At 41.5% G+C, this 413,534-nt stretch overlaps 1 protein-coding gene across 5 annotated transcripts; it reads left to right on the forward strand.

Annotated features, from left to right (window-relative positions):
• Positions 1 to 84,146: 84,146 nt before the first annotated feature.
• On the forward strand, positions 84,147 to 378,538 carry VWA8 (von Willebrand factor A domain containing 8). Of its 5 annotated transcripts, none has more exons than XM_073345752.1 (45): positions 84,158 to 84,459; positions 95,664 to 95,741; positions 114,791 to 114,921; positions 118,163 to 118,273; positions 138,294 to 138,461; positions 142,376 to 142,540; positions 143,172 to 143,221; positions 144,363 to 144,471; positions 152,678 to 152,782; positions 160,823 to 160,954; positions 163,206 to 163,340; positions 163,436 to 163,513; positions 181,011 to 181,171; positions 184,426 to 184,539; positions 192,117 to 192,285; positions 192,675 to 192,752; positions 201,192 to 201,307; positions 202,358 to 202,464; positions 204,592 to 204,698; positions 209,353 to 209,424; positions 220,779 to 220,855; positions 252,200 to 252,275; positions 256,295 to 256,430; positions 258,576 to 258,695; positions 260,755 to 260,960; positions 267,225 to 267,376; positions 276,392 to 276,500; positions 277,604 to 277,742; positions 279,641 to 279,840; positions 285,626 to 285,742; positions 287,436 to 287,500; positions 287,601 to 287,726; positions 288,472 to 288,581; positions 290,809 to 290,963; positions 298,511 to 298,712; positions 302,816 to 302,897; positions 306,541 to 306,745; positions 340,377 to 340,485; positions 341,266 to 341,422; positions 351,102 to 351,210; positions 355,818 to 355,943; positions 357,534 to 357,692; positions 369,860 to 369,958; positions 371,629 to 371,867; positions 374,226 to 378,538. In XM_073345752.1, the coding sequence occupies exons 1-45, from the start codon at positions 84,312 to 84,314 to the stop codon at positions 374,332 to 374,334; spliced, it is 5,718 nt and encodes a 1,905-aa protein (XP_073201853.1). In that variant the 5' UTR covers positions 84,158 to 84,311; the 3' UTR covers positions 374,335 to 378,538. The 5 variants fall into 5 exon arrangements, 4 of the variants coding, with proteins under 4 accessions (XP_073201861.1, XP_073201853.1, XP_073201844.1 ...); XM_073345743.1 differs by having other exon boundaries at positions 84,159 to 84,459; positions 279,638 to 279,840; XM_073345760.1 differs by lacking the exon at positions 163,436 to 163,513 and having other exon boundaries at positions 84,157 to 84,459; positions 279,638 to 279,840.
• Positions 378,539 to 413,534: the final 34,996 nt, after the last annotated feature.

Raw genomic sequence — 413,534 nt, forward strand, 5'->3', positions numbered from 1 at the left:
TGAGAGGACTAGTCTACATGTGCGTTTTTGGATTTTAGTTAAATTGATGCAGTCTCATAACTTGGACCAGGTCTGTTTGCACAATGGCATTTATAGGAGTATAGCTTGTTTTGGTAACTGGTATAACTGCATCCACTCTAGGAGGTTGCACCAATTTAATTAAATTGGTTTTTCTAATGATTTATTAAATCAATGCAAAAACTGTATGTGGACAAACCCAGAGACCCCATGAAGTCCATCCACCATGAACTCTGCTATTGCCAATCTATTTTAGGTGGAAGGTACTCAGTCACTATACAGATGGGTGGCAGTATAAAATCCTGAGATGGTGATAGATCAGGTCTTGCAGGTGTAGGATTCAACCTTTTTTACCATCTTTTATTATGGTTTCAGTCTGTTTCATGGCAGAGAGATAGATCTGCTCAAAGTAATGGATGGTCTTCTAGAAATGGATGAAGGGAGTTATTCTTCTTGATAGTAGTAGATCTATCAGCAATCTGTTGATAGACAGGTGGTGGTGGTAAGACTGGATCCCTGGTGGAAGTAGACAAATTGCTCTTCAGTGGTTCACTTTGTTATTGGAGGGGAGGTCTCAAAATGTAATGATGGGTGATTGCTCATCATTGCCTAAGAGTTTTGTGTGTGAGGGCCAACGAGCTTCTCTCGTCACTCCTATTGCTCATATAGATAAGGTGCTGCTTGGAGATGTGATCGTATGAAGGGTGTCTTTACTAAGATACTATCTTTACTATCTTTGATGTTACTCAGCTCACTTCTTTTACTGGTGATCTACAGTAGGTTCTGACATGATTGTTGTTTGCACTCTTTGTCATCTGGTCTTCTTTGGCCTTGTCTACACTAGGCTTTTATGACAAAAATGTCACACCACTGACACCAGCTAGTAGTAGCAACAGTAGGCATGCTAGTGCAGAAAAACTGCCAGCTGCCACTGGCATTTTAAGCACCATGTTTGTAGACCTGTTTTGAGCAGAGCTGACTGATGATGTGGTCCCTCTGGAGACTTGTGTACTCGAGCACTCACTGTTGCTACAACCAGTAATAGAAAGAGTGGGAAAATTTGGGCAAAAACTCTTTGTTGATGTAACTCATGCTAGCACAGTGTTTGACTTTGTTGCCCTCTAGTGACAGATTGACAGAGTAGCATAAAATTCTACTACAACTAATAGCTGAGGAAATTGTTCTTTTAGCTCAAGTGGTAGAGACTCATACTTTTACCACTGAAGTACCAGGTTCAACCTCTGCTGACTTCATTAATGACTAAGATAGTGGAGTGGAGAGTATACTTGTAAAATTTGCAGATGACACCAAGCTAGTAGGAGTTGCAAGCACTTTGGAGGGCAGAATTAGAATTCAAAATGAGCTTGATAAATTGGGGAACTGTTCTGAAATCAACAAAATGAAATTCCATAAAGACATGCAAAATACAGCTCTGTCACTGAGTGGATATGGGCAGTCATGCCTAGTGGTTGGAGCAGGAGTCAGGCCCAGTGGTCTGAGCCGGAGTCAGAGGCCAGATATCACAAAGCCAAGAGTCAGAGCTAAAGTCAGAGGTCAGGAATTGGAGCCGAGGGTCAGAACCAGATTACATAGAGCAATGCAAGGCAAGAACAGGGCTGGGCTGGGCTGGAAACAGTAGGCACAAGAGCTATTGCAGCCCTGGGTAGATGCTTTGGGCAGCCACTAAATTGCTGCTGCTGCTGGGCTTAAAAGCTGGTCTGCTGACCTTGCCAACCAATCAGGCAGTGTAGCCAATCAGGCAGCCTACTACAGGCCAGGTCATGTTGCCCGAGACTGGCTCTGCTGCAAGCCCTGCTTCCTGACAGTACTGTCCACTCAAGGGCACCTTATAGGGGGTCTCGGGGCCTGATTTCTTGGGGTACTTCTGATGGAACTTTTCCACAATGTCTGGGGCATTCTCTACTGGTTCCCAAGACCACTTGTCTAGACTGTATCCTTCCCTTTCCACCAGGTACTAGAGCCTTACTCTAACTCACAGAGAATAAAGGATTTGGTGGACCAAGTACTCTTCCTGTCCACAGACTGTTATGGGAGGTGGTGGAGGAGTTTGGGCATAGGTTCTCAGTGTAGGGCTTTAAAAGTGAGATGTGAAAGACGGGGTGGATCTTCAAGGAATTGGGCAGCTGTAACCTGAAGGCCAGTAGATTCACCCATTTTATAATCTTGAAGGGGCCCAGGTATTGGCAGTCTAGTTTGGTATATGGGTGGCTTGATTTAAAGTTCTGGGACAGAGAGTCACACCTTGTCCCCCTTGGACAGATTGGGGGCAGCCTGATCATCTTGGTCTGCAGGTGTTTATAGGCCTTTTTGGCACAATGCAAGTGTTTCTTGAGCTTCTAGTGCACCTGGTGTAGATGGGAGGCTGTGTCCATGATAGCCAGTACCAGAGAACTCACAGGCAAGTCTGTGAGTAAGGTGAATGACCTCTTCAGCTGATCAAAGGATGACTGAGTTGACATTGCCCAGGTGAACCAGGCCCCCTTTAGCATCCAGGCTTGGAAAATCCTTTAATAAATTGCCTGTAGAAATTAGTAAACTCCAAGATTTGCTGCACCCCATGTACGTCCTTGGGTGTAGCCCAGTCAGAGATTGCTTCCACCTTCTGTGGGTCCATGGCGAGTCCCTCGGGGAAGATGGTATATCCCAAGAATTCCACTCTGTCCTTATCAAACTCACATTTTTCAGCTTCATAGACTCAGACTCATAGGCTTTAAGGTCAGAAGGGACCATTGTAATTGTATAGTCTGATCTTTTGCACATTGCAGGCCACAGAACCTCACCCACTCCTGAAATAGACCACTAACCCCTGGCCGAGGAAATGAAGTCCTCAAATTATGGTTTAAAGACTTCAAGTTACAGAGAATTCACCATTTACACTAGTTTAAACCTGCCAGTGACCCATACCCCATGCTGCAGAGGAAGGTGAAACCCCCACAAGGTCTCTGCCAATCTGACTGGGGGAAAATTCCTTCCTGACCCCAAATATGGTGATCATGTGGGCAAGACCCACCAGGCAGATACCTGGGAAAGAATTCTCTGTAATAACTCAGAGCACTCCCCATCTAGTGTTCCATCTCTAGCAGTTGGGGATTTTTGCTACTGCCAGTTGCCGATGGGCCACACGCCATTGTAGGCAGTCTCATCATACCATCTTCTCAATAGACTTATCAAGCTCAGTCTTGAAGCCAGTTAAGTTTTTTGTCCCCATGCTCTCCTTGGAAGACTGTTTCAGACCCTCACACCTCTGATGGTTAGAAATCTTTGCCTAATTTCAAGCCTGAATTTGTTGATGGCTAGTTTATATCCATTTATTCTTGTGTCCACGCTGGTGCTTAACTTAAATAATGCCCATGTAGAGTGTGCATATGATGATTGTGGAGGTCTTAATTTTGGAGAAAATGAGGGTGTTAGCCAGGTAAATGATGACAAGTTGGACCAGCATGTCCCTAAAGATGTGAAGATTATGAAACGCTGGAAGATTGCTGGGGCATTGCACATCCCAAACAGCATGGCCAAATACTCAAAATGGGCCTACCTGGTATGGAAGGCAGTCTCCATTTGTCTACTTCCTGGATCCTCACCAGGTGATTATCTCCACAGAAGTCCAATTTTGTGAAGACCTGGTAAAGCAAAGTCTTTCAAACAGCTCATTAATAAGTTGTAAGGGATACTAGTTGTGACAGGTTCGGTCACAGAAACTCCCTCAGACTGTCACTAGATGCATGGGATACCACTGAGAACAAACCCCCCTGCCAGAGAAGGTTTCCCTCCACTCCTGTCTTGCTGAGCTGGACACACCAGTTGGCTACAGCACAGACCAAGAGGTTGGGCCACACACCCCTGCAGTTCACAGAACCTAAGATTCACTTAGCTCAGGGGCTTCTCAGTTAACAGGGACTTTCCCAGCACCCAGTATTCAGTCTTTTTGGGAGCTTAAACCACAAATGAATCCGTTTTACTCTGTATAAAGCTTTATACAGGGTAAACTCACAAATTGTCCGCCTTCTATAACACTGATAGAGAGAGATGCACAGCTCCCCCAGGTATTAATTACTTACTCTGGGTTAATTAATAAGCAAAAGTGATTTTATTAAGTATAAAAAGTAGGATTTAAGTGGTTCCATGTAATAACAGACAGAACAAAATAAGTTACCAAGCAAAATAAAACAAAACATGCAAGTCTAAGCCTAATACAGTAGGAAACTGAATACAGGTAAATCTCACCCTCAATGATGTCCCAATAAGCTTTTTTCCCAGACCAGACTCCTTCCTAGTCTGGGCCCAATCCTTTTCAGACCAATGTTTTGGCTTATGGCCTGGGTCTAGCAACCACTCACACCCCTGTAGTTACAGTCCTTTGTTCCAGTTTCTTTTAGGCATCAGTTTGGGGTGGAGAGGCCATCTCTTGAGCCAGCTGAAGACAAAATAGAGAGGCTTCCAGGGCCTTTTATATTCTCTCTCTTGTGGGTGGAAACCCCTTTGTTCTTCTGTGCAAAATCACAGCAACAAGATGGAGTTTGTAGCCACCTGGGCAAGTCACATGTCCATGAATGATTCAGCTTTTTGCAGGCTGACGCCCTTGTTTACATGTTAGTTCAAAAATTCCCAGGAAAGCTCAGATATGGATTTGTGGCTCCCAAACTCCATTGTCAGTTAAGTGTTTCTTGATTGGGCACTTACTCAGAATAGTCCTTTCTTAAGAGGCTGACGAAATGCTTCACTGATGCTACTTAGCATCAAACACATTGAGATTCAAGTACATAGCCAATATTCATAACTTCAAATACAAAAATGATACACACATACAGACAGCATAATCATAACTAGCAAATTACAACCTTTCCATAGACACCTTACTTGACCTCCTTTGTACAAGATTTGCTGCAACTATAGGATCTTGGTTGCAACAATGATATATACAGTCACAGTTCATGTCAATAACATCACACCAGTTTCAGATTGTGATCTTGTTCTGAGCTGGGTAGACGAGACAATGAAAGAAGGAGCCATCTTTCTTTACCACAAAGCAGACTGGGGCCCTCACTACGGATGAGGAGGGGCAAATGAACCCTTCTGCAGGTTTTCCTCAAGATAACTCTGGAGTTCCTGTAGTTTGGGTTTGGAGAGGGAGTAAATGGGAATCTCTGTCCCCGGCTGGAGGTTGATGGGGCAGTCAGCTGCAGTGAGGTGGTAGGGTGTTGGCTTTCTTTTTGTCAAACACATCAACATAGTGTTGATATTTAACAAGAATGGTGAGGTCCTGGGGATTGCCACGGTCACCTCTGAATCCTCTCTTTATGCCTCTGAATTCTTTAGAGTAAGCCACAAAAGGTTGCTGGTCCTGGGTTGGCTCTTGGGAAACAGGATTCTCTGTGAGACGGGGAGTCAAAGCGTACTGTGCCTGATCGCCAGTGGATGTGTGGATCATGGGTGACAAGCCAGGGAATGCCAAGGACAACTGATGAATGCAACTCACAAATTAGCTCAAACTGGGGGACTTCTCAGTACCTCAAAGGGTAATTATCTCTAAGGGAGCTGTCTGGTAGCTGACTAGTCCTGACAAAAGGAATGACCCATCTATGGAATCCACTAAGTCAGGGGAGAGGCACCAACTCAGCCTGGACCCCCCCCAATTGGGGGTGGAGCTTGGTGTTTCCTGACCAGAGCACAACTTGGTGGGGCAGCTTGGTGCAAAGTGTCCTGATTCTCTGCAGTACAAGCACAGGTCTGATGCCTGACATCAATTCTTCTCCATGTCAGAGAGCTGGGCTGGACCTGATTGACTTGCATGGCTTTGGGTAATGGAGGAGGGACTGGTAATGGGGGACCCAGGATCGGCAGGGCTGGAGGGAGCAGGGATTACCATCTTTTTATTTGATAGCGTTTGTTCAGGCCATCGTTGATCTTGATGCATATGTCAACTAAGGCAACCAGGCTGGAAAGGGATTCCACCTGTGCCAATTCATCTTTAATACAGTCATTGAGGCCAAGCCGGAAATGACACTGCTAGACAGCCTCATTCCACTCGGTGTCTACTATCAAGCGTCAGAATTACACCGCATTTTGAGCAACTGGCCACCATCCCTGTCGTGATACCTGAAGGGCAGCTTCAGCTGTATGTTCATTACTTGTGTCACTGAAGATCACCACTTAGCTTCAATGAAGTCCTCAAATTGTCTCAGAAACAGGTTTGAGTTTTCCAGGAGCAGAGACTCCCAAGCCAATGTCTCTCCAGTAAGCAGGCTAATAATCAATCCCACTGGTCAGTATGACCATGGGCACAGAAGAAATAGGAATTGACACTGATTTAGAAACCCTCAACATGTGTCATGATCACCAGTGAACTTGTCAGGCAGAGGGAACTTGCACTTGTGGAATGTGGGGGTCAGAGCTGAAGGCAGTGCAGCTTGAGCTCGCAGAATGGCATTCTGTGTCTGCAGTGAGACAACCCACTGCTCTACGGCAACTCTATGTCTCCCACTATCTCTTTCAGAGAGATATTGGCCTTTGTAGGATCAATATGTGCTATATCATCTCTAGTCCCCTTATTGTTTGTGTTGGGCCTGCTCAAACCTTGTTGGAGAAGAAGTCAGGCCTTTTGGTCAGAACAGGAGTTGGTAGCCAGGAATCAGAGCTCAGGGTCAGAACTGCAGTCAGTGGCCAGATGCTAGAGCCAAGAGTCAGAACCAAAGTCAGAGGTCAGGAATTGGAGCCGAGTGTCAGAACTGCGTTACCTGGAGTAAGGCAAGGCAGCAGCAAGGCTGGAGTCCAAGCAAGAGCAGGGCTGGGTCCAAGGTAGAAGCAGGGCTGGAACAAAGCAGGAACAGGACTGGGAACAAGCAGGTGTAGGGGCTATCACAGCTGTAGATGAATGCTTTGAGACGTCGCCAAACTACTGCTGCTGTTGGGCTTAATAGCTGGTCTGCTGACCCTTCCAACCAATCAGGCAGTGTAGCCAATCAGGCAACAAACTGTGTTTGTTAGGTTGTCCAGAGACTGCTCTGCTGCAGGCCATGATTCCTGGCACACATTTTATGAAGAAAAAAAAATCCCTTTTCCTAGGGGTTGGGTCACCGGGTCAGTCTTTTCGAGGCTTGCTGGTCCAGTGCTCACTCCATATCCTCTCCATCCTCCCATACACAGTCTAGACACCATTTTCGTGTCCATCCTCTTGTTCTCTGCTCACAAGAAAAATCAAAGGAACAAATACAAAATGGAGAATAAGTGGCTAGGGGGTCTATTGGATCACAAATTTAATATGAGTCAACAATGTGATGCAATTGCAAAAAAGGATAATATCCTAGGTTTTATGAACTGGAGTGTCCTATGTAAGACACCTGAGGTAACTGTTCCACTCTGCTTGGCACTGGTGAGGCCTCAGCTGGAGTACTGTGTCCAGCTTTGAGCATCCTAGTTTAGGAATGATGTGGACAAACTGGAGAGAATCCAGAGGGAAGCAACAAAAATGATACAAGGTTTAGAAAACCTGACCTAAGAGGAAAGGTTAAACAAACTGGGCATGTTTAGTCTTGAAAAAAGAAGACTGAGGGAAGACCTAAGAGCAGTCTTCAAATGTGTGAAGGGCTACTTCAAATATGTGAAGGCCTCTATAAAGAGGATGGTGATCAATTGTTCTCCATAGCCACTAAAGGTAGAACAAGATGAAATTGTCTTAATCTGTAGTAAGGGACATTTGGGTATGTCTACACTGGCAGAGTTACAGCTCTGGGAGTTACAGCGCTGCTCAGAAAGCACTGAAGGGAAACTGCCATTGTGTGCTCACACTGTCAGCTGCCTGTGCAATAGCGTGTTCACACTTACGGCACTTGCAGCGGTATTTGGATCAGTGCACTCTGGGCACCTATCGCACAGAGCATCTCTTCCTCTTCTGCCACTAAGAGTTGTGGGAAGGCAGAGGGGGTCATGGGGCATCCTGGGTCCTGTCCCAATGCTCCGTGATGCATTGCTTCGCATCCCAGCAATCCCTGTGCTTCCGTCCATATTTGGCGCCATCTTTCAACGGTTAGTACTCTGAGTGCTCTGCTCTTCCTCTTCAGTCTGCAGCAATGGATCCTGCACTGTTGACCAATATGCTGCTCGCTCTCACTAACACGTCACACGTGGCAGTGGAGTTATTCCTAAAACCAAAAGGGCAAGAGCAGTTCGACATTGATCTCACCACGCAAAGTAGCTACGACACGATATTGCTTGTGGCATTCACGGAGGTGCTGACCACAGTGGACCACTTTTGGGCTTGGGAAACAAGCACTGAGTGGTGGGATCACACTGTCATGCACATCTGGGATGACGAGCAGTGGCTGCAGAACTTTCGGATGAGGAAAGCCACATTCATAGGACTGTGTGATAAATTCACCCCAGCCCTGCAGCGCAAGGACATGAGAATGAGACTGTCCTGACGTTGCAGAAGCGTGTGGCAATTCCACTGTGGAAGCTGGCTACTCCAGCGTGCTACCGATCAGTCACTAACCAGTTTGGAGTGGGAAAGTCGACTGCTGGACTTGTGTTGATGGATGTGTGCAGGGTCATTAATCGTATCCTGCTCCGAAAGACACTGACTCTGGCCAACGTGCGTGACATTGTGGATGACTTTGCACAAATGGGCTTCCCTAACTGTGGAGGGGTGATAGATGACACACACATTCCAATTCTGGCACCAGACGACCTAGTCACAGGAATTAATCATTAATCATTAAACATTAATCACAAGGGGTATTTCTCAATGGTTCTCCAGGTGCTTGTGGATCACCATGGGCATTTCATGGACATTAACACAGGCTGGTCCGAAAAGGTGCATGACGCATGCATCTTTCGGAACGCTGGCCTGTTCAGGAAGCTGCAAGCAGGGACTTTCTTCCCGGACCAGAAGATCACGGTAGGGAAAATCGAAATGCCTACTGTGATCCCGGGAGACCCTGCCTACCCCTTAATGCCGTGGCTTATGAAGCCATACACAGGGCACCTTGACAGCAGCAAGAAGCAGTTCAACAACAGGCTGAACAAGTGCAGAATGACTACTGAGTGTTCTTTTGGCTGTTTAAAGGCCCACTGGTGCTGCTGATATGGGAAGCTGCACCTGGCCAATGACGATATTCCTATACTTATAGCCGTGTGCCATACGTTCCATAATTGTGAAGGGAAGGGTGAAAGGTTAATTCAAGACTGGGCTGCTGAGGCTTAGTGCCTGGACGCTGAATTTGAACAGCCAGAGATCAGGGCTATTAGAGGGGCCATAAGGATCAGGGATGCCTTGAGGCATCAATTTGAAGCTGAAAGCCACTAATATTTATTGCTGTGTTTGGGAGTGCAGTGCTTGTAATGCTAGGAGGTGATTGTGATTGGTGCAGACGATGCACTATGAAGGTTTAAGAAAATTGCCTGTTGGTTTGCAGGGCTCTGTTTGTTTTCAAGTAATGGAATAAAGAGTGCTTTCAAACCAAAACAATTCTTTTATTAAAAAACAACAACTGGAGGAGATAGACAAACAAAAAAACACATCAGCACTGAGGGGGATGGGGGAAGGGAGGATCCCAAAAGGAGGTGGGGTCCTGGGATGGTTTAAGATTTGTGTATGTCCAGGTATCATATCCAACCTTCTCCTTTGGAGTACAGTACAGCAGGTACTGTACTTCAGCAGGGCTAAACTGCAGAGGGATGGGCATTGAGTGCAGTGGGTACCGGGAGTCCGCAGTGCTGGACTGTGATGGGGGAGGAGTGGAATGCAGCGGGTACAGACTGGAGCCAGAAGGTTGATAAGAGTGTGTTGGCGGCGTCTCGAGGGTGTAGGGGAAAGAGTTTTGCAACAGTGGCTGCAGGGGAAAGAGGATGGGTGCGGAGTTGCTCAGTCTGCCGTGCTAGTAGCGCCTGGAATAACGTGTAAAAGCCACTCCATGGCCTCATTCTGGCGCACCGCGTTCTCCTTTCGGTCCCTCTTCTCGCTGTCCCGCCACTCCGTCAATTCTTGTTTTTCAGCCACAGAGTGCGTCATGACATCACACAGAAAGTCCTCTTTAGTTTTTCATGGCTGCTTTCTAATTCTGCGCAGCCGTTCAGCCGGTGATAACAAAGAGGGAGGCTGGGTTCCCAAGGTCATATCTGTGAAGCCAAAATGCAACTTTTTACCTAAGCAACACACAGACCACTGATTCAGTGATTTAAAACACAGCCAATATTCACATACCTATCACTAACTGACTGACCCCAGGCAAGCACAAATGAGCCACAAGACCCCCAAAATGGTAACTGCAGGGGCAGGGGAAATCAGTGTTCCAGGACCGTACTGCACACTGGACACGTGGCACTTTGGGAAAGCCAGCACCGGGGGGAGGGGGAGTGACTTATAATCATTACTGTCCCCACATTTTCCACAGGCTGTGTTCATTATGGAAGATATTTCACTGCTGAGGGTGAGCAGGGAATCAAGGGAGGGTCTTCTCCAAGACTGCGGCTTCTGCCCTGGCCCTTATGCGGCTTGCCTGTGTACAGCAATGGTCCCCTCCCCAGTGATGGCAGAGTGGCATGGGAAAGTTTCCCTTAATGGGGAAAGAAACAAAGCAGCTCTGCCAAAGAACCTGCGGCAGCAGATTGCACAGTATCTCCATGGGAGTTTCGGGGAGATCTCTGAGGCAGATCCCATGAAGTGAGGGAGTCAATCAACACCGTGTTCTGCCACTCAGACTAGACACATGGTGGTACGCGTATCATAGAGACACAAGCCTGCTTTCTGCAACCCTCCTGCCCCCAACAACTCGCTTCAGCAATTCCCAAAATCAAAGCCACTTACCAAGGGCCTCCTCTTCTGCTTGTGCTTCACCCAGCTCTGACAGCTGTGACTGGCTAGCCTCCTCCAGGGTAGAGAAGAGCTCCTGGCTGCAGGCATCTCTGACCTCCGAGTCATCCTCTGCCTTTGGGTCCCCCTCCCTCTCCACATCCTCGTCCAAGATTTCCTCCTCCTGGCTCAGACCACTCTCAGCTGGCACACGAGCCACCAAAGTATCCACAGTGGCCTTCACAGTGGTGGTGGGGTCACCACCAAGTATTGCGTCCAGCTCTTTGTAGAACCAGCAGCTGATGGGTGCAGCACTGGAGTGGTGGTTAGCTTCCTGCAACTTGTGGTAAGCATTCCGCAGTTCCTTCACTTTGACCCTGCACGGCAGTGTGTCCCAGTCATGGCCCCTTTCTACCGTGCATCGTGAAATCTGTCTGTAGGTATCATATTTCCTATGGCTGGAGCACAGCTGTGACTGCACAGCCTCCTCTCCCCAAATGCTGATGAGGTCCAGCAGCTCGGCATTGCTCCAAGCGGGGGATCGCCTGGTGCGTGGAGCAGGCATGGCCACCTGGAAAGATGCACTGAGATCACTGCACACGTCACGGAGCAAACAGGAAGGGGACTTTCAAATTCCCAAGGAATTTAAGGGGTGGGGGGCTCACGACTGGTCACCTGAGGGCAGGGCAGTAGAATTCAAACCGATGACCAGAGAGGTGAGGACAGGCATTGTGGGAAAATGTCCTGGAGGCCAAATGCAGCACTGTAATCAACCAGGGTGTCTACACCGGCACTGGGACACTGTAGCCCCAGTGCAGAAAGCTCTATGCCTCTTGTCAGGGTGGTTTTTTTTTTTACAGCGCTCCAACTGTGCTGTTTCTGCGCACTAAGTGGCTTGGTAGTGTGTGCACCTCGGGAGTTACAGCACAGAAAGCTGCTTTACTGCGCAGAAACTTGCCAGTGTAGACAAAGCCTCAGATTAGATATGAGCAATAACTTTCTAACCATAAGGCTAGTTATGCACTGGAATAGGCTTCCGAGGGCGGCGGGGGGCGGGGGGGTGTTTAAGAACAGGTTAGACAAAATCCTGTCAGGGATAATACTAGGTATACGACACAGAGGGCTTGACTTGATGACCATCTAAGGTCCTTTCAAGTCCTACATTTCTATGATTTTATGATTTTGCCCCTAATGTGCAAATGACCACCCCTGCACTACATATTCAAAGAACATAGGTCAAAGAACATATTCAGTTTTTTATACTGGTTTATGTTTCTTCCCGTTACAAACATCTATGCCACTTCGAGTATATTATAGCATTGGTGTACTAATTTTCCTCAGTCTATGCGAACCTGTTTCTTCCTTCTTCTTGGTATCTGGCACATAGTAACATATGCCCATTTCAAACAAATTCTTTAAAGACAGATATCTCTTCAGGGAGGTGTTACTGTCCATCCCTCGTTTTGTATATGTGCCAGTTGGCTTTTCTTTTGTGTTAATAATTCTACATAACATTTTGAAATAGGGCTTAATCAACATGTTAATTGGGTTGTTCCTGCCAGACAGATTTGTAGTTGCAGCTTGCATTAGATCATTAAAATGAGACAGATATTAAAAACAGAGTAAGCTGGTTATATTTGTCAGTCTGGCAAACATTCTGAGAAGACTGAAGTAACACCTGTGGACTAGGGAAAGCATTTTAAAGAACTTGCAACCGTTGTATGCTGTCCCATTATACACTGCACATAATGCTGCAGCTTCCTCAAACCCCTCAAGTCATTACTTCTGAAGCAGCACTTTGACAAATTATTTGTAGCAAACAGCTTGTGACAAATTCTGCATTTATCTAGTTCACAGACAGAATGGATTTTATGGATTTGTTTGCTATTTGTTATAGTTCAACAAATGGTTCATGTGAACAAATATTAGCCTATAGTTTTTGCTCACAAACTGTCTTCACTTTGTATATTTGCTATTTGTTACTACCCCTGGGTGACTATGATGGCCAGTCCCATGGTATTATTTCCTGGATGAATGAGTACCTATAAAAGAGAGGAAAGGTTTACTCATTTCACTGGAAGTTTGAGTTCTGCAGTGAGAAGCACTTTATGATATAAGGAGGAGCTTTAGGTTATTTTAGGACATTTTAAGCCTTTTTCTTAATGTAGCACTTGAGTGAGGCCAGGCCTGAGAAAATCACTGCTGGAAAAAAACATGGGGAGAGTGAGGCCCTAGTTTAGTATGGTAAGCATGTACATTACTTTGTACATTACTTTAAACACGGGTGGTCCCACTGAAGTCAGTGGGATCGCTTGTGTACTTGAACTTGGGATGTTATATTCAAGATCGGTTTTAAATTTTATTTTGACAGAGGTGAAGTTTCTGGGGATTCTCAAGTATTCAAGAGCAAAGTCACTGACAGGGGCCAGTTACCATGAAAGTGTTGTCTCTCCCGTGAACACAAGGCTCATTCCTGAGGCTGACAATTCCACTGGAAAGAAGCTGTTGCAGGAGGTCATGATCGCTGAGAAAGAAACCGTCCTTCTGGTAGCTCACAACAATCTGGTGAAGGACTCTGAAAAATGAATTTTGAAGCACTGAACTTTGTTGTCAATAGAGATCAAGTGCAGAAAGCTATAACTGAGTCTCTCTAGAATTATGGCTGTGTTTCACCATCAATATGATTGAGAAGGCTCTTCGGCAAAGGCAAAATGCTATTTTATTTCAGAAACAAATAATATATGAATGTACATAAACAAAACAAATAAGGAATTAATCTCCAGTTATCATTCACAGCAGCCATGGGGCAGTGCAGAGAACGGACAGCACCAGGAAGCCCAGTGCTGGGGTACCTTATCTCTACTTTTGCAGCATAATGCACACTGATGATACTATATGAATAATGATTGAGAGTGTCCATTAAAACAAGATAGTGGCAGGTTGTCAAGTTGTTTTAAAGATGTGCTGGGTCAGTCACTGCTCAATGATGGAATTCCATTCACTTTTAATAAATTCTAGAGCTTCTCTGAAATGTATTTCTACTGTCATTGTTCCATTTGGTAAGGATGTTTTTAATGGAAGTGGAATGCATGCCAAAGTGAAATAGTTGGATTTTCCATTCAGGGCAGCTGTGGATCTGTCAGGCAAGTGAGAGGCTAAGCAGAATTAGGACCAGAGCAGTGACCCCCAGGAGTAGTCTCACATGGCCTAATCCCCAACTGCAACTCTCAGTACTGCCAAACCCATTCTGGTACCACTGTGTCCTGAAAACTGCAGGAAACCTTCGGGAACATGGCGTATGGTAGGGATGGTTGTTACTGCATTCCTTGTTTGTCAGTCAAGATATGTCTTCAGATTTGGCCATGTCATCCCCACAAGTAATCCCTCCCCCCCCCATTCAAGTCCTTCAAGTCCTCTAATTTTGGGGGGGGCTGGTGTGTGACTCTAGGCAAACCAGTGTTAAGGACCAGGAGGTAGGCAGTCTAGTGGTCAGAGCAGGCATCCAGGTCAGGGAACAGAGTCAAGGGCCAGCACCAGGTCAACTGCTGATTACCAGAGCCCGGGGGTAAGCCAGAATCTGAGCCAGGAATTGAAGCTAAGAGTCAGAGCCAAGGTCAGATACCACTGCCAGAGCCAAGCATCAAGCCAGAGTCAGAACTGGGGGTTAGAGCCAGGACTGGTAACCGATGGACAGAAGCAAGGCATAAGGGCAGGAACTGGAGGAGAGGAAAGGATCAGACACAGAGCAGGATCACTGTGGGAAGTAGGAGCAAAGGCCAGGGACAAGGCAGGAATCAGAAACTGGCTTGGGTGCAGCATACAGGGTCTAATACAGCAGCAGAAGGATCACCTAGTTGCTCAGACAACTTGCTATGCCTCCTTCTGGCTTATATAGTATGGTTGGACCAATCAGTGGAACTGGGCGATCCTCCAAGCAGAGGCCCATGGGTGGTGCCTTGGCTGAGGCTGTAGTCCTGTTAGTTGCTCAGCCTTCCAGCTTTCACTAGATATTGGGTGGTGGCCAAGGTGTCTGAGCATTCAGCAGCTTGGGTTTGAGACCTGGGATGTCATAACCAGCTCATTGTAAACCACAACAGTAGGCTGTAAAAATGATTGATCTGCAAGAATGAAGAGCATCCTCAGTCAACTAGTTGTATAATTTTAGAAACCATAGGGGTCAACTGGTTGGTGGTTGGATCACACAGATTATATCATTTTCACAGATATAGGCATTATACCAAACCCTTCTAAATTATAAGGGGAAAGAAAATTCCATCAAAGCACCAATATGTATACTGGCACATCCTTTGACTGTAGCAATAAAGGAAGGGAAAACCAGTCCTGGGTGACTGAGGAGATGCTTTGGAGATACTTTTCAGAGTAGCAGCCGTGTTAGTCTGTATTCGCAAAAAGAAAAGGAGTACTTGTGGCACCTTAGAGACTAACCAATTTATTTGAGCATAAGCTTTCGTGAGCTGCATCCGATGAAGTGAGCTGTAGCTCACGAAAGCTTATGCTCAAATAAATTGGTTAGTCTCTAAGGTGCCACAAGTCCTCCTTTTCTTTTTGGAGATACTGAGACTTAACTCACTCAGAAATTAACAGTGCAAATTAAGATGTAGGTAGTGTGTGAAGTAGGGATTTAAAGCCATTAGGCTAGATATTGTTTTCAGTATCAGTGGTGAAACTCTGGATTCACACCACTGACTTTCATGGATTTACTCCAGCCTCACACTAGTGCAAGTGAGATCAGGATCCAACTTGTTGTTTTACATTTTAAAATTGCAGAGTGAATTTTGAAAAGAGTCTTCAGGGCATGGAACAGGTAAGCCATTTTTGTATAAAGGAGTGTTACTTTCTGATCTTCCAGATCTTACAAGGCTTAATACAGCATGTCTCACAAAGTCCTAAACCTTTATAAAGGGCCATTGTCTGATATAGGAAGCTCTTAGTGCCAACTGGCAAGGGGCACAGAGAGGGTGCATAGGGGTTACAGGCATAGGCGCCGACTCCATGGGTGCTCCAGGGCTGGAGCACCCACGGAAAAAAAATTCTGGGTGCTTAGCACCCACCAGCAGCCAGCTCCCCTTGCCCCTCACCAGCACCTCCTGCCCACTGTGATCAGCTGGTCCAGATCAGGAGGCGCTGGGGTGGGGGGCAGGGGAGCAATGGGGATAGGGTGTGCTCGGAGGAGGGGGCGGAACATGAAGGGGGGGTGGGGGCGGAGCAGGGGCAGAAAGAGGTGGGGCAGGGGCGGAGCAGGGGTGGGAGGAGGCAGGGCAGGGGTGGGAGCTTGGGAATAAGAGTGGGGTGGGGACAGGGCCTGGAGTGGAGTGGGAGGTTGAGCACCCCTGGGGTTGAGCACCCCCAGGGTCTGGAGGAAGCCGGAACCTGTGGTTACAGGAATCTCCTGACTCTGCTCACCAAAAGAGTGTCATGTGAGGTCTTGAATAAAAGCCTGTGTCACTCTCATCATCAAGATAATTGTGAAATGTATGTACAGATACTATGTAAGAAGTTATATAAATATACTGAAAATATGTTTTTAATGTCTGTGTCTGGGGGGGGTGGTCACCAGCAAAGGTGAAAAACAGGCTCTGTCAGAGAAGAGGTGTTTGTCCTTCCATCTGTTTACAAGTAAATTGGGTATTAAATCATTCACAGTAGGTCTCCTGTCACCAATATGAATGCAAATGAAAGGTTGTAAGAACTTCAGAAAGAAAGTAAGGGCTTATCTACACTGGCAATTAACAGCGCTGCAACTTTCTCGCTCGGGGTGTGAAAAAACACACCCCTGAGCTCAGCAAGTTGCAGCGCTGTAAAGTGCCAGCATAAACAGTGCCCCAGCGCTGGGAGCTACACCCCTTGTTGAGGTGGTTTTTTTAGAGTGCTGGGAGTATCTTGCCCACATGCTCAGAGTCACTGTTTGGGGTTGGGAAGGAATTTTCCTCTGGGTCAGATTCACAGAGACCCTGGGGGTTTCTTGCCTTCCTCGGGGGCATGGGTCACTTGGAGGTTTAAACTAATGTAAATGGTGAATTCTCTGTAACTTTAAGTCTTTAAGCCATGATTTGAGGACGTCAGTAATTTAGCCAAAGGTTGGGAGTCTATTTCAGGAGTGGTTGAGGTTCTGTGGCCTGCAATGTGAAGGAGGTCAGACTAGATGATCACAATGGCCCCTTCTGTTCTGACTTTAAAGTCTATGAGTTAAATCGGTAGAAAGAACATTGTAGTGTAGACCAGGGGCAGGCAAACTTTTTGACCTGAGGGTCGCATTGGGTTTCTGAAATTGTATGGAGGGCCGGTTAGGGGAAGCTGTGCCCCTACCCCCTATCAATCCCCCCACTTCTCGCTCCCTGATGGCCCCCCGGGACTCCTGCCCCATCCAAGCCTCCTGCTCTCAGTCCCCTCACTGCCCCCGGACCTGCCCTGCCCCTAAGTGCCCCCCGCTGCCCCATCCAACCCTCCCTCCTTCCTGAGTGCCCCCCCAGGACCCCTGCCCCATCCAACCACCCCTTTTCCCTGACTGCCCCTGGACCCCCACCCCTAACTGCCCCCCCAACCCCATTCAACCCCCCCCCCTTCCTGACTGCCCCCCCAGGACCCCTTCCCCCTCCACCCCCCCGCTCCCTGTCCCCTGACCACCCCCCACCGCCCCATCCAACTCCTCCTCTCCTTCCTGACTGCCCCCCCGGGGCCCCTGCCTCATTCAACCCCTCTGTTCCCTGCCCTCTGACCACCCTGACCCCTATCCACCCCCCAAACTCCCCTCCCCCCCGCTCCCTGCCCCCTTACCACGCTGCCTGGAGCACTGGTGGCTGGCAGCGTGGCTGCACCAGGAGAGGCAGCCGCGCCCCACAGAGCACCGGGTCAGGCCGGGCTCTGCAGCCCCACCGCCCAGACCATTGCACCACACTGTACAATTCCCTGTGCAGCGCAAAACAATATAATTTTGGGTTTATACTCCAGAGGGGGTGCATGCCTAGAAACTGGGAGGTACCCTAGCTGGAGCCTTCCCATGCAGGGGCTGGTCAGAGCATCTGCATGTAACTGCAGCTGGGTGTGTCTCTACCTGTATATATGCAGGTGAAGGTGCAGGCTTGAGCCTAGAGAGGGCTTGTCACAGCAGTACAGTGTAAAAGGGAGCCCAGGCTGATGGCTCAGGGGGGGCTCAGTAGTACCCCAGTTCCAGGTGCCACCTTGGGGGGAAACAATCACATGGGGGCTATGACCCTCTTGGCCCTCCCAGTTTCTGCACCCCTGACCACAATGCCATCCTTTTGCTTCCTGAAATCTCCTGCCTCATTCACTACACACCAGGAGCGATGGAAGCTATCTAAAAGTGTGGGGGAGGGCATGGGTGCCCTGCCGCCCCACACTGCTCTTTCCCCTTCAGGCCCCACCTCTATGTCACCCCTTCTCTCCCACTCTCACGCTGTCCCTTCCCACGAGACCCGGGTCCTGCACCGCCTCTTCTCCCCAAGACCCCAGCCCCCGCTTGCTCCTCTCTGCCCCTCCCCCCTGTTGCTCGCCCTGAAAAGTGATGGGGCCACGGCCCCCTGTCCACCCCTGTTCCGGCACCCCACTACACACCTTCCAACTTCTGTAGTCAACAGGTCTGACAGGCAACAACTTCATTCACTACAGACACCTGATTTATTTCCTATTTGTGCATGTTGACGCAGCCCAAGCTTAACAACCCTTTTTGCACTTGCTCCAGTGGCTCTGGCAGGTTCCAGTTGTTCCTGGTACGTGGACTGGAGACTTTAGAATGCTTCAGAGATTTTGTCAGACACCAAATGTTTCCTGAGGAACACAAGTGAGAGAAAGGAAGTAGTGATTGTTAACACTTTGCAACTCAGCTAAGGGCTTGTCCACATGGAAAGTTATGCCACTATAAAGGTGGAGTATGAATTTAAACTGCTCTAATTTCATCAGTATGACTCCCTATGTAGACACTTATTCCAGAGTGCCTTTTTCTGCTTTACCTTATTTGGAAGTGGTTTAAACTAAGAGGAAAAAAAATCCACTCTTATTCTGGAGTAAGCGTATTCTCATGGGGAGTTACATGGATATAACTATAGTGGTGTAATTAAATGTTATAACTGGAAAAAAATGTCTGTATAGATGAGCCCTGTATCTGAACAGAATTTCATGGGACAAAGAAGAGTTGCTTCTGTAACTTGAGAAGACTCTCCCTGCTGAGTATCAAAGGTCTGCTGAAAACAATAGATGTGTTAATGCTTCTCAAACAAAAGGTCACAAGAATCCTTAATAATTAAATGTGTTCGAGGACCTAAATCTAGGGGTCACTGTTCTCTTCTGCAGACTAAATAACCCCAGTTCCCTCAGCCTCTCCTTGTAAGTCATGTGCTCCAGACTCCTAATAATTCTTGTTGCCCTCCGCTGGACTCTCCAATTTGTCCACATCCCTTATGTAGTGGGGGGACCAAAACTGGACACAATACTCCAGGTATGCTCACCAGTGCCAAATACAGGAGAATAATCACTTCCCTCAATCTGCTGGCAATGCTCCTACGAATACAGTCCAATATGCCGTTGGCCTTCTTGGCAACAAGGGTACACTGCTGACTCATATCCAGCTTCTCATCCACTGTAATCCCCAGGTTCTTTTCTGCAGAACTGCTGCTTAGCCAGTAGGTCCCCAGCCTGTAGCGGTGCATGGGATTCTTCCTTCCTAAGTGCAGGACTCTGCACTTGTCCTTGTTGAACCTCATCAGATTTCTTTTGGCCCAATCCTCCAATTTGTCTAGGTCACTCTGGATCCTATCCCTATCCTCCAGGGTGTCTACCTCTCCCCCCAGTTTAGTGTCATCTGCGAACTTGCTGAGGGTGCAATTAATCCCATCATTCAGATCATTAATAAAGATGTTGAATTCATGGTTGCTGTATGTTGAAAACCTTGATTCTGACTTCAGCAGTATCAACATACATGCCTGTTGGATGTCCAGGCAGCAGAGGATTATTTCCCCAAGGGAAGTATGTGGCTTCACTTCCTTGTGTGCCTAAACTCCTTGATTAAACCCTTGTCCCACTGTCCATGCCCCACTTAATTACTCAGTAGTGAACTCCAGTGTATTGACCATAGGGAGAGGCAGTTCTTCCCCCAAATCCCATTTCTGTGATTTTTCCATTATTTAAATTGGCTCCTCTCTGTGCCAAGTTGCAGTGGGATTCATATAATTCCAAATCCTTGCAAAATAGAAAAACCTCTGTTTCATGAATCCACAAAATCAAAAGTTTAAAAAAGTCAGAAGAACTACTGCTAAAATTAAGATACAGAATCATTAATCATTGTGTCTTAAGATACTGAGAAAGTTTTCCATTTTCCCAGCAAGAGAAATACAAAGAACTTCTAACTCACCCATGGGATTCCTCTTATTCCGAAGAGCCACCGATGTGGTCTGTTTTGTATAGATTACAAAATGTTCAGGAATAAACATGTTAAGGACATGCAGTACTTCCTCTTTAAATATATATATTTTTCTTTAGAAAGACAAAAACTGCCAGACTCACTTAAGAAACCAAGCTCCATGCCTTACAGCAGCCCTTAGGCGTTCTGTAGCAGTTATAGAAATCCTTCTGACTCACCTGTTTGGACTTTGCAAGAGTTCAGAAACTCTTACGAATATCTTCCAGTGTGGAGAGAAGGAGACAAGTCCAAGCAGGCTTTCCTAAATCCAATGCTTTAGAAGGAGCATAGGTTCCTCAGAGCAGACGGGAAGTTTTGCCAACCTTGGCTTGAATCAGACAGGGTATTCATTTTACCTAATGTTACAAACTCTCCAAACATGGCTTTACCTAAGTCCATCTCAAGTGCTTGGCAGCCATACTAATTAAAAAAAAGCCATTTTCAGAAGCAAATTGTTTGCCATGGTGTGACACTACGCTCCATATTCTTTATGAAAATATGCTAATAATATGTATATGACATAACCGAGATATGCTTTATGCAAGATGGCTCTTGTGAGGTATCATTGGAAAGGTTATGATTTACTGAATGTGATTTCCAATTTGTATGCATGTATCATTTCTGTATCTAAGTTACGAATATGGACTATGTAACTATTACAACTGGGTGTGTATTGGGAAGATACCCACCAGACAACAGGCCATCAGATTTGATGAGCCATCAGGAAGGGGCAACAAAACCAAGAAGATACTAACTAATCTCTCTCCCTCCTGGGAGGCATCCGGGGATGTAACTCTGACACTACTAGGTTATCATCTGATACTAAACATTACCTGGGACTTCTTGTAACTTTATACTGAGAGGGGAAGGGGGAGTCAAGTTTGGGAAACAAAAGGATTCCCGCCTTATGTAAATCCTATTTAAGGGTGGGGAGGAAGGCAAACGGGACTCCTCCTCTCCATGGTCTGTCTGCCTAAGAAGAAAGACTGCAAAAGACACATGAAGGGAAAGCAAGGGGGGAGTCCAGACTGAGACAGGGGTCCAGTCTGAAAAGAAATATAACTGGAACTCTTAACCACAGAAACTTTGAAACCTGCCTAAAATAACATTTAGGGTAAGAAATCACATTTTGTAACCTGTTTCTTAAGTATATTGAGCTTAGCTTGTGTAGTTTGTTTTACTTGCTCAGTAAACTTCTTTGTTCTGTCTATCTCTTATATTCACCTAAAGTTCACCTTTTGTAGTTGTTAAACTTATTTCTTGTTTATAATATAACCCCAGTTGTACAACTCACCATTGGGGTGGGAAGGTAAGAGGCTGTGCATATCTTCCTCCACATTGAGGGGAGAGGCAGATTTCATAATATATCTTTGGGTCTGCACCCCAAGGGAGGTGGATGCTTGAGTGCTGGAGGCAAATCCCTTAAGCTGAGCCTTCACAGAACTGATCTCAGTGTCTGTTTCGTTCTGCAGTTTGGTGTGGCCCTGCCTGTGTGTGTGCTGGAGGAGACTTAATAAAATAGCTTGGCTCAGCAAGACAGGTAAAAAGGGTATCCAGACTGGCATAATAGACAGGCTCAGTGGTATCTCAAGTACATCAGGTGGCAACCTAAGCAGGGCAACTCGTCACACCTGGGACCCAACATTTCTGCTTACTTGAATCTGATTTAGAAGAATATGTCAGTGAAATTGTCTAAGGTAAGAAGATTATCCAAGTATGTCTGTAGTCTGCACTTTTCTGAGGAGAAACTTCTTCAATATGGGGCCTGAATAATCATGAATGACAGGGATGACATTGGCTACTTGCTTGATCATTTAGCCCTTAGCACGCTCATACAGCTCCGATTCAAATCAACACGACTATTACATATGGGAGGATTCGAGGTTCAGGAATCTAACTGGAGGAGGGACTGCAACTTTTCTACATTAAAAGGACCATACCAACTCAGAAAAGTGTTATTCAATAAACTAAGGATGGACCTATAGTGAGTAGTTTATCTGACACTTCATTACACCCCATGCTCCCTTTCTCACAGCAGAATCTTCAGAGGCTTGGATACCTCATCAGCCAAGACACTCTTAGGAGTGCAGCTACCCCCTCTACACCTGGCCAGCTCTTCTAGCTGATGTAGAAGGAAGAAAAGGGCCACCGACTCATCTCCTCCTGTGATACGGTGTAGACTCCATACAAGGCAAAGCAGGTTGCTAGGATAATTAATTTGATAGCCCGCACCTAGGGCCAGCCAGGGACTGAAAGCCTAATTGATGACGAAACCTATAGCTGACCCTGTATAAAGTCAGCAAGCTGAGACCAGAAGAGGGCTGTATGGGAAGTAGTCTGCAATCATGCCCTGGGACAAGGGAGGCATGTTTGGGGCTACTTGTCTGGCAAAAACCCAAAGAAAGGAGTAGTTTACAGTTACTCCCTAGGAAGCAAGAGTTTGGGCTGGTAAACCCAGATGAGGGGGCCAGACAATAGAGAAGGGAAGTAGGAAGAAGTCCAGAGAAACAACAACAGGGTCTGGGAGCAAGCAGACCATAGTTGTTAGACATAGGGCCTCGGGGCTGGAATCAGGAATAGTGGGTGAACCCAGTTTTCCCCTGCCAGTCAGTGGGGAAGTAGCATAGGACCTGGCCTTGGAGCAGAAGACTGTCTGGAACAACAGGTGGACAGCTGACCCAGTGGGACTTCGATAGCACAGAAGAGGAGGAGTATATAGTGACCTGGCTGGAGGGCTGAGTCACAAAAAGGGAGCGCTGCGAATTCTGTAGAGTGAATCAGAAGCGGGGAGTGCCAGATCTGAATGGAGCTAACCTAGACACAGTCACATGAAGGTGCCCAGTGGTGAGTGAATCCTGTGACAACCATTTTATGCCCTGAGAGGTACATGTAGAGGAGGGTCCCAGCACTCAGGGAAATACATGGTTTGTCTATAGTGCAATTAAACACCTACAGCTGGCCCGTGTCAGCAGACTCATGCTGCGAGACTATAAAATGGCAGCGTAGACATTCAGGCTCAAGCTGGAACCTGGGCTTTGGGACCTCCCCCACCCCCCATAAGGACATCTACACTCCCATTTTACAGCCGTGTAGCCCAAGTCTGCTGACATGGGCCAGCCATGGCTGCTTAACTGCAGTGAAGACATACCCACAGGGACTACCCAGCTGCTGTGCATAGCAGGGGAGGAAGGCTTCTTGCACACTTTTCACCCCTCCTGTGCATCTGCCCAATAGTCAGGCACTAGCTGGCCCTTTGTGTGTTTCTTTTTCTTCCATGTAGCCTGTCATTTTAGATTCACAAGAGCAATGGAGTCTGTGTCTGAGTAGCTGAGAGAATGCCTGGTTGGTGCATGAAATTCTTGAACTGGATTTATCTGTTACTTAGTGATTGCGAAGTGGCAGCAATGAGAAGTTATGGAGTGGTGAGACTGAATAACAGAAAAGAGATGACATTTTACAGCAGTAAATCAGGATTTATGAGACTAGTTATAGTGAAGGGAAGATGGGAAGCTGAACTAATGAGAGAATGGAAAGGGTGAGTAACATCCATCATTCTGCCTACTCATATTGTGGTAGGTGCTACTTTTTACATTCCTTTACTTAACTCTTTCAAAGCGAAAGAACAGCAAAGAAAACACTGTTTTTTTCTTCAGTACAGTTCCTCTATATAATTGGCTCAGCTGCAAGATTTATACATTTACATGCCAAATATATAAATCAATACAAAGTAGAAAAAATAAGTAAGTAAAAATGGAAGACATTAGTGCTCTTACTAATGCTCTCTTAATCACTAGGTTAAACGTACCACTGGTGTAACTCCATTTAGGTCAACTGAGTTGAAATTATCCCTTTATACACTGATTAATACACTATGGTATTGTACTATGCTTTTTGGGGAGCTTTAAAAGGAAAGTTAACTAGATCAGGGACAACGATTAGATTTATTTTTCAAATGTTAAAAAAACTAAACAAAAATTTAAGTGAAATTTAAAACTCACTGAAAAGAAGAAAAGAGATGCAGCATGTTGGACATAGAAGCAAAAAGCATAAACATTTGGAGAAAGCTGGGAAGATAGCTGAGAAAAATGCAACAGAAACTGAAGGTGAATGAACCTGCAAGTCACAATGTAAACAAGCCAAGTTACTACGAATGCTTCATTTTTGTAAGCCTGGAGGAGACTAAAGAGTTACAAAGAACAGTATAGGCATCCTTGTCTGATGGGTAAATAATGGGAAAATCCTTTCTTATGAAGTAATCACCAAACCTATCACCTCTTCTGCTCCTTCAGGCTTTGCCTCATGTTCACCCTGACCACACCTGGAATCCACATGGCAGTTTTTGGGGTAGTTCCCACACCTTTGAATGAAAGACTAGAATAGATACAATTCTTATTTTCTCTTCCCTTGAGAACATTTTACTGCTGGGGCACAGTTAACCTGGGTCTGCAGGGCACCCACTAATGCCACCCCGCCCCGCCCCACCCCTAATGCCCCACCTCTAATGCCACCCCACCCCACCCACAAGCCACACTACCCCTGGCCCTAGGCCATCGAGAACTAAGATTTCTTTGTAGGACAAGTTTGACCATGACTGTCAAAAGTTCCATGGGGTTTTTTAAACCAGCATCATCTCCTGTTCTTGTTGCACCCATAGAGGTATCCCACAGACTGGTCCAGGGTGGGACTTATCAGTCTGCTAACTGGAGAGGCATTGGCCGGGGCCTCTCCACTTTTGGAGAAATCTAGTTCCCGGACTTTGTCTAAGCCACAGCAGTGATTTTTGATTACCTGAGTCATACATGTATGGCAGAAGCTGCATGCCAAGCACGGAACAGCGATGCCAGCTGGTTGCTAATTATGCCACAGAATTTCAGTGCTTGGTGGCAGACATTGACTGGAATGAGGCCATGAAGTGCTAACACTTCCCACTTGGTTTAAACAATGAGATCAAAGATGAGCTGGCATGGGTGGAACCCCTGACTGCGCTGGACGCCTTAATCAACCCAGGTATCAAGATTGACAATTGCCTTTCAGAACACAGTCAAGAAAGGAGGATGGTTTCCTGACCCATGTCTATGTTGATGGAATCTGCCAGACAACCCCTTTTGTCCAGCCAACAATCTGAACCAATGTAGCTTGGCATGGCCCCACCTCTTCAATGAAGAGAAGAACCGATGTTGGGTGTCTAGTCTATATCTGTATTGCAGGGAACCTGGACATTTTGCCTTGAGCTCTCCTGCCAAGGCTTGATCCACATCTTGGTCAGGAAACACCAGGCCCTAGCCCAGATAGGGGAGTCTGAGCTGGCCCGGAATTTCTTTCCTTCCTCTCACCTGCAGCACCCTCATTTTACCACTCGTAGTCTGGCAGCATCTAACCAGCACCTGACACACATTCAGATTCTGCTTGGCTGTGGTACTCTTCCATGTCAGAGTCAACTGGAGGCACTAGTGAACTCTGGTACTTCCAGTAATTTTATGGACTTGGAATTCACTTGAGTGAATAAGATCGCAACACATTGCAAGGCTTTCTCTGATTTGAAAGAGTCCACTAATGAATCCCTTTTTTCATCAGGCCCAATCATGCAAGAGACTGTGCCCTTGGAGTTCAGTTCAGTTAGGTCTGCATCCCGCATTTCCCAGTTATTCTTGGCATCGCCTGGCTCACCACTCATGATCCACGCATCCTATGAGGTGCATGCATGGTACATTTTAGTTCTCCCTACTATCAGTCTTGTCTCCCTGAACACAGTTCCATGTTGGAGGTTCTTTGTAGTTCAACCTTGCATAAGCCCTGTGTGCCTAGGGATTCAGAGGGGGAGGAGGCCAGCGCAAGCGCACTCTTATTAGCTACCACAGCCCTCCTAGCAGCCTTGGTGATCCCAATGAAGGACCAAGACTGAGCAAATGTTCTCAGTAAGAAGGCTAGGATCTTGCCACCTCATCGTCACTGTGACTGTCCCATTGACCTCCAGTCTGGTGCCAAGTTTCCCTTGAGGAGTATCTACTTCCATCCTCTCAGTGTCCTGACCAGAGCTTGGGTGAGCAGAGCAGTGATGGTTAGAGTGAGGAATTAGGAGTCAGAGCCAAGGGGCTGGAATCCAAGAGCAAGCTGAGAGGCAGGTCCATCATTACAACTGGCGAGGGTGTCCACTTTGTTGCACAGACACTTCCTTGAACTCCTCCTGAGCTTAAACAGGGTTCCTGAACCAGGCAGGAGCCACAAGGGAAGCTGTCAGTTCAGCCTCTGAGGTGGTAATTCCTCTGGCATTTACCTCAATGGGATCTAGGGGTAATGCATACAACCCTATGATGGCTGCCAGGTAGTGGCAGTGGAGGTGTTGGCAACCCCACAGACCTCGGTTCCAGGCCCATCCGCACAGAACCTTGGATTTGGAAAGGTTTGGATTTGGTTTGTTTGTTCCTCCACAACCTCAGTGCGGGTCCTGATTTTCTTTGTGGCTAAGACAGACAGCTCCCTGCATTGTTGTGTGGATTACAAGGTAGCTATCTGGAATAGGTACTCCCATCAATGAGCTCTTCTAGAGACTTTGCTCCACCAGAGTCTTCACTAAGCTCAACCTCCATGGGGCCTATAACTTGGTCTGGATTTAGGAAGCTGAGCCCGGCACTTGTTTGTTTGCACCATGCTATGAACATTGCAATGACTGCTGTGTGAGCCAGACTATAACAATGCGCATGCGCCTATTACTATTGTCTTGAATGTTAGCAGCAGCCACTGTGTGATGGAGAATAATAAAGATAAATTCAGTTTCCATAAGTATATTTTTATTGCACAACCATGCGGACATACCTATGTAATGCTGAAGTAAACTTCATACATGCAGGGGAAAGTATCTTTAAAGGGGAGGTAACAGGGAATTCACAAGCACATACATCAACGAGGTTCTCACAGCTGGGTGTGTATGTGTCTGTCATTGTGTTTCATCTCCCACAGGGTGGAGTGCCTTGGGTACTGCTGCAGTATCTGCTACTACTGCTGTGGTGTCTGTTTTTACTTCTCCAGGGAAAGTTTTAATTTTGTTTCTTTTCATTCTTCCTTAAAACCATACTCTCTTTTCCCAGAGCCGGAGGCTAAGTATCCTGACCCTCTCCCTGACTGCTCCCCCGCCATATACCATCATCCTGACCCCAGCCCCTTCCTTGTAGAAGTGGGATGTCTGCAGCCCCACACCAGAGCGAGAGTTTTCCTCCCTATCACAGCCCTTCCCCTCCATGCCCCGAGCAAGTTCCTGCGGCTGTAGCGGAGCTCTGCCTGCACACCCTCCTCACCCCACAGACCAAGGAGATCCACCACCTCCCTGTGTAGTCCAGGCAGGAGCACATTTGCTGCGTGGAGCTGGCATGCTCACCTGGGCAGCTGCTATGAGAGCTCTTCATGCCAAGCAAACAGGAAGAGCAATTTCAAAACTTCCTGGGGCTTTAAAAGGGGAGGGGCACATGCCTGTACACCTGGCTGCAGAGCAGCAGAATTCAAACTGCTGAGCAGAGCAGTCATGATGGGCATTGTGGGACATGTTCTGGAGGGCACTTAGGGTGACATAAGCAATGCAGTGTTTAGACTGACACTGTGTCACTCTAACTATGTCACCCTAAGCTTTATGCTTCTTGTCAAGGTGGTTTTATTACATTGACGTAACAGGAGAATTAAATTGGCAGGAGGTGCATTGTATACCTCCATAGTTAGGTTGATGTAAGCTGCCTTATGTTGACTTAAATTTGTAGTGTAGACATGGCCTAAGTTTCCCAGACCTGAAAAAGAGCTCTGTATAAGCTCAAACTCTTGTCTCTCTCACCAACAGAAATTGCTCTAATAAAAGATATTACCTCACCTCCCTTGTCTCTCTAATATCCAGGGACCAAGATGGCTACAACAACACGGTATTGTCCGTGTTATCATTTGAAACATGTGGGACAGTATGCCATTCCCTCTAAAGTAATTAAATCCTGTGTTACAACGTATCAAAACAGAGTGCCACAAACTATTTTGTATTATCTAGTGCTTTGTCCGAGCAAGTCTTCCTTTTTGAAAAGTTTCAGAGTAGCAGCCATGTTAGTCTGTATCCGTAAAAAGAAAAGGAGTCTCTAAGGTGCCACAAGTACTCCTTTTCTTTTTGAAAAGAACTCCTAAGTCATTAATTAACCTCCTCCCTGAAGAGAGTCTGAGCAAAGTTTCTGCATGGAGCAAATTTTAACATTAAGTACTTTCTCATTCCTTATCTTATTTTTTGAGATTCAAACATTTGTACTATTTATAAAAATTGACCTCTCAGTTATACAGCAAACACAAAATTCTAATCAGCTAGCAAATCAGACTGTCCCACCTTGGCAATGATGAAAAATAGACAGAATCTGAGGACTTCCACATTGCTCTCTCAAATTCTCTGACTTTTTTTTATATCTATTCACATGGCCTTAGGAAAACCAAATGCTGCTTTCAATTTTTGGTTTGATAAAAATAGCTTCATTGCTAAAGTTCCCATGATGTTCACAAAGCTGCACTCCTAATTTTGCTGACCTTTCGAACTATGTTCAATTTTCTTGGTATATCAAATAGTTCAGTACATCCCTAATAATTACTTTAAAAGAAAATACTTTAAAAGGTGAAAACCCTTTTGAAGAGAACATTTTTCAAGAGATAAGATGCTTTACCCAATTGGAAGAATAAAAGAACAACCTAATGACTGCAGCATTTTCTCTTTGTTCACATCTTTTCTGCTAGATTTGACATATCTATAATAAGACTGTGGGTCTGTTTTTTCTGCAACCTATTATGCATCAATGTAATACAAAAATATCTTTTGAATGTTAAGATTTAATTTAGGTGGTACAATCTATGTCTCATTTTGCATTGCTACTTTTCATTTCATCAAGATTTTCAAAAGCAGCATTGCTACTGGTGAAATACACAAATGTAAAACAATCTGCCTCCATGATGTTTTTCATTTCACTTCAAAGAGAGGTGTTAAAATTAAAGTCAATAACCATATATGTATAACTGTCCCAAATATTAGATCAGGTCTGTGACCCTAAGTGGCCCTGAATGCCTACTAACCAAGGGTTCACTGTCACATTGCAACAACTCCTATCAGGCCTGACCAGACCTGCCAATGGGGGGGCCAAAGGGGGCAATTGCCCGGGCCCCCCAGCCACCGCCGCCGCCAGCAGCGCAGTGGGGCTAAGGCAGGCTTCCTGCCCGCCGTCACTCTACGCGTCTCCCGGAAGTGGCTGGCACATCCCTGGGGCAGGAGTCTTGGCGTGCTGCCCCCGCCCTGAGCACCAACTCTGCAGCTCCCATTGGCTGGGAACTGCGGCCAATGGGAGCTGAGGGGGCAGTACCTGCGGGTAGCGGTGCCCCCGGGGCCCCCCACCGAGGAGCCGCTGCCAAAGGGTTGTGTCGGTCACGTTTGGGAGCCGCCCAAGGTAACACTGACCACCTGACCCCCTCCTGCACCCCAACCCCTTGCCCTAGCCTAGAGCCCGCATCCCGCACTCAAACTCCCTCCCAGAGCCCACACCCCGCACCCCCTCCTACACCTCAACCCTATGCCCCAGCCTGGTGAAAGTGAGTGAGGGTGGGGGACAGCGAGCGACAGAAGGAGCAGGGATGGGGCCTTGGAGAAAGGGCAGGACAGGGGCATGGTCTCAGGGAAGGGGTGGGGCAAGGGGCAGGGCAAGGGTGTTTGGGCTTGTGCGATTAGACAGTTGGCAACCCTACCAAGAGGGTATGTGGAAGCCCTGGCCATGCCAGAAAAGCATGTCCAGCCGCGCAGCCAGCAGCTCACTGGGCATCAGCAGTGCAGCCGGCAGCTCGCTGGGCACCAGCCAACGCAGGCACAGCAGTGCCCACATGTCAGGAGGATCGTATCCGCATGGGCGCAGCTTGTGCATGCATGGGGGCCCACTGACTGTGTGACGTTGCACCCCATAATACTTTATAGAAATATGCTTATGAATGTAAATATGACATAACTGGAATATGTTTTATGCTAGATATGCCATGTAACATATCTTTGCAAAGGTTATGATCTACTGAATATATTCATCCTATTCGTATGCATGTATCATTGTTATATCTGAAGTTAAGAGTGTTGGCTCTATGCTTGTATTTAAAGTTTTTGCTGTAGGAAGCACATAAGACAGATTTGGTCAAGATAGTGTGAAGGGGTAATTGGGAGTACTTAACTAACAATGGACTTTGGGAGACGCCAGTCCACATCTGAGCTTTCCTGGGAACATTCAAACTAACATGTAAACAATGGCATCGGCCTGCAAAAAGCTGAATCATTCATAGGCATGTGACTTGCCAAAGTGTCTAGAGATTCCATCTTGTGGCTGTGATGTTGCACAAGAAAGAGAATATAAGAGGCCCTGGAAACCCCTCCATTTTGTCGTCAGCTGGCTCAGAGGATAGCCTCTCCACCCCAAAGAGATGCCTGAAAGAAACTAGAACAAAGGATAGTAACTACTGGGGTGTGAGTGATTGCTGGACCCAGACTAGGAGGAAGTCTAGTCTGTAAAAGAAGCTTATTGGAACATCTCTGAGGGTGAGATTTCCCTGCATTTAGTTTCCTACTGCATTAGGCTGAGACTTCCGTGTTTTATTTTATTTTACTTGGTAACTTACTTTGTTCTGTCTGTTATTACCTGGAACCACTTAAATCCTACTTTTGATATTTAATAAAATCACTTTTTACTTATTAACCCAGAGCAAGAAATTAATTCCTGGGGGAGCAAACAGCTGTGCATCTCTCTCTATCAGTGTTATAGAGGGTAAACAATTTATGAGTTTAACCTGTATACCTTTTATACAGAGTAAAACAGATTTATTTGAAGTTTGGACCCCATTGGGAACTTGGTATCTGGTGTTGGAGACAGGAACACTTAAGCTGTTTTCAGTTAAGCCTGCAGCTTTTGGGGGACATGGCTCAGACCTGAGCCTGGGTTTGCAGCAGGCTAGCGTGTCTGGCTCAACAAGGCAGGGTACTGAAGTCCCAAGCTGCCAGGGAAAATGGGCTCAGAGGTAATCCCAGCACATCAGGTGGCAATCCCAAGGGGGTCTCTGACTCAACCAGTCACAGACTGTTCTGCCCTGGGGTCTGTAATTGCTGTCGGTGGGCCTGGGCCTGACAAACTCCCTATACCTAACACATTGCTGTCATGTCATGTAAGTTATCACATAAAAACATCACACTAATATCATTAAAGCATTAATGTCATTGAGAAATGTATGTATTAACACTATGGGGGGAGGGATAGCTCAGTGGTTTGAGCATTGGCTTGCTAAACCCATTTGGGATCTGGGGCAAAAATTGGGGATTGGTCCTGCTTTGAGCAGGGCGTTGGACTAGATGACCTTCTGAGGTCCCTTCCAACCCTGATATTCTATGATTCTATATCAAGAATTATGGTGTAGACAAGTCCTTAGTAATTTTCTGTGAGTGTCCAGTGACAGGGGCTGTAGACTGCAGGGCAAAGCTTTTCAAGAGGGTTCAGAAATGAATATGTAGCAAGTGTTACCCACAAGACCAAGCAAGGGCTGGCAGAGTTCTGAGGCATTTGTTGGGCTAGCTAACAGATACACAATTTAGCAGCTGAGCCAGGGGAGTAACAAGTTGACTTACAGTTCTGGACACCCAGAGAATAAGTTAACACACTTCAATAAAACTTAATATACATATAATAGAATGTGGTTTAAAATTCTACTTTACAGTACTCTCATTCTTTTGTTACCCAAAAGAATAAATGTGCTTTAAAAACAAAGCAGTGCAGAGAACTGGCAGATAAATGTTTAATATAGAGCTGGATTCTGAAGTAGAAGTCAGGTTATTAGAGGGTAAATGTATCACAGTGATGGTTGGTTCACAATCTACTTAGGACAGCGATTTACAGCCAAATAGTTTATATGACACACTGGCCTCAGATGAGCTATGTAGTAACATTGGCTTTGGTTACTTTAGGCAACTGACCAACAACTTCATTCCATCAACCTTAAAGAAGATGCCAGGTACTTGTTAAACTCTGGGGATAAAGTATTAAGGAAATATTTCAAAAATCACCCCCCCACTCCTGGCAGTGGGTGAAACCTTGAAATTAAAGGCACCTGTATAATTTAGCTGAGCTCTAGTCCTGCAAACAATTGTGTATATGATTAACTTTAATACCATGAGTAGTCCTATTGAAATCCTCTTCTATTTTCAGTTGGACATAATATTCTTCTTCATTTCCTGTTCTAAACCTACTGGATAGTGTTGCACTGTTGAACAGCCTCTCTGTTCCACTCCAGAAAGAGCAACATTTCATTACTGATTGAAATTATTTCAACAGGTTGGATGAATATATATTAAACACTAAACTTGAGTACCTGTCAAGATAGATAATTATACCTTCATGTGTACACTACACTCTCTCCTTGTCTTCCCTTCAGTCAGTAGGGACTGGATTTTCTTTGTTTGGGTTTTGTATTGCTCTTTAATGACCTGAATCAATCAGGACCTTGATTTTACATCTCATCTGACAGAGTTTACTTCAGCAGCACTGAACACCATGTGGTAGTACTGGGTTAGTATGCACTCTTAAGGAAGAATGCCTCCTACTGAAATACGTATACCAGCTCCCATAGACTCTGGGTTTTTCTTAACTGTCTTCCACCCAAGTGCTGATGAGGTCCAATTCTGCTTAGCCTATGAGAGCAGACAAGGCAGAAGTCGCATGGGATGCAGTTTTTAAAATAAAAAGTATATATATGCCAAAATATTTTGTACAAATAGGGAATGACACCTTAATTGAATATGAAGTTGGGAAGTATGCTAGAATTATTAAAACTTAGATCTCATCCATGCTCTGAATGTCCCTAGCCTCTGTCTGCCAGAAGCTGGGAGTGGATGACAGGCAACCATCAAGTGATCCATCATCCCCTGTTCTGGTCATTCCCTCTGAAGCACCTGTCATTGGCCACTGTTAGAAGACAGGAGGATACTGGGCTAGATGGACCATTGGTCTGACCCAGTACAGCTGTTCTTATGTCCTTCTGCATCTAAAGTATTTATAAGAGATGAGTTGATATGCTTCTTCAAGTGTTCCTGGCAGCTTGTACAAGATGGTGTAACTAGTTACCAATACCACTGAAATTACTGGCAAAAGTATTTATTCTTAAAAATTGCATTGATTTCACCCCTATATATCTGGTATATCAGAATATTTCACTCTGTAACCCCTTTAATTTGAAATCTCCAGTTTTTCTTAATTTACCCACATTCTTCCAATAAAACTATTTTCATTATTTTATAATTAAAAAAAGCAAAAACATACACAAATACCCTTTGAATAGAAAAATTCCTCAGAGCTCTACAAATATCCAGCAAGTTTTTGGAATGTATTGGTAACAACTTTGTTTCAGAAGGAGGAGGAAGTAACCAGGGAGGACTTCATTGTGACTAACAGGGAGGAATTGGTTGTGAATCTGAAGGTTGAAGGCTGTTTGGATGAGAATGGTCCTGAGAGGACAGATTTCATGATTCTAAAGAAAGGAAGAAATGAAAGGAGCAGAGTAAGGACAGCTGACTTCAAAAAAGCAGACTAACAAATTCAGAGAACTGGTAGGTGAGGTCCCATGGGAAGAAAAGAAACAAGAAGTTCAGGAGAACTAACAGTTTCTCAAAGAGACAATATAAAATGTAAAACAGCAAGGTATCCCAAGGTGACGGAAAGATAGGAAGAACAGTGAGAGGCCGATATGGCTCCATCAAGAGATCTTTAGTGACCTGGAAAAAAAATCAAAGAGTGGGAATATAGATAAACTGTTTAAGATGAGAACAAAAGAACAGAATAAACTTGTAGGGACAAAATCAAAAAGGTTTAGGTGCAAAATGAATTACACCTAACAGGGGACATAAAAGGCAATAAGAAAAGGTTCTATTAGGACTAAGAGAAAGACAAAAGAAAGCATAGGTCCTCTGCTTAGCAAGGAAGGAAAGCTAAGAATAGAGGACATCAAGAAGGCTGAGGTGTTTAATGCCTATTTTGCTTTGGTCTTCACTAAAAAGGTTAATTGTGACCACATACTTAACTCAAACAATATTAACAACAATTGGGAAGGAACACAAGCCAAAATAGGGAAAGAACAAGTTAGAGTATTTAGATAAATTAGGTTTCAGAGTAACAGCCGTGTTAGTCTGTATTCGCAAAAAGAAAAGGAGTACTTGTGGCACCTTAGAGACTAACCAATTTATTTGAGCATGAGCTTTCGTGAGCTACACTCCGATGAAGTGAGCTATAGCTCACGAAAGCTCATGCTCAAATAAATTGGTTAGTCTCTAAGGTGCCACAAGTACTCCTTTTCTTTTTTTAGATAAATTAGATGTATGCATGTCAGCAGGGTCTGATGATATTCACCATAGAGTACCCAAATATTGGAATTGTTAATTATGTTTGAGAACTCATGGAGGACAGGTATGGTCTCAGAGGACTGGAGAAAGGCAAACACGGCACTTATCGTTAAAAGGGGAAAAAGAGGAGCTGGGGAATTATAGGCCAGTTACCCTCACTTTGATACCTGGAAAGATACTGGAACGAATTATTAAGCAATCAATCTGTAAGCAGCTAGAGAACAGAATTATAAGTAATAGCCAACATGGATTTGTCAAGAATAAATCATGCCAAACCAACCTAATTTCATTTTTTGACAGACTTACTCGTGAGGTGGATGGGGAGATATTTTGATTTCAGGAAGGCTTTTGAGAGAGTCCAACAAGACATTATTATAAGCAAACCAGGAAAATGTGAATTTTCTAGAATTTCTAGAGGAAATTACTATACAGTGGGTGCAAAACTGGTTGAAAGACCATACTCTGAATAGTTATAAATAGTTTCCTGTCAAACTAGGGAAAAATATCTAGTGGGGTCCTGCAAGGATCTGTCCTGAGCCCAGTACCTGTCAATATTTTTATTAATGACTTGAATAATGGAGTGGATGTCACCAAACTGGGAGCACTTTAGAGGACAGAATTAGAATTCAGAGCAGCCTTGACCAGTTGGAGAATTGGTCTGAAAACAACAGGATGAAATTCAATAAAGATAAGTACTACATTTAGGAAGAAAAAAATCAAATGTAAAACTAAAAATGGGGAATAACTGGCAAGACAGTTATAGTGCTGAAAAGCATCTGTGGGTTGTAGTGAATCACAGGGGGCCATGGATTAGTGTTCGCATTCCATTCTCCGCCAGTACCTGGCCCAAGATGGGGGAGCTAATGATCCAACCACTGGACCAAATTCGGTGATGAATCCTGGTTACATGCCACCTGAGGCACGTTGTGCATATGCTAAGAAGAAGTGGATCACAAACTGAATATGGATCAACAACATGATGCAGTTGCAAAAAAAGCTAATATTCCTGGGCTGTATTAAGAGGAATGTTGTATGTAAGTCACAGAAGGTAACTATCTCACTCTACTTAGTACTGGTGAGGTCTCACCTGGTGTATTGTGTTCAGTTCCAGGCACCACATTTTAAGAAAGATGTGGACAAACTGGAGAGGGTCCAGAGGACACCAACAAAAGTGACAATGGGTTTAGAAAACTTGACCTATGAAGAAAAGTGAAAAAAACAGGACATGTTTAGTCTTGAGAAAAGACTGATGAAGGACCCAATAACAGTCTTCAAATATGTTAAGGGCTGTTATAAAGAGGACAGAGATCTATTATTCTCCATTTCCACTAAGGGTAGGACAAGAAGTAATTGTCTTAACATGCAGCAAGGGAGATTTAGATTAGTTATTAGGAAAAACTAACTATAAGGATAGTTAAGCCTGGAATAGGCTTCCAGGGAAGGTTGAGGAATCCCTATCGTGGAGGTTTTTATGAACCAGTTAGACAAACACCTGTCAAGGATGGTCTTAGTATACTTGGTTCTGCTTCAGCACAGGGGGCTTGACTCAATAACCTCTCCAAGTTCCTTGCAGCCACTGTTCCCTCTAAGCTGTGCGCACGCACACAGATCTTAAACCCCGTGCACACGGCGAAACACCGCATGCACTCCAGCTTCGGCTTTTTTTTTTTTCGCTTTGGTGGTGACACTCCGGCTTTTTTTTTTTTTTTGCTTTGGCGGCGGCACAGAAGAAATTTTTTGTACACATGGCCTGTTAAAAATTAGAGGGAACATTGCTTGCAGCCCTACATTTCCATGAATTAGTTGATTGGTTAATTAACTGAGTTAATTTGAATATTTAGCTGCCTTTCCTTAACTGCTCATTTCCATATTTATAAGTACATAGGTCTTTATTTAAAAAAACTAACCCTAATATTTCATTATGTATGTACTGTGACAGGGTTGGGCCAGATGGCTATAGGAGAGTAATAGAAGGCAGATATATTAGCCCCAGGCTAAGTAGGTCCCTTTTCAGGAACCTTCTGGAGATAATTAAGACAGGCTGATTAGAACACCTGCAGCCAATCAAGAAGCTACTAGAATCAATTAAGGCAGGCTAGTCAGGGCACCTGGGTTTTAAAAAGGAGCTCACTTCAATTTGTGGTGTACATGTGAGGAGCTGGAAGCAAGAAGCACTAGGAGCTGAGAGTGAGAATGCAGACTGTTGGAGGACTGAGGTGTACAAGCATTATCAGACACCAGGAGAAAGGTCCTATGGTGAGGATAAAGAAGGTGTTGGGAGGAGGCCATGGGGAAGTAGCCCAGGGAGTTGTAGCTGTCGCACAGCTGTTCCAGGAGGCACTCTAGACAGCTGCATTCCACAGGGCTCTGGGCTGGAACCTGGAGTAGAGGGCGGGCCCGGGTTCCCCCCAAATCCTCCCAACTCCTGGTCAGACACAGGAGGAGTCGACCTGGACTGTGAGTTCAGAAAAATGGCCAAGCTGAGGGCTGCCATGAAGCTCCAAGGCGAGCAAATCCGCCAATAAGCGCAAGACCCACCAAGGTAGAGCAGGAACTTTGTCACAGTACATAGCAGTAAACTTAAAGTCAATGGAAGTTTTGTCATTGACTACAATCAGGCCAGGATTACACCTAGTATTGTTTTTGAGTGCTACTTTCTTACTTATTATATTGATCGACTTGTCCTGTACCCATAGCTTTCAGCAATATTCTACAGGGTCTTCAAAGGCACTACTCATCAGGGTGGACTGGTTTAAATTAAATGATGATCAAGATGGTCCTTTCTGACCTTAAAGTCTATGAGTCTAATCACCAATTTCAGTCCCGATTTAAATTAGCAAGCAGGAAACTTTGATTTTAGTAACTGATTCTAGTCTCCTTTTGCATTTGTATCTTTTACTTATTTTCCTAAAGAACTCTTTGATTCTTATTGTTTGGTAAACATTAAAACATGTTGATTTGCAACTAGATATAGCCTTTACACTGAATTTGGGCTTCTTTTTGCTAACCAGAAGATACACATTTATATAGCAATTATACAGCTTAACTGACATTTATTCAGATTCTTAATATTTACCCTTTTATTACACTAGTGGTGAATAATTAGTTTCTCCCTTAATAGATGATTATTAATTTTTGCTTGTGATTTGTTTCAAGCTCTACTTGGATGGAAATTAATATTCAATTAATGCACATGTAACTTTTTTAGTTAAATAAAAGTACTTCAAGTGTGCTGGATACATAAGAGAAGAGCTTATTAAAATATGTTTTACATTTAAAACTAACTGATTTATTAAACAAAGTATTAGTTGTAGTTAATGAATGGACTGATTGGTTTTGGTCACCACTGTCCTTCAGGATTTTAGAACTAGCAGCTCTCTTCTCAAACCTAGTTTTTATTAATAGATTCTAAGAGAAAAATAAGCTTCCCTGCTTTTTCAACTCCCAGTTCATTTCTTAACTTTGAATGAATTGTCATTGAACTCAACCAGTCAAATGAACTGAAGTGAAGAAAATTTTCTCTGTGCACCTGCAGAAGAGGCTACTATTGACAAAAGCTGGCCTAGCATTTCAACAAACTACTTCAAAGTGCTTAGCCAGTGACTTCCATCAGTTCTGTGGTTTGACTTTTAAAAAAATTCGGCAGTAAACATGCTAATTAATATTTTTAAAATTTTAATTTAAACAACTTTAAGAGATTACAGTAAGTTTGTTGCAACATAGGTTGTTAAATCTATTTAAAATAAACTTTCAAGTTACTTTTTAAAATAAACCTGTATTTAAATAAAAAATTCCTGTTAAAAAAGAATCAATGATTTTTATCCATCCTGTTACTTGCAGTAGTAAAGCTAGGCAAGTGAGTACATGCATGCTGGATCAGGGCCTTATTTTTAAATCTTCATTTTTTTTACCTCAAAATTCTCTAATTGCCAGTTATTTTCCATTTTTTCTTAGACCTGAACCACTAGAACCACTGTCAGTGCTTAATACAGTACCATAAACCTACCAATACTGAATGTCTTGTTTTTCATAGCTTAACCAAAATATAAAATACGATAGGGAAAATCTATTCAGTATTGTATAACTCATTTGATTTGTGCTATCTTCTTCAATAAGCTTGTATTCCTATAGGGCCCAGACTTCCATTGACTTCAAAGGCAGCTGAGAGCATTCAACACCTGCCAGAGGCACAGAGACTATCTAGCAGGATAATGCCCTTTAGTTCTGCCAGCAGCAACTTACTCCATGAGCAATACCACTTTAGTTGCTTAATTGGTTTAATTGGAACTATTCACAGAGTAAGTATTACTCAAGGTGAGTAATAGTGGAAGAATTGGGCACTTAGAAAACAAAATGAATTGGGTCTAGTAAAAATCTGTACACAAATTACAATTAAACAGTTATAAAAATTCCTGAGCAAATTAAATTACAAAATCAAATATTTTACAAATATCCTCAGCAGTATCCAGAGTTGTGTACCAGCTGCAGAGATTATAACGCTGGTTTGAAAAGTTCACGATATTGTATTTAAAACTGCTCCAAACTTCGCTTCTAAACAAAATGTATTTTTACATTGTTACCATTTGCTTTTTGCACTACTTTTCAAGATACTAAATTCAGTCAGAACGTGTCCCTCTTTTCAACCAAGCATTTGCAACTGTGTTCTGCAGCTTTGAGATGAGACTAACACTTGGTTTTACAGAGTCATAGTTTAAATCAATATCAATAATAAAATAATCATGTCTTTATAACACCTCCACAAATAATCAGAATAATGACATTTTAGCTAAAAAGATTAGGGTACCTGTAGATTCAGAGGAGACATAGCTTACTATGGAACTGCTACAGGTAGCTCAAACCCGCTTCTGCAAAGTATTTCAAACCAAGTATTTAGGCACTTACAGATGCCAATAAGTGACTAGTGGGATTTTCAAAAGCACCTGGACACCTAACTCCCATTGATTTCACTAGGTATTAGGTGCCTAGTGGGATTTACAAAGGCACCTATGTGCCTATCTGCATCTTTAAATATCTAAATAGCTATAAAAAAAATCTGGTACTCTGGCTTACCAGAGCTGTTCTGACCTTGGAGCAATCTCTCCTGATTTAAGGAGGCAGAGGGACGGAAATACAGAGCACTGATTTTACCTAGCTTTGTGTACAGCACATACTTTCAAGAAAATCAAAAAAGTCTACAATGAAAAAATATTAGAATCTGCACTTGCTTTGATTGCATCAAAAGCATACATCAACAATTGCTGCTACTCGTACACAAGCCAATTCTATGACTTTTGCAACAAGTGATGAACTTTCCCTGTTAGTGCCCATCCACAGCTGGCTTTTACATTTGTTGGATTCTAATTTGAAGTTGAAACTATCTAAGAAGATAATTTTTCAGAGTGAAGCTTGACTGTGGTTATTACTATCATCAAGGAGTAGCTTGCTCATTTTGACGTTTACATTATTGTCGACATGTGTGGATTTCCAGATCTAGCTGAACATGGTACAAAGATTCAGACACCAACCCTTCAGAAAGGAGAACAAATTAAGACCTTCTGAGATACATGTTTTCACTTAAGTAACCTCAGTATCCCTGCATTTTTACATAATGGACCAAATTTTGCTCTCAGATGCATGAAAACCCAGAGAAGTCTATATGAGCAGAATTAAGCATATTGTAAAATTGTTTGCTATCTAAGGGACTCACTTTTTTCCCTTTTTTATTTCATGGAGATTAGGGCCACAAAGGACCAAAAGATCATCTATTAGACCCCCGTATATCACAGGCCATTAAATTTCACCCAGATAGTCCTATATCGAGCCCAATTACTTTAGCTGGGCTAAACTGTAGTATACCGCATGCAGAGAACAGAAGATACCAAGGCCAATGCCCAAGGCCCTTGCAATGGCAGGGAATTATTAGGTGAGAATCATCATTCCAGGTGACCTGGCATCCGCCCCTTGCAGGCAGGCATGGTGTTGCAGTTGAGACCTTACTTGACTTTTCCATCACCCAAGGTGTCAACAAGTCCAAACAGACCGATTAGATGCTAAAGAGAATGAGACCCTCATTTATTAACATTTTTTAACAGAACATAAACAAAATTTTCACCCCAGTATCTTAGCTGGGTGACCAGGTCATTCTTAGTCCATCTGTGCCCCACATGATTCCAGGGCTTGCCTCTACTCAAGCTCTTCTCCAGGGGTTCTCTTGCTCCAGCCTCTGGCCCCTATCAGGGTAAGATCCTTCTCTGGAATCAGGAGTCCTTGGAGATCTGTCTACTGCAACTCTTCTTCAGGAACAGTGGATGATCCTTGCCAGGCTGGGCTTCTGGCCAGTGTCTGGAAGGCCCCTGGCTGAGACCAGGCCCTCTTGAATGCCTGGTAATGGCAGTCCTCTACCTAAGACACTCCGCTATCTAGGAGCACCTTTTAGAGGCTCCCCATTCTACTGAGTTCCCTGGAAAGCTAACCCTCTAGGCTCCCAACTCAGGCCTTTCCTGGGAGCTTCTCTCTACCTCCTTTTAGAGTTCCCCTCTAACTGAACTTTATTAGGTCCAGGTACTTGTTTACTATTCAGCCATCTGGAGTAGTCAATTACCCACAGGTGGGGCCTTCATAAGGCTGTCACAGACTAACTCCCCGCAAAGATATGCCCATATGATTCTAGAAGGGAAACCATATCCCATGCTTCAGAGGAAGGTGACCCGCCCCAGGTCACTATCGATCTGATTTTGGGGGAAATTCCTTCCTAGACCCAAATCTGGTGATCAGCTAGACCCTGAGCATGTGAGTAAGGCACATTACTCAGGCTTCTAAGGAAGAAGATTCTCAGTAGCACTTCAGAGCAGTGGTCCACCCTCGCCGGTGTCCTGTCTTCAGCTGTGGCCAATCTTTGATGCTTCAGAGGAAGGTGAAAAAACCAATCAGAATAAATCTGCTCAATTGTGCATCAGGAAAAAATATTCCCTCCTGACCCCTGCAGGCACCTTGCTGAAGCCTTGAAGCATGAGTTTAGATTATATTCATTGTCTCAATGCAGAACTACAAGTGTTGTGAGTGTCCTGAGGGCAATCCTGTTCTCCCCCAAACCAGAAAGGAGGGAATGAACAAGAGAATTCATTTTAGAGAACTATTATTTAATCTATGTCTTACACATAAATCCAGGGTTTAACAGGATACAAGACCCAAAGCTCAACTACTGAATATTTCTGTATGCAAAGTAAACATAGCTGAGAATCTTAAGTCTGAATGTTGTGTACCATTAACTCAGTATATGACACAGCAAGACAGATAATTAGAGAATGGAAATCTGTAGCATCATTTAAATATAGCTTTTTTGCCTCAAACACAAGAAAGCCCTGTTGTAATAACTGGATCTACAAATGTACCCTGATTGTGAGCTCAACTGTAAAAAGTGTGTAAAAGCTTATAAAATGTCATAATAACCTATAGTAACAAACGTTGACGGGAAAAGTATGAAAGAGACAAAAATTGGTATTAGTCTAAACAAAAAGGGGCTACTTATATGGTTCAAGGACTATGTTAAAATCATGCTTGGTAACAACAGAATATGTGGAACCCACTAAAATTAACAAAGCATAGTTGCTGTGTTAGATATTAGGCCTAATTGGTGGACTAAGGGATGGGCTATTCCATTCACCATTCTCTTTTCAGGTCCTTAAAGAAACAAACTTGGTGGGAAAATATGAGAAAAACAAAATGAGGCTAGTGGAGCAAGCCTCACCATCATGGCTGCCACCCCCACCATTTTCTGGGATCCTGGACCTACTTTGTCCTAATTCTCTGGGATGTGCTGCCTAGATTGGGTGAGAGAGAGGGATCCAGATGACTCAAATGAATCTTTGCACAAATCAGGGAATTCTGGTTGATCATCTGTGTAGACATTAAACAGCAAGGGTGATACTGCTGAACCATGGGGCAATCCATTACACTGAGTACACCTTTGACTTTTCTGACCATCCATCTCAACAAAGAAACAAAATAAATTTAAACATCTGTGCAAGTGCTTGCAAGATCAAGGCTAACGCCCAATTCTGCAGACTTGTGCAGGTGTTTAAACTTTATGCCCCATAGGTGCAGTTCAGCTGCTCACAGTGAGTAAAGTTAAGTGCACGTGTAAATCTTTCCTGGATCAAGACCCAAGCCTCTATACTGTCTTCCTGTTCTATCCATGGTGCAGTTTCAATACTGACCCTAATTTTTAAAGCCTTGAATGGTATGATACCCAGACTTCTCTCTTCATTGAAGATCAGTTGGGAGTATTTTGCTGTCACTTTTTGTGGTTAAACACTTCAGGGCTGATGGCAGAAGTTGCTCACTGGAGGAGGTCTCTCTGTGGAATTTGCTTCCCTGAGTGGTCAATTAGATTTGAAGTTTAGCAAGCCTTAGAGGATGGATATAAAATATTTTCAATTTTTTAGGTGTAGTTTTTGTCCTCATTTTTATTTTGCTCAATTTTATTCCTTAAGTAAGAATAGCAATATCTATTCTAGGTGATTTTTTCATAATTTATTTACAGCAGTGAGGTTGCATAGGGTGTAAAAAAAGAGTAGAATTTCAACCTCTGTTTAATATTTGTCTCGTAAATAAGTGTCTCACTGCTAAAGCTGATGCCCTTAAAAATCAATAAAAGAAAACCTTTTTTCTTCTGCAGGAAATCTTTTTTATACCACTGATTCTCAAACATTCTTAAAAGCAGTAATATGAAAATACAGCTTTCAGACAAATCTGACACCTTTATAGTAACAGTAAGTGTTAGCATAAGGGGGACACTTCTCTCTTTAGTGTCTCCTTGTGTTTGGGTGTAGTACTGCAGTCCTTTTCCTGCTCTGAGTACCCCTGTAGGTTGTAAACCACACTGGGCAGGTCCATAGTGGCTTGGCCTCTGACCACATCACACAGTCAAAATGAGCCTCTTCCAGGGTAGCAAACAGTCAAAAAAATAAGACAGTCTATCTGTCCCCACCTGGGTCTTCAGCCCCAGCTCTGGGCCCTTCGTTTGGGCTTCCAAACAAGCTCTGTCCCCTTCTTGGGGTTTAGGTGAGGCATGCCCCCTCTGCTCTTGGGTATACACCACTTTGCCAGTTGGGGAACCCAGGCCCTCCCACCCACTACTCCAGGCTCCAACCCAGAGACCATATTACAAGCAGCAACATACTGCTCAATTTAATTCAGTGCTAGTACTTCTCTGGGCTTCTTTCCATCTGACCTCTTTATCTTAACCCTTAGCTCAGGGCCAAAGTTCTCAGATCCCTCTCTCCCTGCAAACCCAGCTATGCAAGTGTAGCCAGAGATAAACCCTCACTAATCCTCAGACTCCTGTAAATAGATCTTTCTTTCTCCCTCCCTGCTCTGGTCCCAGCCACTGACTGACCTGCTAGGCTCTAATTGACTGTCTCTAGCCCTTCTAGTTCTTGGAGGACCAGCTTTCTGTAGTTTCCAAGATAGCTGCTCAAGAGAAGCCTCTCTGGGCATGCCTGGAGGACCTACCTTTGCTACTGCTTTACTCCCACTTTGCTGCTGCATAGTGGGTAGTAGCACCATGGTACCTCCTGTAGGGAGCTGCAAAGGCCAGGTACACCCCATCACAGTTACCCAATACATGAAGCGTTTGTTTAAATTCAAAAGCAAACAGCTGAACTAACTCCTATGTTAGGCTTCCTTTTAATGTAAATAATATGATGTAGTCATTTGATGAAATATTTCTTATTTTACAAAATGCTGAAAGTATCATTTTCTATATAACAAATGTGTGTCTTCTGTTGTGTATTATTGGAAATCTGTGTCAAAATATCTGTTGTACATATTACTCAAGAAGTTCAACATAATTTAAGAGCAGAAGAAAATATATTACACTAGTAAGGATGCTTAAACTGGTCATTTTGATGAGCTACCCTGTTTCTCTCTCACCAGCAGGCTTGTTACTGTTCAGGGATATCCCTGGACAAACAACCTTGAGTCTTAAGACACCCAATGAAATACATATTAAAAACAAAAGAAAAACACCAAAATGTGTTCACTATCGCTAAGCTAAATCAATTTTGTACTTGTAACTCTCATTATCCCTTCTTCTTTCTTTTATTTTGTCCTGTTGTGTCTCTGCTTAGATTGTAACATCTTTCAGCACAGGGACTGAAAACTGGATTCTATGTAACAGCCAGGCTCTGGTTGGTACATGAATGGGGGATGATAATGGCATTAAGCCACCTTTATGCTGCTCCTATTTTCCACTCTCCATTCCATTGCCAGTACCCAGCACACCCTCTACACTGGGGACTGTGAGGAGGACCAGTATAGAGCAATTACACTATCTTTCCTCCATCCAGTGAGCCTGTCCATTTTTTGGTCCCCTTACACCACTGTGGTGTTCAGACACCCACCATAAAATGTTTCACATCCTTGCTCCTCATATTTTTTGTTCTTTAATAGTAAATTTCCAAACATTATTTCCTGCTCACATTTTTCTCTCTAGTTTTGCTTCTCTCTCTTCCCATTTATTTCATATATTTTGACATAATCCAAGAAAACAACAGATGGCATCTTCATTCAAGTGGGTGTTATCCACAAGGGACTGAATCGAGCTCTTGTTTTCCAATGACATCCTGTCTTTCATGTTAAATGTTTCAGAGGCACCAATTATGATTCTCTTGTTTGTCTCCCAGTAAAAGGACCCGCTCCAAAGCCCACTGAAGTCAATTAAAAGATAAGTCCGTAACTGAACAAAATTTGGGGAAAAAGAGAAAAATACACCTCAAAATCAAACTCAAGCTTAGAAAATTTGGCTCTAGTGATTCTTATGCACAATGCATTCTAGGGTGTAATTATAAGAGACAATTTCTAGATACATTGAAAATACAATCCATAAAACCAGCAAAACAAACCAAAAACGCTGAGAGAAAAGTGGAGGAGTGGGAAGTTAGGCTCTCTCCTACAAAATGTGGTTGGCAGAATAAAAGAGCTTGTACTTGTTCCATTATATAGGAGCATCAGCTGCCAATAAGGCCTAGAAGCTAGGGGATAGGTGCTGTAGAAATGCTTATAAATAGACAGGTTGGTCTCACTCCACCTAGCAGGGCAGGAGGCCACCCACCCATCCTCTGAATATATTATCTGGGCAGGAAAAAGAGGAAAAAACTGCCTGTCCATCACTACAAAAGACCATCTCACCATGATGGAAGAGTGGCTACATATACCTTGGGGTAAATGCGGTAACAGGCCATGGAACTGTTAAGGAGGAGTATGATCATCAAAGTGCAAAAGTTTATCTCAGGAGATGGATGAAGGTTTTAGCTTTTTTTTATTTGCTTGAACTGTTTAGCCTATGTCTGACTCTGCTGCGTAAAACACTACATTTAATCTGATTAATACCTGCTGGTTAGCTAAGGAGCACACCCCACTACAAATCATGCAAAACACAGAAGAACATTGATTGGTTGGGTCTGCAAGTTGATAGGCTTATCGCAAAAGCATGGGGGGAAGCACAGTCCTGTGGTGAAGGCACTGGGCTAGAACTCAGATCTGTGCTGAAGCTACCATGTGTCAAAAGATATGTGCAGCTAAGTATCATCAATAAAAAAGTGGTAGTTAAGATGAGAAGTACAGATAAGATGACTAAGAAAGTACCCCCTCAGAGAATAAAGCACTTGAAACAAAATCTCTACATTATCTATATTTAGACAACCTAGAAACTGGTCTTTGAAAAACCATGGCCTGGTCAATCTTGTATGAAGTGAAATAAAAGATTGCTAAACAGCTGTTTGGAATTCCATATAGGCATAAAACAATCTGCAGTTCTTCTATAAATAAAATGTTTTGCACTACACTTTTCTAGATAGTAAACTACTTACTACACTGAGAGCTGAAATGATGGCTCTTTCCCATGAACTTCTTAACAATCATAAACTATTCCGGGACTGAGGAACAATTTTTTTGAAATATTTTTTAAAATATAAGCTAAAGTATTTCTGCCTGAACTAATATATTTAGCAAGAAACTTGATATAATGAAATGTATATCTCTTTTCTAATAGCGACAAGCAGGTAAGATGATAAGCAAACTATAGTAGTAAATAAAACAGTATTTTTGATGTTAAGGTTTGCTCTAGCTAGAAACTGATCTCCATGCACCTTTCTGTGACTTTTTTCCTCATTCTTTGTGATCCTGATGTAAGCAGGGTCTGCTGAATTCTTCCCTGACAACTAGCTGGGAGAGGGAGAGACTTCAAGAGCAAACTGTATTTACATGAACACACCTACTCTGCTCAGATATCCAGCAGATAGAGTAGTGTGTTGCTCAAAGTGATCAACTTTGTCTGGTGTTGGGTTACAAATCACCTTAGTACTGAATACAGGGGTAGTGAAATGCTGTTACCAATGTTAGCATTATTGCGAATAAAGGGGAGCAGAACTGTGCTTAACCTGTCCCAAATAAGGGGGTCACCCTCAGCTGAAAGGACCTTGTTAAGCCAGGGGCTTGAATGCCAGAGCCCTGTGGAAGTAAGAAGGGTGATGACAAGTATTTCAGGCAGGAGCGTGTAGTTCCTCCCCAAGGGTCCTCTCTGGGCTGGTTTAACATGTTCCTTCCTCACTGTTCAAAAAGAGTTAAACAGGCTCTATTAGGAGCCTCTTCATTATTTTAAAATGTTCAATCAGAGCTGAAATCACTTGAGATAGGGCAGTGTTTCTCTCCTGCTTGCTAAGAGCTGAGACTGATGTGCAGAGGTCACAACAGAGAGGCAGGTGGCAGCAGAAGGTGATTGATAGTCGGCTGGTAAACGAGTAGCTGGCAAGGTGGTGAGTAGAGTGAGTGGCTGGTGAGGAACTGCAGAGAGGAACTGCAGCTGGCAGGATGGCCAGTGGAGAGGAACAGCAGTTGGCGGGGCGGCCAGCCAAAGTAAGTGCTCAAATGCCAGAGCAAGCAAGGTGTCTTCTTTCCCGGGTGGGAGGTGCCTCTGTACCCTGGGGTCCTCTCTGACCAAGGACAACCACTGTGAGTGGGGTATGGAGAGGGGCAAAGAAAAGGAACTGTTGGTTGTAGGACTCAAGAACACGAGGCGGAAGGCACTGCCCCACGCACTCTGGGGTGGGTGTCCTGCTCACAGTTCTATGATTATTAATCCTGCTTGTGACATTTTCCCTAATTTATGTGGGGTGACTTCCATCCTTTCATTAAAAGTTTCTTTTCTACACTCGGACTCTGTGCTTGTGAATGGGGAAGTATTGCCTCTCAGAGGTGCCCAGGGATGGTATGTAATTTTTCCAGGTTACTGGGTGGAGGCTTGAGCCAGTTCTGTGTTGTGTCGATGAAAAGGAACCCCTAGATATTGAACCCGGCCCTGGTTGCTGCTGGCTCCACCTGGCAGAAGGGTTACACAAATGCAGCCATTTACACTCTGGCAGTCTCCTTCTTAGATTGTCTGTGACAGAGTGAACCCCCGCTGGAGGCCTTGCCATCCTATTACACCTTGCCCTGGGAGAGGAGCAGTGAATGTGGGTCCACCAGGCCTGCCTAGAAAGGCTGCATAAAAGCAGCCAATCAGAGCACCCAGTAGGCTTACATAAAATGAGCTGCAGGCCTGTAGCTGCTCATTTCCTGGCTGGAAATAAGAGGGGTGAAGATGGATGTACCTTGCTGTCCAAATGTGCTCTATGCACTGTGTGTACTGGACTTGGGAGAGAGGACCTAAGACTTTGAACCCTAAGTGTAAGGGAACTGTTGGCCCCTTACTAAAACTTAGTGGGGGGACTTTTGGTTTGCTAGCTCCCAGTACCAAAAGAAAGGGGAAGGGGTGGTGGGAAATCAGGACCCTGAGACTGACAGTTCCCAGGGACAATGGGGAGAGGCTAATGCTTCAGGTCAGCCTGATTGACAGGGTGGGCAGGCTAATGCGGGAGTTAGGAGGTCAGGGGGTTCCATCCTCCATATGAGCTGGAACTTCCTGGGCTAGAGTCAGGGTGAGCTAAAGAGAGAGCAGGAGCCTGAGCTAAGCTGGGGAGCAGAGCTGTGCCAGCCACAGAAAAATCCCAGGGAGCAGGTCAGTGCTGGGAGCAGAGCCACAGAAGCAGCCCAGAGAGCACACCTGTGCTGGGAGGAGAGCTGCAGCAACCAGAGCCAGAGGGGCCAGAAAAGCAGCCCAGGGATCTGGAGGCAGAGCAGCAGCAGTGTTGGGGCTGGGGTGGAGCAGTATGGAGCCACGTGCGTGAGCAGCTGGGGAGAGTTGGGGTGGGGCCCTGGGCAGTGGGCCTACCTCAGGGAGATGCCCCCAGCCAAGAGGCCTGGCAGGCCAGACTTGGAGGGGGATCATAATCCTGACGGGGCAGGGGTACTGATGCTGGGAAGAAGAGTCCTGCCACCTAGAGCCTGAAGGCGTGTGGCCACCGCCAGAGCAAGTATCCGACCCACAGCATCCCTGCAGCACAGCCAGGGCCTGGCAGGAGGCCTGGGAATGTGAGGAACGGACTATGCACTTCCCTTACATCCCAGAGACTGCTGTTTACAATGTCCCTGTGCCACAGAGCGGGGTTATATGTTTTCCTTTAACCTTTCCCATTTTTCCTTATTTATTTTAAATTGATTGCTGCTTAATAAATTGTATTTGCTTGAACTATATGTAATGACCAGTGTGTCAGGGAAGTGTCCAGAGCAGAGAGAACACCCTGGAGTGGGGACACCCTAGCTTCTGTTCTAAGTGACCACAACAAGGTTGGGGATCGAGCCCCCCACGAATCCTGGGCCCAGCCTTGTTGAGGTTATGAGGACTTTGCCACACAGGAGAATGGAAGGGGATCCCTTGAGATCAGGCAGGCCTCTGGGAAAAGGAAGTGGGAGCGAGGACTCAGATCCTTTTGTTAGTCCATTTCACAGGGGTAATTTATAAGCCAGGAACATTCCCCACAATAGCGGGACCATTCCCCCACTTCCATAAGGTAACAGGTGAGAAGAGGCCCAGCGAACACAGCAGCAACTAACTGAAGGGAGCAGTATGTGACTGCTGTTTATATACTCCCTGGATTAGAACCCAGAGTGAGGTGGGTGGGCCTGGGTTCTTTTATGGGCTGCTAGTAAACTGGCCTAAGCCCTAAGAAGAGAACAAGGCTCCTTTAGAAGCCCAAGCAAAGGGCTGGATTAAAAAGGCCTAGAGATGGGGCTGATGACCCTATTGAGGGCAGACAGTCTGATGAACTCTTTGCTACCCCACAAGGGGTTCAATTTTGACTGTCTGACTTGGCGGGAGGGCTGAGGCACTGAAGACCGACCTAGTGAGATTGGCAACCTTTGGGGGAGGGTGCCAGGAATGGAAAAAATTGTAATACCACACTCAACTGCAGCACCCCTGTGACACTGCTGCTATAGCTATACGGGCATAAAACACTGGCTAAGTGTGTTTTGTCTCCCACTTGGTTGGACAGAAGATAAGAGTGTATTTCTCCTAATAGCTGATACAATTATTCTATTAGCTCAAGTGTTACAGCCTTGTCCTCTGCTACTGAAGGTCCTAGGTTCAATTGTCACTTGATGACTTGTATAAGGAGTCATTAAACACTCATCTCTGATTCACTGCTAAACAAACCTGTGGCTTTGTATCGGTTTATTTCAGTTACCCAAATGACTATGTTTTAGACATGTAAGAGGAGTATACCCAGGCATGGCTCTGTCCTTATATTTCCCATGTTAATTTACACTTCACATTTGTCTCCACTGTCTGTAATAATAGCAAGATCACTTACCCTGAACTTTCCTACCCATGCTTCAAGTTCACCTCTAATGAAAACTCATTCATGGTTACATTTTATTTTTATTGCCTCTGTGACAGTGTCAAGGGCTAGCACTCTGGCCACTGTTAATAGTGAGTAGGTTTCCCTTGAGAAGGCCTAATTGGACAGGTGAACCTGATTACCTGGACAGATGGAGGCTATAAGCCAATCAGCCCATTAATAAGGAAGCTGTATAAAAATGCACAGGAAGGGGTGTTTGGGAGGGGGGAATCTAATCCCACCACTCTCTCTTGTCTGAGTAGAGACACCTTACCCCCTTCCTTTTAGAGAAGGGGTTGAAATACTAATGTGCATCAGGGGAGGGATTAAAACACTGTAAATAAACTAGATGGCAGTGTTCACAGGCAAAGCCTCAGAGCATTCTGTCTGTGGAAGAAGTGGGGGTGTGGTATGATGCCCCACCACAGCCCCAAGTTTCAACTGTCCAGAATTCAGTGTGTGCAAAATGTTCCTGATGCTCCTTTTCACGCTACCTCATTCCCAAACATCTCTTCTGTCTCCCTGTTCAGTGCAGAAACTGGGTCAAAATGGATGACTCTGTGCCAGTTCCACAAAGCAGACATCAAGATGACCCAGGAAAGTTAGAAACTCTGGTGGAACAAAGCAGACTTTAAGTTGTCCCTAGGGTAGTGGTTCCCAAACTTTAACAACCTGTGAACCCCTTTCACTAAAATGTCAAGTCTCACGAACCCCCTCCTAAAAATGAATATTTCCAGGGATTTTCTCCTTTACTTGAGTATAAATTACAAAAGCAGTGATCTTGTAAATATAAAATTTGTTTTTATGACATGCTTATTACACACTATTCATTATTAATTATTTATCAATACAGTATTTTTATTACATTATGAAAACGGCAACACGCTTCCAAGATTTCACTTTCGTAGCTTGTATCCCTTTGAATAAACCTGTTATGAGACAAGGCTCCTACATTTCATCAAGGAGTATCAGATGTGAAACAGCATGAAGGTATTTAAGAAGCCAACTCAAGCAGTTCCTCCTACACAAACATTCAGGTCTTGAGCATCCAGGCAAACAAACAAAGCTTAAACTTGTTCTTCATAATAATTTTAAAAACAATACTAGCTGTCTATTTAATTTTAAAAACAGCAAAAAATATCTACCTCCCTTTCCATTTCTTATAAGGTCTTGAAGTTTAAATCTCCTCAGTGTGATAGATATGCTTGCTTTGGTCTGCTTAGCTCTTGGAAGTCCAGAGGCTCCGGGCTGCCAGCCCTGTGCTGCCCAGGGTCCCTAGGGACAGCTCTGTCCGCCATTAGGAAATTTTTTCCTGAGAACCCCCTGTAACATTTTGCGAACCCCAGTTTGGGAACTGAGTAGCTGAGCTGGCAGAGAGCTTATGCACTCCTATGTGAGTGGGATTTTGGGGGCCTATGCGTATCTGAGTACCTGAAGGAAAAGAGACAACACAGTTCACTCTGGTTTTAATGTTCCAATCTGTAATTTGGAGGATGATATGAATTTGATGATTAAAGGCTTGGGAATTCTTTCCAGCACACTTACTATTTGTATTATTGTTGTGCTTAAGGGCCACAGTCATGGTTCAGGGCCCCACTGTACTAGGCATTGTACAAACCATAACAAAAATCAGCTCACAATTTAAGGGCACGTCTACACTCGCAAAGTTACAGTGCTGGCAGTTACAGCGCCACTCAGAGAGCACAGAAGGAAAACCGCTGTTGTGTGTTCACACTGTCAGCTGCCTGTGCAATTATGTGTTCACACTTGCGGCGCTATTCAGAGCAGGGCACAAAGGCAAGAGGAATACGACATTGATCTTGCCATGTGTAGTAGCTACAAGATGAGATTTCTTGTGGCATTCACGGAGGTGCCCCAAGGAGGAGTGCCCCAAGGAGGTGCCCCAAGGTGGAGTGCCCCAAGGGTCGGTCCTGGGGCCGGTTTTGTTCAATATCTTCATAAATGATCTGGAGGATGGTGTGGATTGCACCCTCAGCAAGATTGCAGATGACACTAAATTGGGAGGAGAGGTAGATACACTGGAGGGTACGGATAGGATACAGAGGGACCTAGACAAATTGGAGGATTGGGCCAAAAGAAATCTGATGAGGTTCAACAGGGACAAGTGCAGAGTCCTGCACTTAGGACGGAAGAATCCAATGCACCGCTACAGACTAGGGACCGAATGGCTAGGCAGCAGTTCTGCAGAAAAGGACCTAGGGGTTACAGTGGACGAGAAGCTGGATACGAGTCAACAGTGTGCCCTTGTTGCCAAGAAAGCCAATGGCATTTTGGGATGTATACGTAGGGACACTGCCAGCAGATCAAGGGACGTGATCTTTCCCCTCTATTCGACACTGGTGAGGCCTCATCTGGAGTACTGTGTCCAGTTTTGGGCCCCACACTACAAGAAGGATGTGGAAAAATTGGAAAGAGTCCAGCGGAGAGCAACAAAAATGATTAGGGGACTGGAACACATGACTTATGAGGAGAGGCTGAGGGAACTGGGGATCTTTAGTCTATGGAAGAGAAGAATGAGGGGGGATTTGATAGCTGCTTTCAAGTATCTGAAAGGGGGTTCCAAAGAGGATGGCTCTAGACTGTTCTCAGTGGTAGCAGATGACAGAACAAGGAGTAATGGTCTCAAGTTGCAGTGGGGGAGATTTAAGTTGGATATTAGGAAAAACTTTTTCACTTGGAGGGTGGTGAAACACTGGAATGCGTTACCTAAGGAGGTGGTGGAATCTCCTTCCTTAGAAGTTTTTAAGGTCAGACTTGACAAAGCCCTGGCTGGGATGATTTAATTGGGGATCGGTCCTGCTTTGAGCACGGGGTTGGACTAGATGACCTCCTGAGGTCCCTTCCAACCCTGATATTCTATGAACAACAGGCTGAGCAAGTGCAGAATGATTGTTGAGTGTTCTTTTGGCTTTTTAAAGGCCCACTGGTGCTGCCTATATGGGAATCTGGACCTGGCCAATGACGATATTCCTATGCTTATAGCAGCGTGCCGTATGCTCCATAATATTTGTGAAGGGAAGGGTGTAAGGTTCATTCAGGGCTGGGCCGCTGAGGCTCAGTGCCTGGATGCTGAATTTGAACAGCCAGAGATCAGGGCTATTAGAGGGGCACAGCATGGGGCCATAAGGATCAGGGATGCTTTGAGGCATCCATTTGAAGCTGAAAGCCACTAACATTCGTTGCTATGCTCGGGATTGCAGTGCTTGTAATGCTAGGAGGTGACTGGTACACTTGATGCAAGAAGGGGCCTTAACATAGCTCTATGTATGTTGCTTTTCAGTGCTCTTTTTGCTTTCACTTAATAGAATAAAGATTGCTTTCAAACAAACACAATTCTTTTATTGATAGACAACAACAAGAGGAGAGAGTCAAATGAAAAAATTAATCCGCAGGGAGGGGTGGGGGGGCAGAATGGAAGGTCTCAAGAGGAGGAAGGGTCCCGAGACGGCTACAGATTTGTGTATGTCCAGGGATCATACCCAACCTTCTCCTTTGGAGTACGATGCAGCGGGTGCTGTACTTCAGCAGGGCCAAACTGCAGATGGATGGGTGTTGAGTGTAGTGGGTATTGGGAGTAGAATGCTATGGAGGTTGATAAGAGTGTGTTGGCAGTGTGTGGAGGCGCATGGGAAAGAGTTTTGCGACAGCAGCTGCAGGGGAGGGTGGGCGCAGAGCTGCTTGGTTTGAAGAGCTAATATCTCCTGGAGTGTGTCCGCTTGGTGCTCCATAACTGTTAAGAGCTGCTCCATGGCTTCTTTCTGGTGTGCCGCGTTCTCCTTTCGATCCCTCTTCTCGCTGTCCCGCCACTCCATTTTTTTTTTCTCGGCAGCGGACTGCATCATAACCCCATGCATAAAGTCCTCCTTAGTCCTTCTTGGCAACTTTCAAATTCTTTGCAACTATTCTGCCGCCGATAAGGGAAGCTGGCCTCCCAAGGTCATTTCTGTGAAGTTTAAATACAACATTTTACAGAAGCAGTATTGTTTGCAACACACAGACAACACTGTTTCAGTGCTTTAAAAGACAGCCAGTACTCTCACACCTGACACTAACTGGCTGACCCCAGGCAAGCACACATAAGCCACAAGACCCCCAATATGGTGATTAGCTGCAGGGGCAGGGTAAATCACTGTTGCCGGACACTGCTATACACTGGGAACGTGGCTCTTGGGCATGTGGGGAGAGCCAGCACTGTAGGGTAGGCCTGATAATCATTCCTGTCCCAACACTTTCCACAGGAGGTGATCATTTTGGAAGATATCTCACTGCTGAGGGTGATCAGGGAATCAAGGGAGGGTCTTCTCCAAGTCTGCAGCTTCCACCCTGGCCCCAATGCAGCTAGCCTGTGTGCAGCTATGGTCCCCCCCCCCCCACCCCCCCGATGGCACAGTGGTGCGGGAAAGTTACCGTTAATGGGGCAAGAAACAAAGCAGCTCTGGTGAGGAACCTGCGGGAGCAGATTGCCCAGTACCCCCACAAGAGTTTCCTGGAGATCTCTGAGGGAGATTCCCGTGAAGTGAGGGAGCGTATCAACAGCCTGTTCCGCCGCTCAAACTAGGCATGATGTGGGAGACAAGCCTGCTTCCTGCAACCCTCCTGCCCCCAACAACTCGCTTCAGCAATTCCCAAAATCAGATCCACTTACCAGGGGCCTCCTCTCCTGTTTGCGCTTCGCCAATATCCGCCTGCTATGACTGGCTAGGCTTCTTCAGGGTAGAAAAGAGCTCCTGACTGCATGCATCTCTGGCCTCCGAGTCATCCTCTGCGTCTGGTTCCCCCTCCCCCCTCTTCATCCAAGATTGCCTCTTCCTGGCTCGGTCCACTCTCGATTGGCATCAAAGCCAACGAAGTATCCACAGGAGACTTCACAGTGGAGGTGGGGTCATCACCAAGTATCGCGTCCAGCTCTTTGTAGAACCGGCAGCTCGTGGGCACAGCGGTTTGCCTCCTGCGCCTTGTGGTAGGCATTCTGCAGATCCTTCACTTTGACCCTGCACTGCAATGTGTCCCAGTCATGGCCCTTTTCTATCATGCTTCTAGAAATCTGTCTATAGGTATCAAAATTCCAATGGCTGGAGCACAGCTGTGACTGCACAGCCTCCTCTCCCCAAATGCTGATGAGGTCCAGCAGCTCGGCATTGCTCCAAGCGGGGGATCGCCTGGTGCGTGGAGCAGGCATGGCCACCTGGAAAGATGCGCTGAGACCACTGCACACGTCATGGAGCAAACAGGAAGGAGACTTTCAAATTTGCAAAGGAATGTACGGGGTGCGGCTGACGGCTGGTCACCTGAAGGCAGGGCAGTAGAGTTCAAACCGATGGCTAGATAGGTGAGAACAGGCATTGTGGGACACCTCCTGGAGGCCAATTGCAGCATTGTAATCACGACAGTGTCTACACTGGCACTGCAGCGCTGTAGCCCTGGCATAGAAAGCTCTACGCCTCTCGTTGAGGTGGGTTTTTTAGAGCACTGCAACTGCGCAGTTTCTGCGCACTAAGTGGCTTGGCAGTGTGTACACGTCGGGAGTTACTGCGCTCAAAGCTGCTTTACTGTGAACAAACTTGCCAGTGTAAAGAAGCCCTAAGTTCAGAACACACAACAGGTGAATAGAACAAACAGGGAGTACAAGGAAACAATGAGACAATACTAGGCAGCCTGATAAGTCACAGAATACCAGCTGCCTAACTATGATTAAGTTTTTTGTTTTTTGTTTTTTTTTGGTAGTCATCATGGCAGAGGAGAGTTTAAAGGTATTCAAAGTGGATTTGAAGGAGGACAATGAGATGGCCATTGTTTATCGGTATCTCTTGCCATGTATAAGAGGCACACCTCCTATTTCTGTGAATGCATTCAAATTCCCCCCTATTTCTCTTTCCTTTACTGCTAATGCTGGATGGATACCACTATCCTATTTGGTCACTAAATAGATTTTGTGATGGTTAAATAATTAGGTGTACAACTAAACTGGGAATCAGATCTATATGGCTGAGCATACATTTGCCAGTGAAGTGACACCAGGGCCATTTGTTCCCTGTTCAGCTAGCCACCACCCTCTCCTCATTTCAAAAGCTTCCTAAAAGCTCTTTTCTTCCACATTGCTGAAAGCGAGTTAACATTAAATAAATAATGTATTTGAACTAAGAGATGCACACATCACTAAGAGAATGAATATATGTATTTGAACTAAGAGATGCACACATCAAAACTAAGTAACTGATCTTATCACTGTAATTCTTGTCCTCTCTGACACTTCCTCTGTGTGTTACACATTCATTGTGTCACATGGCTCAAGCCCACTAATGTACACAAGAGTAACTTCACTCATGTGAGTACTCCTGTGGATATCAAAGGATCAGTGAGTAGTGCGTGAACATGCACAGTCAAGCTCTTAGACTAAACTTTTGAGGGCAAACACCTGTGTTGTTTGATTTGTAATGCTTAGTACATTTTAAGTGCTATATAAATAACAGTCAGATCTTTAATTCTACCATCACCCAAAGCCAATGTAAGAGATGGAGAAAGGAACTGTAAAGGGAAAGAATAACATCCCAGGTGTAGATGAAAGCCTAAGTGGGATTATACAGCTATTTTAAGGGACATTAATCCATTTTACGTATTAAGACAGTTAAAGCAATCCCCTTGGTCAGGATAGTGAGAGAAAGTCTAAGACAGTGTGCTGGGTCACTCCCTGTAGGAAGAACAAAAACAAAAATATCTTTTTCAATTTTACAAATATATTCAGATCAATTTGTGGGGGTGTGACGGGGTATACCAGACCCTTTGAGGTGCTCTGGAAGACCCTGCAGTCCTGCCACACTCTGTCCCAAACAGGAGCAGAAGAGAAGTCCTCCAAGCAGCCTAGAGTGGTTGTGGGGAAGCAGCCAATGAGGGAGGTCACAGGAAATAGCCAATCTGGAGCCAGCAGGTTCACATACAAGGAGCTGCAGGGCCAGAGTCACTCAGTTCCTTGCTGGAGCTAGAGGAGTGTGCCTGGCTGGCTGAGGGAGCTACAGTAGCTTGGACAGAGCAGTGCTGGCAGAGACCAGGGTGGGGGTGTTGGCATGAGAAGGATCTCCATGCTGACTGCTGGGACTCAACCAGAACAAGGCCCTGAGATAAGGGTGAAGAATGTGTTGAGGTTGTGGGGAAGTAGCCCAGGGAAGTGTAGAAGCGATGCAGTTTAGTTAAAGGGATGTGGCAGATGGCTACTATTTACAAGGTCCCTGGGCTGGGACCTGGAGTAGGAGATAGGCCTGGGTCTCCCTCCCCTTCTCCCTGTTAGCCACTGGGGAGGGGTGCTCACAAGGTGTGAGTGCCAACCTGTTATAGGATGGAATCTTGATTTGAGAAATCCATAAATTTCATGGATATTCAAAGCCAATTCTGGTTTAAATGTTCTAAAACAGAACAAAACAAGCAATCCAATCCTGAAAGCAAGACATAATCTGTGTTAACCTTGCTGTGTGCTGCCTTAATCAAACTTTCTTTGCAATGAAAATTTGCACATTCTTTCACTTGTCATAAGATTGACTCTTCCTTGATGGATTATCTGATTAAAATTATACAGTGAGCTACAGTACATTGAAGAAAGATGGTGAAAGGAACCTGCACGTTCAAAGATCCTGAAATTCAGACTAAAACAAAAAAGTGGTTTGTCTGATTGTTTTTTTGTTTGTTTTTAACATTCCATGCACCTTCTTTTAGAAGCCGCTCTCAATTAGTTATGGTAATATTAGTAACTTTCAGTTTATATTGTTTCACCTGAACATTACTAAGAAGCAGAAGAAATAAGTACAGAAATAATCCAAATGAGCGTGGTTGTCTTTGCTTAGTTAGTGAAAGAGAGTGCTGTATTAATCAAAATACTGAGAGAATTTTAATCAACTCAGTTTCCCTTGAGGTTCTGTGTTAAATACTCTTTATTCAGAAAGAGTTCAGATTGTACTTGGGTCCAGAGATGGACTTTACAAGAGTTGAATTTCAAATATGTTCAAGATCTTTCTTTAGAAGCAAATCCTGGCATGTCCTCATAGGTGATTTTTTTTTCATTTTTCAAAGATAATTAATTTATAGTCCATTTTGTAAATGTAGGTTTAATTAATTTTCAGTTTAAATTCCTGGAAAAAATACACACACATACACACACTTCAAATGGCCCTACTCACGTTAATTTATATTCAGTGCAATAGAATTCATTAATACAACATTGTTTGGAATTTCAAACACGAGGAAATTCAGAGAAAATTTAACTCTACTCTTTTGTGTATGCCCAATATAAGGTTTTACATTCCAAGTTCACATAGATATGTCATATAGGCTGTAATGGCTCTTCCTGCAGGTGACAGAGCAAAAGGCACAAGTTTGTTTCTTTTATTTTATTTGGAGTGACAGGGTTGAGGGGTTAGGCAACGGAGTATGAACTCTCTGCTGCTTTGTAATACAGCCCAAGAACACATGCCAAAGGGGTTCTCATCAGCTACTCCCTAAAGCAAGGACTTAGGATATTATATTGCCTAAATGGAAGTTGGGTGTCGACCTAACCCTCCATTCTGGGCTAAATTTTTGTACCATGTGTCACCAGCAGCACTATGCTGTGCCTAGCTAGGAGGGCTGACAATTTTTAATTAAATTAATGCCTGTAGAGAGGCAAGTCTTCAAGGGTTCAGGAATAATACAATAAATATTCTCTTCCTCTGGGTTTGAGTAACCTCCATATTGCTCTGAGGCCCTGCCGGCCAATGTTGCAAATTCTAAGGCTAAACCAAAACTAAGTTTTGTACATTGCTCTTCTATATTAGCTCCTCCACCACCTTTTTAAATGTTAAACTATCTTTGTGACACATGTAGTTAGTATGCACTGCATGTGGGACTTCATCCTGTATCAGTGGGATCAGGATTAAGCCCATATTCAAAAACACCATATTCACTGAATTCCTTTTATTGAAGCATCTTTCCAATCTGCGTCTGTTCTCAGTGACTGACAGAATAAAAGCCACAAGAAAAGCTATCTTAAGCAACTTTCACATTATGAAAGAAGTTAAATCCCTTTCCTCACCTGCCACGAGTACAGTAGTTTAATCTTTTGTTAACTGCTGCACAGCTGTTACACTAACAGCTTTACAGGCACCTTTGTGGCTGCCTTTTCACCAGTTACACTTGTTATCCACTTAACTGGGCAAAGAACCCAACTATTAGCATCACACAAATGTTGTGGCAAGAAGCTTAAAAAAACAAGACTGCAGCTAAACCATATCTGGGGGCTCAGAGCTCAGTAGCAGAATTTAAGATGGTATTCAATGAGCATAATGATGGAATCAAATGTGTGTAGTATATTAAAGTAACTAGACTCATTTCTAAAAATGTCCAAAAAAATGAAGAAAGTAAAGAAGCCAAAGGAATTATATCATTCATCTGTAAAGTAATTCTATTCAAGAAATGTGTATTGAAGAATCACAAAACACCCACTTAAACAAATGCTTAAACTTTAAAATAAGCAAATAAAAGATTTCCAAGGACTGTGATCCAGCTCCCACTGAAGTTAATGGAAATTTTATCACTTTGCCACTGAAATCAGTGGGAGCAGGACTAGGCCTCAGAGCCACTAAGATTTGGTAGCAAACTTCAAGACATCTCACTTAATCTGCTAAGAAGCATTTCTCTAGCTGTTGTTCTGTACAGCTGCACCCAGACTAAATTTATATACAAAAAACTACATTAAAATAGCATTAAGGTTGCAAAGTCAAGCATTCAAAAGTTAGTAAATGCCACAATTAAGGTTGCCAATTCAACCCCTTGTGCCTAGGCATTATAATGGTCTTTCATTACATGATCATATACTCTTCTCTCCCCTCCCACAGTTCCTAACTCTGATTTAAGGGACAGAATGGGTGGCACTCACTTCAATGCATAACCATATGCCTTATTTACTGCACACTATTCAAACCCTACTGCAAATATAGAATTGTTAGCTGCCTCAGGGACTTTTCTATGGTGCTCAACACGACAGAATCCGAGCGCTTCAGGAACATTAATTTATCTTCACAGCAACCCTGTGAGAGAAAGCAGTAAAATTATTCCCATTTTACAGCTGGAGAACTGACAAAAATTAATGTCAGATATAACCTAATTTTAGATGCCCAATTTTAAATGCTGAGGACTTGATTTTTTTCAGAGTACTTACCATTTTATAGCACTCTGTAGTCAAAGCACAGCTCTCGTTGCCTTCAGTTGCAGAAGTAGTGAGCACGCCCTGCTGCAACTCAAACCCTATGGTGTCAAGTCAGGCACCTAGAAAATGAGGAACACTCAATTAGTGGCCACCTGGAAAAAGGTCTATGTAAATGATTTGCCCAGCATCCCACAGGAACCCTATGGCAGAGGCAGTGATAGATGTCACCCAGTAAAACTGGATTCTGACTGCTTAAAGCACAAGTCCCTCCTTTCTCTCCCTGAAATCAGCAGCCATCCCTTTCAACAAATGAGGCAGGGGTCCTACAGACTGCAGCCTCATTAATTACAAAGCCCTGATTCATTCATTGAGCATGGTCCATCCTATGCACTGAATGAGGCATGGCTCCTCTGAAAAAGTAGTGTGTAATTGTGTAATTAAACTATCATAACAGATATGTCCAAGGGTGCCAAATTAAGAATACACAGGCAAACTTAATTCTGGTATTTCCTGGATTTTGCAACCTTAACATTTTAATCTACAATTTTATATGTAGTTTCTGAAATTTAAAACAAACAGAGGAAAAAACCAAATTCCATTATGCTGAATCATGTTGACTCCCACCTGGTTCATCACTGGAGTTAGAATCTTTAGCTCAACATCACAGTCCTCCACCACTTGAGCTAACAGAGTAAGTGATAGCAGTAGTAGGTTGTCATCCTCTGTGTAGACCAGTCACTAGAGTGAGCTGAGGCACACACTTTGCCAGTACATTTCACAGCTATTTGCTGACAGCAGAGGAATGTGGAGACAGAGGAAACCTTAGCTCTCTTCTAGGTTCTGAGGGGAGTGTATTCTAGTGGTTTCAGACCCTCCTGCTTCTGCCCCCCCACACCTGTCCTTGTCCCAGTTGTTTCCTTAATCCCCCATGCCTCTACATCCCAGGCCCCCACTATCTTGGATCCACATCCTTGTTTCTAACCCCATTCCTCCTTGGACCTTTGTCCCAGTATCTCACCCCCAAGTCAATTCCTCACCCCTGTGCATTCCACGCAGCCTGCTTGCTTCCTCCTCCTCACTGCCTGAGAGCCAGCAGAAGGAACAGTGAGAGCACACAAGAGACAGTCTTCTTCTCTGTTGCTGTGCCAGCCACCACAGTGGCCCCGGCGGCTAGGAGGAGCTATTGCATGGAAAATCCTGCTCAGTCCCTGCAGTTCTGGACTGGCATATGCTAAGGCTTGGAAGGATTAGATTTTTAACGGTAATTGTCGGTAAACATCTATTTCACCATATACACAAACAGATAAAATGTATTTCCATAGAAAATTATCTAAATTTACAGGTAGGCAAAACAAGATGAATGCAGCTTAAGACCTTTAGTTTAGGCATATTTACTTTGTATTTTGACATGTGATGTTGACAAATTGTTTGTTAGAAAACTTTAACTCTTTGAATCTCCTGTCATTAAATAACTGTCTGACTGCACAACAATTTCATGCAACTGAAAATTTAAATCAATAAAAATAAAATGCTTAAACCCCATAATTTTGCTGTACAAATTTAAATTGATAAATGTTTATTTTAAGTGATAAAAATAAAAAATTCTGCCAAACCTAAGTATGCTCAATTTTTAATGGAAAAAAATAGCACATTAACACAGTTATGGTTGCTTGGTGGTATGTCGTCCCTTTGCAGAACGCTGAGTTGAGCAAAACTCAAGTTTCTGAAAACCATGAAATGAGCAATTAAGGTTGCCCATGTAATCTTAACTCTGCCCTCTTTCAGCAATGCCCCACAAGGTAAGTCCCATCTACACACATACCTTTTCTCTGCTATACCCACAGTTGCTGAAATGTACAAGCTCTTTACTTCCTACAGACCGTTCCCACTCATCCACAGGATTCCATCTAACACTACAATTGTACATTTCTTAATTAGCAGTCTCAATTTGGGTCTCCCAAAATGGGTGCATTGCACCCAATGTTGGGTAAAACTTGCCAGAGTGAGACCATTTTGACCTGTTTCACATCAATAGTTTAAGCTTTAGCTCTGAGCAAAAAACAAAACCCCAGTCAATCAAAGCTAGAAACTTTTTCAAAATGGTTATCTTTTCAGGGCTTTTATCTCTACAACCCCTATACCAAATGTCCCCAAATATGGGTCACTAACCCTATGCTGTTTCTGCCTGAAGCACACCAAATTTCAAAGGAATATAACTAAGCATGTTGACTTTAGAGGTTGACCTTTAAGTCCTCTAAACAGAAGTTGTGATGCAACCTTAATTACAGTGATACTGCTATGCTACTGTGATACAGACAATTGTCAGAGAACTTGACTACCAAACTGTAACAAATCTCTATTGACCACATGAAAACTATGATTTTCAGAGGCTCATAATTTGGTCAAATTTAAGCAGACTTTCCCAAGGATAGCAAAAAACACTCCCACCATCAAGATGAATTCCCTGCCAAATTTCAAATCCTTGCTCAAAAGCATTGAGGCACTAGAACTTATTAATGTTCAGTGATCTCTAATGGTCCCATGTATTGGTGATGTAACTTGGCTACAGGCTGGGGGGGGTGGGGGGGACCAGAGATTTTTTAATTGACCTCCAGTAGCTAGTTTAGGTGTGGCTTGATGGCCCTTATCTGCATACTTCTTGTAGAGCTTTTTAGCTGCTTATAGGTGTTCTGTGAACTCTTGTACGTAATGCAGATGGGTGACCAGGTCCAGTGCTGGAGTGACCAAGGAGCTCATAGGCTGCCCTGTGTGGAAGGTTGGGTGGAAACATTGGCATAAAACAGGCTCTGCTGAGTGGAGGCCTGGATCATGTTGTTATAAGCAAATTTGGCATATGGGAGCAAGGAGACCCAGTCATCCTGGTGGCATGAAGCACTACAGGTACTGTTGGAGAATCTGGTTCACCTGCTCTGACTGTCTGTTGGTCTGTGGATGATATACAGAGGAAATAAGGCATTCTATACCCAAGAGTTTAAACAGTTTTTGCCAGAAGAAGGAGATAAACTATGGGCCTCGGTCTGACAATGCCCCACAGTAGTCCATGGAGCCAGAACACAGGTTCAAGAAAGAGACCAGTGGCTTCCAGGGTGGTGGGAACCATGACAGAGGGGAATAAAGTGTGCTATCTTGGTCAAGAGACCAACAGTGACCAATACAACTAAACATCCACAGGAGCAGAGTATTTCTATTATGAAATACTGGGACATAGTAGATCAGGGCTGAGACAGGATGGGTAGGGGCTGAAGAAGACCAAATGCCCTTTCACAAGAGTTCTTGGTCTTGGAATACAGATCATAGGAGTCAATGTATTTCCTGACATAGGAGTGTGAATCTGGCCACCAGAAGTTTTGCAAAACCAAGTTCCTGGTTTTAGTTCGACCAAAATGGCAGTGACCTGGGAGTCAGGACATAATCCAAGAGCCTTGCACCTCAGAGGGCCAAATGGAACATAAATGCAGTCTCCATGGTAGAGAATTCCATCCTACAACCAAAACTCTGAACTAATCTGAGTGCCTACATCACTTGAGGTCTTGCAGGTCTGATGGTGAAGTGCTCATGAGGCAGTGGGAATTGAATGAGTGACATTAGGTCCCTGTCTATTGTTCCAAGGGTGAAGTTGGATGGCTAAGGATGGCTGAATGAGGTGTGCATGACTCAGCAAGTTCATCCCTGCAAAACAGGCATCTGCCTTTCCGTTTCTTGCACCTGGGCAGTATGTAACAATTAAATCAAATTGGGTGAAGAAAACAGACCAACGAATCTGGCACTGATTTTGATTTTGGGCTGTACAAAGGCATGCCAGGTTTTTGTGATCTGTAAGGATCTGAACTGGGAATTGGGCTCCTTTAAGGAGATGATGCCATTCCTCAAAACCTGCCTTAATTGGGAGCAGCTCCTTGTCTCCGATGTCATAGTTCCACTCACCCAGGCTTAGTGTTCTGCAGTAGAAGGCACAACGGTGGACTTGGTTACAGGTTCCCACTTATAGACAATTCCTGTAGTGAAATTCAGTACATCGGCCTCCATGATGAAAACCTTGGTAGGGTCAGGATGGGCAAGGAGGGGAGCAGTAGTAAAAGCCTTCTTCAGCTGGTTAAAGGCAGATTAGGCCTCTGGAACAGATAAATTGGCTCCACTTTCAAAGGAGTGCTGTAATGAAAGCTACCAGGTGGGAAAGCCTCTTGATGAAATGCCAATAGAAGTTGGCAAAACTGAGGTATGATTGTACCCCATGCATGTCACTTGGAGCAGACCACTCAGAAATGGCAGACACTTTGTGGGGTTCCATAGTTAACCCACCTGGGGATAATATACACCCAGGGAACTTGAACATGCTATGATCAAATTTGCATTTCTCTAATTTACAATAGAGGTGGCTCTGGTGAAGCCTCTCCAGAACACAGTGTACATGTTGATTACGAAGGGCCTTGTTCTCAGAAAACATAAGGATGTCATCTAGATAGATCAGTAGAAACTGGTCCAACATGTCCCTAAATGTGTTATTGATAAAGTGCTGAAAGATTGTGGGAGCATTATATAGGCCAAGGGCATCAATAGGTATCTGAAAAGCTTGTCGTGGATGTGGAATGCCATCTTCTATTTATCCTCTGCCAAGATATGGAATAGGTTGTAGGCCCCACAAAGGTCCAGCTTGGTGAAAATCCTTGTGGAATGAAGTCTCTCAAAGCTCATTAATGAGGCAAAGGGTATCTTGCTTGCTAGTCCCTCCAAGGGCACAGGGAGCCATCCCTCTTAGACACTAAGAAAACTGGGGTTCCTGCTGGGAAGCTGGATAGGCAGATTGGATTAATCTCTTTTTCAGGTTCTATCCAACACAGGATCCAAGAGGGAGTAAATAAGGCCAAATGAAATCTCAGCCCCTGGCTGGAGGTCTATGTGCCAGTCACAGCAATGATGGGGTGGCAGGGAGAGGAGAGGGGAAAGTATGTCTGACTTCCTCTTGCCATAAACATCTGCAAGGTCCTGGTGTTTTACCGATCTTGTGTGGGTAGCCGATATCTGTGGTTTCACAGTCCATCACTGCTGTTCTTGTGGCCCCAGAGGGGCAGTGTGTCCTTGGGGTTGAATTGCGCATTGCTTCTAATTTGAACCCAGGTTTGAGGAAGCAGGACTATTTGTTGCAGAATGATGAGCAGAATGGAACCTTGCCAGAACTTCCAAAGGATCTATAGGTCACGGGTAGAAAGCCAGGTGATCCTGAGGATGACCAGAGAATGTGGGGAATGTACCAGATTGAACTGAAGGGTTTCATGGTGTCCCTGAAGAGCTGGTTTGGAAGCTTGACAGGACTCCAAGAGAGAAGTGATCTGTCAATGGATTCAACCAGGTGAGAGAGAGAGAGCCTTGAAGTGTATCTGAATTCCGCGACCTCGAGCAAAATCTGAGTCCATAAAACAGCTGGAAGCACCAGAGTCTATTAGTGCTGTCAAGCTGACCTCTGACATGGCAGAATCTCTCAAAGTAGAAGGTTGGTTGACTGCTGCTAGGATACTGGTGGACAAGTGCAGAGGTCATTTGCGGTCTTGAGGGGAAGATGCCCAGCCCTCTCTATTTCCCGCCTGAGATGCAGACCACCTCTTCCTGTTCAGCAGTAGACTAGAAGTGCACCGATCCCACAGTAAAAATGTTGGCCTGGTGTCCGGCATCAGAGAGATAAGGCCATGTCTATGTCAGCTTGCATGGGTTTGGTATGTGTGCATGGGGAGAAGGGTTACTGGAGGTCAGCAGACCAGGGTTGGTGGAGCAGGTATGGGTTGAGTGGTTCTTTCTTTCAAGGTGGTCTGATAGCCAGTCATCAATCTTAATACATGGGTTAATAAATGCATCCAGGCTGATTGGGGGTTCTTCTTGTGATAGCTTGTCCATGTTGTCATCATTCAAGCTGAGCTGGAAGTGGTAGCACTGAGCAGATTCATCCATTTGATGTCCACCACAAAGGTGGTGAAAACCTGCAGCATAGCTGGCTACCAGCCAGGGTCCAGAGTTTGGTCTCAGTTGTGCATGTATGGTACAGGTCATCAAAAGATTACTGATATGGCATGGACAAACTCCTTAAACTGACCCAGGAGAGGATGAGACTAGGAAGGCTAGGAGCAGGACAGGCATAGGAGAGATCACAGCTGCAGGTATGTATGTTGAGCAGCCAGGGACCATTGGTTGCTGTTTGACCACTCTGGCTGATAAGACAAAGAAGCTTATCAGGCAGCCCTAATGTGGCTCAGCTGTGCTCACAGGCAGTCTGAGCCCACGCAGGTGCAACTGCAAGTCCTCATTCCTGACAGGCAGCTCCCCATCTAGCATACTGGCTTTTTGTGGATTGCATTCTTAGGTGCCTGTCTCTTCCAAAACACCGTATAGCCGGCTGCCTATGTGCCGAACCCAGGCTTTGTTGATAACAATGTTGTTCCTGTGATTTTTCTAGGTGTCTAAAAGTTAGGCATTGCTATACTGAGCCTCATAGCACATAAATCCCTGTGTATCCAGACCATATTGATTAGTGTCCTAATGATCAGCTTACATTGTCAAGACTATATGTGTAATGAAAAGGGCTAGGACCTGATCCTTCAATAGCATGCACATAGAGTCCTGAATCTACATGGAACCCCACAGAAGCTAATGGGAGCCTGCTGGCATGAAAGCTGTTGCAACTAATCCTAGACCCTTATTTAAAAAAAAAAATTGGCTTGACATTTCTAGGTCTCCCAAACCATGACAGACATAGCAGAACAATGGGGTTTGTAGTCCCCAAAGGCTGGCTGTAGCCATGGCCCTGATCATGTGGAATAAGCATGGCTTCTGTGGGGACCAAGTAGAGAAAAAGCATGCAGTGGAACTCTTTCTATTCCCTACACACTTATACAAGCTTTTGGTGCTATCCATATACTTATGGAAAGTGGAACATTGAAACCAGGGCCGGCCCACAACATTTTGGCACCTGAGGCAGGGAGCTCAAATGACGCCCCATACCCTTTCGCTTGGGCCAAAACTTTGAAAGGTCTCAATTCTGCCTTCTTCCTGTTCTACTCCTCTCATAGTACTGCTCTGCTACCTACCCCAATAAAGGAGAACTAACAACTTAAAATGCCTTGTTCAAAAATTTTAAGTAACACTTAACTTTCAAATGCCTGAACAGCAAATGTCACTTTTCTTGTCTGCATAGTAAACACAGGCATTTTTATCTGTTTGAATAATCAAAGTGGTGCTTTCTGTGCCTTCTTGGCTGCAAAGATCTGAACTGATTCCTGAAGGTCCACAGTCTGGGCCAGCTCATGCTCTATTGAGATGGTTGCAAGGCTGACCGGCCTCTCCTGTGTCATTGTGGAGCGTAGATGTGTTTTTATTAACTTCAGCTTGGAGAAGTTGCATTCTCCACTGGCAACTGTTACAGGAAGTGTTAGAAGTATGCGCAGAGCAACAAAAGCATTTGGAAAGAGGGTGGTCATTGTATTTGTGCACATATATTCCAGAACAGCCTTTGGAGTTGATCCTGCTGAAATGTATGTTGAAAGGGCTTTCAGTTCATCTCCTAAATCACTCACATCAATATCATGCATGTCATCATGTGTCCACACTGTCTCTAGTGCCCTGCATTGCTGGTGTAGGTCTTCCTCAGGTATAGTGCGGAGTTTTGGAATATCATACAACACCTCAAATATACTGCTGTGTTCCTCAAGCTGCATGAAACATTCTTCAACTGACTGTATTGAACAATCTAACACCTGGTTAAAGAATTCAACTTTGAATTGTTGTTTGGGGCCTCTTATGGGATTATCCCATGCCTCATAATCAAAATGTCTTCTTCTTCAGCGATTCTTGTATTCTTGAATTGGTGGGAAAATAGCTTCAGTGTGAAGTTCCTCTGCCAACTTCTGTGCACTCTTCAGAACGTTTTGAAATCCCTCGTCTGACCGGTAAGACTGTAGGGATGACTTTGCTTTGTCCAGTTGTTCCATTGCTCCAGATATATCAAGATCAACACCTTGGAGTCTCTTGCTTACAACATTTATTTCAAACAGTATGTCATGCCACAACACTAAGCTACACAGAAATTTGAAGGTATGTATGTTTCTGGTGATTCCATTTCCCTCTGCCACTGTTCTCCCAAGAACAATTCCTGTCATTGCATTATCCTCCATAATGGCAACTATGGCATCATCTATCTTCCGAATTTGGTGTTTGATAGGCTTTATCGCCTCCACTCAACTTTCCCATCATGTGGCTCAGTGGTTTCAGTGTCAGAGAGGATGTTCCCAGATGTTGCTTCAAAATTTGCCATTGATGAGTTGATGCAGAGAAAAATACATAGATGCTTTGAAGTACATTAAAAAATTCAGCAGCCTCACTAGAAGCTGATGCTGCATCACGGACCACCAAGTTCAATGAATGAGAACTGCATGGGACGAAAAAAGCTCGACGGTTTAACTCTTGGATCCGTGTCTGCACTCCTTTGTTCTTTCCTCTCATGTTGGCATCATTATCGTAGCCCTGACCTCTCATGTCAGCTATCGCAATTCCTGTATCTTCCAGCTTTTTAAGAAGCACATTTGTCATTCCAGCTCCTGTAGTATCATCAATGTCAATACATTCTAGAAAATGCTCTCTGACAGTCACTATTGCAGGGACATTTTCACTAGGTTCTGTTGTTACAAAACGCAGCATTAAAGTAATTTGTTCCATATGGCTGATGTCAGGTCTAGAATAACAGAGTAATATCTTTCTGATTTCAGATCTGCCACAATCTTCTGTTTGACTTTTGTTGCCAGTAACTGTATGATCTCATTTTGAATTGTTTTTCCAAGGTAGTGGTGTGTGTACATTTCTTGGGTGGTGACGAGTCTTAGATGCTCCTGGAGTACAGCATCAAACTCAGATATCAGCACCACAATTTTAAGGAAGTTTCCATTTTTTGGCACATACAACTGATCTGAAGTGCCATGCAGTGCTAGGTTTTGGGTAGCAAGCATTCTCACAATGGCAATGAGCCCTTTCAGAACATTTTGCCAGTAAAGAGACTCTGATGCAATCTTCTCTTGATGCTGATCATCTATGGTAGCCTTTAACCTTAGTCTCATATCAAGCTCTTTCCACCTATGGAATGATCTCTGGTGATTTGCTGCCTTCTCATGGCATGCCAGATTTCTAGCCAGCTTTTCCAGTCCTTTGTTCCTGTAGAACCCAATGTGGCTGGAACATTAGACTGGAAGAGTTTGTAACAAAAACAGTATGCAGCATTCTGGGTTTTCAGTATATAAGCCATGGCCTCTCCACTTTGTCACCACTGGGGATTTCACACCAGTAATGTGTTGAATGGAAACTTCTGTTTTCATTGTCTTTGGGGAACATGAAGTTTTTCACTTGCTGTGGCCCATGCAATACAAGGAGGTCCCTCAGGCAACTGCTCAAGTGGGTCCACAGTCCTGGATCATCTAGACTTAAGGAACTAAACTCAGCAGCAGCTGTTTCTTATGCCTCTACCACACTCTTCTCTGATTTACACTTTTCTTCAGGAATGTGCATGATTACATACATTTGAGATGGAGATATGGATGCTGCAACAGCTACCAGGTCACCTGCACTCTGACTAACTGGAAGATCAGGCATCTCCTCACCACTCACATCCTCACAGGGGCCGGAAGGCTCACCGTGAACATTTGTGTCTATACATCTCAGGAGAGCGCCTTCCTGCTTAGATAGAAAAGCTTCCTTTGCTTTCTTTCTTTTTCTGAATGCTGCCCAAGAGGGGCATTTTCTTCTTTCACTCATGACTGCTGTTCTCTGCCAGCTAGATTGGCTCTCAACACTCAATTGAAGGGAACAAATAAGCAGCTGGTAGCAGGGCCTGAGTGAGGGAAGATATCAGCGTCTTAAGGGCCTAACTGGCTCCTACTACTTCAGTTGACTGCCTGTCAGAGGTGAAAGTAAGTCAGTACGCCCTGGTACGGCATACCAACAAGAGCTGGTGCGCCGTACCGGGGTGGATCGGCTTCCCCAGGAGCAATTTAAAGGACCTGCGGCTCCCAGCAGCGGCTGGAGCCCCCAGTCCTTTAAATTGCTGCCAGAGCCCCGCTGCCGGAGCCCTGGGGTAGTGGCGGCGGGGCTAGGACAGCAATTTAAAGGGCCCTGGGTGGTAGTGGTGGCTGAGCCCTGGGCCCTTTAAATCATCCCTGGAGACCCGCCGCTGCTTCCCCAGGGCTCCGGCAGGCTCCAGGGACGATTTAAAGGGCCCGGGGCGGTAGTGGCGGCCGGAGCCCCATCCCCGGAGCCCTGCTGCTGGAGCCCTGGGGAAGCAGCGGTGGGGCTCCGGGGACAATTTAAAGGGTCCAGGGCTCGGCCACCACTACCACCCAGGGCCCTTTAAACTGCTGCCAGAGCCCCCGGCTGCCACTGTTACCCCGGGAAGGGGGAAGGAGGCACTTGGTACAGGGTGGGCCGGGGCTGGCTAGGACCTCCCCCAGCCCCACCCCTTCTGCCCGAGGCCCCGCCCCTTCTGGGGACCAGAGCCGGCCCCAGCCCAGCCCCGGCCCCAGCCCAGCCCCATACCAGTAAGTCACTAGACTTACTTTCACCCCTGCAGTCTGTTCTCCTCAAGTGGGTTCAGGGAAGCAGCAGGAAACAGGAAGCTCCCTGAGAAGCTGGTGTTAATCAGTCCAGACTCCTGGAGGTGCTAGAGAGGTACATAAGAGGCTCCTCCTCAGGGGTGAAAGTAAGTTAGAGGACTTACTGGTATGCCGGAGTCCTGAGCAGGGGGCGTGGCCTCAACCAGAAGAGGCGTGGCCTTAACCAGAAGAGGCAGGGCTTAAATCCCCAGGGCCTTTAAATCTTGATTTAAAGGGTCAGGGCTCCAGCTGTGGTAGTGGTAGCTGGAGCCCGGGGCCCTTTAAATCACCCCCGAGCTACTAGCTGCAGAGGTGGCTGAGAACTCCGAGGCTCAGGGGCGATTTAATGGGGCCCAGGGCTCCAGCTGCCACTACTGCAGGGGAGCCCCCGGGCCCTTTAAATCACCGAGGAGCCCTGGGGGCTCCTGGCTACCACCACTACCCTGGGGCTCTGAGGTCTGGCAGAGCTTTAAAGGGCCTGGGGCTCCACTGTGGTAGTGGCTGCCGGTAACCTGAGCCCTTTAAATCCTCGCCTGAGCCCTGCTGCCCGAGCCCTGGAGTAGCAGTGACCGGGCTTCATCGGGAATTTAAAGGGCCCCGGGGCTCCAGCCGCCGCTACCCGCCCCAGCCCTTTAAATCCACTCCGGAGCCCCACTGCCGCTACCCCAGGGCTTCGGCAGCAGGGCTCCGGTGGGGATTTAAAGGCCCTCGGTGGTGGTGGCAGCTGGAGCTCCGGGGTCCTTTAAATCCCTGCCCGAGCCCTGCTGCCGCTACCCCGGGGCTCGAGCAGCAGGGCTCAGGTGGAGATTTAAAGGGCCGGGGCAGTAGCAGTGGCTGGAGCTCCGGGGCCCTTTAAATACCCCGCTGCCGCCACTGCTACCCCAGGGCTTTAAATTGCCTTCTGGGAAAGCCGGGCCCAGTACGGCGCATTGGCTCTTACCTGTATGCCGTACCGGGGCCTGCTGGCTTACTTTCACCTCTGCTCCTCCTCCTCCTTTCTCTCCCTGCAGCTCCTGCTGCTTTCTATTATTCCCTCTCACCTTTTCTCCTGCCTGCCTGTTATGTCTCTTGTGCCCTCCTTCCTCCAGAACAGCACTCCACCATCTCTGTGCATCTAGAGCAGAGAGAATACACAGGCACCAGCAGCAGACACAATTTTCTACACTCTGGGTCCTAGTGGTGCTCCCCACTTTCTCCTCCTCCCCCCCACAAACTGGCACCTGAGGCAGTCGCCTCAGTTCTCCTCATGGTAAAGCAAGCCCTGACTGGAACTAAAATGTTCCGAAAGAAGTTTTGTGTTTACAATGACTTCCATTAACTATCTTTAGCTGCTAGAAAACAACCAGCGTAGTAAATTAAAAGGCATAATTCTGCAATCGCCAGAATGGGCAAAGAAAAAAAACAAAATAGCTTATTATTACCTTGTGTACTTAAAAAAAAATAATCACAGCATTTATGCCTGCAATACAATTATCTTCAAAGCAGGCATTTCCAAGCAATCAGATACTGGCTAGGTAAACCTCAACTCTTCCAGTCAGCCATCAATTGCCAAGAAGCTCCTGACCTAGATGTCATTATTGCTTAAAATTTGATAATGTTCTTTGTTAATTAACTGTTCAATTTAGAAAAAGGGAATAAAAAAAAAACTAAAAAATTCTGAAAAAAACAGGGCTTTGGAGCTTTGCTCTGGCTCTGCTCCAGCTCCAGGCAAAAACCTGCAGCTCCACTATTCTGGAGCTGCTCTGCATTCCAGCTCCAAGGTCTGCTCCAAAGCCCTGGAAAAAACACCAAGAAACAATTTTACGTAGTGAATGTTTGCTTCTTGAGTAAAGTACTAGTACAAAGAGTTAAACAAACCATCAACTAATTAGGAGACAATTACATGCTATTCTGAGGAGAAATAATATGTTAAAATACTTTTTGTGGTAGAATAAATAGCTTGATTTTTAACCCTAGATCAGGGATTGGCAACCTTTGGCATGTGGCCCACCAGGGAAATCTGCTGGCGGGCCGGGACGGTTTGTTTATCTGCAGCGTCCACAGGTTCGGCCGATCGGACCCTCCACTTTCTACGGTTCGCCATGCCAGGCCAATGGTGGCCGCAGGAAGCGGTGCGGGCCAAGGGATGTGCTGGCCGCTGCTTCCTGCAGCCCCCATTGGCCTGGCACGGTGGACCGTGGCCAGTGAGAGCTGCAATCGGCTGAATCTGCGGACGCTGCCGGTAAACAAACCATCCCGGCCTGTTAGCAGATTTCCCTGGCAGGCCATGTGCCAAAAGTTGCCAATCTCTGCCCTAGATTAAAGCATGAAATAAAAAAAAATCTTCAATGTAAGGCCATGTAACACCATATAGGACTTAAGAAAAGAGGAACACTGGAAATGGTTACTTGTATCTAAGGGTTTTTCTAAACAGAGCAGTAAAGACTGGGGGAGGTGTAATTTCTAAAGCACACTAAGATGTTGCACATTAATTGGTCCATGTAGATCCTTCTGGTATGCACTACAGTAGAACCTCAGAGTTACGAACTGACCAGTGAACCACACACCTCATTTGGAACTGGACGTATGCAACCAGGAAGCAGCAAAGAAGGGGGAAAAAGGTGAACATACAGTATTGTATTAAATGTAAACTACTAAAAAAAAAAAAAAAGGAAAGCAGCATTTTTCTTCTGCATAATAAAGTTTCAAAGTTGTATTAAGTTAATATTCAGTTGTAAACTTTTGAAAGAACAACCATAATGTTTTGTTTAGAGTTACAAACATTTTAGAGTCACGAGCAACCTGCATTCCTGAGGTGTTCATAACTCTGAGGACATTCAACTGTAAATGTTTCCTAGTGTGCTTTAATGTAGTGCTTTTTGAAACAGCACTAAAGTACACTAGGGAACATTCCAAAAATATTACTCATTGCAGTATATACTGTAAAGAGAGAACCCCTGATTTTTGGACATCTACATAAAACTCAAATTTAAAAAAAATCAGAATGAAATTAATAAACTCAAAAAAAAAAAGCACCCTAGTTATTACTAGCACTATCGGATGATGGAATAAAAAATACTGAATTCCCTAAAGAACATAACAAAAGGGGTTTCCTTTTCCATCTTCTGGATATGGCTCTGGATGATCCTCTATACAAAAGATTACGAGCAAGTAAAGGGTTATTTATCTTTGCATATATTGCAGATGGGTCAATCAGAACATGAGGCATTAAATCCTGGCTTCATTGAGTCAATTAAAGTTTTGCCATTGACTTCAGTGCAGCCAGGATTTTTCATCGCAGGTGTCTGCTCTCTTTATTGGGTGCTAGAATTGACTGGGAACAGGTCAAAGATGATATATTGTTCTTTACAGCTTGCACCTGTATCTAATTAATTTAGTCTGGATATACAGCTGTGCAGCAAAGCAGCTGACAGCTACTAGAGAGAACAGTCTGGAAGCTGTCAGAGAGCTGCTGTTTGATCTCTCACTCTTTGAAATATCTTTTCTCTGTTTAAAAAAAGTAAAGCATTTTGTTAAGAATCTTCAAGTTCCAAACAGGAATGTATTAGTCTGTTAAGTCTAGGAAATGAAAGTATGAAATATGTTTGTTCCTGGTGTTAAATCACCTATGGAAAACCACCCTGAGCATTTGCTCAATCTTTCCACTCCATCACAGGAGAGAACTACATAAGGAGTCATTCTTCTAACAGAAGAGGAATGATTGAGTGCAATGTATAGAAAGTAATACAGGTGTAGAGCTAAGTCAGTTGTGATTAGCCAGGAAACAGAAGGAATACTAAAGCATTAAAAGAAATAAAGATTTATAACTACACACAGAACCACTGTCGGCATGAATGTAAAGAAATCTCCTGCTCAAAGGCCATTGGATAATAGTGTGTTGTCATAGTATTCATAGTAGTTGCATTCAGCTTTCTATTATATACATTTTTCTTTGAAACTTTCCATGTTTCTTCTTAACCCAAAGATGGCTTTTTCAATTTGAGCAGTTTTGAAGATACAAAAATGGAAAAATATATACTTTGGAATGTAAAAAAGACTTTTTTAATATACACAACTCAAATGACTGAACTTTAAACTTTGAACTTTACAGGTGTTAAACTACATACACAATTAACAATGGGTCTTGTACATGCACAGTATGAAACAGTTGCCATTCTTTACTGCACTGGTATAGCACAGTTCTATAGTTGTGCATTTTAATTGTTTCCCGCTCTATAGAGTGGTTTATCATCTGTATTAGTTATGCCCAGAGCCCTCTTATCAAGATGAGGTCCTTGTTGGGGTAGATGTTGTACAATTACAGGTGGCAGAGACCACCTCTTAACAAAGCTGATAATCTCAGGTTTTTACATGTGCTTAACTTTATAAACATGAGTAGTCCCATTGTTACCTCTCTTCCTTGGCCTTTTAGTATACTCTCCCAAGCCTTCCACTCACCTCCATATAATTATTAACACTCATGGCCCTTGTTGTGTGTCCTGGGCTCTGGAGCTGTCCTCTTATAGGTGGTTGTGCCCCTGCCTATCCCACTCCCCAATTGAACTGTGTGTGTATAATGGCACATTCTACTTCACGAATAATTCATGTCTTATTAGCTTCCTCAGGATCTGATGATCGTTTCAGAGGTTCATAAATTTCTCTAAAATTAACTCTTAAATCTTCCAAATATATTTAAAATGGGGTGGGGATGGGGATAGGCAACCCAGATGTGCCTATATTTAAGGTGCAATACAGGTGCAGTACAGTATTTGCGCTTTTTTTATTTTTTGTCTCTGCTGCTGATTGTTTACTCCTGGTTTCACATGGTAAATGACCATTCAGTCTGTAATTCTGGTATTTGTATCTTTGAGATTCTACTGTATGTGCAAAAGATCTCAGCTGAGTAATCTAAAATTTTGGGTAAATTCTTCTTTGGCTATAGAAAGAGAAGGAATTTCAGCATTAAAACTTCTTTTAAAAAAGTTGGGGTTTGGGGCAAGAGATCACATCAAATCACACTTACAAGGGCAAACTAGTTAAAACCAGTGGTGAGCTGGAGCCGGTTTGCGTGAACTGGTTGTTAAATTTTGAAGCCGGTTTAGAACCGGTTGTTAAAGGGGTGAGCAAACTCTGGATCGCGGGCCACATGTGGCCTGCTCGGGACCATCCTGTCCGTCCCGCCTGAGCTCTCGGCTGGGGATGCTCCCCTGTGAATTTTTACTCACCCAGTGGCATTTTGAGCCTTTGGCAGCACTTCGGCGGCAGGTCCTTCACTCGCTCTGGGCGTTCGGTGGCACTTTGGTGGCGGGTCCTTCAGTGCCGCCAAAGACCTGGAGCGACTGAAGGACATGCCGCCAAAGTGCTGCCGAAGACCCGGAGCGACTGAAGGAACCAGTTCTTCAGCTTCTGGCAGCTCATCACTGGTTAAAACTACCTATGGAGTCATGGCTTCATAATATACAGATACACAACATAAATGACTGCTTCTTGAAATCCACAGGGGGCGAGACAATTCTTGATTTCGTCCTAAGTAGAGCACAGAATCTGGTCCAAGAGGTGAATGTAGCTGAACTGCTCAGTAGTAGCAATCATCATGTAATTTAACATTCTTGTTGAGCAAAAAATACCCAAGAAACCCATCACAGTAGCATTTATCTTCAAAAAAGGCAAATTACACAAAAATGAGGACGCTAGTTAAACAGAAATTAAAAGGAAAGGTCACGTAGGTGAAATGCCTGCAAATTGCATGGAGACTATTAAAAAACTCTATAATAGGGGTTCAAACTAAATGTATATCCCAAATAAAAAAAAAGGACTAAAAAAATGCCACCATAGCTAAACAGCAGAATAAAATAGGTGCTTAGAGGCCAAAAGGCATCCTTGAAAAAATGGAAGTCAAATCCTACTGAGGAAAATAGAAGGGAGCATAAACTGTGGCAAGTCAAGCGAAAAAGTATAAGAAGACAGGCCAAGAAAGAATTTGAAGAGCAATGAGCTAAGGACACACAAATTAAATGGCAACTTTTTTTTTTAAGTACATCAGAAGCAGGAAGCCTGCCGACCAGGCTCTGGGGCCAGTGGATGAGTGAAGTGGAGTATAGCCAATGTAATGCCTATTTTTACAAAAGGCTCCAGAGGGAATCCTGGCAGTTACAGGCTAGTAAGCCTAACTTCAATACCAGGCAAATTGGTTGAAAATATAGTGAAAAACAGAATGACCAGACACAGAGATGAACATGATACATTGGGGAAGAGTGAGCATGGCTTTTGTAAAGGGAAATCATAAATCATGCCTCACCTATTAGAATTAGAATTCTTTGAGGGGGGTCAATAAGCATGTGGACAAGCGTGATCCACTAGATATAATGTAGTTGGACTTGCAAAAAGCCTTTGACAAGGTCTCTACCAAAGGCTCGTAAGTGAAGTAGGCAGTTATTGGATAAGAGGGAAGGTCCTCTCATGGATCAATAACTGGTTCAAAGATAGGAAATAAAGAGTAGGAATAAATGGGTAGTTTTTGCAATGGAATGGGTAAATAGTGGGGTCCCCCAGACCTAGAGTGGGAGCTGTGCTGTTCATCATATTCATAAGTGATCTGGAAAAGAAGTTAAAGAGTGAGGTGGCAAGTTTGCAGACCATACAAAATTACTCATGATAAGGCTAAAGCTGACTATAAAGAGTTACAAAAGGATCTGTACAAAGCTGGGTGACTGGATGACAAAATGGCAGGTGAAATTCAATGTTGATAAATGCAAAGTAATGCTCACTGGAAAACAAAATCGCAACTATACTTACAAAATGATGGGGTCTAAATTGGCTGTTGCCACTCAAGAAAGAGACATCCTGGATAGTTCTCTGAAATCAGCCACTCCAGGTGCAGTGGCAGACAAAAAAAGTTAAGAATGGCGACAGCCATTAGGAAAGTGATAAATAACAAAACAAAATATTGTAATGCCACTATATCAATATATCAGTGTTCCCTCACCTTGAATACTGTGTGCAGTTTCAGTCACCCCATCTCAAAAGATATATTAGAATTGGAAAGGGTATAGAGAAGGGCAACAAAAATGATTAAGGGGAAGGAACAGATTCCGTACAAGAGATTAAAAAGACTGGCACTGTTCATCTTAGAAAAGAGATGACTAAGGGCAATACGATAGAGGTCTATGAAATAATGAATGGTATGGAGAAAGTGAATAGAGAAGTGTTATTTACCCCCTCACGTAACTCAAGAACAAGGGGTCAGTCAATGAAATTAATAGGCAGCAGGTTTAAATAAAAAAAGGAAGTATTTCTTCACAGAACCCATAGTCAACCTGGGAAGCTCATTGCCATAGGATGCTGTGAAGGCCAAAAGTATAACGTTTCAAAAAAGAATTAAGATAAGTTCATGAATGATAGATCCATCATGTTAACCAAGATGGTCAGGGATACACCCCATGCTCTGGGTGACCCTACAACTGCAACTGCCAGCATGGGAGTGGACAACAGGGGAAGGATCACTCAAAATTTCCCTATTCTGCTTATTCACTCTTAAGCATCTGTCAGAGACAGTATACCGGGCTAGATGGACCACTGATCTGTCCCAGTATAACTTTTCTTATGTCCAGTGAGTTCATGTTGTTTTGAGATCTTGAGCTTTTGCATTTCCTGACTTTTATGTCTTTAAATTTGCAAACTTAACATTATCTGTACATAGTGTTTTGCATGTAATATCTAAAAATTGTCTGTACATGAAGAATCATAACTATATTTATCCACAAACACTGCATTCTAAGTGAATAAATGGCAAAGGCTAGCCAAACAGAATTAGGTTTATTTTTAAATAAAAAAATCATCCAGTACAAAAGGGGAGGTGGTTCCAGGTTTGCCTCTTTGCTCCCAAGACCAGAGGCTTGAACTTCAGATTAGGAACATAACTAGATAGACTATCCTCGCAAACTAAAGAAAGGAATAATACCTAGACACAGGAAGGCAGAAAAGTGAGACATGCATGTTAAATTACAAGAAGCCAGAAAAGAAAAAATAATCCAATGACTAGAAGCTCTTGTTCATAAAAGAAATTAGGTCACTGAGGGCTTTTATCTAGGGGAAGAGAATAGAGTGGAAGGGGGACGGGGGGCCAGGTTACAGACGGATAAAATGAGGCTAACGTCCCTGAGCCTGAAGCAACAGTGGAGCTACAGTTTTTTTAGTCTTTGCAGGAAAGATAATTTAATCTATATAACACTCTTCCTTCAGAAGAATCTCATGGAATTACAGAAATTAAAAATGGAAAAAATCTTTTTAGGCATCATCTCACTGCACTGAGTGTTCCCTGTAGCTTAATTTCTAGTATGTTTTAAATATCTCCAATGATGGGCTGTCTCAGGTTCACTTGTACTAGAAAACAAGCTCACCTTAATTTTACAACAACATATTGATATTTAACTCAAGATAGCCATTGGGGTTTTAAACACTGAAAAACAATTCTTCACTGACTCAACCAAAAAGGTATTGTCAGAGTGAGGCCCACGATGAGGCCAGGCATCTTGGGTTAAGACACGGGACATGCTTCCTCCTGTATCCCAGCCCCACCCAGAACTGGACCCTAGAAGAAGCAGCCAGCCCTTTTGATCTTATCTGCTGGGCTGTAATTGACTTCTGCCCACTCCTGGCCCTTCTAACAGCTAGGAACCAATTCTTGTTGTTTCTGCCAGCAGCTGATCCCAAATTGCCTCTCTAGGCAGTTCTTGGAGGTATGAACTAGCTGTTTTCCCCTGATATGGGCACCTTTTTAGATGGGGTGCTGCAGGGCCTCCAGGAGAAGATACAAATGTTTGCTACACCCTACCACATGGGGATTCAACCATTTCCTTTTGAAGATTATTCCACTCTCTCAGTTCACACACTCAGGTTTCCGTGCAATTTGTTAAACTATAATCTGCTGTTTTTAAAATGTCAACCCATTACTTCTAGTTAAACCTTCTGCCATACTAACAAATTCCTGTCTTAATTGTTTATACCCTTCAAATATTTAGCTATCACTTAGTCAAGTTAAGATACTATGGAAATGGGGGCATTATAAGAACCAAGGTAGATATTATTCATATTTAATTATTTTATCTCTTTCCTCATAAATTAGTCATTCCTGGCCTTATTCATTTGGGCTCCAATCCTGCATTTTGCAGAGTCTGTGTGGAGCCTGATTGCCTGGACACAGTAAATTGCAGGATTAAGGCTTTAGATGATCTTCTCCGAATTCCCACCAGAGTTTTTCTTCTCTGGTGATGCGATACATGCAAATGGATGCAACGTCACACAAACTGTATGCCTCTATGCTCTGTCATGCCTCTGCAACCGAAAATTACATTGACCTTTCTTGGTGTCACATATAATTGCAAAAATCACCTCTAATTTGCTATCCACAATCATCCCAAAGCCTGTTTTGGCATCACCGATTTTCAGGATTCTGGTCTCATCAAAAACGTTTCTGATTATTTTTCTCAAGGGATATTAGTTTGTATATGCCCCAGTTGTATCTCATTTTATTGTTTTCTGTCCTTATTTTTAACCTCTCTTGGACCCTTTGTCCTTTGATCCTTCTGCTGGTCTCCTGTCACTCTTGAGACCTTTTCTACTCCTGAGGGAATACTGCACCACTGCATGGGCGCAGAATTCACGTCCCCTGCAGATTTCTTTGCTTCCCCTCATAAAAATGACTTTCTGATGGGGAAGCAAAGGGAAGCCACAAGAGTGGTCATACACCCCTCTCCATCAGCATGGGTGCATTGTTTCAGGCTTTTGGAATAGCTGGTGGAGAGGTAAATCACTGTGTGGGGAAGGGGCTGGTGACGCCTTGGCTGGTGGCTTCTACCCTGAGTCAGGCTCAGCTGCTAGTCCCAGCTAGGCTGAAGAGGACAGGACTTGCTCTTCTGCTGCATCTCCCCCCATACCCCCGCTTCTTGTCCCCATTGCTTCTCAGCTGTGGAGGGAGGACTCATTGTACGGGGAGCTGCCCCTTGGCTGCCCAACCCGTGTGGATGGACCCCCCATACCCAGCCTGCCTCCACTGAGACACCCACAACCAAGCCCCACCCTGCTGAGCCCAACTCCCTGCACCCGGAACATCACTGCTGAGCCCCACCCCCCCTACATCCACACCCCCACCCCTGCACCCAGACCACCACCCACTGAACCCTCTACACTCAAACTCCCACCCCGATGAGCCCCATGCCCACTGAACCTGGATGACCCCCCACATGTAGACCCATCCCCCCACACCAACACCCCCTGAGTCAAACCACCTTCACCAGAACCCCCCTTGCAGAGTCACATTGCCCCAGCACCTGGAACCCCCCAATGAGCCCCTTTGTGTCCAGATCCTCCCCACACCCAGACCCCATCCCCACTGAGCCCCAACCAGCTGCACCCTGACACCTACCCCAGCAATCACCACTCCCGCAACACCCGGATCCCTGCCCACAGTGCCCCCCATACCCAGTCCCCCTGTTAACCTCAACCACCTTCACCTGCATCCCCTGCAGAGTCCCATTCCCACTGCACCCAGAACCCCCAACGAACTCCCGTGCATCCAGATTCCCCCCGCACCCAGACCCCCCACCCCACTGAGCTGCCCAGATTGCCCCACACCAAACCCTCTCCCCCCACAACTGCAACCCCCACACTAAGCCCCTCCACATTTGGATCCTGCCAGACTGAGCCTGCCTGCCCACACCTGGTGTACCTGGTGTGGTGGGGCAGGGCCCAACCCCAGGGGTATTTTTGGGGCAAGCCTGGCCCTTGCCCTGTGTCAGGGTCAGGTGCAGCCTCACCGCTGAGTTTGTGCCCCTGCCCCTGGAATCCCCCAATGAGCCTCTGTATGAGGGGGGCTGCAGGATGATCTCCCACCTCCATGCAGCCAGTGCCCTGTGCTCCCCACTGCCATGCTGGAGCCTCCAAATTTATTTATTGACAAATAAGATTTGCAGAATTTTAAAACGTGCAGAATTTTAATTTTTTTGGCGTAGAATTCCCGCAGGAGTATTTTTCTTCTCAGTTTCCCTTCTTTGACACGTTGTCCCCTCATACATTTTACTCTGGTTCCCATGAATCTTACCTCACTTCCTGATCCCTGTTTCTATTAGCTCGTCAGAGACATGCATTGCTGTCACTATGCCTTCTCCCAAACTTCCCCTTTCACCCTAGCTGTCATCCGATCCCAATACTGTACTGCATCCCTCTTTCTGCTAATGGATCATCACTCAAAACCTTTTGTAGTGATAATCAAGGTGGGCCATTGCCAGCAGTTAACTGGAACATCTGAGGAACAGTGGGGGGATTAAGGGGGAGAATAAACATGGGGAAATAGTTTTACTTTGTGTAATGACACATCCACTCCCAGTCTCTATTCAAGCCTAAGTTAATTGTATCCAGTTTGCAAATTAATTCCAATTCAGCAGTCTCTCGTTGGAGTCTGTTTTTGAAGTCTTTTTGTTATAATATTGCGACCTTTATGTCTGTAATCGAGTGACCAGAGAGACTAAAGTGTTCTCCAACTGGTTTATGAATGTTGGCGAGTATTTGCTTCAGGTTGGGGGGCTGTCTATAGGCAAGGACTTATACAACCTATCCTGAAGGACGACCCATCACTCTCACAAATCTTGGGAGACAGGCCAGCCCTTGCATACAGATAGCCCCCCAACCTGAAGCAAATACTCACCAGAAACCACATACCACTAACCCAGGAACCTATCCTTGCAACAAAGCCTGTTGCCAACTGTGCCCACATATCTATTCAGGGGACACCATGATAGGGCCTAATCACATCAGCCACACTATCAGAGGCTCGTTCTACCAATGTGATATATGCCATCATGTGCCAGCAATGCCCCTCTGCCATGTACATTGGGCAAACTGGACAGTCTCTACGTAAAAGAATAAATGGACACAGATCAGATGTCAAGAATTATAACATTCATAAACCAGTCAGAGAACACTTCAATCTCTCTGGTCACTTGATTACAGACCAAAAGGTTGCACTATTACAACAAAAATACTTCAAAAACAGATTCCAAGGAGAGTCTGCTGAATTGGAATTAATTTGCAAACTGGATACAATTAACTTAGGCTTGAATAGAGATTGGGAGTGGATGTATCATTACACAAAGTAAAACTATTTCCCCTTGTTTATTCCCCTCCCCCCCACTGTTACTCAGACGTTCCTGTTAACTGCTGGAAATGGCCCACTTTGGTTATCACTACAAAAGGTTTTCTCCCCCCTGCTCTCCTGCTGGTAATAGCTCACCTTACCTGATCACTTTCATTACAATGTGTATGATAAATGCATGATAATGCATGATAAATACATGATAAACACCCATTTTTTCATGGTCTGTGTGTATATAAATCTCCTCACTGTATTTTCCACAGTATGCATCCGATGAAGTGAGCTGTAGCTCACGAAAGCTCATGCTCAGATAAATTGGTTAGTCTCTAAGGTGCCACTAGTCCTCCTTTTCTTTTTTCCTCAAGGCTACAGTGCAACTGAACAGGGCAGGTCACTGATGGATGGTTGAAGGCTGATCCCAGTGCTGACACACCCACAGAGCAACCCCCACTCCCTCTGTCCACAGAGAGAGGCAGAGCCGGTGGCGTCCACAGAGCAAAATCCCCCTGTGCCCATCCCCACGAAAGGGGGGGGGTGAGAGACGATGGCACACAGCACCCCAGCAACGTCTCCCCCCACCCCTGAGCTGGGGAGAGACGGACCCACTCGGGGCAGGTTCACTCAGTCCCTGCCTCTCGGGGCCCGGGCCTGCTCCCATGAAAGCGGATGGCAAAGCGCTGGGCTTGGCCTTCCAACCCTGATATTCTATGATTTGGCTCCCAGGCCCCAGCATCGGGCCCCGGGGCAAACGCCGTCACAACCAGCCGCCGGGGCGCCTCCCTCCCCGGGCTGCCCGAGTCCGGCCGGCACCAGTTTCCGGTGGGACTTTGTGCCTCGGCGTTTCCCTTCCCCCACCCCGGCCTGCCGCTTCCCCGGTCCCCGCCCGCCCGGTGCGCGTCTCCGGCCCGGCCTTCCCCATGCAGTCCCGGCTTCTGGGCTTCAGCGGCGGCCCCGCAGCGCGGAGAGTCCGGCTCCTTTTGCAGCAGGTGGTGCGGGGCCGCCTGGCTGGGGAGAGGCAGCTGCAGCCGGAGGTCAGGGCGCTGCACGGCCCGGGAGCCGCCGCAGGTAACTCCCCTCCCTGCTCCCGGGTTAATGGGGTGTGACTGCGCCCCCAAACTCCAGCCACTTTTACACCCCTGTGAGCCTCCACGGCCCCCCATCAGCTCTCCAGCCACCATCAACCCCCATTGCCCCAGATCCAATCACCATCAGCCCCACCGGCCCCAAACTCCAGCCCCTTCCACACCCCGCCATCAGTCCCCACTGCCCCCAAACTCCATCCCCTATCAGCTCCCACTGATCCCAAATCCCGCCACCATCAGCCCCCACTGGCCCTGAACTCCAGCCCCCTCCACCCCCAAACTCCATTACTCACATCCCACCATCAGCGCCCACTGCCCCCAAATCCAATCACCATCAGCTTTCACTGTCCCCAAACTCCAGTCCCCTCTGTGTCCCCATCCACTCCCACTGACCCTAAATCCTCCCACCATCAGCCCCCAGTGCCCCAAAAAATCCCAGCTCCCAGATTCAGCCATAAACCCAAATTCTAGTCCCCCCCATTCACCATTAGCCCCTCACTACCCCATATCCAACCACCATCAGCCTCTAATGCCTCCTCCACACCTCACCATCAATCCCCATTACCCCCAAATCCCAGCCCCCAAATCTAATCCACATCAGCCCCTACTGCTCCCAAATCCCAGTCTCACCTGTCCAGATCCTGTTCTAATTCCCTCCTTCCCTTATCCTCAAACTCACTGGCTACACGTTTTTAATCTCCTCTAGTCTTAATCTCCTCTCCTTCTCACACACTAGTGGTATCTTCCATCTCATGCCGTCTTCAACACACTGGGTGTGTTGGGGTTTTTTTGGTGGATTTTACTTTAAATTTTTTCTCAGGGTCTTGTATCCCTTTTACTTGTCTGGAAAGTCAAAACAAAAGTAACTGGGGTATAGGAGCAGGACAGTTCCCAGCTCCTCTCTCTCTAAACTCCACTGGATGTATAGGTTTTGTAGTGAAATTGGGGGATGTTGCCTCATTTTAGGGCAACAATTCACCAATTTTTCTATTCTGAGAAGCACCTCATGAGAGAGAGAGAGCCTCCAAAACACTTGCCTTATCTGTCCATTACTTTTGTTTCAAAATGCTTCATTTTGTGGATCATCAGGAAGAGCTCTGCAGCCTATAGTTTGAGAACCACTCCCCTGGGACAGAGTAGTGATACTTGTATCATTACATTGCATAGGGTTGCCACCTTATGAAGGCAGAACCCCACTAAATTCAGGGGTCCAATGGTGCTGATCTATTTGCAGGATTGGACTTGCCTGTAGAATATACTCCTCTTACCTTGAGGCAATTTTACAGGTTTAAAACGTGGTCTTAGGACCTGTATATGTTCCCTTAAGCAGCACTGTTAGAACATATAATTGACCGTTGTCCTGCATATATTGGGATGAGTGGGACCCTGTTCCTTGAACAATCCCAGAGTATCTTATAATGACGTTCAAGAAATGTGACAGCCTCACACAAATTAGTACTGGGTCTTAAAACAATAACATATGCCAACAGTAGGTGACGTTTTTCTGGGTGTGTGACAAAGGCATCACAATTCCTAAATATAGAATGAATAATGACCAATTATGAATTATTGAGCTAGAATCCTTTTGAGGGGTCCTGATGGTCTCTTAAATTTATGTAATTGTTTTAATTCTTACTTACAGCATTATTACTCAGATTTGCTGCCAGATAATGAGACAATCAGTCAAATATTTGAACAGATTTGAGTTAATCAAGGAAGGAGCTAGTTTGAGGAAAGAATATAATGAGCTAGTATAATATTCAGAGGATGTTGGAATAGGAAAAAACTTATAAAAAGTGAGATTGAAAAGATTGGGATTTTTTACCTTAGAAAGGAGATACATTAGAGGGGGGGTGATAAAAGTTATGTAAGTAATAGTATAGCACAGGTAGATCAGGAGCTTTAGTTCTCACATCTCATAACTCAAGAACAAGAAGGCGTTCAATTAAATTAGAAGGTGGAAAATTCAAAACTAATAAAAGGAGGTACTTTTTCACCCCATGCATAATTAGACTGTGAAACTTTTTAACACAATGCATAATTAGATTACAAAACTCTGTGCCAGAGGATGAAATTGAGGCCAAGAATTGAGAGAGATTCAAAAGAAGATGGGGTATGTCTATGGATAACTCTGTTGTTGTTATCAAAATTAATGATGATAATTTTGGAAGGAATAGTAAGCCTTGTGCCTCAGGGTTTGCACGTCCTCTGAAGCCACTGTCAGAGACCAGCTACTGGACTAGATGGATTTTGGATCTCACTCAGTAAGGCAATTCCTATGTTCCTATGAATTGTGAGGTCTTGATATTAGGAATTCTGTTTATTGCCCATTCTCCTCTAGTGGACTCATTCTCCTTAGGTCCTCCCTGCATCCTCTTGCAGGACCCAGGACTCCTATACCTTTGATAACTTTGGGTGTGCAGTCGGGTAACCTGCTCCTCCTCTTTTGCAACAATGGGTACTTTCATTACCTTCTCCATGGGCTTTCAGGGGGCTGCCCCCACTAGCAGGCTTCTTGATATAGTGTTTCCTCTCTTCGCCTATGCAAAATGAGATTTTTGGGAAGGGCTGGAAGCTGCAGCCAGCTAGGTAAGCAACAGTCAGTCTGGTGCCCTGATTGTCTGAAGCTGAGACACATCCCAGATACTGGTGTGGCAGTAGCTCCTCAGTATTGGGACAGAATGGTTGCCTGTCACAGTTTTATAAAATGTGAAGGGGTGGCACCCAGCTCCCCCTAACTTTCTTTGCAATAGGGAGTAGTGGCCTCCTGGCACCCTATAAAGAGCTGTGGAAGAACAGATGCAGGCAGCCAGTGTCAGAGAGTTATGAAGAGGGGGGTGGGGAAGTAATAGAATTATGGGAAGAGAAAAGGGATTACTAAAGCTTCATGGAAATACTTGTGAGAGATTTGCACTTGTGCAGCTCAAATGGGAGATCCTAGTTTGTTCTGATTATTACTTGATTTCTTGAATAAAGGGCAAGAGTTGGTCCATTTGAGAATTTTTATATTCAGGTTGCATGTTCCAAGCCAGTGGAGTATAACCATCTGTTACTTTTCTTCAGTGAAGTGGTGGTGATGAAAAATTTTTAAAAAATGTATTTACTTTGTTGGCTGAGCTTATGAGCAATGAAGTGTGCAACCTTTTAATTGGCTGAGCGAAGTGAGGCCTACACTCCTGATGGCAATTCTCTGCTTGTGTGTCTGGGCATAATTCTTGAACACCACAGGCAATCAATTCCAAAATTGCAGGATATGTTATACACAAAAATGGGAAGAATCCTATTGATTTTTGGTGGAAATCAGAAACGGGTGGGAGGGAGGCAGCTCTTGGCATTTGGTTAGCACACCCTCAGCTTTAACCACATCTGTTTTTGTCTAGAGAGTCTAAAAAAAAAAATGGCTGCCATCAACTTTTTCTTTTAACACCTTCCAGCATAACAACATACCCCATCTCAGCTCTGCCTATCGTTCCAAAAGCGTTTAAAATGTTGACAGCCTGAATGACTTATATTCCAGACAGAGAGAAAAGAAATAATTTTACAAATTCCAAATTAGGGGGGAAATGGAGGGCAGCAAGGACCCCCTTGTGTGTGAAAGGAGGTTGGCAACCCTCTAGATGGAAGCAGGCTAAGATGAGCAGTTACAAGGGAAATGGGGAAGACTGTGAGTTCTTGGCATATGGTGAAAGGGAGAATTTTTGAGGCGGCATACAGAGCCTCTGGCATGAAGATGGGAGTAGGGGAATTGCAGGGAGTGGTTTTATTTAGTCAGCAAGAGACCTCTCCTGCCGACAAAGAGCAGCTACATTGCATACCTTAAAGGACACAGCTGTGCTGCTGTAAGGTGTGCAGTGTAGACATAGCCATGCACAGCTCAACAGGCTATTAACACTTAATAAACATGATTTCTTGGTCATTCTCTTTGAGTAAAATTCAGTATATAGGCTGTGAAATTCAAAATCTGGCAATTGTTTTAACTTCTGATATTTAGTAAATATTTATTTAATTATAGCCACAGTTGTTTGTTGGTTTGTTTTGCAAATATTTTTTGGGTTAATACATAAACCTTGTTGTCCTGAAGTTGAACTTGTTTAGCCGATTCAAGCACTCGACAAGGACTCTTATTAATAGTCACATAGGAATTGCCAGGGTGAATTTTGAAGGGTGTTTCATCTAGTTTTCAATAAAAGGAAGTTCTTTTTAATAAGTCTCTTTGATTTTCAGACATAGTTTATTTTCTTTTATTGTGTCACTGAAAATATTCTAATTATCAATTATGCTTGATGTTTAAGCTTATTTAAGAATAGGTTGACAGCTTGGATATTCCACTTTGAACAAACTGTACTTTGCAAACCTTATTTTAGTATTGAAACACTAAGTTAATTTTCATATTACAGTACTGACAAGCCTGGACAGCTTAGCACTGATAAAGCACACTAGTGGGAAGTGCCAACTGCCTAATTGGTGAACAGGACAATTCTCAACTGTTCAGCCCAGGATATCATTCTCTTTGAGCCAGAGAATTTTTGGCCGTTAAATTCATGTTTTTACTGGAAAAATAAAGCAGCTGGCATATACCCCCTCCATGTCACTAAGATTCAGAGAATGCTGTCTCAACTGCGGGCCTCAGAGAACACAACCAATGTCTTTATTGACATTGTAGACCAGGGATCGGCAGCCTTTGGCATGTGGCCCATCAGGGAAATCCCCTGGCAGGTCGGGATGGTTTGTTTACCTACAGCGTCCGCAGGTCAGCTATTGCAGCTCCCACTGGCCGTGGTTCACTGTTCCAGGCCAGTGGGGGCTGCGGGAAGCGACATGGCCCGAGGGATGTGCTGGCTGCCACTTCCCGCAGCCCCCATTGGCCTGGAACGGCGAATTGCGACCAGTAGAAGCTGCGATCAGCTGAACCAGTGGACGATGCAGGTAAACAAACCGTCCCGGCCCGCCAGTGGATTTCCCTGACGGGCCGCGTGCCAAAGGTTGCCGATCCCTGTTGTAGTGAACTAGTGAAGAAAATCATTAGTTCATAGTAGGGCTATTAGCACAGAAGAAAATCAAGTCTCAGCCAAAAAACATCGGAACTTCTCTGGTTCTAACACAGCTAATGTTGATTAGAAATGACATTATGTATTATGAAAACATTAGATGCTGAAAGTCAGCACTGTGTTTCCTTAGAGGGAAATGTGGCACCACATATTTTGTCCAGAAGAGTATCGGTTCTCGCTTGAAGAAATTTTGCTAACTGAGGCAAAAGACTTTTTTGGAATGTTAGTAGAATTTCAACGTAGGTACCTTTATTTGCTAACAAGTAACCCCCAACTCTGCAATGTCTGCAGACTGTTTAATGCAGTGGATATAGAGCTAACTTCGTCAGTTAACCCAAAAAAAGAAAGCAGTGGAACAAATTTTTGCTTATGATACTGTTTTCCTGGAACACTTAAATAAAAAAACGAAACAAAACACCCCTAGTATTCCAAAGACCACAGTTATCCTTCAGGTGTGTATAGAATAGGTCTGCGAGCACGAATAAATTTATGACTAAAGACTACAATGCACAAGCCAAAATGCAGGCACAGAACTATTTAAATAAGTGTAAAATCTTGCATTCAACTCCAAATACATGCTTACTGTACTTCGTAATAATTTATTCAAAAAGGCTGCGGAAAAGGAAAAACCAAATTCTTAATAACAATACCATTACCCTTTTCAAGCTTAAATTGGATCTCTAAGGATGAGTTGCCATTCTCTTTGCTATATGTCCTTTTGTAAAGGTGTTTTATAAATGATATCAGTTGGAAGCATTTATTTTTCTTTCCTTCACTTTATCATAAAATGAAGATTTAAAAATATATATACAGATGTAATTTAGCTGTTGAACTTTTCTCAAACAGATGTGGTATAATCACACAGAAATTGGTGTTAGCAGTGCATAACACCACAGTTTAAATGTGTTTGTGCTATTAGTTGCAGGGAGAAGATGAATATTTTATATAAAACTGAATTATAGATATTTTGAGATCATTTTTCAGTATGGTAATCATATAATTTCAGACCTAAAGAGGGCAAAAGAGAGAACCCTCAATCACCCAGTAAGAATGCATTTCAAACCTCCCCGTGTCTCATTAGGGTCCTAATCCTGCAAGGACTGACATATGTGCTTGGAATTATTTATATGCATAATGTTACTGACCTCAGTGGGACTGCTCACAGTGAGTAAAGTTAAATACATGCCTACGTCCTTTCAGATAGGAGTCTAAAATTATAGAGGAGATTCTTTGTTTTAAAATGGCCATTTTAAATTTATTGTATTTCTTTTGCTTTTCATGATGTGTTATTTCACCATAAAAAGTAGCTAAAAGAAAAATGTAGGAAAAACTATTTTCTGCTACTTTTTTTTAAATTGAGGTAAAGATATAATCTATTTATCTGTCTTTATATATGACTCATACACAGTAGTGGTGTATGTCTACACTATGGAGACCATACTGGCATAGTTATGTTGCTGTAGCTATGCCAGCATAACCCCACAGTGTAGACGTAGCCTATTCCAGTGTAAGGGTTTTTTCTGTCAGTTTAGGAACTCCACCTCCCTGAATGATGATAGTAAAGTCAATGGAAGCATTATCCTGTTGGCATAGCTGCATGTACACCAGGGTTAGGTTGGGATAGCTGTTGGTCAGGGTTGTGGATTTTCCACACCCCTGAGCAAAGTAGCTATGTGAATCTAAATTTTAAGTGTAGATCAGGCCTTTGTATCTCACAGTTTTTAAAAATAGATCTAACAATAGCTCTTTATTCACCACTTGTAGGAAAAATAATTTGATGGGGTGGAAAAAATTTCAAAGTAATATATGAGTTTTTAAATGAGATGTAAACCTAGGTCTCCAATCCTGCGATTGTGATCCATGTGTGTGGACAGCTGTCTGCATGAAATTATTATGTGGGATTAGGCATGGTCTTGATAGTCTGAATGATAGACCTAATTCTTGACCACTACCTGCCATGTAGACACAGTTAGGTCCACAGAAGAATGCTATTTACTATCACTTAGGGAGGTGCAGTTCCTACAGCAATAGAAAACCCCCTTCTGAAACTGTAGTCTGTGTCTACACTATGGGGCTATGCTATAGCTGCTGTGGCAACCATAGTGTAGACATGGATTTTTTTCACTTCTTGTAGGAATAGGGGTATATTAAATGTGTTATCCAGTCTAAATTGCAGTTCTAGAAAAACAGAGGGTGTTAGTTTCCCTGGGTTGTCACATTTTTATTAGCTAAATTAACTCAAGATAGGCAAATATCTTTATTTAGAAGCTCACTTTCCAACATTTTTGCTGTATTTGAGTGAAAGTTAAAAATTGCACAGCTTCAGGAAAGTGCTGTTGAGCTACTGTGTTAAGGTTCACTTTTAAACTGGCACTTTTTCCCCCAAAGCTATCTGTTCAGCTGTGGTTTTCAGGACTTCATCAGTGCTCATTCTAGGGCCTGGTCTACGCTAGGAATTTACATTGGTATAGGTATGTCTCTCAGGCGTGTGAAAAATGTAGGTGAGAGACGTAGCTATAATGACCTAACCCCTGGTGTAGATAGTGCTAGGTCAACAGCACAATTCTCATCAACCTAGCTACCGCCTCTCGGGGAGGCTGATTACCGATAGCGATGGGAGAATCCCTCCCACTGGCCTAGGTAGTGTCTACACTGAAGTGCTACAGTGACACAACTGTGTCATTGTAGTATTTTAACTCCATTTTGATGGAGGTAGTACAAGAAAAGGGAAAGTTTGGAATGCTCATAATATATGTTTGTAATTTTTAAAAAAACAGTGTGTCAATAGAGGGAACCCAAATAATATACTTGACTATGCTGATGTTAGAAGGACAGGTGAGGTCCCTTTATATATGAACCATAGAGATAAGCATGAATAAGAACCTAGACTAGAGTTGCACACTGTGGTGTTTCTGTAGGCTGAGTTCATCGCACACACCTGGAGCTCCTTGCATTCCTTCATTTCACCACAATTTGTAATTTGTAAAATTATTTATTTTCTTTCTGCCTGGGAGATAAGTCATTCAGGGCATCATCATTTTAAATTCCATTGCCATCATGAGCAGAGCTGAGTTGGGGAGGAGGATGTAACCTGGACAGTGTTAATGGATGTCATCAACTGGTCTTTTTATAGAGCTGGTTAAATCTGATGTGTTTGCTAACCAGATGTCAGGAGCTCTGTATGTGCCCTATTTCCACCTTCCTGTTTTCCCATTTTCACCAAATGGGCACTATATGGGCCTGATTTTAATGGAATTTCAGGCTTTTCTGGTTTTCTGATTTTCATCAAAATCAATAGGCTCTGCTCTTTGATACCTAGAACAGTGCATGAAACTTTGGAATTGACAGGATGTGGTTTTCAGAATATATCATGTTACAGGAAGACAGACAAACAGAGAAATGCCATCAAGTTGAGTGTAAGGCCTTGCTTTGCTTGGCGAATAAAATAGTCTAAAAACTGCTGTAGTTTCTATTGTATGCAGTGTAGTTGTAGCTGTGTCAGTCCCAGGATATTAGAGAAACAAGGTGGGCGAAGTAATATCTTTTATTGGACCAACTTATGTTGGTGAGAAGTTGGTCAAATAAAAGTAGTTTCTATTATGATCCTAAAGCTTATAGTGTCTTATTTTTGTATACAAGAAACATCAAAAATAGAAGGGAAATTGTTTTGGTTTTTATTTTCTTCTTCTTTTTTATTTTTTACTGGCCCACTCCTTGTCTGGTATCACACACCTTGTTCTTTCAGCCCCTGTCTCACTCCTGCTGTATTTGAAAGAATCATGTGTATATGGGAGAGAGACAGTATGTTTACAGCTTGAATGTAAATGATTTAAGCTAGAAGCTAATTAGTCATATACACTTGTTTTGTCGCTCGTTGGGTGGGGGAAGGCAAGAAAACAAACTGACACTAAATTCCTGAGGCAGACAATCAGACAGATCTGTTTTAAGAGGAATTTTAGCTTTCAAGAAGATGACCTGAAGAAGGAGGTTGTGGGGCTTCAGGCAAGCAGTGGACCCCTTGGGACAGTTGCCGAAATTTCAGGTGTCTTCCACCTACTTGGATCCAGCTTGCTTCATTATCACCCTAGTGAGCAAGAGAAGTTAGAGCTGCAGACACATAAGGAGAGTGGGAGGGGATGCTTTGGTTGTAGTTTTCAGCCCTGAAGTGCTGGCTTACTACATTCTTTATAACAAATGGAAAGAGTAAGTTTTAAAGGGATCCTGAGCTTAAAGGAACAGTGACCATCAACTAGCCACAGGGAAAGACTGACCTATTATATTGATGTAAGTGGAGTTACTGTAGGAAACACTGCATACGTTGTTTGTCGATACAGTGCTTCTTGTAGACTGTTAAAGGGTATTAAATAATGAATGTTAGATTTGTTCAAGCATTTCTTAGGAACCAGGATTCAGGAAACAGCAAGAGGAATATGGTATTAAAATAGAGTAGCATGAAAGGAGGCTAAAAAATATCATAATTCAGACACATTACATTACTGTTGATTCAAAAATGAAGAGTGTAAGGAAAAGGAGCTAATTTTTTTTTTTTTTTGAGGGATTGGCCAAGGACTGGAAGTTGAAAATAAAATACAAATCTGTACTGGAAATGTAAAATTGAAAAGTGCAACTTAACGCACAAATACAGCCAATTAAGGGATGCTGGGAAAAGATAAAGGTAGCAAAGCTGGAGAATGAGCTAATGCTAGTTGAGAGAGTCAAGGGAATAATTAGGGTTTTAGAATTTATCAGGGAAAACTTGTAAGACCTGAGAGAAAGTCCATCAGTAAGGACTAGCTTATGGGTTTCCACAGACTGTGGGTAAATGGCAGTACAACTAGGTGTTGCCCAAGGAGAACCTTAGGGTGTCACAAAACGATCCCTAATTCCTCTCTTGCTCCAAGGAGGAAGTAATCTGCGCCAGCTCTGTGCCTGGCCCAAATACTTTCCCCTCTATGCCAGCTCAGCTGTGTTGGCTGGTGAATTTGTGGGGGTATAAGAGGTGTAGTGAAGGCTTCACCCACTTCCCTTCCCACCCAACTATGCAAGAATGGGAGAAGTGGCTCTGTGGAGTCTGCTCTCATTCCTCCATGCTGTGATATTTTTATGTTCCCTAATTCCGTTGCATACTCTGGTCTCTAATAGTGCTTAAAATGAAGAAGGATGTATCTGTATCTAGTGAACTTTTAAAAATGTTTTTTTAAAAAAAAACCCTCCTAGAAGAACTGTTTGAACTAGAGAAAGGTTGGTGGGAAAAATTAACTACTTAAAAAAGGAGGTGAAAGACCCTCTAAAATAACCATAGAGAAGGGATACGTGGAAACTTTGAATATATACAATCAACATCAGACATTTTGCATACATGTTAAAATGATGAGCGAACACATTTATTGTCCCCTGTGGCCTCTTGTGAGCTGCTGCAAACAGGGAGCTGTGGCCAGGATCCTTTTGAAGCACATGGGCTGACCTGGGGGTTCATGAGAGGGTTCTGGGTGCTAGCTCTGACTTATATTTGCCACCCCAATCCCTCAGAAAAATATAACCGTAAACTAAGCTACCAATTCTAAAACTTCACAAGAGCTGAAAGGACTTAGTGTTTTGTGACATCTTAGGAAGATACCAGATTCTGCAGGTTCAACAACCATTGAGTTGATGGGGCACTGATTGAGATGAGTGGGTCAGTTTGCACAGCTCAGAGGTATTGTTTCAGGCTGTCTGCATACTCTGGAAAATCACCACTCCATTAAGTTATGCTCATTTCACATTTTCAAGGTTCTGCAGTCTTGAGGGCTAGAAGATTAATTTTTAAAAGATGAAAGCTCAGATTCTGGAGCACAGCTCTGTGGCGAAGAGTGAATTCCATAGCTGTGGAATACAGAGGGCTCTGGCTATAACAACAGCAAAAGTACTGTCTATGGAAGTGTTCAGTTATTATTTAAACCAAAAATATCCTGGTGCTTGAACCATTGGAAAGTGTTAGATGCTAGTACAGTAATAGTTCTGAAACTCAGCAGAGGCTGTTCCCTGAATGTGCAGTCATACCCTTCTTCACTTTTAGGGCTACAGTATCAGCATTATTGAAAGCACATGTATGTTTTTAAAAAAGCGTACAATATATTCTAATATTTCTTCTTTTTTTTAGGTGATACTGTTACTATTGGAGATGTGTCATTTAAACTCAAAGTGCCGAAGAGCCCTGAACTTGTGCCACTGAACTACAGTAAGAAACCTCTTTCCTTTGGCTAGTGAATGTATAATGTGTCTAGAATATTGGAGCCCAGTCCTACAAACCCTTACTCTCATGCAAACAATATGTCTCAACTTATCCCTCGGTATTTTAAAGAAGAAACTGAGAAGAATATATTTTTTAGAGGGAAGCTGATTAAAATTGTAATGGGCATTCACCCTACCCTGCCATCCCCCTTGAGAGAGAAGCTGTGGGAATGAGAATGGAAATGCTTTTTGTGGTGGGCCTGTTGCTGGCGCTAGGCGAGGCAGACACTGTTGTGGTAGGACTGTGGTTGCATTAAAGTTGTTTGGATTTTTAGATAATATGGTCGGTCTTCATTCCTTCAGATACTCTTGATGTTACAGTACTTTTAGTATAAATTACTTATGTTAATTACTCTTAATACCTTAGATTAGTGTTTCTCAATCTTCTCAGGTTGGCAACCCCTTATTTGAAGTAAAACATTTTCACAACACTTGTACTCATTTACTATAAAAGTCAGAGTACAAAATGTATTGGTAACAATAAACCTATATAATTTAACTGTGTATGTGTATGGAGAGGTTGATAGAGCGTATTTGACCTTGAAGAGTAAGGGTGTGCAGGGAGCGGGGAAGTGAGATTTCTTTGCTTTAGTTTGTAATAATTCTCTCAATGCCTTGTGACTCCTCTGGGGGCTGTGACACACCAGCTGAGAAATACTGCTTTACATCATTTAAAATTCCTAAACATCTGTGCTAAAAAAACAACAAGGAGTCTGGTGAAAAGAAAAGGAGTACTTGTGGCACCTTAGAGACTAACCAATTTATTAGAGCATAAGCTTTCGTGAGCTACAGCTCAGTTCATTGGATGCATACTGTAGAAAGTGCAGAAGATCTTTTTATATACATACAAAGCATGAAAAAATACCTCCTCCCACCCCACTCTCCTGCTGGTAATAGCTTATCTAAAGTGATCACTCTCCTTACAATGTGTATGATAATCAAGTTGGGCCATTTCCAGCACAAATCCAGGTTTTCTCAACCCCCCCCCCAAACATACACACAAACCCACTCTCCTGCTGGTAATAGCTTATCTAAAGTGACCATCCTCCTTACAATGACAGGTTTCAGAGTAACCGCCGTGTTAGTCTGTATTCGCAAAAAGAAAAGGAGTACTTGTGGCACCTTAGAGACTAACCAATTTATTTGAGCATGAGCTTTCGTGAGCTACAGCTCACTTCATCGGATGCATACCATGGAAACTGCAGCAGACTTTATATACACACAGAGAATATGAAACAATACCTCCTCCCACCCCACTGTCCTGCTGGTAATAGCTTATCTAAAGTGATCATCAAGTTGGGCCATTTCCAGCACAAATCCAGGTTTTCTCACCCTCCACCCCCCCACACAAATTCACTCTCCTGCTGGTGATAGCCCATCCAAAGTGACAACTCTCTACACAATGTGCATGATAATCAAGTTGGGCCATTTCCTGCACAAATCCAGGTTCTCTCACCCCCTCACCCCCCTCCCAAAAACCACACACACAAACTCACTATCCTGCTGGTAATAGCTCATCCAAAGTGACCACTCTCCCTACAATGTGCATGATAATCAAGGTGGGCCATTTCCAGCACAAATCCAGGTTTTCTCACCTCCCCACCCCCATACACACACAAACTCACTCTCCTGCTGGTAATAGCTCATCCAAACTGACCACTCTCCAAGTTTAAATCCAAGTTAAACCAGAACATCGGGGGAGGGGGGGAGAGGGTAGGAAAAAACAAGGGGAAATAGGCTACCTTGCATAATGACTTAGCCACTCCCAGTCTCTATTTAAGCCTAAATTAATAGTATCCAATTTGCAAATGAATTCCAATTCAGCAGTTTCTCGCTGAATTCAGCGGTTTCCAGCTTTCACCCTGACCACACCACACGATCCATCGTCTACAGCCAAGCTCTGCTATACAACCGCATTTGCTCCAACCCCTCAGACAGAGACAAACACCTACAAGATCTCTGTCAAGCTTTCTTACAACTACAATACCCACCTGCGGAAGTAAAGAAACAGATTGATAGAGCCAGAAGAGTTCCCAGAAGTTACCTACTACAGGACAGGCCTAACAAAGAAAATAACAGAACACCACTAGCCGACACCTTCAGCCCCCAACTAAAACCCCTCCAACGCATTATTAAGGATCTACAACCTATCCTAAAGGATGACCCAACACTCTCACAAATCTTGGGAGACAGGCCAGTCCTTGCCTACAGACAGCCCCCCAACCTGAAGCAAATAGTCACCAGCAACCACATACCACACAACAGAACCACTAACCCAGGAACCTATCCTTGCAACAAAGCCCGTTGCCAACTGTGCCCACATATCTATTCAGGGGACACCATCACAAGGCCTAATAACATCAGCCACACTATCAGAGGCTCGTTCACCTGCACATCCACCAATGTGATATATGCCATCATGTGCCAGCAATGCCCCTTTGCCATGTACATTGGTCAAACTGGACAGTCTCTACGTAAAAGAATAAATGGACACAAATCAGATGTCAAGAATTATAACATTCATAAACCAGTTGGAGAACACTTCAATCTCTCTGGTCATGTGATTACAGACATGAAAGTTGCTATATTACAACAAAAAAAACTTCAAATCCAGACTCCCGCGAGAAACTGTTGAATTGGAATTCATTTGCAAATTGGATACAATTAACTTAGGCTTGAATAGAGACTGGGAGTGGCTAAGTCATTATGCAAGGTAACCTATTTCCCCTTGTTTTTTCCTATCCCCCCCAGACGTTCTTGTTAAACCCTGGATTTGTGCTGGAAATGGCCCACCTTGATTATCATACACATTGTAAGGAGAGTGATCACTTTAGATAAGCTATTACCAGCAGGAGAGTGGGGTGGGAGGAGGTATTTTTTCATGCTTTGTGTGTATATAAAAAGATCTTCTGCACTTTCCACAGTATGCATCCGATGAAGTGAGCTGTAGCTCATGAAAGCTTATGCTGAAATAAATGGGTTAGTCTCTAAGGTGCCACAAGTACTCCTTTTCTTTTTGCGAATACAGACTAACACAGATGTTACTCTGAAAGGAGTCTGGTGGCACCTTAAAGACTGACAGATTTATTTGAGCATAAGCTTTCATGGGTAAAAAACCCACTTTTTCAGATGCATGGAGTGAAAATCACAGATGCAGGCATACCCCTGACACTTGACACCATTTGTGCTGTACATTTACTTTTTCATTTCACCCAATTTTAACAGTGAATATGCACTAGTCCATTTCACTTCTGTTTAGTCAGTTTCCAGTTCTCTTACACTAATACAAATACTTTAATTTCAATAACAACAAATTACAACATTTTAATTCTGTTAGGTTGGTAAATCTATATGGGTATGTATTTATTTTCTGTGATCTAAATCTGAGGCCTGAATTATTGGATAGTGTCTCTTAGTTTTTTGGCATAGAATCATAGAACTGGAAGGGACCTCGAAAGGTCATCTAGTCCAGTCGCCTGCACTCAAGGCAGGACTAAGTATTATCTCTAGACCATCCCTGACAGGTGTTTGTCCAACCTGCTCTTAAAAATCCCCAATGATGGAGATTCCACAACCCCCCTGGGCAATTTATTCTAGTGCTTAACCACTCTGACAGGAAGTTTTTTCTAATGTCCAACCTAAACCGCCCTTGGTGCAATTTTAGCCCATTGCTTCTCGTCCTATCCTCAGAGGTTAAGAAAAGCAATTTTTCTCTCGCCTCCTTGTAACAATCTTTTATGTACTTGAAAACTGTTATCATGTCTCCTCTCAGTCTTCTCTTCTCCAGACTAAACAAACCCAATTTTTAAAATCTTCCCTCATAGGTCATGTTTTCTAGACCTTTAATCATTTTTGTTGCTCTTCTCTGGACTTTCTCCAATTTGTCCCCATCTTTTCTGAAATGTGGCGCCCAGAACTGGACACAATACTCCAGTTGAGGCCCAATCAATGCAGAGTAGAGCAGAAGAATTACTTCTCGTGTCTTGCTTACAGTACTCCTGCTAATACATCCCAGAACAATATTTGCTTTTTTTGCAACAATGTTACATTGTTGCCTCGTATTTACCTTGTGATCCACTATGACCCCCCAGATCCCTTTCCGCAGTAATCCTTCCTAGGCAGTCATTTCCCATTTTGTATGTGTGCAACTGATTGTTCCTTCCTAAGTGGAGTACTTTGCATTTGTCCTTATTGAATTTCATCCTATTTACTTCAGACCATTTCTCCAATTTGTCCAGATCATTTTGAATTTTAATCCTATCCTCCAAATCACTTGCAACCCCTCCCAGCTTGGTGTTGTCCACAGACTTTGTAAGTGTACTCTCTATGCCATTTTCTAAATCACTGATGAAGATATTGAACAGAACCGGACCCAGAACCGATCCCTGCGGGACCCCATTTGTTATGCCCTTCCAGCATGACCGTGAACCACTGATAATTACTCTCAGGAAATGACTTTCCAACCAGTTATGCACCCATTTTATAGTAGCTCCATCTAGGTTGCATTTCCCTAGTTTGTTTATGAGAAGGTCATGCAAGACAGTATCAAAAGCCTTGCTAAATCAAGATATATCACATTTACCATTTTCCCCCCTCTCCACAAGGCTTGTTATCCTGTCAAAGAAAGCTATCAGGTTGGTTTGACACAATTTGTTCTTGACAAATCCATGCTGACTGTTACTTATCACCTCATTATCTTCTAGATGTTTGCAAATTGATTGCTTAATTATTTGCTCCATTATCTTTCAGGGTACAGAAGTTAAGGTAACTGGTCTATAATTCCCCGGGTTGTCCTTATTTCCCTTCCTATAGATGGGCACTATATTTGCCCTTTTCCAGTGTTCTGGAATGTCTCCCGTCTTCCATGACTTTTCAAAGATAATTGCTAATGGCTCAGATATCTTCTCAGTCATCTCCTTGAGTATTCTAGGATGCATCAGGCCCTGGTGATTTGAAGACATCTAATTTGTCAAAGTAATTTTTGACTTGTTCTTTCCCTATTTTAGCCTGTGATCCTACCTCATTTTCACTGGCATTCACTATGTTAGACGTCAATCGCCACCAACCTTCTTGGTGAAAACCGAAACAAAGAAGTCATTAAGCACCTCTGCCATTTCCACATTTTCTGTTGTCTTCCTCCCTCATTGAGTAATGGGCCAATTCTGTTCTGGGTCTTCCTCTTGCTTTTAATGTATTTGTAAAATGTTTTTTTTGTTACCCTTTATGTCCCTAGCTAGCTTGATCTCATTTTGTGCCTTGGCCTTTCTGATTTTGTCCCTACATACTTGTGTTATTTGTTTATATTCATCCTTTGTAATTTGACCAAGTTTCCACGTTTTGTAGGCCTCTTTTTTGAGTTTTAGATCACTGAAGATCTCCTTGTTAAGCCAGGGTTGTTTCTTACCATACTTCCTGTCTTTCCTACGCAGTGAGATAGTTTACTCTTGTGCCCTTAATAATGTCTCTTTGAAAAACTGCCAGCTGTCTTCAATTGTTTTTCCCCTTAGACTTGCTTCCCATGGGATTTTACCTACCAACTCCCTGAGTTTGCTAAAGTCTGCCTTCTTGAAATCCATTGTCTTTATTGTGCTGTTCTCCTACCTACCATTCCTTAGAGTCATGAACTCTACCATTTCATGATCACTTTCTCCCAAGTTGCCTTCCACTTTCAAATTCTCAGCCAGTTCCTCCTTCTTTGTCAAAATCAAATCTAGAACAGCCTTCCCCCTCGTAGCTTTCTCCACATTCTGAAATAAAAAATGGTCTCCAATACATTCCAAGACTTGTTGGATAATCTGTGCTCTGCTGTGTTATTTTCTCAACAGGTGTCTAGGTAGTTGAAGTCTCCCATCACCACCAAGTCTTGTGCTTTGGATGATTTTGTTAGTTGTTTTAAAAAAAAGCCTCATCCATTTGGACATGTGGTTAAGTTACAAGATTTGCTAAACATGTGAGCAAGACATACCAGCCAGATAACTAAGAAAGAGGATTCTCTGTACTACCTCAGAGCACTAGTCCACCCTGTCTGGTATCCCTGATGCTTCAGAGATAACACCACCCTCAAATACTTTTGGCATATGGTCCGTCGGAAAAAAAATTCCTGCGTGATTCTAGGCAAATCAAATAAAACTAAAATTTCACAGAGGTCACTGAGTTCTTCATTTTCTGGGTGCCCAACTTAAGACACTGGGGGGTTTGATTTGCAGAAGTGCTGAGCACGCAGTTGCAGCTGAGGTTAATGGGAGCTGTGCACTGAACATATGAAGTGTTATAAAATATAAGTACTCTGAATAATCGGGCCTTAAGCTTTTGAAGTTAAGCACCCAAAATTAGCTGACACTTTTGAAAATGTGTGTCTTAATTTCTCTGCATTAATTCTCCATGTGTAAAATAAGGACAATAATATCACCTTACCTCAGACAGGGTTTGAAGATAAATTAATTTATGTTTGTAAAGAACTAAAGCCTGAAAATGAAAACACCATAGAAAAGTCCCTAGACAAGAATAATGCTGTATACAGGATGTAAGGGTTGCATGGTATGAGTAAATAGTGCATGGGGGACACACTGAAGGGTGAGGACAAAAATAAATATTGAATGGCTACTTATTCAGTGAGTAGCATCCATCCTGATTGCACATGGATAAAATAGTACATCACCGTGTAATTAATGACTGCTTTATATGCATATGCACTGGCAATCCTCATTTTGGTATTTCCTAATTTGTATGTGGTTGACTTTGCAACCTTAACATTCTTTTAATGTAATTTTCTTGGACGCAGTATATACTGTAAAATCAGATTACCCGAAAAAGACTTTCCACATATTGGATTTTAAATTATTATAATGTAATATTCGTAAATACAACCTTAAGTCTGTCCAGTGGATGAGCATCTTGTGGGTGAATAGCATACAGAGAACATGAGTTGAACTTTCTGTAGAAGTATTTTACTAATAAATTAAAGTATTCTTATATGGTCCCCTCTATTTACTTCACAATATAGTATAATTAAAGCAGTAATTCCTACTGATGTTGACTGTAAAACAGAGCCATCTTGTAGCATTGATCTTTAAACAGAATTCCCTATTGAAGCTAATTAGCAATTCTGCTTAAAAAGTCAGTGACATTACTAGGCCCATAAATGATTAACACGTTTGTGTTAATAGCAGGATTTACAGCAATAACTGCACTTAAGATAAGATAAGCTGTGTTTCTCAGGTAGTCATACATTTCTGAAACTTTCAGCTTGCAGGCTGAAATTGTCAAGGCTTTTTCCTGCTCAGGGTTGGTTGGTTTGTTTGTTTGAGAAAAAATTGTTCAGCCACTAGTGTTTAGGAGGAGAGTGAGGCAAAGTTATATTTCCTCCTTTAAATAGGCTCCCCAGAATCACAAGGAAGTTGCAAAAAAATGTTGACCAGTTTTAGAAAGAAATGATTGGATTAGAAATATAAGAAAGCAGATATTGAGGTGTCAGAAGAAGAGGTGGTAGAACAAACTGATAATTTAAAAAAACATGAAATCCATAACAATGATTTACATCTAAGAGTTCTGACGGAGCTTAAGTATGAAATGGCTAAAGTGCCTACAAAACTATCCAATCTCTCATTTAAAAACAGCCACTGTTCTTTTTCGAGCAGTTGCTCCACTTGTGGTTGCTCCACTTCAGGAGTGCATGTGCCCTTTGCCTTTGGTCAGAGATTTTTAGTAGCAGTGTATGTTTGGCCCGTGTGTGCACCCTTCACATCCTCTTCATGTCTCGTGTCAAGGCTGTATAGGTGTGTGCATGTTAAACACCCATAGTTCCTTCTCAACCGCCTTCGTCCAGTGACAGAATTTATTGTGTGGCTGTTTTTCTTTTTAGCATTAGAATATAGTACATAGTGTTAGTTCTTCAGTTAGTTTATAGGATACTTAGCTGTATATAGTTGTTAGAATTGTTATTCCCGTGTTCTTTTTTCCTTCTAAAAAATAAAAATATTGTTTTTTCCCCTATTCAGGGGTCAAATTTTTTTTCTTGTATCTGGGATGCTGGGTTCTCTGGGTTTTAAAAGGTGCCTCTCTTGCTGAGTCAGGCGTTGCTTGGGAGACTTGCATATCCCCTGCAAGTGTAAGATTTACACTTCTTTTAAGGGAAGGTCCCATAAAAACAGGAAAATTAAGTAGAGGCTATTAATGATGAAGCAAACCTTAAGACCGGCTTCAGGCCTGGGTACGGAGAACCCTCCTGTACAGGAACCCTCTAGTTCTGTTAGTGCCCTGTGTACTTTAAGATCATGGTCACGAGAGCTTCCAGCGTGAAGGCAGCATCGAGATCCCAGTCTTCAAAACTCTCTGTGACTGAGGTTACCTATAACTGGTCCATCAGTTCTGAACTTTCCACTCAAAGACGAAGGAAGGGGATAAAAGGAGCAGGACTAAGAGTTCCTCCTCAAAGAAGATCCAATCCCTGGAATCTTCAGTCTCCGAAAGGAGTGCTGTTGAGGCACCGACTACTTCAGGTATGGTAAGGTACTCTAAGATTTCATCTCAGATCTGTCTCTTGGCAGGAAAAGAATGGGACCAAATATGACTACTACTACCATCAGAGCCCACAATAGCAAGAAAAACAGCCTTCTTAGAGTCTGTGGTGCCATCAGTATTTTCATCAGTGCTTCCGACAGCAACATCGGGAACAACCTTGAAGCCTATGTCAAGTTCTATCGTGTTCCTGGTATCTCAGGAGTTCCGGTGCCCTAAAGATCTCATGGTACCGAACGAGCCTCCTTGCGACTTCCAGACACCTCTTAGTACCAAGATCTGCTGGGTCTCCAAGTGCACATTTTGTACTGAAATTTATTGCTTCCTAAACTTCTACCATTCAGGGAGAAGGTTTGTCACCCCCTTTACAATATATGGAGGAGCATTCAGACTCAGACTCAGCTTTCTGTTCAAGGGTCTCCAGTTTATTCGAGAAGATGTTATTCCCCTCTGCAGAGGAAAGAGAGGCAGCATAGAAGACCTCTGCCTATTAGTTCTTGGGAAGACCAGTGATGGCTACCTTCCTCCGTGCCTCATGGTCCTCCTCATTGGCCTTATTGAAGCCCATAGGTAATGTACTGCAAGTAGTTTTGAGGTGCCCAGATTCAGTCTTATAAGGAATATAGTGAACCTTGTTCTCTGATGCTTTCCATCTCCGGCTGAGGGTGCGGGCTCCGGGGTTGGACTAGGAATGAGGAATTTGGGGTGCAGGAGGGTGCTCTGGGCTGGGATCGAGGGGTTTGGAGGGCAGGAGGGGGAACAGGGCTGGGGCAGGGGTGCAGGGAGAGGCTCAGAAGTGCAAGCTCCAGGCGGTGCTTACCTCAAGTGGCTCCCAGAAGCAGCAGCATGTCCCCCTTCCGGCTCCTATGCGGAGTCGCGGCTGGGCAGTTCTGCGCACTGCCCTGTCTGCAGGCACCGCCCCCACAGTTCCCATTGGCTGTGGTTCCCGGCCAATTGGAGCTGCGGTGGTGGTGCTTGGGGCAGGGGCAATGTGCAGAGCGGAGCCCCCTGGCTGTCCCTATGCGTAGCAGCTGGAGGGGAAATATGCCGCTGCTTCTGGGAGCCACATGGACCCTGCTCCCTGGCTGGAGCGCCGGAGCACCAAAGTGGGGCACGCCTCAGACTCTGCTACCAGTGGGAGCTCGAGGGCCGGATTAAAATGGCTGGCGGGCTGGATCCTGCCCACGCTTGCTCTAGTTCAACTTCAGTACAAAGGAAAAGGTATTCTATTCAAGGTACTTTCTGATACCCGAGAAAAAATGGTTTTGGGGACCAATACTAGATCTCAGCCATTTGAACAAGGATGTCAGACATCTGAATGTCAGACATTTCAGGGTGGTGTTCCGAGTAGTAGTTATTCCCTCCTTGGAGTTCGTGGACTTGTTTGCGACTTTCAACCTCTACTTCCATGTAACAATTCATCCCTCTTGCAAAAGATTTCTTCATTTCATAGTTGATCACGGTCACTACCAGTATCAGGTCCTACCCTGCAGCCTGATTTTTGCCGCAGGGGGTTTCTCAAAAAACATCATGGCTGTAGCTGCCCGCCTCTGTTGTAAGACTGTAACAGACAGCATAGTTTGTATATATCATATCAATCATCATAGAGGAGGACTTTTCCCCCTTGCTCTGCACCAAAACAATAAAGCTTTTGAGCAGGCGCAGAGCCAACCAGATAGTCATTTGAGCTTCTTACCTCCCGGGTATACAAAACACCATGGCAGACGGTCTCAGTAGACATTTGCCCCTAAATTATGAATGGGATCTGGCCTCTCAAGTCCTCGACAAAATATTCCTAACCTTTGCGGTTTCCAGAGGATGATCTTTTGGCCCTGCAGCCAACATGAAGTGCATGAAATTCTGTTTAGGAGGTGCTTTTCTCATTTTATGGACAAGTTGTTCGTTTTATGTGTATCTACCAACTCCATTGCTTTTAGAGGTTCTCAGCAAAATCAATCGGGACCAAGCCAGAGTCATTCTGATTGCACCAACTTGGCCAGGGCAAGTTGGTGTCCTTATCTCATCACACTCGCCTCTTGTCCTCCATGGTGGCTCCTGATCAATTCTCAACTATTGTCTCAAAATGCGGATTGAACACTTCATTCCAGTATGAATGTTCTGCAACTCCAGGCATGGTTCCTGTCTGGACTAGAGGCATCCTGTTCATTGGAAGTGCAATGTGCTTTTAAATAGCAGGAAGGAATCTACAAGACACATTTACCTCCAGAAATGGAGAAGATATCATCTTTGGTGTAATTGCCATTATTATTCTTAATTTTCACACAGTTGACTACAATGAGGTTCCTGAAAGGTCTTATAAATTTTTCCCGCAGAGTTGAGATCCTACTCTGCTTTGGGATCTCAACCTTGTTCCTCATCATCTCATGAAACAGCATTTTGAGCCACTGACTATGTGCTCTATGTTACATTTGTGTATGAAGATGGCCTTTTTGGTGGCCATCAGTTCTGCTCCAAAGGTTGGGCTGATTGAGGTTCTAATGGCAGGCCCTCCATTTACTTCGTTCTCCAGGGAGAAGGTGTCATTACAACCCCTGCAAAAATTTTATCAAAAGTTTCTTCTGAGTTTCACATTAATCAGACTATTAATTCCAGTTTTCTTTTGTAAGCTATGTCAGACAGTGCAGGAACTTACGTTCCATACACTAGATGTCAAGAGAGCACTGGGCTTTTACTTGAACAGAACCAAACCTTTCAGGAAGTCCTCTGGACATTTTGTGTCTTTTGCGGATAGGTCTATGCTATCCACTGTTTCCACACACAGACTCTCTAAATGGATTTCTCTATGTGTTACCTGTTATGGTTTCACTGATGTTCAACCTTCCCTATGAATGACTGCACATTCTATTAGATCACATTCTACATCTGTACCCTACTCAAGGACGTTGCAGTTGCTGAAATCTTTGGAGCCGCAATGTGAACCTTGGTACATATTTTTTTCCCCAACCATTATGTTTTCGTTCATGCTGCTAGATTGGATGCTGCAGTAGACAATGTGGTTCTCTCTTCAGTAGTGGAATCTGTTCCAAATCTCCTGCCTCCTTAAGGGGGTTACTACTAGGGAGTCTCCTGAAGTGGAGCACTCCCAGGGACACTACTTGAAAAAGGAACACTTACTCACCTTGTGCATTCTTTGAGGCATATCTCTCTGTGCATCCACTACCCACCTTCCTTCCCCTCTGCTTTGGGATTTCTCTGTGGACTTTGTGGGAGAGAAAGAACTGAGGGCAGTTTACCCACACAGCCCTATATAGCCTTAGTACAGGGCACAAAGATGTGTAGAGTGCATTTGTGGGCTGATTGGGCACTGCTACCAGAAATATCTGATCAAAGGCACTGGACACATATGCACCTAAAGTTGAGCACCCACAGGGACATGCATCTCGAAGAACTCTAGTTACTCTTCTTCCAGAGCATTGGAGGGTAATAAATGTTACTGTATTTATAATTGGCTCTATGGATGATCCATGGAATTGCAGACCAGTAAATATCTGTACCTGCAAATTGGTTGAAATGGTAATTAAAAACAGAATGACAGAATACCTAGAAGATCATGATATGACAGCGTCTAACCAGAATGGTTTTGCAAAGGAAAATCATTTCTCCCTAATTCTCAGAATTTTTTCAACGTCTCACTAAATTAGTGGATAAAGGAGAACTGGTTGATGTCTATTTAGACTTCCAAAAGGCCTTTGGAAAAAGTATCATGTGAGAGTCTACTAAAGAAACTAATAATTGGGTGAGATGCAAAGTACCGTCATAGATCAAAAATTTGCTATGAGGGAGAAGGCAAATAATAGGATTAAATGGTCTATGTTAATCATGGCACAAGGTAAACAGCAGGGTTCCTTAGGCTCCCTGCCTCTCCTTTATCCTTTTTATTGGCTCAGAAGGCAGTGGGGTGATGGCCCAGTGGGCTGGATTTGCTGCAGGTTTTCCTATATGATTGTCAAGGGCTCCTTGGCACCCAATCATAGCCTGTCCGTGTGTTGGTGACTTCTCTGGCCCTAAGGATATCTTGACTGGGGCAGAAGAAGCAGCCTCCTTCCCCCATATTTAGTCTCTTCTGGGGAAGGAGCCAAAGGGCAATTCAAGGTCTTCTGATATCGCAAGGCTTTCCCTCTGACCCCATCCACACACTGTAGGCAGGGCTCAGGGTAAGCCATCATCCTTTTCTATTGAATGTTCCATTGGTATGTTATCGCTAAATGTATGTTGTTGTTATCCTGACTAACCATTGCATTTTCTTTTCTGTTTTTGCCAAGGCAGTTTGGGTTTCTACGTGATCTAGTATGTTATGTTGCTCCTTTGGGAGTGGATGTTATCTTGTTGGGGATAAATGTCTTTGCCTGTCTGCATAAAGATGGTAGCTATGAAGGAAAATGAATCTTCCAGAATGATGGGATTCACTCTAGCTGGAACAGAGAGACTTGCCAGGAGAGACTGCCTAGAGTCTTTCAGTGGTGGCTTTCACCCTTTCTGTGGGGCAGAGTTGGTACAAGCTGCAAATCCAAGCATTAGTGGGCTGGATTGTATCTTTGGCTGGGTAACCATTTTGATTTTGACATCTGCCAGTTAGGAAGAACAAGCAGCGACAGCCATCCTGTGCTGCAAAGACTGTATTTTAGGTGTTTTTGAGGATTCTCGGGCTCAGGCTTGACTACCTATTTTATAAGCAATGCATGCACACTTTGTAAGGTGTCCTCCTGCTTCTCAAATAATATAATATAATATAATATCATGCACTTTCTTTCCCCCAGCCTAGATATACAAGCATAGCAACTTGTAATACTGTGTACTATTCTGTGTGTGCCTGATGGTCTTTTAGTGTATAACTTACACAGAATATACTGCAAACTCTTCTTATACAACATCTTACAGACTCAAAATAAAAATATAGTGCCAGATCCTCAGCTGGTGTTAATCAGCTTACCTCCATTGAAGCCAATAGAGCTACACTGAATAATAGTAGTGAACGTTTTGTGGCATATACATGCAATCTAACTTTCAACTAGTTTGCCTCAACCCCTAAATTTCACCTTTAAAAAAAGCTTTACTATTGGCCATAAAGTAAATGTATAGTACTTCTACGATGATGATAGATAAGAGAATATAACCATATAAAAAGTGTAAGCCAATATAGATATACTGGGTATACAATGTACTGGATATACAATGAAAATAGTGTAAGTACACAAAAAATAATGTAAGTTAGATGCACTTGTTCAGTATAAATTGCTAAAGAAAGTGTCGAAAAAATGTGATCACCTAATTATGGACTGAATTATAATGCATAGGTACAAGGAGGAGAGGCGAGGTTGTATATACAATCATAACTTCATAATTTTCCTGAATTATTGAGTACTTAACTGTGTAATTTAAACATGGTTTATATATAGAGTATATGTATAGAGAGGATCAATGACGTATAGAAGTTAAATTTTAGTATAAAAATAATTTCTGGAAAAACAAGAGAGGTAGTGTCATGAGAGACTATCTAGGAGCATACTTTCCTTGATGACTTTTCAGCATTTATTTGAAACATATTGCCTCTGATTGATTTTAGAAATACTCAATGTATTGACTTTTGTTATTTTACAAAATGTATTTTAATTGATAGAACTTTAATCTGCATGCTAACAGAATGATTTGGAACGAGTAAGCAAAGAAACATTTCTCCAGCTCCTGGGTACTAAATATGTCCGTAAGGAATTCTGCGTATGGTGTTATTATCCCTAAAAAGGGATATTATGAAATTTTGTAGGAATTTAATAACCAGTATTTCTGGATGTTAAAACTCCAGGGTAAATACTACAACCAGGAGAACATAAGTGCACTGGAGTACATTAAATCCATGGGGGAATGCCCTAGAGACTTTAGAATTTTCTTGTATGCTGTACAACATTTATGTTCTGTTCTACATGTCAGTTTGTTTTGCAAATGTTGCTGTACATTCTTAAATCTTGTTTCTATTTCTGGCACTGCTTTTAAGTCTGACCCAAGTTTTTTCTTGAGGCCATCCTAAAAATAGAACTGGCTACTCATATTATTGTGAAATACACCAGAGGCATTCACAGTCACGCTGCATGACAGCTGACTTTGCCATGTTTTAATGCATGATTAGCGAAATTGAAGAGTTCAGTTTTACAGCAAGATTTCCTACCTACTTAAAACATTATCATATATGGCTGTTGTAACCCTCTTATTAAAGAGTAGTCATGATAAAAAAGCACAAGGGACAAGTTCATAAAACAGGTTAAAGAACGTAGTTAATGCCTTTCAAGGATGGTCTGCATCTTACAATTTTTAGGATAGGTTTATTTATTAAAACAATTTTACATTTGTGGTTATATTTTTTAAAAGCAAATACTTTTTCAGCAATTATAAATAGCAATCTCTTGATAGTGCAATTTTTCTGATTTGCTGCATGAGCCGTCTCTTCTTGAACTATGTGTTATAATGAAGCTTTTTTTAATTTCCCAAAGTCTCTCATAGAAAGTTTCACACTGTTAAGAACATAAGAATGGCCATACTGGGTCAGACCAAAGGTCCACCTAGCCCAATATCCTGTCTTCCAATAGTGGCCAATGCCATGTGCTTCAAAGGTAATCATCAAGTGATTCATCCTCTGTCGCCCATTCTCAGCTTCTGGCAAACAGAGGCTAAAGGTGCCATTCCTGCCCATCCTGGCTAATAGCCATTGGTGGACCTATCCTCCATGAATTTGAGTTCTTTTTTGAACCCCGTTGTAGTGTTGGTCTTCATAACATCCTCTGACAAAGAATTCCTCAGGTTGACAGTGCGTTGTGTGAAGAAATACTTACTTTTGTTTGTTTTAAACCGGCTGCCTATTAATTTCATTTGGTGACTCCTAGTTCTTGTGTTATGAGAAGGAGTAAATAACACTTCCTTATTTACTTTCTCCATACCAGTCATGATTTTATAGACCTCAATCATATCCCCGCTTAGTGGTCTCTTTTCAAACTGAAAAGTCCCAGTCTTTTTAACCTGTCCTCATATGGAAGCTGTTCCATCTCCCTAATAATTTTTGTTGCCCTTTCCTCTACCTTTTCCAATTCTAATGTATCTTTTTTGAGATGGGGTGACCACATCTGCACACATTATTCAAGATATGGGCGTACCGTGGATTTATTGAGAGGCAATATGATATTTTCTGTCTTCTTATCTATTCCTTTCTTAATGATTCCCAACATTCTGTTATTCTCTGTGGTGAATTTATTTTTCATAATCTGTGTGTATGTGTTATCTATGGAATGCATATTGAATTTGAAAAAAATATTTTTCCAGCATAGATGTGTTTATATGGTGACACCAGATGGAATAAATAATAGTTATCATTCATACGTCCATAAATAATCTGTTGTTTAAAAGCACTTACTTGAATTGTCTGTTCCCTTTGGTTGTGTAATACAAATGTGTACTTTGTTTTAAACAGTTCGTGCTTAGGGCCCAGTATTGTTCCCATTGAAATCAATGACGGAAATCTGATTGACTTCAGTGGAAGCAGGATCAAGCCTTTAGTGGTTTTCCTGGATAGCATGTCAAAATATTCAGCTTAAAATATTGAAGTTTTTTATTCTGCACTGAAAATCTTACTGAACAACATGGAGTAATTTTGTATGCTGCATTGTAGTGTACCCTGTCCACCCTGATACTTTAAACAGATGCTTTTCATACAAGAAATGTGATTAACTTTTAAGTTGAATTAAAATGCTTTTAAAGTGAATAGGTACCAAATGCTATTTTTAGGGCAAGAGATGATTAGCCGAATATCTAGGTAAGATGAAATGATAAATAATTTGTATCTATTTTTAATTGATTGCATTTATTTAGATTTATAAAGCAGATGCTCATCTTATTCTCTGGGTGTGCATATAGAATTAATTTTTCATAACAATATAAAAATGGTTGGATCATCCCACAAGCCAGTAAATGCACATAAAATATAATAAATAAAAAATGAAAGTCAGACATAGAAAATCACTTTGTATATTACTTATCTTTCAAGATCTGGTTTCTTTGTTTCTTCTGCAAGGCTTGGGTACATCACTAGCATCTGAAATTGTCTGAGGTATCCTCTGCTGCTTTATGCCCTGATTCTGCAAAGACTTTCACATAGCAATTATCTCAGAGGACAGCAGATAGCTTTAAGATAGCTTACTGGTCTTGCATAGAAAAAAAGTGGTCCTACATATTAGTTCCTGCTTCTTACTGACTGCACAGCCTAGTTTAGTTAATTAGTACCCATTATGCCTCTGGTGTTTCGGGCAGCGATGGAGCTCCTCCACTCATGTACTTTTCTGGCAAGTCTTTCAATGGTTCCCCTGCTGTGCCCCAGATTTTTCAGCTCAGCTTCACCAAGTTGTTTTTGGGCGGCCTCGTTTTTGCTTGCCTTCAGGTGTCCATCTTATTGCTATTCTGTTGATGGAATCACTTTCCATCTGAAAAACATGGCCAATCCATTTCCAACGCCTCCTGGTAATGATGGTGCTCATATCTTCTTGGCGGCACTGTGGGAATAAGTCTTGGTTTGAGATTGTTCTGGGACAAAAGATAGGGAAGGCAGATTGAATGGAATGAAGATAGTGTGTACAGCCTAATATCTTTCTAAGTCAAGGGAGATGTGGTAACCCTTAAATTTTTCCAGCGCTCTTGTGATTTACTGCTTCCTATCCTGGTTTTTTTGAATGTTTGATTCCTTGTTGTCTTTGAGGGCCCACTCTGAATTCATGGTTCAGCTTAACTAGATGGCTCAGACCACACCCTTCCTTAAAAGCTCTGCAATCTACAAGAATCGTCTGCCTCCATGGATGGAGACAGTGAAACCTATGTGAAAAAAAAGTTATGCCAGTTGGATATGTGACAGTCTTTCCACAATTCTGGGAGCTTGTATAAGGACAACATGAAATCTTTGGTTTGTTCAGTGTCAGACTCCCAAGGGCTTAGGGCCCTGGGAGGAATCCTTGCTTCATTGAAGTTAATGGCTGAATTCTCATTGACTTCCTTGGGGCTCAAATTTCACCCACTGCCTTGGAAGGTCCTCTCTGATTAGAAGGAAAAGGTGAAAGAACTTTTTTCATCACTGCCTAATTTCTGTGTTCCTTCATTGCCTCTTCTAAACAGTCTGCCACAGTGGCAAGTCACAGAGGAAACATGTGCTGTACCTAATGGCTAATTATTTTGTATGACTCAGTGCCAGTAGCTTTCCCAACACTTAGGATCCTAGGGGAGTTCTTCAGTGGCATGTCTGAGATAAAGAATAGGCTAACTTTTATATTGCTTTTGCCTTGGAAGCTAATTGGGAGTATGCTGAGGTGAGAATTGGATGTGTTGTGGAAGGCATAAAATCTTCTGTGACAGTTTCTGTCTACGAGAGAGATCGACTGGTATAGTCGGTGGTGGTATAACCATTCATAGAAACCATTTGCCTTTGAATGTATTTTTGTTTTTTGTTTTAAATTTTATCATATGTTTTGGGCACATTTTTTGTTTGCAAGTCCATTACTATCTCTAGTAATGTACTGTAAACAGATTTAGGATTGTTTGATAAAAGGCTGCTGCAAAACGTATAGGAAGTATGAAAATAAGACACAGAAGAATCTTGTTAATTTTTATTTTTGATTGGGAAATCTATTCCAAATTACCAAATTTTGCATATCAGAGAGTAAGCAGAAACACACAAATCAAAAACTGTATCAACTGTATCAATTTATGCTTTGAGCAATATACTGGAATGTAAATTAACAGGATAAGTAGTATTTTTCTGGTATACTTCCATCCCTGACTTCAGCAACTCTAATGTAGAGCCAGTGGATCTGCTTTGAGTCTGTTAGCTTTCAGTCTGTCTTTGGAGGCTACATAATATAGAAGACTGAAGTACTAAGATTTGACTAGAATTTTTAACTCTGCATAGCTACTTATCTGTATTATAGTAGATTAAAATGTATAGAAGAACTTGATTAAAAAAAACCCTAGCAAATTAGACCTTATTTATCACTACAACTTAAGCTACTTGATCTGGTGCAAACATTACTATTTAATAAATATAATTTTATATGAAAGCAATGAGATATAGGCTAGATAAGTACTGTTTCTCTAATAACAGTAGTAATTCATTTATTATTCATGTTACAGTAGTCAAGACTGGGGCCACATTGTGCAACTGTGACATGAATTTAACAAACAAATGAATGGAGTGAGGCAGGGAGAATGAGGGTAGGTAGGGAACATATGTGATTACAGAGACTATGTGCACAATTAGCTGCTTTTGAGTTATTCAACTTTGGATTTATGGATTTATGTATTCAATTTTAAAATCTAAATAAACAAGGAGTACGATGTCAGTAATCCCTACTGGCCACCAACCTCATTTAATAGTATTTGTTTAAAGCTGCATAATTCAGACTAGAGTTAATTTATATATATATTTTTTTCTTACAGTGTCAGACAATTTGGCCCAATCTGTAGTCCAGCATCTAAGATGGATAATGCAAAAAGATCTTTTGGGGCAAGATGTCTTTCTTATAGGCCCCCCTGGACCCCTTCGACGCTCTATTGCCATGCAGTACCTGGTACGTTTTAAAACTTTGTTTATATTAATGAGAATGGAAGTAGTTAAGATTGTTTAGTTGTTATTGTGTTGTGGGTGCACGTGTGCATGTGTGTCTATATGTGTGTAGGTGAGTGTATGTATTCTATTACTTGTTGAATTGTAAAAGGTAATATTAGAAAAGCTTATATGACTTGTTACTTAGTTGCCAAAGAACTTATTCCATGCCATGCTTTTCAAAGTTTGGTTTTTATTTTACAATGAATAAAAAGTACAAACATTTAAGTGAATATTTTTTTTGCTTAATCAATTAAATGTTACTAAGAAAAAACAGTTGAAAAAGTAAAGGAGTACTTGTGGCACCTTAGAGACTAACCAATTTATTTGAGCATAAGCTTTCGTGAGCTACAGCTCTGTAGCACATGAAAGCTTATGCTCAAATAAATTGGTTAGTCTCTAAGGTGCCACAAGTACTCCTTTTCTTTTTGTGAATACAGACTAACACGGCTGTTACTCTGAAACCAGTTGAAAAAGTGTTACCATATGCAATCACAAATGGAAAAATAGCCTATTCTTTGTATTTCATACTTTTCGGAATAAAGATCTCTGCATACTGTAAAAGACAGTGAGCCACATTGCTTCCTCCATGGAAAAACTGAGGGAAGGGGTTGAGGGAAGGAATACTCTGAGGTTTTCCTTGCAGATTTTCCTCATAATGTTTAGGTAGAGATATGCATTTGTTTTTATCCTCTGTTCCCTGGGGAAATGGGAGGGAGCGTGGCACCCACACCCTGGATCTAAAGTATCTGCTGGAAGTCTTGTGACTGCACCATGTGTGAGGTTTCCTGCCCACCCCACTATGATCCATGGGTGTGTGGCTTCATCCATTAGCTTTGAAATCTACCACAATGTGCCCTTTTCTGCTTCCTCAAGTTGTATAAAGAAAGCATTTTCCTTGCCATATGTTTTTCTTTTGTTTTGTTTTTTTACATTAGAAATACAAATTGCATCTGTCCTGGGAGATAGTATGGACCATGAGAGAACTGGTATCATTATAACTTACTAGATGTCAAGGAAATGAAATGTAATTAAATGGCAGTTATTCATAAGAACGGCCATACTGGGTCAGACCAAAGGTCCATCTAGCCCAATATCCTGTCTTCTGACTGGATAAGATTGCGTAAAAATTTTTTATGTTTGTGTGATGGGTTGCCCCCATTTTGAGATGCCACCTGATGTGCTGAGATACCACTGAACTTGCCTGTTCTGCCAGCCAGTGCACCCTTTTTACCTGTCTTGCTGAGCCAGGCTATTAAGCCTCCTCCAGCACACACACAGGCAGGGCCACACCCAACTGCAGAACGACAGAGACACTGAGATCAGCTCTGGGGACCCAGCTTAAAGGACTTGCCCCAGCACTCAGGTGTCCACTTTCCTTGGGGTGCAGATCTAATGGTTATTATGAAATCTGTCTCCTCCCTCAATGTGGAGGAAGGTATGCACAGCCTCTTCTCCCCCCCCTTCCCCCTCAGTTATGAATTACACAAACTAGGTTGTATTATAAACAAGAAATAAGTTTATTAACTATAAAAGGCAGATTTTAACTGATTAAAGGGGTAGCAAACAGAACAAAGCGGATTACTAAGCAAATAAAACACAACACACAAACTAAGCTTGTTTCACTAAAGAAATTGGTTACAAATAGTAATTTCTCACCCTAGATATTGTTACAGAAAGTCTTGAAAGGCCGCTGCACTGGCTGGCAGCTTGAGACTTCAGGTATTTCCACTCACAGACTGGTCGCCTTCCCAGCCTGGGTTCAGCCCTTCTCCCCTCAGTTCCGTTCTTGCTTCTAGGTGTTTTTCAGTATCTCCTTGGGTGGAGAGGTAAAGGAGAACCACGATGATGTCATTCCCCTGCCTTTTATAGCTCTTGTGTATACAGAAACCTTTTGTCTCCCAGTGGAAGAATACTGGCATTTCCAGGGGTGGGTCCAGTACCAGGTGACTCAGACCAATGTCTCTGCAGGGCTGTGGCAGCCATTACTCGTAGGCTGTCTGGAGTGTCCACAGGAAGACTAAGCTCTTTCACAGCCCATTGTCTTTGCTAATGGGCCATTAGCCCTGTCTGGCTTTTCCATTATTGTACTTGAAGGGCTAGTTGGGAGTGACACCCAAAGTAACACATTTGAAATACAGATACATAGTCAGTATTCCTAACTTCAGATACAGAAGTGATGTTGGCATACAAATTGGATAATCACATTCAGTAAATCATAACCTTTCCAATGATATCGTACAAAAGCCATCTTGCATAAAGTATATCTCAGTTATGTCATATTCATATCATAAACATATTTTCATAAAGAATATGGAGTGAAACATCACAGTTTGTTTTGCTTACAAATGTTCAAATGAACTGTTTGGGAAGAAAGTTCTGGTAAAGATGCAAAACGCTTTCAGCTAAGAGCTGAGAGCATTCTTGGTGTGTATCTCGGAGTCCCCACTGAGGCCTACAGAAGAACAGGAGACCCACCTGATATTCCTGCTATTTCTAAGGTTAAAAAAAGCAAAGTAGGATACAAACATAAGGGGGGAAATTCAAACCTATTCCATAGAACAGCGAAATGGCACAAACCCATTTTTTTGTCTTATAGAGGTAATCTGTTAATTTCCGGATTTAAAACTTTAGTTATTAATATAAATAATAAATACCATAGTACTCAGGAGCCCAGTCATGGACTTGGACCCATTGTGCTGGGCGCTGTATAAACACAAACACAGTCCTTGCTCCAAAAAGCTTACAAAAAATAACAGCATGATTCAGTAGGCAAAAAATGTAGTTCTTCAGCCTACTCACAAGGATGTTTAAACTCAGTGGTTATTTTTCTGAGACCAATATTAACATCACTGAACAGAAGCAGGGTGGGAACTTATAATACTCCTGAACTTAATAGGAAACTTGTGAATTTTTGCTTATGACTCATTGCTTTTCAGTGGCCACTGCTAGAAAGTCATCTTGGAGATAAAGCATTTTACAGGGCTTAGCTATTCGGTTTAGAGAATTTATAGGTGGTTGTTATGATTTTTAGAACAGGTTTGGGGAGTATAAAAATTTTATTGAGCAAAAATTCAAACTGTTATGTGTGAGGAAGAAAACACTGTAAACATCTTAAAACTAAGATTAAATTTTTGTTCAGAGCTACTTTAAATGACTGTGCTGCAGCCTAGGGTTGTGTAAAAATTTCTCACTACTGCCCACAGGAGCTGACCAAACGAGAGGTTGAGTATATTGCACTATCAAGGGACACCACAGAAACAGATCTGAAACAACGCAGAGAGATCCGAGCTGGGACTGCTTTTTATATTGATCAGGCAAGTTGCTATCACATCCCAAACTTCTTACTGTTTACAACTAGTCCAAAGGAAATTGCAGTCTGAAAAATCAAAAAGAAATACATTTAAAGCTGTAAATTGGAATTCCAGAAATATTGATTTAAGGTGCTTTTTTCTGTAGACCGAAAGGCTTATGTAGTCCACTTGATTTTGCTGCTTCTGAAAATGCTTCAGCACTGAGGCCTTGTCTACGCTACCGCAGTAAGTTGACCCAAGATATACTACTCCAGTTATGTGAATAATATAACTGAAGTTGATGTAGCTTGGGTCGATTTACAGCGGTGTCTACACTGTGCTGGGTCAATGAGAGTTGCTCTCCCACTACCTTATGTTACTCTTCTTGGGGAGATGACCGGAGTTAACCGGAGAGCGCTCCGTGATTGATTTAGTGGGTCTTCACTAACTGCACACTGCTGCATTGATTGCCGCAATGCCGATCTACTGGTAAGTGTAGACATGGCTTGAGACCCTAAATTAGCAAAGTACTTAAGCACTGAAGTTAGTGGCACTGCTAATATGCTTAAAAGTTACACACATGCTTAAGGACCACATTTCAGGCCTTAAAGAGAAATGAAATGAACTTATTGGTACGTGGCTACATGCATTTTAAATAGAACTGTGTTCATTAGGAGCATTAATTTAGATACTGATGTTCTACCTACAATAATGAAACTTTCATAACCTAAACTTTAATTGATGGTAAGTAAATGTATGTGCCGTGTTACTATGTATAAAACCATAAAATATCTAATGACCTTTTAGTAATAAAAGGGAATATTCTACTCCTCGCACAGGTGCATTAAATCTTAATTTATATTTATAAAGTGCTTTTGATTTTCTCAGATGTAAGGTGCTATATAAATGCAAAACATTATAGAAGCCAGACACTAGTTTTCTGTAGTTTGTGTGATCCACAGAGTATGGGTTATTTCAAAATAGAGGAGGCTCTATGTAGGCTATCTTGAAATATACCCCAAAAGGATGATATAAAATAATGTATACAATAGACTTTGGATTTGAATTACTTCCATTGGCATAGCTGAGCCGGAGTTGAGATGCACCCCGGGGGGTAAGATTATAATAGACTCCATTGGCAATACCAGGAGGGATGAGCTAGAGTGTCGATGAGAAGCACAATCAGGAAAGTAACAAGTACTTCTCTCTAAATAGACAACCAACCTAATTCTCAATTACTGAGGAACAATCTCCACTCATTGATATATTTCACTTTCCACAATCAAATCTATGTACAACTTTTCATGAGTGAGATACTTGAGTATCCAGATTCTAATATCTAAACCGTATTGTTAAATATATTCATCTAAATTTGTGTTATTGCTGATTATGTATTCTATGTATCATATGACGTTTAAAAACTAACACAATGCTCATCTGTGACTGCTCTGGAGATCATTCTCAACTCTGCTGCACCTCAGCCAGGTACACAGGAAACAGCCCGCCCCTGCTAAAGCCCTGGGAATTTTTGATTTCCCATTTCCTGTTTGATCAGCATTGGGAGCATGCTAGCTTGAGCAGAGCTGATCATGGAGATTACATGCCCCAAATGCACTCCAGCCTGGTCTGCACAGGATGTGGTGGATTTCATTGCTGGGTGGGGAGAAGAGTCTGTGCAGGCAGAACTCTGATGCAGCAGAAGAAATGCTGACATCACTTGTGGAATGGGAGAGAAGGGCTACACGAAGGACACACAGCAGTGCGGTGTGAAAATAAAAAGAACTTCACCAAGCGTACCAGAAGGCAAGGGAGGCAAACAGTTGTTCTGGTGCTGAACCCCACACATGCCAGTTCTACAATGAGCTGCATGCGATTCTCAGGGGTGACCCTACCTGCACCCCCACAAGCAACGTGGATACCTCACGGGTGTGTGAGTCTAGGGACAACAAGGAGGACAATATGGTGGAGGAGGAGGAGGAGGAGGAGAATGGGAGACAGGTGAGCGGTGGATCCATTCTCCCTGAGAACCAGGAAATATTTTTAACCCTGGAGTCCTGTGGGTCGCAGGACATCACGGTGGCTGACTGTGATGCTGGGGAAGACACCTCTGGTGAGTATACAAAGTTACAATCAAAGTTCAGTTAAACTTTAGCGGACACACCCATTTGGTGGTATGGCATGTTTACTGTGAAGAAAAAGCGAGGTGCTGTGGCTCTCTGCTTACAAGAGGCCGCTCCAGCTATGCAGATGGTGGCCCCCAGAAAAGACTGTGTATGTGGACTGGGATAGCCCGGGAATCCTCAATGGATATCTCTAGGAAACTTTCATGGAGGTACTCTGCAATCCTTTGCAGAAGGTTTCTGGGCAGGGCAGTCTTATTTCTTCCATCATGATATGACACTTTTCCACGCAACTCCTGAATTAATTCTGCTGGCATCATTGCGGTACACAGCATAGCAGCATAAGGACTGGGTCTATACCCAGACGCTTGCAGCATCTCCTTCCTTTCTGCCTCTGTTACCCTCAGGAGACTGATATCACATAGGGTTGCCCAGGGGAAATGGGGGAAGTTCTCATTAAAAGTGCTCTTACAAGAAAAAAAAAAAAGGGCATGCAGACCCCCCCCCTCCCCCCCACACACACGTTCAGGATCGCCAAAACACACAGCTGCTAATGTGCCTTTACTGTGCTCGGCATGGATCAGCAAGTAGTTTAAAGTGGCTGATAGGGGACTGGGGCCCCACATGAGAGATTCTGTAATTTGGGAGTGAAAATGTTTTCCCCCCCACCCCCTCCTCCACTGTTAGTAAACAGCTTCCCATGGTGCTATGGGGAAATGCTCTTTTTCTTCTAGCTACCTCTGCTTCCGAGATTAGCCTTCCATAAACTTCATAAAAAGTGTGGTCACCCGTGACCCAGGGGGGCCTACTCACTATGGCTGGAGCAGCAAAATGGCACAGTGAACGGCAACGGATTCTGATTATGTTGTGGCTTGCACCTAGTGTAATAAGGATTTGGTTTTTTTATGAGAACGGCCTTGCTATGGAAACTTTTTATTCATGTACAATGGCTCCTTTATTTTTTCCTGTGACTGACAGAGGGAAATGTGTCCTTCGGCGTGTCATCAACACCTGAAAACAGACTTTTGATGATTAGAAGGAGGAGAAAGAGAATGTGGGAGGACATGTTCACTGAGCGAATGAACGCCTCTGGGACAGCTGTGACAGAGCTGAGAACATGGAGGATTTCACTTTCCGAGAAGTTAGACATGGACATGGAGAGCAGGAAAACTTCCAGTGAGCAAGAGCGTGTGGCGCGGGATGTGGTGCTTCGGATTATGAGGAACCAAGCAGACATGTTGAGGCATCTGGTTGAACTGCAGGAACAGTAACAGGAGGGTAGAGTCCCTCTGCAGACTCTGGTGGACAGCCAGCATGGCGCAGAAACACCCTCCCCAAAGTGTTCCCTGGGGCGTGGACGAAAAGTCCATTACCCCTTTCACTTAATGCATGGGGAGGGTACAAGGAACAGAAGGTGCCAATTCACAGACCTTTGATGGTCTGGAATGCACTATTATGTTACACAGCTGAAAATGTTTCTCCCGTTTCATGTTTACAACCTCTTTTCCCCAAGGTTACCTTTATTTTCTCTTCTCCCTCTTTACTTATGTTTGTTAAATAAAGTAAATGGTTTTGAGAAATAAAAGTTCTTTATTGAGTAAAAGCAGTGGTCTTGGGTTGGGGGTTGGCTTTATAGGGACAGTGATACAAGGCAGGTGAAGGTTTGGGAAAGCACAGTGCAGACAAGCAGCTCACATTACTGTGACTCATTATCAAAACGGCTTTTCAAAACTTTGCTGTGCTCCTCTTATTGCCTTGGTGTCTGGCTCAAAAATGGCTGCAATCTGTCTCAGCTGTCCCCTAAGAATTTCTTCCCCTTTTTTTCACAGATATTATGGAGCACACAGCAGGCAGCTATAACCATGGGGATGTTCTCTTCACTAAGGTCCAGCCTTGTTAGTAGACTTCTCCAGTGCCCTTTCAAATGACCAAAGGCACATTCAACCACCATTCTGCACTTGCTGTGCCTATAGTTGAACCGCTCCTTGCTGCTGTCCAGCCAATGTATGGCTTCATGAGCCATGGGAACAAGGGGTAGGCTGGGTCCCCCAGGATAACTATAGCCATCTCAATGTCATCAGTGTTCATTTTGTGGTCTGGAATAAAGTCCTGGATTGTAGCTTTTTGAACAGACCCAAGTTCCTAAAGATGCGCACGTCATGAACCTTTCCCGACCATCCTATATTGATGTCGGTGAAATGCCTCCTGTGATCCAACAGAGCTTGCAACACCATTAAAAAGTATCCCTTTCAGTTTATGTACTCTTTGTCAAGGTGGTCTGGTGCCAAGATGGGGATATGCTCGCCATCTATTGCCCCACTGCAGTTAGGAAACCCAATCGCGGCAAAACCATCCACTATGTCCTGCACATTTCCCAGACTCACTACGCTTCATAGCAGAAGTCAATTAATGGCCCTGCACACTTGGAGCACAGCAGCTCCCACAGTTGATTTACCTACTCCAAATTGATTCCCCACTGACCGGTAACTGTTTGGCATTGCAAGCTTCCAAATAGCGATCGCCACTCACTTCTCCACTGTCAGAGCAGATCTCATTTTTGTGTTGCTGAACTGCAGGGCAGGGGAAAGCTCTGCACAAAGTTCCTAGAAGGTGGCCGTCTGCATTTGAAAGTTCTGCAGCCACTGCTCGTCATCCCATACCTGCAAAACGATGCGTTCTTACCAGTCAATGCTTGTTCGTGGGACCAGAAACAGTATTCAGCAGAGTGCACCTGCTCTGTGACTGCCAGCAGCAACTGTGAATTGTTTTTTTTCAATGGCTTGCAGCAGGGCTGCTTGCAGGACATTGCTGTGTTCCATGTGGCAGACCCTACTTCGGGTCTGGAAATACTGCAGGAGAAGCGCGAGGTGTTTGAGATGCTCACAGCAAGAGTGCACAACTGAGCAGGCTCCATGCTTCTGGGGTTATGGCGTATGCGCAACGGTTTTAAGGTGCGAAAACCACTGGGTTGTTTGTCATTGAGCACAGTGCATCATGAGATGCCTACCCAATGTTCCCATTCTCCCTTGTGACAATGTTTTGGTCCCATGAGGCATTGCACGAACTTCCCAAAACACACTGCGGCAAGTTGCACTTTGGGATAGCTACCCATGGTGAACTGTTTTGTGCATCAATGCAGGTACTGCTAGTAAGGACACACTCCATCGAGACAATGTGCATGGCCACACCATGCTCAATCAACTTAATTCGGAGGCTCAAGGTCGAATTAGATAAAGTCGACTTAATTTTGTAGTGTAGATAAGCCCAGAGTTCTTAATTTAACTGCATATTTTTTATTATGAAGCAATGGGTTGAATCTTTTTGAAAATTATGGTGTCAGTGGGTGCATTTGGGAATGGATCATTTTGATGGGTGAAAAAGTATTTACTTTTGGACAGGTAAATTACTTCAAAAGCTGAGAAAACTAAGCTGTGGTGAAATAATGGAAAACCTCAATTATATGTTATACTTAGTTTCTGTTTTAAATTGTGTAAAATAAAAATTTTATAATGGGTTAATGACCAGTTACTTGGCCTCTGTCAGGTAATGAGAGTCAAGTATTGTTTTCTTGTCTTTGCCCATAGCCATTAATTTCTCTATCCAGTCATTAAATGACTGTTAGAAGCCTCCAGAGATGCTGTTATTGCTGCTATGAAGACAATTAAGTAACCTCTTGACCTTCTGTAATTTATTACATGTGTTAATTATGTTGCATGTGAAGTAATTAGTCTGAATTTTCTTGTATTACTTAAACATTCAAATGGCCTCTTCTTCATATTTGGTTCTTTTTATAGACAGAGGAGCTGGTCTCCAGAGAATTTTTGTATCGCTTAAACTATATCTGTTTAGAACCTGTCAGGGCATACTGACTTCTGGGTGTCCCCTCATGGTCAGGGGTGGCTTTGCAGCATCCTGCCTCAGTTTTTCGCTTCCAGGGGCTCCTTACCTAAATGCCACACGCAAGAGTACCATCCAGTACCATCCCTCCTTGGAGGTATGTTTGATTAATAAAACAGTTCAAAATAAAGTTCTCAAATCCATTCATTTACCCTGTTATTAGGTAATGCTCAGGCCTTTTTTGCCTATCTTCTCCCTTGTCTGTAGTCTCATTCCCAAGTTCAGGTTTTTCTGATGGAGCCTACTTGCTCCCAGCAGCCTTTGTACTCCCGTCTCGTTTCCCTTCGCGTTTCCCCCCCTCTCTGAAACTTTCTGCTGCTCTTTATGGGGCTGGGAATCAGCTGATCCCTGCTCAGGTATGTCTCCTTAGTACTAAGGTTGCTAGCCTCTTGCCCTTACAAAAACAATATAGTTAAATCAGTGTAAAACCTTAGGCTATGTGTACACTACCGCGGTAAGTCGACCTACGCTACGCAACTCCAGCTATGTGAATAACGTAGCTGGAGTCGATGTACCTTAGGTCGAGTTACTGCGGGGTCTACAACATGGGGGTTGAAGGGGGGAAACTCTCCCATCGACTTACCTTACTTTTCTTGTTGTGGGTAGAATACAGGGGTTGACTGGAGAGTGATCTGCTGTCGATTTGGCAGGTCTTCACTAGACCCGCTAAATCGACCGCCAGTGGATCGATCTCAGAGCGTCGCTCCCAGCTGTAGCGTAGACCTGCCCTAAGTGTGCATGCAGTTAAACTGGTATGAAGTTTCTTATACAAGTATAGCTTATTTTTGTAAATTTACGGGATTTAGGTCAAATTTTTTGGTGTATGGTTGCACTGTTCCCATTCTTATTTGTCTTTTTACATGTCACATACCAAAGAGCAATATATACATCAACTTAAATTTGCATCCAATGCAAATCATTAACAGCAACCTCGTATGCTCTGGTATCAATTATTGCATCCCAAAGAAACTGTACAGAAAGAATGTTAAAGTCTCATTCACCTCAGTTGAACCTATGAGTGTCATTACTTTTGCAAATGAGAAACTAGGTGCCTTACGGAGGGGGCCCAGAAATAAAAGGACTTCACTGTTTTTTTTTTAAATTTGCTATTTAAATTTTGTCCATAGAGCAGGTAATTGTGTATATCATTGTCCATTTTGTGTGTGCAAATACATAGCCATAAAGTCAGTACATGTGCAACATATGGGAGCACAGTATTTTTAATACATGAGTTTTGTATCCCTATGGTGCATCTTTATGAAGCACCTGAATCATAAGCTGAAAAATAAAATATTTGCAGTCTTCTGATTGCCTAGACAGCAGAAAGATTTTCTACGGTAGGTTGCAAGATTTATTGTAATAATCAGTTAAATGTCAAAAATGACAGAAATGACAGCTAAACAATCCTGTCTAGAAAATGAATGTGACAAGAAGTCCCTGAAGATAGCACCACACAGAACTGAGTTCGGTTTCTTTTAATCAGAAGAGATCAGAAAGCTAATTAAGACAATGAAATGAGACATGGAGTTAATTACATGAAAACGTTGAGATGATTGCATTTGTTTGAGTGCAAATAGCACAAAAGTACTATGTACTGCAATAAAAAGAGTTGGGCAAGAACAACCCAATTTCTTGAAATTCTTGGTTAAGGATGCAAATTTTCTCTCTTCTCTATCTGGCATTTAATTATGAATTAGTTGCTATGTCAGTGCCTGCCAGTAGCTCCTCGCTAAATCTTCATTACTTTAACTAATTTGGGACTCTGACTACATCTGGATGATATTGTGTGATATCTGCCATCACCTAAAAATTGAGTCATAGCAATATTATTTAAAAAAAAACAACCTATAACTTTTCAAGATATTTTCCTAGCCCTTTTTTCTTTTGGGGGTCATAATTCACATGTACATTATTTTGATGTTCAAAAAGGGTAAAATTAACCCAGCTGCAAATAGTTCATGCACACCCTTCCACAGACGAGCCTCATGAAGGAGCTGTACTGGGGGTGGCGTAACATATTTGCCTAGGGAACATAAGAACATAAAAATGTCCCTACTGGGTCAGACCAAATGTTCATCTAGCCCAGTATCTTGTCTTCCGACAGTGGCCAGTGCCAGGTGCCCCGGAGGGAATGAACAGAACAGGTAATCATCAAGTGATCCATCACCTGTCACTCATTCCCAGCTTCTGACAAACAGAGGCTAGGGACACCATTCGTGCTCATCCTGGCTAATAGCCATTGATGGACCTATCCTCCATGAATTTATCTAGTTCTTTTTTGAACCCTGTTATAGTCTTGGCCTTGACAACGAGTTCCATAGGTTGACTGTGCATTGTGTGAATAAATTCTTTCTTTGGTTTGTTTTAAACCTGATGCTTATTAATTTCATTTGGTGACCCCTAGTTCTTGTGTTATGAGAAGTAGTAAACAACACTTCCGTATCTACTTTCTCTACACCAGTCATGATTTTATAGACCTCAATCATATCCCCCCTTAGCCATCTCTTTTCCAAGCTGAAAAGTCCCAGTCTTATTAATCTCTCCTTATATGGAAGCCGTTCCATACCCCTAATAATTTTTGTTACCCTTTTGTGAACCTTTTCCAATTCCAATATATATTTTTTGAGATGGGGCGATCACATCTGCACAAGGTATTCAAGATGTGGGTGTACCATGGATTTATATACAGGCAACATGATATTTTCTGTCCTGTTTTCTGTCCCCTTCTTAATTATTCCCAGCATTCTGTTTGCATTTTTGACTGCCGCTGCATGTTGAGTGGATGTTTTCAGAGAACTATCCACAATGATTCCAAGATCTCTTTCCTGAGTGGTAACAGCTAATTTAGACCCCATCATTTTATCTGTATAGTTGGATTATGCTTTCCAATTTGTATTACTTTGCATTTATCAACATTAAATTTCATCTGTCATTTTCTTGCTCAGTCACCCAGGTTTGAGAGATCCTTTTGTAGCCCTTCGTTGTCTGCCTGGGACTTAACTATCTTTAGTAATTTTGTATCATCTTCAAATTTTGCCACCTCACTGTTTATCCCTTTTTCCTGATCATTTGTGAATATGTTGAATAGGACTGGTCCCAGAACAGACCTCTGGAGAACACCACTATTTACCTCTCTCCATTCTGAAAACTGACCATTTATACCTACCCTTTGTTTCCTATCTTTTAACCAGTTACCAATCCATGAGAGCATCTTTCCTCTTGTCCTGTGGCAACTTACTTTGTGTAAGAGCCTTTAATGAGGGACTTTGTCAGAGGCTTTTTGAAAATTGAAGTATACTATATCCACTGGATCCCCTTGGTCCACATGCTTGTTGACCCCCTCAAAGAATTTTAGTAGATTGGTGAGGCATGATTTCCCTTTACTAAAACCATGTTGACTCTTCCTCAACAAATTATGTTCATCTGTATGTCTGACAATATTTTTCTTTTATTATAGTTTCAACCAGTTTGCCCGGTTCTGAAGTCAGGCTTACAGGCCTGTAATTGCCGGGATCACCTCTGGAGCCCTTTTTAAAAATTGGCGTCACATTAGCTATCCTCCAGTCATCTGGTACAGAAACTGATTTAAATGATAGTTTACAGACTACAGTTGGTAGTTCTGCAGTTTTACATTTGAGTTCCATCAGAACTCTTGGGTGAATACCATCTGGTCCTGGTGACTTATTGTTGTTTAATTTATCAATTTGTTCCAAAACCGTCTCTAATGATACCTCCATTTGGGACAGTGCTTCAGCTCTGTCACCTAAAAAGAATGGCTAAGGTTTGGGAATCTCCCTCACATTCTCCGCCGTGAAGACCAATGAAAAGAATTCATTTAGTTTCTCTGCAATGGCCTTATTGTCCATTTGTCCACTGAGTGCTCCTTTAGCTTCCTGCTTCTGATATACTTGAAAAAAGAATTGCTATTACTTTTTGAGTCTTTGGCAAACTGTTCCTCAAATTCTTTTTTGGCCTTCCTAATTATATTTTTACTTTTCATTTGCCATTGTTTATGCTCCTTTCTATTTTCCTCACTAGGATTTAACTTTTTAAAGGATGCCTTTTTTCGTCTCACTGCTTCTTACAAGAGGGACTATCTTGTAATCCTTTTGGCCTGCCCCTCAAATGAGGGCATTTTCTACCTAAGAGTCTGATCCTACTCTGCTACTTGCAGATGAAAACCCTAAAATTATTGGCATATTTTGTAACAGGGAGAAAGGACTATACCGATTAACACCCTGTTTTCATTTTTCAGTATTCAAATATCGATTTTTTTCCTCATACATGTCTTTCTATGTTTGATGCAAATTTTCTGAACTATTAATGTCACTTTAGTAACCATTTGGTTTTTGCTGTGATTAGTTGCTTCCCTCCATGGCTAAGCAGTAGGAGTTATAGAGAGCTAATGCTGCTTTTGAGTAGTGGTGATGCTGAAGATGTTTGATTTTCTTCTGGCTATAAATTCTAGCTTTTGGCTATAAATTTTTTCATACATCCCTAACCTCTTCCAACAAGGATAACATCCATCTGGTTGGGTAGAACCTAGAAGGCTATCTTAGAACCATAGAATATCAGGGTTGGAAGGGACCACAGGAGGTCATCTAGTCCAACCCCCTGCTCAAAGCAGGACCAATCCCCAATTTTTGCCCCTGATCCTGAAATGGCCCCCTCAAGGATCGAACTCACATCCCTGGGTTTAGCAGGCCAATGCGCAAACCCCTGAGCTATCCCTCCCCGGGTCTGGGCCTCCCTCTCTTTCTTTTAACAATCAACTAAATGCATGAAAATAAACTCCAACAGCTGTTACGTTAACCCCATGAGATAGGTTTGTTTTAACTTCTATTATTTCAGTTCAACTCTATGTCCGTATTAAGAACATTTTATTATAAATATATAATTATATATTCTGCATCTTTAACATTAGCAAAGGCAGTGTACATAAAACTGTGCACCTTGAATGGTAATATAGTTTGTTTCAGAGTGAGTTTGTGTGTGGGGGGGCGGAGGGTGAGAAAACCTGGATTTGTGCTGGAAATGGCCCAACTTGATGATCACTTTAAATAAGCTATTACCAGCAGGAGAGTGGGGTGAGAGGAGGTATTGTTTCATGGTCTCTGTGTATATAATGTCTTCTGCAGTTTCCACAGTATGCATCTGATGAAGTGAGCTGTAGCTCACAAAAACTCATGCTCAAATAAATTGGTTAGTCTCTAAGGTGCCACAAGTACTCCTTTTCTTTTTGCGAATATAGTTTGTGTATATCATTAAAATAAAATTTTAAGATAAGAAATTACCACTTGAATGAGGCATTAGCGTTCACGAAGAACTTGCTTAAATAACTATGAAAATGTTTTTGGTAAACTTTGCTCAGCCATTCTAGATTTTGGAATGTGGATTTTTCTGCTTTCTTACAAAATTATTAGTGTTACAATAAATATTTGGCTGCTTACATGCTATCTTTATCAACGAAAGTATTACAGCATTGTACATTCTACCCAAGAATGTTTGGATTAGCAACAAAAACAAACCAGTTTTAATATATGCCAATACATTTTTGCCTTTTTTTTATGCCTAGCCTATTAGAAGAAGCAAACCAATCTGAGTATTCTCCAGTAATGCTGTTGGCTGGACAAGACTGCAGGTCTTTTTAGAAATTAATAAAAATCTAGATTCACCTGGCTTGTGTTGCGTGATTTTAGGGTAGAAATTGTGAGATTCCAGTTTAACTACAAAAAGACAAAAAAAGGGAATTCAAGTTTACTTTTCATCAACCACATTTCAGCTTGTTTTTTATTCTGGGCTCAATTTATGACATATATAGTTGTGATCAGTCACGTTGGCTAAGTAATGGACAAGTTCTCTGAATCATTTTTCAGTTTTGTCCTTGTGTGTTTCCGGGTTTTTTGGCTTTTTTTTTTTCCACTAGATCAAAACCAGGTTACTGTTAAGCTAATGTAAAAAGGCTAATGTAGTGCCCATCTTTAAAAAAGGGAAGAAGGAGGATCCTGGGAACTACAAGCCAGTCAGCCTCACCTCAGTCCCTGGAAAAATCATGGAGCAGGTCCTCAAGGAATCAGTTCTGAAGCACTTACATGAGAGGAAAGTGATCAGGAACAGTCAGCATGGATTCACCAAGGGCAAGTCATGCCTGACTAATCTAATTGCCTTCTATGAAGAGATAACTGGTTCTGTGGATGAAGGGAAAGCAGTGGACGTGTTGTTCCTTGACTTTAGCATAGCTTTTGACACTGTCTCCCACAGTATTCTTGTCAGCAAGTTAAGGAAGTATGGGCTGGATGAATGGACTATAAGGTGGATAGAAAGTTGGCTAGATTGTCGGGCTCAACGGGTAGTGATCAATGGCTCCATGTCTAGTTGGCAGCCGGTATCAAGTGGAATGCCCCAAGGGTCGGTCCTGGGGCCGGTTTTGTTCAATGTCTTCATAAATGATCTGGAGGATGGTGTGGATTGCACCCTCAGCAAGTATGCAGATGACACTAAACTGGGAGGAGAGGTAGATACACTGGAGGGCAGGGATAGGATACAGAGGGACCTAGACAAATTGGAGGATTGGGACAAAAGAAATCTGATGAGGTTCAACAAGGACAAGTGCAGAGTCCTGCACTTAGGACGGAAGAATCCAATGCACCGCTACAGACAAGGGACTGAATGGCTAGGCAGCAGTTCTGCAGAAAAGGACCTAGGGGTGACAGTGGATGAGAAGCTGGATATGAGTCAACAGTGTGCCCTTGTTGCCAAGAAGGCCAATGGCATTTTTGGATGTATAAGTAGGGGCATTACCAGCAGATCGAGGGATGTGATCGTTCCCCTCTATTCGACACTGGTGAGGCCTCATCTGGAGTACTGTGTCCAGTTTTGGGCCCCTCACTACAAGAAGGATGTGGAAAAATTGGAAAGAGTCCAGCGGAGGGCAACAAAAATGATTAGGGGTCTGGAACACATGACTTATGAGGAGAGGCTGAGGGAACTGGGGATGTTTAGTCTACGGAAGAGAAGAATGAGGGGGGATTTGATAGGTGCTTTCAAGTACCTGAAAGGGGGTTCCAAAGAGGATGGCTCTAGACTGTTCTCAGTGGTAGCAGATGACAGAACAAGGAGTAATGGTCTCAAGTTGCAGTGGGGGAGATTTAGGTTGGATATTAGGAAAAACTTTTTCACTTGGAGGGTGGTGGAATCTCCTTCCTTAGAAGTTTTTAAGGTCAGGCTTGACAAAACCCTGACTGGGATAATTTAATTGGGGATCTGTCCTGCTTTGAGCAGGGGGTTGGACTAGATGACCCCCTGAGGTCCCTTCCAACCCTGATATTCTATGATTCTGTGATATTGCTGAGACTGACAGTAGTCTGATCCTTTAGTAATCTGTCAAATTATTCCAAACCATCCCTCAGTTGCTTTTGTATGTCTAATGCCCGTGTAGAATTCTTGCTATGTTTTGATCAAAGTCCTCCTTGTCTTCAGTGCAAATGTCAATATATTTATTGTTGTTGGATGCAAATATAGAGATACACAGTCTTCCTGAGAATTCCATTAAGCCTGATTGTGGAAAAATGTTGAAGAGGTGGTGAAGGTGTTGAACAGAGTCTTAAATGATCATTCATGCTATATTTCAATGTTGTTGATGTTCTAAAAAAATGTCACTTGCTCCAAAATTCTGCTATTCCTCTTCAATAGACAAAAGTTTCATTCAATGGACAATCTGAAGAAAACTATTTTGTGTCAATTATGGGAAGAGCCAGTCTCTATCTTGCCACTTAATAACTTTGGATAATGTTTACACATTTGACTTTAGAGGAAGTATATATTATTAATACTTCAGTTCATTTACTCATTTTTTCCCCACTAAGAATCATCCATTTGCTGTATTGCTCAGCACCTTTCCCATTGTAACTATCGCAAATGTGAAACAATCACCTGGTAAATTCAGTGCTTTTGAAGACTCAAAAATAAGGTGAGTTAGCCAGTTTTATTTAGAATCATTTTATCAGATGCTTTCCTCCTCTTTCAGGTATTCATAATTACTAATATAGTCTCATAAACTAAGCAACCCAATAGGACACAGCTCCATATTTTCAACATCCAATGACAGCTGATTTCACTTACGAGCCTTACCTCTCTCTACAATTGCCAGTACATGCGTTTTGTCACAATATAATTTTGCTCCATGGCCACTGTTTACCTCATAGCAGGATTTACAGATTCTTGTAGTTGTCTTACTTTGTATTTGTATTTGGAGATGCACAAAACTGTGTGATTATAGGAAAGACTATAAAATGTTTTTTTCTGGAATTTTTGAATGTAGGAATTCATGGCTTTAAAGTTAACTTTTTTTAGGTGTGGAATAGACTGTAATAAGCAATATTCATAACATATTTATTCTATAAGCCATTACCAGCCAAATAACATTTTATTAAAGGTTTTTGCTTTTGGACAACAAATCAGCCTATTTTAACCACTGAATTTTTACAGCGTATATCCCCCAGGGCAGGTATCCAGGTAACCATATTGTCATTGCTTCTGGGCACAGGTGGTCGGTTGGAAGGAAAGAGCTTGTTTCTATCTGATGAGCAAAATAGTCCCTAGCTACAGCTACAATAAACCTAGAGAAAAACATTTCACAAATTCCCCTCACCCTTTTAACAAGGACAGATATTCAAAACCAGGATTATCAAGGTGATCTGTTGCATAATTTCAAAACCCGTTGATTGATATTTTGAACATGTTGAACAAACATTACAATGAGCCTTGGTTGGAGGCTGAGAACCACAACAATCTCTGTATTTTTATTTTATAACTAAGAAGACAGTTTCATGGAAACATTTTTAAAAAGATCTTCGAAGAAAGATTTCAAACTTTTTCTGTCCCTCTCTCCTTCCCCCTTTATTTTTGTCAGTTTTTTTTTAAACTAAAATATATATCCTGATGTAGATAAAACTGAAATAATGGATGTTTTGCATTGTGTCTGGTTTATTGAAAATAGTCTAGTTGTGAGCCATCAGAATGCATAAATATGTTTTTCCAAAGGAAGATTTATAGCTGTTTTGCTTTCAGGAGCAACCTTCATTGGATATAATGTTAATACTACTTTCCGTGAGTTCTCTAGAGGTAGATAAATGCTGTGTGCATATTTCATAGGATTTTGGAGAGTAATTTCTAATACTTCATAGCTGTACTGTAGAAATCCATAGAGAGCATACTCAGATGAATATCATAGTGATAAAATTCATACCTACATATTATGGTGATGGGTGCATTATAAATAATTTTCATGGAAGGTGAAAGAAATTGACTATAGACAGACGCATTTAAAAATAAATAAAATTGTAATAAATTATAAGCAAAAGAAGATATAGCAATAATATTTGGAAAGATAACATATACTGAGAAATGTGTTTTTAAGGCAAAATCTTAAATAATTTGTCATGTCCAGGAGAACGGGTTATAAACAGAGTTTTAATTAATTGTTAAAATTTGGTCCTTCAGACTCATTTTCAACTAAAAAAAAAAAGTTAATGTAGAAAAATATGTTCCTTATGGATTAAAATTCTGATCATATTATTAATTGGTAGCCTGCTCATTCCTCCAAATTAGTGATTCTGTCATACACCTGCTCATAACATGCAAGAAAAAGCATAGATTTCCTTCATGTTTGAACCCTCACAGTGAATTTGCACTGATATTGGTAGGATATGAATTCTGCAAATCTACATCCATAGTATGTGTGTCTCAACTAAGGCAAAAAGATACTATGGATACGCAAAATATTTTGAAACTATAATGAGCAGTTTGTGTATTTTCCCCTGGCTAGTAAACTCACTCATAAAGTCTTTATAGCTTTATCGTATGCAAATCCTTGTAAATTGGAAAATTAGTAGTTTGTTGAAGTTTATTCTGGGTTTCTCCACACCCACTATTTACACAAAGTAGGAGTGTTTGCTCATGCAAGCTCTTGGATTGACAACTTTAGAGACTAAAGTTTTCTATTAAGTCAGTTGGAGCATATTATTGACTTGATCGATGATCTCCCTCAACAAGAATATCAAAGTAGTTTTCCTTTGATACAAGAATTGTATAGTTGGGGATGGAGGGTAGGAGATAGGACATTTTATGCTATGTGTTTGAAATAGTGGTATGACTGGGGTGTTGTTTTAAAAACATACTTTTTGCTCTGAGTCAACAGAATAAAACTAATTTAGAAATCTTTTGCTTTTGGAAGCAATTAATTTATGTCCACCCAGTGATTCATTTTAAGGGAAAATAACACGAGGCCTGCTTGTTATTTGCTTGTTGCATTCCAGATTCCTCAGATGTTTATTTTGAAGCTAGATATTCAATCAGAAGTTTCTGTAGAATTTATTTGCAGGTGCAAGAGAAGGGGGCTTGATTTGGAGGCAGGTCCCAGGATATTCAGTTTGCCTTTCTCTTCTGAGTCGCTGGCTTGAATCCAGTTTATAGAGGATAGTATTCAGGAGTCCTGAGCTTCTGATGATTCTTTAACCTTTGTGAAATGAGCCGGTGGTCTCCGTCCGTTTGCTAGTGGACACATATCACAAAATTACTGTCACAATTGACTCAACTATTTGCAATCTTACCAGAAAAGCCAAGGATTTAAACAGAAATGATCTTCCACACTGTCTTTAGAAGTGCCTCTGCCAAAACAGGTTTTAGACATGCTGTCAAGGTTCCTTCCCCACTCTGAACTCTAGGGTACAGATGTGGGGACCTGTATGAAAGACCCCCTAAGCTTATTCTTACAATCTTAGGTTAAAAACTTCCCCAAGGTACAAACTTTGCCTTGGCCTTGAACAGTATGCTGCCACCACCAAGCGTTTTAAACAAAGAACAGGGAAAGAGACCACTTGGAGATGTCTTCCCCCAAAATATCCTCACCTATTGGTACAGATGAACACAGACCCAAACCCTTGGATCTTAAGAACAATGAAAAATCAATCAGGTTCTTAAAAGAAGAATTTTAATTGAAGAAAAGGTAAAAGAATCACCTCTGTAAAATCAGGATGGTAAATACCTTACAGGGTAATCAGATTTAAAACATAGAGAATCCCTCTAGGCAAAACCTTAAATTACAAAAAGGCACAAAAACAGGAATATACATTCCCTCCAGCACAGCTTATTTTACAAGCCATTAAACAAAAGAAAATCTAACACATTTTCTAGCTATATTACTTTACAGGAGTTGTAAGGCTTACATTCCTGATCTGTTCCCGGCAAAAGCATCACACAGACAGATGAGCCCTTTGTTCCCCCCCCTCCAGATTTGAAAGTATCTTGTCCCCTCATTGGTCATTTTGGGTCAGGTGCCAGCTTAGCTTCTTAACCTTTTACAGGTGAAAGGGTTTTGCCTCTGGCCAGGAGGGATTTTATAGCACTGTATACAGAAAGGTGATTACCCTTCCCTTTATATTTATGACACATGATATCTTACTAGTGATATGAGAAGCTTGCACTGCTGCTGCTTGTGCTGTATCTCTGCTGTCCATAAACAGAACTAAGGTAAGCGGTTCACAGTCTTCTCAGGTTGGAATTCCGTCTGCCTCTTGTGAGGGACCTGCATTTGATTCTCATCATATCTACAGTGCTACACACCGGTGTGTGGTTGCATCTCACTTGGTTTTGGTCCATTCTCTCTCCCTGCCTTATCTTTTTTTGTTCTTTTTTCCTTTTCATCTCAATTATCTGTTTTTCTGAGTTTTGCTTTCCATTTTTCATTCTTATTTTTGTTCTTTGCGCTTCTTCCTCCGAATGCCTTTTTGCTAGTTCTCTTCATCTGAGTCTTCCTGACCCAGTTCTTGGTCTCCCTCCCTTTCTTCCAGCTGCAAACTCTTCTGATTTTACATTTTCCCTACTTTTCCTCCTAGTTGTTTCCTTATTTCCTCCCTTTTCCTTTCTCCTTCCCTTCATTCTCTTCCCGTTCCTCCCTCTCCCTTTTCTCCCTGTTCACTTTGCCTGCTATCCTCTTCCTCTCACTCCAGCTCCCAGCCCTTGCTTTGCGCTCCCTTTATTTCCCTCTCTTATTTAACAAAGGGCTCGATGCTAGGAGGACATGAGGTGCTCCTGTAGGTGCTTAGAAGAGACATGCTAGGAAGGGACTTTGGTCATTTTTCCTTTGCAGCTATGTCCTTAAGTAAAGGTGCTTTAAGAAAACTTCTGCTAAGTGCCTTAATATAGGTGTTTGAATGGAGTTACATTGGTGTAAAACTCTTTGATGTAGTGCCTTATGAGGCTGCCTATGCCTAAATCAAGCCCTGTTGCTACTTTCTAAACATGTGTGATATGCCACCCCATTGTGTAAATCAGTTATTTGTAAATAGTCTAGTATTAGGATTCAGGAATCTTCTATAGGATGGTAATTGTGAATATTTGGGTATGAAGTACTGTAAGTTTATAGGGACTAAGATGATGGGCAATGAGGAGGTTGCATATAATTACTGGCACTAAGGGTCAGTTTTGACCATTGGCTCAAATTATGTACTGTAAATCAACACCCAAAGATAAAAGATCCCCCAAACTAAAATATGATGAAATCTAGATAAGAGAACATCATTTTGAGGCAGCCTTCTGTTTCAGAATGAGCTCCAAAATATCCCCAAATGTTTTGAATATAATTTTGCTCTACATTTAGTAGCAGCCTATTTCAGTTAACTGACAGTTTTTTTTAAAGTAACTTGTCATCGTTTTAAAATAATATTGGGCTTGATTCATCACGGCATTACTTCAGTTTTACCATGGGATAAACAAAGAACCTTTGGTTTTAATGGAGTCACGTTGGTGTAAAACTGGAGCAGCAGAGTAGTGATGTAGTTACACAGTCATAAAACTGGTGATTCAGTTTGTAAACTTTTGTAGGATTATTGTAAACATAATATTGAAGTTTTCTAAATTTTTTTTACTTTTAAATACCTTTGTTCCAGAATTGTTGTGTGTGCTAAAAGTAAATGAAAAATATAGGGGAAAAAAATCAAAAAGCATAAATCAAAAGAAGTAAATATTCATTGGCACGTCTGAATACCTAATATGTAATATTCACTATGTATATTTAAAAAATACATGCCAGCAAAAGGATTTTACATCTTACTACACTGATACAAAGGCACTCAAAATATCTTTAAGCAACTGATTTGGTTGGTCCCTTGTGTAGTTGCTTAAGATATATTTAATTGATGCAACATTTCGCTGCCCAGCTCAGTAGACAGGCCTGCTAGGTGTGGTGCTCTGTCCCACTCTAGGGGCAACTAACCTAGCTAGAGATTAATGAGTCTGTTATAGCCTTAGCTAAGAGCCATGTGGCTTTTAGTTTATGCAGTAGAGGCTCATACTTCAGAGGTCCCAGGTTTGATCCCGCCCGACAACGACCGGGGTCTGTCAGCATTACAGTAAGAGGTGGTTTGAGTCTTGTTGCAGTGTGCTTGATTGCTGCTTATGTGCTTTAAGGGCCTGAACCTACCACCCTTATGCATACAAAGTAGTCACTTACTACACTGATTTCAATGGGACTACTTGCATTCAGTGAGGTACCACCCAATGTGAGTGTCAGAATTGTGTCTTCTCTTCACTTTGATTCAGTAAAGGAATGCTTTGTGACCATGGAACAAGTTGAACATATTTGGAGTTTTTATTGTTTTAACTTTTAATATTTAGTTTTACATTTTGTGCTTGAAATATTATCAGATTTTTAACAAAAAAAATGGCACAAAAATTTCCAGTGTTTGTTTTGATGCTGTTTTGATGCCTGGATTAAATAGTTTTTTAGATAAACACCTACGGTAACTAATTGTTTCTACAGAAAAATGTGTTCAATTTAATTGTTATGTAAGGGTAAGATCCTCCAAATGCTACTAATGGAAAGAGTACTTACTACCATGCTCAGTCCCATTGACTCAGATTACTTAGGCATCAATGTGTGCAGGATTAAGCCCTTCATTTTCAGTTGGATTTCATGTGCTATATTATGCAGTATATGTCTCTTAATGTTGTTGTTTTTGTTGAAACAGTGTGCAGTCCGTGCAGCTACAGAAGGCAGAATCCTTGTGTTGGAGGGTTTGGAGAAGGCAGAGCGGAATGTCTTGCCTGTGTTAAACAATTTGTTGGAAAACAGAGAAATGCAGCTTGAAGATGGGCGCTTTCTTATGTCTGCAGAACGTTATGACAAACTGCTACAGGTACAGGAAAGCATTATGTTGTTTTGAATTTTTATCTGTTTTTGACAGGGAAGTGACCCTATTAACTATGTCAGAGATGTCCTGAGATAAACAGGGTACATCCCTTGGATGTGTCTTCACCTGTGTGAGGATGTGACTCAAGATGATAGCTGGCTAAGTGAAGGTCATGGGTGAAATCAGCCATTCGGTCATTTAAAAATAATTTTTTAAAAAATGTCTCCTGAATGTCCTTTATTCTCATAGAGACTGGCTACTAATTTTGAAGTAAATTCTACTTACTTCTAACAAATACATACTATTCTGATTCACAAAGAAAAACATTTGTGAAAAAAAGTTGAGGTTGGAAGTGTTCCAGTGGAGTTGAGCTAACACTTCAAAATAACATTACTCTCTTTAGAAAGCCCTCTAAAAATTGTAGAATGTCTGAAAACGAACGATTAAAGGATGCAATGCATTCCTTGCTGCCATATAATCCTTCACTCAGAGGTGAAAGTAAGTACCAGTAAGAAAGTGGTGGCCAATATGGGCCAGTACGCAGCCGATGTTAAAGCACTGCTGCACCAGGGCTTTAAGCGCCGTACTGGCAGGGCTGCTGATGTGGGGGGGCACACAAAAGGAGCATCTGCCCCGGGGTCTGGTGATTTAAAAGGGATTGGGGCTCTGGCCAGTGTTCCCCGGGCCCTTTAAATTGCTGCTGGAGCCCCAGGCAGCACTGAAGGGATGGCGGGGGAGTCTGGCCCCAGCCCTGCCCCTTCCATCCAAGGTCCCACCCTGCCCCCACCTTGCCCAGGACCCTGGCTGCCCTGCGTACTGGTACGTCCTTTAAGTTACTTTCACCCCTGCCTTCACTCATCCTATAATTTGCAAAAATATGTGCAAAAGGCCAATATAAATTACAGCGAGATTATTGGAAATTGATCCCTTGAATAGGAAATGGGATTTTATAATTTCCAACTGATGACTTTGACCTCTGGTACATTTTTTCAAGTTTTATGAGGCAAAATTAAGTTTGAGCAGGGTGTTTGTCAGTCCTCTGTACTCTACTTACATGCTCCATGGTTTCCTGTCCCATACCCTGTCAGTTTCTTACCATCCACCTGACTCGTACCTATCCATATTTCTTCCTATTATGTCTACCCCAATCTGCCAAATGAGCAGTAGCTTGTCAGTTGATAATCATTTTTAAATAATGTTAGACTTCGTTAGACTCTGCAATATTTCTGAAACATCTCTGTGTGAACGTGGCCAGTCTGTAACTTCAGGAGACAGAAAAGCTGACGAAGGGAATGCAAACAAAACATAGTAGCTTCTCAGTTAAAGGCACACTTACCACTGTACGAAGCGTGTTTCCACCAGGCATTAGATACAGGGAGTTAGAACTGGGGCTTTCTTCTACCAGGTTCAAAAAACCCAGCAAACAAGAAATAGCTTAAGCTTGCTTTAAGCAAAGTGGGGGGGAAAATACCGTCCTTCATTTCAAGTCTCTTAAGTAGTGTGTATAGTTCATCAGCTTCTCAGTTCTTCATTGCTTCCTGGCCCTATAGCATGGCTGAACTGGGTAAGTATTCTGTTGTATCTTTTCCCTTCAGCATTTCAATTGTTCCTTTTTCTAACCCTGTCTTAGTGTGGGATATCAATTATTATGAGCTAATACAAGTTAACTTTTCTAACTTCAGATTAATTTGAAAAAGTGACTTTAAATGTCCTTTTTCTAACCTTCACTAAACTTCCCATAAAACTCAGTGCTGGGCTGAGATGGAGCCCCATGTGGCTCAGCCTACACAAGTCACAGGAAGGAAAATTGCAAATAGAGCACTGTGAATAATTGATTTTTCAGTTCTCTGAACTCAACAAACCAAAAAGTTGAAACGAATTGTTTCGGATCAATCTGAAACAAAAAATTTTTAGTCCCTTCAGCAAAACAGGAAAAAAAATTGTTTCAGGTCTAGCAAAATTTTCTGTTGGACCAAAATGTTTAATTTGGATTTGGGGTGTTTTTAACTGCTTTTTTAAATAAAAGTAAAGGCAATTTGGAACACTGTTCACAAAACCACCACAGGATGAAGAGATGGTGTCCTTTGCCCCTGATACTATATAGTCCTATGGTTAGAGCTCTCACCTGGGATATGGGAATTCTAGGTTCAAGTCCCCATTCTGTCTGATTCAGAGTAACAACTTTAACTTGGGTCCTTTCACTTTGAGGTGTGTGTCCTAACCACCAGACTATAGGGTATTCCAGGGTGAGTCTCGCCCAGCTTCTTCTGTTGAAGTTGTTTCCCTTTGTATTAAATAATTAAATATTCATTAGGCGAGAGAGAGAGAATGGTGGTTAGGGGACTCACCTGGGAGGGGGAGTTCTGGGTTCAAGTCCCTGCTCCAATGATTATTTATACAAAGTGGAACAGCTTCAATAGGAGAGACTGAGTGAGGCCGATTCCAGAATACCATATATGGTTAGGGTACTCATCAGGGACAGGGGAGATCTAAGTTCAGGTCCCTGTTCTGAAACATGCTTAGCAGGGACTTGAATCTGGTCTCCAGCATTCCAGGTAACTGCTCTAACCCCGAGGCAATAAGGCATATTGCCACCAGCCCAAGCTCCTTCTCTTTCCACTTCATGAAGCTACCTTGAAAATATTTTGTCAGAAACTATTTGGCAGATTTGTTGAATTCATGAATAGTTTCAGTAGACCTAAAACTGCATTTTTCAACAAATAAACTTTGTCCAAAATTTTTGTGCCCTACTCCAACTTAAATACACCCATGATCCTACATATTATTGCACAACATTGCCCACTGAGCCATTAAATACTGTAACTCATTTCTGAGACATTATGATTGGTGGTTATGCCTCTTTTTGCTTTTAGAGTATTTCTGATCCATTTCAGTCTGTTTTGGTTAGGAGAGGTAACTTATGAAAATGTAATTAACATACTGAAGTACAAAATGTGGTTTTTTATCATAGCTACATTTAAGGAGGAGACATGAAAACTGACTTTAAATTCAAATAGGAATTGATTGAGATTGTGCAGTACATTTTTTTGTACCTTGCTAATGATAAAATGGCTCTAAATTGGTGCCTTAGGTATACTGCTAATGTTATCTGATTTGAATAAATCTCCTATAGTGATACTAAATCTAATATTGTTGTTTTTTTGTTTGGGAATATTGTATTACATAATTTATGGCTCATTTTCTGTTCTTCTATGTGAATCATTATTCTTGCATTGCATCTGCATGAAGTAGTCATGTATAATTTCAAGCAAGACTTGATTGTAATGTGGGAAGACTGCAGAACTGTCTTCTTTGTCTGCAATGAGTCTTTTCCTGGCGACGTGATTGAAGTTTTCAATATGAAATAGATGTACTCTTCAGAAAAGAGTACAGTGATAAACCTGTATTGTTATTACTTGTGGTACAGCATATTATATACAAACAAAATGTTCTCTTATTCAGAGGAGCATCCCTTCATTATAGTTAAAAAAACCAAACTTGCTAAAGTTAGACTTTTAATTCTGTGGAAGAAAATACATAACACAGTTTCATTGTTTTTTCTCTTCTTTATAAAGAGAAAGATATTTGTAACTCTAATTCATAGTTTCCAAACGTTGAGCATCTGTGGAAATCCATCATTAGCTTGCCTGAGGGCTGAACTCAGTGAAGCATATTTCAGCCACCCTTACCTTAGAAAGGCCTCGATGTATGATCTACAAATTGAATACCTTAAATCAAGATAGAACATTTCATCCTGGCCCCTCTGTGTTAAAGACGAGGGAAGCAGAAGACCAAATTTAACTGGAAGACCACTCTTTTGATCCCTCCCCTATAGGTCTTCAGTCTGTAGCTCAGGCATCAGGGCCCTCACTAAAAGATGTCATTGCATTCCAATTATTACCTTATTTTAATTGATCCAGGAACATACTAAAACTGAGTTAGATGCATGGAAGATTGTTCGAGTAAGTGAAGATTTTCGTGTGATAGCTCTGGGCCTGCCGGTACCTAGATATTCTGGTAATCCATTGGACCCTCCTCTTCGTTCTAGATTTCAAGCAAGAGATGTTTATCATCTACCCTTTAAGGTAAGTGCCATTGTAGATCAGTTAAAGCTTGTTTACAGAGCAGGACTAATTGATACTTTAATCTTGTATTTTACCTATTATACATTCAAAAATTAATCATTGAACATGAATAAAATATTTTGACCCTTTTTTGGGCGGGGGTCATATTGATACCCAGTTAATTACTGAAAAGAAAGAGATAATCTCCAAGATATAAATTCATGGAGGATAGGTCCATCAGTGGCTATTAGGACTGAAAACCATACTCTGAAGTGTCCCTAGCCTCTGTTTGCCAACAGGGGATGGATCACCTGTTCTGTTCATTCCCTCTGAAGCACCTGGCACTGGCCACTGTCGGAAGACAGGATACTGGGATAGATGGACCATTGGTCTGACCCACCATGGCTGTTCTGATGTTTTTATTTTGTAGCTAAAATTAATTTCAATAAAACAATATAATCCTAAAACAAAGATATGCTAACTTTTTTTCCTTTTAGAAAATTAATTCTGTGTGCCAAGACCAGGCTCTTTGCTACAAAAGGCTCGGTGTCTAATTAGATGAGAAATAGAAAACATCTCGCACAATATGCACTGTTATCCATGGTATAACCCAGAAATTAATCTGATATGTGATGCTATGTTCTATTTTCAGGACCATCTTAAGCTATTATACTCGGTTGGATCAAATGTTTCTGCACAGAGGTAAATTTTCATAATTACAAAAAAGTAGTGTTGAGAGGCTGAATGTTCTGTCCTGTCAGGATTGTTTGCAATTTGTGTGCTGTATCCCTTGTGGTGGACTCAGACCAGAAGGCTATAAAAGAGTAGTGGAAGGTAAATATATCAGCTTCAGGATTTGCAGGTCCCTGTTTCCTGGATAGCCAAACAAAGGCTACCCCAGGCCAATCAAGACACCCAATGCCATTTAACCTGTCTAAGGATTAGTTAAGGCCGTTAGGCTAATGCAGGCACCTGATTACAATTAACCAGCAAAGGCTCAATTAAGGCCATTCGGCTAATGGAGACAGCTGGAACCAATCAAGGTCCCATTTACACTGCTTAAAAGCTCTCCTTCCAGTGAGTTCCGGGGGAAGGAAATTGGAGGAGAGGAAGCGATAGCTGAAGCCTGAGGAAGGGTCAAGGTAGAGAAAGAGTTGGAGGAGAGGAAGTGTTGCGAAGGACAGAGGTAAAGGAGAAGGTAGAAAAGGAGGTTGCGGGGAAGTGGCCCAGGGAGTCTAAGCAGTTCCGGTGGTGAAGGGAAAGCCACCAACAGCTGCTACCATTAGGGTCCCTGTGCTGGAACCCGGAGTAGAGGGTGGGCCCAGGTTCCCCTTCCCCTTGCATGCTCTACAGAGACCTTCTTGAGAGGGGAAGCAGACCTCGATCCAGGCAGGGGGCTGAACAACATCTAAACCCAAAGGAGCAGCAGAGACTGTGGGGTATCCCCCTTCCCACCTCCCATACTGGCCTGTGATGAAAGTAACTCGGTGTAGGCTGTGGTCCTTGCTGCTAGGCTAAGGCAGCTCAGTGAGCTTCTGACGCCACAGAATCTGCCTGGAAGCGCAGGACCTACCAAAACAGACTTGGAGCTTTTCACACCCTAGAGACTGATGAGAACTAAGTGAATTTTTAGTAAGTATGGGAATATGTTTAAACAGTTTTTCATATATAATTACAGTTTTCATATTGTGAGTCCTTAATTCTGTAGAACTTTATTAGATAAAATTTACTTGTATTCAGAAGTTGCTTCAACATCTTATGCTGTGTTTAGCTTCATAGGGCTTAAAGTTTTAAAGTATGTTTTGCATGTATAAAATATTACAATTTCTTGTTTATTTTCCAGAATCTCTCAGCTCTTGTCTTTTGCTACAACTCTCTGCTCCCAGGAATCTTCTACGCTAGGACTTCCAGATTTTCCTTTAGACAGTTTATCAGCTGCAGTTCAGATTCTGGTATGTGCATGTAACTGTGAAGTGAAATTTTAAAAGTGAGGAATTTCCTCAGATATAATTTGAACGGTTCATATCTTATTAGTGTCTTTGGAACTACTAGATTAATAAGAACACTAAAAAAATCTTTCTCTCTCTGAATTGGATCTCATTGGACACATCCTTAATTGGATCTCTGTGGGCACCATAAAGACTGCAGAGATCCAGATGTAAAATCAGGAGATAAATTAGTATGAATCATGAGACAAGAAAGATTTCAGCAGAGCTTCTTGGTGTATTGAACAATGATTAGATTCAATTAATTCATTAGGCGTGTGGATTAGCCAGGTGATTTAAAATTGATGTAGGTGTGTTTATTTGGGGGGGAGGAATTTGAAACTATTTCTCTCAGAGAAACTGACTTATTGATACCACATTAAAAACTATGAAGTGATAAGCACAGTGATTAGACTAATTTATAGTGTGCTTTAGGAAAGGAATATATGTGGGATTTTTAAATACATTATATCATTTTATTTTTCTAGCCCTGTGGTGAAAATGACTTTTAAATTAATGTCAGACTGCTTCCAAAATAGTGGAAATAAAATGTCCACTCAGCTATTTATCTGACCTGAGGGGTGAAGGAAGTATTTTATTTTACATTAAAAAATGTAGTGTGTTATCATTGTGTGCCAGTGTCTGATCTATCTATAGCTTCCTAAACCAGGTTCTCAACTTTTTCCATGCTGTGGCCCTGTTTCCTTCTGGGACCTTATGTTCCTCCCCTCATCTGGCTCGGACCAGTGACCATTTAGCAATATGGGAAAGGCAAGGTGGTTGCTTGCTCCCTTTCAACACATTTGCAAGCTCCTACAGGGTCATGACTCCCAGACTGAAAATTCCCGTCTGAAACAGAAGGCTTTTTCGAGTGAGGAGGAGGCTAATCTCATCTGTGCCATTGTAATTATGCTCTCTTTGTGGCCTTACAAAAAATGCTTTTTAAATGTAATAATGCTAAGTGAATGTCTGATCACCTGAGCAGCACATTTTACCTAGAATGTGCTCATGTGGATGATTTTTACTACATCCATTTATAATGCTCCAGATTCAAGGAGCATCATTGAATAACAAAATGAGTTGAGTTCGCATTTCACAAAAATATACTTGTGCCAGGATAGTTCATTGCTGTTTTGCCCATATATGTTGGGGATATGTGCAAACAAAAGAAACTAGAGAATTTTGAGTGAAAAATCTATTTTGTTTTATTTAGGGCTTGATTATGCAACCATTACTCACCTTGGTGAGCACTTAAACAAGTAGTTCTTCTTCTAGTGCTTGCTCATGCCGATTCCAAGTAGATGTGTGTGCTTAGTGGTACCCGTCGGGTCGGCTGTGGAGCCCCCTGGAGTCGTGCCTTTATGGCAGTGTATGTAGGTCCTTGCCGACCCGCTGCCTCTTAAGTTCCTTCTTACTGCCCATGATGGTCACTGGAGCTGCTGCTTCTCTATTGATACGGGAAGCGATCCCCTAGTGGTCTTTCTCTTTGTATCTGTAAATAGTTAACTTAGTATTAGTTAGTGTTTCAAGTAGTGTTTATAGTTGGTTAGATAAGTTTCTGTTAGGGTTTCCCCCACTGTGTTCTTCCCCTTCTGGGGACTGCGGCATGCCTCGGTCTCAAGGGTTCAAACCATGCAGGTCCTGCCAGAAGCCTTTCCCCAGGGGTGACCCCCACGACCCTTGTTAAAGTGCTTAGGGGAGGCTCTCCAGACCTACAGGTGCAAGATCTGCAAAGGCTTCCACCCAAGATCCAAGAAGGAGAGACTTTAGGTTAAAACTACTCCTTGTGGAGTCAGTTCTCCATCCCCAGCCGGGACAGCCTGCATCAGACCCGAAGTCCAGTGCTTCGATGCGGAGTGCACCAGCCTCAGTGAGAGAGATTGCGGCGCGGAAAAAGGACTCTGGGTCCAGAGACCCTTGGCACTGCCACTTCCTGGCACCGAAGACCTCCACTGTGGCTACCCGGCACTGCTCGCACTCGCTGGTGCCACACAAGAAGCAGAAGAGAGCCAAAAGGAGGGGGCGTTCGCTCACAATTAGAGCCGTGGAATGCGAAAGCGCTAGTGGAGTGCATCCCATGCCAGGACACTCAGCCCCTGCTCCGGCTAAACTGGCACCAGCCTTGCAGAGAGATCCGTTGAGTCCAGTACTGGTGGACTCCCCCACGCGGGAGAGTCTGGTAGAGGATCTGGATCTTCTGTCCACCCCGGACATGTTCGAGGCAGCCAGGGACCTCGTAGCTATGACAGCTCAGGTGGCACCGGCCCTGCAGAAAAGTGTTATGCCTTCTAAGGACAAACCAGCCATAATGCGGCACCGGCCGCCCTCCCCTTGACACTACTTCCTGGCACCACCCCATTGCGCATCCCTGTGGTCACCGAGATCAGAGTCCTTGTCGGACTCAGAGCCAGAGTGGTATGTCTCGAAATGGATTCGGCACTGTAACCCCCACTCAGAAGATAGGGTTAATTGGAGCTCTTCCAGACTTAGGTCAAGCCAAAGCATTCCTTCCGGAATCGCGTTTTCTGACCAGGGGCACCATCATTGAGGGCTTACAACGACAGCTCGCTGCTACGGTGCAAAATTGCCTGAAGCTGCTCACTTGTATGGCTGCTTATACATATACGGTTCAGCACACGAGACTGTGGCTCTGACCTCTTCAGGCCTGGCTGGCCTCAGTATACAGGCCAAACCGAGACCGCCTAGACAAGATAGTTACTCTTCCTTCTCCAGTTATTGAGTGCAGGGGCGACGAGTTATATCTCCACGTGGTGCCTTAGCACCAGCAATATTTGGGGCCCAGCTCCACCAATATTTGGGAATGGATGTCCCCCCGACCCCACCTGCCGCCCCCCTGCGCCTCCCCTGAGTGTCCCCCGACCCCCTCTTGCTACCCCCGGTCCTCCGCATGCCTCCCCGGGCCCCAGAGCATCCCTGCCTCTGCCTCTTCCCCGCAGCTCCATGCTGCCTCCCTGCAGCAACTGCTGCCGCAGGGTCCTAGTGCCCCTCCATCTCCGCTGCTACGGCACACTGGCTCTGAGCCTGCCATTCCACCTCAGAGCCTTCCCTTTTCCATCGGGACGCTCCACCAGCACAGGGGGCCCCTCCGCCCCCATGCAGGGCAAGGAGGCAGCCCCATCCCTCACCCCCAGTGAGGCTACAGTCAGGGGCAACAGTAGGGGAGGAGGCGGCACCCACCATGGTGGAGGTGAAGGAGATTCCTGGACCTGAGAAGGGCCCTAGGAGTACATGCAGTGACAGTGGTGGGGGTAAGTATGCTGCTGGGGGGGGCGGGAAAGGGGGGCTCCTCCCCCAGAGCTCGCTGTTGCTGGCAGGGAAAGGGCTGGGGGGAGTCCTTCTCTCTGGCCCCTGTCCTGGAGCAGACTGCCTGCACCCCAAACTCATCCCCAGCCCTGCCCCACCCCAGAGCCCACACCCCCAGCCAGAGCTTTCACCCCCCCCACTGCACCCTCAACCCTCTACCCTAGCCCTGAGCCCCTCCAACAGCCCAAACACCTTATCCGCAGTCCCTGCCAGAGCCCTCATCTCCCTGCACTCCAACCCTCTGCCCCAGTCCTGAGCCGCCTCCAACACCACAAACCCCTCCTCTCCAGCCCCAGACACAGCCGCCATCCCCCCGCACCGCAATCCTCAGCCTCTCCAACACCACAAACCCCTCATCTCCAGCCCCAGACACAGCCCTCATCCCCCTGCACTCCAACCCTCTGCCCCAGCCCTGAGCCTCTCTAACCCCCCAAGCCCCCCAGCCCCAGACAGAGCCCTCACCCCCCACACTCCTACTCTCACCCTGAGCCCCTCCCACACCCCAAACCCCTTATCTGCAGCCACACCCCACAGCCCTCACCCCAAACCCCCCTCCCATCCCCAAACTCCCTCCCAGAGCCTTGGGCAGGTGGGGGGTGGAGCTTGGGCAGGGGCGGGTTCTGGGCAAAATTTCTACAAGCCTGCCACCCCTGCTCCTGTGGTGGCAAGCGGTGTATGCAGAAGTACCCTTCTCCAGGCTCCAGCCCTCACTGTCTCTAGTCACAGATGCTTTGGCGATGGGATGGGGGACGTACCTTGGAAGACTCAGGAGTCAAGGTCTCTGGTCCCAGGCAGAACTTTCACTGCACATCAATGTCAGGGAGCTAAGAGTGGTTCGCCTTGCTTGCCAGGCATTCCAAACCCATCTGGAGGGCATTGAGCAATATTCTACATAAACAGATAGGATGGTGCCCTCTCCTCTCCCCTATGCCAGGAAGCCCTCAAACTGTGGGACTTCTGCATTGTGTAATCAATACATCTAGAGGCATCATACCTTCCAGGCTCTCAGAACAACCTGGCCAATCATCTCAGCAGGTCCTTTCATAATCACAAGTGGTTGCTTCAACCGTATGTCGTGATCAGCATCTTCCAACAGTGGGGATTTCCCCAGATGGACTTGTTCACAATGGGGCACAACAGGAAATGTCAGCAGTTCTGTTCCTTCCTGAATCTCAGCCTGGACTTGCTTACAGATGCTTTTCTCCTCCCTTGGAAGGATGGTTGGTTTTTGTCAACACGATGGTTGGCTGCTTCCTCAAAGGACTAGTTAGACTGAACCCTCAAGTAAGACAGCCAATCCCCCCCACGGGATCTCATCCTGGTGCTCTGAAGACTGATGGGTCCTGCCTTTGAGCTCTCTTCTCTACCTTTCCTGGAAAGTAGCGTTCTTGGTGGCTATAACTTCAGCCAGGAGGGTGTCTGAGCTTAAGGCCTTAACTTCTGAGCCCCCATATACAGTCTTGTATAAGGACAAGGTACAGTTGCAGCCACACCGAGCTTTTCTCCCAAAGGTAGTTTCACAATTCCACATAATCCAGGACATATTTCTTCCAGTGTTCTTTGCTAAGCCACACGCTAGCAACCGGGAGCGAATACTGCACTCCCTGGATGTCAGGTGAGCGTTAGACTTTTACATTGAAAGAACAAAGCCTTTTTGGAAATCAGTGCAACTTTTCATTGCGGAGCGGATAAATGGACTTCCAGTGTTGTCCCAAAGAATCTCTTCATGGATCATGGCCTGCATCAGGGCATGCTATGACCTGGCAAAGATACCTGCCCCTGCGCTGACAGCACACTCCATAAGAGCGCTTGCATCTTTGGTGGCATTCCTGGTGCAAGTCCCTATTCAAGACATCTGCAGGGCAGCAACGTGGTCATCAGTCCACACTTTTACATTGCGCTACGCCATTATTCAGGAGGCCAGAGATGATGCCACATTTGGCAGAGCGGTGCTGCAGTCTGCGACCTACTGAGCTCCAACCCTTTCTCCTAGGAAATGCTTGGGAGTCACCTACTTGGAATCGACATGAGCAAGCACTCGAAGAAGAAAAAATGGTTACCTACCTCCTTGTAACTGTTGTTCTTTGAGATGTGTTGCTCATGTCCATTCCAAGACCCACCTGCCTGCCGCTCTGTCAGAGTACTCTGGCAAGAAGGAACGGAAGAGGCAGCAGGTCGGCAGGGACCTATATACACCACCATGAAGGCCCAACTGCAGGTGGCTCTGCAGCCGACCTCACAAGTACCGCTAGGGGAAAAAATTTCTGACGACTGTTAATGCAGCGCACACACCTACTTGGAATGGACATATCTCAAAGAACAACAGTTACGAGACGGTAGGTAGACTTTTTTTTCATTCATCTGTGTAAGGGTTGCACAATCTAGCACTTAATTATATGGAATTCCAACTGTAGAGCAGGTAAATTGAGCATTGATTGGGATTTTAGTTTTCTGGAGTTTCTTTTTCTCCCATTGAAGGGTATACGTAGCTAATACCTAGTGATCCCCAATGACATTCATAGCTACGCTCAGCTTTTTATTTCTTTTTTACTTTGCTACCATAACTCAGTTATTTATGGGCTTGCTGAGTACAAAAAAAAAAAAAAAAAGAAACAGAGAGACATATTAGTTATTACTTACACTTAGTAATCAAATTGTTTTAGACTGCTAATACAATTTATTTTTTCTGCAAATAATTGGAAGTAAAGTATAGTAATTTTTAGTAGCCTATTTCTACACTAAACAGTATTAACTGAACTATTCAGTAATTTCCAGTAATTGAATTATGAAGTAAAATCTGTACAGTGTAATGGAATCAATATTTAATTATTATAAATTGCTATGAATGACTCAACCATGCTGCAGATTTCTGTAATACAGATATTTATTTATTACTTCTATGAAACTGCCCATTGCATTTCTTTGCTCAGAGATATTTAGAAAATATATGTAAGCATGATTTATTCTATATTATAGTGTGCCATACACAGAATGGTTCAAGTAAGTGCAGCAATCACAGTAAAATAAGGCTTAATTTATAAATGTCTTGTAGGGAGGGCAAAAGAGCCTTTTTAGTTCCAAGTAACCTAATAGCCAGTATTGCCTAAACTTAAATGTCATAGCTGAATTTCCTCATAAAAAATCTCGCTTTACTACAGTTGTGGCTGCTGTTAGTTTCAGTTCCTTTTTGAAAAGTGGTTATAAAGTATACCCTTAAGGACCCCAAAACATTAGAATTTAAGAATGTTAACACTTTGTAACCAGTAACTCTTCTTGAGAAGACCTACCATCACTGTATACAAAGTTAAGTCTCTACACTCAAGAAAAGCAGATTGCAGGTATCAGAAGTGACAGAAATGGGCCTGATCTCTTGACTTGCATATGAAAATGGATTGAAATAGAAAATTGAAGATAAAGGAAAAGTGTGGAGGGGCAAAGTGTCACATTGGTTTCAGCATTAAAATGTTTCTAAACTGCGTTCACTTTTAATAAATCTTAAAAATAGGAAAACTGTAGTCTCCCCTTGCATGTGAGTCTTCTCGGTCCTTTTTATAGTTTCACACTCCGATCTACTTTTATGGGAAAGTGTCTTTCTGCAGTTTAGTGGCATCAATCTCCAGTAATTTTTATTGATCTCTCTATGGTAGTTCTGTTGTTGGCTTGTATTCTAACTGATTATACTCCCGTCGGCCTTCAACATGCTGCAGCCAAAATGTATCTTTCTTTCTTGATGCTTTAATCGTTTCCCACCTTGTTTGAATCGCCCTACTGGCTTCCTGTGTTTCCACATAAAGTTCATACTCCTCCTCGCTGTCAAGACTGCATTGCATCGCTCGTCTCCATCTTTGACTTTTTTTCCTATTACACCTTCTTTTATGTTCTAGTCTTTGGCAATCCTTGCCTGTTTTCTCCCACTTATAACTTCACTCCTTTCATGTTACCTCCGATACTTGAAACAGCCTCACTGTCTAGGGGGCCTCACCACATTGCTCTCTTCCTAAAATACCTTTTATCTTCCCTCCCACCATTTATGACTTAAGTAAAAAAACAAACAATCCCCCATTCCCAACCTGGTAAATATTTATATTATATCAATTCTGTTGAAATCCAGTCAAATTCTGTTAAGATCCAATTACAAGATGCATGCCTAACCTCTACAGTGTATATTGATGTAACTGATGCATCTAGACCCTCCTCCTCATGTTGTCTAACCTCGATTATAAAGTCTTGCAAGCTGAGATTTGTCTTTTTAGCACCATTCACACCTATAGTGCAGCAGAAACAACAAGGACAGTCTGTGAGCAGATAAGACTTGTTCAAGTGTACTGAATTTCTTGGCTACAGCACTTTTTAAAAAACATACCAGATTCTGACCACTGGCAGTCTGCAGTGGAGGCCAGTATATGCAATAAGCAACTGTAACACTCTTTACTTCTCCCTGATGTCTTCCAAGACCTCAAGGGAGTTAAGTAGCACAGAGCACCAGAAGGAAAGACAGCAGCTGTCATATCTTGAAACTACCCTGCCTCCTCTGTGTGATGTTAAAAATCAACAGCTGGTGGCTCATTCTTCAGTTCATATCTAGATTCTTTAGAATCTTCAGTTTCAACAATTGACCCCTCTCTCCACCATCAGAAAAGAGTATGAGACCTAGTGGGAGTGGAGGTGGGGAGGTAGGTGAGACAGCTATTGGGGAAGCATGGATGAAGTGTCCCTGGTTTTGTCTCAAAAGCTGAATGGTGCCCTTGTTTGTTGTCTCTCTTGCCTCTTTTGCAGTTGTGTCAGTATAAAGTGTTCCAGATGAATGGATAATTGAATTAATCTTTCCTGTATTTTTATTTCTAATTAGGATTCCTTCCCTATGATGTCAGTCCAGCATATAATCAAATGGCTTTACCCTTATAATGTCCTACTAGGAAGGGAAGGCAGGACTGCAGTAGAAGATGCATTAAAAGTGAGTACTGTGCATTTTATATACAAATCCCAGAGAGCAGTCAGTTACTACAGTAGCCCCATTAAATCATAATAAGACATCAAAGCAATGCTAATTATTTAAATAATATATGTTAATGCTGATGTTAAAAAAAAGATTTTGAACAATACCTTCATAAACCAACAGATTTCATTAGATGAGTGTTTTATATCTTCTACTGAATTTAGGCCACAATTCAGAGGTTCTTAAACACATGCGTAACTTTAACAATGCGATAGTCCCATTGATTTCAGTGTGACTACTCACATGTTTAAATTTAGGCATGTGCTTAAGTGCCTTACTGAATCAGGGCCTTAGCGAGAAGATATTGACAAGATAGGTCTTTGTCACTAAAATGGAAAATAATAATTTTTCTAAAATTCATAAACTTCTCAGAAAATTAATTGTGATTAAATTACTTCACATGAAAAATATTGAGTGTGTCGTGACAATTCTACTAGTTTGTTTATCTTTATGGACATTTGTATCTGTTAAACATTCAGTTAATCTATAGAGCTTTCTGAAATAATGCTGAACAAAAACTAAAACACTAAAAAAGAAAGACAGAGAAAATGCGTATTTTTATGTCTCTTCATTTCCCTGCCCACTTTCTCCTCCTGCCAGCATTTTCCTAGATTCATAGTCTTTTTCAGAGTCACTATTTCCAGATAGAATTTCCCGACTGGTAAGTATGCCCCCCATTCTTTTTTCTTAGATGTATTACTTTACATTTGGCCCTATTGAAAGGCTTATTGTTTGCTTGTACCCAGTTTACTAAGCAATCCAGGATCCGTCCTCTTCATTATTTATCACTCCCCCAATATTTGTCAACCAACTTGATCAGTAATGATTTTATGTTTTCTTCTGGGTCATTGATAAAAATATTAAAGAGCACAGGCCTGAGAATCAATCCCTGCAGAACCCAGCAAGAAAAAATACATGCTCAGTGATGTTTGTCATATTTGTCATTGACTGTTACATTTTTGAGACCTGTCATCCAGATTTTTATAAATTTGTATGCCATATTGATTTTGTATTGTCCTAGGTTTTAATCAAAATGTTGTGTGGTACCAACACAAATGCCTTACAGAAGTCTAGGTGTATTACATCAGCACTGTTACCTTTATCACTCAAACTTGTAATTTCATCAAAGAGTATCAAGTTTGTTTGACAAGATCTATTTTCCATAAATACATGTGGTTGGCATTAATTATATTACCCTTCTTTAATTCTTTATTAATTGAGTCCTTTATCGGGTGTTCCATTATTTTGCCCAGGTTCAGTGTCAGGCTGACAGACCTATAATTACCTGGGTCATCCCATTTGCCCTTTTTATATACTGGCACAATGTTTTTCCAATCATCTGAAACTTCCCCAGTTTTCCAAGATTTATTTAAATCAATATTAACTGTTCAGAGAGGTCCTTGGGGAGGTCTTTTAAAACGTTTGGATATAAGTAATGTGTACCTGCTGACTTTAAAATGTCTAAATTTAGTAGTATGTATTTAATATCCTGCTTAGTTAATGCTGGAATGGAAAGTATTTCATCATAGGATATGCATACATCTGGCTTTTTCCCACATATGGAACAGAAATATTTATTGAACACTTTTGCCTTTTCTGCATATTGACCATTTTACCCTTTCCATCTCATAACGAACCGATACCATAAGAGTCCTTTTGCCATAATACACTAAAAAACATTTCTTGTTTTCCTTAACTCTGTTAGTTGTAGATATTTCCTTGTGTCCTTTTGCTTCCTTTATCAATTTCTACAATTTCTAGCTTTTAATTTGTATTTATTGCTATCAACATTTCCTTTCTTCCACTTCTAAAATTTATTTATTGCTTCTTTCGCTTCCTTAAGCCAGTCTGGTTTTTAACCTGTGTAGTGTTCTTCCTCAGTTGTGATTTTTTGGGAATTCAGTAAAATGTATTTCAACATCTCTCAATTAACAGTTTTTTTTTTTTTGTTTAAATTCTCCCAGCTGATTGGCTCATAATTGTTTTCAGCTTTGTGAAACTAGTACTTTTAAAAGCACCCTGTATAAATATTACTGGTTGGAACTTTATTCTGTTTGCACATAACAAATATAATTAAGTCATGATCACTTGCACCAAAGCAACCACTAACTTTTAGTTCTAAGATCATTTCCTCTTTATCTGTCAAGATGAGGTCTAATATAGAATTCTTTTTATGTTAGATGCAATGCTTTGTGAGTTAGGTAATTGTCATTTATACTACATAGAAATTCCAAAGATGTTTTACTATTCGTAGCATGAGACTTCCAGTTGAGCTGGGCAGGAAATGGTTTTTTTCCTGTTTCTAATTCAGACAAAAAATCGATCTTGGAAATTTTTGTGAACTGAAAAATCCAGGAAAAAAATAATTAATTCAAATCAATCAGAATGTTTCAGTTTTGGCCATTTTTATTTTTTAGTATAATTAGCTTAGATTTTGATACAGAACTTTATTTTGAACTGGAAGACTGGAATTTTTCATGTATAAAATGTCAAAACAAAACATTCTGAAACTATTTTCAACATTTTTTCGATTCAAGAAATTCATTGAAACTGACCATTTCCTGTGAAAAGTTTTGGTTTCTATTAACCTATACTCTATACTCATGGAGCAGGTCCTCAAAGAATCAATCCTGAAGCACTTGCATGAGAGGAAAGTGATCAGAAACAGCCAGCATGGATTCACCAAGGGAAGGTCATGCCTGACTAATCTAATCGCCTTTTATGATGAGATTACTGGTTCTGTGGATGAAGGGAAAGCAGTGGATGTATTGTTTCTTGACTTTAGCAAAGCTTTTGACACGGTCTCCCACAGTATTCTTGTCAGCAAGTTAAGGAAGTATGGGCTGGATGAATGCACTACAAGGTGGGTAGAAAGCTGGCTAGATTGTCGGGCTCAACGGGTAGTGATCAATGGCTCCATATCTAGTTGGCAGCCAGTATCAAGTGGAGTACCCCAAGGGTCGGTCCTGGGGCCGGTTTTGTTCAATATCTTCATAAATGATCTGGAGGATGGTGTGGATTGCACTCTCAGCAAATTTGCGGATGATACTAAACTGGGAGGAGTGGTAGATATGCTGGAGGGGAGGGATAGGATACAGAAAGACCTAGACAAATTGGAGGATTGGGCCAAAAGAAATCTGATGAGGTTCAATAAGGATAAGTGCAGGGTCCTGCACTTGGGACGGAAGAACCCAATGCACAGCTACAGACTAGGGACCGAATGGCTAGGCAGCAGTTCTGCGGAAAAGGACCTAGGGGTGACAGTGGACGAGAAGCTGGATATGAGTCAGCAGTGTGCCCTTGTTGCCAAAAAGGCCAATGGCATTTTGAGCTGTATAAGTAGGGGCATAGCGAGCAGATCGAGGGACGTGATCGTTCCCCTCTATTCGACATTGGTGAGGCCTCATCTGGAGTACTGTGTCCAGTTTTGGGCCCCACACTTCAAGAAGGATGTGGATAAATTGGAGAGAGTCCAGCGAAGGGCAACAAAAATGATTAGGGGACTGGAACACATGAGTTATGAGGAGAGGCTGAGGGAGCTGGGATTGTTTAGCCTGCAGAAGAGAAGAATGAGGGGGGATTTGATAGGTGCTTTCAAGTACCTGAAAGGGGGTTCCAAAGAGGATGGCTCTAGACTGCTCTCAATGGTAGCAGATGACAGAACGAGGAGTAATGGTCTCAAGTTGCAGTGGGGGAGGTTTAGATTGGATATTAGGAAAAACTTTTTCACTAAGAGGGTGGTGAAACACTGGAATGTGTTACCTAGGGAGGTGGTAGAATCTCCTTCCTTAGAGGTTTTTAAGGTCAGGCTTGACAAAGCCCTGGCTGGGATGATTTAACTGGGAATTGGTCCTGCTTTGAGCAGGGGGTTGGACTAGATGACCTTCTGGGGTCCCTTCCAAACCTGATATTCTATGATTCTATGATGAAAAGAAATTTCATTGAAAAATTCCTTACCAGCTCTAACCTCCAGCTTTATGTTACTCAGATTGAAGTCACAAACAATAATGCAGTTTTTTCTCTTACACGTTATATAGGTAGGTGCTTAAGGAGTTGGTTACTTTATTCTTGTATGTGATTTGGTGGTGTGTAACCATTTTGAGCTTTATCTGTTACATAGTCAGTATTCTCTTTAATTTCAGTTAATTTTTTGAGTAATGATTGAAGGATTGAAACTTTACTATATTTGTGGGAAGTACTTTCTTTATGTTGTGATTTTTAATTTATTTTGCTAGCACCCAGAGCATTAGATAGCCATCTATAGTTGTATTGAGAAATGTGAAGAAATAAAATGTTTCCTTCTCTTGTTATAATTGCACCTGGAAATGATGCTGTAATTATAAGAGTCTATCAGCAATGCATGTGGAAATAGCGTTGGACCTGATCCAAAGTATATCGAACTCAATGGGAGTCTTTTTGTTTACTTCAGTTAACTTTGGATCAGGGTCTCTAACTTGCCAATTTAAATCTTAGTTCAAGATGAAACTCAGAGTGCACATTCTCAGCTTTTTTCTATTCTTCTTCCAGTGTTTGGTGGTGGTTGAAATTGGTTCAGCTGTTAAAATAAAAATAGAATTTTTGGCAGTTTTACACTAAAGTTCACTTATGCTTTTTTAAAAAAAAGTTCACATTTAAACATGAAATATTTGTAGTCTTTTAGTCCAGAATGTGAATCTGAGAGTGAAGAGCCAAAGTATATGTCTGATTATGTTACAAAAAATAATTGCGTTTCTAACCTTAATTTGCAATGTTATGGTATCTTGTACAAATAAAGATACATAGATTTTTATATTCTTTGCAACACACTTTTCATAAAAGCAATTGAATGTGCCTAAAATAGTGTGAAGCTTACTCTAATGTTTTCAAGAGACAAGGTGGGAGAGGTAGTATCTTTTTACTGGACCATCTTCTATTGGTGAAAGAGTCAAGATTACGCAGAGCTCGAAAGCTTGTCTCTCTCACCATGGAAGTTGGTCTAATAAAAGATATTACACAACATGGCTACAACAACACTGCATCAAATGTTTTCATCACAGCAGCAATCTTCATCATTATCTGAATTGCCAGACAGATATTTATCATGATGATTGAATTCTGAACCTTCATAACCTAATTCCTATGGAATATCCTTTCACCTGCTTGGAACATGAGGCTATGGCCAAGATGGCCAGTCAAATTTAAGATGCTCTGGAACCAGTTTTTAAAAATCAGTTAGGGTCCTTTTTGCTTCTTGATTATGTAGAAAAAAGATGAAAAATCATTTCCCAAATAAGTGTAGGTTGGGTTTTTTACTTGTTTTTTACCTCTGAAATAGCAGGTTTTACGGGAGGACTTTTTGGGTATCTTAGGGTTGGTTTACACTAGAAAGTTAGGTCAGTTTAATTACATCTGTCAGGGGTATGAAAAATCCATATCCCATTGTGGCTTAGTTAAGCTGACCTAAGTTCCTGGTGGATTAAGTGCAAGGATGGGAGAATCCATCCCATCAGCATAGGTAGCATCTACGTTCAAGCTTTACAGTGGTACAGCTGGGTCACTGTAGTATTTTAAGTGTAGACAAGCCTTCGGATGTGTGTGGTGAGCGCTCACACTCTTACTGAAGTGTGTGTGCATGTGTGTGGGCGTGTTGAATCTTACACATGGACATATCCTCTCTTGTAAGTGTTCATTAGGCAGTAGAGTTAGAGGTGTTAAGAAAAAAACAAAAAGAAAAGGAGTACTTGTGGCACCTTAGAGACTAACCAATTTATTTGAGCATGAGCTTTCGTGAGCTACAGCTCACTTCATCGGATGCATACCGTGGAAACTGCAGCAGACTTTATATATACACAGAGAATATGAAACAATACCCCCTCCCACCCCACTGTCCTGCTGGTAATAGCTTATCTAAAGTGATCATCAGGTGGGCCATTTCCAGCACAAATCCAGGTTTTCTCACCCTCCACCCCCCCACACAAATTCACTCTCCTGCTGGTGATAGCCCATCCAAAGTGACAACTCTTTACACAATGTGCATGATAATCAAGTTGGGCTATTTCCTGCACAAATCCAGGTTTTCTCACATCCCCCCCACCCCCATACACACACAAACTCACTCTCCTGCTGGTAATAGCTCATCCAAACTGACCACTCTCCAAGTTTAAATCCAAGTTAAACCAGAACATCTGGGGGGCGGGGGGTAGGAAAAAACAAGAGGAAACAGGCTACCTTGCATAATGACTTAGCCACTCCCAGTCTCTATTTAAGCCTAAATTAATAGTATCCAATTTGCAAATGAATTCCAATTCAGCAGTTTCTCGCTGGAGTCTGGATTTGAAGTTTTTTTGTTTTAAGATAGCGACCTTCATGTCTGTGATTGCGTGACCAGAGAGATTGAAGTGTTCTCCGACTAGTTTATGAATGTTATAATTCTTGACATCTGATTTGTGTCCATTTATTCTTTTACGTAGAGACTGTCCAGTTTGACCAATGTACATGGCAGAGGGGCATTGCTGGCACATGATGGCATATATCACATTGGTGGATGTGCAGGTGAACGAGCCTCTGATAGTGTGGCTGATGTTATTAGGCCCTGTGATGGTGTCCCCTGAATAGATATGTGGACACAGTTGGCAACGGGCTTTGTTGCAAGGATAAGTTCCTGGGTTAGTGGTTCTGTTGTGTGGTATGTGGTTGTTGGTGAGTATTTGCTTCAGGTTGCGGGGCTGTCTGTAGGCAAGGACTGGCCTGTCTCCCAAGATTTGTGAGAGTGCTGGGTCATCCTTTAGGATAGGTTGTAGATCCTTAATAATGCGTTGGAGGGGTTTTAGTTGGGGGCTGAAGGTGACGGCTAGTGGCGTTCTGTTATTTTCTTTGTTAGGCCTGTCCTGTAGTAGGTAACTTCTGGGAACTCTTCTGGCTCTATCAATCTGTTTCTTTACTTCTGCAGGTGGGTATTGTAGTTGTAAGAAAGCTTGACAGAGATCTTGTAGGTGTTTGTCTCTGTCTGAGGGATTGGAGCAAATGCGGTTGTATCGCAGAGCTTGGCTGTAGACGATGGATCGTGTGGTGTGGTCAGGGTGAAAGCTGGAGGCATGCAGGTAGGAATAGCGGTCAGTAGGTTTCCGGTATAGCCATCGTCCTTTGATGTCAATAGAGTGACACCATAACTTTTTCAAGCACAAGAAGACCTGAATTTCTAATATAACCCCACCCAGATAAACAGATAAGATGAAAACAAACCAAAAAACCTCAAACCCCACCGTTTTTAGCAAAAAAATTTCACGCCTCCTGCATACAGCGTAGAGTGATGGAGGGGTGGTGGAGGGCAGAGGTGGTGATAAAAGGGGCAAAAGGCAATTTTTTCCTTGGCCTATTAAAGGCTATATAATAAAAGTTTCTTGTGTTTAGGGAATCCTCAACTGTAATTACACACAAGGCTATCGAACTAAATAAACATCTTAACTTGATGCGTAATTTTTTTTTTTTTTTAAAGCTGGATGTTAAGTGGTCATAATAGTCCTCAAAGATAAATGGTGTGGTAACATAAGTGCTGGAGGCGTGGAGCTTTATTTCAGTCTCTCTGGCTTCAACATCAACAAGTCAGCGGTGGGAAATTATATCAATAGGGCTATCTTGCAGTCAGAATAACCTAGTTTTTTTTTCATTTGGAAAAGAAACATTAAAATCTCTATAACAGAAAATTCTATAAAAGATCTGGAATTCATGGATTTCTTAGAATTCACAGATTTCTGTTGTTCCAGCTCATGACTTAGTTTAATTTGTTTGACAAGAGGAGCAGCAAGCTAATAGTTTAATAGAGAACACTTAATAGATACATACCAATGTTAGCATCTTAAAAGGTCCATTTTAACTTCTCCAGTATTAAGGTTCTTTCAGCAAATGGATATTGAACTTCAGAAGAAATTAGTCTTGCATCAATTTCTGCCATGTTTTCAGTGGAAATATTTAAAAACACAGCACTTTGTTAAATAATTACTACTTTCTCAATTTTTACAGCGTTTTGAGCTCCAAGATTCAGAAAGCCCTTTGCTTCCCAGTAGGATTAAAAAAGTGGAAAGAATACATGGAAGCAAGACCTTACAGGCTGATGTAATTCTCCAGATTGCTGAAAAAGAAGTGAAATTCCAGGTAATGATTCACAGATTCAACAAGCGATATCGGGGTGGGCAAACTTTGTGCCCCAAGGGCCACATCTGGGAATAAAAGTTGCATGATACACCATGCATGCTCACAAAATTGGGGTTGGGGTGGGGGAGGGGGTGAGGGCTCTGGTTGCGGGTGTGGGCTTCTGGGTGGGGCCAGAAATGAGGAGTTCAGGGTGCGGGAGGAGGCTCTGGGCTGGGGCAGCAGAGTGGGGTGCAGGAAAAGGGGCAAGCTCCAGCTTGGGGGTGCGGGCTCTGGGGTAGGGCTGTGGATGAGGGGTTTGAAGTGCAGGAGGCTGCTCTGGGTTGGTATCGAGAGATTCAGATAGCAGGATGGGGATCAGGGCTGGGGCAGAGGGTTGGGGTGCAGAGAGAGGCTCAGGGGTGCAGGCTCTGGGCGGCACTTACCTCAAGTGGCTCCCGGAAGCAGGGGCATGTCCCTTTTCCGGCTCCTATGCGGAGGTGTGGCCAGGCGGCCCGGCAGCTCCCATTGGCTGAGGTTCCCGGCCAATGGGAGCTGCAGGGGTGGCGCTTGGGGTGGGGTCAGCATGCAGAGCTGGCTGCCCCTACATGTAGGAGCTGGAGCGGAGCCATATGGCTGCTTCTGGGAGCTGCATGTAGCGGCCCCTGACCCTGCTCCCCGGCTGGAGCGCCGAAGCAGGGCAAGTCCCAGACCCTGCTCTCCAGTTGGGAGCTCAAGGGCTGGATTAAAATGACTTGCGGCCCGGATCTGGCCCACGGGCCGTAGTTTACCCACCCCTACGCTATATTCTTGGTTTCATATCACTACCGCAAATTTGTTATGCTACTTTCTGTTGACTCCCACCTACATTTTGATGCTCTATGTTGATAAGGAATTTGACTGAGAGCCTCAGTGAATATCCACTTTTTATGATAATATTTAGCAAATGTAATTTATGAACTGGAAAAGTAAGGCTTTATTTTTAGGTAACTTGTGCTCGTTTCTATGTGGTTATTTTTTTATTTTATTTTATTTTTTTCAGAGACATGACCTATTTATTTAATCAATTACTGAAGTGTTGGTGGAAAAGTACTTTCTTGATTTCTTATTTTGCATTGCGCCATGGAATAGCATAATACAAAGCGTTTGTGATGCTCTTGTGGCTATCTTCTATATAGTTTTGTTTTTCTGAAAGAATCATTTTTTTCACTATATTTTTAAATAAAAACAATAGTAGTTTCTTTCCTTTTGTCCACCACATCAAATAAAATGTGCTTGGTAATATTATTCCAGCCCAGGATGTTGAAACAGAAAACGGAGAAAAAGTCTTCATATTACTGACATCAAATACAGTTAGTCTGACTTTCTTTCAGTGAAGTTTATGGTCTGTTGGGTAGAGAAATAAGGCACTTTTTATAGACACACATGTTGATCTGAGTTTAAAGTAGAGATTGAATTCAGTGACACTGAGGTATCTATGTAATAGAGGAGAGTTAGTTGGAGGCAGAGAGAGTTCTGAGTCGCACTGGGGTGGGACGGCCTCAGAGAGTTTGTACAATGGAGGTGAAGAAGGAGATTGGAGTGCAGGAACAAACTATGGTAGAATCTATGAGAAGCTGATTGGAGAGCTGCTCTGAAGGAAATAGTTAGCTTCATTAGGCACTGGAGTGGACTCAGAGTTGATTGAGGAGTTTCTCTGAGGAATGAACAGCCTCTTTGGGAACAAGAGTAGAGGAGGAATTTGAAGGGGAAGCAGTGACCAGTGTGTGTGTGGAAGGAGCAACAGAATTTAGTAGCTTAAGCAGGGGTTAAACTAGAGGAAAAACAAGTGTTGCTATTCTGCAAAGCTCTGCCCACTTATAACACCGGAGCGAGATTTCCCTCCAAGTGGATTGTTCATATCTTCACCATAGGATCATTTCTCTTCTTTCTTACCCCCTGATCTGCAATAAATGATTCTAGTGTTCACTTTGTAATTGGGTTTCAGTGTTAATACCCTACTGAGGTGAGTCAGAGTCCTCTCGAGACTATTGATTCATGTTGCCTGCAAACCAAATCAAATACCATTGCATTGATTTCCATTTGATTCCTATTCATGGGTGGTTTTTTGGCGGGGGAGGCAACTTTTTTTTTTTTTTTAAAAAGATTGAGATTCTGGAGCACAAGAATGCAATCACCAGTGAAAAGTTACAGGGCTACTGACCCAGTGTAAACCAATCTGCCCCCAAGCCTAAACCACTTTCATATAACTTGTTTATCTTTTTTCTCTTTGTAGGTCCCAGCTGGGACTCGACCATTAAAACTGTGTTCTGGATCAGACGCTTTCATAAAGACTTCCAGCCATAAGCAGCTGTTGGCAGAAATGATGCAGTCACATATGGTTAAGGATATGTGTTTGATAGGCGGAAAAGTAAGAACTGTAAACTTTTCTTTTTTTTTCCTCCTTGCAAGGTATTTTAAATCTAATGCCTTAATTTTTATTTTATTTTATTTTTTACTTTATAGGGCTGTGGCAAAACAGTTATTGCTAAGGAGTTTGCCAATATGTTAGGATACAACATAGAGCCTGTCATGCTGTATCAGGTAAAGTAAATTATACAGTGGTGCGTATGCCTTACAAATGGTCTGAAACATGACATACATAGGTTACAGATGAAAGAAACTAGATGGAATCTCTATGTAAGGCTACAGTCTCTGAAAAATCATTCATCTAAGGAAAGAAGCCAAAGTAATATAAGAATGAAAGGAAAGTAGTTCTTGAGATACTTTGTTTACCTGATGTCAGAATACTGAGTTGCAGTGTCTCTTCCAATTTGCAAGGCTACGTAGAGAGATTATTATATAGAGTGTGGTATGGAATTCTGAGGTAGGTTACTATGTGTATAGGGTCAGATACTAAGTCAGTAGCAAAGGTAACATTGACTTCAGGCTCTTAGTAGAGATAGAAAAAGAGAACGTCAGTGAGTGGAGTATAAGGAGATTTGTTCAATAAAGTAAATTACAATATTTCTTAGTTGCAAAGAGCTGACAGCTGGTGCTGTGAATTAGCATAACAATGTAAGAAAGAAAAGGTTTTTTTTCTTTCTAGTCTTTGGATGTTGTTCTCCTAAGTGTGTTTCCTGCCTTTGGGTCTGCATGGTGACCAGTTGTTTTGGCATATTTAGAGGCCCTGGAAGACCTTTTCCCCTTCCTTTTTTTGTTTGTCCGTATGCTATAAAATTGTGAAATGGAATTCTCCAGCATCTTCCTTTTTCTATTCTGGAAGGCAGTTTCTTTATTGTGTTGAAAATGCATATTTGCTTTTATGTTTTGGGGACCTTCTTTTTGTGTTACTTTTTATGTTCTGTATACTCCTGGGGGAATTCTGCGATTCTACACATGTGCAGAATTCATGTCCTGTGTTGAATTTTTTTTCTCTGCAGAAAATACATTCTGCCGGAGTGCAGTATGCCTTTTGCCCACAAGGGGCTGCTGTGGCATCAGAACAGAGAACAGCTGCCCCAGCTGCAGATAGGGAAGAGAAGCGGCTGGGTTCCTCACAGCACCCTGCTTGTAGGGCCAGGTCAGGAGGCATGGGATATGGGGGATGGACAGCATGGGGCACATGGGGTTGCTGGGGGGTCACAGACTGAGGTTCAAAAGGGCTAATGGAAGGGGGACAGACTGGGACGGGGACTGAGTGGGAATGTGGGGATATGGGGGAGGGGGTGGATGAGTGGGGATTCAGGGACACATGGGGATGGTGGAGGGGCACAGGGACACATGGGAACAGGGGCAGATGTGCCTGACAATGAGAGAGGCTAGGGATCTGCCAGGGTTTGCATGGGCGAGGCTCCCTAACAACTCGTCCCCCTCAAAACCCCAAAACTTCCATACTTCTCCCGGTCACACCCAGCAACCCTCCAAGTTCACACGCCGGCTCCTTCCCAACAATTACTTCCCTCTCCCTCAGCTCCTCTGTAATCCTTGACTCTCCCAAGCCTTTGCACTGCTTCTGAGGGGTGTAGGAAATGTGTTTCTGTACTGTAGTTTAAATGAATTATTACTCAGAGTTCTGTATTAATAGGCCTAGTAAGGAATCTATTTGTCAAAAAACATTTTCTGAATCTTTTTTGTTGTTTGTATTGTTACAGACATACTTGCTGACAGTTTTGAAATAAATTACCAAAATAATTTAAACTGGCATGACTATATTGTGTTACTTTGACAAATAAAATATGCAGAATTTTGCAGAATTTTAAAATATTGTTCACAGGATTTTTAATTTTTTTGGTGTAGAATTCTCCCAGGAGTATGTATAGCTTTAATCTTTCTTTCTTTGTTCAGATTCCATAATCTTCTCATATTGTCTTACATATTTACTTTTCTGATACATAGTGTATAGAATTTAAACCAGTACTATTTGAATTTTGTCATGATTCTTGTTGTTTAATGTTTATATTAAATATAACACAGATCCCAGTCGGGATTGAGGCTCTGTTGTGGTGGGTTCTAGAAAAACACATTCAAGGATATGGTACCTCACTCTCAGAGCTTAGAATCTAAGATGAGAAGTCACTTATGAAGTGTAGGGGGAAGGGAGCAGAGAAAGATTAATCAAATATATACAATTTTTATAAAAATTTACATTTTTTTCATTGTAAATAGACAATGTAAGTGCTACTGTCTCTTTCAGTCCATCAGCCTAGCCATCATTAATTGACTGATTACCTATGTGTTGTGTCAGAGGTGGGTCTTGAGGAGAGATTTGGAGAACAAGGTTGACGATTTACAGAGCAGTACAGGGAAGGGATGGAAAAAGGTATAGAGACATTTTTGCAAGAAGCTGACAAATGGATGGCTTTGTTGGTTGACTGTAGGAGGCATGGGACAATGACCTCACTACACGTTAAGCAGTGTTTGGCTTGCAGGAAAAGGTGTTCGGCCAATTTAAGGGGTAGAGAGCCAGACTGACTATCTGCGATAGCGTTAAACCAGGTTATCATGGGAACACTGACCCATTCCCCCTCCCAGGTGGCCAGGAGAGAGGAGGAAACTATGCAGGTCCACACCGGTGCAGGAAAAGTGCACCTTTACCTGGACCAGGCAAAGCAGCATCCAGTGTCCCTCCTGTGGATGTAGTTAAATATCAGGTTTTGTCATGATTTGCTGTGGGCATTATGTTAGTTGCTCTTTTCTTGGGGGGCTGGGAAAGGCTTTTTATCTCACCGCCAGATAGGCCAAGACAAGGTAAGGGGCGGGTTTTGCCTTCCCTATAGCAAGTTGGGGACTTACTTAGGGCAAACATGAAACGGGGGTTGCAATTATAACGTTGCAACTCATTAGATCAGTGCAAGGTGGTTGTAGTGCTATCCTCAGAGATTAAAAGAACAATTTTTTTCACCCTCCTCCTTGTAACAACCTTTTATGTACTAGAAAAATGTTATGTCCCCCCACAGCCTTCTTGTCTCCAAACTAAACAAACCCAAGTTTTTCAATCTTCCCTTATCAGTCATGTTTTCTAGTCCTTTAATAATTTTTATTGCTCTCGTCTGGACTGTCTCCAATTTGAAATGTGGTTCCCAAAGCTGGACACAATACTTCAGTTGAGGCCTTATCAGTGTGGAGTAGAGTGGAAGAATTACTTCTCGTGTCTTGCTTACAGCACTCTTGCTGATACATCCCTGAATTATGTTCGCTCTTTTTTTTGGAGGGGGGGGCAACAGTATTACATTGTTGACTCATATAGTAGATCACAGGCTAAATAACCCCAGATCTCTTTCTGTAATACTGCTTCCTTGACAGTCCATTCCCATTTTGTATGTATCCCGTTTATCTTCATCCCCTTCATCTCCAACATTCAACAGTGTTTTACAGCCAGCAGCAGTCACTCTTCTTTGGCACAGGGACAGTATTGCCAACCGCAAGTATCAGGCCCCAAAACCATGAGATTGGCTTAAAAATCATGATATGTTAACAGAAAAGATGGACTTTTTATTTGTCTTCTGGTTTTTGAGCATTTAAAGTTTTGTTTTCAGGTTTCTTTCTGCAGCCATAAGGGCTAAGCATTTTTTTTTTATGGAAGCTGTGATTCTCATAATCATGTGGCTAAAAGAGTTGGGGCTTTAAGAAGAATGTCAAATATCACAAGACTCTTCATAACGTAAGAGGTGGTTGGCTGTCGAGCCTGGTTTCAGGCAACCTGGTGACCTCTCTGCCTTCCTTCTCTGTGCTTCCCCTGCTGATGGCTGACCATGCTGGAGCCTCCAGGTGATAGCAGCTTGTATGTAGGTGAAGGGAGTGAGGGTGAGGAGGGACTTCCAAGCTTACACAGGGCTGTCAAAGTTGGCCAGTTTAAGAGGGCCTACCCACAATATTCCTTCCCAGAAGTGTTCTGCCTCTGCAGAAGCCATGTGTGGCAGCTTCTGAGGTCCTACTTTTTACCTATCACTGTTTCTTCTTGCTGGGGATCCCAGCTGTACTTTTTCCTTTTCTTCTCTCATTTCTCTTTATCTTCCTTCAGTTTTCCTCCTTTCTTTATCCGTGCATCTCTCTCTCTCTCTCTTTTTCCTTTCAGTACAGAGTGCCTGAGCCTCTGGCTGAGGAGTTGCTGCAGCTGGATTCCAGATGGTAGGTTGTAAGAGACTCCTGCCAGTGTAACAAGCGTGGGGGGAGGTTTTTTTTCCCTCCCAGTGGATGGGCCCCAGTGTGTTTCTTGCTCACAGGCCCTCTACCCCATCATGGCCCTGCTTGAGCTTGGAGAAGAGGAGAACCAATGACCTGCCAAGTGTCCCCCGTGGGAATGGAGGGGAGGAGGTGGGAGAAAAGGTCTCAGTAGTGTCTAATTTAAATTATCTTTTCAAATGACAGTGAAATAAAAAGAGAGAGCTTTTTTTTAATCTTATTCCAGAAATAATAAATCTCTCTTGAAATTGCTAAATTATAGCCAGCAAATCTCAAATTACAAACAGTAATTTTAAAAAGAATATTTGCTCCTGTTAGAATGGATATATGTGTTATTACATCCTGAAATCTATGTATTCTCAAATAGCTCACTGTTTGAGCACATTTGGTAAAGTAAAGAATCATTAGACAAGTAAATATTATTATAAAAAAGAAAAAGCAGCTCACGCAAACCCTGTCTGAAACTGAAATCTGGCATAGCTCTGCCTACGGACCATACTTAAATTTTAGATCTGTAACATAGAAAGGTTGACAGGAACATATTTGGAAGAATTTCAAATCCACAGCTGATGTCTGTTCTGAGTCTGACAAGTTATTCCCTGGTTACCATCTTTTGTCATTTTCTGTCATATAATTCTGCAGGATAGAAAATGACTGTGGGGTATTTCTCTCAGTTAAGGTTTGATTCCCCTTTCCCCCCCACTGTCTTTTTCTTGTCTCTAAAAACAGGCCTTAAATAAAAGAATATGAAAAATATATCTTCCTTCAGAAGGAAGGTATTGAGAATCATCTGAATGGCTCTCCTTTGAATGAGACATAAGTCAAAATCAACCTGTGGCACATCAACATCTTCAGGGCATTCCATATATTCAGGCATGCCAGTCAAAGGAATGTGATGGGAGAAGACTTCCAGCATTGACCAATATCTGAATAAAACTAAAAACACTAAACTATAGAAAAACATTTCCTGAAGAAATATTTTTCTACAAAATACTATTGGTTTAGTTCTATTCACATTTATATGTGAGTGTTTAAGTGATGAATAGATCAACCTGTCTCTTCCAGTATTTACCTCAGGATTATATGATGAGGTTCAAACTCCTCTGAAGATGGTTATTGTGCACATCATTTCCCCTTCCTGTACAATTTTTCACTTTCAATGGGCTTATCTAGTATATACTTCCCAGGGGATTGGTCTTCTTTCTCTGCAGGATGGCTCAGAGTTTGATACGAGAACAGGCTGAGAATTTCAGCTAACTGGTATCAAGGGAATATGTGCTCTTTGCCGCTTGACAAATGAACCCACTCATGACAGATGAACCCTGACCCTTGTTATATACTAAGGGAAATCTTCATTATTTGTGTACACAATGTCAGGGTATTTACTCATCGCCGGTATAGGAAGCCAGTTGGTCTTGGAAACTTAGGAATGTGGCTACAAATACCAGTGATTCAGGCAAAGTTTTTTCCAGGCCCCACCTCTAACCTGTATGGATCTGCAGAAAGGTAGCTAAGGACTTCCCATTTGGGGGCCCATGACAGATAAAGCTGAAAATCATAGAATATCAGGGTTGGAAGGGACCTCAGGAAGTCACTTGAACAAATGAACTCAGTCCCTTTATAAAATAGCTTAAACTTTCACTTTCAAAAGGGTATCTATGATGCCTATGCAAAAGGACCTGATCCAACTCCCACGGAAGTGAATGGGAGTCTTTCCATTGATTTCAGTGGGAGTTGGATCAGATTCTAAGGAAAGAGAGGTTTCAGAGGAACAGCCGTGTTAGTCTGTATTCGCAAAAAGAAAAGGAGTACTTGTGGCACCTTAGAGACTAACCAATTTATTTGAGCATGAGCTTTCGTGAGCTACAGCTCACTTCATCAGATGTTTACCGTGGAAACTGCAGCAGACTTTATATACACACAGAAATCATGAAACAATACCTCCTCCCACCCCACTGTCCTGCTGGTAATAGCTTATCTAAAGTGATCAACAGGTGGGCCATTTCCAGCACAAATCCAGGTTTTCTCACCCTCCACCCCCCCACACAAATTCACTCTCCTGCTGGTGCTAGCCCATCCAAAGTGACAACTCTTTACATAATCAAGTCGGGCTATTTCCTGCATAGATCAAGGTTTTCTCACATCCCCCCCACCCCCATACACACACAAACTCACTCTCCTGCTGGTAATAGCTCATCTAAACTGACCATTCTCCAGGTTTAAATCCAAGTTAAACCAGAACATCTGGGGGGGGGGGGTAGGAAAAAACAAGAGGAAACAGGCTACCTTGCATAATGACTTAGCCACTCCCAGTCTCTATTTAAGCCTAAATTAATAGTATCCAATTTGCAAATGAATTCCAATTCAGCAGTTTCTCGCTGGAGTCTGGATTTGAAGTTTTTTTGTTTTAAGATAGCGACCTTCATGTCTGTGATTGCGTGACCAGAGAGATTGAAGTGTTCTCCGACTGGTTTATGAATGTTATAATTCTTGACATCTGATTTGTGTCCATTTATTCTTTTACGTAGAGACTGTCCAGTTTGACCAATGTACATGGCAGAGGGGCATTGCTGGCACATGATGGCATAGATCACATTGGTGGATGTGCAGGTGAACGAGCCTCTGATAGTGTGGCTGATGTTATTAGGCCCTGTGATGGTGTCCCCTGAATAGATATGTGGGCACAATTGGCAACGGGCTTTGTTGCAAGGATAAGTTCCTGGGTTAGTGGTTCTGTTGTGTGGTATGTGGTTGTTGGTGAGTATTTGCTTCAGGTTGCGGGGCTGTCTGTAGGCAAGGACTGGCCTGTCTCCCAAGACTTGTGAGAGTGTTGGGTCATCCTTTAGGATAGGTTGTAGATCCTTAATAATGCGTTGGAGGGGTTTTAGTTGGGGGCTGAAGGTGACGGCTAGTGGCGTTCTGTTATTTTCTTTGTTAGGCCTGTCCTGTAGTAGGTAACTTCTGGGAACTCTTCTGGCTCTATCAATCTGTTTCTTTACTTCTGCAGGTGGGTATTGTAGTTGTAAGAAAGCTTGACAGAGATCTTGTAGGTGTTTGTCTCTGTCTGAGGGGTTGGAGCAAATGCGGTTGTATCGCAGAGCTTGGCTGTAGACGATGGATCGTGTGGTGTGGTCAGGGTGAAAGCTGGAGGCATGCAGGTAGGAATAGCGGTCAGTAGGTTTACGGTATAGGGTGGTGTTTATGTGGCCATTGTTTATTAGCACTGTAGTGTCCAGGAAGTGGATCTCTTGTGTGGACTGGACCAGGCTGAGGTTGGTGGTGGGATGGAAATTGTTGAAATCATGGTGGAATTCCTCAAGGGCTTCTTTTCCATGGGTCCAGATGATGAAGATGTCATCAATATAGCGCAAGTAGAGTAGGGGCTTTAGGGGACGAGAGTTGAGGAAGCGTTGTTCTAAATCAGCCATAAAAATGTTGGCATACTGTGGGGCCATGCGGGTACCCATAGCAGTGCCGCTGATCTGAAGGTATACATTGTCCCCAAATGTGAAATAGTTATGGGTAAGGACAAAGTCACAAAGTTCAGCCACCAGGTTAGCCGTGACATTATCGGGGATAGTGTTCTTGACGGCTTGTAGTCCATCTTTGTGTGGAATGTTGGTGTAGAGGGCTTCTACATCCATAGTAGCCAGGATGGTGTTATCAGGAAGATCACCGATGGATTGAAGTTTCCTCAGGAAGTCAGTGGTGTCTCGAAGGTAGCTGGGAGTGCTGGTAGCGTAGGGCCTGAGGAGGGAGTCTACATAGCCAGACAATCCTGCTGTCAGGGTGCCAATGCCTGAGATGATGGGGCGCCCAGGATTTCCAGGTTTATGGATCTTGGGTAGTAGATAGAATATCCCAGGTCGGGGTTCCAGGGGTGTGTCTGTGCGGATTTGATCTTGTGCTTTTTCAGGAAGTTTCTTGAGCAAATGCTGTAGTTGCTTTTGGTAACTCTCAGTGGGATCATAGTTACCTATGTTACCATAGTTACCTATGATCCCACTGAGAGTTACCAAAAGCAACTACAGCATTTGCTCAAGAAACTTCCTGAAAAAGCACAAGATCAAATCCGCACAGACACACCCCTGGAACCCCGACCTGGGATATTCTATCTACTACCCAAGATCCATAAACCTGGAAATCCTGGGCGCCCCATCATCTCAGGCATTGGCACCCTGACAGCAGGATTGTCTGGCTATGTAGACTCCCTCCTCAGGCCCTACGCTACCAGCACTCCCAGCTACCTTCGAGACACCACTGACTTCCTGAGGAAACTTCAATCCATCGGTGATCTTCCTGATAACACCATCCTGGCTACTATGGATGTAGAAGCCCTCTACACCAACATTCCACACAAAGATGGACTACAAGCCGTCAAGAACACTATCCCCGATAATGTCACGGCTAACCTGGTGGCTGAACTTTGTGACTTTGTCCTTACCCATAACTATTTCACATTTGGGGACAATGTATACCTTCAGATCAGCGGCACTGCTATGGGTACCCGCATGGCCCCACAGTATGCCAACATTTTTATGGCTGATTTAGAACAACGCTTCCTCAACTCTCGTCCCCTAAAGCCCCTACTCTACTTGCGCTATATTGATGACATCTTCATCATCTGGACCCATGGAAAAGAAGCCCTTGAGGAATTCCACCATGATTTCAACAATTTCCATCCCACCACCAACCTCAGCCTGGTCCAGTCCACACAAGAGATCCACTTCCTGGACACTACAGTGCTAATAAACAATGGCCACATAAACACCACCCTATACCGTAAACCTACTGACCGCTATTCCTACCTGCATGCCTCCAGCTTTCACCCTGACCACACCACACGATCCATCGTCTACAGCCAAGCTCTGCGATACAACCGCATTTGCTCCAACCCCTCAGACAGAGACAAACACCTACAAGATCTCTGTCAAGCTTTCTTACAACTACAATACCCACCTGCAGAAGTAAAGAAACAGATTGATAGAGCCAGAAGAGTTCCCAGAAGTTACCTACTACAGGACAGGCCTAACAAAGAAAATAACAGAACGCCACTAGCCGTCACCTTCAGCCCCCAACTAAAACCCCTCCAACGCATTATTAAGGATCTACAACCTATCCTAAAGGATGACCCAACACTCTCACAAGTCTTGGGAGACAGGCCAGTCCTTGCCTACAGACAGCCCCGCAACCTGAAGCAAATACTCACCAACAACCACATACCACACAACAGAACCACTAACCCAGGAACTTATCCTTGCAACAAAGCCCGTTGCCAATTGTGCCCACATATCTATTCAGGGGACACCATCACAGGGCCTAATAACATCAGCCACACTATCAGAGGCTCGTTCACCTGCACATCCACCAATGTGATCTATGCCATCATGTGCCAGCAATGCCCCTCTGCCATGTACATTGGTCAAACTGGACAGTCTCTACGTAAAAGAATAAATGGACACAAATCAGATGTCAAGAATTATAACATTCATAAACCAGTCGGAGAACACTTCAATCTCTCTGGTCACGCAATCACAGACATGAAGGTCGCTATCTTAAAACAAAAAAACTTCAAATCCAGACTCCAGCGAGAAACTGCTGAATTGGAATTCATTTGCAAATTGGATACTATTAATTTAGGCTTAAATAGAGACTGGGAGTGGCTAAGTCATTATGCAAGGTAGCCTGTTTCCTCTTGTTTTTTCCTACCCCCCCCCCCCCAGATGTTCTGGTTTAACTTGGATTTAAACCTGGAGAATGGTCAGTTTAGATGAGCTATTACCAGCAGGAGAGTGAGTTTGTGTGTGTATGGGGGTGGGGGGGATGTGAGAAAACCTTGATCTATGCAGGAAATAGCCCGACTTGATTATGTAAAGAGTTGTCACTTTGGATGGGCTAGCACCAGCAGGAGAGTGAATTTGTGTGGGGGGGTGGAGGGTGAGAAAACCTGGATTTGTGCTGGAAATGGCCCACCTGTTGATCACTTTAGATAAGCTATTACCAGCAGGACAGTGGGGTGGGAGGAGGTATTGTTTCATGATTTCTGTGTGTATATAAAGTCTGCTGCAGTTTCCACGGTAAACATCTGATGAAGTGAGCTGTAGCTCACGAAAGCTCATGCTCAAATAAATTGGTTAGTCTCTAAGGTGCCACAAGTACTCCTTTTCTTTAAGGAAAGAGAGTTTACAAAGACATTTCTTTGACTTTTAGGAATTATAAAGCTATATTTAGGTGATATTAATAACTTTTATAAACTTGTTATTCAGTGTGTATATATATATGTCTGCCAGAATAGAGTTTTTTTCTGCATAAAATAATTTTTAAAACATATACTAGTGTTTTTTTATAACATCAACAATTTTATTATAGAAATAACATAAAATCAAGACAAGATTAATGTAAAGGATCAGAACCATTAAAACACAAATTGTATCTAATCTTTCCAAGCCTAACCATAATTACATCTCCAAAATACGTATCCAGTTTTGACTGGAAATTACTAAGAACTTGAAACACCCTAGGGATAAACTAGAAAAAAAAGTAGGACATATCTGGTTTCTACAAAAAATTAAATTCATGATATTAAGTAATTAGCATTGGATATCAATATCATAATTTAATCTGATACTAGAACAAATATTAACGACATGCATTCATTCAATAACTAGGCAATATAGAATTTAATATTTAGTTTCACCTTTTTGGGTCAGGAAAAAAAGTCTTTGTGACTTCTTTAAGAGGCCAAAATCTCTTACTATAATCCTAATCCTAAAATTCAATAAATTTTTGTGTCTTCATAGTCAATTATAATTTAGCAAGTAATAATATAGGCACAGAAATATGCAATGAAGTAAACTTCAGCTGAAGAAATAACAACATTTTTCCCCTCTTCAGGCTTAACTCAATAGCCTTCAGGAGAAAGTTCTGGGAAGAAATTAAATTTCCCACAATTTATTTCCTAAAATATCTCCAGAAAGAAAGTAAAAAAAAAAAAAAAAGAGAGGGGGGGGGGGGGAGGGACCATGTTTTTTCTTAGTGAACTTTGCATGGCTCTCAAGGGTCTAATGAAAATAACAGTATTATGTCCCTTACATCTCACTCCCCTTTAGCAACTATGGCAATAGAAGCATCCCAGTTAACCAGTTTCCATTGCTTCGCCAACAGTTATCATTTTCTTCGCAGTTCAGAGGCTAGAGAGTCTAGGTTTCTTACTTTTGATGCCAGGTTAGATTCACATTCTGCTAAGATTTCTCAAACAGAAAATAGGAATGAAGAAGGTAGTAGAGAAAATTTTGAGATCACGTAACAACAAATGGCTGGGTTAGTGAAAGACACACCTTAGTTTTAAAAAAAAGTATTAAAATGCTTATGAACGATAATTATTTTCTAGAAAAAAAAATCAAAGTGCGAATTTGTGTTAAAGCTACTACTATTTGGATATTAGATTTTTTTGGAACATCTGCAAGGGAGGAATGTTTTAAGTTTTTTTGTTGTTGTTTGCTTTTTATTTTTTTTAAGTAATTTAGACTAATATTTCCCAAACTGTTGTCCACAGGAAAGAGCTGGCTGGTCATATGGTACTTAGGCTGCTGCTTCTCCTCATTTCCAGTTGCTTAAGTGCATTCAAAGACAACTAAAAATAAATTAAATACTTTCCTAAAATTACTTTCCCATGTAAGCAATTGCTGTAGTTGCTACAGGGATTTTATGCAATCAGAAATGGGAGAAAAGGTGGTATATGAGAACAAAATGGGAGAGGAAGGCCTCCATGAGACAATCTCTGCATTAAGATTTTGGGAACCACTGTGATAGATTATTTGGATCCTCTTCTTTTGATTTAAAAGGTTTTCAGAATCCTCAGTGAAAGTTCTTTCTATGTGACATTCACACTATAAGAGTAGTTGTCAAATCACTTTTAGACAGAGAAAGAGTAATGAAGCAAGTATGAAGAATAAATTGAAATATCTGGTGTAACATAAAACAAAAAAAATCAAAGAATTAACCTCCTCAAAACACAATGAAAGCTTGAGTCTAAAGGGACTTAAGTCCAAAGGGAAATGAAATAACCTTTCTGTCTTATAACCGAATCAGACTTTACAAGGACTTGGCTCAAAACAGGAAAAAAAATTAAAAATGCAGTTGTTTGTCAACTTCAGAGTGAGAGAATATGAAATATATTACTAGTGTAATATTTAAATAAGTAATCAAGGTTAATTAAATACTAATAAAGAAATCTTTGGTCAAAAAACTAATAACTTTAACCGCGGCACAGAAATTGAATAATTGAGAGAATTGGTAACAAGATAGTTTTTCATCTCTACATAACCAGATAAAATCCAATTCAAGTCATTTAGAATATGATGTGAAGTTTGATTTTATTTCTGAATTACACTTTATTGCATTCTGCTCTTCTGATTTTCTATCTTCAGCAAATTTAGGTTTTCCGTTTGGGCTCTTGGTATCTGTCTTTGTTTGCTTTCAACATCAGTCTTAGCTTAATGAATTCATACTACGCACAGTTAATTTCATTCCCAAAGAGGAGTCAGGTATAAAGCGAAATTTAATTTAATTTTGAATTATAGTACATTCTCCTGTGCAGCATTTATTAACTACAGAATGTATAGAGAATTTCTGAAATAAGTGGCAGTTCAAGGGCACAGAAATATTTTTGGTATATTTTCCTTTGTTTTGATAAAGATATGTTTCTCATTCTGTGTGTAGACTGAGTATTTCAGTAGTAAAGCAAAATGGTGGATAAGTACAACAGTAAAAAGATGTGTTGTTTTTATGGTACTGACGGTGAAACCTTAAGTTACATATCCGTGGATGCCTCAAAGGAACAAGACTTTGTCCTGTTATTTTAAGACTGTTAAGGAAATGCAGAAAGAGGAAATGATCCAGGCTATATGATGTAATGTATTCTATTTTCATTGTTTAAAGTTCAAAGGATTTACCGCTGTAAGAAGAATGTATGCAAAAGCGGCAACTGCAGCAACAAATATTTTTCCCACCTCTGATTTTTAGGCCAAATGCTGTTCACTGCAAACAACCAAACAGGGTGGATTTGATTTAAATCATGATTTAAATCACTAGTCAGGAAGACTCATTTTAATTATGGATTTCTACATAAAAGTGCATTCTTGTTGGTTACCACCAACCTGAAGATCCTGCATGTTCAGACATGTTCCTTTCATCATCTTCAGTGCAGCTTCCTCCTGAGAAAGAACACTTCTCGTTATGTTGTTTCATTCGGGAAACCAGGCCTTGCACTTCTTTGTTGCACTGTTTGCATTTTGCAAGCATGCCTGTCTTACCCACAGGTAGAGGAACTTTATTAAAATATTCCCAAACTGGGTCTCTTTTATGGCCTGCTGCGATTATAGGTTTTCCCTTCTAGTGAGAGAATGGTATGGTAGATCTCAAATCAATGAAGGCTACACTCAGAAAGACCTCAAGACTTCTGGAATATGCTGTTCAAACAGTTTCACTTTTGTTTCTGCTGCCTGTCCCTTCTGTCTCACATTTATCTCCAGACTTCTTGTCCTTGTCAAGATCTATTCTGTCCCCAACAATCTTCTATTCATTGAACTTTTTGAAACTTTGCACTTTTAGAGAGAGGTAAGGGATTGACTCTGTCTACACAAATTTGCAGAGGGTTGAGGTCTGTTATTTTATTTATTTATTTATTTTAAAACATTTTTGCTGTTAACAAGCATGTTATCTCTGGAGACACAAAGCCACAGTTTGAGAATTGCAAAACTAAGCATCTCTGATGGTATCTTCTAGACTGAACACTGAGTCCAGTTGGGTAGATAGAAAAATTAACCTAAATAATCTATATAGAAGGCCCTGGAACCCCATAAGATTGGGTCCCTAATCCATTAACTGTTGGAACTCATTTACAAAACTTTTCTTAAATATTACATGAATATATTGTCTCATACTGTAGAATTAGAATTTATAATCCCTATTCCATGATGAGATATCTTTGAGCTATAATATATCTTCATTAAAACTATCTTTAGATAGGTTTTTTCCTCAGAAAGCATTTTATCAAAAAAACCAGATTTAAATTAAAAAAATCAGATTTTTTTGATTTAAAATAAATAATCATTGATTTTTATCCATCCTGCCACCAAAGTTACGGGGCTATGCCCTGGTTAGATCTTCTGCAGTCTAAACAGGAGGAAGGAATTCATCTTCCAGGCCACATGGTGGCCACTACGATTTCCTCTATAGCAACAGGGAGTACCTCCTATGAGGGAACCCACGAAGAATATATATGTAGTGGTTGATATGCTGGCCCCCTCCTCTGATTTGCTGTTGCTTTGTCTACAAAAGTAACTTCTATGCTGAGGTGCAGCGCCCATATGGAACTCTACTCCATTTTGTTTGGGGGCTCTTGGTCCCTCTATTGCTTTACCTTCTCTTCCCCCTCTTAAATATCTCAGTTGTGTTTTATTTTTCTGGGTCTTAGAAATTAACAGAATTTTGTACCCGTGTTCCACATCAGTGAAATCAGTACCTGATTTAATTATAATTTCTGCAGAGTCTTACAACTGAGTGTCTTCAGATGATGCCAGGTCACAATTGCTGCTCCATTCTATACTCAAAGCTCTATAGTTTTCAAATACATATATTGCATACAACAAAAATTCCATTTAAATTGCTTTTAAAAGTTCCCCTTTTGTTGGAGTATTGAAAAGGCAATGTTAATGTGTATAGAAACTAAAATTTTATTTAAAACAAAGATTTCTTGCCTAAATACATTTGGGTATTTGCCACTTAAAAAAACAAAATGTAGTACTTGCAAATGAAATCAAGCTCTGATAGATCAGTATAATATAGTTTAAATTAGGGCAGTCAATTAATTGCAGTTAACTCATGAGATTAACTCAAAAAATTAATTGTGATTAATTGCAGTTTTAATCGCACTGTTAAACAATAGAATACCAATTGAAATTTATTAAATATTTTTGGATGTTTTTCTACATTTTCCAATATATTGGTTTCTATTACAACACAGTATACAAAGTAGGCAGTGCTCACTTTATGTTGTTGTTTTTTATTACAAATATTTGCACTGTAAAAATGGCAAACAAAAGAAATAGTATTATTCAATTCACCAATAAGTACTGTACAAGTACTGTAGTGCAATCTCTTTATGGTGAAAGAGCAACTTACAAATGTAGATATTTTTGTTATATAACTGCACTTAAAAACAAAACAATGCAAAACTTTAGAGCATACAAGTCCACTCAGTCGTATTTCTTGTTCAGCCAATCACTAAGACAAACAATTTTTTTTACTTTTATGGGAGATAATGCTACACACTTCTTATTTACAGTGTCACCTAAAAGTGAGAACAGGCATTCACATGGCACTTTTGTAGCTGGCATTGCAAGGTATTTCCGTACCAGATATGCTAAACATTTGTATGCCCCTTCATGCTTCGGCCACCATTCCAGGGGACATGCTTCCATGCTGATGATGCTCATTAAATAAATAATGCTGTCAGGGTTCCTTCCCCACTCTGAACTCTAGGGTACAGATGTGGGGACCCTCATGAAAGACCCCCTAAGCTTATTCTTACCAGTTTAGTTTAAAAACTTCTTCAAGGTACAAACTTTGCCTTGTCCTTGAACAGTATGCTGCCACCACCAAGCATTTTAAACAAAGAACAGGGAAAGAGACCACTTGGAGACGTCTTCCCCCAAAATGTCCCCCCAAGGCCTACACACCCCCTTTCCTGGGGAGGCTTGAGAATAATATCCTAACAAATTTGTTACAAAATCATCAAAGACCCAAACCCTAGATCTTGGAACAATGGAAAAATCAGTCAGGTTCTTAAAAAAAGAATTTTATTAAAAAAAAAAAAAAAGGTAAAAATAATCTCTGTAAAATCAGGATAGAAAATACTTTACAGGGTATTCAGATTCAAAACACAGAGGATCCCCCTCTGGGCAAAACCTTAAAGTTACAGAAAACAGGAATAAACCTCCCTCTTAACACAGGGAAAATCCACATAAAATAAAAGATAAACTAATCCGCCTTGCCTGGTTTACCTATACTCGTTGCAATATTGGAGACTTGGATTAGGATGGGTTGGAGAAAATGGATTTCTGTCTGGCCTCTCTCAGTCCCAAGAGAGAACAACCACATAAACATAGAGCACAAAACAAAAGCCTCCCCCCCCCCGCCGCCCTGAAGATTTGAAAGTATCTTGTTCCCTTATTGGTCCTTTGGGTCAGGTGCCAGCCAGGTTAGCTGAGCTCCTTAACCCTTCACAGGTAACAGGATGTTGCCTCTGGCCAGGAGGGATTTTATAGCACTGTATACAGAAAGGTGGTTACCTTCCCTTTATATTTATGACAAATGCATTAATTAAATTTGTGGCCGAACTCCTTGGGGGAGAATTGTATGTCTCCTACTCTGTTTTACCTGCATTCTGCCATATATATTTCATGTTATAGCAGTCTCGGATAATGACCCAGCACATGTTGTTTCTTTTAACAACACTTCCAGTGCAGATTTGACAAAATGCAAAGAAGGTACCAATGTGAGATTTCTAAAAATAGCTACAGCACTCGATCCAAGGTTTAAGAATCTGAAGTGCCTTTCAAAATCTGAGCAGGACGTGGTGGAGAGCATGCTTTCAGAAGTTTTAAAAGAGCAACACTCTGATGTGGAAACTACAGAACCTAAACCACCAAAAAAGAAAAGCAACCTTCTGCTGATGGCATCTGACTCAGATGATGAAAATGAACATGCGTCGGTCCACACTGCTTTGGATGATTATCGAGCAGAACCCATTATCAGCATGGACACATGTCCTCTGGAGTGGTGGTTGAAGCATGAAGGGACATATGAATCTTTAGCGCATCTGGCACATAAATATCTTGTGATGCCAGCTACAACAGTGCCCATGTGAACCCCTGTTCACACTTCCAGGTGACATTGTAAACAAGAAGTGAGCAGCATTATCTCCTGAAAATATAAACAAACTTGTTTGGCTGAACAAGAAGTAGGACTGAGTGGACTTGTAGGCTCTATAATTTTACATTGTTTTGTTTTTGAATGCAGTTATTTTTTTGTACATAATTCTACATTTGTAAGTTCAACTTTCATGATAAAGAGATTGCACTACAGTACTTGTATTAGGTGAACTGAAAAATCCTGTTACTTTTGTTTTTTACAGTCAAATATTTGTAATAAAAATAAATATAAAGTGAGCCCTGTACACTTTATATTCTGCGTTGTAATTGAAATCAATAGATTTGAAAATGTAGAAAATATCCAAAACTGTTCACATCAATGGTATTCTATTATTGTTTAACGGTGCGATTAATTGTGATTAATTTTTTAATCGTTTGACAACCCTATTTAAATGCATTCTTTTGATAATTGTTACTCATAGGATATGACAGCTCGAGATTTGGTGCAGCAAAGGTATACTCTTCCAAATGGAGACACTGCTTGGAGACCATCTCCACTTGTTACTGCTGCCTTGGATGGGAAGCTTGTTATTCTTGATGGTATTCATCGCGTCAACTCTGGCACCCTAGCTGTACTACAGAGGTCGGTATGGGAACCCTGTTAAGCAGAGTGTTTGAGACTTGTTCATTCAGGACATTCATGCTCAGAAGCTGTGTCCTGTTTGCAAATACACAGCTGTGCAACTCCAGGTATATTTTAAAATTGCAGTCAAGGTATTGGATTTTTACAGAATACATTATGTTGGGACCTCAGATATGGAGAGCAGCAGCAAGCCATGAGTGTGTTATGTAAACCTTTATTAATATTGGCAATTGCAGCTGTTTGTTCATGCTGTACTCTAACTGAATTAGAAAATGTAGTAGTTTCTATCCTAGTGAAAACTATGAGGCCTAAACATTAATAAGTTAATATTTATTAAGTAGTAAAGACATTATAAATAGTATTTGAAAATGCATTCTGCTTCTAATAAATGACTGATTAATTATACTCACTCTGAAAAATGCTTTTTTGGAATTGTTTACTAAATTGATTAAAGGAATCTGAAAAAGGGGGTGAACAGTGAGGTGGCAAAATTTGCAATGATACAAAATTACTCAAGGCAGTTGAGTCCAAATCTGACTGCTAGAGTTACAAAGGGATCTCACTAAACTGGTTAACTGGATGACAAAGTGACAGATGAAATTCAGTGTTGCTAAATGCAAAATTATACAAATTGGAAAATATAATTTCAGCTATACAAACGAAATGATGGAGTCTAACTTGGCTATTACCACTCAAGAAAGAGATGTTGGAGTCATTGTGGATAGTTCTCTGAAAACAGTCAAAAAAGCTAACAGAATGTTAGGAACCATTAGGAAAGGGATAGATAATAAGTCAGAACATATCATAATGTCACTATATATATCCATCATAAACCTACACCTTGAATACAGTGTGCAGTTCTGGTCACCTCATCTCAAAAAAGATGTATTAGAATTGGAAAAGGTGCAGAGAAGGACAATGAAAATGTTTAGGGGGATAGAACAGCTTCCATACGAGGACATATTAAAAAGATTAGGGGTCACCCAATGGAAATTAATGGGCAACAAGTTTAAAACAAACAAAAGGAAGTATTTTTTCGTCCAACACACAGTCAACCTGTGGAACTCACTGCCAGAGGATGTTGTGAAGACCAAAGGTATAACTCAGTTAAAAAAAGAATTGGATAAATTCATGGAGGATAGGTCCATCAATGGCTATTAGCCAAGATAGTCAGGGATACAGCGCCATGCTCTGGGTATCCCTAAATCTGTGCCAGAAGCAACTGACACTAGCCACTGTCAGAGACCGGATATTGAGCTATATAGATCATTGGTCTGACCATTCTTATGTTCTTATGAATTAAAAACAAAAATCCTAAAAGTTACACATAATAATGTAAACTGTATTATTAGTAAATAATTACTACTCATATAGGGCCAGATTTTGACACGTGTTCATGTTGAATAGTAATACCCTTCTCCGTGAGTGATCACATTAATGGGGCCACTTGTGTAGGAAAGTGCTAATCAGGAGTAAGGAGGTACCAGAGTCTGCCCCATAATAAAGAGCCCAAAACTGCCCGTAGAAATGAAAATTTTCTTTTTACTTGGAACAAGTAAAAATATCACTTTTGAGTATACCTATCTTCAGTTCTTTTTGGTTTGCACCTCATAACATGTTATCACCTTTTAAGTTTTATTCCAAATAAGACTTTCGTCATTGACTTACATATTTGATACAAATATATGACAGCATTTGTAGTGCATAAACTAGAAAATTCAGTTAACATCTGAACTTTCTGAAAACCTAATAATCTCTTCTGATCTTCAGTTTTTTATTAGATACCAAGGTGATCTTTGCATTAGACATAGCTAGCCCATTTTATTTTCAAACTGTATTTGTACCGTAATATGTAATTAGGAAGATGGCAGTTCCAAATTGCTATTGGTCAACCTGTCAGTTTCACTATAGTTTGATAAATATGAAAAGTGCTTCCTTTGCTTTCTGTTCCTCTTTATTTTTTCTTTGACTGAAGTGATCTGAAAAAGAAAAACCGTGCATTTGTGCTCTTTTTTGCCTCTTTATTATGTGTTGGTCAAAGACCTGAATAGTTTTTCTCTCTCTTTTTTCACACCTCCAAAAATATTCTGCTTGTTTTGTTTTTTGTTGAAATAACAGGAATGCCAAGTCTTGTCTTCCCTTTTTTGTTGTTGGTGCACTTCTTGGATGGCTCTGAAATGTGTATAGGGAGTTGTTAGAGACAAGATGGGTGAGGTAGTTTCTTTAATTGAACAGAATTCTGTTAATGAGAGAGACAAGCTTTTGAGTCACACCGAGCTCTTCTTCAGGTCTGTGTGGCTCAAAAGCTTGTCTCTCTCACGAACAGAAGTTGGTCCAATAAAAGATATTACCTCTGCCACCTTGTCTCTCTAATATCCTGGTGCTGACATGGCTAAAACTACACTGCAAATAGGGAGATTTGTCAGCCCATTGCTAATGGGGAAGTGGTGTTGAATCCTTAACAAAAAGAGCTTTTCACCCAAGTTTTGTAGTTACATAGCTGTTAGCAAAACCAACAGTCTAAATAAAAATAATTTCCTCTCTTTCAACTCGGTTTCACTTCCCTGGTACCTGTGCTATCATACTCCCTGTTAGTTCTCCATTCATCCAAAGAGTCTTCAAAGTAGACAAGACCTGAAGTTCTAATATAAAAACTTAAGCAGAACCCCATCTATAAGAATAAACAGACTTGAAAAGACCTTTCATGCCTTCTTCACACATTACAAAAAAAGGAGGACAAGATAGTGCAGGGCTGGGCATAAGTCCATTTTTTTTCTCTTGTGCATTTTGTTCACCTCTGATTCTTTTCATTTTCACTAACAGAATATATATCAGTTAAGATGACTCCTAAAATGTATTGCTTCTAGGAGCAAAATAGGAGTATAGCACTGTGTGCCAGTTGGACAAAAATATTCTGAATTTCGTGCCATACACAGTGAGAGTATAATAGAAAGTCTTCATATATGGTCTTCAGTGGTTTGTTTATCTCTGAAAAAAAATTCTGTCATAAATGGTGTTCTGTACTTACAGAAAATAGTTGAAGTTCTTTCTTGAGCTTGCCATTTAACTGGTATTTTTCTCATCACCAGGTCCTTCACTGGAAGATATAGGTCTCAACTTTTGTTAATAACTCAGGCATTGAAATTAAGACTTCTTGGGTAGAATTCCTCATTAAAGTAACATTGGTTGAGATAACTGTAAAAACTAAGGCAATTAAATACTAGATTTTTGTTCTCTTTTGAATTCCCGAATAGGCTAATCCATGACAGAGAACTGACCCTTTATGATGGCACCAGATTACTAAGAGAAGATAGGTATCAAAGTTTAAAAGACGAACTGCAGCTCTCCGATAAGGAACTACAACAGAGGTAATTTGTTAGACGCTAACATGGTATTCAAAGTAGTTTGTATGTGATTCAGGTTGTAAAGAGTCTTCTATTTTATTGCTTGATGTTACTAAGGTTTCTTGCAAGATGCTTGTTTTTTAAATCAGTAATAGAATCTGTTTTTAATACTGCTATCCTCAGTACTTTTTGTGTTAGCATGAGAAGAAAAATCTTAAAAGAGAAACTTAGAGCACTTAAAATATCCTAGCTGAAAGAAACAATATAAATACATAAAAGTTTAGACACATAAGGTATGTCTACACAGCAAAGAAAAATCTGCAGCTGGCCTATGCCAGCCAACTCCGGCTCACAGAGCTCAGGCTGCAGGGCTGTATTATTGCTGTGTAGACTGCCAGGCTTAGGTTGGAGCCCTAGACTCTAGGACCCTGTGGGGTAGGAAGGTCCCAGAGCTTGGGTTCCAGCCCAAGCCCAAATGTCTACACAGCAGTGAAACACCCCCGCTGTCTGAGCACCATGAGCCCAAGTTGGCTGGACTGGGCCAGCTGAAGGTTCTTCTTTGCTGTGTAGACATATGCATGGATGCACTGCATTGTTTTGAAGCATTTTATTAAGAGACATTGAGAGTTAAACAAAAAAAAGTTGAATGTTATAATTATTTCTTCCAATAGATTAGCTAGAAAACTGGTATGTAATTTAGAATTAACATGAGGCAGGAAATCCTAAGGATGGGTTGGTGCCTGTCATGCTTATTCTTCTTGCTTTTTGACTTCCAGTTGTCTGCTAGAAATATTCTCTGTGTTGAAATATTTCAAGTCCTTTGATCGCCAGACAGATACACAGTCATTGTACTGACTGATTTCAGTTAATTGCCAGGATTCTATTTTGTATTACTCAAAACAAATATAATTTAATATGTAATAATATCTTCCATAAATTCTGAAGAGATGAAACTGTTATTCTTAGATGACACTACAGTTTAAATAATGTGGTTTTTATACTACTAATATTGTGATAAATAAAAATTCTTGTTTTACAGGGACCAAGAGCAATAGCTGATTTTTACAATATACAAGTCATTATGGTTTGCCTCTAATTAGAACAGAGTCTTGTGCAGGAAAATAAACATGAGGGATTGTATGTCAACTATATAATGGGTACAATTGCATGGGTCTTTTGTATAATATAATATTTGGATTCTGAAGTAAAATACAAAAAAGCTTCTATTCTTCTCTATATTTCCTTATAACTTTTACCTCAATAATAAGGTGACTCTCTGTAGTAAATTAGGTGAAATAAAACACGTCTTCTGTACTGGGAAAGTAAGTTGATACTACTTTTCTTGGTTGTCCAGTTAGAGCCTGCACTATATGAATGTTAAAACTGAATTCCTATTTTTAATGAAACCTGTTTGGTCAGTTGATATAAGACATGGGAGAACAGACTCCAACCAGTGATCCAAAACTTTTGCAAAAATTCTCAAATTAATTGAGGAGATTGGATGATATGGGGCAAATTCCTTAGGGTTTTCCCTTTTTAAGAATGAAAAGAATGGAGGCATTTTTAGACCTTTAGACCTTTAAACCTTTAGAGGCACTCAATCGGAATGCCCGAAGGGTCGGTCCTGGGGCTGGTTTTGTTAAAAATCTTCATTAACTATCTGGAGGATGGCGTGGACTGTACCCTCAGCAAGTTTGCAGATGACACTAAATTGGGAGGAGTGGTAGATATGCTGGAGGGTCGGGATAGGATACAAAGGGACCTAGATAAATTAGAGGATTGAGCCAAAAGAAATCTGATGAGGTTCAACAAGGACAAGTGCAGAGTCCTGCACTTAGGACGGAAGAATCCCATGCACTGCTACAAACTAGGGACCGAATGGCTCGGCAGCAGTTCTGCAGAAAAGGACCTAGGGGTTACACTGGATGAGAAGCTGGATATGAGTCAACAGTGTGCCCTTGTTGCCAAGAAGGCTAACGGCATTTTGGGCTGTATAAGTAGGGGCATTGCCAGCAGATCGATGGACGTGATCATTCCCCTCTATTCGACATTGGTGAGGCCTCATCTGGAGTACTGTGTCCAGTTTTGGGCCCCACACTACAAGAAGGATGTGGAAAAATTGGAAAGCATCCAGCGGAGGGCAACAAAAATGATTAGGGGACTGAAACACACGACTTTTGTGGAGAGGCTGAGGGAACTGGGATTGTTTAGTCTGCAGAAGAGAAGAATGAGGGGGGATTTGATAGCTGCTTTTAACTACCGGAAAGGGGGTTCCAAAGAGGATGGATCTAGACTGTTCTCAGCGGTAGCAGATGACAGAACAAGGAGTAATGGTGTCAAGTTGCAGTGGGGGAGGTTTAGGTTGGATATTAGGAAAAACAGTTCCACTAGGAGGGTGGTGAAGCACTGGAATGTGTTAGCTAGGGAGGTGGTGGAATCTCCTTCTTTAGAAGTTTTTAAGGTCAGACTTGACAAAGCCCTGGCTGGGATGATTTAGTTTTTAGCAGGGGATTGGTCCTGCTTTGAACAGGGGGTTGGACTAGATGACCTCCTGAGGTCCCTTCCAACCCTGATATTCTATGAATTGTAGAAGGTATCCTCTTCTAAAGAAGCAAGAAACATTTTAACAAATCTTTCAAGTGATCTTTCCATCTGTAAAAGGATTAATAGTAAAGTAAACGTAATGGGAAAGATTATACCTGCATTCTTTTAGTTAGTTTAATTAACCACTAACATATTTTTTAAATCTGGGCACGTATTCAATAATAGGAACACAGATGCTCACCCAGAGTAAATCTGTGGTATTTTAGATACTGTATAACCCAACGCTTAATGAAAATTTCCAAAGCTGATAAGATGATTCTTCTGACAGAATAACAGCTGCTTTATTTTAACATCACTTTATTTTATTTTTAGAGGGGAGGGTGGAGGAGAAAGGAGAATTACACAGGCTGTATTATGACCCAGAGAAATTACATGTGTTCCTGAGAGTTGAACATTTTTAATTAAGAAGAGGTAGAATTTGAAGGATTGAGTGGGGGTGGTGGCATGTTATTTGTTTAGTTTACAAAAATCAAATGAAATAATATTACAGTGACTTCTGGTTTTTTAAGCTAAAAATCATAGTTTTATTCTTGAATTAAAATTTTTGGAGGATGTATGTTAAAGCTGATAACTTCTCTAAGCGCTAATAAAATATATTTCTGACTCAAAAGATCTTACACGTGCCATCAGTTACATTTTCGCTTGATGTTCCACCACGTTACTACTTCCATAGTCTGCACTAATTTTTTTAAACAAGGTTTACACGCCACGCAGGTGGGTGGCATGACAAGAGCTCAAGCAGCTGATTTGCGGTTCTGGGGATGGAGGATACTCATTGGCCAGTTGAAGGCCTTTTATCTATGAGCTAGCTAGCCGCCTGCATTGCAAATTGTTTCTACTGGCCTTCTCTTTAGCCAGTTGTGCTGTGTTATTACTAAACAGTCCAGGTACAATGGCATCAGGTCACATGGGGAAATTTTATTTTGTAGATTATGGATAATGGGAGAAGAAATCTATGCTGGCGATGAGGAAGGGACTTAAAAAGACTCTCTAGGTATAGAGAAATTGTTGCTGCACAGTATTAGCTATTAATAGAATTGTATGATTCACTATGTTGAATTAGTTCTGCGTGAAGAAATGCAGTTACTTAAAATTGATTCAGAATGTATATCCAGGCTTTTTGTGTAGAATTTTCCTACATAAGCATTTGCTGAGGCAGATATTGTGAAGGTGGCATTCCATAACTATAAATACAGTTGGAAGACATAGGGCAAAGCACTAGCTTCTCTATGAAACAGTATTTTAACCTGTTCAGATGGTTTTTTGTTTTGTTTTGTTTTTAGACTTTTCCACATATTAAGCATTTACTATAGTAAACAGGCAGCTAGTAGAGAAAAATATAGAAATGTTTATATAATCAGATTTGCTTCAAAAGCTGAAAGGAGCCGATTATAATGCATGGGTGGGTATTCTTAACACCCTTAAGGCAGTGAATTACTGTCCATGTGAGTAGGCTGAAAGAGAGCACATACAGCATATGAGACAAATATAAGCAATGTGGCAGAAGGTGAATTTTGTAGACAATAGAAGCTCCAATATGTTAAATTTTAACTGAATATATTCACCACCCTTTAGTTCTGAGTTGTTTATTTTCACTTCTTTTTGTTTGGTCATTCAGTTTTAGTGTGTTTGAACATATACTAAAGCAGTCAGTTAATTAAAAAACACAATAATCCAAGCCAGTGTGTTATACTTTGCAAAAAAGGAAACAGATGCTTGATAACTTTTGATTCTGGCAGGGATAAGTGATGGAATATTTGAAAAGATGCAGCATAGTTTTTCCCTTTAATTTAAATATATGTCCTCTATCTTAAACACCTTTAAATTATAGTTATTGTTAAATTTTGTTGTCAATACGTGAATTACATAAATATTTCATATGCAAACACCTGACCTTCTGACACACAATTATACTCTTGTGTGGCGATAATAATTTGTAAACGATCGCCACTCCTACATTTGTTCTCATTTTGTTTGCAGTAGTAAATGATGGTTTGTGAAACTGGAGAAGAGGAAAAGACAAATAAATGAAAAGTTTATGTGCGGCAGCAAGGGAATGCTCTTTGTGTGCCAAAGACAAGAAATCAGTCTTTAGCATTGTACTGGTGAGGCTGCATTCTCTGTTTGACCTTCAGTGAGGTTATTTTCTGTAAGGGCTTATCTACACTTATGGGGGGATCGATGAGTGGCGATTAATGAATTGGCAGTCTATTTAGTGGGTCTAGTGAAGACCTGCTAAATTGATCGCAGATTGCTTTCCTGTCGACTCCTGTACTCTACTGGATCGAGAAGAGTAGGAGGAGCATCTCCCGTCGACATCGCATAGTGTGGACTCCACAGTAAATAGGTCTAAGTTACGTCAATTTGAGTTATGCTATTCACGTAACTCAAATTGTGTAGCTTGGATCAAATTTCCCCTGTAGTGTAGACAAGTCCTAAGATTCTTCTTACCCCTGGGTGGAGCGAAATAGGGTCTGATGATCTCCCCTACTTGTCTGACCTACAGATTGAACAGGCAAGAGGAAAGGATGAAGATGTCTGGTACTCAACATTAATAAAGTATTGCCAGTCCCTCCAGCCAATTTTATTCTAGGTCTTAGTGTGTTAGGCTTTGCAGTTACTTACATGGCTTCTGTCTGCAGAGTGATCAAATATGGCATAGACTTAATAAACATAGCTCCACAAAGAAACAGTGGCTATGATTGTTTCGAGCCTGATCCTGCAGGGTACTGAACAACCTCATCTCCAGTTGACATTGGATGGAGGATTCTCTCCAGCTTGCAGGATTAAGCCCTTTTAAAAATAATAATTAAATATTTGGCTTTACATTTTCAAGAGATTGAACAAACATTAATCCAAACAACACCCTTGTGAAGCAGATGAATGTTGTTCCCATTTACAAACTGGGAAACTGAAACAGATGTTGCACTGGGCCACAGAGCAAATGATGGAGAGGAGAATATACCAGTAAAGTGCTCAGCAGATTAGTTAATGAGAACAAAAAGAGAAATGCATTTGTAGATAGCTTTCCAACGTGCAGTAGCTTTTACTGTTGGAAAGCTTTCCTCAACGAATAGCTGGTTTATTAAAAATTCCTTTGCCAGGGAAATTTTCTATTTGTAAGTTATTAAAATATGCAGTTCAAAAATTCAAAGATTTTTTTGGAATACTGTTGCTGGTAGCGAATTCAGAAATAATGGATTCAATCCTCAGATGTACTCTTTATCCCTGAGAGGAGCGGGGGGCAATGAGGGTGCTGTTTGTGTCTCCCCACTCCTGATCTTTGACTCATCTGGGGGCTTGTTTCTCAGAACGGTTCAAAACTGTGCCCAACTGGCCATACCCATATGGGGGGTTGCCATAGTGCACTTTGTTCTGGCTGTGTTACCCATCTCATTCACTCCCTGCCACATGCCAGAATGGCCCCAGCTGCATTGGGGGAATCCCCAGCTGAGGACAGCTGGCTGCATTTTGGATCCTTTATGACATAGAAGCATTGCAGAAGGACCAGAGCCAGGATCAGGAGTGAGCTTAATGTATGTTGAATATTTTTATTACTAATGAAAAAAAGAGGTTAATCGAAAATTAAACATGCCTTCTCCTATCTTCAAAACAGTTTCTCCTATAATAAGGTTGGTCACTGTTCCCTGACCTTTTCTGTGCGTAGAGATAATGACATACCCATTGGTTCCTATTCACATGATGATTTCAGACATTTCCTTCTATTTTTATCAACCTGGGTGTAGCTTCTAGGCTTCTGACTTTAGGCTGAGAGTAACCGATGCCATCCACTTTGTTTGCTTTGATTTGGGAGTCTGATACAGCGCAGCATATTCAGGAAACAGTTTTTCAAGGGTGTTCACTGTATATGCTTTTCTGTATCAGATTCGTTGTATATACCAGATCTGCCTGCTAAGCTGTTATACATTGTGTAATTTAAATTGAAGGGTCAAATTCTACCTTCGGTTACACCCATAATTTCCCCCCAAAGAATAACCAAAGATGGAATTGGGGCCAAAATATTCTAATTTCAAACAGAATTATATGCAAAGTAGCATATGACAACAGGCAGGAGAAATATAAATGATTGCATTACAATTTTCTCATTTTTGAATACTAAAGTATTTGTCTGGAATTGTAATTGAGGTGTTGAGTAAATATTGCATGCCATATTGCAATATCCAACTAATTTACATCTGAGTTGCTATTATTTACTTGTATAAACAGTTGCACCTGGAAACCGCAAGTGAAATCAGCGTCACATTATGCTAGGCACTGTATAGAAACATATTAAAAGACAGTCCCTGCCCTGAAGATCTTATAATCTAAATAGAAAAGAGAGACAATGGATGGGAGATAGTATCATCCCCATTTTACAGATGGGGATCTGAGACACAGAGAGTTTTAAATGATTTGCTCTAAGTCACACAGGAAGTCAGTCTGTGAATTAAACCCAGATCCTCCCCAAGTTCCGGTCTAGTGTCTTAACTACAAAATTATCTTTCCTGTCTGTCTAATTGAGTAGAAAAAGTTACCCATTGTTGCTGCTTCAAAAGATATTGCCGCCCCCCAGATCTGTCTTTTAGTAATACTGTTTTAGGTGATACTCTTGGAGAATGTTTCAAAACCATCACATTTGTAAATTTTGTCTATTTCATACATACAAAAAAAGTAAACAAATGGTAGCATGGTTACGGGTATTTGCTCAACTTGAAGCATGCAGGTCATGCTGTAGATGAAGCCAAAACTTGGGTAACCTTGTAGGCATTACAACTTACGAGAGATATATTTTGTTTTTTACATTGCTAGTTACATTATGCAATTTTTGTCAGTTTTGATTTTTTTTCATTGTGAATGTCCTGAATATAAATTGTGGCTGTGGCTTAATACAGTAATTCACTTGAAGACTGATTGTACCTCAGGTGGAGTTTGTAAGTTCAGATTTTTTATTTGCTGCTTCTACCAGGTAATGCATTTAAAAAAATATTTTCTTGCAGGTCCATCTTTTCTATCCATTCCTCGTTCAGAATAGTTGCCCTGGCCGAGCCTCCTGTCATAGGAAGTAGCACAAAGCAATGGTTAGGCTCAGAGTTTCTAACTCTGTTTCTGTTCCATAATGTTAAATCCTTCACCAGGAATGAAGAAATTCAAGTTATTAAAGAAATGGTAAGCACTTGCAATGGTTTGGCCAGTTATTAATATTGGTTCCTATTTAAAATGCTGAATATGATTATGAACTGGAATATTTTAATATACCATAGATACTCCCTTTTCTTATATGATGTGAAATCCTTTCACACAGCCTAAGTGACTCCTTGATTTTTAAGTCTAGGGTATCTTCTACTGTAATTAGTATAAATTCGTCTTGGTAGTTTTCTATTACAGTATATTTTCATATTTTGTGACGCAGTTATTCCTTTTTGGTTATTTGAAATAAATGTATATGCAGTACCTACATGCAGGCTGTGTTTATGTAGGTGCATACATGTGTGTTATATAAATTACATATGCACACATGAAATATATATCAAATACTTTTTTTGTCTTTTAAACAGATTCCAAATGTGCCCATGGTTGCTGTGGAACAGTTGTTATCGTTAACACACAAGCTTCGGGAGACAAATGACCCCACAGTGAGTCTAGTTTTTCAGATTTGTGTTCTACTTGTTGTCATTATATGTGTAGCTGTTTTTAGAGTCAGGATTTTATCTCTACTCAACAAAGGAATTATTTTCTCCAGCAATGTGAGGATGCTTCCTTATTTCCTTACGTTCTTGCCTTATGCTGACCTATCTTGACCAGTGGAGGCTGGATTGAGCTCATTCTGGAGCCAATTCCTTCACTTCTTGTATGGACACAGGAGCAGAGTGTTCTGCCAGCATGGTATTCGTAGACCCTGCCTGCATGGGATTTGAGAAACCAGCCTTGGAAATCCAACACTGGTTTCTTGTGCTATATACATGTGGCACCTTTTTTATTTTTAATATACTCATTTAGGACCTGATTAAGCAAAGCACTGAAGCATGTACATAATTTTAAGCATGAAGTCATGCAGTATTATAACATGTACATCGTAGTCAATATGATTTAAGCAAATGCATAAAAGAGGAATGGGATTTAAAAGCACGTGCTTGATAGGGATGGACTAAAGCATATGCTTAAATTGTTTACTGAATTTATTTAAAATCGCCTCCCCTTAACAAATACTGTTATGTGTCATACAGTGCTTTAGTAATTGTAAGTTTGATACTTGGATTTGTTTTGGGATTACTTGGGCAGGGAGGACTATCTAACCATTAGAAAATGCAGACAGGGAGGTAGGGAGATGGGGAAAAGAGGAAAGTGCTCAGAACTGTTAGTAGTATTACTGTGGTAGGCAGTTCCACTAAAGCAGTAATGTAAAAAAAAAATTACTACTGGCACAAAAACTGCAGAACTCTTTTAAAACTGATACAGTCAAGACTCAGTTTTAAAAATTAATTTCAATGGCAACTAAAATAGTGAATTGATGTTTTACTTTTTGCAGTAAAAAGTTTCAAACATTTTTATTGGAGCCACCCAACATGAGTGTATAGGTGTGCACATGTAACTTGTGTTAGGTTAGGTTATATACAGTAATCTACTTTCCTCAACTCTCAGGAGGTTAGCACCAGTAATAGTTTCCCACCATGTTACTGTTTAGATTTTTGATTGACTGCATTCCAGGAAGAAATAAAGTGCACTGTCCACATCTTAGCGGACAGCAATTTTGTTTCACATGAGATGAAGTATTTGTAGTCCATTAGTAACCAAGGACGACATTAGAAATAAATCTTTTAAAATCAGCAGGCCTGGATAATTTCCACCCAAGAGTCCTAAAAAAGGTGACCTGAGGAGATTTCTGACCTGCTATTGTTCATGTTTAATAACTCTTGGAATGCTGAGGAAATTCCCCAAGACTGGAAAAATGTTAATGTTGGGCCAGTATTCAAACAGGGCAAGTGGGATGACCTGGGTAAGTATAGGCCAGACATCAATCCTAGGCAAAATAATGGAAAAGCTGATACAGAATTCAGTTAATAAAGACCTGAAGGATGGGATTATAATTAGGGACAGTGAACATGGTTTTATGGAAAAATAGGTCTATCAGAAAAAGCTCATTTCATTCTTTGATGAGATTACAACTTTGATTAAGTAAAGTGCGGCGAGGTAAGATACTTAGATGTTTTTATCAGGTGTTTGAGTTAATACCATATGACATTTTGATTAAAAAATTTCCATTATACAATGTCAATAAAGCAAACACTAAATGGATTAAGAACTGCCTAAATGACAGGTCTCAAAAAAAAGGAGTTGTTTGTGGGGGAATCATCACTGAAGAGGGGCCTATATACTAAGCCCACAGCTACTCAGTTTTTTTACCAGTGGTCTGGAAGCATATATAGCATTGTGGCTGATAAGAAAGGTTGGCAGAATGATAAATAATGGTGAAGACAAGGTGGTCATACAGAATGTTGTGAATTGCTTGGCCAGCTGGGCCCATTCAAACAAAATGTATTTAATATAGCTCGAGCCTTACCAAATTCATGGCCTTGAAAAATATTTCACGGAGCATGAAATCTGGTCTCTTGTGTGCTTTTACCTACACTACAAATTTCACAGGGGAGGCCTGCATTTCTCAAATTGGGGGTGCTGACCCAAAAGGGAGCTGTGGGGGGTGTGTGTCACAAGGTTATTTTAGGGGGGGTTGTGATTTTACCACCCTTACTTCTGCACTGCCTTTAGAGCTGGGCAGCTGGAGAGCGGTGGCTGCTGACTGAGGGCACAGCTCTGCAGGTAACAGTGCAGAGGTAAGGGTGGCAATAAATTGGTTAGTCTCTAAGGTGCCACAAGTACTCCTTTTCTTTTTGCGGGTACAGACTAACACGGCTGCTACTCTGGAAAAAAAAATACCATACTATGTGATCCTCACTTCTGTGCTGCTGCCTTCAGAGCTGGGTGGCCAGCCAGCTGCTGACTGATGGCCGAGCTCTGCAGGCAGCAGTGCAGAAGTAAGAGTCGCAATACCATACCTTGCCATCCTTACTTCTGCGTTGTTGCTGGCAGCGGTTCTGCCTTCAGAGCTGGGTTCTCGGCCAGCAGTCACCGCTTTCCAGCTGCCCAGCTCTGAAGGCAGTGCTGCCATGTGCAGCAGCACAGAAGTAAGGGTAGCAGTACCGCACCCCCCCCCCCCAACAATAACCTTGCAACCACCCCACAACTCCTTTTTGGGTCAGGACCCCTACAATTACAACACTGTGAAATTTCAGATTTAAATAGTTGAATTCATGAAATTTATTATTTTAAAAATCCTATGACCGTGAAATTGACCAAAATGGACCGTGAATTTGGTAGGGCCAAATCAAGCGAGTAGAAAAGTTCATCTACTTGGGCAGCACCTGTCACAGTTCAGGGCAATTGCACGTGTATTTCTGCCCTGTGGTCCAGCAAGGTTCCCAGCACCTCAACCATCACCTCTTCGGGCTGGAGACCCACATCTCTATCACTCCTAACCAAGATTTTTCCAGACTTCACAGTTCCCTGTCTACACTGTGAGTTTCCCAGCAAGACAGACTGCCTAAGCAGGCCTGCTTTGCTTTCTCCTCAAAAGCTATAAACAGCATAATTGCCCACAGTTATAGTTTCAAAACAGCTCTTTCTACACAAGCATATTTATTCTTAAGGTGATAGAATTACAGAGCAAACATATTAAAAACAATAAAAGAACCTACACACATTCTAATAACTTAGGCAGGATCTCCCCTATCCCCCCAACTCCAGCAAGGGCTGTCGCAGGTGATCAGTCCTTCATATCCCACCTAGGGAATTTTCTGCGGTTACAAGTTCAAAACAGGTGTTAGTTTAGAACAAGTACATAGCCTGCACCAATCAGCCTGTTTCTTTGTACATCTTGTGCCTTTGATCTTGTCCTCATGTAATAGGTGATCGGCAGACAGTAGCTCTCTCCTCAGGGCATATCTTCAAAAGGCTGGGATTTTGCATATCTGGGTGGTGGTATATTTACATTTACTAGAGCAGTGGTTCCCATACTTGTTCCACCGCTTGTGCAGGGAAAGCCCCTGGTGGGCCAGGCTGGTTTGTTTACCTGCTGCGTCCGCAGGTTCGGCCGATCGTGGCTCCCAGTGGCCGCGATTCGCTGCTCCAGGCCAGTGGGAGGTGCTGGGAGCGGCGCGGGCCGAGGGATGTACTGGCTACTGCTTCCAGCAGCTCCCCTTGGCCTGGAGAAGCGAACCGCGGCCACTGGGAGCCGCGATTGGCTGAACCTGCGGATGCAGCAGGTAAACAAACCGGCCCAGCCCACCAGGGGCTTTCCCTGCACAAGCGGTGGAACAAGTTTGGGAGCCACTGTCCTAGAGATTTCTTGAGAAACCCACCTAATTTTGTTTGTCTCTAAAGTTCATTCATGTCTGGCACATGGTTTAAAATAGTTTGTTGAAGCTCATAACACTTCCCAGGGTTTAAGTTGGTCATTGGGTACATCCCTCCACCCTTCCCCCCGACATTACATACAATTTCACAATAATACATAAAGTTTGCATTTTTAATACAATGAAATCCAAAGATATTTAACCTTAACACAATAAGGATTTTCAAGGTTATTGCAGAAAATTGTCGTACCTGTCAGAGTAACTTACTGGCCAATGGAGAGCTCAAAAAGGAAGTGACATCAAGGATAGGAAAAGCATTCACAGCATGTACTAAACTTAACAACGTAGGGAAATCAAATATATATAGCATCAAAACAAAACTGAGAATTTTCAGTTCAAACATAATCTCATTGATAACATACAGCTGTGAGAGTTGGAGATCTACTAAAACTATACACCTTCAAAAAATAAGTGCCTAAGAAAGATTCTGGTCATTGGTTGAAACGATTTCCTTACAAACAAAGAGATCCGAGAAATCATGAACCAGCAGCTTGTTTCCACCAGCATCAGATGGATGTGCTGGACATGTTTGGGGCATGTATTCCAGATGACAACACACAGACTCCCACTTGAAGCTGTCAAGTGGAAACCAAGTGGTGTGAGGAAACGAGTACCCCCAAGAGAAACCATGACAAAGAATTCTTAGGGAGGGCAGAACAGTTGATCTCAACACCATATAGCAGATGGAAGCAGTAGCAAATGACATAGAGGAGTGGAAGAGACTAGTGTCCACCGGGAGGGCCAATATCAGTGCAGGAAGGATGGAGGGGACTCGAATTAATGACTGAGAAGAGCCACAAAAATGATTTGAGGGCTCCCTTATGGCGTGAGACTTAGCTCAATTTATTAAGCTTATTAGAAAGAAGATTGAGAGGTGACTTGATTAGTGTATAAGTACACTCATGGAAGAAAATAGAGGGTACTAAAGTGCCCTTTAGTTTAGCAGAGAAAGGCATGGCAAGAACCAGTGACTGGAAGCTGAAAGCCAGACACATTCAAATTGGAAATGTGACACACATTTTTAACAATGCAGATGATTAAGCACTGGAACAAATTACCAAGGGAAGTGGTGGATTCTCCGTCTGTTGATATCTGCTAATTAAGACTGGATACCTTTCTGGAAATTATGCTTTAACCAAACACAACTAAGGCTTTAGTCAAACACAAGTAATTAGGCTCAATAGTTGGCAACTGGATGCAACTTAATGGCCTGTGATATACAGGAGGTCAGACTGGATGATGTAATAGTACTTTCTGGCCTTAAACTGTATGAATCTATGAATGAATAAAAGGAAGTGAACCCGATACTTATTTATGTATTTATTGCATTATTGGCATGTATGTGGTTCTTTAACAATATATATTACAAAAGGGAATGTATTTGTTTGTAAAGTGTTTGGTGTCTGAACAGAGCAATTAAAAAAAGGGTCTCTCTAACATCCATAGCATTGTGAAATATCCAGAGAAAGTGTATGCTATAAGACAAATGATTCACTGTTGGAAGATACCTGTAGATCAGTATGATATCCGATGTGCATATATGTATATAAAATAATCATACACATCACAGGTTGGGCGATATATCTATCTATCTCATATATATATATAAAAAAATAGCATGCCCGTGCTGTGCGTTGACCTGTGTGTTTCACGTCAGTGGTTCCCTTTATTACTTTCAAATTATCAAAATGAAACATTTTGATTGACCCAAACCAAATTATTTTTGTGACTTTTGGTTCACGAACATTTTTGAGATTTTTGATTTTTTCATTTCAATATGAGATGGGAAAAATTTCTGAAATCTCAAAAATTTTCACGAGAGGAAAACCTTTTCCTGCCCAGCTCTACTATTTAATAACAGTCCATTTTGTAAATGGACCCAGCAGAGACTCAAGAATGAATGGGCTTGGATCTTGAACTGTTATCTTGATTCTTCAGGTGGCCTCACTCAAGCAGAGTTTAGAAACGTTGGCAGGACGGTGTGGAGAAGCTTGTATTTTTGTCACCCATGCTATGTACTCATTTTGTGGATTCATAAATTAGGCCAAAGGATACCATTATGATCATCTAATCTTTACTGTTGCATAACACAGCACGCAGAATTTTATCTGATACCTTGTGGTTGAACGAAAGGATTTATTTTAGAAAGATCTCCAGTTTTGATATAAAGACTTCAATTTGTTCCAATAGTTAATTTAACCTCATTGTAAAATTTGCATCTTATTTCTAATTTAAATTTTTCTGACTTCAACTGTTAGACCTTTGCAAACATTATTGTCTTTGCTGCTAGATTCAAGAACCCATTAGTAGTTTGGTCACCATAGCTACTTCTGTCAGGGTCTGAAAAAACTACACCCCTGACCAGCATAGCTGTGCTGACCTAGCCCAACACAGACACAGCTATGTTGACGGGAGAATGCTTTTGTCAACATAGCTGCTGCTGTTAGCAGAGGTGGTATTTCTACACCAATGGAAAAACCTCTGCCATTGGTGTAGGCTGTGTCTACATTACGGGATTATGCCATTATGGATTATGCCATTATTATACGTTATGGATTATAGCTATACCAGTATATTCTCCGGAGTGTAGACATACCCTCAGGTGAATCGGATACCTTCTTCCTGTGTAATTACAGATTGCAATCAAGTAGTCTCTTAATCCTCTCTCTCTCTTTGATTAAATTAAATAGATTGAGCTCCTTTAGTGCTCATTATAAGGCACATTTTCCAGACTGTGAATCATTTTGATAGCTCTTTTTGAATTGTCTCCAACTTTCAATATCCATTTGAATATGTGGACACCAGAACACAAGAACGGCCCTACTGGGTCAGACCAAAGGTCCATCTAGCCCAGTATCCTGTCTTCCGACAGTGGCCAATACCAGGTGCTTCAGAGGGAATGAACAGAACAGGTAACCATCAAGTGATCCATCGCCTGTTGCCCATTCCCAGTTTCTGGCAAACAGAGGCTAAGGACACCATCCCTGCCCATCCTGGCTAATAGCCACTGATGGACCTATCCTCCATAAATTTATCTAGTTCTTTTTTGAACCCTGTTGTAATCTTGACCTTTACAGTGTCCTCTGGCAAAGAGTTCCATAGATTGTTCCACAAATACTTCCTTTTTGTTTGTTTTAAACCTCCTGCCTATTAATTTCTTTTGGTGACTCCTAGTTCTTGTGTTATGAGAAGGAATAAATAACACTTCCTGAATTACTTTCTCCACACCAGTCATGATTTTATAGATCTTGATTGTATTCCCCTTAATCCATCTTTATTCCAAGATGAAAAGTCCCAGTCTTATAAATCTCTCCTCATATGTAAGCTGGTCCATACCCCTAATAATTTTTGATGCCCTGTTCTGTATCTTTTCCAATTCCAATCCATCTTTTTGAGATGGGGTGATCAGATCTACACACAGTATTCAAGATGTGGGCATACCATGGATTTATATAGTGGCAATATGATATTTTCTGTTTTATAATCTATCCCTTCCCAAATGATTCCCAACATTCTGTTGGCTTTTTTGACTGCTGCCATCCCTTGAGTGGATGTTTTCATAAAACTATCTACAGTGAATCCAAAGATCTTTCTTGAGTGGAAACAGCTAATTTAGACCCCATCATTTCATATGTATAGTTGGGATAATGTTTTCCAATGTGCATTACTTTGCATTTATGACAGGTTTCAGAGTAGCAGCCGTGTTAGTCTGTATTCGCAAAAAGAAAAAGAGTACTTGTGGCACCTTAGAGACTAACAAATTTATTTGAGCATAAGCTACATCCGATGAAGTGAGCTGTAGCTCACGAAAGCTTATGCTCAAATAAATGTGTTAGTCTCTAAGGTGCCTCAAGTCCTTCTTTTCTTTTTGCATTTATGAACATTGAATTTCATCTGCCATTTTGTTGCTCAGTCACCCAGTTTTGTGAGTGTTCAAGTAATGCCCTGGACAGTACTGTAATACAATCTCCCTATTCTTGCCCATTATTCCCTTGTTTATACATCAAGGATTATGCTATCTCTTTTTGCTCTTTCACATGGGGAGCTCATATTCAGCTGGTAATAAATAGAAGACTTCGATTTCCAGGATGTCAATTCTGTTACAAATGCTAAATTCATTGAAAAATAATGGACATGAGGTGATCTGAAATCAGGATACAGTATCTCTAATATATGCAGAGGCATGTCATATATGTTGAGGCAGTGCCATACAGTACTGCAGGAAACTTTCAGATAAATCAGCTTTAACACAAATAATTTAATTTTCACTTTTTTGTCTTTTTGCTGTAATTCCTAATAATATTAATAAATAATAATAATTAATAATATAATGTTAACACATCTTATATAGAACACAAATCAATGAAATCATAATGCTGACATTTTGATGACATAATTATTTCCATGGTAATAGATTCCTGCCACAAACACGGAATTCTGACCTGTGAAGGATTAAGTGGTGCAAACTGGGATATGAGGACGAAAGCACCTGTTTAAGACAAAAATTTTTAAATAATTGCTTTCAATGTAAATAGTTTTTTTCCAGGTTTGTTCCAGTTTAAATCCAAGAGGACTATTAATAAAATTACCTTTTATTTTTGGCAGGCACAGTCACTGGCATCATCTTTGTCCACACGACAGCTATTACGAATTTGTCGTCGGCTATCACAGTATCCAGATGAGAGTCTCTACCATGCTGTCAATAAAGCCTGTCTTTCCAGGTAGCCATACTAATTTTACTGTGAAAGTTTAAGGTTCAAAGAAACAATTGCTAATATGATAAAAAGATGGCTTAAATTTTTTTAAAGGAGTTAGACATTAGAAGTAGAACTGCTACTATTCTGATCCTCCCTAATCAAAGAATGTTAGATTTCACTTCTATGGAATTCCCAGATTTCAAACATCATTTGAAACAAATCATTCAGCACTTCTTTCTAATCTGTGTGTGTGTGTGTGTGTGTGGCATATGCTTAATGACTTGATAGAAATAGGTCTTCAGAACTAATGATTGTCAAAAGTGTGATGCTGTCTCAAAGATAAAATATTACTCAGGATTGTATTAATGGAATACAATGTGGTTAGGTGTCAGTTGGAGGTTTGTATTTAGTTTTAGGCATTGCATTTTTTTAAAAAGTTGTAGACAACTCAGATATTGCAAAGGAAGGCAACAGCAGTTAGAAAAAGTTCTGAAAATATGAGTGACGAAAATATAAGGGCCAAATTCTCCAAGGTACAGAGAATCTTAAGCTGTCCAATTCTGGGGCCTGTATGATCTGGGATCAGTCACAGCTGAAGGATCTGGCTCCAATTAACTGTGGAAGGAACAACGTCATTGTCCCCTCAGCATCCTAACTCGTTCGTCATTACAGCTTCTTCACAGGAATCCCACATAACAATGTAGTGCTTTAAAATGAGCATTTATGTTAATATAATTTTGGGACTGAAATTTAGATTAAGTCTAAAGGATACTTGGCTGCTACAACTTTCCGTATGTTGTGATTGTATTTTTTTTTAAACTCATATAACTTTGGAATTAGGAGTTATTGATGTGGGGAGAGGAAATTGGACAGTTTCCAATAGCATGAGGACCCATTTCCTTTGCTAAGCACAGATAGAGTAGGTGAGGAGTTGGAAACTGTCAGAGTGGGACAGGATTTGGTATTATTTAGGGCATGGAGTCAGGGTGAAGTGTCACATTGATCTTAGAAGACAAAAAGAACCCTGAGAAAAGTAAAAACTGACCTTCCTTTTTTCCCCCCTCCTTGGTTTAGGTTTTTGCCGAATCTCGCAAGATCAGCTTTACATAAAAATCTGCTGGATTCAGGGATTGAGATAAACCCGGATGATATTAGGAAACAAGAGGAAAAGGATTATAGTTGTAAGCTTCTGTCACCTTTTGTTTTTAATCTTTCATGAACATTACTCAACTGTTTGAACACAAAAAGATGTATTAAATGTTCCCTTAATTAAGTGTGCCCTGCTTTAGATACATCCCTTAGCCGTTGTCTTGCTAAAGAATATACCTATATTTCTCTACATACGTTCTCTAAATTTTCATAACTGTAGAACTTCCTAAATCTAAGTGATTCTTTATCATAGCCTGGCCCGTGGAATTTTGTGTGTGACCTTTACATTTTTAAGTCTGCCAGATCAATGGCGCCCTTGTTCACTTTGCTTTATTGGGTCACTTTGCTACCTTCCTCTGTTAGCATTCTTGACAATTGTGTGCGTCATCCTTCTTGTTGTCCAGGCTTACAATTTTTGTGTGATTGAGTCTTCTAGATCTTTCTCCATTGCAGCACATCCTCCACCTCCCCAATACTCTGTACATCCTCCTCTTTAATATGACCCAAATAAGCTCTTCTCGTTCATTATCGTGTTTGCAAAAAACCTTGGTCATCTCTCACTCTGACTGTGGCAATCTGTCTCTAGTCTGGCTTTCCCTGTTCTCCCTCTCTGTACTATACAAAATATTACTGTTACAGACAACTTCTTCTCCCATCACTCTGATAACATTTCTTTCCCCTCTTTGGTTCTGTCTCTTACCACGTAAATTTTGTGCTCTCCCCCTCCCCCCCCCCCACCGTTAACTCTGTACATATTGTTCCCGCTTCCATCTTTTATCTCACTTCCTATCTCCCTCCTCCCCCCCCCCCCAATTTATTCCTCTCTGTCCTCTGGCCTTCCTGTTTCTATCTTTTTTTCTTACACTCAGCTTCATGTTTTCTGTCATGTACCATAGAGTCTGTCACTTCCTGTCCACTAAATCCTTCTTTTCAACTTATTTTATTTTCTTCTAGCCTCACCAGTACTCTTTGCTATTCTTCTCCTGCATAGTTGAGAGTTTTGTTTTACATGTGTTTGTCTTGTCTGTTTTCATTGCTAGATCTTTAAAACAGGAGGACATGTCTTAACATATATTTGGAAAATGCTGTACCAGTAAAAATGTCTACAGCTACTGTATCTAGTAATGCAGGCTCTCTTCAGTTTCAAAACATATGTGGTATAAATTGGGGCCAAGTACTAACTTCATATAGGTAGGATAGTTTGAATTATAGTAATATGACTAGAGAGTCATTCCGTTGCATTGAAAGTTTAGTTTTTTGCAAAACTGACACTAATATGCAAACTGTATATTACTTTATAAATCTGATTGAACCTGATTCATTAACAATGTGCAACATTAGAACTACCAAAAATACAACAGATTTAGTAAGTTCATGTTCATATTACCAGTAATTTTGTAATTCCACCATTTGCAAAACCATAGCAGAGTTAAACTAAACAAAATAAAAACAAACAATGGAGAGCAGTTTCTCAGTATTACAGTTCAGGTTCATCCAACCCAACAGGATGTCTGAATAGAGGAAAAGGGCAAGCATCTGTGGGAGGCAGAGTTGACTATCTGGAACTGCTGTGTTGTAGCGTAACTCCTTGTAGCAGACTACTGTGGTTAGCCAATACAGTGGTTTTAATTATTTTTCTCTCCAAACTACTTCTGAATGTTTCCCCAACATATGCAAATTTAGCCACTTTTCACCGACGTTTTAAATGTGCCTATTTTGTGTTATTAAACCATTTGTATAAAATGTGCTGAATGGAGAAACCAACAGTGACTTTATCTTGCCTAAAGTTTAAAGGAAATGACTGGCATGCTGTTTCTCCAAGGGGTGAGTCCGGTCAAACAGTTTTAATAACACTCAATGATTAGAGGAAGGGAGTACCAAGTTAAGGCTTCAGCCAAAGCAGCTGTCACAATTTGCAATGTTCTTTCTGATACTTGTCCCCCTAACATCACCAATTTGTCACGCATTGTAATGGAACTGATTTGAAGCCTTAGAGCTTTATGCTATTCCTTTTCTGTCCTCTTTCTTCCGAAAGCTGGAAGCTTTGCTGTACCAATACATTGCAACAAATGTATGCATTATCTCATTACCAGTATTGTTGACCACATATCTGCAAATCAGTGTTCTAAGTAATTCTTTGTTTTTCATAAAATGTATAGGTGAAATACATAATGGGTTTCTGAGGATTGGATCTGCCACCATGCCTGTTTATAACCCCAATGAGAAAATGAAAGTGCCTGATGTTCTGTTTTATGAGAACACCCAGGTGAGTGCACTTCTCTGACGCTACAGATGCAATAGAGTTTGTTAAACATTGTAGTAAAGATTTTTTTAAATAGCATGTTGGTAAAGTGGTTGCATCAGGCTGAAACAGTGATCCTTGAAAATTTTTAATCTTGTTGGTAAATTTGGTGCTCGTTTCAGGTGACTAGAGATCAAGCTTCTTAACCATCCCTTTGTGAAGAGATTATAAAAATCTTGTAGAACTTTCATAAGAAGTAAAGAAACAACTATTGAACCTGGATTTTGTTTGTAGTGAATCAATAAAGTACTGTGTTGAGAGGTTTTATTATTGCAGCTTGCCTAAGCCACTATTCTTATAGGTAAACAGTTCCTTTTTAAGATCCTATTTTTAGAAGTTTATAACTTGAAGTTTTGCAGCTTGCAGTACACAATTTGGTTTAGGAATTACTTGTATATGTTTTTAAAATACAAAAACAATTAAATTTTTGAAAACCTATCACTGTTCATAGTAATTTTATTTGTAACACTTTTTTAATACACAAACAATATGCTTATTAACAGCATACTGAGCCAAATCATAGACTGATGCACTCCTGTTTAAATACATTTCAGTTATTATTCTAAAATGGACTCTCTAGAGTGCAGAAATTCAACAAAAGTTGCTGCAGCATAGTTTTCCTCCATTTATGTAGTCTGTGCACTTTCATTGGTTCTGAGTGTCTAACTTGTATAATCACTGTACAGTATTCTTAATAACTATATTATGTGCAAGTCCCAGGATTCTAATTGACTGACAGACATTTTTAGCTAATCAGAGTGCAAGAATTGCTCGAGAACTATGCTGTATATATGCAAATCTTTAATATGGCTACTAATGGTTAAAATCTCTGCTCTGTACTCACAATTATCATGCTATTTGGTGTTAATAGAAATGTTGTTTCAGCCTCTCACGCTGTTCAGCTGACCCAGAGAAATTCCAAAATGTATATGAAGGGGAAGAGAATAAGAAAAATAACAAAAAGCAAAGACGTGGGTCTGCAAACGTGCTATGAAAGGGGAAGTGTTTTTCTCTAGCAAAGGCAGGTCCACTGCTCTTCACTAGAGAGGGCAGGTGTCTGGTCACCACAGCACTGAAGTGTCAGCTGTCAGTCCAGGGTATGCTTAGCCATAGGGCCTGCCCACTGAGTGAATCTCCTGAATGCTTTGCCATCCAAAGGCAGCACAGGCAGCTCCTGTGAAGTGTTTGCATGTTAGCACTAGCTTTTAGAGCCTAGGCAGGGCCTCTTCCTTAGGGAGTTTCCTTTCCTTCGTTTTTTCATATCCTTTTCTTTCTTTCCACCTCATTTGCTAGTCCTCCGCAGAGCAGAGCGTGCAGCCTCCACTGCATGGGCCCTGCTGGCAATGTGAATCTGTGAGAATCTTCTTAATTTTCCCTCGTAAAATTCGATGTTTGAGGTTTTGTTCTGTGCTATCATTTCAGTAAAGTACTTTAACTTTGGGACTCTCACAGATGAAATCCTAAACCTTAGAACAATGCTCTTCTGTGTGTGCTACTCTTTCCATCTTCTTGTTCAAGGAGGCAATAATTGCAGTAATTACAAATTGAAAGCACTGCAAAAATCTGAACCTGACATATGTTAGAATATTATTTATCTGCTTTGTTTAGGTGTCACATTTTTGTTAAACATGTTGGCTGAAGGAAATTGCCCCAAATCTATATTCCTAAAAAACTGTCAGAAAGTAACATATTACCAACTAAAAATTAGTTTTCTTGTTTAGTCCTGCACTGCCAGCTCCCATCCCAGTGTGACACACTAAAGTGCTCTGGTGATGATTTCACAACCATAAAACTCTGCTGCAGAATGAAACTGGCAATATATTCCATTATTGTGTGATGTCGTTAAAAACCCAGCACTGAGTTATGCACACTTGCCCCCAAAACATTTCATGTCCCAGTGGGGTTGCAGCATTGCTGTGAAATCACAGTGTGCTGCAACTGAAGATGTAGTACCAAAGCTGGAACCTGCTATCTAAACTGGGCTGCGTATTATGAGACTCAGAAGAAGAACAGTGATTTTTAGATATGTGCTAAATGCCCCAATCAGCCTCGCTTTTGGGGAGCACTGAATATGTATTGCCAAAGCTAGTGGAATTTTGACATTTCCATTTGCAAATCTCTTATATGAACATGACGTGATTGTAAATGTTCTCTGTATATCTCACTACAATACTAGCTTGGACCCTGTTGCTAGGAAAATTAGACAATTTCTAATGAGTACTTGCATTTATTGTGCAAAAACAGTTGTTTGAGGGAAACAACTTGAACACAGTTATTTATACAATTTAGGATTTGTTTGTTTAAATGAAGAATTGTGAGGAAGTACTCACATGTTTTTAGCAATTAACTCAGAAAGTGTAATGGACGTGGCTTGCTGGGATACATGATGTTAAATCTAGACTAAAACTAATCGGGTCAGCTGTAAATTTACAGTGTATGCATAAATACAGTAATTTGTCTTCAAGCCTTCTCCCCTACTCCTCAAAAATTATGGTGCATTTGATAGTCTCTTGACCTGGGTAGTTAGGATTTTGCAATATTAAACTTTGATTATAAGCATCATTAAAATATTGCCTTTTGTTCTGGTCTAAAGCGATTTGGAAAATCAAAACAGCTTTTGCAGTGTTCTAAATTGAATATTTCTGTATACTCAGTAATAATGCAGGAGTTACTGATTTCAAGAAGCAAATACCAATGATGAGATGATGATGCTGAAAGAAAAAAATAATATTATGTTACATTTATATAAAGACAGTTATTCCTTTTTCTAAGTACCCTGTCTGACCTACTTACAGATGACCTATTTTCACTAAATACAGAGGATACACAAGATTTTGATGCTAGTAAAGCAGCCTGCATTTTTCATGTTATCAGGCTCCTTAGATGATTGCATTATTTTTATTTGCAACAAATCTATTGTTTGGAGCAAGTTTAGGTTGATATTTGTTTTCAAGTACATTACTAATTGTGCATGTCAGAATGTTTTACAACATTTAGTTAGTATTAAGTATATCAAGTATTTTAACAGTGGCTGTGATTAGTCAGTCTAATTCTGAGATTGTGAGAAATGCACACACTTTTTTGATTTGGGATGGATTTTCTTTGTTTTTTCTTGAAAATAAACTGCAATTGGAATAGAAACTTGTATTTGAGATCAATGTCTCACCTTCAGGTGATATAAATGTGCGTAATTATAAACATATTGGATCAAATTCATCTCTTGACTTAGTGGAGTTGTACCAGAGACAAATTTGACCATTGGGACTTTTCTTCATATCATACGAAAAATGTTCCTATTAGTTCTTGATTATTGTTGTTTGCTGTAATCTATTGCATGCTCTTTCCTCTCCAAAAGCTTGGGTAAAAGATGGACCTTGCTGCATGCCTTGAAGTTCAACAAATTCAAACTATTTTGATCCAGTGCAGGATGGGGGAGAGTTCCAAAGTTGTGGGTACTTCTGGAGAATGATTTGCCAGCCACTTTCTTTCTTTTATACCTGTGGCGGGACTTCCAGCTCAAGAGTCTTCTCTAGGTACCATTATGGACATAACTATAGTCATCTAAATTTGAGGTGACAGGGCTTGGTTTTGCAGTAGTAAAATCTGTGACCCAAAGAAACAGTCATAGTTTCCAGGCTAGACAGATCTCTAGCATCCATCACTGCTGGGGCTCTGGGTCCCCGCTGCTGGCTGGGAGCTACAGGGGCCCCTGCGACTAGGAACTCCAAGGTTCCCTGCCCTCCGCAGCTTGGAGCTGCGGGGGCCCCCCGCCACCCTCGGCTTATCATTTTCCTTTGTGAGTTCATTCAAGAATATAGTAATTCTCTGGGTTCCCCCCCACAGCTTTATCGGGGCATTTAGTGCACTGGATGAGGCACACCACATGTTGTGATAGGCATGTGCAGGATCCATGGATCTTGAAAGGTGTATTGTCGGGAGTGCAGATATGTCTGCAGGTTTTGCATCTGTTCTGGCAGAGTCTGGTGCTTCTTTGAGTTGGTGTGTCCTGGTCTATGGGGAGCTTGCTTCTGATGATGAGTTTGGAGAGGTTTGGGGGGTGGTTTGAAGGTCAGAAGAGGGGGTTAAGGAAAGATTTGTTTCAGGATGCGATCCACATAGAGTGCGGCTTGTACTTGTTTAATGATGCCCTGTATGGATTCCAGTGTGGAGTTGTATGGGACAACTAGGGGTGTGCGGGTGGCAGGGGTTTTAATTCTGTATTGAAGCAGGTTTTCTTGGGGTATTTGGGAGGCCCGTTCCATGATGCAGTTTACATACATACAGTCATTATTATCAGTCCTTGCACTGTGGCTGACAAATATTAGCCAACCATGCTAAAAGGAAATTCATTCTGTACAGTTATTGAGAAATACAGAAATCAGACACCTAACGCCAGTCAGAGTGCAGGATAGTATATCAATGGAGTTAAAAACTGTACATCATTGTTTGTTACTGAATAGATTCCCTCTGCTCTGATTGAGACAATTCTATTTCATTAGAATACCAAATAAATAGATATAGATAAGGGTTCTGGTGAAAAATACTTTAAGTAATAATCTTGCATTTATTTTGTGTGTATAAGCACAGTAATTAAAATTCTTGTTTTCTTTGTCTCTAGCATATGATGGTGATGGAGGATATGCTAAAAGACTTTTTGCTGGGAGAACACCTTCTTCTAGTTGGCAACCAGGTAAGTTAAAACATATCTCTCTTTACAGTGTGTGGACCACATTCACCATTGGTATAAGTAAGTGAAACTCTCTTTTGCTTTGTTGAAGTTGCATCTATCGTGCCATTGATAAATCTTCAGTTTCATGTGCCTACATCTGAGAATGTTATTGGAATCTAGTTTTAGAATAAGTAAATAACTACAGAGAAATCTAAACCTAAAAAGACAAATATACTAGTATCCTGTATATATATATAGCCTTATTTGATAGGTACCTTAAATTACTTCTGTGCAGCAACATAGAAAACTGATTGTATATCAGATTCAGTCACTTTAGGTGCTCTTAAGAGTTGATAAGGACTCTTTCTTTTTGTCTGGTTAATCCTGCTCAGAATTCAGGGCGTGGGGTTTTTTTTTTGTGTGTCCATAAAACACAGCTTGTTGATCACTGCCAGCACAGAAGTTTAAGTAACAAGAGGCTAGATATTAGGAATTAATCCAGTTGACATATTTTAAATATTTTTAAAAGCAGCCACATTAAGATAAGCCTGCTTTTGTGCCATGCACACTATTACTTTCCCATTCAAGGTGCCAAGGTTTTCATCTTCTGCTTACTTGCAAACGTTGTAATTAAAAAAAAAAATCTATCCTTTTCTGTTCATTGAACTTAAGTTAAAAGTTTAATCTATGATTAGAAACTAAGTCTGATGTCACTGTTTTGTGTGATCTGTTTGATAGGGACTGAAAGCTTAACTCTACCAGCATTTCTTTAGTACTGTAGCACATATTTGTCGTTCACTTTCTATAACATAGGATCAGTGGTGATTTGTGTGTTTGGGGTAGAGGAGGACACAAAATGCTGTGTGTTCAATTAGTTGAAGGTTTTTGTGTCTGTATGTGAGTGAGAGAGCGAGAGAGAGACAAACTATACAACGAATAACTGCGACATTTAGGGGTTCATTCCAGACCAGTAAGGGGTTGTGTCACCACCTAACCTGTAGCCCTGGGTGCCTCTGTGCTCTGCAGTTTTGGCTCACATCCCTGATACCAGCAGCGTTCTCCCGAGCACAAAGCCCCAGCATGGTTTTCCCCAGCCTGGTTACTCTATGCAGGGTGACACCAACAGCCCTTCCAGCCCTGAGCTTCCCCAAAATCATCTCCCCTGTTGAGTCCAGTCCCGCTCAGTGGAACACACACTAAACCTTATCAAGCTTGCTGCTCCTTTAAAGAGATAGTACACAGTACCAGCCTGCTAGCTTGGCTGAGGGTTTCACTCTTCAGTTTAAAACACTACACTGGGATGACTGGTTGTGTAACAGAACAAGAGTGAGTTTATTAACAAAGAACAGATATTTAAGTGACACCAAGTAGAAGTGATTGGGATAGAAATGGTTACAAACAAATGTAAAATATGCTTCTAAGACTAAAACCTTACTTAACAAACTAGAGTCTTTTGTTCAAAGTAGTTTTCTCACCACTGTGACAAACCAGTGGCCATCCCCCCACTGATTTGCCTGATGGCTTTGTCTACCTTGCATGTAAATTTAATTTCATGGTCTCTCCTTGGTTAATTTACATTGGAGATACCTTCAAGGGAGTGGAATCACATTCCTTTGTCTAGGACTGGGTGACTTAAGCCCTGCTTCCCCGACACATTTTGCAAACGTATTTCCATCACATATTTATAATTTTTCATATATCACCCATACATACACCATGCAATAATATGAATGACCGGCATGTTGCCATTTCTTAGATGATACCTTACATGACACCTTTTAGATACAGATTATAACTATAATGAGTTGTAGTACACTGAGCTGGTCAGGCCAGCTAAGACTCACTGCTAGATACCAGGGAGACCCTTACCTTCTGGCTGTCACAGTACCTAACAGTTTTGATCAGTTTGTCTTTGCACGTGCACTGTGGTTTCCCTTTAGATACCCGTGCACATCTCCCAAAGACTTCAGTGGGTTGGTATGCATCTTAGAACAGAATCTGATCACTAATGTTAGTGTATATGCATGAGCTGTATCCTCATTTTATCTGCAAAGGAAGGTGTACAACTTGATCAGAGAAGTCTTTTTTTTATGTTCTTGGACCTTTAGGTTTCCTCTCTCCTCCCCTATTTTCATCACCAAAAGCCACCACCACAGTGAGGAATTGCTTGAAGCTCCTCGGTCACCTGGCAGCATGTATGTATGTGGTACAGCATGCAAGGCTGAGGCTCAGACCTTTCCAGGCCTGGCTGGCATCAGACTGTTGGCCAGGGCATGACAGTCTGGACAAGATGGTCACCCTCCCGGTGTCAGTTCTTGAATCTTTCCACTGGTGGCTCAATCCACAGAAGGTATGCGTGGGAGTCACCTTCACCAAGCCCCAGCCCTCTCTGTCCCTGGTGACAGATGCATCAGCATTGGAGTGGGGTGCTCACTTGGGAGACCTTCAGACCTAAGGTCTCTGGTTGCAAGCTGAGCTCTCACTCCACATCAACTTCAAGAAGCTCAGAGTGGTCCACCTGGCATGCCAGACCTTCCAGGTGCACTTGCAAGGGAAACGAGCAGAGGTGATGATGCACAACACAACTGCAGTGTTTTATATGAACAAGCAGGGTGGAGCTCATTCCTCTCCCCTGTGTCGGGAAGCCCTCAAGCTGTGGGACTTCCCTATAGCCCACTCAGTTCATAGCATCCAGGTTCTCAGAATGAGTTGGCGGACTATCTTAGCAGATCCTTTCATAACCACAAGTGGTCTATTCACCCGGACCTGGTGAACAGCATTTTCCAAAGGAGTGGAGATCCCCGAATTGACCTGTTTGCCACGAAGAGCAACAGAAAATGCCTCCAGTTCTGTTCCTTCCAGAATCACAGTCCGGGCTCCCTCACAGATGGGTTCCTCCGCCCTTGGACAGACCACCTGTTGTACACATTCCCACCATTTCCACTTGTCAACAGGGTTCTGCTCAAGATCCACAGGGAAAGGGCTGCGGTCATTCTGGTAGCGTCAGCCTGGCCCTGCCAGCACTGGTAAATCACGCTCCTGGAGCTATCAGTGGACACCCCAATCTTGTTGCCCCTGCTTCTGGACCTGATCACCCAAGACCACTTCCATCATCCCAGCCTCAAGTCTCTTCAGCTCACCACTTGGAAGCTTCATGGTTAAACCCGACTGAGCTAATGTGCTCTGAGGCCGTTACGGAGGTCCTACTTGGCAGTAGGAAACCCTCCACCAGGGCCACCTACCTAGCCAAGTGGAAAAGATTCTCAATCTGGTGTTCTCAAGTTCACGCTCTCCCGATGCAGGCACCTATACCTCTTATCTTAGACTACCTACTACATTTGAAACACAGGGCCTCTCAGTATCATCTCTCATGGTCCATTTGGTGGCCATTTTGGCATTCCATCCAGGAGCGGCTGGCTGTTCAGTCTTCGCCAACCCGATGGTCCCTCGTTTTCTGAAGGGTCTTGACAGACTCTACCTGCAGGATAGACAACTGATCCCAACTTGGGACCTTAATCTGGTCCTGTCCAGACCTTTAGTGTCTTTACTAATTTCCAATTTTTGGCAGAAGGGAAAGAAATTATGTCCATGAAAAATGTTTGTGTATGGTGTGTGTGCATGCATGCATGTGTGTGCCCGTGTATATACATACACACACGCACACACCCCTAACGGTTTTGCCAAATGTCTGAGTTTGCTTGTATGTATAAAATTTACTGAACAGTTTTTCAGGGAAGGAAATTGTCAGAAGTGTTGGATTTTAGAAGCCATATTAATGGAGGTGCCAATTTCTTTCATTTCATTGCCCTTAATGTGGAGTCTAAGCAAATATGAACAGTCCTGAAGTGACCAAACAAAACTTGCAGCGTTTCAAGTGTTTTCTTTCCTTTTGGAGGGAGAAAGCGCACACCTAGGTAAGAAGTCACAAGGCTTCAACTCGCCATTATTTCATAATCCTAAAGTACTAACATATTCAGTCTAGTGTTGGAGGACTGAACTACTCCATTTTATAGTCACTTTTTGACACACGCACAGTACAAGCTATTCAGACAATTGAAGACATTGCTTAGGCTGTGTCTACACTGCGTATCTTACAGCAACACAGCTGTGCTGCTACAGCGGCGCCACTGTAAGGTCTCCCATGTAGCTGCTCTTTACTGGTAGGAGAGAGCTCTCCTGCCAGCGAAATGAACCTCCCCTTCCACACAAGGAGTAGCAGTATCTTTGTCGGCAGGAGAGCATCTCCACTGACAAAGCGTTGTCCACACCGGTGCTTTTCGTCAGTAAAACCTTTGCTGGTGGGGGGTGTGGTTTTTTTTTCCACACCCCTGATGGACAAAATTGCAGTGTAGACATAACCTTAGTGTCTGTTGATCCCTAAGAGGCCTTCTTTGAAGGCTTAATAAATATACAGAAATGCTTCATAACAAACTATATCTGTTTTGGTCCACAAGGACACTTTATTTTCCTCATTTAAATGCCTCCTTAAAGGTCACCTCTGTCAGGACATCTACTAGTGACTAAAACAGAATGGTTGTATGATAATCTTCTTGTGTCAGGTTAGGTGCAACTGGCATCAACAGCAGTGGTTCTGCCCTGGCTTGAGGGCAGTGTTACCCTTGCAATCTACAAAACATTCTTTACCACTTCATAGCAAAGGCAGAGTAGTCATGTTTTAAATCTTATATGTCCTATAGTGTCTTGTTAAGATTATTCACTGGTTCATGTAACTGAAGTTTCAAGGTAGATGGCCAGACTCATGTATTCTAAAGTCAGTTTATACCACTTTGCCTAACTAAGCACGGTGCCCGTGATGTACAGTGCACTTATGCAGTTCTCTGCCTGGATAGACTGTCTGTAATGCAGTCCATACCACTGTGCAGCATAGTGGGTAGCATGATGGAGAAAAGGGACATGGCTAGAAGGAAATGGGGTGGTTAGGTGGGTATTCCCAAAATTATGGGTATCCTCTTCATTAATCTGCTCATAAAGAGGACAGAAAACCACAGCATGAGTTAGAGCAGTTCAGCTGCTGTATGTGACTGAGGAGTGGGACTCCGAGATGCATTGGAGAACATTCCACACCAGCCCTGCTCACCAGTGCTATTCCCTGTTAATGACCACCAGACGCACATGCTTTTACTAGAAATAAATTTTAGTGTGAGGAAATTAATAAGACAAATGCTTGACTCTTTAAGGTATTTCTAAGGACGTGTTCTATAGAAAACTTGACCATGTTTCCTTCAAAGATAATATTCTTCTTCCAATCTAATTACATACTCACTTGTGGAGAAACCAGGAGTACCATAATGGCATGTAACACTGAACAAAACTCAGAATAGCAAATGTATATTGTTTACGTGTTTTGTGGAGTGTGACAGGGTGCTGAGCAGAGAGACTGCAGAATCAGCCCCCTGCCACGCCGTTTAAGTGAATAAAGTGAAGCTGGCTGGAAAGAGCCTGTCCTAACTAGGGACTGAGAGCCCAATTAGCCCAGGGCTATATAAGAGGCTGGGAAGAAGGAAGCCCAGGGCTATATAAGAGGCTGGGAAGTGGGATGGAGGAGAGCGAGGGAATGCAGACAGGGAGAAAGCCCTTCCCTCTTGGGTTCAGACACAAGGAACCCAGAGCTGTGTACACTGTATGGTGAGAAGGAGGTGGGAACACAGACTTGTAAATAAAAGCACCAGTGGTTTCAGAACCAGAGGGTCACTGAGTGACTTTATCAGAGGCAGGAGCCAGGAGGGCTAGCTGTGCTCTGCTACATGGAGCAATTTAAAGGACTTTTTTTTCTTCAATCTATTGCCTGTGAAGGTGTGCAGCTTCCTAAACAAAGAAAGAATGTACCACCTCAAAGAAGGCCTTGCTATTAACATAAAGGCGTGCTATATTTGCTATATAGCTCAAGTATGCTATATTTCTGTCAGAATAAAAAAATGTACTAACACTTGCTTTTCTCGGATATTTTTATTTGGCTTAGCCAAAACTTCAATACAACTGTTATTTATTCATCCTGATTTGCATATTTCTGTATTTTTTGATTAATGCATATCTTTAAGCTTATATAGCTGAAATATTTCATACAGAAGTGCTATGCAGATATCTCAGAAAAGAAGAACTAATTTATTGTTCTTGTGCCTCTGATGAACTGAGTAGTCATGTTCCTTGTGGGTGGTGATGTTAAATCTGGCTGATCCATGGGGGCGAGTTACATGAGATTGAAGGAATTATTTGTTACCTCAGTCTGCCTATAGAAAACCCAGTATTTTCAGCCTTTTTATATGAAGTGTGTAGTTAAATTGCTCATTACTCTAGATATCAGTGTGTATATAAGAGAGAGAGCTTAATTCTTGACGCTTTAGTACAAGACTCAAGGAGGGTGGCTTTATGCCATCCTTATGCTCCTCGATCTCCACAGCTACCATAGGCTTGTTTCAGGGTTATTCTAACTTGGGTCCTCTGGTAACTTTTCCTAAGAGGCTGTTCCAACATGCTGCAGTATTTCTTTTCCCTACCCATGTCCCAACACATTCTTTATACCATGGAGGCCAGGTTGGAGTTGTGTAGAGCCAGCTGGCTCTTTGTCAGTTAGGATTTCCTCAGGAAGTCAGTTAAGCTGGTGGTAGTGGTCTCTTGATGGCACAATGGAGCCTTATAATAGGCCTGGATCTGTCCCAAGTGTTTTATTAAATCATTCCCTCTTGCTGGAAGATTGTTCTTAATAATAACAATAGTTTACACTTACATGAAGCTTTTGCATCCAGAGAGCTGATTTACAAACAGTTTTAATCACTGAAGGACTCTGGTGAGGTATTCCCATTTTATAGATATGAAAATCTGAGGCAAACAGAGGTGGTGACTTGTCACAGTGTGAGTCTGTGGGAGAGTCAGGAATAGAATGAAATAGCTTTGACTCTGATTCCCTAACCATTTTTGCCAGTCAAGGATTTTGTGAGGTACACCACAATATCTGTGTAGGCACATACTGTACTCCTTCAAGCAGCTAAGTTTAAAAGTTGACCAACCTTAACATTTGTATAATCATTACGATCTAGTGGGGAATGCCTGTTTCTAAATATAATATGCATATTTTAAAAATACATCATTCTCACTGATTGAAAATAAAGCTACAACAAAAGAAGGGGCTGCATTTGATGAAACACACAAAAAATGTCTAAGGTGAAATCTTGGCTCTACTGGAGTCAATGGCAAAACTCCCATTGACTTCAAGGGGGCAGGATTTCACCTGCAGTGGTGTTAGTACTGCTCACTCCATTCCTTGGTGCTTTACAGTACCCATTTAGCATCTGAACATTCTTTTGGAAGCTAGGCATATTCTTACTCTCATCATTGGCAATGATAACTTAGAAAGAAGTAAACAAAAGGCAGCCGTGTTGTCCTCTCTTACATTAGAGAGATGAGGGGAAAAAAACCACAAAATTGTTTAATAGTTGGGAAATATCTAAATTGAGTATGTGTGAGTTCCTAAGTAGGGTGACCAGATGCTAAATACAAAATATCGGGACGGCCGCAGGGGGAGCGCCTTTTCAATTGTTACACTTACCTGGCACCTTAGGCGGTGGGAAATAAATCTTGCCAGCGAAGAAAGAAGTACCTGCCGCCGAAGTGCCGCCGAAGACCTGGACGTGCTGGGTGAGTGTAACAATTGAAAAAGCGCTCCCCCTGCCTGTCAGCGCTGCCTAAGTTTAAAAAAAAAAAAAAAGACGTGCTCGAAACAAAATATCGGGACAAATGACGTCCCGACCGTACTTCGGTCGGGATGCAGGACAAACTGCTTAATATCGGGACAGTCCTGATTTTATCGGGATGTCTGGTCACCCTAGTTCCTAAGGCAGTATTACAAACAAACAGATAAATCATGCTTTCTCTCTCAATACAGATGAAAGCCAAAGAATCTTTCTTCTTCTAGTAGAGTATCCAATTTGTTTGATATTTGATGTGTTCTGTACTGATTCTGTATGTTGATCTGTCTCGCTGCAGCTTGCTTTTTGCTATAGTTGGCTCGAGTCCCATTCTGCAGAGAATTAGGCATGGACTGTACTAGGATTTGGCACACGATACTGACTGTAACCATCTGCCATAGTTTTTGACGGTCTTTTAAAAAAGTGCATTATGCAGTTCTCCTTCTGTGTAGCTGTGCTGAATCTAGGTGGAACATTTCAGTGCATCAGCCCATTTATGGTTTTAAAAATCTCATAGCTTAAGTAACAGTAGTGTATGGCTGTGTAACCATCTCCATATGTGATATTACAGTTTTCCAGCTATGTTTTATTTCTACCTGATAAAATGTGTGTTCTTTGACTTTGTAGAAGAACTTATGATTTCGCTATATTGATGAACTTATGATTTCACTATATGTCTTGTTCCAAATACTAGAGAATTTTAAAAGTCCAATAATTCTTCAAGCATGTGATTACAGGATACTGGCAATTATTGAAAATAGAAATGTCAGTAATATGAAGCATATCTTATGTCCCCATCACATTTGTATATAAAGCTATGCCTCCATTGGGAGGTTCTGATGTCAAGAAATCATGAAAAGGTGGACTTATTTATGTAGTATAACCTAACATGTGAAATATAGAGGTATCATAGAATCATAGAAATGTAGAGGTGGAAGGGACTGTGAAAAGTCATCAAGTCCAGTCTCCTGCTCTGAGGAAAGACCAAGTAAACCTAGACCATCCCTAACAGATGATTGTCTAACCAGTTTTTAACATTGTGGAGAATCCCCCAATGATGGGGATTCCTCAACCTCCCTTGGAAACCTATTCCAGAGCTTAACTACCCTTATAGTTAGAAAGTTTTTCCTAGTATCTACCCTAAATCTCCCTGGCTGCAGATTAAGACTATTACAACTTGTCCTGTTTTCAGTGGACATGGAGAACAATTGGTCACAGTCCTCTTTATAACAGCCCTTAACACATCAGTTGTCTTTTCTCAAGACTAAACATGCCCAGTTTTTTTAACCTTTAGGTCAAAGATAGGTCAAGATTTTTTAAACCAGTCATCTTTTTTGTTGCTTTGTTCTGGACTCTTTGAGGTTTGTCCACATCTTTCCTGAAGCATGGTACCCAGAAATGGACACAGTACTCTATCGGAGGCCTCACCAGTGCCAAATAGAGCAGGACCTTTTACCTCCCGTGTCTTACATAGGACACTCCTATTAATGCACCCCAGAAAGATATTAACCTTTTTCACAACAGCATCACATTGTTGGCTCACATTCAATTTGTAATCTACTATAATCCTTGCATCCTTTTCAGCCACCTCGCCCTTTATTCCTCATTTTGTAGCTGCGCATTTAATTTTTCCTTCCTAAGTGAAGTACTTTGCATTTGTCTTTATTGAATTTCAACTTATTGATTTCAGAACAATTCTCCAATATGTCAAGATCCTTTTGAATTCTAATCCTGTTCTTCAAAGTTCTTGCAACCTCTCCCAGCTTAGTGTCATCGGCAAATTTTAAAAGCATATTCTCTACTCCATTATCCAAGTCATTCAGAAAATATTGAATAGTGCCAGACCCAGGACTGATCCCTGCAGGACCCTACCAGATATATTGTCCCAGTTTGACAGCAAACCATTGATAACTACTCTTTGAGTATGGTCTTTCAACCAGTTTCATACTCAGCTCACTGTAAGAATACATTGTGGTTCTGTTTGGTCACCAGCTTTTTTTTTCTTCTCTGTTCTCTCTTGGCAACCTTATATGCTTCCATGATTTCAACTGCTACATTTATGTGAATGATTCTCAAATCTACTTCTCTATTTCTTTGTTCAGTCTTACATTTTCAAATGTCTCTTTAAGTATCTTAGATGTCTCATCACAATCTCCATATTTTCCAAAATAGTGAACTTATCGTTCCTCCTGATCTCTTTCCTTTGTTTCTTTTCTCTGACTGACAACTCTACTATCTTTCCCATCTATCAATCTTGCAACCACTATGCTATGGTCTGTGTAAGAGAGGAATTGTTTTACCCTCTGATTGATAGATGGAGAAAGTTATCACTGCCCTCCGCTGTTATCTGATGGTCCAAGAGAAACAATGGATCAGCATGAGCCATAACTTCAGTTTGTGGACTTGGGGTTTTTGCCACTGATTTCAGTAGAACAGGGTTAGAAAATATTGTACATGATATTGAACAAAAGGCAATACTCTAACCCAGGGGTGGCCAGCCTGAGCCTGAGAAGGAGCCAGAATTTACCAATATACATTGCCAAAGAACCTCAGTAATTCAGCATCCCCCCGCTCCCAGTGCCTCCCGCCCACCGGCAGCCCTGCCGATGAGTGCCTCTCCCTGCACCTCCCAATCAGCTGTTTCGTGTCTTGCAGGAGACTTGGGGGGCAGAGGGGAGGGAGCAAGGGCATGGCAGGCTCAGGGATGTAGCGGGGCAGGCCTGTGGCAGAGCCAGGGATTGAGCAGTGAGCACCCCCCGGCACATTGGAAAGTTGGTGCCTGTAACTCTAGCCCCAAAGTCAGTGCCTATACAGGGAGCCGCATATTAACTTCTGAAGAGCCACATGTGGCTCCGGAGCCACAGGTTGGCCACCTCTGCTCTAACCACAGCCAATTGCTCCTAGATCTTTCCCCTGACTACCAAGTTTACTACTTTGCATTTGTATTTAGTGTAAGCCCACCATCCACACCCCTATTGTACTTCTGTCAAATGCTGGGAATTAAAGGTACTAGAGTACTAGAAAACTGAGAATTGGTCCTGCTTTGAGCAGGGGGTTGGACTAGATGACCTTCTGGGGTCCCTTCCAACCCTGATATTCTATGATTCTATGAAAATAGTTAAAAGGAGATGTAGATTTCAGTCATCCAAATACTGGTAACACTATTAGACAAAGTATGGTTGTAGATTATATTTGTATTCTGTATTTGCTGCTCACTTTCTCCTTTGCTTTGGGTACTTCACGTTAGTGTGCTCTGTTATTAAACCAGTTGCGCTGAATATGAAATAAAACATGTAGAAATAAGAACTACAAAACTTATCATCGTATTTCTAAGAGGGAGTGTACAACTGGTAATATGAAAATTTCTGCACACCTATTTCTATGCAGCTATTACTTGTGCAATGTGTATATTCCATGTTATACCACTTTCTATATATTAAAATCTAGTAGGACAGGCAAAATATGCAGTTACAAAGAATATGACTTTTCTTTTTCAAACTAAACATTGGTGTAAACCTAATAATATAGTATTGTAATTGTGATCAAAACTTTTGTATCTTGTGTGAGATTCTACTAGATTGTAAAGGAATTCTGACCTTATTCTCTAGACAATTCTTGGATATTAAAGTACTCTTCTTTGTCTGTAATTTTTTTTAATATACATTATTTCAGGGCGTGGGAAAAAACAAGATTGTTGACCGATTCCTTCACCTGTTAAATAGACCCAGAGAATATTTACAGCTGCATAGGTAAGAATGTCACTTTACATGATTTCTTTTTTCAATGTCATCTTCATTTTCACTGCTGAGCTTTTAAACGTTTGCATCTCATGTTCCTGAAGTTTTATTTATTATTGTTTATTATTTGTATTACTGTAATGCATAAGAGCCCTAGTCAGACACCAGGATCCAAGTGTGCTCGGTGCTGTACAAACAGAACAAAAGACATTCTCTGCCCCAGAGAACTTACCGTCTACAGACAGACGAAAGAGTACAAGGAAACAATGAGACAATACTGGTCAACATGATAGGCAGTAGTCTCAGCACAAAAGGACCTGACTGTTGTCTAGTTTATTGTAGGCATCAGAGCAAAGAAGAGTTTTAAGAAAGGATTTGAAGGAAGATGATGAGGTAGCTTTGCAGATGTTTACAGGGAGCTCCTCCCAAACATGGGAGTAAACAGAAAGCTGTTTGTCTGAAAATTTACCAAGGTTGTGGAGACTGGAAGTTGTAGCGACTATTCTCTTTTTCCTTTTGCACCCCTACTTTCCACCTCCATCACAGACATACAGAAAAAGGATGGGGGGGAATATGATATATTATTTATACTTTTTTCATATGCAAACAATCAAAAAGCAAAAAACTTTAAACTCACAAATCAAAATAATTCAAAATCTACAACAAAGGGTTGATATATAATGACTGGTTACATATCAACCATATATAACAGCAAATGATTGATCTATAATGACTTACCAACAATTTACATGCTTAGTCTTCAAAAGTGAAGCTGTGGAGGTCCTCTCTGTTTCCTTTGGAGACACTGGAATGATGGATGAGACATCAATAGTCCAATACATTGGACCATCTAAATGAAGAATCAGTTTGAATCAAATTGCTTCCCCGTCAACCTAGTTTCAAACAGTGTTTAAATTCAGCCTGCCTGTTTTTGACCCAGTGTATCTAAAACAATGCTACTAAAAAGGTTTCACTGCTGCCATTTGTCTGCATAATCCCTTTGTCATTTCCCCTCTCATTTCCCTTCACTGGCTTGTTCTACTTCCACATGAACTTTAAGTTTCTTGTGTTCATGCTCAAGACTTGGTATAGTTCCATCCCTCTATCTCTCTGCTCTCAGCTTCCCTTCTAAATGCAGCCTTTGTTACCTCCTACTGTCAGCTTTGTGCCTGCTTTCATACCATTTCCTCTGCATGGGACAGCCTCCCACTTCCTGTGTGTGGAACACCTTTTCTCTTCTCCAGAACTTGTTTATTTCACAAAACTTTTCTGTGTTGCTGTCACTCAGAGCATATACATTTTTGCATCTGAATTGCGTAGCTATATTGTGTTGTTACATTTTTCTGCTAGGCTGGAAGCTCCTTAAGGTAGGAACCGTGAGCCAGATTTTTAAAGGTATTTAGTTGCCTACTCCCATTGACCTTTAAAAATCTAGCCTCATGTCTCCTTGGGTTTTTCTTGAATAGGGTCAAAGATTTTTTTAAACAAATACTTTAGCTAGCGCATTCTAACTAATGTGTTAAAGCGCTAGTCTAGACAATGCAAGTTGTACTTCAGTTTGGCTTCACATCAACCAACTAGCTAAAGTACAACTTGCATTGTTTAAACTAGACCTTTAGAATTCTTTAGTTAAAATGTGCTAGCTGACATGTTCTAACTAAAAACCCAAACTTCTTCTTTGAGAGATGTCCCTGTGGGTGCTCCACTCCAAGTGTTGGTGTCCCCGGCGCCTCCGCTTGGAGATTTTTACAGCAGTAATCGCACGGTCCACGCATGTGTGGTGCCTGCCAAACATGCTTCAATGACGCACGCACAGCCCGGGCTCCTCAGTTCCTTCTCTACCATCCCCGGCCTGAAACGGAGCTCAGCCGTCTTGCTCAGTTATTTCTCACTTTAGATAGTTAGTCTTTTTTTATGGCTTATCTAGTTTTTTTAAGTCAGATAAGTTTAATTTCCCCCTTCTTCTCTTAAAAAAAATAAATAAAAAAAATTTTTTTTACTTCAGTTTTTTTCTGTCAGTTAGACAGTTCATACTATGTCTGGCTCGCCAAGTTTTAAGAGATGCGGTACATACAGAGAGGCCATCCCTATCTCTGATGGCTATTCTCAGTGTGTTCGCTGTTTGGGGGAGTCCCCCAAAAATGTGCCCACTGCAGTAAACTAAAGGCTAGAGCATGAAAGGACAGAGAACTGAGACCAGCTTGGCTTAATGGTGAAATCCTAGCGGATCTTAAACATAAAAAAGAAGCTTACAAGAAGTGTAAGGTTGGACATATGACCAGGGAAGAGTATAAAAATATTGCTCGGGCATGTAGGAATGATATCAGGAGGGCCAAATCGCACCTGGAGCTGCAGCTAGCGAGAGATGTCAAGAGTAACAAGAAGGGTTTCTTCAGGTATGTTGGTAACAAGAAGAAAGCCAAGGAAAGTGTGGGCCCCTTACTGAATGAGGGAGGCAACCTAGTGACAGAGGATGTGGAAAAAGCTAATGTACTCAATGCTTTTTTTGCCTCTGTCTTCACTAACAAGGTCAGCTCCCAGACTGCTGCGCTGGGCATCACAAAATGGGGAAGAGATGGCCAGCCCTCTGTGGAGATAGAGGTGGTTAGGGACTATTTAGAAAAGCTGGACGTGCACAAGTCCATGGGGCCGGACGAGTTGCATCCGAGAATGCTGAAGGAATTGGCGGCTGTGATTGCAGAGCCATTGGCCATTATCTTTGAAAACTCGTGGCGAACCGGGGAAGTCCCGGATGACTGGAAAAAGGCTAATGTAGTGCCAATCTTTAAAAAAGGAAAGAAGGAGGATCCTGGGAACTACAGGCCAGTCAGCCTCACCTCAGTCCCTGGAAAAATCATGGAGCAGGTCCTCAAAGAATCAATCCTGTTGCACTTGCATGAGAGGAAAGTGATCAGGAACAGCCAGCATGGATTCACCAAGGGAAGGTCATGCCTGACTAATCTAATCGCCTTCTATGATGAGATTACTGGTTCTGTGGATGAAGGGAAAGCAGTGGATGTATTGTTTCTTGACTTTAGCAAAGCTTTTGACACGGTCTCCCACAGTATTCTTGTCAGCAAGTTAAGGAAGTATGGGCTGGATGAATGCACTATAAGGTGGGTAGAAAGCTGGCTAGATTGTCGGGCTCAACGGGTAGTGATCAATGGCTCCATGTCTAGCAAATTTGCGGATGATACTAAACTGGGAGGAGTGGTAGATACGCTGGAGGGGAGGGATAGGATACAGAAGGACCTAGACAAATTGGAGGATTGGGTCAAAAGAAATCTGATGAGGTTCAATAAGGATAAGTGCAGGGTCCTGCACTTAGGATGGAAGAATCCAATGCACCGCTACAGACTAGGGACCGAATGGCTAGGCAGCAGTTCTGCGGAAAAGGACCTAGGGGTGACAGTGGACAAGAAGCTGGATATGAGTCAGCAGTGTGCCCTTGTTGCCAAGAAGGCCAATGGCATTTTGGGCTGTATAAGTAGGGGCATAGCGAGCAGATCGAGGGACGTGATCGTTCCCCTCTATTCGACATTGGTGAGGCCTCATCTGGAGTACTGTGTCCAGTTTTGGGCCCCACACTACAAGAAGGATGTGGATAAATTGGAGAGAGTCCAGCGAAGGGCAACAAAAATGATTAGGGGTCTAGAACACATGACTTAGGAGGAGAGGCTGAGGGAGCTGGGATTGTTTAGCCTGCAGAAGAAAAGAATGAGGGGGGATTTGATAGCTGCTTTCAACTACCTGAAAGGGGGTTCCAAAGAGGATGGCTCTAGCCTGTTCTCAATGGTAGCAGATGACAGAACGAGGAGTAATGGTCTCAAGTTGCAGTGGGGGAGGTTTAGGTTGGATATTAGGAAAAACTTTTTCACTAAGAGGGTGGTGAAACACTGGAATGCGTTACCTAGGGAGGTGGTAGAATCTCCTTCCTTAGAGGTTTTTAAGGTCAGGCTTGACAAAGCCCTGGCTGGGATGATTTAACTGGGAATTGGTCCTGCTTCGAGCAGGGGGTTGGACTAGATGACCTTCAGGGGTCCCTTCCAACCCTGATATTCTATGATTCTATGATTCAAGGTAATTCTAATGGAGAAGTTCCTCAGATCTGCTTCTGACCCAGGTCAGGAGTCCTACTTGAGACAGAGCCCTCCTAAGTCCACTAAGGACAAGAAAACAACAAAAAAAGGGCCAGCTTCATCACTTCACAGAGACCAGGTCTGTCTCATCAGTGCTGACTGCTCTGCAATTCAGCACATACGCTGCATCCCTGGCACCATCCGTATCCCAGCTGCTGCTGGTACGCAGCGCTCTGGTGCCGCAGCTACGGACTTAAAGTTGCCTGCCTCTTCTTATATGGCACCGCACAGCACCGCAAAGGACTCGGTGCCTACTCAGCTGAGTCTGCCTGTGCCACACACAAGTATGGTTGCTGTCCTGGCACCGACACCTCAATCACCTATGACTCTGCATACAGCGCTGCACCGCTCAGCACCAGCCAACCGTATGGCACCGCCGCCACACCCAGTGCTATATATTCTGGCTTCTTTTACCTCGGCACCATAATTTATTCATTCCAGCGATTTGCTAATCTCGCCAACTCCAGATTCCTCATTACTTGGTACCGATGTCTCTCGGGGACCATCTGCACAGCACCAACAGCTATCCCCTATTCCTTCTCACTTTTCTAGTGATGAGGATGACCAAGTGGAGGGAGTTTTTTCACCATACCATTCTTCCCCCGTCACGCTCCTGCTAGCATGGGACCAAGGTCCTCATATTCTGGGGATTTACCACCCTGATATGGACACCTGTGGGTGTGACCAGCCATACCCTTCTCCAGACAATGGCATTATTGGAACCCCTGGCAGTCCTGCAGGCACTACAGTAGCTAGTACAGCCCATGCAGAGGCAACATTAGATCTCCTCCTGTACCCGTCCACACTTCTGCGACGGATGGACAGGGGCAACCTGCAACGCTGCATGCAGACAAGGAGGCACTTGAACCCTCCCCAAATAATAATAATTCATCCACCTCACTAGGGAGAGAAGCTGAGCCCTGATTAGGGGGCGGGGCTTCTCTGACTAAGGGTCCTATAAAGGTAGCCAGCCAGTCGGGCAGCAGCACAGACAGCTGTAGCAGCACAGAAGCCAGCAAACAGAGCTGTAAACAGGGGAGTTTGAGTGGGAGTTAGTTTGTATTGCGGTGCTTGTTTGGGGTTTGGTTTTGCTGTGGGTGGTGGTGTTTTGGTGTGGATTGTGTTTCCCAGGGTAACAGGATTTAGGTGGGAAGGCTATGACAGATACAGAGGCAGCAGTGGGAGTGACTCATATCGTGGAAGACACAATGAAGATGACTGGATGTGGAAGCTGCGGAAGCTCCATGATCCTGGAGAGGGTACCTGGTAATAGTTTTGTCTGCATGAAATGCCATCTGATAGAGCTGATAGAGGAAAAGATCCGAGGTTTGGAGATGCAGGTGGAAAGTCTGGTTGAGTTTAGGAAGGGGTTTGAGCAGATTATGGAGCAAGACATGAGGTATCTGAAGGGAAAAGCTCAGACTTGCAATTGGAAGCAGGACTGAGGAATTCTGTGGGGAGACTGGGTGAGGAAAGTGGTCAGTGGAAGCATGTGACTAAAAGAACCAGGCAGAGGAAAAGATGAGCTAGTGAAGGAGAAATATAGCTCAAGAACAGGTTTGCAGAGTTGGAAAATGAAGAAGGGGCTCAGCAGGTCGTCACTGAAGGTGGAAGGGCAAGGAAGAAGAGAAGAGCGGCTAATCCTATAGGAAAAGGGGAAGAGTCAATGGAGACAACACCAAATATGAGCCCTAGGAGGTTACAGGATGGGTTGAAGAGGATTGCAAGGGAGAATAGGAATGGAAAGAACTTGCAGCCAGAGGGAACAGGGGCCATAGCACCATCACCAGGAAAAGGCCGGTCTATGTGATCGGGGACTCTTTACTGAGAAGAATAGACAGGCCTGTAACCAGAGCTGATCCAGAGAATAGAAGGGTATGCTGTCTTCCAGGTGCTAAGATACGGGATGTAGACCTGAGGTTGAAAAGGATCCTAAAGGGAGCGGGAAAGAATCCCCTAATTATCCTTCATGTGGGAACAAATGATACGGCTAGATTCTCGTTGGAAAGTATTAAGGGAGACTATGCTAGGCTGGGGAAGACACTTAAGGAAATCGAAGCTCAGGTAATCTTTAGTGAGATTCTGCCTGTTCCTAGAGAAGGGCAACAAAGGTGTGACAAGATTATGACTATCAACAGATGTCTTAGGCAATGGTGCTATAAGGAGGGCTTTGGGATGTATGGCCACTGGGAGGCATTCATGGACAGAGGACAGTTCTCTTGGGATGGACTTCATCTGAGTAGGGAAGGAAATAGACTTCTAGGGTGGAGGCTGGCACAACTGATTAAGAGAGCTTTAAACTAGGAATTTGGGGGAGATGGTTGGGAGATGTCCAGGTAATCTCCACGCCAGATTTTAGCATTGAGAGGGAAGAAAACAAAGTAAGAAAGGATACAGCCGTGGGTAGGAGAATGTGTATAAGGAGGAAGGGCAGTGTGGATACCAGTCTAATAGGTTATACTGGGTGTAGAATGACCGTGCCTAAAAGAATGTGAGTGAGGCCAAACAGCAAAAATTAAGATGTTTGTACAACAATGCGAGGAGCCTAGGTAACAAAATGGAGGAACTAGAGCTACTGGTGCAGGAAGTGAAACCAGATATGATAGGGATAACAGAAACATGGTGGAATAGTTGTCATGACTGGACTACAGGTATTGAAGGGTATGTTCTGTTTAGGAAAGACCGAAATAGAGGTAAAGGTGGTGGAGTAGCATTGCATATCAATGATGAGGTAGAATAAAGAAATAAGAAGCGATGGAATGGATAAGACAGAGTCCGTCTGGGCAAAAATTACATTGGGTAAGAAAACTATTAGAGCCTCCCCTGGCATAGTGCTTGGGGTGTGCTATAGACCTCTGGGATCTAATTTGGATATGGATAGAGCCCTTTTTAATGTTTTAAATAAAGTAAATACTAATGGAAATTGCGTGATCATGGGAGACTTTAACTTCCCAGATATAGACTAGAGGACAAGTGGTAGTAATAATAATAGGGCTCAGATTTTCAGCTAGATGCGATAGCTGATGGATTCCTTCATCAAGTAGTTGCTGAACCAACTGGAGGGGGATGCCATTTTAGATTTGGTTTTGGTGAATAGTGAGGACCTCATAGAAGAAATAGTTGAAGGGGATAATCTTGGTTCAAGTGATCATGAGCTAATTCAGTTCAAACTGAACGGAAGGATTAACAAAAATAAATCTGCAACTAGGGTTTTTGATTTCAAAAGGGCTGACTTTCAAAAATTAAGGAAATTAGTTAGGGAAGTGGATTGGACTGAAGAATTTATGGATCTAAAGGTAGAGGAGGCCTGGGATTACTTTAAATCAAAGCTGCAGAAGCTATTGGAAGCCTGCATCCCAAGAAAGGGGAAAAGATTCATAGGCAGGAGTTGTAGACCAAGCTGGATGAGCAAGCATCTCAGAGAGGTGATTAAGAAAAAGCAGAAAGCATACAGGGAGTGGAAGATGGGAGGGATCAGCAAGGAAAGCTACCTTATTGAGGTCAGAACATGTAGGGATAAAGTGAGACAGGCTAAAAGTCAAGTAGAGTTGGACCTTGCAAAGGGAATTAAAACCAATAGTAAAAGGTTCTATAGCCATATAAATAAGAAGAAAACAAAGAAAGAAGAAGTGGGACCGCTAAACACTGAGGATGGAGTGGAGGTCAAGGATAATCTAGGCATGGCCCAATATCTAAACAAATACTTTGCCTCAGTCTTTAATAAGACTAAAGAGGATCTTAGGGATAATGGTAGCATGACAAATGGGAATGAGGATATGGAGGTAGATATTACCATATCTGAGGTAGAAGCGAAACTCAAACAACTTAATGAGACTAAATCGGGGGGGGCCCAGATAATCTTCATCCAAGAATATTAAAGGAATTGGCACCCGAAATTGCAAGCCCATTGGCAAGAATTTTTAATGAATCTGTAAACTCAGGGGTTGTACCGTATGACTGGAGAATTGCTAACATAGTTCCTATTTTTAAGAAAGGGAAAACAAGTGATCCGGGTAACTACAGGCCTGTTAGTTTGACATCTGTAGTATGCAAGGTCTTGGAAAAAATTTTGAAGGAGAAAGTAGTTAAGGACATTGAAGTCAGTGGTAAATGGGACAAAATACAACATGGTTTTACAAAAGGTAGATCGTGCCAAACCAACCTGATCTCCTTCTTTGAGAAAGTAACAGATTTTTTTAGACAAAGGAAACCCAGTGGATCTAATTTACCTAGATTTCAGTAAGGCGTTTGATACCGTGCCACATGGGGAATTATTAGTTAAATTGGAAAAGATGGGGATCAATATGGAAATTGAAAGGTGGATAAGGAATTGGTTAAAGGGGAGACTACAACGGGTCCTGCTGAAAGGTGAACTGTCAGGCTGGAGGGAGGTTACCAGTGGAGTTCCTCAAGGATCAGTTTTGGGACCAATCTTATTTAATCTTTTTATTACTGACCTCAGCACAAAAAGTGGGAGTATGCTAATAAAGTTTGTGGATGATACAAAGCTGGGAGGTATTGCCAATTTAGAGAAGGACCGGGATATCATACAGGAGGATCTGAATGACCTTGTAAACTGGAGTAATAGTAATAGGATGAAATTTAATAGTGAAAAGTGTAAGGTCATGCATTTAGGGATTAATAACAAGAATTTTAGTTATAAGATGGGGACGCATCAATTAGAAGTAACGGAGGAGGAGAAGGACCTTGGAGTATTGGTTGATCATAGGATGACCTTGAGCCGCCAATGTGATATGGCTGTGAAAAAAGCTAATGCGGTCTTGGGATGCATCAGGAGAGGTATTTCCAGCAGAGATAAGGAGGTTTTAGTACCATTATACAAGGCACTGGTGAGACCTCACCTGGAATGCTGTGTGCAGTTCTGGTCTCCCATGTTTAAGAAGGATGAATTCAAACTGGAACAGGTACAGAGAAGGGCTACTAGGATGATCCGAGGAATGGAAAACCTGTCTTATGAAAGTAGACTCAAGGAGTTTGGCTTGTTTAGCCTAACTAAAAGAAGGTTGAGGGGAGATATGATTGCTCTCTATAAATATATCAGAGGGATAAATACCGGAGAGGGAGAGGAATTATTTAAGCTCAGTACCAATGTGGACACAAGAACAAATGGATATAAACTGACCACCAGGAAGTTTAGACTTGAAATTAGATGAAGGTTTCGAACCATCAGACGAGTGAAGTTTTGGAATAGCCTTCCAAGGGAAGCAGTGGGGGCAAAAGATCTATCTGGCTTTAAGATTAAACTCAATAAGTTTATGGAGGAGATGGTATGATGGGATAACATGATTTTGGTAATTAATTGATCTGTAACTATTCATGGTAAAGAGGCCTAATGGCCTGTGATGGGATGTGAGATGGGGTGGGATCTGAGTTACCCAGGAAAGAATTTTCTGTAGTATCTGGCTGATGAATCTTGCCCATATGCTCAGAGTTTAGCTGATCGCCATATTTGGGATCGGGAAGGAATTTTCCTCCAAGGCAGATTGGAAGAGGTCCTGGAGGTTTTTCGCCTTCCTCTGTAGCATGGGGCATGGGTCACTTGCTGGAGGATTCTCTGCTCCTTGAAGTCTTTAAACCACGATTTGAGGACTTCAATAGTTCAGACATAGGTGAGAGGTTTTTCGCAGGAGTGGGTGGGTGAGATTCTGTGGGCCTGCGTTGTGGAGGAGGTCAGACTAGATGATCATAATGGTCCCTTCTGACCTTGGTATCTATGAAACAGCAGATGATTTTACTCATTTTTAGGACCTCTTCAAAGGAGTGGTTAATGAGCTCAAGATCACTCTGGATGAGGTGTTGGAGACTCAACATGAGCTGACAGACATATTACAACCTTCGACCTCCTCCAAGATGGCCCTACCTATTTATGGAGCCATTATGGACCCTGCCAAGAATATGTGGCAAACCCCAGCCACCATACCCTCTCTCTGCAAAAGGGCAGACTGGAAATACTATGTCCCCTCCATGGGCTCAGAATTCCTTTTCACACGCCCAGCACCAAATTCACTGGTGGTAGAAGCAGCCAACCAAAAGAACAAACAGCAGCATTTCCAATCCACTCCCTCTGGCAAGGACAGCAAAAGAATGGACCTACTTGGCTGCAAAGTATATGTATCATCCATGCTACAATTTAGAGTGGCAAACTATGCAGCCCTACTGGCCGAATATGCTCACAGAAATTACAGGAAACTCATGGACTTTATTAATGATGTCCCAGAGGACAAGAGACAGCAATTCAAAGCAGTAGTCTCTGAAGGGCAGATTATTTCCCGCACGGCATTGCAGCCTGCCCTCTATGCTGTGGACACAGCTGCCAGGTCCACCGTGGCGGCCGTAGTGATGCGTCAGGCTTCACGGTTTACCTCTTCTTCTTTCCCACGCAAGGTACAAAACACCGTGGAGGATCTCTCCTTCGATGGCGAGAAGTTATTTGCAGCAAAAACCAAAGAGGTGCTGCACACCATGAAGGATTCCAGAGCGACACTCAGATCCCTAGGCATCCATACGGTGGCAACTAGAAGACGACAATACAGGTGTCAGCCTTACCAATGCCCATGATACCTGGCCTACACACAACAACAACAGAGGCCATATGACCACCAGCAGCAACACTGCCAGAGACCCAGGCATCAACGATGACTCCCCACCACATCGGCACCATCCCAACCCCCTGTATCTAATAAGCAGATCTGAAGCCTTGGTCGAGGGTATAGAAGACCTCCTCCCCCCCTCCAGTGCTTATACTTCCCATCCAACCTTTTGGTCACCGTTTACTCCCATTCTACCACAACTGGCAAGTCATCACTATGGACAGATGGGCCCTAGAGGTCATCCGATTGGGCTATTCCATCCCCTTCTTATCCATGCCTCCCCTACCCCACACTCAGTCCCTCTTCAGGGACCCCTCTCACGACCACTTGCTCCACCAAGAAGTGCAACGTCTTCTGCAAATAGGAGCAGTCGAGACGGTTCCCGATCAGCACATGGGAAAGGGTTTTTATTCCCATTGCTTTTTGACAGCAAAGAAAAGTGAGGGATGGCGACCCATCCTCGACCTCAGGCGACTCAACAAGTTCATCAGAAACCAAAAATTCAAAATGGTTACCCTCACAACCATAATTCCAGCACTGGAGCAGCGAGATTAGTTCTCAGCCCTCGACCTGCAGGATGCTTATTTTCATGTAACTATACACCCTGCCCACAGGTGTTTTCTCAGATTTGTTATGGGCTCAAATCACTACCAATACAGGGTTCTGCCTGACGGCCTCTCAGTAGCACCCGGCGTCTTTTACAAGATTCTCGTGGAAAAAAGGAGTCATAATTTTTCCTTACCTGGACGATTGCCTGCTCAAGGCACAGACTCTTGGGGAGGCCATTCAAGCCACGCAGATGACCATCGACTGCTTCCAGGGTCTGGGCCTACAAATAAACAAAAACAAATCCACATTAACACCTACTCAACGACTAGAGTTCATAGGTGCTCACCTCGATTCCACAACCAGACTTTCATCTCTCCCATCCTCCAGATTTAACACCATAAAGTTGCCAAGTTGCAAAACAGCCCGCAGGTCACTGTCTGCAACTTCTCTGCCATATGGCCTCTTGCACATTTGTGGTCAAGAATGCATGCCTCTCCATGCTGTGCCTGCAGGGTTGGATGACCACTGGCTACAGACCGAATGTGCACGGCCTAAACAGACTTCTGTCCATACCTACCAAAGTTAAGGACTCAATCACATGGTGGACACTTCCACACAACCTCTGCGCAGGAGTCCCCCTCCATTATAATTACAACGGATGCTTCCCTCACGGGCTGGGGAACACACATGGAACACCACACCACTCAGAGACTCTGGTCCCCTACAGAAGCCTTACTGCACATAAATCTTTTAGAGCTTCGAGCATCCGCAACGCCTGTTTCCAGTTTCTCTCGCACATCCAGAATCAACACATCAGGATCATGACCAACAACATCACCTGAATGTTTTATATAAACAGACATGGGGGAGCTCAATCCCACTCGCTCTGCACGGAGGCTATCAAACTTTGGAATTGGTGCCTCCCACAAAATATCCAAATTTCAGTCTCCCACCTACCTGGTTCACTAAACACCATCACGGACGAGCTCAGCAGATCTTTCCCCCAGATCACGAATGGGAGATAAACGATACCATCCTACACAACATGTTCAAAATATGGGGCTATCCGCAGCTGGATCTTTTTGCAACTGCGACCAACAAAAAATGCCAGGAATTCTGTTCCAGAGCAAGCCTAGGAAAGCACTCAATGGGAGACGCATTCACCATCAAATGGAGTGACAATTTCCTATATGCATTCCCTCTGATACCACTTCTTCACAGGGTATTACAAAAAATGTGAGCGGAGAGGGCTAGGGTCATACTAAAAGCCCGGACATGGTCCAGACAGGCGTGATACTCATTTTTTAATTAGGATGTTAGTTTGCCTGCCGATTCCACTTCCCTATCCCTTTCAAACCTGTTATCACAATGCAGGGGTCAATTAAACCACCCCAACGTAACGGTGCGGCACCTCAAAGCATGGCTCGTCAGTGGTTATCTAATGAGGACCTAGGCTGCTCTGAACAGGTGCAAAGAGTACTATTACATAGCAGAACACAATCCTTACGTACTGCCTATCTCCATAAATGGACTAGGTTCACTCACTGGTGCTCCGCCAAGCAAAACCACTCCTGCTTCTGCCCTCTTTCACTAATACTAGACTGTCTTTTAGAACTTAAGCTATCTGGGCTCTCCTTTAGCTTCATAAAGGTACATCTAGCAGCAATTACGGCATTTCACAATAAGACCGGAGACACTACTATCTTCGCCCACCCCATTACAAAGCGGTTCCTCAAGGGCCTCCAGACCCTATACCCGGACATTAGACCACCCACTCCACCCTGGGACCTGCACTTGGTATGCATATGCTTGATGTGCCATCCATTTGAGCCACTTGCAATATGCTCCCTCCAACATCTATCCATGAAAACTGTGTTTTTATTTGCCATTACATCTGCCAGATGTGTAGGAGAACTTGGCGCACTTACGGCTGATCCACCGTACACTATATTTTTTAAGGACAAAGTCACACTCCGAACGCATCCTAAATTTCTCCCGAAGCTGCATTCCTCCTTCCATCTCAATGAACCTATCCATCTACCAACCTTCTTTCTTAAACCGCATGCAAACACTTTTGAATCAGTAATGCACACACTCGATATGCACAGAGCATTGTCCTTTTATTTCGATAGGACTAAGCCCTTTAGAGCTTCCCCTAAACTTTTCATTGCAATCGCAGAACGATCCAGAGGCAAATCCATCTCTGCCAGAGAATATCCAATTGGATAGTAGACTCCATCCGCCTATGCTACCAATTAAAGAAGATGAATCCTCCAACTTCCGTTAGAGCACACTCCACCAGATCTGTGTCAACATCTGTGGCATTCTTACGTAACATTCAAGTCACAGATATTTGCAAAGCCGCCATCTGGGCTTCAGAGCATACCTTTGTTAAACATTATGCTTTTACTCAGGGACCCCTAACTGACATTCGAATGGGCTGAGCTGTGCTGTCTACAGCTTTCTTACTAGATCTGAGTCCCTACCTCCTTAGGAGATACTGCTTTTCAGTCACCTGGAGTGGAGCACCCACAGGGACATCTCTCGGAGAAGAGGAGAAGGTTACTCACCTGATGTTCTTTGAGATGAGTTCGCTGTGGGTACTCCACTACCCACCCTTCTTCCTTCTACTTCGGAGTTTGGAGCAGTCTCCGTTGTATACAAGGAAGTGAGGAACCCCGGCCGTGCACACGCATTATTGAGGCACATTCAGTGTGTGAGGTAGGCACCGCGCGTGCACGTACTGTAAAAATCTCCGAGCGAAGACATGGGGTGCACCAACACCTGGAGTGGAGCACCCACAGGGACACTCCTTTCGAAGGTCAGTTACTGCACAGGTGAGTAACCTCCTCTTTCTATCTCAGTTAAGAAAAATCTGAGTTTTTGAGGTTTTTTTGAGTTTTCTAAAAACTCTGTGTGCACTTACAAGGATCTGTAAACACCCTATAGAAAAAATTCTATAGAATTTAATAGAAAATGGTACAATCCTATGAAATTCTACAAAGTAATTTTAAAAAGTATATAGAAAGGTCAGCATTTCCTATTTCATTTGATGGTCTTTTCTGAAGAAATTCTATAGGACTTTTCAATCAGGATAATAATAAATAATGAGGCATACTTTTAGAATCCAGTGTCAAGTAAGTTGTAGACTGTGTGTAGGTTTACAAAAGATATGTGCTTTATTATGCTTCATCGTTCTATATCTATCTTTCTCTCCAGCAAGTAACCAGTTGATTGATAATATAGAGAATATCTTTATTCAAAAATGTGTGAGCATTGCCTTGGGGCAATATTTCTGCGGATCAGTAACTGGCTAGCATCAGCACATCTGAACATGCTAACACATGCTATTTACTGCAGAAAAATAATTGCAAACTTTTCTAACTGTCATAGTTGTTCATATTTTATACATGGGTTACATTAGCCTATTGTGAGCAGAGTTATACTTCCTGTAAATGTCCATCAATTTGACTTGGTTCTGCAAGTGTCACATGGTGGAGACTGAAGGCAAGTATACTCTAACTGATGGATTGTGACCTTCTCTTTGTTGGCCCTTTCATTATTTGTCTGACTGCTCATGACCTCCGCATTCCTTAAAGTTTAGAGGTGAACACTCTAATTCCACCTCACTTTATCTCATCTGAATACAATGTTCACTTGCTAGTTCCTTACCTTGGGACTCTGAGTCCCGATGAGATATCTGTTCTACAGAATGGTTGGTAATATCTAGCACCTGTACTTGGACAGGCACAGGTTTACTGAATTCAGGGGGACTACTCATGTGCGTGAGTTTTTTATCAAAATTGGAACAGCTGTGTGTGTGTAATAATTATTATTTAAAACAAGTCACACACAACAGTGAAGGACAAAGGTTAACAATAATAATTGGTACTACAATATAACAAAACGTACTTTTTGGAACAAAAGACATGTATTCTTAAGTATCATATATTCTTAATACTGGTTATAATTAATGAATTGCTGCGGAAAAAACTGGTGGAAATGGGGAAAAAAGTAGCCAAGGCCTTAAAGATTAATGTAACACATATATCTACCAGTAGTTGAACCACTGTAAATATAGTAATTTATTTTGAAAAAATTGTAGAGAAATGGAAAAGGAAATAAAAGAAAATGATCATTAAAATTCAATCAGTGTAAAAGTTTTCAAAAGTGCCTGAAGTGACTTAGGAGTCTCAGATCTGGTCTATCCTTAAAAATTAGTTTGACCTAGCTATGTTGTTCAGGGCTGTGAAAAATTTTGCACTCTGGCGATAGTTAATTGATCTAACTCCTGGAGTAGATGCAGCTAGGTTGACAGAAGAATTTTTCCCTTGACCTAGTTGCCGCCTCTTGGAAAAACCCTTCCCATCAATGTAGGAAGCATTTACACTATGCTGCTACAGTGGCGCAGCTGCAGTGCTTCAGCAGTAGTTGTAATGTAAGCCTGCTGTAAGCTCCATTTTCAAAAGCATCTAATCCTGTTGACTTTCCATGGGACTGAGGGCTTGTCTACACAAACATTTAGTTCTCAACAAGCAGACGTGTGAATCTACCCCATACTAGCCTGCCGCATACTAAGGGTATGTCTACACCACAGCGGTATAGCTATGGCGCTGCAGCTGTGTCACTGTATTGTAGACACTTCCTGCATTGATGGAAGGGTTTTCCATCAGTGTAGGTAATCCAGCTCTCTGGGATGCTGTAGCTAGGTTATTGGAAGAACTATTCAGTCAGCATAGCTGCATCTACAGTGTGGGATAGGTTGACCTAAATAAATTGCACAGGGTTAAAAAATTTTCACGGTGCTGAACGATGTAGCTAGGTATAATTATTACAGTCTAATACTTATTTGTATTACGTGTCTGTGTAGACCCTACTGACGCGCGTTAACTATTCGTTAATGCTCTTTGATCTAGTCCTGTTTGAAATGGGATTTATGTAGTTTAATCAATCTCAAATTCACACCTTTTATTAATTTAGATTAACTTTCCTGGATGTCCCCATGTAGACAAACTATAAGATATTTTTTGAAAATTTTACTTTCAGTAAATAATATGGGGGAAATAGAAAAAAAATAAAGTGTAACTGTAGTATGTCCTATTATAAGATGTAAATATACATTATGAAAGATTCCCCAACTCTCTTCTCAGCAAATGGGTACCTATCCAACTAAAAATGCTGTTGAAATATTTTTGTTTCATTGGTACAATATCATAAGGAGTTCTAACGATCTACCCAATTTTCATATCCAGAAGTTAATTTACATGGTGTAAATTGAATTTTGAGGGATTATTTAAATTATAGAATATATATTATTCGAGCATCAGAGGACACTTTCCTAATCAGAGTCGGTGAGCTGATACCATGAGTAATTTTGAAGTCACATTTCATCAATATACTTGTACATGATAATGATGAAGGGAACTGAAAGGCGGAATAAGTAGGATTACTTCTGATTCACATACAAGGGGTAATACAAATAAATCATAAATCATTCTTCCTAGCCTTTCTTACAGTTCTTAGCTGAGTTTTCTTACTTTCCTGAGTGTCATCTTTACATTTTAGGTATTTTTTGTTCTCAGACACTAAAATTGGTACTCGCAACATTAATTTAAGGGGACACATTGATACAGTTAATAGGGAAGAACCTCCAAAACATGTTTGATTAACAAAATATCACTTAAACTGTGGCCCATTTCTTTCAGGGTAAGTTATTTCCTGAACTTCAAATGTATTTTAATGCCTCATAACAAGTATACACATAATATTCACATTTATTTATAATCAGAAATGAAATCCTAATTAAAGACAGCTTCTAGGGGCTGTTGTATAACACATCAATAAAACCATACATTTAAGGTACATAAATCACATAACCTCAGTATGGCAGTGTAACAGGGTGGCTGGGAGGCTGAGGCTATTCTGATTACAGAATGAGTCATACCCCAGAGAAATCAAGGTGACTGACCTATAAAAAACAGGACAAGGCTGCAATGAAGGGGAGGAGCTCAAGACATTTTAGAGAACCAGCAAAGAGTATGAAGGCCTCTTGTGTGGAAGTCCCTAAGACCAAAGGAGTTGTGAAAGAGATGAGCCCAGGAGGCTCCTGTGGGGAAACTCAAATGGAGTTTGGGCCCAGAAAAACTGGCAAGACGAACTGTGAGAACAGACTGGGACAGAAAAAGAGCTGCAGCTGTGAGAGAAGACAGCAGAGTGAAGTATGGACTGTTGTGTGGTGATGGACTGTATTTTGGGACCCTGAGAATTGTTAAGAACTGCATTTGTTATTAAACTAGCCCCAGGCAGGGGGTGTTATTATCCACAGTAAAGCTTGTGTGCAGTTATTAAATGGGACAGGGTGCCTGCAAAGCTACCCCGGCCACAAAGGTGCTCTCAGTCAATGGCTACCCTGTTACAAGCAGACATACAACCTCTGGCTTTGAATTCATAAAATAAGCAGGGTTAGGCTAAGTATGGGAGACCTTCAAGGAAAAAATCGTTTGCAGTTAGTGGTGAATATAGTAAGTGGCACTCTTCCTTCTAAGGCAGTATTGAGACATTAAAGACTCCATGGCATTTTTATTTACAAGAGTGGGAAGTGTGTAGAATCCTGGCTAAATTGTTATTTGGATAATTACATTCTGCCTATAGTTTCAGTTGCGTATTTTATTTTTTTACTTGCTGTCCTAAACTGTTTTTTAGTGTTGTTTGGTGCTGGTTAATGGTTGTCACATTTCTCTCTAGAAGAGATTATATTTAAATTATGGGTGAACTGATTCTTATATAGAGATTAAAAATCCATTGGTAAAGTTAATATGGAACTTTGAGATCCCTCTAGATGAAAGGAACTATATAAATGTAAATTCATAGTCAAGTATTTTAACATTTTTTTAAAATTATAAACTGTTGGTAGTAGTATTGTTCTTTTAATAGTCTTCGTCCGTCTTATCACTTTTGACATTGCTAACTTTTGTTTTCTGTTATATTAGTCATTTAAAAAATTGCCATCACATGAAGAGAAATGAAAAATTGTGTATTAAAAACAATTGAAGCCAAAGTTAGTAGAATGAATGACTCTAAAAGTGAAGTTTTATTTAAACGGGGGATCGGTGTGTGTGTGTGTGTGTGTGTGTGTGTGTGTGTGTGTGTGGAAAAGCCTTCATCGGTTTGAAGAAAAATGGATGTGACAGCACTTATTTCAAAATTACAAAGCCTCTCAGGGCAAAGAGATTCTGCAATGGAAAAACAATTTAAGCTTTTCAAAAGACTCAAGGAAAAACATGTGCATTGTTAGACTATAAAACCCTTCTTAGCACTGATGAGAGTAACGTATAAATGTAAAAATGTAAGCTCCCAGCAGCTACACAAAAACAACGTAAGAAGGTACCATCAAGTTTAGTTGGCTGGCTCCCTTAATGTAATAAAATGGAAAAGCGTCATTTTTGCTTCTCTTCTTCTATTACATTAGAAGCTAATTATATATGGAGAAAGGCTTTTGCTGGAGTGCAAATATCTTCTGTCTATTATTTTAACATTTAGTTCTGCATCTCTCAGTTTTAAATGTATTTCCATCTGTGACACAGATTCTTTCTGAAGAAGAGCTCTGTGTAAGCTCAAAAGCTTGTCTCTCACCAGCAGAAGTGGTCCAGGAAAAGAAAAAGAAAAAAAAAACCTACCTCAGCCACCTTGTCATCTCACTGGTTCTTCCTTTCTGTTAAGATGCCACCTTTTTTTTTTTTGTCTAGAGATATAATCGTTATCCTTACATTTCCATTATAAATTCTTTCCTTTGTGTGTAGAATTCTGACTCAAGCTCTTTCTTGGATGGAAGAAAGTTCAGTTTCTTGTCAAGGGTGTACAACTTGAGCTGTAGTTAATCAAATTTAAGAGGAGGTAAAAAGTTTCAGCAGCTAGGGACTGTGGAATTCACCTCAGTTTATACCAGTTTGAGTGCACAATCCAAGAATGGGGTCCTAGGTAGTAACTAGGACCTTGCAGAAGACATCCAGGACCAGTTGATAGAACAAGTTAAGAGGGCTCAATATTTTGCACTGGAGCTTGATGCATCCTCAGACATAGCTAACATGGTTCAGCTTCTATGTTATGTGCGATTTGGCAAAGCAGGTACAGAAATTGCAGTACTTTTATTTTGCAGAGAAAGCAACACAAACAACTAGTGAGGAACTATTCAAGATCCTTCATAAATTCATAATGGCTGAAGGTCTTAATTAGGCAGGGGCCTGAGCACTGTTGGGGCAGCAATCCTGTTTGGAAAGAATGGTGGAACTGCAACTCGAACAAAGAAAGCAGCACCAGCAGCAATTTGGATACATGGTATGCTTCATCGTCCAAGCTTTAGCACAGAATATGTTGCAATCTGAAATACACAAAGCCCTCTACATTGCTATTAAAATAGTTTGTTATAAAATTCTGGGCAGCAAACACAAATTGTTTTAGTATGCTGTGCAGAGATTGGCTCTGACCACACTCAGCTTCTGTTTCACAGTGAACTCAGTGAAGGTGATTGTCATGTGGGAAAGTGTTACAATGTGTCTTTGAATTGCATGACAAACTCAGAATTTTCTCCTTGAGAAAACAGACCTTGCAGATTACATGTGTAATGTAGACTTCTTGACTGTGTAAGCTTACCAGGTGGACATATTTGGCAAACTGAATGCACTGTACCTAACACTTCAAGGTAGGAATACAAAGATACTAGATAACGAAAGAGAAAATTTGGGGATTAATGATGATAAAGGCTATGTGTTTGTCACGGAGGTCTCAGAAGTCATGGATTCCTGAGCCAATCGCACCAGCTGCTGCTGGGGCAGTCTCTGGCCCCTCTGACCTCCCAGCAGCAGGCGTTTGGGGGGAGGGCCTTAGGGCTGGGGATTGGGTTGTGGGCAGTGCTTACCGGGGTGGGGAGGGCCTCCCCGGAAGGGCAATAGGAACTCCTCTCCCCTAGCTCCTAGCCAATGGGAGCTGCAGAACGGGGGCTTTGGGCAGAGCAGAGGCAGCATGGAGGAGCTAGGAGGTCGCACAGCTAGGAGCTGGAGGTCACTGCTTCCCAGGACGCAGGTAGGGAAACTGTCCCAGCCCTGCCAACCTGCCCCCTCCTCCCCGAGCACCCATGGCGCCCCCCCGGGCCATGCTTCCCCCAAGCACCAATGGCACACACACACACCCTCCCCCCCCCCAAGTTTTAGTCATGGGTATATAGTAAAAGTCATGGACAGGTCACAGGCTGTGAATTTTTGTTTACTGTATCCTGTCCATGACTTCTAAAAATACCCATGACTAAAATGTAGCCTTCCTGATGTTGATTTGTCTTTAGAAAGCGCTATTGATGTTTCCAGTGTTATCAGACTTTTAAAAAGAATAGAGTGAAAGTGATCAAAACACTATTAAAAACCAAATATTAGCTCATTTGTCTGCTTTGTATTCCCATTTTGATGCTTATTTTCCTGGCGTTGAACATGAATCTATAGATACTGGTCAGATTCAAAACCTGTTTGTGGTAACAGTTTACTCCATTGCAATTTTAAGTATCTCAGCTCAAGAAGATCTCTTAGAATTGTCAAGTGATCACATGCAGAAGGTTAAGTTTTCAAATCTAACAAACCAGGAATTCTGGATTTCTGTTAAAGAAGGGTACGAAGAATTCGGTGATATAGCTATGAAAGTGTGCTTCCATATGCTTTCAGTTACAGATGCAACCAAATTGAGCAACTATGCAATTTGAAACAGGTCCTTTCTTCTCACTAAAATCAAAATTTACAGGTAGGAACAGTAAGAAAAATGCTGCTTGAGAACCTGAGTGTGTGTCTGGCTCTGTCTTGAGAGAACTCTCCCCAAAAATATCTCCCTGGAAAATTGAAATGAGTCAGTGCCCAGAAAGAGAGAGAGAGGGCCTGAAAAGCCAAGCTACTCCATGCTGTTGTCTTTAGTTTGGGACATAGTTGTTCTCTGTACTCTCCTCTGAAAGGCTGTCTTTGAGAATATAGACTACTGTACATTTTCTTGTAACTAGAAGTTGCAGAATCTCTCTCTCCTTTTAATTGAATATAAATATAAAGCAGGTTTAGTCAGGGTGCTCCTTTAATTAACCATATTAAGACTTCAATTCATTCTTTGCTGTCTTCGAACTGAAATTTCAAAAAACTTCTTTTCCCTTTCCCCGCACTGTTTGTGTGCGCTAAGATGCATAGTGGCTTTGCTGGTAGATGATTTGACATAGTATATTTGTATATTTATCACTGGTAACAAAATACCAATATTAGTTGGATATAGCAATGTTAGGTATTTGGAAGACTTTCTTACTATTATTTAAAATGACTTTAACTGATTTGTTGCTGGACTTCCCTATTTTTGTAGGGGGGTTTTTTTGGCTGAGAATCTGCACTACTACTTCTGCACCTCCTTGTCATAGCTAATATGTTTGTTTTAGTGATTGATGATTAAAGGGATATTAATTCCTGTTTTGAAAAGCTATACAATGTGTCTTGTGCCTTTTCCACTTCACTGATAAACTGCTGAAGTATGCCAATTTTAAAAAGAAGAGACCAACTTGACACACGTGCTGTCCTTTTCAAAATAAACATGATTATTTTGAGATCTTTAACAATCAAATGAATGGGGGGGAAATGAGCTTTTGGTGTCCCTACAAGCAACACTTAGTATAAATTGTGTGTTAATCTTTTGATGTTAATTTTCTTTCCCCTCTTTACAGATCACCTAATCATTATAAATCCAATTATCTCTGTTCCCAGTTGGGATCATTTAAAATTACCCTTTAAGCTTTGACTTCAGATTTTTAAAAATTTTAAATTAAAAAGTTGATTTAAAGAAGAAGAGCTTGCGTGGTCCAAGACAGCTTATATAGTATAATTAAGATATAGCTGTTCTTGCAAGCTGATGTTTGATGGACATCTTTCTCTCAGGGTAGTTAGAATCTAAGACAGCAGGGAACAATTTAAATGGCAAAATATATCTGCATGTTTACTTGAGTTTGGCAGGTCTGTCCATTTTACAAGTACTGTTGGTGAGAGAAACAAGCTTCCATGCCACAAAGAGCAACTCTGTGTGGCTTGAAAGCTTGTCTCTCTCACCAATAGAAGTTGGCCCAATAAAATATACTACCTCACCTATCTTCTCTCTTCTTCTCCTGGGACCCACATGGCTACAACTACATTGAATTTTACAGGTAATCAATCACAGAAAAATCATTTTTGTACTAATGTCCCTGAGAATTTCTTAAATTGTTCTTTTATAGAACTTAGGTTTTAAGTTCAGTTATATACATTCATAGACAATTATGCCAAAGCGAGGAAGAAATATTAAGTGACAATATTATACCTGATGTACCAGTTGAAAGTGTCATAGTTGCTGTCATCTATGCAGACATATAAAGAATAAAAATCTGTTCTTTGTCATGAATTTGAGTAGTAGAAATGCATGTCTAAACTATTATTATATTTGTTCATGCATCACTGAACAAAATAGCCTAAAACTGTGCTTTATTCTTTGAACAACTTATGAGATGGGAAATAAATATTAACAATAGTACCTTTGTGATATAAATTTCTCTTCATTAAAGAGCATTGAAGCAGTGACTATCATGTGACTGTTATTACCATTTTTGTGTATGTTTTCAGTCATTGTAATGTTACAGTGTAAGACTTGCAAGCATTCATCCAAGCTTGTGTTTTCTATTCCCATCACTAGCCTTTCATAAACTGTCAGTCTGACTGGTACTGAAATTGGCAGATTCCAGCTGCTAGAGAGCTTATTTACCTTGTTAGAAACTGAATTCGGCTTGAATTTGCTGATGTTTGGTAGTCATGGAGAAATACAATTAGAATAGAAAGGCAGAGATTTTCACTTTCCTCTCAAGTTGATCTAAATGTTTCCAGCTGTTCACTGAGTGAAACATGTTCTTAAACACAATGTGGGAGTTGTAGAAGGACATCTCCCTCACTGAGGAGCTAGCAATTAGGGTGAGATGATTTCATTATAGTTTAATAAAAAATTGTGGGGAAGGATATATAATTTCCCCATTTGAAGATGGCACATTGATTGGAAAGGTTAATTTGACATATAGTTTCTATGGGCTTGGTTCTGCCACCTTCCTCATGCTGAGTTGTACCTTTTATAGCACAAGTAATAGTTCTGCTGATGTCAAACAAGTAAAATGTGTTGCTGAAATAGTGATAATAGCCTGGCTGAGGAATCTTAGGGATATAATTATAAGTGCACACAGAGAATATGTTTAAGGTTACAGGCTCCAGAGCATCAACTTCCCAGAGAGGACAGCAATCGGGACACTAAACACAAGAATGGAGTAGCTTAGCCCTCAGCAATTAGACAACTCAAAACAGTCCCTGAACTGTCTCAGTCACCCCAGAATGACTTATTTGTGTTCAGCTGAAATAAAACGGTGAGACTATTATTAATCATGAAAGCAGACCAAAGTTCACTGGAAGGAACATACGTTCTGCCTCAATAAATAGTTGAATCAGGTCCTCTGCTTTCTCCCCTTTCACTACTAGGAAATGTGATTTGAAAGCTAAAAAAGGAAGAAGCAGTGGTCAGTCTCATCACCTCCAGCTGGGGAGGAGGCAACTGTCCATCTTCCTGGCAGGCTGGATCTTGAATCACATGGCCTGTTCCTGTATCTAAATTCAGTCTACCTGAGCCTAATAATTTGGCAGTTGAGCAGTAGATGCTAAACAATATGGGATAATTTTCCAAAGGGATTCTCCTAACATTCCACCCTCTCAGCCTACACAAGGATTTGGACAAAATTCTCCTGCTGTTTTCAAGATAGAAAGATTAACCTTAGTGAAACTGAATGTTTGTTCTGGATTCCTTGCAACATGCCCTAGACATCTCACTCTCCCATCTCAGTTAAACAGTGTCATATGCTTATTTTTCTGTTAGCTGAATGTAAGCCAATTATAAAAGGGAACAGAGCTTGTTCAAACACTTCCTTGGTAATGTCCTAGGTGGAAAATACATCAGCCAATACAGAAGAAATCTGTAAAGCTGTCACCTGGACACCATCAATGCTTCTATAAAGCGTTACTAGCTTGAGGTTCATTCCTCTGGGGAAACATCATTCAGCAAGAAGGTGCTCAGAATACTCTAATAATACCAATTCTAGGGAAGAGAGAATGTTATTCTTTTGTCCTACTTCCCTCTCTCTTTCCCTCCTCCTCCTCAGCTAATTTTTCCTTACTGTTAGTTACATCCCATATGTCTCAGAATGGGGAAGAGGTCAGGATCCAGAATGAAATATTTGTTACTCAGTGATATGCCGTCTAGGACTGATCTCTCCGCATAGTCTTGCCCACTCAAGTCTTTTACGTGGCTCCTCCAGGTTCCATTCCTATAGTTGAATAAGCAATTACTGTTAAATATTAATCTATTAATAAGGAGTTAGGATTTCCAAACAGCTTTAGAAATATTCATCTGGAGCGAGAGTGGAAGGAATGTGGCCAAGCCACAGACCTAATGAACAAATCTGTACTACGTCCAGTATTTGCAGTAAGAAAGGATCAACCCAGTAGTCTTGCACTGGGGGAAGAAGTTAGTCCCAGAAAGTAAAATGTCAGGTAACAAATTTTCCACTTATTTTCAAATAAGTTGCATAGAGGACTTAATTTCTTGGGAAAATTGGCAATGGGATATGGAGACTTTCATTCTCTAGCTGACTGATTTGAATTATGATCCAGGTTGGTAATGATGACCAGTATGGTTGGTAGCCTGTGTGAAATAGGTAGTAATTTTGTTTCAGTCCCTTGGTGGCCTGTTTGAGATAAGTAGTGATTTTGATCCAGTCCCTTAGTGAAGAAGTGACTGCATTTAAAAAAGGCAACATTGCATTTAGCACTAATTGGCGCCCTGGTTAGTCTCAGTGCTTAAATTGCCAGCAGGATTGAATGGGCATGGTAATTGCATTAATTAAGGTAATTAAATATACCCTAGCAAGAATGTCTTTTCTCCAAAATAGATTATTTTTGTAAGACTTACATAGTTTTAAAGAAAATGGTCAGAGTCAGCAGAGGGATTACCTCTTCTCTTCTACCACCAGTACTTGATCAAACAATCTGTTCAATAAGTACTTCTGCTAATGGGATTTTCCGAGGTCTCACAGCTACTCCATTGCACACTAGGAATCAAAATCAGATGGTATCTAATTGAGACAAGTTAGTGTTGAACAAATGTGTAAACCCCAGAAAAAAATAAATCTGGGCTAAACAAAGCACCAGCAGCAATGCACAGCTACCAGAAGGAAAACCTGCCTAGGCAAAACAAATATAATCATGGGATGGAGTAAGAAAAAAAATGCCAACAAGAGTTTTGGAAACACCGTCGCGAACCCAGCAGCATCATGATCGAGAAGAGCTGATTAGTTTTTTCTTTTTGTAGAGACAAAAATAAGCCAGTAGGAAATGACACTACATCATTTCAGTGTCTGCTTTTAATAGGACAGAACTAATTGTCTCAGTTAAACAGGATGACAATTTATTGGACCATTTTTCTCACCTGCTCCAACATTCCCACTTCTTGCTTCTTGCGGAGCGTGATGAGACTGCAAGGCTCTGTTGCTCAGGTCTCTTATAGAGCCTGGCTAATGCTGAGAGATTCTAATTAGTAAATATCAACTAGGAAAACTGAGAGTTTAGGTCATTTGATGTGGGGAGTGAAATTCTGCAACCTGGTGACAGGAATGCCAGTTATTCATGGTTTTAGCTTTAAAAAAACTACAGACAGCAATGTTGAGAAGTCTCAAATATAGCACACAGTAGAACCTCAGAGTTACGAACACCTTGGGAATGGAGGTTATTCATAACTCTGAACTAAACATTATAGTTCTTTCAAAAGTTTACAACTGAACATTGACTTAATACAGCTTTGAAACTTTACTATGCAGAAGAAAAATGCTCCTTTTTTTTTTTAGTAGTTTATATTTACCACAGTACTGTACCTTTTGTTGTTGTTGTTGTTGTTTTGGTTTTTTTGTTTGGTTTTGTTTTTTGGTCTCTGCTGCTGCCTGATTGTGTATTTCTGGTTCCAAATGAGGTATATGGTAGACTGGTGAGTTTGTAACTCTGGTGTTTGTAACTAAGGTTCAACTGTAGTCACTTAATGTGTACGTCTCTACCTTAATGTAGTTCAGTACAAGATGGCGATTTTCTGAAAGACTTGAGTCAGTTTTGTATATGTTTTCTGTCATGTAATCCACATTAAATTTATTGAAGAAAAGTGGAAATTATTGAAGCCTAACAGCATATTTTATGTTTATGAAAGACTGACAGGTTGTTAATATCTACTGCACCTGGTATGCCAAGAAAATATTGGATTTTGGCATACTGGATTTGGTTATACTGATCTGCAGGACAGGAGGGAAATCACTGGAATTAATTCTGGGCTATGCCAGACATTTAGCTTTCCTGATTAACTGCAAGTCCCCCCAATACTTTTTAAAAATATTGTGAAAAGGGAAGGAATGGAGAATAGCCAGGGAATTGAGAAGAGATTTGGAAATTGCTTTGTGGCTATCCTGGAAACTTTGTAATACTATGCAAACTATCTTTCTTTGCAAAAAGAAAAGGAGTACTTGTGGCACCTTAGAGACTAACCAATTTATTTGAGCATGAGCTTTCGTGAATAAATGGGTTAGTCTCTAAGGTGCCACAAGTCCTCCTTTTCTTTTTGCGAATACAGACTAACACGGCTGTCACTCTGAAACCTATCTTTCTTTGGATTTACTTGTTTTATCAAGAGATATTGTGATATTGTACACATGCTATAACTCCTGCATGCCAGTAGGAACAATTCAACAATTATTTTAGAATAATAGAATCATAGAAGGAAGGAAGCTCAAGAGGTCATCTAGTCCAGTCCCCTACACTCATGGCAGGATTAAGTATTATCCTGGACAGGTGTTGTCCAACCTGCTCTTAAAAATCCCCAATGATTGAGATTCCACAACCTCCCTAGGCAATTTATTAACCACCCTGACAGTTTGGAATTTTTTCCTAATGTCCAACCTAAACTGCTCTTGCTGCAGTTTAAGCCCATTGCTTCTTGTCGTAACCTCAGAGGTTAAGAAGAACGATTTTTCTCCCTCCTCCTTTATGTACTTGAAAACTGTTATTGTGTCCCCTCTCAGTCTTCTCTTCTCCAGACTAAACAAACCCAGTTTTTTCAGTCTTCCCTCAAAGGTCATGTTTTCTAGACCTTTAATCATTTTTGTTGCTCTTCTCTGGACTTTCTCCAATTTGTCCACATCTTTCCTGAAATGTGATGCCCAGAACTGGACACAATACTCCAGTTGAGACCTAATCAGCGCAGAGTAGAGCGGAAGAATTACTTCTTGTGTCTTGCTTACAATACTCCTGCTAATACATCCCAGAATGATGTTTGCTTTTTTTGCAACAGTGTTACATTGATGACTCATATTTAGCTTGTGATCCACTATGACCCCAAGTTCCCTTTCCATAGTACTCCTTCCTAGGCAGTCATTTCCCATTTTGTATGTGTGCATCTGATTATTCCTTCCTAAGTGGAGTATTTTGCATTTGTCCTTATTAAATTTCATCCTGTTTACTTCAGGCCATTTCTCCAGTTTGTCCAGATCATTTGGAATTTTAATCCTATCCTCCAAAGCACTTGCAATCCCTCCCAGCTTGGTATCGTCCGCAAACTTTATAAGTGTACTCTCTATGCCATTATCTAAATCATTGATGAAGCTATTGAATGGAACCGGACTCAGAACCGATCCCTGCAGGACCCCACTTGTTATGCCCTTCCAGCATGACTGTGTTTACTCTCTGGGAATGATTTTCCAACCAGTTATGCACCCACCTTATAGTAGCTCCATCTAAGTTGTATTTCTCTAGTTTGTTTATGAGAAGGTCATGCCAGACAGTATCAAAAGCCTTGCTAAAGTCAAGATATACCACATCTACCACTTCGCCCACATCTACAAGGCTTGTTTCCCTGTCAGAAAGCGCTCAGGTTGGTTTGACATGATTTGTTCTTGACAAATCCATGCTGACTGTTATTTATCACCTTATTATCTTCTAGGTGTTTGCAAATTGATTGCTTAATTATTTGCTCCATTATCTTCCTGGGTACAGAAGTTAAGCTGACTGGTCTGTAATTCCCCGAAGGGAATTCCTTATTTCCTTTTTATAGATGGGCACTATATTTGCCCTTTTCCAGTGTTCTGGAGTGTCTCCCGTCTTCCATGACTTTTCAAAGATAATTGCTAATGGCTCAGATATCTCCTCAGTCAGCTCCTTGAGTATTCTAGGATGCATATCATCAGGCCCTGGTGATTTGAAGACATCTAACTTGTCTTAAGTTATTTTTGACTTGTTCTTTCCCTATTTTAGACTCTGATCCTACCTCATTTTCGCTGGCATTCACTATGTTAGATGTCAAATCGCCACCAACCTTCTTGGTGAAAATTGAAACAAAGAAGTCATTAAGCACCTCTGCCATTTCCACATTTTCTGTTATTGTCTTTCCCCTCTTGTTGAGTAACGGGCCTACTCTGTTCTTGGTCTTGCTCTTGCTTCTAATGTATTTGTAGAATGTTTTCTACATTTTGCAGGCTCCCTGATGATTGAAACATTTCTGCCTTCTGTCACCTGATTCTGTTTCCTCCCACTGCTTTCAGTGTTGATTTCCCCCAAAGATATCCTTGTCAGTTAGAGCTCGTCTTCACTAGAAAATTAAGTTGTTATGAGGAGTTGTGTTAATTAGCATGCATAAAGCATGATTTTAGCACTCTGTGTAGATGGGGACCATTTTTTAACATCATGTCAGATGATGTTGGAGCCATATGATTAACTACAACCAGCTGACACACTGTTCTTACTTACACTGATTGCACTTATTGGTCTCTTGTTTTTCCTCTCTTCCAGTTCTGCCCATGCCCTCTTATGCCCATTCATAATACCACTGTATATCTCCCCACCTCTTTTGTCTCTGCAGTGGTTCCCTCTCCTTTTTTATGAAGGTCACACTTGTAGTCTTCAAAGCCTTCTGTAACCGCCTCCCCTGTGCCTTGTGTTTTCTCCAGGCTTTCGTCCTGATTTCTCCATTTGTCTCCTGTTCCTGTGGTGCTTCCATATTTGTGCCTTTGTTGTGTCCCCTTTTATGCTTTGAACAGTCCTGTTAGTATATGATAAGTATCTTCCCTTTTATCCTTCAACCAATTCATGAAAACTCATTTATTCCAGATTTGATTGACCACTGGATGTGTGTGTTCTAGTCTTTGATTGGCATGGTTTACATGTCATAAAATTCTTGTACCCTTAAAGCTCTCTGGGTTTGGACTAAAGATTATAACTTCAATGGATTTATGCCAAAATACAGCATCTGAGAATTTGGCCTATATCATAAGTAATCGGTGATCAAAGAATAAAAGGTTTCCATAACATTTCCTTGATTGAAGTTGTTGCTGCATCTAGTATTGATTTCTCTGTGCAAGACAGAAATGGGTTAAGGTAGTAGGAAAGTGGTGTTTCATGTTACGTTTGTCTGTAAAAAATACCCCACTGCAAAGATTTAATGAGGAGTTTGTGTTTTTATTATGATCTTGCTTGGGGTTTTTTGTTTGTTTTGTTATTAGCAGAGACCTTAGGGCAGATCAATCATGACCTTTGTTAAACAAGGCAGTAGTTGTTGGGGATAGAAATGCTACTGACAGCAAATAAAGGAGATTTGGATGTTAACTACTTCCAGTTTTCAGCTAAAATTGGATGCTTTCCATTTTACAGTTTACTACAAACAATGCTATATTTGATTTCCTGTGTCTGTGAAGCCTATCTGAGTTCTTGCTGGTTTTTACAAATGTGTTACAAAATCTGAAGATATATCTAAGGTCGAAATTTTGAGTGATCAATAACCTTAGGTTAAGCAAACAATTCTGGTTCCGTAGATGGCTATGAAGGTGAGTGTGATTTTTGTTAAATCAGATCTCATAATAAGGTTTGTGGTTTAAACAGATAAAGAGAGATTGTTTGACCTTTCTGAACTGCAACCTGTTCTTCATTTGCTGCACTCTTAGTTTTCATTGAAGTCGATTGTACTAACTGAAATTAAGGGTATACTCTCCCCCACATTTTCATCAGACTGTTTTAAAAAAACCCTCCCTAAATGTATGTTATTTTGGAAAGAAAGGAACACCATGCCATTAAAAACCAAACAACAACAACTAACTTTAGCATTTTATGATACAGTGATGTATCAAGTTCTAGTAAATAGTTATTCCATCTGGTGCCGTTCGGGTAGTAAAAATTTTAAAATGAACTATTTTCTGGTCAGAACTATTTTTTTCTAATCTCACTTTCTCTTGGAGATAGTAGTATGGAGCAGGGCAATTAAAATATTAACTGGACTTCACTTTGACACTGCTAAGCAGTTTGCTTTATCTGAGGGGATTTCTTTGACATTTGGAAATGTTTTTCATGAAATTTATAGTTTAAAGCGCGCACGCTTTATCCAGAACTAGTGATAGCACGTTGCACTCCCATATGGGGAGAGGTGGGGTTCAGTGTTTAGATTTCTCACTTCCCAGGTTCAAAGGGGCAAGGAATTGCTATGAAAACCTTGCGTGAGGAAGAGAAATTGCTGAACAGTAACTTCTCTGACAAACTGGGGATCATGGTGATGGGCTCTCTAATCATTCTCAGTCCACTTCTTCTTATGGGTCTTAGAAAGGGGAGTGGAAAAGTCAGGCTCTCTGGGCACCCAGGCACCTATCGCTTTGGTACCTCATAAAGTTAAAAAAAATAAAATTACACTTCGTACATGACATCACTATCTTACTCAACCCTGTACATTGGTTCCATGAGTTTCTGCACTCTGGTGCATAATGGTTTGTGGGCTTTTTATTAATATTTGCTTTCCCTGTTACAGGAGAGAAAATTCTGCAGTATTGCTTCCAAATAGGGCTTTTAATATTTTTTTTCCTTTTAGTTTGACTAAAAATCAGTTTTATTTTGTTTCCAATTGCATTTTTTTTTTTTAAATCTCAGGGATACCACTGTACAGAGCCTTACTCTGCAGCCTTCCGTTACAGATGGCCATATTACATATGAAGACTCACCACTGGTCAGTACTTAAATTATATTTGTAGATTTGAAAATCTATTTTCATTTATAAAACAATGCTAAAAAATATATTGGAAGCTCCACAAAGACCAAGGAATTCTGGGCTAAGTTATAAAATTCTTATCCCTGTGGTCTGGGTACTGTAACTTTCATGAGAATATTATAATTCAGCAACAGAATCAAATATAGCAAGACATTATTGGCAGTATAGGACCATTATTGTTCATTTCACATACATTTTCTGTGCCACAAGCTAATCAGTGTAGTATTCTGGGGTCTTGGTGTATCTGACATGCAAAAGGAGCATATTATTTATTTCACTTTGGAATTACTTGATGCCCCTCAAATGCTGATGCACTGAAATTTTTCCCATGTCTCCCTTCCAGCTTCTAAACACACAGCCTACATACCCAGTGACTCAACCTCTTGACACCGGTGCCCCACTCCCTAAACTCTTTACTGCCTTCTGCTCCATCCTCCCACACAATCAGGACCCAGACTCCAATCAGCAGAATCTATTCCTGACCAACCTCCTCCTCTCCCTCCCAGCTGCAGCACCCCGTTCCGCCTGGTTCTGCTTTAACAGAACCACTCTTGTTTGTCACGTCAGCTTCACCTCATTCTCACCCCAGATGAGTGGCATCTCTTCATCCTCTTCTAGCATTCCCTCCTCATTTCAGTATCACCTGCTGCCCTTCCTCCATACACACCAATACGCTGCATGTTGGCAAGGCCTTTTCCATGTGTGCACAGGCAATCACCATTCGTGCACAGGCACATGGTGTGCACGTATGCAAGAGAATCTGTTTCTGCATGTCATGCCATTCACGGAGTTCAGGTTCTGCTATGATAGATGAGGCCTTCTCTCCCAGCAGCATTTGCCCATGCATCCACTCCATTAGCTAGACAGAATCCAGAGGTAGTCTTCAATACTACGTATGTTAAGATTTTTTTTTTACATGGGAGCCTGTAGTTAGACTTCCAAATCCATATTCAGACACCAAGATCAGTAGTTTGATTTTTCAAAATGCTGAACGCTTAACAGTTTCCATTGACTTTCTGTTGGAAGAACACTGGGAGTTGGTGAGAGTTGCTGAGAGTTCAGCTCTTGAAAATCATGCCACTGATTTAGGTGCCTGAACATGGATTTAGGAGTCTACCTTTAGGCATCCAATTTTTAAAATCTTGGCTGTAATTAAGGCTATGTTTTAGTCAAGGTATTTTTAGTAAAAGTCTTGCACAGGTCACGGGCAGTAAACAAAAATTCACAGCCCGTGACCTGTCCACGACTTGCACTATATACCCCTGACTAAATCAGGTGCTCTGGGGCAGGGGGCAGCCCTGGGGCGCCACGGGTGCTTGGGGAGAGGGGGTGGCCCAGGACCCCCACTGGTGCTGGGGGGTGGCAGTGCTGGCAGGCTCTCTACCTGGCTCCGCACAGCTCCCCAGAAGCAGTGACATGTCTCTTGGCTCCTAGGCAGAGGCATGGCCAGGGGGGCTGTGCACACTGCCCCAAGCATGGGCTCTGCAGCCACCATTGGCTAGGAATTGTGGTCAATGGGAGCTGCGGGGGTGGTGCTTATGGGTGGAGACAGCGCGCGGAGCCGCCTGGCCATGCCTCTGCCTAAGAGTCACGAGAGGGACATGTTGATGCTTCCAGGGAGGTCCATGAGGTAAGTGCCGCCCGGAGCCTGCACCCCGACCCTCCTCCCATGCTCCAGCCCCCTGCCCCAGTCCTGAGCCCCGTCCCACACCCAAACTTCTGCTGCTGGGGGGCGGGGGAGTTGCGGTGGCCCGAGACTGCCCCAGCAGTGGCCAATGCGGCTTCCCTAGGGGTTGCCCAAGCTGCTCAGGCGGCCCCTGGGCCAGCCGCACTGGCCACTGCAGAAGTCACGGAGGTTCCAGAAAGTCACTGCCGTGACCTCCATTACAGATTTGCAGCCTTAGCTGTAATATATAATTTACCTGTTTTCAATTAGAAATACAAAGGAAAACAGAGCTAGGGTTCATACATTAAAATGTGTTTTATTTCAATTCATTGTGTTTGTGTATATATATATATATAGCTACATATGTGTGATTGCGGCAGAGAGTCCTGTGGCACCTTATAGACTAACAGACGTACTGGACCATAAGCTTTCATGGGTGAATACCCGCTTCTTCAGATGCATGTAGTGGAAATTTCCAGAGGCAGGTATAAATATGCAAGCAAGAATCAGGCTAGGAATAACGAGGTTAGTTCAATCAGCTAGGGTGAGGCCCTCCTCTAGCAATTGAGATGTGAGCTCCTCCCTTGGTGTTCACACCTCAACTGCTAGAAGAGGGTCTCACCCTACCTGATTGAGCTAACCTCGTTATCACTAGCCTGATTCTTGCTTCCATATTTATACCTGCCTCTGGAAATTTCCACTACATACATCTGAAGAAGTGGGTAGTCACACAGAAAAGCTTATGCTCCAATACGTCTGTTAGTTTATAAGGTGCCACAGGACTCTTTGCCGCTTTCACAGGTCTGGGCTAACACAGCTACCCCTCTGATATGCATGATTGCTTATGCATATTTAAACAGAAGTAAATCTGCTATTATCAATTCTCTGTAAACTATACAGGATTGGGGCTTATTAAAGGAGTATTGTAATACTTTTCTCGGAGGTTTGCTTCCATGCTGATGACTGGTTCGGCTCGATAATGATCTAAAGCAGTGCAGACTGATGCACATTCATTTTCATCATCTGAGTCAGATGCCACCAACAGAAGGCTCAGTTTCTTTTTTTGGTGGTTCAGGGTCTGTAGTTTCTGCATCGCCGTGTTGCTCTTTTAAGACTTCTGTCAGCATGTTCCACATCTCATCCCTCTCAGATTTTGGATGGCACTTCAGGTTCTTAAACCTTGAATGCTGTATCTATCCTTAGAAATCTCACATTGGTACCTTCTTTGCGTTTTGTCAAATCTGCAGCAAAAGTGTTCTTAAATCGAACAACATATGCTGGGTCGTCATCTGAGACTGCCGTAACGCAAAATATAGGCAGAATGTGGGTAAAACAGCAGGAAACATACAGTTCTCCCCCAAAGAGTTTAGTCGCAAATTTAATTAATGTATTATTTTTTTAACGCTCGTCATCAGCATGGAAACATGTCCTCTGGAATAGTGGCCAAAGCATGAAGGGGCATACGAATGTTTAGCATATCTGGCATGTAAATATCCTGCAGTGCTGGCTACAAAAGTACCATGCAAATGCCTGTTCTCACTTTCAGGTGACACTGTAAATAAGAAAGTAGGCAGCATTATCACCTGTAAATGTAAACAAACTTGTTTCTCTGAGTGATTGGCTGAACAAGAAGTAGGACTGAATAGACTTATAGGCTCTAAAGTTTTACATTGTTTTGTTTTGAATGCAGTTATGTAGCAAAAAAAATCTACATTTGTAAGTTGCACTTTCATGATAAAGAGATTGCACTACTGTACTTGTATGAGGTGAATTGAAAAATACTGTTTCTTTTATTTACCTTTTTTACAGTGCAAATGTTTGTAATAAAAATAATACTATGAAGTGAGCACTGTACACTTTGTATTTTGTGTTGTAACTGAAATCAATATATTTGAAAATGTAGAAAAACATCCACAAATATTTATAATACATTTCAATTGGTATTCTATTATTGTTTAACAGTGCGATTAAAACGGCAATTAATCATGGTTAATTTTTTTTAATAGTGATTAATTTTTTTGAATTAATCGCATGAGTTAACTGGGATGAGTTAACTGCCCTACTGAAAACACACATTTTTGGTATTAACAGGACCCATTTCTTTCATCAGTTTTTCAAGCAACAATTTATTAATGCTTTAACGTTATATTAGTAATCACTTACTGTCTCTTTGTTTTTCTATATTAACTTATAGAGGGAAAATACAAACTGTTACTACAAGAAACTGAGAAATCAATATTGCAATATTTGTGTGTGTGTGTGTGTGTATATATGTATATATATATGACAGTTCATTTCTTCTGTCTTCTAGGTGAAATCAGTCAAGTTGGGGCATATTCTGGTTATCGATGAGGCAGACAAAGCACCTACAAATGTTACCTGTATTTTAAAAACTCTTGTGGAAAGTGGAGAAATGGTTCTGTCGGATGGAAGGCGCCTTGTTGCCAGTAAGTTGCTTTTATAATCTACGGTAAAACATAGTATGTTGCCATATTACAGCAATTGCATTTATTAAGCCATAGCTACAAAAGAGTCGAGTGGTCGAAAAAATGTTTGCTGTGCAAATGTTAGCACTTAGAGTTTTAAGTGTGGTACTTCTTTGTAGAGAGACTCCGTAAACATGCCCGTGAGACACCATGTTAGTGTTTCAGTAGTTATTGTCATGGAAAAGTTTTCCGAATTGGCAACCGTCTCGGATGTGGATTCAAAAATCAAGTTGAGCTCTGTCTTCATCACTTCCAGTAATAAGGATGCATTTGACCAAATTGTGCTCTTGGTTACATCTATGCAGTCTTATTGCTCAGAACATATTCTGGTCTGCCAAATCCATATCTTAGGTTTTGGGTCCCAGGTTGAATTTTTTCAGGGCTGGCAGTTAGCAAAAATCTTTGTGTGTTTTTTTTGTTGCTGTTTTACTTGTACGATGAGAAAATTTCATCAAGTGGAAATCATTGGGGGAAAAAACTGAAACACATTGGAATTTTTACAGTTACTTTTCAGAGTAGAGCTGTATTTGAAGTGCATCTTCACTGTTTGTCAATACAATGCTATATGAAAAGGAGTACTTGTGGCACCTTAGAGACTAACCAATTTATTTGAGCGTAAGCTTTCGTGAGCTACGGCTCACTTCATCAGATGCATACTGTGGAAACTGCAGAAGACATTATATACACAGAGACCATGAAACAATACCTCCTCCCACCCCACTCTCCTGCTGGTAATAGCTTATCTAAAGTGATCACTCTCCTTACAATGTGTATGAAAATCAAGGTGGGCCATTTCCAGCACCAATCCAGGTTTTCTCACACACACCCCCCCCCCAAAAAAACACACACACACACACAAACTCACTCTCCTGCTGGTAATAGCTTATCCAAAGTGACCACTGACCCTACAATGTGCATGATAATCAAGGTGGGCCATTTCCAGCACAAATCCAGGTTTTCTCACCCCACCCCCACCCCCATACACACACAAACTCACTCTCCTGCTGGTAATAGCTCATCCAAAGTGACCACTCTCCCTACAATGTGCATGACAATCAAGGTGATTGCCAGCAGGAGAGTGAGTTTGTGTGTGTGTGGTTTTTTTTTTGGGGGGGGGGGGTGAGAAAACCTGGATTTGTGCTGGAAATGGCCCACCTTGATTTTCATACACATTGTGAGGAGAGTGGTCACTTTAGATAAGCTATTACCAGCAGGAGAGTGGGGTGGGAGGAGGTATTGTTTCATGGTCTCTGTGTATATAATGTCTTCTGCAGTTTCCACAGTATGCATCCGATGAAGTGAGCTGTAGCTCACGAAAGCTTATGCTCAAATAAATTGGTTAGTCTCTAAGGTGCCACAAGTCCTCCTTTTCTTTTTGCGAATACAGACTAACACGGCTGTTACTCTGAAACAATGCTATATGTGTGATGAAAATAGAGGTGGTGTTTTTCTTTTAAACAGATTAGGAGCACAGATTTAAGTGTGAATGAAGTAATTATTCAGTATTCATGTGATACAATACTAGAATTATACTGGGTGACCACAAATCTCTAGGGTGTCATTTAAAAGAAATAGTTCTGGTTGTTTAAATTAATATCCTGGTTGTGTAATTGTGAGAGGATTCCCTGTGGTACCAATGAAGATATGCTTGCAGGGAGCAGGTGGAGAAGCCTAGCCTGAGCCAGTTTGCACGTTCTCACACGTGGCTCTGGCTTCTCACAGCTTCCTGGGGGTCTTCAAGTTTGTGCACAGGGTTTTCTGTAGGAGGGCAAGCCCCAGATCTCTTCTCCCTGCCTCACACAGGGCAATATGTAGAAATCTCCACAAGGGGGTTCTCATGGATATATCTCATGGTACCAGCCTTCTCCCACAAGTTTTACTGAAGGCACAAGTTGTTCTGGTCCTGAGATATTCAATGCATCATTGAGCTTGGAACAAATTATTCCTCTAGGTTTATGAAACAAAATAATTATAGCAAGTGCCTAGAGCTCTCATAGTGGAGCAACATGCTAATAAAGCCTTTGGGTTTTTTGGAAGATGTACAGATTTCTATTGTTTGTTTCATAAATGGCAAAACTAAAACATTTTTAACAATCTGTTTTCCAGATCCTGCTAATGTAGATGGGAGAGAAAATGTAATAGTAATTCATCCTGATTTTAGAATGGTAGTTCTAGCAAATAGACCCGGATTTCCTTTTTTGGGTAATGATTTTTTTGGCACACTAGGTAAGTGATTTGTATTAAATGGGAGCACTGTAAATCAGGTATATTTAATGGTCTTGGGTGTGGGAGAACATTAGCTTTCTTTCTTTTACTTGATCTCATGGTGAAAGGAAGAGTGGGGTGGTTGGGGTGGGGAGAGGACCCCTAAATCTATTACTTCCGGGTCCAAGGCAGGACACTCATTGCCTTAGACATGACCCTGTTTGGGATGTACATCTGTTCAGCAAGAAAATTAGTTCCACATATTTTCCTGTGGGCAAGGGCAATCCAAGACCCTTCCAGGAAAGTGGTACTCAAGAGCAAATGTTTTACAGCCCTGTGTCCGTGTTGTAGACCTGTTCCCAGTGAAATTCACCCAGCAACACTGGACCAGGATGTCTTTACTATTCCATAGAACTTTCCCATGGTTAAATATGTCCTCTTCTTCTGCTCACATGGAAACTCCTAAAGAAAACTGCTTTTAGTCATAATTGTCCCGGGCTTAGTTCTACCTTTTGATGCTCTTTCCAGGGTTCAAAACCCCTCTGCTTTCATGTCAAGATCATCTTCAGCAGGGCCCAGTAGTGACCCTACATCCCTATGCCCTAAGCTTTAGTTTTGCGTCAGAGTACTCCTGAAAGAGCTGATCTTTCTCCACTATTCATTTAGCTCCCTGATGCCTTGAGTGTGTTATAAAAGTGATCTTCCTCAGCTTTTGTGAACTTCTGTTCAAGCATCCTGGAAGACTGTATCCTTTCCCCAGCCCATGAAGGATCGACAGTTTTATTTTCCAAATATAAGCAAAAAGAACAAAACAGTTCCTGAGCACACCATGGGCTACAACTTCCTGGGGACATTCCCCTTTGTCTTTCAGTCTCTCCTGCTTGAAGGCCTATGGCAGGATTCTCCTGTACTCCTTTAACAGAGCACCTTCCAAAGCTGCTTTCTTGGAGGCTCTTTTTCCCTCCAATAGGTTCCCACTGCCTGTGCTTGCTCCTGCTCCATGAGCAATCCCCCTTTCCATACTGAGAGCCTGGCTCATTATAGCCCTGGGGTACCCCACTCTCATCATTGGTCCAACTGGGCATATCTGTTCTAGCACAAGGGAGCTGAGCTTCCTTCATTTCCAGGGGCCAGCCACCCTGTGGCACTTCTTCATTCAGTCAATTTCTGCTGCTTCTTCTTGAAGTTGGTTTCTGGCTGTTGATCTCCTTAGCCAGGATAGGGGTAAAGCTCTCCATACTTTCCCACAACTGTCCATATTGGTTCTTCATAGTAACAAGTTGGTCCTTTACACGTGTCCTAGTTTTTGCCAAACATTTTGCGCCCTTTTCACCTAGGCAAATTACACTTCCCTTCTGATTTTCCCAATTCTGAACCAGGAATGGAAAACACCTTGTCTCTTTGACTTCAGAAGCACATTCAAAGTGAAGTTAGAATGATTAGAAGCAGGAAAATAAATCCCTTTTTCTTTGTTCTCTTCAAGAGTTGAAGGAAAGGCTTCCAGATGTCCTGTTATGCAATGGCCAAATGGACCGGGTTTGTTTTCCATAGGCCTTCAGAAATTATCTGTACTGAAATTTACTGTCCGCACCACCTCCTTGACTGAGGAGAGGTGGTAGTGGACAAATTTTGAAAAGCAACCTCCTGTGGTCTAAACAGGCATTTGTGGAGAGAGCACTTATCTGCAGAGTGCTTAAAGCAGGACTTCATGAAGAAGTTCTCATTTCTCGGGAATTATAGTGACAGTTCAGAGGTTCCTGTTGCATCTCTTTTTTTTTTTTTTTTTTTTTTGCCAACTTTGCCTTCAGGCATTTCTAATTCAGCTTTCAGTCTCTTTATTCAGGAAGAGTGAGTTAAGAATTTTGTATTTTCAAAGGTAACTAGTGATTTTTGGATGCCTCGTTTTTGTGTGACCAGCATGGGAGGACTTCAGGTGGCCTGATTTTTCAGTGGGTGGGTGCTCAGTACTTTCTGAAGGCTTTCAGGGTTTTTCAACTATACAAGGTGGATATTATCTATTATTATTACACTCCCTTTGTATTAAAGCTTAAATGAACCCTATATATATTTTTTATTTTAGGGGATATTTTTAGCTGCCATGCAGTTGATAATCCCAAACCACAGTCGGAACTGGCTATGCTTAGACAGTATGGACCGGATGTTCCTGAGTCAATCCTTCAGAAACTGGTGGCTGCTTTTGGAGAACTGAGGAGCTTGGCTGACCAAGGAATTATTAACTATCCTTATTCAACCAGAGAAGTTGTAAATATAGTAAAACATTTACAGGTACAATATGCATTATCTTGAATTCAAAAGAATGCAATAAATTAAATGAACAGTAATGCAATATACTCTTTGAAAAACCTTCAAGTACTGTAGATAAAGATTTTTTTTTAAATAAGTAATAAATCAAATTTGTGGATGGAAGGATTTGTCCAACAACTGCATTTAGAAAGGGTAACAATATCTAGATGCTCATTTAGCACAATGATAGGGTTCTATATGTATGTTGGTAGTTAGATCTTTGTGAACATTTATTTGTAAGTGTGTACAATGCATACAATACATTTTTATCTTTCATTATTTTCTTTGTGTGTGTGAGAGAAAATGAACCTGTTATGCATTGTTCATATTGGTTTTTCTGATAGAATTCCCTGAGCTTTTATAAGAATAACATAACTTAATAATTTACACTTTTGCCTGCTGTTTCATTTTTGATTTACATTGCCTTTATGGGAAATTGGACACTGTTGCTTAAGAATAATAGATCAAAAATCATATTATGTTGTCAAAATTGTACATGCATATGGACTTGGCAAATAGTTGCTCATGTACCTCACACAGTCAAAATGCAATATCCTGAATTCTGATTCAATAATAAAGTTAAAAGGTTTAAGTTAGGTTCTGCTAATAGAAGAATAGCTATATAACTTGAAACGTATTTGCTGCTTATTTGAATATGGAATGTTTGTATTTTCTACTATTTATAATCCGTGATGTAGGTATTTTAATTATTATAGTGCTGTTTCTTAGATTTAAGATCTTACTGTGTTAAATTTATATTTCCTAGAAATATTGTTGTAATAATTATTTTAATATAATGTCTCTTATTATAAGTTCTTTGGCAAAAGTACCATTTCTACCTGTATGTTCATACAGCACAATGGGGCTGCATGGTGAGGGGGGGAGGGTGTCAAATTTGTGTGTGTGACACTAAGATATTATGACTCAGAAATAGTATAGTTTTTTTTACAATGATACTTATACCTAGTAATTCTAGATTTCTGGAGCAGGGACTTTGTCATTCTGCAGTTTTAGTTGTTCTTTAGACAATATTTCTTGAATGCTGATGAGGCCTTTGGGTGCTACCATAATATAAATACAGCATAACAACACTGATAATTTGAATGTTTATGAAGTAATACCTATCCTGGGCTGAATGAGCTACAGGTCTGAAAGCTGAGGTGTTATTGACCAGGTCATAGTGATTTATCAGATTAATAGAAACAAGTATCATGTGTTATTAGTAATATTAATATATTAAAACAAATAATCAAATTTTAAATGAAAGAGAAAAAATGGGCTGCCAAACTGCTGAAAGGCAGATTTGTTTCGAAGAAAAACAACCCTTTTGGTTCTTCCTTCTTAATGCCACACCCCCAAATAATCTGTAATTAGAAAATATGTTTTAATGGCAGGCCTCACCAAATGACAGCGTTACACTGCTTTATGAGTTATTTTTCATAGTGCGCAAGAAGTGTACAATATTTGAAGAAACACGGCTTTGTTAGTTTTCCTGATGCGGATTGTTTGGGGAAAGCTGTGGCAAACAGTTGGTTGGTTCTCTTCCTCAATTTCCCTCACTGGAGTCAATTATTAGTGCAGAGTTACTTTCTGGGAACAGAGTATTGGTGTGTGGGGCTGAGATTTCCGAAAGAGGGGTTTCCCTGTGTGCCTTTTGTGCCCACTTCTGTTGAATAACTAATGTATGTAGTGTAAATAAACAAGTTGCACTAAGTAAATATGCAGATTGCATCACTGAGTTCTCCTTCAATGCAAAACCTATCTCCAAGGCCCTGACGTCAGCTACTGCTTAGCAGAGGGGCGACAGTTTACAGTAAATTGTATTTCAAAACTGGCAAGTAAAGGAGGTGGGATTGACCTAATGTAAACAATTAGTGTAACTAAAAATATAATAGTTATTCTGGAGTAAGGACCTTGCCGGACTTCAGGGAGGGAAGGGAGAGGAGGAAAGGAAGGAGGGAAATGAGTCAATGAACAGTGCTGGCCTGTAGGAAGGAAAGAGGTAATTTAGTCATATGGTTAAACAATTTCCTTTACAGCAGTTCCACAGCCTCACTTTCTTTGTACTCATGTGGTTGTTTTCTTTCATGTAATTTTGGAACTTTTCTGCTTCTACAGAAAGGGGTGAGAAACTAAGGCAATATCTTTGTTTTTGGCAGAAAACCTGAAAATTTTAAGTGTATGAATCAGAAGTAATAGCACAGTGATTATGTAAATCTCTGCATTCTGACTGTCAGCCAATCAAAGTACAGTGATATGCATACTCTATGATTATGGAGACATAACCTTATGGAGATTATGAAGATAAATCACTCACACCCAGTCATAATGCAGGGATTGCAGAACTGAGGAAACCTGTTAAGCTGTGTTCCAATAACAGGTTTCTCAGCATGAGCACAGAGATGCTGAACTATTTCAGTAAAATGGTTTAGATTGAATAATAGAATACAGTGTTAATAGGTTGCTACTGTGCTTGCTATTTCTTCAAAAAAGTAGTTTTAGCAAAGTATTTGGTAAGATGTCAAGCTACATAGAATGTAAATGCTGACGTAACAGAATGACCGTGGGAGTACCGGTAGTTTAAAGTAGATTACAATAGTACCCGTATTCGCAATTCACATAAGCTTAGATTCATGTAAAGTACTTTTTTTTTTTCAAGCCATACTATGTAATGACTTTAAGCATAAAATATATCCAGTATGAAGCTGCTAAAAGCAAAAACTGTTTTTGTTTTCAAAAATAACCAGAAATCTAGGAGTAAAATATTAAAGTACTCCAAGACACTCATAGAAGTGTTACTTGTAATGGAAAGACTCATTGAATGAGAACTGGATGTACTGATGGGGAATCAATATTTTGTCTTCTAATCTGGTTTTAAAAATCAATATCAAGTAAATGATTTGTAAAGACAGACAAGTTTTGTGCTTCAAGTAAACTGTTAGTGACATTTTTTGGTAAACAGTTTTCCAGCCAGATATTAAAAATTTGCTGAATTTGTACCATTTGAAGCAGTGGAGCTCATTTTTAAAAATGGAGTTAAGTGAAGAACCTATTGACAGGTTCTCTAGTTCAGAATAATTTTTGTGAAAGTGATGATTTGCCTCTAAAGAAATAGAGTTCATATCATATAATATTGGTACAGGAAGCATGGAGATATCAGTGATGTGAGGGATGTATGTCAGAAGAAACAAAATAGTTCAAAAGAGGATAAAGAGACTATTGGGTGGGCTGGATAACATTTGAGTCAATTTATTAAAGCTTTTGCCGTTTCCTCTGTAAGCTACATGAAACAATAAATGTAGAGCAAACGAGGCTAATCATTATCCTCTTAAAAAAAAACAGGAGTACTTGTAGCACCTTAGAGATTAACAAATTTATTGGAGCACAAGATTTCGTAGGCTACAGCTCACGTCATCAGATGCACAGAATGGAACATATAGGAAGAAGATATATATACATAAAGAGAACGTGAAAAGGTGGAAGTTGCCATACCAATCCAAGAGGCTAATTAATTAAGATGAGCTATTATCATCAGGAGAAAAAAACTTTTGTAGTGATAGTCAAGATGGCCCAATTCAGACAATTGACAAGAAGGTGTGAGGATAATTAACATGGGGAAATAGATTCAATTTGCTGATAATAGCTCAGTATCAATAGATAGACTAACACGGCTGCTACTCTGAAACCTGTCATTATCCTCTAGCGTATTCAGATACTGTACTGAAAGTTACTAATTAAATCGGTGCGAGCTTGTTCATTACACTTTGTAATGAGAGGAAGAATGTGAGTTATTACTAAGAAATGCTACCTAACCATAACTATTCATCATTATTACTGTTTTATTATTCAAAATATACTGTGTACTGTTAATTACATGATCATTTGCTTTACTTTTGCAGAAATTCTAAAATTCAAGATATATCACACCATGTTTTTCAGTTACATTTACAGTATATACAAGTCCTGATAAGTTCTGTTTCCTACAATGTCTATTAAATATATTTTGCAGAATATAGAAGTTGTCCAAGTATAATTTTGTTTCAGGCAGGATGGTTTTATGTGCTAAGCAGTAACAATATAAGTAGATATTTGTGCTTTTAATTTTGGATAGTGTATGCAATGGATCTGTCTGATATACATCATGATAAATGCGTAGATTATTTTCTGTGCAATATATTAATTTTGATTCCAGGATAGTGAAATTATTCAGTGCTGTAAGTCTTATTAGTAGAAAGGAGTTTAGTAGTTCAGAAATATCAATTAACTTTTTCCACCGGAATTCTATCTAAAATGTTTCAACCAACTTAACTTAGAACATTTATCACAGGACTTTTTTATATTTTATTCAGTAAGGAATAGCCACATTAAATGTGTTGGGGGCAGCTAGAGAATGACTTGTAGAATCCCACAATTACGTATTTTGCAAAGCAAATAATTAGCTAAGTAATAATGCAGCCTTTTCTGTATACTCCAGATATGCATAATTTCTAGGGCATATTCTTGTGTATGTATTGTTCTTGTGTATGAGTGCTGTAGTATTTTGTGATACACACATTAAAAGGGCTTGTCTATACGGTGATTTAGTGTGCAGCAAGCAAGCCAGGGCGTGAATGTAGAGTGCATCAGCTTTTCATGCACTAACTAATCGTGTGGACCCTGCTACCATGCAGTAATAATTCCATAGTATGCTTTGATGTACCACTGTTTCAGACAGGAGTATGTCAAAGTGCGCAATGGAACTTTTAGGCTGTGAACCCCTTATTCCACTGGTGTGTAGTTACTTACACAGTTGGGACTCTTATGTGAGTAATTGCTACCAAATAAGAGTGATGGGTTCACAATATGCCCCTTGGGAATTTTTTGTCCCTGAAAACACTTACGCATATGCTTAATTATGAGTAGTCTCACAATGGTAGAAAAGTTAAGCATGTGCATATGTGTTTGTAGGAATGGTGCAATGGTCACTTAAGGAGGGGTGTAATGGGGTTTACAAACCCCATACTGAGCATAGGCAAAAGGGAGAGGAGAGTCTTCCCTGCTGACAGACTATCAGGCTGCTTGCACCCCTTCCCAGCTGCCAGCATTACCAGTTGTGAAGGTATGGACCTGTCTCTGTGACTGATACAGAAACAAGCCCAGCTATAAAGGAGGGAGAACAGAGAGGGAAAAAGAAAAGGAGTACTTGTGGCACCTTAGAGACTAACCAATTTATTTGAGCATAAGCTTTCGTGAGCTACAGCTCACTTCATCGGATGCATCCAGTGTAGTGAGCTGTAGCTCACGAAAGCTTATGCTCAAATAAATTGGTTAGTCTCCAAGGTGCCACAAGTACTCCTTTTCTTTTTGCGAATACAGACTAACATGGCTGTTACTCTGAAACCTGTCATTATGCAAGAGAGGGAAAAGGGAAGCAGAAAGGCCTGGGACAGCAGAGGGGACAACAGCCCTATGCCAGGCTGCTTCTCAGGAACTGATAAGAAGAGAAAAGAAAACTGCAAGCCCTGGTGTTTAAGGGCTGATAGACTCAGTTTAAGTTAAGAATTCATGGACTGATAGGACTGAAAGGGCTCACTTAGGAGAAAGCTGGGACCCCTGGAGAGACAGCACCCAGAGCAGCCAACAATGGGATTTTCAAAAAGTGTTCAGTGCTGGCCTGCCTCAGCTCCCATTAACTTCAATGGGAGCTGTGGTAGGCCAGCACTGAGAACCTTTGCAACTCCCACCCTAAATTAACTTCATTATTCATTCTTTATTTTTAAAAGTATGTACTTTCTAAATTGCCAATAGTTTGCTAAGCATTCTTACTTGTAAGAAGATAAGGTCCCTGCCTCAAAGATCATGCAATCTAAATAGATAACATATCAAGAAAGCATGAGAGATGCAACAAAAAGCAAAGCAATAGGGCAGTGAAGTTTAGCATGCATGTTGTTAGTTCTGCAATTTTTGTGTTAGTTGTTTCTATTGTATTCTATCTAGCAACACTAAGAACATGACTACTAGAGCTCATTATTTAGATGTATGAATCTAATGTTTTGTTTTGTTTAATTTAAACAGAAGTTGTCTTTCCAGGAAATAAATATACCATTTGTTTTATTGCTTCATGACAAATAAACATAGCATTTCTCTCTCAACTGACTTTAGCAGTTTAACTATACAGACTAACTACAATATAAAATATTTTAGTATGTGCAATAACTTAATAGATATGTGTAATAAGATGAATGTTGGGGTTTTGTTTCTGTGCAGAAATTTCCAACTGAAGGACTTGCAAATGTGGTTCGAAATGTGTTTGACTTTGACTCCTACAACAATGAAATGCGTGATACTTTAATCAGCACTTTGCACAAACATGGGATACCTATTGGAGCAAAACCCACCAGTGTACAGCTGGCCAAGGAGTAAGGCTAACCTAATATATATTAACACTTGTCTCTATCAGCCATTTTTCGCTTTCTTTTATTTTGCTGCTAATTGATTAACAACAACCTGGGATACTTGAAGCTAAATACTCTTATGGTTGAAGTTTTGTTTTCTGCAAATAATGGACAATTATATTTTAACAGTAAATTTAGTAGTAATAAATTACTAATATTTCATCTCTATTTAATGTCCATGTAAATGTTAATAGTATGTCTGAAAAACAGATACAAACAAATAAAGGGAAATATTTGTTTTTTTCTCCGTCTGTGTTTTTTATTGAATTACTACAGATCTTTTCCTATTTGCCATTAAACTCAGAAGCAAAACAAATCCCGTTGTCTTCAATGGGAGCAAGAATTGGTCCTTAATCCTCAGCTCTATAAAAATACATCATCATAGCATGTCAGAGCACTTAGTTATCCCTGCAGGCAACAAGAAGGGTTTTAACATTTGCTTATATCCAGATCCCCATTATTGTTTAATAATCATGGCCATTGACTGAACTTGTTATACTATGTACTATTTGAGAGATCAGAAATAAAATAGCCATTTAAAAAAAAAAACTAAATTGTAAAGTCACAGCTGATTTAGCTCATACCTTTGCACTTCACATGGATGTTTGTCTTTTTCTGCCTTCCGATAATATATTATTTGATAAATAAACATAATTAACAGCAATGTTTTTATTTTTATTTTTTTAAACTTCCTCTGAGATGTTTTGAAAAATCTAATACATCTTTTAAGGAATCTCAGAAAAAACAAACCATTAAATCAATCAAGGAACTGTTTATGGAGAAACAAATATTTCCCTTCTATAATAAAGCAAAGGATGGATTATGGAAAATTCAGTTTTACATAGGATTATATTACTTTTGTGTTTGCTTAGTGGCAGCTTAGTTGACTCCACTGACAAAATGTCTTTATCAGTTGTCAGTGTGTAGATTTCTCCTGCAGGAGCACCACTATAATCACGCCTAGCAACCTACATAGATGTTTTGAAGAAGACAGTCAGTCTAATTACTATGGCATAATTTTTCCTCTGTATGTCTGAGGAATCGTGTGTCTGAGGAACTCAATGCCTGAGTAACTACCATATGCATCAAGATGACAATTTACCCCTAAAACTGGTGCCACAATCTCCATAATTTACTTGCTAAAAATCATTTGCTGAATTCTGTTTTGAAGGACTATAAAGTGGGTCTGAGTTAGAATGATCATTTATATTTGATAAGTTGGCATTTTATTTAATTTAATTAAGGATTTTAGAAAAATAAATGTACAGTTTGTTTTTATTGGTTATGGTCTTAGCCTTGAAGTTCATGTACAGATTCGGAGGTGATTAGATACAGGGTTTAGCCCTTTATAGAGAAGATTATCCTATCTGAACTTCCCCAGTGCTCACAAGTGTTCGTTTCTAGGGATTTTGGTCTAGGCCTATTTGTATTTTAGAGAACATTTTACAGGAATTTAAGAGTGGAATATTGAGGCTGGTTCGAGCCAGGAATAATGTGTTTGAGTGCTATGGAAATATTTCCATGTAGTTTTGCCACTGTACTTTAGTCCTAATTTTCAAGTCTCCTGTTTAACGTGATGGTTTTGTGAAATAAACAAATAGAGATTAGGATGAGACTGCCTGACTCGTTTTCACTTGTGACTTGAATCCAGGTTTCCAGAAATATTCTTGTTATTCAGCAGATTGCCAATGTTGCCAAATGAAGTAACAGGTTTTAGTGATTATAGACGCATTTCCATTAGACATTAGTTGGTAGAGACTGCTAAACTAAAGGATATGGAAGTAATTCTATTGATGCATTAACAACGAGGAGTCCTTGTGGCACCTTAGAGACTAACAAATTTATTTGGACATAAGCTTTCATGGGCTAAACCCACTTCATCAGATGCATGGAGTGAAAAATACAGTAAGTAGTGTATATATATATACAGCACATGAAAAGATGGGAATTGCTTTACCACAGGGGTGGCCAACCTTTGGCTTTGGAGCCACATGCCACTCTTCAGAAGTTAATATGCGGCTCCTTGTATAGGCACCGACTCTGGGGCTGGAACTACAGGTGCCAACTTTCCAATGTGCTGGAGGGTGCTCACTGCTCAATGCCTGGCTCTGCCACAGGCCCTGCCCCCCACTCCACCTCTTCTTGCCCCCTCCCCGAACCTGCTATGCCCTCGCTCCTCCCACTCCCCCTCCGAGTTCCTGCATGCCACGAAACAGCTGATTGGGAGGTGTGGTGAGGGAGGGAGAGGCGCTGTTTGGCGGGGCTGCCCGTGGGTGGGAGGCATTGGGAGCAGAAGCTCCTGGGGGGGCTGCTGACGTATTACTGTGGCTCTTTGGCAATGTACATTGGTAAATTCTGGCTCCTTGTCAGGCTCAGGGTGGCCACCCCGCCTTACCAAGTGTGGGGTCCATGCTAACAAGGCTAATTCAATTAAGCACTTGGTAAGGCAACTCCCATCTTTTCATATCTCCTGCTTACTGTATTTTTCACTCCATGCATCTGATGAAGTGGGTTTTAGCCCGTGAAAACCTATGCTCAAATAAATTTGTTAGTCTCTAAGGTGCCACAAGGACTCCTTACTCTTCACTCAGCGAGTTGGAGGCAAGAGAAACTTCAAGCTGCTTGAATTTTTTAATGTCTCTTTTTTCCCCTTCCTGTCTCACGGATAAGAAATAGGAAGGTCATTAAACTGAAATCTTAAATAATACAAATAAGACTTTAATCAAAAGTTGTTTGTTTGAAGTGCCATGATCTGGTTGGCAAAGAACATAAGAATGGCTATACTGGGTCAGACCAAAGGTCCATCTACCCAGTATCCTGTCTTCCGACAGTGGCCAATGCCAGGTGCCTGAGAGGGAATGACCAGAACAGGTAATCGTCCAGTGATCTATTCCCTGTCGCCCATTCCCAGCTTCTGGCAAACAGAGGCTAATAGCACCATCCCTCCCCATCCTGGCTAATAGCCATTAATGGACCTATCCTTCATGAATTTATCTAGTTCTTTTTTGAACCCTGTTGTACTCTTGGCCTTCACAACATCCTCTGGCAAAGAGTTCCACAGGTTGACTGTGCACTGTGTGAAGAAATACTTCCTTTTGTTTGTTTTAAGCCTGCTGCCTAGTAATTGCATTTGGTGACCCCTAGTTCTTGTGTTATGAAACATTCCATCCCACCTTTGATTCACAAGACTGTGAGTTCCCCAATTTGCTAGTCGTCTTTTATAACTCCTGCCTGCGGCTATATCAGTTCTTATAGCTACCTTCAGAAAACACAAATTACAAGTAACTTGATTCTTATAGACTTAGTCTCTTCATTTTTAGTGGACTCAAGAACTCCATTTATATTTTGCCTCTAGATAATTATTTTCTGACAAATTCTCCCATTAGACTATTGTACATGAAGAAAATCAAACTAAACAATTTTGTGTAGAATCACCATGTTGACTAAAGGTTTTGGGCCAATCTCCTCCTCCTTCAGAAAAACATTATTTACATAACCACCTCAAACTTAGTAGTGAATCCTGGATCTAGAGCCCTCAGGGTAAAATAGTCGCAAAGTAATAATTGAAACAAAATGGATCTAAAGGATCTGACAGGTTGATTCACAATCAAATAACTGACTAGGAAATCATTCAGTGGAATTGAGTGTTAGATGTTGGTTCTTATTCCATATGATGTCACATTAGGGGTCTCTAGAGACATAAAAACAAACAAGCTTTAGCTTTTGATGAAGCTTGTGAATAAGAGCTCTTGTTTGATACTGTAGATTATCATTCCAGAGATTGAAGGACTCTTCACAGCCTGCTTTGGACTTAACTATCTTGAGTAGTTTTGTATCATCTGCAAATTTTGCCACTTCACTGTTTCCCCTTGTCATAAAAATAAAGGGAAGGGTAACCACCTTTCTGTATACAGTGCTATAAAATCCCTCCTGGCCAGAGGCAAAATCCTTTCACCTGTAAAGGGTTAAGAAGCTAAGATAACCTCGCTGGCACCTGACCCAAAATGACCAATGAGGGGACAAGATACTTTCAAATCTAGAGGGGTGGGGAACAAAGGGTTCGTCTGTCTGTGTGATGCTTTTGCTGGGAACAGATCAGGAATGCAGCCTTCCAACTCCTTTTAAGTTCGTAAGTAATCTAGCTGGAAATGCGTTAGATTTCCTTTTGTTTAATGGCTGGTAAAATAAGCTGTGCTGGATGGAATATATATTCCTATTTTTGTGTCTTTGTGTAACTTAAGGTTTTGCCTCGAGGGATTCTCTGTTTTGAATCTGATTACCCTGTAACGTATTTACCATCCTGATTTTACAGAGGTGATTCTTTTACCTTTTCTTCAATTAAAATTCTTCTTTTAAGAACCTGATTGATTTTTCATTGTTCTTAAGATCCAAGGGTTTGGGTCTGTGTTCACCTGTACAATTGGTGAGGATTCTTATCAAGCTGTCCCCAGGAAAGGGGGTGTAGGGCTTTGGGGGATATTTTGGGGGAAGACGTCTCCAAGTGGGCTCTTTCCCTGTTCTTTGTTTGAAACGCTTGGTGGTGGCAGCATATTGTTCAAGGACAAGGCAAAGTTTGTACCTTGGGGAAGTTTTTAACCTAAGTTGGTAAGAATAAACTTAGGGGATCTTTCACGCAGGTCCTCACATCTGTACCCTAGAGTTCAGAGTGGGGAAGGAACCTTGACACCACTTCTTCCAGATCATTTCTGAATATGTTGAATAGGACTGAACCCAGTACAGACCCCTGTGGGACACCACTATTTACCTCTCTCCATTCTGAAAACTGACCATTTATTCCTACCTTTTGTTTCCTATCTTTTAACCAGTCACCTATCCATGAGAGGACCTTCCCTCTTATCCCATGACAGCTTACTTTGTTTAAGAGCCTTTGGTGAAGGACCTTGTCAAAGGCTTTCTGAAAATCTAAGTATACTATGTCCACTGGATTCCCCTTGTCCACATGCTCGTTGACCCCCTCAAAGAATTCTAGTAGATTGATGAGGAATGATTTCCCTTTACAAAAACCATGTTGACTCTTTCTGAAAACTGACCATTTATTCCTACCTTTTGTTTCCTATCTTTTAACCAGTCACCTATCCATGAGAGGACCTTCCCTCTTATCCCATGACAGCTTACTTTGTTTAAGAGCCTTTGGTGAAGGACCTTGTCAAAGGCTTTCTGAAAATCTAAGTATACTATGTCCACTGGATTCCCCTTGTCCACATGCTCGTTGACCCCCTCAAAGAATTCTAGTAGATTGATGAGGAATGATTTCCCTTTACAAAAACCATGTTGACTCTTCTACAACAAATCCAAGGGACTAAACCATTCAGAACTGGGTAAGAGACTAAAACCTTAAGAATTTAGGAGAAAGGTGAACTTAGTCCCATTAGTGGAAAAGAAAAGAAAAAAATGCAGTATTAACAAAGCAAAGCTCCAGCAAGACATCATAAAGATAATGTAATAGAGGCTCAACTTGAATGTGTACCCCAAATTAAAAAACATAGAGAACCAAAAAAGTGCCACCATGGCTAAACAACGAAGTAAAATAAGCAGTGAGAGGCAAAAAGGCATCCTTTAAAATGTGGAAGCTAAATTCTAGTGAGGAAAATAGAAAGGAGTGTAAGGTGTGGCAAGTGAAGTGTAAAAATATAATTAGGAAGGCCAAAAAAGAATTTGAAGAACACCTAGCCAAACACTACCTCATATCTCACCAGCCTACTAGAATTCATTTTTAGGAAGTGTGGAAATAGAGGATTTATAAACTCATGATATTTTCATATGTTGTCTACATCTCAGATTTAAAACAAAGGCTCTAATCTTTGACATTTTCTTCAGGACATGACCCAGTTTCAAACGGGTCTGGTATATCTCTCAATTGATCAGCTCTAATTGCCTCTCAAAAGGAGCATGTAGCTTTTCCAAAGACTGGAGAAAATTGTAAAATTTCATAAATAGTCATAATTATTAGTAGGTTCATTGATCTATAATGCATGACACATGAGAGTTATTTGTAAGAGTTCAAAACTAAAATCTAAGTCCTTGTGAAGTTGATGCTATTGTTACCAAGTTCATAGTACCCACAGATAAATTTAAATTCATGTACTTCCTTCATAACCCCCATCACAGGGTCTGCACAGGCTTCCACCTCCTCGTGCCTGTGCCCTGTGTTGTCCAGCCAAATAAAGAGTCACAACGCTTCACCCTTGTGTCTTTGTTTGTCACCATGTAGTCCCTTTTATTCCCCCAACAGCTATCCCCATTCAGACCCTTCCCAAGGTCTCCTGGCGTGAGGCTCCTTGCCTTTGGTGAGGAGACAGAGCTGTAAGCCTCCTACCCCCTCCCGGGCTAGCCTCCTGACTGAGCTTTCTCCAGGGCTTTTATAGCCCTTCCCTTCCTCATCCCAACTGCTGTTACTTAACTGAAGTATTGCCGTGAGCCGACCCTCGTTAGGTCCTGCAGCTGGGCTCTCTGCTGGGTGCCTGGGCCCCTACACCTGGCTTCCCTACCAGAAAGCAGGGCTTAGCCAGCATTTTGGCAGGGCATTCAAGGAGTTTTACCCCTGCCCTGCCACACCCCCCAAAAATGGATCAAACCCAGGCTTTGCCAGAAAATCATTTTGAAATCCAAAACTCTTAGTTTGAAATTTACTTTCATTAATAAACCACCATGTCATTCTAGTAACTGACTCTATACATAAATGCATCTGTCTTGGGTTATATGTGCATTAAAGAGTATACCCAGAATAAATGTTAATGATTGGATTGGATGTCATAACCTGAGCTGTGTTATACTTGCATTTCTTTTGGCTTTGGCTTAATTATGACTCCTGATGTGGGAGAAAACTGACCAGACTGGTTTGGAAACAGATTAAAAAGGTTGAGACACTGTGAACAGATTCATTCAAAAGTATTAATCTTTTTCCAATCAATGTTAAAAACAGGCCTCACACTGCAAATAATTAAACAAGGGGAAATTGAAAATAGGAAGCAATTACAAGAAATATAGTTCTCAAACGTTGGTATTGACCGATGTTGTAAATAGGTGTAGGGGGTCATAAAAACTGTCTTCTCAGAGCTGGTTAACTAGCGAATTAAACGTAATGGAAAACACCGCCTGTCAAGCTAGTTTAAATTCAGCCCAGGTTGCATCACCAAAAACCCCATTACCATTTTATGGCTGAACATTGACCTATGTGAAATGCTTTGATGGTTTCAATCCATTTCCTAATTCAATATCACAAAACCTATTGTTGGCAACTTTATTGAGAGTCTCAGCAAATGGGCCAAGGACTGAATGGGTATGGAGACTGAACTACTCTCTCACCCCAAGAGGTGGCCCCTCCGGGTTGATTGAGGTACATGGGCAGAACAATTATTAGAATATTCTAATTTATTTTTCTTTTGCTATTCAGAAAGATTAGAAAATATAATTGTTCATTCCTAAAGTTGGAATAGAGAAAGATTTTAACTTCTCCAAAGTTCAGGGGGGCCTCAGACCCAAGGTTCTGGTTTGGGCCACTCTCTGACCAAAATATCTATAAGAAACAAATCTCCTTTAATTGCAGAGCCTATTATTTTTAAAGAATTCTGACTGTAGGAACAGACAGAGACAAATAGAACATGAGAGATCAAGCACAGACAACAAACAGTCTTGGAGAACTTACTTAAAATAGCCTTCAGAGATGTATTTTTAGAAGGATGTCTTCTATTCTCATGCCAAGTTTTGTAGTTGTGCAATAACGTAAGAGGTTTAAATAGTGTTTAGAAATATCTTGCACATGCTCTCAGTTTACTTATGCTAGAAGCAAATTAAATACATGCTATGTGCCAACTAGTTCCAAATAAGAGAGACCAAAAGGAAATTTTCTGATACTGTATCTTAGCATATCAGTTCATTGGTTTTAATTTAATTATTCTGCATTAGCAAAACTTTAAATCATTTTATTAGTAGTTGCAAATCACTTGAGAGAGAGTAGAGGAAGAACAAAAATGTGTGTATTATATTCTGTGAAACTGCTTTATCAATACCAATATTTTCAGTTATTACAGAAATTATTTTTGACAGTGGCCCACGTGTTCTCTTCCTGAATGAAAAACAAATGGAAAAAAATGAGGTCAAGAACATCGTTCAAGTTTAGGCAAATTAACCCCATCTTTTCAGCAGGATTGGCAAAGATTGTGTTGTGAGCAGGTAACCGTGAAAAGTAGTAGAGGCTAAGCATCTATGAGAAACCCTACACCTGCCATATATATACCCTTAACAGGTCATACAGAAGGACTATCCGTCTGCACTTTCTTGTGATACATCAGAACATAAGAAAGGCCATACTGGGTCAGACCAAAGGTCCATCTAGCCCAGTATCCTGGCTTCTGACAGTGGCCAATGCCAGGTGCCCAGAGGGAATGAACAGAACAGGTAATCATCAAGTGATCCATCCTCTGTCGCCCATTCCCAGCTTCTGGCAAACAGAGGCTAGTTTTGGCCCCATAGGCAGTTAGCATACGGTCATTGTCTGTACTGTGTGACCCACTGGGGGTAGGAGAACATACAACAGCAATTAATGCTCCTTCTTGCAGCAATAACCTGGTACAACATTTACTGTAGTCATTGTGCATTTTTCCTAGAGGAAAATATCACTTAGAAGAGCTCCTCCCACTCATTCTGGCATCCTCTTTGAATTGAATTAAGCTGATCAAGAGAGCACTGAATATGCTTTGCTATACAGCTCAGACAATTCAGACTTTTTAAAGCTTTTCTTTTCAGAGCATGGTCTTTTAAATCCTGAGATTACTTGTGTTTCAAAAAATTGAAATTTTTGCCATTTGAAAGAAATTGAATGTTTCAGCAAGGGAGCATTTTCAACAAGAGAATCTTCAAAATAGCCTCTTGGAAAAACTCTGTGGTTAAATGACGTATCCCTTGTTCATTGCCAATTAACAGGGATAAATGTTTCTTTGTTCATATGTTGTTTGACAGGCTACCATTGCCAGACCATACATTTATGGGCTACTGGAGAATCAATCAATCAGGGAACGCACAGCAGAAACTACTGTGTCCAACAGAAACCCATCAGTTAAATATAAAGGTGTGTGTCTTCTTTTTAATGCTTAAAAATATTGATTAGTCATTTTTTCTTTACAGCAATATAATATCACCCAGATTATGATTTAATAAATATAAGATGTCTCATTTCCTGCAGAAAGAAGAATCTGAGTTGATTTTTGTAACAAAATAAAAGCTGTTAATTGTACAGTTTAAAAAAGTAGACTATTTTGTGCATTCACACTGCAAGCTGAGTTGCTGTGGGGTCCTATCTTGTGAGCCCTCCATATACAGTATATATACTGAAAGGAGTACTGGGGTGGAGGGACTTTGCAGGGTTGAGTTCAAAAGCTCTTGCAGAGTTCTTGCTATGAAGGTGACAATGTCATTTTTAGAGAAGCCTAGAAACAGGCATGGATATGTGGGGAGGTCCAGTTTCAATCCCCAGATCACAACTCATCTGGATGAGATCTAAAATGGGAAGGAGCCTGTTTTCCAGTTTCATTTCACATGCAGCTGAATTCTTCTGAAATTTTCTCTCTCTCAAATCTGAATCTGAACCTTTGGTCTGATTTGGCCTCCAACCTGAACCTAATCCACATCCTCTACAAACCCAATCTCTTGGTCTGTCTTTATTAATTATTACTTCAGTGGGGCAGGGGGGAACTGTTATTGTAATGTTGTTTGATATTTTAAACCTTCCATAATCAAGAAATTCAGAATTGTTTCCTTGCACATATGCACTGTGATCCAGTCTTTCATTATTGATCAAAAACACTCCAGGCAATGTGACCTCTCCTCCATGGGATTAAGGATCATGGTTCCATACTAAATTCCATGCAGTCCGCCATGACTAGATGGATGTAGTAGTTGAAATACGTAGCCTAAAGAGAGGACAACAGTGTGGCTTTTATATTATGGGGGAAATGGTGTCAGGATCTTCAGGGCTCCAGGTGGGATACAGAGGGCTTACAGAAAAAGCAATCTGGTTTCTTCCCAAATATAAGCCTTTCTCTTTTGTTTATAATGCTTGGTCTGGCATTTAGTGCTAAAAGCAATAGAAATCTTTAGGAAAACTCCTAGCATTTATAAAGGTTGGTGACTTAAATAAAATACCTAGTCCTCATGGTTATAATTTTCTCTTAGGGTCCCGTATATTTAAATGTTCAGGGATTTCCACTGGAACGGCATGAAGCAAGGTCCCTCAGTTTCACAGAAGAACTTGCTTTTTGGACACTGCCATTAAATGAGGTTAATTTCGTCTGTGATGTTGCTGTAGCAGAAGGTACAGTAAAATATTTGTAACTTTTGTAATGATCCCTCCCTGTTGTTGTATGATATAAGTTACACTGGAGACCATGCAGAATTGGACAGATGAGATCATACCTGTTCATTAATAGTCAGTACTATGTAGTTTGTATTCCCTTTTTTTGACATATGCAAGAGGAATATCACATTTTTGTAATGGCAATAAAAAAAAGAAACTCTACAAATTCTGCACTGAGTGTATGCGCAGTAACACAGAGAGTGCATTTCTGGGAACCTGTACTGTGAGGCCTGCATGAGATATAGAAAAAATTATATTGCTTGCTTTTCTCTTCTTTGTGTTTAACTTTTTTTTTTTTAAGTAAAAGAAGACAAAATGCTAAAACCATCAATCACGAAAGAGGAGTATAATTCCATTAAAACATATTGGTGATAATGTAAATTATGAAGGAGATTTGGCTCTAAAAGGAATATAGATGCGTAATTCAAAGTGTGCCTAATTTTTATATTATATAATACAGTGATTCCCAAACTTGTTCTGCCACTTGTGCAGGGAAAGCCCCTGGCGGGCCAGGCCAGTTTGTTTATCTGCCGCGTCCGCAGATTCAGCCAATCGTGGCTCCCAATGGCCGCAGTTCGCTGCTCCAGGCCAATGGGAGCTGCTGGAAGTGGCGGACGGTATGTCCCTCGGCCCGCGCCACTTCTAGCAGCTCCCATTGGCCTGGAGCAGCGAACTGCGGGCACTGGGAGCCGCGATCCGCCGAACCTGCGGACCCGGCAGGTAAATAAACCAGCCCAGCCCGCCAGGGGCTTTCCCTGCACAAGCGGCGGAACAAGTTTGGTAACCACTGATATAATAATTGTTTCAAAATTAATTTTAAAAAGTCTTTCTAACTTTGCCTCTCCTTAATTAAAACCAGTTAAAATGCAAGACTTGTAGCATGCAAAGTTCTGTGCTTTCTTTCTGGTGCTTATGCTGATCAATGCCCTTTCTTATTGAATCAATCCTTCCTTATTTAACTACATTATATATAGAAAGATATAGATATGCCCCAATGCACATCACATCATTATTGATATTTGTGACCATTATTTATGGTATATTATAAAATGTAATAAATTTTATGACTGTAATTTATTTTACATTGTAAATACATTAAAATCATGAAAACTGACAACGCTGCCTTTTTCTGATTGTGGCTTCACTTTCTAAGCATGTTCACAATTTTTTGATGACACTAATAGAAATTACAGTTTTAATTTGATACTCAGAAATGTCTAAAGTGAGTCAAAAACTGTTGTGTTTCCCTTGCCACATGAAACTTCCTTCCTTTTGTCTATAATTATTAAATGACCTGGTGTTTTAGTTCCAGTAAGTGGACACATTTTTAAAAAGTCTGCATCTGAAAACTTTTACTACAGTTTTCTCTTTCCCAGAAACTTTTCTTTTTTATAAGTAAACTTGCGTATGCTGTATAGGTTTCTGGTTATGAGGATTCATAGAACTAGAGTCTTTAGCAATTGATTTGGATGGCAAACGAGGTTTGTGTCTGCTACTCAAATATCTTTTGGAATATTTGTGGAGGGAGTAACTAGTCAGTGTGAAGCAGGTAGCAACTTGACTGTTAAAAGTTTAGTTTACGTATAGACCACATCGCATCCTTGGTTTATGTACAAAATTCCCTTTGTCATCATAGGAATGCTGCTGTAGGTTAAGAGTAGCACATAGTCCTACATGGATTGATTGATTTGATTGATATATGTGACATAATAGTATAAACTTATTTTAAATATGTTGCTGTATTCCCACAATAGTTCATCATTCAGTTTTCAGTTAATCTGCTGGTTAACATGATTTTGAATCAAGACAGCATCTTTTACTTTCATTAATTTTGCCTTACTTTCTTATTTCAGAAGATGAGACGGAAAATATTCTCTACGTGGCTACATGCAATCCAGTTTCCTTATATTTCATGAATGTATCTAGTAAAAATGGATACTTTGTGGATTGTTATGACATCTTCCCAAGAACGGTTGGAAGTATATGGCAACCCTTTGTGACTGTGGCACCTCTGGGAAATCCACTCAAAGGGCAAGTGATTCTGCATGAAGAGCAGGTAAAATAAATAAATAGAAATTCTCCTGTTTCATGTTTCGTTGTGAGGAAAGTAGTACAGCAAAAGTAGGATCCCTGGGGTTCCTCAGCCTCTGTAGGTTGTGAGATAAATATGCACACTTCTGGATACTTAGTCTAATTGCACTTAGTCTAATAAACCTTTGGAGGGGGTCCCTCAGCTCTACTTTTTCTTGCGGTGTTTAGGCTGGTTTACTGTATGTTTTTATGTACTTTTGCATTATTAATGCTGAGATTTGCCTGTTTATCCTGTTAGTGGTAAAAGTAGACTGAGAACTATTGGAGGGGGGGAAAGGAGATTATGATTTGAGTTTGGGAGTCTCAAATTAGCAAAGGAAATTTATTAAGTCTAAACTACCTTATTTTAGGCTGTGTATTCAAATCCAAGCCCTGCTCATCCCTGTTCTAGTTTTTGAACTTTTAATAAAAAATAAATGACTTCTGAATCACAATTGTTCATGCTACCATTGTTTTTTATTAAGTATCATGATGTTTTCCTTTCCATAGCGTGAGTTTTGTGCGAACACAAAACGGAGAGTAGGATGGATGGGTAAAACAAGATGGTGGTGTAAACCACATTGTAGAGATGGATTCTAACTTTCTCAGTGTCAGATCTGTTTGGTTTGGGCCCATCACTTCAGTAGTCTTATTTGGAACTGCTATTAGAAATTGATTAGAATATTTTCAATTTAACACCTTTTTACAGGGGATGGGAGAGCAGCCACCAAGATGCTGACATGAGTAAAAAAAGAATAAGTATTAATATGAGTTATAATAATAGCCGAATAAATATGATCGTGTCCCATTAATGCCTGAGGGGGGTAGACTCCAGGAAGGAAGAAAAGTTATTTAAGCCAAATAGCAATATTGAAACAAACACAAATGGCCATGAAAACATTTAGACTGGAAATTAGAAAGTTTGAGGAGTTAGATTCTGGAACAGCCTTCCAATAGCAGAAGTCAATTAATTTAAAGATGGCCCTTGATAAATTTATGAATGTGGCCAAATGTTTCTTAATTTCTTCCTCCTTTCTTAAATAAAATGTTACTAAAGTGTACTTTTTGGGGGCTTTAACTTAATTGCATATTTGTAGGGATTACCAACTTTTAAGCTACTCCCACATTTCCTTGGGAGAGGGATGGGAGACTCTCATTCTACTGAATGGCTTGAGGACCAGGACCTCAGTGGTGAGCGTGGCCCTTTTTTAATCTCTCCTATGTCAAATGCTTCAGTTGGTAATTTAGGAGGGTTTCCCCTTTATCAGCTGACTCTTGGTGGTAGATCCATAATGGCTCTCGTGGGGGAAGGAGTTCAGAGTGCTCAGCAGAGGCCTTCAGCTCTTCAGGGAAATAGCGTGGTGGTGGTGTTCCTTGCCACCACACTAAACTGCAGGGTACCCTCCCACTCACAGACCAAGTGTTTCCCCTCTGAATGGACCCAATGCCGCTGGCCAGTCTGAATGGTAACAGGTAGATAGCGGGTAAGTTTTGTGGAGTTGAGTGTGTGAAGCAAACCACATGCAAATTATTTAATTAGATTATTTGCATATTTAGAACCAATGTATCTGTAACAATAAACTTCTGTTTTAGAAAAAATTGTGTGGATTTAGTACTGGTAAAAAGCATTGATTCAGCATCCTAGTAAATGAAGTTCCTGTTATCAGCAGGACAGGCTGTCCACACACAGTGCCCTGCCAGCATACTTTGATCTTGATCTGGAGGATGCGGTGCAAGAAACTTGCTCTATGAGTAGCAGGGGTAGTTCAATCTCTGTGGCCCATGAGGTTTTTGACCCCTCTGCTGAGTCTGCCAACTAGTGCAGAGTATAGTGTGAGTTTGTGACATTGGAACTGAAACTGAAACTCACCAAACTCATCACATAATGGGGGGCCACCAAACATCCATTAGGTGGGAACAGTTTTTAATCCATAGTAATCTGGTCTGGATTAAAATTGGTGATCTACAGGTTGGAGGGTTTGCAGCCCATAAGCAATGCTCTGAGGCGTCCAGTCCCCCGGTAAGATCTGATGCTACACCTTCATGAATGAGATTTGTTTTCTTGAAAGATACACAGATTAAATCAAGTTCTGACCTTTTTGGATCTTGCACAAGGTGAGGACTTCGACTCTGTTGACACAGAGACCAAATCTCCCACACATTGTTCTGTACTTCCATCCCATATTGTTCTTAAAGGGACCGCTCCCATTAACTGAAATGTAAACTGTAGAAATACAACAATAAAATTGATATTAACCCATCATAATAATTTACTCTTAAATATAACATTTTGCCATATAAAAGCATTTTAACAGCTAGAAATATTCCAAGGTTCTCACACTATATTTTACAAACAATAAGTGTTATATAAAAGCTCATTAAGGACTTGTCTACATAGTGGAGTAATGCACTCTACAGGGGTGTGATTCCTAAAGCACACAAAAGGATTGTACATTAATTGGTCCGTGCAGACCCTGCTGGTAGGAACTAAAAGTTCCTGTAGAGTGCATTACCGCACAGTGTAGACAAACCCTAAGTGTGTATAAATATCCACAGTTTGGGAAAAAACGGTTTTCTGTTTGCTACAGTGAACCTTGCCTCCGCCTCCTTTTGTGTATGCATTGTGGTTGTTACATGGTCATATACTGTTTTTTTCCCAGCTCAGAGTTCGGCAGAGTTGGAACCCAGGACCTTCAAATCCACTACACAGACTTCTTGCACTTACTTTCTCTACCTCTGTTTTACGGATATACAGTGACAGGGCTGCTAAATGTGTCAGTGTCACCTGAGATGTGCAGGTCTGCAGGTCGCAGTGCTAGGAGAAGCTGCCTGTGGAAGGGAGGCATTGGGAGCACACACTGTAGGGAGCAGTTTACTTTGCAAGGCCCAAAAGCCAGGAGGAAAGTCTCATCTATAACTGAAAGGGGAGGAATATTTCAATTTGTTGCATATATGTGTTTCCAGGGGGTGGGGCATATAAGACAAGAGAGGAAGAAACTGTGTGTGAGAGCATGGCTGTGTTTGAGAGGAGGCATATAAGAGGGAGAAACTGGGAATGGAGTTAAGGACCAAGGGACAGGAAATTTTGTTGCAAGAAAGATGGTTAAAAAGGAGGAAGTAAGTTAAAGTTAAATATTTATATTATTACTTTTATCTGTGGCCGCTCCCCCCTACTCCCCACTATGCCAACAAGAATTGAGCACAGCTTCTCCACTTGGCAGTGAAATCACAGCCCACTTTGGTTTAAGGACTTTTAGGAGGAAAATCCTAACTAAAATAAAAGCAGCAGTAAGGAAAGGAAAACTGCAGTCACTAAAAATAAAAGAACGCCACTCACAAGGCTGGATATTACATCTGTCCAAAGTTTGGAATTCCAGACATCAGGGTCATGAGGTCACTCAAAGGTTACTTTTCTCCCAGTCGAGAACAAACATAATGGAACTGCACATCACCATCTTTTCCCATCCCACTTGAAGGATTGCCAGAACTGCAGTTGGATGTGTTCACAAGTGACGCAAAATTCTATTATTAAACACAGACAGAATATGCCATCGGTCACTTAGCACAGAATGAAACCATTAACATCAAAAGGGGTGGAGTAGAGAAGCTTTTTATATTACGAACTACACCTATAAACTTAATGCTAAGTAGCAGAACATAACTGATTCATATGGGGATTTTTGTTTCTTGGAAGGCTAATGCATTTCTTCAGGTCAGCTATGCTGATGCAGAAGTATATAAATACAATATGGCAGAAAACCAAAATCCAAAACAAACCCTCTCCAGGGCCACATTTCTATAATTTGGGTTGGAATATGTGAGCATTTAACAAATTCTTCTTTTATTAGAAGAGTTGAGCTGCAGCTGAATTTTCCAAATGCTACAAATGTCATGATAATATTTTAAATGTTTTACCATATTTAGCTACAGTAAGCTCTCATTAAAAATGAAAAGTTCATTGCTCTAAAATAACCTGCAAAAATAACCTACAGATTGAGTTAATACGTATTTTATTTAGGAGAATCTTACGGACTTCACCTTTTTAATTCTTTGTTATTCACTGTGTATTACTTCAGATGTTAGACACACATACAGTTGACTTTTAATATGTCCTTAAAAAAAACCTTGAAGGAACGTAGCGTTTCACTGAATGACAAAGATTTAGATCCAAGACATTAATGAAGTAATGAAATACAAGACTTAATTAGCTTATTCTTTTGTAGCTTTTAAAATTTAATTTAGAGCAGTTAAGGTTGGCTGTGTGTGATCATTTTCTCGAGTCCTTAAAAGTTTAATGCCTTAGGAACAACTTTAGAATGTTTTAAAAAGAAATATTTAAAGTGATGCTACAGGGGTCACGCAATAAGATCAAATTTTAGCTTAACCTTTTTCCATATAGTAGTTTTTCAACTTCCATATACTTTAAATATTTGGGGGGCTGTCAAGGTTCCTCCCCCACTCTGAACTCTAGGGTACAGATGTGGGGACCTGCATGAAAAACCTCCTAAGCTTATCTTTACCAGCTTAGGTCAAAACATCCCCAAGGTACAAAATATTCCACCCGTTGTCCTTGGATTGGCCGCTACCACCACCAAACTAATATTGGTTACTGGGGAAGAGCTGTTTGGACGCGTCTTTCCCCCCAAAATACTTCCCAAAACCTTGCACCCCACTTCCTGGACAAGGTTTGGTAAAAAGCCTCACCAATTTACATAGGTGACCACAGACCCAAACCCTTGGATCTGAGAACAATGAAAAAGCATTCAGTTTTCTTACAAGAAGACTTTTAATAAAAATAGAAGTAAATAGAAATAAAGAAATTCCCCCTGTAAAATCAGGATGGTAGATATCTTACAGGGTAATTAGATTCAAAAACATAGAGAACCCCTCTAGGCAAAACCTTAAGTTACAAACAAGATACACAGACAGAAGTAGTTATTCTATTCAGCACAATTCTTTTCTCAGCCATTTAAAGAAATCATAATCTAACACATACCTAGCTAGATTACTTACTAAAAGTTCTAAGACTCCATTCCTGGTCTATCCCTGGCAGAAAACAGCATATAGACATGTTTGTTTTTTCTCCCTCCTCCCAGCTTTTGAAAGTATCTTGTCTCCTCATTGGTCATTTTGGTCAGGTGCCAGCAAGGTTACCTTTAGCTTCTTAACCCTTTACAGGTGAGAGGAGCTTTCCCCTGGCCAGGAGGGATTTCAAAGGGGTTTACCCTTCCCTTTATATTTATGACAGGGGCCCAGGGGTTCTGTTTTTCTAGCATAATGTTAAGGAAACACACAAGAGTTGCAGCAAATCTTTTAGTAAGATAGAAGAAGCAAAGCTGGTAAGACTTTTCTGTGTAGTTGACTGCAAATGGCTGCTGCAGATGATTTAAGCCTTAACTGCATAAATCATGGTAGGCCACTGTAAATTAACATTAGACTTACATAATTCCCTGTAAACAAACAAATTTGATTTTTTCAGCATGAATAAAACATTATAGAACTTTAAATAGGACCATTCATCTGGACCAACCATTGTCAGTTAAGTTGTACCTTTGCCTTACTTCATCAGTTCTGCACTGAGATCAGATTTACTAGACCAGAGGATCCAGTCTGCAATTTTCCAGCAAAGTAAAATCTAATTCATACTTTTGAAATTAAATTTCCTTGTGATATTAGTTGGCTTCAATTGCAAAGAACAAATACACTTCATGTAGACCTGTTGCTGTGAGCTTTAAGAAGACTGGGCGTAATGCTCTCTTTTCTGTTTACAGAGTAATGTTGTCTTGTTGCTGGATACAAAAACTGGTGCCATGCATAGACTTTTACTCTCACCAGATACCCAAGAAGTTCCAAAGAGAGCATCCTGGTGGGGCAACAAGGAGGAGCCGGTGAGGAACAGCAACTTCCTGGCTAGACTATAGCAAACATTTGTGGACACAAGAACAAATGGATATAAACTGGCCACTAGGAAATTTAGATTAGAAATTAGACGAAGGTTTCTAACCATCAGAGGAGTGAAGTTTTGGAATAGCCTTCCGAGGGAAGTAGTGGGGGCAAAAGATCTATCTTGCTTTAAGATTAAACTCGATAAGTTTATGGAGGAGATGGTATGATGGGATAACATGGTTTTGGTAATTAAATATTCATGGTAAATAGGCCCAATGGCCTGTGATGGGTTTTTAGATGGGGTAAGATCCAAGTTACCCGGGAAAGAATTTTCTGTAGTATCTGGCTGATGAATCTTGCCCATATGCTCAGGGTTTAGCTGATCGCCATATTTGGGGTCGGGAAGGAATTTTCCTCCAGGGCAGATTGGAAGGCCCTGGAGGTTTTTCGCCTTCCTCTGTAGCATGGGGCACGGGTCACTTGCTGGAGGATTCTCTGCTCCTTGAGGTCTTCAAACTACAATTTGAGGACTTCAATAGCACAGATATAGGTGTGAGGTCTTTTTTAGGAGTGGTGGGTGAAATTCTGTGGCCTGCATTGTGCAGGAGGTCAGACTAGATGATCATAATGGTCCCTTCTGACCTAAATATCTATGAATCTATGAATCTATGAAACATATCTGAGCTCAGTATTACCGACATGATAGCAGGATAGCTTCCTTTCTATCTTTTATGGAACAAATAGATTGTGTACTGTTTTATATATATATATATATATATATATATATATATATATATATATATATATATATATTTTCTCATTCTGCTGGTACAAAACTGAGAATTATATATATATATATATTGAATTCTCAGTTTTGTACCAGCAGAATATATCATCGTTACAGAATAGAAGGGCAATAAATAAGGGATAAGAATATGAGAACATAAGAATGGCCATACTGGGTCAGACCAAACATCCATCCAGTCCAGTATCCTGTCTACCAACCGTGGCCAATGCCAGGTGCCCCAGAGGGAGTGAACCTAACAGGTAATGATCAAGGGATCTCTCTCCTGCCATCCATCTCCACTCTCTGACAAGCAGAGGCTAGGGACACCATTCCTTACCCATCCTGGCTAATAGCCATTAATGGACTTAACCTCCATGAATTTATCTTGTTCTCTTTTAAACCCTGTTATAGTCCTCGCCTTCACAACCTCCTCAGGATGCTATCTAGGGATATGTAATTTTTACAATAAAACCCTTTCAGATATTTTGCTAAGAGTTACAAAACATTTTGTTACAAGCTGTTGTGGTTCTGTTGAGCCCAGAGCAGAGTGAGCTGTAATTCATTTTACTCTGATGCAATATTATGAATTTGGAGTAGGTGGAAAGGTGCTTTGAGATGCAGTTATCATAGTGAATTACTTAGTTAAAGAAAAACTATCAAATTTGGTATGATTTCCGTGATTGCTGCTTGATTCTCAGCACTCTTAAAAATCAGGCCACCTATTTATGTGCCTGAATGTGGGTTTAAAAACCTAACTTTAGGCACATTTTTTTGATCATCTTGGCCAAATATTTTCGTTTCTGACCTTTCTAAACAGTAAAAAACATAACTATAAATGTAAGGAGTCAGGGTAAACTACTGGGGACTGACCTGGCAAATTGTAATTGATGTGTAATGCATTTTTTTAGATCAGTCACAAAATGTGCAGAGAGTTTTCGCATAAAAACTGGCTGGTGTTCTACAAAGAAGAAGGGTGAGAGTTAACTATAAATTACATTGCTTTTATTTAAAAAAATAGATTTGTCGCGTACATTCTCTGCTTCATAATTGTTTTCTTGGTTTACATTTCACAGAAACCACCTTATTGTGCTGGATGTACTGGAGGGTCGAACTCATACCATCTCACTACCTATCAATCTCAAATCCATTTTCCTAGTGGCTGAAGACCGTTGGCTCTTGGTGGAAAGCAAAACAAATCAGTAAGTTAACCAATTCATTATTTGTTTGATAGTGTCTAGGAGCCCAAGTCATGGATCAGGATCCCCTGTGCTAAGAGCTATACAAATATAGAACAAATAGAGATATTTGGCAATATTTGCAGCTGCACACCAATATTTATGTGCATCTAACCTACCTGCACAAATGCCTGATGTGTACACACAAATCTACTGATTTCATTTGTGTCTGGTTAGGTGCCTACAGTCAGATTTCTTAGAGGTGCAGATTTCCCCGTGCCCAAATTGCACTTGTGAATCCAGAGTGGTGAGTGTGCAAGATGAGCCTATGTAAAATTGCACCACTGAAAATCTAGACCAAATTTGGTTATGTCCACATTCATACCACATTTTACACAGCCTGTATAAATTAGGTCCTTGCAAATATTAGTGTGCCTAACTGAAAATCTAGCTCATTAGTCTACTTTCCCAGTTAATTTGATTCATAGGGTAATGGAACAAACAGTACTCCATTTTCCTGTTTCTGTTTAACCTCACAGTAAATAAAAGTGTAAAAACAGTTACCGTAAGCAAATCTGCCTCTCTGTGGTTTACTTTCTCGACCTGTAAACTAGAGAATAAATGCTTACCTACTTCATAGATGTGTTGTGAGGCTTAATTTAAGTAAAACATGTTGAGATCCTTGTTATATAAGTATAAAGTATTTTTACTATTTAATACATAAATATTCTTGTTACACCATTTTTTAATAAGTCAGCATTGTTTACAGGAAATTTCTTTTAACCAAGCCAGCGCATACGGTATCTGAAGAAAGTGGAGTTTGCCAGCTGCATGCATTGAATGAAGACCCAGTTGACAAGGGTTTTGGTTTAACAACAGGTACTCAGTGTAAACCTGTGTCATTCTGTTTTTTTTATCAGCTCTGTGTTTGTACAAACAACATTCTGGTACTTTAGATGTTTGAGTAATTTTGTGTCTGATTCTTTTCCTGTAGTGTGGTGTTCATACCATTGTTTCAAAAAAGATGGCAAAGTTCTGTACGTGGGCTTGGAATTGTTTGAATAAATGCCTTAGAAATTTTGAGAACTATTCACACGCGCACACACAAACATCTATTATAGGGGGCGCTGGTAACAGCCCCTTTATTTAGACTGTCTATCACTTTCCATTATAAGTGATTCTTGCAACCTTTCATTTGAGGAGATCTCACACCTCCATTGTTTGTAGCAGACTTTGATATTCAGGAGGAAGAACCCTTTAGGTTTCTGAAGTTCCTTTTCTATATCCCATGAAATTCCATTTAGATTTGACTGAGATATTGAGTTAAAACATGCCATTTTCCTTCTCTCACTAGTATTCCTCAGAAAAATGTTGCCAGCATACCACAATTATTGAACACTGTCTGTAGAGGCAGGTTTGTAACAAATTGATAAATTAAACAGTAATAAGGCATAAGGACCAGATGTTGTTCACCCAAGAGTTCTGAAGGAACTCAAATATGAAATTGCAGAACTACTAACTCTGGTATGTAACCTATTGCTTAAATCAACCTCTGTACCAGATGATTGGTGGATAGCTAATGTAATGCCAATTATTAAAAAAGGCTCCAGAGGAGATTCTGGCAATTACAGATTGGTAAGCCTAACTTCACTATCAGGCAAATTGGTTGAAACTATATTAAAGGACAGAATTATCAGACACAGAGATGAACACAATATGTTGGGGAAGGGTCAGTACGGCTGTTGCAAAAAGAAGTTCTGCCTCACTAATCCATTAGAATTTTTTAATAGGGAGGAGAGTCAACAATTATGTGAACAAGGATGATCCAGTAGGATTTAGTGTACTTGGATGTTCAAAAAGCCTTTCACAAGGTCCTTCACCAAAGGCTGTTAAACAAAGTAAGGAGTCATGGGATAAAAGGGAAGGTCCTCTAATGGTTTAGTAACTGGTTAAAAAATAAGAAACAAAGGAAATGAGGTCAGTGGAGAGAGAGGTAAATAGTGAGGTCCCCCATGGATCTGAACTGTGTCCAGTGCTGTTCAGTATATTCATAAATGATCTGGAAAGGGGGGTGAATAGTGAGGTGGCAAAGTTTGCAGAGGATACAGAATTACTCAAGATAGCTAAGTCCAGAGATGACTGGGAAGAATTACAAAGGGTTCTCACAAAACTGGGTGACTGGGCAACAAAATGGCAGATGAAACTCAATGTGGATAAATGCAAAGTAATTGGAAAACATAATCCCAAGTGTGCATGTAAAATGATGGGGTCTAAGTTGTCTGTGACTACTCAAGAAAGAGATCTTGGAGTCATTATGGATAGTTCTCTGAAAACATCTGCTCAATCTGCAGCAGCAGTCAAAAACCTAACGGAATGTTAGGAACCATTAGGAAAGGGATAGATAATAAGACAGAAAATAACATAATGCCACTGTATAAATCCATTGTATGCCCACATCTTGAATACTTGTGTGCCGTTCTGGTTGCCACATCTCAAAAAAGTTACAATAGAATTGGAAGAAGTACCGAGAAGAGCAGCAGATGGGTAAATACTGGGTGCCAGAGTTTTCCCAGGGGCAAGAGAGATCTTCATTAGGCTGGGCATCCCCCTGACCAGTCCCCAGACCCACCACCTGCAACCGGCAACCCATCCCCCACATCAAAAAAAGCCTGCTGTTGCTGCCAGCTAACACGGTGATTCCTGTAGTCCTAGTAGCATCCATCTCTGCTGCAGTGCGAAATGTTCCCGGTTGAAACCATGCTGATGATTCACAATTGGGTGGGGGGATTGTTCCTGTTGTACATAGTAGAATTTGATTATGCTTTTTCCTTAAAAGAAAAAAAATCCGTAAAAATCTAGGAAATTGGCAGAATTAAGGCTTTCCTAACTTTTGAGTGCTCAACTTTGCAACCTAAATAATGTTAATTTAACGTCATTTTTTGTATGTTGTACAATATAGCATAAACAGATCTTTACTCCTTTTCTTCATTTTATTTCTGTTGAATTATGATAAGAATAGTAGTAATTAGCACTCAGTGCTTATAAAGATAATTGGTTCCTCTTGCTTATCTGGATTTAATGCTTATCATTTGATTCCCCACTTTAGCATCTGATTTGTGTGTGCCGCACACAGTTTCAAGTGACCAACTATCTTCAGAGAACCTAAGCATAGCTGTGGGACAGAAGATCAGCTCTCCCAACAGGATTCTCTTGGATGTGCATAATTATGCCACTATTGTTGTTGGCTTCCCAGAACTTATGGTAAAACCAGTATTATTAAATTGTAAAATAATGATCATTACATTTATTTCATAACCAGTTCATCTAAATAGTTAAGAACCTAATTATTTGCAAGAGGTAGTGAATAATGAGGTAATAAAATTTGCAGAATATGCAATGTTTGTTAACATAGTCAAGTGTAGAGAGATTTCTGGAGCACTTGACAGTGATAGGAAATTGGGTGACACAAGGCAGATGAATTCAATGGAGATAAGTTTCATGCACTACTCATGGAAGAACAGTCTTACTCCTCATACACATGGAAAAGTTTTAAATTAAATGTAACTACTCAAGAAAATGACATAGTTATGGACAATTCTCTGTGAACATCTACTCAGTACGCAACAGCAAACAAGACAGTATATGAGATGCCAAGCTGTATTTAAAAAAAAAAAAAGAAGTCTAGAGAATACTACAGAAAAATACTATCATGCCATTGGCTGAATTGATGGTGTGCCTGCTCATGAATACCATATTTGGTGTTGGTCGACTGTTTCAGAAATCTTATAGCAGAAATAGAAAAGATCCAGAAAGGGAAATGAAAATGATTAGAGGAATAATGAGAGGTTTCAGAGTAGCAGCTGTGTTATTCTGTATCCGCAAAAAGAACAGGAGTACTTGTGGCACCTTGGAGACTAACAAATTTATTAGAGCATAAGCTTTCGTGAGCTACAGCTCACTTCATCGGATGCATAGGATGGAACATATAGTAAGATATATACACATACAGATAAGTTGGAAGTTCCCATACAAACTGTGAGAGGCTAATTAGTTAAGATAAGCTATTATCAGCCGGAGAAAAAAAACTTTTGTTGTGATAATCAAAATGGCCCATTTAGACAGTTGACAAGAAGGTAACTTAACTTAAGGCAATAGATTCAATATGTTGTGACAGGGTCGGGCCAGATGGCTACAGGAGAGTAATAGAAGGCAGATATATTAGCCCCAGGTTAAGTAGGTCCCTTTCCCCTGGGTAAGGTAACAGGGAAGGTTCCAGAACAATCAGGAACCTTCTGGAGACAATTAAAACAGACAGGCTAATTAGAACACCTGCAGCCAATTAAGAAGCTGCTAGAATCAATTAAGGCAGGCTAATCAGGGCATCTGGATTTAAAAAGGAGCTCACTTCAGTTTGTGGTGCGCATGTTGGGAGCTGGGAGCAAGAGGCGCTAGGAGCTGAGAGTGAGAACGCAGACTGTTGGAGGACTGAGGTGTACAAGCATTATCAGACACCAGGAGGAAGGTCCTATGGTGAGGATAAAGAAGGTGTTGGGAGGAGGCCATGGGGAAGTAGCCCAGGGAGTTGTAGCTGTCGCACAGCTGTTCCAGGAGGCACTCTAGACAGCTGCATTCCACAGGGCCCTGGGCTGGAACCCGGAGTATAGGGCGGGCCAGGGTTCCCCCCAACCTCCCAACTCCTGGTCAGACACACGAGGAGTTGACCTGGACTGTGGGTTCATGAAAACGGCCAAACTGAGGGCTGCTGTGAAGCTCTAAGGCGAGCAAATCCGCCAATAAGCGCAAGACCCACCAAGATAGAGGAGGAACTTCGTCACAATGTTTAATGACCCAGCCACTGCCAGTCTCTATTCAAACCCAACTTAATGGTATCTAGTTTGCATATTAATTCAAGCTCAGCAGTTTCTCATTGGAGTCTGTTTTTGAAGCTTTTTTGTTGCAAAATTGCCACCCTTAAATCTTTTACTGAGTGGCCACAGAGGTTGAAGTGTTCTCGTACCGGTTTTTCAGTGTTATGATTCCTGATGTCAGATTTGTGTCCATTTATTCTTTTGCGTAGAGACTGTCCGGTTTGGCCAATGTACATGGCAGAGGGGCATTGCTGGCACATGATGGCAGATATCACATCGGTAGACATGCAGGTGAAGAGCACCTAATGGCAGGGCTAATGTGATTAGGTTCAATGATGGTATCACTTGAATAAATATGTGGGCAGAGCTGGCATCGGGTTTTGTTGCAAGGATAGGTTCCTGGGTTAGTGTTTTTGTTGTGTGGTGTGTGGTTGCTGGTGAGTATTTGCTTCAGGTTTGGGGGCTGTCTGTAAGCGAGGACTGGTCTGTCTCCCAAGATCTATGAGAGTGAGGGATCATTTTTCAGGATAGGTTGTAAATCTTTGATGATGCGCTGGAGAGGTTTTAGTTGGGTGACAGCTAGTGGCGTTCTGTTATTTTCTTTTGGGCCTGTTTCTGTTGGGCCTGTCCTGTAGTAGATGACTTCTGGGTACTCTTCTGGCTCTGTCAGTCTGTTTTTTCCCTTTAGCAGGTGGGTATTGTAGTTTTAAGAATGCTTGATAGAGATCTTGTAGGTGTTTGTCTCTGTCTGAGGGATTGGAGCAAATGCGACTGTATCTTAGAGCTTGGCTGTAGATAATGGATCGTGTGGTGTGTCGTGGATGGAAGCTGGAGGCATGTAGGTCAGTACAGCGGTCAGTAGGTTTCCGGTATAGGGTGGTGGTTATGTGACTATCGCTTATTAGCACAGTAGTGTCCAGGAAATGGACCGCTTGTGTGGATTGGTCTAGGCTGTGGTTGATGGTGGGATGGAAATTGTTGAAATCATGGTGGAATTCCTCAAGGGCTTCTTTTCCATGGGTCCAGATGATGAAGATGTCATCTATGTAGCGCAACTAGAGTAGCGGTGTTAGGGGACTAGAGCTGAGGAAGCGTTGTTCTAAGTCAGCCATAAAAATTTTGTTATACTGTGGGGCCATGCAGGTACCCATAGCAGTGATGCTGACTTGAAGGTATATATTGTCCCCAAATGTGAAATAGTTGTGGGTGAGGCATATGTGGGGGGAGTATATCAATTAGGGATGTAGCACAGAATGAAGATGAACAAGAGGGACATGACAGGGGTATATTTGGTATTAAGAAGGTTTTTAGGATAATTCTATTTGCTATCTAATAATAAAAGGACAAGGGACACCTGTTGGAATTAAAAGTCATCAGATTTACAATTGATAAAAGGAAATACTTTTTGACATAGCACATAACAACGTTAACCCATTGAACTCACTGCCGTAGCACTTGAAGGTACAGAGCTTACTAAAATTGAAACAAGACGTTTCTAAGAATAATTACAATATCAGCCACAGTTACACTGGCTAGGCCTGATGTTTCATTGCATAAGACAACCACTACTTCCCTTGGATTAGAAAGAAATGTTAGTCAGTATTACTGAATAGCTTTCCAACATGGGGTTTTAGTACATTTTATGAAGCCACTCATACTTGCCAAGATCAGAGACAGGATACATGACTATAAGGACTATTAGTCTAATGTTTTTCTGGTCATATAATATGTCAGGGTAAATAAGAGAATGAAACCATTAGCTGGCATTAGAAAAAAGCTAGCTAGTATTCTGAAATCTAAAATAGATTAGGAAAAAAGCAGGTAAACCTCCCTCTATACTTTTACAGGATAGTATTTCAGTTTGATCTGATTTATATTTCAAATACTATATAATTAGACTAGGTTTGTTTTCCATGTGTATATTATACATTTGTTTTAACTATGTTCTTGAATGTTGGGAAATAGACATTAAATAGTTTTATACGTAATACAGACCTAATGGCTTTTGCCAGTATCACATGGTTGGGGAAACAGTTTGTAAATAAACCCCTTTATATAGATTGGTTACAGATCAAATTGTTGAAACCTTTTCTCTTCCTAGTTGAATGGCCCGAGGGCGTAAAAATCTTTTGTGGCATCATCTTTAATAATGGAAGTGCTTTTATTGAAAAGGCTTTAGAGAGTCAACTCTGATGTCCACAGCAGCCTGACCTCTCCTAAACAAGACTTGTGTGCTTTTGGCCTCTTGCTTGTCGTAGGCAGGTAGCATATGTAGGCGTGCAGTGCAAGCAACTCACAGCCGTCAGAGACAGGGATCAGGCTCTTGAGGCCACAGTGGCTGAACTGGAGGAGCATAGAGAGACAGGGAGGTACATAGAAGAGACTGTTCGGGACATAGTAGAGTTAGAGTGGTCCCACTTCCTGTCCAACAGCCCCTGTGCTGTTGAGGAGGGTGAAAGTCTCAGGGCATCAAGCTGGAGCAGAAGGAAACGATCTCATAGTTGGGACCCACCTTCCAGATGATGTCATGATATCCTCTTATACTGAGGATATCCCTCTGGGGACAGGGACCCCAGTTGTTAGGATAATAATGGTGGGTGATTGGATTATTAGAAACATAGATAGTTAGGTTTGTGATGACCTAGAGAACTGCATGGTGAATTGCCTGCCAGGTGTGAAGGTAGCAGATCTCACGAGACATCAAGATAGCCTTATAGGTAGTGACATAGGAAAAGGCAGTAGAGAGGTCCTGGAGGCCAAACTTAGGCTGCTAGGTAAGAGAATAAAGTCCAGGACGTCCACGGTAATATTCTCTGAAATGCTCCCAGTTCCCTGCATAGGGCCATAGACAGGCAGGACTGCAAAATCTAAATGTGTGGATGAGACGATGGTGTAGGGAGGAGGAATTTAGGTTATTAGAACCTGGGGGTACCTTTTGGTGAAAGAGTAGCCTATACAGAAGGGATGGGCTCCACCTAAACCAAAATGGAAGCAGACTGCTGGCACGTACAATTAAAAAGGTTGCAGAGGAGATTTTAAACTAAGGGTTGGGGGAATGCTGACATGGTTCGGACGGAGATACCTGTGAGGGATGAATTTATTATAGGGGGAACTCGATATCCTAGTATAGAGGATAGAACAAAAGTTGGTAAATTACAGGTAGTATTTAGTGAGGAACAGCCAAATGTAAAAGAGATCCTTTTAAACATAACACATGAAAGCAAGCAGCTAAATATTGACAAAATGTGTAAGTGTTTATATACAAATGTTAGAAGTCTGAATACTAAGATGGGTGGACTAGAGTGCCTGACATTAAATGAGGATATTGCTATAACAGCCCTACAGAAACTTGGTGGAATGAAGAAAATCAATGGGACACAGTAATTTCAGGGAACAAAATACATAGGCGTGACAGAGTAGATTGCACTGGTGGGAGAATGGCACTATATATTTAAAGAAAAAACAAGCAGAGTCAGATAGGGTGAAAATCTTCAGTGACTCAAACAGTACCATAGAATCTCTCTGGATAGAAATTCCATTCTTGGGTCATAAGAGTATAGCAATAGGAGTATACTACTGACCAAATGACCAGCATGGTGATAGTGATTCTGAAATGATAGGGGATGTTAGAGAGACTACAGAACCAGAAAACACAATAATAATGGGGGATTTCAACTATCCTTATATTGACTGGGTAAATGTCACCAACAGGGTGTGATGCAGAGATAACATTTCTAGACATCATTAATGACTGCTTCTTGGAGCAGCTAGTCCTGGAACCCACAAGGAGAGAGGAAGTTCTTGATTTAATTATTAGTGGAGCACAGGATTGGGCCCAAGAGCAACTTTCCATAGCTGAACTGCTTGGCAATAGTGACCTAATGTAATTAAATTTAACATCCTTTGGGGGGGGAGGGGGTTAAAAAAGAAAACCCACCACTTAACATTTAACTTAATAAGGGGAACTACACAAGAATGTGAATGTTAGTTATACGGAAATTAAAAAGAGCAGTCACAAGGGTAAAATGCTTGCAAGCCACATGTAGATTATTTAAAAAAACATAATAGAGGCTCAGACTAAATGTATACCCCAAATATTTTTTTTAAAGTAGGAGGACCAACTGCAGAGTTATGGAGGCCGTTAGAGGCAATATGGCATCCTTTAAAATTTGGAAATCAAATCCTATCACTGAAATCAGCCTCTGTACCAGATGACTGCAAGGTAGCTAACATAATGCTGATTTTTTTAAAAAGGGCTCCACAGGAGATCCTGGCAACTACAAGCTGTTGAGGCTAACTTCAACACAAGCAGAATTGAAAGAAACCTATTATAAAGAACATACATAGATAAACACAGTTCGTTGGGGAAAAGTCAACATGGTTTTTCTAAAGAGAATTCAGGCCTCACCAATCTATTAGAATTCTCTGAAGGAGTCAACAAGTATGTGGATAAGGGTGATCCAGTTTATATAGTGTACTTGGATTTTCGGGAAGCCATTGACAAGGTCCCTCACCAAAGGAAACTAAGTAGTGATGGGATAAGAAAGAAGGTTCTCTCATGGATCAGTAACTGGTTCAAAGAGGGTAACAAAGGGTAGGAATAAATGGTCAGTTTTCACAATGGAGAAAGGTGAACAAGTGGAGTTCCCCAAGGATCTGTACTGGGAATTGTGCTGCTTAATATATTCATTAATGATTTGTAAAAGGGGGTTAACAATGAAATGGCAAAGTGTGCAGATGCTACAAAATTATTCAAGATAGTTGAGTCCAAAACAGACTGAGGAGTTACAAAGGGATCTCATAAAACTGGCTGAGTGGGGAAGAAAATGGCAGGTGAAATTCAAAGTTAAGTGCAAAGAAATGCACATTGGAAAACCTAATCCCAACTACACATATACAATGATGGGTTCTAAATTAGCTGTTGCCATCCAAGAAAGAGACTTTGGAATCACCTTGGATAGTTCTCTGAAACCTTCTGCTCAATGCCTACCAGCAGTCAAAAAGGCTGACAGTATGTTAGGAACTATTAGAAAAGGTGTAGAAAATACCATAATGCCATTATATAAATCTATGATATGCCCACACCTTTAATACTTTGTCCAGTTCTGGTCACCCCATCTCAAAAAGGATATAGTGGAACTGGAAGAGATTTAGAGAAGGGCAAAAAAAGATGATTAAGGGTATGGAACAGTTTCTATACGAGGGGAGACTAAAAGGATTAGGGCTGTTCATCTTAGAAAAGAGACAATGAAGGGGGGATATGATATAGGTTTATAAAATCATGAATGATGTGGCAAACATGAATAGAAAAGTGTTATTTACCCCTTCACAAAATACAAAAACCAGTGATCACCTGATTAAATTAATAGGCAGCAGGTTTAATAAAAACAAGGGGAAGTACTTTTTCACACAGTGCACAACTAACCTGTGGAACTCATTGCCTTCGGATGTTATGGTGGCCAAAAGTATAAATGTGTTCATAAAACAACCAGATAAGTTCATAGAGGATAAGTCCATCAATGGCTATTAGCCAAGATGGTCAGGGACGCAGCCCCATGCTCGGAATGACCCTAAACCTCTGACTGCCAGAAGCTGGGAGTGGAAGACGGGTGGATTACTCCATAATTTCCCTGTTCTGTTCACTCTTCCTGAAGGTCTGGTACAGGCCACTGCCAGAGACAGGGTACTGGGCAAGAAGAGCCTTGGTCTGACCCAATATGGCTGTTTTTAGGTTAGTAGAAGCTCACACATCTTGCCAGTAGAAGTTCCCTCAAAGACAGAGACAGCCAACTCTTCTACCTGTCGTGGCATGAACTGAGAATTGTTCAGAATGGTTACGTTTGATTTGAAATGGGAGCTTATCAAAACCATTTGTTTAAAGGGTGCTTTATACAAGTCTTTGCTCACTGAAATCCTCAAGTTACCTTCTCTCTCTCTCAGTCTCCCAATGAGGTGTACAGCTGGAAAAGAGACTCGTCGCTGGACAGCAGACATGCTTCTCCTTCTGATCCATTTTACTATGGGAGGCGCAGTAAAACTGGAGTTGCAAAACAAATCAATTGTGTGACTTTATTAGCTACTAATCAGATAGTCAGAATTTTAGCACCTGGAGATGTCCCTTTGAAAGAACTTTATCCAAAAGGTAAGAGATATATCGTATTTCAACTATATCAACTGTAGATGAAGGCTTTGTTTTAATTGGAGAGTACTCATGTTGTATGTTTATAAAGTACTTTAAAGAATCAGAAAGCAAACATTTCAAATCCTAACTGGATTTGGGGAGAAAGATGGTAGTTGCACACATTTTACCAATTCTAGAATGAATTTAGTGCACATTAAAGATCCTAAATTGTAAGACTAGGGAATTAAGTCATCTGAATACCCACAGAACAGGTATCCTAGTGGAGTTAATCCTAATGGAGTTAATTGTGTCTTCAATAACTTGACTCTGTGGCCATCTGTGCACGTACATGCTCTAAGGTAGAAGGGGTAGAAGTTCATGAGGTTCAGGCACAGGTAAATCTGCTACAGATTCCTTGTGTAGCCTTTGGCAAATCACTTCATTTCTCTGTGCCAGTACGTCATCGGGGTGTTGTAAGCTTAATCCACAAATGTTTGTAAAGTGCCTTCGCATCTGTGGATGGAAAGTGGCATAGTAGAACAAAATATTTTTATTATATTGAGCATATGCAATTCCTGAGTCTAACTACTTTTCTTCCATTGATTTGCCATGTTGCCTTGGGAAATCATTTAATGTATCAGCCTCAGTTTCCTCATCTGCCAAATGGGATATTATTGTATTTCCGTATCTGCTTCCCAGGAAAATCACATTTGACTATTTATTATATTTTGTGGATGAATGTTTATATACAATTTATATATAATTTCCCTAATTTTATAATTTCCCTGTTTATATAAAATTTCCCTAATAAAAACAGATTGCTTTAATGTAATGTACTTCTTTTCAAATTGATTAGTGTTTTATTTTGTTATTATTTAAGTGTATTTTATTTTTAAACCACTCAAATGATTAATATTCTTTTATTGTGGCTGACTCACTCATTATGATGTGTGAAATCTACTTTGATTTCAGGGATAAAATACATGCCTCTTACATTCCTGAGCTTGTATGTGTAGCAGAAGGTTGCTTATTCACACCATTTATTCTGCAAAACTGAGTTGTCATGTGAAACAGAAGAAAGCTGCATATAAAACAATCATTAAAAATCACTGTAAGCTTGGCTTTATGCATGAGCAAATGCTGTAGAATGCTGATTCAGCAACTGTTGCAATTTGTTATAATAAAAAACCAAAAAAATATTTGTTCTAAGTATCCAGCCAAATTGAAATAACTGGAATTTGGTGTGTAGCCCTACTTTTCCTATCCTCCCCAGTAACTGGTCAGTTTTGGCACACAGCCTTCCATTTCTATTAAGAATTTAAAATACTTCAGCCAGATTCTAACACAGTGCAATACATTTTGTCAAGATTGTTCCAGCAGCAGTAAACAAAGAAGTTGTTCTTTATTTTATTGGAACTGGTAACTTAGATAGTAGCTATATTTAAAAAAAAAAAAAAAAGCAAATAATTAACTCTCCAAAGAATACCAAATAGATCTGTGCCCTCAAAATATAAACATAGGTAAGGGATAGTGTCATATTTCAGTAATATACTTATTAAGTCTGAAAGCAAGGATGTGTAAACTAGGGCTACTTAAGGGCAAACATGGACTTGTGCATTCATCATTTACTGGGTATGGATTTAAAATAACTGCTTACTTCTACCACATCACATGAAGGCAGACAACTAAATATTGACAAATATTATAAAAGCTTGTATACAAATGCAAGTCTAAATATAAATATGTGTGCAGATGAGGACCTGGTATTAAATTAGGATATTGATATAAGAGGCATCAGAGAAAGTTTTTGGAATTACAATGATCGATAGGATGTGGAGGATGTGGAAACACCAGGGTACAAAATATATAGCAATGACAAAGTAGATCAGAGTGGTGGGGGCATGGCACTATATGTGAAAGAAAGCATAGAGTCAAATATAGTAAAAATCTTATTTACGTAGGCTCTCTATGGATAGAAATTTCATGTTACAATAATAAGCGTATAGCAGTAGGCATATGCTACTGACCACCTTACCAGGATGGTGACATGATTGTTTAATGTCCAGGGAGATTAGAGAGGATACAAAAACCGAAAACCCAGTAATAATGGGGGATTTCAACTATTCCCATATTGACTGGGAACATGTCACCTCAGGATGGAATGCAGAGATAAAATTTCTGCTTCTTGGAGTCGCTAGTCCTGGAACCCACAAGGAGACAGGTAGTTCTTGGTATAGTCCTAAGTGTAAGCACGATCTGGTCTATAACGTGACGACAGGTGAACCGCTCGGTAATAGCAACCATAAATAATTAAATGTAACATCACCGGGGGTGGGGAGGAGGAGAATACTAAAGAAACACACCGCAGTAGCTTTTCACTTCAAACAGGAGAACTGCAGGAAAATGAGGATGCTAGGAACAGTCACAAGAGTGAAATGCCTGCAAGCTGCATGTAAACTTTTTAAAAACACCGTAACAGAGGCTCAAACTATATGTATACTTCAAATAAAACAAAAACAGGACCAAAAACTACCAGCGTGGCTAAACAGAGTAAAGGAGGTGGTTAGAAACAGAAAGACATCTTTTAAAAATTAAAAGTCAAATGTACTGAGGAAAATAGAAAGAAACAGAACTCTGGCAAGTCAAGTGTACAAGTATAATTAGGCAGGCCAAAAAAGAATTTGAAGAGCAACTAGCAAAAGACACAAAATCTAACAAGCAAAAAACTAAGTACATCAGAAACAGGAAGCCTGCCAAACAATCCGTAGGGCAACTGAACGATTTGAGATGCTAACGGAGCATCAGTCTTTAATACAGAGGATGTGAGAGATTACCACACGAGAGCCATCTTTTCAGTTGACATATCTGAAGAACTGTCCCAAATTGAGGTGTCAGTAGAGGAAGTTTTGGAACAAGCTAAACATTAATAAGTTATAAGGACCAGATGGTATTCCCCAAGCGTTCTGAAGGAACTCAAATGTGAAATTACAGAACTACTAACTGTGGTATGTAACTTATTGCATACCAGGTGATTGGTAGATAGCTAATGTGACGCTGATTTTTAAAAACCTCTAGAGGCGATCCTGGTAATTATGAGCTGGTAAACCTAACTTCAGACCCGGGCAGATTGGTTGAAACTATAGTAAAGAATAGAATTATCAGACACAGAGATGAACACAATATGCTGGGAAGGAGTCAGTCTGGCTTTTCGAAAGGGAAATCATGCCTCATCAGTCTATTAGAATTCCTTGCTGGGATCAACCAATATGTGGACAAGGGTGATCCAGGATATATATATACTTGGATTTTCAGGAATCCTTTGACAAGGTCACCCACCAAAGGCTCTTAAGCAAAGTAAGGAGTCATGGGATAGGAGGGAAGGTCCTCTCATGGATCCATAACTGGTTAAAAGAAGGAAACAAGGGGTAGGAATAAATGGTCAGTTTTTACAGTGGGGAGAGGATCTGTACTGTTCAACATATTCATAAATGATCTGAATAGGAGGAGAGACTAAAAGAATTAGGGCTGTTCAGCTTAGAAAAGAGACAACTAAGGGGCAATATGATAGAGGCCTATAAAATCATCAATGGTGTGGACAAAATGAGTAGAGATGTTTTATTTACCCTTTCACGCAATACAAAAACCAGGGGTCACCTGATTAAATTAATAGGCAGCAGATTTAATTTAAAAAATTACCTCACAGTTAATATGTACCTTGCGATTTTCAAGATTTTTAAAAGCACTGTGTTTTGAAATGCTCCACAAATATACTGTCAGTCAGATGAACAATATGAATTATCTTCAATGACAGGTAAAAGAAATGAGGTAGAGGTTGCAATAATGCCTGATGGGCATTTTTGTGACCAGGACTTTATTTGTTTTGACATCCACTGCACTGTACAATGTTGCTCTTTTATTATTGTAGCCTCCTAATTGCTGACTATTATATCAGTAATAAAATTCAATAATTGCAATGTATAGACCTACATTTAATTTGAAAGTTTATCATTTTCTGTTATGTCCTATATAATGTATGTTTAAATTTAATCTGATAGATACAAGTGTAATATTTTATTAATGATGTAGCTAAAGTAATTTTCTTTAACAAATGTATTTATCTGCAGATATCGCTCCTCCACAAGCAGCTGGATATCTGGAAGTAACAGACCTTAACTCAAAGAAACTTAAATACATCCCTATTCCCAGGTATCTGATTTCCATCAGTAAAACAGCCTCATCTTGTAGGAATAACAAATACAATTCATTAAGCTCTATTATTTAGAATAGATATTTGCTTTTCTTATATTTCTATGTGACGTATGGGTGGGTTTTCAGTACACTGTTTCCTTATTACCTATTGGATTATTTAATGTTGTGAAAGTAATTTTTACTCCAATGTGCAGAACTCTTCAGCCACTGTGTATGGTGTACTCCTCTATTAAAAAGTTGTATTTATCCATTAGCTGGTACCCAGGAAAAAATTTGTGTTAGCAATTGATAATAGGGGCACCTTCCTCTTCTCCTTTTTCTCCCCTCCCCATTTCCTCTCTTCCCCCATCTCACCCTTTGTCTCCTCATCTTCCTTGCTTCCTTCCTTCTCTCTTTTCATCTGTCCCTTCTCGTCTTCATATTTCTATATCTCTAGGATCTAATATAGAGAGGAAAGACAGTCCGGTGGTAGGGGGACCTGAGCTCCAAGTTCCTGCTCCACTAGATTTCCTGTGTGATCTTGGGCAAATCACTTAAGTCTGTCTTTGCCTCAGTTCCCTGTCTGTAAAATGCAGTTTCTTGCCTCACAGGGGTGTTGGATGATAAACACCTTAAAAATTGTGAGGCCATATGAGTACCTTAGATAGATTGTATGGCCTCCATGTTATAGTACCTGACAGCCTATGTTAATAAACTCATCTTCAGCAAGTGCAAAGTATAATTTTAAAAGCATACTTTGCTTATGAATTTTCATTTTTCACAATGATAAAGGTTTCCTTGAATAACAGTCTCCCAACTTTTCATTGGTCTCCCAACTTTTCATTGGTACTGCACGTGTGTATAACCAAAATGTATGAAATATTATATTGATTTTAAAAAAACCTGTCTCATTCCATATGATCTTTAAGAGCATGTATGGAATGAGACCAGATTTTAAATGTATTCTGCTTCCTTCCAATTGAACTTTGAGGGTACATATGGAATTATTTCCTGAATTTTGAATGCTTCATTTCGCATCACTAACATTCTTTAGTGTAGGTTTTTTTAATGGAATCCACTATGTAAATGAGAAATCTACATTTCTATTTATAGTACAGTGTAGTTTTATCTAAAAATGATTCTTCATCCATGTTTCTCATGGTTTGCATAACCTAAAAGTTCTGAATATATACAGCCAAAGAGCAAATCTGCAGCTAGATCTTTTGTCCTATCAATTTGTAGAGAGCATTTGGCAGGGAAATGCATTGTTTGCAGGGCCTCAGCACATAGGTTAAAAGGCATGAATTCATAGTAATACAGATGAAAGTCCTGTTTGGGTCTTTTCTCCAAATCTGGGTGGGTAGCTTATATTCAGAACCTTTTTGGTTCCGGAGTTGCTTCTTATTATGGAGCAGTGATAGTTGCTTCATAAGTGAGATTGAAGCTAGTTTTCCATTATAAGCTCTATTTTCAAACTCCCAAAACATCCCCCAAAAGGTAACTTTCTGTCTGAAATTACATATGCCACATGTTGTGTCAGCATATTCTGCCTGTTAAAGTTTTCAAAAATATGTTCAAAGGTCCAAATAGATTATAAAATTCCATTTCCTTTTTCAGGGTTAATTTCTAAGCCCTATAACACAAACGTATACATATACTAAAACATTCCTAACTACAGAAAACTAGGTATGTTAGTTGCTACACCATATATTTAAAATAGTTAAAATAACAAACTTTCAGGACCTACATATCACTACATAACATTATTGCATCACTATTATTAGCACATTTCATAACACCAAACAGATCAATCTTTCCAATTCTGTCCCTGAAAATATTTGTTTACTCCAACACATTACACAATAAAAAAATTATAGAACTCTGACAACTTAACATGGGACTGTATTCCTCTTGAAATATTTACTACACATTTAATAAACAATACATAAAATCAATAGCATACATCCAACAGCACATTTATGTTACAGAATAAACTAAAGGGGCAAAGTTTAGGTCAGATTGGCACGATCAATCAGGTGGGATGATGGTGAACAATGCAGGACAATACAGTAGTAAAAAACAGACTGGATCCCCAAATTATTCATTTCCACTCTTCATAATTTTGTATGTTTTAAGAAATTTAGAATGTCTTTAAAGAAAAGTAATATTTTTTCTGGGTATTAACAGGGTTCCACTGATATCTCTTTCAGCCTTAACATTCATTTCATTGTGTCATAAGCCCATGCTTGCATTCTTACCCACCTAAGGATGCTTTTTTGAATCAAGGTTTCAGAGTTTTCCTTCTGGGTTAAGATTGTGATAGATGGTGCTAACTACTGCGTGTGGTAATGCAGACAGTTTTGTGGCATGAAACTAGTCCCACCATCATGTTGTTTAGCTGTACTAATTTAATTTCACATTATTTAGATGATAAACCTTGTCTGCATACAGTTTACATGCAAATTAAATTGGATAGAAACCTATTTAGTTAAACTGATACAACCTCTCCTAGTGTGGGATTTAAGAGTCTTTAAATCAGTTCAGTTTAAGATGATTACAAACTGATTTAAGATGAACTGATTTAAGGGATTCTTAAACCTATATAACCTTAAATTGCACCAGATCAATTTAGGCCTTATCTACATGGCAAGTTACTGCATGGCAAGCCACAGTGTGAATCTACAGCATACCAGCTTGCTGCACAGTAACTTCCCATGCAGACACAGGTACAGTGCACTGAAAGTCCTGGAGTTTGGCTTGGTGTACTACGATTTCAAGTAATAGTAAGCCAAGCCGTACTCTAAGACTTCAGTGCACCGTAGCTGTGTCTACATCGTAAATTACTGTGCGGCAAGCGGGTATGCTGTAGATTGACACCCTGGTTTCCCTCGCAGTAACTTGCCATGTAGACAAGGCTTAAATCATTTTAACTTCACACCTTTAATTAAATCGGTGCCACTTAGTGTGTAAACCAGGTCTTAGAGAAATTTTCCGTATTATTTCAAGTTATTTTCCAAAGTTACTATTGTGTTCTTTCCCATTTATTTTGTACTTTTCTGTTTTCCCTTTCCAAATATTTTTATAATCATAATTTTATCATATCTTTTATTTCTCTTCTCTGAGCCTTACTGTAATTCCCAGCATGATAAGTTTGGGATCACTAATAAATTTGCTGCTGGCACTTGAATGAAGGTCATTCTTAGAGGTTATAACAGTCAGGATACAAATGCTCTTTTGGATTTCTGCTCAACTTCCCTATTTTCCAGATTTTCTGCGTTGCTTGCTTCCTGTTTGACCTGGTTATTTCATCCCCCCTTGTTCTCTCTAACAAGAGGACTGATCTTCTTAAAATAGATTGTAGAGAGAGGGTACTTATACAGCTACATTTGTCTTAGCTACCTTTTATTCAGTTATCAGTATTATGCAAACATCTTTCCACCCTATCTAGTTCGAGTATGTGGTGTGGTTTGGGTAATATAGTGGGACTGCCAGGTCCAGTCTTGATCTCACTTGGATTGTCGATGGATCATATTCACTACTATACAGCTTTCTGTGATCTTGCTCAAGGGTATTTTTTAAAATTGGCACCATGGCTACAGAAATATTTTCTCTAGTGTCAATTGTGACTGTTAGATAAACCATATTTGGCTTTATTTTTCAGATCAGTGTCTCTCTCACCATATACATCATGGCTGTCAAAGATCTCGGACACAGACGTTCTGTTGGCGCCACTGGGCAAAGTAGGTTTGGTTACAGTGGATATGGGAGGCAGTGTCAGGCTTTGGGAGGCAGGACTTGACAGCCTACAGCGCTCTCTGCAGGACTGGAGAAACATGATTGGACAAGAGGATGGTAGACCTGTACAGGTAGGACTTTAAAAATCTCAAGTTAAAAACATTAACAAAACATTGCCAGTGAGTTGAAGTTTCTAGGTTGTTTAAAAAATAAATTGTGATGAAAAGTATCATGAAGTAGAATTAGACCTAGACCAGCAACAAAAATCAAATAGATCTTTTTGCAGAAAAATCATGTGGTCTTTTAAGAGCTTATTATAGGTGGAACTGATAGTAGGCAGCAGGATTAAAACAAACAAAAGGAAGTACTTCTTCACACAGTGCAGTCAACCTGTGGAACACATTGCCAGGAGATGTTCTGAAGGTCAAAGGTATAACTGGATTAAAAAAAGAATTAGATAAGTTCATGTAGCATAGGTCCATCAGTGACTATTAGCTGGAATGGACAGGGACACAACGCCATGGTCCAGGTATCCTAAACCTCTAACTACCAAAAGCTGGGATTGGACGACGGGATAGTGCACTCGAAGTTGCCCTTTTCTGTTCGTTCCCTCTGAAGCATCTGGCTCTGGCCACTGTCAGAAGACAGGATGCTGGGCCAGATGGACGACTAGTCTGACTCAATATGGCTGTTCTTACGTTCTGGTAGTAATGCCTGTTGTTACAGTTGCCTAACGTTTCCAGGAAATCCTGTTTTCAGTTTGCATTTTTACTAGACTTTAACCATTTGGGCTGAAATTTTCCAAGCTTGCCTTCTGCCTCATGATAGATTTTTTTTTTTAAAGTTTCAGTGAAAATATTTCAGCTATTTCCAAAATAAGTATTTTTCCAGTAATCAAAGAAATTATTGGGAATTGTTTTAAGCACTGTACCACCTCCATACTTTCGAAAAGGAACTTGAAATGTTGCAGGAGAACGGTCCAGTTTCGAGAGTGGTGTCTTTTGCTGTCCCCATGAGAATCTAGGCAGATTGGGCCAAATTGTAAGTGTCTCAAAAATTCCATTGCTGAATAGATTTATAGATAATGACAATATACAACATGTAAGTAAAAAAATATAAATATCTGTGAGTACTGTGTGTGTATAGGCTTGCATGCGCACACACAAAATACATATACATGTATCAGCTAGTGTGTATGTGCACTGCAGCAATATAATGGACAGAATCGGCACTATTCAACTGTCTCATAATCTGTATACTGTAAACAGTTAAAAGAGGTTTTCCTATACTTGAATCAGTAGGACATGAGGTTCAGAAGGATTTGAGTTCTATTCCAGCTTTTGCCATAAATTTCCAAGTAGCCATGCTGTGCAGTATATCAATCTCTATATAGCCCGATGTGGCCATAAATATGTTACTCCCTTTTTGTTTCTTTGCACAAAAAGGAATTGTAATCTTTGTATGTAATTATAATTATTTCAGTTTTCATCAATCTGTATAACCCCTTTTCCAGCACTTTCAAATGTGACAGTAGATTTAATCTTTTCTAAATTAAATCTTTCCACATTATTTTCAAGAGATCCAGTAGCCCAAAGTATAAACTGGATTTAGTAGGCAGAAAGTATAATTCTCCTTTCACTCTCTCTTCCTACCCCCAACTCCCATTCCACAAGATGTTCTGTATTTATAGAATTTTGTGCAACCACTAACATATTCTTGTTACTGGAGCAAATGCCTTTCATAAAAGTCATGAGAAAAAAAAAACATTCTTTCAGTACCAACATTTGTGTTGTTATTTATTGCTTTACCAATGCCAGACATTTCCATTGTCAGTAAAGTAGTGTTAGCGCCCTCTAATGGCCAAATGTAGTCAGTTTTAACCAGAGTATTTTGGTTGATGTGTACCAAGTATCAGAGGGGTAGCCGTGTTAGTCTGTGCCCATAAAAGCAACGAGGAGTCCGGCGGAACCTTAAAGACTAACAGTTTTATTTATAACAAATAAATCTGTTAGTCTTTAAGGTGCTGCCGGACTCCTCGTTGTTTTTCGTTGATGTGGTTAATAACAAAATATCACTGTTCTTATCTTGGAAGAACAGTGTCAGGATTACTGGCTTTAATTAGTTTGTTCTGTAGCTCTCTTTTGATTCAGTCTCATCGAATTACTATAATTTCAGTCAACTCAGCTGAATATTTTAAAAAATCTACTTTGTGCTTGCGAAGTATACTTCATCTGAAAATGTCAAAGCATATTACAACATTGAGTAATAATTATTACAGAAAGGCTACAGGATTTTCCCAAGCTCACAGAGTAATTTAATGGCAAATCAGTCATAGAATTTAGTTCCCTTGACACCAAATCTTCCTAACTACAAGACACGTTGCCACTTTTTTGTTGGCTATAAGATTCTAAAAGTTAGAAAAATCCTGTTAGCGGATCTACTTCTGACGATGCAGGAGATACGTCTCCTATCAGGGCACTGTCAGATTTTAAAATTATATAACATTGATTTGAACTGAAAGGCTGAGAAGAAACCCTACATTTTGGTCTGCAAATTCAGACCGTATTCATTTCTGCACGTTTTTCAACTTTATATTACTTTTTTTTAAAAGGTCAGGATTTTGATTACAAATCAACCTTGCTGCAAAATGCATTATTATCAGCACACAGCATTTTATAGAGCAGCAAGAAATAATTTATCATTTAGCATTTAACGTATCTTTTTTTTAAAATGTTGGCACGCAATATGTGCACATTGTGAAATATAAGTTTACCTGGTGTGGGGAAGTGAGAAGGCCCTTTTTCTATATGTGGTTAGCCTTTTAATGGACATAGACATAATAGCTTTGTTTTATACATGGCATTTATTTTCATAAGCTAAGGGATGATATTGCAATGCATAAATATGTTCTCAAGTTTTCCCTTATCAAAAGTAAAAATTATTACCCTATCTGAAAGTAAGCAAGAAATAAGAAATGTGAATTTAACCTTGGCCTCAGGAGATACTGACAAGCTGCTCTGCTAAAAAAGCTGCATCAAAATACTGCTTAATATGCACATTTGAAGAATCAAAAGTGTCTTGCAGATCACATTTGTTCAAGTTGTTGGACTTTTCCCGGGGATTTAATGAGACATTTCTGACCCTTCCACCGAACAGCACATGTCTGCTAAGCTTCTGTCCTTTGAAGCAAAATGGTTTGAAGTCTCTGATAGGAAGTATGTTCTGATAGCTGAGAACAGGCCTCCAAACCAGTTTTAGTTTTAGCTTCTGGACTTGTGCTTTGGTTTCCGCAAGCAGGCATTAAACCTCAGAAACAGGCAGTATGCACATAAGTGGCCAAACAAATGGAAATCAAACAGTATTTAAATAAAATGTCAACAAGGACTTCCTCCGAACTTTCTTTAGCTACAGCAGTCCACAAGGCTAACCAAATATGGATAGGTTTTAGGCAAAAACACAACTGTTCCATTTCGCCTTTGTATTCATCAATTGGGATCCAGTGGTGTAATCTTTTGTTAGCCTTCAAATCAGTCAATATTTGTTTTGTATTGTATACACACTCAACGGTGTTCAAACTGCTGAAACCGTGAGGCTACAAAAAATAGTTTCTAGAAGTAAAATTACATGTTAAAATCTAATCATAAATTTTCCCTATTTCATAAAATGTTTGGACTCTGTGTGTGTCGGGGATTTTATATAATATGCCAAAATGTTTACATCTGGGTGTCTGAAGTTAGGCTTCTAAGATCATACTTAGGCAACCAGTAAAGTGTTCAGATTTTCAAAAGCGCTGGACACCCATTTATGTCGATGGAGTTACTAGATGTTCTGGGAGTCCAGCACTTTTGAAAATCTGGCCACTTTATGAGGTGCCTAAGTATGGGCTTAGAAGCTTTCCTTTAAGCACTCATTTTTAAAAGAAAAAAAACTTACCCTAAATGTTTTAGGGCAATGTACACAGAACCCTCAGTAAATTTAGTTGGTGGCTATTAGAGGGCAGACCTAGAAATTAGAGACAGAAAAGACTCTGGCTCTGTGGATGAGGGGAAAGCAGTGGACGTGTTACTCCTTGACTTTAGCAAAGCTTTTGATACGGTCTCCCACCGTATTCTTGCCAGCAAGTTAAAGAAGTATGGGCTGGATGAATGGACTATAAGGTGGATAGAAAGCTGGCTAGATCGTCGGGCTCAACGAGTAGTGATCAATGGCTCCATGTCTAGCTGGCAGCCTGTATCAAGTGGAGTGCCCCAGGGGTCGGTCCTGGGGCTGATTTTGTTCAATATCTTCATTAGCGATCTGGAGGATAGCGTGGAGTGCACCCTCAGCAAGTTTGCATATGAGACTAAACTGGGAGGAGTGGTAGAAACACTGGAGGGTAGGGATAGGATACAGAGGGACCTAGACGAATTAGAGGATTGGGCCAAAAGAAATCTGATGAGGTTCAAAAAGGACAAGTGCAGTGTCCTGCACTTAGGACGGAAGAATCCCATGCACAGCTACAGACTAGGGACCGAGTGGCTAGGCAGCAGTTCTGCAGAAAAGGACCTAGGGGTTACAGTGGACGAGAAGCTGGATATGAGTCAACAGTGTGCCCTTGTTGCCAAGAAGGCTAACGGCATTTTGGGCTGTATAAGCAGGAGCATTGCCAGCAGATCAAGGGACGTGATCATTCCCCTCTATTCAGCATTGGTGAGGCCTCATCTGGAGTACTGTGTCCAGTTTTGGGCCTCACACTAAAAGAAGGATGTGGAAAAATTGGAAAGAGTCCAGCGGAGGGCAACAAAAATTATTATGGGGCTGGAGCACGTGACTTATGAGGTGAGGCTGAGGGAACTGGGATTATTTATTCTGCAGAAGAGACAAATGATGGGGGATTTGATAGTTGCTTTCAACTACCTGAAAGGAGGTTCCAAAGAGGATGGATCTAGACTGTTCTCAGTGGCATCAGATGACAGAATGAGGAATAATGGTCTCAAGTTGCAGTGGGGGAGGTTTAGGTTGGATATTAGGAAAAACTTTTTCACGAGGAGCATAGTGAATCACTGGAACGGGTTACCTAGGGAGGTGGTGGAATCTCCTTCCTTAGAAGTTTTTAAGGTCAGGCTTGACAAAGCCCTGGCTGGGATGATTTAATTTGAGCAGGGGGTTGGACTAGATGACCTCCTGAGGTCCCCTCCAACCCTGATATTCTATGATTCTAAGTCCTATTAAATTCTCCCAGTGCTTGGTTGTCTCCTACAGCACATCGTTGAATCTTATGTCCCATCTAGTTTCCAATACATTCAGAATTGAGGGTTCTTCCACTCACACCACAATATTTATATAAAAACAAGCTTTGAGATACATTTTAGAAGGTGTGCAAAGTTTAATAATGTGATTATACATCAGGTACTTTATATACCTGAAACATTCAGAGCTAGCTTTCCATCTCCAAATACAGAATTAAAATAAATTACTCATTTCTGATAAGTTGCCATCTAGCAACATTCCCTATGGTCAGTACTCTTCACATTTTACTATTGCAAATTGGTGCCAAAACTAGAACACGAAACTTGCCTTACTGAGACTCAGGGTCAGAATTCCATGTGTAGAAAATTATAGTCAAAATGTTAATGCTTTTAGAAGCCTAAATAAAACATCTGAAACATCAGTCCCTGGTGAATACAAGTGCAAATAAAGTGCTTGGGTTAAAAAATTACAAAAGATGTGTACAAAATTTCCCACACGTTGCACACCCCCAAAATCCAAAACCACGCTGCCACTGGTGGCTTACTGAAGACCTCCGGCCAATGCACTCTAATGTTTCCATGGTATTTTCCTCTTTGTAGCTGTGGTGCTAAGTGATGCATTGTGAAATGTCGCCAAATTCTCACAGTCTCAATCTAGACAATACCCACCATGAAAACTTGTCCATTAGATTCAAGGCAGTTTCTGTGCTCTGGGCACCACGAGTGGTTGCAGAAGTGAGCTGCTCTGTTCCATACCAGAGCTCTTTCCTTTAAAAACAGTAGTAGTTGGAGAGTAGAGTAGTTTTTCTTGAAGTATGTGTCAGTGTGCATCCCATTGTAGGTGCACATGCATATCATGTACACAAGATCATAGTCTTTTGAAAAGCAGTTTCTGTTGGAGGGCATAAAGCGCAGAGCAGCCACAACCCTCCCTCAGGTCTCTCTTACCGCCCATGGCAGAGAGGCCAAATCAGGTGAATGTCCGACCCCCACACTACTCTACTCTGTAGAGACATTAAAACTTTTGTCAGCCAACTTTATGAAGAAATCTTGATCTTCACACTCCCATCAAATTGGACATCACAGAAGACTATTGATCATCCAGCTGTACACCAAGACAAGGTGCTTTGTGCCAACCACCACACCTCTCGGTGGACTCATGCCTCTCAAGAACAGTTGTTGATTGTTCTACTTATTTGTTTTCAGTAAAGAGAAACGTTGCGGAGGGTTATTGTCTTTTTGGCCTCAGCTCTGGCCAGCTGGCACTTTATTAATGTGACACTCAACCAGTGTTCCTGCAAAACATGAATCTGGCTGTGCCCTTACCCCAGGAACTGGAAAAGTTAGTACTTTATCCTTATATGATACTCTTCACATCTCAGAGAACTGTAGCAATGCCATGAAATAACCAGACAGTTGTGATTAGGATATAATAGTGTTTGTAGGCCCACCTTAGTTTGGATTGATGTTTTTAAAGGACCATTAAAATTTGTAGGAGATAGAGATAGTTACATGAAAAATAAATATATATCTGTTTTTCCTTGCAAGAGTTAACTCCTAGTTTATTAAAGGTCAATGTGCTGCACACTGTAGGGTTTGATAGCATGCCCTCCAATCACCACAAAGAGGAGCCTCACAGCTGCAGTAGCCCCTAAACCTCCTGTTCTCCTCTCCCACCATTCCCCTATACAGGATTGTTTGATTCTGAGATGCAGTAGTGGTCCACCAGCTCCTTCCCCAAGTCCTCTACCCATTAGGTGCATGGAACACTTGAAGGCTCCCTTCATCCTCCCCATCTTGCCCTCAGCCCACCAAAACTAAAGCACTTTTTTCCCTGCCTTTAGGACCTTTTGCATACATGGTGCAAGATTTAGCTGCAAGTGAATAATAAGCCATCAATTGTATAACATTTAAAATACATTAGAAATTGTGATTGCTAATAGAGACTCTCCTTTTCATTCTTTAATCTTCACATTTTGCACTAAAATATGCAGCACAGTGCATGCAGACCACTGAAATATGCACCCCAAGTACTGGTTGAATTAATCTATGTTAGCGGTAACATGTCCGAAGATATAAATTTACTGCAACCTCCCAGAAAAAAATGAAATTCTTGTAGCTTTTACTCAGCACAGCTCAGCCATGCCTCCACTGCTGCTACCACTACTGCGGCGGCTACGCTGCTATTTATACTCATGCTAGTTCGGTGAGAGCTAGTGTGGTTATGTGTACATGAGCAGGGGAAATCAAACCCTTAGCCCCTACTGTACACACAGCCTTAAAGAGGCCTAGTCTTCAGAGTCACGAAAACAAAAGTTTTAGAATTCAGAAACAATATCTAAGCCTCGTAATTGTAAATAGCAATTGTTCAAACCATGCGGGGGAAATGGGAGAAAAAAGTGAGGGGGGGGAACTAAAATGAGAATTTTCATAGACTAATGGTTGATCAGCTGAGAGAAGCAGCAAAGCCTTAACCTCATCGCACGTTGAGGAGGGAAGATTAATTTTAGGGGTCTTGAGTCTTGTGTTCCCAGTAGAGCTCGTTGGGAATTTTCAGGTGAAACAGTTTCATTGAAAAATGCCAATTCCTTGTAGTAAAATGTTTCACTAAATCTATTACAGATTTGACAAAACTTTCACTGCAACACAGGCTGGTTTCCATTGGAAACCTGCTAGTGTTTCAGGCTTCTCAGCTCCGCAAGAAGCCTGCGAGTGGCTGGAGCCCAAGCTAGAGCCAAGACCCAGGGGCCTGGCAAGATCCCCACTCCGTGGCAGCATCCCTGGCAACCTCATTTGGAGCCAGGGGTCAGTCATTTAAGTAGTCCATGCCTCGGTATCCTCATCTGTAAAATGGGCTTGGTAGCTAATTCACCAGGGTGCTGTGATGGTATATTTATTAATGTTGTAAAGTACTTTGAGATCCTCAGATGGGCAACACTTTTGCACATAGTTTCATAGATTCAAAGATATTGAGGTCAGAAGGGACCATTATGATCATCTAGTCTGACCTCCTGCACAATGCAGGCCACAGAATCTCACCCCCCTCCACTCCTGCGATAAACCTCTCACCTATGTCTGAGCTATTGAAGTCCTCAAATCATGGTTTAAAGACTTCAAGGAGCAGAGAATCCTCCAGCAAGTGACCCGTGCCCCATGCTACAGAGGAAGGTGAAAAACCTCCAGGGCCTGTTCCAATCTGCCCTGGAGGAAAATTCCTTCCCGACCCCAAATATGGCAATCAGCTGAACCCTGAGCATATGGGCAAGATTCACCAGCTAGATACCCAGGAAAGAATTCTCTGTAGTAACTCAGATCCCACCCCATCTAACATCCCATCACAGGCCATTGGGCCTATTTACCATGAATATTTAAAGATCATTTAATTGCCAAAATCATATTATCTCATCATACCATCTCCTCCATAAACTTATCAAGTTTAATCTTAAAGCCAGATACATCTTTTGCCCCCACTACTTCCCTTGGAAGGCTATTCCAAAACTTCACTCCTCTGATGGTTAGAAACCTTTGTCTAATTTCAAGTCTAAACTTCCCAGTGAGCTTAAATAATTCCTCTCCCTCTCCGGTATTTATCTCTCTGATATATTTATAGAGAGCAATCATATCTCCCCTTACAATGCAATTCAAGGGAGTTACACTTAATTACTTTGGAGTAAATCCAAAGCAACATTAAGTTCAAAGTATTATTTATATGTCTGAAGGAAAAGGATCCTGGAAAGTTTTTTTTGTTTTGGTTTGGTTTTTTAATGGCAGTGTCTTTTCCTTCATCCCCTGAGATGTCCCCCTTTCCTCTTCTGTAGTCTGAAGGCAGATAAGTTGTAGTTGCTTACTCAGTTCTCCATAATTTTCAGGCAGTCTTGGAGCATTCTTTTTTCCTTCCTCTCATCAATTGTGCATAAGCGATTCTATAGTAAGTTATTCACCCTTTAAGTGGGTTAATACTTTTATTTTTATTCAGCTCATTTATTATTTCCATTAATTTGCTGCAGCTGTAAAATACTATACTGCTCAAGAAAGTTTAGCACAAAAAAAGGCTTAGTTGCTCAAATTTACTTCTAGAGTTAGGTGTTTTTGAGACCTAATGACTGTTATATGATTGCAACTTGCACGTGCTTTACATCCAGAAAAGACATCAGTTCAATCTTGTGTTCACATGAATCAACTCAGTTTGGAAACCAGATTGTTGAATTGGGGTAAAATTATAAAAAGCTCCCAAGTCCTTTCAAAAGTGAGTTAAGCTTTTAGAAGCTGAAGTCCCATTTTCAGTGAGACTTAGGGTCCTAAGAGCCTATAATACTTTTGAAAAGGAAAGTTAGGGTCCGGAGTCACTGAAGTGCTTTGGAAAATTTTATCCTTTGTCTGAAATATTTTTCAGTGAGTGTTGACAAGGGTAAAGGGGAGTTTTATTCTAAAACATTGCCTTGAAAAATGAGCCTTTCAATTACATTAAATGCCATATTTGTCATGAAGTTTGTGCAGAACATGGCTGCAATCCTTCGTATCTGATGAAAGGGAAGGTATTTAAATGACATCATTACTACATGTAGCTACTATACTTTCTTGTTCACTAATTGAAAGGGTAACATTTTCTATATTTTTCTTTTATGAGGATAATTGCTTATTCTGACCACATGAGGGTATCAGTGAGCTAAAAACGCTAACGATTCTCATCTATTAAATATCCTTACATACAAATAGCATAAATTACATGGAGAAAATATTCAATGATGAATTACAGAATTTTCATGCATTTGGAATCACCATATTTCTGGGAGTCAGACCAGGTGGGGAGAACCCCAGATTCCTACAAATTTCACTCTGTGGGCTAAAACAAGGGACTCTGAAAGAGATGAAGACTGGGGATTTTAGAATTAGTCAGACTCTCTGAGTGGAGGCTGCACAGTCAATGTCTGGAATTCTTAGTTTTATGAGCTCCAGGTATTCCAGCTCTGACCCATCCGGATCCTCCCTGATTCTCAGTGATGGGAAGTCTCTGCCAAACATGGTGACTGACACCACTCTGGCTCTATGGCCTCTCCCTCGCCTGGGTGATTGGCTCTAAAGGAGATGCGGGAATAGCAGATAGGTGCTGACCTCTGAAACAGGTCACTGACATATGTGGAGAATGAGACTAGAAAGCCAACAACCTAGAGACCCCGACACGTTCATGACTTCAAAACTCACTACTGGGTGAAAGCAGCTCAGCTCCTCCCTCAATTCATTATCATTATCACTGAGACAGATATTGCAACCCCATGCAATGTCTTTGGGGACCATTGTATTAAATGTATGAGTGGTTTAGGTATGATTGTGTTCTGTTTCATTGACAAGGGTTAACACAGCTCCTCCAGGATTAAGGCAAGTCACAAAGGCTAAACAATTCCAGAGAAGTTCCACCCTCAGGGTGGTTTGCATATCCTGGTTCATCCTGGGTTTTCCAGAGACTAGGAAACAAAGAAAGGCCTTTTGATATAAAAAGATGAGCTTGAACTGACTTGTGGCCTTTTGATTCAACAAATGGTAGGGTTACCAATTTTCTGTTGCAGAAAACTGAACACCCTTGCCCCACCTCTGCACTGCCCCTTCCCAAGGCTCCACCGCTGCCCAACCCCTTCTCCAAGGCCCCGCCCCTGCTCACTCCATCCCTCCTCCCTTCATCACTCGCTCTTCCCCACCCTCGTTCACTCACTCATTTTCACCGGGTTGGGGTGCGGGAGGGGGTGAGGCCTCTGGGCTGCAAGAGGGGTCTCTGGGCTGGGGCTGAGGGGTTTTGACTGCAGGAGGGAGCTCAGGGCTGGGGGTTTAGGTGTGGGAGGGGGTGCGAGCTCTGGGAGGGAGATTGGGTGCGGGAGTGGGCTCAGGGCTGGGGTAGGGAGTTGGGGTGCGGGCTTTGGGTGGCGCTTACCTCAGGCAGCTCCCGGAAGTGGCTGCCATGTCCCTCCAGCTCCTAGGCGGAGGGTAGGCCAGGTTGCTCCATCCACAGGCACCACCCCCACAGCACCCATTGGCCACGGTTTCCGGACAATGGGAGCTGCTGAGCTGGTGGTCAGGGCGGTGCCAGTGCCTCAGGCAGGGGCAGCACACGGAGCCCCCCGGCCGCCCCTGCGCTTAGGAATCAGAGGGACATGCCGGCTGCTTCCAGGAACTACTTGGAGCTGGCAGCTGCAGTCAACCAGACTTTTAGCAGCCAGGGTCCCTTTTTGACTGGGCGTTCTGGTCGAAAACCGGATGCCTAGCAAATGGACATGCCTTTCTGTCCAAGGGGAGGCCCCAACCCTTGCTGAAGGGTTGGAAGGGACGTTGGTCTGTCAGACTGTCCGTGTGGAAGATGGGTGATTTCTGGTATGTTTAGAGGGTAAATTTAAATCTGTTTGTTGTTTTTTATGTTTTGTCTGTAAAGCTTTTTGTCCTATGAATTAATGTGCTTGCTTGGAAGAGCTGTGTGGCCTCTTGTAAAAACATTGTCATAGTCCTCTGAGAGAGTGCCTCTTTTCAGAAAGGAGTCGGTCAAAGGGTCCCAATCCAGACACAGGTGATGGCTGGAAACCTGAGACCTGACTGGCACTCCTGGAGTGGATCACAGAACTGGGAAATACAGATGCGGTTACTCTGAAACAGTGACATCATCATCAAGGCTGCCAGCTGAAATCAGAGTCTCATTGTAGGCACTGTAGAAATGCGTAATGAAAGACAGTCCCTGCCCTGAAGATTTTACAAACTAATTAGAGAAGACAGACAAAGGGTAAGTGGGAACAATAATCTCAGCTTTCTCCTAGAGCAGGTAGATACAGTACACAGTGCCTCTTTCTTTCCCCTAGAAATGTGGGAGGTAGCTCGCAAAAATAATCTGTTGCCCAAACAAATCATCCTTCACTGCTATTGCTCAAAGTGTCTGCACCAGTGAGTGCTGTGGCCTTAGAGGCTAGAGCTCACAACACGAGTGATAGGTTTCAGAGTAACAGCCGTATTAGTCTGTATTCGCAAAAAGAAAAGGAGTATCACCAGCAGGAGAGTGAATTTGTGTGGGGGGGTGGAGGGTGAGAAAACCTGGATTTGTGCTGGAAATGGCCCAACCTGATGATCACTTTAGATAAGCTATTACCAGCAGGACAGTGGGGTGGGAGGAGGTATTGTTTCATATTCTCTGTGTGTATATAAAGTCTGCTGCAGTTTCCACGGTATGCATCCGATGAAGTGAGCTGTAGCTCACGAAAGCTCATGCTCAAATAAATTGGTTAGTCTCTAAGGTGCCACAAGTACTCCTTTTCTTTTTGCGAACATGAGTGATGACACTGTTATCGAACAAATAATAGTTCTGCCATTATTAAACTTACTCTGTAATCACTGTAAAGACACAAGGTATCAAAATGTTAGATCACTTAATATGTTATAGTAATACTAGACGTAGGTGGCTCACCTGTAAAACAAAGCCAGCAGTTCAGTCTCTTCCACAAAGCTGATATTTCAGATCTGTACTTTCTAAGGGAAAATTTGACATTTGGTCTAGCTTGCAGGCCCCAAGGCTGTGGAAAATTATCATCTTTCTGCTTTCATATGCAGTTCCTTTCAAGTTTTCTTCTGCAAGTAAAATCTCCCCCTTGTTTGCAAATCAGAAACTTTGGCTTCCCTTCAGCTCTGTTCACATTATTGATTCTCTGGGCTAATTTAAAAGAAACTGTATTCTTTGGTCTCCAAGTTAGTACATGAGATGCTAATTTTTCAAGCAAATCAGTCCTCATTTCAACTTGGTGTATAAAAATGGTCAATCATCGTTCTTGAATCTGGTTAAATATTTCACTCTGAAAGCCTGAATTCAAAGCAATGAAGGAATTTTTTTAGAGTGCTGGGAGAGCTCTCTCCCAGCACTGCACCAAGACTACACAAACCATGTTGCCAGTGTAGATTAGCCCTCAGGTACATCTACTGTCTACAGGTTATATCTCTGCTACAAAACATATGATGTCAAAATAATACAAGAGGAGGATGGAATTTTGTACCTAGGAGAACAAGATGCAGAACACTAATATGATTGTCCTTCCTGCAGGAAACCAAAGTGCCTAAATTAGAATAGCAAAATGTCCAGGACATTGTTGTATTACCGACGATTTGGACATGGAGCATTAATAATGAAATCGTGTATATGTAAATCTGAGTGGCAAACAGACAGTGATTTGGGTTAAAGACTAATAAAAGGTTATCTAGTGAAGCAATAGTTCATATGCAAGATTTAAAGAAATAAATAAGAAATGTAATACTAATAAACTTTTTTATACTAATCTGTATTCACTGGATTCCTGCTGGCTAGAAGTGGTATTTCTTAAATAGGAAAAAATCCATATTGTTGCCCAGGGTAGATTGGTAATGTTATTGTCTGGAGCTACAGAACCTGTCTTTGGCTTTCTGAACAGCCTCTTTGTTCAGAGGTGTCTGAAGAATGTCAGTTCAGTTCAACTTTTCTCTTGCCCAGATTTCTTTTCTTTTCTTTTCTTTTCTTTTCTTTTCTTTTCTTTTCTTTTCTGTGAAAACACTGGCATTCAAAAAACATGTTCTTGCCTTTCCTGCCCCTGTAAATTGTTTACTCAACTTCTAAGGTTTTGTAGGAGCAATTCAAGGTGCTAAGGTTGAGCAAAGTTGATGAAAAACATTTAGCAAAAATTGTTCAGAAGTTTCTGTCTGTTGGTTTTGCATGATTTCATGCCCCCTGAAATGTTTAATTTTTGTGATATATTGGTGGACTGAGAATTGTTAGAAAGGAATCATCCAGGAACTTGACATGCCGCGTTCATATGAAAATTCACCTTTGTGAATTTGGAAAAAGCAGAGAAGGTGAGAAGATGGTGCCAATCACATCCACATGGTCTAGTGGTTTAAACACATTCCTGGAAGCCATTGATTCTATTCCCATCCATGTCACACTTATATAGTACTTTCCAAACATTTAGCAGCTAGATATTATTCCTCATATTTTACAGATTGAAATACAGAGGTTCAGAGAAGATACATGATATGGTTGAAGTCATACAACTACAAATGATCAGAAAACTGGTCACTTGACTTCCATTCCTATACCTAAATCTCTAAACCAGAATGCTTCACAGGCAAGTCAATTAACCCTCACTCTGTCTTGGTTTCAGAATTGGTAAAGTAGGGGCAGTGGTATTTACCAAAGCATAAAATATACAGAGTTTTGAGTGTCTATAGGCAGAAAAAGAGAGAGGTCAGAAATACTATTCCTCATTTTACAGATTCAGAAACGCATGGTAAATTAGGCATTAGAGTCATGGAATAAAATCCTGGTCGGATAGAAGTGAATGGCAAAATTCCTATTCACTTTAATAGGGCTGGGCTTTTACCCAGGAAATGTAGTTTCTACATCTACTTGACCTGGGGCATGTTACTTAACAGAATCTCCGTGTATACAGGTAATAATGTGTTTACTAAATTAATGACAGGTTTCAGAGTAACAGCCGTGTTAGTCTGTATTCGCAAAAAGAAAAGGAGTACTTGTGGCACCTTAGAGACTAACCAATTTATTAGAGCATAAGCTTTCGTGAGCTGTGAGCTGTAGCTCACGAAAGCTTATGCTCTAATAAATTGGTTAGTCTCTAAGGTGCCACAAGTACTCCTTTTCTTTTTACTAAATTAATGTTTGTTGTAAGGGTAAGATAGTATTAAGACCAGAGTTGGGATAGCACTTGAGGACTTTTTGATTCATCTGTAGCTTCTATGAACTTTGTCTCCATTTTACCTCCTTATCCTTAAAGTAGCTTTTTTCAAACTGGTAAGGGTAAATGTTTTAAGCAAAAGTGTCTTTTAGATATTTTCACAATCTTCAGATAGTGAAAAACATTTTGCATGAAGTATTATCAAATCATTTTGAAATTTTGCAAAAATGCCTCAATTTTACAGGCTTTACACAACATCCAAACCAGGCAAATTTCAACAACCACCACCACCAAAACCATTCTGACTATTTCACCCGTCGCTAACGCTAATACTATAATGATGGTTAGTAGCTTTAGGGGCAGCATTGAAAGCACACAGAATAACACATACATTATTGTTTTCTTGATAACTATGGACATTGTTACTCCTTTCTATGTGAAAATGACCCTTTCCTGTGGGCTCAAGTCAGCACTATTGACGTCAGTAGAAGTTTTCCCATTAACTTTAATGAAAGCAGGATAAAATCCCATAGCTATAGCAATAAGAGCAGCGAGGGGTTTTTTTTGCCTGAGTCCCTCTCCTGTCCAATGATTATAAAACATTTTCTTCATATCTTCACCAGAAACTGTTTTACATTAAAGAGAGAGAGCAGCACAGAACACTGTTTCGTACTTAAATAGCAACATGCAGATTTGCCTTTTGATATCAATTTAGTCTGAGTAAGAATTTCAGTGCATTCTTGAATATGTATTCACTATAGTGTTGATATAGAGAGTGTTCTGGGAAAAGATGTTCTTATGAACTATTAAATGTAGTCTAGGGCAACATTTTTATAAATCCTTTTTGCAGTTTAAACAGTTTAGGTCCCGGAAAATCCATAGTCTTGTACACAAACACTGAAGGAGACACTTCATCCTATGGGAAACGTAATCCTTCATCCTTTGAGTCATCTTGTTTTTGATCATTTATTATTTCTTTCATCTCAAGAATATTCACCTCCCAAATTCATGTATGGGGAAAAGTCCCTTAATAAATTACTGATATTCAGGTACAATCTGGATTTTATTAATTTTTCAATACTGAAACATTACATTTTATAGAAAAGGAAACCTTCTTTGACTATGATTATAAATTGTCCCATTTACTTGTACTGTATGTTAATAAAAGGGCAAAACATTGGGCTAGTTCAGGGATTGGCAACCTTTGGCTCATGGCATGCCAGAGTAAGCCCCTTGGCAGGCCGGGCCAGTTTGTTTACTAAAAGTGGTGGATCAATTGCAAGGTAGTTCTTACTGCTGCTTGAAAAGAAATAAAGTGCATTCTCCTTCCTAACACTTAGTTTCCTAGAACTGTCTTGACCACAAAGTAGGAATCCTGCTAAGGTGCAAAGAGAAGGCTCATTTTACTCTTCTCTCTCTCCTAGCACAGTTGTACACCACAGAGAAAGAACTAGCCCAGGGATCGTCAACCTTTGGCCCACAGCCCGCCAGAGTAAGCCCCCTAGCAGGTTGGGCCAGTTTGTTTACCTGCTGCGTCCGCAGGTTCAGCCAATCGCAGCTCCCACTGGCCGCGGTTCGCTGCTCCAGGCCAATGGGGGCTGCAGGAAGTGGCACGGGCTGAGGGATGTGGGGCTTACCCTGGCGGGCTGCAGGCCAAAGGTTGACAATCTCTGGGCTAGTTCTTTCCCTGTGGTGTACAACTGTGCTAGGAGAGAGAGACGGGTAAAATGAGCCTTCTCTTTGCACCTTAGCAGGATTCCTACTTTGTGGTCAAGACAGTTCTAAGAAACTAAGGGTATGTCTACACTACGAAATTAGGTCGAATTTATAGAAGTCGGTTTTGTAGAAAGCGTTTTTATACAGGTTTCAGAGTAACAGCCGTGTTAGTCTGTATTCGCAAAAAGAAAAGGAGTACTTGTGGCACCTTAGAGACTAACCAATTTATTTGAGCATGAGCTTTCGTGAGCTACAGCTCACTTCATCAGATGCATGCCGTGGAAACTGCAGCAGACTTTATATATACACAGAGAATATGAAAAAATACCTCCTCCCACCCCATTGTCCAGCTGGTAATAGCTTATTTAAAGTGATCATCAGGTGGGCCATTTCCAGCACAAATCCAGGTTTTCTCACCCTCCACCCCCCCACACAAATTCACTCTCCTGCTGGTGATAGCCCATCCAAAGTGACAACTCTTTACACAATGTGCATGATAATAAAGTTGGGCCATTTCCTGCACAAATCCAGGTTCTCTCACCCCCTCACCCGCCTCCCAAAAACCACACACACAAACTCACTATCCTGCTGGTAATAGCTCATCCAAAGTGACCATTCTCCCTACAATGTGCATAATTAAGGTGGGCCATTTCCAGCACAAATCCAGGTTTTCTCACATCCCCCCCACCCCCATACACACACAAACTCACTCTCCTGCTGGTAATAGCTCATCCAAACTGACCACTCTCCAAGTTTAAATCCAAGTTAAACCAGAACATCTGGGGGGGGGGTAGGAAAAAACAAGAGGAAATAGGCTACCTTGCATAATGACTTAGCCACTCCCAGTCTCTATTTAAGCCTAAATTAATAGTATCCAATTTGCAAATGAATTCCAATTCAGCAGTTTCTCGCTGGAGTCTGGATTTGAAGTTTTTTTGTTTTAAGATAGCAACCTTCATGTCTGTGATTGCGTGACCAGAGAGATTGAAGTGTTCTCCGACTGGTTTATGAATGTTATAATTCTTGACATCTGATTTGTGTCCATTTATTCTTTTACGTAGAGACTGTCCAGTTTGACCAATGTACATGGCAGAGGGGCATTGCTGGCACATGATGGCATATATCACATTGGTGGATGTGCAGGTATACGAGCCTCTGATAGTGTGGCTGATGTTATTAGGCCCTGTGATGGTGTCCCCTGAATAGATATGTGGGCACAATTGGCAACGGGCTTTGTTGCAAGGATAAGTTCCTGGGTTAGTGGTTCTGTTGTGTGGTATGTGGTTGTTGGTGAGTATTTGCTTCAGGTTGCAGGGCTGTCTGTAGGCAAGGACTGGCCTGTCTCCCAAGATTTGTGAGAGTGTTGGGTCATCCTTCAGGATAGGTTGTAGACACAGCAATGGTTCCCTCAACCCACTTAGCAATATTGTTAACCTATCCAACTATACTCTCAGCCCAGCAGAAGCAGCTGTTCTATCTCGGGGCCTTTCCTTCTGCCCCTCCACCCCCACGAACATGATACAGTTCTGTGGTGACCTAGAATCCTATTTTCGACGTCTCTGACTCAAGGAATATTTCCAAAATACCTCTGAACAACATACTAATCCACAGAGACCTCCCTACCAACACTACAGAAAGAGGGATTCTAGGTGGACTCCTCCTGAAGGTCGAAACAGCAGATTGGACTTCTACATAGAGTGCTTCCGCCGACGTGCACGGGCTGAAATTGTGGAAAAGCAGCATCACTTGCCCCATAACCTCAGCCGTGCAGAACACAATGCCATCCACAGCCTCAGAAACAACTCTGACATCATAATCAAAAAGGCTGACAAAGGAGGTGCTGTTGTCATCATGAATAGGTCGGAATATGAACAAGAGGCTGCTCGGCAGCTCTCCAACACGAGTTTCTACAAGCCATTACCCTATGATCCCACTGAGAGTTACCAAAAGCAACTACAGCATTTGCTCAAGAAACTTCCTGAAAAAGCACAAGATCATATCCGCACAGACACACCCCTGGAACCCCGACCTGGGATATTCTATCTACTACCCAAGATCCATAAACCTGGAAATCCTGGGCGCCCCATCATCTCAGGCATTGGCACCCTGACAGCAGGATTGTCTGTCTATGTAGACTCCCTCCTCAGGCCCTACGCTACCAGCACTCCCAGCTACCTTCGAGACACCACTGACTTCCTAAGGAAACTTCAATCCATCGGTGATCTTCCTGATAACACCATCCTGGCCACTATGGATGTAGAAGCACTCTACACCAACATTCCACACAAAGGTGGACTACAAGCCGTCAGGAACACTATCCCCGATAATGTCACGGCTAACCTGGTGGCTGAACTTTGTGACTTTGTCCTTACCCATAACTATTTCACATTTGGGGACAATGTATACCTTCAGATCAGCGGCACTGCTATGGGTACCCGCATGGCCCCACAGTATGCCAACATTTTTATGGCTGATTTAGAACAACGCTTCCTCAGCTCTCGTCCCCTAAAGCCCCTACTCTACTTGCGCTATATTGATGACATCTTCATCATCTGGACCCATGGAAAAGAAGCCCTTGAGGAATTCCACCATGATTTCAACAATTTCCATCCCACCACCAACCTCAGCCTGGTCCAGTCCACACAAGAGATCCACTTCCTGGACACTACAGTGCTAATAAACAATGGTCACATAAACACCACCCTATACCGGAAACCTACTGACCGCTATTCCTACCTGCATGCCTCCAGCTTTCACCCTGACCACACCACACGATCCATCGTCTACAGCCAAGCTCTGCGATACAACCGCATTTGCTCCAACCCCTCAGACAGAGACAAACACCTACAAGATCTCTGTCAAGCTTTCTTACAACTACAATACCCACCTGCAGAAGTAAAGAAACAGATTGATAGAGCCAGAAGAGTTCCCAGAAGTTACCTACTACAGGACAGGCCTAACAAAGAAAATAACAGAACACCACTAGCCGTCACCTTCAGCCCCCAACTAAAACCCCTCCAACGCATTATTAAGGATCTACAACCTATCCTAAAGGATGACCCAACACTCTCACAAATCTTGGGAGACAGGCCAGTCCTTGCCTACAGACAGCCCTGCAACCTGAAGCAAATACTCACCAACAACCACATACCACACAACAGAACCACTAACCCAGGAACTTATCCTTGCAACAAAGCCCGTTGCCAATTGTGCCCACATATCTATTCAGGGGACACCATCACAGGGCCTAATAACATCAGCCACACTATCAGAGACTCGTATACCTGCACATCCACCAATGTGATATATGCCATCATGTGCCAGCAATGCCCCTCTGCCATGTACATTGGTCAAACTGGACAGTCTCTACGTAAAAGAATAAATGGACACAAATCAGATGTCAAGAATTATAACATTCATAAACCAGTCGGAGAACACTTCAATCTCTCTGGTCACGCAATCACAGACATGAAGGTCGCTATCTTAAAACAAAAAAACTTCAAATCCAGACTCCAGCGAGAAACTGCTGAATTGGAATTCATTTGCAAATTGGATACTATTAATTTAGGCTTAAATAGAGACTGGGAGTGGCTAAGTCATTATGCAAGGTAGCCTATTTCCTCTTGTTTTTTCCTACCCCCCCCCCCCCAGATGTTCTGGTTTAACTTGGATTTAAACTTGGAGAGTGGTCAGTTTGGATGAGCTATTACCGGCAGGAGAGTGAGTTTGTGTGTGTATGGGGGTGGGGGGGATGTGAGAAAACCTGGATTTGTGCTGGAAATGGCCCACCTTGATTATCATGCACATTGTAGGGAGAATGGTCACTTTGGATGAGCTATTACCAGCAGGATAGTGAGTTTGTGTGTGTGGTTTTTGGGAGGCGGGTGAGGGGGTGAGAGAACCTGGATTTGTGCAGGAAATGGCTCAACTTTATTATCATGCACATCGTGTAAAGAGTTGTCACTTTGGATGGGCTATCACCAGCAGGAGAGTGAATTTGTGTGGGGGGGGTGGAGGGTGAGAAAACCTGGATTTGTGCTGGAAATGGCCCACCTGATGATCACTTTAGATAAGCTATTACCAGCTGGACAATGGGGTGGGAGGAGGTATTTTTTCATATTCTCTGTGTATATATAAAGTCTGCTGCAGTTTCCACGGCATGCATCTGATGAAGTGAGCTGTAGTTCACGAAAGCTCATGCTCAAATAAATTGGTTAGTCTCTAAGGTGCCACAAGTACTCCTTTTCGTTTTTATACAGTTGATTGTGTGTGTCCCCACACAAGGGCTCTAAGTGCATGTAGTCGGCGGAGTGTGTCCACAGTACCGAGGCAACCGTCAACTTCCGGAGCGTTGCACTGTGGGTGGCTATCCCACAGTTCCCGCAGTCTCCGCTGCCCATCTGAATTCTGGGTAGAAATCCCAGTGCCTGATGGGGCTAAAACATTGTTGCGGGTAGTTCTGGGTACATATCGTCAGGCCCTTGTTCCCTCCCTCCCTCCGTGAAAGCAAGGGCAGACAATCATTTTGTGCCTTTTTTCTTGAGTTACCTGTGCAGACGCCATACCACGGCAAGCATGGAGCCCGCTCAGCAAACCGTAACCGTGTGTCTCCTGGGTGCTGGCAGACGTGGTACTGCATTGCTACACAGCAGCAGTTAATTGCCTTTTGGCAGCAGACAGTGCAGTATGACTGGTAGCCATCATCGACGTAGTCCTGGGTGCTCTTTTAGTCGGGCGCCTGGGCAAACATGGGAGTGACTCAGCCAGGTCATTTCCCTTTTAAGTTTCGTCTCATGGCGATTCAGTCCTACCGGCAGTGCACTCTCTTTTAATCTCCAGCCAGCAGAAGATGATGGCTAGTCGTCATACTGCACTATCTTCTGCCAAGCACCCAGGAGATGATGACGGCTAGCGGTCGTACTGCACAGTCTGCTGCCAGCAAGATGTATAAAGATAGATGAAGTGGCTCAAAACAAGAAATAGACCAGATTTGTTTTGTATTCATTTTCTCCTCCTTCCCTCTGTGAAATCAACGGCCTGCCAAACCCAGTTTTGAGTTCTATCCTTGACGTTTTGAGTTCTATCCTTGAGGGGCCATTCAGTTTCTCGCAAAGCCACCCCCTTTGTTGATTTTAATTCCCTGTAAGCCATGTCGTCAGTTGCCCCTCCCTCCGTCAGGACAACGGCAGACAATCGTTCCGTGCCTTTTTCCTGTGCAGACGCCATAACGGCAAGCATGGAGCCCGCTCAGATCACTTTGGCAGTTAGGAGCACATTAAACACCACGCGCATTATCCAGCAGTATATGCAGCACCGGAACCTGGCAAAGCGATACCGGGCGAGTAGGCAACGTCAGCGCGGTAACATGAGTGATGAGGACATGGACACAGACTTCTGCAGGGGCCCTGGCGATGTGGGCATCATGGTGCTAATGGGCCAGGTTCATAAAGTGGAACACCGATTCTGGGCTCGGAAAACAAGCACAGACTGGTGGGACCGCATAGTGTTGCAGGTCTGGGATGATTCCCAGTGGTTGCGAAACTTTCGCATACGTAAGGGCACTTTCATGGAACTTTGTGACTTGCTTTCCCCTGCCCTGAGGCGCAAGAATACCAAGATGAGAGCAGCCCTCACAGTTGAGAAGTGAGTGGCAATAGCCCTGTGGAAGCTTGCAACGCCAGACAGCTACCGGTCAGTCAGCAATCAATTTGGAGTGGGCAAATCTACTGTGGGGGCTGCTGTGATGCAAGTAGCCAACGCAATCAAAGATCTGCTGATATCAAGGGTATTGACCCTGGGAAATGTGCCGGTCATAGTGGATGGCTTTGCTGCAATGGGATTCCCTAACTGTGTTGGGGCCATAGACGGAACCCATATCCCTATCTTGGCACCGGAGCACCAAGCCGGCGAGTACGTAAACAGCAAGGGGTACTTTTCAATAGTGCTGCAAGCACTCGTGGATCACAAGGGACGTTTCACCAACATCAACGTGAGATGGCCGGGAAAGATATATGACGCTCGCATCTTCAGGAACTCTGATCTGTTTCAAAAGCTGCAAGAAGGGACTTTATTCCCAGACCAGAAAATAACCGTTGGGGACGTTGAAATGCCTATATGTATCCTTGGGGACCCAGCCTACCCCTGAATGCCATGGCTCATGAAGCCGTACACAGGCAGCCTGGACAGTAGTCAGGAGCTGTTCAACTACAGGCTGAGCAAGTGCAGAATGGTGGTAGAATGTGCATTCGGACGTTTAAAAGCACGCTGGTACAGTTTACTGACTCGGTTAGACCTCAGCGAAACCAATATTACTGCTTGCTGTGTGCTCCATAATATCTGTGAGAGTAAGGGGGAGACGTTTATGGCGGGGTGGGAGGCTGAGGCAAATCGCCTAGCTGCTGGTTACGCGCAGCCAGACACCAGGGCGGTTAGAAGAGCACAGGAGGGTGCGGTGCGCATCAGAGAAGCTTTGAAAACCAGTTTCATGACTGGACAGGCTATGGTGTGAAAGTTCTGTTTGTTTCTCCATGATGAAACCCACCGCCCCTTGGTTCACTCTACTTCCCTGTAAGCTAACCACCCTCCCCTCTTCCCTTCGATCACCACTGTCAGAGGCAATAAAGTCATTATTGCTTCACATTCATGCATTCTTTATTCATTCATCACACAAATAGGGGGATAACTACCAAGGTAGCCCAGGAGGGGTGGTGGAGGAGAGAAGCACCAGGAGGGGTGGTGGAGGAGGGAAGGACAAGGCCACACAGCACTTTAAAAGTTTAAAACTTTAAAACTTATTGAATGCCAGCCTTCTATTGCTTGGGCAAGCCTCTGGGGTGGAGTGGCCGGGTGGCCAGAGCGCCCCCCCCCTCACCGTGTTCTTGGGCATCTGGGTGAGGCGGCTATGGAACTTGGGGAGTAGTATGGTTGGTTACACAGGGGCTGTAGCAGCGGTCTGTGCTCCTGCTGCCTTTCCTGCAGCTCAACCATATGCTGGAGCATATTGGTTTGATCATCCAGCAGCCTCAGCATTGAATCCTGCCTCCTCTCATCACGCTGCCGCCACATTTGAGCTTCAGCCCTCTCTTCAGCCCGCCACTTACTCTCTTCAGCCCGCCACTTACTCTCTTCAGCCCGCCACCTCTCCTCCCGGTCATATTGTGCTTTCCGGCACTCTGACATTGTCTGCCTCCACGCAGTCGTCTGTGCTATGTCAATGTGGGAGGACACCATGAGCTCAGAGAACATTTTATCACGAGTGCGTTTTGTTCGCCTTCTAATCTTCACTAGCCTCTGGGAAGGAGAAGATCCTGTGATCATTGAAACACATGCAGCTGGTGGAGGAAAAAAAAAGAGGCAGTGGTATTTAAAAAGACACATTTTCTAGAACAATGGCTACACTCTTTCACGGTAAACCTTGCTATTAACATTACATACACAGCACATGTGTTTTCGTTCCAAGGTCGCATTTTGCCTCCCCCCACCATGTGGCTAGCCCCTCACCCTCCCGCCCCCCGGCTAACACCGGGGAACATTTCTGTTCAGCCACAGGCAAACAGCCCAGCACCTCTGTATGTCCCCTTAAGAAAAGCACCCTATTTCAACCAGGTGACCATGAATGATACCACTCTCCTGAGGATAACACAGAGAGATAAAGAAAGGATGTTGTTTGAATGCCAGCAAACATACACTGCAATGCTTTGTTCTACAATGATTCCCGAGTACGTGCTACTGGCCTGGTTGGTAAAGTGTCCTACCATGGTGGGTGGAATAAGGCTGCCCTCCCCAGAAACCTTTTGCATCGCTTTGGGAGTACATCCAGGAGAGCTGCAAATGCCAGGGCAAATTAATAATTAAACATGCTTGCTTTTAAACCATGTATAGTATTTTAAAAGGTACATTCACCAGAGGTCCCTTCTCCGCCTGGCGGGTCTGGGAGGCAGCCTTGGGTGGGTCCAGGGGGTACTGGCTCCAGGTCCAGGGTGAGAAACAGTTCCTGGCTGTCGGGAAAACCAGTTTCTCCGCTTGCTTGCTGTGAGCTATCTACAACTTCATCATCATCATCATCTTTCTCGTCCCCAAAACCTGCTTCTGTGTTGCCTCCATCTCCATTGAAGGAGTCAAACAACACGGCTGGGGTAGTGATGGCTGAACCCCCTAAAATGGCATGCAGCTCATCACAGAAGCGGCATGTTTGGGGCTCTGACCCGGAGCAGCCGTTTGCTTCTCTGGTTTTCTGGTAGGCTTGCCTCAGCTCCTTAAGTTTCACGCGGCATTGCTTCAGGTCCCTGTTATGGCCTCTGTCCTTCATGCCCTGGGAGATTTTGACAAATGTTTTGGCATTTCGAAAACTGGAATGGAGTTCTGATAGCACGGATTCCTCTCCCCATACAGCGATCAGATCCCGTACCTCCCGTTCGGTGCATGCTGGAGCTCTTTTGCAATTCTGGGACTCCATCATGGTCACCTCTGCTGATGAGCTCTGCATGGTCACCTCTGCTGATGAGCTCTGGCCAGCATGACAAGCTGCAGGTGACGATGCAAATAGGAAATTGAAATTCAAAAGTTCGCGGGCCTTTTCCTGTCTACCTTGCCAGTGCATCTAAGTTGAGAGTGCTGTCCAGAGCGGTCACAATAGAGCACTCTGGGATAGCTCCCGGAAGCCAATACCATCTAATTGCGTTCACAGTACCTCAAATTCGACCCGGCAAGGCCGATGTAAGCGCTAATCCACTTGTCAGAGGTGGATTAAGGAAATCGATTTTAAGAGCCCTTTAAGTCGAAAAAGAGGGCTTCATCGTGTGGACGGGTGCAGGTTTACATCAATTTAACACTGCTAAATTCGACGTAAACTCCTAGTGTAGACCAGGGCTTAGTGTTAGGAAGGAGAATGCACTTTATTTCTTTTCAAGCGGCAGTAAGAACTGCCTTGCAATTGATCCACCACTTTTAGTCAGAACTTCAGCCCTGTGTTGGTTGAATGACTCTAATTAAACATGCAATTGCCAGAGCTCTACGCTTCCCCATCTTTCCCACTCCTGTCAGTGGCAGCATTAAGGGTAGGTATTTACCCATTAACTGTTTGAATGAAACAAAACTCTGGTACCTCAGCTTTTCATGTCTAATATACTAGGTGTAAATCATTCCAACAACTGTATATACAGCAGCCTTGGCACTGTTCTTTCAAGATACTGTTTAACACAGTAATGTGTGTATTTCAAGTTAAGAGAAGCATATAATCATATTATTTCCAATGGTTTAGCAAATGTGCTGCACCTGGCATGTCTTGGAAGTTCCATAGGGTGCTGAATAAAGGCTTAAGGAAAAATTTAGTTAATCATTTGTCGCTGCATACAATAAAGAGAGGTTCATGCGCTTACATTTTGGAGATGTATTCCAATGAAATCCTGTTTGGAATATGCCTCTGCTTTAATTCCCCAGAATGAAGAGGGGAAATGTAATTCTGGGAAATTTTGAAATGAAATTCTGGGAAATTTATTTTTAAAAAAAAAAGGTATCTAGCTAAGACTTCTTCATACTGCTGGAGGTTAGGCTTGGGAGTAAAAAGCTGAACAGACTAATATTTCCCTTCAGTGTTCTCTTGTTTTTTTCCCTTAAGAATAATTCATTTAGAATAATTTAGTTTCTTAAAATTATGTAGAATATACTTTAGAAGGACAGAGACTAGATATGAGTGTGTACATTTGTAGGGGTACATTCACTAAAGCTAACGCAGTGAAGTTATATCTCTCTGTGCCTGTGAGGATTCACTTCTATTGGAACCAGCATTTCCTCCACCATTCTCCGTAGGGAACTGGCTTTTCAGTCATATGAGGGTTCCAAAGGAGGAACTCTGGCACCAGTTGCTGAGGAAAGGCTGTGAATCCTCTCATTCCCTCTGGAGTTGTAATAAAGCTAACTGAACAAGACTACAAACACAAGCCACTGTGTAAAAGTCTGTAAACTCTCTAGATATCTTACTATGCTGAACAAAAATGTGTCATCTCTAGATAGTATGGTGACAGGAGTACTAGAAATGCCTATGATAGACAAGGTGGGTGAGGTAATATCTCTTATTGGATCAACTTCTGTTGGTGAGAGAGACGAATTTTCGAGCTTATGCAGAAGTTGGTCCAGTAAAAAATGCTATATTACCAACCTTGTCTCTAATATCCTGGGACTGACATGGCTACAACAATACTATATATGATAGATAAATCCATTGACATCAAGAGTGCACCCAGATCTATGTCAAGGGACAACCGAAAAAAATCTCCACACATAATTAGTGGCAAAACTTGTTGATCACAGAAAGGGAGTCGCTCATCTATTACTTTCCATCCAAGTTAGATGTATCTTCATCCTGGAGTGACCTTTTACCCCCTTTCTGAACGAAGATCTCCCAACTAATTACAAAGAGTTCTTGTCGCCTATTATAAAATCTAACTAGATGTTCTGCTGTTGTTGGAAAGTCAGTTTATTTTAGGTAGAAAAGACTGAGAAAAGGATATGTGATAGGAATATCTCAGGCTGAGAGAAGTGTTGGCTATATCACAGGTATAGATGAAGTTTAGATCTCATATGCAAAACTCCCATGGATAATGGTGAACCTGGTTTTGGGTGGAAAGGTAGAGCAATGGATAAGAGATTTTTCTCTGGGAACAAAGACGCTCTCTTCATTTTTTGGTCCTTGATTTAATAAAACAATAGGCCTGTGAAACAGAGAAATGATGTGTGGACTAGTTGAAATGTGTGTGGGGAATAGAGAAAAAGGTGTACATAGGAATTTTGATTGTGTTAAAATGGCAAATGATTTACCTGAATTCATAAATGCTCACTTGGTCATAATTACCAATGTTGTCTCTTTGTGCTTAAACTGTGCACATTAATAAATATTCTAACAATTAGAGGGGTTCAAACAATATATTTATTCAGTCTAAAAGTATCCTAAAGAGTTCATTTTATCCATCTGTATAAAAAGGTAGCCAATAGGATGCCTTTATTGCTCTCATGTGGATAATTATGACCTATTCAAAGTTTAGGCGACCTGTTGGACCTTTTGCTTTATGACCCATTTAACATCATGGAGCACAAAATCTAGTCGGTTATTGAGTAAAGAGTCCCTACCCTCCATCACAAATTCCCTCTGCAACAGAAAATAACTTTTCCTGGTGTGGAGAAAGTGAATAAGGAAAAGTTATTTACCTGTTCCCATAATATAAGAACTAGGGGCCACCAAATTAAATTAATGGGCAGCAGGTTTAAAACAAATAAAAGGAAGTTCTTCTTCACACAACGCACAGTCAACCTGTGGAACTCCTTGCCTGAGGAGGTTGTGAAGGCTAGGACTATAACAGTTAAAAGAGAACTGGATAAATTCAAGGAGGTTAAGTCCATTAATGGCTGTTAGCCAGGATGGGTAAGGAACTGGATGAAGTCATGGAGGTTAACTCTATTAATGGCTATTAGCCAGGATGGGTAGGGAATGGTGTCCCTAGCCTGTGTTTGTCAGAGGGTGGAGATGGATGGCAGGAGACAGATCACTTGATCATTACCTATTAGGTTCACTCCCTAACAGTGGGCTGGATGGACCTTTGGTCTGACCCGGTATGGCCATTCTTATGTTCTGTTTTCTTAGAAATGGCAGTGAACATGGTGCTTACATAGAGTGCTTCTGAGTCTATCAGGTAAACAGCCATTTATTTATTTAACAGAATACATATTAGGTATCATCCCAATGAATCAATCACTGTACGCATGAGTTTTTAAATATCCTTATTGTTTGCCTGAAAATTGGGAAGTGAAGAAACAATTCTTGCCCATCAGTTGTGTGTGTGTATGTATTCCTAAACAAAAATCTGATAAAATTAACTTAGGGTTGAGAGTACATATCAGTAATTTAGGACAAACTACCTTATATTTAGGGATGTTGTTATCCAAAACAAGCACTATAAATTCAGAGTTAAGATTAAACCTAACCTGTTCGGATTCCTTTTAAGGCATGGAAATACACAGTTAAAGTACCCAAACAACCTTAACTCTGCCTGCTAGTGACACGTTTTAATAACCATATGATTATAATAAGACATTTAGTGTTTATGGTTCCAAATTAAACAAAACTTATTTTTAAAGACTTTTTTCCTTCTTCCCATCATGGTGTCACTATAGAGCAGAGTTAAGATTGTTTGGTTGTCTAGCGGTCATTAAGATTATTAGGAACAAAAAGAAAGATCTGAAATGACCTATTTTTAAAATTAATTTAACATAAACTAATTAACAAATTTACTTGTAAAATTCATTCTTACTCAAAGGCTAAGTGCTGTAATTTTGGGGGACACACTGTTATTTTTCATACGTGGTAAAGTAGTAGAATCCCTGAATAAAGTGCAAAACTCAGATTACCTTAGCTTCAGAGCTACAACTGGTGCCTCCATAATTTATACGTGTTTTTTAAAAAAAACACATTTCACAGTCTCTAAGGTGCCACAAGTACTCCTTTTCTTATTTCACAGTGGGTTACTGCAGACACATCCTTCATCTTCAATTGCTATAATTGCTCATAGAGATAATGCACTGTTTAATGCGGTCAGCTCTGTAGGTCATAATAAACCTTTTTTCAGCTCCTTTCTATCACCATGAGGCTATAAAAATCCCAAAATTGGACCTTATATTTGATTGATGCCACTGATTTCCAATTTATTGCTGTAGTTACTGTTCATTAATTTCTTTCATTAGATTTTATAATTTTATAATTTTTATAATTCACGGCAGTAAGTAAAACAATCACATTTAATAATATGTAAGCAGTGACACATTTACACAAGTAGTGTTGTGAATGTAATTCTGGACCTAATTCCAAACATATTTAACTAGCTGAGACTCAATTAACACATGACAGAGTACCCCTTTCATATATTGCCTGGCCAGCATAGGTCTCCATATTGTACATATTACAGTATGGCATAAATTAAATAGCTGATTGGCACAAATGTAATACGGAAGACCTAATTTCATTGTGGCATTCAATTCAGTAAGTCATATATCTGAGCTCTCTGAGGCTGTATGTCTACTTCACATTTGTATATATGAAGAGTGATAAGTTTTTTCTTCTTTGTTAGTTTATATCACTCCTAGTATTGGGAGTATCTACTGTAATCAGTAAGAGGAAACACAAATATATATCAGTCCTGTAATACAGTGAGATGTTTAAAAAGCCAGAACTGTGTGATGAGTCAGTTGGGGTCTTATCCTGTGATTTGTGGCAGGCCTTTAACTCCCTTAGAATTTGAGGGCCCTAGACAGCTTGTCCAGATCAACCTATTAACTTCATTGGAAATTGTGTCTTCATAGGGACTCAGGATCAGGCTCATATGCAGCATAGTAGAGGATGACAATTCTGCTGTTTGTAGGTAGGAAACCCTGAAGAAGTACCTGGCCAAAGAACGGCAGATAAAATGGAAAAATAAATACATTTCTAGAGCATGAATCACTAACATGTAAACAAACCTAGACACACACAAAAGAAAGACATGCCATGGTCACTGCAGAGCTTGTGGTTGTGGTGGAAACCAGTCCTCAGAGAAGGAAATCTTAAAAGAAAAATTTCAAAATATTTTCCAGCTATTCTGCTGTCACCCTTACCTCATAGCTACAGCTCAAAAGACTTTTGACTGAATTCATCTGTTGTTTTACTTAGCTGTGATATGCACAGCATACTATGCAAAATCTTAACAGTAATGAATAAAGTTTGTCATTTGCCTACAGTTATAAGCACATAATGAAATGGCACAAGTTCCACTTCAAGAAAAATTGAAATTTTACTATAGTTAAAACCTGACTAAAACAATCAAATTATTTAACTAGTTTGATAAAGGCATGCAATGAATTCAAAAGAAATCTCATCAGAAGGGATAGTTAGCACTTCTACTGGCAAATTATCTATGTATGTGTAACATGCCTGACTAGATCCTTCCCCTACTTGCATCTTTCAATTTTCCTGACTCCAAATACATCTCCTGAGCCCTCAATTGACTGCTTAACTTTTAACCGTCAATTACCTCAAGATGACTCCCAACCTTTGGTTATATTTTTGTTGAGGGGTGATCTTAGCTCCAGCACACACTCTGCTGCATTTCACCTAGCTCTCCTTAGAACTCTCACACAGTGGAGGATCCAGTTAATCAAAGGATGCACAAATTTGATCTCTCCCATTATAAAAAATCCAGCTTTGATCCCATCTCCCTTCTCTGCTTCATCTTCAAACTCACTGATCATGCAGTCTACCACCTTTGTCTTACATACACCTTTAATTTCATTCAAGATCCCATCCAATCTAGCTTCCACTCCTACAGTCAATTGAAATGGCTCTCACCAGTCTTTGAGGACCTCTACCTGCCATATTTCAGGACCTCTTCCTCCTCCTGCTTGAAATATCAGCTGCCGTTGGTGTCATTGACTAATTCTTCTCAAAATTGTGACTTCCCTGACTCTGTTCTCTCCTGGTTCTCCTCCTACCTCTAAGATTGTTTCTTCAGAGTTTCATTGGCGAGGGGATACTCTTCCACTCTCCCACTTTCTGTGGAAGTCTCAAAGCTTTGTCACTGCTCACTTCCCCTTTCTTCCTCTCTGGATGGTGTCATTCACTATCATGGCTTTGACTATTATCTTTATGCTGATGACTCACAAATATACTCTGGACCTATCTTCTTCCAGCCAAACAAAATTCTCAGCCTATCTTTCTGACTTACCCTTATGAATGTCTAGCTGTTAGTTGACCCTTATCATGATCAAAACTGAGCTCTTCATCTTCCCCCATAACCTTCTCCTTCCTCCCTGTGTCTTAATATTCCAAGTCGTTCAAGTCCATAGTCACGTTTTCATCTTTGATTCAGCCCTCCCTTTTGATCCACATGTCCAGTACACATGTACACTGTAACAGTTAATACACATCACTGTTGTTATATGCCATACTAGCACTTTGAGTATTCCAAATATTCAAACAAAAACATCTGCTAATTAAATACAGAGAACTTAGTAAGGGCAAGTTGCTAAACTAAGACTAATTCTAGACTGCTCGCTTGCTCTTTCTCGCACTTATTTTTTTTGTTTTGTCTGTTTTAATTTTTTAATAAAAAGTAAGATAATATTGAATATTTTGCTGTGGCTAAGAGCAGTAAGACAGATTGTTAATCAAAGTAAGAGCAATAATGGTGCCAAATTCTTAGAAAAAGCTAATGTATCAATTAAATTGCTACCGAGTATAAGGGTACGTCTGCACTTGAAAAGTGGGTAGATGCAGCTTATGCTGGCAAAAAAGGGCTTTATAATTTTATGTTAATTTTAAAATTGCAAACACTAGCTAGTATACAATTCTGTCTCAAACTATAACTTTCCAATAGTAATATGTCAAAAATGGCTGTCTTTCAAAATAATCAGCACTTTGTGAACTTTGCTCAATGGAAAAATAAAGTACCAGCTGAATGTCACTAAGTACACCAAAATAAGCTGCATAAAGCTTCCCTTTGTAGGATTTTTGTTTATTTTTCAATAGAGAAAGGGTCCATGAGGGCCAAAGTGCAGCGAGTTTCCCATGTTTTTAGTTTCTTTTTGAAGAATAAATATTTTCATTACATCTTGTAAGGCCTTCATTCTTTTTTTTTTAAAATAAACTCAGCTATTTTGGTGTACCCATTGACTTTGGTATGTTTAAAATGCTAGTCAAGCAGTTACACTAAAAGGTACTGTTTACTTTATCCTTAAAGGCACCCACTTAAAAAAAAATTATACAGCCCACTGAAATAAGGACAAAACACTGTGGTGTGCTTTTGAAAGTCTGTTTTTAGTATGCAAATTTTAAATTAATGATATTTATCAGATTAGATCTGTATTTACCTTTATTTTACATTGATGACATGTTTCACAGAGGGTGTATTATACATTTATGAATTAATACAAATAATATGAGGATGAAAAAAGTTATTCTTTGAACTGTTGCCAATACACTGTTTTTAGAATGTGTTTTCAGATCATAGGAACATTTGGAATTCCTGTCAGTGTTGTGTTGAGTCTGCAGCACACAGTGAATTCAGGGATTAAATTATTCTGCAGCTCTGATGGAAACCCTGCTAATGCCAGAGAACTTGTTCCTTAATGGGCTGTAAAATTGTGTACTCTCAGAATGCATCAATTTTACATTAAAATAAATGTAAAGTAAGTATATGGGTGGGAAGAGTTCATTCATAGAAGCTAGATCAATTTTATTACCTACAGTTCTGTGTCATTATATTTCAAGTAACAGTAAATAGCTTTAATTTATACAAAATTATTACTATAAAGAAAATGTATACATTAGGAATTGAGTCACTAGATGACTCAGAGGAGTGGTAATGGAGAGTCATTCTTTTACCTAAATGTCTCCAATTTGATGCTGTCATTACCATCCGACAGCTGTTTGGTGTTTTTTGTGTCCATTGAGCTGGTGGGCAAAGTCCAGCCCCACAGTGGACAGGTGTGCATATCAGAAAACCACCATTACAAACATCACCTTTGTTGGCAGACAGGCCAAGGATTAAATGAGCGTGTAACTTGAACTAACCTTTTATTTAAGAATAGGGTTCAGGCATGTTAGTAGACAGATGCAGAAAATTTGCCTATTTGTGAGTGAAGAGAGGTCAGCCTTCAGGTCTTTGAAGCTGGCATCTTGAAACCGGTCACTGAGTTGTAGTTTTAACATATTAGCTGGTTGAGGTGACCCCTCAGCTTCACATCAGCCAACCAACACATGTTAAAACTATTTCTTATCCTGTCTATGTTCGGATTTTAAAAGTGTTAGTTATCACATTTTAAATAAACACCTTTTTTCCTAGTGTGGACAAGTCCCAAGACTGCTCTTTGGTTTGGTTGGTTTGCAGTATTCTAAGAGCCTGTGCAGCTCTGACCTTTCTCCTCCTGGCTATTTTTTTTTACATGTTTTGTATTTACTGGCCTATGAAATAATACATCTCTTGAGTTCACTCTGGGCCTATGGCTCCTAAGTAGGACACAATGTATTATCATCATGCCATCACGATGGTCATAGAATTCATGCTGGGTATAATAAGAAGAGATATTTTCAACTTACTTTCTTTTTAATTTCACAGATAACCATTGAGAGAGACAGTGGTTTGGATGTGAGCTCCCCTAAGCATGGAAAGATAGATCTAGACAACATGCCCCATGTTGGCGGAAACACCTGGGCTGGTGGAACAGGTTAGCATTCGTTGTGTTCTCGTGATTTGCGTGAGTCTTTGAAGGATGTCTCAGATAACTTTGGTGACCGTTCTAAATTTCAAAAGTATTTTATCATTAAATTCTTTTCCTGCTGTCAGTTTTTAATCCATACTGTGGAAGGTAAAAAGTTCTTCAGAATCATATAAACATAGATACCCAGGACCAGGCAAGTAGATATTAGAAATCTTTATTTCTTACACTTTGGTTAAGGTTGTTAATATCTGATTCCATCCATCCAAAGAGTTCAGTGTCTCCTAATTCTGAATGATATGACAGCAGTCACACTATACACAGTAGTGAAAACCATAGGCACACAAACAACAAATTCTGGAGTTACATTGGCATCTTAGAGACTAACCAAGGTGCCATTATTACTCCTTTTCTTTTTGCGAATACAGACTAACACGGCTGCTACTCTGAAACCTGGAGTTACATTGTTAATTTACAGGAAGCAAAGTTAATAGTTTTAAGGGCTAATAGCTTTGAGGATTTAAAGTAGGAGTTAAGTGGAGTGTAAGCTCTCTGCACAGGGGTGAATTTCATCTTTGAAGAATAAAGGCCTTATTTTGATTGCAAAATTGGAGTCAGAACTCCGCTTTACCATGGTATTACTTCACTTTTGAAAGTACACAGTTATTTGCAAATGCAAATAACGTATTTTCTGTGGGACTTGGGGTGGGGTGATAGTGGAGGTTTTAAAAGAGGAAGATTTATGTGATAGTTATGACACATACTTGATTTTCATATCATCTGTTCTAGGTGGGAGAGACACAGCAGGGCTGGGCGGCAAAGGTGGGCCCTATAGACTGGATGCTGGCCACAAAGTTTACCAGATATCTCAAGCTGAGAAAGATGCTGTTCCTGAGGAGGTGAAGAGAGCTGCAAGGGAGATGGGTGAAAAGGCCTTTAAACAGAGGTTAGTATTCAAATTTGATTTCGGCCTCCATTCTGCCCACCACCCATCCACACCAAGAAGAATAGCTGTATGGAAGCATTATAACAAAGATGGCTGAAATTGTTCAGATGAAATTACAGCAATCACAGAAGAGCTCTTTGTAAGCTTGAAAGCTTGTCTCTCTCACCAATAGAAGTTGATCCAATGACAGATATTACCTCACCCACCTTGACTCTCTAACATCCTGGGATCAACATGGCTACAACAACACTGCATACAGTAATCACAGCTGTTTACCAGTACACCTTCATACTGTTTCACAGTTTAAGACAGGAAGTGAAGAAAACTATATCTTATTGAAACCACACTATTAAAATGCTAGGGTGATTTGTGTGGGCAGTTTGTAATTACCTGAGTGAGAATTTGGCCAGGTCCTTGATGTAAATGCTCCTACTCTTATGAAAAATGTCATAACCATATACAAATTCCCATTTAAATTATGAAGAATTCAGATTATATACAGATGGTAAAAATCCATCATTGTAAAGCTTCAGTATCCAACAAACAGTCCCTTTAAACTGCTTTGAAAATTATCTTTGAAAAGCAAAATAGCTTATTTTTAAAGGATCTAGGGCCAAGTCTTTGGCTCATATAAATTGTCATAACTCAGATGACTTTCTTAAGAGGACCAGAGTTCTTACCAGCATTAGCATGATGTGTAATGGCTTTTAGATGCATAGTGTGTCAGGTTCTAAGACCATGCATAGAAATTTAGCACATTTCTGCTGACTCACCCCTAGTGTCAAACTGTGGTATGTTGCATAAAGATGCAGAGTTCTTCTGCTGACTCATATTGGCAGCCAGACCAAGTGGGTTCTATTATTTCCCACCCAGGCTATAAGACAGTTTGAGAGTGTCACTAGGACAGAAGGAACTACTAGATGGAGAGTAAAATCCATCCTAGAAACCACTAAGTTCTGGAGAAGCTCCATCAGGAACTGACATCTGCTGTTATTTAAGCAGTGTGGGAATGCCACTTGCTTACACAGATATATAAACAATTTTTATTATTGTTTTCTTGGGGGTATTAAATATAGAATGTGCACTGCACTGTTGAATCATTAGATTTTTGTTTAATTAACAATTTAGCTCTTTAGCACTCAGCTCAAACCTTTATTTTCAGCAGTATTTTATTACCATTATTATTATTAGGTTGTATTATTATTAGTATTATTATTAGTATTATTAGGCATTAGTATTATTAGGTTGGACTAGATGACCTCCTGAGGTCTTTTCCAACCCTAATCTTCGATGATTCTATGAAACAAAATGGCTTTTTAGAAAAACTTACTTCAACTGGCAATATGTACACCCACCCCAGTTTTATTTCCTTTTTGTACAATATTTTATTCATTTATTTAGAGAACCTGATGTTGGTAAATTACCTCACTGTTTATATATCTCTGTTCTTCAAAATGACTCAACTATTGCGGTTAGCTATGAAATATTTTGACATTTTTGTAGCTTTTTGTATTATACATACAGATGCATACACACACCCCTCTCTACCTCCCTCCAACATGCTTTTATGTTTTTTCCCTTCCCCCAGTTACTCCTTTTCAGAATATTATCCTTCTTACCGGGGAAGGCTAGCGCCTACAAATAGTTGACATGGGAATGTTGCAGCTGCGTGCTATAGAACCTGAATATCTGCACCATCAACAACTCATGGATTATTAAAGTCCCAGGACTTATACCAGTGGTGGGCAACCTACGGCCCATGGGCCGCACATGGCTCGTCAGGGTAATCCACTGGTTGGCCGCGAAACAGTGTTTACATTGACCGTCCGCAGGCACGGCTGCCCGCAGCTTCAAGTGGCTGCAGTTTGCAGTTCCCGGCCAATGGAAGCTGTGGGAAGCAGCAGCCAGCACATTTCTGTGGCCCTCACCACTTCACACAGCTCCCATTGGCTGGGAACAGCAAACTGCAGCCACTGGGAGCTGCAGGTGGCCGTGCCTGAGGACGGTCAATGTAAACAAACTGTTTTGTGTCCCTCCAGTGGATTATCCTGACGGGCCGCAGGTTGCCCACCACTGACTTATACACACAGTACTGTATTTGGCCCACTCTGGGAGCTTGAAACCACATTGATTCTGTATAACACTGCAGCAGTCCTCCTTGGACTCTCCTCTGCCCTCCGAGATAGCTGGGCCTCTGTCCCTTCTGACTGACGCTGACGAGTTGGGCTGCTTACTTGAAATTTTGTCTGGAACTGGACCATGGTTCTTGGCCTAATTATCCTTCTCAAGCAGTTCAATCAGCTGTGACTTGGTTAGCTTTTCCAACACAACCTTTTCTTACTAAACGGCTGTATAATCTTCCTTATGGAGCTGATTAAACACCATTTTCCTTACTGTTTCCTTTGACTTACCGCGTTTTAGCTGTTACAGTAACTTGTTGCAAAATACTACTGTTGTATCCAGTACCTGACAGTCTGTCACCAGCTATCATGGATCTACATGGGGTTTGACGTCCCAGCCTTCAGACAGTCCCTTTGGGTGTACTCCTGTTATTGCCAGGCTTTCAGTTTGGCTTTTACAAGGATGATGCAGTCTCATGACTCCAAGACTGGGCCCTTTGGGTCACAACACCCTTGTTTATCATAGTGCACTCTCCACTAAGTCCAAATGAATTCAGACTCCTGTTAGAGATTTTACCCCTGCAGGGAGCAATGCAGGGTAGCCTTTTCAGAATAAGCCAGCATTTATTAGTCAACTGAAATCAACCCTTTGAAAGTCCTTAGGTTTGCATGGAAATGCCAAGTTTAAGTCAGAGTCTGCATTGACTGAAGCAATTGCTCCAACTTTCCATGGTTTGCTGGAGTCCATTGTCTCTATCTGTGTGCAGCTTAAGCCCCGGTTTGTTTATACCTGATCCCTTTGGGTAGTCTACACTGGAATGTAAGCCTGGGCTCAGACTCCAGCCCAAGCAGGATAGATGGTGGTGACTCCTTGTTGCTGGCTCCAGTTGCCAGAGGCATGCAGACCCAAAACATGGCCCTGCATGATGTATTAGAGGCTGCAACAACTTCCTGTAAACTACCATGGGATGGGCAGTCAAGTTTTCTTACACTGCACCACAAACAAGGGCTAGAGTGGCTACAGCTTGGGAGGGTGCTAGGAAGCCTGGGATAGACTGGTTTGACTCGGGCCTGCGAAGTACAGTGTAAATGCATGAGTGCAGGTGAGAGACCAGAATCCAGAAATTCTAAATCAGCATAGACTCTCAGGCCTTGATTTACAAACACCAAGTCTGCATGCTTGAGCCCCACACACCCTGGGCTTACGTTGCAGTGTAGACATATGCTTTGTCTCCAGATGCAGCTATGCTGTGTTCACAAGTTAATGTCCAGTCCTTGGGTCTTCCATTGTCTCTCCATTTATCTGTACTGATTCCATTCAGTTCTTGATGGTGCATTTTGGTCCCACCCAGACAGGCTGACACCTATATGATTCCAACATCTCTCTTGTTCCTCTTGTCCCAGAGAAGAAATTAATCCCTTCACACTCAGTGGCTAGACATACAAAGTCAGTGGGTAAACTGAATAATGCTTCATAAAAATATTACAAAAATTCCTCCAAGATCCACATCTCTTCCCCCTTTAAGAACAAACTGAGCGGGATTACTCCCAGTGATTTAGAGACAGTCAAGCACCGTGGGACAACACACAAGCAATAATACTTGCATTCCCCTTAATATGAATTACTTCCATAATCATAATTATGGAGGGTTATAGTCCATAACAACCTGGCATTAGAAGCTTTCATATGATTGAGCCAGGCAAGCGATCCATATACAATAAAGTGCCACCCTTACAGATCTTCTTCCATGCATCCTCTTACGAGCCCACACAGTTGCAAGACATTACTTTTCAATAGCTGCATAATTCTTTTCCCTGGGGAGCACTTTTGTGCTTAGCTGTGCAAATGGATGTCTCTTCCTAAGCATTAGTCTGCATCAACACAGTGTCTGAGGTATCCGTGAAGACCATAAAGGGTTTGTGAAAATCTGGGTTTACCAGAACTGGATCTTTGCTTAGGGTTTCCTTCAGTTCACAGAAAGCTGTTTGACACTGTTCCATCCAAACTACTTTGTCTGACTTACCCTTTTATAATTCAATGATAGGAGCAGCTAGGGAGTTAAAGTAGGGGTACAAATCTCCTGTAAAACCCCACCATCAAATAAAGGAGTGGGCCTGTTTTTGTTTTTTTTATTTTGAGAGCGGGTCAGTCCTTAATGGCCTCCATCTTTGCAGGGTCTGGCTTCATGAGACCACTCCCCAGACTGTGTCCCAGATAAGTCGCTTCTACTACTCCGCTTTATACTTTTCTACCTTTACAGCCAGTCCTGCCTCCCTAAGGCAGTGGAGAAGCCTCCTAACCTGGGACATACATTCTTCCCAGATTCGGCTAAAAATACAAATGTTGTCAACATATGCCAAGCAAACTCCTCCATTTCCCTCAGTAATCTACAAGACATTGAAAGAAGGCTGGTACCCTCTCCAGGCCAATGTAAGACCACAAACCTCAAAAAGCCTTATCAGAATGGTCATGACTAAAGCTCCTAGGCACTACAATAATGCAAATAATAAATAATAATATTACTGTCAAGTTTACTGAGTGGTAATAGGAACTAGTAAGGAACCTGCTGCATAGTCCAAGAAAGGTTGGGGTCTAGACTAAGGAAAGAGTGAAGTGAATTGCAAGATTCACTGTTTATATGTAATTATCTGAAAGGACTACTTAAATATAGTGCAGCCTGTTTAGCAGTTCTGAGTGGGAGGCTAGGATTTAAAATTATCACTCCTGAAATTTCCTGGCTGAAATGTACTGGCTATGGAAAACACATCAAATCACTGACATTATCAGTTGAATAAAAGTGGTCTCTGTTTGTTCTGCTACTCTCCACCCCAGTTTCAACTTCTAGAATCCCCTGAGAGTTCCACACACCTTACAAGAGATTTTTCAGAAAGCTGTTACAACCGGTCATATTATTTCCAGTTTTCATCGTAACTAAAATAACACATGGTGCATTTTTATGTGTAATGTGATCATACTGTTCATCCATACCTGTAAGCACAATGTGTTTTTTGAGCTCTCAAAGATCAGACAACTTATGCAAAACCTCAGATATTGCATAGCTCTTTTGCTGAACTGTTTTTAATTCTAGACTAAGCACTGGTTTTCTTATTAATCTTGCAGTATAATTCCCCTCTGTAGGGAGAGGATAACTGGTAGAGCCACTGTAATTGTAGACATCAAACTAATAGACTGCAGTCTGCTGATTGTATCATTTTTCATGCAGCATCCACCTTGACATTTGAGACAATCCTTTGTAAATATTTGGAGAGACATGTGAATGTTAATAGAGTAGTGTAATCAAGCTACTTCTGGCAGGTGGACTTTCATAGTGGATGGTCACTGTTGTGATAATTGGGCCTATAAATTTACTCTCATGAACTCAACTGTAAAAAGTATGTGAAAGTTCACAAGTTGTCACAATAACCTGTAATAACTAGTGTTGATGGGGAAAAAATACAAAAAGGAGATAGAAAAGCTAAATTAGTTTAAACGAAAAGGCCTACTCATATTGTTCAAGGACTGTTAAATTCATTTTTGGTAAAAACAGAATATGTGGAACTGGAAATTAATGAACCAGAATTGGTGTGTCTGATATTAGACTTAATTGATGGACAAAATAATGAGGGGATGGGCTATTCCCACCATTCCCTTTGTGGGTTCTTAAAGAAAGACTTTGGAGGGGTGGAATAGAGAAGAATCCAGATGGAGGCTACTAGAGTGAGCTTCTCCATCATGGCTGCCTCCCGCACCATGTCCTGAGACCCTAGACCAGCTTTGTCCTAATTCTGAGGTGTCTTGACCAAATTGAGGCAGAGAGAGGGATCCAGATGACATCACCACTCCTACCAGCTCCAGCTGAATCCCAAACCCACCTGAGATGAAACGGGATCTGTCGGACTTTAGCAGCAGCTGCAGCAACAAACAGCTCCAGCTCATCTCAACTAATTTCTTCTCTTTTCCTCAAAAGGACAGATTTACCGTCTTCGGTACCATCTTAGAGACTGTCAAATGGGGTTTTTTTTCTTCTAAAACTCTCTCCAGCTAAAGGGAGACGGAACAGAATTTAACACTATTTAATGTTGGACAGTTATGTTCACACCTTGGCCCATTTATTCCATCTAAATTAATGCAATATTTTTGGCAGCCCAATGTGTGACTCTCTCAGAAGATGGCACTTCAGCAAACAAGCGATTATTTTCAAAGTTCATTTCAAACAAAACTTTGTTTTAAAATTTTTAATGTTTAATGTAAGATTTGTATCCAGCTGAATCCCAGCTGTGTCCGAAACACCACCTGAGATAAAACGGTATTGGACTTTAAAACAGCAGTAACAACAGCTCTAGCTCATCTCAACTAACTTCTTCTCTTTCCCTCAGAAGAATAGTTTTTACCTTCCAAGAGACTCTGAAACAATGGGGATTTTCCTTCTAAAAACTCTCTTCAGCTAAAGGGAAAGGGAACAAGAATTGTGGTTAAAATGAAAGCCTTACTTAATTCTTTACATTTCAAAGGTTAAAAGGATTTTTAATGGTAAGTTTGCCATTATACAAAGCAGGCTGAGGTCTCTGTATATCAAACTTCAGACCTTTAACACTGTTTAATGTTGGGCAGTGAATGATTATGTTAATACCTTTGGTCCATTTGGTGCATTTAAATAATACAACATCGCATAGACTACTATAGTAAAACATGATCTTTAGTTTAATATTTAGGAGATACATTTTCTCTGGGTTGCGAAGGTATTAAACTCAGATTCCAGGAGTCACCAAGGTAAATGCCAGTGCACAATGTTGTTTGCAGTAGCCGTGTTGTTCCCAGGATACGAGACACAAGATAACTGCTACACACTAAAAACCATGAACTCAGCAGAGACTGGTTTTATGGATCATCACAACACCACACATGCCCTTGACCCACTTGCTAACCAATAACTGCCAACTTCATTTTAAGTGGTGTCTTTCAGCATGTGTGAACACCTTATGCTTTACAATCTGTCCCAACTTGTATTTAGCTTACATGCAGAGCCGTCCTTACCCATGCGCAAAGTATGCAGATGCGTAGGGCACCAGGAAATTTGGGGCACCAAATTTCCTGGTGCCCTGCGCAGCTGCTTGCTGCTCCAGCCCCTGCCCCGCTTCTTCCCCATGGCCTCCACCCCAGCCCTGTCTCTTCCTACCCCCACTCCACCCCTTCCCTAAAGCTCTGCTCCGCCCCGCCCCTGAGGAGTGCAGCAGGGCTGGGCCTGCACTCACTGGCTTGGGGCTTGTGGGCCGGCTATGTAGGGCCCCACAATAGCTAGGGACGGCCTGCTTAGACACTCTGGTTACCTTCCCCACACCTAAACAAGAGCTCTGTGAAGTTGGTCCAATAAAAGATTTTACCTCACCTATTTTGTCTCAGTGCACAATATTGAGAATTTTCCTCTTCCTAGCTATGGTGCTGTAATAATCTTCTGTAACGACTGTCTCACAAAGTGTATAATTCAGTGTAGAAAAACATTAGATCATAGTAAAAAACAAAGTTGTAATCTTTGTTTCAACATTATTCATTAAAGAACTGATCCAACTCCCACTGAAGGCAATGGGAGTCTTTCTATTGCTTTCACTGCAAGTTGGATTAGGCCCTAATGCAGTAGTTCTCAAACTAGGGCCGCTGCTTGTTCAGGTAAAGCCGGTTTGTTTACCTGCTGCTTCCGCAGGTTTGGCCAATTGCGGCTCCCACTGGCCACAGTTTGCCGCCCCAAGCCAATGGGGGCTGCGGGAAGCAGCAGCCCTAGTTTGAGAACCACTGCCCTCATGCATCTGTAGAATTCATGTTACAATATAATATGCTTGAGGCAAGTATCTTGTAATAGCAAATTAAGTTGTACCTCACCTAGTCTACCTGCAGTTTTTGTACCACTTTAACTATATCTGATTAAAAACCAATATTGTTAAAGCAGTGCAGCCCCCTGGCGTGGATGCAATTGTACTGGTATAAAGGTGCTTCTACTGGAAATAAGCCATACAGATATAAACACCTTTGTACCAGTGTAACTGCATCCACAGTAGGGTGTTGCACTGCTTTCACTGTATGCTTAGAAACAGATAAAGCAGTAGAACATGTGTGTGTAGACCAGCCCTACAGGAAATGGTATAATATATATATACCAGTATCAGCAGCTCAGAAATAATTCTCTATTTTAGACCTTCTAACAACACTAAGCTCTGTGTTCTGCCTTCTTTGTTTAGGAGCAATTCTTTTAAACATTTGTTCAAAACTTTCCATTTGTTCTGAGGTTTCTTTATTTTGTAAAGGGTGTTTAAAAGGTACTAACTAGTTTTAGGTCTACCAGGACAGACTTGCAGAGCACTACTTAACCTTATCTTTGTGTTAAATGTTGGTTACCCAGAATGTTTAAAATGCATTACAAATGAGGTAAAAAATACACACCTTGACAACTCCCTTTATGTACATATAGCAACACCTGAGCAAGCAACTGTTGTGTAATTTTATCACAGTTGTTAAAGTATATGACTTGCAGCCTAATCACTAAAACAAAAGGATCTGAGACTGCTAAAGGATTAGTACCCTCCATACATATTAAATGTGATGTAGGCTTTGTGAACATCGGTTATTAACTGTCTCTTCAGAACTCAACAAAAGCAGCTGCTACTCCTCAAAGTCTGTCCATTATTGTTTGAGTTTAGCTATTGTGACAAAGTTCCTCCTCTGCTTTGGTGGGTCCTGTGCTTTTTGGTGGATTTACTCACCTCAGAGGTTCACGGCAGCCTTCAGTTTGGCCACTTTTGCTAGAGGCTCAAACCTGCTGTTCACTCAGCTAACCTAATGACTGGCCAGCATGGGGGAAATGGAGAACAGTCTCCTCAGTCTCTGTTGTCCCACCTAGTGGGACAATCCTTTCCAAATTAGACCTTCCCTTCTGGTGTTGCTCACAGACCAGATCAACTCCTCCTGTGTCTAATGAGGAGTTGGGTGGGGATGGGGGGGAACACCGGGTTCCAGCCCAGGGCCCTGTGGATAGCATCTGTCTATATCTCCTATATCAGCTGCATGACAGCTACAGCTACAACTCCTTGGGCTACTTCCCCATGGCCTCCCCCAGCACCTTCTTTATTCTCACGGCAGGATCTTCCTTCTGAAGCCTAATCATGCTTGTATTCCTCAGTCCTCCAGCAGCACACCTTCTCGCTCCTTGCACACCCTCCACTAACTAATGGGAGGTCCTTTTTAAACCAGGTGTCCTGATTAGTCTTCCTGCCATAATTGATTCTAGTATGTTCTTAATTGGCTCCAGGTGTCTTAATTGGCTTGCCTGTCTTAATTGGTTCTAACAGGTTCCTGATTGCTCTAGTGCAGCCCCTGCTCTGGTCACTCAGGGAACAGAAAACTGTTCATCCAGTGGCCAGTATATTTGCCTTCGACCAGACTCCCGCACCCCACTGGTCTGGGTCTGTCACACTATTATCAACAAATAAATTTACCCCTCTCTGTAGAAATGGATTAGATGCTTTTTCACGGTTCCATTCTTAATCTTTTAGCCTCTTTCTTGCTTCAGATTAAAGGAGATCCAGATGAGTGAATATGATGCGTCTACTTATGAAAGGTTCTCTGGAGCTGTCCGAAGACAAGTTCAGTCTCTCCGAATCATCCTAGACAATCTGCAGGTAACACTTGATTCATTGGTAAAGGGAACTGTCAACTCACTAGATTAGGACCAAAATGTTACCAACTGTGCTTTAACATTATATCACTATTTGATTAATATTATCATTGGGAGTCGAGAGCAAATTCAGGTCCTACATACAATTAGGGCAAACACAGGAATATGTGACTATTTCAAAAACAGCATTAAAGTGGACCTGTGTTCTGGCCACCCAAGAATCAGGATTCCCACACAACTCACCACAGGGATGACTTTTTAGAAGCACAATTAAACCGAGTGAGAGAGGAGATATTGGGAGATGAGAAGGATGTGTGTGACAATGCATGGATCCCATTCCGTGTCCCTGATTCTGTCCTGGAGCCCCCCTGTGGCTCAGAAGTGTGAATAAGGCAGATTTTCATAGGGGGCCCATGGCTCCTGCCTGGTCATAGCTTTTCAGGCATCCAACTATGTGTAGCAGAAAGCTTAAATTTATAAAGCTTAAATTTGACTCAGTTTAAAAGAAACATTGGCACATTTAAAAATAAAAATAGCTGCTCTCTTTATGTAGGACATAACCAACAAGAAAGTTTGTCCTTTATTGCCTTTGTTTGCTGTATTATCAGTTAATTAACCATAGAACTGTGCTAGCTTCCAGCAATGCTGGTACACAAACACTGTAAACAAAAACAAGAATATTCATTTCAAGATAAAAGTGAAGAAAGTTGGAAAAAGGAAAGAATTTTTACATTTTTAATGGGAGCAGGTGGCGATAGCACTAGAGATGAGAAAACATAGAACTAGTTAACTTATCAGGCAGACATTCCTTATTTCAGGAATATAAAGTCAGTGGTGCAATTAAAAGTGGTGTCACTTTTAGGTCAAATTTTACTATGTAATTATGGTTTTGAAAAATAAGCTCCTTAAAAATCCTCAATCACTTTCTAACTTTGGGAGGTATTATAAACTGCAATAACTAGACATACAAATTCATAACTTTTCAAATTAAGTTTGAAATAAAGACAAATTTAAACTTATTATGATTGCATAATGTGTGCACATTGTTTATATTATTCAGACCCTAATATTTGTTTACTTGTCTCTTGCTTTATCGTGAATCCTTTAAAGATGGGCCATCATTTTATTGACATAGAAACAGCTGAAAATCATTATGGAAAAATAGTTTTTTCCTTGAGAGTTTTCAGGCACAGTTTGCTCTTTCTATTTTAGCAGCATCACATGCATTTACAAAATATATTGAAAACATATTGGTGTGTTTTTGTTTTGCTTTTATTTTGTAGATAGAATAGGAACTGTATGCAATTCTACATAGAAGGGATAGTCATTGAATATTTTAAATAAATTAGCAGTGTTTTGGAGAAGAAACTAGTTCAAATTTTAGCAGGAAAAGAACAATGTCAACTCGTTTTTCCCTTAAGATGTTTACAACTCAAATACTTTTAATTAATGCATAATCAGAATAGCAAACATCTTCAAGAAGAAGCTATCATCACCTGAAACACATCTCTGAAAATGACTAAGAGAATAGGATTAGTGTGAACCATGCCGCTAGTCAAAACATTTTCTTTCCACACATCTTTTCCTTCAGTAGTGAATATCCTCAAAGCTATAACTTTGTCAGTGTAAACAATAACTAAACTAATTAAGAATATGCTCAGTGAAGCTGAAACTTTATTGCCTTCTGCTGTTTTTCTCTTGCTGTCGACCAAGAGGAAGTTGATCACAAATACTTGAAAGAACAGCAGCCCTCAGAACTTGGTGTGTTAAAGACCCATCCATGCTCAAATGCTTGTAGTCAATGCTGTGAACAAAATGTTATCTCAGCCCATTTTATTGTTCCTGTCACGTGTGTGTCTCTCTGTGTGAGACAGGGCAAACTGGCCATCACTTGTGAAATTTTGATAGGGTGTGTATATATCATCTGGAAGTTAAAACAGTCAGAAAAGGAACCAAGGCAGGATGACAGACTGCAAACTTATTGACTTAAGGCAACATCAGAGGAAGATGAGACTTCCACTTTGTAATGCTTTATGAATCAGAAAAGATGCCAAAATCATTTGCTTTGCAGATTTCCTCATATTCCTCTCTGCTCCTGAAGTGGAAGTAGATCTTGTAGAATGAGCTCTTGAATAAGAAGGATGAGTTCTGCCCAGTCTCATACAAGATTTACAACTGCTTCCCCAACCAGTATGAAGATGGTGGCTTTCACAGTTTTAAAACCTTTGTCCTTGCCCATCTGGGAAATAAGACACCTGTTTCATCAGTTGTTCCACTATGAAATTCAGTATCCAGTTGGCTATGTGGGCTTGAAGTGGAAAGTGAGGTTTTCTCACTGCCTGGAGAACCTAGAAGTATGGGTGTTAAGCTAAATCCCTTTTCCAGAGTGTAAACAGAAGACTTCTAACAAAGACATCTGGACACGTAAGGCTTTAAAGGTCAGACCTTTAATGAATCCATCAATTAAGACCCAAAAGTAGGTTTTTCTAGAACTGATTTCAAACTGAGGACATGTTCAGAACACCTACATTTGAACACATGCCAGAGGCAGTGAGCTGGGATGTAGAATTTTTTGTGGACTGTAGTGGGTCATCAAATAGCTGTCCACAGTGTACAAAGTTTCAGAGATCTGTCCTCTCAAATTCCAGGTGTGCATCTTGAACTTCTCTGGGATTGGCAAAGCATGGTCCCTGCTTCAGAAGATTTCCGATGAGAGGTAATTTCAAAAGAAGACAAACTGACATTTCTAACAGTTGAAAGAACCAGGGTCTGTGAGGACAATGAGAGACCATGAAGAGGACACTTAAGCCCTGTTATCCTCATAATCAGGTGACTCCAGGAGCACTAGCAAAGATCTGTAATACCTACACCTTAATCCAGTCCCACTGATGTTGAATTTACAGGAAAGGAGTATAATGTCCAACTTCTCATAGGTTGGGAGACAGACACACACAAACCATCCCATTTCACTCCCAAATAATTCTCTCTTTCCATGAAAATCTCAGCTGTACTGCCAGGACCAGTGGGTTAAAGTGGAGATCCTGTGAATCCGATCATACATTAAGTGAAACATGAAACCCACACTCAGCAAATAAACTGTGCTATCTTCAAATGGACCCTCTGACATGCAAGTCATTGTGAAACTATCCTTTGAAAATGTTCTTAAATACATTATTTTTGTCTAAGCACCCAATTCTTCAGTCTTCAGAGCTTACTTCAGTGGGAGTATTACTAGCGTATGGACTGCAGGACTGAGCTGTAGAGAATGGTACATCAGTATTAACAGTCAATGCACAAACAACCATGGTTGCAAAAAGTGCATTGTCTGAGACTCATAGAATATCAGAGTTGGAAGGGATCTCAGGAGGTCATCTAGTCCAACCCCCTGCTCAAAGCAGGACCAATCCCCAACTAAATCATCCCAGCCAGGACTTTGTCAAGCCTGACCTTAAAAACCTCTAAGGAAGGAGATTCCACCGCCTCCCTAGATAACCCATTCCAGTGCTTCACCACCCTCCTAGTGAAAAAGTTTTTCCTAATATCCAACCCCACTGCAACTTGAGACCATTACTCCTTGTTCTGTCATCTGCTACCGCTGAGAACAGTTGAGATCCATCCTCTTTGGAACCCCCTTTCAGGTAGTTGAAAGCAGCTATCAAATCCCTCCTCATTCTTCTCTTCTGCAGACTAAATAATTCCAGTTCCCTCAGCCTCTCCTCATAAGTCATGTGTTCCAGCCCCCTAGTCATTCTTGTTGCCCTCCGCTGGACTCTTTCCAATTTTTCAACATCCTTCTTGTAGTGTGGGGCCCAAAACTGGACACAGTACTCCAGATGAGGCCTCACGAATGCCGAATAGAGGGGAATGATCAAGTCCCTGGATCTGCTGGCAATGCTCCTAGTTATACAGCCCAAAATGCTGTTAGCATTTCTTGATTGCATTGTTAGCATTTCTTGATTATTACTATTTGCAATGTTTTGATTGTAAATTGCATACCAGATTATTATGAATGCTGTTAGAAAAGGAACCACTCATACTCCATTACATAAAAACAACGAGGAGTCCGGTGGCACCTTAAAGACTAACAAATTTATTAGGACATAAGCTTTCATGGGTAAAAAACCCACTTCAAACGCACTTCTTCAGATGCATGTCTCCTTCAGTGTAGGTATTTTTACGTGATAACGTTGAGTTTTGCCTCTGTTTTAGTCATCCAATACATTTTGTCACAATACCTGGATGGAAAACACTTCTGTTGTGCCTGTCCCTCTAGCTTTATGGATTTCTGCATAGATTCATTTGCGTACTATTTTCCAACATATCTGCAATTAAAATGCAAAGATTACATGGTCCATATTTCAAATTCTGTATGTGAAAAGGCTTAGAAGTGACAAAAATTGTGGAGAAAAATATATTCTTTGTCAGCAATAATTAGTCCCTCAGCAAGAGAGACCAGGCATTGATGAAAATGTGTTCGGATTTCACCAACTTGTGCCAGAGCTGTCACATAATTACAAAGAAAACCCATATTTGTGTCATGTTCTGTATCTCTTAAACAGTGTAAAATGTTCCAGCAGCACTGAATGAATTAAGGATGCTTTTCTCTTGTAGGCCAAGGGTAAGGAAAGACAATGGCTGAGACACCAAGCTATTGGAGAGTTAGATGATGCCAAAATAATTGATGGACTAACAGGAGAAAAAGCCATTTATAAACGACGGGGAGAGCTTGAGCCAGAAGTAAGTATTCCATAACTAATGGGTGCAGCTAACGAGTTTACTAGTTTCTTGAGCTCCATTATGCTAGCCTAGTAAAGATGGTTAACAAGTTTAAATAAAATGAAATGACCATCACATCTTTCCTCACTAACACACTTTATCATGATATAAGAAAACTTTCCGCACTCAGGTTTTCGGATTTGCAAATTAACAATTCTAATATAAAATTAATGAGAAAATGAGTGAATAATTAAAACCTAAATAAAAGCTTTTAAAAATCTACTATTTTATGACTACTCATCATTTTGGATGTTCGTCAGAAAATTTTTTGTTAGAATTGAAAGAGTCATTGAAAGAGAAACCAGTTGACACACACCAACAAAGCAACTTTAAGACTAGTTGTCTTGATCATCATTATATTGTAATAGCCAGATTTAATATAGCAGATTATTTTTAATTTTAATGTTTAAAGTTTACACATGAAGGAATTTTATTTTGCAAACAATCATTTAGAACAGCTTTCTTCTCAGTAGCTAAATACATATTTGATACAACTCTCTCTAAATTATTTTTCATGCTACATGGTCTCACTATTTGTTGTTTTGAACAGCTTATGCAGCCTAGCCATCCTACATCAGAGCTCAGTAAGGGAAAAGCTATAATATCCTAATTTCTAGTACTCTTCAAAGTGCTGGTTTTGTATTTTTCAATACATTATAAAAAGAGCAGGGAAAATGCTAAGAAGGAAATTTTACATTTTGAATTAAAATATATAAACATGGGCTTCAGTGGGATGGGGGGGAAGTTGATATTGCAGTCCTTTGCATTAATAATAAAAAGAAGAAACTAAACTAAAAATTATCAAATGCTAGCTGAATGAAAGAGAAATATTTGGAAATCAGTTACAGATAAAGAAACGTTTTAAATATTTGTTTTTTTGCCAGACCATCTTTTAATAGCCTTTCATTTGAATCCAGACTTGTCTCATTCCATATGGGATAAAATACCTTTCCAGAATCTAGTATGACAGAAATTGTTAAAACAGACATTTAAGGGAGAGGGGGAAGTGGGAGTGGGGAAAGCTTTACAGTCAGAATGTACAAAATTGAGGAGTTAATCAGAAAAAGACTTCACACATTTTTAAAAAGGTATTAACTTCAGCAGACAAACTTTACAATCTTATAGGAGTCCCCTTTAGTACCATAATTCAAGGAGGCGTTACCCTTACGACGCTTGGCAGAAACTGGATTTTTGAGATTCCTTCTATTGTAATAAAATGTTGTTAATTAGAAATATAGCAGCAAAGGTATTTTCCCTATAAATGTGTGGAATCGTCGTATTTTGTTTCCAGCCATTGAGTATATAGAACAGAGAAAGAAAGAGACTAGATTCAGGTATCTAAAATAAATTTTTCTCAACTATTAATCAGAAAAATTCAAATAATTTCACCTTTTTTAAACATAATCTGAACTTGCTAGAGAGAGATGGCCTGAGTTTTTGTTGTCTAGTGTTTTTGAAAAGTGTGTGATAACTCCTTTTAAAGTGTTTTGTTCTTATCAAAACTGTGGCTTTCCCAATCATAAAGTTCTTTCTGGTACTTTTCTCTCATAGCTTGGGAGCCCTCAGCAGAAGCCTAAGCGTCTGCGCCTGGTAGTGGATGTTTCTGGCAGCATGTATCGCTTTAACGGGGTAGATGGTCGACTAGAGCGTTCCATGGAGGCTGTCTGCATGGTCATGGAAGCTTTTGAGAATTACGAGCACAAGTTTAAGGTAATTATAGCTGGACCAGGAGTTTAGTGGTAATGCGTACTTGCACAGGCTGCGTACGGGCAGTGGAAAAAAGGATTTCATTACTCTGTCTCGCCAAAGAGTATTATTCATTCATGTAAGGAAATACAGACTTAATTAAATCTGTTGCTAGCAGCCTGAAAATAATACCAGCCCCTGGATAGGAAGCACTGAACACTATGAGTGCAGATTATGATTCAGTTTATGAAACTTTTTTTTTTTAAACAGAAATATTTAAGCCTATAAAACACAGGGACATGAGCTCAATGCACGCACAAGCATGACTAGCCTTTGTTGGTGACCAGAGCTCAAACACCCATGCATACATGCTGGAAGAAGAACCAGGTCCTTCCCCTCCGCTACACTCGCCATTGTTTCCAATCCTGCTATGATGATCTGAACATAAGAAAAGTGTCTATTTCTCACACTGACTGGTATAAGACCCAAACCTCATTTCAGATAATTCATAAGGGAAATAAAAGTTGGGTTTATGCCCTCCTCCCTTTTTCTTCTCTATGATATATAAATATGGCTTGAAAAGTTTTCTTAAATTTAGAAATAAGGATGCCAGGTCTGGAGTTCCCTGTTTTGCTGGAGGTCATTCTTGGAGAACCAAAGCATGAGAGCTCAGCCCTTAGTTGAAAGGGTACAGGTGTCAGATATTTAGTAAAGACCTTTCTTCCAGCTGTTCAGGCATATAACTTAAAATAGATGTTAATCAAAACAAAATATGAAAAGTTTTAAATAGAATGAATAAAAATCCTGTCCTTATCTCAGTCAATCCATTTTTATTTACATATTGACTTGGCAGAATTCAGTTTTTTTTTATTTTGACAGATTCGGTGTTTATTTTTATGCATTTTTTTCTATTTTTATCTATTTAAATTTTCACAGTTCTGTGAAGTTGTGGGTGTCAGAAAACAGGGGAATCAGACAATAATTATTTATGACAGACACTGAGATTTGAGAAGGTAAAGCCTTATAACCATTAAAACATAAATTGTCAACATCACATGTCAAAATATACAATGTAAATATCCTTAAATCAAACTCTAATAAGTTCTCAAACAGCATTTTTCTTTAAATGACTGCTTCTTGGAGCAGCTGGTACGGGAACCCACAAGGGGAGAGGCAACTCTCGATCTAGTCCTGAGTGGAGTGCAGTGTCTGGTCCAAGAGGTAACTATAACAGGACCGCTTGGAAATAGTGACCATAATATAATAACATTTAGCATTCCTGTAGAGGGAAGAACACCTCAACAGCCCAACACTGTGGCATTTAATTTCAGAAAGGGGAACTATGCAAAAAGGAGGAGGTTAGTTAAACAGAAATTAAAAGGTACAGTGACTAGTGTGAAATCTCTGCAAGCTGCATGGACACTTTTCAAAGACACCATAATAGAGGCTCAACTTAATGTATACCCCAAATTAAAAAACACAGTAAAAGAACTAAAGAAGAGCCACTGTGGCTTTACAACCGTGTAAAAGAAGCACTGAGAGATAAAAAGGCATCTTTTAAAAAGTGGAAGTCAAATCCTAATGAGGTAAATAGAAAGGCGCATAAACACTGCCAAATTAAATGTAAAAATGTAATAAGAAAAGCCGAAAAGGAGTTTGAAGAACAGCTAGCCAAAAACTCAAAAAGTAATAACAAAATGTTTTTAAGTACATCAGAAGCAGGAAGCCTGCTAAACAACCAGTGGGACCTTTGGACGATCGAGATACAAAAGGAGCACTTAAAGATGACAAAGTCATTGTAGAGAAACTAAATGAATTCTTTGCTTCAGTCTTCACGGCTGAGGATGTTAGGGAGATTCCTAAACCTGAGCCATCTTTTGTAGGTGACAAATCTGAGGAATTGTCACAGATTGAAGTGTCGCTAGAGGAGGTTTTGGAATTAATTGAGAAACTTAACAGTAACAAGTCACTGGGACCAGATGGCATTCACCCAAGAGTTCTGAAAGAACTCAAATGTGAAATTGCGGAACTATTAACTAAGATTTTTAATCTGTCCTTTAAATCAGCTACTGTACCCAATGACTGGAAGATAGGTAATGTAACGCCAATATTTAAGAAGGGCTCTAGAGGTGATCCTGGCAATTACAGACCTGTAAGTCTAACATCAGTACCGAGCAAATTAGTTGAAACAATAGTAAAGAATAAAATTGTCAGACACATAGAAGAACATAAATTGTTATGCAAAACTCAACATGGTTTCTGTAAAGGGAGATCATGTCTTACTAATCTATTAGAGTTCTTTGAGGGGGTCAACAAATATGTGGACAAGGGGGATCCAGTGGACATAGTGTACTTAGATTTCCAGAAAGCCTTTGACAAGGTCTCTCACCAAATTCTCTTAAGTAAATTAAGTTGTCATGGGACAAGAGGAAAGATCCTTTCATGGAGTGAGAACTGGTTAAAAGACAGGGAACAAAGGGTAGGAATAAATGGTAAATTTTTAGAATGGAGAAGGGTAACTAGTGGTGTTCCCCCAGGGTCAGTCCTAGGACCAATCCTATTCAACTTATTCATAAGTGATCTGGAAAAGGGGGTAAACAGTGAGGTGGCAAAGTTTTCAGATTATACTAAACTGCTCAAGATAGTTAAAACCAAAGCAGACTGTGAAGAACTTCAAAAAGATCTCACAAAACTAAGTGATTGGGCAACAAAATGGCAAATGAAATGTAATGTGGATAAATGTAAAGTAATGCACATTGGAAAAAATAACCCCAACTATACATACAATATGATGGGGGCTAATTTAGCTACAACAAATCAGGAGAAAGATCTTGGAGTCATCGTGGATAGTTCTCTGAAGACGGCCACGCAGTGTGCAGCGGCAGTCAAAAAACTAAATGGAATGTTAGGAAACATTAAAAAAGGGATAGAGAATAAGACAAAGAATATCGTATTGCCCTTATATAAATCCATGGTACGCCCACATCTTGAATACTGCGTACAGATGTGGTCCCCTCATGTCAAAAAAGATATACTAACATTAGAAAAGGTTCAGAGAAGGGCAACTAAAATGATTAGGGGTTTGGAACGGGTCCCATATGAGCAGAGATTAAAGAGACTAGGACTTTTCAGCTTGGAAAAGAGGAGACTAAGGGGAGATATGATAGAGGTATATGAAATCATGAGTGGTGTGGAGAAAGTGAATAAGGAAAAGTTATTTACTTGTTCCCATAATATAAGAACTAGGGGCCACCAAATTAAATTAATGGGCAGCAGGTTTAAAACAAATAAAAGGAAGTTCTTCTTCTCTCAGCGCACAGTCAACCTGTGGAACTCCTTGCCTGAGGAGGTTGTGAAGGCTAGGACTATAACAGTTAAAAGAGAACTGGATAAATTCAAGGAGGTTAAGTCCATTAATGGCTGTTAGCCAGGATGGGTAAGGAATGGTGTCCCTAGCCTGTGTTTGTCAGAGGATGGAGATGGATGTCAGGACAGAGATTACTTGATTATTACCTGTTAGGTTCACTCCCTCTGACACCTGGCATTGGCCACTGTCACTAGATAGGATACTAGGCTGGATGGACCTTTGGTCTGACCCAGTATGGCTGTTCTTATTTTGCCCATCCATAAATTTCAGTTACAATCAAAGGAAATAATGTGCAGTGGGTTTGTGTGTGTATGGTGAAATTGACATTTACGACATTTATCCATAAAAATCGACTCCTTCTAAGCCTATTTACATAGCTTCTCTGGTGGCATAATCTTACCAATCTTCCATAGTATCTTCTGGGAAATGACAAAACAAGATTTGAATTTCTGATGTAAGAAACAAGGAAAAACAAACTTTCAGGCCTTCATTAATCAAAGTAAAGAAATTTTTAAAAGACAAAGCCTATTTTTTCCTTTGCTGGTTACCCTTAAACCCTGAGTTGCAAATGTCTTCAATTTAAGGATCCAGAATTTTTTTCTTTGTTCCAGTTTTTGTTGCCATCTCCTCTAAATTTTGGTACTTGGTCAGTTCCCTTATATGAGAAGAAAAATATAAAATCATTGTTGGCAAAATAGATGACACAAGAATTGGTAGAGTGGTAAACAATGATAGGGGTAGGTCAGGTATGGAGAGCAATCATCTGGATCGCTTGGTAAGGTGGGCTCATTTAATACAGCCAAATGCAAGGCCATACATCTAGGAACAACAAATGTAGGTCGCACTTACATGATAGGAGTCAGTATCCTGGAAAGTAGGGACATGGAAAAGGATTTAGGGTAATGGTAGTTAACCAACTAAATATGAGTTCTCAATGCAGTGCTCTAGCTAAAAGGACAAACGCCATCACTGAATGCATAAACAGAGGAATAACATATAGGAGTAGAGAGGTGGGATGACCTCTGTGTACAGCATTAGTGAGACCATTACTGGAATATTTTGTCGGTTCTGATGTCCACACTTCCAAAAATAGGAAAGGGTTCATAAAAGAGCTACAAGAATGAGTACCGGGTCTGGAGAATGTTCCTGATAGAGATTTTAGAAGCTCAGTCATTTTGTCCAAGAGAAGGTTAAGAGATCTACAAGTGCCTATATGGAGAAGTGATTTCCGATAGTAGATGGCTTGTTATCATCAGCTTGCAACCATTGGATTTTGTTACACCTTTTTCTACTAGATGAGACAAAGAAAGTGCACATTTTTAAGAGTGAGAGCAATAAATCTTTGAAACAACTTCCCAAGGCATATGTTGGATTCTCTGTCACCTGAAGTCTAGATTTAAAGGCTGGATGTCTTTAATAGGCTGTAGCTCAAACAGAAATAATGGTGCCTTGGTGCAGAAATTACTAGACAAGGTTTTATAACCTCTGCTATGCAAGAAGTCCAACTAGATGATTGCAATGCTGTCTTCTGGCCTTAAAAATCTCAGATCCCGCTCTGTGGGTTACAGATCATCAGCTCGTATTCAGAAATAATTTCAATTGGCTGGGCATGTCCCCTAATGCATAGGGCCAAGCCACATATTTGGCCATATAAATAGTTAAAAGTGTAGTTAATTGTAGTATTGGTCACCCATTTAACAACCAACTTAATGGTTATAAAAATAGTCACACAAAAACGGAACACAGTTATTAGTTGTGACAATTGCCACTCTCGTAAAGAACTGCAAGGCTCATTTTATACTTAACATAATAGTGGTGGATAGGATATTGGAAATTTGTGGCACACCAAGGAGGCATTCTCCTCTTGCATTATGTCTGCTGCACTTGAGTTGGACCTTAGCTCAGTTCTCCCGTGCATCAGATCTCTGTTCAGTATAGGAGAATGGAGGTGGTGTCAGGGAGCTAGATATAGCTCCCTGATTCTGCCCCAGCTGGACCCATCTTGAATTAGAGCAGCTCTTATCTGGGACAAGTGAGATATTATTCTTTCTCCATTTCTCTCTCTGCTGCTTCATAAGAACTAGACACAATTGGAGCATAAGGTCTGCAGAAGACCAGTGTCATCACTAGTGCTGTTCTCTCCAAAGTTGGCAATGAGGGAAAATGGCCTCACATTGCACTGACCAGCAGAGTTGATCCAAATGGGCAATGGGGGAGCCCTGGACCCATGAAATTGTAGGGCAGTGGGTGCACCAGCCACAGCTGAGCTAACTCTTGTTGAGCTAACTGTGCTTCCCCCATACATACTATCCTTTTATCTCTCTTCCATGAGACAAAGGTTTCCTTGTTATCAGACTAGTCTTTAGAGTGTTTGGGAATTGTAGCCTGACTTACTGATTACATGATAAATGAAGTAGACTCACAGTTTTTTCCCTCTGCTACTTTACTTCTCTAGAGGCAAGAGTTAAATGGCCTTCACTCTCTTCTTTTCTCTCTTATCCCTCCACCTTTCCCCACGCCCTTCCCATAACTTGGTTTGACAGAATTTGTTGACCTTCAGAGATACTTGCTGATACCTCTTCCTGTTGTAGACTAATGCAGTGGTTTTCAAACCTGTGGTCCCTGGGCCCCTGGGGGTTTACAGACTATGTCTAAGATTTCCAAAGGGATCCCCACCTCCAACTGAAATTTTTTAGGGGTCTGCAAATGAAAAAAGGTTGAAAACCACTGGATTAATCTCTCAGAGAAGCAGCCATTTAAGAGCAGATTTTAGGAGTTTCTGGTGCAAGGTCTGGTGGATCTGTGAAGCAGCAGTATAAGCAAAATGTTCAGAACTGATTACATATTGAAATTCTCTGCTCCTGTTATTAAAGTTCTATTTTTGACTACTTAAAACCACTCGCCAGCCTGTGCCCACTTTTTGTTCTTGTGCTTTAATTAGTTCTCTGCTGAAAAGGGGACTGAATCAGAGAACTTTTTTCCCTTCTTCACTGTGCTTTCTCAATACATATATATTACCCTGTTGGTCACCATCCCATGAGACAAGGATTTCCTTGTTGTCAGATTAGTCTTTAGGCCTGACATATTGATTACATGATACATGAAGTAGACTCCCTTTTTTTTTTCCTCTGCTACTTCACTTTATTAAGGGGCAAGAACTAAAAATGCACAATGTGGTTGCTCCAAGACAGACAATATGGTAGTGATCCATTTAAGGTTCAAAGAGTGACAATGGACATTTCTTGTCTATCTGTTCGCCTTTATGCCCAAGGTGGCTATTTGTTTCCAGTTCTCATAGGGACAGCCTTGTTCAGAGAGGAAGAGAAGGGAGACTCTTTCTACGATCAGGGAATCAGTTGGTCTAAATTAACTGCCATCTTTTAAATTCCTCCTCCAAAATCACCTCTTCTATGCATCTCACAAGGGTTTAGCCTCTAACTCAACATATTAAAGGTGTGGGAGAGAGGAGAATGAAGCTCTAGAACTGAACCTTCTTCCAAGTCTCTCAGTGCATTCTGTGCTGTCTATTTAGATTCTAAGCTTCTTGGGGAAGGTAACATGCATCGTTCTGTGTCCAATTGTCCTGTAAGTGGCTGAGCTCCTTGTTGGCATTTAATAAATGTTACTACCACTGCTAACTGTGTAGTACTCCAGGAGGTCACATTTTTAAAGGCCACTCCTAAATCGTGCATGCAAAAGGTGCACCTGCATATCCATCTACCCCTTTTCACATGTGCAAATGCCAGGATACACATTATAATAACAGTCATTTTGAAGATTTGAAATTATTACAGCATCTTTTCTAGTGTTGTCCATCTTACATGGTGAACCTATTTGAAAATGCAGTACCTCCTAAGATGGACGTTAGTTCTGTGCTTTATATAAAGTACAAAGTCCTATGGTTTTAGATCAAGAGCCATAACTCTGTTATTAGACTATGCAGCAAAGGTTTTATGAGGGTTTCAAAAATCTTCAGAAATGGTTCCATGAACTGCAAGCTATATAATTGTTGGGGAAACGTCTTAAGTTTTTGATTTATAGTGATATTAAAAGGGAGCATTACACATTTTGTATACACAATTCGGGAGGCCACAGCTGAGAAGCTGACGTTAGAGGCAGTGCCATTTAAGTGGAAGAGGAAAAAGCAGAAATGTTCTGTAATGCTTGGCAACATAATTTCTTTTTTAAAGTCAAGTGGGTGGCAGGCTAAATAAAAGTATTAAAGGGTATATTTAGTGTTGTCCAGAACAGGAGGGGATTTGGAAGCTGGTATTCCTTCCAGCAAAAGCCTGTCTGATTTGTAATACATTTTCCATTCAACACACATGGCCTTTCATTTTTCCTTACTCCTTTGAAAAAAGCAACATCTCGGTGCAGAGTGCGGTAGCAGCAGTGGAAGATGATATTTTTCTCATTTCACGCACACTTTCTGAATTGCACAGTAGCAACAACACAGTATGTGCTGTATTTAACAGCAGAGTGGAATGAACTTTTACTAACTTCTGAAGAAAAGTAATGAACTAAAAGATGATATTTAGGGAGACTTGTGTTTTGCAGTTTGTATACCCAGAGTAAAATCTTTCACAGAGCATCCGATGGTATTAGAAAATTCAGCACCAAGTAGTGCAATAATCAATTAAGTCAATGAAGCTTGCACCAATTTAAGCATTACTGGGCTATTTGATTTGTGCTGTAACACACATGGGCTGTAAATCAACTCTAAAGAGAACATAAGAACGGCCAGACTGGGTCAGACTAATAGTCCTTCGAGCACAGTATACTGTATTCCCACAGTGGGCAATGCCAGGTGCTTAAGAGGGGATGAACAGAACAAGTAACCGTCAAGTGATCCATCCTCTGTCACCCATTCCCAGCTTCTTGCAAACAGAGGCTAGGGACACTTCAGAGCATAGTTTTGCATCCCTGCCCATCCTGGCTAATAGCCATTGATGGACTTATTCTCCAGGAATTTATCTAGTTCTTTTTTTAACCCTGTTATAGTCTTGGCCTTCACAACATCCTCTGGCAAAGAGTTCCACAGGTTGACTGTGTGTTGTGTGAAGAAATACTTCCTTTTGTTTGTTTTAAACCGCTGCCTATTAATTTAATTTAGTGGCTCCTAGTTCTAGTGTTATGAGAAGGAGTGAACAACACTTCTCTGTTCTTCTTGTCCACACCTGTCATGATTTGATAAACCTCTATCATATCCCCCCTTACTCGTCTTTTTTCCAAGCCAAAAATTCCCAGCCTCTTATTAATCTCTCCTTACGTAGAAGCTGTTCCATACCCCTAATCATTTAAATGCCTCTGCATATTGAGTGGATGTTTTCAGAGAACTATCTACAATGACTCCAAGATCTCTTTCTTGAGTGACAAAAGCTAATTTAGACCCTATCATTTTATATGTATTGGGATTATGTTTTCCAATGTGCATTACTTTGCATTTATCAACACTGAATTTTGTCTGCCATTTTGTTGCCTAGACATCCACTTTTGTGATGCCTTTGTAGCTCTTCACAGGAACTTAACTATCTTGAGTAGTTTTGTATCCTCTGCAAAGTTTGCCACCTCCCTGTTTACCCCTTTTTCCAGATCTTTTATGAATATGTTGAATAGTACTGGTATCCTTGGGGGACACTACTATTTACCTCTCTCCATTGTGAAAACTGACCATTTATTCCTACCCTTTGTTTCCTATCTTTTAACTTATTATTGATCCATAAGAGGACTTTCCTTCTTATCCCATAACAGCTTCCTTTGCTTAAGAGCTATTGGTGAGGGACTTTGTCAAAGGCTTTCTGAAAATCTAAGTACACTTTATCCACTAGATCCCCCTTGTCCACATGCTTGTTGACCCTCTCAGAAAAATCTAGTAGATTGGTGAGGGATGATTTCCGTTTACAAAAACCATGTTGACTCTTCCCCAACAAATCGTGTTCATCTATGTGTCTGATAATTCTGTTCTTTACTATAGTTTCAACCAATTTGCATGGTACTTCAGTTAGGCTTACTGGCCTGGAATTACCGGAATCACCTCTGGAGTCTTTTTTTAAAATTGGTGTCACATTAGCTATCCTCCAGCCATCTGGTACAGAAGCTGATTTAAATGATAGGTTACATACCACAGTTAGTAGTTCTGCAGTTTCACATTTGAGTTCCTTCAGAACTCTTGGGTGACTACCATCTGGTCCTGATGACTTATTACTGTTTAGTTAATCAATTTGTTCCAAAACCTCCTCTAATGACACCTCAAGCTGGGACAAGTTTGGAAATCTCCCTCACATCCTCAGCCACGAAGACTGATGCAAAAAATTCATGTAGTTTCTCCACAATTGCCTTATCTCTCTTGAGCGCTCCTTTAGCATCTTGATCGTCCAGTGGCCCCATTGGTTGTTCAGCAGGCTTCCTGCTTCTGATGTACTTAAACATTTTTTGCTGATACTTTTTGAGTCTTTGGCTAGCTGTTCTTCAAATTCTTTTTTGGCCTTCCTAATTATATTTTTACACTTCATTTGCCAGAGTTTATGCTCCTTTCTATTTTCCTTGTTAGGATTTAACTTCCACTTTTTAAAAGATGCCTTTTTGCCTCTAACTGCTTCTTTTACTTTTACTTTTACTTTTGTTGTTTAGCCAGAGTGGCACTTTTTTGGTCCTCTTACTATGTTTTTAAATTTGGGATATACATTTAAATTGAGCCTCTATTATGGTGTCTTCAGAAAGTTTCCATGCAGCTTGCAGAGATTTCACTTTTGGCACTGTACCTTTAAATTTCTGTTTAACTAATGTCCTCATTTTTGTGTAGGTTCCCTTTCTGAAATGAATTGCTACCATGGTGGCTGCTTTGGTGTTCTCCCTCCCCCCAGAGATGCTACATTTTATTATGTAGGGTCACTATTACCAAGTGGGTCAGCTATATTCACCTCTTGGACCAGATCCTGTGCTCCACTTAAGACTAAATCAAGAATTGCCTCTCCTCTTGTGGGTTCCAAGACTATCTGCTCCAAGAAGCAGTCATTTAAGGTGTCATGAAACTTTATCTCTGCATCCCATCCTGAGGTGACATGTACCCAGTCAATATGGGAATAGTTGATATCCCCCATTATTACTGAATTTTTTATGTTTATAGCCTCTTTAATCTCCCTTGTGTGTGCAGCCATGCTTGTGAGGCTAATGTGTGAGGCTAACTTGCATTATGTTTAAAAAAAAAAACAAAAAAAAAAAACAAACCTCCACCAGGGTCACACCCAAAGTTCTTAATTCTTACTTAATCTTTTCTCCCAATGGCATTCATGAGAAAAAGCATTGTCTGCTGCTAGACACTGAAAGATAAACAGAAGGCCAAGATGTTCTGCATTTGACTTCTCTTTATAATAGTTGTTATTTGGGAAGCTGCTTTCGTAAGCCTTTTTGTGCTAATGATTCTTAAAGTGTGAGACTAATAGCATTGATTAAGTCAGTCCTACTGCAGCCAGGTGCTCAAGCTTCCAAGTAGTTTTTCAGATACCTTTTTGCCTTGGCCTGCAGTTGCCCATAGACAACTCTCAGACAGGAATGAGAAGCATGGATCATGGATCTCTCTCATACAGGAATGAGAAGCATACCAAACTGTGACTTGGTTTTGTGATGTGTGGACTAGGAGCTACTCAAACCCTATTTTCACAAATCATCTAAATTCAAGTTGAACCTAGTAGCTTCAGAGTGAAAGACTCATTCAGTATTGTCTTGTGCTAAGCAGCAGGGTGGTATTCCCAGGCAGCAAAATATGGAATACCCCCTTAAAGTTATTTGAGCATAAGCTTTCATGAGCTACAGCTCGATGAAGTGAGCTGTAGCTCACGAATGCTTATGCTCAAATAAATTTGTTAGTCTCGAAGGTGCCACAAGTCCTCCTTTTCTTTTTGCGGATACAGACTAACACGGCTGCTGCTCTGAAACCCTTAAAGTTGGTACGCTAACATCAGTGTCAGAACAGCCATCTGGGGAAGAAATTAGAAGGTCCAGACCAAAGAGATAGTACATTATGAAAGAGTCATACAACCTTAAACGCAAGAGAACCTCATCTCTGCACTTTATGTAATTTAGAAAGTAACCCATATTGTTTTGGACAAAATATATATAATTTTTGGAAGCGATACGGTATTGAATACTGAGCACTGTGCTTTCACCGTGTGACCATTATTGTACTGGATTTGTTTCTCTACTAAGCCCAAAGTATGCTGAATGCAATCCTATTATTATCGTTATTAAAAATCAGAAAACATAATGGGGCTCTTGGAACTCACCCCTCTGGGTATATCCAGCCATAGGTTTTGATCTATTGTGCAGACCTAAAAAGTGAAGGATGGATTTTAAAAAATAGCACGTAACACTTTTTTTTTTTTTTCCAGATCAGAACGGAGGTCACATAAACAGCTTTTCAAACATCAGAGCTACTCTTTAACAATCCACTTCTTGTGTGCCAGATTGCAGGGAGAAGAGAGTAAATTGTAACTCTACAGATAAAATGGGCAGTGTGAAAAGCTAAGATTCTAATCTCACTTAACACCACTGTAAAGCTGGTGGAATGAGTCAGAATCAGACCCAAGAAATATAATGAGTTACTGATGCTTATTTTCATTAGTTTGGGCAATTTTATCTTGCAAAAGTGTTTTAGTGGTAGTGAGAAATTGTGGTCAGTTCCTTTAAACTGATCATAAATGTAAACTGCAGTCAGTATTTATCTTTTAGTTAAAAGCAAATTGCCTTTGATCAGACCTCATGTCATTCTGAGTCAGCAGTCACTCCTTATTCTTAACAGATTACTCTTTAATTCTCTTTCCTGCAGTACGATATCGTTGGACATTCAGGAGATGGCTTCAACATTGCATTGGTTGGGAGTGACAAAGTTCCCAAGAACAATAAACAAAGATTAGAGATTATTAAGGTAAATCCTCTTAATAAATAGCTCTGGATAATCAAGGATTCTAAAATGCTGAGGATAAGTTCCTACAGGTCACAGAATACAAAAAGTAAAGAGAGGGAAGTTGCTGGAAGGTAGGCAAAGGAGGGATAGGAGGAGTCATGTATGTAAACACGAAGCTGGGGAAAAAACTTTTCGACTTTTAAAAAACCTGTGCCGTAGTAATAGAATAAGGATGCATCTCTTTGGGATCTATGTCCTAAACAGTCCATTAATGATTATAGGAAGTTCCATACACACTGATCAGTTGGTGCAGCTACATGGAAAGCTCTCTGTTAATAAAAAATATTATTGTTAACATGTAGCCACTGGTGAGTGAAACTCTGGGGGTGATCCTTAATATTTGTTTGTACAGGGCTTGGAAGCCATAAAGTGCTGTAATAGCCGTAAGAGTATGTAAACTCCTAGACTGGAAAGGTGTTAAACCATCATGGCGAAGCGAACATGTACTGTCATGTTTATGTACTAGCTTTTGCATAGGAAATGGCTTTGTCCTCCATATTCTCCATTGCAGAATAACACATTTCTTCCTTGTTTTGTAAACCATACGTTTAAATCATTTTAAAGTCTGTTTTGTCACCATGAGCGGGCCCAGATTAACCAATGTTCACTTGTGGCACTTTTTCACGGAGCCCCACTGAAAGAGGGCCCCCACCACCAAACAAAAACAAAATTGGGTGTTGCAGCCACTTTGTGCACCAGGTCACAACGTCACTCACTCAGATTTGGGGCAAACACCCCTCTGTCGTGATGGAGGAGTAGCTGGGCCAGACCTGAGCAGTTCAGGGCCGTGTGCATGTGGGCTGGGAAAGGGGAGGGAGTGGAGCTGGGCGACTGGGATTGAGAGGAGCTGCCCTAGCCTGGGATGGGAGCATTGAGTCGGAGGGCAGTGGTGAGGAGCTGGGGAGAGTTGTTGGTGGGCTATGGGGTAAGTGCAGAATATTGGGGCCTGCGGAATGGGATGCATGTTAGGGCTGCTGGGATGTGGGGGGGGGCTGTCAGGATAGGTGGGGTGGTGAAGGATTGTAGGTATATGTGGGATAGGAGGGGCATTCAGGGGTCTGTGTGTGGGGTGGGGAGAGAGGGGCATTCTGCGATTTGTGGCGGGGGGTGGCATGTATGGGACGAAAGCACTTTAAGAAAGGTGGGGGCCCCATTTCCACAGTGCATAGGGCCACAAAATTCTTTAATCTGATCATGAGTCTTATATTTGGCAATAACACTTCATTCTGAAGTCCATTAGTCTAATATACATTATGAACAGATGGGATTTGGTCAGGGTATTCTCCCTCAGATCTATAGCAATGGGGAAACCCAATCTCCAGCCTACCATAGTGTTTTACTTCTTCACTCTCTAGTTCTGAAAGCCAAATTCCCTCCATGTGATTCTTCCAGTTCTGACATTGCAAATTGGATTTTAAGAATTTATGGTTGTACTGAGTGAAATGAACCTTTGACTGAATCCTAAAATGCTGCATATTCTCTAAAATCTGGAGCAGAATGCACATTAATAAATGTGTTTCACTTAATATGGCTTAGAAGAATGTTTGCTCCCTTTCATACCAGCTAGAATGTATGTTTTATTTGGAATAGTTCTCTCTATACATTTCCTTTTGATTTTGTTGTGTACCCAGATAATGCACGCCCATGCTCAATTCTGTATGAGCGGAGACCATACCCTGGAAGGGACGGAGCATGCTGTTCGTGAAATTGCTAAAGAAGAGGCTGACGAATATTTTGTCATAGTTTTAAGCGATGCAAACCTTGAACGATATGGTATCCCACCAGCAAGATTTGCCCAAACCTTGACCATCAACCCTCAAGTTAATGCTTTTGCCGTATTCATAGGATCCTTAGGAGACCAGGCAGACAGGTAAATATATTGCTGCTAGTCCCTGAAAAATACAATGATTTGCCGTTTTCATGACTCTAAAGAGTGCTTTCAGAAAAATGTATGTCGGTGCAATGACCAAGCAACAAGCAGAGTTCTGCTCTAAGTGACAGGTCGGTAAGATTTGATTCTTGTCCCATGTCGTTTGATGAGCAGTGGTGACAGCACAGGCCTTATGCTACTTATCAGCAACCTTTTCCAGCCAGTTCAAGACATTGGTGGCATCAAGAGGGAGTCCATTCAGTTCTCTGGCTCCAAGATAGCGGCTTTCAAAGGCATAAATCCACTACGGAATTAAGGTTTTGGCCACAAATCGGCACCCATGGACTCTTCCCTAACGAGGGAGTTAAAAATACATGTATATAGTCTAACTACTAACTATATTTCTGAGATATATATATATATATATATAGACATACACACACACATATATATACACATAGCCTATATCATAACTAGGGCCCTAACAAATTCACGGTCCATTTTGGTCAATTTCATGGTCATAGGATTTTAAAAATTGTAAATTTCATGAATTCAGCTATTAAAGTCTGAAATTTCACGTTGTTGTAATTGTAGGCGTCCTGACCCAAAAGGGAGTTGTGCGGGGGTCGCAAGGTTATTGTAGAGGGGGTCGCGGTACTGCTACGCTTGCTTCTGTGCTGATGCTGGCGGCGGCGCTGCCTTCAGAGCTGGGCACCTGGCCAACAGCCGCCACTCTCCTGCTGCCCATCTCTGAAGGCAGTGCAGAAGTTAAGGGTGGCAATACCCCTATCCCCCTAAAATAACCTTGCGACCCCCCAGCAACTCCCTTTTGGGTCAGGATCCCCAATTTGAGAAACGCTGGTCTGGCCTGTGCAATCTGTATAGTATAGGGTAAAAGCACACAAAAGACCAGATTTCATGGTGGGAAATCAGCTATCACAGTCCGTGACATGTTTTTCATGCCTGGGAATTTGGTGGGGCCCTAGTCATAGCTTGAGATGGTACAGGGGAGACAGAGAACTTTTATACAAGCCAACCTTCTGCATCTGCTGCCCAGTCACTGGTACATATGATTCAAAGCTATTATCTCTATCATAAACATGTGCCAGTTACCACTAATGTTAAAGGGCCAATTCTACTTTAAAAAAAAAAGTCATTGACTGAAAGGGTGGTAGGATCAAGCCCAGAAGGAGTTAGGCCACAACATGTGGTATAATTTTAAAAGGTTTGGAATATGCAGCTGCACAGTGGTTGCTGTTCATTGAATTTCTGCAGGTTCCATCAATCTTTTGTTTGTGTTCCCCATAAAGAGCTCCTATTTTGAAATATTATTGGAGATTGAGTTTTATTTTTCTGACTGGAAAAATGGGTTCATCATTCATATTCATCCTTGAGGAAAAGAGGTTATCAATTTGACCAATTTACTAGATTTGGAATATATATACGACACAGTGTCACTGAAATACAACTGCATGTATGTGCATAATTAAGCAAAGCTTTCCTTTAAAATATAATTTTGGGTGGGAAGGCGGGAAGGGAGTTGTTTTTATTCATTTTTCTTTCCACATGGCTTATATTTTCATTTCAAATGGGCGATCTCTGGGATTGAGTTTATAGTCTATAGGGAAATGACAGTGGGACACAAATATAAATTAAAACTTGTTTTAAAAAATCAGTGAAACAGTATACACCAAAACTGCTGATTAAATATTAGTGATGTGAATTTTGTTATGTACATCTTGTGTACTATTAAAAGCTTTGAATAAAAATGTACAAGGCTGACTACCTTAGGCCTCGGGCTAGCAGCTGTAGAAAAACATGAATTCAATTTAACCTAGGCTAGAAGCTGAAGTATCAACCGCACATTTATAGCCAATATATAAAACCAGATAAAATCAGTAGTTTCTGTGGGGTGGAGTTAAAGTTTCCCAAACACTTTGTCAGGTTAGTACAGTAACATTTTTAAATGAACTAAATGATTCCCCTCAGAGAGTGAGTTTTTAGTTGTTTCTAGAAGATCAGCTGTGCTAATACCTTGTTTGGTCACTGGTACCTTAATCTCAGCAGAGATTTTCACACACCAGAAACAGTGACCATAACAAAGGAATGGAAATCTGTAGAAACAGGTCAGTTGTCTTGCTGAAAAGACCTCTGTGACATAACCGCTTTCAGTGTTTCCTTGCACTGCTGCTTTCCCAAGCTTTTCATTGCATAGTGCCGCAGTGTGAATGGCATGTATCAGCAAGGTATTCAAAAGTAAAAACATCCTTTCTTAAGGAACTCTCAGGACTCCTTGGTTTGCTGTGAGAAACATAATTTGTAATGGTAATTCTTTTTTTCCCCCATTCTGATCCGTAGGCTGCAGAAGATGCTACCAGCAGGCCGGTCTTTTATTGCCCTGGATACCAAGCAGATCCCCCAAATCTTGCAGCAGATCTTTACATCCACCATGTTGTCCAGTGCCTAAGACGTTCCTGTTACTATTAAATAATTAGACATTGTAACAAACACAATTCAGAAACAAGCTGCCTGGTGAAAGACAAAATTAGCTCCTGTTGAAGATAAGAACTATAAAACTGATAAATATAATTTTCGTGTTGAAATATTACAGTCGCTTAATCAAAATACCAAAAATAACACTGTGTAGCTTAGATTTTTGGTGAAATCGTACAGCATAGCCATCAGGTGACTTAAAGTTCTGCATTCAGAGGGGTAAGAGAGTACAAGGGGGTTGATGTAGTGCACAGAATATCTGTGACAAATGAACAGAGAGACAGATAACAGATTGTTTGTGGCCATTCTGGCAGATATATTGCCAGCAGCTCTTTGGGACAGCATCATTTTACTCGATTTTATTATCAGTGTTTCTTGGGGTTGAATACCAAGTTATACAGCAATGTGCAAGTCGGACACAGCTAATCTACCCCACTGTTGTGTGTGCTGTGTTCAGAATTAGAAATGCAAGTAACTGCACATTCAAACAAGACTGCTCATCCTGATCTGCATCTGACCTTTGCTGTTGGATGTCAGGAACAATAGAATGGTCTGGAAGCTCAGAACATTGCAGTATAAACATACATTATTGGATCTGGCGCACAACTCAGAATAGTGAAAATCCCTAGAAAAAAGTTAAATTATTTTTTCCTGGAAAGACAGAGTTGAAAGGGGTCTAAGACTTATCTATGAACATTTCAAAAGGGTGCACCACCATGACTTTGCCACTGCATGGTAGCAGTTGATGACATCTAGTTTCTCTGTTGCCAGGAATCCTAGGAAAGGGCCTCTTCCCCCAGAGGCTGGATGCGCTCATGGTTTTTTTACATTTTGCTTCCACTTCAAGAGCTCTTTGCATGTTCTGTTTTGGTTTCTAAAATGTGGAGCTGGAGGGCAGATCTGTGTGTCAGAAAAACACTTTTAATAAAGAAGAAAATAAGTAACAAGGAAAAATAGATCAAGAGAGTAAAAGTATGTGGTTTTTATTTTGGTAGGAAATCTTGTTTGGGGGTCTTCTTTTAATACAGAACATTCTCACTCTGCATCTTTTCTATTGTAAGTATTTTCCTCCCATTTCCACATTCTCAAACAGGAACTCTTGCTTTAGAATTAAATTGGTTGAAGTTTGTACAGCACTTTGAAGATGAAAATCCCTATAGATGAGCTAACTAATAGTACTTTTGCAATCACTGTGCTTCAGGAACACTGGAATACATAATAAATTGAATTCACTATCCTACCGCGAGTAACTGTTAGCTCTCATCACCACCAATAAAAAGACTCTTGCCCCATGGTTGATTATTATAAAGAGATGAAAGATGCAGGAAAGAGCACTGTCTCCAATCATGCTTAGAAGTTGTGGTACTTCACTGCAAAAATGAGATTCCTAACTCCTACAACATTTCTAGCTACATTAAAGATGCTGTTTGGGAGGGATGAGGGGTGATGAGAGAGAATCTGTTTGTTTCTTCATTTCTACAAAACCATCACAGTTTTTAAATGTACCATAATGCATTTTTGCTAGTCTTGCCATTTTCCACCATGTCAATCCCGCAGCAGCATTATGGACCCAATCCTGTAAGATGATGAGAACCCTCAACCTCCATTCAAGTACAAAGGCAGTCAAGAGTGCTCAGCAACTCAAAGACTGAGGCATTCTGGGAGCTAGGTGTCTAAGTGCCAGGTATGGCTCTACTGCAGTACAGAAAACTCCTGCCTAACTCTGTAGGTGCCTAAACTCGCTCAGCACCTAACATTTCAGGGTAAAAGTGCCCTAGGCCCCTCTGTTTCTGCCTCTGGGCATGCGGTCGAACACTGATTTCCTGCCCAAGTCCCAAAGCAAGTCACAAACCAGGGAAGACTGGGATTCAGCCGTCTAAATCATGTGCAGAGTCCGCTACTGTAGGAGTGCTCAAATGTCCCACTCAAAACCCAGCCGGAGGAGGCAGTGGGCCTGGTTCCCACTTTATAACTTTTAGCCCATTGGTTAGAGCACTCACCTGGGATGTGGAAAAGCCAAATTAAATTGCCCCCTCTGCCAGATACCTAATACCATGGCAGTATGTCTTTCACCAATATTGTGAAGTAGTTGTTCAAACTAAACTCCACAGGTAAACCTAATTCAAAATGAGTTTAAAAACTGGCCAGGCAATCAAAGCAACACCCAGCTGGACTGTCTTATGCTTCCTGAGGAGAAGAGATCACTGGGATGCTACTCTGTGAGTGGATTAAAAAACAAATCACACAGTTACTGCCTACACATGTCAAAATATGATTATATAAGCTTCTCAGACTTATAAATACATTCATTGTATGTATAACAGCCCCCTAAGTATAACAGTGCTAAATGGAATTATTACTCCTTAGCACTCAACTTTTTGCAATTTCTCAAAACTCTACTTTTATCCTTAAAGATTCTTACAGTTAGGAAAATACTTTTCCCTTTTAAATTAACTAAAGATTTTATCGTACTTACTGTACTGTAGACCAGTGCTACTCAAAGTGGTGGTCCGTGGACTGGTGTCGGTCTGCGAGCCATCGGCTGCCAGTCTGCACGCACATTGGAAAAAAAAATTGCCGATCCCCCACATCAGCTAGCTTGAGAAGCACTGCTGTAGACCACTTGATTGTACAGATCCATCTCTGGTGTAACTCCGTTTACTTCAGTGACCTCATTATCTTTGCAATAGAGATTAATGGTATTTCTTTTGGGGACACAGTAGAGTAGTTTAGATTAAATTTGAACTAACATTTTAAAAAGGAGACTGACAAGGGTAAATATGTTTACAAAAAGTATAGCTCACATCACCTCAGATTATTAAAAATGTTCAAAATCTCGTGTACTAGTTATTTATGCTGTTTATTGAATTATGTGCAGTTCTTTCACCTGGCACAATGAAAATATTTGTTTTATTTTGTTTCCAGCCAGTATCTATTCAATTTTATTTTCCGATTCCATGTACTAACAACATGCTGCATCAGTTTCAACCCAAACACTTCAAGGGAATTTTTTAAAAAGCATCTTCCGGTGGAATTTAAGACAGCCCCCCACCGCCTCCCCTGCCCCAAACCATTAAATGATTTCAGTTGGTTCTGGAAGGGTTTTTACTTATGTCTCTCACTTCTGGGACATAGTTGACCTGACAGTGTCCCTTTACATTGTTATAATATGAGAAATTCCGTCTGGACTCTCTATATCTCACCTGCTTTAATATCCATCACTCTGGCATTGAGAAATCAAAATAGCAGCTGTTCTTCCCCTCCTTCTAGAATCTACAAAAAAAATTTCTGCTGCTCAGACAGTTAATAGAAGAATTTAGCAAACTCACACTGGTCTTCTGTGTCCTTAAGTCATGACAGAGCTTTCAAATGTGCATTTAATTAAAACAATTATGAAAAACATCTTGATTAGCTGTTCACTTCCGCACTGCCTGTTTAGCATTCCAGAGTCCACCAAATATTCCAGAGTCCATCAAAGCACATGTACCAACAATCCCCTTAAATTGCCATTTGATTTAATAAGACTTATTGTATCTTAAAATGACATATGACTTCTCCTTTTCCCACTGTTAATTATACCATCTTAGGAGTTTGAAACAAATCTATTATTTACTGAACTGCCATTGCTTCATTGCGTGGATATTATTGTTTGTTATTGTAGGGTTCTGATTTACTGCAACTGATGTGTCATTAGCATCCTTGCTTAAGTAATCTTAAGGCTACCTCTAATAATGCAATTTTTAATTGGTTTTCTTTAAAATCATTAAATGATTGTGTGTATAAAGTGTAATCGTACTATTTGTTGTTTTTCATTTCAAGCAGCATGAGGCAGTTTGATGTATTTATTACCATCAGGATTATGATGCATACTGCAGCAAATGGTATAAAAAGAGGACAGAATGTATTCTGTTGGAATGTGAAAAGTGCATTAGACAAGCACATTTAAAAACTTAAAGTAGCCTTGTATTGTTACTTGTAAAATGCCCTGTGTTAGTATAAAGCGCCTAAATAGAAGCTTGAAAAGATTAAGAGCAGGTTGCTAATCCTTGACACTGACTCCAGCCGTGGTGGTGTAGCTGTGCTGGTCCCTGGATACCAGAGAGACAAGGTGGGTGAGGTCATATCTTTTACTGGACCAACTTCTGTGGGTGAGAGAGACCAGCTTTTCTTCAGCTCTGTGTAAGCTCGAAAGCTTGTCTCTCTCACCCACAGAAGTTGGTCCAATAAAAGATATGACCTCACCCACCTTGTCTCATTGACCCAATCAGTCATTCAGTTACATATTTTGAAGTTTATGTCGTTACAATCTATCATCTGTAGCTTAGTTTCCTTTGCAGACATGCCTGGAAATCATTATGTATGTAATGCTATAGCTCAGAGTCTTCCTTTGTAAAATTTTAATTTCTTAATTTATGTAACAATCCATGGAAAGACAAACATACAACAGGAGCAGTGCTATTGAATTGCAGTATGGCCCCTGTCTTCAAAATTGGGTTCTTATCCAGGAGTTTATTGGGCTATTGTGTATCTGTAAAATAAACTTCACAGCTGCTGTCAGGTTGGAGACAAATGTGAGCGCTCTAGAGGTTGTGCTTTTTTTGCAGGGGCTACGCGTTTTAAAGCCATAGATCAAAACTGCTTGAATACTTGTGTTACAGATGTGTTTAAGAAATTACTTTTGTTATGTTGTTCATTGCAAGTATCTCTTTGATTGTTAAAGTTTCTATAAAACAACTGAGAACATACAAGCTAATTTACCTGATACCAATAAAATTCACTAACTTGTACTGAAGGCAGAAAGATATACCACCATCAGTAGTCTAATTTATTTGTATGTTTGTATTAGAGGGGCTTGATATTTTTTGTTGTTTTATTTGTAGTTTGAATATAGAGTTTTTCATCACTGTTATAAGTGTAATAATGGCTAGCACGGTGCTGTATGGCTGTGAGATAACCCCATTCCTAGAAGCACGAGAAGTGATTGGATTTCGTGTCAGCCTTACTTTCTCTGCCTCACTCCCCATTGCCTATTTTTCTTTTCTTCTGTAATTTCGAGAGGATAAACTGTCTTGATGACATTGATAGAGAATGGTTCAAGAAAGGGTAGGCAACATTTCTCACTTTCAGTCTCTGCCCAAATTATTATAAGAAGGGCACTCATGGCATTCAAGTGTTTTTACAGCTGAACAGACATTTTCTATTAAGAGTTTAAGATGAAATTCACTCAGTGTGGCCTTTCCAAGTCCCTAGTCACCACACAAACTCTGCTGAAGGCTTTAAGCTTCCAGGGACACTATGCACTGTAGTGTATCTCCCCATTAATAAGGAAGGAGGTATATAGACACAGTTGCCAAGTCCCTCCTATGAAATGCAGAGTGCCCTCAAGTGCCAGAAAAGTCACTGGGACTTTAACACCTTGTAGGTCCATGCTGTTAAGGAATGATAGTTTAAAAAAAAAATCTATAAGCAAATCTCTCAAGTGACTAAACACTATTCACTGAGAATGTTGCCTGTCCTTTCTATTCCTACAGAACAATGTGTGCTTGTTTATTTAAAATGGTTTAAACCCTATTAAACAAAGATTCCCCTAGAAAAACCACTTGCAAAGCAAACTCAACTGGAGAAGGACTGAAGAGCTTTTGGGAGCCAAGGAGTAGTCTGAGTCTTAACTTTTAAACAGAGAGAGTGTTCTCCTTGCCACTCATACAATGATTCATAAACAGATTATTTTTGAATGCCAATGTTGCATAACTGCTAAGTAAGTAAACCAAATTTTACATGTGGTATTTTTCTGGCCAATGTGCACATTGCTATGAAATGAAGCAGTGTTATGTTCTGATAGTAGAAGTGTTATTACTTGGATTAACAATACATATAGCCTTTAAAGTGAAAAGAACCATAGTCCACATTATTATCCAAATGAACAAGCAACAATCTACCTAATTTAAAAGATATGCTTTTAAAATGACCCCATTCTCATCTTTTATTTCTCACTGGTTAACTTTTCTGAGTTGAGTTCACATTCTCTTTCATAAACAGGTTAGATCAGTTTTCTTTCTGAGGCCCCCCAGTGTCCTATTAAAAACTCCACAGCCCCCTTGTGCCACAACAACTGTTTTTCTGCATATAAAAGCAAGGCGCAGCGTTAGGGGGTAGCAAGCAGGGGACCTGCCCAGAGCCCCATGCCACAGGGGGCCCCATGAAGCTAAGTTGCTCAGGCTTCAGCTTCAGCCTTGGGCGGAGGGGCTCAAGCCTCTGGGCTTCAACCCCATGCAGTGGGACTTTGGCTTTCTGCCCTGGATCCCAGCAAGTCTAATACTGGTCCTGCGTGGTGGACCTTCTGAAACCTGCTCGCAGCCCCACAGAGGGCCCCGGACCCCTGGTTGAGATCCACTGGTTTCGATCAGATGATCACATAAGTGGGCTTGAAAAGGAGACCAGCTGTGACACTGAATATTCAGAGTGAACTTTTCAAAAGCAGCTAAAGGAGTTACGCTCTTTCACCGACTTTCAAAGAGCCTTTGGAAATTCCAGACAAAACCAAAAGATGTTATAATGTCAGAACTATTTTACAATCAGATTCTACAACCAAGCTAAGAAAGATGGGATTTAAAATATATGAACTTTGGCTTTCTGAACTTTGTATACAATTTTTCATTTTGACACAACATGCAAGCCTGTGAAGAGCTTTCTAGTTATCAATCACATTTTGTTTCAATATTGTGCACAACATTCTCGTGGTGTAACTCTGCTCCAGGTATTTTCTGCAGCCCAGCATCTCCCACAATTCTGATACGGCTCGGCTGCTCCCCTCTACTCTGCAACTCCCAGAGGCCGTTCTAAGCTGCAGCATAGTGTATGCTGACCCTTTCTCCTTTTCCTGCTTGCCAACAGGTCTCCTGCCTCTGCAACAGCAATCAAGTGTTGTTTCATTTACGTCCATCCCTTCCTGTTATCTTTATTTTTTATCGCCATTTTTGTGCAGTAACAAGCCTTTTTTCTTTTATCTTACTCCTCCTCCAGGAGCTGTGCAGCAGTGTTGTACTGCCCCCAGAACCTCTAATGCACCTGCTTCCTCCTGAGCTCCTCTGCCCCATTACAGACATGACAGAGCCGCTGTGCAAGCACTGGGCTGAGTACAAATGGGGCTCTAGATGTGAGGGAGCTTTCCCAGGAGCAGCTTGCGCCCACCCAGCTAACCCTCTTGCTGCTAGGGCACGAGGCTCTAGGTCAGATAGTCATGTTGGGGCCCCTATCCCCTCCAAGTAACCATGATTGCCACAGAAAAAGACCAAGGGCGGAACAGAGACTCTGAGGACAACCACTACATCCAGACAAGCCAGGAGTAAATCCTGGGGTGACACAGGACCATAGACATAAGTCTACTGCATGGTTACCAGTCCTCTTACTCTTCCTCGCCCCACCCCCAAATCTGGAAATAGGTCTCGGGTAGCCTTGGGAGAGAAGCCGGGCTTATATCCAGCCCCCCTTCCTCCCAAAACAAGCCAGAGAACTCTGATTATGAGACCACACACACACTCTGGAGAAATTAGATCCTGAAGTGGAGACTTCCAGGGCGAAATTTCTAGAGTGCTCTGCACAAAAGGAAGCTGTAAACAACTGTGTGCCAAAAAAGTCCAAAAAGAATAAAGAGGGGAAGAAAAAGTATATAAAAAATCCAGAAGGTACTCCGCTTCTGATGCAGACTCCTCCTCTGCCAAGGAAGGCAAGCTTTCGGGATCTGAATCTGAGCAGAGGAGAAAAAAATTGTTGCAGTTTTTCCAAAACCTGAGTGCATAAAGGTGATGGCCACAATACAGATTCAATCTGAGCAGGCCCCTGAAGATAAGCCTCAAAGAAAATACTCTCACTCCAGATCCGTCCCTGAGATAGCGATCCCCTTGTACTCCTCCTTCGAGGACGTAATCAGGGAAGAATGGGAAAAGCCTGGCACAGGTAAATTTAGCAGCAAGCATGAGGTTAGGTTCTACAAGTTGCAAGACCCAAAGAATGTTCTTACTGAAGTCCCAAAGGTTGATGCCGCAGCAGAGTCCTGAGCTACATGGTTGTTCCTTCAGAGACATGGTTGTTCCTTCAGAAGAGGAATTCTTCCCTAAAGGACCTAACAGGCGACTGGAAGCCACCCTTAGAAGGGATGTTGAAGCTTCCTTGATCGCCCTCAGAGTGTCCTTGTCAGCCACATGCTTTCTGAGAACAACACAATGCTGGCTGGTGGGCTTCAGGGCCCGACGGACAGAAACCACCCTGACACTGGTGCTGCACTTAGGAAAGATTCCCTGGCAGCTGCATTTGTGGCTAAGGCCTTGCTGAACACAATGAGATTCTCAGCCAGGGTCATGGCATCCAGGGCACCAGCCTGGAGCTTCTGCTCAGGAAAGTAGATGCTCACTCCAAGCATGTCCTATGCTCCTCCAAGTTCACAGGATCTCTCCCCTTTGGAGAAAAGCTGGACAAGATAGTGTCAGAAAATGCTGCAAAAATCAAAGCAGGCCTTCCCCTTTCTGCCACGTGTTCTACGAAGGGCATACAAGCCCACTTTCAGGCAGAGACACTCCTTTCGCCCCTCCTCCTCACAGATGTATCAGAGGAAGGATACCCGAAATGACAATAGTAAGTCCTGGGACCGAGGCTGTAGTGGAAAGTTCAAGGGTGGTCCTTCAGCCCCCAATAACCCAGCATGACAACGACCAAATCTGGCTGTGCCTGGATCTGGCTCTAGGAGGCAGGATTTCCCACTTTTCAGAAGAATGGTCTGTGTCAACCACAGACCGGTGAGAGAGTGAATCAGGGATGCGCCCTTGAGCTACGGGCTCCATGCCATCCCTTCTTCATCCCTCCCCCATATCCATTGACTCAGCAAAGTATGAACTTATCTGGAACAAGGTCTCCCAGCTCCGGGATGCAGGCGCAATAGAAGGAGCTCCCTTAGAAGAAAAGTTCTCAGGGTTCTGCTCCATCTTTATTGTTCAGAATAGCAGTGGGGCAGGCAAACCCACCCCAACCTCAAGAGGCTCAACAAGTGAATAAAGACTATGAGATTTAGGATAGAGTCCCTGGCCTCCCCGGTGTCATCTCTATCCCAAGGGGACCTCCTAGCATCAGTAGATCTAGCAGATGTGTAGCTTCATATTCCCCTACTCCCATGTCACCGCAAGCTTCTGAGGTTTGTGTATGGCACAGATCACTACCAGTTCTGAATGCTCCCATTTCCCCTCCCCTCCTCCTCCCAAGTCTTTACAAAGACTCTTATGGTGATTGTTGCCAGATTCAGGTCTCGGGGGGAACCACCTTTACCGCTTTCTGGGCAATATCCCAGTCAGAGCTCTGACCCAGACTGCCGCACACAATGCCACGATTCAGACTCTGGACCTCCTGCAGGTGCATGATTTTGTAATAAATTGTAAAGAAAAGTTCACTGATTCCCTCAACAAGGATATCACACCTGAGAGTGGACATGGACACCTCGATGATGAAAGTCTGTCCATCACTGAGAGTGCACAAGGCCAGCATGGCTCAGTGTCTTCAGCTATTGGGCCTTCTTGTGTTGTGCATAAGGATCATAGAATCATAGAATATCAGGGTTGGAAGGGACCCCAGAAGGTCATCTAGTCCAACCCCCTGCTCAAAGCAGGACCAATTCCCAGTTAAATCATCCCAGCCAGGGCTTTGTCAAGCCTGACCTTAAAAACCTCTAAGGAAGGAGATTCTACCACCTCCCTAGGTAACGCATTCCAGTGTTTCACCACCCTCTTAGTGAAAAAGTTTTTCCTAATATCCAATCTAAATCTCCCCCACTGCAACTTGAGACCATTACTCCTCGTTCTGTCATCTGCTACAATTGAGAACAGTCTAGAGCCATCCTCTTTGGAACCCCCTTTCAGGTAGTTGAAAGCAGCTATCAAATCCCCCCTCATTCTTCTCTTCTGCAGGCTAAACAATCCCAGCTCCCTCAGCCTCTCCTCATAACTCATGTGTTCCAGTCCCCTAATCATTTTTGTTGCCCTTCGCTGGACTCTCTCCAATTTATCCACATCCTTCTTGAAGTGTGGGGCCCAAAACTGGACACAGTACTCCAGATGAGGCCTCACCAATGTCGAATAGAGGGGAACGATCACGTCCCTCGATCTGCTCGCTATGCCCCTACTTATACATCCCAAAATGCCATTGGCCTTCTTGGCAACAAGGGCACACTGCTGACTCATATCCAGCTTCTCGTCCACTGTCACCCCTAGGTCCTTTTCCGCAGAACTGCTGCCTAGCCATTCGGTCCCTAGCCATTCAATCACTCCATGGACAAGATCACACATCAGATGTCTGCAGGCCTTCTGCTCAAAATACGGAACTGCTCCCCTGAGTGCATGAAAGATCAAATGCTGGTCCCAAATCAAGTGCATGATTCCCTAAAATTGACAGTCCCAGGCAACATCTGCAAGGACCTCTCCATATGCCTTCCAGACCCTCTGGTTCTCACAACCAGCACTTGCTTGATGGGTTGGGAAGTTCATTTAGGAACCCAAACTGCACAAACTCAAACTCATCTTTTGGAGCAATGGACAGAGGAACCACAGCATCAGTCTCCAGAAGATGAGACCTGTCAAAGTAGCCTTTTGAAGGTTCCAAAGCCACCTCAGGGCAATAATGTCCTGGTTCAGTTGGACAACACGACCATGGTCACATACATAAACAACCAAGGAGGGACAAGGAGCCCAGTGCTACATGCAGAAGCAATGGAGAATGGAGTCTCTTCCTTCCCTAAAAGAGGAGCTGAACCAGAAGGCGAACTGGCTCAGCAGATGCAGACTCAACGACTTGGAGTAGTTTCTAAACCAGGAATTTTTCAGCCTGATCTTGCAGCGCTCCAACTTTCCACCAGCTGACTCGTTTGAAAACCACAAGAACACAGAGTCCCAAATACTTCACCAGGGAAAGAGATCTTTCATCCACGGGAACAGATGCCCTGTCGCACAGATGGCCCCAAGGCCTGCTATATGCATTTTCACCCTTTTCACTCTTAGGGAAAGTGAGCCAGAAGATAAAGCAGAAACAAGCAAGTTAACCTTATACTGCCTGAGGAGACCCTAGTTTTCTGAGTTGACATTGCTGAAGCTGGAACCACTGTTGCAGCTACCATTGGGACTGGACATCCTGTTCCAGGGTCCCTTTCTCCATCCCTTTCTCCATCGTCTCCAGCTAACATCCTGGTTATTTAACGGGAAGCACTAGCAACATCTGGCCTCTCTTCCAAAGTCATCAAAACTTTGCTGTCATCCAGGGGAGTCTCTGTGCTAAAAGCCTACTCCTCCAGCTGGGCCAAGTTCAGTGTATGGGGCCAGGAGGACGGTGTAGACCCTAGAGATCCAGGAATTCCAACTATTCTGGACTTCCTACAAGAAGGCGTGGATAAAGGTCTCCAGCCCAGCACCATAGCATTCCAGGTATGTTAGCAGGATCCTTGGCAGAGAACCCTAAGTATCCAGGTTCCTCAAAAGAGTCAGACTGGCCACGCCAGCAGCCCAGCCATATGGGCACTGGCTAAATTCTTTATAAGATATTCTTAGGTGAATTTTCTGTCTTCTGCAGAAGCAGCCTCCAGCAGAAAGGTGCTGCAGGCAGTGGCCCAGTAATAGTATTGCCTTTGAGCAAGCTTTAGAGGGAATTTCCTGTCTATCTCATTCTGGTTTTTTGTGGTTTCTGGATCCCTCCCTGCTTCCGTTTCACTGCTCTCCACTTCCCAGACATATCAGAATTGTGGGAGACACTGGGCTGCAGAAGGGAATCATTCCTTTCAGCTAGCAGCATCTCCCCCAATTCTCCTCTTCCTGGGTGCCTTGTTAGCCTAACGGTCCTCATTTGATTTGGACTATTACTATGCAGATAACTGCCTGCTGTGCATAGTTCATAAGTTGGCTTGGATGTTGTTGTTAATAGTATCTGTCTGTAAGTATTTATACAGCTCGGGAAAGACTCACCTGGAAGCAAGCAGGAAAAGGAGGCGTGGCCAGCACATGCTACACATTGGCTTTGAACCACCTCTGAGTACTATAGAGTAGAAGGAGGCAGCCCATTCATATCAAAATTGTGGGGGATGTTGCTATGTTCTGTGTCCATTGCTTTGCTACCTAATGACCTGAAAAGGTGACCTTCTCAGAAAGTAAATACACAAGGAAAGAGAAGAATTGTTTTAGTCCCTAACTAGAAATGATAGGCTGAAAATATACAGAATAGCTGAGGATCAGAACGCAAGTTCTTTTAGACAGTCTTGCACAGGAAGTGGTGAGAGCCCCAGCACGAAGGTTGGAGCATTTTTGAATGTTGTAGTAAACTGGGTAAAACTCCCACTGATTTCGATGGGAGCAGACTTAGACCAATGCTGAGTGTTTTTGAAGTCTAAATGGACAGGATGAGCTAATAAGGGTTTTCAGTTTTTTTTTTTAAACGATGATGAAATTCTGTGAACCCTGACTCCAGCGCTTAAAGCTTCTACTCTTGCTCTCATATAGCTGTAACTGAAGCATGAAATTTACAAAGATGTTAAAAAGTTGGTAGAAGTTACCTCCTGTCAGTGTCTCTCACTTCTTCCTAGTTCATTGCAAGCTTCCCAGGAAAAGCAGTACCCTGAACTAGCAGTCAGCCTCTCATTCCTCACAAGGATGCCTTCTGTAAAGAAGTTCATCTCTTTGTATTTTCTCCCGGCTCCCAAACATGTTGGACTATTGTTGCTAAATCTCTGATTTGTGGACACTTGTCTGAACATGATCCTCAATCCTCACAATACAAGTGTCGTCCTGTAGAGAGAATCTGTAATGTCTCAGTGAGCATTAAAGCACATTTTACAAGAACACAGATATTCAGAAAGTTGTAACTATGATAAGGTACATCATCCAATACAGCTTCATGGAAGAAGTGAGTTTTAAAGGAAGGATTTGATTTAACAGGGCAGTGGGATAACTTGATATACAACAGGAAGAGTTTGCCAAGCAAAGGGAGCAGCATGGAGGAAAGAGAAAAGGTATCTTAGCAACAGCAGTGCTAAGACTAAATGAGTGCAGAAATATAGGTAATAAGCTATAACCAGGTGGAAGCCACTGGAACAGCTTGAGAGGGGAAGATAGCATAGGCACGGGAACTAGGGGTGCAGGTTACACAGGGCTCTGCTCCAGGCCCTGCATGTGGGGTCCCAGCTGCCGCCCTACACCCAAGGGTCCTGGCTCCCAGCCCCACGCCTGAGAGTCCCGTCTGCCAGCCCCAGCCTCGGCCCCCTTACCTCTGTCCCGGTCCCCCCCTCCCAGAGACACTTCCCTGCTCCTGGTCCCAGCTCTGGGGGGGGAGGGGGAGGGGCGCAAACAGGGACAAGGGGGCTGGCTTTCAGCACTCCCACTATTAAAAGTGTTCCAGCCCCACTGGAAGACAGGACAAATTTTGAACATGATTCTTTAGCATTACTGTAGCCACAAGGTTGAATTTTGTTAGGAGACAACAAATATTCCCAGGTTTTGGTACACCATATCTTGTGGACTATTACTTAGGTGGAAAATAAGCTTTTGCTATACCATGTTCCTTGCTTTATATTGTGTGTTAGATTGTAAGCTCTTCAGAACAGTGTGTGTCTTATGTTCTGCAAAATGCGGTGTACATCTATGACACTATAGAGATGCTTAATAATAAAACAAAGCTAGAAATCATGAAAAGTAATGTGTTTTCTATATAGCTCTGCATGCAGGCTATTCTAGCCATCTTTGAATGGTGCTAGACTATGTTTGGTACAAAACAAATTCATGAGGATATCAGGCTACACTCAAAAAGAAATCCAGAGAATTGAAGGGCCAGTTTCCTTTGAACAGAGAACCCAGCAACTTACACCTTACAGACAGTAAGTTAAACATGGGGAAATCTCACTGTTTCTTTAACTTGGGCTCTGTCTGTTTGGTATTTTTCCTTGTCATTTATATACTTTGCACCATAATAGTTTCATAGATTCATAGATTCATAGATATTTAGGTCAGAAGGGACCATTATGATCATCTAGTCTGACCTCCTGCACAATGCAGGCCACAGAATTTCACCCACCACTCCTAAAAAAGACCTCACACCTATATCTGTGCTATTGAAGTCCTCAAATTGTAGTTTGAAGACCTCAAGGAGCAGAGAATCCTCCAGCAAGTGACCCGTGCCCCATGCTACAGAGGAAGGCGAAAAACCTCCAGGGCCTTCCAATCTGCCCTGGAGGAAAATTCCTTCCCGACCCCAAATATGGCGATCAGCTAAACCCTGAGCATATGGGCAAGATTCATCAGCCAGATACTACAGAAAATTCTTTCCCGGGTAACTTGGATCTTACCCCATCTAAAAACCCATCACAGGCCATTGGGCCTATTTACCATGAATATTTAATTACCAAAACCATGTTATCCCATCATACCATCTCCTCCATAAACTTATCGAGTTTAATCTTAAAGCAAGATAGATCTTTTGCCCCCACTACTTCCCTCGGAAGGCTATTCCAAAACTTCACTCCTCTGATGGTTAGAAACCTTCGTCTAATTTCTAATCTAAATTTCCTAGTGGCCAGTTTATATCCATTTGTTCTTGTGTCCACATTGGTATTGAGTTTAAATAATTCCTCTCCCTCTCTGGTATTTATCCCTCTGATATATTTATAGAGAGCAATCATATCTCCCCTCAACCTTCTTTTAGTTAGGCTAAACAAGCCAAGCTCCCTGAGTCTCCTTTCATAAGACAAGTTTTCCATTCCTCGGATCATCCTAGTAGCCCTTCTCTGTACCTGTTCCAGTTTGAATTCATCCTTCTTAAACATGGGAGACCAGAACTGCACACAGTATTCCAGGTGAGGTCTCACCAGTGCCTTATATAACGGTACTAAAACCTCCTTATCCCTACTGGAAATACCTCTCCTGATGCATCCCAAGACGACATTAGCTTTTTTCACAGCCATATCACATTGGCAGCTCATAGTCAACCTATGATCAACCAATACTCCAAGGTCCTTTTCCTCCTCCGTTACTTCTAGTTGATGCGTCCCTATCTTATAACTAAAATTCTTGTTATTAATCCCTAAATGCATGACCTTACACTTCTCACTATTAAATTTCATCCTATTCCTATTACTCCAGTTTACAAGGTCATCCAGATCCTCCTGTAGGGTATCCCTGTCCTTCTCTAAATTAGCAATACCTCCCAGCTTTGTATCATCTGCAAACTTTATTAGCACACTCCCACTTTTTGTGCCCAGGTCAGTAATAAAAAGATTAAATAAGATTGGTCCCAAAACTGATCCTTGAGGAACTCCACTGGTAACCTCCCTCCAACTTGACAGTTCACCTTTCAGTAGGACCCGTTGTAGTCTCCCCTTTAACCAATTCCCTATCCACCTTTCAATTTTCCTATTGATGCCCATCTTATCCAATTTAACTAATAATTCCCCATGTGGCACAGTATCAAACGCCTTACTAAAATCTAAATAAATTAGATCCACTGCGTTTCCTTTATCTAAAAAATCTGTTACTCTCTCAAAGAAGGAAATCAGGTTGGTTTGGCACGATCTACCTTTTGTAAAACCAGTTTGAAGGGTGGGGAAGTGTTTTCAGGGCTTATTCTTTCTTTTGCACACTAAAATATTTAGTTTAATGAAAATGGAGTCATTTCTATGTCACTTTTTAAATGGACTAACACAGCCTATACAGGATTGTTTTTTAAACTGTCAATTTAGATAGACAGTAGAGGGGCACCAGGGATAAATTTGGCCCTAAGTGTTTATCGAGATAGAAGGAAGGATGAAGACATAAGAATTTGAAGAGTTGGGTTCTATTCTTAGCTACAAACTTTAAGGATGTGACCTTGGGCAAGTTATTTAATCTCTGTGCTTCAGTTTCCTCACCTGTAGCATGCAGATAATAAACTGCTTCCCTACTCAGAAAGTTGTTGCGGCTAAATTAACTAAAGTTAGTTAATATCCTCAAATAAATGCAAGCATTTTGGATTAAGACAAATGTATCCTCTTAATAATAATGTAGTGTTCCCCTAAAACAAGCACATACAATTCAGTGCTTCCTAGAACAACTCAAAATTTAGCAATCACTGTAATATTTTACTTACAGTGGAAACTTTCATTCCGCCCCTCTCAATATGATGAACAATCCTTTTCTGCTTTGGACAGATATTAATCCCATTTTTGCCAGTGGTCTTTTCAGTTCAATGCATTTTATGGGAATTATCTTGACCATCTTATTAAGCAACATGATAGAGTATTACAAGCAGACAGTGGTTTGGATAAAGTCCAAGGATAATATTTACTTGGTTGGGCAAATGTATTACACTATATAGCACAGGCCTGCAAACAGGAATACCATCTTTTTTTTTTTCCTATTCTGAATTAATCACGTTGGATGTGGTCTGAATATAGTATATAAACAGCTGTAATTCAAGCCTGGATTGGTTTCAGGCCATTAGGGCCATCTACAGAAGTTTCCTAATTGAAAATAATAATAGAATGAGGCTGGATTGTCCCTATATGGGGTACGGTATCATATAATATATGAACGGTATTTTTCCATATTTGAGTTATATTGGAGACTTCTCGTAGCAGAGAAAGTGTGTTCGTGTTTGAACAGTGCCAAGCACAGTCAGCATTTAATAAATAAACTATAATAATAATGATGCTGAGGCATAGGCCACTAACCCACACCCTTTTCCAACAATTTACATCCAACAGAAAAGGAAGAACATACTTTCAGAGCTGAGAATTAGTCTAGCCTGTCAGGTCTCATTTTGATTACTTTTCTCTTGGACTTTCCAGTATATTCAGATACTCCCTGCTCTACTTCTCCAGGTGTCTAGCCTGACTATATTTATACTCTCTGCAACAAAAAGCACAATGGAAGTTTGGTAAAACAAAATAGACACACTATGTAATAGGTATCTCTTTCTGGACCACACACCACCAATCCACCTTATTCAGTGCTTCTTAATGCTGTTCAGGCTTTCAGGGTCATGATGCCAGGTGCTGACGTCCGAATGGGAAACACAGAAAATCAAAGTACTCTTTATCTGCTAACTAACCCCCACAATGAGAACTTTCCTCCTCTGCCCTGTGGGTAACTTCAGGCCTAACCTAAAGGGACCATTCTGAATAGGAAGGGAATCAGTAGTTCAGGGCTTCACTTTAACCAGAACCAATTACACTTGCCAAATTGTGCATAATTACATGTGGAGAGTCTAGTTTAGGTATTTTTTGCTCCCTGACATGGCCTGAGTTGACTTGGCTCAGTACTAATATTTACTTTCACTAAATGTAAGTGGAAAGACCAGGGCCTTGTGCACTGACTCTGTCAATAAGTTTGCATTTTTAAGTCCTCTTGACTATATTTATGTGTAAGCACATTATTAACTCTTCAGACTTGATCTGGTTAATAGACATGCATTGTGTTTAATGGAAGTCTTGAAGCTCTTGTGATGGGCATATTAAAATGCCTAAGTGTGGCATATGGGGTGGGAGAGAGAGAAAGGACAAAGCAGCCAGCCTTGCTGTAAGATTGTATGTAGACATCTTGGTGTTCAGAAGATACTATGAAGAGCAATGGCAAAATAGGCCCTAATCCCACATTCTGATCCAGGGGGGACTCTTGCATTCAGAAAGGCTCATTGACTTCAGTAGGACTCTGCTCAGGCAGTAGGCAGAATGTATTAGATTGCTGCATCAGGGCCACAGTTTGTAGGAACAGCAAAACCTCAAGATCTTTAGTGGGCCCTTGTCTCACAGGTTTTCTAATTTCACTGATAAGAGTGAGGGCCAGCTGCTGTTTCCACAAAAGTCTCATTTCCCCCATGTTGGTGTCCCCTTGGGAGAAAATTGCCTTTGTTCCCACTACTGGAAAAAAACAGTTTTGAGCTGTCTCTGGGCTACACACTGCTTTTGATTGATACTCAATGCAGTTACACCATAGATGGTCATGGTCATGCTGAAAAAGGGGAAGACACTTTCTTCTGAAGTAGAGTGACCAGCTTTGGGGCTGTCCTTATGGCAACAAAAAAATTCTGGCTAGCAGAGCCATCAAGTGTCAGTGTCTGGCAAGACAGCCACTGCTGCTCTGTCCAGAGGCCAGAAATAGATTGCTAAATCAGCAACCTCCATGGTAGAATCATAGACTATCAAGGTTGGAAGGGACCTCAGGAGGTCACCTAGTCCAACCCTCTGCTCAAAGCAGGACCAATCTGTTGGACAGGTACTGTTGGAATAGCTGTTGTCATTTATTCATGACTAGTTCAGTGGTAACAAACTCTCTCTGTAAAAACTTAGTTCCAAAAAGGGCTATTGTAAGGCACCAGCTTCATCCATTGCCTTAGGTTTGCAGCTCAACACTGCAGAGTGGGAACCCCTACAGCTCAACTTTATAGGATGGTTTCTAAGGCAGCTCAAAGACGTCTATGCATTTTAAAAGTATATTCTCTTATAAATAACAGGTCAGAAGAGTAGGATTAAACATGAGATTAATTTACTTATATTCAGAAATGGCAAAATGTTACACGTACCCATGAAGCAAGAGTAGTCTGTATAAGATATTTAATGTTAGTACAGGAAAGCTATATGAAAATCAAACTTTTTTTGCCCACTGGTAAGTGTACCTCAGATCAAGTAAATCCTGCCCTCTCCCAGAACACCTTCCCGGTCTGGTATTGGGGGAAGTATAACTTCAGTGATGCCTGCATGGCTACTTCTGATTCAGATGAGTGTTGTCTCCTCTCACTTAATCTCTTGTGAATCAGAAGCAGCCATGCAGACCTCACTGAAGTTATACTTGTATAAGAGGAAAGGAGAGTCGATGTACAGTGAATACGTCTGTGTGTGGATCCATGGGGGGTTAAGTTCTGTTGGCAATTACCATAGTGTAAATTTAGAGTAAATCCACCACAGGCAATGGATTTATTCTGAACTTGCACCAGTGTTAGAGCAGATCTGGGTCCATAGACCAAGATTTGGGGCGGGGGGCCCAGATCCACAAAGGCGCTCAGGTGCCTAACCACAAACTCAGGTGTTTAAGTCCCAGTTTTAGGAGCCACTGCAATCCATAAAACTCCCGTTCAGCCGCTGCCTAACCGTGGAGGTGCCTACATTTTTACTGTAAAAGTTCTCAAGTCACCTATGTTTCTGTCTCTGGGCATGTGTACTGCTACTTTACTCTAGCCATCCAGATTCCCTGCTCCAGCAGAAGCCCCAGAGTGATCCAAGAACCAGGAGACGATAGGCAGAAGAGCATCTCACTCACCTGTGGGGGGGCTGATCTAATAGGCCTGCTCAGAGGCCACCCACAGGATTGGGTCCCATTCAAAAGGTGCCTGGAGGAGGTGGTGATGCTGCTGCTACCCACCTTATCATGTTGAGTGCACTGATTACAGCATTCACCTGGGATGTGGGAGACCCAGTTCCCTTGCCAAAGTGGGAGAGAAGATTTAAACTGGGACACCCACTGTCAGGAGAGAGCTCTAACCACTAAGCTATGGCGTATTCTGCTGTGGGGCTCCCTCAGTCTTTCATTATTTAGTCACAGTGGAATAGCTTCAACAGGAGAGAGTCATTAGGCCAAGGAGCGAAGGATTTTGTAGCCTGGCAGCTAATGCACCCACCTGGGAGGTGGGAGACCCAGGCTTTAGTCCCTCTTGCGCCAATGACTGTTTAATTATTTATACAAAAGGAACCAGTTCAACAGGAGGGATTGAGGGAGCCCCGTATCAAAGTATCTGAGTGCTCTGGGCAGTGGGAGACGACTGTTCAAATTATTTCTGCCTATCAAGACCACCGGGGAATGGAACCTGGGCCCTCACATCCTGAGTGAGGGCTCTAATCACTGGGCTAAAAGTTATAAGGTGACTGGCCCGTCACTGCTACCACGCTCGCTTTGTGAGGAGTGAGGCAGGCACCTAGCTCATTCTCACAAGAAGTGACTTAGGCACCTAAGCTCCACCTGACTCAGGAGAGTGGTTCCTGAGTGTGGATCCCTAGCAGCGATTGACACCCAGATCCATGAAAGGGCGGGGTTTAAGACACATACCTCTCACCAGCATCTCCCATGGGATAACTTAGTTTCCCCATCCAGGACATTCTTAGGTACCTCTCTCTCTCCCCTTTCAGTGTTTAGGGAGCTGTGGTGCCTATCTCAGGCTTTGTGGATACCATGGTTGTGCCACTGATTTTCTAGGTAGCTGAACATTAGGTGTGGTGCTAATGAGCATCGCAGCACCTCTGGCCGTTTGTGGATCCAGGCCCCTTTGCTTCAGTGGGAGTTACCGAGCGCTCAGCACTTTTGAGAATCTGATCACTTATGTCAGAGCCTAACTGCGAAAATAGATTCCTGCTCTTAGGCTCCTGTCTTGTAATATCTTGGTCTAGTGCACAAGATGAGTGCTGGTTCCTCGCACTCAACAGCAAGGATAAAAGAAAGTTATACAGCACAGCTACTTCATTCACAGTACGGCACCACCACGCCTGTGCAGGCCGGAGTCTCCTCCCCACTACAAAACGGTTTTACGCTAGTCTAATGTCATTTTAGTCAGTGGAGTTGCACCTGTGCTGTAAATTAGAGAATCAGGCCATTCAACAGTTTCAGGCAAAACGAAGTACTCCGTTGGCTGCTGACAAAGTAAATACTTACCTGCTCTGGTTTGTGCAACTGCACAGATTTGTATACACAACTTAGATCGGCTCTAGTTAACACACAGAAAGCGTGTTCATTTATTAGCGTATCCAAGTGTGCTTCAATCTGAAATTTGAAGGGGAAGAAAGACTGAAAAGAAACATTAGATCAAAGTTGTTCTTAAATTACAAAGTGACAGTTCAGTAGTCATCCAGAAAATCAACTCAGAACAAACGGAGAACGAGCACCTAAGAATTCAAATCACATGCACTACAGAAAACCAAGAATAAAAAGTGACAATGTGGTTTATACCTTTTGAGAGGTTTAATTTGCAAAGCCAATTTGGATCTCGATTATTTTGCATTCCCAGGGAGCTCAGTGAAGCAAGAGCTTTTGCCAAAAGCTGAGGTCGCAATCCTGTGGAAGTGTGTGAACACACGATTAAAGGCAGTGAGCCAGAGCCTGATTTGCACCTGATCTGTAGAGTGCATGTTGGAAGGGATGATCCAGAGGTGGCTTAAAGCTCATCTTTGCACTCCCCTGATCTTAGTGCCGGCTCAGTACAGGGCTACTCCTTCCCTAATGTACAGTTAGAGAAGCCTGAGGCCTGCTACCAGCCCAAAACTGCAGCTGGGGAGTTTGTGTGGGACAGGGACACACCAACTGTGGCCCTGTTCTCAAGCAGCAGGGACAGGGCATGTTATAAAAGCCCTTGCAACAACTCTACAGCAGAGTGATCTTCCATTGGCTGATTATGCCAAATGTAGAGCCTCGTTACTATGGCAGTGTGCCACACAGCAGCTGCAGCACACCAGAGAACTGGGCCCTGCATTGTTATGAACACACAAAAGGGAGCAGAATTAACGATTGCTTGTGCCACCTAAACTTTGGCATTTGCTGAGTTGAGTCTTTCACTCTGCAAACTTAATGTTTTTTAAATTTGGTTTTTAGTATGGAATATTCTCGCTGCAAAATCCTTAGCGTCAGGTTTAGATTTCATTGTGAAACTTAAGTAGTTCTCCTTTCTCCTTTGAATTTTCATGAAAGCACAAGTTGCCGATTTTCATCCAGTTTGGAAAGGCTCTATCTCAAAATGTGTGCTTACAGAACAACTCGTCACTGCCGTAAGAGCGAGATGCAGGAGCATTAACGAATTTTTAACTCAGTTAAATGACTAAAAGATAGCTGCAAAATGAATGTAAAGGAAAATTATGTCAGTGTGGTAAAACAGCACAGCAATTTATGAAACATATTGCACCATTCCAACACTTTAATGTGTTGGCAACAGGTAAAGAACCAATTCCAGACTTCTTAGACTGATTCATAGTAATCCTTTACCTCATTAATGCACCATCCGTTAGCTGAATCAAGACTGACAGGCAGATGGACTATTACTTTAAATTCAAGTTAAATCCCTGTCATTAGTGTTCTTAAGTTATTAGATGCACCACCTTTTCCTAGTCCGGCATTGTAAAAGTGATTTGGAAACCAAGATTTCAGACGTGAGTTTTTTTAAAGAAAGTTTAAAATATACCCCAAAATATTTTATCTGTCAATGGCATTTTAAAACCACACCTCATCTTTTCATGTAAGCATTGGTCTTCTACAATTAACCATCACATCAGATTGCTGTGAAATACTCTGTAAACTGCATCCCTACATTATGGATATTAGGAAACACTTTTTCACTAGGAGGGTGGTGAAGCACTGGAATGCATTACCTAGGGAGGTGGTGGAATCTCTTTCCTTATTGGTTTTTAAGGTCAGGCTTGACAAAGCCCTGGCTGGGATGATTTAATTCGGGATGACCCCTTGAGGTCCCTTCCAACCCTGATATTCTATGATTAGATATTCTATGAAATATTCTATGAAAACACCCAACCCCCATCTATGACGGTAATATCCTTGTGATACATTGCAGTTATCCTATACATTTGACTGCTTCCCTTGGACTTGTTTGGCTCCTAGCATAATTTAGGCCTTGTCTACACTGCTCTTTCGTAGTTAACATTTTTGTGGCTCAGGAGGGTGAAAAAAACCACCCCCCCGAATGACAAGTTTTAACGACGAAAAGCGCCAGTGTGGACAACGCTTTGTCAGGGGGAGGCACTCTCCCACCAACGAAGCTGCCGCCCCTCGTTGGGCGCGGTTTTGTCTTGTCATCAGGAGAGCTCACTCCTCGCAACAAAGAACGGCTACGCTACATGTCTTACAACGGCATGGCTGTAGCAGCATAACCACGCTGTTGTAAGGTGTGCAGTGTATGCATAGGCCTTGGCTACACTTGCAGGTTAGAGAGCTTTAAACCAGCCCCAGGTGCCCTAACTCCTGAGGTGTCCATACCGGCAAGGCACTTAGAGCTCCCGGACCCCGCGGCTGGAGCTGCACAATCCACCTCTACAAGAAGCATAGAGCTTTCTGCGCCCCGGCTGGAGCGCCGGGATGTCAGTGCGGACGACGTGTTGCATTACTGCGCTGCGATTGGCCTCCAGAAACGTCCCATAATCCCCTGAAGTCAAGTGGCCACTCTGGTCATTGTTTTGAACTCGGCTGCAGGCATGCAGCTATCCCCTTTCAAGCTCCGTTTCTGACAGCCGGCTGCTCATCTGCTCCGGGACAAAGCGACCGTTACTGTGGAATGCTGCTGCCGCCGAGGCAGGCCTTTGTGCGTGTGTGTGAGACAGAGAGAGAGAGGCAGGGGCTGGGGACTGATGTCAGGTTTCCCCCTCCCCCCTGCCGCTGTCTGATCTTACAAGATAGTATGCTGGCACGCTCCGCCCCCCATGCTTTGCACACCCTTTCCAAAGCACACTGCAGCCACTTGCACCCTGGGATAGCTACCACACTGCACTGCTCTCTGTGACGTTGCAAGAGCAGCTAACGTGGACCTGCTCCACAGTCACAAGGAGCAGAGTGTGAACACACAGCGGCGCTTTCCCGGCTGCTGTCTCCGAGGGCTGGTTTAACTCCCGGTAGTGTAGCCATGTGTAGCCATGCCCATAGCCTTAGAGCAGCCTTAAGGTTGTTAGGTAATGAAGAAAGATGTGAGAGCAGAGTTGCTAGGAGAAATTAGAGAAAGTGATTGGAAAATAAAGTGGCACTAAAGTGAGTGGCAGTGAGGAGAGTACCAGAGTGTAAGACAACAAAGAGAGATGCCAACGTGAGTCAGCACGAATTCATTGTTTTGCATCTTTATTCACGGCCATAGCACCTGAGCTAAGGGTGACTCACAGGAATTCTGCATTCTTCCTCTGCAAGGGTGTTCGACTCTGCCAGTCTAGTACAGACTGTTCAAACCCAACACTTCCTTGTATTTTTCCAGACATTATATAATAAAGGGAAATCTAAAAACACCTCACTGCATCCAGCTCTCAAAGTCCCGGTATTGTGACGAGTGTATGAAATCATGGCATATGGCTGCCATTGACTATTCTGCAAATTCCAACCATAATCGGGTGGAGCTTAGAAGAAACAGACAGCTAAGCTGAGGTCATGAAACCTTTTCCAATACTGTAGCGGAGACTTAGGATATTTAAGGACAGCCAATTAGGTTAACAAAAGACACTTTGTTTCTCTGGATGATTTTTTCTTAGCAAAAGCATGCGTGCAAATGTGGGAAACTCTGAGTCTACAAAGCAAGTGAATGTCAGAGTTCAGTCAACTTCTCTCAAAATAAAAGTCTAGGGGGTTGATGGATTTTTAAGTTAAAATATGTTTAAATTGCTTGATTTTTTTTCATGCCACTTAAAACTAGATGTTCCAAAATTGCAGCTATTTATTTGGACCCTTCTGAACTTCTAATGTAGATGCAGCTTATCCCAGAGTTCTTTGGCTGGTGTTGTTAAAATACCAGATTTTGTCACACTCCCAACCAACATAATATGCCAGCAAAACTTCTTAAGTATAGACCAGGCCCCATTCAGCCCAATATGGCATTTTCTTCTGTTCCATTTAAGATTCTTTTATCTGGAATTCTGCAGAATATTATGCAGTCTCTTATTGGGTTGTTGATCATTTTTATCCCAAATAATCAGTAACTTCTTCAACCTCAGTGTCTTCATAAATCCAGGACTTGATGCTGCAGTTTACCTCTGAAGAGACATAGCTATCCCTAGCACTAGAAGAACTTTTACATCAGCTACTTTTGACAAGGTTTTTCTGAGGGCACTGAACTGAGGCTGTGTAGTATTAGATTGTCAAAGGACAATTATTAAGAGGTTAGTAATAGACTAGTAATTAAAATAGTTTTGACTTTAACAAGGGTTTGGGGGCTAGAAATAGTGCAATGTAATGTTCCTAGATAGTTGTTGTGATGTTACATCCCATATTCTTCATAGAAATATGGTTATGATCAGATATGCCAAGCCCGTGAAAAAAACGCAGAAATTGGGCTTGTTTTTGGCTTAATTGGCTTCTGAGTTGCTTGTTGGCTAGTTTTTGGCTTGTTTCTTGTTTGGCTTGTAGCTTGTTGCTTCTTTTTTTTTTTTTTTTTTGATTGGCTCCTGGGAAGCAGGGACAAGTGGGGTCAAGCAGGGGTGAGGGGGGAGAGAGTCGGGGTGCAAAATGGGCCCACCACAGTCCCAAACTGCATGCTGGGGGGATCTAGTCACATAGAGTGTTGGGGTTCTTATGGATTGGCTTGTTTTGGCCTTGTTTTGAAATGGGATTAGCTTGATTTTTGGCTTATTTTGAAAGTCGGGGTGCTTATTTACCACGTGAAAGTTGGCGACTGTGGTTATGATATGAATATGGCATACCTAAGCTATACTTTATGCAAGAGGGCTCATGTAAGATATCATTGGGAAGGTTACGATTTAGGGCTTGTCTACACTGGCACTTTACAGCGCTGCAACTTTCTCACCCATGGGTGTGAAAAAACACCCCCCTGAGCGCTGCAAATTTCAGCGCCGTAATGTGCCGGTGTAGACAGTGCACCAGCGCTGGGAGATGCACCCCCTCATGGAGGTGGTTATTTTAGCGCGCTAGGAGAGCTCTCTTCCAGTGCTGTGCCGCGGCTACACAAGCCACGTTAAAGTGCTGCCAGGGCACATTTGCATGACAAATATATACCACCCCCGCTGGGCGCCTCCAAGAGGCAATACTTCCCCTCTCGCAAGCACATAGTCTGAGTGTAGCAAAAAGCCTTTTAATAACAGAGAGAAACAATGTGGCATTATGTTGGGAAAACACCACCAACAGGATTCATAACACAACCCATGAGCAAAAAAACCCACCCCAAGCAAATTGGGGCATGCCCCTTTCCCTTTGGTTCTTGAGTCCAGCAACCCCAAAGTCCCCAAAGTCCAATGACCCAAAAGTCTCTGTCCCTGGTCAGGGCAGCCCCAGAGTTTGAAAGTTTATCTGCAGAGCTTTACCTACCAACCTGGGTGGAGATGGGGGTGGGGGGAGAGGTAAGGAACACCTTACATGATCTGAAGCTGACCGCCCCGCAGCTCCATAGGCCTTCGCTCTGCTCCGCTCCACCAGCCGGTCCACGAACTGCTCTGTGTCTCACAAGCAGTTCCCGCCATCCTATGAACTGCTCCACCAGCCTGTCCGCAAGGCACTCCAGCCATCCCACAAACTGCTCCACAATATATCTTCAGGCTCCCCCACTACGTAACACAACACTCAGTGATTTCAGCTCTTAGGTGAATTCAGCTTGTAGTAGGGGAGCCTCAGTGCTGGTGCACCATTAGCCCAAGCTGAGCTCAGCAGCCTGTAACTAAACTCCTAATAGAATCAAAATTATCTCTGATATTCCACAGTGGAGAGAGGAGGAAGTGCAATTAGCATGTAAAGCCCTCACCAAGGGGCCCATGCCACCAACTATTAATACTTGTCCCCAGCCTCTCTTAATTCACAGACTTTTGGAACCCATGACCCTTGCCTAGCGAGTGCTACTTAGTTGATGGTGAATCCCTCCACCATAACAAAAGGCCACGTACAGTTCCAAGCACAGTTCCCATAATCAGGGTAATAACAATTTACTCTTCCTGCCCCAATAACAGAGACACTGGGGATCCCACAGCAGCCAAAGTGACCATTTGGGCAGCTATGACCTCATTCTAGGCAGGGTGGGTGTGCCTATGCAAATGAGATCGGCCCCTGAAGTTCTTTTCCACAACTTGCCATACCTCACCACCAGATGTCAGGGTGGAGCTCATCCTGACTCTGCTTACATCTGTATCATTTCCTTATCTGAAGTTAGGAATATTGACTACGTAACAATTACAACTGTGTGTATGCTTGGAAAAACGCCCACCAGACAGTAAGCAATCATCCTGAATGAGCCATTAAGAAGGACAGTAGAACTCTGAAGATACTAATCTCCCACCTTCCTGAGGCATTTCCTGGGATGCTGCATTGACTCTACAAGATCAGGTGATAATGCCACCTGATGCAAAATACCACCTTGGACACTGTTGGTACTTTTCCTCTGTAGGGGGATGGAGATCAGACAAAGGTTTCCCGCCTTAGGTAAATCCTTTTTAAGGCTGGGGAAGGGGTTAATCCTTTTTAAGGCTGGACTTTCTTCCATTGCCTACCCAAGAAGAAAGACTGCTGAAAGTACCTGAAGAGGAAAAGGAACTAACCTGAGGGGAAAGGCAGGGTGAGTCCAGACTGAGAGAGGGATCCAGGCTGTGAGAAGAAATAACTGGAACTCTAAGCTACAGAAACTCATCAACTTGCCTAAAACAACATATAGCATGAGAAATTATTTCTTGAAACCAGTTTCTTTAAGATCGTAAGCTTAGTATGCATGTTTTGTTTTATTTGCTTGGTAATCTTTTTTGTTCTGTTTGCTATCCCTTATAATCACTTAAAATCGGTCTTTTGTAGTTAATAAACTTATTTCTTGGTGATAACCCAGTTTGTGCAATCCATAACTGGGGGGGGACAAGAAGCTGTGCATATTTCTCTTCACAATGACGGAGAAGGCGAATTTTTATGAGCTCGCCCTGTGCAGATCTTTCTATATAGCGGAAGACAGTATTATTTTGGGTTTATTCCCCAAAGGGGGTGTGCACGTGAGTGCTGGGTGAATCCTCTCACACAGAGCTGACTTCAGTCTGTAGCTGCAGCTGGGTGTGGCCCTACCTGTGTGCGTGTGCTGCAAGAGGCCGGAGAGCCTAATTCAGCAAACCAGGGAGAGGGAATCCAGGCTGGTGGAGCAGGAGGAGCTCAATGAAACCCCAGTACATCAGGTGGCATCTCAGAAGGGGGTCTAAACTGTCACAGTTGTAAAATAATAACTATGCCATACTCTTTAACTTGTAATTAGGATTACAGTTGCCCTGAGCATCTAGTTTGAGATTTTCCAGTGTTTGCTTTCTCTGGTGGACACAATAGCTACATGGCAGAGCAATGCATACACCTAAGAAACAACCAGCAGCATTATTTTAGGTTAGCTATATTTAGACTATGACTAACTCCTGGGCCATTTTCCCCAAATTATCAACTGATCCTATGAGCTTGTGCTAACACTAACAAGCAACATGATTAAACAAGTGCTCCAGGCAGGCAAAGACTCAGCGAGCTATTATCAATAAGCAATAAAACAACTAAACTATTCCCTGGTCAGCCTTAAACAAAATAAAATCAATTCTGAAAGCAGAGCTGCTATTCTGGTGCAATTGTATTATTTCTCTGGGATGTGAGACATTTCGGTTCTAACATTCCTCCTCTATCTATGTCATTGCTACATGACTGGTATACAGAGAGATGTGTGATAGGCATTTGCTTGTGCAGATGTCTTACCTTGCAGACTTGTCATCAAGTTCACACATCTGCATTGCAGCTGGAATAGGATACTACTTATACGTCAAGCTAATACTAATGCACTGTCTGTACTAGAAATAGGTATTGACGAGATATGTCAGCAAAATGGAGTTCCATAGCCCTTTGGGGCTGCGATGTGTGTGTGTGTGGGGGGGTTGTTTTATGTAAACCATGCAAATAAAAAGAGGAGAGCGTAGTCAAAGGCATTTGATGGGACAAGTGCCCTCTTTCATTAAGTCTCCCTGCTATAGTGCAAGAACATTGGCCAATATCGAGCAAAGGCCTCTCCTACCAATATGACAGGTTTCAGAGTAACAGCCGTGCTAGTCTGTATTCGCAAAAAGAAAAGGAGTACTTGTGGCACCTTAGAGACTAACCAATTTATTTGAGCATAAGCTTTCGTGAGCTACAGCTCACTTCATCGGATGCATACTGTGGAAAATACAGAAGATGTTTTTATACACACAGACCATGAAAAAATGGGAGTTTATCACTACAAAAGGTTTTCTCTCCCCCCACCCCACTCTCCTGCTGGTAATAGCTTATCTAAAGTGATCACTCTCCTTACAATGTGTATGATAATCAAGGTGGGCCATTTCCAGCACAAATCCAGGGTTTAACAAGAATGTCTGAGGAACAGTGGGGGGGGAAGGAATAAACAAAGGGAAATTGGTTACTTTTTATCTATTATTTATCTAAAGTCTCTATTCAAGCCTAAGTTAATTGTATCCAATTTGCAAATTAATTCCAATTCAGCAATCTCTCTTTGGACTCTGTTTCTGAAGTTTTTCTGTTGTAATATCACAACTTTCATGTCTGTAATCACGTGACCAGGGAGATTGAAGTGTTCTCCGACTGGTTTATGAATGTTATAATTCTTGACATCTGATTTGTGCCCATTTATTCTTTTACGTAGAGATTGATTATCATACACATTGTAAGGAGAGTGATCACTTTAGATAAGCTATTACCAACAGGAGAGTGGGTTTTGGGGGAGGGGAGGAGAAAAGCTGGATTTGTGCTGGAAATGGCCCACCTTGATTATCATACACATTGTAAGGAGAGTGATCACTTTAGATAAGCTATTACCAGCAGGAGAGTGGGGTGGGGGGAGAGAAAACCCTTTGTAGTGATAAACACCCATTTTTTCATGGTCTGTGTATATAAAAACATCTTTTGTACTTTCCACAGTATGCATCCGATGAAGTGAGCTGTAGCTCACGAAAGCTCATGCTCAAATAAATGTGTGAGTCTCTAAGGTGCCACAAGTCCTCCTTTTCTTTTTGCGAATACAGATGAACACGGCTGCTACTGTGAAACCTGACTTGAGATACCATATGAAAAACTTAGAGACAGAGATAAGGAGCTCAGTACTCAAGGGGAGGCAAAAGTGGCTCTTGGTCACCCTTCTGCTTCATCCAAATCCTAGGGCTAGATGGCAGTTCAACCAGACCTCAGAACAAATCTGAGCAGCCACAGGGACGTTGTAATGTACTTCTGCTAGAACAGTACCTAGAAAAACTTTGGCAATAGCCCAAGATGACTGGACCATACTGTCACTCATCCTTGGTCTGCCTCTGTGTGTGTGCACATGGGGGCTGGGGGTGAGGGGGGGAGACGATTCAAGTAGTGTAGAAGAAGGCCAGCTTTACATTTTCCTTGCTGCAAAGGAACAGCACAATTGGGTTTAGCCTGGGTTGCGATTCTAGCCCAAGATATGGAATCTTTCACTTTTTTGTAACATTCACAGTTCTTCCACCCGTGTGTGTGGGTGGGGGGTGGGGAGGAGAACTTATCAAGATGCCAGATACCACTGCAATAATGCAGTATCTGAGAAACTCAATTTTCATGTCTACTTGTAATAGGCAATAACTGTTGATGGTGTGGTAATTATATGGTGTAGGCTGGCAAACCATGGCTTTTTTAAGGTGGCAAACCCTATATTAATATTCGGGAAAAGAGAAACTTGCAAATTCTCAGAGGTCTGACATCAGGTCATACTACAGAGATAGCATGACACAACATAAATCCAAAACAGTTATCTGCCATGAAACCTGAAGAGAAGAGGAGCATTGTTTAAACTGTGACATTGGTGATGTTTAAATGCTCCAAGCTCAATAAATACTTGAAGTAATTATCGGGTAGCCTCTGAAAAAGCACCGAATGTTACCTTGTTACAGTGCATTCAAAAATAACAGCTTCATAGTAGAGTATTATTCCATATGAGAGACAGGCTACAGCAGTAGGGTTCCATTCTGCGGCTCTAACCCTTCAAAGTAAATACAAATAAGCTTGTCTATTTTTAGCCCAACTGTAGTTTCCCCAAAGAGCATCCAAATACACAATCGCCTCAGCTGAAAGGGTATTGAAGTGAGGTTTAGAAGGATTCTCTTTTTGTAATCAGGACCAGTAAAGCCTCATGTTAGAATTATTTACATTATTTGTACTGCAGTAACACCAAGAACCGCTAATGAAGAATCAGGGCCCCCTTGTTCTAGCATTGTAGGGGACACAGAGAAATGTTCAAGGGTGGGGGGCACAGCATGCCCAGGCCAGCCCCCAAGGAGAGGTGGGCAGGGAGGGAGTACCACCCAGCCCCCACCTCTGCTCTGGCCCCACCCTGCAGCAGCCTCAACTCCCAGCCCTTCACCAGGCTCCTTCCCTTGCCGTGGGCCCAGCTGAAGGCTCCCACCGTGGCCCGGCTGCAGTTCCACTCCCGTCCTCACCCCCTCAGCCTCAGCCCCTGGCCATGGCTCTATTCCTGGCCCAGGCCTGGCCCCAGACCCACCCCCAACCTCAGCACCCTTATCCCTATCCACATCACCTCCTTTTCCCCACCCAGGAGCCATGACTCCGCTCCCAGCCCCAGCTCCCGGAATGGCAGTCATGGACGGGGTAAAGGGGGCGTGAACCTGAAAAGTTTGGGGGCCACTGTGTTGAAGGATAGCATTACTGGCCTTGGGTTGTCTTTCCTCAATTTTATACTGCGCACTTTTTCTGCCTAATATTGTCCATTGCAGAACTGTTTGTGAACTGCCCATCCAAGTGACTTTATGCCTCCTGTAATTCTCCCAAAGTCAGTACGGCTGAATGGTAAGCTGCGGAAGAAGGTGCTGGTAACACACTTGAAGCTGTCTGGAGGCAACTCACCAAAACGCTCCACTGTACTATACTCTAATTGCCCCATATAGAGCCTGCTGGCACCAACTAAAAGCTACCTCGTTTGTGTTTAATGTAGACTGAGAAATGACTACATTAATGCAAACTGGGTGCCTTTCAGTTCACACCAGTAAGGCTTACACAGGGCAGTTACAGTGCAGCACATTGGAGAACTTTACAAATCACAGCCCCTCTAATGCGTTGTGCAGACAAACTAAAAAAAATGGATTCCTGTAACTCGCATTCAGGCTACAAATCCCCCTCCAGTTTTCTAAAATTTCCTCAACCCCAGGAAACATCAGTCAGCAACCTCTCATTCTCTTAACACCAAAACCACCTCACGCTCTCCAGTCTTGGAAATATACCCATCTCCTCCTTGAGTTACTTATTTAATGGGTGATTTTGGCAGTTTGCTCCATGTTTTTCAGGTACCCGACTGTGAAAAATTCATAGCTGAGTTGTTTATACTGTGGCAAGATTTGTCTTCAATATTGACTCCGTGACCTATTTATTCCTGCATTAGTAATAGACTAAAGACTCGGGCAGAGCGAATAATTAACAAATAATGTACTTGACAGATGCTAGTGGGCATCCTGGAGCAGATTGTAAATTTATCTCACATATGCTCGTTATTTCACAAATCTATTTTTCATCTATTTTCATTTTTTCAGGATGGATTACATAGAAATTTAATATTTGAGCTCTGGTGTTGAGCTTAAATTTAAAACTTGGTTTCACCAAATCCACTCTCATGCAGCGTTAAAATTTCCTTTCCCTCTCTCCCAGTAAAACTATGTGGGGGCTTAGGTTGGCCCATCTGTTTTTCCTCTCTCTCTCTCTCTCTTACACACACAGACACACAGACACATCCCACCCCCACCCCCCACTCCCTCCCATGATTCAGGACAGAAACTGAAAAATGTCTTTTGGACTGAAATAGCAGGTCAGGACTGTAGCAACATGCGTAGAAATTGTAGTGAGGAGCACAGGTTGCAGGAGAAGAGCGTTTGACGATGCACCAGAGGGTTAATTTGTGTGCACACGGATAGAATGCTAGCTACAGTATGTCTGTAAAAAGAAAAGGAGGACTTGTGGCATCTTAGAGACTAACAAATTTATTTGAGCATAAGCTTTCGTGAGCTACAGCTCACTTCATCGGACGCAGTCTGTAAATAGTTCTCTTAATAATGAGCCAGATTAGTTTTACAAGTGTGAAGCCTTCTCTTGTTATTACCCAGCACATGGTTCATGAAACAAGATCTGATTAAACACCTTTATCCTTTGTTAAAAGTATCACATACTCTTTGATAAGTAAAAGTGATAATTTGAGCAGCCTTGAGACACCAGCTGATACAATAGGCCATATTTTTAAGGTATTTAGATGCCTCAAGAGGCAGCTAGGTGTCTAGTGGGATTTTTAAAGGTATCTAGGTGCCTAACTCCCAGTGATATCAGGCCAGTGTCACATCATTCTTTACACTGTTAGTAGGGTGGCCAGGTATCCGGTTTTTGGGACCTGACAGTGTCCGGTCAGATGTACTGTCCAGACACCCCAAGTCCAGTTACTGCAGGTGAGGAAGCATCAGGTCATCACCTGCGCCAACACCTACTCAGCCAGGGCCACCTCCTACCTGCATCGGGCGGCTGCAGCTGACAGCTCTAGCTCTGCAGGTGAGTACCTCCTGATCCAGGCAGAGGGGAGGGGGAAAGAGGAGTGAATGGGGGCACGGCCTTGGGGGAAGAGGCAGGGCATGGGCAGGGCCTTAGGGATAGGACAGGGGTAGGGCAGTTCTGGCACTCCTGCTGGAGTGTCCGGTTTTTAAATATTACAAAGTTGGCAACCCTAACTGTAAGGTGCCTATTTTTATAGCCACAAAGATTAATTGCTAGAAAGAGCTGTTGTTTTAGCTAATCTTGCAGTTGAGAAACATATTCCCTAATCTTTCTTTGTCTCTGATCTAGTTTGTGGTCCCAGTATCAGCATCAGTAGGTGACATGTTTGGGTTTTTATGTTCTTTGCATTTGGACACTTCACTTACTGAGCCTCTTTGTAATAATATTGCCATAACATGGAGACTTCAGTTAGTCCAAACAATAATCACCTAGTATGCTGTTGGTCCTTTTCCAATACAGCTGCACATTGCACTGTGGAAGGTTTTAAAAAAGTAATCACTCTCAAATCCGTTTCCTGGTCTATGTCCTGCAGCCACCCCATCTGCAGCTGGTAGATGGAGCGCACATACTGTACAGATATCTACACTGATGTACCTACTTCTGCATTTCACTAATGCAAAACTGGGAGGCAATATAGGAGTCTGTGGGGAGTTGTTAGAGAAAGAGGCTTATTTCCTTGGAAGAGAAAATGGAATCTCTCTTTCCTCCCAAAAAGATATAATATTTTCAGGGTGTCTTAAATAACAACCCCCCTCAAATTTGACTTCAAGTTCCTTCTCATCACATCTCTTCAGAGCTGTAGTTTCCTGTTAGTCCAGATACATTAACTGGTAATGCAAATGATCCAAATCTCATCTCTTTCTCACTCACAGTTCATCACTATTCCCTGTTCTTCCCAAATTAGCATCACTGGGAAACTTGGAAATCTTGTTTTAAATACCCTATCTGCTGTATAATCATATATAAACAATGAAAACCTGTGTTCCCAAGCCTGATATTTGAAAGCAGTACAGTAATCTCTTTGAAGCTCAAAAAACAACAGCTCTGTTTATAGCTCTACTTGGGCAATTTTACATTCAATGAGAAACATCCTGCTTCTAATTTCAAAACGCTGCACAAACCACAGATAAGAGATTTGTGAAATGCTTTTTGGAAACCTTTAAAAGATAAACTCAAGTGACTTATAATCAGATCTTACATAGATAAATATTTTTAATCCCCAAATAGAGTTTTTTTTAAAGAAATACCTGCTGCAGATGTAGTATTTCTGTAGTAGAATATGGATGTGCCTTTCATCAATGACAACTATCATTTTGGGAGGAAATGCATAGCGTAGGACTAGCAGAAACTCATTCTGTATTTCACTGAACGGGAACAACAGGACACTCTGAAGGCTCTTTGACAGTTACTGAAGAGGATTTCAAGTTTGCATGGAAAGCTGTTTAAATGTTCCTGTTGTCCCCATTCATGGAATAACTGAGGGCATTTATTAGTTCTGCTATATGTCACTTCCCCTCAAAAATGTTGGACTCCAAGTTCCTCTGATCCAGTCAGTGCCCTTGACCTGGGCCTGGAGTGGAACCAGCACCCCCTGGAAGACAAAGGGCCTGCATTCCATTCCCAACCCCCTGAGCCAGTGGTTTTAAAACAAAAACTCCTGTGATTTTGAAGGACTGACAACACCAAAGTACAAGAATGTTTTGTTGTGGGACCGTGTTTTGTATTGTTTCAAAACAATGGGACTTTAATTTACATATACCAATACCAGAGATGTGCATTCAAATGGCCATCCGTGCCTATTAAAAAAAAACAAAAAACAACCAAAAAAAACCCCACTGAATATCTTCTATCCTCACAGGATCTGCATATACGCATTAGACATGCCTTGTCACATGGAGCCAAAAACAGGCCCCGAATGTGTACTTTTGCTGTAATAAAAGAGTGAAATGACATACGTTCATGCCAGTTTGGTTTGGGCTAAACCATTACACTGGTTTAGCCCAAAGTCTTAATTCCTATTTCTTTAGGGAAAATACTGTGAATTTATGCAATTTCTTTTCAGGCTATGAAGCTTTTAACTTCAACAATGCCCCGACGTACTATGATTTACATGCACTGCCCAACTTTCACTCATGAACTGAGTGGACAGTTTACTTCTCTGCTTTAGTTGCTGAATGTATTCAGTGGCTAAGAAATAAGCAACTAGTGGTCCGTGTCAGATGAAGCTGATGTGGGATTTTTGAATCCAGAGATTTACTAAGGCCTTGTCTACCCTGCACAGTTTTGTCGGCAAAAGTTTTGTCGCCGACCAAAAAAGGAAAATCACTATTGCATGGTCACTAGGCTCCCTCTGTCACAGAGGGCATCCACGCTCGGGGCACTAGCATCACCAGTGAGAGCAATGCACTGTGGGTAGCTAGCCCACAGTTCAGCTCGCCATCTTCTGCCACTAGGTCTTGTGGGACGGTGGAGTGGATCGTAACCCTTGTTTCCTGTTCACCCCGCCATCTGTGTGTGAAAGGATGGATCCTGCACTGCTCTTCTAGCTGTCAGTAACACATTGCGGATCGCAGTGCAGTTAATCATGACGTTCCTAATGCGGTAGGATTCACAGTTGCCTGACGTACTGTCCAACATGGATAGGAGCAACATTAGATTACTTTTGGCATTCACGGAACAGCTGCATATGTTGGACTGTCGCTTTTAGGCTCAAGAAACTAGCCCTGAGTGGTGAGAGTGCATCGTTATGTTGGTCTGGGATGACAAGCAGTGGCTGCAATGGATGCAGAAAGCCACATTCCTGGAACTGTGTGAAGAGCTCTCCCCAGCCCTACGATGCAAGGACACCCAAATGAGAGCTGCCCTCTTGATGAAGAAATGCATGGCAATAGCCGTGTAGAAGCTGGCAACTCCAGACTGCTACCAGTCGGTCGTGCATCAATTTGGTGTTAGGAAGTCTACTGTTGTGCTCAAGTGCACAATTAATCACATCCTGTTACGAAGGATCATGGCTCTTGGCAATGTGCATGAAATAGTGGATGTCTTTGCAGAGATGGGTTTCCCTAACTGCAGAGGGGCGGACAGATGGCATGCATATTCCAATTTTTGCACCGGACCACCTTGCGACGGAGTACATCAATAGGAAGGGGTACTTCTCCACGGTATTGCAGGCACTTGTGCGTCACTGCGGGTGTTTCACTGACATCAGCGCAAAATGGTCCAGAAAGAGTCGTGACACACGTATCTTCAGGAATAGCAGCCTGTACAGAAACCTGCAAGGGGGGACTTCCTTTCCAGACCAAAAGATTACTGTGGAGAATGTTGAAATGCCCATAGTGATTCTGGGAGACCCAGCATATCCCTTACTCCCATGGCTAATGAAGCCTTACATGGGAAACATGGATAACAGTAAGGAGTGGTTCAACAACAGGCTGAGCAGATGCAGGATGACCGTGGAATATGCATTTGGCAGATTAAAAGCACGCTGGCAATGCCTTTATGTCGGTTTAGACCTCAATGAGGAAAATAGCCCCATGGTCATAGCCGCGTGTTGTGCATTGCCCAATATTTGTGAAGCTAAGGGTGAAAAGTTTGCTCAGGGGTAGACTGCTGAGGCAGACCTCCTGGCTGCTCAGCCAGATACCAGGGCTATTAGAGGGACAAAACGGGGAGGGGGGGCAATTAGAATCAGGGAGGCTTTGAGGCAACACTTTGAAAATGAGAACCAATAATGTATCTCATTATACTCGGGACTGCAATGTTCAGTGAAATTGAGTTTTGCTAGGAAGCACTTGTGATTTTTGTGGCCTAGGATTCCATGTAAGCAAATGATTTTTTTTTCTTCTTGACCCGCTGCTCACAAACCGGGAAGAATTAGTAGGGGAAGCAAAAGTAGATGGGAACCTGGGAGGCAGAAAGGAGAGCAGCAGAATACGGACCCTGGACTTCAGAAAAGTAGACTTTGATTCCCTCAGGGAACTGATGGGCAGGATCCCCTGGGAGGATGACATAAGGGGGAAAGGAGACCAGGGGAGCTGGCTGTATTTTAAAGAATCCTTATTGAGGTTGCAGGAACAAACCATACCGATTTGTAGAAAGAATAGTAAATATGGCAGGCGACCAGCTTGGCTTAACAGTGAAATCCTTGCTGATCTTCAACACAAAAAAGATGCTTACAAGAAGTGGAAGATTGGACAAATGACCAGGGAAGAGTATAAAAATATTGCTCTGGCATGCATGAGTGAAATCAGGAAGGCCAAATCACACTTGGAGATGCAGCTAGCAAGAGATGTTAAGAGTAACAAGAAGGGTTTCTTCAGGTATGTTAGCAACAAGAAGCAAGTCAAGGAAAGTGTGGGCCCCTTACTGAATGGGGGAGGCAACATAGTGACAGAGGATGTGGAAAACACTAATGTACTCAATGTTTTTTTGCCTCTGTCTTCACGAACAAGGTCAGCTCCCATAACACTGCACTGGGCAGCACCGCATGGGGAGGAGGTGACCAGCCCTCTGAGGAGAAAGAAGTGATTCAGGACTATTTAGAAAATCTGGATGAGCACAAGTCCATGGGGCTGGATGCGCTGCATCCGAGAGTGTTAAAGGAGTTGGCGGATGTGATTGCACAGCCATTATCTTTGAAAACTCATGGCAATCGGGGGAGGTCCCGGACTACTGGAAAAAGGCTAATGTAGTGCCCATCTTTTAAAAAGGGAAGAAGGAGGATCCTGGGAACTACAGGCCAGTCTGCCTCACCTCAGTCCCTGGAAAAATCATGGAGCAGGTGCTCAACTAATCAATTCTGAAGCACTTAGAGGAGAGGAAAGTGATCAGGAACAGTCAGCATGGATTCATCAAGGGCAAGTCATGCCTGACTAACCTAATTGCCTTCTATGATGAGATAACTGGCTCTGTGGATGAGGGGAAAGCAGTGGATGTGTTATTCCTTGACTTTAGCACAGCTTTTGATACGGTCTCCCACAATATCCTTGCCAGCAAGTTAAAGAAATATGGGCTGGATGAATGGACTATAAGGTGGATAGAAAGCTGGCTAGATCGTTGGGCTCAATGGGTAGTGACCAATGGCTCCATGTCTAGTTGGTAGCTGGTATCAAGTGGCGTGCCCCACGGGTCGGTCCTGGGGCCGGTTTTGTTCAATATCTTCATTAATGATCTGGAGGATGGTGTGGATTGCACCCTCAGCAACTCTGCAGATGACACTAAACTGGGAGGAGTGGTAGATACGCTGGAGGGTAGGGATAGGATACAGAGGGACCCAGACAAATTAGAGGATTGGGCCAAAAGAAATCTGATGAGGTTCAACAAGAACCAGTGCAGAATCCTGCACTTAGGATGGAAGAATCCTGCTACAGACTAGGCAGCAGTTCTGCAGAAAAGTATGTAGGGGTTACAGTGGACGAAAAGCTGGATGTGAGTCAAGAGTGTGCCCTTGTTGCCAAGAAGGCTAATGGCATTTTGGGCTGTATAAGTAGGGGCATTGCTAGCAGATCAAGGGATGTGATCATTCCCCTCTATTCGACATTGGTAAGGCCTCATCTGGAGTACTGTGTCCAGTTTTGGGCCCCACACTACAAGAAGGATGTGGAAAAACTGGAAAATGTCCAGCGGAGGGCAACAAAAATGATTAGGGGACTGGAACACATGACTTATGAGGAGAGGCTGAGGGAACTGGGATTGTTTAGTCTGTGGAAGAGAAGAATGAGGGGGGATTTGATAGCTGCTTTCAACTACCTGAAAGGGGGTTCCAAAGAGGATGGCTCTAGACTGTTCTCAATGGTAGCAGATGACAGAACGAGGAGTAATGGTCTCAAGTTGCAGTGGGGGAAGTTTAGGTTGGATATTAGGAAAAACTTTTTCACTAGGAGGGTGGTGAAGC

Source organism: Lepidochelys kempii, chromosome 1 (assembly GCF_965140265.1).
Source record: "Lepidochelys kempii isolate rLepKem1 chromosome 1, rLepKem1.hap2, whole genome shotgun sequence".
In the NCBI taxonomy this organism is placed as follows: Eukaryota; Metazoa; Chordata; order Testudines; family Cheloniidae; genus Lepidochelys; species Lepidochelys kempii.

What these genes read in the sequence shown, in the direction of transcription:
- VWA8 (XM_073345743.1), top strand. Translation starts at nt 84,312, where the DNA reads ATGCAGTCCCGGCTTCTGGGCTTCAGCGGCGGCCCCGCAGCGCGGAGA. An exon ending in GATAAGGAACTACAACAGAG is followed by an intron (nt 184,540 to 192,116) that starts GTAATTTGTTAG and finishes ATTTTCTTGCAG; the next exon opens with GTCCATCTTTTCTATCCATT. An exon ending in CCCATCAGTTAAATATAAAG is followed by an intron (nt 276,501 to 277,603) that starts GTGTGTGTCTTC and finishes ATTTTCTCTTAG; the next exon opens with GGTCCCGTATATTTAAATGT.